The 497443-nt window shown below is 44.2% G+C and overlaps 1 protein-coding gene and 1 pseudogene across 1 annotated transcript; both read left to right on the top strand.

The window, feature by feature from the left end:
• Positions 1-11066: 11066 nt before the first annotated feature.
• Positions 11067-431419, top strand: LOC132805755 (sodium channel protein type 8 subunit alpha-like). Its single transcript, XM_060820986.1, has 27 exons — positions 11067-11396; positions 51356-51474; positions 64391-64480; positions 68677-68805; positions 79302-79393; positions 96997-97224; positions 105014-105077; positions 113087-113228; positions 119937-120143; positions 126107-126388; positions 134843-135053; positions 135096-135226; positions 149831-149963; positions 152833-153071; positions 156199-156372; positions 157967-158323; positions 159796-160266; positions 169718-169838; positions 173078-173232; positions 175538-175711; positions 182473-182595; positions 197346-197630; positions 199757-199810; positions 416573-416710; positions 418243-418347; positions 419001-419271; positions 430260-431419. The coding sequence occupies exons 1-27, from the start codon at positions 11121-11123 to the stop codon at positions 431417-431419; spliced, it is 5931 nt and encodes a 1976-aa protein (XP_060676969.1). The 5' UTR covers positions 11067-11120.
• On the top strand, positions 81475-81650 carry LOC132805869 (U2 spliceosomal RNA; annotated as a pseudogene).
• Positions 431420-497443: the final 66024 nt, after the last annotated feature.

Below are 497443 nucleotides of genomic sequence, written 5' to 3'. Positions count from 1 at the left end.
CCCATCCCCCATCCTCTCCCCTTACCAATCCCCATCCTCTCCCCTTCCCCATCCTCTCCCCTTCCCCATCTCCATCCTCTCCCCTTCCCCATCCCCACCCATTCCCCATCCCCTCATCTTCCAAATCCTCTCCCCTTCTCCATCCTTTCCCCTTCCCCATCCTCTCCCCTTCCCCATTCCCCATCCCCTCCCCTTCCCAATCCCCATCCTCTCCCCTTCCCCATTCCCCATCCCCTCCCCTTCCCAATCCCCATCCTCTCCCCTTCCCCATCCTCTCCCCTTCCCTATCCTCTCCCCTTCCCAATCCCCATTCTCTCCCCTTCCCAATCCCCATCCTCTCCCTTTTCCCCATCCCCATTCTCTCCCCTTTCCCATCCCCATCCCCTTCCCCATCCACATCCACTCCCCTTCCCCATTCCCATCCTCTCCCCTTCCCCATCTCCATTATACCCACTTCCGCATCCTCTCCCCTTCCCCATCCCCATCCTCTCCTCTTCCCAATCTCCATCCTCTCCTCTTCCCCATTCCCATCCTCTCCCCTTCCCCATCTCCATTCTACCCACTTCCCAATCTTCATCCTCACCTCTTCCCCATCCTCTCCCTTTCCCATTTCCCATCCTCTCCCCTTCCGAATCCCATCCTCTCCCCTTCCCAATGCCCATCCTCTTCCCTTCCCCATCCCCTCCCCTTCCAAATCCTCTCCCCTTCCCATCCTTTCCCCTTCCCCATCCTCTCCCCTTCCAGATCCCCATCCTCTCCCCTTCCCAATCCCCAGCCTTTCCCCTTCCCTATCCTCATTCTCTCCCCTTCCCAATCTCCATTCTCTCCCCTTCCCCATCCTCTCCCCTTCCCCATCCTTTCCCCTTCGCCATCCTTTCCCTTTCCCCATCCTCTCCCCCTCCCCTTCCCCATCCTCTCCCCTTCCCCATCCTCTCCCCTTCCCCTTTTCCATCCTCTCCCCTTCCACATCTCCATCCTCTCCCCTTCCCCATTCACTCCCCTTGCTCATCCCCATCCTCTCCCTTTCCCCATCCTCTCCTCCTCCCCTTCCCCATCCTCTCCCCTTCCACATCCTTTCCCCATCCCCATCCTTTCCCCTTCCCCATCCTCTCCCCTTCCCATTCCCCAGCCTCTCCCCTTCCCATTCCCCATTCTCTCCCCTTCCCCATCCTCATTCTCTCCCCTTCCCCATCCTCATTCTCTCCCCTTCCCCATCCCCATCCTCTCCCCTTCCCCATCCTCTCCCCTTCCCCTTCCCCTTCCCCATCCTCTCTCCTTTCCCATCCCATCCTCTCCCCTTCCCCATCCCCATCCTCTCCCCTTCCCCATCCCCAAACTCTCCCATCCCCATTTTCTCCACTTCCCCATCCCCCTCCTGTCCCGTTCCCATCCTCTCCCCTTCCGAATCCCATCCTCTCCCCTTCCCAATGCCCATCCTCTTCCCTTCCCCATCCCCTCCCCTTCCAAATCCTCTCCCCTTACCATCCTTTCCCCTTCCCCATCCTCTCCCCTTCCAGATCCCCATCCTCTCCCCTTCCCAATCCCCATCCACGCCCGTTCCCCATCCTCTCCCCTTCCCAATCCCCATCCTCTCCCCTTCCCAATCCCCATCCTCTCCCCTTCCCAATCCCCATCCTCTCCCCTTCCCAATCCCCATCCTCTCCCCTTCCCCATCCTCTCCCCTTCCCCATCCCCTTCCCAACCCCCTCCCCATTCTCTCCCCTTCCCCATCCCCATCCTCTGCCCTTCCCCATCTCCATCCTCTCCCCTTCTTAATAACCATCCTCTCCTGTTCCCATCCTCTCCCCTTCCCCATCCCCATCCTCTCCCCTTCCCCTTGCTCATCCCCATCCTCTCCCCTTCCCCATCCTCCCCCTTTCCCAATCTCCATCCTCTCCCTTTCCCCATCCTCTCCCCTTCCCCATCCCCAACCTCTCCCCATCCCCATTTTCTCTCCTTCCCTATCCCCCTCCTCTCCCGTTCCCCATCTTCTCCCAATCTCCCTCCCCTTCCCCATCTCCATCCTCTCCCCTTCCCATCCCCCTCCTCTCACCTTCCCTGTCTCCATTCTCTCCTCTTCCCCATCTCCATCCTCTCCCCATCTCCATCCTCTCCCCTTCCCCATCCTCTCCCCTTCCCCTTCCCCATCCTCTCTCCTATCGCATCCCATCCTCTCCCCTTCCCCATCTCCATACTCTCCCCTTCCCCATTCTCATCCTCTCCCCTTCCCCATCCTCTCCCCTTCCCCATCCCCATCCTCTCCCCATCGCCTTCCTCTCCCCATTCCCATCCTCTCCCCTTCCCCATCCTCTCCCCTTCCCCATTCCCATCCTCTCCCCTTCCCCATCCTCTCCCCTTCCCCTTCCCCTTCCCCATCCTCTCCCCTTCCCCTTCCCCATCCTCTCTCCTATCACATCACATCCTCTCTCCTTCCCCATTCCCATCCTCTCCCCTTCCCCATCCTCTCCCCTTCTCCTTCCCCATCCTCTCTCCTATCGCATCCCATCCTCTCCCCTTCCCCATCTCCATACTCTCCCCTTCCCCATTCCCATCCTCTCCCCTTCCCCATCCCCGTCCTCTCCCCATCGCCTTCCTCTCCCCATCGCCTTCCTCTCCCCATCCCCATCCTCTCCCCTGCCCCATTCTCTCCCCTGCCCCATCCTTATCCTCTCCCCTTCCCCACCCCCATCCTCTCCCCATCCCCATCTCCACCCTCCCTCCTTCCACATCCCCATCTACATCCTCTCCCCTTCCCCATTCTCATTCTCTCCCCTTCCCCATTCCCATCCTCTCCCCTTCCCCATTCTCATTCTCTCCCCTTCCCCATTCCCATCCTCTCCCCTTCCCCTTACCCATCCTCTCCCCTTCCCCATCCTCTCCCCTTCCCCTTCCCCTTCCCCATCCTCTCCCCTTCCCCTTCCCCATCCGCTCTCCTATCGCATCCCATCCTCTCCCCTTCCCCATTCTCATTCTCTCCCCTTCCCCATTCTCATTCTCTCCCCTTCCCCATTCCCATCCTCTCCCCTTCCCCATCCCCTTCCTCTCCCCATCGCCTTCCTCTCCCCATCCTTTCCCCTTCCCCATCCTCTCCCCTTCCCATTCCCCAGCCTCTCCCCTTCCCCATCCTTATCCTCTCCCCATCCCCATCCCCACCCTCTCCCCATCCCCATCCACATTCTCTCCCCTTCCCCATTCTCATTCTCTCCCCTTTCCCATCCCCATCCTCTACCTTTCCACATCCCCATTTACTCCCCATCCCCATCCTCTCCCCTTCCCCATCCCCATCCTCTCCGCTTCCACATCCCCAATCTCTCCCCTTCCCCATGCCATCCCCTCCCTTTCCCCATCCCCATCCTCTCCCTTTCCCCATCCCCATCCTCTCCCCTTCCGTATCTCCATCCTCTCCCCTTCCCATCCCTCTCCTCTCCCCTTTCCTATCTCCATTCTCTCCTCTTCCTCATCTCCATCCTCTCCCCATCTCCATCCTCTCCCCATCTCCATCCTCTCCCCATCTCCATCCTCTCCCCTTCCCCATCCTCTCTCCTATCGCATCCCATCCTCTCCCCTTCCCCTTCCCCATCCTCTCTCCTATCGCATCCCATCCTCTCCCCTTCCCCTTCCCCATCCTCTCTCCTATCGCATCCCATCCTCTCCCCTTCCCCATTCCCATCCTCTCCCCTTCCCCATCCCCTTCCTCTCCCCATCCCCTTCCTCTCCCCATCGCCTTCCTCTCCCCATCGCCTTCCTCTCCCCATCCCCATCCTCTCCCCATCCCCATCCTCTCCCCTGACCCATTCTCTCCCCTGCCCCATCCTTATCCTCTCCCCATCGCCATCCCCACCCTCTCCCCATCCCCATCCCCATCCCCATTCTCTCCCCTTTCCCATCCCCATCCTCTCCCCTTCCCCATTCTCATTCTCTCCGCTTCCCCATCCCCATCCTCTCCCCTTCCCCTTCCCCATCCCCTCCCCTTCCCCATTTCCATCCCCGTCCTCTCCCCTTCCCCTTCCCCATCCACTCCCCCTTCCCCATCCCCTCCACCTTCCCTATCTCCATCCCCATCCTCTTCCCCCTTCCCAATCCTCTCCCCTTTCCCATTCTCTCACCTTCCCCATTACCCCCCTTTCCCAATCTCATCCTCTCCCCTTCCCAATCCCCATCTTCTCCCCATCCCCATCCTCTCCCCTTCCCCCTCCTCTGCCCTTCCCCCTCCCCCTCCCTTTCCCCATCCCCAACCTCTCCCCATCCCCATTCCCGTCCTCTCCCCTTCCCCTTCCCCATCCCCTCCCCTTCCCCATCCCCTCCCCTTCCCCATCCCCTCCCCTTCCCCATCCCCTCCCCTTCCCCATCCCCTCCCCTTCCCCATCCCCTCCCCTTCCCCATCCCCTCCCCTTCCCCATTTCCATCCCCATCCCCTCCCCTTCCCCATTTCCATCCCCATCCTCTCTCCTTCCACATCCCCATCCCCTTCCCCTTCCCCATCCTCTCACCTTCCCCATTCTCATCCTCTCACCTTCCCCTTCCCCATCCTCTCACCTTCCCCATTCTCATCCTCTCACCTTCGCCTTTCACATCCTCTCCCCTTCCCCATCCCCATCCTCTCCCCTTCCCCATCCCCATCCTCTCCCCTTCCCCATCCCCATCCTCTCCCCTACCCCATCCCCATCCTCTCCCCTACCCCATCCCCATCCTCTCCCCTTACACATCCTGTCCCCTTCCCCATCCTCTCACCTTCCCCATTCTCATCCTCTCACCTTCGCCTTTCACATCCTCTCCCCTTCCCCTTCCCCATCCTCTCCCCCTTCCCCATCCCCTCTCCTTCCCCATTTCCATCCCCCTCCCCATCCCCATCCCCATCCCCATCCCCTTCCCCATCCCCTTCCCCATCCCCTTCCCCATCCCCTTCCCCATTCCCATCCCCATCCCCATCCCCATCCCCATCCCCATCCTCTACCCTTCCCCATTCTCATCCCCATCTCCATCCCCATCCCCATCCTCTCCCCTTACACATCCTCTCTCCTTCCCTTTCTCCCCCTCCCCTTCCCCATCCCCATCTCCATCCCCATCTACTACCCTTCCCCATTCTCATCCTCTCTCCTTCCCCATCCCCATCTTTCTTTAGATTAGATTACTTACAGTGTGGAAACAGGCCCTTCGGCCCAACAAGTCCACACCGACCCTCCGAAGCGCAACCCACCCATACCCCTACATTTACCCCTTACCTAACACTATGGGCAGTTTAGCTTAGCCAATTCACCTGACCCGCACATCTTTGGACAGTGGGAGGAAACCGGAGCACCCGGAGGAAACCCACGCAGACACGGGGAGAACATGTAAACCGGGTCTCTGGCGCTGTGAGGCAGCAGTGCTAACCACTGTGCCACCGTGCCGCCTGCTTCTCCCCTTCCCCTTCTTCCCCTCTCCCCTTCTTCCCCTCTCCCCTTCCCCTTCCTCATCCTCTCCCCTTCCCCATCCTCATCCTCTCACCTTCGCCTTACACATCCTCTCCCCTCCCCCATCCTCTCCCCATCCCCGTCCTCTCCCCTTCCCCATCTCCGTCCTCTCCCTTTCCCCATCCCCATCCTCTCCCCTTCCCCATCTCCATCCTCCATCCTTCTCACTCTCTCCTCCACTCTCCCTCTCACTCTTCTACCATACCCTCTTCATTCCCCTTCCGTATCTCTCCATAACCCCTCTCCCTCTTTCCTCTTCTCTCCTTCTCCTCCTAGCCCCTGTGTCTTTCCCTGTGTGTACCCAACTCTCCATCCCTTCTGTACCTCTCCCTCTCCCCCTCTTTCACACTCCCCCTTTCCCTTTCCCTTTCTTGCCCTCTCTCCCTCTCAATCCCCCCCCACTATCCCTATTACTCACCCCTACTTTCCCCCTCACTTTCCCCTGCTCTCCCACCTCTCCTTCCTCTCTATCTCCCCCAACTCACCCCCAACTCACCCCCCTCCCAACTCTCCCCATCCCTCCCCTTCCACTCTTTTCCCCCTCTTTCTCCCCGCAATTCTCTTTACCCCTTTCCCCTCTCTCTTTTGCACCTCCTCTATCTTCCTCTCTCCTCCTCTCCCCTTTTCCGCTCTTCCCTTCCTCCCCCTGCTATTCTAACTCCCCCTGCCCCTCTAACTCTCCCTTCTCCTCTTCCCACTCTCTTCTCTCTCTCTCTCCATATCTCTGTTGCTTGCAACCCCGCTCTGTGTCTCCCTCTTCTCTCTCATTCCTCCCTCCTCTTTATTCCTCCTCCCACTCTCTGTCCCTTGCCCCATGCACCCATCTCTCCCCAGTCACATTTCTGTCTCTATCTCCCCCCAAATCTCTCACCTCTACTCTCTGTCTCCATTCTCTCCCTCTACCCTCTTTCTCTCCCCTCCTCTCTCTCCCCCTGTAATTCTCTCTCTCTTCCTCCTCTCTTTTTTTTCTGTCTTCTCCGTCCCCTTTTCCTTCCCCCTCTCCCCCATTCCCTCCTCCTTCCTCCTATTCTCCTCCTCCCCCTTCATTCTCTCCTCCCCTTTATCCACTTCTCCCCTCTCCTTCCCCCTCCTTCCTTTCCCTTATCCTCCACTCCCTCCTCTCTCCCCATTGTTTTTCTCTGTCTACATATTTCTGTCCCCCTCTCATTCTCCCCCTCCCTTCCCCTCTCTCGTCCATCCCTCCCTCCTCCTCTCTCTCCCTGCCTCCTTTCCCCCTCCTTTTCCCTGCTCCCCTCTCTGCCTTGATCCCTCCCTCTCTCCTTTCCATCCCTCCTTCACCTCCCCTTCCCCCTCTCTTCCATTCTCCACTTCTCTGTCTCTGCTGTGTCTTTCCAACCTTTTTGTCTCTCTCTTCCTTTTTCCCTACCTTGTACTCTCTTTCCCTCCCCTCCTCTCTTTTCCCATCTCCCCTCTGTATCTTCTCTCTCCCCTACGCCCTGCTCCCACCCTCCTCTCTCTTCCACTCCTCCCTCTCTAGGTCTCTCTTCTCCTCATTTGTGTTTCTCTGTCTCCTCCCCTTCTCTCTGTCTGTCCCCCCTTCCCTCTCTCTGCCCCGATACCTTTCTCCTCCTCCCCCTTTCTCCTGCTCCTTCCTTACTTCTCTCTCCCCAACCCCCTTTATCTCACTCTTCCCCCCTCTGTCTGAATTATATAAGCAGACATTATTTGACAGAGGCGGGTCAGGTTGGGATTTTGTTAAGGATTGGCATGAAAAGTACTGGATGCCTGAATACTGCAGTGTCTCCTCTTCCTACCCACCCCCTCTCTTGAATCCAGTGAACCTAGCCCTATATATTTTAATATTAATTATTTACACCTATTGCATTCTCTGTACACAGCAGCGATTGATGTGTTCAGGGAAGCCTGTTCTGAGACCTCTTTGATGTGTTGGTGGGTGGAAATTGGGATTTGTAATAGGATCCGTAGGGATGAAGTGGTCATAGTGTTAGGTAGGTGTGTGGCAGAGGCCTGGATATGTGATGTGGCAAAGGGAGTTCCTGATTTATTTTTGAGGAGAGGGAAGAGAGGAATTCTTTTTCTGAATGAATGTGTTGCTAAGTTTAAGATGTTTTGGAATTGTAACTTTTTTTCTTGGTTGGGCAAAAAAGGCCCAGGAAAAATCATCTTGGGTCCATGCTGCAGATAACAAGCAAAATGTCATACAGTTTATTGCATCATTTGGTTTCCATTTATGACAAAAAAAATTAATGCTTTCAAGAATTGGTGATGAGTTATTGACTTTGGTGCATTTGTTGATGGTGCATCTTATGTTTTGGAAAAATATTCCTTGATAAAAGTCTTGCATTCGTGTCAAATTGTGGAAGACTTGAGCTATCCCATCTCCTCCACCTTTCTGAGGGTAATCGATGTGTCTGGCTTTTCCTCCCCCCTCCCCCTATTGTTCCTGGTTATTGTATATGCACATATTGCATTTATTTGCATGGTATTGCCCAATCTGTATGTGTCTCTCTTTCTCTGATACATACACATTAGCCCCTGAAGTCCTCTCTGAGCTTACAGACAGAGTTGCAGTGGTGAATTGACAGCACCAGCTGCTAGGTTTTGACCCCAATCTCATTTTTTCTTGACCCCCCCCTGCCCCCCGAAAAAATAGTCCAGCGACATTTCTAAGAACACTTCCATGCTTCCTGATCTGTCAGGCCCACGCCCATGCACCAGTCTCCGAAATACCAACCCCCACCCCGTCTTGTTCCAGTATACCTTTCGCGTGGGGCTGGGTGGCAGTGCCGTAAATGACACTCGACCCGCTGGTTGATAAGTGCTTGGCAGCTCAGGCAAATTGCAGGATTTTATTTCAAATGAGCCATTGGCCAAGAGGAGAGGGGGACTACACCGGGAAGCAATTAGGGACATCAAGATCGTGCTACCCCCACTTCCCCTGTCCACTTGCTACAGTGGGCTCTTTGCATGCTTTGACTTGGGTGTGGTTTTTGCACTGTATTTATTTTGTGCATCTCTTAGACCGATCTGCTTATATAAACAAGCCCACTGCAACCACATTTTGCCATTAAAATTCAACCTGCACAGCTAAAAAAAACATCAGATGTAGCACAGGGAGCGGCGTTGCTAGTTACAGCGAGAACCAGTGACGGTTGGTAATGAGGTGTACTGTAGCAAGCATTCTATGCTTATTTTGATTGAGAATGATTGTGTCCTCTTACCCTTGCAATTTCACATCAGTTCAATCAACATGGTTATATTTATGATACCTGGCATTGATTTATCAGTTCACCCCCTCTGTGTTTTTCTTAAATGTTAATATTTTATCATTTGAGCGATTAAAAACTGCATTTTAAATTTCAGCTTGCAGCCTCTATGCTGGACACGTGATTCCCATTCATTATTGATTGCCTTCCTGCTGATGTAGCTGAAATAGGCATTGGATAAAGAAATAACCTGGAATTGATGCTCCATTGATCTGCAAAGGATTTGCAAAGAAATGTCCAGTGTCTTAACATGAATTGAGACCAGAAAAAAAAACAAAATCCAGAAGGTAGGTTCAATGGTTAACAGCAATCAAAAAGCTCGCAACTGTGTTCTGGCTGCTTTGAGCCGACATGGCTCCTGTTCTTGGCACTGAGGCGAGCAAGCCGATTTGAAGGCAGGCAGGCTGTGTTATATTCTGGGGGAGCATGGAGACCAGGGCATTCGATGTGGACATGTGTGGTAATAATGATAAACCTAAGGCTTGTTTGTCTCATGTGAGTTTTTATTTGTAAAACTTGGTGTGCGTTAAGGTGCCATTTGTTCATTAAGTCTCTTCACTTCGTAATAGCTGAATTAGGATGGGTGAAAGTATAGTGGGTTTCAACTGTGTACTAGTTTTTTGAGTTAAGTGTTACTTACCTTGGCCTCGGGTCTAAGAAGGAATATGGATTTTACAAACATCAGTGCCAACTTTGACTTTCAGTTTCACGATAAGACAGGATGAAATCTTATCATATGTACCATAACTGTTTAATGAGTATGTCTTGTTGGTAAAATTACACATTGCGTCTTGTCTTAACATTATGAGGAGTCACATCGGCAAATAATGAAATCGACAAATGAGTTTTGAGTCACCATTGCAGGGTGATAGTTTGCTGAATTCAAGCTGATGATCCAGATCTAGATTGTGTTTTTCTCTTCAATATATCATGTCACAACTGAAACTGCAATAAAAATAGTGACTTGAGGAAGGGAAGTTAAATGTGGAAGAGGTCTGACATGCTCCAGCCTCTGATGAAAGATTTAGATTGATAATGTGTGTATATCCCAGTTTGAGCTGTCATTATGTAACATGGAATGCGACCATTACCTTGTACACTGCAGTAGTTGGAGAGTGTAGACATCATTGCAATAAGATCTTTGAACACTTAAAGTTTTACAATCGTTCACCTTTCTCAAAACAAGACCACCTCTATTCTGGCAATATGCTGTCCCTTGTGCATGCTCTCACTGAACTCGGCCCAGCCTGAAACAAACCCTTTGAGATCATGTAATCTCCTCAAAAGAGAACTTGCTCTTTTGAAGTGGGACGCTGAAATTTAAGTTGTGGCTGAATTTTGTTTGCAAATGAACTATGCTGAAAGATTATAATCTGAATATGTAACACTGCATTTGGAGAGGCAAAGATGAGTTAATCTGCAGATTTTTAGATGTCAAGGGTCCATGTTAATGCATTAACGTGGAAGCTCTTTGAATTTCGAGTTTCATGGCAACAATTGTAATTGGGACATTACTGGATTCCTGCATATCTTATCTTGCTTTCCCTGTGCCAGTGTGCATGTTTTGCCACATTATGCAATGATAAAGAAAAGTTATTGGTCAAATTTAAAATGCAGTGTTGAAAATTTTAACACTTTACCTTTTGCCCACATTTCAGTGCCAATGTATTTACAGTCTCAGAGTCATTGAGATGTTCAGCACGGAAACAGACCCTTCGGTCCAACCCGTCCATGCCGACCAGATATCCTAGCCTAATCTAGTCCCACCTGCCAGCACTTGGCCCATATCCCTCCAAACCCTTCCTATTCATATACCCATCCAAATGCCTCTTAAATATTGCAATTGTACCAGCCTCCACCACTTCCTCTGGCAGCTCATTCCATACACGTGCCACCCTCTGTGTGGAAAATGTTGCCCCTTAGGTCTCTTTTATATCTTTCCCCTCTCACCCTAAACCTATGCTCTTTAGTTCTGGACTTCCCCACCCCAGGGAAATGACTTTGTCTATTTACCCTATCCATGCCCCTCATGATTTTATAAACCTCTATAAGGTCACCCCTCAGCATCTGATGCTCCAGGGAAAATAGCCCCAGCCTATTCAGCCTCTCCCTATAGCTCAAATCCTCCAATCCTGGCAAATATCCTTATAAATCTTTTCTGAACCCTTTCAAGTTTCGCTACATCCTTCCTATAGCAGAGGCGTTGGGGCGTTTCTGAAAAACCGGGTCAGGTGTAATATAAACTTTTGTTCTCATTAGTTGAAGAAAGTATTTAATGGGTAGTCTCAGTGCTAAATATCAATTCTCTTTAATTGATGATCCGTAATTTTATTCTTAAAGTTTCTTTGATTTTTTTTTTAGACAGAGCTGTCCCATCCTGGAGGCTACATAATTGAAGACATTGTTGCAGGATGAAAAGATGGCAGCGCACATGCTTGCACCGCCAGGCCCTGATAGTTTCCGCCTTTTCACCCGTGAGTCTTTGGCTATCATTGAGCAGCGGATTGCTGAGGAGAAGAAAAAAAAGCCCCCCAAGCAAGACAGCAGCCACCGAGATGATGATGATCAAAATAAGCTTAAACCAAACAGCGACCTTGAAGCAGGCAGAAGTTTGCCATTTATCTATGGCGACCCCCCTCCTAAATGCATTGCTGAACCATTGGAGGACTTGGACCCTTTTTATATAAATCAGAAAGTGAGTGCCTTGGACAACAGTTAATAGCTCTTTTTGCAGGGGCAAAGCTGTAAGATCAGATTGAAGTACCAGAAGTGTGGTTGGAAGATTAGGTTTGATATTTCCCACTTGCAAAGGTTATCAGTCATGTGCCAATAATTGTCTGAGGGGAAATAGGTCACAAGTTATAAGTTTAAGTCGATATTTTGGTCTCATGTTTCTGGTACCTTGTAAAATTGGATCATACCTCCCTCGTGGCAATTTTACAGTCTCAACCTTGATCTGTAACTGACTTCCATTTGAAAGAGCTTTGTACATTGTCCCGAGTGCCTTGGCATAGCTGGCTTGCAACAGCCACAAACTTGCTTTGTTTTTTATTATCAATTGGGTAATGATTACAAAGTCACAATTTCCAAGTATATGCTTTTTTTCCTGGTTTTTAAAATGAGTGTTTATCTGAATTATACTGGCAGTCATGCAATGTTTTCAATATGGCTTGCACATATTAGGAAAGGGATAAGATGGATGATCATTGTAGAGTTTAGTGACTGAAATATGAATGAGACTTAAAAATTGAACCTACTATTATATCGATGCATGACATGTCAGCCATCGTTATACCAAGACAGAGATGCCTCAATCAAAACAGGGGGTTCTTGCTAAGTTGGATGCCAGGCTTTATCACAATTAAGTCATGTTTCACGATCCCATTTTTTTTTGTTTCATGTTTGCAGATAGTCGGAATAAAATATTTTGTTTTGAAACCATAGTTTACCCCAGCAATGATGATGGCCTCGAACATTCACTGCAAGATGAAAGTAAACAATTGGGATGCATTTTCTTTTTAAAAAACCCTAGTATAAGAATTGGACCTATGATGGACAAAACTGTAGCTTTTAATTATTTTGCTCATAAAAATATTTTTTTACAAATTCTACAACCCATTTTAAATTAGCCCATGACATTAGGTAGGAAATTTAAAATAGGCAACAATTATCGTTGCTTCACCAACCCTCCCTTCCTAAATCCAACTCTTCCATCCCAGCTTGGTGCCTTTAGAATGGCACATTCTCTGCTACTATGCAAAAAACCCCAACCATTTTTAACTTATTAGACAATCACAGTGTTTGTCCTATTAAGTTGAAAGGATTTGAAAATTATAGTTGACAGATTGCCAACTCTTACGAATTGTTTTCTTTTTCATATAATGTCAGTTCATCAGACCTTGCTGCCCAGGTAACCTTGTTTTCTGGTGATGTTTCCCTCCATAGAGTGCTATTACGTTGATTGGATAAAAACATGGCTTGATTTTTTTTTACAAATTAAAAGGGCATCAACTGAACACATTTGCTTTTTGACTTGAACCTTTTCCTGTCAGGATGTTCATGTGTTGTGCCAGTGGCTAGGACTTGAGATAAAACCAAGTGTGGGAACAGGACTGAAGATTTGAGATTTATTTGATATAAAATTGGAGCTAGGATTTCGTGAAAAAGTCTGTTCACTTTTACACTGTGGCATTGTAAGTGCAAGTAGAAAATGGGGATGCAAGGAATGGTATTAATACTGGGTAAGGAATATTTTCAATCTTGTTTTCAGTGGATTGAGTAGAGCAGGACCAACTCTCAGTTAGCAATCTTTATTTTCCACAAAGAATTATTTGAGGCATCAAGAGATTCTGCAGTTGTTTTATCATTGGACCTGGGTTCAAATCTACTCCAGGCTGATGGGGTGAAAGTCTCTGCTGGCTGTAAGAGTATGGATTAAAGTGAATTCAGACAGTCTCAACCCAGTTCTAAGTGAGCATGGGCCTGCAGCACAAATGGCTCCTGATTTGTCAATTTGTCAGCTTGGTTCCCAGTGACAACATGTTCTGAGTACGAGGCCAGGTTCATAAATTAACCGTAGTTGTGAGTAGCCCAAGATGGAGCTTGGAAGGAATGGAATGTTGTTTGCTGAGGTGCACCTGTATTTTCTGGATTTGTCATGCCTTATTTACCCAGTGGTAGGTATGCTAGTAACTTTTTGTTGGGGGGAGGGTTTATCATGCTGCAGCAAGTCAGGGCTCCCATATGACTCTAGTCATAAATCAGATAGCATCAAAAAATATACTTTATTAAGAACTGAACAATCTGTGTTTTCTTCCTTGCATCTGAAGTGACAGATCATCATTAATATCATAAAGAGATATATGTACACGAGCTAGTGCCATGCACCCTTTCTTGTTCTCATTTACCTGAAATATACTGAAGTCATTCAAGTGAAATTTCAAGTCGAATTCCACCTGTAGTTTTAAACTGAAGGTCCATACTAGTGGCATGAATTCTGCTCACAGTAGGGGAAGGTCCAATGTGTTTGGTGCTGCCAAGACTGAAAAGGGGTTATCATAAAGCAGTAAATGGTGCGTGGTGGTGGTAAACTTACTTATTGAGAGTTTGCAAATTTATAGAAAGAAAGGAAGACCAAGGGAACAAAGTCATTGCACAGATCGTGGGATCCAGATCCAGAGCTACAGCCACCATGAATATAGTTTTAATTTAAGCTTGCCCATGCTGCTGAACTTTAAATTTAGTGAGCCAGTACTAGAGCTCAGGAGACTTGCAATAGAGTTGAATTCCTTTTTCTTCTGCATGCTATGTTGGTAGAGATGAGACAAAAAAATAACTGTCACCATTGTCACCATCAGGAAATGCCCGGTTTCCTGATTTTCCCTCGAAATTCGTAAATTTCACAACACTTATAGAAGCATAGAAAATCAGAGCAGGAGTAGGCCATTCAGCCCTATGAGCCTGCTCCAATATGATCATGACTGATCACTCAACCCAGTACTACTTCCTCTTCATACCTTTCGATCCCTTTAGCCCTAGGAACTATAACTCCTTCTTGAAATCATATGTTTTGGCCTCTACTACTTCCAGTGGCAGAGAAGTCCACTGGCTTCCCACTCTCTGGGTGAAGACATTTCTCCTCATCTCAGTCCGAAACAGCCTACCACAGATCCTGAGACTGTACCCTCAGTAAGGTGAGATTGTAGCTGTGTGATATCTATCATGAAAGTATACAGTACTCTCTGAAATGAATTTATGCTTGGAATAGAATTGTTTTTTTTAAAATGAATGTCTCAATTCCGTTTTTAACTAAATATGGGCCCAAGGTGGAAGATTGCTAAGTTAGCTGTGATTTTTAAGTTTGGAAAATGTCACAAGTGTTGCAGCAGGAGATGCGGAAGTGCTTGGAGTTGAGAAGCAGTATTTTAATGGCATTAAAGGGTTTTGATCTATATTCTGTGATGAAGTACCTGAGCTGGGACAGATTCTGATGCTGAGCATTTGGAATGGATATGCATTCCATTTGCTCCATAAACATCCTTCACCTTGATGAGAACTGATTCTGTTTTTTCCCTGGACTGCCTTAAATCTGAAGCTTTGCAAGTTCTAACAATTATTGTGAGATGAAAGACGCACTTAGCTTGCATGTGTCTGCCAGAGGTCAGCAAGAGGCCTTAATAGATTGGAATAAACTTGTTAATTGAACTCAATAGAAATCTCTATATGATGGAAGGTTCACCATTTTCCTTATCGGTTAGCCATAAATACGCATTTTGTTGTGCCAGAGCAAAAAGTTAGATAGTTCATAGACCACGGATATATTTTTAAATAACAACTAGGTAAGTTTTCTATAGGTTTGCACATGGTCACGAGGCTTTGCATAGATTTTTGGTCTAAATTTAGTTGGCTTGGATTTCACCTACAATGTGGAAGTTATAGTCACAATTATAAGAACAGCAGTAAATAAATTATGGAGGCTTGAGACTTTATCAGAATGCAACACCAAAAATGGAGACTTATGTAGAATCGTTAACATAAGAAAATATCTCGAGGTATTTCTTGGGATGTTATAAAACAATAAAAGTGGGGAAGGGAAATGGAAGTCCACTTTTGAATACAGAAAAGTGATGGGAATGGTCAGCCTATTAGTGTCAAACCAAGTGACATGAAGGGCTATTAGGGCAGGTAACCAGAAGCTTGGTCAAAGAGGTTAGTTTTAAGGAGCGCATTAAAGGAGGTAGAGAGGAGGAGAGTTTTAGGCAGAGAATTCCAGAGTTTGGGGTTCAGCTAAAAGCATGACCACCAATGATTGAGCAAGTAAATTGCTAGATGCTCAAGAGGCCAGAATTTGAAGAGAGCAGGGATCGCATAAGGATGTGGTATTGGAAGTGAGGGAGAGTGTGTGTGTGTGTGTGTGTGTGTGTGTGTGTGTGTGTCTCTGAGTCATGCAACATTTTGTGTTTCAAATATAAAGTCAAAGTATCATTTTATAATGGCAGATTTCTGACGATGAAAGAAACCTGTTAGTGTATTCCTGCCAGGTCTGTATCCTGATCCCCCTTGCCACTTCTTGGCACTTCCTGTTTTCCTCTTGTGCGACCTAGACCTCATTTTCCCACTTTGGTTTGTTTGCTTGCTTAAGTTAACCAATCTGACTGTTGCTTCTACCCTCAAAGCAACCCATTTTATTTCGGAAGAAGGGTCACTAGACCTGAAACACTAACTTTCCTTTCTCTTCACAGCTGTTGCCTGACCTTCTGAGTTTCTCTAGCAATTTCTGTTGTTCCTTTTTTTTGTTCTAAGGATGCAGAATCTCTTTCTGAAGTTGTCACAGGTAGTGATTGTAATGAGGTCATCCAGGTGGACCTCATAGAATCAGAGTTCCCTGATTGGGGCTGTTAATCTGGCCCAATCAGGGAGCCCTGGCTGGCAGATATAAACAGGAGGGTCAGAGGTTCTGCTCACTCTGAGAGCTGGCTCTGAAGGAGCTGGATCAGTGTCAAGGACTCTCCATGTATAAATAGAAACATATTACAGAATCCCTACTGTGTGGAAGCAGACCATCCAGCCCATCAAGTCCACACTGACCCTCCAAATAGCATCCCACCCCCACCTAATCCTGTAGCCATGTATTTCCCATGGCTAATCCACCTGGCCTACACATTCATGGACACTATGAGCAATTTAGCATGGCCAATTCACCTGACCTGCACATCTTTGGACTGTGTGAGGAAACCGGAGCACCTGGAGGAAACCCACACAGACACAGGGAGAATGTGCAAACTCTACACAGACAGTTGCCCAACAGTTACCACTGAGCCACCATGCAGCCCCCGTCAAACCTTTGAAAGAAACTTGTATGTTTCAATGATATCACCTTGCATTCTTCCAATTAACAAAATGTATGAATTTAATGTGCTCAATCTTTCATCATAGCACTGACATTTGAGCTGAGGAATCAATGGGTAAATGTGAATACAGGTGCTAGTGTCTCCACAAACCTAATTAGGTCATTGCTGTGATAGACTGGTTACAAGTCTTGATATTATGTATGTGACTCACCCTGAATGCTATCCCAGATCATTTTAAATCCAAAATTATTCAGGAAGGAGGAGATGGTGACCAGCTTTTCCAGTTTGAATGAAACTTGCTCCTCATACCAGCCTGGACATCCTCGCCACGCTGACTGAGCTTGAGGAGCACCATTTGAGTGAAGGCAATTGTATAGCCTCACTCAGGACATATCCTGAATGCAGGGACTCGAGGCCAGCCCACAACAAAACCCCAAAACCAAACCAAGCCTCGGCCAAACGGTTAACATTTTCTCAAGGATCTGGGCCGGCAAACCATTGTGGTGCTTCCTGTATGGAGACTCGAGACAGCAAAAATGTCCCACTGGATCTAAATGAAATAAGAGAACTCAGAGGCCCGTATCCATTAGAATGCACACCTTGGAAAGCCCACCTACATCTGGTTTGGAGCGGTTAAATTTCTTGACAACATCAAAATCAGAACCAATCAAAATAAATGGCTGGTTAAATGGTCACCTGGTTCTAATGGAGGTTGACACCGGCACGGCTGTATCAGGGATCACAGAACCAGTCTTTAAGAAAATTCGCTCTGGACTCCAACCCTTAAGTTTGTGCAGGACCTCAAATAGGCTGAGAACCTATAACGGGGAACCCTTACTGATCTAGCGTACAACTTCAGTTCAGTCTCCGATGAGAAGCAGCTGGTTCAGTTCCCACTGATTATAGCTAAAATGCTCGGGCCCAAGATTGAGGTGAAATTAGTTGAGAAAGATTCACCTTGATTGGCTCCACATTTTTCAATTAGAAAATGGCTGCCTGAGTGAAGTCCTAATTGAATACCTGGATGTTTTTTCAGGAAGGTCTAGGGACTATTAAATGAGCCAAGGCCACCTTGCATGTTGACTAGGAGGCAATTCCATGATTCTGTAAGACCCACCCAGTGCCATTTGCCTTACGGGCAAAAGCAGAGGCAGAAATCAGGGAGGCTGGAAAGGGAAGGAATCATCAAACCAGTCCAGGTTGTGGAATGGGCAGCACCGGTCGGACTGATTGTGAAGCCTGAGAGGTCAGTTCCCCTTTGTGAGGATTTTATACAGATGGTAAACCATTTGTTTTCATAGTTAGATAAATACCCAATCCCTCATGTAGAGGATTTATACGCAAAGCTGGCAGGGTGACTGTCCTTTACAAAGCTGAACATGAGGCATGCCTACCTGCAATTGCAGTTAGATGAGGATTCCCAGAAGTATGCTACAATTAACACCCAGAAGGGGTTGTACCAATATGCGAGACTGCCATTTGCCTCATCAGCCTGTGCAATTTTTCAGTGGACGATGGAGAACATTTTACAAGGTCTACCCCAGGTTGCCATTTATCCAGATGATGTGCTAATAACAGAGAAGACCAATAAGGAGCACTTAGACAACTTGGACATAGTCTTTCGCTGTTTCTCCCAGGTGGGCATGCACCCTAGAAGAGAAAAATGTGTGTTCCAGGTACCCCAAATGAATTACTTGAGCTACAGAGTCAACAAGACTGGGGTTACACCTGTTGGAAGATAAAGTGAGGGTGATCAAAGGTGCCTTGGCTCCCACATCTGTACCAGAGCTTAGGTCTTTCTTTGGGCTGGTGAATTATTTCAGGAAACTCATACATAATCTGGCATCCACCTTGACACCCTTACACCTGCTATTGAAAAAGTGGTCAGCCTTGGAAATGGCTGTGTAGTCAAGCCAGGGAAGTGAAGAAACAGCTATCATCCTCTGAGGTGTTGATGCATTATGATCTCAAGCAACATCTGGCATTGACATGCGATGCCTCCCCATACAGCATTGAGGTAGTATTAACTCATACGTGGCCCAATGGAGAGGAACACCTGATAGTATATGCATCCTGGACTTTGGCTAATGCAGAGCGTTAATGCACCAGCTAGAGAAGAAAGGTTTTGGCAGTTCATATTTAGAGTCAGGAAGTTCCACCAATACCTTTATGGACATAAATTTATCGTAATAATGGACCATAAATGCCTACTGTTTCTACTTAAAGGAGACAAGGCAGTGCCAACAAAGACAAAAAATACCTCTAGCAGTTCCCGCCCCCCCGATTTGTGGGAATGGGCAGGTAAATCCTGGGCTCAGTTGCACATCAACTAAGCAGGTCCTTTCTCAGGCTCAATGTTCTCAGTCATTGTAGATGCCATTCAAAGTGGTTGGACATGCAAAAAGTTTATTCGGGGTGATGACGATAGAAATACTACGGGCATCTTTTGCAATGCACAGACTGCTGGAAGTGTTGGTCACAGTTAACAGGCCATCATTTACCAGCAGGGAATTTGAGTATATCCTAAAATCAAATGGTACTTTTCATATAAGGACAGCTCTATAACATTCATCATCCAATGGTCTGGCAGAAAGAGCACTCCAAACTTTAAAGGCAGGCTTAAAGAAACAGCCTACAACTTCACTAAGTACCAAACTGTCCCGGAGCCCCTCGTGCAACTACAAGGAGAGATCCAGCAGGATTGCTAATGGGGAGAAGACTCCGCACCAGGTTAAATCTGATCTTCTCAGACCTGGGAAGGGGGGTGAAACAGCATCAGGAACACCAATACCAGGCACAACATGTCACTAAATGAGAGAGACAGTTTACTTCAGGGAATGAAGTTTGGTGTAGGAACCACAAGAATGGCCCTGCATGGGTAAGACGCATGGTTAACAAGAGATCAGGTCTATTGATGTATAAAGTTTGGATAGGTGCGATGGTCTTGAACAAGCACATGGGCTATATGAAAGCTGCAAAAACACAAAAGGTGTGGAAGCAGAACACACCCAGTTCCTCAATATCCTTTCTGACTGTTCTGGACCCCATGGGTTCTCCCTCTCCATCACTGGGTACGAAAGGTGAGCTACTGTGCGTTCCATGCCACCTGTATCAGAGGCAGAGTTGGAGGAATCTCACCCGGTGCTGAAACACCCCATGAGGGGCTGCAAGAAAACAAGAACTGGCTGATATCCTCAGACTCTGAGTGGGAGGGTTGTAGTGATTGCAATGAGATCAGCCAGGTAGACTTCATAGAATCTGAGTTCCCTGATTGGGGCTGTTAACCTGGTCCAATCAGGGAGCCCTGGCTGACAGATATAAACAGGAGTGTCAGAGGTTCTGTTCAGTCTGAGAGCTGGCTGTGAGGGAGCTGGATCAGAGTCAAGGACTCTCCACGTATAAATGAAGGGGGACTTGGTGACGGTATGCTGGCCTCGGTGGCATTATTTCAACGTCGTTTGTTTGCTTGCCTTGTTGAAGCTGTTCATTTCCTTTGGAAGTGGCTTGTTCACTGTTTATCCTCTTGAGGCTAGCCATTTCTCTCCATGGCTGTTTCACTCCTTCCTGAGATGATCTATTTCCTTCTCTGAACTTGCCCTGGTTACAGCAGCTTTAAAGTTATTCAGTTTCTTCTCTGGATCCTCTTTTTAATCCAAGTTCTCTCTCTCTCTCTCCCCAGGTCACCAACAAAAATCATAGAAAAATTGACTTCCTTTGAACCAAAAGTAGTCATTCTATTAGTTCTTGGTAAAATTTCTGTCCTTAAATAAGATCTGTGTGGACGCAGTGCTTTTTTTTTGCATCTGCAGTCCTCACTATCTCCAAGTTGCTTTTGCATGAATCCATGACCATGGCATGTGTTGGTGTAGTAGTAATGTCACTGGGCCTGTAATACGCCTCAGGCTAATGTTCTGGAGATATAGGTTTGAATCCCATCTTAGCAGATGGTGGAATTTGAATTCAGTAAATGTAAAAGCTGGTCTAATGGTAACCATGTCGGTTGTTGTAAAAACCCATCTGGTTCACTGGTGCCCTTCAGGGAATGAAAGCTACTGTCCTTACCTGGTCTGGCCGACATGTCACTCCGTATCCATAGCGATGTGGTTGACTCTTAACTGCCCTCTGAGCAATTCAGGGTGGGCATTAAATGCTGGCCTAGCCAGTGATGCCCACATCCCATGAATGAATTAAAAACAAATCTATTTACACGAATGAGGAAATCCCTTGGATGGGCCAGCTCTGATTATGTAATTGTTACCAACAACGTCTTTAATGTAAAAGAACATTGGCGAAAGATATTACAAAAATATACAAAAATATAATGAGCATGTAAGAATCTCCATTCACTTGACAAAGCTGGTCTCACAATGGATGTCTAAGAGAATGTCTGGTTTTAATATGTTGCTCAAGTTGTGTTTGCAGGCTGTAATTTGAGAGCCCATTGTATTTAAGTACATCCATGTCCAGCATGAATTGTGACTTTCCTCTTCTCTAAATGATAAACAGTGCAGGCCCATACAACTGACCTAAAACGGCCTGGTCAAGCTCAATTGGCTCAGCTTGCGGATTGAATGTGGGATCTGGCTGGTCAGTGTTGTTTAACTGTTTGCTGCACACGCTCATGCCAGCTGAAGAGATGTACAGGGAATGCCATTAGTCTTGGTGCAGTCCAGAATGTAGTTTGGATGATTGTCATTGTCACGTGGAGGGGAAATTGGAAAGTACGCTTTTTGTTACAGAAAGCTAGTGGGAAACATTGGAATCAAATTGTCATAAAAACCACAAGTGCTGGAGGAACTCAGCAGGTTTGACAGCATCTGTGCAGAGAAAAACAGAGTTGACGTTTCAAGGCCAGGGCAACCCTTCTTCAGAACTTCTAAATTTGTCTTGTTTTCAAATGTCCATAATTTGAAGTTTTAAAATATGAACAATGGTTATATAAACCTTGATGTAGACGAGCGTAATCTCATTCAAAATGGTTACCTTTATTTTAACCTTCGGATTTAGAAAGACCAGTGGAAAACAGTTGGATAGTGAAATATATATAAAGGGAGGGCAAGTCCTGCAGTAATGTCATTGATGATTTATGAAGCCTTTTACATAGTCAGCTGTTTTGGATCGAGTGGTACAGGCTATCAGATTCTGAAAGTGCCCCAAGATACTAAGGTGCAGCCTGACTGTCCAAGTAGATGTTCTCTCAATGCTTTGACCAACATTCCTCCCTGAAACAATACCATCAAAAGCAAACAATAGTTTGTTTCATTGCTATTGGTGTGACCTTGCTGTGTGTGGAGCAGTTGCCAGGTGACTTGACAAAACGAGTGGCAGCACTTCAGAGAAGCTCATTCTGAAGTGCTTCTTGTGCACTATAACTTAGTTATGCCCGAAACATCGATTCCTCTGCTCCTTGGATGCTGCCTGACCTGCTGCACTTTTCCAGCAACACATTTTTCAGCACTATAACTGAAGGAAGATTTGTTATGGCCCCAAATAAATCCTAGTCCTTTACTAGCAAAAATGTGTTGCTGGTTAAAGCACAGCAGGTCAGGCAGCATCCAAGGAACAGGAAATTCGACGTTTCGGGCAAAAGTCCATCATCAGGAATGAGGAAAATGTGTCCAGCAGGCTAAGATAAAAGGTAGGGGGGAGGGACGATGGAGATGTGATAGGTGGAAGGAGGTCAAGATGAGGGTGATAGGCTGGAGTGGGGTGGGGGGGCGGAGAGGTCAGGAAGAAGATTTCAGGTTAGGAAGGCGGTGCTGAGTTAGAAGAAATCGACTGAGACAAGGTGGGGGGAGGGGAAATGAGGAAACTGGAGAAATCTGAGTTCATCCCTTGTGGGTGGAGGGTTCCCAGGTGGAAGATGAGGTGCTCTTCCTCCAACCGTCGTGTTGTTATGTTCTGGCAATGGAGGAGTCCAAGGACCTGCATGTCCTTGGTGGAGTGGGAGGGAGAGTTAAAGTGTTGAGCCACGGGGTGGTTGGGTTGGTTGGTTCGGGCATCCCAGAGGTGTTCCCTGAAGCGTTCCGCAAGTAGGCGGCCCGTCTCCCCAATATCGGTGGTCTCCTCTATATTGGGGAGACAGGCCGCCTACTTGCGGAACGCTTCAGGGAACACCTCTGGGACGCCCGAACCAACCAACATAAACCACCCCGTGGCTCAACACTTTAACTCTCCCTCCCACTCCACCAAGGACATGCAGGTCCTTGGACTCCTCCATTGCCAGAACATAACAACACGACAGTTGGAGGAAGAGCGTCTCATCTTCCGCCTGGGAACCCTCCAACCACAAGGGACGAACTCAGATTTCTCCAGTTTCCTCATTACCCCTCCCCCCACCTTGTCTCAGTCGATTTCTTCGAACTCAGCAACACCCTCCTAACCTGCAATTTTCTTCCTGACCTCTCCGCCCCCACCCCACTCCGGCCTATCACCCTCACCTTGACCTCCTTCCACCTATCTCATCTCCATCGCCCCTCCCCCAAGTCCCTCCTCCCTACCTTTTATCTTAGCCTGTTGGACACATTTTCCTCATTCCTGATGAAGGGCTTTTGCCCGAAACGTCGAATTTCCTGTTCCTTGGATGCTGCCTGACCTGCTGTGCTTTAACCAGCAACACATTTTCAGCTCTGATCTCCAGCATCTGCAGACCTCACTTTTTATTTTACTAGCAAACCCCTATTCAGCCTTGGTATTGAACGAAGAGAGATGCAGAAAAAATTGACTGGCAGGTTTGCTGGCAAAACAATATTTGCCATTTAGTCCTGCAGATTTAGTGTAATCGTTGACAGCCATCTTTGGGCAGGCAGTGTTCAGATTTAGCTCCAATAATATGGTCTTTTAATTTTGTTTCCTGAGGCCGCAACCTGTTTATTTAGTGCAACTTCATGTGGGAACTGTGAAATTGTTAGATCGAAGTATCATTTCAGTTTCTGTACATTTTGAGATCATCGAAGCTGACATAGGTCAGCTCTTTTTGACAATAATTTGAATGCATAGACATTCTTTTGTCAGTTAAGTACATCTGTTTGTTCTCATTAATGTTTTATTGCATTTGTGACTTATTTAATGAGATGATCTCAGAAAGTGAAATGACAAAAGGCATCTACGTTTATCTAATATTTTTAGAACCCTTTTTAGTATGTGTGGGATCAAATCTGGTCAGTACTTTCAGACAGAAAGTAATATTTTTAAAAAAATTATAAGAGGTTGAAGCCCAGAATGTATTAAAAAGTACCAAATTATTAATGACAACCTTGGACTCAAAATGGTTTTCAATTTTTTTTTGTTTTGCTTGCGCCAGGCTAATAATAATATTTTTGAACAATTGTTTTACTCCAATACTAATGGTGGATGAAAACACACAGGACCATCTGTGTAGTAAGCTGGAAGTTGTATCTGTGTACAAGGTACTCACTCCCAACATATCACCGGCCAGGCAGCTGATTCTGCAGACTGCCTTTCTGCCTGTCATTGTTTGAACTCAGCTTGATTTCTCTGCCTGCCCAGAATTGCCTTTCATTTATGATCTCTTTCCTTTAATTCTTTGTTTTCAATCTTATTGCTCTTCCTTCCACCTGTTCCCCTTTCTCTCATCCATCTTTCTTTTTTGCTATTGTCTTCCTTTCTTCCACTTCGTTTTTTTTTCTTGTGATTCCTTTCTGTGCCACACCCTCACTTGCAATGCTCCCAATGTCTATTGAGTGCCTATCAACCTCTTCTGTGTCTTCCCTTGCTACATGCTGTAACTTTCCCTGCTGTGACTTCTACTTCACAATACCCTTGCCTGTCCTCAATCTTTCTTTCTCTCTCTCTTTCTTCTCTTTTCTTCTCTTGTCTCTCTTCCCTTCTTTCTTCTCACTCTTGACAGGTTCAGACAGCATTACCATGGATTTACGAAGGGGAAGTTGTACTTGACAAATCTGCTGGAATTCTTTAAGGATGTAACTCATGGAGTTGATGAGGGGAGCCATTGGGTATAATTTACTTGGACTTTCAGAGGCTTTTGATAAGGTCCACCATAAGAGATTGGGGACAGTGTACTGACATAGGTAGAGAACTGGTTGGAAGATAGGAAACAGCGTCAGAATGAATGGGTCTTTTTCTGAGTGGCAGCCAGTTAGGGTCTCCAGCATTTATTTCAGATTTCCAGCATCCACAGCTTTTGCAAAACGTTTTCCTATACTGGTTGTCTCCTTGAGCAACTTAAAAGTGATCCTGCTGCCCTACTTTCCCTCCCAATTCCTATTTTGATCATCTGCTTTAAACAGTTGTTTATTTTTCCCTTAAAACATGCACCAATGAGTTGAAAGATGAACTGGGATGCCTGAATTGTAGAGAAGCAATGGAATGTTTCTTAAAAAGAAACAAAGGTGTGCAAAGTATTTTTTATTGAAAAAGAAAATTGCTTTATTAAGAACACAAGATTCTAGAATTTCTCAGCAGGAGTGAGGACATTGAAAGACAAAGGTAGACGAAAGAAAATTGGGATTCTGTTACAACCCTGCAGATTATGGGGTGAATTGATATTTAATTTGATGATTGGCAATATAGTGGAATGAAAGTGGATAGACTGTTTCCAGTGGTTGAGAGATACAGGATTAGAGACAAGATGAATTGAGCTTAAAAATGTTTACATAGGTGGTTGTGAGACTGTGAGACACTCTCTTGCTGAGATCAGAGATAAGGAGGAAGCTGTCAACACTCGAAACTAGTTTGAGGAGGTGGCTAGGTTAAGGTAATAAACAGTTTGGGAACATGCCACATTATAGGAACGATGTGAACACATTGGAGAGAGAGGGCAGGAGGGATTTACCAGAATGGTTCCAGGGATGAGAAACTTCAGTGAGGAGGAGAGATTGAAGACATTGGGACTGTTCTCCCTTGGAGGGAAGAAGGCTGAGAGGGAGATCTGAGAGAGGGTTCCAACGTCATGGGGGAGGGGGGCTGGACAGAGTAGATCAGGAGAAGCTGTTCCCACATGGAAAAGGAACAGGAACGAGAGGGACAGAGATTGAAAGGGATGTGCAAATGAAGCAAGGGTGAAGTGAGAAAATACTTTTTAACTCAGCAAATAGTTAGGGTCTGGAATGCACTTCCTGGAAATATGGTGGAGGCAAGTTCAATTGGAGGCATTCAAGGGGGCACTGGATGGTTATTTGGATAGAAATGGTGTGAAAAGCATGGGGAAAAGGCAGGAGATTGGCACTTGGAAATGACATTCACTTGAAGAGCTGGTGCAGGCATGATGGGCTGAATGGCCTCCTTCTGTACTAACAATTCTATGATGACAGGCAAGTATGATTAAAATTATCTGCTCAAAGTTTGTGAGAAGATTTGTAGCTCGGGTACTCGTTGTTGTGGTTGTGTTCGCCGAGCTGGGAATTTGTGTTGCAGACATTTCGTCCCCTGTCTAGGTGACATCCTCAGTGCTTGGGAGCCTCCTGTGAAGCGCTTCTGTGATCTTTCCTCCGGCATTTGTAGTGGTTTGAATCTGCCGCTTCCGGTTGTCAGTTCCAGCTGTCCGTTGCAGTGGTCGGTATATTGGGTCCAGGTCGATGTGCTTATTGATTGAATCTGTGGGTGAGTGTCATGCCTCTAGGAATTCCCTGGCTTATCTCTGTTTGGCTTGTCCTATAATAGTAGTGTTGTCCCAGTCAAACTCATGTTGCTTGTCAACACGGGACAACACTACTATCATAGGACAAGCCAAACAGGGAACAGCTAGGGAATTCCTAGAGGCATGGCACTCATCCACCGCTTCAATCAATAAGCACATTGACCTGGACCCAATATACCGACCACTGCAGCGGACAGCTGGAACTGACAACCGGAAGCGGCAGATGCTGGAGGAAAGATCACAGAAGTGCTTCACAGGAGGCTCTCAAGCACTGAGGATGTCACCTAGACAGGGGACGAAACGTCTGCAACACAAATTCCCAGCTCGGCGAACAGAACCACAACATTCTCTGCTCACCTGGAAAATAAAGGTTGTCACAGATTGGTTGAGCTTTTGGCTCGCAATGGTGTCATAACTTCTTTGTATTTCGTTGCAAAAATCTATAGCCCAAAATTGGTCATAATTGTCTTAAACAGACAATCTCATTCAGATGTCTCAAAGTGTTTGGCTTTGGAAATTGGGACACAGTGAACTAGTGGCTGGTTTTATGAGGTTAAACCTAATCACCTTGTTCACGATAAGGGAATTTAATTATCCCTTGGGAAGTGATTGTTGGTAAAGCCGAAGAGAAAAGTCATCTTTTCACCTATCTTCATGATTTGGAGATGCCGGTGTTGGACTGGGGTGGATGAAGTTAAAAATCACACAACACCAAGTTATAGTCCAACAGGTTTAATTGGGAGCACTAGCTTTCGAGGCTAGCTAGTGCTTCCAAATAGACCTGTTGGACTATAGCCTGGTGTTGTGTGACTTTTAACTTTATCTTCATGAACTAATGTTTGACTGAAAATGTTAATTGAAGAGAGGATGGCCTCAATTATTATATTGGCATGGAAATTAGAATTACTTTGATTTGCTGGTGACCTCTCATTTGTGGCACTCTCTCCCCTAGTGTAAGTTGAAAATGTAGTGCCATATCAAGGGAGTGCTGCACTGTTAGTGGTGCTGTTTTTCAGCTGAGATGCTATTCAGTTAGATGTAAATTATCGTGGACGGTATTCCTCCTTCAAACATCACCAACAGAAATTGATTATTTGGTCATTTATTCATTTGTTGTCAGCGGGAGCTTGATGTATGCAAATACATTGTCACACTTACCTGTGTAATGACATTTCAAAATCATTTCATTGGCCTAAAGGATCGAGGATGTCTTGAGAATGTAATAAGGCTATATCGAAATGCATGTTCTTGTTCTCTTCTTGTTGCACTGTCAAACTTGGCTGTAAAGTATCTGCAACAAGGGGAGAAAGATGGTTTATTGGCAATATCTCCTGATAGTGAGTTGGGCGAGATCTCTAAGAAGCAAGTGAGCAAAAAGAAATAGACTTCTGCAGCAGTGATGTTCATCTAGACGCAGCATCATTGCTAGAGTTTATTTGGACAAAGTTCTGTTGAGTGCAAAGAAGTCTGAGCTGACCCCAGTCCACACACTTTATGGTTTTAAAGGAAACAGGATGCGGGTGCAGGGCCCACTAATCCACACTCATGAGGCAATTCAGTCAATTTGGAGCAGATGTTCATTTTCACATGGATTCTACTATTAGCCACTGTCAGCCATTTTTTTTTCAAGTCTCTGGGAAACCAGGCGAGTAAAGAGAGGTGAGGAAAAGTAGATCTGTATGAAGGTAAGTGCCTTTGCAGCACTACTTATGGGCTGGCTCCTCTTCCCTCCTTTTGCTTCTTGCACCATTATCATCCCTCTTTGGGCCCACACCATCATTTATCTTGTCTTCAACCCTAGAACTTTGCTTTTATTCTGTTGCTGCACTTGCCCTGACTCTGCACTTGCTTAAAAACTGGTTTATCTCTGACTTTCTCCACTTTGGATGAAGGATTAGACTTGAAACATGTTTCCCTTTCTCGGCAAATGCTGCCTGGCCTGCTAAGCATGTCAGCATTTTCTGTTGGTTTTTAATACTTCTTGACTCCACATTCTAGTTCTCCTGCCCAGAGTGCCCCTCCCAGCCAACAGAACATAAATGTTTCAGAGAATACTTCTTAGCATTTAAGTCAACATGTTGAGTTTGAAAGGTTTGAAATTTTCCATTTGGGGGCAACCCAGTCTTTGGATTTCTGGTTTGACTCTGGTCTCTGAGATATGGTGAAACCAATGAACAATTGCACTAAGGGTACATTATAAATGCCCTGTTTTATTAAACCAAGTTCAATTGGATTCAACTTTCACATTTCTTAGTTGTACATTATGCATTTAAAAAGATACACAGTTTAACATCACAATTGTCCCCTACATCTATCAAACTAATGCAAAAAGCAAAAATTGTGCAAATGTTGGAAGTCAGAAATAAAAGCAAAATGCTGGAAATACTCAGCTGGCCAGGCAGCACCTATTCAAAGAAAGAAAGAGAGACAGAAAAACAGCTGCTAACATTTGTTTTCAGCATGCACAGAGGTGTGGCTGATGAGGATGGGAGGAAACAAAAAATGAAAGATGTTCAAAAGGTGGAAGAGATTAAACAGCGTGGATAAAGAGTGGAGCTGGAAAAAGCACAGGAACGCAAGCAGCATCAGAGGAGAAAAGGGGTCAATGTTGCAGGTTGGAACATCACCCCCCCCCCCTCTGATGCTGCCTGACCTGCTGTGCTTTTTCCAGCTCCACTCTTCATCCACGCTGACTCTTCCGCATCTGCAGTTCTCACTATCTCCAAGAGATTGATGGTGTGAGGCAAAATGAAGAAACTCAGCAGGTCTGGCAGCAGCTGTGGAGAGAAACAGTTCAAACCCAATATCACTCAGAATGATTGTAAATGATAAAGGAACAAGAAACAAAAAGAGATGAAAGGTTCTTGTGTGTGTACTCTCTGAACTTCAGAAGGATGAGAAGAGATTTAATTTAGATATAGAAGATTCTAAAGGGGATTGACAAAGTAGACGTAGAGAGGATGTTTCCTCATGTGGGGCAATCGAGAAGAAGGGGTCATCATGTTAGGATAAGGGGTCGCAGATTTAAAACAAAGATGAGGAAAAATGACTTCTCTCAATGAGTTGTGAATCTGTGAAATTCACTCCCATTATAGTGTGGTGGATACCAGACATTGAGTAAATTTAAGGAGGAGATTGACAGATTTTTAATTAGTAATGGGTTAAAAGAGAGTGGGCAGGAAAATGTAGTTGAGGCTGAGATGGGGTCGGCCCTGATTGTATTAAATGACAGAGCGTGCTAAAGTAGCTGAATGGCCTATTCCTGCTCCTAGTTCTTAGGTTCGATAGAATTAACAGAACTTGCTGTTCCTGTTTTTAAAAAAGAAAATGGGAATAGAGGTTATGATTTTAAATCTAGAAGGCTGTATAGTGTCTAGTTGAAAGATGAGATGTTGTCCCTCAGGTTTGTGTTGAGGCTGAGTGCAACAGTGCAGAGGCTGAGGGCAAAGAGGTCCCCGTGGGAAGAGGTGGAGAATTAATGATAGACAGTAGGATTCTCAGCATCAGGCTTGTGAACTTCATGGACATAATCGACAAAGCAGAGAAGATTGCATTGCCAACAGCAAGTGCAGATATGTTAAATTGAGACAAATATATCTAAATTGCTGGTTTATCTGAAAAAGGCATTGGCACCCTGGGAGAAAGAGTAGGTAGAGTGTGGTGCTGGGAAGGCTTCTGCCCTAAACATTGACTCTCCTGCTCCTCAGATGCTGACTGACCTGCTGTGCTTTATCCACTGCCACACTCTATCTTCTCTGGGTCTCCAGCATCTGCAGTCCTCACTATACCCTGGAAGAAAGAACTTAAAGCTAAAGGTGTTTCACCTGTTGTGCTTGCTTGGGAATATAATGTGGGAGCAGGGCTAGAGGGTTATTGAGGATCAGGAAGACAGCATGGTCTCCCGAGAGAGAGAGGCAGAAAGGGGAAGGGAAGATGTGTTTAGTGATGGAGTTCTGAAAAATGATGGAGGGTGATCTCTCAAATGTGGAGGTTTGGAGGGTGGAAAATGAGGACAAGGGGAAATCTTGTTGTGGCTCTATGGGAAGGGGAAGGGGGTTAGAGCAGGAACTTGTCAATTAGGATGAATTTGGGTTGAGGGCTCTGTCAAACATGGTGGAGGAGAATCCTCGGTTGTGCCAAATGCAGACATATTGGGAGAGCTATTATGAAAGGTGGCATCATTAGAACAGAGACTGTGCAGACAGAGAAACTAGGCTTTGCAGGAAGCACACTGGAAGAAGGTGTAGTCTTACTAACTGAGAGACAAAGATAAAAATCACACAACACCGGTTTATCGTCCAACAGGTTTATTTGGAAGCACTAGCTTTCGAGGTGCTGCCTCTTCATCAGCGTCTTGAAAGCAAGTTTTCCAAATAAACCTGTTGGACCATAATCTGGTGTTGTATGATTTTTAACTTTGTCCACCCCAGTCCAACACCGGCATCTCCAAATAATAACTGAGAGATGGTGGCCTTATAGTAAATATTGCTTGCCAGCCGATCTGCAGAACTGGAGGCAGAGAAGTTGAGAGAGAGGAGGAAGGATACAGGGGTGGACCATGTGAAAGTGAAAGAGGGATGGAAGTTTAAAGCAAAGTTCATAACATTTTCCATCTACGAGGGAGGGCCACTGAATAGGCTTGAAAGAAACCCTTTAGATGGGTTCCCATAGTGACAATAAGAAGTGGAAGGGACTGGACAAGGTGAGAAGAAAATATAGTCAAGAAAGGAAGAAATCCACTCAGTGGGACAGGAGCAGGTTGAAATAATGGATTGATCAGGGCTGTCCTGTTTGTGGATCTTGAGAAGAAGGTGGAAGTGGGATGTGTGAGGTTGTTGGACCATAAGGTGGGGATGGAAATGAGTTCAGTTGCATTCTGGTTTGATGTTCAGTAGAGGCATCATGGTCCAGGGGAAGGTGAGAGGGTGTGTCAGTTGGCATTCAATCACTGCAAGGTAGAGATTGATTTGCCAAATCACAACAGCGCTAACCTTGCCACATGATATGATGGTGATGTTTGGCTTCAACCCCTGAGAGAGCGGACTGCAGCAAGTTCGGGGGGTGGGGGGGTGTAGATTAATGTGAGTAGAGTAGAAACAGAAAGATGATCATTGTCTTGCTGGCAGTTCCTATGAATAGAGCTAGTCATAGAATCATATAGTACAGAAGAGGCCCTTCAGCCCATCAAGTCTATACCATCAAAAGTATACTCCCTACACTAGTCCCACTTTTCTGTACTAGGGCTACAGCCTTGAATGATATAACATTTAAAGTGCCTCATCCAAGTATTTTTCAAAGATTGTGAAGTTTCCTGCCTCAACTACCCTCTAGCACCGTGGGGAAAACGCTTTTCCTCAAAATCCCCTCTAAACCTCCTGTTTTTCACTTGAACTGATGTGCCCTTATTCTCTTATCTGTTGATTAAGGGGAACAGCTGCTTTCTATTGACATTGTGCATGCCCCTCATAATCTCATACACCTCAATCAGATCCCCCTTCGACCAATTTAGTGAGGGATGTAATGTGGGAGCAGGGCTAGAGGGTGATTGAGGATCTGGAGGAAAGAATGGTCTCTCTTGGGATGCAGAAAGGAGAAAGGAAGATGATGGAGTTCTGAAAAATATGGAGGCTGATGGAGATTTAAATGAGAATTCTAACTGTGTGGTTGGGGGTGATGTGGAGAAAAGGGGCTGTGAGAAACTCCTGACCAAAGAAAGTGGCTGTGGAGGCAAAGATGATAGAAGAGTGCAGTGTTGTGTCAAACTCCAAAACTATCGAGGTGGGGGTGGAAGGGTGCTGACAGTGAGTCATTGCTACAGAAGAGAGAAGCTGAGCATGCTAATGGTGACATGTTGGTATTAAGTATCGTTTAGCACCTGACTAATTACATTGAAGCCAATGTAGAATCATTGACTTCAAATCGTGCACTCCATACAGCAATGGCAGTTGCCAAAAGAAGGGAAGCAGAGAAAAAAAACAAAGGAACTTGACACCTCATGACTTGAGGATGTCTCAGAGCTCCACTCATTTCTCCTTCTTCTCTATGGACCTTTCAGTATTTCTCTAAGTGTTTAATGAATTCTTCTTTATGTGTTGCAATTGACTCTGTTTCTCAATAGCCACTTGTGGTAATTTATCCAGCATCTTTCTCACCCTTCACATGAAATAGTTCCTTTGGATCCTTCCCTCCCAGGCCTTGTGCTTCTCCAACTAACCTTAACTGGTCTACCCTTTGTCACCACTTTTTGTTACCACATTTCTTCTCCAAATGCAGCTGAAAATACTCCCTTTTTTTTTAAATCCAGTCCTCTGTTTTCTCCCTGGTGAAGTACTAATGATTTTCTGCAGCAATTTTCCCATATCCTTAGTATTATTTCTATAAAGGTATTTCCAAAACTGTATATAATACTGTGCCCTAACCAGTATCTTGAATAGATTACTTCCTTGGTTTTGTATTCCACATTCCTACTTATAAACTGGAATCCCATTGGTGTTTTTAACATTTTCCCTCCACCTACATTTCTGTTTTTGACAATCTGTATATCTCTCCTTACGACAAACCCTTCCCACAATTTCAATCTGTTTATACATGTGGTCTCTCCACTCGAATACCATTTACGTTTGCAAAAGATACTCCATTTATCTGGGCTGAATTACATTTGCTGCATTCTCTGCCCACTCATCTATAGCCTCCTTCAGAGTTTGAGATGCCTCTCAATTTACTGTTATTCCCTCATGCACATCTTCAAACCTTTTTTACATGTGAAAGACAGAAAAGGACACAACCATAAATCCTTGGGGCACATTGCTATTATCTAAGTCACCAACTAAGTAGCTGCTTCATACCTATGCAGTGCTGCCACCCATCTTTTATACAATGAGCCTTAACTGTTTTAAGGTCCACTTACATGAATATAGCCCCTCCATTAAATTGTATGACTAGTTATTGACACCTGGCAAAAGAACATGCTTGTGTGTTCCTGCTTATTTGCTCCAGTACTGAAAGTTCATGGGATGTGGGAGTCACAGGCTAGACCAGCATTTATTGCCAAGAAGACTGTTAAGAGTCAACCCCATTGCTGTGGGTCTGGAATTATATGTAGCCTAGATCAGGTGAGAGTGGCAGGTTTCCTCCTTTAAAAGATGTGAGTAAACCTGATGTGTTTTTACGACAATTGACAATGGTTACCATTGGGCATGCTTTTCATTTCAGATTTTTGATGAAGTTCAAATTTCACCATCTACCATGGTGGGATTTGAATCCATGTTCCTCAGTGCATTAGCCCGAGGTCCTGGATAACTGGTCCAGTGGCATCAATACTTCACTGAATCACAGAATTGTTACCACACAGAGGAGGCTGTCCTGCTTTGATTGTGCCTGCACCTGCACCCCACATCATTGGGGTGGGAAGTTAAAATGTTAAAAATTCCACATCTGAATCCAAACCACCTGGGAATCCGGTTTTAATGATGGTAGTGGCATCAGGAGTGGGCCACAAATCTGCTCTCTTGAGATGAGCTACCTGCCTCCATTTTAACAAGGTTTCAATTTTTTATTTGTTTCAACCTCTGAGGAAAGCTCAAGAGCTAAAAGGAGATGAGAAATGCTGAAAGCACAGGCAAGTACATTTCCAGCACTTCTTGTGGGCCAAGAGGAGCAGGAGTGTTTCCTAGGGCCAACAAGTTAACCAGTAAACCCTGGCTTGAGGCCTGCCTCTGTGCCTCAATGACAGCTGATGCCCTTAATTTTCAGCCTTTTAGCCTGAGCCTCTTTGTTCATTCTCTAGTGGGTGCGTTGCTGGCAATTGTCATCATTTCCCTGTGCCACTAACAACAATGGAGAGCTACCAGCCTCTGTGAGGGTTGGATTTTCACTCCAGGGCCCTTAATCCCAGGTAAGGCCTGATGGTGGCCACATAATGCAGTGGGGTCCTGCTAATTCTCTAATGGCAGACAAGATTCCGTGGTCTAGATTAAATTCTGCTCAGTGTCTTTGCCTCCCTCCACCAATTCTAAGGTGCCAGCACTGAGATATGCTGGGGAATATCAGCCAGCTTGACCATTATCCTCAAATTGGCAGAGGTAGCCATGAAGAAGAATTAATAGAGTGTGTTCGGAACAGTTCCCTAGAATGTTTTGTGGATCCAGAAAGGGATAAGGCAACTTTGGATTGATAATGTGTAACATGATAGGTCGAACAAGTGATTTCAGTGAAAAAGATCCCCTAGGAAAGTGTGACTGTAACATGGTAGAACGTAGCATTTAGTTTGAGAGTGAGAAGCTTTGCTAAACTTAAATAAGGGTAATTACAAAGGCATGAGCTTGTTGATGTAGATGGGATAAGAGGTTTAGCAGAAAAGACAGTTGAGGAACAATGGCAGACGTTTCAGAAATCAGTTCAAGTTTCACAGCTAAGACATTTCCCAGTGAGGAAGAAGGATTCTAGGACGGAGATAAGCCAATCATCACTCACCAGGGCTGTTAATAATTCTAATTGTAAGAAAAAAAAATGCAGTGTGGCAAAGATTAGTGCGAAGCCATAGATTGAGAAAGTTTTATAAACCAACAAAAGATGACCAAAACAAAAGGGTGAAAATAAATGTTGCGGCTAAACTAGCCAGAATTATAAAAAGAGATAGGAAGAGCTTCTTCATAATATATGGAAGAGTTACCATTGGCTCACTAGAGAATGAGGCTGGGGAAATAATAATGGGAATCATACAGTTAGGTAATAGGGAAAACAAATAGAATGTTAACCTTTATTTCAAAAGAAATGGAGTATAAAATAGGGAGATCTTGCTAAACTTATACAAGGCACTAGATGGACCATACCTGGAATACTGTGAACAGTTTTGGTATATTGTTATTTTCTTTTTTTAACCTATCTGTCTATCTATGTCTGTCTATCTGAGGAAAGGTAGACTGGTATTGGAGACAGTCTAGAAAAGGTTCATTCGGCTGATCCCGGGTATGGAGGAGAGATGGAGCAGATTGGGTCTGTACTCATTGGAATTTTGACGAATGGGAAGCAACCTGATTGGGACATGCAAAATTCTTAGGGGACTTATGCATAATGCAGAAAGGTTGTTTCCCCTTTTGGAAGAGTTGAGGATCAGAGGGCATAATCTCAGAGTAAGGGATCACTCGTTTCAGACAGAGATGAGGAGGAATTTATTTTCTCTGAGGGGAGTGAATTTATGACATTTGTTGAGGCTGCATCTATTAAATATATTCAAAGTCAAAATAGACAGATTTTTAATCAGTAAGGGAATCAAGGATTATAGGGAAAAGGCAGGAAAGTGGGGTTGGGGATTATCAGATCATCCATGATCTCATCAAATGAGTGAGCACACTTGATGGGCCGAACGGCCTGCTCTGCTCCAGTGCTGCTGTGCAATAAGGACAGTGACAATAGTATTCAATCCATGAATGATATCTCTTAATTTGATCATACATGAGTGAAAGTAGCAAAGGAGCATCTATAATGTCATACTCCGGCAAGATTCATGTCTTCAGACATTCGGGAGCTGAGACTTGTTGAGTTAGTCAGCTAGTAGACATGTAGATAAAAGCAAAATGCTGCTGATGTTGGAGATCTGACAGAAAAACAGTGCTGAAGGAATCAGCAGGTCAGGCAGCATCTCTGGAGAGAGAAACAGTTAATGTTTCAAGTCTGGTAAGATAGTGAACTGCGAAGAGGGTTACCTCAGATTACAACAGGATCTGGACCAGATGGGCCAATGGGCTGAGAAGTGGCAGATGGAGTTTAATTCAGATAATTGCTAGGTGCTGCATTTTGGTAAAGTAAATCTTAGCAGGATTTATACACTTAATGGTAAGGTCCTAGGGAGTGTTGCTGAACAAAGAGACCTTGGAGTGCAGGTTCATACCCCCCTGAAAGTGGAGTCGCGGGTAGATAGGTTAGTGAAGAAGGTGTTTGGTATGCTTTCCTTTATTGGTGAGAGTATTGAGTGCAGGAGTTGGGAGGTCATGTTGCAGCTGTACAGGACATTGGTCAGGTCACTGTTGGAATATTGCGTGCAATTCTGGTCTCCTTCCTATCGGAAAGATGTTGTGAAACTTGAAAGGGTTTAGAAAAGATTTACAAAGATGTTGCCAGGGTTGGAGAATCTGAGCTACAGGGAGAGGCTGAACAGGCTGGGGCTGTTTTCCCTGGAGTGTCAGAGACTGAGGGGTGACCTTATAGAGGTTTATAAAATTATGAGGGGCATGGATAGGGTAAATAGACAAAGTCTTTTCCCTGGGGTCAGGGAGTCCAGAACTAGAGGGCATATGTTTAGGGTGAGAGGGGAAAGATATAAAAGAGACCTGAGGGGCAACTTTTTCATGCAGAGGGTGGTACATGTATGGAATGAGCTGCCAGAGGATGTGGTGGAGGCTGGTACAATTGCAACATTTAAGAGGCATCTGGATGGGTATATGAATAGGAAGGGTTTGGAGGGATATGGGCCAGATGCTGGCAGGTGGGACTAGATTGGGTTGGGATATCTGGTCGGCATGGACGGGTTGGACCGAAGGGTCTGCTTCCATGCTGTACATCTCTATGACTCTATGATTCTATGAACTGTAGGAGGCTGGAGAATGATGTTTTTCTGTGTTGCTGACAAAAGGGAGGATGAGTGAATGAACGGATGGCAAGGGTGCTCAGAACAAAAGACAAAAGGAGTGTTACTGGTAGGAGAGAATCAGTATAAAAGTAGAAAAGGTGTTATTGGTATGCATTAATCGTAGAAAATAAGTCAGGTCTGCTGACAGCAAACCCATGTAAGCAAGGCTTTGCTGGTGGGCAAGGTGTTGTAAACAGTGTCCTCCATTTTGATTATGTTCTAAAGTTGTTGAACTCAGTGTCAAGTTCTGAGGGTTCCAAAGTGCCCAAGCGAGAAATGAGGTACAATTCCTTCAGCTTGTGTTGAGCTTTGCTGGAACACTGCAGCAGGGGTCGGATGGAAATGTTAATATTGGAGCAAAGTGGTTTATTGAAATGGCAATGGATATGCAGTGCTGCCAAATGACCTTCCATAAGTTTTGGGTGTAATCCTGTTCTATAAATAATTGATGCCTCTGCTTTTTTAATCCCCCTTCTCCCTTACTCCTTGGTCTAAGCACAATCAGCAATAGTTTTCATTTATGCAGTCACTTTGATTCCCTTACAGATTAAAAATCTGTCTATTTCAGCCTTAAATCTACTTAATGATCTAGCCTCAACAGGTCTCTGCAGTAAAGAATTCCACAGATTCACTCCCCTCTGAGAGAAGAAATTCCTCCTCATCCCTGTCTTAAAAGAGTGATCACTGAAGAGCATCTGAAATGATGCCCCTCAGGTCTTCGACTCTCCTACAAGGAGAAACAACCTGTCCAAATCTACCCTGTTGAGTCCCCCAAGAATCTTGTATGTTTCAATAAGGTTGTCGCTCATTCATCTAAACCCCAGTCTACTCAACCTCTTGTCATAAGAGAGTCCCTCCATATCTGGTATCAGCCAAGTGAACCTTCTCTGGACTGTCTCCAATGTTGATAAATCTTTCCTTAGATAAGGGGCCCAACACTGTTCAAAATACAAAGATTGACTGTCTGAGAATAGAGAGTTGCGCTATCCTGCTAATGCAATTTTTTTAAATTGCCCACTAGTTAAGCTGCCTTCAGTGGTAATGTTTGAATTTTTCCCTTCCTTGCAGAGAAATTACCTGACTTTTTAAAATTTATGGGATGCGGACATCACTGACTGGCCAGCATTTATTGACTGTCCCTAATTTCCCTTGAGAAGGTGGTGGTGAGCTGCCTTCTTGAGCTACTGCAGTCCAAATGAGGTTTGCAGTATTGCTGGAATCCAGAATTTTATCAATGTGTAACTCTGGGGCTCTTGTGGTGCAATGGTTGTGTCCCTACTTCTGAGTCAGGAGGCCCAGGTTCAAGTATGTTTTAATATCTCTGAACTGGGTGATTAGAAAATGTCTAACTCTGTTTAATACACTATGATCATGAATCATAGAATGTTAACATTACAGAAACAGCAAGCAGTTAGTGAGGCAAGGGCAGTCAGTTCTGCTATAACACAGTAGTTCCATACTCATGCTATCCTGTGTTGTAAGAAAATCATGTAGTAGCAGCACCATTTAAACTAATGGGGCCAGAAGCACGTTATAACCAATACACACTTTAAAAGTTTATGCTTTAGAAACAGTGTCCCCAATTTGTCAATCATGTTATAGCGAATTTGCATTAACGAAGCGCACGTTATAGCAGAACAATATGTAGTATGTTAGCTTTTGTTACAAAGGGTTTGGAACACTAGAATAAAGAAGTCTCACATTGCAACCAGATGAGGAAGGGTGAATCGAACCCTCTTTTCAACCCCCTACCAGTCAGTTGTACAATATCTTTTACTTATTTTTGAGTGTAGCTATTTATACATCAAGTAAAGATGTAGGTAACTCAATCAAAATCATAAGCCAATTATAAACTTTGTTTGAGTGAAAGAGAAATTTTATTTTATACTAACCCTGAGGAGAGGGAGGAAATGGTGCAAACACACAGTCAGACATGGATAAGATGTATAAAAGGGAGATGAAGGATTAAGCCAATGCAGTTTTAAGGTCCTTTGAGTTCTTGAGGTGTTAGATTTTAACCTGAGACCACTGTTATTTAATTGTTGACTCGTATCCTTAACAATGGTGAAGATTGTAGATATCTTGTAGCTAAGGACAGACAGAGGCTTCCAGTTCTTGCTTACAAATCTATTTTCCCTCTCTCTTCTGCTGGAGCTGCTTCAAATTTAGTTCAGTATGTAATCTTGAGTCTGGTTCCATTGTCTTTCAAAATTGGATAACTTGTCGGTGAGCTATTCATCTGCAAAGATGTGAAGTTATCATGTAAGTGTGAGTTAAAACAGAAGATGTAAATTTCTTGATGCTGATTCAGAACCTTGGTTTTGATATCTATAGATAAAATGTTAGCTTTACTATAGAAAGCTTCATTGATTATAGATGGGTCTCCTGGACTTGCCCCAGTCTGTAGTCAGGTGATTCTGAACAGTTGTTTCAGGTTAGTATTTGTCCTTTGTTTACAATCATTTTAGTCTGTGAAAGATCTCTGGTATAACAATCAGCTGATAGAAATTAACATTTGCGCATCCATATTTACCACTATTATACCATGTACCAGAATTAAACAGGGCATTTGTGAGGCCACATTTGAACCACTCTCTGTAGCTTTGCCCTTCTTTCCTAAGGAAGGATACAGTTGCCCTTGAAGGAGTGCAACATGGATTCAATAGACTGGCTCTTGGCATGAGGAATTGTCCTTTGTGGAGAGATTGAGTCAGTTATGCCAATATCCCCTGGAGTTTAGAAGAAGGGAGGTGAGCTCACTGAAACAAATAGAGCTGACTTTTCTTAACTCTGCATGTCCAGCCCAGGATAAAGTGACCTGGAACTTTTATTTCAGAGTGATGGACTTCCCTGGGAGTCAGGCCAGGGAACCCCAGACCAAGTGCGGATGGTGGGGAGGTCTGCTTCTTTTCACTAGCACAGTTAGAAATTAGAAAGAAAGTAATCAAATGAAAATCATACCTCCAGTCACCTTGCCCGTCTCATAAGAACCTGAGAATTAAGAACAGGAGTAGGCCGTTCAGCCTACTCTGCCATTTGATACAATCATGGCTAATCTCATCTCAGCTTCAACTCCATTTTCATGCTCGTTCTCCATAACTTTTCAACCCATTACTAATAAAAATCTGTCAATCTCCTCCTTAAATTTGCTCAGTGTCTTGGTATCCACCACACTCTAGTGGGAGTGAATTCCACAGATTCACAACTCATTGAGAGAAGTAATTTGTCCTCATCTCTGTTTAAAATCTCCCCCCTTTATTCTAAAACAATGACCTCACGTTCCAGATTCCCCCACATGAGGAAACATTTTTCTACATCTACTTTGTCAATCCCATTTTTGCATCTTATATACCTCAATTAGATCTCCTCTCATCCTTCTAAACTCTAGAGAATAGAGGTATAAGCTACTCAATCTCTCTTTATAAGGCAAACCAATCATCTCTGGAATTAATCTATTGAACCTTCTCTGAACTGCCCTAATACAATTATATCCCTTGTCAATTAAGCTCTCACTGCCTTGCCCCACTCCCTATGCCACTCCCACTTACCCAACTCTCATGGCACTTTGTAGTCCCCACATTGACTCATGCCAACCCATGCCTCTTACCTACCACCTTTTGACTTTGAACCTACCATGCTAATTCACTCAATATGTACTATGGGCAGATGTTAGGATTGAGCTGAGGTAGAATAATGTGTGTGTATTGCAGATTATTTGTTTTTTAGAAGTACTCTCATTTACAAAAGCAAACACTTCATCTAACTTCCTTCAACTATATAATCCCTTATAATGACAAATATGTCATTAAAGTGCACAACCCCTTCTAACAGCAATAGTTAGGATTCATTGTCCCATTCAAGGAAACACTCACCACTTGGAGCAGTCAATAAAAAATGTGAAAAGGCAGGCACCCTACTATGATAATGGAAGGTTATGGAATCATGTCATGTAGCACTAATTCAATAATGAAAGTCCTTAGGCTGATGTCAGCAGACAGAGTGAAATGGTAGACAGTGATTTTAAAAAAAAACTCCATTCAGTTCTTTCATAGATTTAAATGGCAGGAATTTTAAATGCTTTGACATTTTTGTTAGTTCCTCTTTATAGCCTCTCTCAACAGTTCTAAGTAGCATATGTACTTTTTACAATCATGCCAACTTTTAACAATCCCAAGGGCACCTTATCTCTCCAAATGGGGACATGACCTCTCTGAAAAATGACAGTGTTTCAGACACCCAGGTTCCCAAAACCATATGCATGGAAGCAACTACTTCAGGAAATGAGCGTTGCACAAATCCTGGCTTACCTCTTCTTTCTTACTCTTGCAAAAATGGGAGATGCTGAGATTAGAAGTGTGAATTTTGATTTTTGGCCATTTGCATTCTTTTCACACTTCGTGAAAATCCAGGCCATAAAATTCTTGAGGGTAAAATTCTTTTACCTGGCTTGAGAATCTGGAACATGGAGTCATAGTTGAAAACATGGGGTTGGCTGTTTAGGACTGAGACTAGGAAGTACTTCTTCACTCAAAGGGTTGTGAGTCTTTAGACTTTTCTACCCCGGACGCTCAGCCATTGCATATATTCAAGACTAAGGTTGATCAATTTTAATGGGTAGTAATGGATATGGGGAAAGGGTGGGTAGGAGGAGTTGAGGTACAAGACCAGAAATGACCTTGCCAAATAGAACAGAATTGAAAGGCCAAATTATCAACTCCTCCTATTGCTTACATTATGATTGTGTTGCATCAGTATACTACACTTCCAAGGTATTTGCCTTTTTCGATAAATATTGAAATAATGAGCAACAAGTGAGCAGTAGGTGCTGACTAATAATGTGTACATCAGCTTTAGATCTTGCTGTTCAAAGGCAGAATTGCACATCTTCCACTTGATGAATGATGTTCCCTTACTACTATAATAAATTGCGTGGATGCATTTTCCATCTCTCCCTATCATTAAATTGGAGAAGATTGCTCTCACCTCCATTACCTGCATAGTCAGATAATAAACCATCAACTAGAATCTCAGAATCATTACGGTACAGAAGGAAACCATTTGGCCCAAATATGTTTGTTTATTCTCAGGATACCATTGAGTACGACTATTTTTATAGTAGCACCATTCAAATATAACTCTGAAAAGAGCAGGTGTTACCTTAAAAGAATTCCTTAAAGGAATTGGTAGGCCTTAATATCCGGGCAGCATTCTCTTCCCATTCTCTGAGGGTTGACTAATTCACAAATGCTCTTTAGGACAATCTGCCATCCTTATCTAGACTAGCCTACTTGTGACTCCATGTCCATAGTAATGTGGTTGACTCTTAACAACCCTCTAAAATGGCCTCGTAAACTACTCATTTCAAGGATTGTTAGGAATGGGCACGAAGTGTTAATGCCCATACCCTAATCTTTCTACTGTTTGATTGGCAGTGTAGAATGGATTGTAATGTGTTCCTTGTGTAAGTGTTTGCCAAATAATACTGATGAGAAGCCACTTTTTGGGGGAAAATATGACATTTTGTGACACTCTGTCGCTGTTTATTTGATTTTCAACGTGAAAGAATGGTTGAATGTTGCTGTTGGTGGATTGTTCAAAGATGCTGTCATGCGAGGATGACACATTGGGCAGCTAGTAAGGTCTTGGAGTTGAGTTTCTCTTTAGATGAATGTGGCACTTGCTCTGGTGCAGTGCATGTGGAAGACTTTTTCATGATTTCCCTGGTGAGCAATATGGGGATGTAATGTTTTTGGTGGACAAGATGGTCTGTGGCATGAGTTTAGTGCACTGCTGACATCTCATGGCGCAGTGACCAATAGCAGCAATTTACTTGGCATATTGGAAAGCTAGTCACTTTAGAAACCGGGGGAAAGGGGAACATTTGTTTGTGTAATGGTGCTACATAGAGGTGAATAAGTTATTGGAGTGGATTCTGAGGGATAGGATCTACATGTATTTGGAAAAGCAAAGACTCATTAGGGACAACCAATGTGGCTTTGTGCGTGGGAAATCATGTTTCACTAATTTGAGTTTTTTGAAGAAGAAGATTGATGAAGGGAGAGTGTTTAGCAAGGCTCCCCATGATAGACTGGTTAGCAAGGTTCGATCACATGAAATGCAGGAAGATTTTTGTATCTTGAAATTGACTTGAAGGTAGGAGATAGAGGATGGTGGAAGGTTGCTTCTCAGACTGGAGGCCTGTGACCAGTGATGTGCCACAAGGATCAGTGCTGGGTCCACTGCTTTTTATCATTGATGGAAATGATTTGGATGTAAGTATAGGAGGAACGGTTAGTAGGTTTGCAGATGATACCAAAATTGGAGGTGTAGTGGACAGTGAAGAAGGTTATGTCAGAGTACAATGAGATCTTGATCGCATGGGCCTATTGGCTGAGGAGTGGAAGATTGAGTTTAATTTATATAAATGTGACATGTTGCATTTTGGAAAGGCAAATCCAGGCAGGGCTTATACATGTAATGGTCGAGTTCTTGGGAGTGTTGCCTCACAAACAGACCTTGAGTGCAGGTTCATAGTTCCTTGAAGACGGAGTCACAGGTAGACGGGATAACGAAGAAGGCATTGGTACACTTGCATTTATTGGTCAGTGCATTGAGTACAGGGGTTGAAATGTCATGTTGTGGCTTTACAGGACATTGGTTAGGCCACTGTTGGAATATTGTATTCAATTCTGGTCTGCTTGCTACAGGAAGGATATTGTTAAACTTAAAAGAGTACAAAAAGGATTTACAAGGATGTTGCTAGGGTTTGAGGGGAGTGCAAAACTAGAGGGCATAGGTTTAAGGTGAGAGGGGAAAAATTTAAAAGGGACCTAATGGGCAACTTTTTCACACAGAAGGTGCTGTGTGTATGGAACATGCTGCTAGAGGAAGTGCAATTACAACATATAAAAGGCATATGGATGGGTATCTGAATAGCAAGAGTTTGGAGGGATATGGGCCAATTACTGGCAAATGGGACTAGGTTAATTTGGGATATCTGTATGGCATGAACGAGTTGAACCAAAGGGTCTGTTTCTGTGCTGTACATCTCTATGACTGTATATAGACTCCATTGATTCCCTTGGAGAAATAGTGTCACAGGGTGTTACCTGCTTGTCCCATGTGGGTTTCTAACCATTTATTGCTATTTTTGTCTCTCATGTAACCTCTGCTCTGACCTACCATTGTCACCCCCCCACCTGCATCTACCTATCACCTTCCAAGCTACCTCCACCCAGCCCCACCTCCCCTCCTATTTATCTCTCAGCCCCCTTCCCCTTTAAAATGCAATATTTGTCTTTGAGTAAACTGTGAATTAATTGAGACTGAGTGGCATTGGGTTGGCGGGGGTGGGGGGGAGTGTGTATAACTATTAATAATATACAGGTATAAAACAAGATTCAAATTTGAAAACTACTAGGAAGCTTTGTAAAACCTCGCCCATATCCGATTGTATATTGGGTCTCAATTGCCTTTCACTCCTGGTCATGCCAACTGACATTGGCTTCCAATCTTCTAACACCTCAAATTTAAAATGTTGATTCTTATGTTTAAATCCCTTCCGTTTGCTGTATCATTGACAACTTTTCCTTTAGCTGCCTGGCCTCTTGCTCGACAATGTTGCTTGCCTTGAACCCTGTCTGTTAAACATCCTGTAATCACCTCCTTAAAGCTCATGACTTTGATCACATGTTTATTTGATCCTCCTAATGTCCTTGAAATCTATGCAATGGATTGAGAATTTTTTTCCTACGTTAAAAGATTAATAGTGAAATAAACTTCCTTTTTGGATTTACAAATATTAATTTGAGACTGAGATGAGGAGAAATTCCTTCTGTCAGAGGGCAGTGAGTCTTTGGAACTCCTTGTCACAGAGAGCTGTGGGGTCAGAGTCCTTGTGTGTACTTAAGGCTGGGATCAACAGATTCTTGATCAGTAGGGGAATCAAGGGTTGCAGGAAAAATGTAGGAAAGTGGATGAGAGAAATGTCAGATCAGCCATGACCCGTATTGAATGGTGGAGCAGGCTCAAAGAGCTGAATGCCTTACTCCTGTTCCTGTTTCTTATGGTCTTGTTATAAAGAGTAAACAGGTTTGTTGTCTCTCCTTGATAATAACCACATAGTTGCATTTTGTTTGCTTATGTGTGACAATGAATTCCAAGACTTTGCTGAACATGCAATTCCCATATTTGGATTATTGGATATCATGGTGGTGCTGTTATGTTCTCCAAATGTCACTTTTTCCAGTTTTGCGTCTTGGAAATTAAAAATATAAGAGGCCTTCTTTTCCTAGCATTGCATTTCTTTTCATGTTGGGTTTTGGGCTCAGGAAAGTAAGGCCTGTGCTTTGTTTCTCACCATTAGAAGGTAGAAGACTGCCCTCTGGGACCTAAACCCTGCCAATCCGTTAGGTTAAACTTCATTGCTGAGAATATAGCAATGCTTTCACAATGGCGAAATCTTATAGCAGACCAACACCTTTAATGCTAGCCATTCAATTATTGGATGTAAGACTTTTGGGTTTGAGAGCTACAGGTATCTAAAATTATTTGGAATTCATTTTAAGATTGCTAATTAAGAAGCAACAATTTCAATTTGGTGCATTAGGAAAAGCATATGACCTGTGACAGTGATGGGTATTTCACTGATACCAGGGGATGTGTGTGCTGATCTTAGTAGCTTATGAAGGCAGCATCCAGCTTTCCAGCTGAAGTGTTTGGGAATTCCTCACTCAGTCATCTTCCATCTTCCACTTGAAAAAAGCAGTTGCCTGATGAGGACTGTTTCTCCCACCCCCTCAACTGGCCATCTCCCAGTTTGAGGTCAGTTCAGTTTTAGTTTATTGTCATACTGAGGATTTGCTAGTCCTTAATAGACATTCATAGATTAAAGAGTACGCAAGGTGCCATCCACCAACATAGACACATGAACTAAGAGTTTCTGATGTTTCATAGAACGTAGAACATAGAACAATACAGCGCAGAACAGGCCCTTTGGCCCTCGGTGTTGCACCAACTTGTGAACTATTTCAGCTCGTCCCCCTACACTATCCCACAATCATCCATGTGCTGATCCAAAGATTGTTTAAATCTTTCCTGGGATTGTTTATATGTATTTCCAAGGAGAAGAAGAACATTGTTTCTCTGAGGTGCTGTTTTTCAATGCCTATTGATCCCTTTTCAATACTTCCATACTTAGCTAAAATATGCTATTTATGAAAGGAGATAATTGGGAAGGAACTGAAAAGTAGATGTCTTTCTTGCCAAGTTTTATTCTTTTGGGGAGAGGGGGGAAGTGGTATGATGATGTGATGTCATGGGCTTCTCTGTACTTGCAATACCTTGCTCTCTGGGCTGTTTATGTGTGAGTAAGGTACGCAAGATTTTTAAAATGTCCTCAAGTGGCACACACATTAACACATGCTCAGAACAAAGATCATTGAGTAGCTATTAGGATTAAGAATATTACCGATATTTTTGTTTTTTTTTTGCTTTCTTCCTCCCTGTCTTTGGGTAGATGTTGCTATTTGTAATGTTGGTAGTGTTGTGCCTAAGAGCAGATAATTCACTACAAGCCAAAAAATCCAACCTAAGACTGTAAGAGACCTCCTCTATTAAGTTGGTAGGATATCATTCAATCATGAGAAGATGCAGCCCTGTAACCTTCTCAGATCTGACTTGCACACTCTGTGATCGGTACTCTCACCAGATGCTTTGTGAATCTTGCCTTTTTTGCTGTTGTTCTAGAAAATGTAACACAGAAGGCTTGAGCTTTGATTCATTGGGCTAAATATAAATTTAGTTGAGTTCCACCATAATTGAACATCTAGGCTCGTCTGGTTGAATGAGCCCTACAGAGGGTACAGTTTATGTGTGATTTAGCAGTTTTTCTTGTGATTTAAGCAATATGAAGCAAAGTAGACATTTTAAGTAAAGAGAAATTAACCTTTTTTTTGTATTGAACAATGTCAATCATCTTCAAATCTTTGATCCTGAATAAGGTAGGTGAGGTTGAGAAAAGTCAATCTGACATTTCTGTAGCTCTGTAATATGATGGGATACAGGTGTTTCTGTCAGCCTCAAAGGAAAATGTAATAAACATATCTGATTCCAAAGTTCTCACTGTACAAGCTGAATCCGACATATTAAATGGTGAAATCACACTCATTAAATAAGTGAGAATGACCATTACTTCACGCATGATTCATTTTGTCTGTTTGCCAGCCTCTGTCACATTTTATCTCTCTCTCGTCACCTATATCAGAGGTGCAGTCATGTGCTGGGCACAGTCATAGGTGTTGCCAACCCACCAGTAGCTGGTATACGTTGCCAATGTTGAGAGATGGTAGGCGTTTTAGGTGGGCAAAGGGGATCATCACAGCCAAGCCAACATTCATGTACATGTACTTTTCCAGCTGCAATCAATGCTCAGCGTTCAGGGAGAGGATCGCTATCTAGTGGCGCTAAGGCTAGTTATTACAGTTCTCCTGCCAGAAACTAATTCAAGCAAGGCCAGGAAATCAAACCTGGAATCTTTTTGGTTTGTATGGCTCATGGTAACAATGAACAGTGTAATTACCAAGTGAATCATTGGGAGAAGGATTTAACAAATTCAAATCTAATCCTACCTTCCCAATTGAAAACACCGCACACTGACCTTTTTGCCTTTGCAGTCAGGTTAAAGTGACCTTGGAAAATATTAAGTCGCTCAGTTTGATTCATTTGGTAGCACTATACCTCTGACAGAAGGATTGTGGATTCAGGACCCTCTTCAGGCCTTGAGCACATAATCAAAGGTGAAATGTTGGTGCTGGGCTTTCAGACAAGCCAACTGTTGGAAGAAGTGCTGAACCATGATCCCACTTTGCCTGTGCTATAGGTGGCACCATTTGAAAACAGTGGGCAGTCTGTCAGTAAACATTCTCTGATGCTACCAAAAGCAAATTTATTGGTCGTTGTACTTTTAATGATATCGCTCTGCGCAAAATAGCTGCTGCATTCGCCTATATGACACGTTTCCAAGTTACTGAGATGCGATACAAATTTAAGTCATTTTCTTGCTCTGAAATTTGATATCTTTTGATGCTCTGCAATCATTGTATGTAAGGAATCCTGGCCAAAAGATTTTTCAAACTCCCCCCTTTTGGAAAATTTATTGCATTAAATACAAATTAAATTCTCTGATGCATTCATAGTGCGGCGCTATGTTGTGCATGTTCATGCAAAAGCCAACCTTGCCTTCTCCTTTCTGTCCCAAAAATCTGAGTTTATACTAATGCAGTAACATAAGTGAAACTTCATTTACAGCAATCTGTTTTTATTTGAAGAAGTCAACTTGAATGGTCTTTAAGGTAGCAATAAGGTTGTGGGAAGATAAAACAAAGGAGAAAACCGAGCCTGAATTTATTTGAAAAGTAGTTGTTCAGTTATATTTAGCTTGAGTTTTGAAAGGTTTTAAATAGTAGGAGGAAGCAAAGACTGGGGGCAGAGTGGAGTTCTACAATGTTGAGAGGCTGCTGAGGAATAAGTACAAGTAGAGCAGATCATTTGAATGTGGATTTAAGGAATGGGGATGACAGTGCAAGGTAGTGATGCATTTGTATTTCAGAAAATAGTTTTATAATCAGAATAGTGGCTTTTAGAGGGACATTATTAAAGAAATAAAAGGACGCTATATGAGAGAAAAGGACTGTCTATCAAGTAACACGCCTTTTCAATGTCAAAAGGATGTTGTTAATTTATGCTTTAAATACAGTATGGGGTACAGTTTCTAAAATTCAATCTTCCCTTTTCTCTAGCCTTTGTGGAGCTAACTGTCAGTCACCTGTGCTAACTCTTCAAGCAGTGTTGCTCCCCAGGGGTAACATTTTTATTATAGTAGCCAGTGTTTCAGACATTGCAAAGGGTAATTTGCCATGTTGTACATTGCTTATAATTGATCAGTAATATGTAAACGTTCAGCTTGACGCTCTCCTAATACTGTATGTGGAAATTGTTGATGCATTCAGACTGCTGTGCAAAATGGCTGCAAATGGCACTTGGGATTGATGTTTATAAAGCCAGTATATTTTTTTCCCTTCCCAACATATGGGATGTTGACCAATATCTAATGCAACCGCTACTCTGTCGGCACTTTGTATTTGTCACTGGCAGAATACTTCAACCATAAGCAATATGGTGCCACGTCAACACTAAAATGTTAGAAGGGCAGAGGGCTTTTGGCTTGAGATTAAGGTTAGCTTTATCACTAATGAAACTTCAGTGAAAACCTTCATAACTAGGGCACCAAGAGATTTGGTGTCTATATGTTTCTTTATGAGGTGCACCACTCACAAGTTGAACTATTTGGCTGAAAGTAAATGGGTGACATTCCTGTAATCATGTTAGAAATTATTCTTAATAGTAGCACACAGTTGATTGGTTAATGATGGTGATTGCAAGCAGTGTTGCTTTTTGAACTTTGTACTGTAGATTAGCCACCTTTTGCTCAATTTGAAGCTGGTGAGAGGTGACTTTTCTTTGTTTAAAATTAATGCGCATAAGTGAATCAGCTGTGATAGTATGCAAATGTGGAATGACCTGCTGCCTGTGCGCCAATGCAAAAATGAATCGCAATTGCATTTGTCGCCAATTTTCAGAGTGCGGCATTGGGAAACTGGCTTGGGACTGTTGAGTTTGATATTTCACAAAATTATTGAATGACTAGCTCCCCTTAAAAATGGGCTGTCTAGTTCAAAGCCTGACAAATGGTCATGCAGATGTACAGTGGTGGATTTCAAGGTAACCAAAGCAATGCATATAAAGACGTAAGTAATTATATTGAACCACTTCATTTGCCCATGGTATTATTTTGATGAAATACTGTACCAAATTGATAAAGGTTGCTGAAAAAGCTACATCACAATATAGCTTCAGTTTGAATAAATTCAAAATCTTTCTGCTGGCTTTTGTAAATAATTTTATGACTTTGGAATTATCCTTTATAACATAAAAATGTGCACAAGATAATGAGTTGTTTCAAATTGCAAACATTGATTGATTCAATCAGCTATATTTTTCAAATAGCCAGGAATTGATGGCTGCATGTTTTCAGTCATGTTAATGCTTGAGCATCTTACCACCCTTCTGATGGAATTAATTATTGAACCATGTTCTATGTGGTGGGAAACCCAATTTCTCCTAGGTGTATATCCACAGCATGAGAGCACCCATGATTTTGCTGTAATTGACACAATGCAGCTGCTGATGCTAGTTTGTCCTGTTCTGGGAAACTCCGATGCAAGCTGCTGCTGTAACGGGTACTTTTCTTGAGTTTTCTGCAAGATAACGATAGCATTGGTCTGTGTTTGGATGTGCATACCTACTCACTAAATGACTGATTCTGGCACTGAATGCCTCAATTGAGGTGTTCCATTCCCACCTCAAACATGATTTGCAGTGTTGAGCATAAAAGCATGAACGCTGCCACTCAAACAAAAATTGAAGTTTCTGTACCAAAAAAGCTGTGGGGCATTGCCTGTCACTTCCTAGTGGAAATTAGTCCTGCTAAATCCCATAAAGATCACTTGAAGTAAACTGAGACTAATTGGTCCCTGTTAATGTGGAAATGTTCATTTACGCCCTTGATAAGGTTTCACAAGAATGTAATTTACAAGAATTCAGCAGACCTTTATCAACCTTTGATATCACAGTTGTGTGTGAAGCCTTTACACAGGAGGTGCTCAACAATGGGAACAGATTGGCAGGGAGGATTGTTCAAGCTAAGATATCAGATTTGTTTTAATTTTGAAAAACTCACCTGAGATAATGTAATAGGGAGACATTAGGATTAGAATTCTGAAAGGATACTATCAAAAGGCAAGAATGATCTTTTGCATCCATAGCTATTTTCAAACTTCCATGGGTTACAATTCTGCTAATGTTACAGTTTTCATCTTTTGGATATTGTCTTGTAATCTTGCTTATACATAAAGTTGCTGACCATGAAACGTCTCACAGTTAAGATGATGATGATGAAATGAGCTTTAAATCTAAATTAAACATAGAGTTGCAGTATGAAAGGGGTTTTTTCCATTTGAATTGATTCTGTATGTCAAGGGCACCTGCACAACCTGTTTGCATTGCTGGCACTTCTGAATTGTTTGTGTCCCTCTGTTTGTACAATAAGTTCTTTACTTAGCATTTCAACAACGAGAGTCTGCAATTCACCTAACCTTTTCTCTGCATTGAACTAATGTCCATCTTTGTTCATGTCCAAGATCCCAGCTACTGTGCATTAAGCCTTGTGTATTTAGAAATAACTTGTTTCCGATTCTCATTGCAAGTTTGACATTGTCCCTTGTCATATTCAGCAAAATGCTTCCTACTTCTCTTTGAAAATGTTTGTTGATGCAGCGCGTTGGAATTATCACAGAACTAGTCATTAGAAATGTTTTCTTCAGCTTTCTGTAAGCTGTCCATTGAAGTAACGTTTACTGACTTATCTACTGCATGAAAATGTGTTGAACATTATATGTTTTCAATCTGTGTAACAATTTTTCCTCTTTTTCTCCTCACAGACCTTTATAGTACTAAACAGAGGAAAAGCTATCTTCCGATTTAGTGCCACACCTGCCATGTACATTTTAGGCCCTTTGAATCCACTGAGGAGATACGCTATTAAAATTTTGATACATTCATATCCTTTTTAGTGTATTATATGGTGCTTTTCTTTTATGTTAGTGGATGATACTCTGGCAGTCTTGAACATACAATGTTGTGCTTTCCATCATCATACCTTTATATCAGCAAATTAAATGCAAAGTGCATGCAATTTGTTGCCAAACCAAATTTGTGATAACTATGCAGTAAATATTGGTCCATCTAATCTATTCTATTCAAGTAAGGTGACTTGCAGAACCCAAGCCAGCCCCTGCCACCGCACCCCCACCCCTGCCCAACGTCTGCTCTGTAGTACAAATCAAACAATTTTCCACGACATAGTGCAACGATGTTTTAGCATGTAATGTGTTTTAGCAGTATCTGAAATATTACTACAGTGAGCAAGTTCAGCAAATCTAATTGTATCTCATGCAAGTTGACAGAAAGTAGAGAGAACTTCACCGGCACAGGAATTGATGGCTGCATGTTTTCAGTCATGTTAATGCTTGAGCATCTTACCACCCTTCAGATGGAATTAATTATTGAACCATGTTCTATGTGGTGGGAAACCCAATTTCTCCTAGGTGTATACCCACAGGTTTTATATTTCACGAGAGGTTGACATAGCTTGAGTGATTTAACTAAGAGTGGCCTATGAACAAGATCACTTGGTTTTTTGTCATGTATTCTTTTTATACTGCATGATCGAAGTTAAATTAATGGAGGTGAATGAAATATTTAATGGTGTGTGGTATTGCTTTATGGTTTAGATCCAGTGAAGCTCAGGGCAGAGTGAGAGCTAATCAGTGTGTCACATGGTTTGGATTTAGAATGGTTATAATTTGAACATTCTCTTGAAAACAAATACTTAGAAGAAAAACAGGTTCAGGAATTGAGACAGAGCATTGGAATATAGTTACTCTGGGCATTCTGTGAAGTGGTGTTGTAAATATATTCAAAGAGAGCTTTATGGCTCCCCATTATGGCACCTGCATTAAATATGAAATATGTTATGTATGATCCAAGGAGTAATGAACAATATTCTTAACATTTCTTCATAACATAGACAATGATGACTGTGCCCGTCTGGAATGCTGAAACATTCCCAGATCAAATACTGTAAGCAATTGTATGCAGTATCTTGCACATCTTCCTCATCTTTCTTTTTCATTCAAGCTTTCCATATTTTATTCCAGTTGTTACTCTTTGCTTTGCTCTTGTGCCTTCAAATTGAACTGTTCAAATATTTGAATATCCAACCAGGACCAAACCACCTCCAATATAAATATTCAAATGAGGCTCAGTTTGATACCAGGTTCTGCAGGCTCAAAATGCCTTGTGTGGACATCACTGCTCTACTCAATAAGTTCTGCAATGTGGCAATCCTAATCACTCTTTTCATCCCCTATTGAAACAAACTCAGTTCTGTTGGCTGTTTTGTAAAATGTTTCACTCTCCTGTCTATCACTTCATGACAAGTGCAGGGACAAAAACATTCCCTTTCAATTTGACAACAGCAGAGTGAGTGGGCAGGTGACATTGCAACTTGCTTATCACATGCTGTGCAGCACACCCACTTTCTTCAATTTAGGGACGGATGCACATATAAGCCTAATGTGTGATCAAATCGATTTTAAAAAAAACCCTGCCCTTCCAAAAGTAACAACTATGCCATAAGTTGGAGAGAAATCACATGGGGATATTTTGTTCAATCAGAGAAAGCTGAGGAGAGAGTTAATTGAGGTTTGGGTAGAGTGGAGAGGAACAACCCATTTTTCTAAGCAAAGAGGTCAATAATCAGAGGCAAAGATTTAAAGTAACTGGAGAAGGGGGAGTTGAGGTGAATTCTTTTCACCTGGACGGTGGTAGGGATCATTCACTGAAAGGGTGATAGAAGCAGGAACCCTCATTAAATTTAAAAAGTGTTGAGAGCATCTTCTGCATTCTCGTATAACAGTCGAAAAGTGTGGCGCTGGAAAAGCACAGCAGGTTAGGCAGCATTCGAAGAGCTGGAGAGTCGACATTTTGGGCATAAGCCCTTCCTCAGGAATGTGCCTGAAGCATTGACTCTCTTCTGCTTCTGGGATGCTGCCTGACCTGCTGCGCTTTTCCAGCGCCACACTTTTCAACTCTGACCTCCAGCATCTGCAGCCCTCACTTTCTCCCATTCTCATATCACATTTTGCTTAAAGTTAAGCTAATGGAGGAAGTACAGATGGTAACCTGTGCCCTTAAATGCAAATCCAAATGCATTTATTAGAAACAAAGATACCATTCTGTTACCAATAATAAACAGATGCAATCTATGTTCTTAGTTGGTGCCTAGCAGTTTTTCTTTTATTTGAATAGAACCATGTTGGTACAGAAATAAATGGTATTTTATGTTTGGAGAATGTAAAAATTAATGCATTATATTTTAATTTGCAAACATCAGTCAGCTAGATATCTTCAAACAAACCACATTGCACATGAGCTTTTTCACGAATCAGTCACATTAACAATAGTCTGAAAGTGGGACCCAACATTATGTATGCATTGCCGGAGTCAACTTTGAATTTCAGTAAACATGTAATGTATTCTCCACATGTTGGTAGTTAATACTATTTGCCAAAATGAATGGTATGTATTTGCGAAATATTTTCAGTTTTAACTTTTGATTTCCTGGAACTATTTTTCTGGCTAAAATTTGTTTTGAGGATGTTCAATATATAAACCTTCTAAATTAATAGGCTTTAAGACAATACAGGATCTAAAGGTGTTCACGCCATCTCGACAGTCTCAAGGTTTGGAATAAACCATGCATTTCTTTATCTTTCACATCAACGTTAATTGCAGCCTGTAACACAGTCTCTTCTTGAATTTGCCTTTACCGTCCCAGAAAGGCAGCAGAGAAAACTAGGATTTGATACTGCATCCAATTTTCCGACTCCACTGGCTTGTTAGATTTGTCCAATAGCTTGCTCTTTCCATTTGAAATGAGACAAGACCTGAGCCAAGACATAATTCTACTAATAGGAATCTTGATTCTGTGTTGGTACACTTTTTCAGCAATGGCTTTGTCTTACGCTTGCACAATTATAGGCTCTTTGACTTGAAAATGTTGCATTCTATTGTACATGATTCATGGTTGTTACATTCAGTGGGACAGGGCACGCACAGATACAGCTCACATTTGTCTTGATCTTGAGACTTGGACAGAATACAAATCCTTTGCCGTAGCAAGTATTCCGGCAATGAAGTAATCCATTCTTTGAACTCCTGGTGCTTGATGTATCTGAGTGACAGCCTTAATATTTGGGACCAGTGAGCTGTCTGTTACTTGATCCCCATCAAGACTGTGCAGGTATTAGTCAAATGGTTTTGTTCTTCTGTTATTCAGATAACACATTAATTTGTGTTTTCTGAGAGAGCAGTGGCAACTGTTTATCTTGAAATTTGGCAAGTAGTTGACTCATTTGACCACATAATTGTACAGACTAAGTTGGGCTCTTTTCCTAATTGGCCACTTTTTCAACTGTGTGTGGTAAAATAGATTGAACAACCTGCCGTGCTCACCATCCCCTGTGATAGGCTATGAAATTCTTTCTAATTGTCTTCAGCGTTAGTGGTACTGAGGTAAATAGATGATAATCAAAGTTAACTTTTCATTCTAACAGTAAGAGGACTGGGTTTCTGCACAAACCAATTGAGGCCAAGTCAATTGTTTACTGTCAAGAAGGTCATGGGATTGTATTTTTCACCCAGTGAGCTACACCAAGCTTTGCTCGACTGTTTCCCCAGTGTATGTTTTGTTTCTAAAGACCAGCCCAAGATCTAATATTCTTGTGTTCACTCACCTCAGCAAAAATGCAGATGTGAGCAAACGGGATGTTGAAAGAGAAGCAAATAAGGGGCATTTTACTGGTCTTTTTCCGGATAATCTGCTCACACTGCATATTTGAAATCAGGATGGATTGGAGCCACATCCATGCAGGAATGCTGCTGAATTTTCATCCTTTTAAATTAGTGGACTGAAATGAGGAGGGCCTCTTTGCACAGAAAGGTTCTGACCTGCCCCACTTTCTGATACTTGCATCCTGGTGATCCAGGAAAATCTCCTCTGTTTATTATTGGTCCTCTGAGCATTCCTGTTTCTCGAAGGACTTTGAGATAAAAAGGCCAGTTTAACCCTTCTAATCAGAGCATTCTTAGAGCACAGAAGTAGGCTATTGATCCTGTATTCTTGATGAAGAACTTTTGGCCGAAATTTTGATTCCCCTGCTCCTCGGATGCTGCCTGACCTGCTGTGCTTTTCCAGCACCACTCTAATCCAGACTGTTGATCCATTGGATCCATGCTGGCCTTCCTAAGTAGTGATTTACATGCTGACCCCTCTCTCCACATCCTTGCACATTCCACCTCCTCAATTATTTTTATTTGGATGTGCATGCCATCATTTAATGACAAACTTCAGTTGTACTGGCCAGTCAGACCTGAGCAGATGTGGTGAGTTGCATGTTGCAGCTGGTTCAAAAATACCACTTTAACAGTGAGGCAAGTGAAGAGGTTAGAAGGGCTTTGTGCTGAAGTGTAATGACAGTTTACTGTAAAGAAAGAGGGGCTGATAGTGGTTCTTTAGCAGAGGAAGTAAAGAACAATTATCCCCAAGTAGTAGCAAAGTCTGTTGCTTGGGCCTTGTGAAGGAATCGAATGGGAGTTGGCTTGAAGTCCCCAGCTATGTTTGTACTTGAGTGAGGCCACAGAGGCCTGCAGGGATCATCCTCCAAGAGGACTGTGACGCCTTCAACGTTTGTGTCAAGGGACCTTTGTGATTCCAACAGTGAATATCTCCAGAAAAGTTTTCTTTTCCCCATGTACTGCTTCGCATTCTGCACTCAGCTACCTAAACTTCTTCAAGATGCAACTGGTGAGTAATAGAAACACAAAATGTCCCAAAGACCAACTCTTCTAATCTGGAATTAACCATGATTCCTTCCGATTGTTTGTCCCACCTGCATTCAGTCCATTTGAAAAGTTCACTGAAGTTTCTAAAAGATGTGCTAAGATGCTTCAGAATTGCTTGTTTTATCTCCTTCTTTCTGCACAGTCACAATCACAAAACCACCACGTGCCTATCCCTCTTGCGTGCTTTCTGTGTTTTGTTTGGATTTTCCATGACCGCTCTACTTTCTTCTAAATTAAGTAAGGACTGATTTGTAAGGTATGTTGTAAAAGTGAAATCATTTAAAATTTTCACTGTCGCAGGATGTGTGCTTTAAATATGTTTTGCTTCCACTTGTGCATTGTAAACGTCTTTGTGTTACTCTTGCTGCATCCAACAGTTAAATCCTCCTTTGTTGAAAGAAATACCCCTGGTGAATGGCTACATGCCAATGAGTGAGCTGCAAAGGATGCAAGATTGCAACCAAACTTGAATGACTAGCCATGAAAGACCAACAAGTCCTTGATGTAGTTGCTATGGGCTATGTTTTCAGAGGTGACACCTATTGCACTTTGTGCAGACCTGTACCAAGGCACACTGGCATAATGCCAGCTTTGCTCACTGACCAAGTTGTGGTCATTTAAGTTCCAGAGTCAACTTGTTGTTTAACACTTTTCTTCAGGTGAATTGAGAATCTTGGCATACAGTAACTCGAGCAGCAATGCCAATCTGTGTAAAGATGCCCCTATTTGTTCGTATTGCTGGCTCAAATGATGTATCCACTGCAGATATCACATATGTTGCTATGTCTTTTGTAGCAAGTGCTGTGCTCCATGAGAATCCCTGGTCATTCCATTCTACCTAAACAACCTTTCATGTGCAATGAGGCAAGTGGCTCATGCGCATAAGGCTGGTGCCATCCCAATATCCCCTTTAAGTTGAGCCCTAGGAGACTTGTTTCCTCCTGAGTCGGGGTGGGGGGTGGGGAAGGGGAATTGCAGTACAACACATTGGATCTGTGCCCCATGCTAGATGACTTCTCATAGAAACATAGGAAATAGGAGCAGGAGTGGGCCATTTGGTCCTCGAACCTGCTGTATCATTAAATATGATCATGGCTGACATCAAACTCAGGAACCTGTTTCAGCTTTCTCCCTCATACCCTTTGATCCATTTAGCCCAAAGAACTATATCAAACTCCTTGAAAACATTCAATGTTCTGACTTCAGTCTCTTTCTGTGGCAGATAATTCTACAGGTTCCCCAGTCTCTGGGTGAAGACATTCCTCCTCATCTCAGTCCTAAATGGCCTACCCCATATCCTTAAACTGTGACCCCTGGTTCTGGACTCCCCAGTCATCGGGAACACCCTCCTGCATTGCTTCTGTCTAGTCCTGTTAGAATTTTATAGATTCCTATGAGGTCCCCCTTCATTCTTCTAAACTCCAGTGAAACTGAGCCTAATCGATCCAGTCTCTCTAAATCTGTCAGTCCTGCTATCCCAGGAATCAGTCTGGGAAACCTTTACTGCACTCCCTGCCAGAATATCTTTTCTCTCATAAAAAGACCAAAATTACATATAATATTTCAGGTGTAGTCTCACCAAAGCCCTGTACAATTCCAGCAAGGCTTTCCTACTCCTATACTCAAATCCTCTCACTATGAAGGCCAACGTACCATTTGCTTTCTTCACCGTCTGCTGTACCTGCAATGTTTACTTTCAGTGACTGGTGTATAAGGACACCTAGGTCTCATTGTACTTCCCCCCTTTCCTGATCTATCACCACTCAGATAATAATCTGCTTTCCTGTTTTGCTGTTCTCTCATTGACCATTATTGGTCACCCTTCCCCAGACTATGGTTTCTCATGGTTTTGATATCTGCCTCTCCCATAGTATGTACATATATTCTGGTACCCATCCAGAATGGGCTGGCCAAGGTGATTGGCAGGTACGTGGTGGAGCCAATTGTCAAGTAAATACCTTTGTTCTTTCAAGTGACTAAATGGTACCTGATGAATAGATGTGCACACCTATGCATTTATCTGCTACATTGTTATTATTCAAGTGCACAATCAAGATGCTTTGGTGTTTCAAGGAACATCCAGTTCAAGTAAAAAGCCATGGGCTTGATTTACCAGTCGGAGTTGGAAACCTGACCTCCAAATACTTCTTGGGTATCACACTGTACTGCAGCTGCGTGGCCCTTTTTAGAATACAGATGTCACATTTGAGTCAAATATGTGCTTTGGTGCCTTATTCATGGCTCTGAGTACCTAGGAGTTGGGAACTGCCTACACACATGGGTGACAATTGGCAGCCATGCCTTGCTGAAGAAAGCAGAGCAGCACTTAAGAGTGCCAGCAGCCTCCCTGGACACAGATGAAAAGTAAAGCACATGTTCAGGTGCAATGCCCACCAGCTCCTGACATGTTTTCAAAACAGTGTAGAAGCTTTAATTTCTGCCTGATTTGAAGTTGACATTTGTGCAGTATTGTTTGAGTTTGGTGATTTCCATTATGTAAATTCCCTTCTTATTCTCCTGTCCCATTAGCAAACTCCTCAAAGAGCTTAATGGGCTGTTAATTGACTGTAAATGGGTTTCCCATGTCCCACAACATTGAGAATTGCACTGCATTCTGGAAGCATTGGAATCCAGCGCCAGATTTTCCATTTGTGCCTGTACCCCTTCTCAACCCCTTTGGCAAATGGAAGTTCAGTCCCACAGAAATGATTGGGATTCATCAGTCATTATTTGTGGTCATGTCACTTTCAGTGGGCACATAATGTGTTCCAAATCTATAATGTGACACGAGTTCCTTAATAGCTTGGTCACCACCATTTGCTGTGATGTGCTAGTTTGGTATGTGCAGTATCCCTTAAATGTCCAAATTAAGGGGATAACACCTATCGAAGGCATCATTAATGTATGGGCAGGCATGGGATCTTTGCACGCACCTCCAAACTGCTAGCCCCATTTTAATTGATTAAAGAAAACTTTTGTTTGCAGATTTCCATCTTGTGGAGACAGAAGGAGCAAGAGTGCTCCTCCACCTCCACAAGAGTCTCGATGTCACTCGTCCCATTGCTCCCTCACAGACCTGAACAATTAAGGCACACAGTCCGACATTGAAGCCTTTATTTGTGGTCAAGAGCTTCTGGATGCACAAATAGCCCCAGCAGTGTGCTCCAAAGTTCAGGTCTAGTGCCCTCTGCATGTAATACCTTTATTAATATTTCTGTGATTGAATCCAATTTTTATCTATGTATCTTCTTTTTGTCCTGTCCATTTATGCTCCTATTATGCAATCATATTTGTTGCTCACATTTCGACTGACAAATCGCACGCAGCTTCCTTAATTGCTGCCTAATTCTGTGATTGGTGGAGGAAGCAGTGATCTTGCCTGATTAATTCCCATTTTTGCCTCTTGAGATTGTGCTTCCAGCTGAAACTGCTCTTCTTTAACTCTAACCTGTGGTGCAGTGGCAGTGTCCCTATCCCTGAACAAGAAGACCCAGGTTGAAGTCCTACCTGTTCCAGAGATGTGTCATTGGTTGATTAGAAAATAAGTTTAAAAGAAACTGTGTTCATGAGCCCATGTTAGGGCTCATTGCTAAGAGTTCAGTTGTTCAGTGCAGTGAGTGCACACTGCTCCATTGAAGTGCAAAACTATTTGTTAAGCAAACACAAGGTCCACAGGAGAAATGCAGCAGGTCAGGTAGCATCTGTGGAGAGAGAAACAGAATTAATGTTTTGAGTCCAGTCATTTTGCAGAAAAGTCATGACTCTCTTTCCCCACAGATACTGCTAGATCTGCTGAATTTCTCCAGCTTCTTTTTATTTCAGATTTCCAGCATCTACAGATTTTACCTTTATTGTTTGGTTGAGCACTTTGAAGAACATGGCATCCTTACACTTTTCAATATTTTGTATTGCCAAGAAAGTTACTGTCTTACAAATTCATCTTTGAATGTTGGATCTTTTGAGGTTTTGTTAGCATTTTGTCAATAACTGATGTTTTAAAACAAAATCCACTTTCCTTTCATTTTTACATGCATTGAACCCGAGTATCGTGGCTGCTCAATATGTTGAACTAATCTGGTCCAGCATAATGCCCAATTAGCAGCAGTTATCATGTTTGTTTGGTATAGAGCTATTTTTGCAACTGCTTTATTGAGCTGGCATTTTATTAATCCTCTCCACACTGCTCAGTAGTTGCAGTCTCCCAGTCTCCTATAATTTCTCTTCCAGTAGCCCTGATACTGCAGCATGCTTTTAACTGTTTGTCACAGATTGCACCATTATCTTCATAGCGGGACAATTGAGAACAGGGTGCCCCAGACCAAAGCTATTTGTCAATCTAGTCACCATGACCATTCTGCAAATTTGCGCAAACATCTCAGCCTGCTTTACCCATTTTGTTTTCACACCTATTTTATTTTATTCTGATGACTGAGCTGATTTTGCATCTTCAGTGCTGTGTGCTCAAAATGGTGAACAGAGGATCAACTGAGATAAGAGAAGGTTGGCTCAATCTGAGACATTGGATTATTGTCAGCTGCCACCGAGTCTTTCTCATTTTACTCATGATCTGGTATGCCTTCTGAGTTGGCACATGTCTCCCTGCCAGTTCGAGACAAAATGAATTCCTGTTTGCTGTTAGATTGTTGATACTGTATTTTACCGTATTGAGCAGCCTATCTAATAGCTAGCAAGGTTTCCCAACAGAGAGAGAGAAAGAGAACGTGCCGTAGTTACAAATACAGATCTCCTGAATGAGGCAATGTTGGAGCTGGAACTCACACAAACCGCCCTGAATTGAAGTAGGCAACTCAGACATACTAGAGCTCCCAAAATGTCTGGAGCAATTTCAGATCAACTTCTATATTCAATTGAATTCATGGCAGGTCAGTCTAAGGTCTGTGGCATGTTTCAAAACGGAATAGCAGGAATTTATAGATTTTGTTTCTGCAAAAATGCATGTTCAGATTGAAGGAGATGAACTCCATGCTCAATGCGATTCCAAGAGGCTGCAGCAGGAAAGGGGAACTGAGAGCAAAGCAATCAACCGAGTTGCGTGCAACCAACCTACTAAGCTAGCTCGCATCACGCCGCCAAGATAGCTCGCAAACCACTGCTTTCATCCAATCAGCCAAGCTCAGAATCCGCAGCTCACAACCAGTCAGCAAGTAAGCAAGCAAATGGATTACCTGCTGCTAGAGGACTAGCTATTGGCAGCCGCTTGAAGCTATTCCACTTCCAATAGCCATTAACAAAATGGAAGACTTGGGCACAGCAACAGAGAAGGGGCTAATTACTGTCATGCAAATAATGGAGTTACCTTTTACATTATCTCACAGATTGCATCGTACTCAGTTGTTACAAATGTATCTTGGAACACCGGCACTAGGTACTGGATGGATTTAATTATCTCGATGCTTCTAAAATAATCAAAATTAAATAGAAAAATATGGTTTCCGTTTCCAGTTTTGTGAACTGACAGCTGTGCTTCCTTCTATCACTGCAGCTGTGAGTTCTGTGTGCGACAACTCCGCATCGACAGAAAGACTGAGCACGTGCTACTGCCTGAAATGTTAGAAGCAAAAAGACAAGCCACAAATGCTGGAAATGCACATTGGGTCCATCGGCATCTGAAAGAAAGGTTAACCTTTTGGGTGTAACTCTTCGCCAGAGCAGGTTTTTTTTTGTTTAGTGAATTTTGCACACTTTAAAAGGTGTGGGAGTGATGTTGGGTGTGGGGAGGGTGGTTTTTGGGGAGCTGTTATTGCTGGCCAGTGGGACATTTTCTATTTTGGGAGCCTCATGTTAGTGTCAAGCTCTCCCTAGCCAGGTATAGTACAGGGACAACCTAAAGCCAAGCTTTCTATGCTCTGCTTCAGCAGCATATCTCAGCTCCGAATTCAGAAAAGCACCTCCGATTTGCAGTGGAGTGACATTTTCTACCTCTCGTTGCTAGCCATCAAGTCACCTCTTGGGTAAGACAGATGATTAATAGTGTTGTGCTGTGGACGTGCTCACACAAGGAACTAGACTGTGACTACCCAAACACATTTCAAAGTTTAGAGCAGAATTTAGGTTGAATCACTTGTTCTGAAGAACTGAATTGAATCCAAATCCCCATTGTAAGGAAACTGAGCATTTCTTCGAACATTTGCATCAAGACGTTGCTTATCATAGAATCACAACTGTCTGCAGCACAGAGAAAAGGCCCTGCAGCCCATCAAGCCTGTGCCAGTCAAAAACAAGCACGTGTAGCACAGCTCGTTGCAGAGTAAAGCTTATTCTACTCTGCACTGACAATATACGTCAGCTTCATGCTGAACCCCTGGTGAGCGCAAGGCGTGAGACATTTCCGTTGAATATGCCAAGCCATTCTTTCATGAGGCTGCCAGTTTAGTGCAGGATTAGGAACAATTTAACCCTTTCCACAAGACAGTGGCTGGAGTTGGTCCCAAACTCACTTCATGTAGGATCCTTGCAGCCAGCGACATGGGAGACTTTCACGTCATCATGATGGGTTTGGAGAAAGCATTTGCTTGCTTATGAGTGGTTAACCTACTAGTTTAGATTGTAGACTCTTGATACAAAACCATCTAGTGTATATATGCTGAGCAATGATCTGTATCTACATATCAACCACTGAAAGCTGGGGAACAGGAACTGAGGCAGTAATGGCGCTGATAAGACAAAATTATCATTTCGGATATAGCTGGACGTCTTGGTTTCAATAACACATGTAACTAAAGAGGTGACACAGTGTGGATTTGCACCTAGTGCTGATGAAGGGTTACATTAGATTGGATTTTCTTTTTCATTCAGAAGCTGATCGGCCTGCTATGAACTTCCAGCATTTTATGTTTTAATCTGTGCCTGGGTGTTCTTTTCATCATATGGTCAAACAGGCAGGAGTTGATTTGAATGGATAACAGGATTCGAGTTTCATAGAGAGCTATTATAAACCAGATAGTCACCTCTGTATTAGTCATCCGAATTCACATTCTTTGCCACTTGCAGTCCAGTCACATGTCCTGTTCTCTTCTATTAAGTTGCCATTATTCCTTTCACCAGCCCACACTGTTGCTGTGAAAGTTGTGATTACAGCACTCTGCTAACGATTGTCATTGCACTTTGCATTTTTATGTTGCCTCATCCATTTTGCAAAGTGATCTTCTTTGTTTCTGTCTGCTGTCCATTTCTAGCATGTCACACACATGGTGCATTCCTTGGGACTCACAGATAATGAAGGCAGAAATGGTGGGAGCAGTGGAGATCCTATAAGAAGGCTTGGAGGCCTTGAGTTTTCACCTGATGGCAAAAGGCAGGCTAGAGCAGTGTTTGAGATGGGGGTCAGGTTTTCATTCTGGCAAATCCTTTGCTATTGAAAGGTGGCCTAAATAATTCCCTCATATCATTGGTCTGTCCTTAAATGTATAGGTTTCGCTTTTTGGGTACCATTTTTGGAGTTTTTCAAATTGCTCACTTAGAAACAAAACTCTAGTCCAGAAATCAGCCAATTACCCCATTGAAGTCAACATCAAACAATAAACTCCATCTTCTTTGGCAGTAGCTATGAAGCCACAATAATGCAAGCTTATCCCAGTTTGGCCAACCCATCAATCGCATTGAGTCCCGCTGACCCGAAGCTGCAAGTATTTTTATTCTGCTCATTAAATTACCTGCAGGTGTCCCGACACTAAGGACATAAGTTAAAAATTCTAATTTTCAATTCAGTTTCTGACGAGGTAATCCCGGCCTTAATCAGAAATATCAGGGGTTGGCCTTCTGGGCATCTTAAAGGATCTCTGTTATGTAAGTGAAGGCTACATTTCATACCATCTAGGTGGCAGTGTGGAGAGTATTAAGTAGCCCTATTCACGGCAATACAGAACTTAGGTAGAAACTGGAGAAAGTATGATACCATGGAAATGAAAACTCAGTGTGTTATGAAAAAATATTGTGCTAAAAATTGTGAAGCACTAAGAATAATTATGATTTCCTTAACTCCAATCTACAGTGTTCAGCATGATTATTATGGCCACTATTTTGACCAACTGTGTATTCATGACTTTTAGTAAACCCCCAGACTGGTCTAAGCAGGTGGAGTAAGTATTTATTTTTTATTCCTCTTTAGAGTGTTTACTTTTGATTAATTTAACTTATCAAATGTGTTGTGCATGACCAGTATGTTGCCATTGTGTTGAGATGATCCCGGGGAAAGCGACGGAACCTTCCGGTTTATTCCATGGGTGAGGAAATGTTGAAAGAAACAAAATTTGGCTAAGTGTGAAGTAAGCTATGCCTCACTTGTGGAATAAAATGGACGCTCCACCACTTCTGCCTGGTGTTTCCAATTTATACGACAGATGTGAGAATAATATGCCCTTTTTTCAGAAAAAATGTTTCTAACGGAGCCAGTTAGAAATACAATGCCTCCGTTTAATCAATGCTACCTGTATCATGGCAAACTGGGCTCACCTTGTTCTGGACATGATTTCTCTCCATCTTGAAAGCCTGAAGTGGGGATTGAATCACTTCAAAATCAAATGCTGTTGCTTCCGTGACTGATTCAGAAAATGGGGGTGTATGGTGGACATCAGGCAGAAATGATCACAATTCTCATTGCCCCCAAACTGCTTTTGTCCCATCAGATTAATTCATGGATCCATTTAAGCAACAGATTGACTGCAAATTAAATTGTGCGGGAGGGACAAGTATTTTAACTGGCATATGATAAATACTGCATCACACTGGAGTTCAAGTGGCCTCTTGTTCACATTCCTTGTTGTAGAAAAATAATGCCTGCTTCCCTCAGTTTGAGTTCTGCAGTCTGATCATGTTGTTAACTACCATATACATATAGTTTCTACTTAACAGTGACCTGGCATGGAGAACCAATATGACTAACGTTTTACAAACCATTAAAAATACCTGGTAAAGAGTGAATTGAATAACTTAAAATAAGCCCTAAAATCCCATTCATCCTGAAAATGTGGACATTTGCTCTCATGTATTAGAGCAAATTATCACTTAGAATAGAATTCAAAGAACTAGACTGAAGCATGATTTATGAATTGGGCTTTCTATATTACTGTGTGTAACCACTTCTTGACAGTGACGTACTGGCAACATGGAGTTGCAGGACCTTGTGCAATGAAAAATTTCACAAATTAATTAGATAGAAATTTGAGATTTCTCAAGACCTGGACAGCTTTGTTGGCCATTATAGTAACAAGGGATTAATTTTTGAGGTGAAAATGTGCTGCTGGAAAAGCGCAGCAGGTCAGGCAGCATCCAAGGAACAGGAGATTCGACGTTTCGGGCATAAGCCCTCCTGAAGAAGGGCTTATGCCCGAAACGTCGAATCTCCTGTTCCATGGATGCTGCCTGACCTGCTGCGCTTTTCCAGCAACACATTTTCAGCTCTGATCTCCAGCATCTGCAGTCCTCACTTTCTCCTCATTAATTTTTGAGGGCATGGACTATTGATTTTGAGGGAACCATTCTCATAGACAACAAATGAAACACATTATCATTGTGTGACAAACCATGCTAATTCCCATGCTTCTTTTCCTCCTAATGCTCAAGTTATTTAAAACTCTTTGAGAAATATTTGGTATTTATCTTCAAAATACAGTGACCACTTCTCTGATGACTTGTTAGCAGAAAGTACCACCTGGTGTGAACTGAACCATGCAGATAAGTTCAGTATCAGATTAGAAAATAGGAGCAGGAGTAGGCCATTCAGCCCGTCGACACTCTTCTGCCATTCTATATGATAGCGGATCATCCAACTCAGCATCCTGTTCCCACTTTCTTCTCATATTTTTGATCCCTTTAGCTCTAAGAATGATATCTAACTCCTTGAAAACATTCAATATTTAGCTTCAACTGCTTTCTGTGACAGAGAATTCCACAGGCTCCCCATCTTTGGGTAAAGACATTTCCTTTCATCTCAGTCCTAAATGGCATACCCTGTATCCTTAGGATGTGATCCCTGGTTCTGGACTCCCCAGTCACTGGGAACATCATTCCTGCATTAGCCCTGTCTAATCCTGTTCGAATTTTACAGGTTCCTATGGAACCCCCCCTCATTCTTCTAAACTGCAGTGAATATAATCCTGATCGATCCAGTCTCCCTTCATACATCAGTCCTGCCATCCCAGGATTCAGTCTCGTAAATCTTCACTGCACTCCCTCCATCACCAGAGCATCCTTCCTCAAGTAAGGAGACCAAAACTGCACAAGATATTCCAGGTGTGGTCTCACCCTATATGGTTGAGGCAAGACATCCCTCCTCCTGTACTCGAATCCTCTCATTATGAAGGCCAACATACTATTTGCCTTCTTCATCGCCTGCTGCACCTTCATGCTTACTTTTAGTGCACCGCTCTTTCTCCCAATCAGATAATAATCTGCCTTTCAGTTTTTGCAAGCAAAATGGATACCTCACATTCATCGACATAATACTACATCTGGCATGCATTTGCCCACTTACTTACTTTGTTCCAATCACACTGAAGCATCTCTGTATCCTCCTTCATTCTCCCTCCCACACAGCTTTGTGTCATCTCCAAATCTGGAGATATTACATTTTGTTCCTATATCTAAATCATTAATGTAATTGTGAATAGCCGGGGTCCTAGCACTGATCCCTGCAGTATCCCGCTCATCACTGGCTGCCGCTCAAAAATGACCTGTTTGCTGTTAGTTGGGTCTCTGTCTGCTAACCAGTTCTCCATCCACTTCAGTACACCACCCCCAATTCCCTTGTGCTTTGAGTTTGTTTCTAATCTCTTACAGTGGAATTTATCGAATGCCTTCCAAAGTCCAAGTGCACCACATCCACTGACTCCCCCTTACCAACTCTACCAGTTATATTGTCAAAAAAATTCAAGCAACATGATTTCCCTTTTGTAAATTCATGCTGACTCTGTCTGTTTCTGTCACTGTTTTCCAGGTGCTCTGCTAATAAATCTCTTATGAAGAACTCTGTGGCATTTTCCCTTCCACCCTCAAGATCAATCCCTGCCTTGCACTGAGTTAGTTGAGCTTATCCAGAACGATAGGGCACAATGGATGCCTTGACTTGTTAGGGCTTAGAAGATTGGCCAATCTTCCGGTCCAGAACACTGTTTGGTGATCTCTGCTGAAATATTTGTGCCTTTGTATGAATATGGTCACTTGTAATGCCATCTTATGGAACAATAGTTTGAAGATGCATCTCATTGTGTTGTCCATGAAGGATAGCCATTTGCATTGGAGAGTGATAAGAAAATACCCAGAACTGGTGGAGAGCAAGTAGAGTCAAAAAGTATGATGCTGGATGAAGAGATTATGCTTGAAATGTCAACTCTCCTGCTCCTCAGATGCTGCCTGACCTGCTGTGCTTTTCCAGCACCACACATTTTGACTCTGATCTCCAGCATCTGCAGTCCTCACTTTCTCTTAGAGAGCAAGTAGAGAAGGATATCGAAATACTGTGTCGTAAACATTATAGGTTGCTGCAGTTCCTGCTAGAGCAGGATGGGGAGTGGTTACTGTCAGCAGAGATCAAGATGTCCATCAAGACTTTGACTTTGTTATAATTATCTATTCATTTGGAAATGGAATTAACTTTGACATTGTAGTCAGCAGACCTCTTCCTGCCCTTGGTCTGAGCTGTGGCTTCATTAAAATCTGCTGAAGGGCTCCAGATGTGAAGGACAGTGCCTTAGAAGATGCCCATTGCATATATTCATGCTTCATTTTATGTATTTTTCATTTTATTTTCAAATTGGTTTCAAAATATTTCTTTAATAGAACCCAATCTAAAATCTGATTGATTACTTTTGTTGATGATATTTTCAGTATTTCTGTTCGTAAAGAAATGTATATTATGAAAGGCCATGTGGTCAGCCTCAAAGCTTAAATAAAAATACACATTTGGCAAGCCAGGCAGTTAGCTATCTCTCTTCATGTAACTTATGCATTCTCCATGGCAATGTCTCTACCAATCAGACACCACTTGCCAAACAATCACACTCTTCTCTCCTTCAGTATCAATGTTGTTTTCCTTCTCCATTGGTATTTCTTGCAAATTGTCCTGATGAGTGCAAGAGTGCTTTAACAAAGCAAGTCTTTTTACAGCAATATTGAAAAACATTATTCATTAATTGTTCTTTTGCTTAAAAAGAAAAGTGCTATCCATTTTTCTTTTCAATTTGCTGATACTATCTGTAGCTGCTACCGCACTGGCCAGTCTGATCCATGCTTTCACCTCCCTTTGTAAATAAACATGGTTTTGTTTCTTCATTCACAGGTACACATTTACTGGCATTTATACATTTGAGTCTCTTGTAAAAATGATTGCAAGAGGATTCTGCATAGATAGCTTTACATTTCTACGTGATCCATGGAACTGGTTGGATTTCAGTGTAATAATGATGGCGTAAGTAATTTTTCATCTCTAGATTATACAATTTGTGATTCGGAGCATATTTATAATTTAATAACTATTACACATAACTAAAATTTGATGTTTGAACCTGCTGTCATTTTCATTTAACATTCAATGAAGATAATTTATTCAAATTTGTAATATATTGATTGTTTTCATAACATTACCAAACCTCCAACTGTTTAAGTCAATGTAAGTTGCAATGAAAAAATTTATTGTACCTCCAGTTTAAGGATTGCAGCTGATGATGAGTTGACCAATACAAAGTTTGCTGAAATAGCAGTTCCAATGCCTACAAGGTTTCAGAGCAGCCTTGTACTAGCATTGATGCTAGCTCTGTGTTATTTGAATCTAATTTTACCCAGCAGGATTTCTATTACATTGAATGGGACTTGGAAGCCTAGAGGAGGTCATGAAGATGTAAAGGTTACAATATTTAATACACATGATGAAAGATGTTTAGCAACCTGCAACGTGTGGTGATATTGAAATTAATACAGGTATTTGTCAATCCATGATCATTGTGATCTTGCAGATCTCAACAAGAAACATGTAATATTATTTATTGGTACTTATCTGTTGATGTTCTGGTTCCATTTTTGTTGCATTCATCTGGCTCATCAAATTGATGTGCCTGTATCACTGATTATTCAGATTGCTAAATACCTTTTTAAACAGAAAATGAATTGTTGACACGCCTTGTTCAAGCATCTGACATTGCATAGATAATTGTCTAAGCAGTGCTTAAGGGAAAAGAATGAACACAATTATTAACCCTTTGAGTGCTGATCTGGAATATTGCACCATGCAGCATCTTTAACATGTCCTTTCTCCACAAGGACACTGTCTCACAAAGAAAAGCTTGTTTAGAACATAGCCAGTATTTATCAGGGAGCAGGGAGCAGAATAATTGAGATTATAACATCGCATTTGAGGAAAATTCAAGTTGCTGCACCATCTTGCATTGCACAGGCTTTGCTTAGTTCAAGAACTATCCAGTTTCTGACTCCTGACTGATCTGTCAGCCTCTTGATAGCTGCTGTCAGAAAGGGCGCTGTGCTGACAAACAGACAAATGTGTCACTGGAGAATCTTATCAGTGTGTGTGAACCCACAGTTAGCATATCACCATCTGACAGATATAGCAACTTGCAAATGCAGATGAGGTGCAAAAGCAGCAGACTGAATGGAAAAAAGTTTGGCTGGATGTAGGTGGGTTGGTTTGATGTGTAAACATCAGCCCTGCTTTTGGGAGTCACTCAGTATTATTGGTCCAGAATATTTTGGAGCTTCTTTCAACTCGTTTCTGTGCTGAAAGAGAATATTAAAATAACATTGAAAAGGAACATATTCAACATAAAATGTGTCTTGATGTAGCATCTTACAGCAGACTGACATATTATGTGACAGCAGCAAATTAGGATGCAAGGAATAATTTGACATTGTAGCCCAGTTAATTGGTTAGGAGAGGTGGTTGGAGGACAGTTGAATGGAACAGGGCAGAACCAAGTTTTTTTTTCGGGAGCTTAGAGGGATACGTCTGCTCCAATTGGCCCACAAGGGGACCAAAAAATAAATATAGTCTGGCTCCTGATCACAACTGTGGAAGCTGTTGTATATGGAATATTACATTGGCTCTACCCACTCTACTGATATCACAATGTCTGTAGGTTGAGACAAGGAATTCTATTTCAGCTTTTGGGAGGAACAGATGTTCCTCCCTAGATTCCAGGTAATTATACCTGACAAAATGTTGTTGTACCTATTGCTATCCTGCATAACAAGATCCTCTCTTGTTATCTGAGAACTATGCCTCTTCTGTAGAGATTCTATGTTGTTGGATCCTCTACCACTAATGAGCTAGCTCAAGACAAAGCAAACAGAAAGGATTGCTGGCAGTGAATTACTTCAAAAACTTTTACCCAGAAGCACATTCTAATAGAGGTGGCAAATACTACATAGTGCATGAGTTGTCCTGTGGAAAAATACCACATCTGACCCCCAACATGATGCGAAGAAATTCTGAAAACCCAGAGAAAAGATTAAAAGTTGAAGCATGTGAAATTGTCACACTAAGAGCATTGCCACTCTAAGAGTCAGACAGCAACTAAAACACAGTTACCTGCATAGAAAGGCACTAACAACCAGGGAAACAACAAAAAAGCCAAAACCCCACTCGAAAGGCAAAATTCCATTCAGAAGTTGGTAAGAAGTGCCTGAGCAAGAGTGTAGACTAGAAAAAGGAAGGAAATCCAACCTCATTACAAAGTACAGAGGCCTTAGCAAAGGCTGCTCTGTAAGAAGCACGGAAGGCTCTAAGAGGTAAAGTTAGAGATCCTTAAGGGAAAAGGGAACAACTTTATGAAAAATGATGTACAGACTGGAAAGGGAAGGCAAAGGAACGTAAAAGAGAGTTCTCACCACTCGCACCAAGCAATGATGCCATTGCCATTAAGCTTCCTGAGGCACAGTTTCAAACCACAGTGAAAGGGCCAGAAACTAAATTTAGACCAGAGCTACAGTCAGGAAGACCTCAGAATTGATTTAAGCTGAAATCAAGCAAATTGAAAGAAATCTGGTGAAAGAATCTAGCAGAAGAAGAAAGTCAGGAAAAATTAAAGATTTAACATGACTGGGACTAAGCAACAATTAAGCCGTGATTTTGGCAAGAAGATTTCAAAAGGCTGCAGCTGGAGAACTTTATTAAAAAATTTGCATAGAAAAAGATGCTTGGATTTAAATTATGAACAGCAGGAACATATCAATTTTCCCCAGGGATGAAGTGGGACGTTTAGCTGCAGAATGCAGGAAAATCCTAGAAGAAATGGGTAGGCACCATTTTGATTGATAAAAAGATGGCAAAACTCAGTCAACACTGAAGATACAGTATCACCAATGAACAGATTTTAAAAAGCGTTAAAGCAAGTAAATTGTGACCAAACAACCAGTAATACAAGTTACAGCTTTATTAAAGAATTTAATATGGTATTACAGAAATACAGTGTTATAAAGACTGACAAATAAAGGAACTGTTGCAACATTTTTGTGGTATAGAGTCTAGCAAGCTCTACAGTTCAATTTAAAACAGCATTGATGAATACAAACTTAGAGAGAACAGCAGATTTCAAGCAATTGAAATTATATAGATTTAAAATGCTTTACAGCATTAAGGCTAATCAGCACATTGAGAAGAAATGGAACAATTATTGAATACTTTGGAGCAGATTCAAGGTCAGAGAAGGACCAAACCAAATATAAGATTGTACTTCATGGAGGTGACCATTCTTCATCATAGCATTGCCTCAAAATCAAACACTCCATGCAGAAGAAACACACAGCTGCAAAGTTGCAGGAAGGGAGGAGGATACACATGCAAAGACCTTTAATGTAATAAAACAATTGCTTGAAAAAATATACCTGAGGCATTTGTTGGGGAAATTGGTAATCTCAATGATCCAGGTTGCATAGAACTTGTTAATATCAATGGATATTCAATTCAATTTAAATTTAATTCCAGTCCCGAGGTCATTATCCTGTCAGAGCAGTTATCATGGCTAAAAAAGAAAAAGCATCAACCTACAGCAACTTGGTGTGCCGCAAGTTCAACTTCCTTAGCAGAGAAGAAATTTGATGAACTCCTGGAGAGGAGATGATCCAGAAACGAACTCTTGTTGACTAACTAGTCAAGCAGCAGCCAGTAGAAGATTTCTTTGGGCTTCCTCGACTCATGACAGCATCCAAAAAGTAGAGAGAATCTCTTGAGATTACTTACGACAGCATGGAAGAAATGTTTCAGATGGCTGAAAAGAAATGATGGCCAGCAAGCTAAGAGAGGAACAAATTTGACAAGAATTGAAGAGTGTTCAACACTCTCTGCTATCATGTGCCAGTGTTGTTTTGAAGGATGACCAGAAATCTGGCACGTTGGCTGAAAGCACATACTTTAAGCAGTGAGAGCATTTCAAGATTTTGGACAATCTATGAGTGTATGACATAGGACTTGCTAGCCTAGTTTCCCTTTCGGAGGGTGCATCAGAAATAATACACAAGGCATGTGGTGTTGGGGAGGGGTGGTGGGAGAACACTTGTGCATTGCCAAGTATGCAACCATTAAGTCGTGTGGTGGCCAGATATCTTAAAAGAGATTGAAGATCTTGTCTGTTGTTGTGCAATCTGCAATTATAAAAGATTGGTAGTCTGGAAGACACTCCCATCATCATCAAGGGCAGAGCAGAAGCAAACACTCAGCAAAACGTGCAAAGAAGCAAATACTGGCAATAAAAATGTGAAGCACCATCTGCTTGAGCCCATTCAGGAATTTTCACTGATCATCTTCAGAAACAGAACAGTCAATGCCAGTGACCAAGAAAGTGCTGGGTAAGCAGGAATCTTGCAGTAACATGACTGAGCATCTGAAAAGTTCTACTCTTGCCCCCCCCAACCCCAGCCCCTTGTCAAACAATCAGAATGGGCAACTGAAGCTCCCTCCCCCCCTCCGATCTACAAATTGAGGCAGATAGGCTGCAGCTTACCCCATTGAAATCAGACTGGCATCCACAGATTGAAGACACCAGTGAAGAAGAGGAAGCTGTCTCGTCTAAACATCCAGTATACTGCAAACAAAGACCTGGCCTCTTTCAATTGTTAAGTTTTTGCCTGGTCTCGAAATCCAGGATACTACAAAGATTAAAGTACTTGTTTCAATAGAGCAGCCAACTTCCATGACGGACATTCATGAGATTCAAGGAGCCCAAATGATGATACAGTGCAACTACATGAGTTAGCAGGGAAGAGTTCCTCTGTCAAGAGAATTCTGGAGATTGAGGATACGTCCTCCTGATAAGGTGATCAAAAATGGCATCTGTGGAGAACAATATCCTCCCAAGGGTATCAAAGAGATGAACGATCCACAGATCAGGACCGGGGTCAACAGTCATCAAGCAGCAGACTTACCATTCTCTCAAGGCTGAAGAGATGGCATTTGGACAAAAATGTGCAACATTCCGATCAAATGCATCTGTGAAGCCAGAGGCTTTTGGGGAAGATGAGGCAGTGGTAAATGCGGTGGAGTTGTATATATGATTAGTATTATGGGTTAACAATGAGGAACAACAGCTTGTGGAGAGATGTTGTATACAGGTAATAGTTCTGAGGGGTTAATGTTCATATATACTGGTTTCCCTCGTTCTACTGGTAATGCACACAGTCTGTGCATGGAGATGAAGTGTTCTACTTTAGCATTTGAAAAGATTGGATGTATTTGTACAGCTCCATGAGGTCCAAGTACTTATGTCTGAACAAATATAGTTGTACTTACTGCTATTATGCAATAAACCTCCTTGTTACCTAAGAAAATGCCTGTTCCGTAGATACTGCACGGTGATGTACCCTCCACTACTAATAACTAGATAGGCCCAAGACAAACAAGGATTAGGTCAATTAATTATTTCAAACAGCCATTGAATGGCTATCTGGGAAAACAGCACAGAAGCCATGAAGACTTCATTGTGAAAGCCTCAGCTTAAAATTGCAGACAGACTCTGGTGTAGCACTGATTCTACCCAGTTGCAAATCTATCACACCGTGATATTTGGTGGATTAGGAATGCTTGTTGAAACTTGGAAGATAGCATCTACAATACAACAAGCAGCAACTTTACTCCATTGGCTTTCCAATGACATGCTGCCACATTCCTGAGGAGTTGTCCACTGAGCAAATGAGGAATGAGTTAAAGATACCTTTGAAATGCTGTTTGACATAAGAATAAGGCAGTCATGTTTCCACAACTTCAACTTGTACACTGCCTGAGAATTTGGCCAAGATTAGGGTTCAAGAACTCCTGGATGCTCAGGAAATGTAGGTGTGTTGGCCTCAGACTGAGAGAAAAAAATGGCCAAGATAGAGCTACCTGGGGAGTGATCTCTGGTAGTGGTGTTGTTTTCCTATGAACAACAAAGACGAGGGGAAGCAAAGAACAAAAGACAAGCTAAAAAGACTGGGTAGTTCCAGAAAACTCAGACAATTCATCTTTGCTTTCACTATGGAAAGCTATGTTGGATTGCAATTGGACTCCACAGCCATGTTGGAACACAACAGATAACTCTACGCTCACAAGAAACAACAATCTTTGATAAGGAAGAGAAACAGATCCTGTGTAAGAATGCACTTGTGTTCTTATGAATGTTTTTATGATTTAATTGCAAGAATAGAGGAAATCTCTTCCTTTGTAATAGAAAGAGGTGGATATACATTTCTGTTCAGTTAATCATATGGGAATTTGGAGAATGAATTGTTGCTTGCAGTGACCATCCCAGACTAAATAGATGGGAGTGCTGCCCAAACAGCTGATTTGTAGCAGTAGCTTTCAAGAGACAGTATTATTTCTTGCAGGACATGATGAGCTACATCACAACTATTTTCTACACCCCACCTCTGAGACTAAGAGCAGGGCAAAGTGTGAAATAAGCTTGACTTGTGTTTCTTATTGACACCGGAAGAGGTGTTCTGTTGTAATGCACTGCAGAAATTCACCAAAGCTCCTCAGACAGCACCTCTCAAACCCACAACCACTTCTATCTAGATGGGCAAGGACAGCAGATACGTGAGAACACCACCATCTGCAAGTTCCCCTCCAAGCCACTCACTATCCTGACTTGGAAATATATCACCGTTCCTTCAGTGTCGCTGGGTTATAATTCTGGAATTCCCTCCCTGAGGGCGTTGTGGGTCTACCTAGAGCACATGGACTGCAGCGATTCAAGAAGGTAGGTCACCATTCCATTTTCAAGGGCAAATAGAGACAGGCAATTAATGCTGGCCCAGCCTGTGATGCTCATATCCCATGAGTGAAGAAAAAAAAGCTCAGTGAGTGAATTGCATTGTCACATGATTTGAATGATGAAATATGAGCTGCGATTTCTTAGGATTGCAAAAGGGAAACTGCTTAAATGAAAGGAGAGACAACATTGGCCTTTAAAATAATGAAACCCATTCAAAGTGTCTAATGAGCATTGAACCAGAGAGGAATAATGCTTTGGAGTCCTGAAGCCATGGGCATAAATTAAGGGTCAAGACAATAGTTGCATTTTCTTGCTCAGTGGCAGCAGTGGAATATACCTCCTTCATCGAGCTTGCTTGTATATGACAAACACTTTCACCGGCCTCTCCCACAACTGTGACATCTGGTGCAGTTTTGCCAGCATCCTGGTTGAGGGACCTGTATGAAAATGCTTTCTTGTTCTCAGCAGCTGCTGATCCAACTTGGGAATCAGAACCTTTGCTGTTCCAGATCGAGAGTCAGTGTAGCGGTAATGTGCGATCCGTTTGCTCAAGCTGCAACAGGAACAGCAGGTACAGAAAGTTGACAATCTTTTAGAACAATACAAAGTCTCAGTCTTTAATCCCGTTCAAAGAATTGAAGATTGATAACAATGTTTTGAAGCTGAGAGCCTTGACAGGAACTGCTTGATGTTGATTCAACACTTTTGGCCAAATAGTACATGAGGTTTGGCTGTAAAAAGAAAACATTTGCGAGCATCAACGAAGAATGTCAAGATATCGGAGTACTGTGTACTGTTTTGGTCACTTAAGGAAGGATGTAAATATATTTGAGGCTGTTTAGAGAAGGTTCATTCAATTAGTTCCAGAGATAAGGAGTTTGTCTTGCGAAGAGTGATTGAACAGTTTAGACCTATACGCACTAGAGTTTAGAAGGAAGAGAGGAAATCTAATGGAGGTATGTAAGATGTTAAAGGGGATTGACAAAGTCGATGTACAGAAGATGTTTCCTCATGTGGGGCAATATTGAACGAGAGGTAATAGTTTTTGAATAAAAGGTAGCAGATTTAAAACAGAGATGAGGAGAAATTACTTTTCTCAAAGGGTCTTGAATCTTTGGAATTCACTGCCCTAGAGTGTGGTGGATGCTGGGACAGGGAGGTAAATTTTAAGGAGGAGATAGACAGAGTTTTAATTAGTAATGGGTTAAAGAGTGATGACAAACAGGCAGGAAAGTGGAGTTGAGGCTGAGATGCGATCAGCCAAGATTGTATTAGGCTGAAGGGGCTGAATGGCCTCCTGCTTCTCCTACTTGGGTTTTTCTGTCAAAGGCATTGTCAAGAAGTTCTCCCTGGAACATCTCAATGATGAACAAAGAAATTATAATGTGTGGACAGGGATCCTTAATGATAGTAATTTTGCTAAATTGTTGAGGAAGCCCAGAACCGTCGAGATGTTGAATGATCATTCCAGAATCAAACGCTAACGTTTGAAGAAATAAAGGGTCAGTGTGACCTTTTATTGCTCAAGTTGCCATTTCTCATCAATGTTTGGGAGTTTCTTGAAGAGCTATAGAGTACTGTTCTCCCAATCTTGGTAAAGAATCTGACAACAGCAAAAAACTTTTCCCCATGATAATTTTGGCAACTGATTCTTGCAAGCAAAGCTTGCTTCCAGGCAGAAAGAGAACCACAATGTCATGCTTCCTTTAACATCGACAAAATAATGCATTTTTATTGATGTATCACTTTTCTGTAATGACTGCATTTTCAGTGATTGGCATAATTGCACAAACTTTGGAAAACTGTTATCCAGGGCAGATCCCAATAAAAATGTAACTTGCCTAAACTTGAGATGTAGCAATGCAGGAAGCTAAAACAGACTTGATTACTATGTGTGCAAGACCTGATTTAACTTGAAGGGAATAGGATATGACTGAGTTGAAATCTGGCTTGAATGTTGAAATCAAATGTTTGCTTTTAGGCCTTTGCTAGTTGACTCCTAAGTGCAAACAAATGTGACCAAGGTTAGAAACTGTCATCCTCTTAGCTGGACTTAAAGCAGTTAATCGATGTGGTATAGACAAGCAGGCTGATATTGAGTTTTTTGTATAGAACAGTTGTGTTTATAAAGACAGGCTGAATGAATTTACTGCACTTCTGTGAGGAACTACGATATGTAAATAAGGACAATGCGCTCAATTTCATATGCCTTATTGCGGGAAGCTTTAAATGTCAAATATAATAGGCATTTGATGGCTAAAGTGAAAGATTATTATAGCAATGGCTTGTGGAAGTTGATAATGGTTCCCAAGATAATTAGTAGTGGTTGCAGTGGCCACTGGAGTTTTCCAGGGGCTGATGTTGGAATCTGGGCTTTGGTTAATCTAATAAGTGAATTGTAAGCAGAACAAATGCGTTTGTGGATCAGACTAAAATGTGGGAAGGCAAAGTGCCCTGTGAGAGAGAGACATTTACAGTGATACTGAGGGTAGAAATAGATATCATCGAATACAGTGAAATTCACTGATAATTCCTCTTTGTGTTTAATAATAGTAAGTCTATTTCTGTAATGAGGAGAATACTATTAAAAATTAAAAATCAGAAGAAAGCAAGGCACATGATATTTGAAACAACCATTGACATCATTGTCATGTTGTGTGCCGGCAATTTGGACTGTCTGGATAAGTGCATAGCCACTGTGTAAGGCTTGAGACCACATTCAGTGTCTTGGTCTCTTTTACCGTATTGCCAGATATGATGTTCCTTTGCCTGCTATGTAAAGCATATGTCTGTTATTGCTGCAGGTAATTTCTTGCCTCGTGCAGACAAAAATACACATGAAAATTGAAAATGGTACAAAGATGGAGAACAAAGATGATACAAGGATTTACATTAAGTGTTCCTGAGCCTGGATTCATTCACAGTCTGAGGGAAAGAAGGAAGATATTAGTTAACTCCATAGAATCCTGGATACCAGTAATCTTTACCCAAGTTCAGACAAGTGTTTGAGCTGCGAAACTCAGAAACACCATTGATATGCTAACTTGAGAATTAAGAAAAGCAAGAAAATTACTGCTGCTATTTGGTCCAAAACATTAGTCATATGACAGACTGCAGAAATATTACTCAACAGGGATCTAGGAGTTCTGCTTAGTTGTGACACTCAAGGGCAAGCCTGAAGTCAGGATTCCCCTGCAGGGAAAGTAAAGGTTCCAAACTGTTTTCTTTGTGGAAAAAGGATTGAAATTCTCCTAAAATACATGACGGGATGAGAAAGCAGCTCACCTCCAAAGTGACTCAATTACAAGTTGTCATTTTTTAAAAAATAACTTATAAATAGGTCACCACTGGCCTGTGAACTCATGGAAACAATGAACAAAGCATGCACACAATGAAAGACGCAATTTTTAATTTTTGAAAAACTGGTTTGCTGAACATTGCTTTGGTGCAAAATGTAGCCATGGTCCTCAAAGGGTTAAAATATAACCATGAATAACTGTGATTTAATTCTGCAGGTATGTAACAGAATTTGTAAACCTAGGCAATGTTTCAGCTCTTCGCACTTTCAGAGTATTGAGAGCTTTGAAAACTATTTCTGTAATTCCAGGTAAGAAGTCTGTGATTGGTGTTAGGTGTTGAGTAGGCCCTGTGTACCTCTAGTTGTTTTGTGTCTTGTCATTGTGTTTGTGTGTGACCTCCCTCATTGCAGATATGTGACAGAGTTTGTGGACCTTGGCAATGTGTCAGCGTTGAGAACGTTCAGAGTTCTCCGAGCTTTGAAAACTATCTCAGTCATTCCAGGTGAGAGCCCATTTAAACACGAAGGCTGACTTTTCCCGTTTGCAGTGCAAAAGTCTTTCAGCATATTGATATTGCATGAGAAACTCATCAGCTCACTTGCTTTGAATTCAGTCAGTTGGGAGATATTGTTTGATTTCACTGGAGATATGCATGAATGGCTCATTAGAAAAGATCTGAGCTTTTCCCAAAAACAAAGGTGCTACATTTCACCCAATCACATTTCACTTAATCACATGAGGCTAAGATTGGGGGAAAAAACAACTAGGCCTCAAGCATCCTGATCACTATCCAATGGACCTGTACTGCATGGACAAGATTAGAATTTGGCTCCCTCCCTCTCTCCAACAACTTAGCTCCTTTTCATGCTGTGTGAGGTTTGCAGTATGGGTTTACATATGAAAATAAAGTCAGTTGGGCATTGGATACTTGGCACTCATGGAAAATGTGCCCAAGATTGATTCAGTGCCTTCAGGGAGAAAAGGGGAGGACATTAGAAAACAAAAACACAGCTGCTTGAAATAAAGATTCCCTGCCCTAAAGAACCAGCTATCTGAATGCAAGTGTATTCCCATTTCCTTTCTTTGTGTGTTTGCCTGGGTCATGGACTCTGGTGAAGGGCTTGACGGCTGACTATTGTGCCTCTCCCTGACAGCTACTTTCACTGGTGTGCTGGACCATCTGCTGAAAGTACGCTCGAAGGTAGAAACCTGCTGAGGCCGTTGTCATCTTTCAGCCCTCCTGTTTCTTCACCCAGTGCTGCACCTTTGAACAGAGGGAAGAAAATTGCAGGACAGTGAAATTGCACTGTCATTAAAGGATGGGATTCTAAGTCTCTAGCACAAATAATTTGAGCTTAGGAAACTATAATAATTATGTTGTTCCCCACTTTCCACATAAATTAAAATACCTGGCATCTGTACATGATCGGGGGTGGCACCTACACAGGTGATTTAAGAGTTGCAGTGCAATAAGCAGGCTTCTATCAGCACTGAAGATTGAAATGTTGCTGGTGAGGCCTAACCTTTCCTTGGAATTGTTCCACTGCACGTGCCCTCTTGACAGCTCCTTCTCACGTTAACCTGATGATCACTAACTGAAAGATTCCTGTATTGCCAATAATGATGGATTCCCAAATTATTCTTGAAAACGTTTGAACATGACACAGTCGGCTTTCATATTTCCTTACAAAACTACATTCACCTGCATATGGCAGGTAACGATTTACAATATTAATGCTTCTCTTTTTAAAAAATGGTAAGATAGCTTGAATTTACTTTGACGTTTGCCTGCATTTTTGATTATAATTCACCCAAAAAAGGTTTTGATGAGAATTAGTATTTCACACTTTCATGTAACTATATTATTGATTCAGCCTTGGCGTTTAAGAAATGTGCATGGGATGTTAATCTAACCTGCTTGTGTTGTTCCTTATAAATTTGTACTTTTGCACCCTTATTTCAAGGATTCTTTGCACTTTGATCAACTCTACTCTACCTCTGCCACACTTGGGTTATATCTTTCTGCAATTTGCCAAAGGGAATAACCTTACAGAAAGTTATCTCAATTTGATATTATTTTAACACTGTGCTTTTATGAAAGAAGTATTCTCCTATATCTTTTGATGGTTGCATTATTGACAAACCCTCTCTCAATCCTGGCTGTTAAGACTTTTGTGGAAGCAAAGTTTTTTTTAGAAACAAAAAATGGACAATTGAACCAGCAAACACAAACTCAATTCATGGAACTATGGTTGGAATTCTCTTCAGGAGATGGAGGGAGGCAGCAGGATGGGCACTTAGTGAAGTGGGTGGTGACCATCCCCAAGTAATGCCACCTTCCTATCTTCACGAGAATTAGGTTTTTGGGCAGGAATGCCAATGGCCAGCCTATTAAAGGCATTTAGTGCCTGATCAAGGGACTGCACGCCGGGGAGGGGAGTCCAGAGAGGATGGCTGAGAGCCACCCTCTGTACTGATTGTAACAAGGTCAGCCAGGTGCACAACATAGAATGAGTTCCCTGATTGGGGCTGTTAATATGGTCCAATCAGGGAGCCCTGGCTGACAGATATAAACAGGAGGGTATCGCTTCTCAGCCTTTTGGCTTGGAATATGTGTAGTTTCTGTTCTTATCAGTTTAATCGCTGATATTTCCCGAAGGTGGGAGTGTTTGTATTAAATGGATTTTTGGAGCAGGGAGATGGCTTAAGGGCTTGCTAAAAAAAAAATAAACAGGAGGGTCAGAGGTTCTGTTCACTCTGAGAGCTGGCTTTGAGCGGGTTGGATCAGCATCAAGGACTCTCCACGTGTCCGTGAAGATTGGCTCGGTGAGAGGATACCGGCCTCTATGGAGTTAATTCAGTGGTGGCAAGATTGGGATTAATTATGTAACTGCAAAAACGCCTACTGGCTGAAGCCCAACTTGACTTTATCATTGGAAAATATGGCAAGTGGAGCATATGAGTTGCAGGGTATTCCGACTGAGCTTGGGAAACACCATTTGAGTGAAGGCAATTGCAGAACCTTGCTCAGGACATTTCCTGAACAGAGGGACACTAAGTCAGCCCACAACAAAACCCCAAAACAAAACCAGGTCTCGGTCAAATGGTTAAAATGTTTTTCAGGATCCAGGCCAACAAACCATTGTATGCCAGTATGCGGACAAAAGAATCCCACGAGACCCAGATTGGGTAAGAGAACCCATAAGCCAGTATCCAGGAGAGTGCATACCCTGGAAAGTCCACCGCATCTGATTTGGAACAGTTAAGTTGCTGAGCAACATGCAAATTGGAATGAATGAAAATAAATGTAAAATGGTCATCATTTACCAGCAGGAAACCTGAGTATTTCCTAAAGTCAAATGGTATTCTTCATATGAAGACAGCTCCAAACCATCCATCATCCAATGGTCTGGCAGAAAGAGCAATCCAAACTTTGAAGGCAGGCTTAAAGAAACAGCCTACAACTTCACTCGATAATAAACTGACCTGTTTGATTATCAGAGCACCCCTCATGCATTGCCAGGGATAACTCCAGCAGATTTGCTAATGGGGAAAAGACTCCACACCAGGTTAAAATTGATCTTCCCAGATATGGGGTGGGGGTCCAGGATTGGGGGGAGGGAGGGGGCGAAGAGGTGTGAAAAGCATCAGGACTGGACACAAGACTCCGCTAACCGAGAGAGACAGTTTAGGGGACAAAGTTTGGTGTAGGAACCATGGGAATAGCCCTGCATGGGTAAGAGGCATGATCACCACAAGGTCAGGTCCAGTGACTTATAAAGTTTTGGTAAGTGCAACGGTCCAGAACAAGCAGGTGGACCATATGAGTGCTGTAAACCCGCAAACAGTATGAGAGCAAAACATGCCCGGCTCCTCGACAGCCTTTCTGACTGTTCCGGAACCCGTGGATTCTTACTCTTCCTCGGAATCTGAGATGGACACGGCGGATGTCACTGCCTCGACGCCTTTTCTGCTTGAAGAAGAGAATCCATTTCTTCTGGGATGCTTTGGATGCCAGAGGCAAGCTACTGTGCATTACACACCACCTGTACACGAGGCAGGGGTGGGGGAACCTAACCCGATACTAAAACGTAGCATCAGCACAGGAGCTTCTCTCTGTTCTCTGCAGTCAAAACCCACATTAAACCTGAAGAAAACCAGTTCATCTTTCCTTCAGCAATTATTGTAAGCTGTGACTCTTCCTTGATAAGTGAACTAGTGACCTGATATCTCTTGCAGACTAGTGGAAGGAGGAAGATGACTGAAAAGCAACATTTTGACCATAATTGTAAGAGTCATAATCTAAGCAACTCTTGATGGCGTTTGTGTTTCAATCTGCAGAGTGATTTTTTTTGTTTTATCTCTGACAAAATGATTTATGTAAAAACAACTGTGACGAAAGAGAGATTGTTTGTTTATAGATGGAGCTTCTGGAGAGGCCTACTCCTGGACAGCTCTGGAGGGAGTTAGTTTTTGTGTTTTATTCGGAGATTGAACGCTGAATGTTAGATTATTTGAGGAGGAGTAGTTTTTTTTGTTTAGCTGAGCATTTTATTTCCTTTTAACATTTATATGTTTACTTTTTTCTTTTCTTTTGAATGCTTAATATTAAATCTGTGGGTAAGGAAAGGTAGTTTACTTTTATATCTAAGGTGCTGTTGAGGTTTTTTTTAGGCTTAATGTCACAGAGAGTATTCAAGGGACACTGAGTGTAATGACTAGTAGATTTAGAGAAGTGATTACACAGCAGGGTCAGTCCGATCGATGATTGACTGTCAGGAAAGGGGAGAAGGTAGTTCAGAAGTCTCCTGCAGCTATTCCTCTCTCAAACAGATATTCCATTTTAGGTACTGTTGAAGGGATAGTCTCGCAGAGGAAAATAGAAGTGGTAGTAGGATCGTGGGCAAGTTGTTGTCCACATTGGTAGGAATGACATTGTTTGGGGAAGTGTTCAGGCTTTGCAGAGTGAATATAAGAGGTTTAGTAGAAGGTTAAAAAAAATCATCAAAAGTAATAATCTTTGGTTTACTTATGGTGCCAGTTAGATTTAAATTTAGATGTTATTGTCACATGTACTCAAGCTCAGAAGTACAGGAGTATAGTGAGAAGTACATAATATCACCGCACTGGGCGCCATCTTAGCTACCAAGTTGCAAGAAACTTTGGTACAAAGTAATAAGACAAACAGTTAAAAAGTTAAGCATTATTTCATAGAATGAGTAGAAAAGTAAAGAAATAAGGTAATAGTTAAGATTTAAGTCTTTCTTAATTTAAACTAGGAAAATAAAGAAATAAGTTAAAAGTTCAACAGTCTTTGATGATGGAAGCTCTGAGGGAAAGAACAAAAGGATGGGGAGATAAATCACTGGCTGAAGAGGTGGTGCAATTTGCAGAGATTCAATTCCTTAGGTCATTGAGATCTCTTCTGGAACACAAAAGATTTGTTCAAAAATGATGGGTTTCACCTGAATTGGAAAGGGACAAATATCCTAGTGAGGATGTTTGCTCGCTCTATTTTGGGAGCCTGTAACCTTTTTTGGGAGGGCTTCCTAAGTAACAGTGAAAATAGAAAGACAGATGAGGATGGTTCTGAATCAGAAAAAAACAAGTTAATTAAAAAAGACAGACAAGAGCAGGTCAGAGAATGAAGTAACTCTGAAGAATTAAACTGCATTTATTTCAGTGTAAGAGCTCTTACAGGTGAGGCTGCTGACCTCTGCATGGATGGGAACATGGGACTGGGATGTCATAGCTATTACAGAAATGTAGCTGAGGGAAGGACAGGACTGGCAACTCAATGTACTGGGTTTTAGATATTGTACGAAGGATAGAAAGAGAGGAGGGTAAGGAGTGTTTTTGATGAAGGAAAACATTACAACTGTAATAGAGAAGATATTTCTGAGGAATCATTTAGCAAAAATATATGAGTTGCAATTAGAAATAAGAAAGGGATGATCACCTTGATGGGATTGTACTATAGTACCCCTCCCCCAACAGTCGGAGGGAAATTGAGAAGCAAATATATAGCGAGATCTCAAATATATGTAAGAATAATAGGGTTGTAATAGAAGGGGATTTTAATTTTCCAAATATTGACTGGGACTGCCATAGTGTTAAAAGTTTGAATGGTGAAGAATTTGTTAAATATGTTCAAGAAAGTTTTCTTTATCAATATAAAAATGTTCCTATGAGAGAAGGAGCAAAATCTGACCTTCTCTTGGGGAAAAAAGGCAGGGCAAGTGACTGAAGTGTTTGTAGGGAAACACTTTGGGACTAGTGATCATAATTGTATTAGTTTTAAAGCAGTTTATGGCAAAGGATAGGCCTTGTATAAAAGTTAAAGTTCTTCATTGGAGTAAGACAAGTTTAAATAGTATGAGACAGGAACTTTCAAAAGTTGGTTGGAGTAGATTGTTCACAGGTAAAGAGGTGACTGACAAGTGGGAGGATTTCAAAAGTGAGATAACGTGAGTTCAGAGGCATTATGTTCCTGTTAGAGTGAAAGGTAAGGCTGGTAAGATCAGGGAAAAATGAATGAATAGAGATATTGAGGTTCTAGTCAAGAATAAAAATGAATCTTAAATTAGATGTAGACAACTTGGAACAAATAAATCTCTTAAAGACTGAAAGGGCATTCTTAAGAAGGTAATCAGAAGGGCAAAGAGGAGTTATGAGAGAGCCTTGACCCTTAAGGTTAAAGATAATTCAGAAGATTCTACGAATATATTAAGAGCAAGAGAGCAACTAGAGAGAGAGTAGGACCCCTTAAAGATTAATGAGGTCATCTTTATGATGAACCTCAGGAGTTGGGAGAGATAGCAAATGAATATTTTGTGTCATTTGTAACTGTTGAGAAAGAATTGGAGACTAGAGAACTTGGAAATAAATATTGCTGTTTTGAAAACAGTTGACATAACAGAAGAGGAAGTGCTGGAGGTCTTAGAAAACATAAAGGTAGATAAATCTCCACGACCTGATCAAGTGGTTTCCCAGGATGTTGAGGGAAATTAGGTGGGAAATTACCAGGCCCCTAGCAGAAATATTTGTATCATTTTTAAACATGGATGAAGCACTGGAGGATGAGAGTGTAGCTAATGTTGTGCCATTGTTTAAGAAAGGTTATAAGGAGAAGCCTGGAAACTAGAGGCCTGTGAGCGTCACATCGGTGGTGGGGAAGTTGTTAGAGTTGATTCTGAAAGAAAGGATTTACATTGAGAAAGGAGAGGCAAAGATTGATTAGGGATAGTCAGCATGGCTTTGTGTGAGGAAAATCATGTCTCACAAACTTGATTGAGTTTTTTAATGAAGTAACCAATAAGATTGATGAGGGCAAAGTGGTGGATATTGTTTACATGAATAACCTGAAATAAAGTGACAGCATGAAATACAATGAAGTCTTTTGAAGTTAAAACAAAGAACTTATAGAAAAGTCATAAGACCAGAAAGACATTCAACCAGAACAGGGGAAATGATCAAAAATGGTGGGAATATAATGCCAATAAAAAGTTGGGGTTGGGGATGTGTGAATGATCTGTTCCACCTTCAGGTTACTTTACTATCAATCTGATCGAGATATCTCATAAAGGTATAGTTGCTGCTAGTTACAGAGTGGACTTCCCTCCAACATAATTACACAATGTTCAGCATCATTCACGACTTCTCAAATATTCAGATATTGAAGCAGTCAACATGCAAATTCATCAAGACCTGGACAATATCCAGGCTTGGGAATGAAAAGTAGCAAGTAACACTCATCTCTCACAAATGTCAGGCAATGGCCATCATCAACTAAGAGAATATAACCATTGCTCCTTGATATTCACTGACGCCTTCACTGTCAACATCCTGGGGTTATCATTGATCAGAGGCTCAACAGGACTAGCCTTATAAATGCACTAGTTACAACAGCAGGTCACAGGCTAAGAATTCAGCAGTGGGTAACACCCTCCTAACTCCCCAAAGCCTGTCCACCAACAACAAGGCACATGTCAGGAGTCTGATGGAATACTCCACCCTTGCCTGGTTGGGTGCACCTCCAATATTATTTGACACCATCCAGGACAAAATAGCCACTTAATTGTCACCACATTCACAACCGTCAATATTTACTTCCTCCACCACTGACACTCAGTAGCAGCAGCAGTGTGTACTAGCTACAAGGTACACTACAGCAACACACCAAGGCTCCTTAGACTGCACCTTCCAAACCCATGGCCACTTCCATTTAGAAGGACAAGGGCAGCAGATATATGGGCACACCACCACCACCACCACCTGCAAATACCCTTCTAAGCCACTCACCATCCTGACTTGAATGTTGCTGGGTCCAAATCCTGGAATCCCTTCTTCATGACACTGTAGGGGCCCATAGACCTCTCAGAGTGCAGTACTTCAAGAAGGTGGCTCACCACCACTTTCTCAAGGAAAATTTGAGATGAGCAATAAATGCTGGCCTTTTCAGCTATGCTTTCATCCAAAAACAAATGTTTAAATGTGATTGATTTTAAAAAGAACCATCAATCATCATCATTGCCGCTGAAGATCGAAACAGGTAATGTTTACACACTTGTTAGTCTGTAAGCAATCTATCTCAAAATCTACTGAATGGATTTCAGTGAAATCTGGTGCACAAATTGGGTATGGGCCAAGGAAAAACAGATTTGTTCTTGATGAAAATGCAAATCCAAATCACGATCCTGATCCTGGAATTTTTTTTTAAAGGATCTGTTGACATTGGGCAAGAAGATGAATTGACTTTGTTTTTAGAATATTGTTGCAGTGGTGCAATTTGTCACAGTTGTCAAAACATGAGCAGAGGTTTCAGAGCAGGTTGTTGGATGCGGGTTAACTTGAAGCTTCTGCAGTGAGATTGAAGCTCTTACTGAAAGAAAATAGTTTCTCTGCTTTGATGTTATAAGGCATCAATCAGGTGTGTAAAAGTCTCACAGAAGAGCGGCATCGTTGTAATAATGTCAAGTTAATGTCACATGGTGTGGATTGATAACATAGTGTGGCAGAGGTATATGCTCCTCTGAGTACTCTCTCCATTTTATTTGTTTTTTTTTCCAAAAGCTTGTGTGATGATACACTTTTATAACTTGTACAAAGGAAGCTTTGAGGAACACCAGTAAGATAGGGAAAGCCGTGGTATGGAGTTTGAAGATTAGCGATGAGGCAGTAGTCACTTTTCAGCTGTAATGTCGTTTTGTTTCTATCCTGTTCAGAAATTTGCCTGATTCTGCCCGGCTGTGCTACCTCTAGTTTATCTGCCAAGTCAATCAATTGGGTTTTGAAAGTTCCCTTTCAAGTGTGCTAGGGACAAATCTAGCACCTGCAAGAAGTCCTCTGCAGTTTCCAGTGCCATGCCTTAAATGCAGTACAGAACCTGATGTTTACCTGTCTTACTTTCTAATACCACACCCAAATATTCATTGCCTCTGTTTCAAATCCATTCCTGGACAGACCTTCAAATTTTGTCACAACTCCTTGGAGTAGCATACTGGAAATCAAGCCCTGCTGTTGCTGGAGTCATTTTAAAAGTTAAAGATTTTAATATAAGTACATACAATCCTCCAAAACTAGAAAAGCAGGTCAGCATTCTTCACTATATCTGTTGAGTTGGTTGTCACTGATCAGAAGGTTTGCTTCTCAGTTTTCCTATTTTGAATGCTTCCATTGATTTGCAAGAGGTGCAGAGTGGCTGTTTCACTTATAAAAAGGTCTCTGATTTTCCATTAAAAGTCACAGTTTGCACTAACTGCTGAAGGAAAGATGAACTGGTTTTCTTCAAGCTTAAAGTGCAGAGAACAGAGAGACAGCTGCTGAGCTAGTGTCGAGATCAAATCGCTTGTCTGAATCTTGTTTCCAGTCCCAAATTGTTCATAAGGGGAGGCACTGGCTGACTGGTATTATTGTTTGACAGTTAATCCAGAGACCATGATCATGTTTTGGGGACCTAGGTTCAAATCCTGCCACGGTAGATGGTGGAATTTGAATTTAATTTTTAAACTTTGGAACTAAGAGTCTAATATTGATTGTCAGAAAAAACCTGTCTAGTTCACTGATGTACTTTATTGAAGGAAACTTCCTTATCTTGTCTGGCCTTCATGTGACTCCTGACCACACAGCAATGTGGTTGACTCTTAAACCGCCCTCTGAGTAATTATGGATGGGCAGAAAAGGCTGGCCTAGCCAGTGATGCCAACATCCCTTGAATGAATAACATTCTTTAAAATGACCTGAGAACCAATCACACGGTTGTTGGTGGGCTGGGCATGAGGGCTTTGTTATCGATAACTGGTCACTGCTCCATAGACCAATCAGCGTCTTGTTGCCAACCACAGTTGCATCTAACCTGGCCCCTCAGGTCCAGTTTTTCTGCAACCTAAACTATGTTCAAGCAGCTATTTAAATGATGCCTGCCATGTGTGTCAGGTTACTTCTTTTCAAAACACCAGCTTTAAAACAATTCCTTCTCATTTCAATCCACAATTTCAAAAAGTACAAAAATGAAAGACACCACCTTTACAAATGCAAGAGTTGTTAGAGGACCCTCCTCGATTGCAAGAGCAATGGTCAAGCCTTGGATGAGCTTAGTACAGATTTCAGTTATGAGAAACATCTTTGAGCCTGATCAGAAGTTAGCATAGTGAGATCACAAGTGTCAAAACTTCAGTGCCAGTTAGTAGCACTTCAGGCTTGGCAAGGGTTCTTGTGGCGCAGTGGTCTCCCTACCGCTGAGCCAAGTGACCTGTGTTCCAGTCCCACCTTTTGCAATAGTGTGTTGTAACATCTCTGAACAGACTGATTAGGAAAATAGTTAAAAACAAGGACTGCAGCTGCTGAAAACCAGAGTCAAGATTAGAGTAGTGCTGGAAAAGCACAGCAGGTCAGGCAGCATCTGAGGAGCAGCAAAATCAACGTTTTGGGCATATGCCCTTCATCAGGAAGAGCCAATGAATGTCCTTTGCCCGAAACGTTGACTCTCCTGCTCCTCGGATGCTGCCTGACCTGCTGTGCTTTTCCAGCGCCACACTTTTCGACTCGTAATCCAAAGCCCCAGGCTAAAGTGCTGGGGACGTGAATTCGAATCCTACCATGTCAAATTTGAATTGAATAACATTCTGGAATTTTAAACAAAGGGGGAGTTGAATGGCGCCCATTTAACCACTGTTGATTATCGTTTAAAACTCATCTTGTTAATCAACATCCTTTAGGGAAGGAAATCAGCCCACCTTACTCTTCTGGCCTACATGTGACTCCACGCCCACAGCAATGTGGTCTTAAGTGCCCTCTGGGCAATTAGGGATGGGCAACAAATGGTGCCCACATCCTATGTGCAATTTTTTAAATATATGCAGCCAGTTGAGATGGCTCTGTGGCATATGGCAAGGTAAATGCTGTTCAATAATAATGTATTCTTGATGTTATTTTAAAATATTGGGCAGAGGTTTGCTCAGGCTATCTGCAGAATGTAATTTGGGACCTTCTAGGTGTCTTTAACTTGTTTTCCACCCTCAAAGAGTAGCATCTCCAATGACAATTTACAAATTACCAAATCCAGATTTGCACTCTGACACGACTTCTTGATCTTTTGCCCGATCTAGACTCTAATATAAATTTGTCTGCAAATTGCAACCAGTATGTAAATTAAACGCAATGATTTAAAAAAGAACTTGGTTCAACATGAGGTGGTAGTTTTAAACCAGTGCTTGCATAGACTGATGCAAAGCAAATAAGCCAGATTGGAAGTGCTCACTGTAGAAGTGAATATCGTCAGAACTCTCCTCTCCAGTGTCCAACTGTTACATTTTGATGCTTTATCGAGTTATCCATAACAACAATGCACTGTTTGGTAAAATACAAACGATTTATGAGGCAGTTTTAAAGAGATTGTTTCTGGTGAAACCTCAAAGTATTAGGAGGTGCCCTGCTTGAGCCAACTTTGCACAATTTGTTAAAATATGAAGCATCACACTGTCAGTAAATTATGCCATTACTTTGCACTAGTGTAAGCCCAATACAACCTCACGCCACTGTAGGAGATGCAGAGGTTGGAGTGGTGGGGAAAATTCTACTGTTTGGAGCTAAGTTCCAGGAAGGTGGGAATTCTCCTCTTCCTACACATCTATCCCGATCCTAGTCCTGACCCTCATTCCTGAGTCAAGCCTCATTGCACTGATGTGACTGGCACCTGTCAGGATTCCCACCATCAGACTGGAGTTTACCAGAGTGAGCAATTGAACATGAGTGGTGTTGCACTGGGTGCAACAGTGTAACACCAGAAGAGACAGTGAGGAACCTTTTAAGGTGCAGTATTGTCCTCCAAAGAAGGGAGTCTCCCAATGTAGGCTTTGTCAAAGACAGGATGCCTGGAGTTAATAGTTCCTTCACAGCAATTCAGAAAAGACAATATAACTCCTGAGTTGGGTCTTCACCAGATTGTGGAGGTGAAACCCCTTGAAGATAGCAATCCTGTCTTGTTTAGATTTGACATGGAACATAAGTGGTTTGTCAAACCTGATTTGAAAAAAAAACATGCAGTAGGGACCTCTTCCCCTTGGGCACCTGATGAATTAATGGCTGGGAGCAGAGGTCTTCACTTGGTAAAAAGAAGACACACGCAGATTGTGCTTGTTGACATGAAGATTCAACAAAGAGCTGTGTGACAGTATTCAGGAGGGACTACTCTGTTCGAAGCTTTAACTCTTAAGTATCAAAGTCAGCTTATGGTGTAAGTGCAGTTTGTGCCCTACATCTTGGGCACAGATTGGTGTGAGCATCTGTTGCTGGTTCAATTGTTTCCATAGTAATGTAACATCAATGAGATGGTTAATTAAGATTAAATGAATAAGTAATGTCAGAATACTTCATTAGTACTTAGCACAAATTGGCAAATCAACCTCCCCAAACCAGATTGCAAAATAATGGCTCGTTCATAACTGCTTCAATTGTTTTAATTCTCAATTTCTCTCTTGAAGCTCAAGGGGCCAAAAGTTTCTACTTTCCTAGAGTGTTTTATGGTGTTTGCATCTCTTTAATTGCAACACGAGTGTTGTTTCATTTAACCTATCCAAATTTTAAATATACAGGAGGCTTTGTGGCAGAGGAAGATGGATGTTATGCTGCGCCACTGAACTGTTCCTTACAATTTGTTAACGTTTTGCTGTTGCTTCTGTTGCCAGTTCGCTAAGTTGTGATGGAGTTGATTGATATAAAGAAATGAAGTATTTTGAGAATTTCTGTTGAGTATTGTCAAATTCTCAAAGACATGCCTTCAGTTAGGTATAGGCCACACCCCCTCACCAAGAGAAGGCAATGGCTCAGTGCTGTTTTCACTAGACTATTAATCACTAGACACCCGGTAATGACCTGGGGACCCGGGTTTGACAGATGGTGGAATTTGAATTCAATTGAAAATCTGGAATTAAGAGTCTCATGATGACCTTGAAACCAGTACTGATTGTCATCTGATCGCTAATGTCTTTCAAAGGAGGAAATCTGATGTCATAGAGTCATACAGCATGGAAACAGACCCTTTGGTCCAACTCATCCATGCCAACCGAGTTTCCCAAACTAAACAAGGCCCATTTGACAGTATTTGGCCCATATTCTGCTAAACCTTTCCTATTCATGTACCTGTCAAAATTTCTTTTAAATGTTGTAACTGTACTTGCCTCTACCACTTCCTCTGGCAGTTTAATCCACATACGAACCAGCCACTGTGTAAAAAAAAGTTGCCCCTCAAGTTCCTTGTAAATCTTTCTCCTCTCATCTTAAATCTATGCCCTCTAGTTTTGAACTTCCCTACCCTGGGGAAAAGACCTTTGCTAGTCACCTTATCTATGCCCCTCATGATTTTATAAATCCCTATAAGGTCACACCTCAAACTTCTACGTTGCAATGAAAAGAAATCCCAGCCTATTCAGCCCTTCCTTATAACTCAAACCTTCCAGTCCTGGTATCATCCTTGTTAATTTTTTCTGCGCCCTCTCCAATTTAATAATGTCCTTCCTATAACAGGGTGACCAGAACTCCAAAAGTGCCTCACCAACATCCAATACAACTGCAACATGAAGTTTCAACTTCTACACTCAATGGTCTGAGCAATAAAAAAAATCAAGCATGCCAAATTGCCTTCTTTATCACCATGACTACCCGTGATGCAACTTTTCATGAACTATGTACCTGAAATCCTAGGTCTGTCTCTTTGACAGCACTTCCCAGGGCCCTACCATTAACTGTATAAGTTATTTGTCTTACCACAATGCAGTACTTTCCATTTATCAAAATTAAACTCCATTTGCAAGACCTCAGCCCATTGGCCCAATTGATCAAGATCCCTTTGTAATTGTAGATAACCTTCTTTACTGTCCATTATGCCACCAATTTTGGTGTCATTCACAAACTTACAAACCATGCCTCCTGTATTCTCACCCAAATTATATATATATATATATATATATATATATATATAAATGGCTAACAACAGTGGACACAACACCGGTTCCTGCTAAACACTGCTGGCCATTGGCTTCCAGTCTAAAACACAACTCTCCACCACCACCTTCTGTCTCCTGCCATGAAGCAAATTTTGTATTCAATTGGGAAGCTCTCCCTGAATCTCATGTGACCTAACTTTGCTAATTAGTCTACCATGTGGAACTTTGTCAAAGACTTTACTAAAGTCCATGTAAACAATGCCTACTGCTCTACCTTCATCAATCTTTTTGGTCATGACCTCAAAAAACTCAATCAAGTTGGTGAGACATCATTCCCCATGCACAAAATCATGTTGACTATCCCTATTCAATCCTTACCTTTCCAAATACATGTACATCCTGTCTTTCAGAATCCCCTCCAACAACTTACCCAACACTGATGCAGTTCTGTAGTTCCCAGGCTTCTCCTTGCAGCCTTCTTTAAATAAAGGCACAACATTAGCCACCTTTCAGTCCTCCAGCACCTTACCCGTGGCTGTAGATCATGCAAATATCTCTGCCAGAGGACCCACCATTTCTTCCCTTGCTTCCCACACTGTCCTGGGATGCACCTGATCAGATCCCAGAGATTTATCTGCCTTTATGTTTTTTAAGACCTCCTCTTCTGTGATGTGGACTGTTTTCAAGACATCAATATTTATTTCCCCGAGTTCCCTAGACTCCATGCCTTTCTCCCCAGTAAATACTCACACAAAACACTTGTTTAGTGTCTCTTCCTTCTCATGTGGTTCCATACATAGATGAATTTGTTGATCTTTCAGGGGCCCTATTCTCTCCCTAGTTGCTTTTTTGCTTTTAGTGTTCTTGTAGATTCTCTTTGGATTATCCTTAACCTTTCATATCCCCTTTTTGACCTTCTGATTTCCTTCTTAAGAATGTCCCTCCTCCCCTTATAAACTTCAAGAGCTTCACTTGATCCCAGAGTTGTCTGTATCTAACATATGCCTCCTCCTCATTCCTTTGAGCCTCAATATCTCTATTCATCCATTGTTCCCTACTCCCACCAGGTCTGACCTACACATGAGTCCAGACCAACAGCAATGCACCTGACTCTTAACTGCCCTCTGGACAGTTGGGGATGGGCAAGAAATTATGCCTATATCTTGTGAATGTTTTTTAAAAATGTGTAATTGGACCTGTTTAAAGTGACCTGGTCCTCCATTTGAGTGCAAAATCAATGATTGCTCTACAGATAATCTTCACTTAAAGTGATTGAGCTCTGCCTTTCTGTTCTTAGAATGGTAGTTATAAGTGTGAGTCTGCAAAAGTTGTGTACCCTTGTCCCAAATAAACCTCTCAACAATTCTAGTGGAGCTATCAAATCTGTTTACTTGGCCTGAGCTAACAAGCATTCTGACAGTATGAAATAACCAAGTATAATTTAATCTGATGCCTCCTAAACAGTGGAGATAAGTTCAGTCCTAGCAAAAACAGAGTCAATATGTCTTAGTGTTCATTGCTGTTATGCTTTCCATACTTATGTTTTGGGGACCTCTTATCGAATTTAGCTCATTCACCAGCAGGAGGCTCATACTGTAATTTGAACAAATAGTGCCACTGATGACATTAACAGGACTCTTAATGAGCGCTAGGCTTTAAGGCTGCTTTTTCTTTTAATACTCAGAATGGAATGGACTGAGCAGTTTCTACCATGGGAGATTGCCACTGAAGAGCATAAAGATGGAAGTAGTTGTAAAAGTCAAGGCAGGCATTAGCAGTGTCTGGTTAACTCATCCCAAAGTTATTGAGGCTTGTATCACACTCACGTTTGGCATTCTCTGGATTTAATGCATGCAGTTGAATGGAAATTTTAGAAAAATTACAAAACTATCAGCAATTCAAAATTAACTCAATAGGTCAGGCTTGTGAGATTCTGAGCTGTCTGAGTTTGAAGCAACTATCTGGTGACCATATTAATAGTCATGTAATAAATAAGGTTTTGTGGGTCAGTAAATAACTCCTCTAACCTTAACTCAGTTGTTAATTTCCGCTGCGTTATCTGATTTTAATTGGTATCAGTGCCCTTCAACTAAGGAAGAGAAAATGCACCATGCTGGGTTCTTACTGCCCAGTAGCTGCAAAGGGAAAATTGTCTGTGGGGTGCCATCAGGTGAGGATAGAACTCAACTTTTCAGCAGTGTGTCTGTGGTCCAAGGATCTGCTGCCACTCACTGACAAAGGCTTATATGAAGAATGGTTGCCTTGGTGAACTATTGGGGAACTGCCTTCATTACAGTGAAGGGACTTTTTGTTTTTGACTAGGAGGTAAAGTTCAGATTTTATGTTGTTACTCTGAGTGAATTTGGACCTGGGACAATAAGAAGAAAGCTTATAGGAATAATGACTGCAGAGGTATTGAGAAAGACAATAAAGATAAAAACTTTGCAATGGATAAAGAGGGTTTTGAGATGAGAGAGTGAGCACATATCAAACTGTTAGCAACTGGCTACTGAAATCACAAAGTCAATAGTAGGAAGGAAGGCTATGTGGCCTATCAGGTTAATGCTGGACTAGTGTGCCAGTACTGTAGTCAAAGTGATGATGACAAAAGCTCATGTTATGTTGCTCCAAGTATCTTGACCACATTGTGCTGGCACAACATAGATTCTGAAAGGTCAGTAAATAGTTGAATTACAAACCCTGCTCACCATTTAGTGAGAAACATGAAGCTCACTCAACAATGTGGGTAAATTAAAGTTAGCCTGAGATTGCATAATTAATCATTTCAGTTCAGTTTTGTATTTTGAATTATTGCATCAACTATCTTGAAAATGCATTAACCTTTGGAGCATTATTACTTATTAGAATTGTTCATTCGAGTTTTCAGTTATTTGGTGTAGCAAACAGGTACTTTGGGACAACTGAACTGTAGTATGGGAAGGGTATTGTAGCTGTACAATAGAAGATCGAAGTGGACACAGTAGAATTTATTCTGTGTATGATAATGGGTGAGTGCTACCTAATAAGATATGCAAGTTCACATTTTCTAGATTAATTTTTATTTTGTTTCTCAGTGAGAACTTTTAGTGCAGAGGAATGGAATGTGTTATTATTTCAGTTACCTTATTTTAGTATCAAGCATTTCAGGCCAAGTGTATCATGATTTGATATAAAACAAAACTGTTTATTCAACAGTCTACTTCACCCCACACTTTGAAACTAATACTCCACAAGTGTGGCATTTTACCCATGTCCCAACCAAACCATCCTATCTTTTCTTAGCAAATTACAGTGAAATTCAGGATAGACAGTATCCAAATCCACTGCTCGTAGGAGTGCCAGTCCCAAGCTTGCTTAAAGAATCAGTCATATGTGCCCTGCTGCTAGCTATTAATGATGCTGCAATTGTGTCTGATAAGTCAAAACTAAAAATAACCAGTTGCTAGTGACCGTTAAAAATTGTCTCCACCACAAGCTTTATCAACAGCCCTTTTAGTTTTGAGCTCAAGCATTGTTATTAAATCCATTGACATGGTTTGCATTCAACACTGCTTGCTTTCCTGCATGAACTTTTTCTGGAATGTGATTTCTGTTCTTTTTGTGAACATATGAGATGAGTGTTCACCCAGAGTATAGGTATAACAGTGTATGTTTATTTCTACAGGCCTGAAGACCATTGTGGGTGCTCTAATCCAGTCTGTGAAGAAGCTGTCTGATGTAATGATTTTGACTGTATTCTGCCTGAGTGTCTTTGCCCTTATTGGACTCCAGTTGTTTATGGGCAACTTGAGGCAGAAGTGTGTCATTTGGCCACCCAATCCAGCATATCTAAATGCCACAGATGAAAATGGAACAAGGATTTTTGACTTTAATGACTACATTATGAATGACAGTAAGCATTGAATAATCCATATTTCTGGGTTATGTGTCTTGCTTCTCCTGTTAGAAGGGAATTATTGGCAGTGTTTTGGCATGATCGGTTGGTATGTCAATGTGCAATACCTTTCATTGATTTGACCTTTGTGTCTTGATTTCTTCCATTGAGAATACTTGATATTATATGTCTGTGTATGCTACCTTTTAGAAACTGAGAAAGCCACTAGGCCCAACAAGACTGTCATAAGCTTCGCTTGCCCATCTTTTCACCAAATTCTTCGACCCTGGAAACAAATCTGAATGTCTTTTGAGTGTAATTGTTATTTTTGACCCTCTGCGAGGATGGCCCTTCTTGCTAGCTTAGTGTACGGCTCTTGCTGTTTCGCTTGGCAAACTTTGTCCAAATTTCCTCCGTCCTCACTTGTATCACCAGGTGCTTGATTCCTACACGACAGTGAACAATTTAGTTGGATAGATGTGTCAATAAGAATATATTAAAGTGTGTGTGTGAAATTCTTTTATCCGGTAAAAGCCACAAACATGGAGGACTTATCCAGATACGAGAGAGAGAGAACTAAGAATAAGTTGTTGACTTAGCAGGCAGGCAAGACACTTGTAACCATACCAAAGACTTTTGTCTTGAAATTAAAGAATCCTCTTATATAAGCAGCAAACCTATCATTTTTGGTTCTAAATGAGGTTTCAGAATATTCATTAGTGGTTTGTGAATAGTTTGGGAGGAGTTCAGGATGAGTTTACATTTCCCCGATGACCGGGGAGTCCAGAACCAGGGGTCACAGTCTAAGGATACATGGTAGACCATTCAGGACTGAGATAAAGAGAAATGTCTTCACCCAGAGAGTGGGGAGCCTGTGGAATTCTCTATGACAGGAAAGGGTAGAGGCCAAAACCTTGAATATTTTCAAGAAGGAGTTCAATATAGTACTTAGGGCTGAAGGGATCAAAGGGTATGGGGAGAAAGTGGGAACAGGGAATTGAGTTAGATGGTCAGTCAGGATCATATTGAACAGTGGAGCAGGCCTGAAGGGTCGATTGGTTGCCTCCTCCTCGTATTTTGTTATGTCCAGAATGTAGAAGCATGGCTAACCCCTGGTCTGCAGGCTTTGTGTAGCTGCAAAGCTCCTTGTGTCTGAAATGAGCCACTGACCATGGATCCAGGGTAAGCTAGTTGTCTCAAGGAATGAGACAGTTTTGTTAGGAACGTGGATTGCCTTGTGTGCCCTGATTTGATCTACATAATGACAATGCCTCAGTCCATTCATAATTGGAGCAATGAATGAAATAGTTTGATTTGTGCCATGATTTAATTTAACATCATCAATACTACATGAAGCATGGTTTTACATTTTCGCTATTGAGAGGAGCACATTTGCATGCTGGAAATAGGACAGAATGTGATCTGGCTAAGAAGAACCAACTGATGTTGAAAGTCCCCAGGGAGATACCACTTATGAATGAGAAACACAGGTGATATTGTACGTGAAAATAGGGAAATGGCAACCTTGCTAAGTTTATGACTTTGCATAAGGATTCTTAAGGGGCTTGACAGGGTAAATGCTGAGAAGATGTTTCCTCTCATGGGGAAGTTTAGGACCAGAGGACATAGCCTCAAAATAAAAGGGCACCAATTTAAGATTGAGATGAGGAGGAATTTCTTCTCTCAGAGGGTTCAGAGTCTTTGGAACTCCGTGCCACAGACAGTTGTAGTTCTGCTGGTGGGACAGAGTCCTTGTGAATAATAAAGGCTAAGATAGACTCTTGCTCAGTAGGGGAATTGAGGATTGTGGGGAAAGGGCAGAAAAATGGGCATGTCAGATCAGCCATGATCCTAGTGAATGTGGAGCAGGCTCGAGGGGCTGAACGGCCTACTCTTATTCCTATTCCTTATGGGATTTGCAGCAGAGGAAGAGGATTAAAATACCAGACATTACAGGAAAACGAAAAATAAATTGAAAGCAGGCACTTAATAGATTTAATATCAGTCAGCAAAATGGTAATAGCAAAAGTAATGACACCGAAGATTGGCAAATTTCCAGAATCTGATGGGTTTTGACCAAAGGTTAATAAAGCAAATAAGTAAGTAGTTGCCTTCGTCACAATCTTCCAAAAGACGCTTGATTGAGGAATTGTTCCTTGACATGGGAAATGATGATTGTTTCAGTAAGGGTAGGAAAGAGTACGCTGAAAGTTATAAGCCTACTAGTTTGATGTGTAGTATCTGGAAGGTACTAGAAACTGCAGTTTGAAATGGTGATTGTGTATTTGGCCAAATATTAACGGATGGGAGAAACCAATTGTTCATGGTGAATGTTTTGAGGAGGTTACAAATGTGATGGATTATCTATTCATATTACTTACATGAACGTTCAGAAAACTTCATACAAGGTTACACTCAAGACATTGTTTTTAAAGATCAATGTATATGGAATTGGAGGTAACCAATTGGCATCGGTTTGGAATTCATTTGGTGTTAGGAGACAGAAAGTAGAGATAATGGATACATGCTATCATTGCCAGCATGTGACCAGTGGTGTCCCTCAGGAAAATGTCCTTGGGCCTTAGGATTTTCTTTTGTTGTAGGCAATAACCATAAGCAACACTGTAGGTGTACCTGCACCAAATGGACTGCAGCGATTCAAGAAGTTGGCTCACTATTACCTTATCAAGGGCAATTAGGATGGGCAGTAAGTACCAGTCTTACCAGTTGCACTCAAATCTTTGAATGGATATTAAAAATAATGAAGAAATCGAGATCAAGTTTGCTGATAACATGGAATTTGGATGGTACAGAAGTAAACGGTGTAGTGAACACAGGAAGTTTCAGAAGGACATTGATAGATTGAGTGGTTGAAACTGTGGCAGATGACATTTGTGAGGACGTTTGCAGTCTGTACAGTCATATGTTCAAGTCTCATCAATTTCCCCATTACCACTCTGGATCTGAGGATGATCTAGCAGGTTTCTAGAACCTCTGTGGTCCATGTGCTGTACATAGATCCACAATGCCCTTAGGGAGGGAATTCCAGGAATTTGACCCAGCGATACTGAAGGAATGGCGATATATTTCCAAGTCAGGATGGTGAGTGGCTTGGAGGGAAACTTGCAGGTGACGGTGCTTCCATGCTTTTAAATGGTTCATAGAATTATAGCCTTTATCTTGGCCTTGACACACAAGGGGACAGAAGTTCTTCTACGGTTGTAAAGAGTTCTTGTTAGGTCCCATCTGGAGTACTTGTTCAGTTCTGTACCACACCGCAGGAAGAATATATTGGGTTTGAGAGGGGTGCAGCTAAGATACACAAGAATGACAGCTGGGACTGAAAAAGTATTTCTACATCCTCAGAAGGATACATCAGTCAGAAATTTACCCGTACCTCTACCAATGTCGTCTACTGCATCCGTTGCACCCGATATGGTCTCCTTTATATCAGGAAGACAAGACGCCTTCTTGCAGATCATTTCAGTGAACATCTCTGGGACACCCACACCCACCAACCCCACCGTCCCGTGGCTGAACACTTCAACTTGCCCTCCCACTTGGGCCAGCATTTATTGCCCCATCCCTAATTGCCCCTGATAAGGTGGTGCTGAGCTGCATTCTTGACCTGCTGGAGTTCATGTACTACAGGCAGACACATGATTCCACTCGGGAGGGAATTCCAGGATTTTGACTCAGTGACACTAAATGAAAGGTCATATATATCCAAGTAAGTGGCTTGGAGTGGAACTTGCAGGTGGTGGTGTTCCTATGTATCTGTTGCCCTTGTCTTTCTAGATGGAAGTAGTTGTGGGTTTGGCAGGTGCTGTCTCAGGTTCTTTGGTGAATGTCTGCAGAGCATCATATAGATGGTATACACTGCTGCTATTGAGCATCAGTGATGGAGGCAGTGAATGTATGTGGATGTGCTGCCAATCAAGTAAGTTGCTTTGAACTGGATGGTGTCAAGTGTCTTGAGAGTGTTGAGTGTTGTTGGAGCTGCCCCCATCCAGGCAAGTGGGGAGTATTCCACCACATTTCTGATTCCTGATGAAGGGCTTATGCCTGAACCATTGATTCTCCTGCTTCTCTGATGCCGCCTGACCTGCTGTGCTTTTCCAGCGCCACACTCTTGACAGTATTCCATCACACTCTCACTTGTGCATTGTAGATGATGAACAGACTTTGAGGAGTCAGGAGGTGAGTTACTCACCATAGGAGTCCGAGCGTCTGACTTGCTCTTGTATTTATATGGCTAGTCTAGGTCAGTTTCTGGTCAATGGTAGCCCTCAGGATGTTGATAAAGGAGGATTCAATGACGGTCATGCTATTGAATGTCAAGAAGCGATGGTTAAGTTCTCTCTTATTAGAGACAGTCATTGCCTGACATTCATATGTCACAAATGTCACGTGCCATCACGGCAATGAGTTGTCATCTTATACCCATGTAGTCCTTGTGATACAGTTATTCCTGAGACTGGCTTTTTAAAAAAAACTTCATTCCAGATTTAACTGAATCTAAATTCCATCAGCTGTCGTGGTGGGGTTTGAATCTGTGTCCCTACAGCATTAGCCTGGGCTTCAGAACCTATAGTTTAATGAAGTGGGTGATGGAATCCAATGGCAGGAAATGTAAGCGGTGTATTTTGAAGAAAGTGATGCCTTGGGAAAAACTGGGTGCTGTGGAAGACTGGAAAGATTTGGGGTTTCTAGTACACGAGACATTAAATGGTGAAGTCTCAGGTAGATGAGGTCATAAAAGAATAAATGGAATAAATGAAAACTGGAACTGGTCAAGCAACACAATTTGGAATAATGTTTGTCCAGAAGATAAATAACTCAGACATGGGTGGCATGGTGACTCAGTGGTTAGCACTGCTCTCTTACAGAGCAAGGGACCCAGGTTTGATTCCAGCCTTGGGTGACAGGCTGTGTGGAGTTTGCACATTCTCCCCGTGTCTGTGTGGATTTCCTCCAGGTGTTCTGGTTTCCTCACACAGTCCAAAGATGTGCAGGTCAGGTAAATTGACCAAGTTAAATTGCCTGGTAATATTCAGGGATGTGCAGGTTAGGTGGGTCAACTATGGTAAATGTGGGGTAATGGAGATGGGCTAGCCTGAGTGGGATGCTGTTTGGAGGGTTAGTGCAGGCTCAATGGGCTGAATGGCCTCTATCTGCACTGTTGCTATTCTGTAATTCCATGCAATTCTATATCTAAGTTACTAGTTTTTAGCTACAAGATTATTCATTGTGAATGAATTTAACATTGCTAAAAGGACAAAACAAATCGAAGCATTTTTTTCTTGTCCTCATCAAGATTGGAATGCAAGAAACCAAACTTAGAAAGGGAACACCAGTTTATGTGAGACAAGAACAGACCATGGTTGGTATGGCGATGCAGCCAGAACTGTTAACTGTCAATCCTTGCTGATTGAACGTGGACCAGGTGGGGCGCGTTTGGTTGGTTGGGCATTACTGGAGGAATTGACAGTCTCCATTTTTAAAAATATGGTACAGTGTATGGACAATTTCCTTTTGTCCTATGTGTGAATAAATGGCTTTATCAGCTTTAAAATAAAGAACACTATATAGATGTCAGTATTTGCACCGTGTAATTTATAGATATACACAATTTAGAAAAATTGGGTTTGGTCAACTTGAAGTCTAGCAGCTCTGGAGTCGACACCTCCCCTAAGAGAGAGTTTACAAATTGGGAGTGATCATTCCTCCTGCTCACGTATGCCTAACTGACTGGTTATAGAGGGGTGCTAGAAGCTTGTGACAGCGTTGCCCTCTTGCTTGACGGTGAATGTGTGGGTCACATATTGTTCTGTCAGGTAGAAGGTAATATTTTGAAAAAAGAAGGAATAGAGGGAAAAAGGAGATTGTCAACCATGTGCTTGTTTTCAGCAAGCTCTCAATTTGTATATTTTAAAAGTTAAAAATCCCACAACACCAGGTTATAGTCCAACAGGTTTAATTGGAAGCACACTAGCTTTCAGAGCGACGCTCCTTCATCAGGGTGGTTCCACAACGACCCGATAAAGGAGCGTTGCTCTGAAAGCTAGTGTGCTTCCAATTAAACCTGTTGGACTATAATCTGGTGTTGTGGGATTTTTAACTTTGTCCACCCCAGTCCAACACCGGCATCTCCAAATCAAGTATTTTAAAAGAAAGGCTGATTGAATATTCTTGTCCTAGGCAATTTGATATTATGACATTCTTGCAGTTTTAAACCATGTTTAGCCATTGGCACAGTTTGACTTTGTCCTGCAGCAGAATGTAATCTTCAAAACAAAGCAGCAACAGGTTGCAGGAAGTTCTAACAAAGCTCAGGACACTGATTTTAGCTTGAATTCTGTACAACAAGTACCTCTAAGCATTACACAGCAGTGCCCATTTCAGCTGGCAACAGATAAACAAGAGTGATCTGTAAAGGTCATCTTCCTTAAACATGGCCAGTAAGAATACATTGCTAACAGTGATCACTTGTGTAATTTTATATATTCTGAGCACACCTCAGATGTATGTGGAAAGCAGCCTACCTAAAATGCTTCTAACATACTGACACTCAGCAATTTCTGGATAGTTTTGTGCTACACATCTATCGAATGTCATCTGAATATGGAGAGAGAGAGAGAAATCACTATTTGATGAAAGACCTTTCAATATTTAATTGTTTTGCATTTAATTGTTGTGGCTGCCCCACTGTCAATTGTATATTAATCTCCCCATCTCCTCCACTTTGGTAAAAGATGTAGACAGAAACAACAAGATAAAAATCCCCAACTATACTTCAACATAGTACTGGAAACCATTTATGTCCTAATGGATAATACTGGACAGTATTAGCTCGAATTCAGTACCTTCAGCTGTGTGTTATACTGCTGGCACATTCAGAGTTATTTTAACCCACCCCCCACCCAAAAAATGTGTTGAGTCACCAGGAAGTTAAAATTTCAAACCCAAACCTGACCCACCTACTTCTCAGTTTTGACTGAGCTAGGCAGGTAACCACAGTCTGCTAGGAATTAGGCCCCTATTTCAATGAGGCTGTGTGTTAGATGTTAGCTTCATCTTTAATACTAGCCATTTGAATTGACTGGAACAGTGGATTCCCACAATGAGAAAAGGCCATGTGTCCCACGAAGTCAGTTAATTTGTTCCACAATTGTTTACCTTGTTATACATTCTACTCAACAAATCTGGTCTCGAGAGGAATGTCTTGCAAACCTTATCTCATCCTCTCCCACCTTCCAAAGTTACTCAAGACAACTCCATACAACCTACCCGGTTGTATGTCTTGCACTGGATATTCAAGACTGATTCCCCTCCTTCTCTGTGGCATATTTATGATCACTGGAAATGTATTCTGTACAAGATTCTGATACATTTCTCTGCACTCGTCTTTATAATCCTGCTGGTTATAAACATTTGCCAATCCCTATTGGACAAATCCATTTGCAATCTCAACCAGAACTGTTTTGGAGCAACAAGAGACCAACACTTCATGTGATAAAGGCATGCCAAATGGGATGGCTTAAAGAAGAGAGTGATTACCATACCAGCTTGAGGGGGCTAAAAAAGGCTGTGAAACAATGCAGCCGAACCTTGGAGCTGACGGTTCGTTTCTTTTTTGTGGAATGTCGCAAATTTTCTCACTGATAGCAACTGCGATTGTGGTATTAGGTAACATTTGTAATGTTTTTCAGAGCTTTAATTACACATTGTGTGGGGGAAAAGCAAAAGATTAATTATTGTAGTGAAGAAATGAACCTAATTAAAACATTATTCTGTTTCCTTGCAGCAAATTTCTACTGGGTGGCAGGAATGGGTGATCCATTGCTTTGTGGAAACAGCACAGATGCCGGGTAAGTTTTATCTTCTAATTGTTGAATCCCACCCTGTTTGTTAATTATGGTATTTGTTCAAAGTTTGCGCGAAGATTTGTAGCTCGGTATTTGTAAAAGATTCTTCCAATTGAATTTGTCTGTCTGATGTGGGACTTAGTCACAAAGACCAGAAGCTTCCACAATTGTCTGTGCTGATCTCAGTTGGGCAACTGTTGAGGATCTGCAATTGTTAAACTACAGAGAGAATAAATCAGCCAAGACCCCTTTCTCCATTTTTTACTCAGTGGTTTCCATTGCAGAGAATGCGGAACCCTGTTATCATGCTCTCCCAGTCACCTATTTAAAGATTAGCCTCTTGGATCAGGTAATGTTGATAGCTAACGTCTGTGATGCTGTGACTCCAGGCAGGGAGGAAAGGAAACAGTGTCAATGCAGTCCCAGCTGTCTAGAGGAAAGCCGAGCAGTGTGGAAAGAAGGTCAATGAACTTCCCCACTCGACCAGCACAACCAACTCCCGACAGGACAGAAAGGCTGAAGACGGGCAGTGGGCTGCCTGACATTCCGCTCCTTACCCTTTATGAGGAGAGGGTCCTGACTCTGACTGTCCCGAGTGGCTTACTGACCCTGTCCAAGCTCCTGGACTGGGTATGGAGGCTGGCCCTGAGTGAAGGCTATCTCCTTTGATGTGACTGTGGTTCGGAGGCAGCAGCAGCACAGTGAGCCTGGTATCTCTGACTGAGGGACAGGGCAGCAGCACAGTGAGCCTGGTATCTCTGACTGAGGGACAGGACAGCAGCACAGTGAGCCTGGTATCTCTGACTGAGGGACAGGGCAGCAGCACAGTGAGCCTGGTATCTCTGACTGAGGGACAAGGCAGCAGCACAGTGAGCCTGGTATCTCTGACTGAGGGACAGGGCAGCAGCACAGTGAGCCTGGTATCTCTGACTGAGGGACAGGACAGCAGCACAGTGAGCCTGGTATCTCTGACTGAGGGACAAGGCAGCAGCACAGTGAGGCTGGTATCACTGACTGAGGGACAGGACAGCAGCACAGTGAGCCTGGTATCACTGACTGAGGGACAGGGCAGCAGCACAGTGAGCCTGGTATCACTGACTGAGGGACAGGGCAGCAGCACAGTGAGCCTGGTATCTCTGACTGAGGGACAGGACAGCAGCACAGTGAGCCTGGTATCTCTTACTGAGGGACAGGACAGCAGCACAGTGAGCCTGGTATCTCTGACTGAGGGACAAGGCAGCAGCACAGTGAGCCTGGTATCTCTGACTGAGGGACAGGGCAGCAGCACAGTGAGCCTGGTATCTCTGACTGAGGGACATGGCAGCAGCACAGTGAGCCTGGTATCTCTGACTGAGGGACAGGGCAGCAGCACAGTGAGCCTGGTATCTCTGACTGAGGGACAAGGCAGCAGCACAGTGAGCCTGGTATCTCTGACTGAGGGACAGGACAGCAGCACAGTGAGCCTGGTATCTCCGACTGAGGGACAAGGCAGCAGCACAGTGAGGCTGGTATCTCTGACTGAGGGACAGGACAGCAGCACAGTGAGCCTGGTATCACTGACTGAGGGACAGGGCAGCAGCACAGTGAGCCTGGTATCTCTGAGGGACAGGACAGCAGCACAGTGTGCCTGGTATCTGTGACTGAGGGACAGGGCAGCAGCACAGTGAGCCTGGTATCTCTGACTGAGGGACAGGGCAGCAGCACAGTGAGCCTGGTATCTCTGAGGGACAGGACAGCAATACAGTGAGCCTGGTATCTCTGACTGAGGTGAAAATGTGTTGCTGGTTAAAGCACAGCAGGTTAGGCAGCATCCAAGGAACAGGAAATTCGACGTTTCGGGCCAGAGCCCTTCATCAGGAATGAGGAGAGGGTGCCAGGCAGGTTAAGATAAAAGGTAGGGAGGAGGGACTTGGGGGAGGGGCGATGGAGATGTGATAGGTGGAAGGAGGTCAAGGTGAGGGTGATTGGCCGGTGTGGGGTGGGGGCGGAGAGGTCAGGAAGAGGATTGCAGGTTAGGAGGGCGGTGCTGAGTTCAAGGGAATCGACTGAGACAAGGTGGGGGGAGGGGAAATGAGGAAACTGGAGAAATCCGAGTTCATCCCTTGTGGCTGGAGGGTTCCCAGGCGGAAGATGAGCCGCTCTTCCTCCAACCGTCGTGTTGTTATGGTCTGGCGATGGAGGAGTCCAAGGACCTGCATGTCTTCGGTGGAGTGGGAGGGAGAGTTAAAGTGTTGAGCCATGGGGTGGTTGGGTTGGTTGGTTCGGGCGTCCCAGAGGTGTTCCCTGAAGCGTTCTGCAAGCAAGTGGCCCGTCTCCCCAATATAGAGGAGGCCACATCGGGTGCAGCGGATGCAATAGATGATGTGCGTGGAGGTGCAGGTGAATTTGTGACGGATATGGAAGGATCCCTTGGGGCCTTGGAGAGAAGTAAGGGAGGACGTGTGGGCGCAAGTTTTGCATCTCCTGCGGTTGCAGGGCAAGGTGCCGGGAGTGGAGGTTGGGTTGGTGGGGGGTGTGGATTCCAACCAACAAAATTCGGAAACTACATTCCAACCAACAAAATTCGGAAACCTGCCTACGGAACCGACTGATCCCGCACGGACTCCGGACTACATTCCAAACAACAAAATTCGGAACAAGGATGCCTTCCTTGAAGAAGCTCTCTTCCTCCCTCTACAAGGATTTCAGTGAGTCCCTCTCTCACTGCACCCCCCAGGTCATCTCCTCTGCACAGAAGCTCTTCAGCCACGTTCTCAAACAGACTCGCTACCACAGCCACATCTTCTTCCTCAGTACCTGCCTACGGAACCGACTGATCCCGCACGGACTCCGGACTACATTCCAACCAACAAAATTCGGAACATCTGCAGACCTCACTTTTTACTCGATATCTCTGACTGAGGGACAGGACAGCAGCACAGTGAGCCTGGTGTCTCTGACTGAGGGACAAGGCAGCAGCACAGTGAGCCTGGTATCTCTGACTGAGGGACAGGACAGCAGCACAGTGAGCCTGGTATCTCTGACTGAGGGACAAGGCAGCAGCACAGTGAGCCTAGTGTCTCTGACTGAGGGACAGTACAGCAGCACAGTGAGCCTGGTATCTCTGACTGAGGGACAAGGCAGCAGCACAGTGAGCCTGGTATCTCTGACTGAGGGACAAGGCAGCAGCACAGTGAGCCTGGTATCTCTGACTGAGGGACAGGGCAGCAGCACAGTGAGCCTGGTATCTCTTACTGAGGGACAAGGCAGCAGCACAGTGAGCCTGGTATCACTGACTGAGGGACAGGGCAGCAGCACAGTGAGCCTGGTATCTCTGACTGAGGGACAAGGCAGCAGCACAGTGAGCCTGGTATCTCTGACTGAGGGACAGGGCAGCAGCACAGTGAGCCTGGTATCTCTGACTGAGAGACAAGGCAGCAGCACAGTGAGCCTGGTATCTCTGACTGAGTGACAGGACAGCAGCACAGTGAGCCTGGTATCTCTGACTGAGGGACAGGGCAGCAGCACAGTGAGCCTGGTATCTCTGACTGTGGGCAGGGCAGCACAGTGAGCCTGGTATCACTGACTGAGTGACAGGACAGCAGCACAGTGAGCCTGGTATCTCTGACTGAGGGACAGGGCAGCAGCACAGTGAGCCTGGTATCTCTGACTGAGTGACAGGACAGCAGCACAGTGAGCCTGGTATCTCTGACTGAGGGACAAGTCCTGGCAGGGATGTTGTGTTTCTCATGGTTGTCTCGGAGTGAGGAATCTCTGGGTGAGTTAGTGGACAGCCTGTCGATCCAGCCCGGTCCAGGCCATGAGCTGTGGGTCAGAGTACCTGAGCGCAGTGTTCTCATTGCAGCATTACAATGACAGTTCCCAGGCCATCCCGAGGGTGGCATTGAACGGCTGAAACGTCCTGTAAGTGAATCGAAGATGGCCCAGAAGAGCTCTTGGAGGCTGGCACATGTTGGATGTCGCTGTCTGTTGGCGTGAGGTGTGTGTGTGCATGAGTGTGCGTTCTCCATAATGCATGCCCTGAGATGTTGATGCCTCGTGTGTGACATGGAGACTGTTCAGAGTGGGCGGTGAGCTGAAGCCTCCAGGTGCTCCCTCTGGTTTCCTTGTTGTGTTTTCCCGATATCGAATTTGTTTGTTGTGTCGAGATTGGTCTCACTGGACGTGTCGCACAATTTTGCCACAATCTCACCCATAGCCCAATGTTGCTGTTCAGATTTTGCCCTTAGAGACTGTTGTGATCTGTTGTTACATTTTTGTGCTGATGTTGTTGCTCTGCATTTATTTCACTCAGCCCTCCTGAGCCTCTGTAATAGTGGCTGGGTATAGCACCCAATGTTGGGCTCCCTTAATAGCGTCACATGTCCTTTCACATGTACATGTTCTCATGCCTTCTATGCATTCTACTGGTAGACTTTGCTATTAGTGGGGGACTTCCAGGATTTTGACCCAGTGACGATGATATATTTCCAACTCAGGATGGTGAGTGGCTTGGAGAGGAATACGCAGGGGGTTGTGTTCCCAAGTACTTGCTGCCCTTGTCCTTCTTGGAAGAGGTCATGGGTCTGGCAGGTGCTGTCTGAGAAACCTTGATGAATTTCTGCAGTGCATCGTATCGGTCGTACACACTGCTACTACTGAGAGTTGGTGGGGGAGGGAATGGATGCTTGTGGATGTGATGGCAATGAAGTAGCTGCTTGTCCTGGATGGTGTTGAGCTTCTTGAGTGTTATTGGAGCTGCCCCCATCCAGGGGCAAGTGGGGAATATTCCATCACATTCCTCACTTGGGCCTAGTAGGTGGTGAATAGGCTATGGGGAGTCAGGAGGAGATGAGTTACAAGCCGCAGTATTTCTAGCCTCTGACCTACTCTTGTAGCCACTGTGTTTATATGGCTAGTCCAGTTGAGTTTCTGGTCAATAGTAACCCCTAGCATGTTGACAATGAGGGATTCATTGGTAATGCTGTTAAATGTCAGGGGGCAGTTGCTAAACTGTCTCTCTTACTGAAGTTGACTTTTGCCTGCAAAGTCTTAAGTGAATATTGTTTACATGTTATTCATGCATCTTACTGAACCAAGCCTTTCCCAACAATATAGTATAACAAGGGTTGGCAACTGGGCAACAAGGCTTCAGTTACTGACCTATATATGGCAAATTAATTCACTGATGAATTTTCCTTTACTCAGTACACTGACACTTGGAAGTGTGCTTTCACGCTAGTCTTATCTTGTGCTGTGATTTTGGCAGCCAGTAATTTTAAGGAAAGCTATTTCTGTATGAGGGTGTCAGATTGTGAAACATCCCACTTTTTTTTTTGCTCTGTCAAGAAATTTTCAAAAGGTCTTGCAGTATCTAAGACCATCTTATCCTTGCTGAATGCAGTCTACCTGCAGTGGTTTGAATGGCTTCTTTGGCATTCTTATTTTCATATCATTATTGTTACCCCTAAGAGCTTTGGTGACATTCAGATCCCAGGTGTGATTGTTTTACTGTTACTAGTGTGCCCAGGTTTAAATTGGCATTCAGTTCTCTGAATCAAGCCCATGACGTGTAGTCCCCAGGTTCTTTTGGTGCATGTGCCCAAGGTGCATTAACATGAGAAAATTCACAGTGACGGCATGCTGAATGACAACCTTGTTCCAATAGACTGCATTCATTGGATGGCAATGTTGCATTAAAGAGCAGCTTGAGTTCGCTTTTTAGACGTTGGGGAAAGAAACAGGTCTCCAGGGTCGCGATATCCAAAGCCATTCATGTAGATCCGTGATTATAAATATGTTTAGCATGCAGTCGAGGAATCGTCAACCATCTCTCAAGACCTTAGCCACTGTCTTCCACCTGCACCCACTGCAATCTTTCAGTCTCTGTATTCACTTCACTGGTTGTGAAAGGCTTTGAGAATGCAAGGAGCTCTTTTTTTTTAATGGCAGCCAACCTGTCAAGTTGCGCGTTCATCAGGAAATGTAGATGTATCCTGAAGATGTGTCAGAAATAAAGCCTTCGAAATGTCCTGCATTACCTGCTTACAGGGTGAGATTCTGTGAGGCATGTTGGGCAGTAACTGTGGTGGAACTGATGTATCTATTTTTCATCCAAACTGACTTTTCAAAGCAATACTGGTGGTATTCCCTATTTTACACTCGATAATTTCCTGTCTGAAATAGATGAAAAAAACAGACTAGTGGGAAGCAGCAAGAAATTCACAGCAAATGTTTTTACTATATAAAGTATTTGGGGGTGGTTTTACAGCAGGTTACATTGAAGATGGATAGTTCAGAATTTATTCAAGAACAAAAGTTGCTGATGGTTTGCGTTTGCACTGTTCAATTTTCTGGCAAACTTTCTGGTAACATAGAAGCAAGAACATGCTGCTGACCCTTTGCCCTTTTATTTATATTGCATTTTTATTCATTTCCTATATTTAGTTCTTCTAATTCACAATCTCACAAACAAAGGAGTGGTTAGTTTTCCCGCATCTAAAATGGCAGCCTGTAGTTTTTCACCAGGATGCATCAAGGAAGGCACAAGTCTCCCATCTGCCCTTTTTCTCACTCCTTCTGGAGAGACAGTACCCTCAACTGAACCTGGTCTCAGTTGAGAATTACCTTTGTCCCTCATGACAGATGAAAACCTCCCTTGTGCTTGTTGTTGGTTAACAAAGTCAATCCCCTTTTATAAAGGATGTGTTCACAATTTTGTTACACAAAAAAAGTCTTCATTGTTCAATTCATGCAATGGATCCCTATGGAAGGAGGAGTGAACCACTGAACAGGTTTCTCACTTGGTTTTGAACTTCTGTATCGATTCAGGTGCTTGATTTGACGACTGCATTGAACATAGAACATAGAACAGTACAGCTTAGGAATAGGCCCTTTGGCCCACAGTGGTGTGCCAAACATGACACCAAATTCAACTAATCCCTTCTACTATGGTCCATATCCCTCCAGTCCTTGCTTATTCATGTGCTTATCCAAAGGTCTTTTCAACACCCCTATTGTATCTGCCCCCATCACTAACCCTGGGAGTGCACTCCAGGCTCCTACCACTCTCTGTGTAAATAAGTTGTCCCTTATGTCTCCTTTGAATTTTCCCTATCTCACCTTAACTGCATGCCCTTAATATTAGATATTTCAACACTGAGAAAATACAATTCTGACCGTCAACCCTATCTATGCCTCTCATAATTTTACAGACTTCTATCAAGTTTCCCCTCAGCCTCCACCACTCAGGAGCAAGCAACCGTAGTTTGTCCAGCCTCTCCTTGTAGCTCATACCCTCTAATCCAGGCAGCACCTTGGTAAACCTTTTCTGCACACGCCTCCAGATCGTTTCTGTAATGTGGTGACCAGAATTGGACTCAATACTCTTCCATGCAGTCTAGCCAAAGTCTTATAAAGCTGCAACATGACAACCTGACTCTTGTACTCAATTCCTTGACAAATAAAGGTAAGCATGCCAGACGCCTTCTCTACCACCCTATCTACTTGTGTGGTCGCATTCAGGGAGCTATGGACTCGGATCCCAAAATCCCTCTCTACATCAACACTGATAAGTGTCCTGCCATTAACTGTATATTTTCCCTTCACATTTGATCTCCCAAAGTGCATAACCTCATACTTGCCTGGATTAAATTCCATCTGCCATTTCTCCGCAAATACTGTAACTGACCTTTATTCTGCTGTATGCTTTACAACCTTCTACACTTTCCACAACTCCCTTGATCTTTGTGTCATCTGCAATTGGCTGAGAAGCCAGAAAAAGTTACTTCCCCTCCCCTGCCCAACTTCAATGAAAAATGGTGTGCGATACAAGAAAGTACAAAGTGGTGAAACAAAATCCACCCCATGTTACCTGAAGTCAGAATCCCAACTGATATTCTGAAAAAATTGTAGTATAAGTGCTCACTTAGCAAAAATATATAAATAAAATGGTATGCAGGCAAAATGCAGACTTTCATAATGTGCCCTTGTGGAAACTAAATGCCATACATGACCTGTTACATTTCTTTCAGCCAATGTCCTGAAGGGTATTTGTGTATGAAGGCAGGAAGAAATCCTAACTATGGGTACACCAGTTTCGACACATTTGGTTGGGCTTTTCTAGCCTTGTTTCGACTCATGACGCAGGATTTCTGGGAAAATTTGTACCAGCTAGTAAGTGACAAAGCATTTTATCCTTGTGTGTTTGTATCTTATTTAATTTGCTCATTTTCATACACAATCGGTATACAAGCTTGTCGTATGAACAGTTGCAGTCACTGGCAATAGATTCTAACCCAGTTGATCAAACAATCTAAACCTTTTTCATAGAATCCTTCAGTGTCAAAAGAGGCCATTCAGACCATCAAGTCCACCCTGACCTTCCAAACAGCATCCCACCCGGACCCTCCCCTATCCCTGAAACCCCACATTTCCCATGGCAAATCCACCTAACCTACACATCCCTGGACACTATGGGCAATTAATCATGGCCAATCCACCTAACCTGCACATCTTTGGACTGTAGGAGGAAACCAGAGCACCAGGACATGGGAGAATGTGCAAACTCCACATAGACCGACAGTCACCTGAGGCTAGAATCATACCCGCGTCCCTGGCGCTGTGACGCAACAGTGCTAACCACTGAGCCACAATTTTGTGCGGGGAGTTTATTGACCGTGCCAGTCCAACAGTCACCCTTGTTCCTCCCTCCTTTATCAATAATTCCTAACTAACCTGTTCAGAGATTTTATTGTACATCTTTGTAGCAGTTGGGAGTTGAACCCAGGCTTCAGCCTCTTATCCTGAGACTGTGCCCCCCTCTCCATTGTGTTCCTGATTCCTCAGACAGGGGAAACAATCTCTCAGTATTGACTCTGTCAGGACCCTTTAGAATCATGTCTGTTTCAATAAGTTTCCCTCTCATTCTTCTAAACTCCAGAAGATATCACCCCGGTTTACTCAGCATTTCATCCCAGGGATCAGTCTCATGAACCTTCACTATACCACCTCCATTGCAAGTGCATCCTTTTTAAATACAGATGAAAATTGCTCACATTACTCCAAAGTGGTGTCATTATTATCCAGTTACCTTGCAATAAAGGCTGACATGCCATTTCATGTGGTTTCTGTAGTTGCTAAGTTCATTTTAAAAGCACACATTTGAGATGATGGTATATTTTATAAACCTTATAAACATGTGGGAAATTGTTTACTGCATCCAACAGCAATTTGAACTTTTACAGTATCTTTCATATAGAACACTGTCCAAAGCTCTTCATAAAGATATTGTCAAAAAGTAGAAGGAATGAGAATTTAGGAACAATGGTGGTCAGAGATTTCATTTTAAGGAGAATCACTTGAAAGGACTGGGGGGTGTTTGGTGATGGAAGAATTTAGGGGAGAAATTTCAAAAGCATAATGTCGAGGTAGCCAAAGGATGCATAGCAGTGTTAGACAGAAACAATAGGAAATCCTACAGAACTATTTTTTTAAAAATCCGGAAGAGCTTTCACCAGAGGTAAATATTCACAAGAAAATGACATCAAAGTACAATGATAGAATGAAGAGCAAAGAAGCAGATCTCTGGGTCCTGGTGGTTTTCAGGGGCCTTTTTTTCAAACTGTAGTATTCGCAAGATACTATCTACAATGTCCCAAATATCTTTGGAAACAGGAATTCTGCCAAAGGATTGGAAGGCAGCAGATGGTTCACTCCTGTTCAAAAGAGGTGAAAGGGTTCAAGCATGAGATTCACAGATAGTCTTGTCCCAATTGTGAATCAACGTTTAGATCCCCAATGAGGTATGGGGTAGACTTAATGAATCCAGGAAAATGCTGATGGAGGTGCGGGTGGGGGTTGTGGGGTGTGGGGGGTAGTGGTGGTGGTGTAGGTACAGGTTATGTTTGGCTAATTTTATTGTATGTTGGACAGGGCATTTGTTAAGTAAATGCAGTTGTTGTGTATATATTAAATTCCAGGAAATAATTGACCAAATGCCAAGGAAGACATTCAGTATAAAGATGAGGTGTATGATTATCAGGAGAAGATATAGCCTCATGCATAGAGTGATGTCTGGGGGTAGATAGCAGGGAGTACATTTTTTTTTCTAATTGGTAGAAAGATCTGAATTGGAATCTCTCATATCTTCTCATTAGGTATATGATTTAGACATAGCCAGGCAAAGAATTACAGCAAAATTTAAATTTTCAAATCAAGCCCCCACTCTTGACTTATTTTGAACCAGACAGGAGTGATTGTAACAAGGTCAGCCAGGCGGACCTCATAGAATCCGAGTTCCCTGATTGGAGCCGTTAACCTGATTTAATTAGGGAGTCCTGTCTGACAGATATAAACAGGTATGTCAGAGGTTCTGTTCACTCTGAGAGCTGCCTCTGAGGGAGCTGGATCAGAGTCAAGGACTCTCCACGTATAAATAAGGGGAGACGTAATGACAGGATACTGGCCTCTGTGGAGTTATTTCACACATTGTAGCCATTTAGAGTACAAGAGCAGGGAGGTGGTGTTGAACTTGTACAAGACCCTTGTTAGACCCTCAGCTGGAGGGTTATGTCCAGTTGTGGGCCCCACGCTATAGGAACGATGTGAACACATTGGAGAGAGAGAGGGCAGAAGGGATTTACCAGAATGGTTCCTGGGATGGGAAACTTCAGTGAGGAGGAGAGATTGAAGACATTGGGACTGTTCTCTCTGGAGGGAAGAAGGCTGAGAGGGAGATCTGAGAGAGGGTTCCAGCATCATGGGGGAGGGGGCTGGACAGAGTAGATCGGGACAAGCTTTTCCCACATGGAAAAGGGACAGGAATGAGGGGGACAGAGATTGAAAGGGATGAAGTGAGGGAGAGGTAAGGAAAGTCTTTCTCCCCCAGCGAGTAGTTAGGGTCTGGAATGTACTGCCTGGGAATGTGGGGGAGGCAGGTTCCATTGAGGTATTCAAGAGGGGCATTGGATGGTTATTTGGCTAAAAATGATTTGCAAGGGCACAGGGGAAAGGCGGGAGATTGGCACGAGGGAACGGTGCTCACTTGATGAGCTGGTGCAGCACAATGGGATAAATGGCGTCATTCTGCACTGTAATAATTCTGTGATCTAACTGACTCATTTAAATTGCCCCTCATGGAACTAATATCCTAACAAAAAGCCAAGACATTCAGGAGATTATACAGAAGGTAGAAAATTGAGAAGAAAGATGCTTTTTTCAGGGTTGGTTGGTGGAGGGAATAAATCTTGCATACTAACTTGATTTGCCCTTCTAAAATGCAACAGAATTGTTCATTTTTTGGCACTTAGCAGCTTATGAGTAACATTCATAGGCTAACTGTGTCTAAAATAGCAGTTCCGTTCCTGGCAGTTGTCCTGACTCCAATCTGCTCCTGCTGCACAATATCAACCTGCTGTTCCTCTCCTTACCTGGCTCAAGGCCAGCAGCAGAGTCTGTGTGCAAACAGACCTGGATAACTGGAAACAGTCATAAAAGAACTACAGAGAAGTGAAAACGCAGGAGAGACAGTTTCGAGATCCATTGGAGAAAATGGTGATTTAAACACAAGTAGCTGACACTGATTTACCCGCGATTTGCAAGATTCTATAACTGGACTATTCATTGGTCAGATTGCCCAACAATGGCATAGGACAACTGAAGGGCAATGTTAATTAAATAATCAGAGCAGAATCTTAAAGTGCAGGGAAATTAACTGTGTGTGCTTTGTGTGTAATGCGTGACAAATAGGTTTCCATATTGTAAGAACATAAGAAATAGGAGCAGGAGTAGACCTTTTGACCCCTCAAGCCTCTTATATTATAACGTATAGGAACAGAATTAGGCCTACCAAGTCTGTTTTGCCATTTAATCATGGCTGATTAGATTAGATTCCATTCGATTAGATTACTTACAGTGTGGAAACAGGCCCTTCGGCCCAACAAGTCCACACCAACCCGCCGAAGCGCAACCCACCCATACCCCTACATTTACCCCTTACTGAACACTACGAGCAATTTAGCGTGGCCAATTCACCTGACCCGCACATCTTTGGATTGTGGGAGGAAACCGGAGCACCCGGAGGAAACCCAAGGAGACACGGGGAGAACGTGCAAACTCCACACAGTCAGTCACCTGAGGCGGGAATTGAACCCGGATCTCTGGCGCTGTGGGGCAGCAGTGCTAACCACTGATATAATTGCTCTTATGCAATTCAGTGCAATTATGGATGATCTGATTGTAAACTTAACTCCACTATCCTGCCCTCCAGAATGATTGATTCCATTGTGAATCAAAAATCTGTCTATCTCCACCTTGATGTTTTGCGACATATGAAACATCTCACAGACAAGCTTTTCCCAAAATGGTTGAAGAAAAGGCTATTTAGCCCAAAGGGTCTGTTCGTATCCCATCTCGGGTAAATGTACCTTACCGCGGGTCTATTTAATTTTCAAAAGAAAAATTTCTGTTTACTATTTCCTGATTCCAAAGATATTTGAAAAAAACTGCTGGATATTCATCTAATAACACACTTCCACTATTCATAGTTGACACCCTTACACAGAATTCCAGTTGCATGGAGCATTTGAGAGCCTCGGTTTTTACATACCCCTTATAACCTCCAGTTCTATTGCCACCCAAATATCAGTCCCACCACTTCTCAGAGGAAGTGAGACCAGAAGACATAAGAACAGAGGTAGGCCATTCAGCCCATTGAGTCTGCTCTGCCATTCAATGAGATCGTGGCTGATCTGATAATCCTCAAAGCTGAAAATGTGTTGCTGGAAAAGCGCAGCAGGTCAGGCAGCATCCAAGGAGCAGGAGAATCGACGTTTCAGGCATGAGCCCTTCTTCAGGAATGAGGAAAGTGTCTTCCATCTGGGTTGTACGGTGTTGGAACTGGTCCTCCAGGGAGCAGATGCGGCGGAGACGAAGGAATTGGGAATATGGGATGGCGTTTTTACAGGGGGCAGGGTGGGAGGAGGTGTAGTCTAGGTAGCTGTGGGAGTCGGTCGGTTTATAGTAAATGTCCATGTTGATTCAGTCGCCCGAGATAGAAATGGAGAGGTCTAGGAAGGGGAGGGAGGAGTCTGAGACGGTCCAGGTAAATTTGAGGTCGGGGTGGAAGGTGTTGGTAAAGTGGATGAACTGTTCAACCTCCTCGTGGGAGCACGAGGCAGCGCCGATACAGTCATCGATGTAGTGGAGGAAAAGGTGGGGGGTGATGCCAGTGTAGCTGCAGAAGATGGACTGTTCCAGATATCCTACAAAGAGGCAGGAGTAGCTGGGGCCCATGCGGGTGCCCATGTCTACTCTGATCTCCAGCATCTGCAGTCCTCACTTTCTCCCTGATAATCCTCAACCCCACTTTCCTGCCTTTACTCCATAACTCTTGATTCCCTTCCTGATTAAAACTCTGTCTGTCTCAGCCTTGAATATACTGAATGACCCAGCATCTACAGCCTTCTGTGGTAAAGAATTTCACAGATTCACTCTCCTTTGCGAGAAGAAATTCATCTTCATTTCTGTCTTAAATGCAAAACTCCTTATTCTGAGATGTTGCCCTATGGTCCTAGACTCTCCCACTCTCCTGTTTCCCCGTTGCCAAGTCCTCTAAGAATCTTGTGTGTTTCAATAAGGTTGCCTCTCATTCTTCTAACCTCCAGTGAGTACAGGTCCAACCTACTCAACCTTTTCTCATAAGAGAGTCCCTCCATCCCCACCGTCAGCTGAGCAGATAAGGGGCCCAAAACTGTTCGCAATATTCTAGATATGTGTATAAATGCATGTCCCAATTTTAAAGAAGGATTAACCCAATTAATTTGAATAATTGAACACACATTTTAACTGAGGTGTAACAAAGTGTTCAAGAGATTGCTATATAGTTGGTGTCAGCAATATACTGTGTTATTAACTATGGAGTGTTGATAAACTTGCAAAACCACATCACGGGTTCACAGTCACAGGTGCTTGGCCTGTTGTTTCATGTGATGGGAACTCATTGCAAATCCGTCCACCTCCGATCTATTTACTCTCCAGCAACTGAAGTTTCAAAATTGCTTCTCTGGTTCCAACTTACCTGGGGACATGCTTTGTGCACTCATATTGTACCAATTTCAGAGCTCCGACTCAGCTGACATTGCAGTGCAGTACTGAGGGAGAGCAGACTTTGCTAAGGTGCTGCCCTTCAGATGAAATGCTAAGCCAAGGTCATGTCTGTTCACATGGGTATGAGGGATCCCTTGGCAATATTTGAAGAAAGTTTTCCCAGTATCTTAGCAAAGTTCTTTCCTCGACCAACACTGTCCAAATATTTGTAAGAACAGTAGCGACATTTGCCCATATGAATATCCACTGACTATGAAGAGCTTTGAACTGTTTTTGAGATATAGTAAGGTCTCTATAAAAATGCCACAAACAGTGAGAGATTTTATAACTGATATATGAGGTAGGAGAAGAGGAAGGCAGAGATTTGATAGACAATTACAAGGGGACTAGGCAGAGTAGATGGAGAGAAACCATTCCCATTGACTGAAGGGAAACCAGGAGACACCGATTTAAAATGATTGGCAAAAGAGGAGTTGCCAACATGGAGAAAAACCCATTCACTTGGGGAAATGGTTGGGATCTGGAATGCCCTGCCTGAGGGTGTGGTGGAAGCAGATTGGATCACTGCTGTCAAAAGAGAATTGGATAAACAGCTGAAAGGAATAGAATGTGGAATGTGGAAGCCTGAGCACAATGGAATGAGTGGCCAGCCTCATGTGATACAACCATCCCATGAATCTATAATAAGCTGATAGATGGGTGTCACTGTACCCATGTTTGATTATTGAAAGTGTGTTTGATAAAAATGAACTTAAAAACAAATTGTGTCTTTTGCAGACATTAAGAGCAGCGGGGAAGACGTACATGATCTTCTTTGTTCTTGTCATCTTCGTGGGTTCTTTTTACCTGGTCAACTTGATTCTGGCTGTGGTCGCCATGGCCTATGAGGAGCAGAACCAAGCTACCCTGGAGGAAGCTGAGCAGAAAGAGCAGGAGTTCAAACAGATGCTGGAACAGCTGAAGAAGCAGCAAGAGGATGCTCTGGTTTGCATTTTAAGTATTTTATATTGGGGTGGGACCATCTTGAGGTATTTGAGGTACTTTAAAATAAGAAATAATCATTCTGTTGGTATCCATAGCAACATTGTCAACATTGTTTTCCAATTAGATTCACAAGATCGCCTTAATCGCTGCCTTCTATTTCTCTACACAGGCACACACACACTCACTGTTCGTGAAGGCCTTGAGAGATTTCTTATCACTCATTTTTAGACAGGAGCCAGCATCTGCCATATTGTTTCAGTGGGACAACTCAATTGACAGTGAAGATTTTGTTTCATTCCAGTCAATTGAAAAAGACAAAAACATGGAGGGAAGGGGGATATATGTTGACTTTCAAAGCTTCTTTTTAAAAACTTGAGATGAATCGAAGACTTTGATATAAGACATTTGTTAAATCATAATTGACCTTCTGCTGCTATTTATTATCGAGGTTGAATTTCCCCTTGTCAGTAATGTTACTGAAGAACCTGGCTGCCCTTCTTGATTTTGCAACCCTGCACTCAATTTTCACAAAGGCCATAGATAGTCTGAATGGGAGAGCAAACCTCCAGAATTTGGCCTGCATTTTGGGTAGGTGTCAAGACAAATCGCACTGTTTTCTTTATGAAAAGAAGGTCAGGACTGGGGATGGGCTCTCCATGGCCATGCATGCAACCTGGAAAGCTCGTGTTCAGGTACAAAAGATTAAAAGGGCTTCTGTCTCATGTAGAGCAAGTGAGATGCTTCAGTAATACAAAGCTTCAGTCTTGTCCCATGTGGAGCACTGCACTCAGTTTTGGATATGTCGAATATGAATGGTGGAAATGCAGATTTAACAGCCTGACACCAAGGTTTAACAAATTAAGTTATAATAACAGGTTTGGTATGAGATTGAATGATGAAACGATAGGTAGATGGAATTGAAATTAGTCCAATGGGAATCAAGTATTTTTGGACAAACTGATCAGCATTGGGCTGGCATACTATGCATTAACAGCAAGAAAATAGGCAAAAAATCTCTTCAATGACCTGACTGTAGACCATCTGCTTTAAAACCCTAATTAGCATGCAGTTGGTTCTAACATTTCACATTCTAACATACTCTTCGTTTCCCTCTCATAACATTTGAAATTTCTAATTTGAAATTGTAAAATTAATGAGTCATTACATTCTTAAAAGGCACAAATAAGCTGTAACTAAGTTTAAGTAAACTTAAGCCTGGTTAAAGTTTTGTATGAACAGTTTAATCCAATTGTTTGACCCAATTTCTCCAAAACATTGCCAAACTATTTTGGAAATCAGTAGTTCAGGATGTTGGGTCACTGTATCATGAATCTGCAGGAGGAGGTTTGAGGGGACAAATGGCTATCTTCTGCTTCTATTTCCTCTGTTTCTATTTCCTATGATATTTTTTCTAGCCTATTAAATTCCTTGTATCAGTATTTAGTGCATCTTGCAATGACAATTGAGTTTCCAGGATCAAAGCTGTTAACTTCTGAGGACTTCAAGTCATTTTAATGTTTTTGTTCTTGGCTGAACCAATACAACTTGTTTATCAACTTCCCTCAAATTTTCAGTTCCCAATGTTTTGGCTACGTAGCTCTGTGTCTTGCTACATTAACTGTTTTTAAGGTTGGGTGAATGACCTTTGTTTTTTGAGCACTTGTGGATCACAATATTGTGAATTAGGGTTCATGACTATCTTCTGAATTCTATTAGTTTTAAGAGATGAAGTCAAACTTCTCCAAATGCTCTGGCTTCTAAAATAGTTCACTATTTTGTATCAATAGATGTAGATTGTTTTGAGTCCAGCAGAACATTTAATATATTAGTCCCTCAAGAAACAACCCATTTCAACATTCTCCACAACATAGAAAATATAAAAGCAAGTGGCTGCAGATGCTGAAAATACTCAGCAGCTTGAGTAGCATCTGTGGAGAGAAAAAGCAAGCGTTCAAATTTTCTGTCAGAAGCATCTGTACTGTCAGGAAAGGGTTGACATGAAAAATGAGTCAGTTTGGCAGAATATTACTTTGGCATCAATTAATGAAAGTTCTGTCCCAAAATTTGATCTTCTCTGAAGTGAATTCTAATCTCTTTAAAGCTTTAGGAATAATTCTGGGACACACAAACTGTAGTCATTATGAGCATTCTGTACAAGTCAAAGGATTAGGCGTCATTGTTCTTGAGTGGTAGTTGAACCATTGAAATCTTAGCCACATAAAAGGCCTTTATTTTTCTCTACTGACATTTTAATCTTGCCTCACAATCTATTTCATGGTCTTCCTTATTTTGATTGTGCATTAGTGAAATTAAGAATTGTATTAGATCCAAGGGAGGGCCATACGAATTGGCCATAAAAAGACCAGCAGGCCTGAGGATTGGGAGCAGTTTAGATTTCAGCAAAGGAGGACGAAGGGATTGATTAAGAAAGGGTAAATAGAGTATGATAGAAAGATTGTAGGGAACACACAAACTGATTGGAAAAGCTTCTATAGGTATGTGATGACAAACCGATTAGTGAAGGTGGCCATCCCTTGCCATCAGAAACAGGGGAAGTTATAATGGGGAACCAAGAGATGGCAGACCAATTAAATACATATTTTGGTTCTGCCTTCACAAAGGCGAACACAAATAACATGTCAGAAATGTTGGGGAACATCAAGGTCTAGTGACAGGGAGGAACTGAAGGAAATCAGTATTAGTAGAGAAATGGTGTTTGGGGAAATTGGGATGAAAGGCAGATAAATCCCCAGGGCCTGATAATAGACAGCCCAGAGTGCAATAGGAAGCTGCCCTAGAAATAGTGCAGGCATAGGTAGTCATCGTTCAGGATTCAGTAGACTCTGAACAGTTCCTATAGATTGGGTTAGATTAGATACCTTCCAATCATTAAAAAGAAGAGAGAGAAAAACTTGTAATAATAGACTGGTTAGCCTGAAATCGGTAATGGAGAAAACAGCAGCATCCTTGGTATAAAAGATTCAGTAGCAGAGTTCTTGGAAAACCATGGCTGGGTTGGACAGAATCAGCATGGAGTTACAAAAAGAAAATCAAGCAGTGCAGGCTCAAAGAGCCGAATGGCTTACTCCTGCTCTGATTTTTTGTGTTTCTGTGTCCTTTCGGGAAGAAGACTCCAGATCACCATGATGTCGTTAACTCTTAACTGCACTCTAGGCAATTACAGTTGGGCATCAAATGCTGGTCATTGAATACCAATATCAATGATTATAGTTGTAGGTGCATAGAGTGCATGCTGCCATGTTGTCTAGGTACCTTCTTCAGTTCACATCTATCCTTCCCAATTTATGGGGAAGTTCAACCAGCTCATTGCTGGAGAAAGTTTGCATTGAGCCTTCAAATTGATGTATAATGATTCCTTCCAATGGCACATGAGGAATTAGAGGGGTGATGAGGGAAAAGCCACAAACTTTTAAATACAATGAGATTTTGTCTTTAGATTCTTCATAAATGGATGAAGAATCAAAAATGGAGTTTCAGAACCTTTGAGCAGTTATATCTCGTAATGGATAAAAGCATAAAACTTTCTAAACTTCAAATGTCAAAAAATCATACATATGTTTCTTCTTTTGATACTTGTGATGATTCTTCCATAAGAAAAAAAACTACCAAAGAAGTGGTGTAAAAGAATAATTTTATTATAATATTTCTAAAAATATTTTGTTATAATATTTCACTATATTTCACAAAACTCTACTTTGAAATCTTGTCCTTTCAACATGTACATTTGTGAATTAACTGGAGCAACAGACTACTGTAAAATATTAGGGTCCAATATCTTAATCTATATCAAAGCTCCACATAAGTCCTTAATACTTTACTTTGACCCCTCGCTAAGAAACTTTCTGGGCTTTTATGTTAGATCTCAGAAGAAATACAGCAATGCATGATTTCGTTCATCAAACTATCTTCTATTTAAGTCATGTACTGTATTTAATTTACTGGCCCTCAATTAACTTAAGCTGAAGCTGTTGATAAATTGAATTAGTGCTTGCTAAATCATTAAAGCAAAAACCAAATTGCAAAGCTGTGCAGTCAATGCTCTTTACTGGCCGCCAGACCATACAAACCATCGTGAAGTTTCATCACAGAAAGAGACCGTTTTGCCAATTATCTCTGCTCTGGCAGAATAAACCGACTGTCTGTTCTAATCCCACAGACCAGCCTTTGGTCTGCAGTCCTGCAGGTTCCACTGCTTCAGGGGAAGATCCAAGTTCCTTTTCAATGGGTTGAGGGTTTGCACCTCAATCACTGAACCAGCCAGTGAATTCCAGGCAGTGAATTCCTCAGGTCCCCTCTAATCCTCTGACCAATCATCGTAAATTCTGCTACTTACTCATTGATCTCTCCAGTGAGGGAACACAGGTCTTCCTTGTCCACTCCAAGCCCTTCATTATTTTGTGCACCTCAATTAAGTCACCCCTTAGCCTACTCTGTTTTAAGGAAACCAACCCTAGCTTCTCCAGAAGTGAGTGACACTCCTGTTCTTATCTGTCAGCCTTGATTGGACTAACAGCCCCAATCAGGCAACTAATTTCCTGTGAGGTCCATCTGGTGACCTTATTCCAATCACTACAGAAGGTCAGGTCTTACTAACCTAATTGAATCTTTGGGCAAGTAACAAGGAGGATTGATGAGTGTACTGCAGTGGATGTTATCTACATGGATTTTCATAAGGCACATTAATGATAGGGTAAATATACAAGGTCTTTTCCCTGGGGTGGGGAAGTCCAAAACTAGAGGGGCATAGGTTTAAGGTGAGAGGGCAAAGACATAAAAGGGACCTAAGAGGCAACATTTTCACACAGAGGGTGGTGCGTGTATGGAATGAGCTGCCAGAGGAAGTGGTGGAGGCTGGTATAATTGCAACATTTAAAAGGCATCTGGATGGGTGTGTGAATAGGAAGGGTTTAGAGGGGTATGGGCCAAGTGCTGGCAAATGGGACTGGATTAATTTAGGATCTCTGGTCAGCACGAACGAGTTGGACCAAAGGGTCTGTTTGTAAAGCTCCTGACTCAATGACTCTATATCCCCCGATAATCTTTCATCCCCCTTGGTCATCAAGAATCTATCTCCCTCTGCCTTAAACACATTGAAACATTCTACATCCACTGCCTTTTGAGGGAGGGAATTCCATAGACTCTCAACCCTCAGAGAGAAAAAAATGTTTCCTCATCTCCAACTTAAATGGGCAACGACTTATTTTAAAACAATGACCCCAATTCTCCCACAAGAGAAAACATTGTTTCCACATCTACCCAGTAAAGTCCCCTCAGGATTTTATCTGTTTCAATTGTTACCTCTGAATCTTCTGAACTCCAGAGGATACAGGCCTAGCCTGTCCAGCCTTTCCTCGTAAGGCAATCCACTTATTCCAGGGATTAGTCTCGAAAACCTTCTCTGAACTGCTTCCAATGCATTAACATTCTTTTGTATGTATGTTGACCTGTACTATACACAGCACCACAGCTGTAGTCTCAGCAATGCCCTGGATAACGAAAGCATAACCTCCCTACTCTTACATTTGAACCATCCATTCCTCCATTTTTCATCTTGGATCAGCATTTGTGAGCTCAAGATCATTTTGTCCAATGAATCAGCTCTGTACAAAGATGCTCTGACTGCTCGAACCTGGATGTGGTCAGCCGAATGTATTGTAAAATATGATGCACGTTTCTTGTGAGCTAATGACACTTGTGGAATGCCATGTGGATTTGCAGGAATTTGAGCTCGACAGCAGATGCTAAAAATTCATTTATTTTCAAAAATGTTAGTTGTTGTCGACAAAATGGTTTCCAATCCTTACCCTGGCATTTGTCAACTTGCCATTTCACCCAAATCTTTTCAAGATCACTTGTATTCTTTTGCATTATCCAATCTAGGGAAATATTTCAATGAAGCTCCAATTGGATGTAACTCTGCGTTTATTTATCTGTGTGTTTAGCTGGCTGCTGCGACCGCCACCTCTGCGGGCACCGTTTCGGAAGATGCGCTTGACGAAGACGAGGAAGGAAGAATGTCACAAAGCTCATCAGAGTTGTCGAAACTCAGCTCGAAAAGTGCCAAGGAAAGAAGGAACAGGCGGAGGAAGCGAAAGCAGACAAGGGGACACTCCGAGGGGGAGGAGAAAGGCGACCATGAAAAGATTTTAAAGTCAGAATCTGACAATGGGATCAGTAAACGGGGCAGGCATTTAACACACGGAATGAAGTACCCCATGAACCAGGTACATGGTTTCTTGATTTGTTCTCGCCATTATGGTCTGTGATACAAATGGAGACAAAGGAGTCACAATTGACCAAGCAGCTTAGCTGACTGATGGCTATTCCATAGCGATAGATCATTAGGCATATATTGTTCAGTCTTCATAAAATTACTGCTACCAAAGCAAAGTTAAATCATATATGAATAATGAATTTAGCAGTGAGCTTGGTGAACTAATTATTGAAATACATTTTGCATCATCACCTCTGAGTGCAATCACAGCATTGCTCAGCAGCAGAGGTTTCTGCATGTTTAAGCTGCAGTGTACTACAGATTGCAGTGGTCATTGTACTTCAGAGATTCCCCAAACTCTATCTTAAAGCTTTTCTTTGCTTTGTCAGTTCAGATACATGTTGAGAATTTGGTGTGGGTAAGCTTTGACCAGCATTTCTCCCAATGTTGCTAGGCTCCAGGAGGAATGTAAATGTCCTGAGGTGAGGAGCCATAGATTCTTCCTGATGCAATGATACCAGGCTTTGACATAGTGTTCTGCTTGAGATTAGCGCCTTGCTTCATCAAGAATTGCAGACTTGAAATGGTATCCTGCCTGTTCTTGGTGCAGTGGGTTGGCAACCGAAGTTGCACTATTTTTGTTCTCCATTTTAACAAAAGGTAGTGACATAGAAAGTGTAAATAATGGAATTGCTGAAAGAAGGTATCAACAGAGGTTCCATCATGGATGTGAACCCTTGAGTCAAATTTAAGCTGGACTCTTCCCAGCTCTGCAAGTTGGCCAACGTGAGGAGCGTTTCCTGGTGTATACCCATCAGCCTACTTTGTTTGATTCGTCCACAGGATGGACAACACTGGCTGGGCCAGTATTTATTGTCCATCCCTAATTAACTTGAAGAAGGTGATCGTGTGCCTTTTGGAACACTGCAGTCCATGTGCTATAGATAGGCCTATAATATCCTTAGGGAGAGAATTCCAGGATTTTGACCTAGCGACACTGAAGGAATGGTGATATATTTCCAAGTCAGGATGGAGAGTGGCTGGGAGGGGAACTTGCAAGTGGTTGTGTTCTCAAGTATCTGCTGCCCTTGTCCTTCTAGATGGAAGTGGTCATGGGTTTGGAAGGTGCTGTCTGAGGACCTTTGATGAATTTCTGCAGGGCATCTTGGAGATAGTACACACTGTAGTGGTTCTGTTCGCCGAGCTGGAAGTTTTTGTTGCAAACGTTTCGTCCCCTGGCTAGGAGACATCATCAGTGCTCTGGAGCCTCCTGCAAAGCGCTTCTTTGATGTTTCTTCCGGTATTTATAGTGGTCTGTCCTTGCCGCTTCCGGGTGTCAGTTTCAGCTGTCCGCTGTAGTGATTGGTATATTGGGTCCAGGTCGATGTGTCTGTTGATGGAGTTTGTGGATGAATGCCATTCACAAACTCCATCAACAGACACATCGACCTGGACCCAATATACCAATCACTACAGCGGACAGCTGAAACTGACACCCGGAAGCGGCAAGGACAGACCACTATAAATGCCGGAAGAAACATCAAAGAAGTGCTTCGCAGGAGGCTCCACAGCACTGATGATGTCTCCTAGCCAGGGGACGAAACGTTTGCAACAAAAACTTCCAGCTCGGCGAACAGAACCACTACAACAAGCACCCGAGCTACAAATCTTCGCACAAACTTTGAATAGTACACACTGCTGCTACTGAGCATCGGTGGTAGAGGGAGTGGATGTTTGTGGATGTGGTGCCAATCTAGTGGGCTGCTTTGTCCTGGATGGTGTTGAGCTTCTTGTGTTGTTGGAGCTGCCCCCATCCAGGCAAGTGGGGAGCATTCCATCACACTCCTGACTTGTGCCTTAGAGATGGTGGAAAGGCTTTGGGAAGTCAGGAGGTGAGTTGTTCACTGCAGGATTTCTAGCCCCTGATCTGGTCTTGTAGCCACTGTGTTTATCACCTTCCTAACTTTTGTCTTTTACATGGTTAACAGGCTTTGGGGAGTCTCAGCCCACAGACCCAGCAACTCAGTCCTCAGGACTAGAGTTAGTATGCAGTCACACCCTCCGGGGAGCTGGAACCTGTGATATTATTGGAAGTCAATGCATTTCGAAGTAACTTATGTTACCTCCCCATTGGTCAGTGGAAGGTATCGCCTCATACGAGAGTCAAACTTCAACAAAGCAAAATACCAGACTTCAAGGGGCTGGTGTCAAAACACGTTAGTGCTCCAGTGCATTATTGTAGTGTGAGGGCTCTGTTTACTGTGACTTCCTAATCTCAACTGAACTGTTGCAGGAAGCTGAAGCTATGCCATTTTGCACAGTGACTCCTTCATCCATAACTGGAAACAACTGGTATTCACTGAAACTTGGGGACAGGCTGCATGTTCACCTCTATTAGGAAAATATTGCATTGTGTGGCACGACATCTCTGACTCTTGTTCCAGGACCTGAATCAAAATCAAAGGAAATTATTTTGCTGCTGTATGTTGTGTTTTATAAAATGCAAAGCTGTTTCAGGATTCTCACTGATTAAATTATAATGGGCAACCTTACCTTGAAATTAAGCAATCCAAATCATAAAGTACAGTTGATGGCCAATTGGTCCATTGAACTTGCGAGTATTATTAAAACAATGACTGAATGTTTGAAATCCAACTATTTTAAGAGGAGTTAATCTGTTTGTTTTAAGCATACTTGAAACAGTGGAGAAAGCAATTCCATGCAAATGCACAGCTTAATTTCAAGGTTTGTAAGCTATAGATAATTGCTTTGCTAAATGTTATTATCAGAAGCTTTTTTTAAATCTGTGAATAACACCGTCCTGAAATAATTCCGCAGAGGCCAGTATCCTGTCACCCTTTCTTTACATGTGGAGCTCTACATATGACACTGATCCAGCTCTCCGAGTGCACAGAACCTCGGACCCTCCTGTTTCTATCTGTCAGCCAGGGCTCTCTGATTGGACCAGATTAACAGCCCCAATCAGGGTATTCATAATCTATGAGGTCCACCTGGCTGACCTCATTGCAATCACTACATTCCTCCCCCTCTGAGTCCAAGGACATAGGCTGGTTCTTTTTCCTATAACCCCTCCTGTGGCTTTTTAGCAGCGGGTCAGGTTCCCCTGAATCTGCCTCTGATATGAGCAGTGTATAACACAAAGCAGCTCCTCTCTTGCACCCGGAGTGTCTCGGAAGAAATTAATTCTGTTCTTCAGGCAGCAAAGGCATCAAGGCAGTAACGTCCACCATGTCCATTTCAGATTCTGAGGTATCTTCAATGTTTGATGGAGAGGGAGAACCCATGGGTTCTCGAACAGTCAGAAAGCCCGTTGAGTAGCCGGGCCTGTTTTGCTCCTGCCCATTTTGCAAGTTTGCAGCTTTTATATGGCCCCCATTCTTGTTCAGGTCTATCGCACCTACCTGAACGTTATACATCACGAGAGCTGACCTCATATCACCCATGCCTCTTACCCATGCAGGGCCATTCCCACGGCTGCTGCACCAAACTTCATTCCATGAAGTAAACTGTCTCTCTCATTTCGCAGAATCTTGGGTCTGGCATCAGTGTTCTTCATGCCATTTCACCCTTCCCCCCCAGGTCCAGGAAGATCAGATTTAACCTGGTGCTGAGTCTTCTTCCCATTAGCAACTTTGCTGGAACTATCCCTGTACTTGCATGAGGGGTGATCCTACAATCAAGAGGAAACCAGGACAAGTTGGCATCAAGTGAAGCTGTAGGCTGTTTCTTTCAGCCTGCCTTCAAAGTTTGGACTGCTCTTTCTGTTAGACTATTGGATGATCGATGGTATGGAGCTGCCCTTTTATAATGAAGCTGAAAATGTGTTGCTGGTTAAAGCACAGCAGGTTAGGCAGCATCTCAGGAATAGGGAATTCGACGTTTCGAGCATAAGCCCTTCATCAGGAATGAGAGAGAGTAGCCAAGCAGGCTAAGATAAAAGGTAGGGAGGAGGGACTTGGGGGAGGGGACCCCTCCCCCAAGTCCCTCCTCCCTACCTTTTATCTTAGCCTGCTTGGCTACTCTCTCTCATTCCTGATGAAGGGCTTATGCTCGAAACGTCGAATTCCCTATTCCTGAGATGCTGCCTAACCTGCTGTGCTTTAACCAGTAACACATTTTCAGCTGTGATCTCCAGCATCTGCAGACCTCATTTTTTACTTTTATAATGAATACCATTTGACTTTAGGAAATACTCAAATTCCCTACTGGTAAACGGTGGCCCGTTATCTTCGATCGACAATTCCGGGAGTCCATGTTTTGCAAAAGTTGTATGCAGTTTTTCTATCATTGTCCCCTTGTTCGAAAAACCGCCCTTTGCATGTCCAGCCATTTTGAGTTGGCATCCATAATAATTAAGAGCATTGAGCCTGTGAAAGGACCCACGTAGTTGGTGTGTAACTGAGCCCAGAGTTTACCTGGCCATTCCCACAAATGTGGAGGAGCGGTTGGTGTAATTTTTGTCCTGATTGGCACTCTGGGCACTACCCGGCCAACGCAGTCTGCATCCAATCCTGGCCACCAGACAGAACTTCTCACCAACATGCTCATGTTGGATACCCCTGGATGACCTGGGGTGGAGTTCAGTCAGTGTCTGGCAGCGACCTTTGCTTGAGACAATCACTCTTGCTCCCCATAATAATATGCTGTCCTTTACTCTACCCTAACCCTAACCCTGGTCTGGTCTCTCTGGGTCCAGAAAGGTTTCACTTCTGGCTGTGATGGCCCTTTGGTTTCCCCCATCCCCACCAGCTGTTTCAGTTTTGCCAGGACTGGATCTTTATGCGTCCAAAGTCTGATATTGTCAGCTGTGACTGGAAGTGTGTCCAGAAAATTTAAAGCCATTACGGGCTCTTCCAGTGGTGGTAGCACCGGTGGTGTATCTGCCAGTGGGAGGCACCTCAGTGCATCTGCATTTGCTATTTGGCCTCCCGGACAGTGTTCCAACATGTAATTGTACGCATGGAGAACGAGAGCCCGCTGCTGAATTAAAGCTGAAGCTATGGGTGGCACTGCCTTGGTCCTCTTTACGTAGACCTAGCAGGGGTTTGTGGTCCGTTATAGTTACAGGTTTATGTCCGTAAAGGTATTGGAGGAACTTCCTGTCTCCAAATATGACCGCCAAACCTTCCTTCTCCGTCTGGGTGTATTTTACACTCTGCAAAAGCCAAAGTCCTGGATGCGTACGCTCTTGAGCGTTCCTCTCCATTGGGTCACCTCTGAGCTAATACTACCCTGATGCCGTGCAGGGAGACATCGCATGTCAACACCAGATCTCACTGAGGATCAAAGTGTGTCAACACCTTAGAGGATGATAGAGGTTTCTTCACTTCCCTGAAAATTATGGCATGGCCAATGGATCCTTTCCAAGGCTGACCCCTTTTTAAAAGTTGATGCAAAGGCGCCAGGATGGAGGCCAGGTTATGTTTGAATTTTTTGTAAAAATTCACCAGTCCAAGGAAAGTCCTAAGCTCCGGTCCCGATGTGGGAGCTGGGGCACATTTGACCACCCTCACTGTATCTTCCAATGGGTGTAACCCAGTCTTGTCGACTCTGTAGCCCAAGTAGACCACTTGAAGTGCTTGAACACACATTTTACCCTTCTTAGGTATATGCCCATCTGGGCAAAACGTCAAAGAGCTATGTCCAACTGCTCCTTGTTGGTCTTCCTTGTTATTAGCACATCATTTAGGTAAATGGTAACCTGGGGTAGATCTTGTAAAATGTTCTCCATTATCCGCTGCATAATGGCACATGCTGACGATACCCAAAAGGCAGTCTCATTTATTGGTACAAACCCTTTTGGGTGTTAATTGTAGCATACTTCTGGGAATCCTCATCTAACTGCAATTGCAAGTATGCATAGCTCATGTCCAGCCTCGTGAAAGACAATCCTCCTGCCATCTTTGCATATAAACCCTCTGTGTGAGGGATTGGGTATTTATCCAGGTGTGAAAAACGGTTTACTGTTTGTATAAAATCCTCACAAAGGGGAACTGACCTCTCAGGCTTCACAATCAGTCCGCCCGGTGATGCCCATTCCACAACCTGGACTGGTTTGATTAGATTCCCTACAGTGTGGAAACAGGCCCTGAAGCCCAACCCGTCCACACCGACCCTCTGAAGCGTAACCCATCCAGACCCATTTCCCTCTGACTAATGCACCTAACACTATGGGTAATTTAGCCTGGCCAATTCACCTGACCTGCATATCTTTGGATTGTGGGAGGAAACCCACATAGACATGGGGAGAATGTGCAAACTCCACACAGACAGTCGCCCGAGGCTGGAATCGAACCTGGGTCCCTGCTGCTGTGAGGCTGCAGTGCTAACCACAGAGCCACCGGGCCACCCTGCGGTTTGATGATTCCTTCCATTTCCAGCCTCCTGATTTCTGCCTCTACTTCTGCTCACAAGGCAAATGGCACTGGGTGGGTCTTACAGAATCATGGAACTGTGTCCTGGTCAACATGCAGGGTGGCCTTGGCTCATTTGCTAGTCCTGAGACTTTCCTGAAAGACCTTTGTGTATTCAATTCGGACTTCACTCAGGCAGCCATTTTCTAATCAAAAAATGTTGAGCTAATCAAGGTGAATCTTTCTCAACCAATTTCACCCCATGAAGCTTTGACCTGAACCTTTTACTACAATCAATGGTAACTGAACCAGCTGCTTCTCATAAGAGACTGGTTCTGATTTGGATCTTACTAGGCAATGTAACTATTCTGTATCAGATATAGGTGGATTTTCCTGGGTATGTACACTCCTGGATACTGGCTTATGGGTTCTCTTCCCCAATTTGGGTATGGTAGGTTTCTTTTGTCTGCATACTGGAAGCACTACAAGAGCTTGCTGCCCCAGATCCTGAAGAAAATGTTAACAGCTTGGCCGAGACTTGGCTTTGTTTTGGGGTTTTGTTGTGGGCTGGCCTAGGGTCCATCTGTTCAGAATATGTCTTGAGTGAGGTTCTGCATTTGCCTTCACTCAAGTGGTTTTCCCCAAATTCAGTCAGCCTGGCAAGGGTGTCTATTTCATCAGAATACCCTGCAGCTCATCTGCTTGACTTGCTGCATTTTCCAGTGATAAAGCCAGTTGTAGTGTCTGTTTGAAGTCCAGTTGGACTTCAGCTAGTAGGTGATTTTATATGGTTACATCATCAATCTCACATACCAAACAGTGTCTCAGCATCTCATTAAGGATTAAACTAACGTCACATGCCTCTGCCATTCGTCTTAACCTAGTCAAAAATCCTGATACGGATTCCCTTGTTTCTTGAATTGCTGAATAAAACAGATAGTATCTCAGAATTAGAGGAAGCTCAGGATTCCTAAAGGTTTTCGTATCTGGTGCCTCAGGAAACATTAGGTTCCTAATAACCCAAAAAATTGTGGATCCACAAACTGTCAGGAGAATTACTCATTGCTTTTCATCTGTCCCAATGTCATTTGAACGGAAAAACTAATGCATTCTTTCCACATACTGGACCCAGTCTTTGACAGCAGGATCAAATGAGTCAAGCTTCCTAAATAGTGGCCTGAGGCCAGAAATGCCTACCCCAACTCAAGGACGACTGTTACAAGCATATTTCTTCAGGAACATACTGCTCTTTTGCTGCGACTGAAATAACTCCACACAGGCCAGTATCCCAGCACCCTTTACTTACATGTGGAAAGCCCTTGACACTGATCCAGCTGAGAGTGAGCAGGATGTCTGACACTCCTATTTATATCTGTCAGCCAGGGCTCCCTGACTGGATCAGATTGACAGCCCGGATCAGGGAGCTCATATTCTGAGGGGTCCACCTGGCTGATCTCGTTACAGTGACTACACACACAAGTTGGGATCTTTGAACAACCTTCTATTAATTAGATTTTTCAAATGAAACATTTGCTGAGTGCTAATCCTGAGCTTCTTGATACTCTTCAATGAATATTGCCCTCAGAGCCATTAAAGGACGTCATCTGCCCACGACTGAACAAGTGACAGATCCATAAGCTACAAGAGCAGAAGTGGGCCATCCAACCCATTGAGTCAGCTCCACCATCCAATCTGATCATGGATGATCATCCAACTCAGTACCAGTTCCTACATTCTTCCCATGCATTTTGATCCTTTTATGCCGAAGAACTATATCTAACTCCTTCTTGAAAATTTTCAATATTTTGTCCTCAGCCGCTTTTTGTGACAGAGAATTCCACAGGCTCCCACACTCTGGGTGAAGACACTTCTCCTCATCTCAGTCCTAAATGGCCTACCCCATATCATTAGAGTGTGACCCCCTGGTTCTGGACTCCCCGGTCGTCGGGAACATCCTTCCTGTGTTTACCCTGTCTAGTCCTGATGGAATTCTTTAGGTTTCTATGAGATCTTAATAAGTGTGTCCAATATTTTTGAGTCAAATTTATTATTGTGCCAATATTAAAATGTGTATTTTTTTTTTGTTGCAGTCTCAGCTGAGCATCTTGGGGTCTCCGAACCTAACGCGGTTCGACAGCAAAAGCAGCATTTTCAGTATTAGAGATCGGAAAGAACCCGGTTCAGAAACAGAATTTGCTGATGATGAGCACAGCACGGTGGAAGAGACAGATGGCAACCGGAAGAATTCTTTGTTTGTTCCGAACAGGGAACCCAACAGGAGGAATAGCTACAGCGGCTACAGTCAACCCAGCAAGTCGTCAAAAATGTTTCCCGTCCTTCCAGTCAATGTGAAAAGGAACAGCACAGTGGACTGCAATGGTGTGGTCTCACTGATCGGTGGCCCTGGAGCTACCCTGTCTGGTGGACGCCTACTGCCTGAGGTGATAATAGATAAGGCAGCTACTGATGACAGTGTAAGGAAGTCAATAAGTAGATCAGTTTAGGCATGGCGGTCTAACCTCTCTGCATTTATGTATGCCGCCCTTCCCAACAGAAGATGCCACTTAGGAATGGAACTTGGTTTGTGCAATAGAACCTACGTGCACTTCTCCCAAGTCCAAATTGTTACCTATTAATAAGCGTGTTCAATTGGGAACCTGTTTCTAAAACAAAACCCCTTCTGAAAATGACTTAGGATGAATAATCTCTCGGCACCCGAACCCTTTTCCACCCAAAAGCAGTGCCTTCACTGATCTCTAATCCAATGCTTAATTTATATTTGTATACACTAACCCTCATGACAGGCCCATGAGAATTTAGAAATAACTTGGACTGTCTGTGTTGCCCAATTCTCCTCCTCTCTCCTTAATGGATTTTGTAGATTGTCTGAATGAGCAGTGGGCCGAGTTGTTTTTATGGTGAATCCTTTGGAGGAACACATTGGAAATGAGAGTGAAACAAAAGCCCAATTGTGTGTAATGAGATACAGATGACATCTTGACACATTAATGTGCTGTGCATTTGTTAAGGGATTCACCAAAGGAGAAATTTGATGGTTTTGTACTCCCAAAGAGCCATGCTCAAATGAAACCCAGTTAAGGAAATCAATGTGCCGTTGCTGTAGCCCTAACTCTGATTGTACTCCCACTGAGTGTGGCTCCCCACTCAGAATGCAAGATTGCTAAATATATTAATGTTGCACACTGCAATTTCACTCCAACTGTGATTAGTCATTGTGTCCCATTTCTTCTTGTGATAATCCAAGTCTTAAAACAACATATTCCAAAATACTTGGGTGGAAAAAGGACATCTGGTTGGATTTAATACTTATTACATTCTAAGGCATTTTCTGAGATCCTGCAACCAGCATTTAACTCCCCACTTCTCTGTCTCTTCCTAGTCCACCCCCCTCCCCTCCCATCCAGTAAGCACATGTACCTTCAGGTCTATATCTGTAGAACTAGCATGCCAACACAGCCGCATTGAAGCTTTATGTCTAACGCATGGAGCATGAAGAGTTGCTTGTACCCAGATAAAGCTTTGTGTTAATAGAAGGTCCTAAACAGACAGTATCCTTTTCATTTGTGCTGTTTAGGGACAGACCTGATTTGCTTCAAAATGCCAATTTTTAACATTGTGGTCTTTACTAATTCCATTGCATGTTTATGCCCCATTTACATTGGAGAGCTGTGGACAGGCAGTTGTTCTCAAATTGCATTTTTGTGCTTTTATATTTCTGGCCCAGACCTTGCTAAGTGTTGCAGGAGTGAGAAGTTGGGAATGGTGGATGGGCAGGGTTCTTCCTGACTGAGGCTGTGAAACTGTTAGCACTGATAGCAGCAATACTACAGCCCAGTCGAATTTTGTCATGAGATTTTTTGGGAGGTGCTATTGCCTACCATTTATGTCTTATTTATTTGACAGTACCTGTTTGCAAAAGCAGGGCTGTTCTATAAATGGAGTGCCATGTCAATTTTTAATTATGTTTTGCTAACAAATGATTATGCTAACACCGATCATTTAATCTGTCCCCACTTGTAAGATTGTTTCAAAATATGTTCCTTTTTGTCCATGGGATGTGGGTGTCACTGGCTGGGGCAGCATTTGTTGCCCATCCCTGATTGCCCAGAGGACATTTTAAGAGCCAACGACATTGCTGTGGGTCAGGAGCCACATGTAAATCAGACCAGGTAAGGATAGCACTTCCCTTCCCTGAAGGACATTAGTGAACCAGATGGGTTTTTACAAAAATTGGCAGCTTATACATGGTCACCATTTCAGATACTTGTTTTAAATTGAATTCAAATTTCATCACCTGCCGTAGAGGGATTTGAACCCATGTCCCCAGAACATTAGTTTGGAATTTCTGGGCTATTCATCTGCTGATATTACTGGCATAGCATCTCCCCAAGCAGCAGCCAACCTCTAACTTGGCCAATGTAACTGTTAACTTTGGACCTCTCTGAAATTCATCACATTCCATCAAATTGAATATGAGTGTTTTCTTTTTAAGGAGCATTGAGAAGCTGCTGCAGCAGTACATCTGTCAGAAAGTTGTTTGCTATCACGTGCATCTTTTACAAAAACAATTTGTTTTACAGAGTTATCTGCTTCAAAAGGGGGACACAACAGTTTGGGCATTGGGTGGAAGCTAGTGGATGAATTCTGGATTCCACTGTAACTCTGGCATTGCTTTTACGTTCTCCATCAATAAATGGGCCAAGGTTTGTCAAAATAATCTCCAATGAAGACATTTCCCACTAACATTCTTTTTATTTCTCTACACTTTTCTCATTTTTATATATTTTTGTTTGATCAGCAAACCCTGATGACATTGTTGATATGCTGTACAGTTCAGTCCAAAAACAGCAAAAATGTTTGCTGTTTGCGACAGGACAGAACTCATACAGGGAGGTCACCAAACCTAGTGTTTGAGCAGGAGATGAATTAACAGAATCATTGACCTGGACTTCTGGAGCAAATTGAGTGATTCATTCATAAAAGCATCTCTCTCTATTTCTCTCACATTTAGGCTCAGGCATTATTTTCAGACAACCATCCCTTAATAATGTCATCAGTGATCATAGTATAAACAGAAATATATTTTAACAAAAAAAAAGAGAACAAGGCAGAGAAAATGCAAAAGGGTGTGAAACATGGGAAAGTTTTGCCATGAAACAAGTAAATTCTATATTTTAGTAAGAAATGCAAAGAAGATTTAACTTTTGAACTGATTAAAATTATAAAGGATACTGTCTCTTTAATTATATCTAGCATAATGCATGAGCTTAAACTGTTTTGATGGATGTTGGTTTTTCACTATATGTGGACCAGATCACACTCAAACAAGGATTGTAAAGCCCCGTTACAAGAGGACTGTTATAGATAAGTCATTAGTTCATTTTGCTTTGAAGGCTCCATGCTGATTCCAAACAGCCTCGATTGATAGATTTGAGAGACTTTGAGGTTAGTGTTGTTGGATAGCAGTACAATGCTGAATACACTCATCTTAAACTCCGATCTCCCTTGGATGAGCAAAGATTTTAATTATCCATTTGAAATGCTTATGAGATAGGAATTTAATAAGAGCGTATTATCCATTTGTACTCTGAGCACAATTTCAAGACCAGAGCACAAAGACACCATGATTAATCATTGTGCAGTTTTGCTAAATTATTCTCTTTTGAATTCTAGTCAACTTGAAGTACATTTTTGTGCTCCAGGTTTTGGTCTTCAGAATGATGCAGGATCTTGGAGGTCCAAGTTACATTGCCAATTCTGTACATGGGATATTAAGCTTTGTGTGTACCCACTGGCACCCAAGTACTGGTTCCATTTTAGTGTAAACAGAAAAATCAAAATTCACAAGTTTAAATGAACAGAATCTGATTGACCATCTGGAACCTTTTCAAGCATTTGCCTTTGTGTGTACCAGTTGTAGTTTAATGCAGTCAAGGTGCAACTCTGAGACGTGTTCACCTTCCTCTTCAAGATGGTCTCATTTTCGATCACTTCCCCACTGAATTTAGAACAGTGTTTCAATTGTTGCAAAGCAGAAACTGATTCCCATTATCACAGAACATGTTGTGTCACATAATTGGACTGGAACCGGATGGAAAACCGCACCGGTGCTGGCGTAACTTAGTCCCAGAGACAGGAAATGCTTTTACATTTTATGCTTCTGCAGTTTGGTCACGGGAGACCAGAATCAGTGTGTCAGCTCCCCGTGTTTACATTTCTAAAGCCAACTCCCTTATCACTGAAACAACAAAAACATGGATCTGAGCTGAAAAAACATGACCTGCATTGAGTGATCTAAACTCAGGGAGCTGGTGCAAGGATGGTGCTCTCCAGTGGCTTGACATACAGATGCAGCACACGTAAAAATGCCTGCCGATCTGATTCCAACTATCATTTATGGCAAAAAAAAATCAAGGCTTGCTTTGTTGCCCAGATTACATCGTGTAGGTGAATCTTCTCCAGAACTGAATTAGCATTTTTCACCAAACTTGGCAAAATATAATTTAAGTAATCATAAAATATTCCTTCGGATACAGAGTTGAGCAATCAAATATCTTTTTGCATCTGAGACCTGGATTGGAATCCAGGAATAAGATCTGTCTCTTTTAGTTTCCCCTCCACCTTTCTTTCTCCCTCCTTTGTTCCCCTTCTCCTGCAGTCCATGTTTCCAGTAAGTGTAGGCAGTACACTTACTGTTCCTGTTGGGCACAAGTCTGCTGCCCCCAATTCTTGTTAAATTGACACGTTTACTCCAAAGCCACCTGATGGCTGAGATGGTGAATCATAACAAGACTTTAGTGTGGTCAGAGGGTGTTCTTCTGAGGTTGTGGGGGAACACATTGTTGGTGACAGCATAGTGGGAGCTTTACTTTCCATGTATCCTGGCTATTAGCTGACATGTGAGTGCTTGATACTGATACAGAGTACCCAAAGTGTTTCATTCTGCAAAATCTACATCACTCCACTTCAAATGGAGGCCAGGCCAGGAAATTCCTTGGAGCTGTCACAGCTCCGCCATGAGTGTGACAGAAGCCCCATTTACGCAGATAAACAGGATTTCTGACTCAACTTCAGGCAAAAGGATACTAGCTGAGTGGGAGCAGTTCCAAGGAATTCCCCGGCCAAAAAATCCTCCCTGCAACATATTCTTCGTGAATGATTGTTTTGGCAGAAATTCTACATAAAATTCAGTTCTTTTGAGGACGGATATGAGATGACAATTAAGCTGAAAATGATTTAGGTAACCAGGAGAGAAAGGGATATTTAGTTGAGAGATGAAGTATATCCCTGCCTGGTTTTGATTCCCACAAACATGGCCTAATTGATGCAAAGTTTTTTGCCAAGTTGCAAGTTACTGCTGTATGTCTGTCCCTTTATTATGCTCACTGCATTCTTCTAATCTCGCACTAATATAAACTATATATATATATATGCATATACATAATGTAATGAACATTTTTGGGTTTAACTTGTATCAGTGAAGGTATTTAGATATTTTTAATTAGAAAGGTAATCTAATTTATGGTATTTTGTAAGTCCTTCTTTGCATGAATCTGTTCTGTTGAATGCATAGTGTAAACTCTTGGCTGTCTCTGTTGTTTTTGAATCTCTCATTTCAATCATTTTCTCTCTTCTTTGCAGTCTCCTAATCCCAAAAATCATTTTCTCAGCTAGAAAAGAGGCCTGCCCCCACCCCTTACTGTTTACTAATCTCTGTCTAACAGCTTCTGAGAAGGCACATACCACAGCAATTTGGGGACTGTCTATCTGAGTTTCTCTTCCCCCACAGGGACCCCTTCTCATATACTTGACACACTTGGCTCACCCCAAGTTCAGGAATTCACTGTGGATGGAATGCCATGTAAGCACATCTTTGCATTCAATGGCACAGCACATTGGTATATCCCACAAAGCTCATCAAATATATCCATTTAATTTTGTATATCCCAAAAGCCCAGGTGAGAGGCATTGCCATTCCTCATGGAGTTTGGAGGGAAGGAGAATAAGCCAGCACCTTTTGATTCCCAATATTTCAGCTCGGTCCCCTAAATCAGAAAGTTGTTCAAACCCCACTCCAAAGACTAAAGGGTGCAATCCAGGCTAATGCATTAGTGCAACACCAAGGAAGTGTTACATTGTCAGAGATTTTGTCCTTTAGTTGAGACGTGATCTTGAAGCTCCATCCACCTGCTCAGGTAGATAAATCCCCCCGGAACAGTCTGAAGAAGATCAGGGAGTTGTTCCAGTGTCCTTGGGGCTACCTTTCCATCGACAAGTGTAACGAGAAACAGATTAATTGGTTACTCATCTCATTGCGATTTGTGGGATCTTTCTGCGTGCAAAATGGCTGTCACATTTGTCTGCATCACAGTCACTGCTCTTCAAAGGAATCGGTTGTATGTGAAATGCTATGAAATGCTTCTGACAAACTTGATATGCTACCAAACTGCATGCCTTCTTTATAATGGCTGATTCAAGCGATATAGATGGAAGCCTGGGTGTGAGCCCCGTAAATTGGGCTTACTGGGGTTTAAGGGTGGGAAAGTTAAATAATGGGAAAATGTACATATTATTTTAACAAAAGTGTTGTACAAATATACCTACTAGGAACAGAAGCATCATCTTCTATCTAAAACTGGAAGATCCAAGATCATAATCCTGCTCAGTACTAAGTATTTTAAACTGGGGCCTTTTTGCCTTATGAGTGAGGTAGAGGAAAGAAAATCTGCAAGGATTCCTGTTGTTAACTGCTATTCACTGGGTCCTGCTGCCAAATTTGTTGAATGGTTTTGGGCAAAGGTAAGATTAGTCCTGATGCTTCCCAAGGCATAATGACTCCTGGCAGTCCGGGGCTGAAAGGAACAAATGGGAATCACTCGAGGTCAGCCAGCGCCCACATGGCTGAAAGAACTGGGCAGGAACAAAGAAAATTGGGGAAAAACATAAAAGTGTCTCAGCTCTAACACAACTGTATTTCTTCATCTCCTCCACCTGCCATTTTGTGTTGACTTTTCAAAACACAAGTGCAAAAAAAACTGTGCTCAGTATATGACAGTGAATAATCATTGCACTGGTGTGAACGTTCAAAAAGGCTAAATTTGGGATGATGGAGATTTGTATGTTGGTGTTGCAACAAAAATGACTTTGTTTGGACACGAGTGTGATCTGAAACAGTTTGGCAGCTGCTCTGCCACACTGCATATTTCCTCTTATTTTCCAGTTAGAATGAGGTCTTTTAAAGTTTTGTGTGTATCCCACAATGAATGCTGATTTCCTTTACTGATACTTTTGACGAGTATCAGTAGATGCAGAGATTGTGGAACTGCACTGGGAAGACTGATCAGAGCCACAGTTTTCGCAGTGACTGAATAAGTTGAGCGATAACATGATTTTTCATCATTTTGAAATCACATTTTGCAATTATAGACCCATTTTTGTTTCAAGACTAAATCGGTAGCTTTAGTTTATAACTTTGATCTAAAATCTATTTTATGAATGGGGGAATGGCTTGTTAATTTACATGATCTTATTAATTTTAATATAATCCCCTTCCCTTCAAAGGCTTTTGCTTACATTTAGTTTCTTTCGTACTGAGGCACGTGGGAGAAGTGAAATACATGACTTGGCTGTCAATGTTCCATGTTAAGCTGGCTATACATTTTCTGTCACAATCAGAGCACCTACTGTGGTGTGTAAATAGCATCAATTGGTGTTGTCATATATATTAGTTTTGACATGATGTAGTTTATGAGAAGGAATTTGCCTTTTTGATGAAAACAACAGAACAGATGAACATTTCTGTTCTAAGTTCAGTTTTTTAAAATAATCCTGATTTTATGATGTAATTTATCCTCTGGAATACTAACTATGTCCTGTATTTGGGCGGAATTTTCCCTTCCGTTGAACAATGGTGAGAAAGGTGGGAAAATGCTATAAGAGAAAAAGGGAAACGTTCATCTGAAGCATCTTATGGCTCTTAGCTTGCACTCACTCACTTTGCCTCTACTTGGAAGCTGCCAGCCTCTATGAACTTCACATTGCGTTATTTGAGCACACTGACAAACTTAGAGGCTGCCAGTCTCTGCTTGGCTCACATTCCTTTCTTAGCACATGGTCTTCAGTGCTGTATTCCAGGCTTAGAACTCTGTGGCTTACATTACGTTTTAGTGCAGAGGGAGAAGTAAGCAGCTTATGATGGTGGAGGTCACTGAACAGTCAATGGATGAACATGTCACTGTATGGCACTGTACTACAGCAGTGTCAGACCTGCAGCTCACATGGCAAGCACAATGGGAGCAGTCATTACTTGGGTGAAGTGGGACTACCATCAGTCTGGGGGTACTCTACGGTCAGTCAGGTGCCCATCCAATTCCAATCTTAGGTGGCACTTTATCAAATGTCTTTCGGAAATTCATTTACACCTAATCAACCGCATTGCTCTCATCAACCTCATTTTAAAAATCTGCATCAGTCAGTCAAACACAATTTGCTGTTAACCTATCCATGCTGACTTTCCTTCATTCATTCTCATTTGCCCAAGTGACTGTTAATTTTGTCCTGATTTCTACAACTGACTGTTCTGTAATTGTTGGGTTTATCCTTCTACTCTTTTGGAACAAAAATAGTTTTGAACAACATTTGCCGTTCTCCAGTCCTCTGCTCTGGCGCCAGCTCTGTATCTGAGGGAGGATGGAAGATTATGGCCAGTGCTTACACTATTTCCAATCCCATTTCCCTCATTATCTTGGATATATTTTACCCAGCCCTGGTGGCTAAGCAACTTAGCAACCTATCTAATACCTCTTTATTAATTTTTAGCCCATCCCAGTGTCTCAATGGCCTCCTCTTTCCCCGTTTTGGCAGCATCTTCTTCCTTGTTATGGAGTTAAAGTACTCATTTGGTACCTCAGCCACACCCTCTGACTCTATGCTTACTTAAGCAAAAGTGAGGACTGCAGATGCTGGAGATTAGAGTCAAGAGTGTGGTGCTGGAAAAGCACAGCAGGCCAGGAAGCATCCGAGGAGCAGGAGAGTCAGGATTCATGCAGGGCCTTTGCCCCACACTCTCAACTCTATGCTTAATTAGCTTTGTTGCTCCTTAATGAACCTTGGTCCTCCTTTTACTACTTATATGTTTACAGAAAACTCTTAGATTCCCTTTTATGTGTACTGCCAACTTTTTCTCATACTCTTCTTTGCACCTCTGATTATTTTACTTTCCTTCTGGATGTTTTGTGTTCATTTCCATCATCATTCCTTCAGGAGAGGAAAGGTAGAAAACTCATTGAAGAGGGAAGAACAAAGTTGATTCCAGTCTTGGCCTTTAAAAGCATTTTATGGCAACAATGGCAATTAATGATACAACTTCATAAAGTATGTTGATTGCTAAGTGGGCATTTTGTCTCCCCCTCCTCACTCTGATTCCTTGAACTACAGACATGCAGGTTACATGGAGAAGAGACTAAAAATGGCACCTTTAACCATGTCCTCAAGCTATGAGCTGAATGGAAGTGGTCACAAAGTTCAGCCGTTTGTTATTTTAATCTGCACTCTTCTGCCTCTGGCCAGCATTTACTTGGCAAGGAAGCTATTATTGCTGGCCTGATCAGACCAAAATCACTGATCAGGTGCTGATTTTGTCATCAGATCCCAATGCACATGTTTAACGAGATGGTGAATTGCCTTCTGAATTACAGGCTTACAAACCAGAGGAGACAAGGAGTGGAACAAAACAGACAAATTTTCAGCAGGGGTCCTCAAACTGCTAATTTGCATACGTGACCTGTTAGCATCTATTTCAGACAGGTTTTCTCCTCATTCCTTTATTGCCTTATTCAAGGGATTTGAGCAGAGCTGCATTTTGGGGACTATTTCATCAAATTTCTATTATTTCCCAATGGGTCCCCTCCATTTTCACAGGTTAATGAAGGTAGCAGCCCAAAGCATGATTGAACTGTGATCTTGTCCATGTAGGCCGAACACCAGTTGTTACCATCAAGTGGATTTAGTTTCACATTTACAGCAGAATAATACATTGCCCATCATTTGGTTCTTGTCAAACATATCTGACTCAAGAGCCCTCGATATTAAAATATTGACTACAAATCCACAATAGGAGCAAGAATAGGTCATTCAGCCCTTTGAGCCTGCCCCACCATCCAGTCAAGTTGTGACTGCTCTTTTCCTCAATGCCACATTCCTGTACCATTTCATATCTTGTAATGTCCATTAGCCTCCCAAAACCTATCCATTTCTGTCATAAACTGACTCAGCAATTGAGCTTCTGCAATTGTTCAGGTCTTCAATTTTGTTGAAAATCCAAACCATAGAGTGAGTGTACCAAAGGTTCATCAGACTGATCCCAGAGATGGCATGATTGTTGTACGAGGAGAGATTGAAGAGACAAGATCTGTATCCTCTAGAGTTTAGAAGAATGAGTGGTGAGCTCATTGAAGCTTCCCAAATTCTGACAGTATAGATGTGGATAGGATTTTTCCCAAGTCTAGAACCAAAGGACACAGTCTGTGAATTAAGGGGCAGGCCATGTAGCACAGAATCACACAAATGTTGCAACGCGAGAGGAGACCATTTGGTCCATCGTGTAAGCCTGAGAGGAGACATTTCAGCCTTCACTTGTTACAGTGAGTCTTGGAATTCTCTACTCCAGAAGACTGTGGAAGTTCAGTCATTGAGTATATTCAAGACAAACATTGAGAGATTTCTCAAGGCAGTCATTAAGTGAGGTGGGGACAATGTGGATGGAAAAAATAGTGTTGAGGTTGTGGACCAGCCATGATCCAATTGAATGGCAGCGCAGGGTGGAGTGGCTGAGTGGCTCTTGTTTCCTGTGTTTCCATGGAATGAGAATGCAGCTTAAGGCCTGAAGTGATATGGTGTGAGGCCTGAGTGCTTTAATTGTAGGAATGTCTGAGGTGAAACTGATTTTTCACAATTTCCAATAAGGCAGGGAATAAATGAAATGCACAGGATGTCGGTCAGGTATCTATAATTAGGGACTAAATCAGTTAATTTGCGAGGATCTGAGTGAATTCCTTTTTGCTTTATGGAACTTGTTTTACAATAGCTGGCTCAGGCAAATATCAGGAATTGATAAGTAACACTCAGGAGGCCCAGATAATACATGGGTATCGTGGAAGTTGACAACTTTGACTCACAGGGGGCTATTACCATTGAACCAGAGGGTCGTTGTAGGCTGGAGGCCCAATAGATTGATGCTTCAGAGCAGTACTGAGGTGTACTGCTCTCTTCAAATACAATTCTCAAGTGGACATTAGAAAATTCTTTGCTTATAAAAACAAAGTACTGCAAATGTCAAAATCTGAAGTAAAGACACAGTGCTGAAGAGATTTAGCAGGTCCAGCAGAATCTGTACAGAGAGAAGCAGAGTTGATGTTTCGAGTCTGGTATGACTTTACCTCAGAACACATTTCCTGACACTGTTTACAAAAGGAGCAGATGATTTCGAATGTACTGGCTAGTATCTGTCCCGAAGTCTCAATGTTGTCTGCAGGACCCATCTGTGCATTAATTGATTCTGAAGTGCCTTGAGAAGTCTAATCATCATGAAATGCAGTTCTGAGAAAGCATCGTTGGACTCGAAATGTTAACTTCTCTCTTCACAGATGCTGCCAGACCTGCTGAGCTTCTCCAACACTTTCTGTTCTTGTTTAATGAGCTGCACTATGCTAGTTTGGTCTGTACTAACTCTTGAGAGTGCAGCAGCAGAATCTGAAATGGGACAATCCTTAATTCGGGCCAAAGTGCCGCAAAGCCACAACGTGGCTCCAACAAGGAGCAGGAAGGTGAGAACAGCAACTGTCTCTGAGACTGACTTAACTTTTACCCCGACTGAAGTTGGACATGAAAGGGTTGCAAAAATGACAGTGGGTGACGAGAAGTCTGCAGCCAGCTAAAGCTAAATGGAAGGAAGTGACATGGGCAGTGAGTGGCAACTCCCTCATCCTCAAGGCACCTACACTAGTCCGAAGCTCCATGACTGCACACAAGGCCAGCAAAGGTAAGCTGCCATTCGTCATCTTTACCTCTAAATGTTCAGTACAGATGTGAACTGTGCAGATGTGTTCACAATTATGCTGCTGCACTGGAGAATCTTGCAATGGGCACATGCCTTTGCGGGATCATCTTCAGTTTCAATATTCTATTAGGAAAGTCTTTGATAAGTTCTGGTAATTTTTAAACAAACAGCTCTCTATCCAAAAGTAATCAGGGTTCTGTTTGCATGCAGGAAAGCAAATTAGGCATAATTTGCAGGAAGACTCCATTGCATAAGGAAGAAGGCAAATCATTCATCCACTAATCAGTATGAAGAGGAGGCAGCCATTATACAGGGGTCCCACTCTTCTGAGGTGGGGATGTGCATCGTCAAGTGAAAAGTGCACCACAAGTACCATTGTGCATAGCCAGCACCACAAGTCGTTTTCCTGACTGTCTGTGCTTACAAGAAGACCCATGTATGAACAGACCAAGAAAAAAGCCAGCTTGTATGAAACACATAATATTTCCCCATTTACTTCCCTCCACAGAATTGGAAAACCCATTCAATAGCAACATCTTCAAAAGCTTGCCCAGCGGGAATTCACTCATGCCATCATGAACCACGGGTTTGAAGTCACCACCAGAAATGGTGTCACTTCAAGAGTTAATGGCATGAAGTGGAGACCAGAGAATTAATAGATACCAGGAGAGATTGATCTTGTGTAGTAGAATGAGTGGCATCCAGCCAATCCGCCATTATATGCTCTGGTCCATGTTAGTTCCAATGCGGAATATATTTCAAACAGACAGTATGATGCTATTAGTTTATCACTACTGCCCAAGATACACTCCTACCCAAGAGTGCTGCATAACATTCAAGGAAGACAGTGAAGAGGGTATTGGAAGTAGAGAGGATAGTCACAAGTGTTGGATGCAGAGATGCCAGGCTTCAGCTGAAGATCATTTGGCGCATTGCAATGTCGAAGTCTCTGAAACTGTTTGACAGAGAAATGGTGACAGTTGCCAAATCCCAGGTGCCCCTCTGCAACATCATCCAACAGAGACTCCTGACTCAACCTCTTGGGTGTTGATTGGACTGGGTGACTGAATGACGATGCACTCAGCTGCTGCGCTGCTTCCTACTCCAGCAAATAAATTATACAGAGGAGAATTTCAGTGGGAGAGACCTTTTTGCAGAAACTCACTCCTTTCTAGAGAAGGAAGAACCATTCACAAGGGAAACTTGGACATGAAGCAAAGAGTGATCAAAATAAAGAACAGAAATGTTTTGGCAAAAACCTAATCCAACCTCTGACTTAAATAATAATTCACCCTTAAGTTCTAAGAATCAGCCTTCCTTAGTTGCTGTTCTACACTATCCAGTTCCATCCTGTTTGAAATGGTTGTATTTTATAATAGTGCAAGTTAGACTGGTGGCTTAAGGAGGAGGTGATGGCTGAGTGATAATTTCACTGTGCAACTATCATCGATTATTTATAAAACCCATCAGGTTCACTGATGTCCTTTAGGGAAGGAAATCTGCTGTCCTTACCTGGTCTGGCCTACATGTGACTCCAGGCCTAGAAGGTTGACTTTTAAGCAGGCCAAGCAAGCCATTCAGTTCAAGGGCAATGTGGGATGGGCAATAAATGCCCACCCTGCCAGTGATGCCCATATCATATGAAAAAAACTGAATTTGAATGAAGCATTCACTCTATCCCCTCAGCTCCTGAAAACTGCACATGTAAAGTGGGTGAGATTGCAATAGAATAGACCCCCCACACACCCACTTTCCATGACTGGCTAAGTGATTGGAGAATGTACATTTAGGGCATATACCTGAAGTATTAATTTGCCCTTTCTCTGTTCAGATACTGATGTACATGCTATATGTTTCAAACATTTTCTGTTTCATGCTTTCAGTCAGCTAAAATGTCTTTTGTTTTCCATTTCCTCATCAATTCAAACAGTTGGGAAAAAAAAGGGAAACTAAATGATGCCACATAGCATTGCCCTTCTATGAAGGATCAAAGAGGATCATTTAAAATTTGTCTCCAAATGAAGAACTAAAATGTCAATATCTTGCCCTCATTCTTGAATACAACAGATTGCATTCATAGCGTTTTATTCATAAATTTGTTCTGTTATGGGTAGCAGTGACCAAGGACTGCTGAGTCATCTTACAACAATAGTGGACATCCTCTTAAGCCTCTGCAGTTCTTGAGTGAGTGCTGCCACCGTATTGTTTGATAGAGGACTTTCAGGATCTTCACCCAGATAATAAAGGAATAGCACTATACATCCATTTTACGATGGATGGTAACTTGGAGGTGCTCCAATGACATTGCCACCCTTGTTGTTTTCAGTGTTAAAACTTGCAGGGGAGGGGGCTGCAGCAGAAGTGAGCTTGGTAAATTGCTTGAGTGTATCCTGTACATCATATATAATCCATCTGTAATCCATTGGTGAAGGCCAGCAAGACTGTTGGGAAAATCAGTGTTCAAGGTTTTGAAGATGTGAGATTTGGGATTCAGGACTGTTTGGGGGGGAGGGAGATGAGAGTTTTAGGTATAGAGGGTTATACAATGAACTAACTGTGAAGTCACAATATTTTAACCTCACTAGTATGTTCAACACGGAAAAGATACTGATGGAATAACTGCACTTGCTGCATTTCTTCAAAATATACTTATTTTCCTTTACATTGTTCAGAGTTAGTATGTACTGGCTAAGTGTAAATCTCTCAATTATTTTGAACAGTGGTATTACATGTGACAAGTATAATGTATTGTACAGATTATTCAATTTGATTGTACAAAGAGGAAACTGGACATCAACTCGGTGAGACACTTAGCTAAGCTAGTTGCAGTGGAGGATTCTATCCTTGATGAGTGCCGATTGCTGTATTGAACTGACACTTGTATCCCCTCTCCCTTCCCCATTCCTTACCTGCTTATCTATGGATGAAGCATGCAAGCTGCACAATGCCATGTTTCTGAAGCGAATAGGAACTATATTAATTGAAATGTAACCATTTACAGCCTACCACTGAAATCGAGAGCAAGAAGAAACATTCGGGCTCCCTCCTGGTGTCAATGGACCAGTTAAATGCATCCTTCGGAAGGAAGGACAGAGCGAACAGTGTTTTAAGTGTTCTGACAAACACTCTGGAAGGTGCGTAGAATGTTATCCTTTTCAATTTCTAGATCGGTGACCTTCTGTTTCAAATGAGCTACTCCAAGTAATGTCCTTTGATTCCAACAATACTTAAAGCTTTAAATGAATTGGTTCTTTGATCTCCTTGAGTGTGGAGTGAGTACTGTACGGGGCCATACAGCATGCTGTGGAGGGACAAGCCTCCCTCTCTTGATTGCTGTCCAGGAAGATTTGCGATCAGATCTTTCTCAACACCCCCCAACAACCATTTCCCCTAAAACCATGAAAAATAAACTGATGTTAAACCGAACAAAATAAAAGAATGGTAGCATTCATTGGAATCCCTTCTTGGTGAAAGGTCTTTATTAGCTTTTGTACTATTTAAGGGGCAAAATCACTGGAAATCTATTCACTGCCGTCCTTTTGAATTCAGAGACCAAGTTGTACATGTGAGACATGTGGAAATTCAGCAGGACAGTCTGCTTAAGGCCCCTCACCATGGAATCCTCAAGCCTCCTGCGGTGAAATGGCAGAGCCCAATGGCACTGGTTCGCCACTGTCTTTGGAAGCTTCCTACAATGCTTTGAGGGTCAGAAGCCAGAAGTGGCTAAGGTCAGAAACAGGAGACACCCTAAACTAGGAATTGTGACCCAAGGAAGTTTGGAACCCAGTTCGTTTGTGATGAGCTTGGCAAGTCCATCACCATGTTGATGTCTTTGATTCAAGTTCCTGAAGAATAACTGCACACCATTCAGCACTGTTCTGTTTCATCAACATTGACTGCACATTCTGTCCGTTAAGAAACACTCTTCTAAATCTGATGGTGTGACCTGTGGGTATTGGGCAAATACAGTACGACCAAACTGCTCTGCATCAGCTAACACTGTACCTTATGTCTTTCTTATTGTTATGATTCTAGACTTTACAGAAATACCCATATCTCATGTGCGCCAGCCATGACTCAATTGATAGCATGTTCATCTCTCAAAGCTCTGGGTTCAAGTCCCACTCCAGGGTTTGAGTGTAAAATCCAGGCAGGTACTCACATGCAGTAGAAAGTGTGTTCCATCATCTTTGGGTGAGATGTTAAACTAAGGACCTGGCTACCCTCTCAGAGGTGTAAAGGTTGCCATGGCACTTTCCAGAGCAGAGCAGAGCAACTATCCCCAGTATCCCAGCCAAAACTTAATTCACAATTAACTTAAGCAAAAAAAAACCAAAATTATCTATTCTTTATTGTTGTTTGTGAACATTTACCATGTACACATTACAACACCGGCTACACTACAGTCATGCTTGATTGACAGTAAAGCACTTTGCGATGTCCAGTGGTTGTCAAGGGTGCTACTTAAGTACAAGTCTTTTCTTTGTGTTAATGTTATGCTTTACAGTGTCAAATTGAAGTTCACAGCAAGCTTGCAGTTCTCCCTCCATTGGCAATGCTTGTTCTTGTTCTGGCAGCTGGAGAGATGTACTTCCTTGTGGACTGAGAATTTAGCTGACATGTTCTGAAGACTGACCCCCAGCAGTATTGCAAACAGCAGTCACACGCCAATGTAAGGCTCTGAAATCAAGAGTTGAAAGGAAGCCTGAGACTTCATTTCTCTCTCTTGTCTAGTTTTGCTGAAGATGTGAATGGCGTTTAATAGAGAACAGTATTTGCTCCAGTATGTTTAGTGTTTCAGTCAAGAATGAATGACAATGCTGGAGTACAAGTTGTTAGTTTCTGAAATATTGTGCTCAGCAGAATAATCATTCAGGGTCATCATCACAATTTGATTCCCCATGTAACAGCGTGGTAACATAGTGTAACACTAGTGGTAACATAGTGTAACATAGTGCATAACACTATGTAACATAGTGGTAATATCACTGAATTAGTCATCCAGAAATCCAGGCTAATATTGCCATAAGTTGTTGTAAAATCCCACCTGGTTCACTTTTAGGGAAGGAAATCTGCCATCCTTACCTGGTCGGGCCTACATGTGACTCCAGACTCAGAGCAATGTGGTTGACTCTTAACTGCTCTGGAAATCTCTCAGGCTGTTCAATTCAAGGACAGTTAGGAATGGGCGATGAATGCTGTCCTTGCCAGCAACATCCACACCTGATGAAAGAATGATACAAAAAATTTCAGTCACTGTATCACCCAGTCTGTTCTCAAGATGTTTGTGTAGTGCACTGCCATATTGTCTCGGCCAGGCTCCTCACTCCCTGCTGAGTTTATTTGTCTGATCAGTGTAGAAGCTCTGGTGCGACAGTGACCTGCGGTTAAATAGTGGGACTGGAGTTTACCTGTGCTGAATGTTCTGGAAATCCTGCTGAAAATGAATGTGGATTGATGTCCAGAGCATTGAACCTACTAATAAGGCCCTCTGTGGTAGCTAAGTGAAGAGTTGCCACTTTGGGCAGGTATTTGTGCCTTTCAAACCAGCCCTCAGCAAAGGGTAAAATTGGACATGGCCACAAAGCATGTTGAATCACGTTGAATGCCTGTCCAACACTCTGCTGAGCATTCAGTTCCATTTTCTGCTGTAGAACCCAAGATTATGTGTGGTATAAGAGGCAAAAGAAAAGCACGCCCATTTGTTTTAAGCCCTTGCCCCGAGTCCAATTTCACCCCATCCCTTTGGAAGATCCTTTCAACACACTAATGGCAGGTGGTAAAAGCTGGAGAGATTCCTGGTCAGTCATGTGATGGGGAGAAAATGGAGTCCACAACTCCAGATGACAACATGCCGCTAAACATGCACATTGCCCGAGCAACTGTAACAGCCCCCACCTTCAGAACGGGATTGGGGGAATTCATGAAGCACTGAACTATGCTGCACACAACTTTAGCAGTTGTGGCTATCTTATCTCAAACTCTTTGACTTTGTAATTTCAGAGCTCGAAGAGTCTCAGAGGAAGTGTCCACCCTGCTGGTATAAATTTGCAAATATGTTTCTCATCTGGGAATGCTGTCCGCTGTGGTTGAAGTTGAAAGAGTACATGCATCTGTTTGTGTTTGATCCATTTGTGGACCTAGCCATCACCATTTGTATTGCACTCAATACCCTCTTCATGGCAATGGAGCACTACCCGATGACACCGTCCTTTGAAAATGTTTTGGCTGTGGGAAACTTGGTAAGGCACATGGTTTAATTTCTCTTTTCAAAGCAGCAGTGGAAAATGTAAAGACAGATTATTGAGCCCAGGCATCTGTTCTGGTGTTTATACCCCACAAAAACCTCCTTTCACCACTTTTGAACTTATCTTGAATCCTCTCAAGTGTAGTTACATTATTCACCTCACCTACTTCCCTGAAAGCCTGTTCCACACTCTGAGTAAAGCCATTTCTCCTGCATTCTTTCTTCACTTCTACCCCATTATGGGTCCCTCCTTCTGGAGTTGCCTGCACATGGAAACAGCCTTTACATCTTTCCTACATTGACTTGATAAAATGCCTACATAGTCCGAAAGATTTTGATCAGGTCGCTATTTCCTATTTCAGCCTGAGGCTCTCTGAATTTTTCTGGTAACTTTAACCATTGGTTGAGAGGAACTTCAGTTTCCCTGCAGAAACAGGCAAGCAGAAACAATCTTTGAATTCTCAGTGGTCTTAATCAGTGCTTGGCCCGCAGGCTTTGGCAAAATGTGTTCTCTCAACTTTTCCAATGAGTTTTAATTTGGGGTTAAAATAAAATATTGAGCTTCCCTTGTTTTGTCTCTAGCAATCGTTTCAGTCTCTGGACTGTATCTGTTCTTTCTGTCTCTTGCTCTTTTAGCTCTCTCTCTTGCCTCCTAGCCCTCTCGCTCGCTCGCTCGCTCTCTCTCTCTCTCTCTCTCTCTCTCTCCTGTAGCTATCTCTGTCTCCCTCCTCTAGCTGTCCCTCTGCTAGTGCTCACTCTGTCTCTTCCCCTTCCTCTCCTTGTCTCTTCTCTATCTTTTTTCTACTCTGTCTCTGTACTATACTCTTCTCAATCTCTCTCTCCTCTAACGCCCCCACCACCACCTCCCCCTCTGTCTCTCCTCAATCTTCCTCGCTATCTGTCTACCATCTCTCTCTCTCTTTCTCCACCACTTCTCTCTCTCTCTCTCCCTCCCCACTTTCTACCCTCCCCCATCACCTCCCCCTCTCTCTCTGTCTCAAACATCTCCTCCTCTCTCCTTACACAATGGCAGCTGTGAAATTTTAATTAAAGTAGTTGAAAGAAAGTCTTAATGATAGTGACCATGATAACTATCATTGATTGATGTAAAAGCCCATCTGGTTCACTAATGTCCTTTAGGGAGGAAAATCTGCCGTCCTTACCTGGTCTGGCCTACACGTGACTCCAGACCCACAGCAATGTAGTTCACCTTGTCCTTTTGAGATGGCCAAGCAAGTCACTCAGTTCAAGGGCAGTTAGGAATAGGGAACCAAAGATTTGGGACGGAAAGATGCAAATGCAGCCTGATTCCATCTCTATTTTGGGTCTTCAGTGAAGGATTGAAATGATTAAATCTGTATGCATTTCAGTGCCCATAATGTAGGACTATTGTATTGATTCATAACTTTAATTCAACATTTCCTTTCCTTTAATAACCAGGCAACCATTTCCCTGTTCCCTGACAATGAGGTTGTCTGTTTTTGTTACCACATATTTGTTATCTGTTTGCAGGTTTCAAGCATGGTTGCTTTACACTACAGAGGGATTTTTTGATGTTTGTCGCACTGTAGTTCAGTCTTTCGGCTGCAAGTGTGTTTCTTGTGGAAAAGAATGCCATCATTACTAAAATGCAGGGTTTTTTTTTGATGACAGCAAAATATTAGAGGAACTAGGTGTGACAATCAGGAAGTGGACACAAATGGGAAAAAAAATTGTTTGCAACTCCTGTTGTGATCAGGAGAGAAAGTCGCATAAGTGTGTGGATGTGTGACTAAATATTGAGGTTGACGGTAACACTGAAAAAAATTACCTTACACCTAAAAGGATTGGAGGGTTTTGTCACATGCAAAAGGCATCCTGCTTGGAGACAGCTGTATTTTTCCTGTTCTCCAGCCCTCCCATTGTTTGTCAATGGTGATTCATGCAGGGAAGTGTCATAAATACAATATGTTCTTATATAATGCTGGCACAACATGACTGTTTCTGGTGTTAGATACTGAGCCACGACAGAAATAGTGAGGTGCAGTTCCACAACCCACTCATTTAGCACAGGCACACACGCATTGATACTCAATTGGACATCTAGAGTAATGCATACTGTGTGTCTGTATTTGAGTTTGACAATTTTTGGTGTTTTAAGTTTATACTGTGACTTTGATATGTTTGGCTGTATGACTTCAGGTGAATCAAGGAAAGCAGACAGCTAACATATAAGTGCACTACTGAATTATTTTCAAGTACACATGCAACCAATCTACAGTTGGGAAATGAAAAGACGCTTAGACCATTCGATGTAAGAGCAGAAGTAGGCCATTCAGCCCATTGAGTCTGCTCCACCATTCGATGAGATCAAGGCTGTTCTGATCATCCTCAACTTCACTTTCCTGTCTTTTCTCCATATTTGATTCCCTTATTGATTAAAGCTTCATCTATCTCAGCCTTGAATTTACTTAATGACCCAGCCTTGACAGCCCTCTGTGGTAAAAAATTGCATAGATTCACCACCCTCAGAGAAAAACCTCCTCCTCATTTCTGTTTTAATTGTGCGACCCTTTATTCTGAGATTATACTCTCTGGTCCTAGACTCTCCCACAAGTAGAAACAACCTCTCCATATCTCCCCTGTCGCATCCCCTACGAATATTGTATGTTTCAATAAAGTAGCCTCCCATTCTTCTAAATTCCAATGAGTATGGGCCCAACCTACTCACCTACTTCGCATAAGACAGTCCCCTCCATACCTGGCATCGACCCTAACCTTAACCCTAAACTTGCAAGACCCTCCCTCACTGTGTTGAGGGCTCTGGACTGCGTCCAATGCTGCCAGTCCATCTTTCCTGAGCTAAAAGGACCCAAACTGTTCACAGTATTCCAGCTGTTGTCTGACTACTGCCTTGTCACATTTTAGCAAAACATCCCTACTTTTAAATTTTATTCCCTTTGAAATAAAGGCCAGCATTCCCTACTACCTACTGAACTTGGGTGCTAGTTTTTTGTGATTCATGGATGAGGACTCACAATCCCTCTGTTCTCCTTGAGGCTACCTGTAATTGTTGGCAATTGTTACGTGATTAAATCACTTGTGAATGATGAATAGAATTTTTGTTTTGCCTTCTCTCTCAGGTTTTCACTGCGATCTTTGCAGCGGAAATGTTTATGAAGCTCATAGCGATGGACCCTTACTACTATTTTCAGGAAGGGTGGAACATTTTTGATGGCTTTATCGTGTCCCTCAGTTTAATGGAGCTTGGTCTGGCAAATGTTGAAGGCCTGTCTGTGCTGAGGTCTTTCAGATTGGTAAATATCATGTTTTGTTTCATTCTGTTCCCAGTTGCTTGCAATCACCTTTGGGCTATGACACCTGAGAAAGTTTCAAGGTTCCCCCTCAGTATGTTGTGTCTTTTGACACCACTGTGTCAACCAAAAAGCTGCAACTGCAGTGGGCATGTGATAGGACTCATGGCAGCCCTGACTCTTTTTCAGCAAACAATGTCTGTCTGTTTAAATGGCAACCTGCAGAACACAGCTGACCAAGTCTATTTAAACAACACGTTGCAGCATACAGTCCCCACAGTCCATTTAAACAGAGTCCCAACCACAGCAAATGGCTACTCGTGACTGAAACTGTGGCAATGCCTCCCAGTTTAAAAAGAGGATGATTTCGCCAGTAGGCTTCATTAAACAAAGCATGGCTACATATTATAAATTTGTCATTTCTATTGCAAAATGTCATAATTGGGTGATAGTTACATGGACAGTCTATGTGTAAAATCAATCTAATGTAATCTTATATCAGAAGCATAAGCAACTAAAGTGGCTCACAACCAGAAAGAGGAATTTATCTCGTTTGCAATGTTTGCATATAAATTAACAGTGGCTACAAAAGCAACTCGCTGATAACTAAAAGCCCCTTGAAACATTCTGAAGGTATACAAATTTTATGATCCCAGCTGACGTTACTCCTGGACAATTCTGATCCCAGAATAAGATCTTGCTGAATAGATCATTATCTGTCTTTTTGTTAATTTAGCACGGCAGTCTTTCAGTGAAATATAAGCACACAAGGCTGCAGATTTGATTTAACAATAAAACAGAAATTTCTGACAAAATAAATAAAAGCAAAATTAAACAAACCAAACCATCTAAATATAATAGTTTGAAAGATTTAAAAGCACACAGCAAAACAAAATCCCATCTATTCCTAACACTATCACTTTACTTACTCAACAATCAGAGGAATTCCTTCCTTGTCAAATCTGTATGCTTGACTTAACTTCTTCTGAGTTCTGGTTCCATATGCTGTGAAAACTTTTCCTTCAATCCTCCCACAACTAATCTTAGACTTTCTCAGTCCTTGGATAATCTGCACAGTTCTAACCAAACATTTTGCGTTTGGAAGTTTCACCACCTACACACTTTCACGGAGTTAACTTTATTCCTTAACTTCTCGGAACAATCTGCTTTATGTAGAAGAGATTACACTTGTATCTGACTTCAGTCAGGCTTCCTTCAAACTGGCCAAAAGCTTTTGAAGAAGATTTTTAAAAAATCTGTTCACCTCAGATTCTGCTAAGCTACTAATTTAATGCTTTCTCTCTCTAATTGTACAACATAAACAAATGTCCATGAACACTCCAGGCGGCATGTTCTGTTTAAAATGATGTTTCCAGAAAGACTGTCCTAGTTAAGTTTAAACCCCTTCACAAATATAGACCAACAACTATATGCCACTAGTTTAAAATCCCAACTGTTTTTTAAAAAAAAGATGTTAAATCACTTACCCTTCATCACACAAAAGAGGGTGTGAATGCTTCTGATCTTGTGATCTCTGATGATTTGTGATTGAAATTACTGTCTGTTCAATTGATCAAACTTTCTTTTCATTTCATAGTTGAGAGTTTTCAAACTGGCAAAGTCCTGGCCAACGCTCAACATGTTGATAAAAATTATCGGCAACTCTGTTGGTGCCTTAGGAAACCTGACATTGGTGCTGGCGATCATTGTCTTCATCTTTGCTGTGGTGGGCATGCAGCTCTTTGGGAAAAGCTACAAGGACTGCGTCTGTAAGATCAATACCGATTGCATTCTGCCTCGTTGGCACATGAATGACTTCTTCCACTCTTTTCTGATTGTGTTCCGTGTGCTGTGTGGTGAATGGATTGAAACTATGTGGGACTGTATGGAAGTGGCAGGCCAGACCATGTGTCTCATTGTGTTCATGATGGTCATGGTCATTGGCAATCTTGTGGTAAGTAGTGAATTTTACCATGAATGCATGCCAAACACAAATAGTATTTGGTGTATTAGAACCATAAGAGTCATTTTATTCCAAGGAATTGCTTGCAAAAGCAGATTATGTGACCCTGTCACAAATACGCAGAACTGCATAAAGCAAATGTGGTATTTTAAAGCTGAGCTGGAAGAAAAAGCCTAGAATTGAAAATTAGATGTAATTTTTAGTAGGCAACTATAGAGAAAAGGTTTCATTTCTTGTGTCCAAATTTGTAGCACAGCCATCATTTATTGCATGTAATTCTTGCCTATGTAATTCTAATATGACAGTAAATGAGTTTAACAGAAGTATAAAATGTTTATTTTAAAGTAGTGTAAGCGCAAATTTCTAAGAGTGCATCAAGGTGTACAAATACATCCCAGAAGAAATGAATGTCTCAGGAGTTTGTCTTATTGCAAGGTACTGTGTTTTATTTTGACTGATTATGTGAAGGTCTAATTCTCGGACTGAAATTTCTGGCTCATTGACAGAGCTACCTTGCTTGGGCAATATTTGGCACTGCCCAAATGGGGAGTTCCTGGTGGCTGTAGGGGTTACTCTCCACATTGACAAGACTGGTATATGCCAGGATCATGTATCAGGAAATTGTGAACCCCAGATAGCAATTGGCAATCAAATTCACAGTGTCGGAACATTTCCAGTTCTGCATTCCCAGCGTGTGTTCAGATTAAAATCTAAACTGTCTTCAGCATTTATAGATGCTGAGAAACAAAAATATTACTTTGCTGGTCCTCAACATCATCAAGGCACCAGCTTGATTAACACCCTATTCAGCACCTTCGTCATTCATTCCCTCCTCAACCAATGCTCAGTAGCAGCAGTGTGTACTATCTACGAGAAATCCACCAAAGCTCCTCAGACAGCACCCTCCAAACCCATCACCACTTCCATCTAGAAGGACAAGGGCAGCAGTTACATGGGAACACCACCCCCTGCAATTTCCCCTCCGAGCCCCTCACCATCCTGACTTGGAAATATATCACTGTTCCTTCAGTGTCGCTGGATCAAAGTCCTGGAACTCCCTTCCTAAGGGCATTGTGGGTTTACCTACAGCACACAGGATGCAGCTGTTCAAGAAGGCAGCTCACCACCACATTCTCAAGGGGCAACTAGGGATGGACAATAAACCACACCCACATCCCATATACAAATATAAAAAAAAAGGTCTTGTGCCCTGAAATCAGAGCCTTTTAATATTTGTGTGGGACTTTTCCTTGAATACTACTTTAACAAATGTTTACTTTCAGTGGTTAAGTTCAAGACAGTTGTGTGTAATTTTAAACACTGTCTGAGAATACTTCAACAAAGATGTGTTTCAAAAGATTAGAATTTTTCCTAAACAAATGAGCAGAGCCCTATCACTTTGAAACACAGGAGAAGCTCTCCTTCTGCTGTCCTGTTTTATGTTCCCGTGTGTTTCACCATAGGTGCTGAACCTGTTCCTGGCCTTGTTGCTGAGCTCTTTCAGTGCTGATAACCTTGCAGCGACTGATGATGATGGTGAGATCAACAACCTTCAGTTGTCTGTGATTAGGATCAAGAAGGGAATTGCCTTCATGAAGGCCTATGGGCATGCGTTTGTTCAAAAACATTTTAAGAGCAAAGACGCAGATGAGGCCAAACCACTAGATGAGCTAATAGACAAAAAGGTGAACTACATTGGAAACCATACCGGTGCTGACATCAACCGAGAAATGGACTACCAAAAGAATGGCAATGGCACCACCAGTGGCATTGGGAGCAGTGTGGAAAAGTACATTATTGATGACGACCACAATTCCTTTATCCACAATCCTAACCTTACTGTCAGAGTTCCAATAGCAGTTGGGGAGTCAGACTTCGAAAACCTCAATACTGAAGACTTCAGCAGCGAATCTGAAGTTGGTGGGAGCAAAGAGGTAGGAAGGCATATTCTTGTTCTTGGCTGTGATCGTTGCTTTTTTTTTGTTGTCAAACCACCAGTCAACATTCAGTAATTCAGCTGAATATACTAGAGGCTGAACATCAGACTGAGAAAATGCTTTCAGGCTAACCAATCCATTCCCCATCCCAAGCACCTTCTGTTTGAAAGGCCTACATTGAACATTTACGCATTTGACAGGATAGTCCAAATTTTTTCTGTCTGATCTGTAGCCTAAGTTTTAACCATTAGAGACATGCCAATTTCACTGCTGAAGGAGCAGAGAAGTTAATTTCAGATGAATGCATTAAGAATCCTTTTATAACCTTTTTTAACATTTGGTTTTTGAAGGTTAAAGTTTTTATTTTCCCCCAATGACAATACTCCAAAACATTCAGGGAATGTTCACTGTTCAGACCAGTCAACTTGAGGAAGAATAAGATTCTAGCCCTGAAAAGATTCCAGAACTTAATAAGTAAGTGAGAAACTGTAATTTAGTTTCAGGATAACCACTAGTGGCACATTTTTAGTCAGTGCAGCAAAAGGCACATAAGGGCAGGACATGCCTGACTAGGGTCATGACATAGGGGAGAGAGAGAGAGAGTTGAGATTAGTTGAGCTGTTGCCTGCACCATGTCATGGAGAAGCATCTGGGCCTACTTGAGCTAGCCAGATGTGAGGAGATGTCCTCAGAAAGCATGTTTGGCTGAGAACCGAGACTAACATAAGCATGAGTTGAGCAAGGGCTCTGTTTTGACAATTGAAGTTGATCTTGACTTTGTTTAATTGACAATTCTATGAGGTTTTAAAACATTGTTCTTTCTGTGATCACTTTCGTCAATGTCTCATGTTTACTTGGACAAGGTCAAGGGATGCTAACTGTTTGAAACTGTGTTGATACTTGATGGTCTGTCTGATTGAAACTTTCATTGAATTGTAAAGAACAAAGGAACACTTACCATTGTTAATATTACCATTGCTCGTGCATCCTTAGTGCATCCTGAATAATTGAGCACAGAAAGGGACTAAGTTCTCATAGAGAGTATGGGGGATCATGAAGAGTGGCAGGAGATGGCATTGGGTTGACATGGGGGATGTGAGAGGCACGGGGAACGACTGAGGGGTGTGGGTAGAACTCTTTGAACTTACTTTTTAGAAGGTTGCATAAATCATAAATCCAGACTATGGTTCGTGACTTCTTTGAGCAGCCAGTGCCCACAAATTGTGGAGAAGCTGGGTGACTCCATGGAAATTGTGAGAGAGCTTGGGAGTTGCTAGGAGATGAAGAAGATGCCTACCTGTACAAAGGAGCCAGCCAGGTCAGCAGTGCAGGGACTATGTGCATCAGTTTAAAATGACTCTGCGATAAACCTGGCCATAGAGGCCAAAACAACATTTGACCCCATTGACTAAAATAACAAACCATGATGCAGCAGGCTGCCACTGGAGCTGACAACCACGAGGTCAGGATTGCCAGTTAAATTTTACAAGGAATAACACTTGAAGAAAAGATGAAAAGGAGGAGGATAGTAGCAACTGTTGTTAGAATATTGAATGGACTCACAAACTCTTAACATTCCCCTGTCCCTGTGTTTTTGTTTTTGCCGCTGTTTCCCTATTATTTACTGATCGATGCTACTTAACTCTGTGACCTGCCTGGATTGCTCACAAGACAAAGCTTTTCACTGTGTCTCGGTACACGTGACAATAAACTCAATTCAATAACTAGAAACAAATTAATACTATTAAGGAAGAAAACAGTTAAGTGGCTGAAACAGCATCCCTACTGGAGGGGGAATTAACTGTTTGAATGGTTTGCTCAGCATTTAGTAATCAAAGAGCCAGATTGCAGGGATTCAAAGTAATTGCTTGAGGAGAAAGAAATGGTGCAGATTTGATGGGTTGAACAGCCAGCTTCTGCCCTGTAATATTGCATCAGTTTGACTTTTTCTGAATGCAGGTTTAGGAGAAAGCGAGGACTGCAGGTGCTGGAGAGTCAGAGTTGATAAAGCATGGCACTGGAAAAGTAGAGCAGGTCAGGGCAGCATCCAAGGAGGAGAGAGCCAACGTTTCAGGCAGGACCTTTCTTCAGGACTGGGGAAGTGGAAGGGGGCTGAGAGATAAATGGGGGGACATGGCGCTAGAGGAAAGGGAGGTAGAATGGCAATAAATGGGCGAAGGTAGGAGGTGATTGCAATAGGTTGTTGGAAAGTATGAAGCGAATAGGTGGGAAGGAAGATGGACAGGTAGGTCATGGCAAGAGGGCGGTGCTGAGTCAGAGGGTTGGATCTGGAATGGGGTTGGAAGGAGGGGAGATTTGAAAAATGGTGAATTCAATATTCATGCCATTTGGATGTCAGCTTCTCATCTTTCCCTCGCCCCACACCCCCCCAACCAACCCCCACTTATCTGTCAGCCCCCTTCCCCGTCCCCAGTCCTGAAGAAGGGTCCTGCCCAAAACGTTGACTCTCTTGCTCCTCGGATGCTGCCTGACCTGCTGTGCTTTTCCAGCACCCCACTTTATCAACTCTCAATGCAGTTTTGCCCAGCTCTCAAGTGCCAGTTGGATTAACCATTAACGATCATGCTAGAATAAATTGCAATTGTCTGGTCTTTCCTATTAGTTTTGACTGAAACTAGGGTGTCAATTTTAACCCCATGCAGATTTAAAACAGACAGGAGCAGAGGCCAAATTTCAAGCCTGGGATGTTAAGCAGATGATGATCTGAACGGTGATAGATTGGGAAAGGGGAAGGTGCAATAAGACCTGGGTGTCCTTGCACACCAATCGCTGAAGTTAGACATTGCAGGTGCAGCAGGCGGCGAAGAAGGCAAGTAGTATGTTGGCCTTCATAGTGAGGAGCAGGAATGTCTTGCTGCTATTGTACAGGACTCTTGGTGAGACCACTCCTGGAGTACTGTGTGCAGTTTTGGTCTCCTTATCTGAGGAAGGATGTTCTGGTGATGGAGGGTTTATCAGACTGATTCCTGGGATGACATATGAAGAGAGACTGAAACAGTTAGGACTATTTTCACTAGAGTTGAGAAGAATGAGGGGGTGGATCTCATGGAAACCTATAAACTTCTAACAGGACTAGACAAGGTAAACATAGGAAGGACGTTCCTCATGACCATGGTGTCCAAAATCAGGGATTGCAATCTAAGGATATGGGGAAGGGCATTTAGGACTGAGATGAGGAGAAATTATTTCACCCAGAGAGTGATAAGCCTGTGAAATTCTCTGCCATAGAAAGCAGTTGAGGCCAAAATATTGGAAGTTTTCAGAGAAGGAGTTAGGTTGAGTTCAAAACAAGCACAGAGTACACTGTAGAAACTCAGCAGGACTGGCAGCATCTGTGGGGAGAGAAACAGTTAATGTTTCTAGTCCAGAATGCTTCTTCTTCAGAACTGAAAGAATGTAAGGATATGGGGAGAAGGTAGAAACAGGAACTGAATTGGACAATCAGCTATGTGCTTATTGAATGACAGAGCAAGCTGAAAGGGCTGAATAGCTTACTGCTCCTCATTGCTACATTTCTATGTTTAACTCCCTGGGGCTCATTTGATTGCTCGTTGCTCCAATTCCCGCTCCGAAATAGGCAGCATTAGGGTGCAGAGCTGAAAATGTGTTGCTGGAAAAGCGCAGCAGGTCAAGCAGCATCCAAGGAACAGGAAATTCGACGTTTCGGGCATAAGCCCTTCATCAGCTTTTCCAGCAACACATTTTCAGCTCTGATCTCCAGCATCTGCAGACTTCACTTTCTCCTCGAAGCATTAGGGTGCAGACTGGCTCAAAGGGTGGTGGGGCTCCTTTAACGCGAGGATGATGGCAAATATTTGGAGACCTGGTAGAAATTGGGGAGTCTGTAGTTGATGAGAGCAGCTCCTCCTGTGAGGCCTCACACTGCTTGTCCAGCTGACCCCCACACAGACACATTTGCCAAGTGCTTTGGAGACCTCTTCTGTCTCCAAAGCCAGCTACAGACTAGTTTTAAGGAGCAGCCTCATCTGATTACAAAATCCAAAATACTGTGAACAGGTAACTTGTGATGCTGTAGTAATGTCTCTACCTCTGGGCCAGGAGGCTTAGGTTCGAGTCCCAGCTGCTCCAGAGATGTATCACGGCATGTCCCAACAGGTTGATGAAATTGCTACCTGCTTGCCTTCACTACCTGCCTGGTCTCTGCCAGCTACCGTGGAGAGTGATTTTAATCCTGCATCTATGTCATGCTTAGAAATATCTTTGCTGGGAATTACAGGGAATTTAGAGCTGTAGCATCTGTTGGTGGCTTTCCACCAAGCGCTTTTGTTGTACCAAGTCTGGCAGAGGTTTCTTGTAAATGCTGTCTCTCTGCTAAGGTGAGAGGAGAAAGATTTAAGAAGGACCTGAGGGGCAACTTCTTCACACAGAGAGTGGTGTGTGTATGGAATGAGCTGCCAGAGAATACAGTTGAGGCCATACAATGCTTTAAAAAGCATTTGGATAGATACGTGAATGGGAAGAGTTTCGAGGGATATGGACCAAATGCAAACAATTGGAACTAGCTGAGGGGGCACCATGGTCAGTATGGGCCGAAGGGCCTGTTTCCATGCTGTTTTACTCTATGACTCTGTGACTCGAAGTGTTTGATAGCACAGTATTTAAAGAACCTCACATTCATATAGAATGAAAGCCTAATCAAAGTATCTAAAATTATTCAAAGTCTAGAGTGGACTAGAGGTCTTGTGGTGCAGTGCCTCTGAGCTAGAAGCTCTATGTTCCAGTCTCGGTAGATGGGCAGAAGGTGTGTTTGTAACATGATCAAACAGGTTTAGTATAAACCTATAAACCCTTCCAGCATATAGCAGTGGCATTGAGTAAAAATGGGAGAAATTCTTAGTTAGCCACATGACAGAGAGAAAACGTCAAAGCCTTACCATCCTTAGCTCCAGGTTACAACATGCAAGTGAAAATGGGGCAACTCTGATTCCTTGGAAGTGAGGAGGCAGTTAGTTAGACACCAGATTGGAGCCAGTAACATGAGATTTGATCCCCGTCCCAGCTGGGGTAGATTCAGGATCGGTCTCCTTGTGCTTTAGTGGTGGCTGCTGAGGTGCTGTGCCTTTGGACAGAGGACTGAACAAAAGAAGGTGAGGTGGCCAAGAAGCCCAATTCCCTTTCAATATGGGGTCCATAACCAGGGGCACAGATTTCAGGGAAGAGGTTTCAAGGGCAGAAAGACTTTGACCCAGAGGTAAATGGAAATTGAGAACATACTGCCTGAAGGGTTGATAGAGGCAGGGATCCTCATTAAAAAGGGCATGGAGCTGTACTTGAGATAGCATGGCCTACAGGGTTACAGACCCCAAGAGTGAAACATGGCATTAGGTTGAAAGGATCTTTGTCAACTTGGACAGACCTGGTGGTCCAAATCGGTATATTTCATAAAGTAAATTCAATGATATTAGATATGCTGCTGCTTTATCTTTGATCTTGAAATATTTGACAACACAGATGAGGTAGAGAATTTTTAAATCATTGGTGAATGTGAGGGACAGCAACAGTGGTCAATTGTGTTTCTTTTTTTTCTATGCAGTATCACCAGTATCACCAAAGGTTTTCAAAATGGGGAGCATCAGATCAGGCCCTTTCTTTGTCCTGTTCCTTTGACAAATGGTCTTGTTTTGCTTTGCTAAACATTTTGATGTAAAAAGCTAATTACCTTCCCAAACGTTTTTTCAGTTGGTTTATTTCCACAAGGGGTGTTAATACGCAATGGTTACTGGTTACTCTTCTGGGTAGCAACTTGAGTGGATGTTTGATACGGACTGTGGAAATAAAAGACAAAAATGGGTATTTGTGCGATTTTCCCAGGGTTTTGATTATCGTGAGTGAACAATCTAAGATTTCTGGTCAGAAGTATGAAAAACAGGAGTGGGAGTAGGCCATTCAGCCCTTCGAGCCTGCTTCACCATTCAATCAGATAATAGCTGACCATCTACTTCAGTACCCTGTTCTTGCTTTCTCCTCATATCCTTTGATCCCTTTAGCTTTCCGAACAATATCCAATTCTTTCTTGAAAACGTTTCAGAGACATTTTTCCATTTGTTGCTTACAAACCCTGTTGTGTTGCTTGATAGCTTAAATATTTGCCAAACATTTTCAAAGTCGTAGTCTCTGAAATTTTGATTTTTGTTATGCCACTCTGAAAGTCTTGTGATGAAAATGTTGGATAGTTTCAAGATCTTCAGAAACAGGAAGAATAAGTGGAAGACGATAAAGGCGGGCAAAGCCCCTTGGGGTCCAGTGTTCACAAGTGGCATCAGGGTGCCAGTTTGGTGCCCATTTGCATGCAGAAGAGGCATGATTTTGATGGTCTTTACCAATAGCCACCAATCACGCTGCCTTTCTCACCGCTAAAGCTGCTTCCCTCGGAAATTCTTAATTGTCTATGCTGGCTGCAAAGCATGCGGAAACGCATGTCCCCTTTCCCCAAATGCTGCATTATTCACTTAATTGCCCCGCCAAAACAAATTGAATCACCAATGCAGAGCAAGATTCACTTATATTACACTGAAATAGAAAAAGCTCAAACAGATTGAAGAGTGTGCATTGAGGAGCGGGATGGTTTAAGTTAAATAGGGGATAAAGTGAGAGAGACCCATTTCCCAGTCCAAAGTGTACTCCTGGTGCCACGAAGCAAAGCTTTGAACTGGTTGCTTCTCCCCTGTCAAGTCCTCTCAGAATCAAAAATGTTTCAATAAGGTCAACTTTCATACTTCTCAACTGCAATGAGTACACACCCAACCTACTCAACCTCTCCTCATAAGACAGTCCCTCCATACCCTTGAATATATTTAATGACCCAGCCTCAACAGCTCTCTGCTGTAAAGAATTCCACAGATTCACAGCCATCTGAGAGAAGAAATTCCTCCTCATCTTGCTTCAGTGTGCAACCCCTTATTCTGAGATGATGCTCTCTGGTCCTAGACTGTCCCACAAGGGGAAAACAACCTTTTAGCATCTACCCTGTCAAGTCCTCTAAGAATTTTATATATGTCAATAATGTTGCCTCTCATTCTTCTATATTCCAATTAGTCCAGAGACAATGTACTCATAAGACAGTCCCTCCATACCTGGAATCAGCCCAGTGAACTTTCTCTGGACTGCCTCCAATATCAGCATATCTTTCCTTCAATAAGGGCTCATAATTGTTCGGTTATGGTTTGACTGCTACCATGTATCATTTTAGCAAGATTTCCCTATTTTTATACCATCTGTTTATTGCCAAATGTTAGCCCCATTGCCCTCCTTCCAAAGATGCTCAAGGGCATCCAATTTTCCACCAGCTTCCCACTGTTTTCCAGCTGGATTTAAATGATGCCTGATGTTCAAATAGCCCAGGCTTTCTTTCATGAGCAGTAAGTCTGTTTTCAACTCACTCTGCTGCTCACCTGCCCAGAGTTAAGCCTTTATCTCTGTGTTGTCCATTAATGGAGTGGCATTTTTCTTTAAGACTTTTAACCCTTACAGTACTAAACCAGTACGTAGACTAAAAATATAATACCATAAATGAATTATTACAAGCTGTGTTACTTCAGACAAGAGAGTTGAGGTGGGAAGTATATCCTCAAAAATGTAACTGACAGTGGAATAAAATGACAACTTCTGTATACTGCATGTACTTCAGAATCCCCATCAATAATGATCATGCATTATTGTGATAACACTCTTTCATCAACCTCAATAGATGAAAATCTGAGCAAGATATCTTTAATGTCCCCTTCCTTTTCCATGTTTCCTTTAACATGCTATCAAGGGATTTGAAATTTCATGTCCAAACTTAGTAAAAAATGCATCATTGGCTAATCACCTTCCTTAAAGCTAGCAACAAAGTAAATTATGGGGATACAACAATGATGGGAAGGACAAGACCTTTATCTGTTCAGCTCCAAGGAATAGTTTGTCACAAAAGATTGACTTGCCATACCAATTGAAGCTGTATGGACTTCCAAAGTGCTTGAATGTGTTAATTATTCCTGTTTCACAGGAACAAAGTATATTGTTATGTCAAAGACAGTAATTCCACAGTGAAAGTACACTATGTATCCAGACACTTTGGTATATTTTGAACTTTGAGGCCTCAGCTTTCCAGCAGTTTGGCAATTATGCGCAAAGTTGGGATTGTCAGTGCAAAATATCTAAAGGACATTTGAGTGAAAATGAAAGGCTGGATAGACAGGGACTTGTTTCACTGGAACTTAGGAGGTTGAGAGGCAACCTGATAGAAATGTATAAAATAACAAGGGGTATGGATAGAGTTACTGTCTTTTCCCTGCAATGGGAGATTTCAAGAGCAGGGGACTCATTTTTAAGGTGAGAGGAGGAAGATTTTAAAAAGACATGAGGTGCAAATTTTTGACACAGAGTGGTTTGTGTATGGAAAGAACTTCCTGAGGAAGTGGTGACTGCAGATACAATTACACAGTTTAAAAGATATTTTGATAAGTACATGAACAGGAAAGATTTGGAGAGATATGGGCCAGGAGCAAGTAGGTGGGAGTAGTTTAGTTTGGGATTATGTTCGGCATGGATTAGTTGGACTGAAGGGTCTGTTTCTGTGCTATATGACTCTAGGACTCAGCTTATGACAACCAAAGGGATTGACTCTCCATCTTGACACCATCTTTTCCAGCATTTCCCTTTGATTTTCTGCAACATGGAATAACTGCTGTGTAAATTTAACCCCATGATCTGTAAGACATCCTTCTTTGTATATATTTTTGCCTCAAGCATCGCAACTTTAAATAAAAAGAAACAGCCGCTCTTTCTTTTATTTCCCAAGGCGATGCTTTGGTCTTCGAGTAAAAAATGAGGTCTGCAGATGCTGGAGATCACAGCTGCAAATGTGTTGCTGGTCAAAGCACAGCAGGTTAGGCAGCATCTCAGGAATAGAGAATTCGACGTTTCGAGCATAAGCCCTTCATCTGATGAAGGGCTTATGCTCGAAACGTCGAATTCTCTATTCCTGAGATGCTGCCTAACCTGCTGTGCTTTGACCAGCAACACATTTGCAGCTGCAGATGCTTTGGTCTTCAGCAATCAGAGACATTCCGCTTGCTTTAAAATGTATACAAAAGTTTGGCAGTTAACTGTCAGTCATCATTCGCTGGATCAGTCTTCATGGCAAAACCTTTACCAATTAACACTGACCTCATTTATAGTATAAAGGTTATGACCCCTTTAAATTAAAGCTCTTGTCAATTGTCTGGATGAGTGTATGTCTCAACAAAATATGTCTTTTTCCAGAAATATAAAAAAAAGTACTAAAAACTGATGGTCAGGACACGATAGCATTGTGTAACCTACTATAAATCTGTCTACTTTTGTTGTGGTGGCATCTGTTCCTTCAGCATTGCTTATGTTGTTATGGAGTTACCAATCATTCGCTTGTCTTATGAATTTGCAGAAACTGGATGATACCAGCTCGTCGGAAGGAAGCACAATAGATATAAAGCCAGAAGGAGAAGAGGGCCCACCAGTAGAGCAACCTGAAGAGTATTTAGACCCTGAAGCATGCTTCACTGATGGTAGGGCCTGACTAAATGACATTGTGAAATCACAGTTAGCATTGCAAAAAGATGAGTTGGGTTAGAATGACTTATACTGGGTGCAACACATGGACAACTGATGCATTCTTCATGCTTTTTTTCTACAATAGATAAGAACTTAAGAAGTCCAAGCAGGTTTGGGTCATTCAACCCCTTGATAATAATATCTGATTGTGACACACATTCCTGTCTGTCCCCCATAACTCTCATCTTCCTTGTCAATCCAGACTTTGTCTAAATTAGACTTGACTATATTTAATGAACCAGCCCCCAATGCTCACTGACCATAAGAACAATATGGAGGAGAAAGTGAGGTCTGCAGATACTGGAGATCTGAGCTGAAAATGTGTTGCTGGAAAAGCGCAGCAGGTTAGGCAGCATCCAAGGAGCAGGGGATTCGACGTTTCGGGCATAAGCCCTTCTTCAGGAATGAGGAGAGTGCGCCAAGCAGGCTAAGCAGGAGCGCCAAGCAGGAGAGGTCAGGAAGAAGATTGTAGGTTAGGAAGGCGGTCTAACTCAGCACCGCCCTCCTAACCTGCAATCTTCTTCCTGACCTCTCCGCCCCCACCCCACTCCGGCCTATCACCCTCACCTTGACCTCCTTCCACCTATCACATCTCCATCGCCCCTCCCCCAAGTCCCTCCTCCCTACCTTTTATCTTAGCCTGCTTGGCACACTCTCCTCATTCCTGAAGAAGGGCTTATGCCCGAAATGTCGAATCCCCTGCTCTTTGGATGCTACCTGACCTGCTGCGCTTTTCCAGCAACACATTTTCAGCATAAGAACAATATGACGACATTCCTGGGAGAAGAAATTCCCTCTTATTTCTGTCTTGAATAAGGTGCCCTTGGGTTCAGTCTTCACTGACCTGGAGGTGGTGAGAAGGGAAAATAATTGGATGAGTTGACCCTGGTGAGATACTCATCCCCTTCTCAGTGCATCTCTAATAAAGGGCTGGGCAAGTAGGGCATTGGATGACTTTCCTCGCCTGATGCCAATTAAGGGCTTTAAGCAGTCAATTATTAACTTCAACTCACCAAATCCCCAAAGGGCTTGTGTGGCACCTGGCCAAACTGGCCATAAACAGGTCCAGGGAGTGGGCCGTGGAGGGGGTTGATGGGGCCGATTGCCTGCCCCTCTTCCGCAGTTACGTTAGAGTCCGGGTGTCTCTGGAGAGGGAGCACGCGCTGTCCACCAACGCCCTTGAGATTTTCAGGGAGAGGTGGGCACCACAGGGGGTAGAGTGTATTATTTCCCCCTCCAACTCTATTTTGATTTAGTCCCTGCCCTCCCCTTCACTGTTTGATCACGCAGCACTGCCCTTCGATGTGAAGGGCACTGCTTGTCACTGGCCACTCGGGTGTTTCCTTTCTTCCTGGTGGTGGGAATTGAATAAAGATTTACACTCCTGTTGTTCTTCACTGTGTCCAACACCTACACACATATGACATGGGGGCTGGGGAAAATGTAAGCACTGCAGCAGTTAGGCGGGAGTGTGGGGGAAAGGTAAAAACAAGAAACAGGGGTGTCAGGGGTTCTGCTCACTCTGAGAGCTGCCTCTGAGGGAGCTGGATCAGTGTGAGTGAAGGACTCTGCTCTTTTTTTTACCCCTGTACTAAAGAGAAGAGGAGACTGATTAGATGCAAAAGAAAAGGGTTTGTGTGAATCATATCATGATGAAAACATGCCCAGTTCTAGATTCCCTGGCAAGAGGAAATGGTTCACCTTGCTAAAGTCAGAAGTCTCTTGGCCACAAATTCTGGAATGACCTGGGCCAGTAGTTGGCAAGTCTGGTTTATGAGGATAAAATCAAACTAATTTGTAAGGAAGTGTATGTTAAAAATAGCTCTGGCAATGCAATGCTTAATTACTGTTAAATATATAAGCAGGATAGATCCTTGCAGTATAACGTGCTGGTTGCACTCTATTTAAATTGTTTTGTGACCTTCTCTAAATTATAGGAGCAATATTATTTCTTGCACTTTGGTTCAGGAACAAAAAACTGTTCCCAGGTGTCAGGGATTTAATTATTTCAGGGACAAGTAATATATAGCAAGAGAAATGTTTGAGGTGATTGAGTAAATTTAGGGAACTTGAAGTGGAGTATTTGGACAGTGGAAGACGTAAGTTATAAGTTTTGAGGTTTAAAAAAAGGAAGCCCTTTTCTTATTGTCACAGAAAAGTTATTTGATTTCTGGGTCAGGAACAACTAAAAGCAAATAGAATGGTTTTGAGGGGAATAGAGAGGAGTTCTTGAAGTAACAAAACATTCAGGACCAGGTGAGGAGGTAGAATGGGGAGGTGTTGTGGTGCAGTCAGTAGCATCCCAGCCTCTGAGCCAGAAACTTCCGGTTCAAGTTACCATCCAGGACTTGATGGTCACGGGAGGTATATTCATTACAAGTTGATCATTAACCTACAAACTTTACCGATATTCCTGATGGCAGGTGGGAAGAGTGAGTGTGTCTCCTGGTTAGCCATCCTGCAGAAGGCAATGACAAACCACTGCAGTGTCTTGCTGAGCATTACCACAAACCAACATCAATACAGTGCAGGTTCAAAGTCAACAATGACCTGTTTTAGGCGGACGAGAGAGAGAGAGATAGATTGGCACCACATCTTAAAACACTCCCTCCACCACCGATGCTCAGTAGCAGTAGTCTTTACCATCTAAAAGGTGCACTGCAGAAATTCACCAAAGGTCCTTAGACAGCACGTTCCAAACCCATGACCACTTCCATCTAGAAGGACAAGGGTACCAGATACATGGGAACACCATCACCTGCAAGTTCCCCTCCAAGGAACTCACCATCCTGACTTGGAAATATATCACTGCTCCTTCAGTGTCGCTGGGTCAAAATCCTGCAACTCCCTCTCTAAGAGCATTGTGGGTCTATCTATAGCATGTAGACTGCAGCTCACCAGCACCTTCTCAAGTGACAACTAGGGACAGACAATAAATATGGGCCAGCCAGCAACACCCACATTGCATGAATGAATAAAAAAAATTAAAGTTAATCAGAAAGGGATGGTCTGGTTGGTCAAAATGTCCTTTCTCATTGTTGGATGAAATAATAATTGCTGAAAAGTGCAGATTCAGAAATTGCATTCTGTCTTTGAGTGAATTGGTCACCTTAGCTGAATATCATTGAGATAATGAACTGAGAAATTATCCCACTCCAATAGTCATTGAACCGTGTGTTTGCATTTTCCATAGGTTGTGTGCAACGCTTTAAATGTTGTCAAGTTAGTATTGAGGAAGGCTGGGGAAAACCATGGTGGACTTTGCGAAAGACCTGCTTCTTAATTGTGGAACATAACTGGTTTGAAACCTTCATTGTTTTCATGATTCTGCTCAGCAGTGGAGCTCTGGTAAGTCCTTTTAAAGTGAAGCAGCATTTGCCTCGGGCGTGACTGCACATTTATTGTCTTGTCAGTTAGCCAAATGAAAAGCAGAATTCTGAAGCTGAGTCTAATGCCCATTTTCTTTTGTTGTAGTTATACACTGCCTGCATTTTCAGGTTTTTTTAATCTTCCTTTCAGTGCAAACTCTTTCTGGGATTCAGGTCCCACAGGTGCTAGGCACTGTTCAATTCTCTAAATGGTCATTTAACATGAGTGCATGTGAACAGCCTGTGGCCTCCATTGCAACTGAGCCTTTTCTTGCGGTCTTGTCCAAATCCAAGATTTTCCAGCAGCCTCCCTTTCTATCTGACCCGATCAGAATAATCTTAGTGAGAGATACTGGCACACTGGTAACGGCACCAGGCTAGTAATCCAAAGCACTGGGGACATGGATTCAAATTTAATGAATAGATTTGGAATTGAAAGGTTGTCTCAGCAACAGTGACTATTGCTGTACGGGTATATCAGCTATTACCCTGTCTGAACTGCTGGTCATGATGAAGGTTGCTGCCACCATCCTGTTTGAGTGTAGAAAACGACAGGCCTGTTCGGTCTAGTGTGGGAGAGGAAAACCAGCTCCTCGTCCAACTAGAAGAGGCTCATGTAGTTCCCAAGGTGTAGTTTTTTGCATGTTGCGACATGTTACTGGCTACATTGATATTATAGACATTGTTACAGAGACTTTGAAGAGGACCCAGACTGATTCCTGGGGTGGCAGAACTGACGTATGGAGAGAGACTGAATTGGTTTAGGCCTATATTCACTGGAGTTTAGAAGAATTAGGGAGGGTCGCATAGAACCCTATAAAATTCCATCAGGACTAGACAGTGTGGATGCAGGAAGGATGTTCCCAATGACCGGGGAGTCCAGAACCAGGGGGTCACAGTCTAAGGATTGGGGTAGGCCATTTAAGATTGAGATGAGGAGAAATGTCTCCACCCAGAGTGTGGGAGCCTGTGGAATTCTCTGTCACAGGAAGCAGTTGAGGCCAAAACATTGAATGTTTTCAAGAAGGAGTTAGAGATAGTTCTTAGGTTTAAAGAGATTAAAAGGATGGAGGGAGAAAGCAGGAACAGGGGACTGAGTTGGATGACCAGCCAGGATCATATTGAATGGGGGAGCAGACTCAACAGGCCAAATGGCCTACTCCTGCTCCTATTTGCTATGTTTCTATGTTAGGTTTCACTCCTTTGTAGAGCCCAGAATGATCTGCCCATAAGTTCACAAGACATCATTATAGAAGTTGTTGCTTATGATGTTCCTCAGTATTATCTCTGTCAGACCCATATACAATAACCAGGGCAATATCTGGATGACTAATATCCTTTTGGGAAGGAAATGGCCATCTTGCCCAGTACGGTCTGGATGTGACTCCAGACCCAGAGCAATGTGGTTGACTTTGAACTACCTTCTTAAATCGCCTGGCATGACACTTGAGTTCAAGAGCAGCAAATAATGGCTTTGCCAGTGATGCTAATCTCCCATGAAAGAGAGAATTTTTTTTCTTCCTCATGTATTGATCTGTCTTCCCCTTAAGTACATCAACACCATTCCCCTCGATTACTCCATGTGGAGACAGGTTCTGCATCTTCTGGGGAAAGAGGTTTCTTCTGAATTCCCAATTGAATTTGTTAGTGACTATCTTCGCCTTAGGATCCCTAGTTCTGATCTTGCAGACAAATGGAAACTTTTCCATATCGAAGCTCTCCATAATCTTTAAGAACTTTAGTCGGTCAGTTTTAAGTTGTCTCTTTTCTGGAGAGAAGAGCCCCAGCCTATTCAGTCTTTCCTAATGGTTATTTATAGCCCCCGGCTCTGCTGTAAGTTGAGTGAATCCTTTAATTAATCAAGCCAAATTTGTAAAGATAAAAATTGTACCATTGCATGGCATGATGGTATTAGCTGCAACATAGGTATGACTATGGATTCTTTACTAAATAGGTTTCAGGTTTAATCGCCAGGCTGTGCGTCCAGTGTCTGAAGTTAGTTGAGGGCAATTTGTGAAAGTATTACAGCAGTCTCCCAGGACTGGGGAGAGGGGGTACCAGCTTGGGTGACTCCAGCGGATTGTCTAGCATGGGAAGAAGAACCTGGGGCAAACTAAAATAACATCACCACATACACACACAAGGCCAACAATCATGAAATAAGGAAACAGGCCAGCCGATGTCTGAGGAGCCAAGCCTTGGCTCAAGACAGTGCATTTTGAAGAGATGTTCTTTTGTTTCCAAGAACAATTGCTGTACAGTTTTAAAATGGTTATTCTTTTCAGGCTTTTGAAGATATTTACATTGAACAGCGGAAGACAATCCGGACTATCCTTGAGTATGCTGACAAGATCTTCACATATATCTTTATCCTTGAGATGTTGTTGAAGTGGACGGCCTATGGATTTCAAAAGTACTTCACGAATGCATGGTGTTGGCTGGACTTCCTCATTGTCGATGTACGTGTCCAACCTTTTTGTGTACTTTTTGTCACCTTTATGTGCTGGTGGGCATGCATGATATAGTTATGTTTAGTTATATTCTCATCTAGCAGTATAAATGTGTTTAATTCAACATACTATATTTAAGGTACAATGAACTGTTGTGCCAATCTTGTCAAGGTGTGTTATGAGCAAGGAAGTTTAGCCTCATAAATAAGTCTAAAATTGAACAGCAAATTATGTCAATGAGATACCTCCGTAATGGTTTTACTGGTGACTTCAGGGCTTAATCTGGTAAATAAATTGGTTTAAGAGATGGAGGGTTTTGGTCAATAGTTTAGTAGCGAATCTGAAGAAAACTTAAATCTTCATTCCATTCAGATTCCCTTCACCTAAGAAAACTTGAACCAGTCCCTTTTTTGGCAAATATATTGTTTGTTAATTTTAATTTCAGAGGTTAACAGGCAGTGTCAAATGATCTCTTAAAAGATAAAATTTGTACTAACAAAATCCCAGTGTATTTAAAAATGGAAATATTGATAGTGAATGTAAGATGTTGGAGATGCAGTGCTTTTATTTCTAATTCATTTTGCAGAAATTAGAGCCAGATATTGTCCTTTATTAATATCTGCATTGATTTGTAGCTCTTTTCCTGTATACAGAAAAATTGAGGCCCAGATTTTAAGAGTATCCTGTCCATTAGCCATCTTTCAATCATTTAAACCATTCAACTGTTAGCATATGGTAAAGCTCGTTTTGTGATGTTGTCGTCACTTGGAATTTTATGTTCTGCCACCAGAGATATACCTGTGATTTACTTTCATTGTTTGAAGCATTTGTCTGTGCAAATCTGTTGCCTGTGCTGGGTTGTTCTATTATAGCACTATTATGCAAACCTGTTCCAAAATAATTAAGTTGCCATTTCAAATTTGGGTGTTTTGTTGAATGAGGAAGGTGTTGACTTCAGGAAGTTATGTATGTGTAACAATGTTCTCCTGTGATTCAAATAGCAGTTTGACATATGCCAGGACAATATGGTCTCCTTAATGTTATACTGGGCATCCTCAATGCAGTGCTTCCTTTTAATCTGCCACAGGCTTTCCTTTATTAGCTGCTATATTGAAGTGTTGACTTTTTTTTGCTGTGGGATAATTGAAAAGTATATTTTTGTCATGCTACTACACTCAAGCTTCAAAGTTGCCAATGCTGTTGTAGTAATTTTCAGTATGTCCTTAGAAATGGGTGCCATACATTGCACTGTCAACTACAAGCCAAGCAAAATGCACAAGGCATGTCATATTTTTATTTTCTAATAACCTGTTCAGAACCATTATGACACACTTCCAGAGCAGATGGGACTTGAAGCCGGGACTCCTGGTTCAGCGGTAGGGGCACTACCACTGTGCCACAAGAACCCTCCACAGTACATGTTATTCTCTTATAGCATAGTTTGGGGTAGAAATTTGCAGGCAAAATAGATTATTAGTATTGAATTATCTGGCCATTCTATGCCATCCCAAATTAATTCCATTCATTTGAATCTATCAAGTCAGGTATTTCGTCCAGACAACACTCATGTTTAGTTGGCCATTGAGCCTCCTCTTCTGTGGCTAATCCTCTTTCTCAATGCCATGGGGGTGTCGAGTAGCTCAGTTGGTTGGATGGCTGGTTTGTGATGCAGAGTGACACCATCAGTATAGGTTCAATTCACACACTGGCTGAGATTCCACCTTCCCAACCTTGCCCCCTCACCTGAGGTGTCACCACCAGTCATCTCTCTAATAAGAGAATAGCCCTGTGGTCCTCTGGGACAACAATGACTTTACCTTATCTCAATGCCTGCTTTTTCCCCATACTCCTTCATGCCTTTAAAGCTAAAAATGTATCGATCTCTTTCTTGAATATGTTCAGTGACTTGGCATCCACAGCCTTCCATAGGGTGACCACCTTCTGAGTAAAGAATTCTTTTTTCATCTCAGTCCTAGATGGTCTACCCCATCCCGAGATTGTGACCCTTGGTTCTAGATTCTGTCACCAGGGGATATAAAATAATAAAGAATAAAATTGATAATAAATTAATAGTCCATTTGAAAGGAATAGTTTAATGCCCCCATTAAAATAGTGACTAAAGTAATGCACACAACATAATCCCTGGACGATGATGTTTAATTTCGTTAAAACATCATTGGGATAGAAAGTTGTCACCGACAGTGATGTAGAACAAGCAGTATTGAATCAGCTGCCTGATATTAACTCAATTGCAGCCAATGTGCCCAGATGAATTCCTACCCTAGAGTTTATCTCTGTAATGAGTCTAAAAATCCATGTCACTTTTAGCCAAAATTTTAATACACGTGTATTAAGAGGTTGGAAGTCTATTTTAGCAGATAGACCATAAGACCATCAGATATAGGAGCAGAATTAGGCTATTCAACCCATCAAGTCTGCTCTACCATTCATTCATGACTGATGTGTCTCTGAACCTTATTCTCCTGCCTCCTCCCCATAACCCTTAATCCCCTTACCAATCAAGAACCTATCTAGCTCTGTCTTAAATACACTCAATGACTTGACCTCCACAGCCCTCTGCGGCAAAGTGTTCCACAGATTCACCACCCTCTGGCTGAAGACATTCCTCCTCATCTCAGTTCTAAAGGGTTGTCCCTTCACTCTGAGGCTGTTCCTCATGTGATAAGCCCTTCATCACCAGGATCATTCTTGTGAACCTCCTTTGGACCCCTTCCAAGGCCTATGCATCCTTCCTTAGATTCGGGGCCCAAAACTGCTTACAATATTCCAAATGTGATCTTACTAGAGCCTAATACAGCCTCAGCAGTACAGCCTTGCTCTTGTATCCTAGCCCTCTTGAAATGAATGCTAACATTGCATTTGCCTTCTGAACTGCCAACTGAATGTGTATGTTAATCTTAAGAAAATCCTGAACTAGGACTCCAAGGTCGCTTTTGTGCTTCAGGTTTCTGAAGCCTTTCCCCATTTAGAAAATAGTCTATTCCTGTATCCTTCCTACCAAAGTGCAGAACCTGTCACTTTCCTACATTGTAATCCATCTGCCATTAGCAATAGTTAGTACATTCATCCATAATTTTTAGGAAAAGCATTTACTTTAGAGAAATAAAGGAACTTAGCAGGTTTATCAATGCATTACAAATGCCAGTAACAATTTGTATTCATTGAGCTCTTTTTAAAAATATATTTTTATTTAAAATAGATTTTTAAATTTTACAGCAAATACAAAATAATACAATGCAAAACACCAAAGAAAGAACACCAAAAAAATTTTAAAAACCCAAACCACCCTCATGTACAAATGTATAAATCTGTATATTAAAAAATGCATAATAAAAACCCAACTACTCAACTAAATAAATAATAACCAACAACAAACTAATAAATAATAATAATACAGCTCAGCCAGACAAAATACTAACTCTCAAATATCGAGAGCATTAATTTTTCATTGAGCCCTTTAATGTAATATAATTGCTCAAGGTGTTTCACCAAGAAATTTTGAAACAAAGTCCTATAGAACTTCAACCTGATGGAGAATAGCACATAGTGTACAAAATGATGAAATGTTGTACAATGCATATGTTATGGGAGATTAATATACACACTATCCTCATTCTAACATGAATGAATTTCAAAAGAGGCTGTCCCACTTGTTCACGAGAAGGAAGGAAAAGTTAGAAAATGTTTTGCAGCACATAGATGCTTTAAATGACTTCTTGAAGTTTAACTATTTATTGGTTTTCTTTACATTCATTCTTGGGATATAGATGTTGTTGGCTAATTTCCCTTGAGAAGATGGTGGTGAGCTGCCTCTTTGAACTGCTGCAGTCCATGTGCTGCAGTTAGACCCACAATGTCGTTAGGGAGGGAATTCAAGGAGTTTGACCCAGTGACATGAAGAAACAGCAATATATTTCCAAGTCAGGCTGGTCACTGGCTTGGAGGGGAACTTGCAGGTGATGGTGTTCTCATGCATCTGCTGTCTTATTGGTCATTCCTAGTTCATAAAGCACCAATTTTATTGTCAATTTTGCTTTTCCAAGAGACTGAACCACTGAATGTTATTCTTTGAAGAAAGTTTGCAATTTAATTCTTGCAGTCCCCTCTCCCTCATTTTGTTCAACATCATTAGTTTCTCTTCACTTGTGTAACCCCCTCACCCAAGTAGACTGTCCCAGGATCTGAGGTATCTTCATGTACACCACCAATGTCAAGCTAAACCCACTTGACAGATGTAGGTGCTGGAGTCTGTTTTCTTATGCTCAAGTAGCAGGGCTAAGACTGTCAAATGGAACATGGGCAGGAATGCAGAAGGAATTGCATTGTACAAGTCACCATTTATACCCACCATGTACCCCTTTGTTTCTGGAGAGAGTCAATATGTCATTGATAATCCAAACTCGAAACTTGAATTTCAGTCTGAATATGTGTGTGTCAGTTATTCTAAAGCAACAATATAAAACTTTACATAATGAAGGTTAATAATGACTTTGTTTTAGTCCAAAGATGCTTCCAATGATTGTTTTCAAACTTGTTAGTATAATATGAATGTGGAATAGTCTGATGGCATAATGATGGCAAATGATCTCTATTAGTATTTTGCCTGTGGATTTAAATTTCCATGTTGGTTGCATTGATTAGATAAACACATAATAATTAACATGTTACATACAGATCTCATTAACTTCCTTTTCAGAGTCTTGGACGATCAGCATCTTTACTTTTCCTTTTGGCTTCGGGTACAATAACCATTGTAAACAGGTGGACGTGAGCATGCTTAGTATTCCGTCTTGTCTGAAGGTGAACTAACAGAGTTGATAACCTGTAGATCAATTTATTGTCTCGTTCCTTTCCTTGTAGAATGGATTTCTCCCTCTTATTATGTTAAGAGTGAACACTGACAACATTGTAAACATGTCTTTAAATTTATAGCCTTTTGGAAGATTTTGAATTGTTTCAGTCTACTGTGTGTCTTCTGTAAAAGTTCGAAGAATGAATTGATTTTAAGATGTTTTCCATTTGTGCAGAACAATTCCTGTTCACCCCTCTGACTACTGAAGACAGATTTGGGTCTGCTATATTGCTTATGGTAGCTAACTTCCTCAGCATATTCCTGCTGTGATTTCTGGGGACAAGTGTAACATCCAGTACCAATTATCTCTGTTAAATTACTATTGTTTGTTTAGTGATTTATGTCAATTGTAAGCTCAGCTAAAATGCTGAGTCAGAAGTCATAATGGACAAACCAAACGTTTGTATTTGTTATTTAGTGGACGGCTGATCTCTATTATATTGTCTTCAGTGCTCAGAGTGTGTAAAAAGAAAGCAAGTTGAAATGCTGGCAAAATAGGTTTCGGCTCTTTCATTTGATTCCTTATGGCCAAATATCTTTTGAGTGCGAAAGACTACACTCACAATGATTACTAGAATAAATATTAGGTATTAAAAAGCACGGATCAGGGAGATGCTAGTACATTTATTCTACACGTGCATCAAACCCATGTCATATATAATCTCTGACCTTTCCATCATGGTGAAAGAGCTACATTACTATATCAGTGCAACATCGACCCAGTTGTAGATGCCATTAATTTAGTTATTCAAAATAAGATCCAATCTACACATCAATATCAAGCCATGCTGAATAGACATCCTTTAGAATTTAAATTTTAAGCCATTTGGAGATAGAGTGGGGAAGTCTGTCTTCCCTTGGAGGCACTAAGGAAAACAGATTTCACTTATTTGACATATTAATACTAATGTGTGTCAAACCTAGCCCCTTAGACTCTGTGAGTTCCTCCCCCACCGCCCCACATCTCTGCTGCCCTCAGCCTTGCAGCTGTGTAGTGCACCTATACAAACATTGAGTAGAGAACTGAACAAGATCATCTTCAGTGTCCAACTTTTAAAGTTCTCACTTTAGCAACGACTCAAGCGTTTGAGCATGTTTTGCTAGAAGGCAATATATTCTGCCTGGTACCGTTTTCAAATTGTTCCTTGCCCGTGAGTCTTTTCGAACCTGATTTAACAACCAGTAACATTTCAGAAACTTCCCGAAGAGACTGAGCTAGAGTGCAGCTTCCAATTGAAATTTCCTGGGAATCCCTCTTGGTTTTGTGCATTTGAATTTGAGGACAAAATGTTAAACTGAACGTGACTGGGCTTAACACATCACAGAATGTCAGTTTGACTATCATTAGGATCAGTTTGTTTGCAGATGGAACCTTGTGTCCCTCTGCCACCCACATCCTCCCCCACCCCCCTCCCCACCTCCGATCCCATGATCCCTTTCCAATGCAGTGCCTCTGTATATAAAGGATATATCAGAGGTTAGTTTGATATGCAGCACAGATTTACCTGTATTCTTTTTTGTAGGTACCTTTTATTTGTGTCGCTTAATTTTCTGGGCTTTTTCCCCCCTCACTTCGATCGGATCTTCACAAAGTAAAGGGCAAGGGTAAGGTTCTTATCGTCCATTGGGCGTTTTCCTCCAACAGGTCCCCTTTAGTTGTCTGTGTGTCTGTGACCCTTCTTTTCACTTTTCTTCCTTTTGTTCTGTCTTATGCCTCTTCTCAACTACGCATTTCCTTCTAGGTCACTAGGAATTACTTCAGGCAAGGGAAGTAGGGAGCTGGCCTCAGTTCATCGCATCGAGCTTGAGGCAATCTCACAATTAGTCCATTTTGTTTCATCAGCAATAGGGCCTTTGCTAACAGTATTGGGAACTTTGCTTTTCTGTTTCTGTATAGGTTTCCTTAGTCAGCCTCGTAGCTAATGCCCTGGGCTACTCCGAACTAGGTGCCATTAAGTCTCTTAGGACACTAAGAGCTTTGAGACCTCTAAGAGCCTTGTCACGATTTGAAGGGATGAGGGTAAGATGGAATAGCAGCTGACCTTCTGCATGCATATGAAAACAAGTTTAAGCATGCTAGAATTGATCAATAAACTCTGGGGAGGGGTAAATTAACCATGACACAGCTGCTGAACTTATCCCCTCTCCCTGTTATTCCCCCACCTGCACCCTCTCCTGAAAGGGAGATACATTAGGCTGCCTCATCACATTTAGACTGGCCCAAACTACATGCCATCGTAGAACATACATCAGCCGTTCTCATTTGGCCTGGCTTTCCTTTAGTGTTTAAAAGGGTTTTTCTGCTGTAACCTAAATGGAGAATCACCAGGTGCAAAGAAGTACACATGGAGCATATGCACAAATATGGATCAGGCCAATGTGAGTGATTGGAAATTAATCCACAAAGTGACAAACTTGATTAAATTCATTGATGGGAAACTGTGATCATTGTATCCAAATCTGAGGTGCAATCGACTGTTTTTGACGTCTGAATGTATGTGTGATCAGAACGGCATGTTTCTCAGCTTGTTAAACATATGCACAACCATGGTGTTCATCTTGTTGTACCTGGTTGTTCTCAATCCAGTCCACTGGAGACTGGTGGCCTTGTCTGACAGCTTTTCCTTCCACTCCCTCCCTTCTTTATACCATGCTCTATGGTACTCCTGTTGTGTCACTTTAAATGAATCTGAACACAATCAAGCATTGCACTGACTGAGTTTGATGCCATCATAACATTTGAAAGATTTGACATCAGATAATGTGGGATGAAACTCACTGCTGTTGATTGCATGGAATCCATATTGAGTAATCAACCAGACATTTTGAAGGTGCGTGTAAATTACAATGTACCAGTACCTTTATTTTGACTGAGCATGTACACAGCACAGGCCGTCCAATGCTAATTAAACAGACAACGTTTGGAGAAACAGCATTTTTTTTTCCCCAGCTTTGCATTCAATGGCTTGCAAGCATCCCTAGTTTGGATGTATAGTATGGTCAAAAGGGACTGTATGACCAATCAATCCAGTTTAAACCCCAAACCTAGGACAGGCAAAACTGCTGTGGAAGGTGACTTATAGAAGAGCAAAATGAAGGAATGTGTTCCAAAGATGTACTCGATCTCTAATCACCCCACACTCATAGACTAAGGTACAGATTGACAAACTCGTGATCCATCCCTGATTTTATGCTCTGTATGTCCACACATTTTAAACACACTTTTCTACTTGCCCTGTTTTTGAAAATTGCCTGCTGCAAAGCCAAGGTGAGTACACTGTAGAGAATAAAGGCTCGGCTTTCCCTCCCGAGATGACAATCAGTTGAGTGCTGAAGTAGGCTGCTTTGAAGGCCTGCCTCAGTTCCCTGGGAATCCCTTCCATTTCTTGTAAAAGATCATAACCCCTCCAGCTCCCATATCTCTAACCCTGTGTCCACTCCCTATGGCCTCTCTATACCAACACATGCCACCCACCCAGCGCCCACGGTGACAGAGCTCTGTAGCCAACTGGAGATGGGAAAAAACAAGTTTATAACAACTTATTGGATCTCTCACTCATGCATTCTTTAATGCAAAAATCGTCCATTTGTGAAAACCATTCAAAGGTTTTAATTCCCCTCATTGTCCAACCTATACTAAAAACCAAGTTCTATTTGGTAACCAGATAAAAAGCAGCCAATGCTTTAATAATCTCTTTAAACTGTCAATCAAAATGCAAACCCTGCTGTCCCAGTTGATAGAAATGTTCTTTTAATTTTTTCAAATTTAGCCAAGATTTCAGAATCATGTCAGCTATAGTAACAGCCCTTGGGAAATCTCAACCAACAACTCTATTGATACTGCAGGAACGACCGGTAATCGTTTTGTTTTTCTTTCTTGATTATTATCTGGGATGTGGGCATCACTGGAAGGGCTGGCTTTTGTTGCCAATTCTCAATGGCCCCTTTAACAGAATGACTTGCGAGAGTCATTTCAGAGAGCAGTTAAGAGTCAAATACATTGCTGTGGGTCTGGAGTCACGTATAGGCCAGACTGGGGAACATTGGCAGATTTCCTTTCATAAAGGGCATTAGTGAAGCAGACAATTACAACAACTCGCAACGGTTACATGGTCAACGCTGGGTTAGCTTTCAGCTCAGGATGTTATTGAATTTAAATGTCACCATCTGCCACTGCCTCCCCCTTGCTAATAGACCCCTGATTGCCTATCAATCAAAGCAGTCTCACAGAATTGTCACAATGCAGAAGGAGGCCATTCAGTCCATTGTGCTTGTACCTGTTCTATCCCCTAGTGCCAATCTCCTGCCTTTTCCCCATATCTCTGCACCCCATTTCTATCCAAATAATCAGTCCAGCAAAGGATTTCCTTTTAATGCTGACTGACAGATTCAGCCTTTCCTTTTCCTTAAAGTGCTGGGTTGGATAAGCGGTCAAATCGTGGCACTTAAACAGATCTCATCTGTCTTTCACGAGCGTCTATGTCTACACCATCTTGCACTCTCACACTGTGGGTTAAGGCTCTTGGAACAGTAGAAATGGGGTCTGATTGATTGAAGCACTGATTTCAAATGGCCCTGCTGTGTTTGGGTTTTCTGCCTATGTGATTCACACGAGTTTGCTGGGGTGAGGGCACCTCATTGGACAGGAGGATACCAAGTGAGAATCCCGCTGCCATCCTGCCTCTGCACCAATTAAATCCAAGGTGGGAAGGCTTGTGGATGGCCTTCCTCAATGCCAGTTGAGGCCCTTTACCCCAGCACTGCAGATATTGACCCAGCGTTGGCAATGGAGTTTGAAACATAGAAAAAGGAACAGGCGTAGGCCATTTGAACCTGTTACACCATTCAATATGATCCTAGCTGATTATCCAATTCAGTCTCCTGTTTCTGCTTTCTCCCCATACCCTTTAGCCCCAGGAAATATATTTAACTCCTTCTTGAAAACATTCAATGTTTTGGCCTCAGCCACTTTCTGTAGTCGTGAATTCCACAGGCTCCCCCCTCACTCTCTTGGTGAAGGCATTTCTTCTCAACTTGGTCATCTAACTCCTTCTTGAAAACTTGCTCTTCGGGAATTATAACGGACCTTGTCAGGGTGCCTGGAGGGCCTCTGCAGGGGTCGGAGATCAGGAAGGAGGCAAGTGGTCACGGGAATGGGCATTGAGAAGAGGTTTCCCACTGAGAGCCATCTCCTCTATCCTAGCTGCCAACGTAACACCTCACCTCAGGACCACTTCTCAGTGAAACAGCCTCTCCACTTTGAAAGACTGGCAAGCATCCTTCAAACGATCATCAGAATAATTCAATTAATGGGAGATGGTGATGGTAATGTCAATGGATTAGTAATCTAGAAGTCCAAAAATGCTCTGGGGATGTGGGTTCAAATTACAGCCACTGGTGGAATTTAAATTCAATGAATATATCTGGAATTTGAAAGCTAGTCTAACTGATGGTGATCATGAAATGATCATTGACTATGGTAGAAATCTATGGAGTTCACTAAAGTCCTTCAGGGAAGGAAATCTGTTGTTCTTACCTCGTTGGTCTACTGCAGGTAGATGGCATGATTTCACAGCTCCAACACTTCAAGACTGATGTCATAGAATCATAAGATCTCTACACTGCCAATAGTAGCCATTTGGCCCATCGAGTCTTCACTTAACCTCCAAAGAGCATCCCATCCAGACTCAGCCCCCTGCTCATCCCAGTAACCCCACACGTACCCAGCCTACATGTCCCTGGACACCATGAGCAATTTAGCATGGCCATTCCACCTAACCTGCACATCTTTGGTCTGTGGGCGGAAACCCACACAGACACCGGGAGAATGTGCAAACTCCACCCAGACAGTCACCCGAGGCTGAAATTCAACTCAAGTACCTGATGCTGTGAGGTAGCAGTGCTAATCACTGAATCACTGTGTCACCCCAATGTCAGGAAGTTCGTTGCATGAAAAGCAGTCACTCAAAGAACAAAGAAAATTTACAGCCCAGGAAAAGGCCCTTCAGCCCTGCAGTCCTGAGCTGATCCAAATCTACTGTCTAGATTAGAGTGGTGTTGGAAAAGCACAGTAGGTCAGGCATCACCCTCATGACCTGTCCTACTTGCCTATCTCCCTTCCCACCTATCCACTCCACCCTCCTCCCTGACCTATCACCTCCATCCCCACCCCCATTTACCTATTGTACTCTCTGCTGCTTTCTCCCCACCCTCCTCTCTGACCTATCACCTTCATCCCCACCCCCATTCACCCATTGTACTCTTTCCTACCTTCCCCCACCATCCTCTCTGACCTATCACCTCCATCCCCAACCCCATTCACCCATTGTACTCTTTGCTATCTTCCCCCACCCTCCTCTCTGACCTATCACCTCCATCCCCACCCCCATTCACCTATTGTACTCTCTGCTGCTTTCTCCCCAACCCCCTCTCATTTATCTCTCCACTGCAAGCACCCTGCCTCTATTCCTGATGAAGGGCTTTTGCCTGAAACGTCAATTTTCCTGCTCTTCGGATGCTGCCTGACCGGCTGTGCTTTTCCAGCACAACTCAAATCTAGACTCTGGTTTCCAGCATCTGCAGACCTTGTTTTTACCTGATCCAAATCTACTGTCTAAACCTATCGCCCAATTCCTAAGCATCTGTATCTCTCTATTCCCCACCTACTCTGTCCAGACTCACCTTAAATGAATCTACTGTGCCTGCCTCTACTACCTCTGTTGACAACACGTTCCAGGCACCTACCACCCTCTGTGTAAAGTACTTGCCGCATGTATCCCCCTTAAACTTTTCACCTCTCACCTTGAAAGCGTGGCCTCTCGTTATTGAATCCTTCACCCTCGGAAAATGCTTATCTCTATCTACCCTGTCTATATCCTTCATGATTTTGTAAACCTCAATCAGGTCCCCACTCAATCTCCTTTTTTCTAATGAAAATAAACCTAACCTACTCAACCTCTCTTCATAGCTAGCACCTTCCATCCCAGGCAACGTCCTCGTAAACCTTCTCTGTACCCTCTCCAAAGCATCCACATCCTTTTGGTAATGTGGCGAACAGAACTGTACACAGTATTCTAAATGTGGCCGAACTAACCAACTATTTTAACATGACCTGCCAGCTCTCATACTTAGTACCTTGTCCAATGAAGGCAAGCACACTGTATGCCTTCTTGACCACTCTATCCACCTTTGCAGCAACCTTCAGGGTACAATAGACCTGCACTCACAGATCTCTCTGTTCATCAACTTTTCCCAAGGCTCTTCCATTCACTGTATAATTCGCTCAAGAATTAGACTTCCCCAAATACATCACCTCACATTTACCTGGATTGAACTCCATCTGCCACTTCTCTGCCCAACTCTCCAGTCTATCTATATTCTCCTGTATTCTCTGACAGTCCCTTATGCTTTCTGCTACTCCACCAATCTTCGTGTCATCTGCAAACTTGCTGATCATACCTACAGTGCCCTCTTCCAGATCATTTATGTATATCACAAACAACAGTGGCCCCAGCACTGACCCCTGTGGGACACCACTGGTCACCTTACTCCATTTCAACTACCACTCTCTGTCTCCTGTTGCTCAACCAGTTCTTTATCCACCTAGCTAGAACACCCTGCACACCATGTGACTTCCCTTTCTTCATTAGTTTACCATGGGGAACCTTATCAAATGCCTTACTAAATCCATGTATGTGACATCACTCTTTGGAATAGCCTTTCAGGTGACATTTACTTCAGGCCCCAGTGCCATACAGATCAGCGCAGTCCAGATTTGATCCCTGATCTGGACTGCTACAAGCTGATTAAAGGCTGACTGTTGGTAGGGATTCTGTATTTGGCCTCAGTGCTCCTGAATTTGGGAGGTATGAATCATGAATTTTTAAAATTCATTCATGGGATGTGAGCACCACTGGTTTATTGCCCATCCCGAATCCTTGAAAAGATGTTGGGGAACTGCTTTCTAGGATTTGTTCGATTACCCACATTGTGGAAACAGGCCCTTCGGCCCAACCAGTCCACACCAACCCTCCAAAGAGTAACCCACCCGGACCCATTCCCCTCTGACTAATGCACCTAACACTATGAGCAATTTAGCATGGCCAATTCACCTGACCTGCACATCTTTGGACTGTGGGAGGAAACTGGAGCAAACCCACACAGACACGGGGAGAATGTGCGAACTCCACACGGACAGTCACCAGAGGCTGGAATCGAACCTGGGACCCTGGCACTGTGAGGCAGCAGTGCTAACCACTGAGCCACCACGATTGCTCGTGACCATTTGGTGTGGCTTTCCCCTCCAATGTTGGTAGGGAGAAAATTCCAGGATTCTGACCAGCGAACACTGAAGGAATAGTGATATATTTCCAAGTCAGGATAATGCTTGGCTTGGAGTGGTGTTCCATGTTTTGGAATACATGGGATAAGACAAGTATCTTGCTGCCCTTGTCTTTGTGGATGGAAGTGGTCGTGGGTTTGGAAGGTGCTGTCTGAGGACCTTTGGTGAATGTCTGCAGTGCATCTTGTAGATAGTACACACTGCTGCTACTGAGCATCGGTGGTGGGGGGAGGGGATATTTGTGGATGTGGTGTCAATGAAGCAGGCTCTTTGTCCTGAATGGTGTTGCGCTTCTTGAGTGTTGTTGGAGCTGCACTACAACAGTGTGTACCATCTATTAGGTAAGTGGGGAGTATTCCATCACACTCCTCATTTGTGCCTTGTAGGTAGTGGCCAGGCTGTGGGGAGTCAGGAGGAGAGTTACTTGTGAAACTGTTGTTGGATGGAGTTGAAGTATTTATGTGGGTGGTCTAGTAAGTTTCTGGCCACTGGTGATTCCCACTGTGTTGATGGTAGGGGATTTGATCATTGCAATATCATTGAATATCACATGGAGGCAGTGAGATGTTCATTGCTTGGCACCAGTGGGGTATGAATATTGGTTATCATAGATTAGCACAAGCCTGAATGATGCTCAAGTCTTGCTGTTTGTGGGTATGAATGGCTTCAGGATCTGAGGAGTTGTGAATGGTGCCAAACATTGTGCATTTCACTGAGATGTTGCCTGGGCCGGAACGTTTCAGCTCTGAAGTGAGCCTAGACAGGCTTGGGTTATTTTCTTCAAGCAGAGAAGGCTGATGGGGGGTATCTGACTGAGGTGTACAAAGCTCTGAGAGTGTAGAAAAGGTCAATCAGGAGAAGCTTTTCCCCTTAGAGAGGGGTCAGTAACTAGGATGCCCAGTTTAAAGGTAAGGAGCAAGAGGTTTAGAAGGGATTTAAGGAACATTTCTTTCATCCAGAACCCACTCCCTGAAAGGGTGGTGGAGACAGAAATCATCAAGGCATTTAAGAAGAATTTAAATGCACGCTTAAAACACCATAGCATAGAAGGCTCCAGGCCAAGTGCTGGGAAATGGGATTCGGTAGACAGGGCTTTCTGTCCATGCCGGACATCAACGGACTGAAGGACCTCTTCCTGAGCTGTCCAGACATTGACTCGATACCATTGCGCCAGTGCAGTACCCTGTAGAGGTAGAACTGTGTTCCTTCACAGTCTGTAACCCCATGGCCTGGCATATCCCCTACTCTACCATTGCCATCAAGTCAGGGGAACAACATTGGTTCAATGAAGAGTGTAGCACCAGGCAAAGTTTTAAATAAAAAGAGGTGCCAAATTGGTGAAGTGACAACATAGGGCGACATGAATGGTAAAAAGCAGAAGCTGTATGCTATGGGCACCTAAACCATCCCACAGTCAGTGAATCAGATCAAAGCTGTGCTGGGTCTGTCCTGCTGGTGATGTAGGACATGCGCAGGGAGGATGACACGCAATCTGCTCAGTTTTGATTCAGTAAGTGTGATTGTATTAGTCTGGAGGCCAGCTCTCCCAATGTTTTTGCACAAGTCCCTGTTTATTGTTGAGGAAGATTTTGCGGGGTTAACTGCACTGAGTGTGCTTTTGTTACATCTGAATCCATAACCTAGGCCAGTGCTGGTGGTCCGCGCATTGTGGTTTTGATGCAACTGAGTGACTTGTTAGGCCATTTCAGATGACATTTGAGACAGTAATAGCACATTTGAAGCACAGGTTATATTCTGGCCACTTTCCCCAATTTAGCTTGAAGAAAGTTAGAGTAGATGCTTTATTGAGACGCAAGATAATGGCACTGAGAACAAAGATTTGCAGAAACTAAACCTAATATGGACAATACATAAAGCCAAACTATTGAAAGAAATGAAGAACCAGAAAGCAGTTCAATATTTTGTCATGAAAATGGTGAAAATAATTCCAGATGTAAAGTCCAAACAACAATGAAAAGCTCCTCAACTGGACTTTAAATGCTACAATGCTACAAAAAGAATGTATGAGAAAGTGCAAGAGATGGAAAGACATATTTCTTGCATACGTGTTGAAAGCCCAGAAGTCAGAACAACGATGATCTCCAGCAGATGCAAGCTTATTATAGCTTTGTTGAAGATCGTATTTGAGTCATAGAGATGTACAGCAAGGAAACAGACCCTTTAGTCCAACACGTCATTGCCGACCAGATATCCTAAATTAATCGAGTCCCATTTGCCAACACTTGACCCATATCGCTCTAAACCCTTCCTATTCATATACCCATCCAGATGCCTTTTAAATGTTCTAATTGTGCCTGTCTCCCCCACATCCTCTGGCACCTCATTCCATACAGGCACCACCCTCTGTATGAAAAAGTTGCCTCTTAGCTCCCTTTTAAATCTTTTCCCTCTCACCCTAAACGTATGCCCTCTAGTTTTGGACTCCCCCACCCCAGGGAATAGATCTTGTCTGTTTACCCTATCCATGCCCCTCATGATTTGAAAAACCTCAAAAACATCACCCCTCAGTCTCTGATGCTCAAAGGTAAACAGCCCCAGCCTATTCAGCCTCTCTCTGTAGCTCAAACCCTCCAACCCTGGCAATACCATTGTAAATCATTTCTGAACCCTTTCTGGTTTCACAACATCCTTCCTATAGCAGGGAGACCAGAATTGCACACAGTACTCCAGAAGTGGCCTCATCAATATCCTGTACAGCCACAGCATGACCTCCCAACTCCTCTACTCAATACTCTAACCAATAAAGGCAACATACTAATTACCTTCTTCTCTATCTTGTCTACCTGCGACTCCACTTTCAAGGAGCTATGAACCTGCACTCCAAGGTCTCTTTGTTCAGCAGCACTCCCCAGGACCCTACCTTTAATCTTCTAAGTCCTGCCATGATTTGCCTTTTCAAAATGCAGTGCCTCACATTTATCTGAATTAAACTCCATTTGCCACTCCTCAGCCCATTAGCCCATCTGATCAAGGTCCCGTTGTTCTCTGAGGTAACCTTCTTTGCTGTCCACTACACCTCCAATTTTGGTGTCATTTGCAAACTTACTAACTCTACCTCCAATGTTCACATCCAAATCATTTACATAAATGCCAAAGAGCAGTGGTCCCAGCACCGATCCTTGGTCGGTGGTCACAGGCCTCCAGTCTGAAAAGCAACCTTCCGCCATCATCCTCTTGCCACTACAATGAAGAACTGGAACCGGCAACCGGAAGCAGCAGGAATGGAACCAAATAAATTCCAGAAGACGCAGTACAGTACACCGTACAGGAGGCTCCAAAGCACTCAAGATGGCACCCAGACAGGGGACGAAATGTCTGCAAATGAACTTCTCAGCTCAGTGAACATACCCACAACTACAACAACTGGCACATTAGCCAGTCTCCAGTCTTCCAGCACCTCACCTGTAACTATCGATGATACAAATATCTCAGCAAGGGGTCCAGCAATCATTTCCCTAGCTTCCCACAAAGTTCTAGGGTACGCCTGATCAGGTCCTGGGGATTTAGCCACCTTTATGCATTTTAAGACATCCAGCACCACCTCCTCTGAAATATGGACATTTTTTAAGATGTCACTGTTTATTTCCCCACATTGTATATCTTCCATATCCTTCTCCACGTAAACACTGATGCATAAAATTCATTGAGTATCTCCCTGGTGATAGTGAAAGCGAGTGAGAAAGTGTGCTTGTGTAGCCACTAAAGCCACTTAACCAAGCTTCTGTCAGTGGTGAAATCAACGAAAGTGAAGACATGCACAAGTTGGCACAATGAAGATTTTTGGGGGTTTTGGGGGCATATTGTGTTTGATGAATTGGACCTGCTACTATTTTCCCCACACCGTTTAAAAGCTGCAAATGATTGGATGTACCATTTGAAATCTAAGCAGCTCATGAGGAATTTCCACAAGACTCCATGAGGTTCTTGAAACTGAGAAAACACTGCTGGTGTACCAGTTGCAGTTTAGCCAATGATACAAACGGATGAGAAGCCAGGAGCTTATTATTGATACATTATGTCGAGCTTGTTGACAGCACTGGCTAGGAAGAGCTAGCAGAGCGGTGTCAATTGACAAACGTTCAGAAGCAAAGATTTGAAACCTGCAATATTAGAATAGAATATAAATTTATTTTCACCTGTGCATGAAAAATACAGGGAAAAAATGTATAACTTATCAACCCACCATGGCGCCCACATCATTGACATGTTACCAATGTAAATAAGGAAAGTGAATGCATCCAGAGCTCTTCACAGTTGGAGAAGTGAATTTAGATTAGATTACTTACATACGGCCCAACAAGTCCACACCGACCCGCCACCCACCCATACCCCTAACCTAACACTAGGGGCAATTTAGCATGGCTCATTCACCTGACCCACGCATCTTTGAACTGTGGGAGGAAACCCACACAGACACGGGGCAAACATGCAAACTCCACACCGTGAGTCACCTGAGGCAGGAATTGAACCCAGGTCTCTGGCGCTGTGAGGCAGCAGTGCTAACCACTGTGCCACCGTGCCGCCCAATATAATACAGCAAATTTACTAACCTTTGCTGAACAAGGACATTGAAAAAAAACATGATGTGCACCAATTGCTCAAAGACAAACAGCAAATACCGCAAAAGCCCTGGGAGAAATGACAGCTTTTGTTTTTGACTTGAAGGAAATGAACGATTTCATGTTCTGGCTATTATTCATATTCCTTCAGAATAAGACAGGTTTCAAAAAAAAAGATAATCAAGACGTTCCACTGAAGGTGAGAGCATATCCCAAATGAATTTCTGTCAAATAATGGTATCCTGCTCCCCCATTTGATTTGAGAAAATTGCAACAGTTTGCCATCACTCCACCAGCTCACAAACCAGACAGAAAGGTAGAGAGCATTCCAAATTGCAAAGGTTTAATCCAGCTCCTTACATCAATCCTCCTGGTAATACAATACAGCAAATGAAACACCAGACAGTTCATTTACTGGATGCTCTAGCCAGATCAAAGACTATTTGACCCTTTCCCTTGAAACTAACAGTAGTAAGTGATATAAAAAGCAAGCTATACTTCAGGAGCATGAAGCTCCAGCTCCACAGGAAAGGCACCGAAGACCTCACTGAGGATTGAGAAGGAGTCATCAGAGTTGTACCAAACAGTGGGAATCAGTTTAGCTCAGTTGGCTGGATTGTTGGTTTATAAAGCAGCGTAATGCCAACAGTGTGGGTTCAATTCCCATCACCAGTTTGAGGTTACCATGAAGGTCTCTCTTTCTCAACCTGTTCCCTTGCCTGACAGCTGGTGGCCCTCAGGTTAAGTCACCACCAATTGCTTCTCTCTAATGAGGGAGCAGCCCCTATGGTCTGGTCAGACTATGGCGCCACAACAAGAATCAGACAGTGGAGGAAGTGGATGGGGATGAGCTCAGATGGGAATGCAGTTAGACAGGTGTCAGGCCCAAGGATGGAGCAATCTTTAAGAGGAATCAAAGGGCCATTCTTTGTAGATCAACCAGACTACACACTCCGTAGCACAGATGGTGTGATCCAGGTAGTTCAGAGTTAATGACCCACAGCAACAGAAACGAAGACTGTGTCTGATCACAACAAAATGGTGAGCTCAAACATCGACTCATCTCCTGAGAGGAGAAGCTGCAATGAAACCTTGATGAAGAGGCACAGTAGAGTCTTGCAAAAATTCCAGTGATTTTATGGATGAGGGATTGGCTTTCAACTGGATGCATATTGTTGTATTGTTGTGCCACAGTCAAGTGCAGCACGTGCTCAAACTCTTCCCTCTGATCTGGGGTGTGGGAAGGGGTGCAGGATTTTTATGACTGGCAGCTGACCAGCCAATGCCACAGCCCCAAATTCCCTCTGCTCTGCATTTCCAAGTGTGCCTTCATTTTAAAGCAAAGATACCAAGATGTAGTTCTCTGTTGCAATTGCACTTGTCCTGAAACCACATTGAGTGCTTCATGAGGGGTGCATAGCCTCTCCGAGGTTTTTAATGGAGCTAGCACTGTTTCATACCTTTGTGCTGTTACTAGCTCAAGCTTCAGAGGTATTTAGCATTCAAAGAGGTATACCAGTTGCCATATCGCATTATGTCCATTTGAAACGTCAAATCTGAAATTGCAGAATGAGGTTCCTGTTTAAGTTTTCCTTTTGTATGATGTAGAAGAGGGTGGAGGTACTTTTGGAAGCCAGGGAGATGAATTATTAGTTGATGGTTTTGCCTTGTGTATGTGTATGTAAACTAATGTGCTTTGCCGATATAGGTAAAGGCATAACAACTACTCAGTTTTCCAATTCAGATCACCCTTTCTAAAAAAAAATCAATTATCTCCAGCTAGCCACAGGAAAATAGTTCATTTGGATATGTAAGTGTTAATAGGATCCAAGCTGGTTGGTGAGATAGAAACCACGACTCGTCGCCATTACTTTGTGGAGAGAGTTTATCGACTTGCTCAATCTTACAGCTCTCATCCAACAGCCTCAGTGTCCCAGTTGTTCCTTATTTATGTGTGGATATTTTCTAACCAACCTGTTCAGAGAGGTTATTGCACAGCTCTGAAGCAGGTGTGACTTGAATCCAGGCCTACTGGTTCAGATGTAGGGATACTACCACTGCACCACAAAAGGCTTTCTTATTTATAAGTGCTTAAAGACAATTCATACCAACCACCTTTTTCTGCTAACCTTAACAATTACATCAAGAAATCTCAACAGTGTGATTGGTTAGACATTGATACAGTATATCGATAACACTTTTCCAAATGCATCTGTAACAGAAGGGGAAGATTAGCTCTGGTCATTGTGTGTAGTGACACAGTAAAATGTTGTTTACAATTCCGTAACACGTCATGATCAAAGGTTTGTGGCCTGATTCTTAATGGAATCACTTCCCAAATGACGCAGCATACAAATTCTTTGGGGTACATTTATGAACAGCACTTCAGAATGTTTAATTCTGTGTTCAATAATTTGATCAATTCAGAAGGGAAGACAAAAGGGTTCTTTTGAGAAAACTATGACATCAACTCCATCAGTAAAATGCACTGATTACTTTCATTTTGGCTTATTGATGATCAGTCTCTCTCAATGCACATTATCTTTGTTTTGCATATCTGATGAAGTTCATTGGAGACGTTTTGAACTTCAGGTGGCATAGTAGGTTTGAGTACCGCTGTTGTGGATTTCCAAAATGGCAAGATTCAGGGTTAATTGTAAGTCTGCCCTCTTGGCCAGGCTGCTATGGCTGAATGCCAAGCCGAGGATGGGCATCTCTTTGCAGAGAAAGGAATGAAGAACATGGATCTAATCTTTTGACACTTGACTCAAGAGTAAGAGGCAAAAATGCCTGGTATAAGGTTGTCTGGTCAAGCTCTTAGCTCGAAGAAATCGATGGCACAGGAAAGTTAGGAAGATATTTTATAAATGAAATAAATGGTAAAATAATGAAAACCTTTATTGTATTGAATGTTGAGTTTTCTAAATATGAATTTTGAAAAATGGCACAGCATGGGGAAGGTCAACCTTGTGTTCATGCCTGTGATTTTGTTTTACATGTGTGTTCCCTGTCTTCCTGGAAAGTTGTCCAGTTAAAAGATCAGGCAGGTCTTGAGAAGGGACATGGGGAGGACAGGAGGCAGTCACCCCCAGAGCTGCCTGAGAGCACCTTCAAGTGGCCAGTAATGGTACAGCAATGGAATAGAGGCCTCTCAGCCAGAGTATGATGTGTAGTCCTGCAAAATCTAAGGGAGAGAAAACTGAGAAATTCAAACTATATGGCAGAAAAAATCTATCCAACAATCATTTGACTCTTTATCCTTAACAATCTACTAATATTCGCAGTCTAATAAAGGAGAAAGTATCTATTTATTCTTGGAATTTGTTTCAAAACTTGATTCCACTCCAAGCTGTGCTTTTGCCTACTATCTTGTGATATGCATTGCAAAGAGCTTGTAAAACCCCTTGTATATGCAGGAAATGGCATAAAGATGCTGTTCTGTAACTTGCATGCATGCCTCAAATCACCACTGCCTGCTTCCAAACAGCTTATAAGACTGCACGCTCAGCTGTTAACTTTCCCATTGGCCCCGCTTATTCACAAACAAAAGTTGGAAGGACAGGGTTTAAGCTGAGCAGCAGGAGGATGTGAGATAACTTGTTGAAGAAAATACTGTCACTTGTTTCAAAGATCAAAACAGCAGGATCAGAAATATCTGTATGGATTGCTGGATCAATCACTCAAGCAGTTTTATAATATTCATCAGTCAAAGCTCATAACCCTACAGTATAGTACTTGACTATGCAGTAAGGCGACAACAGCTTAAACCCTGACCTAAAATTCCTGGTGTATGGTCTCGAAGGCGTTTCTTGTCACACTGATCTTCTTTCTTTCTGCGTCCTGGTGCAGGTTGTCGTCAACGCTTTGGTGGGTGCCATTCCTTCCATTATGAATGTACTGCTGGTCTGTCTCATCTTCTGGCTCATTTTCAGCATAATGGGAGTGAACCTTTTTGCTGGAAAGTATTATTTTTGTTTTAATGAAACCTCCGAATATAGGTTTCTCCCCTCGGAAATAAACAACAAGACAGATTGTGAGGCCTTTATAAACCAGACCAGTGATGAAATTCGATGGAAGAATGTGAAGATTAACTTTGACAATGTCGGAGCAGGATATCTGGCTTTGCTGCAAGTGGTACGTTTCTTTCCTATTTTGGCACTGCTAATAGACCTTTGTGTATGTGTTGATGCCCAACACCAAATTACATTGATGTAGTGCCTTTAATATCCCATCAAGGTAAGGGAAGATAGCCCTGGGAATGGAATATTTTCCAACTCTGGCACCCAGGCAGTCCAGGTACACACATGTGCATGTATGTGTGCTTTTGTGCATCTGTACTTTTATTTTTATTTCCACTCTGACCTCTCATCTCAGACTCATGTGGATCTCGTTGCAAATTTGAGATGCACTGGCAATAATATTCCTTCTATAATCTGGGAATGGGATACATGGGCTGAATGGCCTGTTTCTGTGCCAAATGGTCCATGTGCCAATGCAACACCCTCCTACCTTTATTCATCGGAATTCTTTTCATGAAGAGCTTTCTGTTCCCTTCTCTCTCATCTGCTCGTCTGGCTTTCCCTTAGATGAATCTATCCTACTTCCCTGCAGCCATTCCGTATGGGAGGGTGTTCTACATCCTCACCACTCTCTGGGTGAAGACACTTCTTCTGAATTCCCTATGGGAATTTCTCAGTGACTGTCTTATATTAATGACCTCCAATTCTGCTGTTCCCCACAAAAACAGAAAATTAAATCAGGAGTAGGCCATTTGGCCCTTTGAGCCTTCTTGAAAACATTCAGTGGTTTGGTCTTAACCATTTTCTGTGATCGAAAATTCCACAGGCTTCTCTGGGTGAAGACATCTCTCCTCATCTCAGTCCGAAATGGCCTACCCTGTATCCTTAGACTGTGACCCCTGCTTCTGGACTCCCTGGTCATCGGGAACATCCATCCTGCACCTACTCTGTCTAGACCTGTTAGACTTTTATAGCTTTCTATGACATTCCCCCCCCCTCATTCTTTTAAACTCCAGTGAATATATTCCTCGCTGATTCAGTCCCTCTACATTAATCAGTCCTGCCATCCCAGGAATCAGTCTGGTAAACTGCACTCCCTCCATCACCAGAACATCCTTCCTCAGATAAGGAGACCCAAACTGCACACAATACTGCAGGGGTGGTCTCACCAAGGCCCTGCACAATAGCAGCAAGACCTTCCTGCTCCTATACTCAAATCCTCTCACAATGAAGGCCAACCTACCATTTGCTTTCTTCACTGCCTGCCGTACCTGCAATAATTACTTTCTGCATTTGGTGTCCAAGGACACCCAGGTCTCATTCCCCCTTTCCCAATCTATCACCATTCAGATAATGATATGCCTTCCTGTTTTTGCTCCCAAAGTCAGTTCCTTCGCATTTATCCATGTTATACTGCATCTGCCATGCATGTGCCCAGTCACTCACAGCTCACCCTCTCACCCAGCTTTGTGGAAGCACTCTCTCTGCATCCACTCAATCAAAAATCTTTCATCATTTTAAAGACCTCCTGTTAGATCAGCCCTCAGCTGCTTTTTTTATAAGAAAGGTGGCACCCAGCCTGGCAATCCTTTCCTGATAGGTGTACCCACACATTCCTGGGCTCACCCTTGTGAATCTGCAGGAGTTAGGGGACTGGAATGGAAATGGGGCAACATTGCTCAAGGTTTTATTAGGAGATTAAAGTGGATCGGGTGGTAACTCTGACTGACCAAATTGTCACGTGAATTATAGAAAGGGACAAGTGTTCTTTTCTTCAGCACATCTTGTGATAGTTTGAGAAATTGATACATTGAAGAGGGCAAATCCACCAATGTCACTCTCCCAGCAGAGAGGTCAAGCAAGGAAAAATGCACTTAAAACGTGGAAATGACACTTTGCAGTCTGAACTGGTTTTGTGTACTGAAAACGGAACTCCAGTTTGGACCACTATCAGTTCTTTCCGCATTTTGTGGGGTTTTTTTACCCTCTCCTTTCAGAATTGTTGCAGTGCTGTGACCTTCTCCTCCAAAACATGTTCACTCCATGCCACTGGAGTGCAGGACTGATGAATTTGATCTCTAATAACATTTCTTGAGTGAAATAAATAAGACTTCATTGAACATGTGGGAATACTTGGCATACCTTCCTGTCCTGTATTGGTGAAATGCTAAATTCTGGTCATAGTGCAAAAGAGTTGAATGCAGCCCATTATTCACTGGGTGTTCATTTGATCATTTTCAGGCTACTTTCAAAGGTTGGATGGAAATCATGTATGCAGCTGTTGATTCACGAAAGGTAAGTGCAACAAGATGGATGGTGTGTTTTCCATGATGTTGAGGCATCAGTGATATCCTAAGTGACTCAGTATAAGGCAAGCAGCAGCCTCTGTTCCAGAAATGTTGCATTGCCAAAAGGAAAATAGAGGTGAAACTTCTCAACATGGTTTGGGTAAAGTCACTTTGCCATACAAGGCAGAAGTGCCTAGGTTTGATGCCAGGTCTGTGCTGAGTTACCAAGGTGCCAGCCTGAGCACCATATTATGCCACCTGTGTGTTCTAGGCAAGAGGTACACGACAGCGGCTAGCATTTCTGCTCCTGCTCACTGTCAGGTCTCCTGCTGGAAAATGCACTTGGCTAGCCATGATGTGAAACCACAGTTGGCAGCCACCTCAAACCAGCTCGGTGGTCAGTTACACTGCTGGCCGTCCATGGAAGAGGTTGACTGCTCTTCACTTGCAAATCTGCCCAGCCAAAACATCAGCACCTACCGGGGTAGAAGCAAAAGGTGACAGTGCATTCTGTTTACATGATCAAAGCAATTCCTAATTTAAAAATCCAGGCATGACCAGAGATGTGTGCCTGGACCTTGCAGAAGTCCTGGCAGTGTAACCTCCCAATGGAATGACCTGGGAAGTTTGAACTTCTGGTGTTGCAATTTCCCTGTTCCTTGGAACTCTCTTAAAAAGTCTCTAAGTCCCGAGTTCAAGCGGAAAACCTGCAACAGTTCTGATGTACTTACCTAGATAGTGAGAGAGAAACCTTCACCTAAGTCCTGGGCAATGACACAACTGTCTCCTTCCCTCCCAAACCCACCAACCAAACATTCGCATTTCCCCCTCAATCCCTCCTGTCCTCCCTCCTCCTCCTTCCCTGCCCCCAGCCACACGACTACAACGCTAACTCCACTGGACTAGAAGACAACTCAAGAACCCCTCATGTCCTGATCCAACTACCTCAAAGCAACCTCACTCACCTCACCGCCCTATCTCTGTCCACACTACCCACCTGCCTATGACCCATCTTTCACCTTACTCTGTGGTGGGCTTGTACCTGGAATTATGGCCCCCAGCACGATGGTCCTACTTACTGAGAGTCACCAGCCTCTGATGTTGGGGATTCCGAAGTGCCCAGCGATTTGGAGGACCCAACAAATTTGTGGATGTCATCAGTTTTCAAATTCCTCCTTGACCGAACTCTGTATTCCCCTCCAGTCCCATGACTCTCTGAAATCTCTGCACACCTCTCATCCTAGACTCTGGAGCTTCCCTGGTTTGAATCTCTTCACAATTGGTGATCTTGCCTTCAACCAGCCAAGGCCCAGAGCTCTGGAACTCCTGCCCTAAACCACCCTCTCATACATTAAGGGGTTCATTTGAAACTATCACTGTGGGCAAGTTTTTAATCAATTGTCCTGCAATATTCTCATGCAGTTTGTGTCAGATGTTGCAACATAATACGCCATTGAAACTGCTTCCATGTTTTATTGCAATGAGGGCACCTGTGGAAGTTTTAGTTGTTGTTGTAGATACGTCGGATGACAGGGAGGTCTTTCTGAACCCTGCTCAAGAGTTTGATGCCCTGGACTCTCTCCGTCCTGCATCCCAGTCAGCTGTAGCAGGGTGATGGGGTCTCTAGATGAAAGCATAATTAAAAAATTGGGAATCTGTCCAAAGGCCAGGCTGGTTGGTTAGCAATATTGATAAAGTAGCCGTTGACAGGAGAGACTTCGGTAACAGTGCTCACAGACCGTGAAACCACAGTGGGGTGAGTAAAGCAGCAACTTGGGAAACAGCACTCTGACTGAGGTAGGCGACAAATGGTGTGCTAACAGTGAAAAGGTAAGCAGGGTGTGTAAAAGCAGACATTAGCAAAACATCGCCAAGGCAACATGGTTTTAACAGGAGACTTTAGTTCCTGCATTGACTGAGAGAGAAGCAGCTTCACTCAAGTTGTGATGAAGTGAATAGATTTGGAGCAGTTTTCCAGGACAATCCGAGCTGGAGCTGCAACAAAAAACAGGAATTGCTGGAGAAACTCAGCAGCATCTGTGTAGAGAGAAACAGAGTTGACATTTCGAGCCTGGTGTGACTCTACTTCAAATCAAATAACCATACGGGGAAAGGTGATATTTATTGTGATGACACGGGGGTGAGGGTGGGGGAGGGAGAGAGAAGAAAGAGTGAGCAGATAAATGAAGACAGAGTCCAGAGAGAGAGAGACCAAAAAGGATAGTAGACTACAGAAGAATAAAAGCTCGATGGGTGATGATGGGGACCATGAGTGGGTGAAAATGGGCTGGCTGTGCTGAAAGCAGTTGAGAGTCAGTAGCGCTGGAAACGCACAGCAGGGCTGGCAGCAGCCGAGGAGCTGATAAGCCCTTCATCAGGAATGCTAAAAGCAGCTCATGTGATGACAGGATCTGGATGTGGGGCTGGGGAAAAGACATGGAAGAAGATACTCAGGCTCTAAAATGCTTGAGCTCAATATTGAGATGGCTCAGGGTCCACAAGTGGAAAACGAGATGCTGTTCTTCCAGCCTGCGCTGAGCTGAATTGGAGTCCTGCAGTCGGCATGACATTGAAATGTTGTCATGGGAACAGGCTGGTATCTTGAAGTGACAGGCAACTGGAAGCTTAGGGTTATTTTTGTGGACAGAGCGTAGGTGTTCTGCGAACTGGTCACCCAGTCTAGGCTTCATTTCCCCAATATAGAGGACACCATGTTGTGAGCAGTGAATACAGCAGACTAGATTGTGGGAAGTGCAGGTAAAGTGCTGCTTCAGCTGGAAGGTATGTTTGGGCCCGTGGATATTGAGGAGGTCAACAGGCAGGTGTCACACCTTCTGCGATTGCGTGGGAAGGTGCCTTGGGGCTGTGGGGAGGTATTGGGAGTGGAGTGTGAATGATTAATTGCATGTCCGTTGTTGTTTGCATGCTTACTGACCTGGATAATCCATTACACATGCCATGACACAGGTGATTTAAGTGATGCTCACTGTGGTACCTGATTCCGAAAGGATCCTCTTTGGGGAGATACATGACCACCAATCCCACTTATGAGTACTAGTTTTGTGTACTTTCTAATAGTGAGTAGTGAAAGGTGACTGTATGAAGTGTTGGCTAATGAGGCTCATTCTTGAGGAACAAGAAAGGTTTATTACACACCAGGAAGACAGCAAATTATGTAGAGTATCTCCTAAGAGATTCCACCTGCCATGTTATGGTTACAGAGCTGGTGTGTTGTGGCTATAGATCTGGGGTGTTGTGGTTACAGAGAGGAATTGTTGTGGTTACACTGCTGGCGTGTTGTGTATATGAAGCTGGCATGTTGTGCTTACGGGATCAGCACTTTGTGGTTACACTGATGTGTTGTGGTTATGGAGCTGGCATGTTGTATTTACAGTGCCAGTGTATTGTGGTTATGGAGCCATCATGTTGTGGTTACAGAGCTGGTGTGCTGTGGTTATGAAACAGGCATATTGTGCTTACACTACTGATGTGTTTTGGTTATGGAGTTGGCACATTGTGCTTACAGTGGTGTGTTGTAATTATGGTGCTGTCATATTGTGAATATGAAGCTGGTGTGTTGTGGTTATGAAGCTGGCGAGTTGTGGATATGAAGCTGGCGTGTTGTGGATATGAAGCTGATGTGTTGTGGATATGAAGCTGGTGTGTTGTGGATATGAAGCTGGTGTGTTGTGGATATGAAGCTGGTGTGTTGTGGGTATGAAGCTGGTGTGTTGTGGATATGAAGCTGGCGAGTTGTGGATATGAAGCTGGCATGTTGTGGTTATAGAGCTAGTGTATTGTGGATATGAAGCTGGCGTGTTGTGGTTATGAAGCTGGCGTGTTGAGGATATGAAGCTGGCATGTTGAGGATATGAAGCTGGCGTGTTGTGGATATGAAGCTGATGTGTTGTGGATATGAAGCTGGTGTGTTGTGGATATGAAGCTGGTGTGTTGTGGGTATAAAGCTGGTATGTTGTGGATGTAGAGCTGGCGTGTTGTGGATATGAAGCTGGCATGTTGTGGTCATAGAGCTAGTGTATTGTGGATATGAAGCTGGCGTGTTGTGGATATGAAGCTGGTGTGTTGTGGATATGAAGCTGGTGTGTTGTGGATATGAAGCTGGTGTGTTGTGGTTATGAAGCTGGTGTGTTGAGGATATGAAGCTCGTGTGTTGAGGATATGAAGCTGTCGTGTTGTGGATATGAAGCTGATGTGTTGTGGATATCAAGCTGGTATGTTGTAGATATAAATCTGGTGTGTTGTGGTTATGAAGCTGGTGTGTTGTGGATATGAAGCTGATGTGTTGTGGATATGAAGCTGGTATGTTGTAGATATGAATCTGGTGTGTTGTGGTTATGAAGCTGGTGAGTTTTGGTTATGAAGCTGGTATGTTGTGGCTATGATGCTGGTGTGTTTTGGTTATGAAGCTGGTGTGTTGTGGTTATGAAGCTGACGTTTTGTGGATATGACGATGGTCTATTGTGGATATAGAGCTGGCGTGTTGTGGATATGAAGCTGACGTGTTGTGGATATGAAGCTGACGTGTTATGGATATGAAGCTGGCATGTTATGGATATGAAGCTGGCGTGTTGTGGATATGAAGCTGGCATGTTGTGGATATGAAGCTAGTGTGTTTTGGTTATGAAGCTGGTGTGTTGTGGTTATGAAGCTGACGTTTTGTGGATATGACGATGGTCTATTGTGGATATAGAGCTGGCGTGTTGTGGCTTTGAAGCTGGCGTGTTGTGGGTATGAAGCTGGTGTGTTGTGGATATGAAGCTGGTGTGTTGTGAATGTGAAGCTGGTGTGTTGGAGCTACGAAGCTCCTGTGTTGTGGATATCAAGCTGGCGTGTTGTGGATATGAAACTGGACAGTTCTGGTATGAAGCTGGCATGTTGTGGATATAGAGCTGGTGTGTTGTGGTTATGAAGCTGGTATGTAGTGAATATGAAGCTGGTGTGTTGTGGATATGAAGCTGGTATGTTGTGGGTATGAAGCTGGTATGTAGTGGATATGAAGCTGGTGTGTTGTGGATATGAAGCTGGTGTGTTGTGGATATGAAGCTGGTGTGTTGTGGGTATGAAGCTGGTGTGTTGTGACTATGAAGCTGGTGTGTTGTGGATATGAAGCTGGTGTGTTGTGGATATGAAGCTGGCGTGTTGTGGATATGAAGCTGGCATGTTGTGGATATGAAGCTAGTGTGTTTTGGTTATGAAACTGGTGTGTTTTGGATATGAAGCTAGTGTGTTATGGATCTGAAGCTCGTGTGTTCTGGATATGAAGCTGGCGTGTTGTGGATATGAATCGGGCGTGTTGTGGTTATGAAGCTGGTGTGTTGTGGTTATGAAGCTGGTGTGTTGTGGATATGAAGCTGGCGTGTTGTGGATATGAAGCTGGCGTGTTGTGGATATGAAGCTAGTGTGTTTTGGTTATGAAGCTGGTGTGTTGTAGTTATGAAGCTGACGTTTTGTGAATATGACGATGGTCGATTGTGGATATAGAGCTGGTGTGTTGTGGATTTGAAGCTAGCATGTTGTGGGTAAGAAGCTGGTGTGTTGTGGGTAAGAAGCTGGTGTGTTGTGGATATGAAGCTGGTGTGTTGTGAATATGAAGCTGGTGTGTTGGAGCTACGAAGCTCATGTGTTGTGGATATCAAGCTGGCGTGTTGTGGATATGAAGCTGGTGTGTTGTGGTTATGAAGCTGTTGTGTTGTGGATATGAAGCTGTTGTGTTGTGGATATGAAGCTGGTGTGTTGTGGATATGACGCTGGTGTGTTGTGGATATGACGCTGGTGTGTTGTGGATATGACGCTGGTGTGTTGTGGATGTGACGCTGGTGTGTTGTGGTTGTGAAGCTGGTGTGTTGTGCTTATAGAGCTGTTGTGTTGTGGATATGAAGCTGGTGTGTTGTGGATATGACGCTGGTGTGTTGTGGTTGTGAAGCTGGTGTGTTGTGGATATGACGCTGGTGTGTTGTGGATGTGACGCTGGTGTGTTGTGGTTGTGAAGCTGGCGTGTTGTGGTTATGAAGCTGGTGTGCTGTGGGTATGAAGCTGGTGTGTTGTGCTTATAGAGCTGGTGTGTTGTGGGTATGAAGCTGGTGTGTTGTGGTTATGAAGCTGGTGTGTTTTCGATATGAAGCTGGTGTGTTTTGGATATGAAACCAGTGTGTTGTGGATATGAAGCTGGCGTGTTGTGGATATGTTGCTGGTCTATTGTGGATATAGCGCTGGCGTGTTGTGGATATAAAGCTGATGTGTTATGGATATGAAGCTGGCGTGTTGTGGATATGAAGCTGGCGTGTTGTGGATATGAAGCTGGCATGTTGTTGATATGAAGCTAGTGTGTTTTGGTTATGAAGTTGGAGTGTTGTGGTTATGAAGCTGACGTTTTGTGGATATGACGATGGTCTATTGTGGATATAGCGCTGGCGTGTTGTGGGTTTGAAGCTGGCATGTTGTGGGTTTGAAGCTGGCATGTTGTGGGTATGAAGCTGGTGTGTTGTGGTTATGAAGCTGGTGTGTTTTCGATATGAAGCTGGTGTGTTTTTGATATGAAACCGGTGTGTTGTGGATATGAAGCTGGCGTGTTGTGGATATGAAGCTGGTCTGTTGTGGATATGAAGCTGGTCTGTTGTGGATATAGAGCTGCTGTGCTGTGGATATGAAGCTGGTGTGTTATGGATCTGAAGCTCGTGTGTTCTGGATATGAAACTGGTGTGTTGTGGATATGAAGCTGCCGTGTTGTGGATATGATGCTGGTATGTTGTAGATATGAATCTGGTGTGTTGTGGTTATGAATCTGGCGTGTTGTGGATATGAAGCTGGTGTGTTGTGGATATGAAGCTAGTGTGTTTTGCATATGAAGCTGGTGTGTTGTGGTTATGAAGCTGACGTTTTGTGGATATGACGATGGTCTATTGTGGATATAGAGCTGGTGTGTTGTGGTTATGAAGCTGGTGTGTTGTGGTTATGAAGCTGGTGTGTTGTGGGTATGAAGCTGGTGTGTTGTGGGTATGAAGCTGACGTTTTGTGGATATGACGATGGTCTATTGTGGATATAGAGCTGGTGTGTTGTGGTTATGAAGCTGGTGTGTTGTGGTTATGAAGCTGGTGTGTTGTGGGTATGAAGATGGTGTGTTGTGGATATGAAGCTGGTGTGTTGTGGATATGAAGCTGGTGTGTTGTAGATATGAAGCTGGTGTGTTGTTGTTGTGAAGCTGGAGTGTTGTGGATATGAAGCTGGCGTGTTGTGGATATGAAGCTGGTGTGTTGGGTTTTACAGCTGGTGTGTTGTGGATATGAAGCTGGTGTGTTGTGGATATGAAGCTGGCGTGTTGTGGATATGAAGCTGGTGTGTTGTGGATATCAAGCTGGTGTGTTGTGGTTTTGAAGCTGGTATGTTGTGGCTATGATGCTGGTGTGTTTTAGTTATGCAGCTGGCGTGTTGTGGATGAGACGCTGGTCTATTGGGGGTATAGAGCTGGCGTGTTGTGGATATGAAGCTGACGTGTTGTGGATATGAAGCTAGTGTGTTTTGGTTATGAAGCTGGCGTTTTGTGGATATGACGCTGGTCTATTGTGGATATAGAGCTGGCGTGTTGTGGGTATGGAGCTGGTGTGTTATGTTTATGAAGCTGGTGTGTTGTGGATATGAAGCTGGCGTGTTGTGGATATGAAGCTGGCGTGTTGGGTTATACAGCTGGTGTGTTGTGGATATGAAGCTGGTGTGTTGTGGTTATGAAGCTGACGTTTTGTGGATATGACGATGGTCTATTGTGGATATAGAGCTGGCGTGTTGTGGATTTGAAGCTGGTGTGTTGTTGTGAAGCTGGTGTGTTGTGGGTATGAAGCTGGTGTGTTGTGGGTATGAAGCTGACGTTTTGTGGATATGACGATGGTCTATTGTGGATATAGAGCTGGTGTGTTGTGGTTATGAAGCTGGTGTGTTGTGGTTATGAAGCTGGTGTGTTGTGGGTATGAAGATGGTGTGTTGTGGATATGAAGCTGGTGTGTTGTGGATATGAAGCTGGTGTGTTGTAGATATGAAGCTGGTGTGTTGTTGTTGTGAAGCTGGAGTGTTGTGGATATGAAGCTGGCGTGTTGTGGATATGAAGCTGAAGTGTTGTGGATATGAAGCTGGTGTGTTGGGTTTTACAGCTGGTGTGTTGTGGATATGAAGCTGGTGTGTTGTGGATATGAAGCTGGCGTGTTGTGGATATGAAGCTGAAGTGTTGTGGATATGAAGCTGGTGTGTTGTGGATATCAAGCTGGTGTGTTGTGGTTTTGAAGCTGGTATGTTGTGGCTATGATGCTGGTGTGTTTTAGTTATGCAGCTGGCGTGTTGTGGATGAGACGCTGGTCTATTGGGGGTATAGAGCTGGCGTGTTGTGGATATGAAGCTGACGTGTTGTGGATATGAAGCTAGTGTGTTTTGGTTTTGAAGCTGGCGTTTTGTGGATATGACGCTGGTCTATTGTGGATATAGAGCTGGCGTGTTGTGGGTATGGAGCTGGTGTGTTATGTTTATGAAGCTGGTGTGTTGTGGATATGAAGCTGGCGTGTTGTGGATATGAAGCTGGCGTGTTGGGTTATACAGCTGGTGTGTTGTGGATATGAAGCTGGTGTGTTGTGGTTATGAAAACTGGTGTGTTGTGGATATGAAGCTGGTGTTGTTTGGATATGAAGCTGGTGTGTTGTGGATATGAAGCTGGTGTGTTGTGGATATGACGCTGGTGTGTTGTAGTTGTGAAGCTGGTGTGTTGTGGTTATGAAGCTGGTGTGTTTTCGATATGAAGCTGGTGTGTTTTTATTATGAAGCTGGTGTGTTTTTATTATGAAGCTGGTGTGTTGTGGATATGAAGCTGGCGTGTTGTGGATATGTTGCTGGTCTGTTGTGGATATAGAGCTGGCATGTTGTGGATATGAAGCTGGCGTGTTGTGGATATGTTGCTGGTCTGTTGTGGATATAGAGCTGGCATGTTGTGGATATGAAGCTGGTGTGTTTTGGTTATGAAGCTGACGTTTTGTGGATATGACGATGGTCTATTGTGGATATAGCGCTGGCGTGTTGTGGGTTTGAAGCTGGCATGTTGTGGGTTTGAAGCTGGCATGTTGTGGGTATGAAGCTTGTGTGTTGTGGTTATGAAGCTGGTGTGTTTTCGATATGAAGCTGGTGTGTTTTTGATATGAAACCGGTGTGTTATGGATCTGAAGCTCGTGTGTTCTGGATATGAAACTGGTGTGTTGTGGATATGAAGCTGGCGTGTTGTGGATATGATGCTGGTATGTTGTAGATATGAATCTGGTGTGTTGTGGTTATGAATCTGGTGTGTTGTGGATATAGAGCTGGCGTGTTGTGGATTTGAAGCTGGTGTGTTGTTGTGAAGCTGGTGTGTTGTGGGTATGAAGCTGACGTTTTGTGGATATGACGATGGTCTATTGTGGATATAGAGCTGGCGTGTTGTGGGTATGGAGCTGGTGTGTTGTGGGTATGAAGATGGTGTGTTGTGGATATGAAGCTGGTGTGTTGTGGATATGAAGCTGATGTGTTGTAGATATGAAGCAGGTATGTTGTGGTTATGAAGCTGGTGTGTTGTGGATATGAAGCTAGTGTGTTGTGGATATGACGCTGGTGTGTTGTGGTTGTGAAGCTGGTGTGTTGTGATTGTGAAGCTGGTGTGTTGTGGGTATGAAGCTGGTGTGTTTTGGATATGAAGCTGGTGTGTTGTGGATATGAAGCTGGCGTGTTGTGGATATGATGCTGGTCTATTGTGGATGTAGAGCTGGCATGTTGTGGATATGAAGCTGACGTGTTGTAGATATGAAGCTAGTGTGTTTTGGTTATGAAGCTGGTGTGTTGTGGTTATGAAGCTGACGTTTTGTGGATATGACGATGGTCTATTGTGGATATAGCGCTCGCGTGTTGTGGGCTTGAAGCTGGCATGTGGGTATGAAGCTGGTGTGTTGTGGATATGATGCTGGTGTGTTGTGAATGTGAAGCTGGTGTGTTGTGGATATGACGCGGGGGTGTTGTGGATATGAAGCTGGTGTGTTGTGGATATGAAGCTGGCGTGTTGTGTTTATGAAACCGGTGTGTTGTGGATATGAAGCTGGCGTGTTGTGGATATGAAGCTGGCGTGTTGTGGATATGAAGCTGGTGTGTTGTGGATATGAAGCTGGTGTGTTGTGGATATGACGCGGGGGTGTTGTGGATATGAAGCTGGTGTGTTGTGGATATCAAGCTGGCGTGTTGTGGATATGAAGCTGGCGTGTTGTGTTTATGAAACCGGTGTGTTGTGGATATGAAGCTGGCGTGTTGTGGATATGAAGCTGGCGTGTTGTGTTTATGAAACCGGTGTGTTGTGGATATGAAGCTGGTGTGTTGTGGATATGAAACCGGTGTGTTGTGGTTATGAAGCTGGTGCTTTCTGGGTATGAAGCTGGTGTGTTGTGGTTGTGAAGCTGGTGTGTTTTGGTTATGAAGCTGGTATGTTGGGGCTATGAGGCTGGTCTATTGTGAATATAGAGCTGGCGTGTTGTGGATATGAAGCTGACGTGTTGTGGATATGAAGCTGGTGTGTTGAGGATATGAAGCTGGTGTGTTGAGGATATGAAGCTGTCGTGTTGTGGATATGATGCTGGTATGTTGTAGATATGAATCTGAGGTGTTGTGGTTATGAAGCTGGTGTGTTGTGGATATGAAGCTGGTATGTTGTAGTTATGAATCTGGTGTGTTGTGATTATGTAGCTGGTGTATTGTAGATATGAAGCTGATGTGTTGTGGATATGAAGCTGGTATGTTGTAGTTATGAATCTGGTGTGTTGTGATTATGTAGCTGGTGTGTTGTGGATATGAAGCTGGTGTGTTGTGGATATGATGCTGGTCTATTGTGGATATAGAGCAGGCATGTTGTGCATATGCAGCTGGTGTGTTGCGGATATGAAGCTGGTATGTTGTGGATATGAAGCTAGTGTGTTGGGAATATGAAGCTGGTGTGTTGTGGATATGAAGCTGGTGTGTTGTGGATATGAAGCTGGTGTGTTATGGTTATGAAGCTGGTGTGTTGTGGATATGAAGCTGGTGTGTTGTGGATATCAAGCTGGTGTGTTTTGGTTATGAAGCTGGTATGTTTTGGCTATGATGCTGGTGTGTTTTAGTTATGCAGCTGGCGTGTTGTGGATATGACGCTGGTCTATTGTGGATATAGAGCTGGCGTGTTGTGGATATGAAGCTGACGTGTTGTGGATATGAAGCTGACGTGTTATGCATATGAAGCTGGCGTGTTATGGATATGAAGCTGGCGTGTTGTGGATATGAAGCTGGCATGTTATAGATATGAAGCTAGTGTGTTTTGGTTATGAAGCTGGTGTGTTGTGGTTATGAAGCTGACGTTTTTTGGATATGACGATGGTCTATTGTGGATATAAAGCTAGTGTGTTGTGGATTTGAAGCTGGCGTGTTGTTGTGAAGCTGGTGTGTTGTGGATATGAAGCTGGTGTGTTGTGGATATGAAGCTGGTGTGTTGTGGATATGAAGCTGGTGTGTTGTGGACATGAAGCTGGTGTGTTGTGGACATGAAGCTTGTGTGTTGTGGATATGATGCTGGTGTATTTTCGATATGAAGCTGGTGTGATGTGGATATGAAACTGGTGTGTTGTGGATATGATGCTGGTTTCTTGTGGATATAGAGCAGGCATGTTGTGGATATGAAGCTGGTGTTGTTTGGATATGAAGCTGGTGTGTTGTGGATATGAAGCTGGTGTTGTTTGGATAGGAAGTTGGTGTGTTGTGGATATGAAGCTGGTGTGTTGTGGATATGAAGCTGGTGTGTTGTGGGTATGACGCTGGTGTGTTGTGGTTGTGAAGCTGGTGTGTTGTGGTTATGAAGCTGGTGTGTTTTCGATATGAAGCTGGTGTGTTTTTATTATGAAGCTGGTGTGTTGTGGATATGAAGCTGGCGTGTTGTGGATATGTTGCTGGTCTGTTGTGGATATAGAGCTGGCATGTTGTGGATATGAAGCTGGCGTGTTGTGGATATGTTGCTGGTCTGTTGTGGATATAGAGCTGGCATGTTGTGGATATGAAGCTGGTGTGTTGTGGATATGAAGCTGGTGTGTTTTGGTTATGAAGCTGACATTTTGTGGATATGACGATGGTCTATTGTGGATATAGCGCTGGCGTGTTGTGGGTTTGAAGCTGGCATGTTGTGGGTTTGAAGCTGGCATGTTGTGGATATGAAGCTGGCGTGTTGTGGATATGAAGCTGGTCTGTTGTGGATATGAAGCTGGTCTGTTGTGGATATAGAGCTGCTGTGCTGTGGATATGAAGCTAGTGTGTTATGGATCTGAAGCTCGTGTGTTCTGGATTTGAAACTGGTGTGTTGTGGATATGAAGCTGGCGTGTTGTGGATATGATGCTGGTATGTTGTAGATATGAATCTGGTGTGTTGTGGTTATGAATCTGGTGTGTTGTGGATATGAAGCTGGTGGTTTGTGGATATGAAGCTAGTGTGTTTTGCATATGAAGCTGGTGTGTTGTGGTTATGAAGCTGACGTTTTGTGGATATGACGATGGTCTATTGTGGATATAGAGCTGGCGTGTTGTGGATTTGAAGCTGGTGTGTTGTTGTGAAGCTGGTGTGTTGTGGGTATGAAGCTGGTGTGTTGTGGGTATGAAGCTGACGTTTTGTGGATATGACGATGGTCTATTGTGGATATAGAGCTGGTGTGTTGTGGTTATGAAGCTGGTGTGTTGTGGGTATGAAGATGGTGTGTTGTGGATATGAAGATGGTGTGTTGTGGATATGAAGCTGGTGTGTTGTAGATATGAAGCTGGTGTGTTGTTGTTGTGAAGCTGGAGTGTTGTGGGTATGAAGCTGGAGTGTTGTGGGTATGAAGCTGGTGTGTTGTGGGTATGAAGCTGGTGTGTTGTGGGTATGAAGCTGGTGTGTTGTGGATATGAAGCTGGTGTGTTGTGGGTATGAAGCTGGTGTGTTGTGGTTGTGAAGCTGGTGTGTTGGAGCTACGAAGCAGGTATGTTGTGGTTATGACGCTGGTGTGTTGTGGTTGTGAAGCTGGTGTGTTGTGGTTGTGAAGCTGGTGTGTTGTGGGTATGAAGCTGGTGTGTTTTCGATATGAAGCTGGTGTGTTTTGGATATGAAGCTGGTGTGTTGTGGATATGAAGCTGGCGTGTTGTGGATATGATGCTGGTCTATTGTGGATGTAGAGCTGGCATGTTGTGGATATGAAGCTGACGTGTTGTAGATATGAAGCTAGTGTGTTTTGGTTATGAAGCTGGTGTGTTGTGGTTATGAAGCTGACGTTTTGTGGATATGACGATGGTCTATTGTGGATATAGCGCTCGCGTGTTGTGGGCTTGAAGCTGGCATGTGGGTATGAAGCTGGTGTGTTGTGGATATGCTGCTGGTGTGTTGTGAATGTGAAGCTGGTGTGTTGTGGATATGACGCGGGGGTGTTGTGGATATGAAGCTGGTGTGTTGTGGATATCAAGCTGGCGTGTTGTGGATATGAAGCTGGCGTGTTGTGTTTATGAAACCGGTGTGTTGTGGATATGAAGCTGGCGTGTTGTGGATATGAAGCTGGTGTGTTGTGGATATGACGCGGGGGTGTTGTGGATATGAAGCTGGTGTGTTGTGGATATTAAGCTGGCGTGTTGTGGATATGAAGCTGGCGTGTTGTGTTTATGAAACCGGTGTGTTGTGGATATGAAGTTGGCGTGTTGTGGATATGAAGCTGGCGTGTTGTGTTTATGAAACCGGTGTGTTGTGGATATGAAGCTGGTGTGTTGTGGATATGAAACCGGTGTGTTGTGGTTATGAAGCTGGTGCTTTCTGGGTATGAAGCTGGTGTGTTTTGGTTATGAAGCTGGTATGTTGGGGCTATGAGGCTGGTCTATTGTGAATATAGAGCTGGCGTGTTGTGGATATGAAGCTGACGTGTTGTGGTTATGAAACCGGTGTGTTGTGGATATACAGCTGGCGTGTTGTGGATATGAAACTGGTCCATTCTGGTATGAAGCTTGTGTGTTGTGGATATCAAGCTGGCGTGTTGTGTTTATGAAACTGGTGTGTTATGGATATAGAGCTGGTGTGTTGTGGTTATGAAGCTGGTGTGTTGTGGTTATGAAGGTGGTGTGTTGTGGTTATGAAGGTGGTGTGTTGTGGTTATGACGCTGGTGTGTTGTGGTTGTGAAGCTGGTGTGTTGTGGTTGTGAAGCTGGTGTGTTGTGGTTGTGAAGCTGGTGTGTTGTGGTTATGAAGCTGGCGTGTTGTGGATATGAAGCTGGTGTGTTGTGGATATGAAGCTGGTGGGTTGTGGATATGACGCTGGTGTGTTGTGGTTGTGAAGCTGGTGTGTTGTGGTTATGTAGCTGGTGTGTTGTGGTTATGAAGCTGGCGTGTTGTGGATATGAAGCTGACGTGTTGTGAATATGAAGCTGGCATGTTGTGGATATGAAGCTAGTGTGTTTTGCATATGAAGCTGACGTTTTGTGGATATGACGTTGGTCTATTGTGGATATAGAGCTGGCGTGTTGTGGATATGAAGCTGGTGTGTTGTGGATATGAAGCTGGTGTGTTGTGGATATGAAGTTGGCATGTTGTGGATATGAAGCTGAAGTGTTGTGGATATGAAGCTGGCGTGTTGTGGATATGAAGCTGGCATGTTATAGATATGAAGCTAGTGTGTTTCGGTTATGAAGCTGGTGTGTTGTGGTTATGAAGCTGACGTTTTGTGGATATGACGATGGTCTATTGTGGATATAAAGCTAGTGTGTTGTGGATTTGAAGCTGGCGTGTTGTTGTGAAGCTGGTGTGTTGTGGATATGAAGCTGGTGTGTTGTGGATATGAAGCTGGTGTGTTGTGGACATGAAGCTGGTGTGTTGTGGACATGAAGCTTGTGTGTTGTGGATATGAAGCTGGTGTGTTGTGGTTATGAAGCTGGTGTTTGGATATGAAGCTGGTGTGTTGTGGATATGAAGCTGGTGTGTTGTGGTTGTGAAGCTGGTGTGTTGTTATGATGCTGGTGTATTTTCGATATGAAGCTGGTGTGATGTGGATATGAAACTGGTGTGTTGTGGATATGATGCTGGTTTCTTGTGGATATAGAGCAGGCATGTTGTGGATATGAAGCTGGTGTTGTTTGGATATGAAGCTGGTGTGTTGTGGATATGAAGCTGGTGTTGTTTGGATAGGAAGCTGGTGTGTTGTGGATATGAAGCTGGTGTGTTTTCGATATGAAGCTGGTGTGTTTTTATTATGAAGCTGGTGTGTTGTGGATATGAAGCTGGCGTGTTGTGGATATGTTGCTGGTCTGTTGTGGATATAGAGCTGGCATGTTGTGGATATGAAGCTGGTGTGTTGTGGATATGAAGCTGGTGTGTTGTGGATATGAAGCTGGTGTGTTGTGGGTATGAAACTGGTGTGTTGTGGGTATGAAACTGGTGTGTTGTGGGTATGAAACTGGTGTGTTGTGGATATGAAGCTGGTGTGTTTTCGATATGAAGCTGGTGTGTTTTTATTATGAAGCTGGTGTGTTGTGGATATGAAGCTGGCGTGTTGTGGATATGTTGCTGGTCTGTTGTGGATATAGAGCTGGCATGTTGTGGATATGAAGCTGGCGTGTTGTGGATATGTTGCTGGTCTGTTGTGGATATAGAGCTGGCATGTTGTGGATATGAAGCTGGTGTGTTGTGGATATGAAGCTGGTGTGTTTTGGTTATGAAGCTGACGTTTTGTGGATATGACGATGGTCTATTGTGGATATAGCGCTGGCGTGTTGTGGGTTTGAAGCTGGCATGTTGTGGGTTTGAAGCTGGCATGTTGTGGGTATGAAGCTTGTGTGTTGTGGTTATGAAGCTGGTGTGTTTTCGATATGAAGCTGGTGTGTTTTTGATATGAAACCGGTGTGTTGTGGATATGAAGCTGGCGTGTTGTGGATATGAAGCTGGTCTGTTGTGGATATGAAGCTGGTCTGTTGTGGATATAGAGCTGCTGTGCTGTGGATATGAAGCTAGTGTGTTATGGATCTGAAGCTCGTGTGTTCTGGATGTGAAACTGGTGTGTTGTGGATATGAAGCTGGCGTGTTGTGGATATGATGCTGGTATGTTGTAGATATGAATCTGGTGTGTTGTGGTTATGAATCTGGTGTGTTGTGGATATGAAGCTGGTGGTTTGTGGATATGAAGCTAGTGTGTTTTGCATATGAAGCTGGTGTGTTGTGGTTATGAAGCTGACGTTTTGTGGATATGACGATGGTCTATTGTGGATATAGAGCTGGTGTGTTGTGGTTATGAAGCTGGTGTGTTGTGGGTATGAAGATGGTGTGTTGTGGATATGAAGATGGTGTGTTGTGGATATGAAGCTGGTGTGTTGTAGATATGAAGCTGGTGTGTTGTAGATATGAAGCTGGTGTGTTGTTGTTGTGAAGCTGGAGTGTTGTGGGTATGAAGCTGGTGTGTTGTGGATATGAAGCTGGTGTGTTGTGGGTATGAAGCTGGTGTGTTGTGGATATGAAGCTGGTGTGTTGGAGCTACGAAGCAGGTATGTTGTGGTTATGAAGCTGGTGTGTTGTGGATATGAAGCTAGTGTGTTGTGGATATGACGCTGGTGTGTTGTGGTTGTGAAGCTGGTGTGTTGTGGTTGTGAAGCTGGTGTGTTGTGGGTATGAAGCTGGTGTGTTGTGGATATGACGCTGGTGTGTTGTGGTTGTGAAGCTGGTGTGTTGTGGTTGTGAAGCTGGTGTGTTGTGGGTATGAAGCTGGTGTGTTTTCGATATGAAGCTGGTGTGTTTTGGATATGAAGCTGGTGTGTTGTGGATATGAAGCTGGCGTGTTGTGGATATGATGCTGGTTTATTGTGGATGTAGAGCTGGCATGTTGTGGATATGAAGCTGACGTGTTGTAGATATGAAGCTAGTGTGTTTTGGTTATGAAGCTGGTGTGTTGTGGTTATGAAGCTGACGTTTTGTGGATATGACGATGGTCTATTGTGGATATAGCGCTCGCGTGTTGTGGGCTTGAAGCTGGCATGTGGGTATGAAGCTGGTGTGTTGTGGATATGATGCTGGTGTGTTGTGAATGTGAAGCTGGTGTGTTGTGGATATGAAGCTGGTGTGTTGTGGATATCAAGCTGGCGTGTTGTGGATATGAAGCTGGCGTGTTGTGTTTATGAAACCGGCGTGTTGTGGATATGAAGCTGGCGTGTTGTGGATATGAAGCTGGTGTGTTGTGGATATGAAGCTGGTGTGTTGTGGATATGACGCGGGGGTGTTGTGGATATGAAGCTGGTGTGTTGTGGATATCAAGCTGGCATGTTGTGGATATGAAGCTGGCGTGTTGTGTTTATGAAACCGGTGTGTTGTGGATATGAAGCTGGCGTGTTGTGGATATGAAGCTGGCATGTTGTGTTTATGAAGCTGGTGTGTTGTGGATATGAAGCTGGTGTGTTGTGGATATGAAACCGGTGTGTTGTGGTTATGAAGCTGGTGCTTTCTGGGTATGAAGCTGGTGTGTTGTGGTTGTGAAGCTGGTGTGTTTTGGTTATGAAGCTGGTATGTTGGGGCTATGAGGCTGGTCTATTGTGAATATAGAGCTGGCGTGTTGTGGATATGAAGCTGACGTGTTATGGATATGAAGCTGGTATGTTGTGGATATGAAGCTGGTGTGTTGTGGTTATGAAACCGGTGTGTTGTGGATATACAGCTGGCGTGTTGTGGATATGAAACTGGTCCATTCTGGTATGAAGCTTGTGTGTTGTGGATATCAAGCTGGCGTGTTGTGTTTATGAAACTGGTGTGTTATGGATATAGAGCTGGTGTGTTGTGGTTATGAAGCTGGTGTGTTGTGGTTATGAAGGTGGTGTGTTGTGGTTATGAAGGTGGTGTGTTGTGGTTATGACGCTGGTGTGTTGTGCTTGTGAAGCTGGTGTGTTGTGGTTGTGAAGCTGACGTTTTGTGGATATGACGTTGGTCTATTGTGGATATAGAGCTGGCGTGTTGTGGATATGAAGCTGGTGTGTTGTGGATATGAAGCTGGTGTGTTGTGGATATGAAGCTGGCATGTTGTGGATATGAAGCTGAAGTGTTGTGGATATGAAGCTGGCGTGTTGTGGATATGAAGCTGGTGTGTTGTGGATATGAAGCTGGTGTGTTGTGGATATCAAGCTGGTGTGTTGTGGATATCAAGCTGGTGTGTTGTGGTTATGAAGCTGGTATGTTGTGGCTATGATGCTGGTGTGTTTTAGTTATGCAGCTGGCGTGTTGTGGATGAGACGCTGGTCTATTGGGGGTATAGAGCTGGCGTGTTGTGGATATGAAGCTGACGTGTTGTGGATATGAAGCTAGTGTGTTTTGGTTATGAAGCTGGCGTTTTGTGGATATGACGCTGGTCTATTGTGGATATAGAGGTGGCGTGTTGTGGGTATGGAGCTGGTGTGTTATGTTTATGAAGCTGGTGTATTGTGGATATGAAGCTGGCGTGTTGTGGATATGAAGCTGGCGTGTTGGGTTATACAGCTGGTGTGTTGTGGATATGAAGCTGGTGTGTTGTGGATATGAAGCTGGTGTGTTGTGGTTATGAAAACTGGTGTGTTGTGGATATGAAGCTGGTGTTGTTTGGATATGAAGCTGGTGTGTTGTGGATATGAAGCTGGTGTTGTTTGGATATGAAGCTGGTGTGTTGTGGATATGAAGCTGGTGTGTTGTGGATATGACGCTGGTGTGTTGTAGTTGTGAAGCTGGTGTGTTGTGGTTATGAAGCTGGTGTGTTTTCGATATGAAGCTGGTGTGTTTTTATTATGAAGCTGGTGTGTTGTGGATATGAAGCTGGCGTGTTGTGGATATGTTGCTGGTCTGTTGTGGATATGTTGCTGGTCTGTTGTGGATATGGAGCTGGCATGTTGTGGATATGAAGCTGGTGTGTTGTGGATATGAAGCTGGTGTGTTGTGGGTATGAAACTGGTGTGTTGTGGATATGAAGCTGGTGTGTTTTCGATATGAAGCTGGTGTGTTTTGAATATGAAGCTGGCGTGTTGTGGATATGTTGCTGGTCTGTTGTGGATATAGAGCTGGCATGTTGTGGATATGAAGCTGGCGTGTTGTGGATATGTTGCTGGTCTGTTGTGGATATAGAGCTGGCATGTTGTGGATATGAAGCTGGCGTGTTGTGGATATGAAGCTGGTGTGTTTTGGTTATGAAGCTGGTGTTTGGATATGAAGCTGGTGTGTTGTGGTTATGAAGCTGGTCTGTTGTGGATATAGAACTGGTGTGTTTTGGGTATGAAGCTGGTGTGTTGTGGATATTAAGCTTGTGTGTTGTGGATATTAAGCTTGTGTGTTGTGGATATGAAGCTGGTGTGTTTTGGTTATGAAGCTGGTGCATTTTCAATATGAAGCTGGTGTGTTGTGGATATGATGCTGGTCTGTTGTGGATATAGAGCTGGTGTGTTGTGGATATGAAGCTGGCGTGTTGTGGATATGAAGCTGGCGTGTTGTGGATATCAAGCTAGTGTGTTGTGGTTATGAAGCTGGTATGTTGTGGATGTAGAGCTGACGTGTTGTGGATATGAAGCTGGCATGTTGTGGTTATAGAGCTAGTGCATTTTCAATATGAAGCTGGTGTGTTGTGGATATGATGCTGGTGTGTTGAGGATATGAAGCTGGTGTGTTGAGGATATGAAGCTGTCGTGTTGAGGATATGAAGCTGTCGTGTTGTGGATATGATGCTGGTATGTTGTAGATATGAATCTGAGGTGTTGTGGTTATGAAGCTGGTGTGTTGTGGATATGAAGCTGGTATGTTGTAGTTATGAATCTGGTGTGTTGTGATTATGTAGCTGGTGTATTGTAGATATGAAGCTGATGTGTTGTGGATATGAAGCTGGTATGTTGTAGTTATGAATCTGGTGTGTTGTGATTATGTAGCTGGTGTGTTGTGGATATGAAGCTGGTGTGTTGTGGATATGATGCTGGTCTATTGTGGATATAGAGCAGGCATGTTGTGCATATGCAGCTGGTGTGTTGCGGATATGAAGCTGGTGTGTTGTGGTTATGAAGCTGGTGTGTTGTGGATATGAAGCTGGTATGTTGTAGTTATGAATCTGGTGTGTTGTGATTATGTATCTGGTGTATTGTAGATATGAAGCTGATGTGTTGTGGATATGAAGCTGGTATGTTGTAGTTATGAATCTGGTGTGTTGTGATTATGTAGCTGGTGTGTTGTGGATATGAAGCTAGTGTGTTGGGAATATGAAGCTGGTGTGTTGTGGATATGAAGCTGGTGTGTTGTGGATATGAAGCTGGTGTGTTATGGTTATGAAGCTGGTGTGTTGTGGATATGAAGCTGGTGTGTTGTGGATATCAAGCTGGTGTGTTTTGGTTATGAAGCTGGTATGTTTTGGCTATGATGCTGGTGTGTTTTAGTTATGCAGCTGGCGTGTTGTGGATATGACGCTGGTCTATTGTGGATATAGAGCTGGCGTGTTGTGGATATGAAGCTGACGTGTTGTGGATATGAAGCTGACGTGTTATGCATATGAAGCTGGCGTGTTATGGATATGAAGCTGGCGTGTTGTGGATATGAAGCTGGCATGTTATAGATATGAAGCTAGTGTGTTTTGGTTATGAAGCTGGTGTGTTGTGGTTATGAAGCTGACGTTTTGTGGATATGACGATGGTCTATTGTGGATATAAAGCTAGTGTGTTGTGGATTTGAAGCTGGCGTGTTGTTGTGAAGCTGGTGTGTTGTGGATATGAAGCTGGTGTGTTGTGGATATGAAGCTGGTGTGTTGTGGATATGAAGCTGGTGTGTTGTGGGTATGAAGCTGGTGTGTTGTGGATATGAAGCTGGTGTGTTGTGGACATGAAGCTGGTGTGTTGTGGACATGAAGCTGGTGTGTTGTGGATATTAAGCTGGTGTGTTGTGGATATGAAGCTGGTGTGTTGTGGTTATGAAGCTGGTGTTTGGATATGAAGCTGGTGTGTTGTGGATATGAAGCTGGTGTGTTGTGGTTGTGAAGCTGGTGTGTTGTTATGAAGCTGGTGTATTTTCGATATGAAGCTGGTGTGATGTGGATATGAAACTGGTGTATTGTGGATATGATGCTGGTTTCTTGTGGATATAGAGCAGGCATGTTGTGGATATGAAGCTGGTGTGTTGCGGATATGCAGCTGGTATGTTGTGGATATGAAGCTAGTGTGTTGTGGATATGAAGCTGGTGTATTGTGGATATGTAGCTGGTGTGTTGTGGATATAGAGCTGGTGTGTTGTGGATATGAAGCTGGTGTGTTGTGGGTTTGAAGCTGGTGTGTTGTGGATATGAAGCTGATGTGTTGTGGATATGAAGCTGGTATGTTGTGGATATGAAGCTGGTCTATTGTGGATATAGAGCAGGCATGTTGTGGAAATGAAGCTGGTGTGTTGTGGATATGAAGCTGGTGTGTTGTGGATATGAAGCTGGTGTGTTGTGGATATGAAGCTGGTGTGTTGTGGATATAGAGCTGGTGTGTTGTGGATATGAAACTGGTGTGTTTTGGTTATGAAGCTGGCGTTTTGTGGATATGACGCTGGTCTATTGTGGATATAGAGCTGGCGTGTTGTGGGTATGGAGCTGGTGTGTTATGTTTATGAAGCTGGTGTGTTATGTTTATGAAGCTGGTGTGTTGTGGATATGAAGCTGGCGTGTTGTGGATATGAAGCTGGCGTGTTGGGTTATACAGCTGGTGTGTTGTGGATATGAAGCTGGTGTGTTGTGGTTATGAAAACTGGTGTGTTGTGGATAGGAAGCTGGTGTTGTTTGGATATGAAGCTGGTGTGTTGTGGATATGAAGCTGGTGTTGTTTGGATAGGAAGCTGGTGTGTTGTGGATATGAAGCTGGTGTGTTGTGGATATGACGCTGGTGTGTTGTGGTTGTGAAGCTGGTGTGTTGTGGATATGTTGCTGGTCTGTTGTGGAGAAAGAGCTGGCATGTTGTGGATATGAAGCTGGTATGTTGTGGATATGAAGCTGGTGTGTTGTGGTTATGAAGCTGGTGTGTTGTGGGTATGAAGCTGGCGTTTTGAGGATCTGACGCTGGTCTATTGTGGATATAGAGCTGGTGTGTTGTGAATTTGAAGCTGGTGTGTTGTGAAAATGAAGCTGGTGTGTTGGAGCTACAAAGCTTGTGTGTTGTGGATATCAAGCTGGCGTGTTGTGGATATGAAGCTGGCGTGTTGTGTTTATGAAACCGGTGTGTTGTGGATATGAAGCTGGCATGTTGTGGATATAGAGCTGGTGTGTTTTAGATTAGACTTACAGTGTGGAAACAGGCCCTTCGGCCCAACAAGTCCACACCGACCCGCCGAAGCGCAACCCACCCAAACCCCTACATTTACCCCTTACCTAACACTATGGGCAATTTAGCTTGGCCAATTCACCTGACCCACACATCTTTGGACTGTGGGAGGAAACCGGAGCACCCGGAGGAAACCCACGCAGACACGGGGAGAATGTGCAAACTCCACACAGTCAGTCGCCTGAGTCGGGAATTGAACCCGGGTCTACAGGCGCTGTGAGGCAGCAGTGCTAACCACTGTGCCTGTGTGTTGTGGATATCAAGCTGGCGTGTTGTGGATATGAAGCTGGCGTGTTGTGTTTATGAAACCGGTGTGTTGTGGATATGAAGCTAGCGTGTTGTGAATATGAAGCTGGTGTGTTGTGGCTATGAAGCTGGTGGGTTGTGGCTATGAAGCTGGTGTGTTGTGGTTATGAAGCTGGTGTGTTGTGGATATGAAGCTGATGTGTTGTCCTTATGAAGCTGGTGTGTTGTGGTTATGAAGCTGGCGTGTTGTGGATATGGAGCTGGTGTGTTGTGGATATGAAGCTGGTGTGTTTTCGTTATGAAGCTGGTATGTTGTGGCTATGATGCTGGTGTGTTTTGCATATGAAGCTGGTGTGTTGTGGATATGAAGCTGGCGTGTTGTGGATATGAAGCTAGTGTGTTGTGGCTATGAAGCTGGTGTGTTTTGCATATGAAGCTGACGTGTTGTGGATATGAAGCTGGCGTGTTGTGAATATGAAGCTGACGTGTTTTGGATATGAAACTGGCGTGTTGTGGATATGAAGCTGGCATGGTGTGGTTATGAAGCTCGTGTGTTTTGGTTATGAAGCTGGTATGTTGTGGCTATGATGCTGGTGTGTTTTAGTTATGCAGCTGGCGTGTTGTGGATATGACACTGGTCTATTGTGGATATAGGGCTGACGCGTTGTGGATATGAAGCTGGCGTGTTGTGGATATGAAGCTGGCATGTTGTGGTTATGAAACTGGCGTGTTGTGGATATGAAGCTGGTATGTTGTGGATATGAAGCTGGCGTGTTGTGGATGTGCATCTGGTGTGTTGTGGTTGTGAAGCTGGTCTGTTGTGGTTATGAAGCTGGTGTGTTTTGGATATGAAGCTGGTGTGTTTTGGATATGAAGCTGGTGTGTTGTGGATATGAAGCTGGCGTGTTGTGGATATGATGCTGGTCTATTGTGGATATAGAGCTGGCATGTTGTGGATATGAAGCTAGTGTGTTGCGGATATGAAGCTACCGTGTTGTGGATATGATGCTGCTGTATTGTGGATATAGAGCTGGTGTGTTGTGGATATGAAGCTGGTGTGTTGTGGATATGAAGCTGGTGTGTTGTGGCTATGAAGCTGGTGTGTTGTGGCTATGAAGCTGGTGTGTTGTGGATATGAAGCTGGTGTGTTGTGGCTATGAAGCTGGTGTGTTGAGGATATGAAGCTGCTGTGTTGTGGATATGAAGCTGGTGTATTGTAGATATGAAGCTGGCGTGTTGTAGATATGAAGCTGGTGTGTTGTGGTTATGAAGCTGGTGTGTTGAGGATATGAAGCTGGCGTGTTGTGGTTATGAAGCTGGTGTGTTGAGGATATGAAGCTGGCGTGCTGTGGGTATGAAGCTGGTGTGTTGAGGATATGAAGGTGGTGTGTTGTGGTTATGAAGCTGGTGTGTTGTGGGTATGAAGCTGGTGTGTTGTGCTTATAGAGCTGGTGTATTGTGGGTATGAAGCTGGTGTGTTGTGGATATGAAGCTGGTATGTTGTGGATATGAAGCTGGTGTGTTGTGGATGTGAAACTGGTCAGTGATGGATATGAAGCTGGTGTGTTGTGGTTATGAAGCTGGTGTGTTGTGCTTATAGAGCTGGTGTATTGTGGGTATGAAGCTGGTGTGTTGTGGGTATGAAGCTGGTGTGTTGTGGATATGAAGCTGGTGTGTTGTGGATGTGAAGCTGCTGTGTTGTGGATATGAAGCTGGCGTGTTGTAGATATGAAGCTGGCGTGTTGTAGATATGAAGCTGGTGTGTTGTGGTTATGAAGCTGGTGTGTTGAGGATATGAAGCTGGCGTGTTGTGGTTATGAAGCTGGTGTGTTGAGGATATGAAGGTGGTGTGTTGTGGATATGAAGCTGCTGTGTTGTGGATGTGAAGCTGCTGTGTTGTGGATATGAAGCTGGCGTGTTGTAGATATGAAGCTGGCGTGTTGTAGATATGAAGCTGGTGTGTTGTGGTTATGAAGCTGGTGTGTTGTGGTTATGAAGCTGGTGTGTTGTGCTTATAGAGCTGGTGTATTGTGGGTATGAAGCTGGTGTGTTGTGTATATGAAGCTGGTATGTTGTGGATATGAAGCTGGTGTGTTGTGGATGTGAAACTGGTCAGTGATGGATATGAAGCTGGTGTGTTGTGGCTATGAAGCTGGCATGTTGTGGCTATGAAGCTGGCATGTTGTGGATATGAAGCTAGTGTGTTTTGGTTATGAAGCTGGTGTGTTGTGGTTTTGAAGCTGGTCTGTTGTGGATATGAAGATGGTGTGTAGTGGATGTGAAGCTTGTGTGTTGTGGATGTGACGCTGTTGTGTTTTGGATATGAAGCTGGTGTGTTGTGGATATGAAGCTGGTGTGTTGTGGTTATGGAACTGGTCCGTTCTGGTATGAACTGGCATATTGTGGATATAGAGCTGGTGTGTTGTGGTTATGAAGCTGGTGTGTTGTGGATGTGAAGCTGGTGCTTTCTGGGTATGAAGCTGGCGTGTTGTGGATATGAAGCAGGGGTGTTGTGGATATGAAGCTGGGGTGTTGGGTTATACAGCTGGTGTGTTGTAGATATGAAGCTGGCGTGTTGTAGATATGAAGCTGGTGTGTTGTAGATATGAAGCTGGTGTGTTGCGGATATGAAGCTACCGTGTTGTGGATATGATGCTGCTGTATTGTGGATATAGAGCTGGTGTGTTGTGGATATGAAGCTGGTGTGTTGTGGATATGAAGCTGGTGTGTTGTGGATATGATGCTGCTGTATTGTGGATATAGAGCTGGTGTGTTGTGGATATGAAGCTGGTGTGTTGTGGATATGAAGCTGGTGTGTTGTGGCTATGAAGCTGGTGTGTTGTGGCTATGAAGCTGGTGTGTTGTGGCTATGAAGCTGGTGTGTTGTGGATATGAAGCTGCTATGTTGTGGTTATGAAGCTGGTGTGCTGTGGTTATGAAGCTGGTGTGTTGTGGTTATGAAGCTGGAGTGTTGGGAATATGAAACTGGTCGGTTGTGGATATAAAGCTGGTGTGTTGAGGATGTGAAGCTGCTGTGTTGTGGATATGAAGCTGGTGTATTGTGGATATGAAGCTAGTGTGTTTTGGATATGATGCTAGTGTGTTGTGAATATTAACCTGGTGTGTTGTGGATATGAAGCTGCTGTGTTGTGGATGTGGAGCTGCTGTGTTGTGGATATGAAGCTGGCGTGTTGTAGATAGTGAAGCTGGCGTGTTGTAGATATGAAGCTGGTGTATTGTGGGTATGAAGCTGGTGTGTTGTGCTTATAGAGCTGGTGTATTGTGGGTATGAAGCTGGTATGTTGTGGATATGAAGCTGGTGTGTTGTGGATATGAAGCTGGTGTGTTGTGGATATGAAGCTGGCGTGTTGTGGATATGAAGCTGGTGTGTTGTGGATATGAAGCTGCTGTGTTGTGGATGTGAAGCTAGTGTGTTGTGGATATGAAGCTGGCGTGTTGTGGATATGAAGCTGGTGTGTTGTGGATATGAAGCTGGTGTGTTGTAGATATGAAGCTGGTGTGTTGTGGTTATGAAGCTGGTGTGTTGTGGTTATGAAGCTGGTGTGTTGTGGATATGAAGCTGGTGTGTTGTGGATATGAAGCTGGTATGTTGTGGATATGAAGCTGGTATGTTGTGGATATGAAGCTGGTGTGTTGTGGTTATGAAGCTGGTGTGTTGTGCTTATAGAGCTGGTGTGTTGTGGGTATGAAGCTGGTGTGTTGTGGATATGAAGCTGGTGTGTTGTGGATGTGAAATTGGTCAGTGATGGATATGAAGCTGGTATGTTGTGGTTATGAAGCTGACGTTTTGTGGGTATGACGCTGGTCTATTGTGGATATAGAGTTGGCGTGTTGTGGGTAGGAAGCTTGTGTGTTGTTAATATGAAGCTGGTGTGTTGCGGATATGAAGCTGGCATGTTGTGGCTATGAAGCTGGCATGTTGTGGATATGAAGCTAGTGTGTTGTGGTTATGAAGCTGGCGTTTTGAGGATCTGACGCTGGTCAATTGTGGATATGAAGCTGGTGTGTTGTGAAAATGAAGCTGGTGTGTTTGAGCTACAAAGCTCGTGTGTTGTGGATTTCAAGCTGGCGTGTTGTGGATATGATGCTGGCGTGTTGTGGTTATGAAACCGGTGTGTTGTAGATATGAAGCTGGCGTGTTTTGGATATGGAACTGGTCCGTTCTGGTATGAACTGGCATATTGTGGATATAGAGCTGGTGTGTTGTGGTTATGAAGCTGGCGTGTTGTGGATATGAAGCTGGTGTGTTGGGTTATACAGCTGGTGTGTTGTGGATATGAAGCTGGTGTGTTGTGGTTGTGAAGCTGGTGTGTTGTGGATATGAAGCTGGTGTGTTGTGGATGTGAAGCTGGTATATTGTGGATATGAAGCTGGCGTGTTGTGGATGTGCATCTGGTGTGTTGTGGATATGACGCTGGTGTGTTTTGGATATGAAGCTGGTGTGTTGTGGATATGAAGCTGGTGTGTTGTGGATATGAAGCTGGTGTGTTGTGGATATGAAACTGGCGTGTTGTGGATATGAAGCTGGTGTGTTGTTGGTATGAAGCTGGAGTGTTGTGGATATGAAGCTGGTGTGTTGTTGGTATGAAGCTGGCGTGTTGTGGTTATGAAGCTGGCGTGTTGTGGTTATGAAGCTGGTGTGTTGTGGTTATGAAGCTGGTGTGTTGTGGGTATGAAGCTGGTGTGTTGTGGATATGAAGCTGGTGTGTTGTGGATATGAAACTGGTCAGTGATGGATATGAAGCTGGTGTGTTGTGGTTATGAAGCTGGTGTGTTGTGGATATGAAGCTGGTGTGTTGTTGGTATGAAGCTGGAGTGTTGTGGATATGAAGCTGGTGTGTTGTGGATATAAAGCTGGTGTGTTGTGGATATGAAGCTGGTGTGTTGTTGGTATGAAGCTGGTGTGTTGTGGATATGAAGCTGGTGTGTTGTGGATATGAAGCTAGTGTGTTGTGTTTATGAAACCGGTGTGTTGTGGATATGAAGCTGACGTGTTGTGGATATGAAACTGGTCCGTTCTGGTATGAAGCTGGCGTGTTGTGGATATGAAGCTAGTGTGTTGTGGCTATGAAGCTGGTGTGTTGTGGATATGAAGCTGGTGTGTTGTCCTTATGAAGCTGGTGTGTTGTGGTTATGGAGCTGGTGTGTTGGGTTTTACAGCTGGTGTGTTGTGGATATGAAGCTGGTGTGTTTTCGTTATGAAGCTGGTATGTTGTGGCTATGATGCTGGTGTGTTTTAGTTATGCAGCTGGCGTGTTGTGGATATGACGCTGGTCTATTGTGGATATAGGGCTGACGCGTTGTGGATTTGAAGCTGACGTGTTGTGGATATGAAGCTGGCATGTTGTGGATATGAAGATGGTGTGTTTTGGTTATGAAGCTGGTGTGATGTGGTTATGAAGCTGGCGTTTTGAGGATCTGAAGCTGGTCTATTGTGGATATAGAGCTGGCGTGTTGTGAATTTGAAGCTGGCGTGTTGTGGGTATGAAGCTGGTGTGTTGTGGTTATGAAGCTGGTGTGTTGTGGATATGAAGCTGGTGTGTTGTGGTTATGAAGCTGGTGTGTTTTCATTATGAAGCTGGTGTGTTGTGGATATGAGACTGGTCGGTTGTGGATATAAAGCTGGTGTGTTGTGATGAAGCTGGAGAGTTGTGGATATGAAGCTGGCGTGTGGTGGTTATGAAGCTGGTGTGTTGTGGATATGAAGCTGGTGTGTTGTGGTTATGAAGCTGGTGTGTTGTGGATATGAAGCTGGTGTGTTGTGATGAAGCTGGAGAGTTGTGGATATGAAGCTGGCGTGTTGTGGGTATGAAGCTGGTGTGTTGTGGATATGAAGCTGGTGTGTTGTGGATATGAAACTGGTCAGTGATGGATATGAAGCTGGTGTGTTGTGGTTATGAAGCTGGTGTGTTGTGGGTATGAAGCTGGTGTGTTGTGGTTATGAAGCTGGTGTGTTGTGGTTATGAAGCTTGTGTGTTGTTAATATGAAGCTGGTGTGTTGTGGATGTGAAGGTGGTGTGTTGTGGATATGAAGCTGGCGTGTTGTGGTTATGAAGCTGGCGTGTTGTGGATATGAAGCTGGCATGTTGTGGATATGAAGCTGGCGTGTTGTGGATATGAAGCTAGTGTGTTGTGGATATGAAGCTGGAGTGTTGTGGATATGAAGCTGGTGCGTTGTGGATATGAAGCTGGTGTGTTGTGGATGTGAAACTGGTCAGTGATGGATATGAAGCTGGTGTGTTGTGATGAAGCTGGAGAGTTGTGGATATGAAGCTGGCGTGTGGTGGTTATGAAGCTGGTGTGTTGTGGATATGAAGCTGGTGTGTTGTGGTTATGAAGCTGGTGTGTTGTGGGTATGAAGCTGGTGTGTTGTGGATATGAAGCTGGTGTGTTGTGGATGTGAAGGTGGTGTGTTGTGGATATGAAGCTGGCGTGTTGTAGATATGAAGCTGGCGTGTTGTGGTTATGAAGCTGGCGTGTTGTGGTTATGAAGCTGGTGTGTTGTGGTTATGAAGCTGGTGTGTTGTGGGTATGAAGCTGGTGTGTTGTGGATATGAAGCTGGTGTGTTGTGGATATGAAACTGGTCAGTGATGGATATGAAGCTGGTGTGTTGTGGTTATGAAGCTGGTGTGTTGTGGTTATGAAGCTGGTGTGTTGTGGGTATGAAGCTGGTGTGTTGTGGATATGAAGCTGGTGTGCTGTGGATATGAAACTGGTCAGTGATGGATATGAAGCTGGTGTGTTGTGGTTATGAAGCTGGTGTGTTGTGGGTATGAAGCTGGTGTGTTGTGGATATGAAGCTGGTGTGTTGTGGATGTGAAGGTGGTGTGTTGTGGTTATGAAGCTGGTGTGTTGTGGGTATGAAGCTGGTGTGCTGTGGGTATGAAGCTGGTGTGTTGTGGATGTGAAGCTGGTGTGTTGTGGATATGAAGCTGACGTGTTGTAGATATGAAGCTGGCGTGTTGTGGTTATGAAGCTGGCGTGTTGTGGTTATGAAGCTGGTGTGTTGTGGTTATGAAGCTGGTGTGTTGTGCTTATAGAGCTGGTGTGTTGTGGGTATGAAGCTGGTGTGTTGTGGATATGAAGCTGGTGTGTTGTGGATATGAAACTGGTCAGTGATGGATATGAAGCTGGTGTGTTGTGGTTATGAAGCTGGTGTGTTGTGGATATGAAGCTGGTGTGTTGTGGTTATGAAGCTGGTGTGTTGTGGTTATGAAGCTGGTGTGTTGTGGATATGAAGCTGGTGTGTTGTGGATGTGAAACTGGTCAGTGATGGATATGAAGCTGGTGTGTTGTGGTTATGAAGCTGGTGTGTTGTGGTTATGAAGCTTGTGTGTTGTTAATATGAAGCTGGTGTGTTGTGGATATGAAGCTGGCATGTTGTGGCTATGATGCTGGCATATTGTGGATAATAAGCTGGTGTGTTTTGGTTATGAAGCTGGTGTGTTGTGGTTATGAAGCTGGCGTTTTGAGGATCTGACGCTGGTCTATTGTGGATGTAGAGCTGGCGTGTTGTGAATTTGAAGCTGGCGTGTTGTGGATATGAAGCTGGTGTGTTGTGAAAATGAAGCTGATGTGTTGGAGCTACAAAGCTCGTGTGTTGTGGATATCAAGCTGGCGTGTTGTGGATATGAAGCTGGCGTGTTGTGGTTATGAAACCGGTGTGTTGTAGATATGAAGCTGGCGTGTTGTGGTTGTGAAGCTGGTGTGTTGTGGATATGAAGCTGGTGCTTTCTGGGTATGAAGCTGGCGTGTTGTGGATATGATGCTGGCGTGTTGTGGATATGAAGCTGGCGTGTTGTGGATATGAAGCAGGTGTGTTGTGGATATGAAGCTGGTGTGTTGTGGTTGTGAAGCTGGTGTGTTGTGGATATGAAGCTGGTGTATTGTGGATATGAAGCTGGTATGTTGTGGATATGAAGCTGGCGTGTTGTGGATGTGCATCTGGTGTGTTGTGGATATGACGCTGGTGTGTTGTGGTTGTGAAGCTGGTGTGTTGTGGTTATGAAGCTGGTGTGTTTTGGATATGAAGCTGGTGTGTTTTGGATATGAAGCTGGTGTGTTGTGGATATGAAGCTGGTGTGTTGTGGATATGAAGCTGGCGTGTAGTGGATATGATGCTGGTCTATTGTGGATATAGAGCTGGCGTGTTGTGTATATGAAGCTTCTGTGTTGTGGATATGAAGCTAGTGTGTTCGGATATGAAGCTACCGTGTTGTGGATATGACGCTGCTGTATTGTGGATATAGAGCTGGAGTGTTGCGGATATGAAGCAGGTGTGTTGTGGATATGAAGCTGGTGTGTTGTGGTTAGGAAGCTGGTGTGTTGTGGTTATCAAGCTGGTGTGTTGTGGTTATGAAGCTGGTGTGTTGTGGATATGAAGCTGGTGTGTTGTAGATAGGAAGCTGGTGTTTTGTGGATAGGAAGCTGGTGTGTTGTGGATATGAAGCTGGCGTGTTGTGGTTATGAAGCTGGCGTGTTGTGGTTATGAAGCTGCTATTTTGTGGTTATGAAGCTGGTGTGTTGTGGTTATGAAGCTGGCATGTTGTGGATATGACTTCGGTCTATTTTGGATGTAGAGCTGGCGTATCGTGTATATGAAGCTGGCGTGTTTTGGGTATGAAGCTGGTGTGTTGTGGATATAAAGCTGGCGTGTTGTGGTTATGAAGCTGGTGTGTTGTGGTTTTGAAGCTGGTCTGTTGCGGATATGAAGATGGGCGGTGTGTTGTGGATATGAAGATGGTCTGTTGTTGGTATGAAGCTGGTATGTTGTGGATATGAAGCTTGAGTGTTGTGGATATAGAGCTGGTGTGTTGTGTTTATGAAACCGGTGTATTGTGGACATGAAGCTGGTGTGTTGTGGACATGAAGCTGGTGTGTTGTGAATATGAAGCTGGTGTGTTTTGGATATGAAGCTGGCATGTTGTGGATATGAAGCTCGTGTGTTGTGGATATGCAGTTGGCGTGTTGTTGATGTGAAGCTGGCGTGTTGTGGTTATAGAGCTGAGCTGTTGTGGATATGAAGCTGGCGTGTTGTCGTTATAGAGCTGGTGGGTTGTGGATATGAAGCTGGTGAGTTGTGGATATGAAGCTGGCGTGTTGTCGTTATAGAGCTGGTGGGTTGTGGATATGAAGCTGGTGAGTTGTGGTTATGAAGCTGGTGTGTTGTGGTTATGAAGCTGGTGTGTTGTGGTTATGAAGCTGGTGTGTTGTGGATATGCAGCTTGTGTGTTGTAAATATGAAGCAGTTGTGTTGTAAATATGAAGCTGGTGTGTTGTGCTTAGAGAGCTGGTGTGTTGTGGGTATGAAGCTGGTGTGTTGTGGTTATCAAGCTGGTGTGTTATGGTTATGAAGCTGGCGTGTTGTGGATATGAAGCTGGTGTGTTGTGGTTATCAAGCTGGTGTGTTGTGGTTATGAAGCTGGTGTGTTGTGGATATGAAGCTGGTGTGTTGTGGACATGAAGCTGGTGTGTTGTGAATATGAAGCTGGTGTGTTTTGGACATGAAGCTGGCATGTTGTGGATATGAAGCTAGTGTGTTGTGGACATGGAGCTGGTGTGTTGTGGATATGAACCTGGTCTGTTGTTGTTATGAAGCTGGTGTGTTGTGGATATGAAGCTGGTGTGTTGTGGATATGAAGCTGACGTGTTGTGGATATGAAGCTCGTGTGTTGTGGATATGCAGTTGGCGTGTTGTTGATGTGAAGCTGGCGTGTTGTGGTTATAGAGCTGAGCTGTTGTGGATATGAAGCTGGCGAGTTGTGGATATGAAGCTGGCGTGTTGTCGTTATAGAGCTGGTGGGTTGTGGATATGAAGCTGGTGAGTTGTGGATATGAAGCTGGCGTGTTGTCGTTATAGAGCTGGTGGGTTGTGGATATGAAGCTGGTGGGTTGTGGATATGAAGCTGGTGAGTTGTGGATATGAAGCTGGCGTGTTGTCGTTATAGAGCTGGTGTGTTGTGGTTATCAAGCTGGTGTGTTGTGGTTATGAAGCTGGTGTGTTGTGGATATGAAGCTGGTGTGTTGTGGACATGAAGCTGGTGTGTTGTGAATATGAAGCTGGTGTGTTTTGGATATGAAGCTGGCATGTTGTGGATATGAAGCTAGTGTGTTGTGGACATGGAGCTGGTGTGTTGTGGATATGAACCTGGTCTGTTGTTGTTATGAAGCTGGTGTGTTGTGGATATGAAGCTGGTGTGTTGTGGATATGAAGCTGACGTGTTGTGGATATGAAGCTCGTGTGTTGTGGATATGCAGTTGGCGTGTTGTTGATGTGAAGCTGGCGTGTTGTGGTTATAGAGCTGAGCTGTTGTGGATATGAAGCTGGCGAGTTGTGGATATGAAGCTGGCGTGTTGTCGTTATAGAGCTGGTGGGTTGTGGATATGAAGCTGGTGAGTTGTGGTTATGAAGCTGGTGTGTTGTGGTTATGAAGCTGGTGTGTTGTGGTTATGAAGCTGACGTGTTGTGGATATGAAGCTCGTGTGTTGTGGATATGCAGTTGGCGTGTTGTTGATGTGAAGCTGGCGTGTTGTGGTTATAGAGCTGAGCTGTTGTGGATATGAAGCTGGCGAGTTGTGGATATGAAGCTGGCGTGTTGTCGTTATAGAGCTGGTGGGTTGTGGATATGAAGCTGGTGAGTTGTGGATATGAAGCTGGCGTGTTGTCGTTATAGAGCTGGTGGGTTGTGGATATGAAGCTGGAGGGTTGTGGATATGAAGCTGGTGAGTTGTGGATATGAAGCTGGCGTGTTGTCGTTATAGAGCTGGTGGGTTGTGGATATGAAGCTGGTGAGTTGTGGATATGAAGCTGGCGTGTTGTCGTTATAGAGCTGGTGGGTTGTGGATATGAAGCTGGTGAGTTGTGGATATGAAGCTGGAGTGTTGTGGATATGAAGCTGGTGGGTTGTGGATATGAAGCTGGTGAGTTGTGGTTATGAAGCTGGTGTGTTGTGGTTATGAAGCTGTTGTGTTGTGGATATGCAGCTTGTGTGTTGTAAATATGAAGCAGTTGTGTTGTAAATATGAAGCAGTTGTGTTGTGCTTAGAGAGCTGGTGTGTTGTGGGTATGAAGCTGGTGTGTTGTGGTTATGAAGTTGGTGTGTTGTGGTTATCAAGCTGGCGTGTTATGGTTATGAAGCTGGCGTGTTGTAGATATGAAGCTGGTGTGTTGTGGTTATGAAGTTGGTGTGTTGTGGTTATGAAGTTGGCGTGTTGTAGATATGAAGCTGGTGTGTTGTGGATATGAAACTGGTCGGTTGTGGATAAAAAGCAGGTGTGTTGAGGATATGAAGCTGGCGTGTTGTGGTGATGAAGCTGGTGTGTTATGGCTATGAAGCTGGCGTGTTGTGGTTAAGAAGCTGGTGTGTTGTGGTGATGAAGCTGGAATGTTGTGGATATGAAGTTGGTGCGTTGTGGATATGAAACTAGTCGGTTGTCGATATGAAGCTGGAGTGTTGTGGATATGAAGTTGGTGCGTTGTGGATATGAAACTAGTCGGTTGTCGATATGAAGCTGGTGTGTTGTGGATATGAAGCTGGCGTGTTGTGGTTATGAAGCTGGTGTGCTGTGGGTATGAAGGTGGTGTGTTGTGGATGTGAAGCTGGTGTGTTGTGGTTATGAAGCTGTTGTGTTGTGGATATGCAGCTTGTGTGTTGTAAATATGAAGCTGGTGTGTTGTAAATATGAAGCTGGTGTGTTGTGGATATGAAGCTGACGTGTTGTGGATATGAAGCTCGTGTGTTGTGGATATGCAGTTGGCGTGTTGTTGATGTGAAGCTGGCGTGTTGTGGTTATGAAGCTGGTGTGCTGTGGGTATGAAGGTGGTGTGTTATGGATGTGAAGCTGGTGTGTTGTGGATGTGGCGCTGGTGTGTTGTGGTGAGGAAGCTGGTGTGTTTTGGATATGAAGCTGGTGTGTTGTGGATATGAAGCTAGTGTGTTGTGGACATGAAGCTGGTGTGTTGTGGACATGAAGCTGGTGTGTTGTGGATATGAAGCTGGTGTGTTGTGGATATGAAGCTCGTGTGTTGTGGATATGCAGTTGGCGTGTTGTTGGTGTGAAGCTGGCGTGTTGTGGTTATAGAGCTGAGCTGTTGTGGATATGAAGCCGGCGAGTTGTGGATATGAAGCTGGCGTGTTGTCGTTATGAAGCTGGCGTGTTGTGGTTATGAAGCTGGTGTGTTGTGGATATGAAGCTGGTGTGTTGTGGATATGAAGCTGTTGTGTTGTGGATATGCAGCTTGTGTGTTGTAAATATGAAGCTGGTGTGTTGTGGATATGAAGCTGTTGTGTTGTGGATATGCAGCTTGTGTGTTGTAAATATGAAGCTGGTGTGTTGTAAATATGAAGCTGGTGTGTTGTGCTTAGAGAGCTGGTGTGTTGTGGGTATGAAGCTGGTGTGTTGTGGTTATGAAGTTGGTGTGTTGTGGTTATGAAGCTGGCGTGTTGTAGATATGAATCTGGCGTGTTGTAGATATGAATCTGGTGTGTTGTAGATATGAAACTGGTCGGTTGTGTATATAAAGCAGGTGTGTTGAGGATATGAAGCTGGCATGTTATGGTGATGAAGCTGGTGTGTTATGGCTATGAAGCTGGTGTGTTGTGGTTAAGAAGCTGGTGTGTTGTGGTGATGAAGCTGGAGAGTTGTAGATATGAAGCTGGTGTGCTGTGGGTATGAAGCTGGTGTGTTGTGGGTATGAAGCTGGCGTGTTGTAGATATGAAGCTGGTGTGTTGTGGTTATGAAGCTGGCGTGTTGTGGATATGAAGCTGGCGTGTTGTGGTTATGAAGCTGGTGTGCTGTGGGTATGAAGGTGGTGTGTTATGGGTATGAAGCTGGCGTGTCGTAGATATGAAGCTGGTGTGTTGTGGTTATGAAGCTGGTGTGTTGTGGTTATGAAGCTGGCGTGTTGTGGATATGAAGCTGGCGTGTTGTGGTTATGAAGCTGGTGTGTTGGGGATATGAAACTAGTCGGTTGTCGATATGAAGCTGGTGTGTTGTGGATATGAAGCTGGTGTGCTGTGGGTATGAAGGTGGTGTGTTTTGGATGTGAAGCTGGTGTGTTGTGGGTATGAAGCTGGCGTGTTGTAGATATGAAGCTGGCGTGTTGTGGTTATGAAGCTGGTGTGTTGTGGTTATGAAGCTGGCGTGTTGTTGATATGACTTTGGTCTATTTTGGATGTAGAGCTGGCGTATCGTGTATATGAAGCTGGCGTGTTTTGGGTATGAAACTGGTGTGTTGTGGATATGAAGCTGGTGTGTTGTCGTTTTGAAGTTGGTCTGTTGTGGATATGAAGATGGGGGGTGTGTTGTGGATATGAACCTGGTCTGTTGTTGTTATGAAGCTGGTGTGTTGTGGATATGAAACTGGTGTGTTGTGGATATGAAGCTGGTGTGTTGTGGATGTGACGCTGGTGTGTTGTGGATGTGACGCTGGTGTGTTATGGATGTGAAGCTGGTGTGTTGTGGATGTGAAGCTGTTGTGTTTTGGATATGAAGCTGGTATGTTGTGGATATGAAGCTTGTGTGTTATGGATGTGAAGCTGGTGTGTTATGGATATGAAGCTGGTGTGTTGTGGATATGAAGCTGGTGTGTTGTGGACATGAAGCTGGGGTGTTGTGGATATGAAGCTGGTGTGTTTCGGATATGAAGCTGGTGTGTTGTGGGTATGAAGCTGGTGTGTTGTGGGTATGAAGCTGGTGTGTTGTGGATATGAAGCTGGTGTGTTGTGGTTATGAAACTGGTCGGTTGTGGATATAAAGCTGGCGTGTTGTGGATATGAAGCTGGCATGTTGTGGTTATGAAGCTGGTGTGTTATGGCTATGAAGCTGGCGTGTTGTGGTTATGCAGCTGATGTGTTGTGGGTATGAAGCTGGTGTGCTGTGCGTATGAAGGTGGTGTGTTGTGGATGTGAAGCTGGCGTGTTGTAGATATGAAGCTGGTGTGTTGTGGTTATGAAGCTGGCGTGTTGTGGTTATGAAGCTGGTGTGTTGTGGATGTGAAGCTGGTGTGTTGTGGATATGAAGCTGGTGTGTTATGGATATGAAGCTGGTGTGTTTTGGATATGAAGCTGGTGTGTTGTGGACATGAAGCTAGTGTGTTGTGGATATTAAGCTGGCTTGTTGTGGATATGATGCTAGTGTGTTGTGAATGTGAAGCTGGTGTGTTGTGGATATGAAACTGGTATGTTGTGGATATGAAGCTGGTGTGTTGTGGATATCAAGCTGGTATGTTGTGGATATGAAGCTGGTGTGTTGTGGATACGCAGCTGACGTGTTGTTGATATGAAGCTGGTTTGTTGTGGGAATGACGCTGGTGTGTTATAGGTATGAAGCTGGTGTGCTGCGCTTATGAAGCTGGTATGTTGTGGATATGCAGGTGGCGTGTTGTGGATATGAAGCTGGCGAGTTGTGGATATGAAGCTGGCGTGTTGCCGTTATGGAGCTGGTGAGTTTTGGATATGAAGCTGGTGTGTTGTGGATATAAAGCTGGTGTGTTTTGGATATGAAGCTAGTGTGTTGTGAATATTAACCTGGTGTGTTGTGGATATGAAGCTGGCTTGTTGTGGATATGAAGCTAGTGTGTTGTGAATATTAACCTGGTGTGTTGTGGTTATGAAGCTGGTGTGTTGTGGATATGAAGCTGGTGTGTTGTGGATATAAAGCTGGTGTGTTGTGGATATGAAGCTGGTGTGTTGTGGATATGAAGCTGGCGTGTTGTGGTTATGAAGCTGGTGTGTTGTGGATTTAAAGCTAGTGTGTTGTGGATATGAAGCTGGTCTGTTGTTGGTATGAAGCTGGTGTGTTTTTGTTATGAAGCTGGTATGTTGTGGATATGACGCTGGTCTATTGTGGATATAGGGCTGACGCGTTGTGGATATGAAGCTGACGTGTTGTGGATAAGAAGCTGGCGTGTTGTGGATATGAAGCTGGAATGTTGTGGCTATGAAGCTGGCATGTTGTGGATATGAAGCTGGCGTGTTGTGGGTATGAAGCTGGCGTGTTGTGGATATGAAGCTGGCGTGTTGTGGTTATGAAGCTGGCGTGTTGTGGATATGAAGCTGGTGTGTTGTGGATATGAGACTGGTCGGTTGTGGATATTAAGCTGGTGTGTTGAGGATATGAATCTGGCGTGTTGTGGTTATGAAGCTGGCGTGTTATGGCTAAGAAGCTGGCGTGTTGTGGTTATGCAGCTGGTGTGTTGTGATGAAGCTGGAGAGTTGTGGATATGAAGCTGGCGTGTTGTGGTTATGAAGCTGGTGTGTTGTGGGTATGAAGCTAGTGTGTTTTGGTTATGAAGCTGGTGTGTTGTGGTTATGAAGCTGGCGTTTTGAGGATCTGACGCTGGTCTATTGTGGATATAGAGCTGGTGTGTTGTGAATTTGAAGCTGGTGTGTTGTGAAAATGAAGCTGGTGTGTTTTGGATATCAAGCTGATGTGTTGTGGATATGATGCTAGTGTGTTGTGGGTATGAAGATGGTGTGTTGTGGATATGAAGCTGGCATGTTGTGGTTATGAAGCTGGTGTGTTATGGCTATGAAGCTGGCGTGTTGTGGTTATGCAGCTGGTGTGTTGTGGATGTGAAGCTGGTGTGTTGTGGATATTAAGCTGGCTTGTTATGGATATGATGCTAGTGTGTTGTGAATATGAAGTTGGTGTGTTGTGGATATGAAGCTGACGTGTTGTGGATATTAAACTGGCTTGTTGTGGATATGATGCTAGTGTGTTGTGAATATGAAGCTGGTGTGTTGTGGATATGAAGCTGGTGTGTTGTGGATATGAAGCTTGTGTGTTGTGGATATGAAGCTGGTGTGTTGTGGATATGAAGCTGATGTGTTGTAGATATGACGCTGACGTGTTGTGGATTTGATGCAGGTTTGTTGTGGGAATGACGCTGGTGTGTTGTGGATATGAAGTTGGTGTGTTGTGGATATGAAGCTGGTATGTTGTGGATATGAAGCTGGTGTGTTGTGGATATGAAGCTGGTGTGTGGTGGATATGAAGCTGGTGTGTTGTGGATACGCAGCTGACATGTTGTGGATATGAAGCTGGTTTGTTGTGGAAATGACGCTGGTGTGTTATAGGTATGAAGCTGGTGTGCTGCGCTTATGAAGCTGGTATGTTGTGGGAATGAAGCTAGTGTGTTGTGGATATGCAGGTGGCGTGTTGTGGATATGAAGCTGGCGAGTTGTGGATATGAAGCTGGCGTGTTGCCGTTATAGAGCTGGTGGGTTTTGGATATGAAGCTGGTGCGTTGTGGATATCAAACTGGTGTGTTGTGGATATGAAGCTGCTGTGTTGTGGATATGAAGCTGGTGTGTTGTGGATATGAAGCTGGTGTGTTTTGGATATGAAGCTGGTGTGTTGTGGACATGAAGCTGACGTGTTGTGGATATGAAGCTAGTGTGTTGTGGATATGAAGCTGGTGTGTTGTGGATATGAACCTGGTCTGCTGTTGGTATGAAGCTGGTGTGTTGTGGATATGAAGCTGGTGTGTTTTGGATATGAAGCTGGTGTGTTGTGGATATGAAGCTGGTGTGTTGTGGATATGAAGCTGGTGTGTTGTGGATATGGAGCTGGTGTGTTGTGGATATGAAGCTGGTGTGTTGTGGATATGAAGCTGGCTTGTTGTGGATATGAAGCAAGTGTGTTGTGAATATTAACCTGGTGTGTTGTGGATATGGAGCTGGTGTGTTTTGGATATGAAGCTGATGTGTTGTGGATATGAAGCTGGTGTGTTGTGGATATGAAGCTGGTGTGTTGTGGATATGAAGCTGGTGTGTTGTGGATATTAAGCTGGCTTGTTGTGGATATGAAGCAAGTGTGTTGTGAATATTAACCTGGTGTGTTGTGGATATGGAGCTGGTGTGTTGTGGACATGAAGCTAGTGTGTTGTGGATATTAAGCTGGCTTGTTGTGGATATGAAGCTAGTGTGTTGTGAATATTAACCTGGTGTGTTGTGGATATGAAGCTGGTGTGTTGTGGATATGAAGCTGATGTGTTGTGGATATGACGCTGACGTGTTGTGGATTTGATGCAGGTTTGTTGTGGGAATGACGCTGGTGTGTTGTGGATATGAAGTTGGTGTGTTGTGGATATGAAGCTGGTATGTTGTGGATATGAAGCTGGTGTGTTGTGGATATGAAGCTGGTGTGTGGTGGATATGAAGCTGGTGTGTTGTGGATACGCAGCTGACATGTTGTGGATATGAAGCTGGTTTGTTGTGGAAATGACGCTGGTGTGTTATAGGTATGAAGCTGGTGTGCTGCGCTTATGAAGCTGGTATGTTGTGGGAATGAAGCTAGTGTGTTGTGGATATGCAGGTGGCGTGTTGTGGATATGAAGCTGGCGAGTTGTGGATATGAAGCTGGCGTGTTGCCGTTATAGAGCTGGTGGGTTTTGGATATGAAGCTGGTGCGTTGTGGATATCAAACTGGTGTGTTGTGGATATGAAGCTGCTGTGTTGTGGATATGAAGCTGGTGTGTTGTGGATATGAAGCTGGTGTGTTTTGGATATGAAGCTGGTGTGTTGTGGACATGAAGCTGACGTGTTGTGGATATGAAGCTAGTGTGTTGTGGATATGAAGCTGGTGTGTTGTGGATATGAACCTGGTCTGCTGTTGATATGAAGCTGGTGTGTTGTGGATATGAAGCTGGTGTGTTTTGGATATGAAGCTGGTGTGTTGTGGATATGAAGCTGGTGTGTTGTGGATATGAAGCTGGTGTGTTGTGGATATGGAGCTGGTGTGTTGTGGATATGAAGCTGGTGTGTTGTGGATATGAAGCTGGTGCGTTGTGGATATGAAGCTGGTATGTTGTGGATATGAAGCTGGTGTGTTGTGGATACGCAGCTGACGTGTTGTGGATATGAAGCTGGTTTGTTGTGGGATGACGCTGGTGTGTTATAGGTATGAAGCTGGTGTGCTGCGCTTATGAAGCTGCTATGTTGTGGATATGAAGCTGGTGTGTTGTGGATATGAAGCTGGTGTGTTGTGGATATGAAGCTGGTGTGTTGTGGATACGCAGCTGACGTGTTGTGGATACGCAGCTGACGTGTTGTGGATATGAAGCTGGTTTGTTGTGGGAATGACGCTGGTGTGTTATAGGAATGAAGCTGGTGTGCTGCGCTTATGAAGCTGGTGTGTTGTGGGAATGAAGCTGGTATGTTGTGGATATGAAGCTGGTGTGTTGTGGATATGAAGCTGGTGTGTTGTGGATATTAAGCTGGCTTGTTGTGGATATGAAGCTAGTGTGTTGTGAATATTAACCTGGTGTGTTGTGGTTATGAAGCTGGTGTGTTGTGGATATGAAGCTGGTGTGTTGTGGATATGAAGCTGGTGTGTTGTGGATATGAAGCTGGCGTGTTGTGGTTATGAAGCTAGTGTGTTGTGGATTTGAAGCTAGTGTGTTTTGGATATGAAGCTGGTCTGTTGTTGGTATGAAGCTGGTGTGTTTTGGATATGAAGCTGGTGTGTTTTCGATATGAAGCTGGTGTGTTTTCGTTATGAAGCTGGTGTGTTTTCGTTATGAAGCTGGTATGTTGTGGCTATGATGCTGGTGTGTTTTAGTTATGCAGCTGGCGTGTTGTGGATATGACGCTGGTCTATTGTGGATATAGGGCTGACGCGTTGTGGATATGAAGCTGACGTGTTGTGGATAAGAAGCTGGCGTGTTGTGGATATGAAGCTGGAATGTTGTGGCTATGAAGCTGGCATGTTGTGGATATGAAGCTAGTGTGTTTTGGTTATGAAGCTGGCGTGTTGTGGGTATGAAGCTGGCGTGTTGTGGATATGAAGCTGGCGTGTTGTGGTTATGAAGCTGGCGTGTTGTGGATATGAAGCTGGTGTGTTGTGGATATGAGACTGGTCGGTTGTGGATATAAAGCTGGTGTGTTGAGGATATGAATCTGGCGTGTTGTGGTTATGAAGCTGGCGTGTTTTGGCTAAGAAGCTGGCGTGTTGTGGTTATGCAGCTGGTGTGTTGTGATGAAGCTGGAGAGTTGTGGATATGAAGCTGGCGTGTTGTGGTTATGAAGCTGGTGTGTTGTGGGTATGAAGCTGGTGTGTTGTGGATATGAAGCTGGTATGTTGTGGACATGAAGCTGGTGTGTTGTGGGTGTGAAGCTGGCGTTTTGAGGATCTGACGCTGGTCGATTGTGGATATAGAGCTGGTGTGTTGTGAATTTGAAGCTGGTGTGTTGTGAAAATGAAGCTGGTGTGTTGGAGCTACAAAGCTTGTGTGTTGTGGATATCAAGCTGGCGTGTTGTGGATATGAAGCTGGCGTGTTGTGGTTATGAAATCGGTGTGTTGTAGATATGAAGCTGGCATGTTTTGGATATGGAACTGGTCCGTTCGGGTATGAACTGGCATATTGTGGATATAGAGCTGGTGTGTTGTGGTTATGAAGCTGGTGCTTTCTGGGTATGAAGCTGGCGTGTTGTGGATATGAAGCTGGCGTGTTGTGGGTATGAAGCTGGCGTGTTGTGGATATGAATCTGGTGTGTTGTGGATATGAAGCTGGTATGTTGTGGATATGAAGCTGGTGTGTTGTGGATATGACGCTGGTGTGTTGTGGTTGTGAATCTGGTGTGTTGTGGTTATGAAGCTGGTGTGTTTTCGATATGAAGCTGGTGTGTTTTCGATATGAAGCTGGTGTGTTGTGGATATAAAGCTTATGTGTTGTGGATATGAACCATGTCGGTTGTCGATATGATGCTAGTGTGTTGTGGGTATGAAGATGGTGTGTTGTGGATATGAAGCTGGTGTGTTGTGGATATAAAGCTGGTGTGTTGTGGATACGAAGCTGGCGTGTTGTGGTTATGCAGCTGGTGTGTTGTGGATATGAAGGTGGTGTGTTTTGGATGTGAAGCTGGTGTGTTGTGGTTATAAAGCTGATGTGTTTTGGATATGAAGCTGGTGTGTTGTGGATATGAAGCTGGTGTGTTGTGGATATTAAGCTGGCTTGTTGTGGATATGATGCTAGTGTGTTGTGAATATGAAGTTGGTGTGTTGTGGATATGAAGCTGACGTGTTGTGGATATTAAGCTGGCTTGTTGTGGATATGATGCTAGTGTGTTGTGAATATGAAGCTGGTGTGTTGTGGATATGAAGCTGGTGTGTTGTGGATATGAAGCTTGTGTGTTGTGGATATGAAGCTGGTGTGTTGTGGATATGAAGCTGATGTGTTGTAGATATGACGCTGACGTGTTGTGGATTTGATGCTGGTTTGTTGTGGGAATGGCGCTGGTGTGTTGTGGATATGAAGTTGGTGTGTTGTGGATATGAAGCTGGTATATTGTGGATATGAAGCTGGTGTGTTGTGGATATGAAGCTGGTATGTGGTGGATATGAAGCTGGTGTGTTGTGGATACGCAGCTGACATGTTGTGGATATGAAGCTGGTTTGTTGTGGGAATGACGCTGGTGTGTTATAGGTATGAAGCTGGTGTGCTGCGCTTATGAAGCTGGTATGTTGTGGGAATGAAGCTAGTGTGTTGTGGATATGAAGCTGGTCTGTTGTGGATATGCAGGTGGCGTGTTGTGGATATGAAGCTGGCGAGTTGTGGATATGAAGCTGGCGTGTTGCCGTTATAGAGCTGGTGGGTTGTGGATATGAAGCTGGTGAGTTGTGGTTATGAAGCTGGTGTGTTGTGGTTATGAAGCTGGTGTGTTGTGGTTATGAAGCTGGTGTGTTGTGAATATGAAGCTAGTGTGTTGTGAATATGAAGCTGGTGTGTTGTGGATATGAAGCTGGTGTGTTTTGGATATGAAGCTGGTGTGTTGTGGATATGAAGCTGGTGTGTTGTGGATATGAAGCTGGTGTGTTGTGGATATGAAGCTGGTGTGTTGTGGATATTAAGCTGGCTTGTTGTGGATATGAAGCTGGTGTGTTGTGAATATTAACCTGGTATGTTGTGGATATGGAGCTGGTGTGTTTTGGATATGAAGCTGGTGTGTTGTGGATATGAAGCTGGTGTGTTGTGGATATGAAGCTGGTGTGTTGTGGATATTAAGCTGGCTTGTTGTGGATATGAAGCAAGTGTGTTGTGAATATTAACCTGGTGTGTTGTGGATATGAAGCTGGTGTGTTGTGGATATGAAGCTGGTGTGTTGTGGATATGAAGCTGGTGTGTTGTGGATATGAAGCTGGTGTGTTTTGGATATGACGCTGACGTGTTGTGGATTTGAAGCTGGTTTGTTGTGGGAATGACGCTGGTGTGTTTTGGATATGAAGCTGGTGTGTTGTGGATATGAAGCTGGTGTTTTGTGGATATGAACCTGGTGTGTTGTTGGTATGAAGCTGGTGTGTTGTGGATATGAAGCTAGTGTGTTGTGGATATGAAGCTGGTGTGTTTTGGATATGAAGCGGGTGTGTTGTGGACATGAAGCTGACGTGTTGTGGATATGAAGCTAGTGTGTTGTGAATATGGAGCTGGTGTGTTGTGGATATGAACCTGGTCTGCTGTTGGTATGAAGCTGGTGTGTTGTGGATATGAAGCTGGTGTGTTGTGGATATTAAGCTGGCTTGTTGTGGATATGAAGCTAGTGTGTTGTGAATATTAACCTGGTGTGTTTTGGATATGAAGCTGGTGTGTTGTGGACATGAAGCTAGTGTGTTGTGGATATTAAGCTGGCTTGTTGTGGATATGAAGCTAGTGTGTTGTGAATATTAACCTGGTGTGTTGTGGATATGAAGCTGGTGTGTTGTGGATATGAAGCTGGTGTGTTGTGGATATTAAGCTGGCTTGTTGTGGATATGAAGCAAGTGTGTTGTGAATATTAACCTGGTGTGTTGTGGATATGAAGCTGGTGTGTTGTGGATATGAAGCTGGTGTGTTTTGGATATGAAGCGGGTGTGTTGTGGACATGAAGCTGACGTGTTGTGGATATGAAGCTAGTGTGGTGTGGATATGGCGCTGGTGTGTTGTGGATATGAACCTGGTCTGCTGTTGGTATGAAGCTGGTGTGTTGTGGATATGAAGCTGGTGTGTTGTGGATATGTAGCTGGTGTTTTGTGGATATGAACCTGGTGTGTTGTTGGTATGAAGCTGTTGTGTTGTGGATATGAAGCTAGTGTGTTGTGGATATGAAGCTGGTGTGTTTTGGATATGAAGCGGGTGTGTTGTGGATATGAAGCTGGTGTGTTGTGGGTATGAAGATGGTGTGTTGTGGATATGAAGCTGGTGTGTTGTGGATATGAAGCTGGTGTTTTGTGGATATGAACCTGGTGTGTTGTTGGTATGAAGCTGTTGTGTTGTGGATATGAAGCTAGTGTGTTGTGGATATGAAGCTGGTGTGTTTTGGATATGAAGCGGGTGTGTTGTGGACATGAAGCTGACGTGTTGTGGATATGAAGCTAGTGTGTTGTGAATATGGAGCTGGTGTGTTGTGGATATGAACCTGGTCTGCTGTTGGTATGAAGCTGGTGTGTTGTGGATATGAAGCTGGTGTGTTGTGGATATTAAGCTGGCTTGTTGTGGATATGAAGCTAGTGTGTTGTGAATATTAACCTGGTGTGTTTTGGATATGAAGCTGGTGTGTTGTGGACATGAAGCTAGTGTGTTGTGGATATTAAGCTGGCTTGTTTTGGATATGAAGCTAGTGTGTTGTGAATATTAACCTGGTGTGTTGTGGATATGAAGCTGGTGTGTTGTGGATATGAAGCTGATGTGTTGTGGATATGACGCTGACGTGTTGTGGATTTGATGCTGGTTTGTTGTGGGAATGACGCTGGTGTGTTGTGGATGTGAAGCTGGTGTGTTGTGGATATGCAGCTGACGTGTTGTGGATATGAAGCTGGTGAGTTGTGGTTATGAAGCTGGTGAGTTGTGGTTATGAAGCTGGTGTGTTGTGGATATGAAGCTGGCGAGTTGTGGATATGAAGCTGGCGTGTTGTCGTTATAGAGCTGGTGGGTTGTGGATATGAAGCTGGTGTGTTGTGGGTATGAAGGTGGTGTGTTGTGGATGTGAAGCTGGTGTGTTGTGGATATGAAGCTGGCGTGTTGTCGTTATAGAGCTGGTGGGTTGTGGATATGAAGCTGGTGTGTTGTGGGTATGAAGGTGGTGTGTTGTGGATGTGAAGCTGGTGTGTTGTGGGTATGAAGCTGGCGTGTTGTAGATATGAAGCTGGTGTGTTGTGGTTATGAAGTGGTGTGTTGTGGATATGAAGCTGGTGTGTTGTGGATATGAAGCTGGCGTGTTGTGGATATGAAGCTGGTGTGTTGTGGATATGAAGCTGGTGTGTTGTGGGTATGAAGCTGGCGTGTTGTAGATATGAAGCTGGTGTGTTGTGGTTATGAAGTGGTGTGTTGTGGTTATGAAGCTGGTGTGTTGTGGATATGAAGCTGGTGTGTTGTGGATATGAAGCTGGTGTGTTTTGGATATGAAGCTGGTGTGTTGTGGATCTGAAGCTGGTGTGTTTTGGATATGAAGCTGGTGTGTTGTGGATTTGAAGCTAGTGTGTTGTGGATATGAAGCTAGTGTGTTTTGGATATGAAGCTGGTGTGTTGTGGACCTGAAGCTGGTCTGTTGTTGGTATGAAGCTGGTGTGTTTTGGATATGAAGCTGGTGTGTTTTCGATATGAAGCTGGTGTGTTGTGGATATGAAGCTGGTGTGTTGTGGATGTGAAGCTGGTGTGTTGTCCTTATGAAGCTGGCGTGTTGTGGATATGGAGCTGGTGTGTTGGGTTTTACAGCTGGTGTGTTGTGGATATGAAGCTGGTGTGTTTTCGTTATGAAGCTGGTATGTTGTGGCTATGATGCTGGTGTGTTTTAGTTATGCAGCTGGCGTGTTGTGGATGAGACGCTGGTCTATTGGGGGTATAGAGCTGGCGTGTTGTGGATATGAAGCTGACGTGTTGTGGATATGAAGCTAGTGTGTTTTGGTTATGAAGCTGGCATTTTGTGGATATGACGCTGGTCTATTGTGGATATAGAGCTGGCGTGTTGTGGGTATGGAGCTGGTGTGTTATGTTTATGAAGCTGGTGTGTTGTGGATATGAAGCTGGCGTGTTGTGGATATGAAGCTGGCGTGTTGGGTTATACAGCTGGTGTGTTGTGGATATGAAGCTGGTGTGTTGTGGTTATGAAAACTGGTGTGTTGTGGATATGAAGCTGGTGTTGTTTGGATATGAAGCTGGTGTGTTGTGGATATGAAGCTGGTGTTGTTTGGATAGGAAGCTGGTGTGTTGTGGATATGAAGCTGGTGTGTTGTGGATATGACGCTGGTGTGTTGTAGTTGTGAAGCTGGTGTGTTGTGGTTATGAAGCTGGTGTGTTTTCGATATGAAGCTGGTGTGTTTTTATTATGAAGCTGGTGTGTTGTGGATATGAAGCTGGCGTGTTGTGGATATGTTGCTGGTCTGTTGTGGATATAGAGCTGGCATGTTGTGGATATGAAGCTGGTGTGTTGTGGATATGAAGCTGGTGTGTTGTGGATATGAAGCTGGTGTGTTGTGGGTATGAAACTGGTGTGTTGTGGATATGAAGCTGGTGTGTTTTCGATATGAAGCTGGTGTGTTTTTATTATGAAGCTGGTGTGTTGTGGATATGAAGCTGGCGTGTTGTGGATATGTTGCTGGTCTGTTGTGGATATAGGGCTGGCATGTTGTGGATATGAAGCTGGTGTGTTGTGGATATGAAGCTGGTGTGTTGTGGATATGAAGCTGGTGTGTTTTGGTTATGAAGCTGGTGGTTGGATATGAAGCTGGTGTGTTGTGGTTATGAAGCTGGTCTGTTGTGGATATAGAACTGGTGTGTTTTGGGTATGAAGCTGGTGTGTTGTGGATATTAAGCTTGTGTGTTGTGGTTATGAAGCTGGTGTGTTGTGGTTATGAAGCTGGTGTGTTGTGGTTATGAAGCTGGTGTGTTGTGGATATGAAGCTGGTCTGTTGTGGATATAGAGCTGGTGTGTTGTGGATATGAAGCTGGTGTGTTGTGGATTTGAAGTTGGCGAGTTGTGGATATGAAGCTGGTGTGTTGTGGTTATGAAGCTGGTGTGTTGTGGATATGAAGCTGGTGTGTTGTGGATACGCAGCTGACGTGTTGTGGATACGCAGCTGACGTGTTGTGGATATGAAGCTGGTTTGTTGTGGGAATGACGCTGGTGTGTTATAGGAATGAAGCTGGTGTGCTGCGCTTATGAAGCTGGTGTGTTGTGGGAATGAAGCTGGTATGTTGTGGATATGAAGCTGGTGTGTTGTGGATATGAAGCTGGTGTGTTGTGGATATGAAGCTGGTGTGTTGTGGATATTAAGCTGGCATGTTGTGGATATGAAGCTAGTGTGTTGTGAATATTAACCTGGTGTGTTGTGGTTATGAAGCTGGTGTGTTGTGGTTATGAAGCTGGTGTGTTGTGGATATGAAGCTGGTGTGTTGTGGATATGAAGCTGGTGTGTTGTGGATATGAAGCTGGCGTGTTGTGGTTATGAAGCTAGTGTGTTGTGGATTTGAAGCTAGTGTGTTTTGGATATGAAGCTGGTCTGTTGTTGGTATGAAGCTGGTGTGTTTTGGATATGAAGCTGGTGTGTTTTCGATATGAAGCTGGTGTGTTTTCGTTATGAAGCTGGTGTGTTTTCGTTATGAAGCTGGTATGTTGTGGCTATGATGCTGGTGTGTTTTAGTTATGCAGCTGGCGTGTTGTGGATATGACGCTGGTCTATTGTGGATATAGGGCTGACGCGTTGTGGATATGAAGCTGACGTGTTGTGGATAAGAAGCTGGCGTGTTGTGGATATGAAGCTGGAATGTTGTGGCTATGAAGCTGGCATGTTGTGGATATGAAGCTAGTGTGTTTTGGTTATGAAGCTGGCGTGTTGTGGGTATGAAGCTGGCGTGTTGTGGATATGAAGCTGGCGTGTTGTGGTTATGAAGCTGGCGTGTTGTGGATATGAAGCTGGTGTGTTGTGGATATGAGACTGGTCGGTTGTGGATATAAAGCTGGTGTGTTGAGGATATGAATCTGGCGTGTTGTGGTTATGAAGCTGGCGTGTTTTGGCTAAGAAGCTGGCGTGTTGTGGTTATGCAGCTGGTGTGTTGTGATGAAGCTGGAGAGTTGTGGATATGAAGCTGGCGTGTTGTGGTTATGAAGCTGGTGTGTTGTGGGTATGAAGCTGGTGTGTTGTGGATATGAAGCTGGTATGTTGTGGACATGAAGCTGGTGTGTTGTGGGTGTGAAGCTGGCGTTTTGAGGATCTGACGCTGGTCGATTGTGGATATAGAGCTGGTGTGTTGTGAATTTGAAGCTGGTGTGTTGTGAAAATGAAGCTGGTGTGTTGGAGCTACAAAGCTTGTGTGTTGTGGATATCAAGCTGGCGTGTTGTGGATATGAAGCTGGCGTGTTGTGGTTATGAAATCGGTGTGTTGTAGATATGAAGCTGGCGTGTTTTGGATATGGAACTGGTCCGTTCGGGTATGAACTGGCATATTGTGGATATAGAGCTGGTGTGTTGTGGTTATGAAGCTGGTGTGTTGTGGATATGAAGCTGGTGCTTTCTGGGTATGAAGCTGGCGTGTTGTGGATATGAAGCTGGCGTGTTGTGGGTATGAAGCTGGCGTGTTGTGGATATGAATCTGGTGTGTTGTGGTTGTGAAGCTAGTGTGTTGTGGATATGAAGCTGGTGTTTTGTGGATATGAACCTGGTGTGTTGTTGGTATGAAGCTGGCGTGTTGTGGGTATGAAGCTGGCGTGTTGTGGATATGAATCTGGTGTGTTGTGGTTGTGAAGCTAGTGTGTTGTGGATATGAAGCTGGTGTGTTGTGGATATGAAGCTGGTATGTTGTGGATATGAAGCTGGTGTGTTGTGGATATGACGCTGGTGTGTTGTGGTTGTGAATCTGGTGTGTTGTGGTTATGAAGCTGGTGTGTTTTCGATATGAAGCTGGTGTGTTTTCGATATGAAGCTGGTGTGTTGTGGATATAAAGCTTATGTGTTGTGGATATGAACCATGTCGGTTGTCGATATGATGCTAGTGTGTTGTGGGTATGAAGATGGTGTGTTGTGGATATGAAGCTGGTGTGTTGTGGATATAAAGCTGGTGTGTTGTGGATACGAAGCTGGCGTGTTGTGGTTATGCAGCTGGTGTGTTGTGGATATGAAGGTGGTGTGTTGTGGATGTGAAGCTGGTGTGTTGTGGTTATAAAGCTGATGTGTTTTGGATATGAAGCTGGTGTGTTGTGGATATGAAGCTGGTGTGTTGTGGATATTAAGCTGGCTTGTTGTGGATATGATGCTAGTGTGTTGTGAATATGAAGTTGGTGTGTTGTGGATATGAAGCTGACGTGTTGTGGATATTAAGCTGGCTTGTTGTGGATATGATGCTAGTGTGTTGTGAATATGAAGCTGGTGTGTTGTGGATATGAAGCTGGTGTGTTGTGGATATGAAGCTTGTGTGTTGTGGATATGAAGCTGGTGTGTTGTGGATATGAAGCTGATGTGTTGTAGATATGACGCTGACGTGTTGTGGATTTGATGCTGGTTTGTTGTGGGAATGGCGCTGGTGTGTTGTGGATATGAAGTTGGTGTGTTGTGGATATGAAGCTGGTATATTGTGGATATGAAGCTGGTGTGTTGTGGATATGAAGCTGGTATGTGGTGGATATGAAGCTGGTGTGTTGTGGATACGCAGCTGACATGTTGTGGATATGAAGCTGGTTTGTTGTGGGAATGACGCTGGTGTGTTATAGGTATGAAGCTGGTGTGCTGCGCTTATGAAGCTGGTATGTTGTGGGAATGAAGCTAGTGTGTTGTGGATATGAAGCTGGTCTGTTGTGGATATGCAGGTGGCGTGTTGTGGATATGAAGCTGGCGAGTTGTGGATATGAAGCTGGCGTGTTGCCGTTATAGAGCTGGTGGGTTGTGGATATGAAGCTGGTGAGTTGTGGTTATGAAGCTGGTGTGTTGTGGTTATGAAGCTGTTGTGTTGTGGATATGCAGCTGGTGTGTTGTGGTTATGAAGCTGTTGTGTTGTGGATATGCAGCTGGTGTGTTGTGGTTATGAAGCTGGTGTGTTGTGGTTATGAAGCTGGTGTGTTGTGAATATGAAGCTAGTGTGTTGTGAATATGAAGCTGGTGTGTTGTGGATATGAAGCTGGTGTGTTTTGGATATGAAGCTGGTGTGTTGTGGATATGAAGCTGGTGTGTTGTGGATATGAAGCTGGCTTGTTGTGGATATGAAGCAAGTGTGTTGTGAATATTAGCCTGGTGTGTTGTGGATATGAAGCTGGTGTGTTGTGGATATGAAGCTGGTGTGTTGTGGATATGAAGCTGGTGTGTTGTGGATATTAAGCTGGCTTGTTGTGGATATGAAGCTGGTGTGTTGTGAATATTAACCTGGTATGTTGTGGATATGGAGCTGGTGTGTTTTGGATATGAAGCTGGTGTGTTGTGGATATGAAGCTGGTGTGTTGTGGATATGAAGCTGGTGTGTTGTGGATATTAAGCTGGCTTGTTGTGGATATGAAGCAAGTGTGTTGTGAATATTAACCTGGTGTGTTGTGGATATGAAGCTGGTGTGTTGTGGATATGAAGCTGGTGTGTTGTGGATATGAAGCTGGTGTGTTTTGGATATGACGCTGACGTGTTGTGGATTTGAAGCTGGTTTGTTGTGGGAATGACGCTGGTGTGTTTTGGATATGAAGCTGGTGTGTTGTGGATATGAAGCTGGTGTTTTGTGGATATGAACCTGGTGTGTTGTTGGTATGAAGCTGGTGTGTTGTGGATATGAAGCTAGTGTGTTGTGGATATGAAGCTGGTGTGTTTTGGATATGAAGCGGGTGTGTTGTGGACATGAAGCTGACGTGTTGTGGATATGAAGCTAGTGTGTTGTGAATATGGAGCTGGTGTGTTGTGGATATGAACCTGGTCTGCTGTTGGTATGAAGCTGGTGTGTTGTGGATATGAAGCTGGTGTGTTGTGGATATTAAGCTGGCTTGTTGTGGATATGAAGCTAGTGTGTTGTGAATATTAACCTGGTGTGTTTTGGATATGAAGCTGGTGTGTTGTGGACATGAAGCTAGTGTGTTGTGGATATTAAGCTGGCTTGTTGTGGATATGAAGCTAGTGTGTTGTGAATATTAACCTGGTGTGTTGTGGATATGAAGCTGGTGTGTTGTGGATATGAAGCTGGTGTGTTGTGGATATTAAGCTGGCTTGTTGTGGATATGAAGCAAGTGTGTTGTGAATATTAACCTGGTGTGTTGTGGATATGAAGCTGGTGTGTTGTGGATATGAAGCTGGTGTGTTTTGGATATGAAGCGGGTGTGTTGTGGACATGAAGCTGACGTGTTGTGGATATGAAGCTAGTGTGGTGTGGATATGAAGCTAGTGTGGTGTGAATATGGCGCTGGTGTGTTGTGGATATGAACCTGGTCTGCTGTTGGTATGAAGCTGGTGTGTTGTGGATATGAAGCTGGTGTGTTGTGGATATGTAGCTGGTGTTTTGTGGATATGAACCTGGTGTGTTGTTGGTATGAAGCTGTTGTGTTGTGGATATGAAGCTAGTGTGTTGTGGATATGAAGCTGGTGTGTTTTGGATATGAAGCGGGTGTGTTGTGGACATGAAGCTGACGTGTTGTTGATATGAAGCTAGTGTGTTGTGAATATGGAGCTGGTGTGTTGTGGATATGAACCTGGTCTGCTGTTGGTATGAAGCTGGTGTGTTGTGGATATGAAGCTGGTGTGTTGTGGATATTAAGCTGGCTTGTTGTGGATATGAAGCTAGTGTGTTGTGAATATTAACCTGGTGTGTTTTGGATATGAAGCTGGTGTGTTGTGGACATGAAGCTAGTGTGTTGTGGATATTAAGCTGGCTTGTTGTGGATATGAAGCTAGTGTGTTGTGAATATTAACCTGGTGTGTTGTGGATATGAAGCTGGTGTGTTGTGGATATGAAGCTGATGTGTTGTGGATATGAAGCTGATGTGTTGTGGATATGACGCTGACGTGTTGTGGATTTGATGCTGGTTTGTTGTGGGAATGACGCTGGTGTGTTGTGGATGTGAAGCTGGTGTGTTGTGGATATGCAGCTGACGTGTTGTGGATATGAAGCTGGTGAGTTGTGGTTATGAAGCTGGTGAGTTGTGGTTATGAAGCTGGTGTGTTGTGGATATGAAGCTGGCGAGTTGTGGATATGAAGCTGGCGTGTTGTCGTTATAGAGCTGGTGGGTTGTGGATATGAAGCTGGTGTGTTGTGGGTATGAAGGTGGTGTGTTGTGGATGTGAAGCTGGTGTGTTGTGGATATGAAGCTGGCGTGTTGTCGTTATAGAGCTGGTGGGTTGTGGATATGAAGCTGGTGTGTTGTGGGTATGAAGATGGTGTGTTGTGGATATGAAGCTGGTGTGTTGTGGATATGTAGCTGGTGTTTTGTGGATATGAACCTGGTGTGTTGTTGGTATGAAGCTGTTGTGTTGTGGATATGAAGCTAGTGTGTTGTGGATATGAAGCTGGTGTGTTTTGGATATGAAGCGGGTGTGTTGTGGACATGAAGCTGACGTGTTGTGGATATGAAGCTAGTGTGTTGTGAATATGGAGCTGGTGTGTTGTGGATATGAACCTGGTCTGCTGTTGGTATGAAGCTGGTGTGTTGTGGATATGAAGCTGGTGTGTTGTGGATATGAAGCTGGCTTGTTGTGGATATGAAGCTAGTGTGTTGTGAATATTAACCTGGTGTGTTTTGGATATGAAGCTGGTGTGTTGTGGACATGAAGCTAGTGTGTTGTGGATATTAAGCTGGCTTGTTGTGGATATGAAGCTAGTGTGTTGTGAATATTAACCTGGTGTGTTGTGGATATGAAGCTGGTGTGTTGTGGATATGAAGCTGATGTGTTGTGGATATGACGCTGACGTGTTGTGGATTTGATGCTGGTTTGTTGTGGGAATGACGCTGGTGTGTTGTGGATGTGAAGCTGGTGTGTTGTGGATATGCAGCTGACGTGTTGTGGATATGAAGCTGGTGAGTTGTGGTTATGAAGCTGGTGAGTTGTGGTTATGAAGCTGGTGTGTTGTGGATATGAAGCTGGCGAGTTGTGGATATGAAGCTGGCGTGTTGTCGTTATAGAGCTGGTGGGTTGTGGATATGAAGCTGGTGTGTTGTGGGTATGAAGGTGGTGTGTTGTGGATGTGAAGCTGGTGTGTTGTGGATATGAAGCTGGCGTGTTGTCGTTATAGAGCTGGTGGGTTGTGGATATGAAGCTGGTGTGTTGTGGGTATGAAGGTGGTGTGTTGTGGATGTGAAGCTGGTGTGTTGTGGGTATGAAGCTGGCGTGTTGTAGATATGAAGCTGGTGTGTTGTGGTTATGAAGTGGTGTGTTGTGGATATGAAGCTGGCGTGTTGTGGATATGAAGCTGGTGTGTTGTGGATATGAAGCTGGTGTGTTGTGGGTATGAAGCTGGCGTGTTGTAGATATGAAGCTGGTGTGTTGTGGTTATGAAGTGGTGTGTTGTGGTTATGAAGCTGGTGTGTTGTGGATATGAAGCTGGTGTGTTGTGGATATGAAGCTGGTGTGTTTTGGATATGAAGCTGGTGTGTTGTGGATCTGAAGCTGGTGTGTTTTGGATATGAAGCTGGTGTGTTGTGGATTTGAAGCTAGTGTGTTGTGGATATGAAGCTAGTGTGTTTTGGATATGAAGCTGGTGTGTTGTGGACCTGAAGCTGGTCTGTTGTTGGTATGAAGCTGGTGTGTTTTGGATATGAAGCTGGTGTGTTTTCGATATGAAGCTGGTGTGTTGTCCTTATGAAGCTGGCGTGTTGTGGATATGGAGCTGGTGTGTTGGGTTTTACAGCTGGTGTGTTGTGGATATGAAGCTGGTGTGTTTTCGTTATGAAGCTGGTATGTTGTGGCTATGATGCTGGTGTGTTTTAGTTATGCAGCTGGCGTGTTGTGGATGAGACGCTGGTCTATTGGGGGTATAGAGCTGGCGTGTTGTGGATATGAAGCTGACGTGTTGTGGATATGAAGCTAGTGTGTTTTGGTTATGAAGCTGGCATTTTGTGGATATGACGCTGGTCTATTGTGGATATAGAGCTGGCGTGTTGTGGGTATGGAGCTGGTGTGTTATGTTTATGAAGCTGGTGTGTTGTGGATATGAAGCTGGCGTGTTGTGGATATGAAGCTGGCGTGTTGGGTTATACAGCTGGTGTGTTGTGGATATGAAGCTGGTGTGTTGTGGTTATGAAAACTGGTGTGTTGTGGATATGAAGCTGGTGTTGTTTGGATATGAAGCTGGTGTGTTGTGGATATGAAGCTGGTGTTGTTTGGATAGGAAGCTGGTGTGTTGTGGATATGAAGCTGGTGTGTTGTGGATATGACGCTGGTGTGTTGTAGTTGTGAAGCTGGTGTGTTGTGGTTATGAAGCTGGTGTGTTTTCGATATGAAGCTGGTGTGTTTTTATTATGAAGCTGGTGTGTTGTGGATATGTTGCTGGTCTGTTGTGGATATAGAGCTGGCATGTTGTGGATATGAAGCTGGTGTGTTGTGGATATGAAGCTGGTGTGTTGTGGATATGAAGCTGGTGTGTTGTGGGTATGAAACTGGTGTGTTGTGGATATGAAGCTGGTGTGTTTTCGATATGAAGCTGGTGTGTTTTTATTATGAAGCTGGTGTGTTGTGGATATGAAGCTGGCGTGTTGTGGATATGTTGCTGGTCTGTTGTGGATATAGAGCTGGCATGTTGTGGATATGAAGCTGGCGTGTTGTGGATATGTTGCTGGTCTGTTGTGGATATAGAGCTGGCATGTTGTGGATATGAAGCTGGTGTGTTGTGGATATGATGCTGGTGTGTTTTGGTTATGAAGCTGGTGGTTGGATATGAAGCTGGTGTGTTGTGGTTATGAAGCTGGTCTGTTGTGGATATAGAACTGGTGTGTTTTGGGTATGAAGCTGGTGTGTTGTGGATATTAAGCTTGTGTGTTGTGGTTATGAAGCTGGTGTGTTGTGGTTATGAAGCTGGTGTGTTGTGGTTATGAAGCTGGTGTGTTGTGGATATGAAGCTGGTCTGTTGTGGATATAGAGCTGGTGTGTTGTGGATATGAAGCTGGTGTGTTGTGGATTTGAAGTTGGCGAGTTGTGGATATGAAGCTGGTGTGTTGTGGTTATGAAGCTGGTGTGTTGTGGATATGAAGCTGGTGTGTTGTCCTTATGAAGCTGGTGTGTTGTGGTTATGAAGCTGGCGTGTTGTGGATATGGAGCTGGTGTGTTGTGGATATGAAGCTGGTGTGTTTTCGTTATGAAGCTGGTATGTTGTGGGTATGATGCTGGTGTGTTTTAGTTATGCAGCTGGCGTGTTGTGGATATGACGCTGGTCTATTGTGGATATAGGGCTGACGCGTTGTGGATATGAAGCTGACGTGTTGTGGATAAGAAGCTGGCGTGTTGTGGCTATGAAGCTGGCATGTTGTGGCTATGAAGCTGGCATGTTGTGGATATGAAGCTAGTGTGTTTTGGATATGATGCTAGTGTGTTGTGAATATTAACCTGGTGTGTTGTGGATATTAAGCTGTTGTGTTGTGGATATGAAGCTGACGTGTTGTGGATATGAAGCTGGTGTGTTGTGGATATAAAGCTGGTGTGTTGTGGATATGAAGCTGACGTGTTGTGGATATGTAGCTGGTATGTGGTGGATATGAAGCTGGTTTGTTGTGGGAATGACGCTGGTGTGTTATAGGTATGAAGCTGGTGTGCTGCGCTTATGAAGCTGGTATGTTGTGGGAATGAAGCTAGTGTGTTGTGGATATGAAGCTGGTCTGTTGTGGATATGCAGGTGGCGTGTTGTGGATATGAAGCTGGCGAGTTGTGGATATGAAGCTGGCGTGTTGCCGTTATAGAGCTGGTGGGTTGTGGATATGAAGCTGGTGAGTTGTGGTTATGAAGCTGGTGTGTTGTGGTTATGAAGCTGTTGTGTTGTGGATATGCAGCTGGTGTGTTGTGGTTATGAAGCTGTTGTGTTGTGGATATGCAGCTGGTGTGTTGTGGTTATGAAGCTGGTGTGTTGTGGTTATGAAGCTGGTGTGTTGTGAATATGAAGCTAGTGTGTTGTGAATATGAAGCTGGTGTGTTGTGGATATGAAGCTGGTGTGTTTTGGATATGAAGCTGGTGTGTTGTGGATATGAAGCTGGTGTGTTGTGGATATGAAGCTGGCTTGTTGTGGATATGAAGCAAGTGTGTTGTGAATATTAGCCTGGTGTGTTGTGGATATGAAGCTGGTGTGTTGTGGATATGAAGCTGGTGTGTTGTGGATATGAAGCTGGTGTGTTGTGGATATTAAGCTGGCTTGTTGTGGATATGAAGCTGGTGTGTTGTGAATATTAACCTGGTATGTTGTGGATATGGAGCTGGTGTGTTTTGGATATGAAGCTGGTGTGTTGTGGATATGAAGCTGGTGTGTTGTGGATATGAAGCTGGTGTGTTGTGGATATTAAGCTGGCTTGTTGTGGATATGAAGCAAGTGTGTTGTGAATATTAACCTGGTGTGTTGTGGATATGAAGCTGGTGTGTTGTGGATATGAAGCTGGTGTGTTGTGGATATGAAGCTGGTGTGTTTTGGATATGACGCTGACGTGTTGTGGATTTGAAGCTGGTTTGTTGTGGGAATGACGCTGGTGTGTTTTGGATATGAAGCTGGTGTGTTGTGGATATGAAGCTGGTGTTTTGTGGATATGAACCTGGTGTGTTGTTGGTATGAAGCTGGTGTGTTGTGGATATGAAGCTAGTGTGTTGTGGATATGAAGCTGGTGTGTTTTGGATATGAAGCGGGTGTGTTGTGGACATGAAGCTGACGTGTTGTGGATATGAAGCTAGTGTGTTGTGAATATGGAGCTGGTGTGTTGTGGATATGAACCTGGTCTGCTGTTGGTATGAAGCTGGTGTGTTGTGGATATGAAGCTGGTGTGTTGTGGATATTAAGCTGGCTTGTTGTGGATATGAAGCTAGTGTGTTGTGAATATTAACCTGGTGTGTTTTGGATATGAAGCTGGTGTGTTGTGGACATGAAGCTGGTGTGTTGTGGACATGAAGCTAGTGTGTTGTGGATATTAAGCTGGCTTGTTGTGGATATGAAGCTAGTGTGTTGTGAATATTAACCTGGTGTGTTGTGGATATGAAGCTGGTGTGTTGTGGATATGAAGCTGGTGTGTTGTGGATATTAAGCTGGCTTGTTGTGGATATGAAGCAAGTGTGTTGTGAATATTAACCTGGTGTGTTGTGGATATGAAGCTGGTGTGTTGTGGATATGAAGCTGGTGTGTTTTGGATATGAAGCGGGTGTGTTGTGGACATGAAGCTGACGTGTTGTGGATATGAAGCTAGTGTGGTGTGGATATGAAGCTAGTGTGGTGTGAATATGGCGCTGGTGTGTTGTGGATATGAACCTGGTCTGCTGTTGGTATGAAGCTGGTGTGTTGTGGATATGAAGCTGGTGTGTTGTGGATATGTAGCTGGTGTTTTGTGGATATGAACCTGGTGTGTTGTTGGTATGAAGCTGTTGTGTTGTGGATATGAAGCTAGTGTGTTGTGGATATGAAGCTGGTGTGTTTTGGATATGAAGCGGGTGTGTTGTGGACATGAAGCTGACGTGTTGTTGATATGAAGCTAGTGTGTTGTGAATATGGAGCTGGTGTGTTGTGGATATGAACCTGGTCTGCTGTTGGTATGAAGCTGGTGTGTTGTGGATATGAAGCTGGTGTGTTGTGGATATTAAGCTGGCTTGTTGTGGATATGAAGCTAGTGTGTTGTGAATATTAACCTGGTGTGTTTTGGATATGAAGCTGGTGTGTTGTGGACATGAAGCTAGTGTGTTGTGGATATTAAGCTGGCTTGTTGTGGATATGAAGCTAGTGTGTTGTGAATATTAACCTGGTGTGTTGTGGATATGAAGCTGGTGTGTTGTGGATATGAAGCTGATGTGTTGTGGATATGAAGCTGATGTGTTGTGGATATGACGCTGACGTGTTGTGGATTTGATGCTGGTTTGTTGTGGGAATGACGCTGGTGTGTTGTGGATGTGAAGCTGGTGTGTTGTGGATATGCAGCTGACGTGTTGTGGATATGAAGCTGGTGAGTTGTGGTTATGAAGCTGGTGAGTTGTGGTTATGAAGCTGGTGTGTTGTGGATATGAAGCTGGCGAGTTGTGGATATGAAGCTGGCGTGTTGTCGTTATAGAGCTGGTGGGTTGTGGATATGAAGCTGGTGTGTTGTGGGTATGAAGGTGGTGTGTTGTGGATGTGAAGCTGGTGTGTTGTGGATATGAAGCTGGCGTGTTGTCGTTATAGAGCTGGTGGGTTGTGGATATGAAGCTGGTGTGTTGTGGGTATGAAGATGGTGTGTTGTGGATATGAAGCTGGTGTGTTGTGGATATGTAGCTGGTGTTTTGTGGATATGAACCTGGTGTGTTGTTGGTATGAAGCTGTTGTGTTGTGGATATGAAGCTAGTGTGTTGTGGATATGAAGCTGGTGTGTTTTGGATATGAAGCGGGTGTGTTGTGGACATGAAGCTGACGTGTTGTGGATATGAAGCTAGTGTGTTGTGAATATGGAGCTGGTGTGTTGTGGATATGAACCTGGTCTGCTGTTGGTATGAAGCTGGTGTGTTGTGGATATGAAGCTGGTGTGTTGTGGATATTAAGCTGGCTTGTTGTGGATATGAAGCTAGTGTGTTGTGAATATTAACCTGGTGTGTTTTGGATATGAAGCTGGTGTGTTGTGGACATGAAGCTAGTGTGTTGTGGATATTAAGCTGGCTTGTTGTGGATATGAAGCTAGTGTGTTGTGAATATTAACCTGGTGTGTTGTGGATATGAAGCTGGTGTGTTGTGGATATGAAGCTGATGTGTTGTGGATATGACGCTGACGTGTTGTGGATTTGATGCTGGTTTGTTGTGGGAATGACGCTGGTGTGTTGTGGATGTGAAGCTGGTGTGTTGTGGATATGCAGCTGACGTGTTGTGGATATGAAGCTGGTGAGTTGTGGTTATGAAGCTGGTGAGTTGTGGTTATGAAGCTGGTGTGTTGTGGATATGAAGCTGGCGAGTTGTGGATATGAAGCTGGCGTGTTGTCGTTATAGAGCTGGTGGGTTGTGGATATGAAGCTGGTGTGTTGTGGGTATGAAGGTGGTGTGTTGTGGATGTGAAGCTGGTGTGTTGTGGATATGAAGCTGGCGTGTTGTCGTTATAGAGCTGGTGGGTTGTGGATATGAAGCTGGTGTGTTGTGGGTATGAAGGTGGTGTGTTGTGGATGTGAAGCTGGTGTGTTGTGGGTATGAAGCTGGCGTGTTGTAGATATGAAGCTGGTGTGTTGTGGTTATGAAGTGGTGTGTTGTGGATATGAAGCTGGCGTGTTGTGGATATGAAGCTGGTGTGTTGTGGATATGAAGCTGGTGTGTTGTGGGTATGAAGCTGGCGTGTTGTAGATATGAAGCTGGTGTGTTGTGGTTATGAAGTGGTGTGTTGTGGTTATGAAGCTGGTGTGTTGTGGATATGAAGCTGGTGTGTTGTGGATATGAAGCTGGTGTGTTTTGGATATGAAGCTGGTGTGTTGTGGATCTGAAGCTGGTGTGTTTTGGATATGAAGCTGGTGTGTTGTGGATTTGAAGCTAGTGTGTTGTGGATATGAAGCTAGTGTGTTTTGGATATGAAGCTGGTGTGTTGTGGACCTGAAGCTGGTCTGTTGTTGGTATGAAGCTGGTGTGTTTTGGATATGAAGCTGGTGTGTTTTCGATATGAAGCTGGTGTGTTGTCCTTATGAAGCTGGCGTGTTGTGGATATGGAGCTGGTGTGTTGGGTTTTACAGCTGGTGTGTTGTGGATATGAAGCTGGTGTGTTTTCGTTATGAAGCTGGTATGTTGTGGCTATGATGCTGGTGTGTTTTAGTTATGCAGCTGGCGTGTTGTGGATGAGACGCTGGTCTATTGGGGGTATAGAGCTGGCGTGTTGTGGATATGAAGCTGACGTGTTGTGGATATGAAGCTAGTGTGTTTTGGTTATGAAGCTGGCATTTTGTGGATATGACGCTGGTCTATTGTGGATATAGAGCTGGCGTGTTGTGGGTATGGAGCTGGTGTGTTATGTTTATGAAGCTGGTGTGTTGTGGATATGAAGCTGGCGTGTTGTGGATATGAAGCTGGCGTGTTGGGTTATACAGCTGGTGTGTTGTGGATATGAAGCTGGTGTGTTGTGGTTATGAAAACTGGTGTGTTGTGGATATGAAGCTGGTGTTGTTTGGATATGAAGCTGGTGTGTTGTGGATATGAAGCTGGTGTTGTTTGGATAGGAAGCTGGTGTGTTGTGGATATGAAGCTGGTGTGTTGTGGATATGACGCTGGTGTGTTGTAGTTGTGAAGCTGGTGTGTTGTGGTTATGAAGCTGGTGTGTTTTCGATATGAAGCTGGTGTGTTTTTATTATGAAGCTGGTGTGTTGTGGATATGTTGCTGGTCTGTTGTGGATATAGAGCTGGCATGTTGTGGATATGAAGCTGGTGTGTTGTGGATATGAAGCTGGTGTGTTGTGGATATGAAGCTGGTGTGTTGTGGGTATGAAACTGGTGTGTTGTGGATATGAAGCTGGTGTGTTTTCGATATGAAGCTGGTGTGTTTTTATTATGAAGCTGGTGTGTTGTGGATATGAAGCTGGCGTGTTGTGGATATGTTGCTGGTCTGTTGTGGATATAGAGCTGGCATGTTGTGGATATGAAGCTGGCGTGTTGTGGATATGTTGCTGGTCTGTTGTGGATATAGAGCTGGCATGTTGTGGATATGAAGCTGGTGTGTTGTGGATATGATGCTGGTGTGTTTTGGTTATGAAGCTGGTGGTTGGATATGAAGCTGGTGTGTTGTGGTTATGAAGCTGGTCTGTTGTGGATATAGAACTGGTGTGTTTTGGGTATGAAGCTGGTGTGTTGTGGATATTAAGCTTGTGTGTTGTGGTTATGAAGCTGGTGTGTTGTGGTTATGAAGCTGGTGTGTTGTGGTTATGAAGCTGGTGTGTTGTGGATATGAAGCTGGTCTGTTGTGGATATAGAGCTGGTGTGTTGTGGATATGAAGCTGGTGTGTTGTGGATTTGAAGTTGGCGAGTTGTGGATATGAAGCTGGTGTGTTGTGGTTATGAAGCTGGTGTGTTGTGGATATGAAGCTGGTGTGTTGTCCTTATGAAGCTGGTGTGTTGTGGTTATGAAGCTGGCGTGTTGTGGATATGGAGCTGGTGTGTTGTGGATATGAAGCTGGTGTGTTTTCGTTATGAAGCTGGTATGTTGTGGGTATGATGCTGGTGTGTTTTAGTTATGCAGCTGGCGTGTTGTGGATATGACGCTGGTCTATTGTGGATATAGGGCTGACGCGTTGTGGATATGAAGCTGACGTGTTGTGGATAAGAAGCTGGCGTGTTGTGGCTATGAAGCTGGCATGTTGTGGCTATGAAGCTGGCATGTTGTGGATATGAAGCTAGTGTGTTTTGGATATGATGCTAGTGTGTTGTGAATATTAACCTGGTGTGTTGTGGATATTAAGCTGTTGTGTTGTGGATATGAAGCTGACGTGTTGTGGATATGAAGCTGGTGTGTTGTGGATATAAAGCTGGTGTGTTGTGGATATGAAGCTGACGTGTTGTGGATATGTAGCTGGTGTGTTGTGGATATAAAGCTGGTGTGTTGAGGATATGAATCTGGCGTGTTGTGGTTATGAAGCTGGCGTGTTATGGCTAAGAAGCTGGCGTGTTGTGGTTATGCAGCTGGTGTGTGGTGATGAAGCTGGAGAGTTATGGATATGAAGCTGGCGTGTTGTGGTTATGAAGCTGGTGTGCTGTGGGTATGAAGCTGGTGTGTTGTGGATATGAAGCTGGTATGTTGTGGATGTGAAGCTGGTGTGTTGTGGATATGAAGCTGGTGTGTTGTGGTTATGAAGCTGGTGTGTTGTGATGAAGCTGGAGAGTTGTGGATATGAAGCTGGCGTGTTGTGGATATGAAGCTGGTGTGTTGGGTTATACAGCTGGTGTGTTGTGGTTGTGAAGCTGGTCTGTTGTGGATATGAACCTGGTGTGTTGGTATGAAGCTGGTGTGTTGTGGATATGAAGCTGGTGTGTTGTGAATATGAAGCTGGTGTGTTGTGGATATGAAGCTGGTGTGTTTTGGATATGAAGCTGGTGTGTTGTGGATATGAAGCTGGTGTGTTGTGGATATGAAGCTGGTGTGTTGTGGATTTGATGCTGGTTTGTTCTGGGAATGACGCTGGTGTGTTGTGGATGTGAAGCTGGTGTGTTGTGGAAATGCAGCTGACGTGTTGTGGATATGAAGCTGGTGAGTTGTGGTTATGAAGCTGGTGTGTTGTGGTTATGAAGCTGGTGAGTTGTGGTTATGAAGCTGGTGTGTTGTGGTTATGAAGCTGGTGTGTTGTGGATATGCAGCTGGTGTGTTATGGTTATGAAGTTGGTGTGTTGTGGATATGAAGCTGGTGTGTTGTGGATATGAAGCTGGTGTGTTGTAAATATGAAGCTGGTGTGTTTTGGATATGAAGCTGGTGTGTTGTGGACATGAAGCGAGTGTGTTGTGAATATGAAGCTGGTGTGTTGTGGATATGAAGCTGACGTGTTGTGGATATGAAGATGGTGTGTTGTGGATAGGAAGTTGATGTGTTGTGGATATGACGCTGACGTGTTGTGGATTTGAAGCTGGTTTGTTGTGGGATTGACGCTGGTGTGTTTTGGATATGAAGCTGGTGTGTTGTGGATATGAAGCTGGTGTGTTGTGAATATGAAGCTGGTGTGTTGTGGATATGAACCTGGTCTGCTGTTGGTATGAAGCTGGTGTGTTGTGGATATGAAGCTGGTGTGTTTTGGATATGAAGCTGGTGTGTTTTAGATATGAAGCTGGTGTGTTGTGGATATGAAGCAAGTGTGTTGTGGGTATGAAGCTGGTGTGTTGTGGATATGACGCTGACGTGTTGTGGATTTGATGCTGGTTTGTTGTGGGAATGACGCTGGTGTGTTGTGGATATGAAGCTGGTGTGTTGTGGGTATGAAGCTGGTGTGTTGTGGATATGACGCTGACGTGTTGTGGATTTGATGCTGGTTTGTTGTGGGAATGACGCTGGTGTGTTATAGGTATGAAGCTGGTGTGCTGCGCTTATGAAGCTGGTATGTTGTGGGAATGAAGCTGGTATGTTGTGGGAATGAAGCTGGTGTGTTGTGGATATGAAGCTGGTGTGTTGTGGATATGAAGCTGGTGTGTTGTGGATACGCAGCTGACGTGTTGTGGATATGAAGCTGGTTTGTTGTGGGAATGACGCTGGTGTGTTATAGGAATGAAGCTGGTGTGCTGCGCTTATGATGCTGGTGTGTTGTGGGAATGAAGCTGGTGTGTTGTGGATATGAAGCTGGTCTGTTGTGGATATACAGTTGGCGTGTTGTTGATGTGAAGCTGTCGTGTTGTGGTTATAGAGCTGAGCTGTTGTGGATATGAAGCTGGCGTGTTGTCGTTATAGAGCTGGTGGGTTGTGGATATGAAGCTGGTGTGTTGTGGGTATGAAGGTGGTGTGTTGTGGATGTGAAGCTCGTGTGTTGTGGATATGAAGCTGGCGTGTTGTCGTTATAGAGCTGGTGGGTTGTGGATATGAAGCTGGTGTGTTGTGGGTATGAAGGTGGTGTGTTGTGGATGTGAAGCTGGTGTGTTGTGGGTATGAAGCTGGCGTGTTGTAGATATGAAGCTGGTGTGTTGTGGTTATGAAGTGGTGTGTTGTGGATATGAAGCTGGTGTGTTGTGGATATGAAGCTGGCGTGTTGTGGATATGAAGCTGGCGTGTTGTGGATATGAAGCTGGTGTGTTGTGGGTATGAAGCTGGCGTGTTGTAGATATGAAGCTGGTGTGTTGTGGTTATGAAGTGGTGTGTTGTGGTTATGAAGCTGGTGTGTTGTGGATATGAAGCTGGTGTGTTGTGGATATGAAGCTGGTGTGTTTTGGATATGAAGCTGGTGTGTTGTGGATTTGAAGCTAGTGTGTTGTGGATATGAAGCTAGTGTGTTTTGGATATGAAGCTGGTGTGTTTTCGATATGAAGCTGGTGTGTTGTGGATATGAAGCTGGTGTGTTGTGGATGTGAAGCTGGTGTGTTGTCCTTATGAAGCTGGCGTGTTGTGGTTATGAAGCTGGTGTGTTGGGTTTTACAGCTGGTGTGTTGTGGATATGAGGCTGGTGTGTTGTGGTTGTGAAGCTGGTCTGTTGTGGATATGAACCTGGTGTGTTGGTATGAAGCTGGTGTGTTGTGGATATGAAGCTGGTATGTTGTGGCTATGATGCTGGTGTGTTTTAGTTATGCAGCTGGCGTGTTGTGGATATGACGCTGGTCTATTGTGGATATAGGGCTGACGCGTTGTGGATATGAAGCTGACGTGTTGTGGATAAGAAGCTGGCGTGTTGTGGCTATGAAGCTGGCATGTTGTGGCTATGAAGCTGGCATGTTGTGGATATGAAGCTAGTGTGTTTTGGATATGATGCTAGTGTGTTGTGAATATTAACCTGGTGTGTTGTGGATATTAAGCTGTTGTGTTGTGGATATGAAGCTGACGTGTTGTGGATATGAAGCTGGTGTGTTGTGGATATAAAGCTGGTGTGTTGAGGATATGAATCTGGCGTGTTGTGGTTATGAAGCTGGCGTGTTATGGCTAAGAAGCTGGCGTGTTGTGGTTATGCAGCTGGTGTGTGGTGATGAAGCTGGAGAGTTATGGATATGAAGCTGGCGTGTTGTGGTTATGAAGCTGGTGTGCTGTGGGTATGAAGCTGGTGTGTTGTGGATATGAAGCTGGTGTGTTGTGGATATGAAGCTGGTGTGTTGTGGATATGAAGCTGGTGTGTTTTGGATGTGAAACCGGTCAGTGATGGATATGAAGCTGGTGTGTTGTGGTTATGAAGCTGGTGTGTTGTGATGAAGCTGGAGAGTTGTGGATATGAAGCTGGCGTGTTGTGGATATGAAGCTGGTGTGTTGGGTTATACAGCTGGTGTGTTGTGGATATGAGGCTGGTGTGTTGTGGTTGTGAAGCTGGTCTGTTGTGGATATGAACCTGGTGTGTTGGTATGAAGCTGGTGTGTTGTGGATATGAAGCTGGTGTGTTGTGGTTGTGAAGCTGGTGTGTTTTCGATATGAAGCTGGTGTGTTTTGGATATGAAGCTGGTGTGTTGTGGTTGTGAAGCTGGTGTGTTGTGGATATGAAGCTGGTGTGTTGTGGATATGAAGCTGGTGTGTTGTGGATATGAAGCTGGTGTGTTTTCGTTATGAAGCTGGTGTGTTGTGGATATGAAGCTGGTGTGTTGTCCTTATGAAGCTGGTGTGTTGTGGATATGAAGCTGGCGTGTTGTGGATATGGAGCTGGTGTGTTGTGGATATGAAGCTGGTGTGTTTTCGTTATGAAGCTGGTATGTTGTGGGTATGATGCTGGTGTGTTTTAGTTATGCAGCTGGCGTGTTGTGGATATGACGCTGGTCTATTGTGGATATAGGGCTGACGCGTTGTGGATATGAAGCTGGTGTGTTGTGGATGTGAAACTGGTCAGTGATGGATATGAAGCTGGTGTGTTGTGATGAAGCTGGAGAGTTGTGGATATGAAGCTGGCGTGTTGTGGTTATGAAGCTGGCGTGTTGTGGTTATGAAGCTGGTGTGCTGTGGGTATGAAGCTGGTGTGTTGTGCTTATAGAGCTGGTGTGTTGTGGGTATGAAGCTGGTGTGTTGTGGATATGAAGCTGGTGTGTTGTGGATATGAATCTGGTGTGTTGTGGATATGAAGCTGGTGTGTTGTGGATACGCAGCTGACGTGTTGTGGATTTGAAGCTGGTTTGTTGTGGGAATGACGCTGGTGTGTTATAGGAATGAAGCTGGTGTGCTGCGCTTATGAAGCTGGTGTGTTGTGGGAATGAAGCTGGTATGTTGTGGATATGAAGCTGGTCTGTTGTGGATATACAGTTGGCGTGTTGTTGATGTGAAGCTGTCGTGTTGTGGTTATAGAGCTGAGCTGTTGTGGATATGAAGCTGGCGTGTTGTGGATATGACGCTGGTCTATTGTGGATATAGGGCTGACGCGTTGTGGATATGAAGCTGGTGTGTTGTGGATGTGAAACTGGTCAGTGATGGATATGAAGCTGGTGTGTTGTGATGAAGCTGGAGAGTTGTGGATATGAAGCTGGCGTGTTGTGGTTATGAAGCTGGCGTGTTGTGGTTATGAAGCTGGTGTGCTGTGGGTATGAAGCTGGTGTGTTGTGCTTATGAAGCTGGTGTGCTGTGGGTATGACGCTGGTGTGTTGTGGATATGAAGCTGGTGTGTTGTGGATATGAAGCTGGTGTGTTGTGGTTATGAAGCTGATGTGTTGTTATGAAGCTGACGTTTTGTGGATATGACGCTGGTCTATTGTGGATATAGAGCTGGCGTGTTGAGGGTATGAAGCTTGTGTGTTGTTGATATGAAGCTGGTGTGTTGTGGATATGAATCTGGCATGTTGTGGCTTTGATGCTGGCATGTTGTGGATATGAAGCTAGTGTGTTTTGGTTATGAAGCTGGTGTGTTGTGGGTATGATGCTGGTGTGTTTTAGTTATGCAGCTGGCGTGTTGTGGATATGACACTGGTCTATTGTGGATATAGGGCTGACGCGTTGTGGATATGAAGCTGGTGTGTTGTGGATGTGAAACTGGTCGGTGATGGATATGAAGCTGGTGTGTTGTGGTTATGAAGCTGGTGTGTTGTGATGAAGCTGGAGAGTTGTGGATATGAAGCTGGCGTGTTGTGGTTATGAAGCTGGTGTGCTGTGGGTATGAAGCTGGTGTGTTGTGCTTATAGAGCTGGTGTGTTGTGGGTATGAAGCTGGTGTGTTGTGGATATGAAGCTGGTGTGTTATGAAGCTGACGTTTTGTGGATATGACGCTGGTCTATTGTGGATATAGAGCTGGCGTGTTGAGGGTATGAAGCTTGTGTGTTGTTGATATGAAGCTGGTGTGTTGTGGATATGAAGCTGGCATGTTGTGGCTTTGATGCTGGCATGTTGTGGATATGAAGCTAGTGTGTTTTGGTTATGAAGCTGGTGTGTTGTGGATATGAAGCTGGCATGTTGTGGCTTTGATGCTGGTATGTTGTGGATATGAAGCTGGTGTGTTTTGGTTATGAAGCTGGTGTGTTGTGGTTATGAAGCTGGCGTTTTGAGGATCTGACGCTGGTCTATTGTGGATATAGAGCTGGCGTGTTGTGAATTTGAAGCTGGTGTGTTGTGAAAATGAAGCTGGTGTGTTGGAGCTACAAAGCTTGTGTGTTGTGGATATCAAGCTGGCGTGTTGTCGTTATAGAGCTGGTGGGTTGTGGATATGAAATCGGTGTGTTGTAGATATGAAGCTGGCGTGTTTTGGATATGGAACTGGTCCGTTCGGGTATGAACTGGCATATTGTAGATATAGAGCTGGTGTGTTGTGGTTATGAAGCTGGTGTGTTGAGGATATGAAGCTGGTGCTTTCTGGGTATGAAGCTGGCGTGTTGTGGTTATGAAACCGGTGTGTTGTAGATATGAAGCTGGCGTGTTTTGGATATGGAACTGGTCCGTTCTGGTATGGACTGGCATATTGTGGATATAGAGTTGGTGTGTTGTGGTTATGAAGCTGGTGTGTTGTGGATGTGAAGCTGGTGCTTTCTGGGTATGACGCTGGCGTGTTGTGGATATGAAGCTGGCGTGTTGTGGATATGGAGCTGGTGTGTTGGGTTTTACAGCTGGTGTGTTGTGGATATGAAGCTGGTGTGTTTTCGTTATGAAGCTGGTGTGTTGTGGATATGAAGCTGGTGTGTTGTCCTTATGAAGCTGGTGTGTTGTGGTTATGAAGCTGGCGTGTTGTGGATATGGAGCTGGTGTGTTGTGGATATGAAGCTGGTGTGTTTTCGTTATGAAGCTGGTATGTTGTGGGTATGATGCTGGTGTGTTTTAGTTATGCAGCTGGCGTGTTGTGGATATGACGCTGGTCTATTGTGGATATAGGGCTGACGCGTTGTGGATATGAAGCTGGTGTGTTGTGGATGTGAAACTGGTCAGTGATGGATATGAAGCTGGTGTGTTGTGATGAAGCTGGAGAGTTGTGGATATGAAGCTGGCGTGTTGTGGTTATGAAGCTGGTGTGCTGTGGGTATGAAGCTGGTGTGTTGTGCTTATAGAGCTGGTGTGTTGTGGGTATGAAGCTGGTGTGTTGTGGGTATGAAGCTGGTGTGTTGTGGATATGAAGCTGGTGTGTTGTGGATATGAAGCTGGTGTGTTGTGGATATGAAGCTGGTGTGTTTTCATTATGAAGCTGGTATGTTGTGGGTATGATGCTGGTGTGTTTTAGTTATGCAGCTGGCGTGTTGTGGATATGACGCTGGTCTATTGTGGATATAGGGCTGACGCGTTGTGGATATGAAGCTGGTGTGTTGTGGATGTGAAACTGGTCAGTGATGGATATGAAGCTGGTGTGTTGTGGTTATGAAGCTGGTGTGTTGTGATGAAGCTGGAGAGTTGTGGATATGAAGCTGGCGTGTTGTGGTTATGAAGCTGGCGTGTTGTGGTTATGAAGCTGGTGTGCTGTGGGTATGACGCTGGTGTGTTGTGCTTATAGAGCTGGTGTGTTGTGGGTATGAAGCTGGTGTGTTGTGGATATGAAGCTGGTGTGTTGTGGATATGAAGCTGGTGTGTTGTGGTTATGAAGCTGATGTGTTGTTATGAAGCTGACGTTTTGTGGATATGACGCTGGTCTATTGTGGATATAGAGCTGGTGTGTTGAGGGTATGAAGCTTGTGTGTTGTTGATATGAAGCTGGTGTGTTGTGGATATGAATCTGGCATGTTGTGGCTTTGATGCTGGCATGTTGTGGATATGAAGCTAGTGTGTTTTGGTTATGAAGCTGGTGTGTTGTGGGTATGATGCTGGTGTGTTTTAGTTATGCAGCTGGCGTGTTGTGGATATGACACTGGTCTATTGTGGATATAGGGCTGACGCGTTGTGGATATGAAGCTGGTGTGTTGTGGATGTGAAACTGGTCGGTGATGGATATGAAGCTGGTGTGTTGTGGTTATGAAGCTGGTGTGTTGTGATGAAGCTGGAGAGTTGTGGATATGAAGCTGGCGTGTTGTGGTTATGAAGCTGGTGTGCTGTGGGTATGAAGCTGGTGTGTTGTGCTTATAGAGCTGGTGTGTTGTGGGTATGAAGCTGGTGTGTTGTGGATATGAAGCTGGTGTGTTGTGGTTATGAAGCTGGTGTGTTATGAAGCTGACGTTTTGTGGATATGACGCTGGTCTATTGTGGATATAGAGCTGGCGTGTTGAGGGTATGAAGCTTGTGTGTTGTTGATATGAAGCTGGTGTGTTGTGGATATGAAGCTGGCATGTTGTGGCTTTGATGCTGGCATGTTGTGGATATGAAGCTAGTGTGTTTTGGTTATGAAGCTGGTGTGTTGTGGGTATGATGCTGGTGTGTTTTAGTTATGCAGCTGGCGTGTTGTGGATATGACACTGGTCTATTGTGGATATAGGGCTGACGCGTTGTGGATATGAAGCTGGTGTGTTGTGGATGTGAAACTGGTCGGTGATGGATATGAAGCTGGTGTGTTGTGGTTATGAAGCTGGTGTGTTGTGATGAAGCTGGAGAGTTGTGGATATGAAGCTGGCGTGTTGTGGTTATGAAGCTGGTGTGCTGTGGGTATGAAGCTGGTGTGTTGTGCTTATAGAGCTGGTGTGTTGTGGGTATGAAGCTGGTGTGTTGTGGATATGAAGCTGGTGTGTTGTGGTTATGAAGCTGGTGTGTTATGAAGCTGACGTTTTGTGGATATGACGCTGGTCTATTGTGGATATAGAGCTGGCGTGTTGAGGGTATGAAGCTTGTGTGTTGTTGATATGAAGCTGGTGTGTTGTGGATATGAAGCTGGCATGTTGTGGCTTTGATGCTGGCATGTTGTGGATATGAAGCTAGTGTGTTTTGGTTATGAAGCTGGTGTGTTGTGGATATGAAGCTGGCATGTTGTGGCTTTGATGCTGGTATGTTGTGGATATGAAGCTGGTGTGTTTTGGTTATGAAGCTGGTGTGTTGTGGTTATGAAGCTGGCGTTTTGAGGATCTGACGCTGGTCTATTGTGGATATAGAGCTGGCGTGTTGTGAATTTGAAGCTGGTGTGTTGTGAAAATGAAGCTGGTGTGTTGGAGCTACAAAGCTTGTGTGTTGTGGATATCAAGCTGGCGTGTTGTGGATATCAAGCTGGCGTGTTGTGGATATGAAATCGGTGTGTTGTAGATATGAAGCTGGCGTGTTTTGGATATGGAACTGGTCCGTTCGGGTATGAACTGGCATATTGTAGATATAGAGCTGGTGTGTTGTGGTTATGAAGCTGGTGTGTTGAGGATATGAAGCTGGTGCTTTCTGGGTATGAAGCTGGCGTGTTGTGGTTATGAAACCGGTGTGTTGTAGATATGAAGCTGGCGTGTTTTGGATATGGAACTGGTCCGTTCTGGTATGAACTGGCATATTGTGGATATAGAGCTGGTGTGTTGTGGTTATGAAGCTGGTGTGTTGTGGATGTGAAGCTGGTGCTTTCTGGGTATGACGCTGGCGTGTTGTGGATATGAAGCTGGTGTGTTGTGGATATGAAGCTGGCGTGTTGTGGATGTGCATCTGGTGTGTTGTGGATATGACGCTGGTGTGTTGTGGTTATGAAGCTGGTGTGTTGGGTTTTACAGCTGGTGTGTTGTGGATATGAAGCTGGTGTGTTTTCGTTATGAAGCTGGTATGTTGTGGCTATGATGCTGGTGTGTTTTAGTTATGCAGCTGGCGTGTTGTGGATCTGACGCTGGTCTATTGTGGATATAGGGCTGACGCGTTGTGGATATGAAGCTGACGTGTTGTGGATAAGAAGCTGGCGTGTTGTGGATATGAAGCTGGCATGTTGTGGCTATGAAGCTGGCATGTTGTGGATATGAAGCTAGTGTGTTTTGGTTATGAAGCTGGCGTGTTGGGGGTATGAAGCTGACGTGTTGTGGATATGAAGCTGGCGTGTTGTGGTTATGAAGCTGGCGTGTTGTGGTTATGAAGCTGGCGTGTTGTGGATATGAGACTGGTCGGTTGTGGATATGAAGCTGGTGTGTTGAGGATATGAGCTGGCGTGTTGTGGTTATGAAGCTGGAGTGTTATGGCTAAGAAGCTGGCGTGTTGTGGTTATGCAGCTGGTGTGTTGTGATGAAGCTGGAGAGTTGTGGATATGAAGCTGGCGTGTTGTGGTTATGAAGCTGGTGTGCTGTGGGTATGAAGCTGGTGTGTTGTGCTTATAGAGCTGGTGTGTTGTGGGTATGAAGCTGGTGTGTTGTGGATATGAAGCTGGTATGTTGTGGATATGAAGCTGGTGTGTTGTGGATGTGAAACTGTTCAGTGATGGATATGAAGCTGGTGTGTTGGGGTTATGAAGCTGGTGTGTTGTTATGAAGCTGACGTTTTGTGGATATGACGCTGGTCTATTGTGGATATAGAGCTGGCGTGTTGAGGGTATGAAGCTGGTGTGTTGTGGATATGAAGCTGGCATGTTGTGGCTATGATGCTGGCATGTTGTGGATATGAAGCTAGTGTGTTTTGGTTATGAAGCTGGTGTGTTGTGGTTATGAAGCTGGTGTTTTGAGGATATGACGCTGGTCTATTGTGGATATAGAGCTGGCATGTTGTGAATTTGAAGCTGGTGTGTTGTGAAAATGAAGCTGGTGTGTTGGAGCTACAAAGCTTGTGTGTTGTGGATATCAAGCTGGCGTGTTGTGGATATGAAGCTGGCGTGTTGTGGTTATGAAATCGGTGTGTTGTAGATATGAAGCTGGCGTGTTTTGGATATGGAACTGGTCCGTTCGGGTATGAACTGGCATATTGTGGATATAGAGCTGGTGTGTTGTGGTTATGAAGCTGGTGTGTTGTGGATATGAAGCTGGTGATTTCTGGGTATGAAGCTGGCGTGTTGTGGATATGAAGCTGGCGTGTTGTGGATATGAAGCTGGTATGTTGTGGATATGAAGCTGGTATGTTGTGGATATGAAGCTGGTGTGTTGTGGATATGACGCTGGTGTGTTGTGGTTGTGAATTTGGTGTGTTGTGGTTATGAAGCTGGTGTGTTTTCGATATGAAGCTGGTGTGTTTTGGATATGAAGCTGGTGTGTTGTGGATATGAAGCTGGCGTGTTGTGGATATGATGCTGGTCTATTGTGGATATAGAGCGGGCGTGTTGTGTATATGAAGCTTCTGTGTTGTGGATATGAAGCTAGTGTGTTCGGATATGAAGCTACCATGTTGTGGAGATGACGCTGCTGTATTGTGGATATAGAGCAGGAGTGTTGTGGATATGAAGCTGGTGTGTTGTGGATATGACGCTGGTGTGTTGTGGATATAGAGCTGGAGTGTTGTGGATATGAAGCTGGTGTGTTGTGGATATGAACCTGGTGTGTTGTGGATATGAACCTGGTGTGTTGTGGATATGAAGCTAGTGTGTTTTGGATATGAAGCTAGTGTGTTGTGGTTATGAAACTGGTCGGTTGTGGATATAAAGCTGGTGTGTTTTGGATATGAATCTGGTGTGTTGTGGACATGAAGCTGATGTGTTGTGGTTATGAAGATGGTGTGTTGTGGTTATGAAGATGGTGTGTTGTGGTAATGAAGCTGGTGTGTTGTGGATATGAAGCTGGTGTGTTGTGGATATGAAGCTGGTGTGTTGTGGTTTTGAAGCTGGTATGTTGTGGATATGAAGCTGGTGTGTTGTGGATATGAAGCTGGTGTGTTGTGGATATGAAGCTCGTGTGTTGTGGATATGAAGCTGGTGTGTTGTGGATATGAAGCTGGTGTGTTGTGGATATGACGCTGACGTGTTGTGGATTTGATGCTGGTTTGTTGTGGGAATGACGCTGGTGTGTTGTGGATATGAAGTTGGTGTGTTGTGGATATGAAGCTGGTGTGTTGTGGATATGACGCTGGTGTGTTGTGGTTGTGAATTTGGTGTGTTGTGGTTATGAAGCTGGTGTGTTTTCGATATGAAGCTGGTGTGTTTTGGATATGAAGCTGGTGTGTTGTGGATATGAAGCTGGCGTGTTGTGGATATGATGCTGGTCTATTGTGGATATAGAGCGGGCGTGTTGTGTATATGAAGCTTCTGTGTTGTGGATATGAAGCTAGTGTGTTCGGATATGAAGCTACCATGTTGTGGAGATGACGCTGCTGTATTGTGGATATAGAGCAGGAGTGTTGTGGATATGAAGCTGGTGTGTTGTGGATATGACGCTGGTGTGTTGTGGATATAGAGCTGGAGTGTTGTGGATATGAAGCTGGTGTGTTGTGGATATGAACCTGGTGTGTTGTGGATATGAAGCTAGTGTGTTTTGGATATGAAGCTGGTGTGTTGTGGTTATGAAACTGGTCGGTTGTGGATATAAAGCTGGTGTGTTTTGGATATGAATCTGGTGTGTTGTGGACATGAAGCTGATGTGTTGTGGTTATGAAGATGGTGTGTTGTGGTTATGAAGATGGTGTGTTGTGGTAATGAAGCTGGTGTGTTGTGGATATGAAGCTGGTGTGTTGTGGATATGAAGCTGGTGTGTTGTGGTTTTGAAGCTGGTATGTTGTGGATATGAAGCTGGTGTGTTGTGGATATGAAGCTGGTGTGTTGTGGATATGAAGCTCGTGTGTTGTGGATATGAAGCTGGTGTGTTGTGGATATGAAGCTGGTGTGTTGTGGATATGACGCTGACGTGTTGTGGAATTGATGCTGGTTTGTTGTGGGAATGACGCTGGTGTGTTGTGGATATGAAGTTGGTGTGTTGTGGATATGAAGTTGGTGTGTTGTGGATATGAAGCTGGTATGTTGTGGACATGAAGCTGGTGTGTTGTGAATTTGAAGCTGGTGTGTTGTGGATATGAAGCTGGTATGTTGTGGACATGAAGCTGGTGTGTTGTGAATTTGAAGCTGGTGTGTTGGAGCTACAAAGCTTGTGTGTTGTGGATATCAAGCTGGCGTGTTGTGGATATGACGCTGACGTGTTGTGGAATTGATGCTGGTTTGTTGTGGGAATGACGCTGGTGTGTTGTGGATATGAAGTTGGTGTGTTGTGGATATGAAGCTGGTGTGTTGTGAATTTGAAGCTGGTGTGTTGGAGCTACAAAGCTTGTGTGTTGTGGATATCAAGCTGGCGTGTTGTGGATATGAAGCTGGTGTGTTGTGGATATGACGCTGGTGTGTTGTGGTTGTGAATTTGGGGTGTTGTGGTTATGAAGCTGGTGTGTTTTCGATATGAAGCTGGTGTGTTTTGGATATGAAGCTGGTGTGTTGTGGATATGAAGCTGGCGTGTTGTGGATATGATGCTGGTCTATTGTGGATATAGAGCGGGCGTGTTGTGTATATGAAGCTTCTGTGTTGTGGATATGAAGCTAGTGTGTTCGGATATGAAGCTACCATGTTGTGGAGATGACGCTGCTGTATTGTGGATATAGAGCAGGAGTGTTGTGGATATGACGCTGGTGTGTTGTGGATATAGAGCTGGAGTGTTGTGGATATGAAGCTGGAGTGTTGTGGATATGAAGCTGGAGTGTTGTGGATATGAACCTGGTGTGTTTTGGATATGAGGCTGGTGTGTTTTGGATATGAGGCTGGTGTGTTGTGGATATGAAGCTGGTTTGTTGTGGGAATGACGCTGGTGTGTTGTGGATATGAAGCTGGTGTGTTGTGGTTATGAAACTGGTCGGTTGTGGATATAAAGCTGGCGTGTTGTGGTGATGAAGCTGGTGTGTTTTGGATATGAATCTGGTGTGTTGTGGACATGAAGCTCGTGTGTTGTGGATATTAAGCTGGCTTGTTGTGGATATGATGCTAGTGTGTTGTGAATATGAAGCTGGCGTGTTGAGGATATGAAGCTAGCGTGTTGTGAATATGAAGCTGGTGTGTTGTGGATATGAAGCTGACGTGTTGTGGATATTAAGCTGGCTTGTTGTGGATATGATGCTAGTGTGTTGTGAATATGAAGCTGGTGTGTTGTGGATATGAAGCTGGTGTGTTGTGGATATGAAGCTTGTGTGTTGTGGATATGAAGCTGGTGTGTTGTGGATATGACGGTGACGTGTTGTGGATATGACGGTGACGTGTTGTGGATTTGATGCTGGTTTGTTGTGGGAATGACGCTGGTGTGTTGTGGATATGAAGCTGGTGTGTTGTGGATATGAAGCTGGTGTGTTGTGGGTATGAAGCTGGTGTGTTGTGGATATGAAGCTGGTGTGTTGGAGCTACGAAGCAGGTATGTTGTGGTTATGAAGCTGGTGTGTTGTGGATATGAAGCTGGTGTGTTGTGGATATGAAGCTGGTATGTTGTGGATATGAAGCTGGTATGTTGTGGACATGAAGCTGGTGTGTTGTGAATTTGAAGCTGGTGTGTTGGAGCTACAAAGCTTGTGTGTTGTGGATATCAAGCTGGCGTGTTGTGGATATGAAGCTGGCGTGTTGTGGTTATGAAATCGGTGTGTTGTAGATATGAAGCTGGCGTGTTTTGGATATGGAACTGGTCCGTTCGGGTATGAACTGGCATATTGTGGATATAGAGCTGGTGTGTTGTGTTTATGAAGCTGGTGTGTTGTGGATATGAAGTTGGTGTGTTGTGGATATGAAGTTGGTGTGTTGTGGATATGAAGCTGGTATGTTGTGGACATGAAGCTGGTGTGTTGTGAATTTGAAGCTGGTGTGTTGGAGCTACAAAGCTTGTGTGTTGTGGATATCAAGCTGGCGTGTTTTGGATATGAGGCTGGTGTGTTGTGGATATGAAGCTGGTTTGTTGTGGGAATGACGCTGGTGTGTTGTGGATATGAAGCTGGCGTGTTGTGGATATGAAGCTGGCGTGTTGTGGTTATGAAATCGGTGTGTTGTAGATATGAAGCTGGCGTGTTTTGGATATGGAACTGGTCCGTTCGGGTATGAACTGGCATATTGTGGATATAGAGCTGGTGTGTTGTGTTTATGAAGCTGGTGTGTTGTGGATGTGAAGCTGGTGCTTTCTGGGTATGACGCTGGCGTGTTGTGGTTATGAAACCGGTGTGTTGTAGATATGAAGCTGGCGTGTTGTGGATATGGAACTGGTCCGTTCTGGTATGAACTGGCATATTGTGGATATAGAGCTGGTGTGTTGTGGTTATGAAGCCGGTGTGTTGTGGATGTGAAGCTGGTGCTTTCTGGGTATGACGCTGGCGTGTTGTGGATATGAAGCTGGCGTGTTGTGGATATGAAGCTGGTGTGTTGGGTTATGCAGCTGGTGTGTTGTGGATATGAAGCTGGTGTGTTGTGGTTGTGAAGCTGGTGTGTTGTGGATATGAAGCTGGTGTGTTGTGGATATGAAGCTGGTATGTTGTGGATATGAAGCTGGCGTGTTGTGGATGTGCATCTGGTGTGTTGTGGATATGACGCTGGTGTGTTGTGGTTGTGAAGCTGGTGTGTTTTCGATATGAAGCTGGTGTGTTTTGGATATGAAGCTGGTGTGTTGGGTTTTACAGCTGGTGTGTTGTGGATATGAAGCTGGTGTGTTTTCGTTATGAAGCTGGTATGTTGTGGCTATGATGCTGGTGTGTTTTAGTTATGCAGCTGGTGTGTTGTGGATATGGCACTGGTCTATTGTGGATATAGGGCTGACGTGTTGTGGATAAGAAGCTGGCGTGTTGTGGATATGAAGCTGGCATGTTGTGGCTATGAAGCTGGCATGTTGTGGATATGAAGCTAGTGTGTTTTGGTTATGAAGCTGGCGTGTTGTGGGTATGAAGCTGGCGTGTTGTGGATATGAAGCTGGCGTGTTGTGGTTATGAAGCTGGCGTGTTGTGGTTATGAAGCTGGTGTGTTGTGGATATGAAGCTGGTGTGTTGTGGATATGAGACTGGTCGGTTGTGGATATAAAGCTGGTGTGTTGAGGATATGAAGCTGGCGTGTTGTGGTTATGAAGCTGGCGTGTTGTGATGAAGCTGGAGAGTTGTGGATATGAAGCTGGCGTGTTGTGGTTATGAAGCTGGTGTGCTGTGGGTATGAAGCTGGTGTGTTGTGCTTATAGAGCTGGTGTGTTGTGGGTATGAAGCTGGTGTGTTGTGGATATTAGATTAGATTACTTACAGTGTGGAAACAGGCCCTTCGGCCCAACAAGTCCACACCGACCCACCGAAGCGTAACCCACCCATACCCCTACATTTACCCCTTACCTAACACTACGGGCAATTTAGCATGGCCAATTCACCTGACCCGCACATGTTTGGAGTGTGGGAGGAAACCGGAGCACCCGGAGGAAACCCACGCAGACACGGGGAGAACGTGCAAACTTTCAGGGCGGCACGGTGGCACAGTGGTTAGCACTGCTGCCTCACAGCACCAGGGACCTGGGTTCAATTCCCACCTCAGGCGACTGACTGTGTGGAGTTTGCACGTTCTCCCCGTGTCTGTGTGGGTTTCCTCCGGGTGCTCCGGTTTCCTCCCACAGTCCAAAGATGTGCGGGTCAGGTGAATTGGCCATGCTAAATTGCCCATAGTGTTAGGTAAGGGGTAAATGTAGGGGTATGGGTGGGTTGCGCTTCGGCGGGTCGGTGTGGACTTGTTGGGCCGAAGGGCCTGTTTCCACACTGTAAGTAATCTAAAAAATCCACACAGTCAGTCGCCTGAGTCGGGAATTGAACCCAGGTCTCTGGCGCTGTGAGGCAGCAGTGCTAACCACTGTGCCACCGTGCTGCCCAAAATATGAAGCTGGTATGTTGTGGATATGAAGCTGGTGTGTTGTGGATTTGAAACTGGTCAGTGATGGATATGAGGCTGGTGTGTTGTTATGAAGCTGACGTTTTGTGGATATGACGCTGGTCTATTGTGGATATAGAGCTGGCGTGTTGAGGGTATGAAGCTTGTGTGTTATTAATATGAAGCTGGTGTGTTGTGGATATGAAGCTGGCATGTTGTGGCTATGATGCTGGCGTGTTGTGGATATGAAGCTAGTGTGTTTTGGTTATGAAGCTGGTGTGTTGTGGTTATGAAGCTGGCGTTTTGAGGATCTGACGCTGGTCTATTGTGGATATAGAGCTGGCGTGTTGTGAATTTGAAGCTGGTGTGTTGTGAAAATGAAGCTGATGTGTTGGAGCTACAAAGCTTGTGTGTTGTGGATATCAAGCTGGCGTGTTGTGGATATGAAGCTGGCGTGTTGTGGTTATGAAATCGGTGTGTTGTAGATATGAAGCTGGCGTGTTTTGGATATGGAACTGGTCCGTTCGGGTATGAACTGGCATATTGTGGATATAGAGCTGGTGTGTTGTGGTTATGAAGCTGGTGTGTTGTGGATATGAAGCTGGTGCTTTCTGGGTATGAAGCTGGCGTGTTGTGGATATGAAGCTGGCGTGTTGTGGATATGAAGCTGGTGTGTTGTGGTTGTGAAGCTAGTGTGTTGTGGATATGAAGCTGGTATGTTGTGGATATGAAGCTGGTGTGTTGTGGATATGACGCTGGTGTGATGTGGTTGTGAATTTGGTGTGTTGTGGTTATGAAGCTGGTGTGTTTTGGATATGAAGCTGGTGTGTTGTGGATATGAAGCTGGCGTGTTGTGGATATGATGCTGGTCTATTGTGGATATAGAGCTGGCGTGTTGTGTATATGAAGCTTCTGTGTTGTGGATATGAAGCTAGTGTGTTCGGATATGAAGCTACCGTGTTGTGGATATGACGCCGCAGTATTGTGGATATAGAGCAGGAGTGTTGTGGATATGACGCTGGTGTGTTGTGGATATAGAGCTGGAGTGTTGTGGATATGAAGCTGGTGTGTTGTGGATATGAACCTGGTGTGTTTTTGAATATGAAGCTGGTGTGTTGTGGATATGAAGCTAGTGTGTTTTTGGATATGAAGCTGGTGTGTTGTGGATATCAACCTGGTGTGTTTTTGGATATGAAGCTGGTGTGTTGTGGATATGAAGCTGGTGTGTTGTGGATATGAAGCTAGTGTGTTTTGGATATGAGGCTGGTGTGTTGTGGACATGAAGCTGATGTGTTGTGGATATGACGCTGACGGGTTGTGGATATGAAGCTGGTTTGTTGTGGGAATGACGCTGGTGTGTTGTGGATATGGAGCTGGTATGTTGTGGATATGAAGCTGGCGTGTTGTGGATACGCAGCTGACGTGTTGTGGATATGAAGCTGGTTTGTTGTGGGAATGACGCTGGTGTGTTGTGGATATGAAGCTGGTGTGTTGTGGTTATGAAACTGGTCGGTTGTGGATATAAAGCTGGTGTGTTGTGGATATGAAACTTGTCGGTTATCGATATGAAGCTGGTATGTTGTGGGCATGAAGCTGGTGTGTTGTGGACATGAAGCTGATGTGTTGTGGTTTTGAAGATGGTGTGTTATGGCTATGAAGCTGGCATGTTGTGGTTATGCAGCTGGTGTGTTGTGGATATGAAGGTGGTGTGTTGTGGATGTGAAGCTGGCGTGTTGTGGATATGAAGCTGGTGTGTTTTGGATATGAAGCTGGTGTGTTGTGGATATGAAGCTGGTGTGTTGTGGATATGAAGCTGGTGTGTTGTGGTTATGAAGCTGGTGTGTTATGGCTATGAAGCTGGCGTGTTATGGTTATGCAGCTGGTGTGTTGTGGATATGAAACTTGTCGGTTGTCGATATGAAGCTGGTATGTTGTGGGCATGAAGCTGGTGTGTTGTGGATATGAAGCTGGTGTGTGGTGGACATGAAGCTGATGTGTTGTGGTTTTGAAGATGGTGTGTTATGGCTATGAAGCTGGCGTGTTGTGGTTATGCAGCTGGTGTGTTGTGGATATGAAGGTGGTGTGTTGTGGATGTGAAGCTGGCGTGTTGTGGATATGAAGCTGGTGTGTTTTGGATATGAAGCTGGTGTGTTGTGGATATGAAGCTGGTGTGTTGTGGATATGAAGCTGGTGTGTTGTGGATATTAAGCTGGCTTGTTGTGGATATGATGCTAGTGTGTTGTGAATATGAAGCTGGTGTGTTGTGGATATGAAGCTTGTGTGTTGTGGATATGAAGCTGGTGTGTTGTGGATATGAAGCTTGTGTGTTGTGGATATGAAGCTGGTGTGTTGTGGTTATGAAGATGGTGTGTTGTGGTTAGGAAGCTGATGTGTTGTGGTAATGAAGTTGGTGTGTTGTGGATATGAAGCTGGCATGTTGTGGTTATGAAGCTGGTGTGTTATGGCTATGAAGCTGGCGTGTTGTGGTTATGCAGCTGGTGTGTTGTGGATATGAAGGTGGTGTGTTGTGGATGTGAAGCTGGTGTGTTGTGGCTATGAAGCTGGCGTGTTGTGGATATGAAGCTGGTGTGTTTTGGACATGAAGTTAGTGTGTTGTGGATATTAAGCTGGCTTGTTGTGGATATGAAGCTGGTGTGTTGTGAATATGAAGCTGGTGTGTTGTGGATATGAAGCTTGTGTGTTGTGGATATGAAGCTGGTGTGTTGTGGATATGAAGCTTGTGTGTTGTGGATATGAAGCTGGTGTGTTGTGGATTTGATGCTGGTTTGTTGTGGGAATGACGCTGGTGTGTTGTGGATATGAAGTTGGTGTGTTGTGGATATGAAGCTGGTATGTTGTGGATATGAAGCTGGTGTGTTGTGGATATGAAGCTGGTATGTGGTGGATATGAAGCTGGTTTGTTGTGGGAATGACACTGGTGTGTTATAGGTATGAAGCTGGTGTGCTTCGCTTATGAAGCTGGTATGTTGTGGGAATGAAGCTAGTGTGTTGTGGATATGAAGCTGGTTTGTTGTGGATATGCAGGTGGCGTGTTGTGGATATAAAGCTGGCAAGTTGTGGATGTGAAGCTGGCGTGTTGCCGTTATAGAGCTGGTGGGTTTTGGATATGAAGCTGGTGCGTTGTGGATATGAAGCTGGTGCGTTGTGGATATGAAGCTGGTGCGTTGTGGATATGAAGCTGGTGTGTTGTGGATATGAAGCTGGTGTGTTGTGGACATGAAGCTGACGTGTTGTGGATATGAAGCTAGTGTGTTGTGGACATGAAGCTGACGTGTTGTGGATATGAACCTGGTCTGCTGTTGGTATGAAGCTGGTGTGTTGTGGATATGAAGCTGGTATGTTTTGGATATGAAGCTGGTGTGTTGTGGATATGAAGCTGGTGTGTTTTGGAAAAGAAGCTGGTGTGTTGTGGATATGAAGCTGGTGTGTTGTGGATATTAAGCTGGCTTGTTGTGGATATGAAGCTAGTGTGTTGTGAATATTAACCTGGTGTGTTGTGGATATGAAGCTGGTGTGTTGTGGATATGAAGCTGATGTGTTGTGGATATGACGCTGACGTGTTGTGGATTTGATGCTGGTTTGTTGTGGGAATGTCGCTGGTGTGTTGTGGATATGAAGCTGGTGTGTTGTGGATATGAAGCTGGTATGTTGTGGATATGAAGCTGGTGTGTTGTGGATACGCAGCTGACGTGTTGTGGATATGAAGCTGGTTTGTTGTGGGAATGACCCTGGTGTGTTATAAGAATGAAGCTGGTGTGCTGCGCTTATGAAGCTGGTGTGTTGTGGGAATGAAGCTGGTATGTTGTGGATATGAAGCTTGTGTGTTGTGGATATGAAGCTGGTATGTTGTGGATATGAAGCTGGTGTGTTGTGGATATGAAGCTGGTGTGTTGTGGGTATGAAGCTTGTGTGTTGTGGATATGAAGCTTGTGTGTTGTGGATATGAAGCTTGTGTGTTGTGGATATGAAGCTGGTGTGTTGTGGATATGAAGCTGGTGTGTTGTGGGTATGAAGCTTGTGTGTTGTGGATATGAAGCTTGTGTGTTGTGGATATGAAGCTGGTGTGTTGTGGGTATGAAGCTTGTGTGTTGTGGATATGAAGTTGGTGTGTTGTGGATATGAAGCTGGTATGTTGTGGATATGAAGTTGGTGTGTTGTGGATATGAAGCTGGTATGTGGTGGATATGAAGCTGGTGTGTTGTGGATACGCAGCTGACGTGTTGTGGATATGAAGCTGGTTTGTTGTGGGAATGACGCTGGTGTGTTATAGGTATGAAGCTGGTGTGCTTCGCTTATGAAGCTGGTATGTTGTGGGAATGAAGCTCGTGTGTTGTGGATATGAAGCTGGTCTGTTGTGGATATGCACGTGGCGTGTTGTGGATATAAAGCTGGCAAGTTGTGGATATGATGCTGGCGTGTTGCCGTTATAGAGCTGGTGGGTTTTGGATATGAAGCTGGTGCGTTGTGGATATGAAGCTGGTGTGTTGTGGACATGAAGCTGACGTGTTGTGGATATGAAGCTAGTGTGTTGTGGATATGAAGCTAGTGTGTTGTGAATATGAAGCTGTTGTGTTGTGGATATGAAGCTGTCTTGTTGTGGATATGAACCTGGTCTGCTGTTGGTATGAAGCTGGTGTGTTGTGGATATGAAGCTGGTGTGTTGTGGATATGAAGCTGGTGTGTTGTGGATATGAAGCTGTCTTGTTGTGGATATGAAGCTAGTGTGTTGTGAATATTAACCTGGTGTGTTGTGGATATGAAGCTGGTGTGTTGTGGATATGAAGCTGGTGTGTTTTGGAAAAGAAGCTGGTGTGTTGTGGATATGAAGCTGGTGTGTTGTGGATATGAAGCTGATGTGTTGTGGATATGACGCTGACGTGTTGTGGATTTGATGCTGGTTTGTTTTGGGAATGTCGCTGGTGTGTTGTGGATATGAAGCTGGTGTGTTGTGGATATGAAGCTGGTATGTTGTGGATATGAAGCTGGTGTGTTGTGGATACGCAGCTGACGTGTTGTGGATATGAAGCTGGTTTGTTGTGGGAATGACGCTGGTGTGTTATAGGTATGAAGCTGGTGTGTTGTGGGAATGAAGCTGGTTTATTGTGGGAATGTCGTTGGTGTGTTATAGGAATGAAGCTGGTGTGCTGCTTATGAAGCTGGTGTGTTGTGGGAATGAAGCTGGTGTGTTGTGGATATGAAGCTGGTCTGTTGTGGATATACAGTTGGCGTGTTGTTGATGTGAAGCTGTCGTGTTGTGGTTATACAGCTGAGCTGTTGTGGATATGAAGCTGGCGTGTTGTCGTTATAGAGCTGGTGGGTTGTGGATATGAAGCTGGTGAGTTGTGGTTATGAAGCTGGTGTGTTGTGGTTATGAAGCTGTTGTGTTGTGGATATGAAGCTGACGTGTTGTGGATATGAAGCTGGTGTGTTGTGGTTATGAAGCTGGTGTGTTGTGGATATGAAGCTGGTGTGTTGTGGATATGAAGCTGGTGTGTTGTGGATATGAACCTGGTGTGTTGGTATGAAGCTGGTGTGTTGTGGATATGAAGCTGGTGTGTTGTGGACATGAAGCGAGTGTGTTGTGGATATTAAGCTGGCTTGTTGTGGATATGAAGCTAGTGTGTTGTGAATATGACGCTGGTGTGTTGTGGATATGAAGCTGACGTGTTATGGATATGAAGCTGGTGTGTTGTGGATATGAAGTTGATGTGTTGTGGATATGAGGCTGACGTGTTGTGGATTTGAAGCTGGTTTGTTGTGGGAATGACGCTGGTGTGTTGTGGATATGAAGCTGGTGTGTTGTGGATATGAACCTGGTGTGTTGTTGGTATGAAGCTGGTGTGTTGTGGATATGAAGCTGATGTGTTGTGGATATGAAGCTAGTGTGTTGTGGATATGAAGCTGGTGTGTTGTGGATATGAAGCTGGTGTGTTGTGGACATGAAGCTGATGTGTTGTGGATATGACGCTGACGTGTTGTGGATATGAAGCTGGTTTGTTGTGGGAATGACGCTGGTGTGTTGTGGATATGAAGCTGGTATGTTGTGGATATGTAGCTGGTGTGTTGTGGATACGCAGCTGGTGTGTTGTGGATATGAAGCTGGCATGTTGTGGTTATGAAGCTGGTGTGTTATGGCTATGAAGCTGGTGTGTTGTGGTTATGCAGCTGGTGTGTTGTGGGTATGAAGCTGGTATGTTGTGGATATGAAGCTGATGTGTTGTGGATATGAAGCTGGTGTGTTGTGGATCTGAAGCTGGTGTGTTTTGGATATGAAGCTGGTGTGTTTTGGATATGAAGCTGGTGTGTTGTGGATATGAAGCTGGTGTGTTGTCCTTATGAAGCTGGCGTGTTGTGGATATGGAGCTGGTGTGTTGGGTTTTACAGCTGGTGTGTTGTGGATATGAAGCTGGTGTGTTTTCGTTATGAAGCTGGTATGTTGTGGATATGGAGCTGGTGTGTTTTCGTTATGAAGCTGGTATGTTGTGGCTATGATGCTGGTGTGTTTTAGTTATGCAGCTGGCGTGTTGTGGATATGACGCTGGTCTATTGTGGATATAGGGCTGACGCGTTGTGGATATGAAGCTGACGTGTTGTGGATAAGAAGCTGGCGTGTTGTGGATATGAAGCTGGCATGTTGTGGCTATGAAGCTGGCATGTTGTGGCTATGAAGCTAGTGTGTTTTGGTTATGAAGCTGGCGTGTTGTGGGTATGAAACTGGCGTGTTGTGGATATGAAGCTGGCGTGTTGTGGTTATGAAGCTGGTGTGTTGTGGATATGAAGCTGATGTGTTGTGGATATGAGACTGGTCGGTTGTGGATATAAAGCTGGTGTGTTGAGGATATGAAGCTGGCGTGTTATGGTTATGAAGCTGGCATGTTATGGCTAAGAAGCTGGCGTCTTGTGGTTATGCAGCTGGTGTGCCTTGGGTATGAAGCTGGTGTGTTGTGGATATGAAGCTATTGTGTTGTGGATCTGAAACTTGTCGGTTGTTGATATGAAGCTGGCGTGTTGAGGATATGAAGCTGGTGTGTTGTGGTTATGAAGCTGGTGTGTTGTGGGTATGAAGCTGGTGTGCTGTGGGTATGAAGGTGGCGTGTTGTGGATGTGAAGCTGGTGTGTTGTGGGTATGAACCTGGCGTGTTGTAGATATGAAGCTGGTGTGTTGTGGTTATGAAGCTGGTGTGTTGTGGTTATGAAGCTGGTGTGTTGTGGATATGAAGCTATTGTGTTGTGGATCTGAAACTTGTCGGTTGTTGATATGAAGCTGGCGTGTTGAGGATATGAAGCTGGTGTGTTGTGGTTATGAAGCTGGTGTGTTGTGGGTATGAAGCTGGTGTGCTGTGGGTATGAAGGTGGCGTGTTGTGGATGTGAAGCTGGTGTGTTGTGGGTATGAACCTGGCGTGTTGTGGATATGAAGCTGGTGTGTTGTGGTTATGAAGCTGGTGTGTTGTGGTTATGAAGCTGGTCTGCTGTTGGTATGAAGCTGGTGTGTTGTGGATATGAAGCTGGTGTGTTGTGGGTATGAAGCTGGTGTGTTGTGGATATGAAGCTGGTGTGTTGTGGGTATGAAGCTGGTGTGTTGTGGATCTGAAGCTGGTATGTTGTGGATATGGAGCTGCCGTGTTGTGGATATGGAGCTATTGTGTTGTGGAAATGAAGCTGGAATGCTGTTGATATGAATCTGGCGTGTTATCCTTATAGAGCTTGTGTGTTGTGGATAAGAAGCTGGCGTGTTGTGGATATGAAACTGGTCTGTTGTGGGTATGAAGCTGGTGTGTTGTGGTTATGAAGCTGGCGTGTTGTGGATATGAAGCAGGTATCTTGTCGATATGAAGCTGGTGTGTTATGGATATGAAGCAGGTGTGTTGCAGTTATGAAGCTGTTATGTTGTGGATATGAAGCTGGCGTGTTATGGATATGATGCTGGTGTGTTGTGGTTATGAAGCTTGTGTGTTTTGGATATGGAGCTGGCGTGTTGTGGTTATACTGCTTGGTTTTTTTTGGATATGGAGCTGCCGTGTTGTGGATATGAAGCTAGCATGTTGTGGATATGAACCTGGTGTGTTATGGATATGAAGCTGGTGTGTTGTGGATATAGAGCTGGTGTGTTGTGGTTATAAAGCTGGTGTGTTGTGGACATGATGCTGGCATTTTCTGGATATGAAGCTAGCGTGTTGTGGATATGAAACTGGTGTGTTCCAGTTATGAAGCGGTTGTGTTGTGGGTATGAAGCTGGCGTGTTGTGGATATCGAACTGGTCTGTTGTGGATATGAAGCTGGTGTGTTGTGGATATGAAGCTGTTGTGTGTGGATATGAAGCTGGTGTGTTGTGGATATAGAGCTGGTGTGTTGTGGTTATGAACCTGGTGTGTTTTGGATATGAAGCTGGTGTGTTGTGGATATAAATCTGGTGTGTTGTGGATATGAAGCTGGCATGTTCTGGATATGAAGCTAGCGTGTTGTGGATATGAAACTGGTGTGTTCCAGTTATGAAGCTGTTGTGTTGTGGGTATGAAGCTGGCATGTTGTGGATATCGAACTGGTCTGTTGTGGGTATGAAGCTGGTGTGTTGTGGATATGAAGCTGTTGTGTTGTGGTTATGAAGCTGGTGTGTTGTGGTTCTGAATCTGGTGTGTTGTGGATATGAAGCTGGCATGTTGTGGTTATCGAGCTAGTGTGTTGTAGTTCTGAAACTGGCGTGTTGTGGATATGAAGCTGGCATGTTGTGGTTTTAGAGCCAGTATGTTGTGGATATGGAGCTGCCGTGTTGTGGATATGGAGCTATTGTGTTGTGGATATGAAGCTGGAATGCTGTTGATATGAAGCTGGCGTGTTATCCTTTTAGAGCTTGTGTGTTGTGGATAAGAAGCTGGCGTGTTGTGGATTTGAAACTGGTCTGTTGTGGGTATGAAGCTGGTGTGTTGTGGTTATGAAGCTGGCGTGTTGTGGATATGAAGCAGGTGTCTTGTGGATATGAAGCTGTTGTCTTGTTGATATGAAGCTGGTGTGTTATGGATATGAAGCAGGTGTGTTGCAGTTATGAAGCTGTTATGTTGTGGATATGAAGCTGGCGTGTTGTGGATATGAAGCTGGCGTGTTATGGATATGATGCTGGTGTGTTGTGGTTATGAAGCTGGTGTGTTATGGATATGATGCTGGTGTGTTGTGGTTATGAAGCTGGTGTGTTTTGGAGATGGAGCTGCCGTGTTGTGGGAATGAACCTGGTGTGTTGTGGTTATGAAACTGGTGTGTTGTGAATATGAAGCTGGTGTGTTGTGGATATAGAGCTGGTGTGTTCCAGTTATGAAGCTGGTGTGTTGTGGATATAGAGCTGGTGTACTGCGGATATGAAGCTCGTGTGTTGTGAATATAGAGCTGGTGTGTTGTGGATATGAAGCTGGCGTGTTGTGGATATGAAGCTGGTGTGTTGTGGATATAGAGCTGGTGTGTTGTGGATATGAAGCTGGCGTGTTGTGGATATGAAGCTAGTGTGTTGTGGATATGAAGCTGGTGTGTTGTGGATATAGAGCTGGTGTATTGTGGATATGAAGCTGGTTTGTTGTGGATATGCAGCTGGTGTGTTCCAGTTATGAAGCTGTTGTGTTGTGGATATGAACCTGGTGTGTTTTGGATATGAAGCTAGCGTGTTGTGGATATGAAGCTGGTGTGTTCCAGTTATGAAGCTGGTGTGTTGTAGTTATGAAGCTGTTGTGTTGTGGATATAGAGCTGGTGTACTGCGGATATGAAGCTGGTGTGTTGTGGATATAGAGCTGGTGTGTTGTGGATATGAAGCTGGCGTGTTGTGGATATAGAGCTAATGTGTTGCGGATATGAAGCTGGTGTGTTGTGGATATAGAGCTGGTGTGTTGTGGATATGAAGCTGGTGTGTTGTGGATATAGAGCTGGTGTATTGTGGATATGAAGCTGGTGTGTTGTGGTTATGAAGCTGGCGTGTTGTGGGTATGAAGATGGTGTGTTGTCGATATGAAGATGGTGTGTTGTGGTTATGAAGATGGTGTGTTGTGGTTATGAAGCTGGCGTGTTGTGGTTATGAAGCTGGCGTGTTGTAGATATGAAGCTGGCGTGTTGTGGATGTGAAGCTGGTGTGTTGTGGATATGAATCTGGTGTGTTGTGATTATGAAGCTGGTATGTTGTGGATATGAAGCTGGTGTGTTGTGGATATGAAGCTGGTGTGTTGTGGATATGAAGCTGCTGTGTTGTGGATACGAAGCTGCCGTGTTGTGGATATGAAGCTGGGATGTTGTGGGTATGAAGCTGGTGTGTTGTGGATATGACGCTGGTCTTTTGTGGATATCGAGCTGGCGTGTTGTGGTTTTAGAGCCAGTGTGTTGTGAATATGAAGCTGGCGTGTTGTGGTTATGAAGCTGGCGTGTTGAGGATATGAAGCTGGTGTGTTTTGGATATGAAGCTGGCGTGTTGTGGATATGAAACTGGTCTGTTCTGGATATGAAGCTGTTGTGTGTGGATATGAAGCTGGCGTGTTGTGGATATGAAGCTGGCATGTTGTGGATACGAAGCTGGCGTGTTGTGGTTATACAGCTGGGGTTTTTTGGATATGGAGCTGCCATATTGTGGATGTGAAGCTGGCATGCTGTGGATATGAAGCTGGTGTGTTGTGGGTATGAAGCTGCCGTGTTGTGGATACGAAGCTGCCGTGTTGTGGATATGAAGCTGGGATGTTGTGGGTATGAAGCTGGTGTGTTGTGGATATGACGCTGGTCTTTTGTGGATATCGAGCTGGCGTGTTGTGGTTTTAGAGCCAGTGTGTTGTGAATATGAAGCTGGCGTGTTGTGGTTATGAAGCTGGCGTGTTGAGGATATGAAGCTGGTGTGTTGTGGGTATGAAGCTGGCGTGTTGTGGTCATGAAGTTGGCGTATTGTGGATATGAAACTGGTCTGTTGTGGGTATGAAGCTGGTGTGTTGTGGATATGAATCTGATGTGTTCTGGATATGAAGCTGGTATGTTGTGGATATGAAGCTGATGTGTTGTGGGGATGAAGCTGGTGTGTTGTGGATATGAAGCTGGCGTGTTATGGTTATAGAACTGGCGTGTTGTGGATATGAAACTGGTCTGTTGTGGGTATAAAGCTGGTGTGTTGTGGATATGGAGCTGGTGTGTTGTGGATAAGAAGCTGGAATGCTGTTCATATGAAGCTGGCGTGTTGTGCTTATAGAGCTGGTGTGTTGTGGATATGAAGTTGGCGTATTGTGGATATGAAGCTGGCGTGTTGTGGTTTTGAAGCTGGTGTGTTGTGGTTATGAAGCTGGTGTGTTGTAGTTATAAAGCCAGTGTGTTGTGGATATGAAGCTGGTCTGCTGTAGATATGGCGCTGACGTGTTGTGGATATGAAGCTGGCGTGTTGTGGTTGCACAGTTGGGTTTGTTTGGATATGGAGCTGCCATGTTGTGGATATGAGGCTGGCATGTTGTGGATATGAAGCTGGCGTGTTGTTGGTATGAAGCTGGCGTGTTGTGGTTATGAAGCTGGCGTGTTGTGGATATGAAGCTGGTGTATTTTGGATAGAAGGTGGTGTGTTGTAGTGATAGAGCTGGTGTGTTTCGGATATGAAGCTGGCGTGTTGTGGTTATACAGCTGGGATTATTTTTGGATATGGAGGTGCCGTATTGTGGATAGGAAGCTGGCATGTTGTGGATACGAAGCTGGCGTGTTGTGATTATGAAGCTGGTGTGTTGTGGGTATGAAGCTGGTGTGTTGTGGATACGAAGCTGGCGTGTTGTGGATATGACACTTGTCTTTTGTGGATATAGAGCTGGCGTGTTGTGGTTATAGAGCTAGTGTGTGGTGGATATGAAGCTGGCGTGTTGTGGTTATGAATCTGGCGTGTTGTGGATATGAAGCTGGCCTGTTGTGGTTATGAATCAGGTGTGTTGTGGTTATGAAACTGGTGTGAAGTGGATATGAATCTGGTGTGTTGTGGATATGAAGCTGGTGTGTTGTAGTTATAAAGCCAGTGTGTTGTGGATATGAAGCTGGTCTGCTGTAGATATGGCGCTGACGTGTTGTGGATATGAAGCTGGCGTGTTGTGGTTGCACAGTTGGGTTTGTTTGGATATGGAGCTGCCATGTTGTGGATATGAAGCTGGCATGTTGTGGATATGAAGCTGGCGTGTTGTTGGTATGAAGCTGGCGTGTTGTGGTTATGAAGCTGGCGTGTTGTGGATATGAAGCTGGTGTATTTTGGATAGAAGGTGGTGTGTTGTAGTGATAGAGCTGGTGTGTTTCGGATATGAAGCTGGCGTGTTGTGGTTATACAGCTGGGATTATTTTTGGATATGGAGGTGCCGTATTGTGGATAGGAAGCTGGCATGTTGTGGATACGAAGCTGGCGTGTTGTGATTATGAAGCTGGCGTGTTGTGATTATGAAGCTGGTGTGTTGTGGGTATGAAGCTGGTGTGTTGTGGATACGAAGCTGGCGTGTTGTGGATATGACACTTGTCTTTTGTGGATATAGAGCTGGCGTGTTGTGGTTATAGAGCTAGTGTGTGGTGGATATGAGGCTGGCGTGTTGTGGTTATGAATCTGGCGTGTTGTGGATATGAAGCTGGTGTGTTGTGGATATGAAGCTGGTGTGTTGTGGATATGAAGCTGGCATGTTGTGGATATGAAGCTAGTGTGTTGTGGATATGAAGCTGGCGTGTTGTGGATATGAAGCTAGTGTGTTGTGGATATGAAGCTGGCGTGTTGTGGGAATGAAACTCGTGTGTTGTGGTTATGAAGCTGGTGTGTATTGGATATGAATCTGGTGTGTTTTGGATATGAAGCTGGCGTGTTGTGGGTATGAAACTGGTCTGTTGTGGGTATGAAGCTGGTGTGTTGTGGATATGAATCTGATGTGTTCTGGATATGAAGCTGGTATGTTGTGGATATGGAGCTGGTGTGTTGTGGATATGAAGCTGGAATGCTGTTCATATGAAGCTGGCGTGTTGTGCTTATAGAGCTGGTGTGTTGTGGATGTGAAGCTGGCGTGTTGTGGTTATAGAACTGGCGTGTTGTGGATATGAAACTGGTCTGTTGTGGGTATGAAGCTGGTGTGTTGTGGATATGAATCTGATGTGTTCTGGATATGAAGCTGGTATGTTGTGGATATGGAGCTGGTGTGTTGTGGATATAGAGCTGGTGTGTTGTGGATATGAAGCTGGAATGCTGTTCATATGAAGCTGGCGTGTTGTGCTTATAGAGCTGGTGTGTTGTGGATATGAAGCTGGCGTGTTGTGGTTATAGAATTGGCGTGTTGTGGATATGAAACTGGTCTGTTGTGGGTATGAAGCTGGTGTGTTGTGGATATGAATCTGATGTGTTCTGGATATGAAGCTGGTATGTTGTGGATATGGAGCTGGTGTGTTGTGGATATGAAGCTGGTGTGTTGTGGATATGAAGCTGGTGTGTTGTGGGTATGAAGCTGGTGTGTTGTGGGGATGAAGCTGGTGTGTTGTGGGGATGAAGCTGGTGTGTTGTGGATATGAAGCTGGCGTGTTATGGTTATAGAACTGGCGTGTTGTGGATATGAAACTGGTCTGTTGTGGGTATAAAGCTGGTGTGTTGTGGATATGAATCTGATGTGTTCTGGATATGAAGCTGGTATGTTGTGGATATGGAGCTGGTGTGTTGTGGATATGGAGCTGGTGTGTTGTGGACATGAAGCTGGAATGCTGTTCATATGAAGCAGGCGTGTTGTGCTTATAGAGCTGGTGTGTTGTGGATATGAAGTTGGCGTATTGTGGATATGAAACTGGTCTGTTGTGGGCATGAAGCTGGTGTGTTGTGGATATGAAGCTGTTGTTTGTGGATATGGAGCTGGTGTGTTGTGGTTATGAAGCTGGTGTGTTGTGGTTATGAAGCTGGTGTGTTGTGGTTCTAGAACTGGTGTGTTGTGGATATGAAGCTGGCGTGTTGTAGATATGAAACAGGTCTGTTGTGGGTATGAAGCTGCTGTGTTGTGGATATGAAGCTGTTGTGTGTGGATATGGAGCTGGTGTGTTGTGGTTATGAAGCTGGTGTGTTGTAGTTACGAAGCTGGCGTGTTGTGGTTTTGTAGCTGGCGTGTGTGGTTTTGAAGCTGGTGTGTTGTGGTTATGAAGCTGGTGTGTTGTAGTTATGAAGCCAGTGTGTTGTGGATATGAATCTGATGTGTTCTGGATATGAAGCTGGCGTGTTGTGGATATGAAGCTGGCGTGTTGTGGTTACACAGTTGGGTTTGTTTGGATATGGAGCTGCCATGTTGTGGATATGAAGCTGGCATGTTGTGGATATGAAGCTGGCGTGTTGTGGGTTTGAAGCTGGTATGTTGTGGGTATGAAGCTGGTGTGTTGTGGATACGAAGCTGGTGTGTTGTGGTTACGAAGCTGGCGTGTTGTGGTTATGAAGCTGGTGTGTTGTAGTTATGAAGCCAGTGTGTTGTGAATATGAAGCTGGCGTGTTGTGGTTATGAATCTGGTGTTTTGTGGGTATGAAGCTGGTGTGTTGTGGATACGAAGCTGGCGTGTTGTGGATATGACACTTGTCTTTTGTGGATATAGAGCTGGCGTGTTGTGGTTATAGAGCTAGTGTGTTGTGGATATGAAGCTGGCGTGTTGTGGTTATGAATCTGGCGTGTTGTGGTTATGAAGCTGGTGTGTTGTGGATATGAAGCTAGTGTGTTGTGGATATGAAGCTGGCGTGTTGTGGATATGAAGCTAGTGTGTTGTGGATATGAAGCTGGCGTGTTGTGGGAATGAAACTGGTGTCTTGAGGTTATGAAACTGGTGTGTTGTGATGAAGCTGGTGTGTTTTGGTTATGAAATTCGTGTGTTGTGGTTATGAAGCTGGTGTGTATCGGATATGAATCTGGTGTGTTTTGGATATGAAGCTGGCGTGTTGTGGATATGAAACTGGTCTGTTCTGGATATGAAGCTGTTGTGTGTGGATATGAAGCTTGCGTGTTGTGGATATGAAGCTGGCATGTTGTGGATACGAAGCTGGCGTGTTGTGGTTATACAGCTGGGGTTTTTTTGGATATGGAGCTGCCATATTGTGGATGTGAAGCTGGCATGCTGTGGATATGAAGCTGGTGTGTTGTGGGTATGAAGCTGCTGTGTTGTGGATACGAAGCTGCCGTGTTGTGGATATGAAGCTGGGATGTTGTGGGTATGAAGCTGGTGTGTTGTGGATATGACGCTGGTCTTTTGTGGATATCGAGCTGGCGTGTTGTGGTTTTAGAGCCAGTGTGTTGTGAATATGAAGCTGGCGTGTTGTGGTTATGAAGCTGGCGTGTTGAGGATATGAAGCTGGTGTGTTGTGGGTATGAAGCTGGCGTGTTGTGGTCATGAAGTTGGCGTATTGTGGATATGAAACTGGTCTGTTGTGGGTATGAAGCTGGTGTGTTGTGGATATGAATCTGATGTGTTCTGGATATGAAGCTGGTATGTTGTGGATATGGAGCTGATGTGTTGTGGATATGGAGCTGGTGTGTTGTGGATATGAAGCTGGAATGCTGTTCATATGAAGCTGGCGTGTTGTGCTTATAGAGCTGGTGTGTTGTGGATATGAAGCTGGCGTGTTGTGGTTATAGAACTGGTGTGTTGTGGATATGAAACTGGTCTGTTGTGGGTATGAAGCTGGTGTGTTGTGGATATGAATCTGATGTGTTGTGGGGATGAAGCTGGTGTGTTGTGGATATGAAGCTGGCGTGTTGTGCTTATAGAGCTGGTGTGTTGTGGATATGAAGTTGGCGTATTGTGGATATGAAGCTGGCATGTTGTGGTTTTGAAGCTGGTGTGTTGTGGTTATGAAGCTGGTGTGTTGTTGTTATAAAGCCAGTGTGTTGTGGATATGAAGCTGGTCTGCTGTAGATATGGCGCTGACGTGTTGTGGATATGAAGCTGGCGTGTTGTGGTTGCACAGTTGGGTTTGTTTGGATATGGAGCTGCCATGTTGTGGATATGAGGCTGGCATGTTGTGGATATGAAGCTGGCGTGTTGTTGGTATGAAGCTGGCGTGTTGTGGTTATGAAGCTGGCGTGTTGTGGATATGAAGCTGGTGTATTTTGGATAGAAGGTGGTGTGTTGTAGTGATAGAGCTGGTGTGTTTCGGATATGAAGCTGGCGTGTTGTGGTTATACAGCTGGGATTATTTTTGGATATGGAGGTGCCGTATTGTGGATAGGAAGCTGGCATGTTGTGGATACGAAGCTGGCGTGTTGTGATTATGAAGCTGGTGTGTTGTGGGTATGAAGCTGGTGTGTTGTGGATACGAAGCTGGCGTGTTGTGGATATGACACTTGTCTTTTGTGGATATAGAGCTGGCGTGTTGTGGTTATAGAGCTAGTGTGTGGTGGATATGGAGCTGGTGTGTTGTGGTTATGAAGCTGGTGTGTTGTAGTTATGAAGCTGGTCTGCTGTGGATATGAAGCTGGTCTGCTGTGGATATGAAGCTGGCGTGTTGTGGATATGAAGCTGGCGTGTTGTGGTTACACAGTTGGGTTTGTTTGGATATGGAGCTGCCATGTTGTGGATATGAAGCTGGCATGTTGTGGATATGAAGCTGGCGTGTTGTGGGTTTGAAGCTGGTGTATTGTGGATATGAAGCTGGTGTGTTGTAGTTATGAAGCCAGTGTGTTGTGGATATGAAGCTGGTCTGCTGTGGATATAGCGCTGATGTGTTGTGGATATGAAGCTGGCCTGTTGTGGATAAGGAGCTGGCGTGTTGTTGGTATGAAGCTGGCGTGTTGTGGTTATGAAGCTGGCGTGTTGTGTATATGAAGCTGGTGTATTTTGGATAGAAGGTGGTGTGTTGTAGTGATAGAGCTGGTGTGTTTTGGATATGAAGCTGGCGTGTTGTGGTTATACAGCTGGGATTTTTTTTGGATATGGAGGTGCCGTATTGTGGATAGGAAGCTGGCATGTTGTGGATCCGAAGCTGGCGTGTTGTGGTTATAGAGCCAGTGTGTTGTGAATATGAAGCTGGTGTGTTGTGGGTATGAAGCTGGTGTGTTGTGGATACGAAGCTGGCGTGTTGTGGATATGACACTTGTCTTTTGTGGATATAGAGCTGGCGTGTTGTGGTTATAGAGCTAGTGTGTTGTGGATATGAAGCAGGGGTGTTGTGGTTATGAATCTGGCGTGTTGTGGATATGAAGCTGGCGTGTTGTGGATATGAAGCTGGCGTATTGTGGTTACACAGTTGGGTTTGTTTGGATATGGAGCTGCCATGTTGTGGATATGAAGCTGGCATGTTGTGGATATGAAGCTGGCGTGTTGTGGGTTTGAAGCTGGTATGTTGTGGATATGAAGCTGGCGTGTTGTGGATATGAAGCTGGTGTGTTGCAGTTATGACGCTGTCGTGTTGTGGATATGAAGCTGGCGTGTTGTGGTTATGAAGCTGGCCTGTTGTGGTTATGAAGCTGGTGTGTTGTGGTTATGAAACTGGTGTGAAGTGGATATGAATCTGGTGTGTTGTGGATATTAAGCTGGCTTGTTGTGGATATGAAGCTGGCGTGTTGTGGATATGAAGCTGGCATGTTGTGGATATGAAGCTGGCGTGTTGTGGATATGAAGCTAGTGTGTTGTGGATATGAAGCTGGTGTGTAGTGGATATGAATCTGGCATGTTGTGGATTTGAAGCTGGTGTGTTGTGGGTTTGAAGCTGGCGTGTTGTGGTTATAGAACTGGCGTGTATTGGATATGAAACTGGTCTGTTGTGGGTATGAAGCTGGTGTGTTGTGGATATGAAGCTGGAATGCTGTTGACATGAAGCTGGCGTGTTGTGCTTATAGAGCTGGTGTGTTGTGGATATGAAGCAGGGGTGTTGTGGTTATGAATCTGGCATGTTGTGGGAATGAAACTGGCGTGTTGTGGATATGAAGCTGGCGTGTTGTGGGAATGAAACTGGTGTGTTGTGGATATGAAGCTGGCGTGTTGTGGATATGAAGCTGGCATGTTGTGGATATGAAGCTGGCGTGTTGTGGAGCTGAAGCTGGTGTGTTGTGGATCTCGAGCTGGTGTGTTGTGGGTATGAAGCTGGCGTGTTGTGGGAATGAAACTGGTGTGTTGTGGTTATGAAGCTGGTGTGTTGTGGATATGAAGCTGATGTGTTGTGGGTATGAAGCTGGCGTGTTGTGGATATGACGCTGGTGTGTTGTGGGTATGAAGCTGGCGTGTTGTGGGTATGAAGCTGGTGTGTTGTGGATATGACGCTGGTGTGTTGTGGGTATGAAGCTGGCGTGTTGTGGATATGAAGCTGGCGTGTAGTGGATATGAAGCTGGCGTGTTGTGGTTCTGAAGCTGGAGTGTTGTGGATATGAATCTTGCGTGTTGTGGTTATGAAGCTGGCATGTTGCAGATATTAAGCTGGTGTATTGTGGATAGAAGCTGGTGTGTTGTAGTGATAGAGCTGGTGTGTTTTGGATATGAAGCAGGCGTGTAGTGGTTATACAGCTGGGTTTTTTTCCGATATGGAGCTGCCGTGTTGTGGATAAGAAGTTGGCATGTTTTGGATATGAAACTGGCGTGTTGTGGATATGAAGCTGGCGTGTTATGGATATGACAGTGGTCTTTTGTGGATATAGAGCTGGTGTGTTGTGGATATGATGCTGGCGTGTTGTGGTTATAGACCTAGTGTGTTGTGGATACGAAGCTGGCGTGTTGTGGATATGAAGCTGGCGTGTTGTTAGAATGAAACTGACGTGTTGTGGTTATGAAACTGGTGTGTTGTGGATATGAAACTGGCGTGTTGTGGATATGAAGCTGGCGTTTTGTTAGTATGAAACTGGTTTGTTATTGGTATGAAACTGTTGTATTGTTGTTACGAAGCCAGTGTGTTGTGGATGTGAAGCTGGTGTGTTGTGGATATGAAGCTGTTGTGTTGTGGATATGAAGCTGGTGTGTTGTGGATATGAAGCTGTTGTGTTGTGGGTATGAAGCTGGTGTGTTGTGGATATTAAGCTGGTGTGTTGTGGATATGGAGCTGGTGTGTTGTGGATACGATGCTGGCGTGTTGTGGTTATAGAGCTAGTTTGTTGTGGATATGAAGCTGGCGTGTTATGCATATGAAGCTGGCGTGTTGTGGGAATGAAACTGGTGTGTTCTGGATATGAGTCTGGTTTGTTGTGGATATGAAGCTGGCATGTTGTGGATATGAAGCTAGTGTGTTGGGGATATGAAACTGGCGTGTTGTGGATATGAAGCTGGCGTTTTGTTAGTATGAAACTGGTTTGTTATTGGTATGAAGCTGTTGTATTGTTGTTACGAAGCCAGTGTGTTGTGTATGTGAAGCTGGTGTGGTCTGGATATGAAGCTGGTGTGTTGTGGATATGAAGCTGGTATGTAGTGGATATGAAGCTGTTGTGTTGTGGGTATGAAGCTGGTATGTTGTGGATGTGAAGCTGGTGTGGTCTGGATATGAAGCTGTTGTGTTGTGGGTATGAAGCTGGTGTGTTGTGGATATTAAGCTGGTGTGTTGTTAATATGAAGCTGGTGTGTTGTGGATATTAAGCTGGTGTGTTGTGGATATGAAGCTGGTGTGTTGTGGATATGGAGCTGGTGTGTTGTGGATATGAAGCTGGTGTGTTGTGGATATGAAGCTGGTGTGTTGTGGGTATGAAGCTTGTGTGTTGTGGATATGAAGCTGGTGTGTTGTGGATGTGAAGCTGGTGTGTTGTGGATGTGAAGCTGGTGTGTTGTGGATATGAAGCTTGTGTGTTGTGGATATGAAGCTGGTGTGTTGTGGATATGAAGCTGGGATGGTGTAGTGATACAGCTGGTGTGTTGTGGATATGAAGCTGGCGTGTTGTTGTGATACAACTGGTTTTTTTGGATAGGGAGCTGATGTGTTGTGGATATGACGCTGGTCTTTTGTGGATGTAGAGCTGGCGTGTTGTGGATATGAAGCTGGCATGTTGTGGATATGAAGCTAGTGTGTTGTGGATATGAAGCTGGCGTGTTGTGGGAATGAAACTGGTGTCTTGTGGTTATGAAACTCGTGTGTTGTGGTTATGAAGCTGGTGTGTAGCGGATATGAATCTGGTGTATTTTGGATATGAAGCTGGCGTGTTGTCGATATGAAGCTGGTGTGTTGTGGTTATAGAGCTGGCGTGTTGTTGATATGAAGCTGGTGTGTTGTGGATATGCAGCTGGCGTGTTGTGAGTATGAAACTGGTTTGTTGTTGGTATGAAGCTGCTGTAATGTTGTTACGAAGCCAGTGTGTTGTGGATATGAAGCTGGTGTGTTGTAGATATGACGCTGGTGTGTTGTGGATATGAAGCTGTTGTGTTGTGGATGTGAAGCTGGTGTGTTGTGGATATTAAGCTGATGTGATGTGGATGTGAAGCTGGTGTGTTGTGGATATCGAGCTGGTGTGTTGTGGAAATGAAGCTGGTGTGTTGAGGATATGAAGCTGGTGTGTTGTGGATATGAAGCTGGCGTGTTGTGGATATGAAGCTGGTGTGTTGTGGTTATAGAGCTGGTGTGTTGAGGATATGAAGCTGGCGTGTTGTGGATATGAAGCTGGTGTGTTGTGGATATGAAGCTGGTGTGTTGTGGATATGGAGCTGGTGTGTTGTGGATATGGAGCTGGTGTGTTGTGGATATGAAGCTGGTATGTTGTGGAGATGAAGCTGGTGTGTTGTGGATATGAAGCTGGTGTGTTGTGGATGTGAAGCTGGTATGTTGCGGATATGACGCTGGTGTGTTGTGGTTATGAAGCTGGTGTGTTGTGGATATGACGCTGGTGTGTTGTGGATATGACGCTGGTGTGTTGTGGGTAGAATCTGGGGTGGTGTAGTGATACAGCTGGTGTGTTTTGGATATGAAGCTGGCGTGTTGTGGTGATACAACTGGGTTTTTATGGATCGGGAGCTGATGTGTTGCGGATATGAAGCTGGCGTGTTGTGGATAAGAAGTTGGCATGTTTTGGATATGAAACTGGCGTGTTGTGGATCTGAAGCTGGCGTGTTATGGATATGACAGTGGTCTTTTGAGGATATAGAGCTGGCGTGTTGTGGATATGATGCTGGCGTGTTGTGGTTATAGAGCTAGTGTGTTGTGGATATGAAGCTGGCGTGTTATGGATATGAAGCTGGCGTGTTGTGAGAATGAAACTGGTGTGTTCTGGATATGAATCTGGTTTGTTGTGGAGATGAAGCTGGCATGTTGTGGATATGAAGCTAGTGTGTTGGGGATATGAAACTGGCGTGTTGTGGATGTGAAGCTGGTGTGGTCTGGATGTGAGGCTGGTGTGTTGTGGATATGAAGCTGGTATGTAGTGGATATGAAGCTGTTGTGTTGTGGGTATGAAGCTGGTGTGTTGTGGATATGAAGCTGGTGTGCTATGGATATGAAGCTGGTGTGTTGTGGATATGAAGCTGGTGTGTTGTGGGTATGAAGCTGGTGTGTTGTGGGTATGAAGCTGGTGTGCTGTGGATATGAAGCTGGTGTGTTGTGGAATTGAAGCTGGTGTGTTGTGGATGTGAAGCTGGTATGTTGTGGATATGACGCTGGTCTTTTGTGGGTATGAAGCTGGTGTGTTGTGGATATGAAGCTGGGATGGTGTAGTGATACAGCTGGTGTGTTGTGGATATGAAGCTGGTGTGTTGTGATACAACTGGGTTTTTTTGGATAGGGAGCTGATGTGTTGTGGATATGAAGCTGGCGTGTTGTGGGTATGAAGCTGGTGTGCTGTGGATACAAAGCTGGCGTGTTGTGGATATGACGCTGGTCTTTTGTGGATATAGAGCTGGCGTGTTGTGGATATGAAGCTGGTGTGTTGTGGATATGAATCTGGTGTGTTGTGGATATGAAGCTGGCATGTTGTGGATATGAAGCTGGTGTGTTGTGGATATGAATCTGGTATGTTGTGGATATGAAGCTGGCGTGTTGTGGATATGAAGCTGGCATGTTGTGAATATGAAGCTGGCGTGTTGTTGATATGAAGCTGGCGTGTTGTTGATATGAAGCTGGTGTGTTGTGAGTATGAAACTGGTTTGTTGTTGGTATGAAGCTGCTGTAATGTTGTTACGAAGCCGGTGTGTTGTGGATGTGAAGCTGGCGTGTTGTGGGAATGAAACTGGTGTCTTGTGGTTATGAAACTGATGTGTTGTGATGATGAAGCTGGTGTGTTTTGGTTATGAAACTGGTGTGTAGCGGATATGAATCTGGTGTGTTTTGGATATGAAGCTGGTGTGTTGTGGATATGAAGCTGGCATGTTGTGAATATGAAGCTGGCGTGTTGTTGATATGAAGCTGGTGTGTTGTGGATATGCAGCTGGCGTGTTGTGAGTATGAAACTGGTTTGTTGTTGGTATGAAGCTGCTGTAATGTTGTTACGAAGCCGGTGTGTTGTGGATGTGAAGCTGGCGTGTTGTGGTTATGAAGCTGGTGTGTTGTGGATGTGAAGCTGGTGTGTTGTGGGTATGAAGCTGGTGTGTTGTGGATATGAAGCTGGTGTGTTGTGGTTATAGAGCTGGTGTGTTGTGGATATGGAGCTGGTGTGTTGTGGATATGAAGCTGGTGTGTTGTGGATGTGAAGCTTGTGTGTTGTGGATAAGAAGCTGGTGTGTTGTGGATATGAAGCTGGTGTGTTGTGGATATGAAGCTGGCGTGTTGTGGATATGAATCTGATGTGTTGTGGATATGAAGCTGGCGTGTTGTGGATATGAAGCTGGTGTGTTGTGGATATGAAGCTGTTGTGTGTGGATATGAAGCTGGCGTGTTGTGGATATGAAACGGGCGTGTTGTGGATATGAAGCTGGTATGTTGTCGATATGACACGGGTGTGTTGTGGAAATAGAGCTGGTGTGTTGTGGATATGAAGCTCTTGTGTTGTGGATATGAAGCTGGCGTGTTGTGGATATGAAGCGGGCGTGTTGTGGATATGAAGCTGGTATGTTGTCGATATGACACTGGTGTGTTGTGGATATGAAGCTGGTGTGTTGTGGTTAGGAAGCTGGTGTGGTCTGGATATGAAGCTGGCGTGTTTTGGATATGAAGCTGGTGTGTTGTGGATATGAAGCTGGTATGTTGCAGATATGACGCTGGTGTGTTGTGGTTATGAAGCTGGTGTGTTGTGGATATGACGCTGGCCTATTGTGGATATGACGCTGGTGTGTTGTGGGTATTAAGCTGGTGTGTTGTGGGTTGAATCTGGGGTGGTGTAGTGATACAGCTGGTGTGTTTTGGATATGAAGCTGGCGTGTTGTGGTGATACAACTGGGTTTTTATGGATCGGGAGCTGATGTGTTGCGGATATGAAGCTGGCGTGTTGTGGATAAGAAGTTGGCATGTTTTGGATATGAAACTGGCGTGTTGTGGATAAGAAGTTGGCATGTTTTGGATATGACAGTGGTCTTTTGAGGATATAGAGCGGGCGTGTTGTGGATATGATGCTGGCGTGTTGTGGTTATAGAGCTGGTTTGTTGTGGATATGAAGCTGGCATGTTGTGGATATGAAGCTAGTGTGTTGGGGATATGAAACTGGCGTGTTGTGGTTATGAAGCTGGCGTTTTGTTAGTATGAAACTGGTTTGTTATTGGTATGAAGCTGTTGTATTGTTGTTACGAAGCCAGTGTGTTGTGGATGTGAAGCTGGTGTGGTCTGGATGTGAAACTGGTGTGTTGTGGATATGAAGCTGGTATGTAGTGGATATGAAGCTGGTGTGTTGTGGATATGAAGCTGGTGTGTTGTGGATATGAAGCTGTTGTGTTGTGGGTATGAAGCTGTTGTGTGGTGGGTATGAAGCTGGTGTGTTGTGGATATTAAGCTGGTGTGTTGTGGATATGGAGCTGGTGTGTTGTGGATATGGAGCTGGTGTGTTGTGGATATTAAGCTGGTGTGTTGTGGATATGGAGCTGGTGTGTTGTGGATATGGAGCTGGTGTGTTGTGGATATTAAGCTGGTGTGTTGTGGATATGGAGCTGGTGTGTTGTGGATATGGAGCTGGTGTGTTGTGGATGTGAAGCTGGGATGGTGTAGTGATACAGCTGGTGTGTTGTGGATATGAAGCTGGCGTGTTGTGGTGATACGACTGGGTTTTTTGGATAGGGAGCTGATGTGTTGTGGATATGCAGCTGGCGTGTTGTGAGTATGAAACTGGTTTGTTGTTGGTATGAAGCTGCTGTAATGTTGTTGCGAAGCCGGTGTGTTGTGGATATAAAGCTGGCGTGTTGTGGTTGTAGAGCTGGTGTGATTTGGATCTGAAGCTGGTGTGTTGTGGATGTGAAGCTGGTGTGTTGTGGATATAGAGCTGGTGTGTTGTGGATATGAAGCTGGTGTGTTGTGGATATGAAGCTGGTGTGTTGTGGATATGAAGCTGGTGTGTTGTGGAGATGAAGCTGGTGTGTTGTGATTATGAAGCTGGTATGCTGTGGAAATGAAGCTGGTGTGTTGTGGATATGGAGCTGGTGTGTTGAGGATATGGAGCTGGTGTGTTGTGGATATGGAGCTGGTGTGTTGTGGATATGAAGCTGGTATGTTGTGGAAATGAAGCTGGTGTGTTGTGGATATGAAGCTGGTGTGTTGAGGATATGGAGCTGGTGTGTTGTGGATATGGAGCTGGTGTGTTGTGGATATGAAGCTGGTATGTTGTGGAAATGAAGCTGGTGTGTTGTGGATATGGAGCTGGTGTGTTGAGGATATGGAGCTGGTGTGTTGTGGATATGAAGCTGGTATGTTGTGGAGATGAAGCTGGTGTGTTGTGGATATGAAGCTGGCGTGTTGCGGATATGAAGCTGGCGTGTTGCGGATATGAAGCTGGCATGTTGTGGATATGACGCTGGTGTGTTGTGGTTATGAAGCTGTTGTGTTGTGGATATGACGCTGGCGTATTGTGGATATGACGCTGGTGTGTTGTGGGTATTAAGCTGGTGTGTTGTGGGTAGAATCTAGGGTGGTGTAGTGATACAGCTGGTGTGTTTTGGATATGAAGCTGGCGTGTTGTGGTGATACAACTGGGTTTTTATGGATCGGGAGCTGATGTGTTGCGGATATGAAGCTGGCGTGTTGTGGATAAGAAGTTGGCATGTTTTGGATATGAAACTGGCGTGTTGTGGATCTGAAGCTGGCGTGTTATGGATATGACAGTGGTCTTTTGAGGATATAGAGCTGGCGTGTTGTGGATATGATGCTGGCGTGTTGTGGTTATAGAGCTAGTTTGTTGTGGATATGAAGCTGGTGTGTTGTGGATATGAAGCTGGGGTGTTGTGGATATGAAGCTGGTGTGTTGTGGATATGAAGCTGGCGTGTTGTGGATATGAAGCTGGTGTGTTGTGGATATGACGCTGGTGTGTTGTGGATATGGAGCTGGTGTGTTGTGTATATGAAGCTGGTATGTTGTGGAGATGAAGCTGGTGTGTTGTGATTATGAAGCTGGTGTGTTGTGGTTATGAAGCTGGTGTGTTGTGGTTATGAAGCTGGTGTGTTGTGGATATGAAGCTGGCATGTTGTGGATGTGAAGCTGGCGTGTTGTGGGTTTGAAGCTGGTATGTTGTGGATATGAAGCTGGCGTGTTGTGGATATGAAGCTGGTGTGTTGCAGTTATGACGCTGTCGTGTTGTGGATATGAAGCTGGCGTGTTGTGGTTATGAAGCTGGCCTGTTGTGGTTATGAAGCTGGTGTGTTGTGGTTATGAAACTGGTGTGAAGTGGATATGAATCTGGTGTGTTGTGGATATTAAGCTGGCATGTTGTGGATATGAAGCTGGCGTGTTGTGGATATGAAGCTAGTGTGTTGTGGATATGAAGCTGGTGTGTAGTGGATATGAATCTGGCATGTTGTGGATTTGAAGCTGGTGTGTTGTGGGTTTGAAGCTGGTGTGTTGTGGTTATAGAACTGGCGTGTATTGGATATGAAACTGGTCTGTTGTGGGTATGAAGCTGGTGTGTTGTGGATATGAAGCTGGAATGCTGTTGACATGAAGCTGGCGTGTTGTGCTTATAGAGCTGGTGTGTTGTGGATATGAAGCAGGGGTGTTGTGGTTATGAATCTGGCATGTTGTGGGAATGAAACTGGCGTGTTGTGGATATGAAGCTGGCGTGTTGTGGGAATGAAACTGGTGTGTTGTGGATATGAAGCTGGCGTGTTGTGGATATGAAGCTGGCATGTTGTGGATATGAAGCTGGCGTGTTGTGGAGCTGAAGCTGGTGTGTTGTGGATCTCGAGCTGGTGTGTTGTGGGTATGAAGCTGGCGTGTTGTGGGAATGAAACTGGTGTGTTGTGGTTATGAAGCTGGTGTGTTGTGGATATGAAGCTGATGTGTTGTGGGTATGAAGCTGGCGTGTTGTGGATATGACGCTGGTGTGTTGTGGGTATGAAGCTGGCGTGTTGTGGGTATGAAGCTGGTGTGTTGTGGATATGACGCTGGTGTGTTGTGGGTATGAAGCTGGCGTGTTGTGGATATGAAGCTGGCGTGTAGTGGATATGAAGCTGGCGTGTTGTGGTTCTGAAGCTGGAGTGTTGTGGATATGAATCTTGCGTGTTGTGGTTATGAAGCTGGCATGTTGCAGATATTAAGCTGGTGTATTGTGGATAGAAGCTGGTGTGTTGTAGTGATAGAGCTGGTGTGTTTTGGATATGAAGCAGGCGTGTAGTGGTTATACAGCTGGGTTTTTTTCCGATATGGAGCTGCCGTGTTGTGGATAAGAAGTTGGCATGTTTTGGATATGAAACTGGCGTGTTGTGGATATGAAGCTGGCGTGTTATGGATATGACAGTGGTCTTTTGTGGATATAGAGCTGGTGTGTTGTGGATATGATGCTGGCGTGTTGTGGTTATAGACCTAGTGTGTTGTGGATACGAAGCTGGCGTGTTGTGGATATGAAGCTGGCGTGTTGTTAGAATGAAACTGACGTGTTGTGGTTATGAAACTGGTGTGTTGTGGATATGAAACTGGCGTGTTGTGGATATGAAGCTGGCGTTTTGTTAGTATGAAACTGGTTTGTTATTGGTATGAAACTGTTGTATTGTTGTTACGAAGCCAGTGTGTTGTGGATGTGAAGCTGGTGTGTTGTGGATATGAAGCTGTTGTGTTGTGGATATGAAGCTGGTGTGTTGTGGATATGAAGCTGTTGTGTTGTGGGTATGAAGCTGGTGTGTTGTGGATATTAAGCTGGTGTGTTGTGGATATGGAGCTGGTGTGTTGTGGATACGATGCTGGCGTGTTGTGGTTATAGAGCTAGTTTGTTGTGGATATGAAGCTGGCGTGTTATGCATATGAAGCTGGCGTGTTGTGGGAATGAAACTGGTGTGTTCTGGATATGAGTCTGGTTTGTTGTGGATATGAAGCTGGCATGTTGTGGATATGAAGCTAGTGTGTTGGGGATATGAAACTGGCGTGTTGTGGATATGAAGCTGGCGTTTTGTTAGTATGAAACTGGTTTGTTATTGGTATGAAGCTGTTGTATTGTTGTTACGAAGCCAGTGTGTTGTGTATGTGAAGCTGGTGTGGTCTGGATATGAAGCTGGTGTGTTGTGGATATGAAGCTGGTATGTAGTGGATATGAAGCTGTTGTGTTGTGGGTATGAAGCTGGTATGTTGTGGATGTGAAGCTGGTGTGGTCTGGATATGAAGCTGTTGTGTTGTGGGTATGAAGCTGGTGTGTTGTGGATATTAAGCTGGTGTGTTGTTAATATGAAGCTGGTGTGTTGTGGATATTAAGCTGGTGTGTTGTGGATATGAAGCTGGTGTGTTGTGGATATGGAGCTGGTGTGTTGTGGATATGAAGCTGGTGTGTTGTGGATATGAAGCTGGTGTGTTGTGGGTATGAAGCTTGTGTGTTGTGGATATGAAGCTGGTGTGTTGTGGATGTGAAGCTGGTGTGTTGTGGATGTGAAGCTGGTGTGTTGTGGATATGAAGCTTGTGTGTTGTGGATATGAAGCTGGTGTGTTGTGGATATGAAGCTGGGATGGTGTAGTGATACAGCTGGTGTGTTGTGGATATGAAGCTGGCGTGTTGTTGTGATACAACTGGGTTTTTTGGATAGGGAGCTGATGTGTTGTGGATATGACGCTGGTCTTTTGTGGATGTAGAGCTGGCGTGTTGTGGATATGAAGCTGGCATGTTGTGGATATGAAGCTAGTGTGTTGTGGATATGAAGCTGGCGTGTTGTGGGAATGAAACTGGTGTCTTGTGGTTATGAAACTCGTGTGTTGTGGTTATGAAGCTGGTGTGTAGCGGATATGAATCTGGTGTATTTTGGATATGAAGCTGGCGTGTTGTCGATATGAAGCTGGTGTGTTGTGGTTATAGAGCTGGCGTGTTGTTGATATGAAGCTGGTGTGTTGTGGATATGCAGCTGGCGTGTTGTGAGTATGAAACTGGTTTGTTGTTGGTATGAAGCTGCTGTAATGTTGTTACGAAGCCAGTGTGTTGTGGATATGAAGCTGGTGTGTTGTAGATATGACGCTGGTGTGTTGTGGATATGAAGCTGTTGTGTTGTGGATGTGAAGCTGGTGTGTTGTGGATATTAAGCTGATGTGATGTGGATGTGAAGCTGGTGTGTTGTGGATATCGAGCTGGTGTGTTGTGGAAATGAAGCTGGTGTGTTGAGGATATGAAGCTGGTGTGTTGTGGATATGAAGCTGGCGTGTTGTGGATATGAAGCTGGTGTGTTGTGGTTATAGAGCTGGTGTGTTGAGGATATGAAGCTGGCGTGTTGTGGATATGAAGCTGGTGTGTTGTGGATATGAAGCTGGTGTGTTGTGGATATGGAGCTGGTGTGTTGTGGATATGGAGCTGGTGTGTTGTGGATATGAAGCTGGTATGTTGTGGAGATGAAGCTGGTGTGTTGTGGATATGAAGCTGGTGTGTTGTGGATGTGAAGCTGGTATGTTGCGGATATGACGCTGGTGTGTTGTGGTTATGAAGCTGGTGTGTTGTGGATATGACGCTGGTGTGTTGTGGATATGACGCTGGTGTGTTGTGGGTAGAATCTGGGGTGGTGTAGTGATACAGCTGGTGTGTTTTGGATATGAAGCTGGCGTGTTGTGGTGATACAACTGGGTTTTTATGGATCGGGAGCTGATGTGTTGCGGATATGAAGCTGGCGTGTTGTGGATAAGAAGTTGGCATGTTTTGGATATGAAACTGGCGTGTTGTGGATCTGAAGCTGGCGTGTTATGGATATGACAGTGGTCTTTTGAGGATATAGAGCTGGCGTGTTGTGGATATGATGCTGGCGTGTTGTGGTTATAGAGCTAGTGTGTTGTGGATATGAAGCTGGCGTGTTATGGATATGAAGCTGGCGTGTTGTGAGAATGAAACTGGTGTGTTCTGGATATGAATCTGGTTTGTTGTGGAGATGAAGCTGGCATGTTGTGGATATGAAGCTAGTGTGTTGGGGATATGAAACTGGCGTGTTGTGGATGTGAAGCTGGTGTGGTCTGGATGTGAGGCTGGTGTGTTGTGGATATGAAGCTGGTATGTAGTGGATATGAAGCTGTTGTGTTGTGGGTATGAAGCTGGTGTGTTGTGGATATGAAGCTGGTGTGCTATGGATATGAAGCTGGTGTGTTGTGGATATGAAGCTGGTGTGTTGTGGGTATGAAGCTGGTGTGTTGTGGGTATGAAGCTGGTGTGCTGTGGATATGAAGCTGGTGTGTTGTGGAATTGAAGCTGGTGTGTTGTGGATGTGAAGCTGGTATGTTGTGGATATGACGCTGGGATGGTGTAGTGATACAGCTGGTGTGTTGTGGATATGAAGCTGGTGTGTTGTGATACAACTGGGTTTTTTTGGATAGGGAGCTGATGTGTTGTGGATATGAAGCTGGCGTGTTGTGGGTATGAAGCTGGTGTGCTGTGGATACAAAGCTGGCGTGTTGTGGATATGACGCTGGTCTTTTGTGGATATAGAGCTGGCGTGTTGTGGATATGAAGCTGGTGTGTTGTGGATATGAATCTGGTGTGTTGTGGATATGAAGCTGGCATGTTGTGGATATGAAGCTGGTGTGTTGTGGATATGAATCTGGTGTGTTGTGGATATGAAGCTGGCGTGTTGTGGATATGAAGCTGGCATGTTGTGAATATGAAGCTGGCGTGTTGTTGATATGAAGCTGGCGTGTTGTTGATATGAAGCTGGTGTGTTGTGAGTATGAAACTGGTTTGTTGTTGGTATGAAGCTGCTGTAATGTTGTTACGAAGCCGGTGTGTTGTGGATGTGAAGCTGGCGTGTTGTGGGAATGAAACTGGTGTCTTGTGGTTATGAAACTGATGTGTTGTGATGATGAAGCTGGTGTGTTTTGGTTATGAAACTGGTGTGTAGCGGATATGAATCTGGTGTGTTTTGGATATGAAGCTGGTGTGTTGTGGATATGAAGCTGGCATGTTGTGAATATGAAGCTGGCGTGTTGTTGATATGAAGCTGGTGTGTTGTGGATATGCAGCTGGCGTGTTGTGAGTATGAAACTGGTTTGTTGTTGGTATGAAGCTGCTGTAATGTTGTTACGAAGCCGGTGTGTTGTGGATGTGAAGCTGGCGTGTTGTGGTTATGAAGCTGGTGTGTTGTGGATGTGAAGCTGGTGTGTTGTGGGTATGAAGCTGGTGTGTTGTGGATATGAAGCTGGTGTGTTGTGGTTATAGAGCTGGTGTGTTGTGGATATGGAGCTGGTGTGTTGTGGATATGAAGCTGGTGTGTTGTGGATGTGAAGCTGGTGTGTTGTGGATAAGAAGCTGGTGTGTTGTGGATATGAAGCTGGTGTGTTGTGGATATGAAGCTGGTGTGTTGTGGTTATAGAGCTGGTGTGTTGTGGATATGGAGCTGGTGTGTTGTGGATATGAAGCTGGTATGCTGTGGAAATGAAGCTGGTGTGTTGTGGATATGGAGCTGGTGTGTTGAGGATATGGAGCTGGTGTGTTGTGGATATGAAGCTGGTATGTTGTGGAGATGAAGCTGGTGTGTTGTGGATATGAAGCTGGTGTGCTATGGATATGAAGCTGGTGTGTTGTGGATATGAAGCTGGTGTGTTGTGGGTATGAAGCTGGTGTGTTGTGGGTATGAAGCTGGTGTGCTGTGGATATGAAGCTGGTGTGTTGTGGAATTGAAGCTGGTGTGTTGTGGATGTGAAGCTGGTATGTTGTGGATATGACGCTGGGATGGTGTAGTGATACAGCTGGTGTGTTGTGGATATGAAGCTGGTGTGTTGTGATACAACTGGGTTTTTTTGGATAGGGAGCTGATGTGTTGTGGATATGAAGCTGGCGTGTTGTGGGTATGAAGCTGGTGTGCTGTGGATACAAAGCTGGCGTGTTGTGGATATGACGCTGGTCTTTTGTGGATATAGAGCTGGCGTGTTGTGGATATGAAGCTGGTGTGTTGTGGATATGAATCTGGTGTGTTGTGGATATGAAGCTGGCATGTTGTGGATATGAAGCTGGTGTGTTGTGGATATGAATCTGGTGTGTTGTGGATATGAAGCTGGCGTGTTGTGGATATGAAGCTGGCATGTTGTGAATATGAAGCTGGCGTGTTGTTGATATGAAGCTGGCGTGTTGTTGATATGAAGCTGGTGTGTTGTGAGTATGAAACTGGTTTGTTGTTGGTATGAAGCTGCTGTAATGTTGTTACGAAGCCGGTGTGTTGTGGATGTGAAGCTGGCGTGTTGTGGGAATGAAACTGGTGTCTTGTGGTTATGAAACTGATGTGTTGTGATGATGAAGCTGGTGTGTTTTGGTTATGAAACTGGTGTGTAGCGGATATGAATCTGGTGTGTTTTGGATATGAAGCTGGTGTGTTGTGGATATGAAGCTGGCATGTTGTGGATATGAAGCTGGCGTGTTGTGGATATGAAGCTGGTGTGTTGTGGATATGCAGCTGGCGTGTTGTGAGTATGAAACTGGTTTGTTGTTGGTATGAAGCTGCTGTAATGTTGTTACGAAGCCGGTGTGTTGTGGATGTGAAGCTGGCGTGTTGTGGTTATGAAGCTGGTGTGTTGTGGATGTGAAGCTGGTGTGTTGTGGGTATGAAGCTGGTGTGTTGTGGATATGAAGCTGGTGTGTTGTGGTTATAGAGCTGGTGTGTTGTGGATATGGAGCTGGTGTGTTGTGGATATGAAGCTGGTGTGTTGTGGATGTGAAGCTGGTGTGTTGTGGATAAGAAGCTGGTGTGTTGTGGATATGAAGCTGGTGTGTTGTGGATATGAAGCTGGTGTGTTGTGGTTATAGAGCTGGTGTGTTGTGGATATGGAGCTGGTGTGTTGTGGATATGAAGCTGGTATGCTGTGGAAATGAAGCTGGTGTGTTGTGGATATGGAGCTGGTGTGTTGAGGATATGGAGCTGGTGTGTTGTGGATATGAAGCTGTTATGTTGTGGAAATGAAGCTGGTGTGTTGTGGGTATGAAGCTGGTGTGCTGTGGATACAAAGCTGGCGTGTTGTGGATATGACGCTGGTCTTTTGTGGATATCGAGCTGGCATGTTGTGGTTTTGGAGCCAGTGTGTTGTGAATATGAAGCTGGCGTGTTGTGATTATGAAGCTGGCATGTTGAGGATATGAACCTGGTGTTGTGGATATGAAGTTGGTGTGTTGCAGTTATGATGCTGTCGTGTTGTGGATATGAAGCTGGTGTATTGTGGATATGAAGCTGGCGTGTTGTGGATATGAAGCTGGTGTGTTGTGGATATGAAGTGTTGTGTGTGGATATGAAGCTGGCGTGTTGTGGATATGAAGCGGGCGTGTTGTGGATATGAAGCTGGTATGTTGTGGATATGACACTGGTGTGTTGTGGATATAGAGCTGGTGTGTTGTGGATATGAAGCTCTTGTGTTGTGGATATGAAGCTGGCGTGTTGTGGATATGAAGCTGGCGTGTTGTGGATATGAAGCTGGTGTGTTGTGGATATGGAGCTGGTGTGCTGTGTATATGAAGCTGGTATGTTGTGGAGATGAAGCTGGTGTGTTGTGATTATGAAGCTGGTGTGTTGTGGTTAGGAAGCTGGTGTGGTCTGGATATGAAGCTGGCGTGTTGTGGATATGAATCTGATGTGTTGTGGATATGAAGCTGGCGTGTTGTGGATATGAAGCTGGTGTGTTGTGGATATGAAGCTGTTGTGTGTGGATATGAAGCTGGCGTGTTGTGGATATGAAACGGGCGTGTTGTGGATATGAAGCTGGTATGTTGTCGATATGACACGGGTGTGTTGTGGAAATAGAGCTGGTGTGTTGTGGATATGAAGCTCTTGTGTTGTGGATATGAAGCTGGCGTGTTGTGGATATGAAGCGGGCGTGTTGTGGATATGAAGCTGGTATGTTGTCGATATGACACTGGTGTGTTGTGGATATGAAGCTGGTGTGTTGTGGTTAGGAAGCTGGTGTGGTCTGGATATGAAGCTGGCGTGTTTTGGATATGAAGCTGGTGTGTTGTGGATATGAAGCTGGTATGTTGCAGATATGACGCTGGTGTGTTGTGGTTATGAAGCTGGTGTGTTGTGGATATGACGCTGGCCTATTGTGGATATGACGCTGGTGTGTTGTGGGTATTAAGCTGGTGTGTTGTGGGTTGAATCTGGGGTGGTGTAGTGATACAGCTGGTGTGTTTTGGATATGAAGCTGGCGTGTTGTGGTGATACAACTGGGTTTTTATGGATCGGGAGCTGATGTGTTGCGGATATGAAGCTGGCGTGTTGTGGATAAGAAGTTGGCATGTTTTGGATATGAAACTGGCGTGTTGTGGATAAGAAGTTGGCATGTTTTGGATATGACAGTGGTCTTTTGAGGATATAGAGCGGGCGTGTTGTGGATATGATGCTGGCGTGTTGTGGTTATAGAGCTGGTTTGTTGTGGATATGAAGCTGGCATGTTGTGGATATGAAGCTAGTGTGTTGGGGATATGAAACTGGCGTGTTGTGGATATGAAGCTGGCGTTTTGTTAGTATGAAACTGGTTTGTTATTGGTATGAAGCTGTTGTATTGTTGTTACGAAGCCAGTGTGTTGTGGATGTGAAGCTGGTGTGGTCTGGATGTGAAACTGGTGTGTTGTGGATATGAAGCTGGTATGTAGTGGATATGAAGCTGGTGTGTTGTGGATATGAAGCTGGTGTGTTGTGGATATGAAGCTGTTGTGTTGTGGGTATGAAGCTGTTGTGTGGTGGGTATGAAGCTGGTGTGTTGTGGATATTAAGCTGGTGTGTTGTGGATATGGAGCTGGTGTGTTGTGGATATTAAGCTGGTGTGTTGTGGATATGGAGCTGGTGTGTTGTGGATATGGAGCTGGTGTGTTGTGGATATTAAGCTGGTGTGTTGTGGATATGGAGCTGGTGTGTTGTGGATATGGAGCTGGTGTGTTGTGGATATTAAGCTGGTGTGTTGTGGATCTTAAGCTGGTGTGTTGTGGATATGGAGCTGGTGTGTTGTGGGTATGAAGCTAGTGTGTTGTGGATATGAAGCTGGTGTGTTGTGGATGTGAAGCTGGGATGGTGTAGTGATACAGCTGGTGTGTTGTGGATATGAAGCTGGCGTGTTGTGGTGATACGACTGGGTTTTTTGGATAGGGAGCTGATGTGTTGTGGATATGCAGCTGGCGTGTTGTGAGTATGAAACTGGTTTGTTGTTGGTATGAAGCTGCTGTAATGTTGTTGCGAAGCCGGTGTGTTGTGGATATAAAGCTGGCGTGTTGTGGTTGTAGAGCTGGTGTGATTTGGATCTGAAGCTGGTGTGTTGTGGATGTGAAGCTGGTGTGTTGTGGATATAGAGCTGGTGTGTTGTGGATATGAAGCTGGTGTGTTGTGGATATGAAGCTGGTGTGTTGTGGATATGAAGCTGGTGTGTTGTGGAGATGAAGCTGGTGTGTTGTGATTATGAAGCTGGTATGCTGTGGAAATGAAGCTGGTGTGTTGTGGATATGGAGCTGGTGTGTTGAGGATATGGAGCTGGTGTGTTGTGGATATGGAGCTGGTGTGTTGTGGATATGAAGCTGGTATGTTGTGGAAATGAAGCTGGTGTGTTGTGGATATGAAGCTGGTATGTTGTGGAGATGAAGCTGGTGTGTTGTGGATATGAAGCTGGCGTGTTGCGGATATGAAGCTGGCATGTTGTGGATATGACGCTGGTGTGTTGTGGTTATGAAGCTGGGGTGTTGTGGATATGACGCTGGCGTATTGTGGATATGACGCTGGTGTGTTGTGGGTATTAAGCTGGTGTGTTGTGGGTAGAATCTAGGGTGGTGTAGTGATTCAGCTGGTGTGTTTTGGATATGAAGCTGGCGTGTTGTGGTGATACAACTGGGTTTTTATGGATCGGGAGCTGATGTGTTGCTGATATGAAGCTGGCGTGTTGTGGATAAGAAGTTGGCATGTTTTGGATATGAAACTGGCGTGTTGTGGATCTGAAGCTGGCGTGTTATGGATATGACAGTGGTCTTTTGAGGATATAGAGCTGGCGTGTTGTGGATATGATGCTGGCGTGTTGTGGTTATAGAGCTAGTGTATTGTGGATATGAAGCTGGTGTGTTGTGGATATGAAGCTGGGGTGTTGTGGATATGAAGCTGGTGTGTTGTGGATATGAAGCTAGCGTGTTGTGGATATGAAGCTGGTGTGTTGTGGATATGACGCTGGTGTGTTGTGGATATGGAGCTGGTGTGTTGTGTATATGAAGCTGGTATGTTGTGGAGATGAAGCTGGTGTGTTGTGATTATGAAGCTGGTGTGTTGTGGTTATGAAGCTGGTGTGTTGTGGATATGAAGCTGGTATGTTGTGGAGATGAAGCTGGTGTGTTGTGGATATGAAGCTGGTGTGTTGTGGATATGAAGCTGGTGTGTTGTGGGTATGAAGCTGGTGTGTTGTGGTTATGAAGCTGGTGTGTTGTGGATGTGAAGCTGGTATGTTGCGGATATGACGCTGGTGTGTTGTGGTTATGAAGCTGGTGTGTTGTGGATATGACGCTGGTGTGTTGTGGGTATTAAGCTGGTGTGTTGTGGGTAGAATCTGGGGTGGTGTAGTGATACAGCTGGTGTGTTTTGGATATGAAGCTGGTGTGTTGTGGTCATACAACTGGGTTTTTATGGATCGGGAGCTGATGTGTTGCGGATATGAAGCTGGCGTGTTGTGGATAAGAAGTTGGCATGTTTTGGATATGAAACTGGCGTGTTGTGGATCTGAAGCTGGCGTGTTATGGGTATGACAGTGGTCTTTTGAGGATATAGAGCTGGCGTGTTGTGGATATGATGCTGGCGTGTTGTGGTTATAGAGCTAGTGTGTTGTGGATATGAAGCTGGCGTGTTATGGATATGAAGCTGGCGTGTTGTGGAATTGAAGCTGGTGTGTTGTGGATGTGAAGCTGGCGTGTTGTGGATATAAAGCTGGCGTGTTGTGGTTGTAGAGCTGGTGTGTTTTGGATATGCAGCTGGTGTGTTGTGGAAATGAAGCTGGTGTGTTGAGGGTATGGAGCTGGTGTGTTGTGGATATGAAGCTGGTGTGTTGTGGAAATGAAGCTGGTGTGTTGAGGATATGGAGCTGGTGTGTTGTGGATATGGAGCTGGTGTGTTGTGGATATGAAGCTGGTGTGTTGTGGATATGAAGCTGGTGTGTTGTGGATATGAAGCTGGTATGTTGTGGATATGAAGCTGGTATGTAGTGGATATGCAGCTGTTGTGTTGTGGGTATGAAGCTGGTGTGTTGTGGATATGAAGCTGGTGTGTTGTGGATATGAAGCTGGTGTGTTGTGGATATGAAGCTGGTGTGTTGTGGATATGAAGCTGGTGTGTTGTGGATATGAAGCTGGTATGTTGTGGATATGAAGCTGGTATGTAGTGGATATGCAGCTGTTGTGTTGTGGGTATGAAGCTGGTGTGTTGTGGATATGAAGCTGGTGTGCTGTGGATATGAAGCTGGTGTGTTGTGGATATGAAGCTGGTGTGTTGTGGGTATGAAGCTGGTGTGTTGTGGAATTGAAGCTGGTGTGTTGTGGATGTGAAGCTGGCGTGTTGTGGATATAAAGCTGGCGTGTTGTGGTTGTAGAGCTGGTGTGTTTTGGATATGCAGCTGGTGTGTTGTGGAAATGAAGCTGGTGTGTTGAGGGTATGGAGCTGGTGTGTTGTGGATATGAAGCTGGTGTGTTGTGGATATGAAGCTGGTGTGTTGTGGAAATGAAGCTGGTGTGTTGAGGATATGGAGCTGGTGTGTTGTGGATATGGAGCTGGTGTGTTGTGGATATTAAGCTGGTGTGTTGTGGATATGGAGCTGGTGTGTTGAGGATATGGAGCTGGTGTGTTGTGGATGTGAAGCTGGTGTGTTGTGGATGTGAAGCTGGTGTGTTGTGGATATGAAGCTGGTGTGTTGTGGGTATGAAGCTGGTGTGTTGTGGATGTGAAGCTGGTGTGGTGCGGATATGACGCTGGTGTGTTGCGGTTATGAAGCTGGTGTGTTGTGGATATGACGCTGGCGTGTTGTGGATATGACGCTTGTGTGTTGTGGGTATTAAGCTGGCGTGTTGTGGTGATACAACTGGGTCTTTTTGAATAGGGAGCTGATGTGTTGCGAATATGAAGCTGGTGTGTTGTGGGTATGAAGCTGGTGTGTTGTGGATGTGAAGCTGGTGTGGTGCGGATATGACGCTGGTGTGTTGTGGATGTGAAGCTGGTGTGTTGTGGATATGAAGCTGGTGTGTTGTGGGTATGAAGCTGGTGTGTTGTGGATGTGAAGCTGGCGTGTTGTGGGTATGAAGCTGGTGTGCTGTGGATACAAAGCTGGCGTGTTGTGGATATGACGCTGGTCTTTTGTGGATATCGAGCTGGCGTGTTGTGGTTTTAGAGCCAGTGTGTTGTGAATATGAAGCTGGCATGTTGAGGATATGAACCTGGTGTGTTGTGGATATGAAGTTGGTGTGTTGCAGTTATGATGCTGTCGTGTTGTGGATATGAAGCTGGCGTGTTGTGGATATGAAACTGGTCTGTTGTGGGTATGAAACTCGTGTGTTGTGGATATGAAGCTGTTGTGTGTGGATATGAAGCTGGCGTGTTGTGGCTATGAAGTTGGTGTGTTGTAGATATGAAGCTGGTGTGTTGTGGATATGAAGCTGGTGTGTTGTGGGTGTGAAGCTGGTGTGTTGTGGTTATAGAGCTGGTGTGTTGTGGATGTGAAGCTGGTGTGTTGTGGATATGAAGCTGGTGTGTTGTGGATATGAAGCTGGTTTGTTGAGGATATGGAGCTGGTGTGTTGTGGATATGGAGCTGGTGTGTTGTGGATATGAAGCTGGTGTGTTGTGGATATGGAGCTGGTGTGTTGTGGAAATGAAGCTGGTGTGTTGTGGATATGGAGCTGGTGTGTTGTGGATATGAAGCTGGTGTGTTGTGGATATGGAGCTGGTGTGTTGTGGATATGAAGCTGGTGTGTTGTGGAAATGAAGCTGGTGTGTTGAGGATATGGAGCTGGTGTGTTGTGGATATGGAGCTGGTGTGTTGTGGATATGAAGCTGGTGTGTTGTGGTTATGAAGCTGGTGTGTTGTGGGTATGAAGCTGGTGTGTTGTGGTTATGGAGCTGGTGTGTTGAGGATATGGAGCTGGTGTGTTGTGGATATGGAGCTGGTGTGTTGTGGATATGAAGCTGGTGTGTTGAGGATATGGAGCTGGTGTGTTGTGGATATGGAGCTGGTGTGTTGTGGATATGAAGCTGGTATGTTGTGGAAATGAAGCTGGTGTGTTGTGGATATGGAGCTGGTGTGTTGAGGATATGGAGCTGGTGTGTTGTGGATATGAAGCTGGTATGTTGTGGAGATGAAGCTGGTGTGTTGTGGATATGAAGCTGGCGTGTTGCGGATATGAAGCTGGCGTGTTGCGGATATGAAGCTGGCATGTTGTGGATATGACGCTGGTGTGTTGTGGTTATGAAGCTGTTGTGTTGTGGATATGACGCTGGCGTATTGTGGATATGACGCTGGTGTGTTGTGGGTATTAAGCTGGTGTGTTGTGGGTAGAATCTAGGGTGGTGTAGTGATACAGCTGGTGTGTTTTGGATATGAAGCTGGCGTGTTGTGGTGATACAACTGGGTTTTTATGGATCGGGAGCTGATGTGTTGCGGATATGAAGCTGGCGTGTTGTGGATAAGAAGTTGGCATGTTTTGGATATGAAACTGGCGTGTTGTGGATCTGAAGCTGGCGTGTTATGGATATGACAGTGGTCTTTTGAGGATATAGAGCTGGCGTGTTGTGGATATGATGCTGGCGTGTTGTGGTTATAGAGCTAGTTTGTTGTGGATATGAAGCTGGTGTGTTGTGGATATGAAGCTGGGGTGTTGTGGATATGAAGCTGGTGTGTTGTGGATATGAAGCTGGCGTGTTGTGGATATGAAGCTGGTGTGTTGTGGATATGACGCTGGTGTGTTGTGGATATGGAGCTGGTGTGTTGTGTATATGAAGCTGGTATGTTGTGGAGATGAAGCTGGTGTGTTGTGATTATGAAGCTGGTGTGTTGTGGTTATGAAGCTGGTGTGTTGTGGTTATGAAGCTGGTGTGTTGTGGATATGAAGCTGGTATGTTGTGGAGATGAAGCTGGTGTGTTGTGGATATGAAGCTGGTGTGTTGTGGGTATGAAGCTGGTGTGTTGTGGTTATGAAGCTGGTGTGTTGTGGATGTGAAGCTGGTATGTTGCGGATATGACGCTGGTGTGTTGCGGTTATGAAGCTGGTGTGTTGCGGATATGACGCTGGTGTGTTGTGGGTATTAAGCTGGTGTGTTGTGGGTAGAATCTGGGGTGGTGTAGTGATACAGCTGGTGTGTTTTGGATATGAAGCTGGCGTGTTGTGGTGATACAACTGGGTTTTTATGGATCGGGAGCTGATGTGTTGCGGATATGAAGCTGGCGTGTTGTGGATAAGAAGTTGGCATGTTTTGGATATGAAACTGGCGTGTTGTGGATCTGAAGCTGGCGTGTTATGGATATGACAGTGGTCTTTTGAGGATATAGAGCTGGCGTGTTGTGGATATGATGCTGGCGTGTTGTGGTTATATAGCTAGTGTATTGTGGATATGAAGCTGGCGTGTTATGGATATGAAGCTGGCGTGTTGTGAGAATGAAACTGGTGTGTTCTGGATATGAATCTGGTTTGTTGTGGAGATGAAGCTGGCATGTTGTGGATATGAAGCTAGTGTGTTGGGGATATGAAACTGGCGTGTTGTGGATATGAAGCTGGCGTTTTGTTAGTATGAAACTGGTTTGTTATTGGTATGAAGCTGTTGTATTGTTGTTACGAAGCCAGTGTGTTGTGGATGTGAAGCTGGTGTGGTCTGGATGTGAAGCTGGTGTGTTGTGGATATGAAGCTGGTGTGTTGTGAATATGAAGCTGGTATGTAGTGGATATGCAGCTGTTGTGTTGTGGATATGAAGCTGGTGTGCTGTGGATATGAAGCTGGTGTGTTGTGGATATGAAGTTGGTGTGTTGTGGGTATGAAGCTGGTGTGTTGTGGGTATGAAGCTGGTGTGTTGTGGAATTGAAGCTGGTGTGTTGTGGATGTGAAGCTGGCGTGTTGTGGATATAAAGCTGGCGTGTTGTGGTTATGAAGCTGGCGTGTTGTGGATATAAAGCTGGCGTGTTGTGGATATGAAGCTGGTGTGTTGTGGAAATGAAGCTGGTGTGTTGAGGATATGGAGCTGGTGTGTTGAGGATATGGAGCTGGTGTGTTGTGGATATGGAGCTGGTGTGTTGTGGATATGAAGCTGGTGTGTTGTGGATATGAAGCTGGTGTGTTGAGGATATGGAGCTGGTGTGTTGTGGATATGGAGCTGGTGTGTTGTGGATATGAAGCTGGTATGTTGTGGAAATGAAGCTGGTGTGTTGTGGATATGGAGCTGGTGTGTTGAGGATATGGAGCTGGTGTGTTGTGGATATGAAGCTGGTATGTTGTGGAGATGAAGCTGGTGTGTTGTGGATATGAAGCTGGCGTGTTGCGGATATGAAGCTGGCATGTTGTGGATATGACGCTGGTGTGTTGTGGTTATGAAGCTGTTGTGTTGTGGATATGACGCTGGCGTATTGTGGATATGACGCTGGTGTGTTGTGGGTATTAAGCTGGTGTGTTGTGGGTAGAATCTAGGGTGGTGTAGTGATACAGCTGGTGTGTTTTGGATATGAAGCTGGCGTGTTGTGGTGATACAACTGGGTTTTTATGGATCGGGAGCTGATGTGTTGCGGATATGAAGCTGGCGTGTTGTGGATAAGAAGTTGGCATGTTTTGGATATGAAACTGGCGTGTTGTGGATCTGAAGCTGGCGTGTTATGGATATGACAGTGGTCTTTTGAGGATATAGAGCTGGCGTGTTGTGGATATGATGCTGGCGTGTTGTGGTTATAGAGCTAGTTTGTTGTGGATATGAAGCTGGTGTGTTGTGGATATGAAGCTGGGGTGTTGTGGATATGAAGCTGGCGTGTTGTGGATATGAAGCTGGTGTGTTGTGGATATGACGCTGGTGTGTTGTGGATATGGAGCTGGTGTGTTGTGTATATGAAGCTGGTATGTTGTGGAGATGAAGCTGGTGTGTTGTGATTATGAAGCTGGTGTGTTGTGGTTATGAAGCTGGTGTGTTGTGGTTATGAAGCTGGTGTGTTGTGGATATGAAGCTGGTATGTTGTGGAGATGAAGCTGGTGTGTTGTGGATATGAAGCTGGTGTGTTGTGGGTATGAAGCTGGTGTGTTGTGGTTATGAAGCTGGTGTGTTGTGGATGTGAAGCTGGTATGTTGCGGATATGACGCTGGTGTGTTGTGGTTATGAAGCTGGTGTGTTGTGGATATGACGCTGGTGTGTTGTGGGTATTAAGCTGGTGTGTTGTGGGTAGAATCTGGGGTTGTGTAGTGATACAGCTGGTGTGTTTTGGATATGAAGCTGGCGTGTTGTGGTGATACAACTGGGTTTTTATGGATCGGGAGCTGATGTGTTGCGGATATGAAGCTGGCGTGTTGTGGATAAGAAGTTGGCATGTTTTGGATATGAAACTGGCGTGTTGTGGATCTGAAGCTGGCGTGTTATGGATATGACAGTGGTCTTTTGAGGATATAGAGCTGGCGTGTTGTGGATATGATGCTGGCGTGTTGTGGTTATATAGCTAGTGTATTGTGGATATGAAGCTGGCGTGTTATGGATATGAAGCTGGCGTGTTGTGAGAATGAAACTGGTGTGTTCTGGATATGAATCTGGTTTGTTGTGGAGATGAAGCTGGCATGTTGTGGATATGAAGCTAGTGTGTTGGGGATATGAAACTGGCGTGTTGTGGATATGAAGCTGGCGTTTTGTTAGTATGAAACTGGTTTGTTATTGGTATGAAGCTGTTGTATTGTTGTTACGAAGCCAGTGTGTTGTGGATGTGAAGCTGGTGTGGTCTGGATGTGAAGCTGGTGTGTTGTGGATATGAAGCTGGTGTGTTGTGGATATGAAGCTGGTATGTAGTGGATATGCAGCTGTTGTGTTGTGGATATGAAGCTGGTGTGCTGTGGATATGAAGCTGGTGTGTTGTGGATATGAAGTTGGTGTGTTGTGGGTATGAAGCTGGTGTGTTGTGGGTATGAAGCTGGTGTGTTGTGGAATTGAAGCTGGTGTGTTGTGGATGTGAAGCTGGCGTGTTGTGGATATAAAGCTGGCGTGTTGTGGTTGTAGAGCTGGTGTGTTTTGGATATGAAGCTGGTGTGTTGTGGAAATGAAGCTGGTGTGTTGAGGATATGGAGCTGGTGTGTTGAGGATATGGAGCTGGTGTGTTGTGGATATGGAGCTGGTGTGTTGTGGATATGAAGCTGGTGTGTTGTGGATATGGAGCTGGTGTGTTGAGGATATGGAGCTGGTGTGTTGTGGATATGGAGCTGGTGTGTTGTGGATCTGAAGCTGGTGTGTTGTGGAAATGAAGCTGGTGTGTTGAGGATATGAAGCTGGTATGTTGTGGAGATGAAGCTGGTGTGTTGTGGATATGAAGCAGGTGTGTTGCGGATATGAAGCTGGCATGTTGTGGATATGACGCTGGTGTATTGTGGTTATGAAGCTGGTGTGTTGTGGATATGATGCTAGCGTATTGTGGATATGACGCTGGTGTGTTGTGGGTATTAAGCTGGTGTGTTGTGGGTAGAATCTGGGGTGGTGTAGTGATACAGCTGGTGTGTTGCGGATATGAAGCTGGCGTGTTGTGGATAAGAAGTTGGCATGTTTTGGATATGAAACTGGCGTGTTGTGGATCTGAAGCTGGCGTGTTATGGATATGACAGTGGTCTTTTGAGGATATAGAGCTGGCGTGTTGTGGATATGATGCTGGCGTGTTGTGGTTATAGAGCTAGTGTGTTGTGGATATGAAGCTGGCGTGTTGTGGATATGAAGCTGGCGTGTTGTGGGAATGAAACCGGTGTGTTCTGGATATGAATCTGTTGTGGATATGAAACTGGCGTGTTGTGGATATGAAGCTGGCGTTTTGTTAGTATGAAACTGGTTTGTTATTGGTATGAAGCTGTTGTATTGTTGTTACGAAGCCAGTGTGTTGTGGATGTGAAGCTGGTGTGGTCTGGATATGAAGCTGGTGTGTTGTGGATATGAAGCTGGTGTGTTGTGGATATTAAGCTGGTGTGTTGTGGATATGAAGCTGGTGTGTTGTGGGTATGAAGCTGGTGTGTTGTGGTTACGAAGCTGGTGTGTTGTGGATATTAAGCTGGTGTGTTGTGGATATGGAGCTGGTGTGTTGAGGATATGGAGCTGGTGTGTTGTGGATATGGAGCTGGTGTGTTGTGGATATGAAGCTGGTGTGTTGTGGGTATGGAGCTGGCGTGTTGAGGATATGGAGCTGGTGTGTTGTGGATATGAAGCTGGCGTGTTGCGGATATGAAGCTGGCATGTTGTGGATATGACGCTGGTGTGTTGTGGTTATGAAGCTGGTGTGTTGTGGATATGACGCTGGCGTATTGTGGATATGACGCTGGTGTGTTGTGGGTATTAAGCTGGTGTGTTGTGGGTAGAATCTGGGGTGGTGTAGTGATACAGCTGGTGTGTTTTGGATATGAAGCTGGCGTGTTGTGGTGATACAACTGGGTTTTTATGGATCGGGAGCTGATGTGTTGCGGATATGAAGCTGGCGTGTTGTGGATAAGAAGTTGGCATGTTTTGGATATGAAACTGGCGTGTTGTGGATCTGAAGCTGGCGTGTTATGGATATGACAGTGGTCTTTTGAGGATATAGAGCTGGCGTGTTGTGGATATGATGCTGGCGTGTTGTGGTTATAGAGCTAGTGTATTGTGGATATGAAGCTGGTGTGTTGTGGATATGAAGCTGAGGTGTTGTGGATATGAAGCTGGTGTGTTGTGGATATGAAGCTGGCGTGTTGTGGATATGAAGCTGGTGTGTTGTGGATATGACGCTGGTGTGTTGTGGATATGGAGCTGGTGTGTTGTGTATATGAAGCTGGTATGTTGTGGAGATGAAGCTGGTGTGTTGTGATTATGAAGCTGGTGTGTTGTGGTTATGAAGCTGGTGTGTTGTGGTTATGAAGCTGGTGTGTTGTGGATATGAAGCTGGTATGTTGTGGAGATGAAGCTGGTGTGTTGTGGATATGAAGCTGGTGTGTTGTGGATATGAAGCTGGTGTGTTGTGGTTATGAAGCTGGTGTGTTGTGGTTATGAAGCTGGTGTGTTGTGGATGTGAAGCTGGTATGTTGCGGATATGACGCTGGTGTGTTGTGGTTATGAAGCTGGTGTGTTGTGGATATGACGCTGGTGTGTTGTGGGTATTAAGCTGGTGTGTTGTGGGTAGAATCTGGGGTGGTGTAGTGATACAGCTGGTGTGTTTTGGATATGAAGCTGGCGTGTTGTGATACAACTGGGTTTTTATGGATCGGGAGCTGATGTGTTGCGGATATGAAGCTGGCGTGTTGTGGATAAGAAGTTGGCATGTTTTGGATATGAAACTGGCGTGTTGTGGATCTGAAGCTGGCGTGTTATGGATATGACAGTGGTCTTTTGAGGATATAGAGCTGGCGTGTTGTGGATATGAAGCTGGCGTGTTGTGGTTATATAGCTAGTGTATTGTGGATATGAAGCTGGCGTGTTATGGATATGAAGCTGGCGTGTTGTGAGAATGAAACTGGTGTGTTCTGGATATGAATCTGGTTTGTTGTGGAGATGAAGCTGGCATGTTGTGGATATGAAGCTAGTGTGTTGGGGATATGAAACTGGCGTGTTGTGGATATGAAGCTGGCGTGTTGTGGTTATAGAGCTAGTGTGTTGTGGATATGAAGCTGGCGTGTTGTGGATATGAAGCTGGCGTGTTGTGGGAATGAAACCGGTGTCTTCTGGATATGAATCTGTTGTGGATATGAAGCTGGCATGTTGTGGATATGAAGCTAGTGTGTTGGGGATATGAAACTGGCGTGTTGTGGATATGAAGCTGGCGTTTTGTTAGTATGAAACTGGTTTGTTATTGGTATGAAGCTGTTGTATTGTTGTTACGAAGCCAGTGTGTTGTGGATGTGAAGCTGGTGTGGTCTGGATATGAAGCTGTTGTGTTGTGGATATGAAGCTGGTGTGTTGTGGATATTAAGCTGGTGTGTTGTGGATATGAAGCTGGTGTGTTGTGGATATTAAGCTGGTGTGTTGTGGATATGAAGCTGGTGTGTTGTGGGTATGAAGCTGGTGTGTTGTGGTTACGAAGCTGGTGTGTTGTGGATATTAAGCTGGTGTGTTGTGGATATGGAGCTGGTGTGTTGAGGATATGGAGCTGGTGTGTTGTGGATATGGAGCTGGTGTGTTGTGGATGTGAAGCTGGTGTGGTCTGGATGTGAAGCTGGTGTGTTGTGGATATGAAGCTGGTGTGTTGTGGATATGAAGCTGGTATGTAGTGGATATGCAGCTGTTGTGTTGTGGATATGAAGCTGGTGTGCTGTGGATATGAAGCTGGTGTGTTGTGGATATGAAGCTGGTGTGTTGTGGGTATGAAGCTGGTGTGTTGTGAGTATGAAGCTGGTGTGTTGTGGAATTGAAGCTGGTGTGTTGTGGATGTGAAGCTGGCGTGTTGTGGATATAAAGCTGGCGTGTTGTGGTTGTAGAGCTGGTGTGTTTTGGATATGAAGCTGGTGTGTTGTGGAAATGAAGCTGGTGTGTTGAGGATATGGAGCTGGTGTGTTGTGGATATGAAGCTGGTGTGTTGTGGAAATGAAGCTGGTGTGTTGAGGATATGGAGCTCGTGTGTTGTGGATATGGAGCTGGTGTGTTGTGGATATGAAGCTGGTATGCTGTGGAAATGAAGCTGGTGTGTTGTGGATATGGAGCTGGTGTGTTGAGGATATGGAGCTGGTGTGTTGTGGATATGGAGCTGGTGTGTTGTGGATCTGAAGCTGGTGTGTTGTGGATATGGAGCTGGTGTGTTGTGGATCTGAAGCTGGTGTGTTGTGGATATGAAGCTGGTGTGTTGTGGATATGAAGCTGGTGTGTTGTGGATATGAAGCTGGTGTGTTGTGGGTATGAAGCTGGTGTGTTGTGGTTACGAAGCTGGTGTGTTGTGGATATTAAGCTGGTGTGTTGTGGATATGGAGCTGGTGTGTTGAGGATATGGAGCTGGTGTGTTGTGGATATGGAGCTGGTGTGTTGTGGATGTGAAGCTGGTGTGGTCTGGATGTGAAGCTGGTGTGTTGTGGATATGAAGCTGGTATGTTGTGGATATGAAGCTGGTATGTAGTGGATATGCAGCTGTTGTGTTGTGGATATGAAGCTGGTGTGCTGTGGATATGAAGCTGGTGTGTTGTGGATATGAAGCTGGTGTGTTGTGGGTATGAAGCTGGTGTGTTGTGAGTATGAAGCTGGTGTGTTGTGGAATTGAAGCTGGTGTGTTGTGGATGTGAAGCTGGCGTGTTGTGGATATAAAGCTGGCGTGTTGTGGTTGTAGAGCTGGTGTGTTTTGGATATGAAGCTGGTGTGTTGTGGAAATGAAGCTGGTGTGTTGAGGATATGGAGCTGGTGTGTTGTGGATATGAAGCTGGTGTGTTGTGGAAATGAAGCTGGTGTGTTGAGGATATGGAGCTCGTGTGTTGTGGATATGGAGCTGGTGTGTTGTGGATATGAAGCTGGTATGCTGTGGAAATGAAGCTGGTGTGTTGTGGATATGGAGCTGGTGTGTTGAGGATATGGAGCTGGTGTGTTGTGGATATGGAGCTGGTGTGTTGTGGATCTGAAGCTGGTGTGTTGTGGATATGGAGCTGGTGTGTTGTGGATCTGAAGCTGGTGTGTTGTGGAAATGAAGCTGGCATGTGGATATGACGCTGGTGTGTTGTGGATCTGAAGCTGGTGTGTTGTGGAAATGAAGCTGGTGTGTTGTGGATATGAAGCTGGTGTGTTGCGGATATGAAGCTGGCATGTTGTGGATATGACGCTGGTGTGTTGTGGTTATGAAGCTGGTGTGTTGTGGATATGATGCTAGCGTATTGTGGATATGACGCTGGTGTGTTGTGGGTATTAAGCTGGTGTGTTGTGGGTAGAATCTGGGGTGGTGTAGTGATACAGCTGGTGTGTTGCGGATATGAAGCTGGCGTGTTGTGGATAAGAAGTTGGCATGTTTTGGATATGAAACTGGCGTGTTGTGGATCTGAAGCTGGCGTGTTATGGATATGACAGTGGTCTTTTGAGGATATAGAGCTGGCGTGTTGTGGATATGATGCTGGCGTGTTGTGGTTATAGAGCTAGTGTGTTGTGGATATGAAGCTGGCGTGTTGTGGATATGAAGCTGGCGTGTTGTGGGAATGAAACCGGTGTCTTCTGGATATGAATCTGTTGTGGATATGAAGCTGGCATGTTGTGGATATGAAGCTAGTGTGTTGGGGATATGAAACTGGCGTGTTGTGGATATGAAGCTGGCGTTTTGTTAGTATGAAACTGGTTTGTTATTGGTATGAAGCTGTTGTATTGTTGTTACGAAGCCAGTGTGTTGTGGATGTGAAGCTGGTGTGGTCTGGATATGAAGCTGTTGTGTTGTGGATATGAAGCTGGTGTGTTGTGGATATTAAGCTGGTGTGTTGTGGATATGAAGCTGGTGTGTTGTGGATATGAAGCTGGTGTGTTGTGGATATTAAGCTGGTGTGTTGTGGATATGAAGCTGGTGTGTTGTGGGTATGAAGCTGGTGTGTTGTGGTTACGAAGCTGGTGTGTTGTGGATATTAAGCTGGTGTGTTGTGGATATGGAGCTGGTGTGTTGAGGATATGGAGCTGGTGTGTTGTGGATATGGAGCTGGTGTGTTGTGGATATGAAGCTGGTGTGTTGTGGGTATGGAGCTGGTGTGTTGAGGATATGGAGCTGGTGTGTTGTGGATATGGAGCTGGTATGTTGTGGAAATGAAGCTGGTGTGTTGTGGATATGGAGCTGGTGTGTTGAGGATATGGAGCTGGTGTGTTGAGGATATGGAGCTGGTGTGTTGTGGATATGAAGCTGGTATGTTGTGGAGATGAAGCTGGTGTGTTGTGGATATGAAGCTGGTGTGTTGCGGATATGAAGCTGGCGTATTGTGGATATGACGCTGGTGTATTGTGGGTATTAAGCTGGTGTGTTGTGGGTAGAATCTAGGGTGGTGTAGTGATACAGCTGGTGTGTTTTGGATATGAAGCTGGCGTGTTGTGGTGATACAACTGGGTTTTTATGGATCGGGAGCTGATGTGTTGCGGATATGAAGCTGGCGTGTTGTGGATAAAAAGTTGGCATGTTTTGGATATGAAACTGGCGTGTTGTGGATCTGAAGCTGGCATGTTATGGATATGACAGTGGTCTTTTGAGGATATAGAGCTGGCGTGTTGTGGATATGATGCTGGCGTGTTGTGGTTAAAGAGCTAGTGTGTTGTGGATATGAAGCTGGCGTGTTGTGGATATGAAGCTGCCGTGTTGTGGATATGAAGCTGGCGTGTTGTGGGAATGAAACTGGTGTGTTCTGGATATGAATCTGTTGTTGTGGATATGAAGCTGGCATGTTGTGGATATGAAGCTAGTGTGTTGGGGATATGAAACTGGCGTGTTGTGGATATGAAGCTGGCGTTTTGTTCGTATGAAACTGGTTTGTTATTGGTATGAAACTGTTGTATTGTTGTTACGAAGCCAGTGTGTTGTGGATGTGAAGCTGGTGTGGTCTGGATATGAAGCTGGTGTGTTGTGGATATGAAGATGGTGTGTTGTGGTTTTGAAGCTGGTGTGTTGTGGTTATGAAGCTGGTGTGTTGTGGATATGAAGCTGGTGTGTTGTGGATGTGAAGCTGGTATGTTGTGGATATGACGCTGGTCTTTTGTGGGTATGAAGCTGGTGTGTTGTGAATATGAAGCTGGGATGGTGTAGTGATACAGCTGGTGTGTTGTGGATATGGTGCTGGTGTGTTGTGGATATGAAGCTGTTGTGTTGTGGGTATGAAGCTGGTGTGTTGTGGATATGAAGCTGGTGTGTTGTGGATATGGAGCTGGTGTGTTGAGGATATGGAGCTGGTGTGTTGTGGATATGAAGCTGGTATGTTGTGGAGATGAAGCTGGTGTGTTGCGGATATGAAGCTGGTGTGTTGCGGATATGAAGCTGGCGTATTGTGGATATGACGCTGGTGTGTTGTGGGTATTAAGCTGGTGTGTTGTGGGTAGAATCTAGGGTGGTGTAGTGATACAGCTGGTGTGTTTTGGATATGAAGCTGGCGTGTTGTGGTGATACAACTGGGTTTTTATGGATCGGGAGCTGATGTGTTGCGGATATGAAGCTGGCGTGTTGTGGATAAAAAGTTGGCATGTTTTGGATATGAAACTGGCGTGTTGTGGATCTGAAGCTGGCGTGTTATGGATATGACAGTGGTCTTTTGAGGATATAGAGCTGGCGTGTTGTGGATATGATGCTGGCGTGTTGTGGTTAAAGAGCTAGTGTGTTGTGGATATGAAGCTGGCGTGTTGTGGATATGAAGCTGCCGTGTTGTGGATATGAAGCTGGCGTGTTGTGGGAATGAAACTGGTGTGTTCTGGATATGAATCTGTTGTTGTGGATATGAAGCTGGCATGTTGTGGATATGAAGCTAGTGTGTTGGGGATATGAAACTGGCGTGTTGTGGATATGAAGCTGGCGTTTTGTTCGTATGAAACTGGTTTGTTATTGGTATGAAACTGTTGTATTGTTGTTACGAAGCCAGTGTGTTGTGGATGTGAAGCTGGTGTGGTCTGGATATGAAGCTGGTGTGTTGTGGATATGAAGCTGGTGTGTTGTGGATATGAAGCTGGTGTGTTGTGGATGTGAAGCTGGTATGTTGTGGATATGACGCTGGTCTTTTGTGTGTATGAAGCTGGTGTGTTGTGAATATGAAGCTGGGATGGTGTAGTGATACAGCTGGTGTGTTGTGGATATGAAACTGGCATGTTGTGGTGATACAACTGGGTTTTTTGGATAGGGAACTGATGTGTTGTGGATATGAAGCTGGCGTGTTGTGGGTATGAAGCTGGCATGTTGTGGATATGACGCTGGTCTTTTGTGGATATAGAGCTGGCGTGTTGTGGATATGAAGCTGGCGTGTTGTGGATACAACTGGGTTTTTATGGATAGGGAGCTGATGTGTTGCGGATATGAAGCTGGCGTGTTGTGGATATGAAGCTGGCGTGTTATGGATATGACAGTGGTCTTTTGAGGAGATAGAGCTGGCGTGTTGTGGATATGATGCTGGCGTGTTGTGGTTATAGAGCTAGTGTGTTGTGGATATGAAGCTGGCGTGTTATGCATATGAAGCTGGCGTGTTGTGGGAATGAAACTGGTGTGTTCTGGATATGAGTCTGGTTTGTTGTGGATATGAAGCTAGTGTGTTGGGGATATGAAACTGGCGTGTTGTGGATATGAAGCTGGCGTTTTGTTAGTAAGAAAATGGTTTGTTATTGGTATGAAGGTGTTGTATTGTTGTTACGAAGCCGGTGTGTTGTGGATGTGAAGCTGGTGTGGTCTGGATATGAAGCTGGTGTGTTGTGGATATGAAGCTGGCATGTCCTGGATATGAAGCTAGCGTGTTGTGGATTTGAAGCTGGTGTGTTGCAGTTATGAAGCTGTTGTGTTGTGGATATGAAGCTGGCGTGTTGTGGGTATGAAGCTGGTGTGCTGTGGATACAAAGCTGGCATGTTGTGGATATGACGCTGGTCTTTTGTGGATATAGAGCTGGCGTGTTGTGGATATGAAGCTGGTGTGTTGTGGTTATGAATCTGGTGTGTTGTGGATATGAAGCTGGCATGTTGTGGATATGAAGCTAGTGTGTTGTGGATATGAAGCTAGTGTGTTGTGGATATGAAGCTGGCGTGTTGTTGATATGAATCTGGTGTGTTTTCGATATGAAGCTGGCGTGTTGTGGATATGAAGCTGGCATGTTGTGAATATGAAGCTGGCGTGTTGTTGATATGAAGCTGGTGTGTTGTGGATATGAAGCTGGCGTGTTGTGAGTATGAAACTGGTTTGTTGTTGGTATGAAGCTGCTGTAATGTTGTTACGAAGCCAGTGTGTTGTGGATGTGAAGCTGGCGTGTTGTGGATATAAAGCTGGCGTGTTGTGGATATGAAGCTGGTGTGTTGTGGATATAGAGCTGGTGTGTTGTGGTTATAGAGCTGGTGTGTTGTGGATATGAAGCTGGTGTGTTGTGGATGTGAAGCTGGTGTGTTGTGGATGTGAAGCTGGTGTGTTGTGGTTATAGAGCTGGCGTGTTGTTGATATGAAGCTGTTGTGTGTGGATATGAAGCTGGCGTGTTGTGGATATGAAACTAGCCTGTTGTGGGTAAGAAGCTGGTTTGTTGTGGATATGAAGCTGGCGTGTTGTATTTCTAGAACTGGTGTGTTGTGGATATGAAGCTGGCATGTTGTGGATCTCGAGCTGGTGTGTTGAGGATATGAAGCTGGTGTGTTGTGGATATGGAGCTGGTGTGTTGTGGATATGAAGCTGGCATTGTGTGGATATGAAAGTGGTCTGTTGTGGGTATGCAGCTGGTGTGTTGTGGATATGAAGCTGGCGTCTTTTGGATATGAAGCTAGTGTGTTGTGGATATGCAGCTGGCATGTTGTGGATATGAAGCTGGCATGTGAATATGAAGCTGGCATTTTGTGGATATGAAACTGGCATGTTGTGAATATGAAGCTGGCGTTTTGTGGATATGAAGCTGGTGTGTTTTGGATATGAAGCTGGCATGTTGTGGATATGAAGCTGGCATGTTGTGGAGGTGAAGCTGGTGTGTTGTGGATATGACGCTGGTGTGTTGTGGATATGAAGCTAGTGTGTTGTGGATATGCAGCTGGCATGTTGCGGATATGAAGCTAGCGTGTTGTGGATATGAAGCTGGCGTGTTGTGGATATGAAGCTGGCGTGTTGTGGATATGTAGCTGGTGTGTTGTGGATATGAAGCTAGTGTGTTGTGGATATGAAGCTGGTGTGTTATGGATATGAATCTGGCGTATTGTGGATATGAAGCTAGTGTGTTGTGGATATAAAGCTGGCTTGTTGTGGATATGAAGCTGTTGTGTTTTGGATATAAAGCTAGCGTGTTGTGGATATGAAGCTAGTGTGTTGTGGATATGAAGCTGGTGTATTTTGGATAGAAGTTGGTGTGTTGTAGTGATAGAGCTGGTGTGTTTTGGATATGAAGCTGGCGTGTTGTGGTTATACAGCTGGGTTTTTTTTGGATATGGAGCTGCCGTATTGTGGATATGAAGCTGGCATGTTGTGGATACAAAGCTGGCGTGTTGTGGTTATGAAGCTGGCGTGTTGAGGATATGAAGCCGGCGTGCTGTGGATATGGAGCTGGTGTGTTGCAGTTATGAAGATGTTGTGTGGTGGATATGAAGCTGGTGTATTGTGGATATGAAACTGGTGTGTTGTGGATATAAAGCTGGTGTGTTGTGGATATGAAACTGGTGTGTTGTGGATAGGAAGCTGCTGTGTTGTGTATATTTGATCTGTTGTGTGTGGATATGAAGCTTGCGTCTTGTGGATATGAAGCTGTTGTGTGTGGATATGGAGCTGGTGTGTTGTGGTTATGAAGCGGGCGTGTTGTGGTTTTGAACCTGACATGTTGTGGTTTTGAAGCTGGCGTGTTATGGATATTACGCTGGTGTGTTGTGGATATGAAGCTGGCATGTTGTGGATACGAAGCTGGCGTGTTGTGGTTATGAAGCTGGCGTGTTGAGGATATGAAGCTGGCGTGCTGTGGATATGAAGCTGGTGTGTTGCAGTTATGAAGATGTTGTGTTGTGGATATAAAGCTGGTGTGTTGTGGATATGAAACTGGCGTGTTGTGGATAGGAAGCTGCTGTGTTGTGGATATGAATTGAGTGTGTTGTGGATATGAAGCTGGCATGTTGTGGTTATGAAGCTGTTGTGTGTGGATATGAAGATGGCATGTTGTGGATATGAAACTGGTCTGTTGTGGGTATGAAGCTGGCGTGTTGTGTATATTTGATCTGTTGTGTGTGGATATGAAGCTTGCGTGTTGTGGATATGAAGCTGTTGTGTGTGGATATTGAGCTGGTGTGTTGTGGTTTTGAAGCTGGCGTGTTGTGGTTATGAAGCTGGCGTGTTATGGATATTACGCTGGTGTGTTGTGGATATGAAGCTGGCATGTTGTGGATATGAAAGTGGTCTGTTGTGGGTATGCAGCTGGTGTGTTGTGGATATGAAGCTGTTGTGTGTGGATATGAAGCTGGCCTGTTGTGGGTAAGAAGCAGGGGTGTTGTGGGTATGAAGCTGGTGTGTTGTGGATATGAAGCTGGTGTGTTGTGGGTTTGAAGCTGATGTGTTGTTGATATGAAGCTGGTGTGTCGTGGATATGAAGCTAGTGTGTTGTGGATATGCAGCTGGCATGTTGTGGATATGAAGCTGGCATGTTGTGGATATGAAGCTGGCGTGTTGTGGATATGAAGCTGGCACGTTGTGGATATGAAGCTGGGGCGTGTTGTGGATATGAAGCTAGTGTGTTGTGGATATGAAGCTGGTGTGTTTTGGATATGAATCTGGAGTGTTGTGGATCTGAAGCTGTTGTGTTTTGGATATGAAGCTAGCGTGTTGTGGATATGAAGCTAGTGTGTTGTGGATATGAAGCTGGTGTGTTGTGGATATGAAGCTGTTGTGCTTTGGATATGAAGCTGGCGTGTTGTGGATATGAAGCTGGTGTGTTGTGGATATTAAGCTGGTGTGTTGTTAATATGAAGCTGGTGTGTTGTGGATATTAAGCTGGTGTGTTGTGGATATGAAGCTGGTGTGTTGTGTATATGGAGCTGGTGTGTTGTGGATATGGAGCTGGTGTGTTGTGGATATGAAGCTGGTGTGTTGTGGATATGAAGCTGGTGTGTTTTGGTTATGAAACTCGTGTGTTGTGGTTATGAAGCTGGTGTGTAGCGGATATGAATCTGGTGTGTTTTGGATATGAAGCTGGCATGTTGTGGATATGAAGCTGGCGTGTTGTGGATATGAAGCTGGCGTGTTGTGGATATGAAGCTGGCATTTTGTGGATAAGAAGCTGGCGTGTTGTGTATATTTGATCTGTTGTGTGTGGATATGAAGCTTGCGTGTTGTGGATATGAAGCTGTTGTGTGTGGATATGGAGCTGGTGTGTTGTGGTTATGAAGCGGGCGTGTTGTGGTTTTGAACCTGACACGTGGTTTTGAAGCTGGTGTGTTGTGGTTATGAAGCTGGCGTGTTATGGATATTACGCTGGTGTGTTGTGGATATGAAGCTGGCGTTTGTGGATATGAAAGTGGTCTGTTGTGGGTATGAAGCTGGTGTGTTGTGGATATGAAGCTGTTGTGTGTGGATATGAAGCTGGCGTGTTGTGGATATGAAACTGGCCTGTTGTGGGTAAGAAGCTGGGGTGTTGTGGGAATGAAGCTGGTGTGTTGTGGGTTTGAAGCTGGTGTGTTGTGGGTTTGAAGCTGGTGTGTTGTTGATATGAAGCTCTTGTGTTGTGGATATGGAGCTGGTGTGTTGTGGATATGGAGCTGGTGTGTTGTGGATATGAAGCTGGTGTGTTGTGGATATGAAGCTGGGGTGTTGTGGATATGAAGCTGGGGTGTTGTGGATATGAAGCTGGCGTGTTGTGGATATGAAGCTGGCGTGTTGTGGATATGAAGCTGGCGTGTTGTGGATATGGAGCTGGTGTGTTGTGGATATGACGCTGGTGTGTTGTGGATATGGAGCTGGTGTGTTGTGTATATGAAGCTGGCATGTTGTGAATATGAAGCTGGCGTGTTGTTGATATGAAGCTGGTGTGTTGTGGATATGCAGCTGGCGTGTTGTGCGTATGAAACTGGTTTGTTGTTGGTATGAAGCTGCTGTAATGTTGTTACGACGCCGGTGTGTTGTGGATGTGTAGCTGGCGTGTTGTGGATATGAAGCTGGTGTGTTGTGGATATAGAGCTGGTGTGTTGTGGATATGAAGCTGGTGTGTTGTGGTTATGAAGCTGGTGTGTTGTGGATATGAAGCTGTTGTGTTTTGGATGTGAAGCTGGTGTGTTGTGGATATGAAGCTGGTGTGTTGTGGTTATAGTGCTGGCGTGTTGTTGATATGAAGCTGGTGTGTTGTGGATATGAAGCTGGCGTGTTGTGAGTATGAAACTGGTTTGTTGTTGGTATGAAGCTGCTGTAATGTTGTTACGAAGCCAGTGTGTTGTGGATGTGAAGCTGGCGTGTTGTGGATATAAAGCTGGTGTGTTGTGGATATGAAGCTGGTGTGTTGTGGATGTGAAGCTGGTGTGTTGTGGATATGGAGCTGGTGTGTTGTGGATATGGAGCTGGTGTGTTGTGGATGTGAAGCTGGTGTGTTGTGGATATGAAGCTGGTGTGTTGTGGATGTGAAGCTGGTGTGTTGCGGATGTGAAGCTGGTGTGTTGCGGATATGACGCTGGTGTGTTGTGGTTATGAAGCTGGTGTGTTGTGGATATGACGCTGGCGTGTTGTAGATATGAAGCTGGTGTGTTGTGGGTAAGAAGCTGGGGTGTTGTGGGTCTGACGCTGGCGTGTTGTGGTGATAGAGCTGGTGTGTTGTGGATATGAAACTGGTCTGTTGTGGGTATGAAGCTGGCGTGTTGTGTATATTTGATCTGTTGTGTGTGGATATGAAGCTTGCGTGTTGTGGATATGAAGCTGTTGTGTGTGGATATGGAGCTGGTGTGTTGTGGTTATGAAGCGGGCGTGTTGTGGTTTTGAACCTGACATGTTGTGGTTTTGAAGCTGGCGTGTTGTGGTTATGAAGCTGGCGTGTTATGGATATTACGCTGGTGTGTTGTGGATATGAAGCTGGCATGTTGTGGATATGAAATTGGTCTGTTGTGGGTATGCAGCTGGTGTGTTGTGGATATGAAGCTGTTGTGTGTGGATATGAAGCTGGCGTGTTGTGGATATGAAACTAGCCTGTTGTGGGTAAGAAGCTGGTTTGTTGTGGATATGAAGCTGGCGTGTTGTATTTCTAGAACGGGTGTGTTGTGGATATGAAGCTGGCATGTTGTGGATCTCGAGCTGGTGTGTTGAGGATATGAAGCTGGTGTGTTGTGGATATGGAGCTGGTGTGTTGTGGATATGAAGCTGGCATTGTGTGGATATGAAAGTGGTCTGTTGTGGGTATGCAGCTGGTGTGTTGTGGATATGAAGCTGGCGTCTTGTGGATATGAAGCTAGTGTGTTGTGGATATGAAGCTGGCATGTTGTGAATATGAAGCTGGCATTTTGTGGATATGAAGCTGGCATGTTGTGAATATGAAGCTGGCGTTTTGTGGATATGAAGCTGGTGTGTTTTGGATATGAAGCTGGCATGTTGTGGATATGAAGCTGGCATGTTGTGGAGGTGAAGCTGGTGTGTTGTGGATATGACGCTGGTGTGTTGTGGATATGAAGCTAGTGTGTTGTGGATATGCAGCTGGCATGTTGTGGATATGAAGCTAGCGTGTTGTGGATATGAAGCTGGCGTGTTGTGGATATGAAGCTGGCGTGTTGTGGATATGTAGCTGGTGTGTTGTGGATATGAAGCTAGTGTGTTGTAGATATGAAGCTGGTGTATTTTGGATATGAAGCTAGTGTGTGTGGATATGAAGCTGGCTTGTTGTGGATATGAAGCTGTTGTGTTTTGGATATGAAGCTAGCATGTTGTGGATATGAAGCTAGTGTGTTGTGGATATGAAGCTGGTGTATTTTGGATAGAAGTTGGTGTGTTGTAGTGATAGAGCTGGTGTGTTTTGGATATGAAGCTGGCGTGTTGTGGTTATACAGCTGGGTTTTTTTTGGATATGGAGCTGCCGTATTGTGGATATGAAGCTGGCATGTTGTGGATACAAAGCTGGCGTGTTGTGGTTATGAAGCTGGCGTGTTGAGGATATGAAGCCGGCGTGCTGTGGATATGAAGCTGGTGTGTTGCAGTTATGAAGATGTTGTGTGGTGGATATGAAGCTGGTGTATTGTGGATATGAAACTGGCGTGTTGTGGATAGGAAGCTGCTGTGTTGTGGTTACGAAGCTGCTGTGTTGTGGTTATGAAGCTGTTGTGTGTGGATATGAAGATGGCATGTTGTGGATATGAAACTGGTCTGTTGTGGGTATGAAGCTGGCGTGTTGTGTATATTTGATCTGTTGTGTGCGGATATGAAGCTTGCGTGTTGTGGATATGAAGCTGTTGTGTGTGGATATGGAGCTGGTGTGTTGTGGTTATGAAGCGGGCGTGTTGTGGTTTTGAACCTGACATGTTGTGGTTTTGAAGCTGGCGTGTTAAGGGTATTAGGCTGGTGCGTTGTGGATATGAAGCTGGCATGTTGTGGATACGAAGCTGGCGTGTTGTGGTTATGAAGCTGGCGTGTTGAGGATATGAAGCTGGCGTGCTGTGGATATGAAGCTGGTGTGTTGCAGTTATGAAGATGTTGTGTGGTGGATATGAAGCTGGTGTATTGTGGATATGAAACTGGTCTGTTGTGAGTAAGAAGCAGGCATGTTGTGGATATAAAGCTGGTGTGTTGTGGATATGAAACTGGCGTGTTGTGGATAGGAAGCTGCTGTGTTGTGGATATGCAGCTAGTGTGTTGTGGATATGAAGCTGGCATGTTGTGGTTATGAAGCTGTTGTGTGTGGATATGAAGATGGCATGTTGTGGATATGAAACTGGTCTGTTGTGGGTATGAAGCTGGCGTGTTGTGTATATTTGATCTGTTGTGTGTGGATATGAAGCTTGCGTGTTGTGGATATGAAGCTGTTGTGTGTGGATATGGAGCTGGTGTGTTGTGGTTATGAAGCGGGCGTGTTGTGGTTTTGAACCTGACGTTGTGGTTTTGAAGCTGGCGTGTTGTGGTTATGAAGCTGGCGTGTTATGGATATGAAGCTGGCATGTTGTGAATATGAAGCTGGCGTTTTGTGGATATGAAGCTGGTGTGTTTTGGAGATGAAGCTGGTGTGTTTTGGAGATGAAGCTGGTGTGTTTTGGATATGAAGCTGGTGTGTCTTGGATATGAAGCTGGCATGTTGTGGATATGAAGCTGGCGTGTTGTGGATATGAAACTGGCATGTTGTGGTTATGAAGCTGGCATGTTGTGGATATGAAGCTGGGGCGTGTTGTGGATATGAAGCTAGTGTGTTGTGGATATGAAGCTGGTGTGTTGTGGATATGAAGCTGGCATGTTGTGGATATGAAGCTGGCGTGTTGTGGATATGAAGCTGGGGCGTGTTGTGGATATGAAGCTGGCATGTTGTGGATATGAAGCTGGCGTGTTGTGGATCTGAAGCTGTTGTGTTTTGGATATGAAGCTAGCGTGTTGTGGATATGAAGCTAGTGTGTTGTGGATATGAAGCTGGTGTGTTGTGGATATGAAGCTGTTGTGCTTTGGATATGAAGCTGGCGTTTTGTGGATATGAAGCAGGCATGTGGTGGATATGAAGCTGGCATGTTGTGGGAATGAAACTGGTGTCTTGTGGTTATGAAACTGGTGTGTTGTGATGATGAAGCTGGTGTGTTTTGGTTATGAAACTCGTGTGTTGTGGTTATGAAGCTGGTGTGTAGCGAATATGAATCTGGTGTGTTTTGGATATGAAGCTGGCATGTTGTGGATATGAAGCTGGCGTGTTGTGGATATGAAGCTGGCGTGTGGTGGATATGAAGCTAGTGTGTTGTGGATATGAAGCTGGTATGTTGTGGATATGAAGCTGGCATTTTGTGGATAAGAAGCTGGCGTGTTGTGTATATTTGATCTGTTGTGTGTGGATATGAAGCTTGCGTGTTGTGGATATGAAGCTGTTGTGTGTGGATATGGAGCTGGTGTGTTGTGGTTATGAAGCGGGCGTGTTGTGGTTTTGAACCTGACATGTGGTTTTGAAGCTGGTGTGTTGTGGTTATGAAGCTGGCGTGTTATGGATATTACGCTGGTGTGTTGTGGATATGAAGCTTGCGTGTTGTGGATATGAAGCTGTTGTGTGTGGATATGGAGCTGGTGTGTTGTGGTTATGAAGCGGGCGTGTTGTGGTTTTGAACCTGACATGTGGTTTTGAAGCTGGTGTGTTGTGGTTATGAAGCTGGCGTGTTATGGATATTACGCTGGTGTGTTGTGGATATGAAGCTGTTGTGTGTGGATATGAAGATGGCATGTTGTGAATATGAAACTGGTCTGTTGTGGGTAAGAAGCTGGGGTGTTGTGGGTCTGACGCTGGCGTGTTGTGGTGATAGAGCTGGTGTGTTGTGGATATGAAACTGGTCTGTTGTGGGTATGAAGCTGGCGTGTTGTGTATATTTGATCTGTTGTGTGTGGATATGAAGCTTGCGTGTTGTGGATATGAAGCTGTTGTGTGTGGATATGGAGCTGGTGTGTTGTGGTTATGAAGCGGGCGTGTTGTGGTTATGAAGCTGGCGTGTTATGGATATTACGCTGGTGTGTTGTGGATATGAAGCTGGCATGTTGTGGATATGAAAGTGGTCTGTTGTGGGTATGCAGCTGGTGTGTTGTGGATATGAAGCTGTTGTGTGTGGATATGAAGCTGGCGTGTTGTGGATATGAAACTGGCATGTTGTATTTCTAGAACTGGTGTGTTGTGGATATGAAGCTAGCATGTTGTGGATCTCGAGCTGGTGTGTTGTGGATATGAAGCTGGTGTGTTGTGGATATGAAGCTGGTGTGTAGCGGATATGAATCTGGTGTGTTTTGGATATGAAGCTGGCGTGTTGTGGATATGAAGCTGGCATGTTGTGGATATGAAGCTGGCGTGTTGTGGATATGAAGCTAGTGTGTTGTGGATATGAAGCTGGCATGTTGTGTATATTTGATCTGTTGTGTGTGGATATGAAGCTTGTGTGTTGTGGATATGAAGCTGTTGTGTGTGGATATGGAGCTGGTGTGTTGTGGTTATGAAGCGGGCGTGTTGTGGTTTTGAACCTGACATGTGGTTTTGAAGCTGGCATGTTGTGGTTATGAAGCTGGCGTGTTATGGATATTACGCTGGTGTGTTGTGGATATGAAGCTGGCATTGTGTGGATATGAAAGTGGTCTGTTGTGGGTATGCAGCTGGTGTGTTGTGGATATGAAGCTGGCGTGTTGTTGATATGAAGCTAGTGTGTTGTGGATATGCAGCTGGCATTTTGTGGATATGAAGCTGGCATGTTGTGAATATGAAGCTGGCGTTTTGTGGCTATGAAGCTGGTGTGTTTTGGATATGAAGCTGGCATGTTGTGGATATGAAGCTGGCATGTTGTGGAGGTGAAGCTGGTGTGTTGTGGATATGAAGCTAGTGTGTTGTGGATATGCAGCTGGCATGTTGTGGATATGAAGCTGGCGTGTTGTGGATATGAAGCTGGCGTGTTGTGGATATGTAGCTGGTGTGTTGTGGATATGAAGCTAGTGTGTTGTGGATATGCAGCTGGCATGTTGTGGATATGAAGCTGGCGTGTTGTGGATATGTAGCTGGTCTGTTGTGGATATGAAGCTAGTGTGTTGTGGATGTGAAGCTGGTGTGTTGTGGATATGAAGCTAGTGTGTTGTGGATATGAAGCTAGCGTGTTGTGGATATGAAGCTAGTGTGTTGTGGATATGAAGCTGGTGTATTTTGGATAGAAGTTGGTGTGTTGTAGTGATAGAGCTGGTGTGTTTTGGATATGAAGCTGGCGTGTTGTGGGTATGAAGCTGGCATGTTGTGGATACAAAGCTGGCGTGTTGTGGTTATGAAGCTGGCGTGTTGAGGATATGAAGCCTGCGTGCTGTGGATATGAAGCTGGTGTGTTGCAGTTATGAAGATGTTGTGTGGTGGATATGAAGCTGGTGTATTGTGGATATGAAACTGGTGTGTTGTGGATATAAAGCTGGTGTATTGTGGATATGAAACTGGCGTGTTGTGGATAGGAAGCTGCTGTGTTGTGGATATGAAGCTGGCATGTTGTAGATATGAAGCTGCTGTGTTGTGGTTATGAAGCTGCTGTGTTGTGGTTATGAAGCTGTTGTGTGTGGATATGAAGATGGCATGTTGTGGATATGAAACTGGTCTGTTGTGGGTATGAAGCTGGCGTGTTGTGTATATTTGATCTGTTGTGTGCGGATATGAAGCTTGCGTGTTGTGGATATGAAGCTGTTGTGTGTGGATATGGAGCTGGTGTGTTGTGGTTATGAAGCGGGCGTGTTGTGGTTTTGAACCTGACATGTTGTGGTTTTGAAGCTGGCGTGTTAAGGGTATTAGGCTGGTGCGTTGTGGATATGAAGCTGGCATGTTGTGGATACGAAGCTGGCGTGTTGTGGTTATGAAGCTGGCGTGTTGAGGATATGAAGCTGGCGTGCTGTGGATATGAAGCTGGTGTGTTGCAGTTATGAAGATGTTGTGTGGTGGATATGAAGCTGGTGTATTGTGGATATGAAACTGGTCTGTTGTGAGTAAGAAGCAGGCATGTTGTGGATATAAAGCTGGTGTGTTGTGGATATGAAACTGGCGTGTTGTGGATAGGAAGCTGCTGTGTTGTGGATATGCAGCTAGTGTGTTGTGGATATGAAGCTGGCATGTTGTGGTTATGAAGCTGTTGTGTGTGGATATGAAGATGGCATGTTGTGGATATGAAACTGGTCTGTTGTGGGTATGAAGCTGGCGTGTTGTGTATATTTGATCTGTTGTGTGTGGATATGAAGCTTGCGTGTTGTGGATATGAAGCTGTTGTGTGTGGATATGGAGCTGGTGTGTTGTGGTTATGAAGCGGGCGTGTTGTGGTTTTGAACCTGACGTTGTGGTTTTGAAGCTGGCGTGTTGTGGTTATGAAGCTGGCGTGTTATGGATATGAAGCTGGCATGTTGTGAATATGAAGCTGGCGTTTTGTGGATATGAAGCTGGTGTGTTTTGGAGATGAAGCTGGTGTGTTTTGGAGATGAAGCTGGTGTGTTTTGGATATGAAGCTGGTGTGTCTTGGATATGAAGCTGGCATGTTGTGGATATGAAACTGGCATGTTGTGGTTATGAAGCTGGCATGTTGTGGATATGAAGCTGGGGCGTGTTGTGGATATGAAGCTAGTGTGTTGTGGATATGAAGCTGGTGTGATTTGTATATGAAGCTGGCATGTTGTGGATATGAAGCTGGCGTGTTGTGGATATGAAGCTGGGGCGTGTTGTGGATATGAAGCTAGTGTGTTGTGGATATTAAGCTGGTGTGTTTTGGATATGAAGCTGGCATGTTGTGGATATGAAGCTGGCATGTTGTGGATCTGAAGCTGTTGTGTTTTGGATATGAAGCTAGCGTGTTGTGGATATGAAGCTGTTGTGTGTGGATATGGAGCTGGTGTGTTGTGGTTATGAAGCGGGCGTGTTGTGGTTATGAAGCTGGCGTGTTATGGATATGAAGCTGGCATGTTGTGAATATGAAGCTGGTGTGTTGTGGATATGAAGCTGGTGTGTTTTGGAGATGAAGCTGGTGTGTTTTGGATATGAAGCTGGTGTGTCTTGGATATGAAGCTGGCATGTTGTGGATATGAAGCTGGCGTGTTGTGGATATGAAACTGGCATGTTGTGGTTATGAAGCTGGCATGTTGTGGATATGAAGCTAGTGTGTTGTGGATATGAAGCTGGTGTGTTTTGTATATGAAGCTGGCATGTTGTGGATATGAAGCTGGCGTGTTGTGGATATGAAGCTGGGGCGTGTTGTGGATATGAAGCTGGCATGTTGTGGATATGAAGCTGGCGTGTTGTGGATCTGAAGCTGTTGTGTTTTGGATATGAAGCTAGCGTGTTGTGGATATGAAGCTAGTGTGTTGTGGATATGATGCTGGTGTGTTGTGGATATGAAGCTGTTGTGCTTTGGATATGAAGCTGGCATGTTGTGGATATGAAGCTGGCACGTTGTGAATATGAAGCTGGCGTTTTGTGGATATGAAGCAGGCATGTGGTGGATATGAAGCTGGCATGTTGTGGGAATGAAACTGGTGTCTTGTGGTTATGAAACTGGTGTGTTGTGATGATGAAGCTGGTGTGTTTTGGTTATGAAACTCGTGTGTTGTGGTTATGAAGCTGGTGTGTAGCGAATATGAATCTGGTGTGTTTTGGATATGAAGCTGGCATGTTGTGGATATGAAGCTGGCGTGTTGTGGATATGAAGCTGGCGTGTGGTGGATATGAAGCTAGTGTGTTGTGGATATGAAGCTGGCATGTTGTGGATATGAAGCTGGCATTTTGTGGATAAGAAGCTGGCGTGTTGTGTATATTTGATCTGTTGTGTGTGGATATGAAGCTTGCGTGTTGTGGATATGAAGCTGTTGTGTGTGGATATGGAGCTGGTGTGTTGTGGTTATGAAGCGGGCGTGTTGTGGTTTTGAACCTGACATGTGGTTTTGAAGCTGGTGTGTTGTGGTTATGAAGCTGGCGTGTTATGGATATTACGCTGGTGTGTTGTGGATATGAAGCTGGCGTTTGTGGATGTGAAAGTGGTCTGTTGTGGGTATGAAGCTGGTGTGTTGTGGATATGAAGCTGTTGTGTGTGGATATGAAGCTGGCGTGTTGTGGATATGAAGCTGGCATGTTGTGTTTCTAGAACTGGTGTGTTGTGGATAGGAATCTGCTGTGTTGTGGATATGAAGCTGGCATGTTGTAGATATGAAGCTGTTGTGTTGTGATTATGAAGCTGCTGTGTTGTGGTTATGAAGCTGCTGTGTTGTGGTTATGAAGCTGTTGTGTTGTGATTATGAAGCTGCTGTGTTGTGGTTATGAAGCTGTTGTGTGTGGATATGAAGATGGCATGTGGATATGAAACTGGTCTGTTGTGGGTAAGAAGCTGGGGTGTTGTGGGTCTGACGCTGGCGTGTTGTGGTGATAGAGCTGGTGTGTTGTGGATATGAAACTGGTCTGTTGTGGGTATGAAGCTGGCGTGTTGTGTATATTTGATCTGTTGTGTGTGGATATGAAGCTTGCGTGTTGTGGATATGAAGCTGTTATGTGTGGATATGGAGCTGGTGTGTTGTGGTTATGAAGCGGGCGTGTTGTGGTTTTGAACCTGACATGTGGTTTTGAAGCTGGCGTGTTGTGGTTATGAAGCTGGCGTGTTATGGATATGAAGCTGGCGTTTGTGGATATGAAAGTGGTCTGTTGTGGGTATGCAGCTGGTGTGTTGTGGATATGAAGCTGGCATGTTGTGGATATGAAGCTGGCATGTTGTGGATATGAAGCTGTTGTGTGTGGATATGAAGCTGGCGTGTTGTGGATATGAAACTGGCCTGTTGTGGGTAAGAAGCTGGTGTGTTGTGGATATGAAGCTGGCATTTTGTGGATAAGCTGGCATGTAGCGGATAGGAATCTGGTGTGTTGTGGATATGAAGCTGGTGTGTTGTGGATATGAAGCTGGTGTGTGTGGATATGAAGCTGGCGTGTTGTGGATATGAAACTGGCTTGTTGTGGGTAAGAAGCTGGGGTGTTGTGGGTATGAAGCTGGTGTGTTGTGGGTTTGAAGCTGGTGTGTTGTTGATATGAAGCTGGCATGTTGTGTTTCTAGAACTGGTGTGTTGTGGATAGGAAGCTGCTGTGTTGTAGATATGAAGCTGTTGTGTTGTGATTATGAAGCTGCTGTGTTGTGGTTATGAAGCTGTTGTGTGTGGATATGAAGATGGCATGTGGATATGAAACTGGTCTGTTGTGGGTAAGAAGCTGGGGTGTTGTGGGTCTGACGCTGGCGTGTTGTGGTGATAGAGCTGGTGTGTTGTGGATATGAAACTGGTCTGTTGTGGGTATGAAGCTGGTGTGTTGTGGAGATGAAGCTGGTGTGTTGTGGATATGAAGCTGGTGTGTTGTGGATATGAAGCTGTTGTGTGTGGATATGGAGCTGGTGTGTTGTGGTTATGAAGCGGGCGTGTTGTGGTTTTGAACCTGACATGTGGTTTTGAAGCTGGCGTGTTGTGGTTATGAAGCTGGCGTGTTATGGATGTGAAGCTGGCGTTTGTGGATATGAAAGTGGTCTGTTGTGGGTATGCAGCTGGTGTGTTGTGGATATGAAGCTGTTGTGTGTGGATATGAAGCTGGCGTGTTGTGGATATGAAACTGGCCTGTTGTGGGTAAGAAGCTGGTGTGTTGTGGATATGAAGCTGGCATTTTGTGGATATGAAGCTGGCATGTTGTGAATATGAAGCTGGCGTTTTGTGGATATGAAGCTGGTGTGTTTTGGATATGAAGCTGGCATGTTGTGGATATGAAGCTGGCATGTTGTGGATATGAAGCTGGTGTGTTGTGGATATGACGCTGGTGTGTTGTGGATATGAAGCTAGTGTGTTTTGGATATGAAGCTGGCATGTTGTGGATATGAAGCTGGCATGTTGTGGATATGAAGCTGTTGTGTGTGGATATGAAGCTGGCGTGTTGTGGATATGAAACTGGCCTGTTGTGGGTAAGAAGCTGGTGTGTTGTGGATATGAAGCTGGCATTTTGTGGATAAGCTGGCATGTAGCGGATAGGAATCTGGTGTGTTGTGGATATGAAGCTGGTGTGTTTTGGATATGAAGCTGGCGTGTTGTGGTTATACAGCTGGGTTTTTTTTGGATATGGAGCTGCCGTATTGTGGATATGAAGCTGGCATGTTGTGGATACAAAGCTGGCGTTTGTGGTTATGAAGCTGGCGTGTTGAGGATATGAAGCCGGCGTGCTGTGGATATGAAGCTGGTGTGTTGCAGTTATGAAGATGTTGTGTGGTGGATATGAAGCTGTTGTGTTGTGATTATGAAGCTGCTGTGTTGTGGTTATGAAGCTGTTGTGTGTGGATATGAAGATGGCATGTGGATATGAAACTGGTCTGTTGTGGGTAAGAAGCTGGGGTGTTGTGGGTCTGACGCTGGCGTGTTGTGGTGATAGAGCTGGTGTGTTGTGGATATGAAACTGGTCTGTTGTGGGTATGAAGCTGGCATGTTGTGTATATTTGATCTGTTGTGTGTGGATATGAAGCTTGCGTGTTGTGGATATGAAGCTGTTGTGTGTGGATATGGAGCTGGTGTGTTGTGGTTATGAAGCGGGCGTGTTGTGGTTTTGAACCTGACATGTGGTTTTGAAGCTGGCGTGTTGTGGTTATGAAGCTGGCGTGTTATGGATATGAAGCTGGCGTTTGTGGATATGAAAGTGGTCTGTTGTGGGTATGCAGCTGGTGTGTTGTGGATATGAAGGTGTTGTGTGTGGATATGAAGCTGGCGTGTTGTGGATATGAAACTGGCCTGTTGTGGGTAAGAAGCTGGTGTGTTGTGGATATGAAGCTGGCATTTTGTGGATTTGAAGCTGGCATGTTGTGAATATGAAGCTGGCGTTTTGTGGATATGAAGCTGGTGTGTTTTGGATATGAAGCTGGCATGTTGTGGATATGAAGCTGGCATGTTGTGGATATGAAGCTGGTGTGTTGTGGATATGACGCTGGTGTGTTGTGGATATGAAGCTAGTGTGTTTTGGATATGAAGCTGGCATGTTGTGGATATGAAGCTGGCATGTTGTGGATATGAAGCTGTTGTGTGTGGATATGAAGCTGGCGTGTTGTGGATATGAAACTGGCCTGTTGTGGGTAAGAAGCTGGTGTGTTGTGGATATGAAGCTGGCATTTTGTGGATAAGCTGGCATGTAGCGGATAGGAATCTGGTGTGTTGTGGATATGAAGCTGGTGTGTTTTGGATATGAAGCTGGCATGTTGTGGATATGAAGCTGGTGTGTTGTGGTTATGAAGCTGGTGTGTTTTGGTTACGAAACTCGTGTTTTGTGGTTATGATGCTGGTGTGTCGTGGATATGAAGCTGGCGTGTTGTCGATATGAACCTTGCATGTTGTGGATATGAAGCTGACATGTTGTAGATATGAAGCTAGTGTGTTGTGGATATGAAGCTGGTGTATTGTGGATATGAAGCTGTTGTGTTGTGAATATGAAGCTGGCGTGTTGTGGATATGAAGCTGGCGTGTTGTGGATATGTAGCTGGTGTGTTGTGCATATGAAGCTAGTGTGTTGTGGATATGAAGCTGGTGTGTTATGGATATGAATCTGGCGTATTGTGGATATGAAGCTAGTGTGTTGTGGATATGAAGCTGGCTTGTTGTGGATATGAAGCTGTTGTGTTTTGGATATGAAGCTCGCATGTTGTGGATATGAAGCTCGTGTGTTGTGGATATGAAGCTGGTGTATTTTGGATAGAAGTTGGTGTGTTGTAGTGATAGAGCTGGTGTGTTTTGGATATGAAGCTGGCGTGTTGTGGTTATACAGCTGGGTTTTTTTTGGATATGGAGCTGCCGTATTGTGGATATGAAGCTGGCATGTTGTGGATACAAAGCTGGCGTTTGTGGTTATGAAGCTGGCGTGTTGAGGATATGAAGCCGGCGTGCTGTGGATATGAAGCTGGTGTGTTGCAGTTATGAAGATGTTGTGTGGTGGATATGAAGCTGTTGTGTTGTGATTATGAAGCTGCTGTGTTGTGGTTATGAAGCTGTTGTGTGTGGATATGAAGATGGCATGTGGATATGAAACTGGTCTGTTGTGGGTAAGAAGCTGGGGTGTTGTGGGTCTGACGCTGGCGTGTTGTGGTGATAGAGCTGGTGTGTTGTGGATATGAAACTGGTCTGTTGTGGGTATGAAGCTGGCGTGTTGTGTATATTTGATCTGTTGTGTGTGGATATGAAGCTTGCGTGTTGTGGATATGAAGCTGTTGTGTGTGGATATGGAGCTGGTGTGTTGTGGTTATGAAGCGGGCGTGTTGTGGTTTTGAACCTGACGTTGTGGTTTTGAAGCTGGCGTGTTGTGGTTATGAAGCTGGCGTGTTATGGATATGAAGCTGGCATGTTGTGAATATGAAGCTGGTGTGTTGTGGATATGAAGCTGGTGTGTTTTGGAGATGAAGCTGGTGTGTTTTGGATATGAAGCTGGTGTGTCTTGGATATGAAGCTGGCATGTTGTGGATATGAAGCTGGCGTGTTGTGGATATGAAACTGGCATGTTGTGGATATGAAGCTGGCATGTTGTGGATATGAAGCTAGTGTGTTGTGGATATGAAGCTGGTGTGTTTTGTATATGAAGCTGGCATGTTGTGGATATGAAACTGGCGTGTTGTGGATATGAAGCTGGGGCGTGTTGTGGATATGAAGCTGGCATGTTGTGGATATGAAGCTGGCGTGTTGTGGATCTGAAGCTGTTGTGTTTTGGATATGAAGCTAGCGTGTTGTGGATATGAAGCTAGTGTGTTGTGGATATGATGCTGGTGTGTTGTGGATATGAAGCTGTTGTGCTTTGGATATGAAGCTGGCATGTTGTGGATATGAAGCTGGCACGTTGTGAATATGAAGCTGGCGTTTTGTGGATATGAAGCAGGCATGTGGTGGATATGAAGCTGGCATGTTGTGGGAATGAAACTGGTGTCTTGTGGTTATGAAACTGGTGTGTTGTGATGATGAAGCTGGTGTGTTTTGGTTATGAAACTCGTGTGTTGTGGTTATGAAGCTGGTGTGTAGCGAATATGAATCTGGTGTGTTTTGGATATGAAGCTGGCATGTTGTGGATATGAAGCTGGCATTTTGTGGATAAGAAGCTGGCGTGTTGTGATTATGAAGCTGCTGTGTTGTGGTTATGAAGCTGTTGTGTGTGGATATGAAGATGGCATGTGGATATGAAACTGGTCTGTTGTGGGTAAGAAGCTGGGGTGTTGTGGGTCTGACGCTGGCGTGTTGTGGTGATAGAGCTGGTGTGTTGTGGTTATGAAACTGGTCTGTTGTGGGTATGAAGCTGGCGTGTTGTGTATATTTGATCTGTTGTGTGTGGATATGAAGCTTGCGTCTTGTGGATATGAAGCTGGTGTGTTGTGGTTATGAAGCGGGCGTGTTGTGGTTTTGAACCTGACATGTGGTTTTGAAGCTGGTGTGTTGTGGTTATGAAGCTGGCGTGTTATGGATATTACGCTGGTGTGTTGTGGATATGAAGCTGGCGTTTGTGGATATGAAAGTGGTCTGTTGTGGGTATGAAGCTGGTGTGTTGTGGATATGAAGCTGTTGTGTGTGGATATGAAGCTGGCGTGTTGTGGATATGAAACTGGCTTGTTGTGGGTAAGAAGCTGGGGTGTTGTGGGTATGAAGCTGGTGTGTTGTGGGTTTGAAGCTGGTGTGTTGTTGATATGAAGCTGGCATGTTGTGTTTCTAGAACTGGTGTGTTGTGGATAGGAATCTGCTGTGTTGTGGATATGAAGCTGGCATGCTGTGGATATGAAGCTGTTGTGTTGTGATTATGAAGCTGCTGTGTTGTGGTTATGAAGCTGTTGTGTGTGGATATGAAGATGGCATGTGGATATGAAACTGGTCTGTTGTGGGTAAGAAGCTGGGGTGTTGTGGGTCTGACGCTGGCGTGTTGTGGTGATAGAGCTGGTGTGTTGTGGTTATGAAACTGGTCTGTTGTGGGTATGAAGCTGGCGTGTTGTGTATATTTGATCTGTTGTGTGTGGATATGAAGCTTGCGTCTTGTGGATATGAAGCTGTTGTGTGTGGATATGGAGCTGGTGTGTTGTGGTTATGAAGCGGGCGTGTTGTGGTTTTGAACCTGACATGTGGTTTTGAAGCTGGTGTGTTGTGGTTATGAAGCTGGTGTGTTATGGATATTACGCTGGTGTGTTGTGGATATGAAGCTGGCGTTTGTGGATATGAAAGTGGTCTGTTGTGGGTATGAAGCTGGTGTGTTGTGGATATGAAGCTGTTGTGTGTGGATATGAAGCTGGCGTGTTGTGGATATGAAACTGGCTTGTTGTGGGTAAGAAGCTGGGGTGTTGTGGGTATGAAGCTGGTGTGTTGTGGGTTTGAAGCTGGTGTGTTGTTGATATGAAGCTGGCATGTTGTGTTTCTAGAACTGGTGTGTTGTGGATAGGAATCTGCTGTGTTGTGGATATGAAGCTGGCATGCTGTGGATATGAAGCTGTTGTGTTGTGATTATGAAGCTGCTGTGTTGTGGTTATGAAGCTGTTGTGTGTGGATATGAAGATGGCATGTGGATATGAAACTGGTCTGTTGTGGGTATGAAGCTGGCGTGTTGTGTATATTTGATCTGTTGTGTGTGGATATGAAGCTTGCGTCTTGTGGATATGAAGCTGTTGTGTGTGGATATGGAGCTGGTGTGTTGTGGTTATGAAGCGGGCGTGTTGTGGTTTTGAACCTGACATGTGGTTTTGAAGCTGGCGTGTTGTGGTTATGAAGCTGGCGTGTTATGGATATGAAGCTGGCGTTTGTGGATATGAAAGTGGTCTGTTGTGGGTATGCAGCTGGTGTGTTGTGGATATGAAGCTGGCATGTTGTGGATATGAAGCTGGCATGTTGTGGATATGAAGCTGTTGTGTGTGGATATGAAGCTGGCGTGTTGTGGATATGAAACTGGCCTGTTGTGGGTAAGAAGCTGGTGTGTTGTGGATATGAAGCTGGCATTTTGTGGATAAGCTGGCATGTAGCGGATAGGAATCTGGTGTGTTGTGGATATGAAGCTGGTGTGTTGTGGATATGAAGCTGGTGTGTGTGGATATGAAGCTGGCGTGTTGTGGATATGAAACTGGCTTGTTGTGGGTAAGAAGCTGGGGTGTTGTGGGTATGAAGCTGGTGTGTTGTGGGTTTGAAGCTGGTGTGTTGTTGATATGAAGCTGGCATGTTGTGTTTCTAGAACTGGTGTGTTGTGGATAGGAAGCTGCTGTGTTGTAGATATGAAGCTGTTGTGTTGTGATTATGAAGCTGCTGTGTTGTGGTTATGAAGCTGTTGTGTGTGGATATGAAGATGGCATGTGGATATGAAACTGGTCTGTTGTGGGTAAGAAGCTGGGGTGTTGTGGGTCTGACGCTGGCGTGTTGTGGTGATAGAGCTGGTGTGTTGTGGATATGAAACTGGTCTGTTGTGGGTATGAAGCTGGTGTGTTGTGGAGATGAAGCTGGTGTGTTGTGGAGATGAAGCTGGTGTGTTGTGGAGATGAAGCTGGTGTGTTGTGGATATGAAGCTGGTGTGTTGTGGGTATGAAGCTGGTGTGTTGTGGTTATGAAGCTGTTGTGTGTGGATATGAAGATGGCATGTGGATATGAAACTGGTCTGTTGTGGGTAAGAAGCTGGGGTGTTGTGGGTCTGACGCTGGCGTGTTGTGGTGATAGAGCTGGTGTGTTGTGGATATGAAACTGGTCTGTTGTGGGTATGAAGCTGGCGTGTTGTGGGTCTGACGCTGGCGTGTTGTGGTGATAGAGCTGGTGTGTTGTGGATATGAAGCTGTTGTGTGTGGATATGAAGCTGGTGTGTTGCAGTTATGAAGATGTTGTGTGGTGGATATGAAGCTGTTGTGTTGTGATTATGAAGCTGCTGTGTTGTGGTTATGAAGCTGTTGTGTGTGGATATGAAGATGGTATGTGGATATGAAACTGGTCTGTTGTGGGTAAGAAGCTGGGGTGTTGTGGGTCTGACGCTGGCGTGTTGTGGTGATAGAGCTGGTGTGTTGTGGATATGAAGCTGGCGTGTTGTGTATATTTGATCTGTTGTGTGTGGATATGAAGCTTGCGTGTTGTGGATATGAAGCTGTTGTGTGTGGATATGGAGCTGGTGTGTTGTGGTTATGAAGCTGGCGTGTTATGGATATGAAGCTGGCGTTTGTGGATATGAAAGTGGTCTGTTGTGGGTATGCAGCTGGTGTGTTGTGGATATGAAGCTGTTGTGTGTGGATATGAAGCTGGCGTGTTGTGGATATGAAACTGGCCTGTTGTGGGTAAGAAACAGGGGTGTTGTGGATATGAAGCTGGTGTGTTGTGGATATGAAGCTGGTGTGTTGTGGGTTTGAAGCTGATGTGTTGTTGATATGAAGCTGGCATGTTGTGTTTCTAGAACTGGTGTGTTGTGGATATGAAGCTGGTGTGTTGTGGATATGAAGCTGGTGTGTTGTGGATATGAATCTGATGTGTTGTGGATATGAAGCTGGCGTGTTGCGGATATGAAGCTGGCATGTTGTGGATATGAAGCTGGCATTTGTGGGAATGAAGCTGGTGTCTTGTGTTTATGAAACTGGTGTGTTGTGATGATGAAGCTGGTGTGTTTTGGTTATGAAACTCGTGTGTTGTGGTTATGAAGCTGGTGTGTAGCGGATAGGAATCTGGTGTGTTTTGGATATGAAGCTGGCATGTTGTGGATATGAAGCTGGCATGTTGTGGATATTAAGCTGGCGTGTTGTGGATATGAAGCTGGTGTGTTGTGGATATGAAGCTAGTGTGTTGTGGATATGCAGCTGGCATGTTGTGGATATGAAGCTGGCATGTTGTGAATATGAAGCTGGCATTTTGTGGATATGAAGCTGGTGTGTTTTGGAGATGAAGCTGGTGTGTCTTGGATATGAAGCTGGCATGTTGTGGATATGAAGCTGGCGTGTTGTGGATATGAAGCTGGCATGTTGTGGATATGAAGCTGGGGCGTGTTGTGGATATGAAGCTAGTCTGTTTTGGATATGAAGCTGGTGTGTTTTGTATATGAAGCTGGCATGTTGTGGATATGAAGCTGGCGTGTTGTGGATATGAAGCTAGTGTGTTGTGGATATGAAGCTGGTGTGTTTTGGATATGAATCTGGAGTGTTGTGGATATGAAGCTGGCGTGTTGTGGATATGAAGCTGGTGTGTTGTGGATATGAAGCTAGCGTGTTGTGGATATGAAGCTAGCGTGTTGTGGATATGAAGCTAGTGTGTTGGGGATATGAAGCTGGCATGTTGTGGATATGAAGCTGTTGTGTGTGGATATGGAGCTGGTGTGTTGTGGTTATGAAGCGGGCGTGTTGTGGTTTTGAACCTGACATGTGGTTTTGAAGCTGGCGTTTTGTGGATATGAAGCTGGCATGTGGTGGATATGAAGCTGGCATGTTGTGGGAATGAAACTGGTGTCTTGTGGTTATGAAACTGGTGTGTTGTGATGATGAAGCTGGTGTGTTTTGGTTATGAAACTCGTGTGTTGTGGTTATGAAGCTGGTGTGTTGTGGATATGAAGCTGGCGTGTTGTGGATATGAAGCTGGCATTTTGTGGATAAGAAGCTGGCGTGTTGTGTATATTTGATCTGTTGTGTGTGGATATGAAGCTTGCGTGTTGTGGATATGAAGCTGTTGTGTGTGGATATGAAGCTGGCGTGTTGTGGATATGAAGCTGGCTTTTTGTGGATAAGAAGCTGGCGTGTGGTTTTGAAGCTGGTGTGTTGTGGTTATGAAGCTGGCGTGTTGTGGACATGAAGCTGGCATTTTGTGGATAAGAAGCTGGCGTGTTGTGTCTATTTGATCTGTTGTGTGTGGATATGAAGCTTGCGTGTTGTGGATATGAAGCTGTTGTGTGTGGATATGGAGCTGGTGTGTTGTGGTTATGAAGCGGGCGTGATGTGGTTTTGAACCTGACATGTGGTTTTGAAGCTGCTGTGTTGTTGATATGAAGCTGGCATGTTGTGTTTCTAGAACTGGTGTGTTGTGGCTAGGAAGCTGCTGTGTTGTGGATATGAAGCTGGCATGTTGTAGATATGAAGCTGGTGTGTTGTGGATATGAAGCTGTTGTGTGTGGATATGAAGATGGCATGTTGTGGATATGAAGCTGCTGTGTTGTGGTTATGAAGCTGTTGTGTGTGGATATGAAGATGGCATGTTGTGGATATGAAACTGGTCTGTTGTGGGTAAGAAGGTGGGGTGTTGTGGGTCTGACGCTAGCGTGTTGTGGTGATCGAGCTGGTGTGTTGTGGATATGAAACTGGTCTGTTGTGGGTATGAAGCTGGCGTGTTGTGTATATTTGATCTGTTGTGTGTGGATATGAAGCTTGCGTGTTGTGGATATGAAGCTGTTGTGTGTGGATATGGAGCTGGTGTGTTGTGGTTATGAAGCGGGCGTGTTGTGGTTTTGAACCTGACATGTTGTGGTTTTGAAGCTGGCGTGTTGTGGTTATGAAGCTGGCGTGTTATGGATATTACGCTGGTGTGTTGTGGATATGAAGCTGGCATGTTGTGGATATGAAAGTGGTCTGTTGTGGGTATGCAGCTGGTGTGTTGTGGATATGAAGCTGTTGTGTGTGGATATGAAGCTGGCGTGTTGTGGATATGAAACTAGCCTGTTGTGGGTAAGAAGCTGGTGTGTTGTGGATATGAAGCTGGCATGTTGTATTTCTTGAACTGGTGTGTTTTGGATATGAAGCTGGCATGTTGTGGATATGAAGCTGGCGTGTTGTGGATATGAAGCTGGTGTGTTGTGGATATGAAGCTAGTGTGTTGTGGATATGAAGCTGGCATGTTGTGGATATGAAGCTGGCGTGTTGTGAATATGAAGCTGGTGTGTTGTGGATATGAAGCTAGTGTGTTGTGGATATGAAGCTGGCATGTTGTGGATATGAAGCAGGCGTGTTGTGGATATGAAGCTGGCATGTTGTGGATATGAAGCTAGTGTGTTGTGGATATGAAGCTGGCGTGTTGTGGATATGAAGCTGGTGTGTTGTGGATATGAAGCTAGTGTGTTGTGGATATGAAGCTGGCATGTTGTGGATATGAAGCTGGCATGTTGTGAATATGAAGCTGGCGTTTTGTGGATATGAAGCTGGTGTGTTTTGGTTATGAAGCTGGCGTGTTGTGTATGTTTGATCTGTTGTGTGTGGATATGAAGCTTGCATGTTGTGGATATGAACTGTTGTGTGTGGATATGGAGCTGGTGTGTTGTGGTTATGAAGCGGGCATGTTGTGGTTTTGAACCTGACATGTGGTTTTGAAGCTGGCATGTTGTGGTTATGAAGCTGGCGTGTTATGGATATTACGCTGGTGTGTTGTGGATATGAAGCTGGCGTTTGTGGATATGAAAGTGGTCTGTTGTGGGTATGAAGCTGGTGTGTTGTGGATATGAAGCTGTTGTGTGTGGATATGAAGCTGGCGTGTTGTGGATATGAAACTGGCCTGTTGTGGGTAAGAAGCTGGGGTGTTGTGGGTACGAAGCTGGTGTGTTGTGGGTTTGAAGCTGGTGTGTTGTTGATATGAAGCTGGCATGTTGTGTTTCTAGAACTGGTGTGTTGTGGATAGGAAGCTGCTGTGTTGTGGATAGGCAGCTGGCATGTTGTAGATATGAAGCTGTTGTGTTGTGGTTATGAAGCTGCTGTGTTGTGGTTATGAAGCTGCTGTGTTGTGGTTATGAAGCTGTTGTGTTGTGGTTATGAAGCTGGTGTGTTGTGGTTATGAAGCTGTTGTGTGTGGATATGAAGATGGCATGTGGATATGAAACTGGTCTGTTGTGGGTAAGAAGCTGGGGTGTTGTGGGTCTGACGCTGGCGTGTTGTGGTGATAGAGCTGGTGTGTTGTGGATATGAAACTGGTCTGTTGTGGGTATGAAGCTGGCGTGTTGTGTATATTTGATCTGTTGTGTGTGGATATGGAGCTGGTGTGTTGTGGTTATGAAGCGGGCGTGTTGTGGTTTTGAACCTGACATGTTGTGGATATGAAGCTGGCATGTTGTGGATATGAAAGTGGTCTGTTGTGGGTATGCAGCTGGTGTGTTGTGGATATGAAGCTGTTGTGTGTGGATATGAAGCTGGCGTGTTGTGGATATGAAACTGGCCTGTTGTGGGTAAGAAGCTGGTGTGTTGTGGATATGAAGCTGGCATGTTGTGGATCTCGAGCTGGTGTGTTGTGGATATGAAGCTGGTGTGTTGTGGATATGAAGCTGGTGTGTAGCGGATATGAATCTGGTGTGTTTTGGATATGAAGCTGGCATGTTGTGGATATGAAGCTGGCGTGTTGTGGATATGAAGCTGGTGTGTTGTGGATATGAAGCTAGTATGTTGTGGATATGAAGCTGGCATGTTGTGGATATGAAGCTGGCGTTTTGTGGATATGAAGCTGGTGTGTTTTGGTTATGAAGCTGGCGTGTTGTGTATATTTGATCTGTTGTGTGTGGATATGAAGCTTGCGTGTTGTGGATATGGAGCTGGTGTGTTGTGGTTATGAAGCGGGCGTGTTGTGGTTTTGAACCTGACATGTGGTTTTGAAGCTGGCATGTTGTGGTTATGAAGCTGGCGTGTTATGGATATTACGCTGGTGTGTTGTGGATATGAAGCTGGCATGTTGTGGATATGAAAGTGGTCTGTTGTGGGTATGCAGCTGGTGTGTTGTGGATATGAAGCTGGCGTGTTGTTGATATGAAGCTAGTGTGTTGTGGATATGCAGCTGGCATTTTGTGGATATGAAGCTGGCATGTTGTGGATATGAAGCTGGCGTTTTGTGGATATGAAGCTGGTGTGTTTTGGAGATGAAGCTGGTGTGTTTTGGATATGAAGCTGGTGTGTCTTGGATATGAAGCTGGCATGTTGTAGATATGAAGCTGGCGTGTTGTGGTTATGAAGCTGGCATGTTGTGGTTATGAAGCTGGCATGTTGTGGATATGAAGCTGGCGTGTTGTGGATATGAAGCTGGGGCGTGTTGTGGATATGAAGCTAGTGTGTTGTGGATATGAAGCTGGTGTGTTTTGGATATGAAGCTGGCATGTTGTGGATATGAAGCTGGCGTGTTGTGGATCTGAAGCTGTTGTGTTTTGGATATGAAGCTAGCGTGTTGTGGATATGAAGCTGGCGTTTTGTGGATATGAAGCTTGTGTGTTGTGGATATGGAGCTGGTGTGTTGTGGTTATGAAGCGGGCGTGTTGTGGTTTTGAACCTGACATGGTTTTGAAGCTGGCATGTTGTGGTTATGAAGCTGGCGTGTTATGGATATTACGCTGGTGTGTTGTGGATATGAAGCTGGCGTGTTGTGAATATGAAGCTGGTGTGTTGTGGATATGAAGCTAGTGTGTTGTGGATATGAAGCTGGCATGTTGTGGATATGAAGCAGGCGTGTTGTGGATATGAAGCTGGCATGTTGTGGATATGAAGCTAGTGTGTTGTGGATATGAAGCTGGTATGTTGTGGATATGAAGCTGGTGTGTTGTGGATATGAAGCTAGTGTGTTGTGGATATGAAGCTGGCATGTTGTGGATATGAAGCTGGCATGTTGTGAATATGAAGCTGGCGTTTTGTGGATATGAAGCTGGTGTGTTTTGGTTATGAAGCTGGCGTGTTGTGTATGTTTGATCTATTGTGTGTGGATATGAAGCTTGCATGTTGTGGATATGAACTGTTGTGTGTGGATATGGAGCTGGTGTGTTGTGGTTATGAAGCGGGCATGTTGTGGTTTTGAACCTGACATGTGGTTTTGAAGCTGGCATGTTGTGGTTATGAAGCTGGCGTGTTATGGATATTACGCTGGTGTGTTGTGGATATGAAGCTGGTGTGTTTTGTATATGAAGCTGGCATGTTGTGGATATGAAGCTGGCGTGTTGTGGATATGAAGCTGGGGCGTGTTGTGGATATGAAGCTAGTGTGTTGTGGATATGAAGCTGGTGTGTTTTGGATATGAAGCTGGCATGTTGTGGATATGAAGCTGGCGTGTTGTGGATCTGAAGCTGTTGTGTTTTGGATATGAAGCTAGCGTGTTGTGGATATGAAGCTGGCGTTTTGTGGATATGAAGCTGGTGTGTTTTGGTTATGAAGCTGGCGTGTTGTGGTTTTGAACCTGACATGTGGTTTTGAAGCTGGCATGTTGTGGTTATGAAGCTGGCGTGTTATGGATATTACGCTGGTGTGTTGTGGATATGAAGCTGGCATGTTGTGGATATGAAGCTGGCGTGTTGTGAATATGAAGCTGGTGTGTTGTGGATATGAAGCTAGTGTGTTGTGGATATGAAGCTGGCATGTTGTGGATATGAAGCAGGCGTGTTGTGGATATGAAGCTGGCATGTTGTGGATATGAAGCTAGTGTGTTGTGGATATGAAGCTGGCATGTTGTGGATATGAAGCTGGTGTGTTGTGGATATGAAGCTAGTGTGTTGTGGATATGAAGCTGGCATGTTGTGGATATGAAGCTGGCATGTTGTGAATATGAAGCTGGCGTTTTGTGGATATGAAGCTGGTGTGTTTTGGTTATGAAGCTGGCGTGTTGTGTATGTTTGATCTGTTGTGTGTGGATATGAAGCTTGCATGTTGTGGATATGAACTGTTGTGTGTGGATATGGAGCTGGTGTGTTGTGGTTATGAAGCGGGCATGTTGTGGTTTTGAACCTGACATGTGGTTTTGAAGCTGGCATGTTGTGGTTATGAAGCTGGCGTGTTATGGATATTACGCTGGTGTGTTGTGGATATGAAGCTGGCGCTTGTGGATATGAAAGTGGTCTGTTGTGGGTATGCAGCTGGTGTGTTGTGGATATGAAGCAGGCGTGTTGTGGATATGAAGCTGGCATGTTGTGGATATGAAGCTAGTGTGTTGTGGATATGAAGCTGGTGTGTTGTGGATATGAAGCTGTTGTGTGTGGATATGAAGCTGGCGTGTTGTGGATATGAAACTGGCCTGTTGTGGGTAAGAAGCTGGGGTGTTGTGGGTACGAAGCTGGTGTGTTGTGGGTTTGAAGCTGGTGTGTTGTTGATATGAAGCTGGCATGTTGTGTTTCTAGAACTGGTGTGTTGTGGATAGGAAGCTGCTGTGTTGTGGTTATGAAGCTGTTGTGTTGTGGTTATGAAGCTGCTGTGTTGTGGTTATGAAGCTGTTGTGTGTGGATATGAAGATGGCATGTGGATATGAAACTGGTCTGTTGTGGGTAAGAAGCTGGGGTGTTGTGGGTCTGACGCTGGCGTGTTGTGGTGATAGAGCTGGGGTGTTGTGGATATGAAACTGGTCTGTTGTGGGTATGAAGCTGGCGTGTTGTGTATATTTGATCTGTTGTGTGTGGATATGGAGCTGGTGTGTTGTGGTTATGAAGCGGGCGTGTTGTGGTTTTGAACCTGACATGTTGTGGTTCTGAAGCTGGCGTGTTGTGGTTATGAAGCTAGTGTTTTGTGGATATTACGCTGGTGTGTTGCGGATATGAAGCTGGCATGTTGTGGATATGAAAGTGGTCTGTTGTGGGTATGCAGCTGGTGTGTTGTGGATATGAAGCTGTTGTGTGTGGATATGAAGCTGGTGTGTTGTGGATATGAAGCTGGCATGTTGTGGATCTCGAGCTGGTGTGTTGTGGATATGAAGCTGGTGTGTTGTGGATATGAAGCTGGTGTGTAGCGGATATGAATCTGGTGTGTTTTGGATATGAAGCTGGCATGTTGTGGATATGAAGCTGGCGTGTTGTGGATATGAAGCTGGTGTGTTGTGGATATGAAGCTAGTATGTTGTGGATATGAAGCTGGCATGTTGTGGATATGAAGCTGGCGTTTTGTGGATATGAAGCTGGTGTGTTTTGGTTATGAAGCTGGCGTGTTGTGTATATTTGATCTGTTGTGTGTGGATATGAAGCTTGCGTGTTGTGGATATGGAGCTGGTGTGTTGTGGTTATGAAGCGGGCGTGTTGTGGTTTTGAACCTGACATGTGGTTTTGAAGCTGGCATGTTGTGGTTATGAAGCTGGCGTGTTATGGATATTACGCTGGTGTGTTGTGGATATGAAGCTGGCATGTTGTGGATATGAAAGTGGTCTGTTGTGGGTATGCAGCTGGTGTGTTGTGGATATGAAGCTGGCGTGTTGTTGATATGAAGCTAGTGTGTTGTGGATATGCAGCTGGCATTTTGTGGATATGAAGCTGGCATGTTGTGAATATGAAGCTGGCGTTTTGTGGATATGAAGCTGGTGTGTTTTGGATATGAAGCTGGCATGTTGTGGATATGAAGCTGGCGTTTTGTGGATATGAAGCTGGTGTGTTTTGGTTATGAAGCTGGTGTGTTTTGGATATGAAGCTGGTGTGTCTTGGATATGAAGCTGGCATGTTGTGGATATGAAGCTGGCGTGTTGTGGATATGAAACTGGCATGTTGTGGTTATGAAGCTGGCATGTTGTGGATATGAAGCTGGGGCGTGTTGTGGATATGAAGCTAGAGTGTTGTGGATATGAAGCTGGTGTGTTTTGTATATGAAGCTGGCATGTTGTGGATATGAAGCTGGCGTGTTGTGGATATGAAGCTGGGGCGTGTTGTGGATATGAAGCTAGTGTGTTGTGGATATGAAGCTGGTGTGTTTTGGATATGAAGCTGGCATGTTGTGGATATGAAGCTGGCGTGTTGTGGATCTGAAGCTGTTGTGTTTTGGATATGAAGCTAGCGTGTTGTGGATATGAAGCTGGCGTTTTGTGGATATGAAGCTGGTGTGTTTTGGTTATGAAGCTGGCGTGTTGTGTATATTTGATCTGTTGTGTGTGGATATGAAGCTGGTGTGTTGTGGATATGGAGCTGGTGTGTTGTGGTTATGAAGCGGGCGTGTTGTGGTTTTGAACCTGACATGTGGTTTTGAAGCTGGCATGTTGTGGTTATGAAGCTGGCGTGTTATGGATATTACGCTGGTGTGTTGTGGATATGAAGCTGGCGTGTTGTGAATATGAAGCTGGTGTGTTGTGGATATGAAGCTAGTGTGTTGTGGATATGAAGCTGGCATATTGTGGATATGAAGCTGGCATGTTGTGGATATGAAAGTGGTCTGTTGTGGGTATGCAGCTGGTGTGTTGTGGATATGAAGCTGGCGTGTTGTTGATATGAAGCTAGTGTGTTGTGGATATGCAGCTGGCATTTTGTGGATATGAAGCTGGCATGTTGTGAATATGAAGCTGCCGTTTTGTGGATCTGAAGCTGGTGTGTTTTGGAGATGAAGCTGGTGTGTCTTGGATATGAAGCTGGCATGTTGTGGATATGAAGCTGGCATGTTGTGGATATGAAACTGGCATGTTGTGGTTATGAAGCTGGCATGTTGTGGATATGAAGCTGGGGCGTGTTGTGGATATGACGCTAGAGTGTTGTGGATATGAAGCTGGTGTGTTTTGTATATGAAGCTGGCATGTTGTGGATATGAAGCTGGCGTGTTGTGGATATGAAGCTGGGGCGTGTTGTGGATATGAAGCTAGTGTGTTGTGGATATGAAGCTGGCGTGTTTTGGATATGAAGCTGGCATGTTGTGGATATGAAGCTGGCGTGTTGTGGATCTGAAGCTGTTGTGTTTTGGATATGAAGCTAGCGTGTTGTGGATATGAAGCTGGTGTGTTGTGGATATGAAGCTGTTGTGCTTTGGATATGAAGCTGGCATGTTGTGGATATGAAAGTGGTCTGTTGTGGGTATGCAGCTGGTGTGTTGTGGATATGAAGCTGTTGTGTGTGGATATGAAGCTGGCGTGTTGTGGATATGAAACTAGCCTGTTGTGGGTAAGAAGCTGGTGTGTTGTGGATATGAAGCTGGCATGTTGTATTTCTAGAACTGGTGTGTTGTGGATATGAAGCTAGCATGTTGTGGACCTCGAGCTGGTGTGTTGTGGATATGAAGCTGGTGTGTTTTGGATATGAAGCTGGCGTGTTGTGGATATGAAGCTGGCATGTTGTGGATATGAAGCTGGCGTGTTGTGGATATGAAGCTAGTGTGTTGTGGATATGAAGCTGGCATGTTGTGGATATGAAGCTGGCATGTTGTGAATATGAAGCTGGCGTTTTGTGGATATGAAGCTGGTGTGTTTTGGTTATGAAGCTGGCGTGTTGTGTATATTTGATCTGTTGTGTGTGGATATGAAGCTTGTGTGTTGTGGATATGAAGCTGTTGTGTGTGGATATGGAGCTGGTGTGTTGTGGTTATGAAGCGGGCGTGTTGTGGTTTTGAACCTGACATGTGGTTTTGAAGCTGGCATGTTGTGGTTATGAAGCTGGCGTGTTATGGATATTACGCTGGTGTGTTGTGGATATGAAGCTGGCATTGTGTGGATATGAAAGTGGTCTGTTGTGGGTATGCAGCTGGTGTGTTGTGGATATGAAGCTGGCGTGTTGTTGATATGAAGCTAGTGTGTTGTGGATATGCAGCTGGCATTTTGTGGATATGAAGCTGGCATGTTGTGAATATGAAGCTGGCGTTTTGTGGCTATGAAGCTGGCGTGTTGTGGATATGACGCTGGTGTGTTGTGGATATGAAGCTAGTGTGTTGTGGATATGCAGCTGGCATGTTGTGGATATGAAGCTGGCGTGTTGTGGATATGAAGCTGGCGTGTTGTGGATATGAAGCTGGCGTGTTGTGGATATGTAGCTGGTGTGTTGTGGATATGCAGCTGGCATGTTGTGGATATGAAGCTGGCGTGTTGTGGATATGTAGCTGGTCTGATGTGGATATGAAGCTAGTGTGTTGTGGATGTGAAGCTGGTGTGTTGTGGATATGAAGCTAGTGTGTTGTGGATATGAAGCTAGCGTGTTGTGGATATGAAGCTAGTGTGTTGTGGATATGAAGCTGGTGTATTTTGGATAGAAGTTGGTGTGTTGTAGTGATAGAGCTGGTGTGTTTTGGATATGAAGCTGGCGTGTTGTGGGTATGAAGCTGGCATGTTGTGGATACAAAGCTGGCGTGTTGTGGTTATGAAGCTGGCGTGTTGCAGTTATGAAGATGTTGTGTGGTGGATATGAAGCTGGTGTATTGTGGATATGAAACTGGTGTGTTGTGGATATAAAGCTGGTGTATTGTGGATATGAAACTGGCGTGTTGTGGATAGGAAGCTGCTGTGTTGTGGATATGAAGCTGGCATGTTGTAGATATGAAGCTGCTGTGTTGTGGTTATGAAGCTGCTGTGTTGTGGTTATGAAGCTGTTGTGTGTGGATATGAAGATGGCATGTTGTGGATATGAAACTGGTCTGTTGTGGGTATGAAGCTGGCGTGTTGTGTATATTTGATCTGTTGTGTGCGGATATGAAGCTTGCGTGTTGTGGATATGAAGCTGTTGTGTGTGGATATGGAGCTGGTGTGTTGTGGTTATGAAGCGGGCGTGTTGTGGTTTTGAACCTGACATGTTGTGGTTTTGAAGCTGGCGTGTTAAGGGTATTAGGCTGGTGCGTTGTGGATATGAAGCTGGCATGTTGTGGATACGAAGCTGGCGTGTTGTGGTTATGAAGCTGGCGTGTTGAGGATATGAAGTTGGCGTGCTGTGGATATGAAGCTGGTGTGTTGCAGTTATGAAGATGTTGTGTGGTGGATATGAAGCTGGTGTATTGTGGATATGAAACTGGTCTGTTGTGAGTAAGAAGCAGGCATGTTGTGGATATAAAGCTGGTGTGTTGTGGATATGAAACTGGCGTGTTGTGGATAGGAAGCTGCTGTGTTGTGGATATGCAGCTAGTGTGTTGTGGATATGAAGCTGGCATGTTGTGGTTATGAAGCTGTTGTGTGTGGATATGAAGATGGCATGTTGTGGATATGAAACTGGTCTGTTGTGGGTATGAAGCTGGCGTGTTGTGTATATTTGATCTGTTGTGTGTGGATATGAAGCTTGCGTGTTGTGGATATGAAGCTGTTGTGTGTGGATATGGAGCTGGTGTGTTGTGGTTATGAAGCGGGCGTGTTGTGGTTTTGAACCTGACGTTGTGGTTTTGAAGCTGGCGTGTTGTGGTTATGAAGCTGGCGTGTTATGGATATGAAGCTGGCATGTTGTGAATATGAAGCTGGCGTTTTGTGGATATGAAGCTGGTGTGTTTTGGAGATGAAGCTGGTGTGTTTTGGAGATGAAGCTGGTGTGTTTTGGATATGAAGCTGGCATTTTGTGGATATGAAGCTGGCATGTTGTGAATATGAAGCTGGCGTTTTGTGGATATGAAGCTGGTGTGTTTTGGATATGAAGCTGGCATGTTGTGGATATGAAGCTGGTGTGTTGTGGACATGACGCTGGTGTGTTGTGGATATGAAGCTAGTGTGTTTTGGATATGAAGCTGGCATGTTGTGGATATGAAGCTGGCATGTTGTGGATATGAAGCTGTTGTGTGTGGATATGAAGCTGGCGTGTTGTGGATATGAAACTGGCCTGTTGTGGGTAAGAAGCTGGTGTGTTGTGGATATGAAGCTGGCATTTTGTGGATAAGCTGGCATGTAGCGGATAGGAATCTGGTGTGTTGTGGATATGAAGCTGGTGTGTTTTGGATATGAAGCTGTTGTGTGTGGATATGAAGCTGGCGTGTTGTGGATATGAAACTGGCTTGTTGTGGGTAAGAAGCTGGGGTGTTGTGGGTATGAAGCTGGTGTGTTGTGGGTTTGAAGCTGGTGTGTTGTTGATATGAAGCTGGCATGTTGTGTTTCTAGAACTGGTGTGTTGTGGATAGGAATCTGCTGTGTTGTGGATATGAAGCTGGCATGTTGTAGATATGAAGCTGTTGTGTTGTGATTATGAAGCTGCTGTGTTGTGGTTATGAAGCTGTTGTGTGTGGATATGAAGATGGCATGTGGATATGAAACTGGTCTGTTGTGGGTAAGAAGCTGGGGTGTTGTGGGTCTGACGCTGGCGTGTTGTGGTGATAGAGCTGGTGTGTTGTGGATATGAAACTGGTCTGTTGTGGGTATGAAGCTGGCATGTTGTGTATATTTGATCTGTTGTGTGTGGATATGAAGCTTGCGTGTTGTGGATATGAAGCTGTTGTGTGTGGATATGGAGCTGGTGTGTTGTGGTTATGAAGCGGGCGTGTTGTGGTTTTGAACCTGACATGTGGTTTTGAAGCTGGCGTGTTGTGGTTATGAAGCTGGCGTGTTATGGATATGAAGCTGGCGTTTGTGGATATGAAAGTGGTCTGTTGTGGGTATGCAGCTGGTGTGTTGTGGATATGAAGGTGTTGTGTGTGGATATGAAGCTGGCGTGTTGTGGATATGAAACTGGCCTGTTGTGGGTAAGAAGCTGGTGTGTTGTGGATATGAAGCTGGCATTTTGTGGATATGAAGCTGGCATGTTGTGAATATGAAGCTGGCGTTTTGTGGATATGAAGCTGGTGTGTTTTGGATATGAAGCTGGCATGTTGTGGATATGAAGCTGGCATGTTGTGGATATGAAGCTGGTGTGTTGTGGATATGACGCTGGTGTGTTGTGGATATGAAGCTAGTGTGTTTTGGATATGAAGCTGGCATGTTGTGGATATGAAGCTGGCATGTTGTGGATATGAAGCTGTTGTGTGTGGATATGAAGCTGGCGTGTTGTGGATATGAAACTGGCCTGTTGTGGGTAAGAAGCTGGTGTGTTGTGGATATGAAGCTGGCATTTTGTGGATAAGCTGGCATGTAGCGGATAGGAATCTGGTGTGTTGTGGATATGAAGCTGGTGTGTTTTGGATATGAAGCTGGCATGTTGTGGATATGAAGCTGGCATGTTGTGGATATGAAGCTGGTGTGTTGTGGATATGACGCTGGTGTGTTGTGGTTATGAAGCTGGTGTGTTTTGGTTACGAAACTCGTGTTTTGTGGTTATGATGCTGGTGTGTCGTGGATATGAAGCTGGCGTGTTGTCGATATGAACCTTGCATGTTGTGGATATGAAGCTGACATGTTGTAGATATGAAGCTAGTGTGTTGTGGATATGAAGCTGGTGTATTGTGGATATGAAGCTGTTGTGTTGTGAATATGAAGCTGGCGTGTTGTGGATATGAAGCTGGCGTGTTATGGATATGAATCTGGCGTATTGTGGATATGAAGCTAGTGTGTTGTGGATATGAAGCTGGCTTGTTGTGGATATGAAGCTGTTGTGTTTTGGATATGAAGCTCGCATGTTGTGGATATGAAGCTCGTGTGTTGCGGATATGAAGCTGGTGTATTTTGGATAGAAGTTGGTGTGTTGTAGTGATAGAGCTGGTGTGTTTTGGATATGAAGCTGGCGTGTTGTGGTTATACAGCTGGGTTTTTTTTGGATATGGAGCTGCCGTATTGTGGATATGAAGCTGGCATGTTGTGGATACAAAGCTGGCGTTTGTGGTTATGAAGCTGGCGTGTTGAGGATATGAAGCCGGCGTGCTGTGGATATGAAGCTGGTGTGTTGCAGTTATGAAGATGTTGTGTGGTGGATATGAAGCTGTTGTGTTGTGATTATGAAGCTGCTGTGTTGTGGTTATGAAGCTGTTGTGTGTGGATATGAAGATGGCATGTGGATATGAAACTGGTCTGTTGTGGGTAAGAAGCTGGGGTGTTGTGGGTCTGACGCTGGCGTGTTGTGGTGATAGAGCTGGTGTGTTGTGGATATGAAACTGGTCTGTTGTGGGTATGAAGCTGGCGTGTTGTGTATATTTGATCTGTTGTGTGTGGATATGAAGCTTGCGTGTTGTGGATATGAAGCTGTTGTGTGTGGATATGGAGCTGGTGTGTTGTGGTTATGAAGCGGGCGTGTTGTGGTTTTGAAGCTGGCGTGTTATGGATATGAAGCTGGCGTTTGTGGATATGAAAGTGGTCTGTTGTGGGTATGCAGCTGGTGTGTTGTGGATATGAAGCTGTTGTGTGTGGATATGAAGCTGGCGTGTTGTGGATATGAAACTGGCCTGTTGTGGGTAAGAAGCAGGGGTGTTGTGGGTATGAAGCTGGTGTGTTGTGGATATGAAGCTGGTGTGTTGTGGGTTTGAAGCTGATGTGTTGTTGATATGAAGCTGGCATGTTGTGTTTCTAGAACTGGTGTGTTGTGGATATGAAGCTGGTGTGTTGTGGATATGAAGCTGGTGTGTTGTGGATATGAATCTGATGTGTTGTGGATATGAAGCTGGCGTGTTGCGGATATGAAGCTGGCATGTTGTGGATATGAAGCTGGCATGTTGTGGATATGAAGCTGGCGTTTTGTGGATATGAAGCTGGTGTGTTGTGGATATGAAGCTGGCATTTGTGGGAATGAAACTGGTGTCTTGTGTTTATGAAACTGGTGTGTTGTGATGATGAAGCTGGTGTGTTTTGGTTATGAAACTCGTGTGTTGTGGTTATGAAGCTGGTGTGTAGCGGATAGGAATCTGGTGTGTTTTGGATATGAAGCTGGCATGTTGTGGATATGAAGCTGGCATGTTGTGGATATTAAGCTGGCGTGTTGTGGATATGAAGCTAGTGTGTTGTGGATATGCAGCTGGCATGTTGTGGATATGAAGCTGGCATGTTGTGAATATGAAGCTGGCGTTTTGTGGATATGAAGCTGGTGTGTTTTGGAGATGAAGCTGGTGTGTCTTGGATATGAAGCTGGCATGTTGTGGATATGAAGCTGGCGTGTTGTGGATATGAAGCTGGCATGTTGTGGATATGAAGCTGGGGCGTGTTGTGGATATGAAGCTGGTCTGTTTTGGATATGAAGCTGGTGTGTTTTGTATATGAAGCTGGCATGTTGTGGATTATGAAGCTGGCGTGTTGTGGATATGAAGCTGGTGTGTTGTGGATATGAAGCTAGTGTGTTGTGGATATGAAGCTGGCGTGTTGTGGATATGAAGCTGGCGTGTTGTGGATATGAAGCTGGCGTGTTGTGGATATGAAGCTAGCGTGTTGTGGATATGAAGCTAGCGTGTTGTGGATATGAAGCTAGTGTGTTGGGGATATGAAGCTGGCATGTTGTGGATATGAAGCTGTTGTGTGTGGATATGGAGCTGGTGTGTTGTGGTTATGAAGCGGGCGTGTTGTGGTTTTGAACCTGACATGTGGTTTTGAAGCTGGCGTTTTGTGGATATGAAGCTGGCATGTGGTGGATATGAAGCTGGCATGTTGTGGGAATGAAACTGGTGTCTTGTGGTTATGAAACTGGTGTGTTGCGATGATGAAGCTGGTGTGTTTTGGTTATGAAACTCGTGTGTTGTGGTTATGAAGCTGGTGTGTTGTGGATATGAAGCTGGCATTTTGTGGATAAGAAGCTGGCGTGTTGTGTATATTTGATCTGTTGTGTGTGGATATGAAGCTTGCGTGTTGTGGATATGAAGCTGTTGTGTGTGGATATGAAGCTGGCGTGTTGTGGATATGAAGCTGGCATTTTGTGGATAAGAAGCTGGCGTGTGGTTTTGAAGCTGGTGTGTTGTGGTTATGAAGCTGGCGTGTTGTGGACATGAAGCTGGCATTTTGTGGATAAGAAGCTGGCGTGTTGTGTATATTTGATCTGTTGTGTGTGGATATGAAGCTTGCGTGTTGTGGATATGAAGCTGTTGTGTGTGGATATGGAGCTGGTGTGTTGTGGTTATGAAGCGGGCGTGTTGTGGTTTTGAACCTGACATGTGGTTTTGAAGCTGGTGTGTTGTGGTTATGAAGCTGGCGTGTTATGGATATTACGCTGGTGTGTTGTGGATATGAAGCTGGCATGTTGTGGATATGAAAGTGGTCTGTTGTGGGTATGCAGCTGGTGTGTTGTGGATATGAAGCTGTTGTGTGTGGATATGAAGCTGGCGTGTTGTGGATATGAAACTAGCCTGTTGTGGGTAAGAAGCTGGTGTGTTGTGGATATGAAGCTGGCATGTTGTATTTCTTGAACTGGTGTGTTGTGGATATGAAGCTGGCATGTTGTGGATCTCGAGCTGGTGTGTTGTGGATATGAAGCTGATGTGTTGTGGATATGAAGCTGGTGTGTAGCGGATATGAATCTGGTGTGTTTTGGATATGAAGCTGGCATGTTGTGGATATGAAGCTGGCGTGTTGTGGATATGAAGCTAGTGTGTTGTGGATATGAAGCTGGCATGTTGTGGATATGAAGCTGGCATGTTGTGGATATGAAGCTAGTGTGTTGTGGATATGAAGCTGGCATGTTGTGGATATGAAGCTGGTGTGTTGTGGATATGAAGCTGGTGTGTTGTGGATATGAAGCTGGCATGTTGTGGATATGAAGCTGGCATGTTGTGAATATGAAGCTGGCGTTTTGTGGATATGAAGCTGGTGTGTTTTGGTTATGAAGCTGGCGTGTTGTGTATGTTTGATCTGTTGTGTGTGGATATGAAGCTTGCATGTTGTGGATATGAACTGTTGTGTGTGGATATGGAGCTGGTGTGTTGTGGTTATGAAGCGGGCATGTTGTGGTTTTGAACCTGACATGTGGTTTTGAAGCTGGCATGTTGTGGTTATGAAGCTGGCGTGTTATGGATATTACGCTGGTGTGTTGTGGATATGAAGCTGGCGTTTGTGGATATGAAAGTGGTCTGTTGTGGGTATGAAGCTGGTGTGTTGTGGATATGAAGCTGTTGTGTGTGGATATGAAGCTGGCGTGTTGTGGATATGAAACTGGCCTGTTTGGGTAAGAAGCTGGGGTGTTGTGGGTACGAAGCTGGTGTGTTGTGGGTTTGAAGCTGGTGTGTTGTTGATATGAAGCTGGCATGTTGTGTTTCTAGAACTGGTGTGTTGTGGATAGGAAGCTGCTGTGTTGTGGTTATGAAGCTGTTGTGTTGTGATTATGAAGCTGCTGTGTTGTGGTTATGAAGCTGTTGTGTGTGGATATGAAGATGGCATGTGGATATGAAACTGGTCTGTTGTGGGTAAGAAGCTGGGGTGTTGTGGGTCTGACGCTGGCGTGTTGTGGTGATAGAGCTGGTGTGTTGTGGATATGAAACTGGTCTGTTGTGGGTATGAAGCTGGCGTGTTGTGTATATTTGATCTGTTGTGTGTGGATATGAAGCTTGCGTGTTGTGGATATGAAGCTGTTGTGTGTGGATATGGAGCTGGTGTGTTGTGGTTATGAAGCGGGCGTGTTGTGGTTTTGAACCTGACATGTTGTGGTTTTGAAGCTGGCGTGTTGTGGTTATGAAGCTGGCGTGTTATGGATATTACGCTGGTGTGTTGTGGATATGAAGCTGGCATGTTGTGGATATGAAATTGGTCTGTTGTGGGTATGCAGCTGGTGTGTTGTGGATATGAAGCTGTTGTGTGTGGATATGAAGCTGGCGTGTTGTGGATATGAAACTAGCCTGTTGTGGGTAAGAAGCTGGTTTGTTGTGGATATGAAGCTGGCGTGTTGTATTTCTAGAACGGGTGTGTTGTGGATATGAAGCTGGCATGTTGTGGATCTCGAGCTGGTGTGTTGAGGATATGAAGCTGGTGTGTTGTGGATATGGAGCTGGTGTGTTGTGGATATGAAGCTGGCATTGTGTGGATATGAAAGTGGTCTGTTGTGGGTATGCAGCTGGTGTGTTGTGGATATGAAGCTGGCGTCTTGTGGATATGAAGCTAGTGTGTTGTGGATATGAAGCTGGCATGTTGTGAATATGAAGCTGGCATTTTGTGGATATGAAGCTGGCATGTTGTGAATATGAAGCTGGCGTTTTGTGGAGGTGAAGCTGGTGTGTTGTGGATATGACGCTGGTGTGTTGTGGATATGAAGCTAGTGTGTTGTGGATATGCAGCTGGCATGTTGTGGATATGAAGCTAGCGTGTTGTGGATATGAAGCTGGCGTGTTGTGGATATGAAGCTGGCGTGTTGTGGATATGTAGCTGGTGTGTTGTGGATATGAAGCTAGTGTGTTGTAGATATGAAGCTGGTGTGTTATGGATATGAATCTGGCGTATTGTGGATATGAAGCTAGTGTGTGTGGATATGAAGCTGGCTTGTTGTGGATATGAAGCTGTTGTGTTTTGGATATGAAGCTAGCATGTTGTGGATATGAAGCTAGTGTGTTGTGGATATGAAGCTGGTGTTTTTTGGATAGAAGTTGGTGTGTTGTAGTGATAGAGCTGGTGTGTTTTGGATATGAAGCTGGCGTGTTGTGGTTATACAGCTGGGTTTTTTTTGGATATGGAGCTGCCGTATTGTGGATATGAAGCTGGCATGTTGTGGATACAAAGCTGGCGTGTTGTGGTTATGAAGCTGGCGTGTTGAGGATATGAAGCTGGTGTGTTTTGGATATGAAGCTGGCATGTTGTGGATATGAAGCTGGCATGTTGTGGAGGTGAAGCTGGTGTGTTGTGGATATGACGCTGGTGTGTTGTGGATATGAAGCTAGTGTGTTGTGGATATGCAGCTGGCATGTTGTGGATATGAAGCTAGCGTGTTGTGGATATGAAGCTGGCGTGTTGTGGATATGAAGCTGGTGTGTTGCAGTTATGAAGATGTTGTGTGGTGGATATGAAGCTGGTGTATTGTGGATATGAAACTGGTGTGTTGTGGATATAAAGCTGGTGTGTTGTGGATATGAAACTGGCGTGTTGTGGATAGGAAGCTGCTGTGTTGCGGATATGAAGCTGGCATGTTGTGGATATGAAACTGGTCTGTTGTGGGTATGAAGCTGGCGTGTTGTGTATATTTGATCTGTTGTGTGTGGATATGAAGCTTGCGTGTTGTGGATATGAAGCTGTTGTGTGTGGATATGAAGCTGGCGTGTTGTGGATATGAAGCTGGCATTTTGTGGATAAGAAGCTGGCGTGTGGTTTTGAAGCTGGTGTGTTGTGGTTATGAAGCTGGCGTGTTGTGGACATGAAGCTGGCATTTTGTGGATAAGAAGCTGGCGTGTTGTGTATATTTGATCTGTTGTGTGTGGATATGAAGCTTGCGTGTTGTGGATATGAAGCTGTTGTGTGTGGATATGGAGCTGGTGTGTTGTGGTTATGAAGCGGGCGTGTTGTGGTTTTGAACCTGACATGTGGTTTTGAAGCTGGTGTGTTGTGGTTATGAAGCTGGCGTGTTATGGATATTACGCTGGTGTGTTGTGGATATGAAGCTGGCATGTTGTGGATATGAAAGTGGTCTGTTGTGGGTATGCAGCTGGTGTGTTGTGGATATGAAGCTGTTGTGTGTGGATATGAAGCTGGCGTGTTGTGGATATGAAACTAGCCTGTTGTGGGTAAGAAGCTGGTGTGTTGTGGATATGAAGCTGGCATGTTGTATTTCTTGAACTGGTGTGTTGTGGATATGAAGCTGGCATGTTGTGGATCTCGAGCTGGTGTGTTGTGGATATGAAGCTGGTGTGTTGTGGATATGAAGCTGGTGTGTAGCGGATATGAATCTGGTGTGTTTTGGATATGAAGCTGGCATGTTGTGGATATGAAGCTGGCGTGTTGTGGATATGAAGCTAGTGTGTTGTGGATATGAAGCTGGCATGTTGTGGATATGAAGCTGGCATGTTGTGGATATGAAGCTAGTGTGTTGTGGATATGAAGCTGGCATGTTGTGGATATGAAGCTGGTGTGTTGTGGATATGAAGCTAGTGTGTTGTGGATATGAAGCTGGCATGTTGTGGATATGAAGCTGGCATGTTGTGAATATGAAGCTGGCGTTTTGTGGATATGAAGCTGGTGTGTTTTGGTTATGAAGCTGGCGTGTTGTGTATGTTTGATCTGTTGTGTGTGGATATGAAGCTTGCATGTTGTGGATATGAACTGTTGTGTGTGGATATGGAGCTGGTGTGTTGTGGTTATGAAGCGGGCATGTTGTGGTTTTGAACCTGACATGTGGTTTTGAAGCTGGCATGTTGTGGTTATGAAGCTGGCGTGTTATGGATATTACGCTGGTGTGTTGTGGATATGAAGCTGGCGTTTGTGGATATGAAAGTGGTCTGTTGTGGGTATGAAGCTGGTGTGTTGTGGATATGAAGCTGTTGTGTGTGGATATGAAGCTGGCGTGTTGTGGATATGAAACTGGCCTGTTTGGGTAAGAAGCTGGGGTGTTGTGGGTACGAAGCTGGTGTGTTGTGGGTTTGAAGCTGGTGTGTTGTTGATATGAAGCTGGCATGTTGTGTTTCTAGAACTGGTGTGTTGTGGATAGGAAGCTGCTGTGTTGTGGTTATGAAGCTGTTGTGTTGTGATTATGAAGCTGCTGTGTTGTGGTTATGAAGCTGTTGTGTGTGGATATGAAGATGGCATGTGGATATGAAACTGGTCTGTTGTGGGTAAGAAGCTGGGGTGTTGTGGGTCTGACGCTGGCGTGTTGTGGTGATAGAGCTGGTGTGTTGTGGATATGAAGCTGGTCTGTTGTGGGTATGAAGCTGGCGTGTTGTGTATATTTGATCTGTTGTGTGTGGATATGAAGCTTGCGTGTTGTGGATATGAAGCTGGTGTGTGTGGATATGGAGCTGGTGTGTTGTGGTTATGAAGCGGGCGTGTTGTGGTTTTGAACCTGACATGTTGTGGTTTTGAAGCTGGCGTGTTGTGGTTATGAAGCTGGCGTGTTATGGATATTACGCTGGTGTGTTGTGGATATGAAGCTGGCATGTTGTGGATATGAAATTGGTCTGTTGTGGGTATGCAGCTGGTGTGTTGTGGATATGAAGCTGTTGTGTGTGGATATGAAGCTGGCGTGTTGTGGATATGAAACTAGCCTGTTGTGGGTAAGAAGCTGGTTTGTTGTGGATATGAAGCTGGCGTGTTGTATTTCTAGAACGGGTGTGTTGTGGATATGAAGCTGGCATGTTGTGGATCTCGAGCTGGTGTGTTGAGGATATGAAGCTGGTGTGTTGTGGATATGGAGCTGGTGTGTTGTGGATATGAAGCTGGCATTGTGTGGATATGAAAGTGGTCTGTTGTGGGTATGCAGCTGGTGTGTTGTGGATATGAAGCTGGCGTCTTGTGGATATGAAGCTAGTGTGTTGTGGATATGAAGCTGGCATGTTGTGAATATGAAGCTGGCATTTTGTGGATATGAAGCTGGCATGTTGTGAATATGAAGCTGGCGTTTTGTGGAGGTGAAGCTGGTGTGTTGTGGATATGACGCTGGTGTGTTGTGGATATGAAGCTAGTGTGTTGTGGATATGCAGCTGGCATGTTGTGGATATGAAGCTAGCGTGTTGTGGATATGAAGCTGGCGTGTTGTGGATATGAAGCTGGCGTGTTGTGGATATGTAGCTGGTGTGTTGTGGATATGAAGCTAGTGTGTTGTGGATATGAAGCTGGTGTGTTATGGATATGAATCTGGCGTATTGTGGATATGAAGCTAGTGTGTGTGGATATGAAGCTGGCTTGTTGTGGATATGAAGCTGTTGTGTTTTGGATATGAAGCTAGCATGTTGTGGATATGAAGCTAGTGTGTTGTGGATATGAAGCTGGTGTTTTTTGGATAGAAGTTGGTGTGTTGTAGTGATAGAGCTGGTGTGTTTTGGATATGAAGCTGGCGTGTTGTGGTTATACAGCTGGGTTTTTTTTGGATATGGAGCTGCCGTATTGTGGATATGAAGCTGGCATGTTGTGGATACAAAGCTGGCGTGTTGTGGTTATGAAGCTGGCGTGTTGAGGATATGAAGCTGGTGTGTTTTGGATATGAAGCTGGCATGTTGTGGATATGAAGCTGGCATGTTGTGGAGGTGAAGCTGGTGTGTTGTGGATATGACGCTGGTGTGTTGTGGATATGAAGCTAGTGTGTTGTGGATATGCAGCTGGCATGTTGTGGATATGAAGCTAGCGTGTTGTGGATATGAAGCTGGCGTGTTGTGGATATGAAGCTGGTGTGTTGCAGTTATGAAGATGTTGTGTGGTGGATATGAAGCTGGTGTATTGTGGATATGAAACTGGTGTGTTGTGGATATAAAGCTGGTGTGTTGTGGATATGAAACTGGCGTGTTGTGGATAGGAAGCTGCTGTGTTGCGGATATGAAGCTGGCATGTTGTGGATATGAAACTGGTCTGTTGTGGGTATGAAGCTGGCGTGTTGTGTATATTTGATCTGTTGTGTGTGGATATGAAGCTTGCGTGTTGTGGATATGAAGCTGTTGTGTGTGGATATGGAGCTGGTGTGTTGTGGTTATGAAGCGGGCGTGTTGTGGTTTTGAACCTGACATGTTGTGGTTTTGAAGCTGGCGTGTTATGGATATTACGCTGGTGTGTTGTGGATATGAAGCTGGCATGTTGTGGATATGAAGCTGGCGTGTTGTGGTTATGAAGCTGGCGTGTTGAGGATATGAAGCTGGCGTGCTGTGGATATGAAGCTGGTGTGTTGCAGTTATGAAGATGTTGTGTTGTGGATATGAAACTGGTCTGTTGTGGGTAAGAAGCAGGCATGTTGTGGATATAAAGCTGGTGTGTTGTGGATATGAAACTGGCGTGTTGTGGATAGGAAGCTGCTGTGTTGTAGATATGAAGCTAGTGTGTTGTGGATATGAAGCTGGCATGTTGTGGTTATGAAGCTGTTGTGTGTGGATATGAAGATGGCATGTTGTGGATATGAAACTGGTCTGTTGTGGGTATGAAGCTGGCGTGTTGTGTATATTTGATCTGTTGTGTGTGGATATGAAGCTTGCGTGTTGTGGATATGAAGCTGTTGTGTGTGGATATGGAGCTGGTGTGTTGTGGTTATGAAGCGGGCGTGTTATGGATATTACGCTGGTGTGTTGTGGATATGAAGCTGGCATGTTGTGGATATGAAAGTGGTCTGTTGTGGGTATGCAGCTGGTGTGTTGTGGATATGAAGCTGTTGTGTGTGGATATGAAGCTGGCGTGTTGTGGATATGAAACTGGCCTGTTGTGGGTAAGAAGCAGGGGTGTTGTGGGTATGAAGCTGGTGTGTTGTGGGTTTGAAGCTGATGTGTTGTTGATATGAAGCTGGCATGTTGTGTTTCTAGAACTGGTGTGTTGTGGATATGAAGCTGGTGTGTTGTGGATATGAATCTGATGTGTTGTGGATATGAAGCTGGCGTGTTGCGGATATGAAGCTGGCATGTTGTGGATATGAAGCTAGCGTGTTGTGGTTATGAAGCTGGTGTGTTGTGGATATGAAGCTGGTGTGTTGTGGATATGAATCTGATGTGTTGTGGATATGAAGCTGGCGTGTTGCGGATATGAAGCTGGCATGTTGTGGATATGAAGCCAGCGTGTTGTGGTTATGAAGCCAGTGTGTTGTGGATGTGAAGCTGGTGTGTTGTGGATATAAAGCTGTTGTGTTGTGGATATGAAGCTGGTGTGTTGTGGATATGAAGCTGGCATGTTGTGGGAATGAAACTGGTGTCTTGTGTTTATGAAACTGGTGTGTTGTGATGAAGCTGGTGTGTTTTGGTTATGAAACTCGTGTGTTGTGGTTATGAAGCTGGTGTGTTGTGGGTATGAAGCTGTTGTGCTGTGGATACAAAGCTGGCGTGTTGTGGATATGACGCTGGTCTTTTGTGGATACAGAGCTGGCGTGTTGTGGATATGAAGCTGGTGTGTTGTGGATATGAATCTGGTGTGTTGTGGATATGAAGCTGCTGTGTTGTGGGAATGAAACTGGTGTCTTGTGGTTATGAAACTGGTGTGTTGTGATGATGAAGCTGGTGTGTTTTGGTTATGAAACTCGTGTGTTGTGGTTATGAAGCTGGTGTGTAGCGAATATGAATCTGGTGTGTTTTGGATATGAAGCTGGCATGTTGTGGATATGAAGCTGGCGTGTTGTGGATATGAAGCTGGCGTGTGGTGGATATGAAGCTAGTGTGTTGTGGATATGAAGCTGGTATGTTGTGGATATGAAGCTGGTGTGTAGCGGATATGAATCTGGTGTGTTTTGGATATGAAGCTGGCATGTTGTGGATATGAAGCTGGCGTGTTGTGGATATGAAGCTGGCATTTTGTGGATAAGAAGCTGGCGTGTTGTGTATATTTGATCTGTTGTGTGTGGATATGAAGCTTGCGTGTTGTGGATATGAAGCTGTTGTGTGTGGATATGGAGCTGGTGTGTTGTGGTTATGAAGTGGGCGTGTTGTGGTTTTGAACTTGACATGTGGTTTTGAAGCTGGTGTGTTGTGGTTATGAAGCTGGCGTGTTATGGATATTACGCTGGTGTGTTGTGGATATGAAGCTGGCGTTTGTGGATATGAAAGTGGTCTGTTGTGGGTATGAAGCTGGTGTGTTGTGGATATGAAGCTGTTGTGTGTGGATATGAAGCTGGCGTGTTGTGGATATGAAACTGGCCTGTTGTGGGTATGAAGCTGGGGTGTTGTGGATAGGAAGCTGCTGTGTTGTGGATATGAAGCTGGCATGTTGTAGATATGAAGCTGGTGTGTTGTGGATATGAAGCTGTTGTGTGTGGATATGAAGATGGCATGTTGTGGATATGAAGCTGCTGTGTTGTGGTTATGAAGCTGTTGTGTGTGGATATGAAGATGGCATGTTGTGAATATGAAACTGGTCTGTTGTGGGTAAGAAGCTGGGGTGTTGTGGGTCTGACGCTGGCGTGTTGTGGTGATAGAGCTGGTGTGTTGTGGATATGAAACTGGTCTGTTGTGGGTATGAAGCTGGCGTGTTGTGTATATTTGATCTGTTGTGTGTGGATATGAAGCTTGCGTGTTGTGGATATGAAGCTGTTGTGTGTGGATATGGAGCTGGTGTGTTGTGGTTATGAAGCGGGCGTGTTGTGGTTTTGAACTTGACATGTGGTTTTGAAGCTGGTGTGTTGTGGTTATGAAGCTGGCGTGTTATGGATATTACGCTGGTGTGTTGTGGATATGAAGCTGGCGTTTGTGGATATGAAAGTGGTCTGTTGTGGGTATGAAGCTGTTGTGTGTGGATATGAAGCTGGCGTGTTGTGGATATGAAACTGGCCTGTTGTGGGTATGAAGCTGGGGTGTTGTGGATAGGAAGCTGCTGTGTTGTGGATATGAAGCTGGCATGTTGTAGATATGAAGCTGGTGTGTTGTGGATATGAAGCTGTTGTGTGTGGATATGAAGATGGCATGTTGTGGATATGAAACTGGCCTGTTGTGGGTAAGAAGCTGGTGTGTTGTGGATATGAAGCTGGCATGTTGTGGATCTCGAGCTGGTGTGTTGTGGATATGAAGCTGGTGTGTTGTGGATATGAAGCTGGTGTGTAGCGGATATGAATCTGGTGTGTTTTGGATATGAAGCTGGCATGTTGTGGATATGAAGCTGGCGTGTTGTGGATATGAAGCTGGTGTGTTGTGGATATGAAGCTAGTATGTTGTGGATATGAAGCTGGCATGTTGTGGATATGAAGCTGGCGTTTTGTGGATATGAAGCTGGTGTGTTTTGGTTATGAAGCTGGCGTGTTGTGTATATTTGATCTGTTGTGTGTGGATATGAAGCTTGCGTGTTGTGGATATGGAGCTGGTGTGTTGTGGTTATGAAGCGGGCGTGTTGTGGTTTTGAACCTGACATGTGGTTTTGAAGCTGGCATGTTGTGGTTATGAAGCTGGCGTGTTATGGATATTACGCTGGTGTGTTGTGGATATGAAGCTGGCATGTTGTGGATATGAAAGTGGTCTGTTGTGGGTATGCAGCTGGTGTGTTGTGGATATGAAGCTGGCGTGTTGTTGATATGAAGCTAGTGTGTTGTGGATATGCAGCTGGCATTTTGTGGATATGAAGCTGGCATGTTGTGAATATGAAGCTGGCGTTTTGTGGATATGAAGCTGGTGTGTTTTGGATATGAAGCTGGCGTTTTGTGGATATGAAGCTGGTGTGTTTTGGAGATGAAGCTGGTGTGTTTTGGATATGAAGCTGGTGTGTCTTGGATATGAAGCTGGCATGTTGTGGATATGAAGCTGGCGTGTTGTGGATATGAAACTGGCATGTTGTGGTTATGAAGCTGGCATGTTGTGGATATGAAGCTGGGGCGTGTTGTGGATATGAAGCTAGAGTGTTGTGGATATGAAGCTGGTGTGTTTTGTATATGAAGCTGGCATGTTGTGGATATGAAGCTGGCGTGTTGTGGATATGAAGCTGGGGCGTGTTGTGGACATGAAGCTAGTGTGTTGTGGATATGAAGCTGGTGTGTTTTGGATATGAAGCTGGCATGTTGTGGATATGAAGCTGGCGTGTTGTGGATCTGAAGCTGTTGTGTTTTGGATATGAAGCTGGCGTTTTGTGGATATGAAGCTGGTGTGTTTTGGTTATGAAGCTGGTGTGTTGTGGATATGAAGCTGTTGTGCTTTGGATATGAAGCTGGCATGTTGTGGATATGAAGCTGGCACGTTGTGAATATGAAGCTGGCGTTTTGTGGATATGAAGCAGGCATGTGGTGGATATGAAGCTGGCATGTTGTGGGAATGAAACTGGTGTCTTGTGGTTATGAAACTGGTGTGTTGTGATGATGAAGCTGGTGTGTTTTGGTTATGAAACTCGTGTGTTGTGGTTATGAAGCTGGTGTGTAGCGAATATGAATCTGGTGTGTTTTGGATATGAAGCTGGCATGTTGTGGATATGAAGCTGGCGTGTTGTGGATATGAAGCTGGCGTGTGGTGGATATGAAGCTAGTGTGTTGTGGATATGAAGCTGGCATGTTGTGGATATGAAGCTGGCATTTTGTGGATAAGAAGCTGGCGTGTTGTGTATATTTGATCTGTTGTGTGTGGATATGAAGCTTGCGTGTTGTGGATATGAAGCTGTTGTGTGTGGATATGGAGCTGGTGTGTTGTGGTTATGAAGCGGGCGTGTTGTGGTTTTGAACCTGACATGTGGTTTTGAAGCTGGTGTGTTGTGGTTATGAAGCTGGCGTGTTATGGATATTACGCTGGTGTGTTGTGGATATGAAGCTGGCGTTTGTGGATATGAAAGTGGTCTGTTGTGGGTATGAAGCTGGTGTGTTGTGGATATGAAGCTGTTGTGTGTGGATATGAAGCTGGCGTGTTGTGGATATGAAACTGGCTTGTTATGGGTAAGAAGCTGGGGTGTTGTGGGTATGAAGCTGGTGTGTTGTGGGTTTGAAGCTGGTGTGTTGTTGATATGAAGCTGGCATGTTGTGTTTCTAGAACTGGTGTGTTGTGGATAGGAATCTGCTGTGTTGTGGATATGAAGCTGGCATGTTGTAGATATGAAGCTGTTGTGTTGTGATTATGAAGCTGCTGTGTTGTGGTTATGAAGCTGTTGTGTGTGGATATGAAGATGGCATGTGGATATGAAACTGGTCTGTTGTGGGTAAGAAGCTGGGGTGTTGTGGGTCTGACGCTGGCGTGTTGTGGTGATAGAGCTGGTGTGTTGTGGATATGAAACTGGTCTGTTGTGGGTATGAAGCTGGCGTGTTGTGTATATTTGATCTGTTGTGTGTGGATATGAAGCTTGCGTGTTGTGGATATGAAGCTGTTGTGTGTGGATATGGAGCTGGTGTGTTGTGGTTATGAAGCGGGCGTGTTGTGGTTTTGAACCTGACATGTTGTGGTTTTGAAGCTGGCGTGTTGTGGTTATGAAGCTAGTGTTTTGTGGATATTACGCTGGTGTGTTGTGGATATGAAGCTGGCATGTTGTGGATATGAAAGTGGTCTGTTGTGGGTATGCAGCTGGTGTGTTGTGGATATGAAGCTGTTGTGTGTGGATATGAAGCTGGCGTGTTGTGGATATGAAACTGGCCTGTTGTGGGTAAGAAGCTGGTGTGTTGTGGATATGAAGCTGGCATGTTGTGGATCTCGAGCTGGTGTGTTGTGGATATGAAGCTGGTGTGTTGTGGATATGAAGCTGGTGTGTAGCGGATATGAATCTGGTGTGTTTTGGATATGAAGCTGGCATGTTGTGGATATGAAGCTGGCGTGTTGTGGATATGAAGCTGGTGTGTTGTGGATATGAAGCTAGTATGTTGTGGATATGAAGCTGGCATGTTGTGGATATGAAGCTGGCGTTTTGTGGATATGAAGCTGGTGTGTTGTGGTTATGAAGCTGGCGTGTTGTGTATATTTGATCTGTTGTGTGTGGATATGAAGCTTGCGTGTTGTGGATATGGAGCTGGTGTGTTGTGGTTATGAAGCGGGCGTGTTGTGGTTTTGAACCTGACATGTGGTTTTGAAGCTGGCATGTTGTGGTTATGAAGCTGGCGTGTTATGGATATTACGCTGGTGTGTTGTGGATATGAAGCTGGCATGTTGTGGATATGAAAGTGGTCTGTTGTGGGTATGCAGCTGGTGTGTTGTGGATATGAAGCTGGCGTGTTGTTGATATGAAGCTAGTGTGTTGTGGATATGCAGCTGGCATTTTGTGGATATGAAGCTGGCATGTTGTGAATATGAAGCTGGCGTTTTGTGGATATGAAGCTGGTGTGTTTTGGATATGAAGCTGGCATGTTGTGGATATGAAGCTGGCGTTTTGTGGATATGAAGCTGGTGTGTTTTGGAGATGAAGCTGGTGTGTTTTGGATATGAAGCTGGTGTGTTGTGGATATGAAGCTAGTATGTTGTGGATATGAAGCTGGCATGTTGTGGATATGAAGCTGGCGTTTTGTGGATATGAAGCTGGTGTGTTTTGGTTATGAAGCTGGCGTGTTGTGTATATTTGATCTGTTGTGTGTGGATATGAAGCTTGCGTGTTGTGGATATGGAGCTGGTGTGTTGTGGTTATGAAGCGGGCGTGTTGTGGTTTTGAACCTGACATGTGGTTTTGAAGCTGGCATGTTGTGGTTATGAAGCTGGCGTGTTATGGATATTACGCTGGTGTGTTGTGGATATGAAGCTGGCATGTTGTGGATATGAAAGTGGTCTGTTGTGGGTATGCAGCTGGTGTGTTGTGGATATGAAGCTGGCGTGTTGTTGATATGAAGCTAGTGTGTTGTGGATATGCAGCTGGCATTTTGTGGATATGAAGCTGGCATGTTGTGAATATGAAGCTGGCGTTTTGTGGATATGAAGCTGGTGTGTTTTGGATATGAAGCTGGCATGTTGTGGATATGAAGCTGGCGTTTTGTGGATATGAAGCTGGTGTGTTTTGGAGATGAAGCTGGTGTGTTTTGGATATGAAGCTGGTGTGTCTTGGATATGAAGCTGGCATGTTGTGGATATGAAGCTGGCGTGTTGTGGATATGAAACTGGCATGTTGTGGTTATGAAGCTGGCATGTTGTGGATATGAAGCTGGGGCGTGTTGTGGATATGAAGCTAGAGTGTTGTGGATATGAAGCTGGTGTGTTTTGTATATGAAGCTGGCATGTTGTGGATATGAAGCTGGCGTGTTGTGGATATGAAGCTGGGGCGTGTTGTGGACATGAAGCTAGTGTGTTGTGGATATGAAGCTGGTGTGTTTTGGATATGAAGCTGGCATGTTGTGGATCTGAAGCTGTTGTGTTTTGGTTATGAAGCTGGTGTGTTGTGGATATGAAGCTGTTGTGTTGTGGATATGAAGCTGGCGTGTTGCGGATATGAAGCTGGCATGTTGTGGATATGAAGCTGGCATGTTGTGGATATGAAGCTGGCGTTTTGTGGATATGAAGCTGGTGTGTTGTGGATATGAAGCTGGCATTTGTGGGAATGAAACTGGTGTCTTGTGTTTATGAAACTGGTGTGTTGTGATGATGAAGCTGGTGTGTTTTGGTTATGAAACTCGTGTGTTGTGGTTATGAAGCTGGTGTGTAGCGGATAGGAATCTGGTGTGTTTTGGATATGAAGCTGGCATGTTGTGGATATGAAGCTGGCATGTTGTGGATATTAAGCTGGCGTGTTGTGGATATGAAGCTGGTGTGTTGTGGATATGAAGCTAGTGTGTTGTGGATATGCAGCTGGCATGTTGTGGATATGAAGCTGGCATGTTGTGAATATGAAGCTGGCGTTTTGTGGATATGAAGCTGGTGTGTTTTGGAGATGAAGCTGGTGTGTCTTGGATATGAAGCTGGCATGTTGTGGATATGAAGCTGGCGTGTTGTGGATATGAAGCTGGCATGTTGTGGATATGAAGCTGGGGCGTGTTGTGGATATGAAGCTGGTCTGTTTTGGATATGAAGCTGGTGTGTTTTGTATATGAAGCTGGCATGTTGTGGATTATGAAGCTGGCGTGTTGTGGATATGAAGCTGGTGTGTTGTGGATATGAAGCTAGTGTGTTGTGGATATGAAGCTGGCGTGTTGTGGATATGAAGCTGGCGTGTTGTGGATATGAAGCTGGCGTGTTGTGGATATGAAGCTAGCGTGTTGTGGATATGAAGCTAGTGTGTTGGGGATATGAAGCTGGCATGTTGTGGATATGAAGCTGTTGTGTGTGGATATGGAGCTGGTGTGTTGTGGTTATGAAGCGGGCGTGTTGTGGTTTTGAACCTGACATGTGGTTTTGAAGCTGGCGTTTTGTGGATATGAAGCTGGCATGTGGTGGATATGAAGCTGGCATGTTGTGGGAATGAAACTGGTGTCTTGTGGTTATGAAACTGGTGTGTTGCGATGATGAAGCTGGTGTGTTTTGGTTATGAAACTCGTGTGTTGTGGTTATGAAGCTGGTGTGTTGTGGATATGAAGCTGGCATTTTGTGGATATGAAGCTGTTGTGTGTGGATATGGAGCTGGTGTGTTGTGGTTATGAAGCGGGCGTGTTGTGGTTTTGAACCTGACATGTGGTTTTGAAGCTGGCGTTTTGTGGATATGAAGCTGGCATGTGGTGGATATGAAGCTGGCATGTTGTGGGAATGAAACTGGTGTCTTGTGGTTATGAAACTGGTGTGTTGCGATGATGAAGCTGGTGTGTTTTGGTTATGAAACTCGTGTGTTGTGGTTATGAAGCTGGTGTGTTGTGGATATGAAGCTGGCATTTTGTGGATAAGAAGCTGGCGTGTTGTGTATATTTGATCTGTTGTGTGTGGATATGAAGCTTGCGTGTTGTGGATATGAAGCTGTTGTGTGTGGATATGAAGCTGGCGTGTTGTGGATATGAAGCTGGCATTTTGTGGATAAGAAGCTGGCGTGTGGTTTTGAAGCTGGTGTGTTGTGGTTATGAAGCTGGCGTGTTGTGGACATGAAGCTGGCATTTTGTGGATAAGAAGCTGGCGTGTTGTGTATATTTGATCTGTTGTGTGTGGATATGAAGCTTGCGTGTTGTGGATATGAAGCTGTTGTGTGTGGATATGGAGCTGGTGTGTTGTGGTTATGAAGCGGGCGTGTTGTGGTTTTGAACCTGACATGTGGTTTTGAAGCTGGTGTGTTGTGGTTATGAAGCTGGCGTGTTATGGATATTACGCTGGTGTGTTGTGGATATGAAAGTGGTCTGTTGTGGGTATGCAGCTGGTGTGTTGTGGATATGAAGCTGTTGTGTGTGGATATGAAGCTGGCGTGTTGTGGATATGAAACTAGCCTGTTGTGGGTAAGAAGCTGGTGTGTTGTGGATATGAAGCTGGCATGTTGTATTTCTTGAACTGGTGTGTTGTGGATATGAAGCTGGCATGTTGTGGATCTCGAGCTGGTGTGTTGTGGATATGAAGCTGATGTGTTGTGGATATGAAGCTGGTGTGTAGCGGATATGAATCTGGTGTGTTTTGGATATGAAGCTGGCATGTTGTGGATATGAAGCTGGCGTGTTGTGGATATGAAGCTAGTGTGTTGTGGATATGAAGCTGGCATGTTGTGGATATGAAGCTGGCATGTTGTGGATATGAAGCTGGCATGTTGTGGATATGAAGCTAGTGTGTTGTGGATATGAAGCTGGCATGTTGTGGATATGAAGCTGGTGTGTTGTGGATATGAAGCTGGCATGTTGTGAATATGAAGCTGGCGTTTTGTGGATATGAAGCTGGTGTGTTTTGGTTATGAAGCTGGCGTGTTGTGTATGTTTGATCTGTTGTGTGTGGATATGAAGCTTGCATGTTGTGGATATGAACTGTTGTGTGTGGATATGGAGCTGGTGTGTTGTGGTTATGAAGCGGGCATGTTGTGGTTTTGAACCTGACATGTGGTTTTGAAGCTGGCATGTTGTGGTTATGAAGCTGGCGTGTTATGGATATTACGCTGGTGTGTTGTGGATATGAAGCTGGCGTTTGTGGATATGAAAGTGGTCTGTTGTGGGTATGAAGCTGGTGTGTTGTGGATATGAAGCTGTTGTGTGTGGATATGAAGCTGGCGTGTTGTGGATATGAAACTGGCCTGTTTGGGTAAGAAGCTGGGGTGTTGTGGGTACGAAGCTGGTGTGTTGTGGGTTTGAAGCTGGTGTGTTGTTGATATGAAGCTGGCATGTTGTGTTTCTAGAACTGGTGTGTTGTGGATAGGAAGCTGCTGTGTTGTGGTTATGAAGCTGTTGTGTTGTGATTATGAAGCTGCTGTGTTGTGGTTATGAAGCTGTTGTGTGTGGATATGAAGATGGCATGTGGATATGAAACTGGTCTGTTGTGGGTAAGAAGCTGGGGTGTTGTGGGTCTGACGCTGGCGTGTTGTGGTGATAGAGCTGGTGTGTTGTGGATATGAAACTGGTCTGTTGTGGGTATGAAGCTGGCGTGTTGTGTATATTTGATCTGTTGTGTGTGGATATGAAGCTTGCGTGTTGTGGATATGAAGCTGTTGTGTGTGGATATGGAGCTGGTGTGTTGTGGTTATGAAGCGGGCGTGTTGTGGTTTTGAACCTGACATGTTGTGGTTTTGAAGCTGGCGTGTTGTGGTTATGAAGCTGGCGTGTTATGGATATTACGCTGGTGTGTTGTGGATATGAAGCTGGCATGTTGTGGATATGAAATTGGTCTGTTGTGGGTATGCAGCTGGTGTGTTGTGGATATGAAGCTGTTGTGTGTGGATATGAAGCTGGCGTGTTGTGGATATGAAACTAGCCTGTTGTGGGTAAGAAGCTGGTTTGTTGTGGATATGAAGCTGGCGTGTTGTATTTCTAGAACGGGTGTGTTGTGGATATGAAGCTGGCATGTTGTGGATCTCGAGCTGGTGTGTTGAGGATATGAAGCTGGTGTGTTGTGGATATGGAGCTGGTGTGTTGTGGATATGAAGCTGGCATTGTGTGGATATGAAAGTGGTCTGTTGTGGGTATGCAGCTGGTGTGTTGTGGATATGAAGCTGGCGTCTTGTGGATATGAAGCTAGTGTGTTGTGGATATGAAGCTGGCATGTTGTGAATATGAAGCTGGCATTTTGTGGATATGAAGCTGGCATGTTGTGAATATGAAGCTGGCGTTTTGTGGATATGAAGCTGGTGTGTTTTGGATATGAAGCTGGCATGTTGTGGATATGAAGCTGGCATGTTGTGGAGGTGAAGCTGGTGTGTTGTGGATATGACGCTGGTGTGTTGTGGATATGAAGCTAGTGTGTTGTGGATATGCAGCTGGCATGTTGTGGATATGAAGCTAGCGTGTTGTGGATATGAAGCTGGCGTGTTGTGGATATGAAGCTGGCGTGTTGTGGATATGTAGCTGGTGTGTTGTGGATATGAAGCTAGTGTGTGTGGATATGAAGCTGGCTTGTTGTGGATATGAAGCTGTTGTGTTTTGGATATGAAGCTAGCATGTTGTGGATATGAAGCTAGTGTGTTGTGGATATGAAGCTGGTGTTTTTTGGATAGAAGTTGGTGTGTTGTAGTGATAGAGCTGGTGTGTTTTGGATATGAAGCTGGCGTGTTGTGGTTATACAGCTGGGTTTTTTTTGGATATGGAGCTGCCGTATTGTGGATATGAAGCTGGCATGTTGTGGATACAAAGCTGGCGTGTTGTGGTTATGAAGCTGGCGTGTTGAGGATATGAAGCTGGTGTGTTTTGGATATGAAGCTGGCATGTTGTGGATATGAAGCTAGCGTGTTGTGGATATGAAGCTGGCGTGTTGTGGATATGAAGCTGGTGTGTTGCAGTTATGAAGCTGGCGTGTTGAGGATATGAAGCTGGTGTGTTTTGGATATGAAGCTGGCGTGTTGAGGATATGAAGCTGGTGTGTTTTGGATATGAAGCTGGCATGTTGTGGATATGAAGCTAGCGTGTTGTGGATATGAAGCTGGCGTGTTGTGGATATGAAGCTGGTGTGTTGCAGTTATGAAGATGTTGTGTGGTGGATATGAAGCTGGTGTATTGTGGATATGAAACTGGTGTGTTGTGGATATAAAGCTGGTGTGTTGTGGATATGAAACTGGCGTGTTGTGGATAGGAAGCTGCTGTGTTGCGGATATGAAGCTGGCATGTTGTGGATATGAAACTGGTCTGTTGTGGTTATGAAGCTGGCGTGTTGTGTATATTTGATCTGTTGTGTGTGGATATGAAGCTTGCGTGTTGTGGATATGAAGCTGTTGTGTGTGGATATGGAGCTGGTGTGTTGTGGTTATGAAGCGGGCGTGTTGTGGTTTTGAACCTGACATGTTGTGGTTTTGAAGCTGGCGTGTTATGGATATTACGCTGGTGTGTTGTGGATATGAAGCTGGCATGTTGTGGATATGAAGCTGGCGTGTTGTGGTTATGAAGCTGGCGTGTTGAGGATATGAAGCTGGCGTGCTGTGGATATGAAGCTGGTGTGTTGCAGTTATGAAGATGTTGTGTTGTGGATATGAAACTGGTCTGTTGTGGGTAAGAAGCAGGCATGTTGTGGATATAAAGCTGGTGTGTTGTGGATATGAAACTGGCATGTTGTGGTTATGAAGCTGTTGTGTGTGGATATGAAGATGGCATGTTGTGGATATGAAACTGGTCTGTTGTGGGTATGAAGCTGGCGTGTTGTGTATATTTGATCTGTTGTGTGTGGATATGAAGCTTGCGTGTTGTGGATATGAAGCTGTTGTGTGTGGATATGGAGCTGGTGTGTTGTGGTTATGAAGCGGGCGTGTTGTGGTTTTGAACCTGACGTTGTGGTTTTGAAGCTGGCATGTTGTGGTTATGAAGCTGGCGTGTTATGGATATTACGCTGGTGTGTTGTGGATATGAAGCTGGCATGTTGTGGATATGAAAGTGGTCTGTTGTGGGTATGCAGCTGGTGTGTTGTGGATATGAAGCTGTTGTGTGTGGATATGAAGCTGGCGTGTTGTGGATATGAAACTGGCCTGTTGTGGGTAAGAAGCAGGGGTGTTGTGGGTATGAAGCTGGTGTGTTGTGGGTTTGAAGCTGATGTGTTGTTGATATGAAGCTGGCATGTTGTGTTTCTAGAACTGGTGTGTTGTGGATATGAAGCTGGTGTGTTGTGGATATGAATCTGATGTGTTGTGGATATGAAGCTGGCGTGTTGCGGATATGAAGCTGGCATGTTGTGGATATGAAGCTAGCGTGTTGTGGTTATGAAGCTGGTGTGTTGTGGATATGAAGCTGGTGTGTTGTGGATATGAATCTGATGTGTTGTGGATATGAAGCTGGCGTGTTGCGGATATGAAGCTGGCATGTTGTGGATATGAAGCCAGCGTGTTGTGGTTATGAAGCCAGTGTGTTGTGGATGTGAAGCTGGTGTGTTGTGGATATAAAGCTGTTGTGTTGTGGATATGAAGCTGGTGTGTTGTGGATATGAAGCTGGCATGTTGTGGGAATGAAACTGGTGTCTTGTGTTTATGAAACTGGTGTGTTGTGATGAAGCTGGTGTGTTTTGGTTATGAAACTCGTGTGTTGTGGTTATGAAGCTGGTGTGTTGTGGGTATGAAGCTGTTGTGCTGTGGATACAAAGCTGGCGTGTTGTGGATATGACGCTGGTCTTTTGTGGATACAGAGCTGGCGTGTTGTGGATATGAAGCTGGTGTGTTGTGGATATGAATCTGGTGTGTTGTGGATATGAAGCTGCTGTGTTGTGGGAATGAAACTGGTGTCTTGTGGTTATGAAACTGGTGTGTTGTGATGATGAAGCTGGTGTGTTTTGGTTATGAAACTCGTGTGTTGTGGTTATGAAGCTGGTGTGTAGCGAATATGAATCTGGTGTGTTTTGGATATGAAGCTGGCATGTTGTGGATATGAAGCTGGCGTGTTGTGGATATGAAGCTGGCGTGTGGTGGATATGAAGCTAGTGTGTTGTGGATATGAAGCTGGTATGTTGTGGATATGAAGCTGGTGTGTAGCGGATATGAATCTGGTGTGTTTTGGATATGAAGCTGGCATGTTGTGGATATGAAGCTGGCGTGTTGTGGATATGAAGCTGGCATTTTGTGGATAAGAAGCTGGCGTGTTGTGTATATTTGATCTGTTGTGTGTGGATATGAAGCTTCCGTGTTGTGGATATGAAGCTGTTGTGTGTGGATATGGAGCTGGTGTGTTGTGGTTATGAAGTGGGCGTGTTGTGGTTTTGAACTTGACATGTGGTTTTGAAGCTGGTGTGTTGTGGTTATGAAGCTGGCGTTTGTGGATATGAAAGTGGTCTGTTGTGGGTATGAAGCTGGTGTGTTGTGGATATGAAGCTGTTGTGTGTGGATATGAAGCTGGCGTGTTGTGGATATGAAACTGGCCTGTTGTGGGTATGAAGCTGGGGTGTTGTGGGTATGAAGCTGGTGTGTTGTGGGTTTGAAGCTGGTGTGTTGTGGGTTTGAAGCTGGTGTGTTGTTGATATGAAGCTGGCATGTTGTGTTTCTAGAACTGGTGTGTTGTGGATAGGAAGCTGCTGTGTTGTGGATATGAAGCTGGCATGTTGTAGATATGAAGCTGGTGTGTTGTGGATATGAAGCTGTTGTGTGTGGATATGAAGATGGCATGTTGTGGATATGAAGCTGCTGTGTTGTGGTTATGAAGCTGTTGTGTGTGGATATGAAGATGGCATGTTGTGAATATGAAACTGGTCTGTTGTGGGTAAGAAGCTGGGGTGTTGTGGGTCTGACGCTGGCGTGTTGTGGTGATAGAGCTGGTGTGTTGTGGATATGAAACTGGTCTGTTGTGGGTATGAAGCTGGCGTGTTGTGTATATTTGATCTGTTGTGTGTGGATATGAAGCTTGCGTGTTGTGGATATGAAGCTGTTGTGTGTGGATATGGAGCTGGTGTGTTGTGGTTATGAAGCGGGCGTGTTGTGGTTTTGAACCTGACATGTTGTGGTTTTGAAGCTGGCGTGTTGTGGTTATGAAGCTAGTGTTTTGTGGATATTACGCTGGTGTGTTGTGGATATGAAGCTGGCATGTTGTGGATATGAAAGTGGTCTGTTGTGGGTATGCAGCTGGTGTGTTGTGGATATGAAGCTGTTGTGTGTGGATATGAAGCTGGCGTGTTGTGGATATGAAACTGGCTTGTTGTGGGTAAGAAGCTGGGGTGTTGTGGGTATGATGCTGGTGTGTTGTGGGTTTGAAGCTGGTGTGTTGTTGATATGAAGCTGGCATGTTGTGTTTCTAGAACTGGTGTGTTGTGGATAGGAATCTGCTGTGTTGTGGATATGAAGCTGGCATGTTGTAGATATGAAGCTGTTGTGTTGTGATTATGAAGCTGCTGTGTTGTGGTTATGAAGCTGTTGTGTGTGGATATGAAGATGGCATGTGGATATGAAACTGGTCTGTTGTGGGTAAGAAGCTGGGGTGTTGTGGGTCTGACGCTGGCGTGTTGTGGTGATAGAGCTGGTGTGTTGTGGATATGAAACTGGTCTGTTGTGGGTATGAAGCTGGCGTGTTGTGTATATTTGATCTGTTGTGTGTGGATATGAAGCTTGCGTGTTGTGGATATGAAGCTGTTGTGTGTGGATATGGAGCTGGTGTGTTGTGGTTATGAAGCGGGCGTGTTGTGGTTTTGAACCTGACATGTTGTGGTTTTGAAGCTGGCGTGTTGTGGTTATGAAGCTAGTGTTTTGTGGATATTACGCTGGTGTGTTGTGGATATGAAGCTGGCATGTTGTGGATATGAAAGTGGTCTGTTGTGGGTATGCAGCTGGTGTGTTGTGGATATGAAGCTGTTGTGTGTGGATATGAAGCTGGCGTGTTGTGGATATGAAACTGGCCTGTTGTGGGTAAGAAGCTGGTGTGTTGTGGATATGAAGCTGGCATGTTGTGGATCTCGAGCTGGTGTGTTGTGGATATGAAGCTGGTGTGTTGTGGATATGAAGCTGGTGTGTAGCGGATATGAATCTGGTGTGTTTTGGATATGAAGCTGGCATGTTGTGGATATGAAGCTGGCGTGTTGTGGATATGAAGCTGGTGTGTTGTGGATATGAAGCTAGTATGTTGTGGATATGAAGCTGGCATGTTGTGGATATGAAGCTGGCGTTTTGTGGATATGAAGCTGGTGTGTTTTGGTTATGAAGCTGGCGTGTTGTGTATATTTGATCTGTTGTGTGTGGATATGAAGCTTGCGTGTTGTGGATATGGAGCTGGTGTGTTGTGGTTATGAAGCGGGCGTGTTGTGGTTTTGAACCTGACATGTGGTTTTGAAGCTGGCATGTTGTGGTTATGAAGCTGGCGTGTTATGGATATTACGCTGGTGTGTTGTGGATATGAAGCTGGCGTGTTGTTGATATGAAGCTAGTGTGTTGTGGATATGCAGCTGGCATTTTGTGGATATGAAGCTGGCATGTTGTGAATATGAAGCTGGCGTTTTGTGGATATGAAGCTGGTGTGTTTTGGATATGAAGCTGGCATGTTGTGGATATGAAGCTGGCGTTTTGTGGATATGAAGCTGGTGTGTTTTGGAGATGAAGCTGGTGTGTTTTGGATATGAAGCTGGTGTGTCTTGGATATGAAGCTGGCATGTTGTGGATATGAAGCTGGCGTGTTGTGGATATGAAACTGGCATGTTGTGGTTATGAAGCTGGCATGTTGTGGATATGAAGCTGGGGCGTGTTGTGGATATGAAGCTAGAGTGTTGTGGATATGAAGCTGGTGTGTTTTGTATATGAAGCTGGCATGTTGTGGATATGAAGCTGGCGTGTTGTGGATATGAAGCTGGGGCGTGTTGTGGACATGAAGCTAGTGTGTTGTGGATATGAAGCTGGTGTGTTTTGGATATGAAGCTGGCATGTTGTGGATATGAAGCTGGCGTGTTGTGGATCTGAAGCTGTTGTGTTTTGGATATGAAGCTGGCGTTTTGTGGATATGAAGCTGGTGTGTTTTGGTTATGAAGCTGGTGTGTTGTGGATATGAAGCTGTTGTGCTTTGGATATGAAGCTGGCATGTTGTGGATATGAAGCTGGCACGTTGTGAATATGAAGCTGGCGTTTTGTGGATATGAAGCAGGCATGTGGTGGATATGAAGCTGGCATGTTGTGGGAATGAAACTGGTGTCTTGTGGTTATGAAACTGGTGTGTTGTGATGATGAAGCTGGTGTGTTTTGGTTATGAAACTCGTGTGTTGTGGTTATGAAGCTGGTGTGTAGCGAATATGAATCTGGTGTGTTTTGGATATGAAGCTGGCATGTTGTGGATATGAAGCTGGCGTGTTGTGGATATGAAGCTGGCGTGTGGTGGATATGAAGCTGGTGTGTTGTGGATATGAAGCTGGCATGTTGTGGATATGAAGCTGGCATTTTGTGGATAAGAAGCTGGCGTGTTGTGTATATTTGATCTGTTGTGTGTGGATATGAAGCTTGCGTGTTGTGGATATGAAGCTGTTGTGTGTGGATATGAAGCTGGTGTGTTGTGGTTATGAAGCGGGCGTGTTGTGGTTTTGAACCTGACATGTGGTTTTGAAGCTGGTGTGTTGTGGTTATGAAGCTGGCGTGTTATGGATATTACGCTGGTGTGTTGTGGATATGAAGCTGGCGTTTGTGGATATGAAAGTGGTCTGTTGTGGGTATGAAGCTGGTGTGTTGTGGATATGAAGCTGTTGTGTGTGGATATGAAGCTGGCGTGTTGTGGATATGAAACTGGCTTGTTGTGGGTAAGAAGCTGGGGTGTTGTGGGTATGAAGCTGGTGTGTTGTGGGTTTGAAGCTGGTGTGTTGTTGATATGAAGCTGGCATGTTGTGTTTCTAGAACTGGTGTGTTGTGGATAGGAATCTGCTGTGTTGTGGATATGAAGCTGGCATGTTGTAGATATGAAGCTGTTGTGTTGTGATTATGAAGCTGCTGTGTTGTGGTTATGAAGCTGTTGTGTGTGGATATGAAGATGGCATGTGGATATGAAACTGGTCTGTTGTGGGTAAGAAGCTGGGGTGTTGTGGGTCTGACGCTGGCGTGTTGTGGTGATAGAGCTGGTGTGTTGTGGATATGAAACTGGTCTGTTGTGGGTATGAAGCTGGCGTGTTGTGTATATTTGATCTGTTGTGTGTGGATATGAAGCTTGCGTGTTGTGGATATGAAGCTGTTGTGTGTGGATATGGAGCTGGTGTGTTGTGGTTATGAAGCGGGCGTGTTGTGGTTTTGAACCTGACATGTTGTGGTTTTGAAGCTGGCGTGTTGTGGTTATGAAGCTAGTGTTTTGTGGATATTACGCTGGTGTGTTGTGGATATGAAGCTGGCATGTTGTGGATATGAAACTGGCCTGTTGTGGGTAAGAAGCTGGTGTGTTGTGGATATGAAGCTGGCATGTTGTGGATATGAGCTGGTGTGTTGTGGATATGAAGCTGGTGTGTTGTGGATATGAAGCTGGTGTGTAGCGGATATGAAGCTGGTGTGTTTTGGATATGAAGCTGGCATGTTGTGGATATGAAGCTGGCGTGTTGTGGATATGAAGCTGGTGTGTTGTGGATATGAAGCTAGTGTGTTGTGGATATGAAGCTGGCATGTTGTGGATATGAAGCTGGCGTTTTGTGGATATGAAGCTGGTGTGTTTTGGTTATGAAGCTGGCGTGTTGTGTATATTTGATCTGTTGTGTGTGGATATGAAGCTTGCGTGTTGTGGATATGGAGCTGGTGTGTTGTGGTTATGAAGCGGGCGTGTTGTGGTTTTGAACCTGACATGTGGTTTTGAAGCTGGCATGTTGTGGTTATGAAGCTGGCGTGTTATGGATATTACGCTGGTGTGTTGTGGCTATGAAGCTGGCATGTTGTGGATATGAAAGTGGTCTGTTGTGGGTATGCAGCTGGTGTGTTGTGGATATGAAGCTGGCGTGTTGTTGATATGAAGCTAGTGTGTTGTGGATATGCAGCTGGCATTTTGTGGATATGAAGCTGGCATGTTGTGAATATGAAGCTGGCGTTTTGTGGATATGAAGCTGGTGTGTTTTGGATATGAAGCTGGCATGTTGTGGATATGAAGCTGGCGTTTTGTGGATATGAAGCTGGTGTGTTTTGGAGATGAAGCTGGTGTGTTTTGGATATGAAGCTGGTGTGTCTTGGATATGAAGCTGGCATGTTGTGGATATGAAGCTGGCGTGTTGTGGATATGAAACTGGCATGTTGTGGTTATGAAGCTGGCATGTTGTGGATATGAAGCTGGGGCGTGTTGTGGATATGAAGCTAGAGTGTTGTGGATATGAAGCTGGTGTGTTTTGTATATGAAGCTGGCATGTTGTGGATATGAAGCTGGCGTGTTGTGGATATGAAGCTGGGGCGTGTTGTGGACATGAAGCTAGTGTGTTGTGGATATGAAGCTGGTGTGTTTTGGATATGAAGCTGGCATGTTGTGGATATGAAGCTGGCGTGTTGTGGATCTGAAGCTGTTGTGTTTTGGATATGAAGCTGGCGTTTTGTGGATATGAAGCTGGTGTGTTTTGGTTATGAAGCTGGTGTGTTGTGGATATGAAGCTGTTGTGCTTTGGATATGAAGCTGGCATGTTGTGGATATGAAGCTGGCACGTTGTGAATATGAAGCTGGCGTTTTGTGGATATGAAGCAGGCATGTGGTGGATATGAAGCTGGCATGTTGTGGGAATGAAACTGGTGTCTTGTGGTTATGAAACTGGTGTGTTGTGATGATGAAGCTGGTGTGTTTTGGTTATGAAACTCGTGTGTTGTGGTTATGAAGCTGGTGTGTAGCGAATATGAATCTGGTGTGTTTTGGATATGAAGCTGGCATGTTGTGGATATGAAGCTGGCGTGTTGTGGATATGAAGCTGGCGTGTGGTGGATATGAAGCTAGTGTGTTGTGGATATGAAGCTGGCATGTTGTGGATATGAAGCTGGCATTTTGTGGATAAGAAGCTGGCGTGTTGTGTATATTTGATCTGTTGTGTGTGGATATGAAGCTTGCGTGTTGTGGATATGAAGCTGTTGTGTGTGGATATGGAGCTGGTGTGTTGTGGTTATGAAGCGGGCGTGTTGTGGTTTTGAACCTGACATGTGGTTTTGAAGCTGGTGTGTTGTGGTTATGAAGCTGGCGTGTTATGGATATTACGCTGGTGTGTTGTGGATATGAAGCTGGCGTTTGTGGATATGAAAGTGGTCTGTTGTGGGTATGAAGCTGGTGTGTTGTGGATATGAAGCTGTTGTGTGTGGATATGAAGCTGGCGTGTTGTGGATATGAAACTGGCTTGTTGTGGGTAAGAAGCTGGGGTGTTGTGGGTATGAAGCTGGTGTGTTGTGGGTTTGAAGCTGGTGTGTTGTTGATATGAAGCTGGCATGTTGTGTTTCTAGAACTGGTGTGTTGTGGATAGGAATCTGCTGTGTTGTGGATATGAAGCTGGCATGTTGTAGATATGAAGCTGTTGTGTTGTGATTATGAAGCTGCTGTGTTGTGGTTATGAAGCTGTTGTGTGTGGATATGAAGATGGCATGTGGATATGAAACTGGTCTGTTGTGGGTAAGAAGCTGGGGTGTTGTGGGTCTGACGCTGGCGTGTTGTGGTGATAGAGCTGGTGTGTTGTGGATATGAAACTGGTCTGTTGTGGGTATGAAGCTGGCGTGTTGTGTATATTTGATCTGTTGTGTGTGGATATGAAGCTTGCGTGTTGTGGATATGAAGCTGTTGTGTGTGGATATGGAGCTGGTGTGTTGTGGTTATGAAGCGGGCGTGTTGTGGTTTTGAACCTGACATGTGGTTTTGAAGCTGGCGTGTTGTGGTTATGAAGCTGGCGTGTTATGGATATGAAGCTGGCGTTTGTGGATATGAAAGTGGTCTGTTGTGGGTATGCAGCTGGTGTGTTGTGGATATGAAGCTGTTGTGTGTGGATATGAAGCTGGCGTGTTGTGGATATGAAACTGGCCTGTTGTGGGTAAGAAGCTGGTGTGTTGTGGATATGAAGCTGGCATTTTGTGGATATGAAGCTGGCATGTTGTGAATATGAAGCTGGCGTTTTGTGGATATGAAGCTGGTGTGTTGTGGATATGAAGCTGGCATTTTGTGGATAAGCTGGCATGTAGCGGATAGGAATCTGGTGTGTTGTGGATATGAAGCTGGTGTGTTTTGGATATGAAGCTGTTGTGTGTGGATATGAAGCTGGCGTGTTGTGGATATGAAACTGGCTTGTTGTGGGTAAGAAGCTGGTGTGTTGTGGGTATGAAGCTGGTGTGTTGAGGGTTTGAAGCTGGTGTGTTGTTGATATGAAGCTGGCATGTTGTGTTTCTAGAACTGGTGTGTTGTAGATATGAAGCTGTTGTGTTGTGGATATGAAGCTGCTGTGTTGTGGTTATGAAGCTGTTGTGTTGTGATTATGAAGCTGCTGTGTTGTGGTTATGAAGCTGTTGTGTGTGGATATGAAGATGGCATGTGGATATGAAACTGGTCTGTTGTGGGTAAGAAGCTGGGGTGTTGTGGGTCTGACGCTGGCGTGTTGTGGTGATAGAGCTGGTGTGTTGTGGATATGAAACTGGTCTGTTGTGGGTATGAAGCTGGCATGTTGTGTATATTTGATCTGTTGTGTGTGGATATGAAGCTTGCGTGTTGTGGATATGAAGCTGTTGTGTGTGGATATGGAGCTGGTGTGTTGTGGTTATGAAGCGGGCGTGTTGTGGTTTTGAACCTGACATGTGGTTTTGAAGCTGGCGTGTTGTGGTTATGAAGCTGGCGTGTTATGGATATGAAGCTGGCGTTTATGGATATGAAAGTGGTCTGTTGTGGGTATGCAGCTGGTGTGTTGTGGATATGAAGCTGTTGTGTGTGGATATGAAGCTGGCGTGTTGTGGATATGAAACTGGCCTGTTGTGGGTAAGAAGCTGGTGTGTTGTGGATATGAAGCTGGCATTTTGTGGATATGAAGCTGGCATGTTGTGAATATGAAGCTGGCGTTTTGTGGATATGAAGCTGGTGTGTTTTGGATATGAAGCTGGCATGTTGTGGATATGAAGCTGGCATGTTGTGGATATGAAGCTGGTGTGTTGTGGATATGACGCTGGTGTGTTGTGGATATGAAGCTAGTGTGTTTTGGATATGAAGCTGGCATGTTGTGGATATGAAGCTGGCATGTTGTGGATATGAAGCTGTTGTGTTGTGGATATGACGCTGGCGTGTTGTGGATATGAAACTGGCCTGTTGTGGGTAAGAAGCTGGTGTGTTGTGGATATGAAGCTGGCATTTTGTGGATAAGCTGGCATGTAGCGGATAGGAATCTGGTGTGTTGTGGATATGAAGCTGGTGTGTTTTGGATATGAAGCTGTTGTGTGTGGATATGAAGCTGGCGTGTTGTGGATATGAAACTGGCTTGTTGTGGGTAAGAAGCTGGTGTGTTGTGGGTATGAAGCTGGTGTGTTGAGGGTTTGAAGCTGGTGTGTTGTTGATATGAAGCTGGCATGTTGTGTTTCTAGAACTGGTGTGTTGTAGATATGAAGCTGTTGTGTTGTGGATATGAAGCTGCTGTGTTGTGGTTATGAAGCTGCTGTGTTGTGGTTATGAAGCTGTTGTGTGTGGATATGAAGATGGCATGTGGATATGAAACTGGTCTGTTGTGGGTAAGAAGCTGGGGTGTTGTGGGTCTGACGCTGGTGTGTTGTGGATAAGCTGGCATGTAGCGGATAGGAATCTGGTGTGTTGTGGATATGAAGCTGGTGTGTTTTGGATATGAAGCTGGCATGTTGTGGATATGAAGCTGGCATGTTGTGGATATGAAGCTGGTGTGTTGTGGATATGACGCTGGTGTGTTGTGGTTATGAAGCTGGTGTGTCGTGGATATGAAGCTGGCGTGTTGTCGATATGAACCTTGCATGTTGTGGATATGAAGCTGACATGTTGTAGATATGAAGCTAGTGTGTTGTGGATATGAAGCTGGTGTGTTGTGGATATGAAGCTGGTGTGTTGTGAATATGAAGCTGGCGTGTTGTGAATATGAAGCTGGCGTGTTGTGGATATGTAGCTGGTGTGTTGTGCATATGAAGCTAGTGTGTTGTGGATATGAAGCTGGTGTGTTATGGATATGAATCTGGCGTATTGTGGATATGAAGCTAGTGTGTTGTGGATATGAAGCTGGCTTGTTGTGGATATGAAGCTGTTGTGTTTTGGATATGAAGCTCGCATCTTGTGGATATGAAGCTCGTGTGTTGTGGATATGAAGCTGGTGTATTTTGGATAGAAGTTGGTGTGTTGTAGTAATAGAGCTGGTGTGTTTTGGATATGAAGCTGGCGTGTTGTGGTTATACAGCTGGGTTTTTTTTGGATATGGAGCTGCCGTATTGTGGATATGAAGCTGGCATGTTGTGGATACAAAGCTGGCGTGTTGTGGTTATGAAGCTGGCGTGTTGAGGATATGAAGCCGGCGTGCTGTGGATATGAAGCTGGTGTGTTGCAGTTATGAAGATGTTGTGTGGTGGATATGAAGCTGGTGTATTGTGGATATGAAACTGGTGTGTTGTGGATATAAAGCTGGTGTGTTGTGGATATGAAACTGGCGTGTTGTGGATAGGAAGCTGCTGTGTTGTGGATATGAAGCTGGCATGTTGTAGATATGAAACTGGTTTGTTGTGGGTATGAAGCTGGCGTGTTGTGTATATTTGATCTGTTGTGTGTGGATATGAAGCTTGCGTATTGTGGATATGAAGCTGTTGTGTGTGGATATGGAGCTGGTGTGTTGTGGTTATGAAGCGGGCGTGTTGTGGTTTTGAACCTGACATGTTGTGGATTTGAAGCTGGCGTGTTATGGATATTACGCTGGTGTGTTGTGGTTATGAAGCTGGCGTGTTGAGGATATGAAGCTGGCGTGCTGTGGATATGAAGCTGGTGTGTTGCAGTTATGAAGATGTTGTGTGGTGGATCTGAAGCTGGTGTATTGTGGATATGAAACTGGTCTGTTGTGGTTAAGAAGCAGGCATGTTGTGGATATAAAGCTGGTGTGTTGTGGATATGAAACTGGCGTGTTGTGGATAGGAAGCTGGTGTGTTGTGGATATGAAGCTGGCATGTTCTAGATATGAAGCTGCTGTGTTGTGGTTATGAAGCTGTTGTGTGTGGATATGAAGATGGCATGTTGTGGATATGAAACTGGTCTGTTGTGGGTATGAAGCTGGCGTGTTGTGTATATTTGATCTGTTGTGTGTGGATATGAAGCTTGCGGCTTGTGGATATGAAGCTGTTGTGTGTGGATATGGAGCTGGTGTGTTGTGGTTATGAAGCGGGCGTGTTGTGGATACGAAGCTGGCATGTTGTGGATATGAAAGTGGTCTGTTGTGGGTATGCAGCTGGTGTGTTGTGGATATGAAGCTGTTGTGTGTGGATATGAAGCTGGCGTGTTGTGGATATGAAACTGGCCTGTTGTGGGTAAGAAGCAGGGGTGTTGTGGGTATGAAGCTGGTGTGTTGTGGATATGAAGCTGGTGTGTTGTGGGTTTGAAGCTGATGTGTTGTTGATATGAAGCTGGCATGTTGTGTTTCTAGAACTGGTATGTTGTGGATATGAAGCTGGTGTGTTGTGGATATGAAGCTGGTGTGTTGTGGATATGAATCTGATGTGTTGTGGATATGAAGCTGGCGTGTTGCGGATATGAAGCTGGCATGTTGTGGATATGAAGCTGGCATGTTGTGGATATGAAGCTAGCGTGTTGTGGTTATGAAGCTAGTGTGTTGTGGATATGAAGCTGGTGTGTTGTGGATATGAATCTGGTGTGTTGTGGATATGAAGCTGGCATGTTGTGGATATGAAGCTGGCATGTTGTGAATATGAAGCTGGCGTTTTGTGGATATGAAGCTGGTGTGTTGTGGATATGAAGCTGGCATTTGTGGGAATGAAACTGGTGTCTTGTGGTTATGAAACTCGTGTGTTGTGGTTATGAAGCTGGTGTGTTGTGGGTATGAAGCTGGTGTGCTGTGGATACAAAGCTGGCGTGTTGTGGATATGACGCTGGTCGTTTGTGGATGCAGACCTGGCGTGTTGTGGATATGAAACTGGTGTGTTGTGGATATGAAGCTGGTGTGTTGTGGATATGAAGCTAGTGTGTTCTGGATATGAAGCTGGTGTGTTATGGATATGAATCTGGCATGTTGTGGATATGAAGCTGGCATGTTGTGGATATGAAGCTGGTGTGTTGTGGATATTAAGCTGGCTTGTTGTGGATATGAAGCTAGTGTGTTGTGAATATTAACCTGGTGTGTTGTGGTTATGAAGCTGGTGTGTTGTGGTTATGAAGCTGGTGTGTTGTGGATATGAAGCTGGTGTGTTGCGGATATGAAGCTGGCATGTTGTGGATATGAAGCTGGCACGTTGTGAATATGAAGCTGGCGTTTTGTGGATATGAAGCAGGCATGTGGTGGGAATGAAACTGGTGTCTTGTGGTTATGAAACTGGTGTGTTGTGATGATGAAGCTGGTGTGTTTTGGTTATGAAACTCGTGTGTTGTGGTTATGAAGCTGGTGTGTAGCGGATAGGAATCTGGTGTGTTTTGGATATGAAGCTGGCATGTTGTGGATATGAAGCTGGCATGTTGTGGATATTAAGCTGGCGTGTTGTGGATATGATGCTGGTGTGTTGTGGATATGAAGCTAGTGTGTTGTGGATATGCAGCTGGCATGTTGTGGATATGAAACTGGCATGTTGTGAATATGAAGCTGGCGTTTTGTGGATATGAAGCTGGTGTGTTTTGGAGATGAAACTGGTGTGTTTTGGATATGAAACTGGTGTGTCTTGGATATGAAGCTGGCATGTTGTGGATATGAAGCTGGCGTGTTGTGGATATGAAGCTAGCGTGTTGTGGATATGAAGCTGGCATGTTGTGGATATGAAGCTGGGGCGTGTTGTGGATATGAAGCTAGTGTGTTGTGGATATGAAGCTGGTGTGTTTTGGATATGAAGCTGGCATGTTGTGGATATGAAGCTGGCGTGTTGTGGATATGAAGCTGGTGTGTTGTGGATATGAAGCTAGTGTGTTGTGGATATGAAGCTGGTGTGTTTTGGATATGAATCTGGAGTGTTTTGGATCTGAAGCTGTTGTGTTTTGGATATGAAGCTAGCGTGTTGTGGATATGAAGCTAGTGTGTTGTGGATATGAAGCTGGTGTGCTTTGGATATGAAGCTGGCGTTTTGTGGATATGAAGCTGGCATGTGGTGGATATGAAGCTGGCATGTTGTGGGAATGAAACTGGTGTCTTGTGGTTATGAAACTGGTGTGTTGCGATGATGAAGCTGGTGTGTTTTGGTTATGAAACTCGTGTGTTGTGGTTATGAAGCTGGTGTGTAGCGGATATGAATCTGGTGTGTTTTGGATCTGAAGCTGGCATGTTGTGGATATGAAGCTAGCATGTTGTGGATATGAAGCTGGCGTGTTGTGGATATGAAGCTGGCGTGTTGTGGGTATGAAGCTAGTGTGTTGTGGATATGAAGCTGGCATGTTGTGGATATGAAGCTGGCATTTTGTGGATAAGAAGCTCGCGTGTTGTGTATATTTGATCTGTTGTGTGTGGATATGAAGCTTGCGTGTTGTGGATATGAAGCTGTTGTGTGTGGATATGGAGCTGGTGTGTTGTGGTTATGAAGCGGGCGTGTTGTGGTTTTGAACCTGACATGTTGTGGTTTTGAAGCTGGCGTGTTGTGGTTATGAAGCTGGCGTGTTATGGATATTACGCTGGTGTGTTGTGGATATGAAGCTGGCATGTTGTGGATATGAAAGTGGTCTGTTGTGGGTATGCAGCTGGTGTGTTGTGGATATGAAGCTGATGTGTTGTGGATATGAAGCTGGTGTGTAGCGGATATGAATCTGGTGTGTTTTGGATATGAAGCTGGCATGTTGTGGATATGAAGCTGGCGTGTTGTGGATATGAAGCTGGTGTGTTGTGGATATGAAGCTGGCGTGTTGTGGATATGAAGCTGGCATGTTGTGAATATGAAGCTGGCGTTTTGTGGATATGAAGCTGGTGTGTTTTGGTTATGGAGCTGGCGTGTTGTGTATGTTTGATCTGTTGTGTGTGGATATGAAGCTTGCGTGTTGTGGATATGGAGCTGGTGTGTTGTGGTTATGAAACGGGCATGTTGTGGTTTTGAACCTGACATGTGGTTTTGAAGCTGGCGTATTGTGGTTATGAAGCTGGCGTGTTATGGATATTCCGCTGGTGTGTTGTGGATATGAAGCTGGCATGTTGTGGGTATGAAAGTGGTCTGTTGTGGGTATGCAGCTGGTGTGTTGTGGATATGAAGCTCGCGTGTTGTTGATATGAAGCTGGTGTGTTGTGGATATGCAGCTGGCATGTTGTGGATATGAAGCTGGCATGTTGTGAATATGAAGCTGGCATTTTGTGGATATGAAGCTGGCATGTTGTGAATATGAAGCTGGCGTTTTGTGGATATGAAGCTGGCGTGTTTTGGATATGAAGCTGGCATGTTGTGGATATGAAGCTGGCGTGTTGTGGATATGACGCTGGTGTGTTGTGGATATGAAGCTAGTGTGTTGTGGATATGAAGCTGGTGTGTTTTGGATATGAAGCTGGCATGTTGTGGATATGAAGCTGGCGTGTTGTGGATATGAAGCTGGCGTGTTGTGGATATGAAGCTGGCGTGTTGTGGATATGAAGCTGTTGTGTGTGGATATGAAGCTAGTGTGTTGTGGAAATGAAGCTGGTGTGTTATGGATATGAATCTGGCGTATTGTGGATATGAAGCTAGTGTGTTGTGGATACGAAGCTGGCTTGTTGTGGATATGAAGCTGTTGTGTTTTGGATATGAAGCTAGCGTGTTGTGGATATGAAGCTAGTGTGTTGTGGATATGAAGCTGGTGCGTTGTGGATATGAAGCTGTTGTGTTTTGGATATGAAGCTGGCATGTTGTGGATATGAAGCTGGCATGTTATGAATATGAAGCTGGCGTGTTGTGGATATGAAGCTGGTGTGTTGTGGATATGAAGCTGGCATGTTGTGTATATTTGATCTGTTGTGTGTGGATATGAAGCTTGCGTGTTGTGGATATGAAGCTGTTGTGTGTGGATATGGAGCTGGTGTGTTGTGGTTATGAAGCGGGCGTGTTTTGGTTTTGAACCTGACATGTGGTTTTGAAGCTGGCGTGTTGTGGTTATGAAGCTGGCGTGTTGTGGATATGAAAGTGGTCTGTTGTGGGTATGCAGCTGGTGTGTTGTGGATATGAAGCTGTTGTGTGTGGATATGAAGCTGGCGTGTTGTGGATATGAAACTGGCCTGTTGTGGGTAAGAAGCTGGTATGTTGTGGTTATGAAGCTGGGGTGTTGTGGGTATGAAGCTGGTGTGTTGTGGATATGAAGCTGGTGTGTTGTGGATTTGAAGCTGATGTGTTGTTGATATGAAGCTGGCATGTTGTGTTTCTGGAACTGGTGTGTTGTGGATATGAAGCTGGTGTGTTGTGGATCTCAAGCTGGTGTGTTGTTGATTTCGAGCTGGTGTGTTCTGTATATGAACCTCTTGTGTTGTGGATATGAAGATGGTGTGTTGTGGATATGAAGCTGACGTGTTGTGGATATGAAGCTGACGTGTTGTGGGAATGAAACTGGTGTGTTGTGGTTATGAAGCTGGTGTGTTTTGGTTACGAAACTCGTGTTTTGTGGTTATGATGCTGGTGTGTCGTGGATATAAATCTGATGTGTTGTGGATATGAAGCTGGCGTGTTGTGGATATGAACCTTGCATGTTGTGGATATGAAGCTGGCATGTTGTGGATATGAAGCTAGCGTGTTGTGGATATGAAGCTGGCATGTTGTGGATATGAAGCTGGCATGTTGTGGATATGAAGCTGGCATGTTGTGAATATGAAGCTGGCGTGTTGTGGATATTACGCTGGTGTGTTGTGGATATGAAGCTGGCGTTTGTGGATATGAAAGTTGTCTGTTGTGGGTATGAAGCTGGTGTGTTGTGGATATGAAGCTGGCGTGTTGTCGATACGAACCTTGCATGTTGTCGATACGAACCTTGCATGTTGTGGATATGAAGCTGGCATGTTGTGGATATGAAGCTAGCGTGTTGTGGATATGAAGCTAGTGTGTTGTGGATACGAAGCTGGCATGTTGTGGATATGAAGCTGGCATGTTGTGAATATGAAGCTGGCGTGTTGTGGATATGAAGCTGGCATGTTGTAGATATGAAAGTGGTCTGTTGTGGGTATGCAGCTGGTGTGTTGTGGATATGAAGCTGTTGTGTGTGGATATGAAGCTGGCGTGTTGTGGATATGAAACTAGCCTGTTGTGGGTAAGAAGCTGGTGTGTTGTGGATATGAAGCTGGCATGTTGTATTTCTAGAACTGGTGTGTTGTGGATCTGAAGCTGGCATGTTGTGGATCTCGAGCTGGTGTGTTGTGGATATGAAGCTGTTGTGTGTGGATATGGAGCTGGTGTGTTGTGGTTATGAAGCGGGCGTGTTGTGGTTTTGAACCTGACATGTTGTGGTTTTGAAGCTGGCGTGTTGTGGTTATGAAGCTGGCGTGTTATGGATATTACGCTGGTGTGTTGTGGATATGAAGCTGGCATGTTGTGGATATGAAAGTGGTCTGTTGTGGGTATGCAGCTGGTGTGTTGTGGATATGAAGCTGGCGTGTTGTGGATATGAAGCTGGCATGTTGTGAATATGAAGCTGGCGTTTTGTGGATATGAAGCTGGTGTGTTGTGGATATGAAGCTGGTATGTTGTGGGTATGCAGCTGGTGTGTTGTGGATATGAAGCTGATGTGTTGTGGATATGAAGCTGGTGTGTAGCGGATATGAATCTGGTGTGTTTTGGATATGAAGCTGGCATGTTGTGGATATGAAGCTGGCGTGTTGTGGATATGAAGCTGGTGTGTTGTGGATATGAAGCTGGCGTGTTGTGGATATGAAGCTGGCATGTTGTGAATATGAAGCTGGCGTTTTGTGGATATGAAGCTGGTGTGTTTTGGTTATGGAGCTGGCGTGTTGTGTATGTTTGATCTGTTGTGTGTGGATATGAAGCTTGCGTGTTGTGGATATGAAGCTGTTGTGTGTGGATATGGAGCTGGTGTGTTGTGGTTATGAAACGGGCATGTTGTGGTTTTGAACCTGACATGTGGTTTTGAAGCTGGCGTGTTGTGGTTATGAAGCTGGCGTGTTATGGATATTCCGCTGGTGTGTTGTGGATATGAAGCTGGCATGTTGTGGGTATGCAGCTGGTGTGTTGTGGATATGAAGCTCGCGTGTTGTTGATATGAAGCTGGTGTGTTGTGGATATGCAGCTGGCATGTTGTGGATATGAAGCTGGCATGTTGTGAATATGAAGCTGGCATTTTGTGGATATGAAGCTGGCGTGTTTTGGATATGAAGCTGGCATGTTGTGGATATGAAGCTGGCGTGTTGTGGATATGACGCTGGTGTGTTGTGGATATGAAGCTAGTGTGTTGTGGATATGAAGCTAGTGTGTTGTGGATATGAAGCTGGCGTGTTTTGGATATGAAGCTGGCATGTTGTGGATATGAAGCTGGCGTGTTGTGGATATGAAGCTGGCGTGTTGTGGATATGAAGCTGTTGTGTGTGGATATGAAGCTAGTGTGTTGTGGAAATGAAGCTGGTGTGTTATGGATATGAATCTGGCGTATTGTGGATATGAAGCTAGTGTGTTGTGGATACGAAGCTGGCTTGTTGTGGATATGAAGCTGTTGTGTTTTGGATATGAAGCTAGCGTGTTGTGGATATGAATCTGGCATGTTGTGGATATGAAAGTGGTCTGTTGTGGGTATGCAGCTGGTGTGTTGTGGATATGAAGCTGTTGTGTGTGGATATGAAGCTGGCGTGTTGTGGATATGAAACTGGCCTGTTGTGGGTAAGAAGCTGGTATGTTGTGGTTATGAAGCTGGGGTGTTGTGGGTATGAAGCTGGTGTGTTGTGGATATGAAGCTGGTGTGTTGTGGATTTGAAGCTGATGTGTTGTTGATATGAAGCTGGCATGTTGTGTTTCTGGAACTGGTGTGTTGTGGATATGAAGCTGGTATGTAGTGGATATGAAGCTGGTGTGTTGTGGATATGCAGCTGGTGAGTTGTGGATATGAAGCTGGTATGTAGTGGATATGAAGCTGGTGTGTTTTGGGTATGAAGCTGGTATGTTGTGGATATGAAGCTGCTGTGTTGTGGATATGAAGCTGGTATGTAGTGGATATGAAGCTGGTGTGTTGTGGATATGAAGCTGGTGTGTTGTGGGTATGAAGCTGGTATGTAGTGGATATGAAGCTGGTGTGTTTTGGGTATGAAGCTGGTATGTTGTGGATATGAAGCTGCTGTGTTGTGGATATGAAGCTGGTATGTAGTGGATATGAAGCTGGTGTGTTGTGGATATGAAGCTGGTGTGTTGTGGGTATGAAGCTGGTATGTAGTGGATATGAAGCTGCTGTGTTGTGGATATGACGCTGGTATGTAGTGGATATGAAGTTGGTGTGTTGTGGATATGAAGCTGGAGTGTTGTGGATATGAAGCTGGTATGTAGTGGATATGAAGCTGGTGTGTTGTGGATATGAAGCTGGTTTGTAGTGGATATGAAGCTGGTATGTAGTGGATATGAAGCTGCTGTGTTGTGGATATGAAGCTGGTATGTTGTGGGTATGAAGCTGGTGTGTTGTGGATATGAAGCTGGTATGTAGTGGATATGAAGCTGGTATGTTGTGGATATGCAGCTGGTATGTTGTGGATATGCAACTGGTGTGTTGTGGATATAAAGCTGGTATGTAGTGGATATGAAGCTGGTATGTAGTGGATAGGAAGCTGGTGTGTTGTGGGTATGAAGCTGGTGTGTTGTGGGTATGTAGCTGGTGTGTTGAGGATAAGAAGCTGGTGTGTTGTGGATATGAAGCTGGTGTGTTGTGGATATGAAGCTGGTGTGTTGTGGGTATGAAGCTGGTATGTACTGGATATGAAGCTGGTGTGTTTTGGATATGAAGCTGGCGTGTTGTGGATATGAAGCTGGTATGTTGTGGATATGAAGCTGGTAGGTAGTGGATATGAAGCTGGTGTGTTGTGGATATGAAGCTGGTATGTTGTGGTATGAAGCTGGTGTGTTGTGGATATGAAGCTGGTGTGTTGTGGATATGAAGCTGGTGTGTTGTGGATATGAAGCTGGTGTGTTGTGGGTATGAAGCTGGTATGTAGTGGATATGAAGCTGGTGTGTTGTGGATATGAAGCTGGTGTGTTGTGGATATGAAGCTGGTGTGTTGTGGATATGAAGCTGGTATGTAGTGGATATGAAGCTGCTGTGTTGTGGATATGAAGCTGGTATGTAGTGGATATGAAGCTGCTGTGTTGTGGATATGAAGCTGGTATGTAGTGGATATGAAGCTGGTGTGTTGTGGGTATGAAGCTGGTATGTAGTGGATATGAAGCTGCTGTGTTGTGGATATGAAGCTGGTATGTAGTGGATATGAAGCTGCTGTGTTGTGGATATGAAGCTGGTATGTAGTGGATATGAAGCTGGTATGTTGTGGATATGAAGCTGCTGTGTTGTGGATATGAAGCTGGTATGTAGTGGATATGAAGCTGGTATGTTGTGGATATGAAGCTGCTGTGTTGTGGATATGAAGCTGGTATGTAGTGGATATGAAGCTGGTGTGTTGTGGGTATGAAGCTGGTATGTAGTGGATATGAAGCTGCTGTGTTGTGGATATGAAGCTGGTATGTAGTGGATATGAAGCTGCTGTGTTGTGGATATGAAGCTGGTGTGTTGTGGAATTGAAGCTGGTGTGTTGTGGATATGAAGCTGGTATGTAGTGGATATGAAGCTGGTGTGTTGTGGGTATGAAGCTGGTATGTAGTGGATATGAAGCTGCTGTGTTGTGGATATGAAGCTGGTATGTAGTGGATATGAAGCAGCTGTGTTGTGGATATGAAGCTGGTATGTAGTGGATATGAAGCTGGTGTGTTGTGGATATGAAGCTGGTGTGTTGTGGTTATGAAGCTGGTGTGTTGTGGATATGCAGCTGGTGTGTTGTGGATATGAAGCTGGTGTGTTGTGGATATGAAGCTGGTGTGTTGTGGGTAAGAAGCTGGTATGTTGTGGTTATGAAGCTGGTATGTAGTGGATATGAAGCTGGTGTGTTGTGGATATGCAGCTGGTGTGTTGTGGATATGAAGCTGGTATGTTGTGGGTATGAAGCTGGTATGTAGTGCATATGAAGCTGCTGTGTTGTGGGTATGAAGCTTGTATGTAGTGGATATGAAGCTGGTGTGTTGTGGGTATGCAGCTGGTATGTTGTGGATATGCAACTGGTGTGTTGTGGATATGAAGCTGGTATGTAGTGGATATGAAGTTGGTGTGTTCTGGATATGAATCTGGTGTGTTGTGGATATGAAGCTGGTATGTAGTGGATATGAAGCTGGTATGTAGTGGATATGAAGCTGCTGTGTTGTGGATATGAAGCTGGTATGTTGTGGGTATGAAGCTGGTGTGTTGTGGACATGAAGCTGGTATGTAGTGGATATGAAGCTGGTATGTTGTGGATATGCAGCTGGTATGTTGTGGATATGAAGCTGGTATGTTGTGGATATGAAGCTGGTATGTAGTGGATATGAAGCTGCTGTGTTGTGGATATGAAGCTGGTATGTAGTGGATATGAAGCTGGTGTGTTGTGGATATGAAGCTGGTGTGTTGTGGGTATGAAGCTGGTATGTTGTGGGTATGAAGCTGGTGTGTTGTGGATATGAAGCTGGCGAGTTGTGGTTATGAAGCTGATATGTAGTGGATATGAAGCTGCTGTGTTTAAACTAACTCCGCGGGGGCATGGGAACCAGGACTGTAGCTTTAGGGTACAGGACCTTGAGTGTTGGGAGGTTAGGAATAATGCAGCGATCTCTAAGGAGGGTGCCTGTAACCAGAAAGGAGGATTGAAGTGTGTATACTTCAATGCCAGAAGTATAAGGAATAAGGTAGGTGAACTTGCAGCGTGGGTTGGTACCTGGGACTTCGATGTTGTGGCCATTACAGAGACATAGGTAGAACAGGGACAAGAATGGCTGTTGCACGTTCCAGGGTTCAAATGTTTTAGTAGGATCAGACATGGGGGTAAAAAAGGGGGAGGCGTGGCATTACTTGTCAAAGACAGTATCACAGCAGTGGAATGGACGATGGAAGAGGACTTGCCATCTGAGGTAGTTTGGGCTGAGGTTAGAAATAGGAAAGGTGAGGTCACCCTGTTAGGTGTTTTCTACAGGCCTCCTAATAGTCCTAGAGAAGTAGAGGATAATATTGCGAGGATGATTCAGGAAAAGAGTGAAGGTAGCAGGGTGGTTGTTATGGGGGACTTTAACTTCCCAGATATTGACTGGGAGAGCTATAGCTCGAGTTCATTAGATGGGTCGGTGTTTGTACAATGTGTGCAGGAGGGTTTCCTGACACAATATGTCGACAGGCCAACAAGAGGGGAGGCTATATTGGATTTGGTTCTAGGTAATGAACCAGGCCAGGTGTTAGACTTGGAGGTAGGTGAGCACTTCGGGGACAGTGACCACAACTCGGTGACTTTTACTTTAGTGATGGAGAGGGATAATCGTGCGCCGCAGGGCAAGAGCTATAGCTGGGGGCAGGGAAATTATGATGCAGTGAGGCATGACTTAGGTTGTGTGGATTGGAAAAACAGGCTTCAAGAGAAGAACACTAATGAGATGTGGGGATTGTTCAAGGAGCAGCTACTGCGTGTCCTCGATAGGTATGTACCAGTCAGGCATGGTGTAAAGGGCCTTGTGAGGCAGACGTGGTTTAGTAAGGAATTGGAGTCCCTTGTGAAAGGGAAGAAGGCGGCATATGTAAAGATGAGGCGTGAAGGTTCAGTAGGGGCGATTGAGAGTTATAAGGTAGCCAGGAAGGAGCTAAAGAGGGAGCTAAGAAAAGCGAGAAGGGGACATGAAAAGTCTTTAGCTGGTAGGATTAGGGAAAACCCAAAGGCTTTCTATAGGTATGTCAAGAATAAAAGGATGACTAGGGTAGGTATCGGTCCAGTCAAGGATAGTAGTGGGAAGTTGTGTGTGGAGGCGGAGGAGATTGGAGAGACATTAAATCAGTACTTTTCATCAGTATTCACTCAGGAACAGGACACTGTTGCTGATGTGAATATGGAATCACAAATAATTAGAATGGATGCCCTGGAAATATGCAGGGAAGAGGTTTTGGGAATATTGGAAAGGATGAATATAGATAAGTCTCCTGGGCCTGATGGCATTTACCCCAGGATCCTATGGGAAGCTAGGGAGGAGATAGCAGAGCCATTGGCCTGGATTTTTATGTCGTCATTGTCAACGGGAATAGTACCAGAGGACTGGAGGATAGCGAATGTGGTCCCATTGTTCAAGAAAGGGAGTAGGGATAGCCCTAGTAACTATAGGCCAGTGAGTCTGACTTCAGTGGTGGGCAAAGTCTTAGAGAGAATGGTAAGGGATAAGATTTATGAACATCTGGGTAGGAATAACGTGATCAGGGATAGCCAGCATGGTTTTGTGAAGGGCAGGTCGTGCCTCACAAACCTTATTGAGTTCTTTGAGAAGGTGACTAAGGAAGTGGATGAGGGTAAAGCAGTAGATGTTGTGTATATGGATTTTAGTAAGGCGTTCGATAAGGTTCCCCATGGTAGGCTAATGCTAAAATTTCGGAGGTATGGCATTGAGGATACATTAGAGGTTTGGATTAGGAATTGGCTGGCTGGAAGGAGACAGAGGGTAGTAGTTGATGGATTATGTTCATCTTGGAGCGCAGTTACTAGCGGTGTACCACAAGGATCTGTTTTGGGACCATTGCTTTTTGTTATCTTTATAAATGATCTAGAGGAAGGACTTGAAAGCTGGGTAAGCAAGTTTGCGGATGACACGAAAGTCGGTGGAGTTGTGGATAGTGAGGAAGGAAGTGGTAGGTTACAGCGGGATATAGATAAGTTGCAGAGCTGGGCGGAAATGTGGCAAATGGAATTCAATGTAGCTAAGTGCGAAGTCGTTCACTTTGGTAGGAATAACAAGATGATGGATTACTGGGCTAATGGTAGGCTACTTGGTAGTGTGGATGAGCAGAGGGATCTTGGTGTCTATGTACACAGATCTCTGAAAGTTGCCACCCAGGTAAATAGTGCTGTGAGGAAGGCATATGGTGTACTGGGCTTTATTGGCAGAGGAATTGAGTTCCGGAGTCCTGAGGTCATGTTGCAGTTGTATAAGACTCTGGTGAGGCCTCATCTGGAGTATTGTGTGCAGTTTTGGTCGCCATACTATAGGAAGGATGTGGAAGCTTTAGAACGAGTGCAGAGGAGGTTTACCAGGATGTTGCCTGGAATGGTAGGAAAATCTTATGAGGAAAGGCTGAGGCACTTGGGGCTGTTCTCATTGGAGAAGAGAAGGTTTAGGGGAGATCTGATAGAAGTGTATAAGATGATTAGGGGTTTAGATAGGGTAGATACTAAGCACCTTTTACCGCTAATGGAGTCAGGTGTTACTAGGGGACATAGCTTTAAATTAAGGGGTGGTAGGTATAGGACAGATGTTAGGGGTAGATTCTTCACACAGCGGGTTGTGAGTTCATGGAATGCCCTGCCCGTATCAGTGGTGAACTCTCCTTCTTTATGTTCATTTAAGCGGGCATTGGATAGGCATTTGGAAGTTATTGGGCTAGTATAGGTTAGGTAGGACTCGGTCGGCGCAACATCGAGGGCCGAAGGGCCTGTACTGCGCTGTATCCTTCTATGGATATGAAGCTGGTATGTTGTGGATATGAAGCTGGTGTGTTGTGGATATGAAGCTGGTGTGTTGTGGGTATGAAGCTGGTGTGTTGTGGGTATGAAGCTGGCGTGTTGTGGATATGAAGCTGCTGTGTTGTGGGTATGAAGCTGGTGTGTTGTGGTTATGAAGCTGGTATGTAGTGGATATGAAGTTGGTGTGTTGTGGGTATGAAGCTGGTGTGTTGTGGATATGCAGCTGGTGTGTTGTGGATATGAAGCTGGTGTGTTGTGGATATGAAGCTGGTGTGTTGTGGGTAAGAAGCTGGTATGTTGTGGTTATGAAGCTGGTATGTAGTGGATATGAAGCTGGTGTGTTGTGGATATGCAGCTGGTATGTTGTGGATATGAAGCTGGTATGTTGTGGGTATGAAGCTGGTATGTAGTGGATATGAAGCTGCTGTGTTGTGGGTATGAAGCTTGTATGTAGTGGATATGAAGCTGCTGTGTTGTGGGTATGAAGCTGGTGTGTTGTGGATATGCAGCTGGTGTGTTGTGGATATGAAGCTGGTGTGTTGTGGATATGAAGCTGGTGTGTTGTGGGTTTGAAGTTTGCATATTGTGGATGCCAGCAGTGGAGCAGCAGCAGGGAGCGGCGGGAGCTGGGCGGAAGTTCAGGTGGAGCACAAAGCCGGTCGGGAAGGTAAGTGATTGCTATTAGAGTGGGTGTGTTCTAAACCCCAGGTCCTACAAAGTAGGGTCTCCCTCCCTCCCTCCTCCTCTAACCTAAATTAAGTGTCCACAGGCTTGCTACAGAACGAGGGTCTAAGGAAGTTTTTAATCGAAGAGTGAGGCTTCAGCTCGGGAGTCTTTGAAAAGGAGGTTGAGTGTAGTGATGACGCCACAGTTGAAGAGGGTGAAGACATGGCTGCCCAGCTGGTTCAGTGTGCTACGTGCTTGATGTGGGAGGTCAACGACTCTCGTGTGTCTGGCTCGTATATGTGTGGAAAGTGTGTGTACATTCAGCTATTGACCGAGCATATTGCAGCGCTGATGAAAGAACACGAGGACGTTATGCTCATCCGAGAGAACGAGATCTTTCTGAACACAACCGTCAGCGAGGTTATTACACCGACCATGGCAGAAGAGAGCGGACGATGAGGAAGGCAGAGAGGAAACAGGTGCTAGAGACACCGAGAGAAGTACCTGTCAGGAACAAGTTGAAGTTTTTGGAAACAGTAGAGACTGATGACACTGCCAGTGCACAAGGCAGCCAGGTCTGTCAATCAATCGTTGGCGCAGAGGCAGAGTGGAAGAGTCAGACATCGCGCAGAGCCGTGGTAATCGGGGACTCCATCGTGAGAGGAAGTGACCGGGGTTTTTGTGGCAGCAGACGGGATTTAAGGATGGTGTGTTGCCTTCCTGGTGCCAGGGTGAAAGACATCACAGACAGAGTGCGGGAAATCCTCAAGGATGAGGGTGAAGAGCCAGAGTTGGTGGTACATGTTGGCACAAATGATGTCGGGAAGAAGAGGAGGAACATACTACAGCGGGACGTCGGAGAGCTAGGAAGAAGGCTGAAAAGCAGGACGTCCAAGGTGGTTATCTCCGGTTTGATTCCAGTTCCTCGGGCTGGTGTGGCCAGAAACAGGGAGATAATGGACTTGAACGTGCGGCTGGGGAACTGGTGCAGGAAGCAAGGATTCAGGTTCTTGGATCACTGGAGTATATTTTGTGGTAAGCATAAATTCTACAAGAGAGACGGTTTGCACCTTAATAGGTTAGGGACCAGCATTCTGGCAGGCAGGTTTTCTACTGCAACACTGCTACAGTTAAACTAAGTAGCGGGGGGAGGGGACAAACTGAATGTTTAAGAAGGAAATTGAAGGGAAAGTCAGAACAAGAGAAGTCAAGAAAGACAACTGTATCAATGAGGCAGAAAACTCAGAAAGGGATCATGCTGTAAGGTTGAGTGAAATAGGAGTTGATGGGAAGGGTGAGAGCAGTAACAAATTAAAACTACTATACATGAATGCACGAAGCATTACAAATAAGATGGATGAGCTTGAGGCTCTTTTGGAAACTGGCAGATACGATATTGTGGGGATAACTGAGACGTGGCTTCAAGTGGACAGGGCCTGGGAAATGAATATTCAAGGCCATACGTGCTATCGTAAGGACAGACTGACGGGCAGAGGGGGTGGGGTGGCCATGTTGGTAAGGGATGATATTCAGTCCCTTGCGCGGGGGGACCTGGAATCGGGGGATGTCGAGTCAGTGTGGATAGAGCTGTGAAATACTAAGGGTAAAAAGACCCTCTTGGGAGTCATCTACAGGCCTCCATACAGTAGTCTGGATGTCGGATGTAAGATGAATCAGGAGCTGAAATTGGCCTGTCGCAAAGATGTTACTACAGTTGTTATGGGGGATTTTAACATGCAGGTAGACTGGGAGAATCAGGATGGTATTGGACCTCAAGAAAGAGACTTTGTGGAGTGCCCCTGAGATGGATTCTTAGAGCAGCTGGTGCTGGAGCCTACCAGGGAGAAGGCAATTCTGGATCTGGTATTGTGCAACGAACCAGAATTGGTCAGAGACCTCGAAGTGAAGGAGCCATTGGGAAGTAGTGACTATAATACAATAAGCTTCAATCTGCAATTTGAGAGGGAGAGGGTACAGTCGGAAGTGACAATATTTCTGTTGAATAAAGGGAACTATGGAGCTATGAGGGAGGAGCTGGCCAAAGTTCAATGGTGCAATACCTTAGCAGGGATGACCGTGGAGGAACAATGGCGGATATTTCTGAGTATAATGCAGAAGTTGCAGGATCAGTTCATTCCTAAAAGGAAGAAAGATCCCAGGAGGAGGCAGGGGCGGCCGTGGCTGACGAGGGAAGTTAAGAAACATATAAAGTTAAAAGAGAAAAAGTATAACATAGCAAAGATAAGTGGGAAAACGGAGGACTGGGAAGCTTTTAAAGAACAACAGAGGATTACTAAGAAGGAAATACGCAGAGAAAAAATGAGGTACGAAGGTAAACTGGCCAAAACTATAAAGGAGGATAGTAAAAGCTTTTTTAAGTATGTGAAAGGCAAAAAAGTGGTTAGGACAAAAATTGGGCCCTTAAAGACAGAAACGGGGGAATATATTACAGAGAACAAAGAAATGGCAGAAGAGTTGAATTGGTACTTCAGATCTGTGTTCACTGGGGAAGACACAAGCAACCTCCCGGAGGTAACAGTGGCTGACCGACGTGAACTGAAGGGAATTTATATTTGCCAGGAATTGGTGTTGGAGAGACTGTTAGGTCTGAAGGCTGATAAGTCCCCGGGGCCTGATGGTCTACATCCCAGGGTACTGAAGGAGGTGGCTCGGGAAATCGTGGATGCATTGGTGATTATTTTCCAGAGTTCGATAGATTCAGGATCAGTTTCTGCGGATTGGAGGGTGGCTAATGTTGTACCACTTTTTAAGAAAGGAGGGAGAGAGAAAGCAGGAAATTATAGACCAGTTAGTCTGACCTCAGTGGTGGGAAAGATGCTGGAGTCTATTATAAAGGATGAAATTACGGCACATCTGGATAGTAGTAACAGGATAGGTCAGAGTCAGCATGGATTTATGAAGGGGAAATCATGCTTGACTAATCTTCTTGATTTTTTAAGGATGTAACTCTGAAGATGGACGAAGGAGATCCAGTAGATGTAGTGTACCTGGACTTTCAGAAAGCTTTTGATAAAGTCCCACATAGGAGGTTAGTGAGCAAAATTAGGGTGCATGGTATTGGGGGCAAAGTACTAGATTGGATTGAAAATTGGTTGGCTGATAGGAAACAAAGGGTAGTGATAAACGGCTCCATTTCGGAATGGCAGGCAGTGACCAGTAGGGTACCGCAGGGATCCGTGCTGGGACCGCAGCTTTTTACAATATATGTTAATGATATAGAAGATGGTATCAGCAATAACATTAGCAAATTTGCTGATGATTCAAAGCTGGGTGGCAGGGTGAAATGTGATGAGGATGTTAGGAGTATGTTCTGGATATGAAGCTGGTGTGTTGTGGTTATGAAGCTGGTGTGTTGTGGTTGTGAAGCTGGTGTGTTGGGGATATGAAGCTGGTGTGTTGGGGATATGAAGCTGGTGTGTTGTGGTTATGAAGCTGGTGTGTTGTGGTTGTGAAGCTGGTGTGTTGTGGTTATGATGCTGGTGTGTTGTGGGTATGAAGCTGGTGTGTTGTGGGTATGAAGCTGGTGTGTTGTGGATATGAAGATGGTGTGTTGTGGATGTGAAGCTGGTGTGTTGTGGATGTAACGCTGGTGTGTTGGGGATATGAAGCTGGTGTGTTGTGGATGTAACGCTGGTGTGTTGGGGATATGGAGCTGGTGTGTTGTGGATGTAACGCTGGTGTGTTGGGGATATGAAGCTGGTGTGTTGTGGTTATGAAGCTGGTGTGTTGTGGATATGGAGCTGGTGTGTTGTGGGTATGAAGCTGGTATGTTGTGGATATGGAGCTGGTGTGTTGTGGGTATGAAGCTGGCGTGTTGTGGCTATGGGGATGCCATGTCGTGGTTGCACAGGCATGCCCTAATGTTGGTGTCTTCCACCTTGCCAGTGATTTTTGATGTGATTATGAATCTGGTAAGGAATCCCGCGTACCCTCTGATGACAACAGTTTGTATTCATAAAAGGTTTTTGTCTTGTTCTGAAACTGAAACAGTATTCATGCTTTGAAAATGCAGTGAGCAGTGAAACCGTAACAAAGCAATGTAATCTGTCTGAAATATTTGATGCTGAATGGAAATTGGCCATGCCCTTGTTTGATTCATTTCCAGGCCGTGATTGCACCCGGTTTTGCTTCAGTAATCTTTGTGATTGCATCTTTGCTAATTTGACCTGTTGAGACCAAAGATGCTTATCTCATGACACTTGTTAACTTCCTGGTAATGTATTTTTTTCAAGGGAATGCTGCGTGGGTTGATGTGCCTGCCAGAATTCACTCCTTTTCATTTCCTTTGATTGCAGATAAATGTCACTGCATGTTAATATTCATGGTTTCACTTCGATCTGTGGATTTCTTCAGGTCTGACATCTTGTGGGTATCCTTCCAAGTCTGGCAACTTCGTAACATCACCCTCAGGCTCTTTAGGCTTACCACTCCTGGAGCTCGCAGCATCCTTTCTACCCTGACAACCTCTTCCCCAGCTCCCAGCAACGATGTTTGGTCCACTGTCCTTCAACTTTGAAATTGCTCTTTATACATCTCTATTCTGCTGACAGGAAATGGTTAGCCTGTTATGCAATTAGGTGCTGGACAGCAATACTGCCCACACCCCCAGGCGCATTTCTCAAAATGAGGGATCTTGGTGCTGGATAATGGGAAAGCTGTTGGTGTCAGGTGGGAGCTTGCCTTCTATCCTCTGGGATCCAGAGGTCGCAGTCTTTCGGATCTCTGCATTTTCAGTAACCTGTCCCCCAGAGCGGTGACACGTAACTATGTGACTCATTCTGCACCCTGCATTCTCCCTCCATTCTTTGAATCACCCAAAGGCAGAAATATCGCAGAAGTGGATTTCGAGCCTGTAATTAACTCCGAGCTTACCCACAATGTTAACTTATTTATAGCCCTGCACAATTCTGTACAGTGCATGACAAGCTGCCAACTCTAATATGCAGGGGGTGAAATTCAACGGTATGGTCAAGATGAGTGTGTAGTATAATGTTACTGCACTCATAATCCAGCATAATCTCTGGAATTGAAAACTCATCTCAATAACGCTGAGCATGAAACTACGATTGATTGTCATAAAAATCCATCTGGTTTGTCATTCTTGATTTTAACCAGCTCGCTACGGATGGCAGATTTAGGGAAGGATATTTGTGAAACAGATGGATTTTTAAAACAATTTGGCACTTTTGTAATCCTTATTAGTGATGGGGGTTGTTGCGTATCTCTGTGAGACAAAAGTATATACATAAATGAGCTCTGTTATCCTCAATTTATTAATTAATGGAAATTTCCTTGATTGATCTGCTGGGATTTTGATCTCATGTTCCCATTAACCTGAGTTACTAGTCCTGTGGCATTTCCACAACACCACCATCTTGCCTGAGTCCACTATGCTACTCACTCCCAACTGGGCAATGGCTTCACTTAAACTAAGCAGCCAAGTTGCAGCCATTGGCTGGATATGTCAGTGTTGGTCAAACATTGGAGCCTGGGAAATTCTGGCTGACCCTACAATAGCTTCTCAGCATGCTGCTGTTAGTGTGGTGCCAAGGGAGGAATCAGAATAGAGGGTGGAACCAGTAACAACATGCATGCTCCATTTGGCTCCACCACTTGTTTTAAAAAGGTTGTTCAAGTGCAATCCCTTTACAAACCTCTGGTTAGCCTACTTAGGCATGCTAGGTGTAAGCTCCATCAATGTTAACTGGTGTCCTACAACCTACATTAAGACTTTTTTGCTAGCCCTTAACCCCTGTTTCAAGGGAGCCCCCTGCAGCCTCAGATAGCCCTTGATTCCAATATGCCAATAGGCAGACTTTCAAGAAAGTTTAGGAAAGGGATATCATGACTTGAAACCAGTTCCTCCCCAGAATGGAGGATGAGTATCTTCTCACAACTATCTCCCTTTTGCTCTCTCTGCATTGATAACTCTTCTGCTTCTCTGAAGCTATCAGTTTTGAAGTGAATTGTGCATGGACTGAAATTATTCAGACCTCAGAGACGTCTCTTCAATTAGCAGAGTAAACTGGTCCGGAGAGTATAGAGTGTTTACAGAAAGCCAGATAGGCTGGTGTCTCTCGGCAATAGTATGGCATTTAAACACAGGATTAAATGGATTGAGTAAATTATGATTGTGTATGAGGGGAGTTCTTTAACCTAAATGTTAACTGTGAAAAGCCAATCTCACCCCATCACAACCTCTTTGCCCCTTCTGACTTGCCACATCACCCAAATTGTTGAAGCACCTCCATAAAGTTTGAAAGGTTCAGATTGTTTCTTCCAAATCGCAAGCTGATAAGCTGTTATTATTTGTATTCGGCTGTAGAATATTAATGTTGAATGATTATCATTCTAGGCTGAAGAACAACCATTTTATGAGGACAACATCTACATGTACATCTATTTTGTAATCTTCATCATCTTTGGATCTTTCTTCACATTGAACCTTTTCATTGGTGTCATCATCGATAACTTCAATCAGCAAAAGAAAAAGATAAGTTTACTTCTCTTTGTCTGGGGAAAAGGAAATGTTCTGACAATGGTTTCTCACTATCCTTGTTGACAGACGTTTTGAGACTGGTCAACCCTTTGGATTTAATCATCAAAATTTAATACTATTTTTGAAATGAAGAGAGAAGACAAATCAGTTAGTTACATAATTTGTTCAATATTTTCAGAACTTTTCCTAAATATGATATGATTAGAATGTTCTAGAAACATCAGCATGAGACAGATTTTACTTTTTCATTCTCTGCTATCACCAAATTAATTCCCCATTCCTCTTCAGGTTTTGACTTCCAGTTGGGTTTAGCTCCATCTCTGCACTCTCTCCAAAAGTGGGTCTTATTTATGTCTGAGTTCTTCCTGTGAGGTTGGACCACAAGAAACATCACAACTGAGTGCGATCCGACATTCTCAATTAACATCTAAACATGCTGCCAGTGACTGCTACACCATCCCTAAATGAAACTGTTAATGGACCCCATGTAGTTGAAGAGGAGGGGGCCAGATCTCATAGAGTCTCACAACCCAGAGTGAGGCCCTTCGGCCCATCACGTTAATATTATTAATCAAGCACCAATCTATTCTAATTTTGTTTCCTGAGACTTGGCGCAAATCCTTGTGTGCTGTAGTGTTTCAAGTACTAATCTAAATACATTTTAAATGTTGTGGTGGTTCTGGTGTCTACCACCTTATTATGCAGTGAGTTCCAGATACTCATCATCCTCTGAGTGAAAATATTTCTCCTTAAGTCCCCTCTAAACCCCCTACTCCTTTCCTTAAATCCGTATCCCTGGTACTGTCCCTTCTACTAAGGAGAATAGGTTCTTCCTATTGACTCTATATGTAGCCCCCACAATTTTGTAGACCTCAATCAGGTTGCCCCTTGGCCTTCTCTGTTCCAAGGCAACAACCTCATAGGAACTCCAGAGATCAACTGCGTGCGAATGGAGAGAGAAGCCAGTGGTTCACGTAAGGCAAGGTGAAGAACCACAAAGCTGAACAGGAGGAAGGTAGTCAGAAAGTGTAAGTGGACTGTGTCTAAAGCTGTAGAAAGTGATGAGGAAGGATAATACATCATGGTCATCATCACAGACTGTGGTGTTTTGCTGCCTATGTTATGGCAGGGATGGAATCCTGATTGGAGAGATTCAAATTGGAGCAGGAAAGATGGGCATGGATTAGAGATGGCAATACATGAAAGGATTTTAGCGAGGTGAAGGTTACTTTGCTGAGGCAGTTGTTAATAAGAGCAGTTTTCAAAGGGAAGAAGATTGTACCTGGGAAGACAGAACTGCTTATCATGTCAGCTACGCTTGGTCAGGAAAGGAATCAAGGTTGTGTCAATGGTCTAAATGGTCTGGTACCATTTCAAATTGAAGCTCTCAAAGGAACTTGTAATTGTTTGTGTGATGCAGCTCAGTGAAAAGTCATCAACTTAATGAAGGGAGAGAAGAAAACAAATGAACATACACACAGAGAATATCCTAAGGTTGTAACCAGTTTTTTTTCTGTTCTCTTTACTTTGGAGGTCAGGATATCTTTATGACTGAAGAACAAAAGAAATATTATAATGCAATGAAGAAGCTGGGATCCAAAAAGCCTCAGAAGCCCATTCCACGACCATTGGTAAGCAATGCACAAGAACTAAAAGCGCTGGGACAACAGACAAAAGAAAACACACAGGATCTTTTGTTCTTAGCTCATTTAGAAATTGCCAAGCTGCTTCCATAACAGTGAGTAATGCAAGCCTGGCCTCTGGCTATGCCACAGCTATGTTTGCCAGCCAATGTTGTGAAAATTCCAGATGAAATGTCTATAAACTTAATTGTGATAAGTGTGTGTAAATGTAGCAATGAAATGCTCTCTGGTTCTTTGAATAAGTAAAAAGAAAGTAGTCTTTCAGTTGTATTTCCAATATTTATCCAAGATGGCTCAGTCACTGCCTCTTCATCTCACAACAAGGTGTCTCTGTACAGACAGTACTGCAATTGTTTAGCCTGTACACGAGATGGCACTGTTTTAGGAGTCGAGATCTAAATTCACTCCAACAAATCCACTTTGTTTCAAAGTTGATGGAGTGCATTCTATTCTGAGGTGTATGGAATCCCATCTTTTTCTCTATATCCACCTCCTAGGAGTGTTAGTTCCGAAGGTGTGAAACCGATTTTCATATTCCCAAGAAATCAAAAGATGTGTCTCTTGGGTGGCAGAGTGTGCTTCAAACACATGGGATGCAGTAACTCTTTGTGCCAGACACTATTGTTTTCTTTTCATTACAGAATGCAATCCAAGGTGGAGTCTATGACTTTGTCACTCAGCAGGTCTTTGACATCACCATCATGATTCTCATCTGCCTCAACATGGTCACAATGATGGTGGAAACAGACGATCAGAGCAAAGAGAGTGAAAACATTTTGTACTGGATCAACTTTATCTTCATAATTTTCTTCACAAGCGAATGCCTGCTCAAACTCTTTGCACTGAGGCATTATTATTTCACAATTGGGTGGAATATATTTGACTTTGTGGTTGTGATCCTTTCCATTGTTGGTGAGTAATAATGTTCAAAGAAATTTCCTAAGTCGCACTTTGAAAGTCACTGAGAGCTAACAAGGAGGTGCAGCAAGCATTTGAGAAGGCAAGTGGCATGTTGATCTTTATCACAAGAGGATTTGAGTGCAGGAGTAAAGATGTCTAGGCTCAATTATGGAGAACCTGGGGGAGACTGCACTTGGAGTGGTGTGTGCAGTTTTGGTCTCCTTACCCAACGAAAGATATACTTGCCACAGAGAGAGCGTAATGCAAGTTCATCAGATTGATCCCTAGGATGACAGGATTGTCCTATAAGGAGAGAATAAGGAGATAGAGCCAGAAGAATAAAAGGTAATCTCCATAAAACTTTGAGAATTCTTAACAGACTCGCCAGGGTAGATGCAGAAAGGAGATTTCCCCCTGGTTGTGGGATTCCAGAGCCAGTTGGCACAGTTTCCGAATAAGAGAGAGGCCATTTAGTCTGAAATGAGAAGGAATTTCTTCACTCAGAGTCGAGGCAGGGGGAGGTGGATGATTCTGTTCCCCAGAGGACTGTGGAGGCTCTCTCATTGAGTATATTCAAGATAAAGAGCAGTAATTTCTAGAGATGGAAGATATCAAAGGGGATGAGTGTAGGGCAGGAAAGTGGAGTTGAGGTGGATGGTCAGCCACGAGCTAGTAGAATGTTGAAACACACTCAATGGGCCAAATGTTCGACTCCTGCTCCTATTGGATTTGTTGTTGGTCTGTTCACCGAGCTGTTTTCAGTTGATGCCAGTTCCAATTTTCTTTACATTAAAAACATTAGACTGCTAGGGAACCTTGACAGCACACAAACCGACAGCTCCACTCAGACAGCAGCTCACTAGAATAAAGGACCCAATCCCCACTGTGTGCAGGACAAATGGAATTTACAAAATCTCATGCAGCAACTGCACTAAGCACTATGTAAGATGAACAGGCAGACAGCTTGCGACCCACATCCATGAACACCAACTAGCAACTCAGTGACACAACCAACTCTCCTGAGTATCCATACAGATGGACAACAAGAACCATGAGTTTGACTGGGACAACACAATGATACTAGGACAGGCCAAACAAAGAACAGCAAGGGAATTCCTGGAAGCAGGGTACTCATCCTTGGACTCCATCAACAAACACATTGACCTGGACCCAATATACAAACTGCTGCAATGGAAAACCAGAAACAGCTCAAACAGACCCACAAATTCAAAGTGGAACAGGACAGCAGCACTTCACAGGAAGCAACACAGCACTCATGATGTCACATGGAAAGGGGATGAAACATCAGCCAACAAGCTTACCAGCTCGGCTAACAGACCAACAACGATTCCAGCCAACTCCCAAGTGACAGATCTTCATGAACACTTTAAACGTTTATTTCCTGTGTTTGACCAACAGTGTATACTGTAACATTGGATAGTGTAAAGGCTAAAGCACTTAGGTCAATGTGCAATATAGTATAATAGAATGCCAAGAAAGTACAGGGCTCTGCACTCCTAATCAACAGAACCTGGTCAAACACAACATGGCTCTGTGGTGGGCATTTACAGTGTTCTTTCATTCAATCTCCAAGTTTGAATCCAGACCAGGTAAATCAATGAAAGCCTCTGATTCGAATTGTGTTTCATTAACTGTGATAATCCAACATGATAATTGGCACTGTTTTATAGAGGCCATTAGGCCAGCTCATGGGATGGGGAGCAGCAATCCAATACAGTTCTTATTTGAGGATGGGGGCTAAGATGTAAGGTCAGGCCATTGTAGAGGGAGTGTTATGCTGAACAAGACCCATGGGTTATGTTATAAACGAGTGCTCAACTCTGATATTGAGAGTCAAAAGCATTTAAGGTTCTTGTATATTGTATCAAGACTTTAATGAGCTCAAAAATCAAATCGTGGCATAAATAAACTTTTTAAAGGAGTCTAGTGGCAATTTATACTTAACCCATCCATCAGGGAATGAACAGGACAGATGTAAGGTGATATTGGGCTGGGAGTAAAGCTGATATTCCATGCAATCCCATGGGATTATCTTTTGGCAAGTTAGGTTACAGTCACCATTGTTTAAAACCCATCTCCTGTTGTGCCTAAGCTAACAATTGTATTTTCCAGTCGAGCTGTCTGTGGTACAAGAGTTCTCACTGAAATGTGAAACGGAAGAAACAATGTGTAGAACACAGTATTGGTGCTAAATGACGTTTCTCAAGCAGTCCAAGAAGTTGGACACCAACCCAGAAGCACTGTAATCTGTTGCTGACGTAGAGATGTTTTAAAATTACTGCAGTCTTGATTCTTCCATTTTACTTCCCCAAATGAAACTTCAACAGCATTGGGGGTTCAATATGGTGAAAGGGATGGGTCTAGGTTTAGCTGCCACTCTTACTCTTCATCTTTAATCACCAATAAATATGAGTGAAGAAGTTTGGCATCCTACTCTTTGCCGCCCACGTAACCATCCACCACAATTTGCTTCCCTCCAGTCCTGACAGAAACAGAAAGTGAGGTGAACTGGGTTATAGCGCCACATGTTGTGGTACCTTGCCCATGTAGCTATCTTTAAGCATGAAGTCTTAACAGTGAGTGTTGGCAGATTGAATTGTGGGTGAATAGAGAATGAGCTAGGTATGAGAGGTGTCAACAAAGGCAAAGCTAAGCTCCTCTTCACTGGAGATCCATGTGGTACATTTTCCATTTGAGTCATTGGATAACAATCAGGAACTTCAAATTTACTTTTACCTCAACTGAGGATTAAGATCACAATATAAGTCCATGCGACATAGGAGCCGAAATTAGGCCATTCAGCCCATCGGGTCTGCTCTGCCATTCAATCATAGCTGATTTCTCAACCCCATTCTCCCGCTTTCTCCCCATAACCCTTCATAATCAAGAACCTATCTATCTCCATCTTAAATATCCTCAATGATTTGGCCTCCAGAGCTTTCTGTGGTAATGAATTCCATCAATTCCCCACTCTGGCTGAAGAGGTTTCTCCTTATCTCCATTCTAAAAGGTCTTCCCTTTACTCTAAGGCTAACCTCTCCTACCAATGGAAACATAATCCCAACATCCACTCTGTCCAGGCTATGCAGTATGCTGTAAGTTTCTATCAGATCCCCCCACCTCCGCCCCATCCTTCTAAACTCCATTGAGGATAGACCAAGATTCTCCAAACGTTCCTCATATGTTAATCCTTTCATTCCTGGGACCATTCTCGTGAACCTCCTCTGGACACGCTCCAGGGCCTGTACATCCTTCCTGAGATATGGGGCCCAAAACTGTGCACAATACTCCAAATGTGGTCTGTCCAGAGCCTTATCGAGCCTCAGAAGTACACCCCTGCTTTTATATTCAAGTCCTCTCAAAATAAATGCCATCATTGCATTTGCCTTCCTAACTACTGACTCAATCTTCAAATTTACTGTGAGAGAATCCTGGACTAGAACTCCCAAGTCACTTCAGATTTCTGAATTCTCTCCCCATTTGGAAAATAGTCCATGCCTCTCCTCTTCCTACCAAGGTGCATGACCTCACTTTCCCATGTTGTACTCCATCTGCCACTACTTTGCCCACTCTCCTAACCCGTCCAAATCCTTCTGCAGCCTCCCCGCCACCTCAATGCTACCTGACCTTCTACCTATCTTTGTACCATTTGCAAACTTAGCCAGAATGCCCTCAGTTCCTTCATCTCGATCGTTAATATATAAAGTGAAAAGTTGTGGTCCCAACACTCAGCCTTGTGGAGCTGCCATCCTGAGAAGGACCCTTTTATCCCCACTCTCTACTTTCTGCCAACAGCCAAGCTTCTGTCTGTGCAAGCACCTTATCTCTGACACCAAGGGCCCTTATCTTACTCAGTAGCCTCCTGTGTGGCACTTTACCAAAGGCCTTCTTGAAATCCAGGTAGATAACACCCATTGGTTCTCTTTGGTCTAGCCTGTTTGTCACTTCCTCAAAGAATTCTAACAGACTTGTCAGGCATGACCTCCCTTTGATGAAACCAGGCTGACTTTGCCCTGTTTTACCATACACTTCCAAGCATTCAGAAATCTCATCCTTCACAATGCATTCCAAAACCTTACCCATAACTGAGGTTAGGCTAATCGGCCTGTAATTTTCCAAGAGTATCATGTTAGTGATTTTCCAGTCCTCTGGGACCCTATCTGACTTGAGTGATTCCTGAAGTATCACTACTAATGCCTCCACTCTCTCTTCAGATATCTCCTTTAGAACTCTGGGGTGTAGTCCATCTGGTCCAAGTGATTTATCCACTTTCAGGCCATTCAGTTTTTTGAGCACCTTCTCTTTGGTGATGGCCACCATAGTCAGCTCTGTTCCCTGACTCTCTTGAATGTTTGGAATATTACTCATGTCTTCCACCATGAAGACTGACATGAAGTAATTATCCAGTTCTTCAGCCATTTCCTTGTTCCCCATTACTATCTGTCCAGCATCATTTTCCAGTGGCCCTTTGGCCACTTTTGCCTCTCTTTTGCCCTTTATATATCCAAAGAAACTCTTACAGTCTTCCTTTATATTACTGGCTCGCTTATCCTCATATATAATCTTCTCCCTCCTTATTTTGTTTTGTTGCCCTCTGTTGGTCTTTGTAAGCTTCCCAATCCTCTAGTTTCCCACTGTTCTTCCCCACATTATATGCTTTCTCTTTTGCTTTTATGCTTCCCCTGACTTCCCTAGTCAGCCATGGTTGCCTCCCTCTCCCTGTACCATGCTTCGTTTTTCTCGGGATGAATCTCTGTGTCTCCTGAATTACTCCCAGAAACTCCAGCCATTGCTGTTCCACTGTCTTCCCTGCTGGGCTCTCCTCCCAATCAATTCTACCCAGCCCCTCCCTCTTGCCTCTGTAGTTGCCTTTATTCAGCTATAATCCGGTTACCTCTGATTCTATCTTCTCCCTCTCAAATTGCAGAGTAAATTCAATCATATTATGATTACTGCCTCCTAAGGGTTCCTTCACTTTAAGCTCCCTTATCAAGTCTGCCTCATTGCACAACACTAAATCCAGTGTTGCCTGTTCCCTAGTGGGCTCCACCACAAGCTGCTCCAAAAAGCCATCTCACAGACATTCCGCAGATTCCTTTTCTTATAAACCACTACCAACCTGATTTTCCCAGTCCACCTGCATATTGAAACCCCCCCAAGATCGCTGTAACATTGCCTTTCTTACACACCCTGTTCTATCACCGGGTGTATCTTGTTCCCCAGCTCCTGCCTACTTTTGGAGGCCTGGACATAATTCCAACTATGGCTTTTTCACCTTTGCGGTTCCTCAATTCTACCCACACAGACTCTACACCATCTGACCCTGCTTCATTTCTTCCTTTTGATTTAATTTCATTTCTTACGAAGAAAGGCAACCCCATCCCCTCTGCCCACCTGCCTCTTGTTTCGAGAGGATGTATATCTCTGCACATTCAGCTCCCAGTCCTGATCCCTTTGAAGCCACGTGATGCCCACCACATCATACCTGCTCATTTCAAGCTGCGCCGCAAACTCATTTACTTTATTCCTTATACTGCCTGCATTCAGATATAACCCCTTCAGTCCTGTATCAACCGTCCCTCTTCTCATTGTCATTTGTTTGTCCGGTGTGCTTGAAGTTTGATTACTAACCCTTTCCATACACTTTGTCCTAACCTCTCCTGAGTTCTCCTTCCCTGTCATTTCTTTCATATTGTTCCACAGAGTTGAATCCACCCTTACATATGATTTGTTTCCCACTGGGGGAGGTTTTACCCTTCCTTCTGCCCCCCCAACCCCCCACTTTCAAGTTTAAAGTTGTGTTGACCAGCCTAATTACCCTTTTCACTAGAACATATCAGTCAGTGCAGACCAAAAACTTGGGATCCATTCTAATCTGTGTCTCTCATCAAGGATTGTCACTAATCAAATAAAAATTGTGAGTATGATCAGACCTTTCGAGTTTATGTTCCAGGATATAACCCATTCCAAACCATTGTGATCCGGGAAAATTACACAGATGCATTTCAGCATTTAGAGTCCAGAGCATTCGGTCCAACGAGTCCACGCTAAACTAGTCCAAACTTAACTTAGTCCAACTTGCCTGTGATTGGCCCATATTCCCTCCAAACCTTTCCTATTTATGTACTCATCTTTTAAATGTTGTAACTGTACACATCCACCACTTCCTCTGGCAGTTTATTCCACATGTAAACCACTCTCTGTGTAAAAAAGTTGCCCCTCTTGTCCTTTTTAAATCTTTCTCCTCTCACCTTAAAAATATGCTCCCTACTCTTCAACTTCCCACGCTAGGAAAAAGACCCTTAACTATTCACCTTATCTATGCCCCTCATGATTTTATAAACCCCTATAAGGTCACCCCTCAATCTCCTACACTCCAGTGAAAAATATTCCAGCCTACCTTTATAATTCAAACTCTCTGTACCCTACAACATTCTGGTAAATCTTTTCTGAACCCACTCCAGGTTAATAATATCTTTCCTATAACAGGGTGACTAGAACTGGACACAGTATTCCTGAAGAGGCCTCACCAATGTCCTGTACAACCTCAACATGACTCATCAACTCCGATACTCAAAGGTCTGAGCAGTGAAGGCAAGCGTGCTAAATGCCTTCTGAACTACCCTACCTATATATGGCACAAATTTCAAAGAATTATGTATCTGAAACCCCAGGTCTCTCTGTTCTACACCTCTATCTAAGGCCCCATCATTAATTATATAAGTCCTGTCCTTGTTTACCAAAGTACAATCCCTCACGTTTATCCAAATTAAACACCATTTTCCACTCCTCAGCCATTGACTCAATTGATCAAGATTTCTTTGTAATCTTAGGTAACCTTCTTCACTGTCCACTATACCCTATACTCCCAATTTTGCTGCCATCTGCAAACTTACTAACCATGCCTCTTCTATTCTCATCTAAATCATTTATACAAGTGACAAGCAAAAGTGGACCCAGCCCTGATCACAGGCCTCCAGCCTGAAAGACAACCCTCCACCCCCACCCTCGGTCTCCTACTGTTAAGCTAATTCTATATCCAGTTGGCAAGCTCTCCCTGAATCCATGTAATCTAATTTTATTAATTAGTCTACCATGCAGAACCTTGTCAAAGGCTTTACCAAAGTTCACGTAAACGACGTCTACCACTCCGCCCTCTTCAAGCTTTTTTGTTACGTCCTCAACAAACTCAATCAAGTTTGCGTGACATAATGTCCCTCATAGAAAGCTATGTTGACTATCCCTAATCAACCCTTGCCTCTCCAAATGCATATAAATCCTATCTTTCAGAATCACCTCCAACAGCTTGCCCACCACCGATGTCAGACTCTCAGGTCTATAGTTCCCAGGCTTCTCCTTCCAGCCTTACCTAAATAAAGTCACATTAGCCACCCTCCAGTCCTCCAGCACCTCACCCATGGTTATAGATGATACAAATACCTCTGCTAGCTGCCCCGCAATTTCTTCCCTAATTTACCACAACTACATGGGATACACTTGATTAGGCCCTGGAGGTTTATGTTTTCTAAGATGTCCAGTGTTTCTTCTTTTGTAATGTGAACAGTTTTCAAAGCATCAATATTTATTTCCCTGAATTCTCTAGCCTCCATTTCTTTCTCCACAGTAAAAACTAGTGCAAAATATTCATTTAGTATCTCTCCCATCTTCTGAAGTTCAACACATAGACATCTCTTGGAGGTAGGTTTGCTCGCTGAGTTGAAAGGTTCATTTCCAGACGTTTCATTACCTTACTAGGTAACATCTTCAGTGGACCTCACGCGAAGCAATGTTGAAAATTCCTGCTTTCTATGTATATGTTTGTTGATCATTAAGGGGCCATATTCTCTCCCTGGTTGCACTTTTGCTTTTAATGTACTTGTAGAATCTCTTTGGATTATCCTTAACATTACCTGCCAAGGCTATTTCATATCCCCTTCTTGCCCTGCTGATTTCCTCCTTAAGAATGCCCCTACACCCCTTATACTCTTCAAGAGATTCATTTGATCCCAGTTGACTACATCTAACATAGGAGGCTTTCTTATTCTTAACCAGAGCCTCGATATCTCTATTCATTCATTGTTCCCTGATCTTACCAGCATTACCTTTCATTCTAACTGGAATATAATGCCTCTGAATTCTTGTTATCTCACTTTTGGAAGCCTCCCACTCCCTTTACCTGTGAACAGTCTACTCCAATCAACTTTGAAAGCTCCTGTCTCAAACCATTCAAATTTACCTTACTCCAATGAGGAATTTTAACTTTTATACAAGGCCCATCCTTTCCATAACTTTTAAAACTAATAGAATTATGGTCACAAGTCCCAAAGTGTTCCCCTGCAAACTCCTCAGTCACTTGCCCTGCCATATTTCCCAACAGAAGGTCAGGTTTTGCTCTTTCTCTGGTAAGTAAATTTACATATGGATAGAGAAAGTTTTCTTGAACACATTTAACAAATTCCTCACCATCCAACCCCTTAACATTTTGGCAGGTGCACTCAATGTTTAAAAAATTAAAATCCCCTACTATTACAACCCTATTATTCTTACATATATTTGAGATCTCTCTACATATTTGCTCCTCAATTTCCCCCTGACTGTTGTGGGGGGTGGGGGTGGGGGGTGTGGGGGGAGCGGGGTGAGGGGGTTGCAAATAGTACAATCTCACCACCCCCTTCTTATTTCTGAGTTACGCCCATATCGCTTCACTGGACGGACCCTCAGAAATATCCTAAGTACTGCAGTAGTGTTTTCCTAAATCAAAAGCACCACTCCTCCTCTGTCGGCTCTCTTTCTATCCTTCCCATAGCACCTAAAAGCTGAAATATTGCGCTGTCAGTCCTGTCCTTCCCCCAGCCAAGTTTCTGTAATAGCTGTGATATCCCAGCCCCATGTTCCCATCCATGCCCTTTGCTCATTAGCCTGACCTGTAAGGCCCTTTACATTGAAATAAATGCTGTTTAATTCTTCAGACTTACCCTGTTCTCTGACTTGCTCCTGTCTGTCTTTTGAAATGAATCTGTTGTTTTTTTTTGATCTAGAACCATCCTCCTCTTTTTTCCTACTTTCAGTACTACTTAGAAAACCACACCCCCCCAAAAACACTCAGAGGCTCCTGAAATAGAATTAGCAAATCTCCCCACCAGGATATTGGTTCCTTTCCAGTTCAGGTGAAACCTATCCCTTTTGAACAGGTCTTTCCTGCCCCAGAAGAGATTCCAGTGATCCAAAAATCTGAAGCCTTGCACATTGCACCATCTCTGGAGCCATTAATTTATTTGCCCTATCTTTCTATTCCTACTCTCATTAGAACGTGTAACAGAGTATAGACAACTGAAAAGTTAGGAAGAGAAGAATCTAGCCAAAGATTTTACGTTTTTCTCAAGCATCAGGTTACATACAAAAGAAAATCGGAGTACGAAGAGCACATGCAATCTGCAAGTGCTCCACGTTTCCATGCAAGAATGTCCTCAGCACCAAATAGGTGCTGCTTTGGGCAAGTCATAGAGATGTACAGCACGGAAACAGACCCTTCGGTCCAACCCATCCATGCCGACCAGATATCCCAACCCAATCTAGTCCCACCTGCCAGCACCTGGCCCATATCCCTCCAAACCCTTCCTATTCATACACCCATCCAAATGCCTCTTAAATGTTGCAATTGTACCAGCCTCCACCACTTCCTCTGGCAGCTCATTCCATACACGTACCACCCTCTGTGTGAAAAGGTTGCCCCTTAGGTCTCTTTTATATCTTTCCCCTCTCACCCTAAACCTATGCCCTCTAGTTCCGGACTCCCCGACCCCAGGGAAATGACTTTGCCTATTTATCCTATCCATGCCCCTCATAATTTTGTAAACCTCTATAAGGTCACCCCTCAGCCTCCGACGCTCCAGGAAAAACAGCCCCAGCCTGTTCAGCCTCTCCCTATAGCTCAGATCCTCCAATCCTGGCAACATCCTTGTAAATCTTTTCTGAACACTTTCAAGTTTCACAACATCTTTCCGATAGGAAGGAGACCAGAATTGCACGCAATATTCCAACAGTGGCCTAACCAATGTCCTGTACAGCCGCAACATGACCTCCCAACTCCTATACTCAATACTCTGACCAATAAAGGAAACCATACCAAATGCCTTCTTCACTATCCTATCTACCTGCAACTCCACTTTCAAGGAGCTATGAACCTGCATTCCAAGGTCCCTTTGTTCAGCAACACTCCCTAGGACCTTAGCATTAAGTGTATAAGCCCTGCTAAGGTTTGCTTTCCCAAAATGCAGCACCTCACATTTATATGAATTAAACTCCATCTGCCACTTCTCAGCCCATTGGCCCATCTGGTCCAGATCCTGTTGTAATCTGAGGTAACCCTCTTCGCTGTCCACTACACCTCCAATTTTGGTGTCATCTGCAAACTTACTAACTGTACCTCTTATGCTCACATCCAAATCATTTATGTAAATGACAACAAGTAGAGGACCCAGCACCGATCCTTGTGGCACTCCACTGGTCACAGGCCTTCAGTCTGAAAAACAGGCCTCCACCACCACCCTCTGTCTTCTCCCTTTGAGCCAGTTCTGTATCCAAATGGCTAGTTCTCCCTGTATTTCGTGAGATCTAACCTTGCTAACCAGTCTCCCATGGGGAACCTTGTCGAACGCCTTACTGAAGTCCATATAGATCACATCTACTGCTCTGCTCTCATCAATCTTTGTTACTTCTTCAAACATTAGAACATGTTTGACTGCGTGTTAATCACCAACAGTTGTGCAATACTCCCTGTGTCAAGGACACTTCAAAACTGGTAGGTCTTTTGAAGTTTACAGTCATATATGTGATATGACATATTGTTTTTGCAAGATACTTCTGCATAGTTTAACCTTCTCGTTTTCTTTGACAATTACAGTTCCACGATTCATCTATGGCAGATGAATTGTTTTACAGCAAAAACATTAACAATGAACTATCTTCTGTTTCCCTAGGAATGTTCCTGGCTGATATCATTGAGAAATACTTTGTGTCACCGACCCTTTTCAGAGTAATTCGATTGGCCCGAATTGGCCGTATCTTGCGTCTGATCAAAGGAGCCAAAGGAATCCGAACGCTATTGTTTGCCTTAATGATGTCTTTGCCTGCCTTGTTCAACATCGGGCTGCTTTTGTTCCTGGTCATGTTCATCTTTTCCATATTTGGGATGTCTAATTTTGCATATGTCAAGAAAGATGGCGGTATCGACGATATGTTTAACTTTGAAACATTTGGTAACAGCATGATCTGCTTGTTCCAGGTCACTACATCTGCAGGCTGGGATGGTTTGCTCCTGCCAATCTTAAACAGACCACCAGATTGTGACCTCGAAAAGGAGAACCCAGGCACTGCTGTTAAAGGAGACTGCGGCAATCCCAGTGTGGGAATATTTTTCTTTGTCAGTTACATCATCATATCATTTTTGATTGTAGTCAACATGTACATTGCCATTATTCTGGAGAATTTCAGCGTGGCGACCGAGGAGAGCGCAGAACCACTGAGTGAGGATGACTTTGAGACGTTCTACGAGATCTGGGAGAAGTTTGACCCTGACGCCACGCAGTTCATTGAGTATAACAAGTTGTCTGACTTTGCTGATACCTTGGAAGCTCCTCTTCGAGTTCCTAAACCCAATCACATTGAACTCATCGCCATGGACCTGCCCATGGTGAGCGGCGATAGGATTCACTGCTTGGATATCTTGTTTGCGTTCACCAAGCGTGTGCTTGGGGAGGGCGGTGAAATGGACGTCCTCCGGCAGCAGATGGAGGAGCGATTTGTGGCGTCCAACCCCTCCAAGGTGTCCTACGAGCCAATCACGACCACTCTTCGGCGCAAGCACGAGGAGGTTTGTGCCATCATTATTCAGCAAGCGTATAGGGCACACTTGGCACGGCGAAAAATCACCATCAAAGGAAGAGTTCCCTGTACTAAGTCGGGAGGGCATGCGAATGAGAATGGCAACACCAATCAAGAGAAAAAGGAAGGCTCCCCCTCCACTGCGTCGCTGCCTTCGTACGACAGTGTAACTAAGCCTGAGAAACAAGAGAAGGATCGAAAAGGCAGTGATAAAGGCAGAAACAACCAAAAAGACATCAGGGAATCTAAGTTGTGAAAACAAATTCCATTTGCAAGCAAATGTTGTTTACAGACTTAAAAAAGTATATAGATATATATATATATATAAATAAATATATATATCATTGCAGAACAGTGACACAATTTCTAGAACAAAAAGAACTCTCATCTAGAGATCTATACCAAACATAATCTGCTTACAATATAATGTTGTTGCCTAGACGGCAGTGACCTTCCCCTGTCATGACACTAGGACCCTGTACAGCAAAGGGGATTCAATAGACTCCAACAGGTGGTTACTGCATCTACAGTACTTTAGCAGCCACTGAGACAAAGGACAAACAAAATGGCTGCTAGGATCAGTACATTGCCACGGGGGTCAGACAGACAGATTTTATTTTCTCATTTTATTTCACTCTTTCAGACAAAAAAAAACAAGGTTTGTTTGACCATGCAAAATTATGGTTGCCTCCTTCCATTATCTGTTCAGCAATTGTAACATGTAGCCCATGTCATTTTTAGTCACAGTTCCTTTCTTATATCCTGCATATTTTTCTACATGGGCTTCATGTTGTTTGGGGATAAAGGGAGGTAAGTGGGGTGGGGTGGGGGGGAGGTTTCGGACTGAGGGGGACTTGCTCAGGCCGATTCCAAAAAAAAATGTGCTTGTTCAATGCATAGAAATGATTTGCATGATAGCATGCTGTGATCAGAAATCATGCATGTAGAGTCATAGACCACAGACACAAGTACTTTGTCCACCCAGTGGCTTCGTCTGATGGCTGAGGCGATTCACTGTAAAACATACACTATATTGGGGGACAGCCTAATATCATGCCCTTCACAAGTAGTTACAAACTCTTTAATGAATCATTCATTCAACCTCAATAGAAGTAAAACAAAAGGGGGTTGTGTGTATGTTTAATAGCTAATGTTCTGAACATACAGCCATTGTTGCACATAAATTGCTGCTCTGTATCCTCTTTAAAGGGGAAAATTAAAATACAAGAATGGCTTGTTGTATTTAAATTTCAATGTAAACCAAAACTAGGGCTTTAAAGATCGTTCATTTGTATCTTGCAGTATTGATTAATCACCTTCACATTGCAGAGTAGACATTTTATACAGAGGTAAGGAATGCTGTGTACATGGCAATTTATCTCTGTGGTGCAATTTTTGGGTACTGGATAATAGGGTATATGCAGCACCAAGATGTGTATTAATCAGAGTTGATACTGTTTTTGAATTTCTAATATCCTTTCAAAAAAAAAGAAAATGAACATTTACACCTTCATCAGTGATGGTTTGCAGATGGCACTTTGATGCATGTTTTCTTGCTTCTGTAGTCACATATAATGTTTTTCTCTAATACTCACATTTGTTTAAAAAAAAATGAATTAAAAAAAGAAAGAAATCTAAATAGCACGACAGGCCACCGTGCTGAGTGCAAGTGGTAGACCGTGCAGCTTCATTTCATTTCATTTCTTGTCATCTGCTGACAGATGACAACCAAGTGAGGAGTCATGTTTTTTTCCCCTCGTTAACCTCCCCAATTAGAATATGATGTATAAAAAAAAGTCATACATATATGTACAGGCTATATTGTAAGCAGCACAAACGAATGCTGAAAGGTGTGGTTGGAATTTTTAAGAGAATATTATAAATATTGTAATATATCATTTTATTTTATCAGCATGCATTTTTTGTAAATACAACAAAAAAAAATTACAAAATTAAACCGAATGGCTTCAGGCTGATGCCATTGTCACAATTGTTATTTTGAATCCATGGATACTTTTTCATTTGTTAACATCCCGATTCTAGAAGCAGAATGGCAAATTGTAAAGATGATAAATTTGAAAAAAAAACCCACTGTTCTCTGGTTCTCTGTGCAATAAACCCATTTAAGACCAAATCTGTTCAGAATTAGATTTTTCGCGCTAATTTGCAGAGATCCAAAAACTGGCAAACAAAAGAGTAGGCGGCAAAAAGAAAATAGTGCAATTAGAAAGCAGCAGCATATTGTGGATGCATTTTGTTCTCATTTTTGTTTTGCAGCAAAATCCTTGATGTTGTCCAGCGTCAATTCCAGGGCTCATAGGCTCACAGTAATTGCCTGTCCTTACCAAACTCTGCTTTGAATGGAATGAATAGAATGGGGTCATAAGAGCAAAGAACCAAGCCACATCCTGGTTTTCATTTTCTGCTACACAGATGTGAACTGTAATTTTAAAATCTTAGTAGTAAACTTGACTAGTAATGTGTTAGTGAACTGCATGGTGGATGATGCTATTACCCAAACAATGATGGTTAAAGCTACATTATTAATACAAGTCTAAAGAATAAATATTACACTTTTTACTCTACCAGGTTGAGGCTGTCTTGGTGTGGATTTTTGTGTTTAGTTCTTTTTCTCAGGGGTCTCGTTTCAAGGGGGGTACTGTCTTCAGCGAAGCGTGCATTTCCCTCGGCGCAAACCCCTCCAATCCCAAAGAAAAGCAAAATCACACGGTGAAAATAGGAGCTGTTCATCGCAAAGCTGGTGCAGTGCTCTTGTGCCTGTTAACCCTGCTCCCCTTCCTGCAATGAAGACAGTGCCCCTTCACACCTCCAAAGCCCATGCTGCATCACTGGTTACCATTCTGCATCTAGGTTTGCTCTGCCTCTTTCAAAACATCAGTCGACTGAAGTGTATTATTTCACAGATCTCCAAAAGACACTGTAACTTTAAGACAGCTAGATGATATGACTTGTGATGATGTAGTATAAAAGGTCTCCATCTCATTCTTAGTTAAACAAGCAGCAGTCAATTATGCATATAATGTAACAGTAACATGAGTAGAGTTATAGAAATGTACAGCATGGAAACAGACCCTTCGGTCCGACCCGTCCATGCCGACCAGATATCCCAACCCAATCTAGCCCCACAAGAACGGAACCTAGACTACATACAAGTCTGAGATATCACATCAGTGCACATAGCATTGTTGATAAACTTCAAGATGTGCCTCAAGATGAACCAGTCTTTGCGGTGTATATTACATGCAAAGGAAAGCACTCAGCCCATATCTTTCTACCAGTGCTGTTTTACTCGAAGTAAACCACATCAGACTGCTACTATTACCTTGTCTGTTTCAGAGGCAGAAGTATACAAAATGTGCCACTACAAAATTGACATGATCTAAAGTGAAGAAAACAAAGTACGTATTATATTGGTCCCATCTTCGCAAATAATTTCTGTTAAACTCATATGAGGAATTCTGTCACAAAAGTATTGCTAAAACAAACTCTCTTTAATGCCACCTAAAAACCAAAAGAATTCTGGATGTTCTAAGTCAAAAACAGAAATTGTTGGAAAAGTTCAGGTCTGACAGCATCGGTGAAGAGAAATCAGAGTGAATGTTTGGGGTCCGATGACCTTCTGAGGAAGGGTCACTGGACCCGAAACGTTAACTCTGATTTCTCTCCACAGATGCTGCCAGACCTGCTGAGCTTTTCCAGCAATTTCTGTTTTTGTCTCTTTAATGCCACAGTGGGTTAATGTAACTGCTGTGACTGGATTTAGGTTTGATCTAGATCAATGAAACGAAGGTCACCTCTGCTGGTTAGAAGTGTCCTGTGTGAAATGGGTTTGGGAAGTTGTCACCTATTGATTCAATCACACAAGCATGGCATCAACGGCCAACTAGGGCGATCATGGGTTTCTAAGTGGAAGCAAATCTCAGGTGTAATGGGAGGTGCTTTGGAGCTAAGGATGGGGCCTTTATATTGGCAGAAGAGAGGGAACTTTGCTATGCATTTTGCTGTGATTATTGGCAGCTTTAATCAACCAATCTAGACATGTTATGACACCTTTGGGACAGGTGGGGACTCCAATCCAGGCTTCCTGGCTCCAAGACTATGCGAGAACTTAACATTAAAATGCTTGATGCTGACACTAAATGACCAAACTCACTTCCACTGCTCACAACTGGCTGTTTACCCACTCCCATTAAAGGGTGAGTTGTGCCAAGCTTCACGCTTCAACTTTGGGAGATAGTGGGAACTGCAGATGCTGGAGGATCAGAGAGGATAAAGAGTGGAGCTGAAAAAAAGCACCGCAGGTCAAGCAGCCTCAGAGGAGACGGGGAGTCCCGCTGTAAAATGCTGGAAAGGATTCCAAGTCAAGAATGGAAAAGAAAATAAAAGCAAAAGAAAATGAACAAAAATGTGACTCTGCAACTCAGTTCCAGCAGGAAGCTGGTGTGGTTTATGGGATGGGGCTTGGCCTGCAGCTTAGCACAGTCAGCAGAACTCCCAACTTCACATGAGAGATTGCAGAGTCACCCCCTAATGGCACTAATGAACTTGAATTGATCCATTTTATTTCACACATTCGGCTCTGCATCATGGCAACATTGGTATAAAATAGTTAAGCTGAACTTGAGGTTCAGTTGATCAGGCTGATGCCTGTTGAGTCAAAAGGTTATGGTGCCTTGTTCCAAGACCTGTACTTGGTACTGAGGCTGTCAGTCCATCATAGAAGGTATGCCGTGTAATCAGAGGTGCTAACTATTGCTGGTGGTGTAAAGGACCTTCTGCTTTTTTAGCTGGAGTGAATTACCCCACGCCAATATTTGAAGAGGAGGAGGGAGTTTCTCCCTCCACCTCCCAGAGTGCCAATCAACAGTCCGACCTCAAATCAGACTAAGAAAGGCAATTGGTGTGACACTGCTTGTGAGGTCTTGTTGTGCGCAAAATGGCTGGTATGTGTTTGTGCATAGCAACGAGCACTGCAATTCAAAGTGACCCGTTGCACACCAGTGTTGAGGTGCAAGCAGGCGCTATAAAATGCAAGCTTCCCTTTGTCCCTTCGCTCCATCCCTTCCAGAGTGATGTTCCGAAACTCGGTCCGTTTCTCTCGTTCTGTGTATGAGATGGGTTCCCAAAGTTGCCTCTGCTTGTTCGCATGGTTGAGGAGAATGTTAAAGATCCCTGTGGTACTATTTGCAAAAAAGCAAATAATTCGCCTTCAAGTGCCTTTCTTCAATCAGTCCCTTAACACCAAAAGCAGATTAGCTAGCTAAGTTATCGAGAGCAGTGGGATCCTACTGTGCTCAAAATGCAGCATTAGGTTCCAAGTAATTCATTGCTTCTGAAGCACTTTAAGAGATTTCCAAGAGGTTAAGAAGGTGCAATATTCATGCATTTTTTTCTTCCTATCCCAAAATGTATACTTCATGTGACACTGCATTTCCTACCATTTCTGAAGCCTGATCAGAATCCACACTTGTGAGGCAACCAGTCAGCAGTTTAGATTGATGTTTTGAGGATGATTTGCCCAAGGAGGAACCTTAGCAGTGTGCCCCATTTTGTTTTTGAAGCATGTTTTTGTGATACTTGGCAATGCCCTCTGGCCATGAGGCAAATCCCACTCCAGGTTTCAGGCCAGCCCTCCCAGTGGAGTACTGAGAGAACACACTGTCTCACAATCCTACCTCTCAGAAGAGGCGGTGAGCCTGGCTGTCTCTTTCGATCACCTGGGTTTGTCATTGCGTTGCGATTTGTGGAATCTTGCTGTGCGCAAAGTGGTGGCTGCACCTGCCCGCAAAACAGCTGAACTGGTTTTTGAGCCATCTGGGAATTGTTACAGGCGCACTTAAATTCCCTCTGTTCTGTAACGTTGCAAATCCTTTGACGTGTAAGATGACTGATTGGTATCATCGCATGCAATTCTTAAAGGGATTTGCTGATGCTAAGTTTTCATGCCCTGACGATAAATTTAATGATTAGGTTAGCTGATCAATTATAGTGCAAGTCTACGCGTCATAACCTATCAGTGAATGTTGGGTTTGAATTACAATTTACTCTGTTATGTCTCCACTTTTGCTTTTAATTTTTGTTTCTCTTTAATTACTCTGTCTTAAAATTTCCCCTATATTAGTGAAAACACTGTCTTCAATGGCTCTGCATCATACAGACTGAGTAGGGTGTCTGGGTTTCATCAGCCTGTGCACAATCTCAGCTGGCCATTCACAGTGGCACCAACATTGGCTTCAGTACACGTAGGAAAGGGAGAGGAATGACCGCTCTGGTTCCAGCTGCTGGTTATTATCTGATAACTCCTTCCACTCTGTAGAAACCGAGTGACACCGAGGTAGAGGTTGCTTATGGTGATGCTGCTGCAGTCAAATAGCCCGGTAGTACTCATTTGTAGAACAATTAGCCAATATAATTTAAACCTTTGGTAGAGCCAGAGATGGGAAAATGGAGTTTCTTCTGTTCTATCGGCTTTCTTCTCTGAGTTATCGCTCGAGCCATCTTGGGATTGGACTGATCACATTGATGCTCAACAGGTACGTCAGCGATTTTTCAGGACCATTTGCTCCGTCTAAGTTTTTGGAGGTGGCATTTCCTCTGGTAGTTGGTTTTTGCCTATCTCCCAAATCTAGGAAGCAATATGAATCACAATTGCATGAAACATAAAATAATTTAATGGAACAACTGGAGAGGAACAAAGTTTGTATGTGCCTTGCTCAAGAGAGCACAACACTTGGACAATGTTGCAAAAAAATGGTACTCTCCTTGTGTCAACACCCTGATGTCATAGCAAAGAAACAAAACTGGTATTGAGCAAATGAACTATTCCCCCTCAGTGATGCTCAGCACCACTGGCTGTAAATCTATGTGGGGCAGGAAAAAGTAATACTACAAATGTATCATTTTCCTCATTTTATTAAAAAAACAAGTCAATATTTTCCTCTCTGACAGCCATATGGCATCTGGCCAGGACAAATCCGTGTAAGGTCAGAGGTGTTTTGAAACAAGCTAATTTGGGGGGAGGGTGGGAGAAGAGGTTTAGTAGATTTTTTTTTACAAAGCTTTACAGTTTCTGAATCTGAATCCAGTCCAGCCAGCGAGCTGAAAGTCTCACCCCTGATATTTCTAAGACTCTGAAGAGAAATACATTTCCACAAAGCGAGGTTTTCAGAATAGTTTACCAGCTCGCACCATTTGTGGAGAAACTGAAGGAGCTTGGGATAGCAACCTCCTAAATCTGGGGCAATGCAGCAGACAGAATGGAGTTAATCTTGACTTTGCATGATAATGTGTAACATGATGGATGGTAAGGTCAACAGCTCTCAAGTGGAAATAAAACGGTGCGCCAAAGAGATGTACAGAAGGACGCTTGTTTTACAAAAGTCTCAATATCTCGTTAGTTGAGGTCATCTCCCAGGTGTTCAAAGTGACAGAGCGTGGAAATGGCAGTGCATACTCTTGCTATTTGCAAAATGTCTGCTTGCAGCAGTCTAAGAGGGTCCTTGCATTTAGTGGTACATCAAACACAGTAAGGTGCAGGGTGAATGCAAGTCTTTCTGAGTTAGTTATGTTCAGTCTCCTTCAATCAACAAAAAAAAGATTGGTATTCACCACGTTGCTTAGGTATGAGGAGTGATGCCCAAGGTAAATGGGCATCCTTTGATGAAAGCCTACGTCCTCTCTGGTTTTTGTTGGCCACCAACATAGAGGTGAACTTGATGACTACATTCCCCTGTGCTATTGATATTGATAAACTGTTAGTAACTTTCAAGATTATGGGAATGGAGAGGATTAAGTCTGTAATGGGTAGCAAATGGTGGTTCAGAACTAAATTTGACCAAATAGACAAAACTATTTTCTCCATTTATAAGCTGGAGAAAAATCCCTTCTAGAGTGACAGGAAAATCTTTCCTCATTGTATGCCACATTCTGTGCATGACAGAATGATACCTTCTGTGGGATATAGGTATAGTAGTGTTACTACTGCAATCAGAATTACTCATGCAAGGTAAATGAACTCACACCAGTGTATAATTGTTTCACCCAAGAGCTGAGTCAACAAGAATGGAAACTATGTGAAGGAAATATATAATTGTTTTTGTATTAGCTAACATGTACATACAAGAATGAAACGTGCCTGCAAACAATGGTAGATATTACAGACAAATAGATGAGGTACTGTGAGGGTGTAGGCTAAGCCAGATATGCCTGTACTAACTGTAGTTATAAGCATCTGTTTCCCATTTCTGCAAAAACAAAAAACAAACCCCAATTAAAAGGTCATAAGGTTCAATATGGTTGAGGAACGGGAGGAAATGTCACGGGGGGGGTCGGAAATAGATGACAGAATGAAGGAGGATATACCTAACAATGGACCACAGCAGGATGTGGTGAAATGGCCAAGTAAAACTTGTACTTTGTTATGCACAAGGCCAGATAAGGCAAGAGATAAACCATAGTAATGGGCACCGGGTTGGGAGGAGTGAATCCTATATAAGATATGTACTTGATAACCTCTGGATGTCTATTTTAGGCACCACGCTTGCAAGCGTATAATAAACACACTGATTGCTTCAGATCTTGTCTCGGACTGAAATTATTGAAGTGAGTGACTTCGTTTCGCACACTTCTAATTCAAGGGGATTCAGTGAGATGCCCAGAGAATGAGATCGGACATGCGCTTCTGGGAATCAGTGGAGAGAGATAATTTTGATAGTCTGATGAAGCATTTTTTTTTCTGTGGAGATGGGATCTTGTATTCTCCTAGAAACCTGTTCATTGTTGCATTACATTAATCCAAGGGAAAGGGATAGGAATTAGACCCTTTTGGGAGGAAGTATGGGCTATAGTGATCTCGAGTAGTTAGGAAATTGGAGAAAGAATCAGGTTCTGAAGTTGCACAATTTAGCTGCAACTCAGAAATCATGGCCACGTCTCTTCCAATACTCTTGAGAGGGTGAGGTTGAAAAGATCTGTCAAAGACAAGCTAAGACATTTTCTCCAATTGCTTACTTGTTTTCAGATGTGCTAAATGTATAGTAAAGCAGGCTTTTTTCCGCTGTCTGATGACTGGCATTTGAGAGTCAAAAGGAAAAGAAGGGACCCCTTGAAGAACTTATGAGAGTTTGTTTCACTCTGTCTCTCCCTTCATCTCTGTGCCTCTTGCTCTTTCAATTTCTTTGCGCTGTCTCTCCCTCTGTCTCTCTCCCTGCATGTGTGCTTCTCCCTCTGCCTATGTGTGCCTATCTCTGTCTCTCTCCCTCTGTTTATCTGCCTGCATTGCTCTCTGTCCCCTTCTCTCTGTCTCATTCTCTGGAAATCTCTCCTTGTGTGTATCTTTTTTCCTGCATGCATCTGTCTCCTTCTGTATTACTCCTCCTTATGCCTGTGTTTCTCTCTTTCTCTGGGTTTCTCCGTCTCTCTCTCTCTCTCTCTCTCTCTCTCCCCCCCCCCACCCCACCCCCTCCCTTTGAACAAATATATGTACCTATATCTGAACCTGAGATGCTTTCAAAGACCAAGAAAAACAACTCTCCACATTTTCCACCCACTTGGTCTGTGTGAATCTTTCAGAAGTGTAAGGTCAGTGCCATAGTATTGCTAGTTACTTTTAGGAAAGAAAATCTTAATAACTCATGTTAAACCAACAAGCCTTGCATTTATTTCAATGTCTGTCTCCACTAGGATCCAATCAAGGTTATACTTGGTTTGGCGACTCCGGTGGACAAGTTGCCCAGCTAGTGGTTGCACTGAAGAGATAATCCAGATATGGTTACTCCCAAAAAGGCCTGACTTCCTCCTCCTCCATTTACTCAAGAATTTGGAATAGTTGCACCCAAAGCTGTGAGTGGTTATGTCTATATCATGTTCAAGTCTCTGCGAATTATACTTAGCGTTTGCCAGCATGGACCAGGTTGGGAAGAGCCAATAACAAAGAAGGGCTTCTCACTGACAAAGCTCAAGGTTCAAGGGTCAAGTTGAAAGGGCCACACAGAACTGAAATAACTCCACAGAGGCCGTTATCCTGTCACCCTTTCTTTACATGTGGAGAGTCCTTGACACTGATCCAACTCCCTCAGAGTGAACAGCACCTCTGACCCTCCTGCTTGCTTATTTTTTCCCCGTCTGTTTATTTTTTTCTTCTTCTAACTCAAAAACAAACAATCAAAATAAAAGGAAACCAGAAATCAAAAATGTCTCTCACTCAAAGAACTCTGTTGTTCTTCTTCTTAATACACTGGCTGTGGGCCAGCTAGCTCACAGTCAGTCCCCTCCTTTGACACAAAAAGGAGAGTCCTTCACACACTGATCCAGCTCCCTCAGAGGCAGCTCTCAAAGTGATCAGAACCTCTGACCCTCCTGTTTATTTTTTCCTCCCTCCTGTTTATACCTGTCAGCCAGGGCTCCCTGACTGGTGCTGTAAATCTGGTCCAATCAAGGCTGACCTCATTGCAATCACTACATTCCTCCCCCTCTGAGTCCAAGGACATAGGCTGGTTCTTTTTCCTATAACCCCTCCTGTGGCTTTTTAGCAGCGGGTCAGGTTCCCCTGAATCTGCCTCTGATATGAGCAGTGTATAACACAAAGCAGCTCCTCCCTTGCACCCGGAGTGTCTCGGAAGAAATTAATTCTGCTCTTCAGGCAGCAAAGGCATCAAGGCAGTAACGTCCACCATGTCCATTTCAGATTCTGAGGTATCTTCAATGTTTGATGGAGAGGGAGAACCCATGGGTTCTCGAACAGTCAGAAAGCCCGTTGAGTAGCCGGGCCTGTTTTGCTCCTGCCCATTTTGCAAGTTTGCAGCTTTTATATGGCCCCCATTCTTGTTCAGGTCTATCGCACCTACCTGAACGTTATACATCACGAGAGCTGACCTCATATCACCCATGCCTCTTACCCATGCAGGGCCATTCCCACGGCTGCTGCACCAAACTTCATTCCATGAAGTAAACTGTCTCTCTCATTTCGCAGAATCTTGGGTCTGGCATCAGTGTTCTTCATGCCATTTCACCCTTCCCCCCCAGGTCCAGGAAGATCAGATTTAACCTGGTGTGGAGTGTTTTCCCCATTAGTAATTCTGCTGGAGCTATCACTGTAGGGATATGGGGGTTGGTCTGATAATCAAATAGGAACTGCAACAGTTTGGTACCTAATGTAGCTGTAGGCTGTTTCTTCAAGCCTGCCTTCAAAGTTTGGAGTGCTCTTTCTGCCAGCCCATTGAATGATGGATGGTATGGAGCTGTCCGAATATTGCAAATGCCATTCAACTGTACAAAATACTCAAATTCCCTGCTGGGAAATGATAGCCTGTTTTCTGTGACCAACACTTCCGGGAGTTTTTCTATCGTCCCCATGTTGACAAATGAACCGTATGCATGTCCAGCCCTTTTGAGTGGGCATGCACAGTGACTGAGAGCATTGAGCCCATGGAAGGACCTGCATAATCGGCATGTAACCAAGTCCAGGGTTTTCCCGGCCATTCCCACAGATGTTTGGGAGCTGCTGGAAGTAGTTTCTGTCCTTGATGGCACTCTGGGCACTGCCCCACCAATGCAGCTATGTCTGCATCCAATCCTGGCCACCAGACGTAATTTCATGCCAACATGCTCATGTTGGATACCCCTGGATGACCTGGGGTGGAGTTCAGTCAGTGTCTGGCAGCGACCTTTGCTCAGGACAATCACTCTTGCTCCCCATAATAATATGCTGTCCTTTACTCTACCCTAACCCTAACCCTAACCCTAACCCTGGTCTGGTCTCTCTGGGTCCAGAAAGGTTTCACTTCTGGCTGTGATGGCCCTTTGGTTTCCCCCATCCCCACCAGCTGTTTCAGTTTTGCCAGGACTGGATCTTTATGCGCCCAAAGTCTGATATTGTCAGCTGTGACTGGAAGTGTGTCCAGAAAATTTAAAGCCATTACGGGCTCTTCCAGTGGTGGTAGCACCGGTGGTGTATCTGCCAGTGGGAGGCACCTCAGTGCATCTGCATTTGCTACTTGGCCTCCCGGACAGTGTTCCAACATGTAATTGTACGCATGGAGAACGAGAGCCCACTGCTGAATTAAAGCTGAAGCTATGGGTGGCACTGCCTTGGTCCTCTTTACGTAGACCTAGCAGGGGTTTGTGGTCCGTTATAGTTACAGGTTTATGTCCGTAAAGGTATTGGAGGAATTTCCTGTCTCCAAATATGACCGCCAAACCTTCCTTCTCCGTCTGGGTGTATTTTACACTCTGCAAAAGCCAAAGTCCTGGATGCATACGCTCTTGAGCGTTCCTCTCCATTGGGTCACCTCTGAGCTAATACTACCCTGATGCCGTGCAGGGAGACATCGCATGTCAACACCAGATCTCACTGAGGATCAAAGTGTGTCAACACCTTAGAGGATGATAGAGGTTTCTTCACTTCCCTGAAAATTATGGCATGGCCAATGGATCCTTTCCAAGGCTGACCCCTTTTTAAAAGTTAGAGGATGGATGGAGGCCAGGTTATGTATGAACTTTCTGTAAAACTTCACCAGTCCAAGGAAAATCTTAAGTTCTGGTACAGATGTAAGAGCCAGGGCACCTTTGACCATCCTCATTTTATCTTCCAATGGGTGTAACCCAGTCTTATCGATTCTGTAGCACAAGTAGGTCACTTGGGGTGCCTGGAACACACATTTTTCCCTTCTCAGGTGAACCTCTGCCTGGGAGAATCTAAGGACAATGGCCAGGTTCTCTAAGTGTTCCTTATTGCTCTTCCCTGTTATTCCAGGTGTTCGAGATGAATGGCAACTTGGGGTAGACCTTGTTAAATGTTCTCCATCGTCCACTAAAAAAAACTGCGCAGGCTGACGATACCCAAATGGCAGTCTCCTTTATTGGTACAAACCCTTATGGGTATTAATTGTAGCATACTTCTGGGAATCCTCATCTAACTGCAATTGAAAGTATGCATAGCTCATGTCCAGCCTCGTGAAGGACAATCCTCCTGCCATCTTTGCATATAAACCCTCTGTGTGAGGGATTGGGTATTTATCCAGGTGTGAAAAACGGTTTACTGTTTGTATAAAATCCTCACAAAGGGGACCTGACCTCTCGGGCTTCACAATCAGTCCGCCCGGTGCTGCCCATTCCACAACCTGGACTGGTTTGATTAGATCCCCTACAGTGTGGAAACAGGCCCTTCGGCCCAACCAGTCCACTCCGACCCTCTGAAGCGTAACCCACCCAGACCCATTTCCCTCTGACTAATGCACCTAACACGATGGGCAATTTAGCATGGCCAATTCACCTAACCTGCATATCTTTGGATTGTGGAAGGAAACCCACGTAGACATGGGGAGAATGTGCAAACTCCACACAGTCGCCCGAGGCTGGAATCGAACCTGGGACCCTGGTGCGGTGAGGCTGCAGTGCTAACCACTGAGCCACCGTGCCACCCTGCGGTTTGATGATTCCTTCCATTTCCAGCCTCCTGATTCCTGCCTCTACTTTTGCTCACAAGGCAAATGGCACTGGGTGGGTCTTACAGAATCATGGAACTGTGTCCTGGTCAACATGCAAGGTGGCCTTGGCTCCTTTAACAATCCCTAGATCTTCCTGAAAATCTTCCAGGTATTTAATTAGGACCTCACTCAGGCAGCCATTTTCTAATTGAAAAATGTGGAGCCAATCAAGGTGAATCTTTCTCAACCAATTTCGCCCCAATAGGCTTGGGCCTGAGCCTTCTCAGAAGGGACCAGAACTCAAGTTGTACCCTTAATCTGTAAAGGTTCCCTGGTATGGTTTCTCAGCCTGGCCGAGGGCATGTGCAAACTTAAGGGTTGGAGTCCAGAGCGAATTTTCTTAAAGACTGGTTCTGTGATCACTGATACAGCCGGGCCGGTGTCAACCTCCATTAGAACCAGGTGACCATTTAACCAGCCATTTATTTTGATTGGTTCTGATTTGGATGTTGCTAAGCAATCTAACTGTTCCATACCAGAGGTAGGTGGGCTTTCCAGGGTATGCACACTCCTGGTTACCGGCCTCTGAGTTCTCTTACTCCATTTTTAAGTCTAGTGGGACTGATTTTCTGTTTCGAGTCCGCATACCGGCAGCAACCACAATGGCTTACCGGCCCGGATCCTGAAGAAAATGTTAACCGTTTGGCCGAGGCTTGGTTTGGTTTTGGGGTTTTGCTGTGGGCTGGCCTCGAGTCCCTGCATTCAGGATATATCCTGAGTGAGGCTATACAATTGTCTTCACTCAAGTGATGTTCTCCAAATTCAGTCGGCCTGATGAGGATGCCCACTTCCATTGGAATACCCTGGAACTTGGCGCATTTTCCAGTGGCATAGCAGGCCTGCCTGAAGTGCAGCTAGGCCTCAGTTAGTAGGTGCTTTTGCATGGTTACATCATTAATTCTCTGAGGTTTGCGTCACATTCCAATAGAGTTGTTAAGAAGGCATTTATCATGCTTGCCTTCATTGCTCAGACCCAATCAGAGAACTCATATTCTCTAAGGTCCATCTGGCTGACCTCATTACAATCACGACAGGAACAGTCCCAAGTATTCTTCTACTCCAGAATCTGTTCAATTTATTATTTCTTTGGCTGCTGCATCATTTAATTTGGAAGTATTTTTTGTTCTCTTTGACATATTGTGCCTTAGCAGATGTGTAGTTAGACATATAACTTTCCAATGTTGACCTTATCACATACAGAGCTGAAAATGTGTTGCTGGAAAAGCGCAGCAGGTCAGGCAGCATCCAAGGAGCAGGAGAATCGACGTTTCGGGCATAAGCCCTTATTCTCCTGTTCCTTGGATGCTGCCTGACCTGCTGCGCTTTTCCAGCAACACATTTTCAGCTCTGATCTCCAGCATCTGCAGACCTCACCTTCTCCTTATCACATGCAGCAATAGTTTCCATTCAGCAGTATACCTGAGATGCTGGACTTGAATATTTTTGAAACAAAGAAAATGGGAACAGGAGTAGACCATTTGGCCCTTCAAGACTGCACTGTCATACAATGCAAAATGGCGGAACATCCAACTCAGTCCCCTGTTCCTGCTTTCTCCCCACATCCTTTGATCCCTTTAGCTCTAAGAACTACATTTAACTCCTTCCTGAAAACATTCAATGCTTTGGCCTCAACCGCTGTCCGCAGGCTCCCCATTCTCTGGGTGAAGGAATTTCTCCTGATCTCACTTATCCAGTTAGATGTATTTTGTTTAGGAGTCTAAGGAAAGCCAGTCATTTAAAGATAGGGATTATGCATAACAGTTTTCAAGCCATCAGAGAATTGTGGTGAAGAAATGGGGAAGTGAAAAGGAATTGGAGTAATGTAGTAAAACAGAGGCAAGAATGTTGAGGAGAACAAGGAGTTTAGAGTGACAGTTCTAGGCACAGGTTTTGATGGAAATGAAATAGGGCCCTTTTGATAATGGGCAGCCAATCTACTATGCCAGTTTTGCATCCAGTGATGAGTTGGTAATCTAACTGAATACATGAGTGCCAACGATCTGGCTGGAACCGAAAGAATGGCAGAGGTTTCAGGTGATCAATTCATGTGGGCCACAGACGATCAGGGAAAGTCAAGCAAGGTGGCACGATCTGAGTGACAATGTTGCAAGAACTTGCATGGTTAATAATATTGCAAGAGTGAATGACTATAGTGTTATGAAGATATGGGTGTATCTTTAAGAGAGTTAAAAGCAGCAGAACTACTGTTCTCAATAAGGCAACAATGGGTCAAACAACTCAAGTAGTTTGTTGCCTGGAGACAAAAACAAATTTGAATTTGGCCAATCAGTTTAAATTATACCCCTACAAAAATGTCAATTTCCAATCCAGTTTGAATTCAGTATATTGACAATCTTAAAAGCCAATGACACAATCCGATGCTCTGGGGTGTCAGAACAGGGGAAAATTGAACAGTTGAGAGGAGACCTGGCAAGCCTAACATGTACCAGACTGCTTGAAAAAAATCTCTCTTAAAGGTACCTTTTCGATTAGTAACCTATGATGCAGAAATTCCTAACAAGGAGAAAAGAAGACACAGGAAGATCCAAAGATAGGAACCTACAGCTGCCTGGTTTTGAGATAAGAAGTGTTATTTTGTAAATCTTAATTGGGAGTTTTATCGGGCTAGTATTATAGAAGGAAAGGTAAAAGATAGGTTAGAGAAAGAAATTGTAAATAGTTGTTAGTTAATTACTCTCTGTTATACTTTAAGAAATAAAGTTGTTAATTTTTACTTTACATAGTTCTTGGCCTCTCAAATGTTTACAGATTACTGCACGGGATAAATCATTTCTGTGCTGCTGGATTAAATTAAGCAGGAGGGTTTATCCCTGTGTCGTAACAATATGCAACCCCACATTACTTTCTTATGCCCAAGTGGAGGTTATGGTGACAGAATCTGAGGTGATCCATGTTTGGTCCAAGGCTCCCCCTTCAGGGAAAATTCACCTCGAGGTATTCTTAATCAACCTGTTCAGATGTGGTAGTGTGCACCTCTGGAGCAGGTGGACTTGAGCACAATACTGCCACTGCACCACGAGAGTCCTTGCCTCTTCGCCTAGTGGTAACACACAGGCAATCAAGAGAGAATCTACAGCTTGGGTGGTAAGTGCAGGAACCCTTAAGCCAATTCAGAAGTATTGAAGTGAGCGTTTGAAACATCACAGCATACAAGGCGATAGGCCAAGTGCTGAGAAATGGGGTGAGAGTAGACAGGCGCTTGATGACTGATACCTACACAATCAGTCAAAGGACCTCATGCTGTGCTGTAAAATCCCTCTCTGTCCCCAAGAAAGTGCTGGGACATGGATTAGTGTCATAAAAGATTCATTCAGTGCTGGAAAGGTATAACATGGTTACAAAAGTTACACCCTCATTTAAAAGGAGGAAGTAATTCTGACCCAGATAACCTCAGATACAATAAGACATTTTTAGTCAGCTTTTTGTGACACACATACAACATAGAACATTCCAGCACAGTGCAGGTCCTTCGGCCCTCGATGTTACGCCGAACTGTGGAACCAATCTGAAGCCCATCTAATCTACACTATTCTATTCTCATCCATATGTTTACCCAATGACCATTTAAATGCCCTTAAAGTTGGCGAGTCTACTACTGTTGCAGGCAGGGCATTCCATGCCCCTACTACTCTCTGAGTAAAGAAACTATCTCTGACATCTGTCCTGTATTTATCACCCCACAATTTAAAGCTATGTCCCCTCATGCTAGCCATCACCATCCAAGGAAAAAGGCTCTCACTGTCCAACCTAACCCTTTGATTATCTTATATGTTTCAATAAAGTCAGCTCTCAACCTTCTTCTCTCGAACGAAAACAGCTCAAGTCCCTCAGACTTTCCTCATAAGACCTTCCCTCCATACCAGGCACCATCCTAGTAAATCTCCTCTTAACCCTTTCCAAAGCTTTCACATCCTTCCTATAATGCGCTGATCAGAACTGTACGCAATACTCCTGATGTGGCCACACCAGGGTTTTGTACAGCTGCAGCATGATCTCATGGTTCCAAATCTCAATCCCTCTCCTAATTAAAGCTAACACACCGTATGCCTTCTTAACAACCCTATCAACATGGGTGGCAACTTTCAAGGATCTATGTACCTAGACATCGAGATCTCTCTGTTCATCTACACTACCAAGAATCTTACCATTAGCCCAGTACTCTACATTCCTGTTACTCCTTCCAAAGTGAATCACCTCACACTTTTCTGCATTAACTTCCATTTGCCATCTCTCAGCCCAGCTCTGCAGCTTATCTATGTCTCTCTGTAACCTACAACATTCTTCACCACTATCCACAATGCTACCAACTTTAGTGCCATCTGCAAATTTACTAATCCATCCTTCTACACCCTCATCCAGGTCATTTATATAAATGATAAACAACAGTGGACTCAAAACAGATCCTTGCGGTACCCCACTAGTAACTGATCTCCAGGATGAACATTTCCCATCAACCACCACTCTCAATCTTCTTTCAGCCAGCCAATTTCTGATCCAAACCACTAAATCATCCTCAATCGCATGACTCCATATTTTGTGCAATAGCCTACCATAGGAAACCTTATTAAACACTTTACTGAAATCCATACACACCACATCAACCACTTTACCCTCATCCACCTGTTTGGTCACCTTCTCAAAGAACTCAACAAGGTTTGTGAGGCACGACCTACCCTTCACAAAATCATGTTGCCTACCCTAATCAACTTATTCCTCTCAAGTTGATTATAAATCCTATCTCTTATAACCTTTTCCAGCACTACCCACAACCAAAGTAAGGCTAACTGGTCTATAATCACCAGGGTTGTCTCTCCTCCCCTTCTTGAACAAGGGAACGACATTTGCTATCTTCCCGAACATCTGGAGCAGGTGGGACTTGAACCTGAACCTTATAGCCAAGAAGTAGAGACACTGCCACTGCACCTCAGGATCCTGAATGCTGGGTGAATAATAAAAGCTGTCTTAAAGAGATTGTAAGAAGACTTTGTCAGCAGCATCTCAATAAGCAAAAGTGGCAGGCATCTGAAACAGGGGATGTCTGACTTGACAAATCTCCTTTCAGAGAAAGTGAGGACTGCAGATGCTGGAGATCAGAGTCAAAAAGTGTGGTGTTTGAAAAGTACAGCCAGTCAGGCAGCATCTGAAGAGCAGGAGAGTCAACGTTTCAGGCATAAGGTCTTCATCCATGCTGTACATCTCTATGACTCTATGACTCTAAGAGCTTATGCCCGAAACGTCGACTCTCCTGCTCCTCAGCTGCTACCTGACATGCTGTGCTTTTCCAGCACCACACTTTTTGACTCTGATCTCCTTTAAGGCCCTCTCAAGCAATTGCAAACCCATTGAAAGGCCACAAAATAAGCTTTATTTGGATCCCCAGATAGCCTTTCCACAACGACATACATGAAAAATTGCGAATTAAAGTGGATTGCATTTTATCCCAGTTAAACAATCTGTTAGCTCCTCTAATCTCATTGTAAACCGGAATTAGAATATTACCTTTATATCTTAGATGAAAAGTGAATGTTAAAATATAATTGGTATGTTCCAAATTTAAATTGGATAACTAACCAATATGTCTTCATCTATTATTTCAACTAGAATTGGTTTGAAGAAGGAATGTTTCCTGTGATATTTAAAATGAAGTTTATGGTGCCTGATGATACAGACCTACTTATTCTGTTTGATATGTTGTAGAATTGGGTAAAAAATTGAATAAATCAAAAATGAAGATCACAGAGAGATCTCAATACAGCTGCAGTGTCAGATACAGCCAGGTGGGGAGCTAGTGAGCCAAGAACAGTGAGAATGGGTGCTTTGTTTCCTTGGAGTTTCTCTTTTTTAGATTCCCTACAGTGTGGAAACAGGCCCTTCGGCCCAACAAGTCCACACCGACCCTCTGAAGAGTAACCCACCCAGACCCATTTCCCTCTGACCATTGCACCTAACACTATGGGCAATTTAGCATGGCCAATCCACCTGACCTGCACATCTTTGGACTGTGGGAGGAAACCGGAGCACCTGGAGGAAACCCACACAGACACGGGGAGAACGTGCTGTCTCTCTAATTGGCCTCTTGTGGCATAGTGGTAGTGGCTTTACCTTTGAGTGTTGGGTTTAAATCTGACCTGCCCCTGCGCTCTGCCAAGCTGTTTGATTTGGATATTTAAATGAATGCCTAGCAATAGTAAGTGGAGTCAATGTAAAGGGTACAGTTAATGATCCCTGGGGAAGGATTTACCTTATGCAAGAAATAGGGTATTAAACTTAACACTGGCAGCTTTCTTTTTCATTCTAAGATGGAACATGGACATCACTAGAAAGGCCAGTTGCCTGTCCCTTGAACTGAGTAACTTGCTGGGCCACTTCAGAGTCAACCACATTACTGTGGGTCTGGAGTCACATGTAGCTCAGACTGGGTAAGGACAGAGGTTTCCCTCCCTGAAGGGCATTAGGGAACCAGGTGGGTTTTCTTTTTGAATAACTGATCATGTTTGCCACAATCACCACTGCTGAGAAACTAGCTTTCGATTCCATTTTTGTTACAAATTGAAATTAAACTTCGCCAGCTGGTGAAGGTGATATTTCAAGTTGTGCCCCTATAGCACTAGCTTGGTCTCTGGATTAGTGGTCCAGTGACATTACCACTGTCCCCCACCTTCACCCTAAACACCAAGCATTGCAAAAGGAATAGCAACATGGACAATGAAAGAAATCGGAGTGCCACTGAGGGACTTGGAGTAGACATACGGATGATATCAGTAAATCTTATATCAACAAGCGGCTGAGGAATGTGTAAAAGCAGATAGTTTACTGGGGTACCTAGTCAAAACATCATATCAAAACGTACAGCAATGATGCAAGGGTTTATGACAAACTAGTCAGAGAACACATCCTTCTGAAATAGAAACAAAGACAAGAATAGGAGCAGATATAAAACCCCAGCCTGGTACCCAATGTCCAGGGACCAGGGAAATGGTCTGTCAATGGTCAGTTAAAAGGTCTGAAATCTGGACAGCATTTAATCTATTATCACACAAAGGAAATCCAGCATGTCACCTTTAAGACCAGTGAAGCTAATGAACGAGGCATAACTGTTAACTAGTGACAAGTAAATTTCAAGTATGTTTAAAAATTGTCTTTACTTTGACTGATTAATGTTGGTAATGATCTACCAGGTAAGCTAAAAAAAAAGAGATTGGCAGATGTAGGTTGAGCTGGGTAGAGAGATCAGTTTGATGACCCACGAAAGCCTTTCCTATCCCTTTTCCTTCCTAATGTTTTTGTGGATCTTGATAAGCTGGTCTGTCCCCAGTGTGACCATTTGGATTAATTCACCCTTATAGTGCGCCTAAGCCATGACCTTACCAGAATGTATCAGATTTAATGTAACTTTGCCTCAGCAGTGACACATCATAGCTGTGCTCCAGACCTGAGACAGTCTGGAACAGTGCGGAAGCTCGGCTGCCATTGATTATTTATCCCTCGTCCAAGTTTCGCCATGCTGTATGGCTTGTGGATGGAGAATGAACGACATGTCCTTGGGAACGTGTGATTTGTGTCACAAGAGTTCATGTCGTTGCTAATCAAAGCCAGATCCCTTTCCATCTGCATTTGACTTACTTGAGCTAGCTGCCAGTCCCCACTACTCAGTATGTATGGGATTCAGAGTAAACGGGGTGCGTTAGGTTTGGTTGATTCAGGAAAAGAAAGGCCTCACAGTTCTATTTCTTTTTCTCCTTACCTTGCTCTGTCTTTGTAGGGCATTTCAGTCAGAAACCATGTTTGAATGAAGGTTTTTTTGCAACATTTCTGCTGCTTTGATTCAACGCCTCCATATTTCACAAGTTTCAATCATTCCTGCAGTAGATGCTCAAAGATTTGGAAGCAGCTGGACTGTCCACTGATGGATTCTGGAGCTCCCATCATAGAGCTACATCTTATCTTTGGTCTTCCTATCTTAAAGTCTTGGCGAAATGTCTTTGGATTGTGAGGGATGGGAACATGAAAGAAGCATTTGCAGGTGAGCAAATGGTATCCTTTAAAATTCAAACCCTGCAGATGCTGGGAATCTGAACTAAAAATAGAAAATGCTGGAGAAACTCAGCAGGTCTGGCGGCATCTGTGGGGACGGAAACAGAATTAATGTTTTGAGAACAGATCGGAAGAACATTCAGAATGTCCTGAAGATGACTCCTATCAGACTTTGAAACGCTAACACTGCTTTCTCTCCACAGGTGCTGCCAGACCTGATGAGTTTCTCCAGCATTTTTCTGTTTTTATGAATGATATCCTTTGTTTGAATTCCATCTTTCCTCTTTCATTAATTTATAATTCTTTGTTCTTATTTCTTCTTTAAAATCCCTAGTAGAAGAAGCCAAAATGAAACAAGGGAAGTCTTTCTCTCACAGAAACTTGGAGCACGAGTAGGCCATTCAGCCCTTTGAGTCTGCTGTACCATTCAAGAGGACCATGACTGATCCTGTATCTCAACACCATGTTCTCACTTTCTCCCCATACTCCTTGATGTCTTTAAAAATCTAAAAATGTATCTACCTCTTTCTTGAATATATTCAGTGACTTGGCCTCCACAGCCTTTTGTGTTAGAGAATTTCACATGGTGTGAACCCTCTGAGTGACTAAATGTTTCCTCACCTCCATCCTAAAGGGCTATACCGTTTCCTGACACTATGACCCTGGTTCTAGACTCCCTAAGGAGGAGAAACACCCTCGCTCCATCTGGTCTTTCCAGACTCTGTTAGAATTTTACACATTTCAATCAGAGCCCCTCTCATCCTTCTAAACTCGAGTGAATATAGGCCCAGTCGAACCAATCTCTCCTGATATGACTTTCCTGCCATCCCCAGTACCAGCCTAGTGACTTTCCACTGCATTCCCTTTATGGCAAGGATATCCTTTCGTAGGTAGGGAGCCCCAAACTAATGACCCGTGTGTAGTCTCACTAAGACCCTGCATAACTGCAGTAAGACATCCTTACGTCTGAACTCAAATCCTCTTGCAATGAAGGCCAACATATCATTTACCTTCCTAATTGACTTGATGGATGTGCCTGTCTATTTTAATTGTCTGCTGCACAAGGATACCCAGATCTCTCTGTATGTCCACACTTCCCAGTAGATCACCATTTAAATAGTACTATGGCTTTCTGTTTTTCACATTAACGTGTATAACTTCCCATCTCACCATGTTGTGTTATATCTGCCATGTGTTTGCCCCATCACTCAACTTGTCTAAGTCACCTTGACGCCTCCTTGCCTCCTCTTCATAACTCACAATCCCATTAAGATCTATAATGCGCTGCCTGAGAGTGTGGTTGAGGAAGGCTCAATTGAAGGAGTCAAAAAGGATTTGGCAGTTATTTAAAAAGGAGCAATGTGCAGGGTCACAGGAGAATGACACTAGGTGAGGTACTTGTCTAGAGACTAGCACAAGCACAATGGGCTGAGTGACCGTCCTTTACAATGTAACCATTCTGAAATTCTTTTTCCTTCAAAGGGCAGTTCTTATCAGCTTGGCATTGCAGGTAATGTGAAAGGTCATTGTTTCTGGGACTTGCTCCCTATGTGCAAAAGGCAAAAACTACCACAAACAAATTCTGGCTTCGTTGAGAAGCTTGGTTCAAATGGGCACCACATGCAACCGTGTTGTGAAGAATTCTTCATCTTGTTGATTCCAATCTGGGTCGATTTGTCTTTCAGGCAGCCATACTTTTTTCTGAGACACCCTAAGCTTTTTCTTCATTGCTGAGAAAAGCAGCATGTTGCGAAAGCATCTTCCCTTGCCTCTGTCAGGACTAATGCAAGAATGCCAATTTTCAAACACTGTTTATACCACACCAAAAAAAGTGTTGATTAGTTAACAAATCAACTCTGATTGGCTGAGATGTTGCCATGGAGAAAGCAATGGGGAAATAATAGGCTGTCCAAGCTCCCGGGTGATTGGAAGATGGTGCAAGGCTTGAACATATCCCTTTTGTTTGCAGAAAATGGTATGAATGTGTGTCCGTTCTAGCAAGCATAAATGAGCCACATTATCACCCTAACTGATTGATAGTGCAGCTGTTAATACACTCAGGATTATTCACCAAGTATTGTCCAATCATACAAATACATTTCGTTGTAAACATTTTGTCTCTGATTTTGCAAGCGACAGTTGGTTGAGAGGAAGATGGGAAACCTCAACAGTGCATCTCTGTGTTGAGCAGCATTCACATTTTATTTTACCATATTCCTTGCATCATCTTTTCATTCCATTTCAATCTGCTCGCTCATCTGTTTTAACTTCCTTCTTTCTCTCTCCTGTTCCTCCAGTCGTCATGGTTTGGTGTTCATGTAGCTTCTAATATATCATCTTTTACACAATTAAGGACAGGAGCTCAATATTTATTAAATATTTATCAAATATTCTATTTAACTTCATCCACTGTTGGAATATTGCGTGCAGTTCTGGTCTCCTTCCTATTGGAAAGATGTTGTGAAACTTGATAGGGTTGAGAAATGATTTACAAGGAAGTTGCCAGGGTTGGAGGATTTGAGCTATAGGGAGAGGCTGAACAGGCTGGGGCTGTTTTCCCTGGAGTGTCAGAGGCTGAGGGGTGGCATTATAGAGGTTTGTTGTTGTGGTTGTGTTCGCCGAGCTGGAAGTTTTTGCTGCAAACGTTTCGTTCCCTGGCTAGGGAACATCATCAGTGCTGTTGGAGCCTCGTGTGAAGCGCTGCTTTGATGTTTCTTCCGGTATTTAGGTTTATAAAATCTTCCGGTATAGAGGTTTATAAAATCATGAGAGGCATGGATAAGGTAAATAGACAAGGTCTTTTCCCTGGGGGTGTGGGAGTCCAGAACTAGAGGGCATAGGTTTAGGGTGAGAGGGGAAAGATATAAAAGAGACCTAAGGGGCAACCTTTTCACATAGAGGATGGTACATGTATGGAATGAGCTGTCAGAGGAAGTGGTAGAGGCTGGTACAATTGCAACATTTAAGAGGCATCTAGATGGGTATATGAATAGGAAGGGTTTGGAGGGATATGGGCCGGGTGCTGGCAGGTGGGACTAGATTGGGTTGGGATATCTGGTCGGCATGGACGGGTTGGACCGAAGGGTCTGTTTCCATGCTGTACATCTCTATGACTCTATGACTACAACAGTTGAAACTGCATTCCTGTCCATTAATGGAAGCAGTTTCAAACAGTGCAGTTTCTGTCCAGAACTGTGGAGAAAATCTTCAAATCTGCTTGGATTGTAAAGAAACACATTTACTGATTGGAATGAGTGGAACGTGGTTGGCCAGGAGGATCCTGTTGAGTATGAGTTCCCTGACTGGGGCTGTTAACCTGGGGCCAGTCAGGTAGTCCTGGTTGACAGATATGAACAGGTGTGCACACCTGCACACACACACAACATGGGTGCTGAGGAAAAAATAAGCACTACCGCAGTTGGGCGGTACTGTGGGGGTAAAAAGAAAGAAAAGAAAAAAGAAAAAAAAGAAATAAAAAGAAAAAAAAATAAACAGGAGTGAACACTACTGCAGTTAGGCGGTAGTGTGGGGGTAAAATAAATAGAAAAGAGAAAATATATGTAAACATGAGTATGAGAGAATCTCCTCACTTGAGGGACTGCCTCTGAGCTGGCTGGTCAGAGTCCATGTAGTGTGCACGTGTAAATAAAGGATGAGGTGGTGACGGGATACTGGTCTCCTGTGCTGTTCTTTCAGTGGCAGTGGGAGAAACTAGTACAGTCCCGAAGAAAATTCACTCGCAACAGTCGTTAATCTGAAGTGAGACGTGGTGCTGGCGTGCAATGCCTCCCTGTTTGGTATCAGGGTCGGCTTGGCTCACTGGTGACCCAACGGAGAGGAACGCCCAATAGGAAGGCTTCCCGGTTTTTGGCTAATGCTGAATGCCAGTACACCCAGATAGAGAAGACCAGTTTGGCGGTCATCTTTGATGTGAGTTCCACCAATACGTTTACGAGCGTAAATTTGTAATAGTAACAGACCGCACACCCCTGCTGGGCATACTCAGACAGACAAGGCAGTGCCACCCATAGTTTCTGTTCAAATTCAGCAGTGGGTCCTTATTCTCAGTGAGTACAAGTCGGAATACTGTCATGTGGCAGACGCAAATGCTTTGAGCAGCCTCCCACTGGCAGATACACCACCGGTGGTGCTGCCCTGGAAGAGTCCATTCTGGTTTTAAACTTTCTGGACACTCTTTCTGGTCACCACTGACTGGACACAAAAGGATCCAGTCCTGGCAGAACTGAAACAGCTGGTGGTAATGGAGGGAACAAAAGGGCCATCACGACAGGAGTTGATCCCGTGAGACCAGATCACCATCGAGGGTGGCATTTTATTATGGGGAGCAAGTGAGATTGTCCCAAGTAAAGGTCACCTGCATCAGGATCATCCAGGGGTTCCCAAAATGAAGATGTTGGCAAGGAGCTATGTCTGGGCACCAGGATTGGATATCAACATAGCTGTGGGCGGCACGGTGGCACAGTGGTTAGCACTGCTGCCTCACAGCGCCTGAGACCCGGGTTCAATTCCCGACTCAGGCGACTGACTGTGTGGAGTTTGTACGTTCTCCCCGTGTCTGTGTGGGTTTCCTCCGGATGCTCCGGTTTCCTCCCACAGTCCAAAGATGTGCGGGTCAGGTGAATTGGCCATGCTAAATTGCCTGTAGTGTTAGGTAAGGGGTGAATGTAGGAGTATGGGTGGGTTGCGCTTTGGCGGGTCGGTGTGGACTTGTTGGGCCAAAGGGCCTGTTTCCACACTGTAAGTAATCTAATCTACATTGGTGAGGCAGTGCCCAGAGTGCCAACAAGAACAAAAATTGCTACCAGCAGCTCCCCCACATTGGTGGGAATGGCCGGGTAAACCCTGGACTCGGTTACACATTGACTATGCAGGTCCTTTCACGGGCTCAATGTTCCTGGTCATTTTTGGACTCTCATTCAAAGTGGTTGGGTGTGCATCGAGTGCATTTGGCAAACTCAGTGATGACAATGGAGAAGCTGTGAGCACCCTTCCCAATACATGGACTCCCAGAAGCACTGGTCACAGACAACGGGAAATCATTTCCCAGAAGGGGATTTGAGTATTTCCTAAAGTCAAATGGCATTTAGCACATAAGGACAGCTCCATACTATCCATTGTCCAATGGTCTGGTGGGAAGAGCAGCCCGAACATTGAAGACAGGCTTAAAGAGGCAGCCACCAAACTGTCCCAGTTCCTGTTTGATTATAGGATCACCCTCACACAATACCAGGGATGGCTCCAGCAGAGTTGCTGTGGGGAGAAGGCTCTATGCCAGATTAAACCTGATATTCCCAAACCTGAGAGGGGAAGGTGAAACGGCAGCAAGAACTCCAATGCTGGCCACATGCCTCCTCTAAGCGAGAGAGACGATTTAATTCAGGAGTGAGGTTTGGTGCCAGAACCATGGAAATGGCTCTGTATGGGTCTGAAGTGAGGTTGACATAGGTTCGGGTCCTGTCTCTTACAAAGTTCAGGTAGGTGAGCTGGTTGTTGTGGTTCTGCTCGCCGAGCTGGAAGTTTTTGCTGCAAACGTTTCGTTCCCTGGCTAGGGAACATCATCAGTGCTGTTGGAGCCTCGTGTGAAGCGCTGCTTTGATGTTTCTTCCGGTATTTATATTGGTTTGTTCTTGCCGCTTCCGGGTGTCAGTTTCAGCTGTAGTGGTTTGTATATGGGGTCCAGGTCTATGTGTCTGTTGATGGAGTTTGTGGATGAATGCCATGCTTCTAGGAATTCTCTGGCTGTTCTCTGTCTGGCTTGTCCTATGATAGTGGTGTTTTCCCAGTCAAATTCATGTTGCTGGTTGTCTGAGTGTATGGCTACTAGAGATAGCTGGTCGTGTCGTTTTGTGGCTAGCTGATGTTCATGGATGCGGATTGTTAGCTGTCTTCCTGTTTGTCCTATATAGTGTTTGGTGCAGTCCTTGCATGGTATTTTGTAAACTACGTTAGTTTGGCTCATGCTGGGTATTGGGTCCTTTTGTTCTAGTGAGTTGTTGTCTGAGCGTGGATGTTGGCTTGTGTGCTGTTATGAGTCCTAAGGGTCGCAGTAGTCTGGCTGTCAGTTCTGAGACGCTCCTGACGTATGGTAGAGTGGCTAGTCCTTTTGGTTGTGGCATGTCCTCGTTCCTCGGTCTATCTCTTAGGCATCTGGTGATAAAGTTGCGTGGGTATCCGTTTTTGGCGAATACCTTGTATAGATGTTCCTCTTCCTCTTTTCGCAGTTCTGGTGTACTGCAGTGTGTTGTGGCCCTTTTGAATAGTGTCCTGATGCAGCTTCGTTTGTGTGTGTTGGGGTGGTTACTTTCATAGTTTAAGACTTGGTCTGTGTGTGTTGGTTTCCTGTGTACCCTTGTGGTGAATTCTCCGTTGGGTGTTCTCTGTACTAACACGTCTCGGAATGGGAGTTGGCTATCCTTTTAGGTGAGCTGGCCCTAAACAAACATGTGCATCACCCGAAAGCTGTTACCTTGTAAATGGAGCAGGGGCAAAACACACTTGCCCCCTCCAAACAGCCAGAGGCCTGTCGGAAACTGTAGGTTCTCTCTAGTGTCGAGAAGACCTCAGAGTCTGGGATGGTTGTAGCCTCGATACCGCTACCACTGGAAGAAGAGGAGGAAATTCTCCCGAGACATTCTGGATGCAAGAGACAGGTTACTGTCTGGTACACACCAGAGTCAGAGTCAGAGGAACCAGACTTGGCAGGAAACGTTACAGGAGGAAGATCAGGCCGACATCCCCAGACTTAGGAGGGGAGGGATGTAGCGATTGGAAACAGATTGGCCAGGTAGATCTCATCAAGCGTGAGATCCCTGATTGGGGTTGTTAACCTTGGTCAATCAGTGAGCCCTGGCTGACAGATATAACCAGGGCCCCAGCTATTGCCTGTCTCTTTGTTGGCTACGTAGAACAGTCCATCTTCCATAATTACACCGGCACCACTCCCCACCTCTTCCTCCGTTACATTGATGACTGCATTAGCGCCACCTCGTGCTCCCGCCAGGAGGTTGAGCAATTCATCAACTTCACCAACACATTCCACCCTGACCTTAAATTTACCTGGACCATCTCTGACACCTCCCTCCCCTTCCTGGACCTCTCCATCTCCATTAATGATGACCAACTTGACACTGACATTTTTTACAAATCCACCGACTCCCACAGCTACCTGGATTACACCTCTTCCCACTCTACCTCTTGCAAAAATGCCATCCCGTATTCCCAATTCCTCCACCTCCGCCGTATCTGCTCCCAGGAGGACCAGTTCCACCACAGAACACACCAGATGGCCTCCTTCTTTAGAGACTGCAATTTCCCTTCCCACGTGGTTAAAGATGCCCTCCAACACATCTCGTCCACATCCCGCACCTCCGCCCTCAGACCCCACCCCTCCAACCGTAACAAGGACAGAACGCCCCTGGTCCTCACCTTCCATCCTACCAACCTTCGCATACACCAAATCATCCGCCAACATTTCCACCACCTCCAAAAAGATCCCACCACCAGGGATATATTTCCCTCCCCACCCCTTTCTACCTTTCGCAAAGACCGTTCCCTCCGTGACTACCTGGTCAGGTCCACTCCCCCCTAGAACCCACCCTCCCATCCTGGCACCTTCCCCTGCCACCGCAGGAACTGTAAAACCTGCGCCCACACCTCCTCCCTCACCTCTATCCAAGGCCCTAAAGGAGCCTTCCACAACCATCAAAGTTTTACCTGCACATATCATTTATTGTACCCGTTGCTCCCGATACAGTCTCCTCTACATTGGGGAGACTAGGCGCCTCCTAGCAGAGCGCTTTAGGGAACATCTCCGGGACACACGCACCAATCAACCACACCGCCCCGTGGCCCAACATTTCAACTCCCCCTCCCACTCTGCTGAGGACATGGAGGTCCTGGGCCTCCTTCACCGCTGCTCCCTCACCACCAGATACCTGGAGGAAGAACGCCTCATCTTCCGCCTCGGAACACTTCAATCCCAGAGCATCAATGTGGACTTCAACAGCTTCCTCATTTCCCCTTCCCCCACCTCATCCTAGTTCCTAACTTCCAGCTCAGCACTGTCCCCATGACTTGTCCGGACTTGTCCTACCTGCCTATCTCCTTTTCCACCTATCCACTCCACCCTCTCCTCCCTGACCTATCACCTTCATCCCCTCCCCCACTCACCTATTGTACTCTATGCTATTTTCTCCCCTCCCCCACCCCCCTCTCGCTTATCTCTCCACACTTCAGGCTCACTGCCTTTATTCCTGATGAAGGGCTTTTGCCCGAAATGTCGATTTCGCTGCTCGTTGGATGCTGCCTGAACTGCTGTGCTCTTCCAGCACCACTGATCCAGAATCTGGTTTCCAGCATCTGCAGTCGTTGTTTTTACCTCCTCAGTTTAGGGGACTGACTCTGTGCTGCAGCCAGTGTGTTCCTGCTGCTGCTGGTTCCTGCTGGCTTTTGGAGGAAACCTGATTCCTGAACTGCCTGAACCATATAGCCAGCTTGCTAACTGGTATTCCTTTTTATTGAGGACTGACTTTTAAACTGACTGATTTAAGCAGTCAATGTGTTACAGGTGTAACTCGGTTCTCATTCGGGAACTGTTGTTTCACTGGCTGGTTACAGCCTGTGTGTTACTCTTTTCTCCTTTATTTTGAGAAAAGGACTATACTGATTTTGTGGCAGGGCTTAGCCCTTGCACTGTTTTTTTTTTAAAATGTGTTTTCATTTTTTTGGTGCTTGGACTGAGCCCTTGTGAGAAAATACATCTTTCCAGATGAGCTGTTCCTGTGGGTAGGCCTGGCCCTTGTCAGTGGACTGGGCCTCTGTAAAGATTGAACACGTGTGTGTGCGCGCACGCGCTGGGAGGTGAGCATGCGTCCTGGAGTGTGGGACTGGACTCTGCCTTCGGGAGTGGACCAAATCCCTGAGAGTTAACTGCACCTTTACAATGTACTGTGTACCTGTGAGTTGACCTGGTTCTCTGTGGATAGACCAGGCCTCTATGGAGACTGAACACCTGTGTGTGTGCTGTGGGGTGTGTATTTGCTGCCTTCAGGAGTGGACTCTGTCTTTGGTTGTGGACTCTATCTCTAACAATGCATTCTGTATACTGGAGTGGACTCTGTTCCTGGGAATGGACTCTGCATTCTGAAAAGAACTGTTTATGGTAATGGACTCTGTGTACCAGAAAGGACTCTGTTTGTTGGTAATTGACTCTGTCTTGTTGCTTGTTGGGACTATCACCTGCACTGTCTTGTGTGTCCCTGGGTCTGGCAGGCCTTACTGTGAGCTGAGAGGATCATAGGTCATCCTGAAAGCTGTCACCCCGAGAGCCAGAGGGTGGGGAGGGTGTGCTGTGAACCTGAAAGTGGGTAGGCTGTTCTGAGTGCTGTCATCCCGGGAAGGGGTAATCCTAATGGGCTGTCTTAGAGCTGGCCAGGAAGTGTGTCGGAGTGGCTGAGAGTCAGAAGCTGCGCAGGGACAGGCCAAGATCCAGAAAGCTTGTGGGCTGCCCTGTGTGCCGCCATCCCAGGGAAGGGAATGGGCTGTGCTATGTTATGGACTAGGCCAGACAACTCCAAACATTCTTAAGCAGACAGCCCAGACCATAACTTTGCAATTTGTTTTGGTAAGTATATATTGAAAATTACCCGGAGTAAACTAGCTAGGTTGACTACCAGGTTTAAAACAGACAAAACGTTTATTCACAAAATTACACAAAGAAACACAAAGAACAGAGTAAAGAACCTCAGTCTATCCAAACTAGACTTCGGTATGCTATTCCAAATATACACAACAGTCCCAATAAGCAAACCCCCTTTAAAATACAGTACAAAAAAGGGTCAAGTGCTTACAAGTTGAAGTTAGAAGGGCAGCAGAGAGAGTTTCCACACAGCTCACTGTTAAACTCCCAACCAGTCCTGGACTGAACTGCTCAGCGAGAGAGCTGACCACTCCCCTTTCTTTATACAGGTCACTTCTAAAATGTGACCGCTTTGGCCTGAAATCTCATCTGTTTACGTAGAAACAAAAAGGCCTCACAAAATCCTTTTCATCTCTGTACCAAACCAGTCTGATCAGAGCCAGTTTATCACCCCTCTAAAAAAAATCAATAACAGAGTATCCTTGAGCCAAGGATCAGCTATTTTTTAAAAAAAGGACTAGCTTTGTGACACCCAGAGGTGGCCGCAAGGTGTGTCAGGGCAGTCCACAGGCTGGATGGCGCATCGGGGTGGGTGAGAGCTCAATGGTATGTAGGGGCAGACTGAGAGCCAGAAGGTGGGTAGGCTGTACTGACCACTGTCACCCTGGGCAGGTACCGGGGCGGGCTGTCCTAGAGGTGGTTGGAAGGTGCTGAGGGTAGTTAGTGAAGCCGGAAGGTGGGTAGGCTGTACTGACCACTGTCACCCTGGGCAGGTACCGGGGCGGGCTGTCCTAGAGGGTGTCGGAAGGTGCTGAGGGTGGTTAGTGAAGCCGGAAGGTGGGTAGGCTGTACTGACCACTGTCACCCCGGGCGGGTACCGGGGCGGGCTGTCCTAGAGGGTGTCGGAAGGTGCTGAGGGTGGTTAGTGAAGCTGGAAGGTGGGTAGGCTGTACTGACTGCTGTCACCCCGGGCGGGTACCGGGGCGGGCTGTCCTAGAGGTGGGTGGAAAGTGCGAAGGGTGATTAGTGAAGCCGGAAGGTGGGTAGGCCGTCCTGATCACTGTCATTCTGGGGCAGCTGGGGAAGTAGGACGGGCTGTCGTAGAGGTGGCTGGAAGGTGTGTCAGGGTGGACCGAGAGCTGGAAGGGGCGTAGGGGTGGGCTGCCTTAGAGTGGCCAGAAGATGGGAGGGATGGGGCTTGCTGAGTTGCTGGGGTTGGGGGGTCTGTATTCGCTGCACTGTTTTTATCTAATTGGACTGCCTTATATGTATTTGTTACTGTTACTCTAGTGATGCCCGAAAGTGGGGTATTGAGGTTTGTCCTCATTTCCCTGAAAACTGGTTGAACAGTAGGGTTTGGGGCCTGGCTTTGCAGTTCCTCTCCCTTGTAAAATTGCTGTTTCTTGTATATGGCTGTTCATGCTAATTGTTTGTAAACTGTATTGTTTACTAAAATTTAAAAAAAGAAAAAATTAACTAGGAGATTTAGAATCTCTTCAGTTCAGCGGACTGACTCTGAGCTGGCTGGCCACAGCGAGTTGACTCTGCACGAATGAATAAAGGGGGACTTGGTGGCAGGATATCATTTCACTGATTTCTCCCCACTCCTTGTTCAATTCCCGCCTCAGGCGACTGACTGTGTGGAGTTTGCACGTTCTCCCCGTGTCTGCGTGGGTTTCCTCCGGGTGTTCCGGTTTCCTCCCACAGTCCAAAGATGTGCAGGTCAGGTGAATTGGCCATGCTAAATTGCCCGTAGTGTTAGGTAAGGGGTAAATGTAGGGGTATGGGTGGGTTGCGCTTCGGCGGGTCGGTGTGGACTTGTTGGGCCGAAGGGTCTGTTTCCACACTGTAAGTAATCTAATCAAAAAAAAACTCACGCAAGCATGCACACACACAGACACACACGTAAGTTGCAGAGTGGGAGGACAAATGAAACAATATTTTGTTAGAGTCCAATAAGAGTTAAAGGTACATAGGTAAGGGGCATGCAGATTAATAACATGAAGGGTTTTTGGGCTGAACTCAATAGTCCCTCTGGATTCGGCATTGAGATGATTCAAGTGTGTGAAGAGATGTTTCATCTGTTCTTGTTGGGCAGAGATCCTGTTCCCTCATCATCCCTTGTATTTCTGTCTTGTGTTGTGGAAAAAGGACAGTTTCTCAAACACAAAAGAGAGCTAGCTGCCTTGTCACATGATCCACTCTTTCCAAAAGACCAGTGATCCCAATATGGCGATGGCAAGTGAATTCCACTGGCACCATTCCCCAGCTTTTCCTCTGCTACATCGATGACTATTCCAGTGCCACCTTGTGTCCCCACGAGGAGGTTGAACAGTTCATCAACTTCATGAACACCTTCCAGCCTGACCTCACATTCAGGATCATCTCGGACACCTCCCTCCCCTTCCTGGACCTCTCCATGTCCATCTCCAGCGACTGGCTCAACACAGACATCTACTTCAAACCCATCAACTCCCACAGCTACCTGGACTACATCTCCTCCCACCCTGGCCCCACTGGAAAAACATTATCCCTCACTCCCACTTCCTCCGCCAGGAGGAGCAATTCCACTCCAGAACATCCCAGATGGCCTTCTATTTCAAGGACCCCAATTTCTCCTCCCACATGGACAACAATGCCCTCCAGAACATCTCCTCTACTTCCCACACCTCCGCCCTTGAACCCCATCCCTCCAACCACAACTCCCCTGCTCCTCACCTTCCACCCCATTAATCTCCAGCCACAGCGCATCATCCTCCACATTTCTCCCATCTATAATCAAACCCCCACCACCAGAGATATATTTTCCTCCCCACCCCAATCAGCATTCTGCAGAGACCATTCCCTCCATGACTCCCTTGTTAGGTCCACACTCCCCCCACCAACCCACCCTCCATTCCCAGCACCTTACCTTGCCACTGCAAGAGGTGTAAAACCTGTGCCTACACCTCCCCCCTCACCTCCATCCAAGGCCCCAAAGGATCCTTCCACATCCGGCAGAGATTTTCCTGCACACCCAAACACCTTACCTACTGTATCCATTGCTCTCGATGTGGTCTCCTCTATATTGGGGAGACAGGACGCCAACTCGCAGAGCATTTCAGGGAACATCTCCAGGACACACGCACCAAACAACCCCACCGCCCTGTGGCCAACCACTTCAACTCCCCCTCCCACTCCGCCAAGGACATGCAAGTCCTGGGCCTCCTCCACCGCTAAATCCAAGCCACCTGACGCCTGGAGGAAGAATGCCTCATCTTTCACCCTGGGACCCTCCAACCACACGGCATCAATGTCGATTTCACCAGTTTCCTTACTTCCCACCTTATCCCATATCCAAACTTCTAGGCCAGAACCACCTTCTTGAACTGTCCTTCCTGCCAATCTTCCTTCCCACCTATCCGCTCCACCCTCCTCTCCGACCTATCACCATCACCCCCCCCCCACCTGCATCTGCCTATAACCTTCCTAAATACCTTCCCCCCCCAGCCCCACCCCCAGACTCCAATTTATCTCTCAAACCCCTTCTTCCCCCCCCCCCCCCTCCCCCCCCCACCGACACATATTCCTGATGAAGGGCTTATGCTTGAAATGTCAACTCTCGTGCTTCTCGGATGTTGCCTGACCTGCTGTGCTTTTCCAGCGCCACACTTTTCGACTCTGATTTCCCCAGCATCAACAGTCCTCACTTTCTCCAAGTGGATTCTGGGAATTCCATTGTAAATCAGTTGGATTATAACTGGATGAATTCTTTTCTCAACCAGAGTTCATTGCCTGAGATGATTACATTTAATGCTTAGCTCTCACCCAAGTGTTGTCCATGGGTCAGGAGATGTAGTTCATTCATTTTCCTGACAGGAAATTATCTTTAATGGCAGGTTGACTCCATTTTAATGACTTTGGAATTTGTGATGTATGTTCATACAAATATTCAGCCATCTCAGTAATTGCTGTTTCAGTCTCTTAAAGCTCCATTAGTGGTTGTCAGGCAGTAAGTACGTGGTCATTTTTTGATATAAAGCATGGTTTTAAGAAAATACTCTTCGTTAGGGGTCAAAACAACGTAAGCTATTATGAGGACAAGGGGAATCACATTCATTGAGGAGCTAAATTATATCTGGTTAATGTTTTACAGATGTCAATAAATCCCAATATTGGTGGGGCCTAATAATTACTACTTCAGATATAACAATATGTTACTGATGCAGATGGTTTCGGAATAGAGTCCTAGAATTGTCAGTTACAGATGTTGCAAACTTTGTTTTTCATCAGTTTGTGATGATGCTCGTTGTCCAGACGACTCATTGGGGGTGAAATTGGGTCATGGTAGCAGTGCAGAAAGGGCTGATAGCCAATCAGGAAATGGCCATTGAAGTCACACAGATAAAATATTTATCAAATCCCTACAGTATGGAAGCAGGCTGTTCAGCCCATCAGATCCACACCAACCCCCTGAAGAGTATCCCACCCCATCCCTACCTTTCCCATGGCTAATCCACCAAGCCTGCACATCCCTGAACACAATGGGCAACTGAGCATGGCCAGTCCACCTGACCTGCACATCTTTGGACTGTGTGATGAAACCGGAACACTCAGAGGAAACCCACACAGACACGGGGAAAATGTGCAAACTCCACACACACAGTCACCCGAGGGTGTAATTGAACCCAGGTCAATTGCTAACCACTGAGCCACCCTAAAATTTAGCTTGACATTCTACTAGCACATGTGGAACCCATGCAGCTTATGAATGGATCTTAATCCAGCACTTTAGACCATTCGGTCACGTAACATGTTTGATTCACCTTTTGCTGCTAAGCTGGATGACTAGGACAACTAGGGAGTATGGGTGTTATAATTGCGTTGAACATGGGAGGATTAGTCCCAGCTCCCACCCCTGTTTGCTTTCAAGGATCTGAAATGGGGGTGCTGGGAGTTGGTATTTATTTGGCAAGGAGACTGAGGGGCCATGGCTAGGTGGGGACGGAGGCCATTAAGTTGGCATTGAGAGTATGAGGAGACAGGAGGGGTTGGGGGAGGACCTAACTGTTTCTCAAACAACTGGGAATCAAGGTGGAGCTTTCGGGAGCCCCGGTGGCTAGCTGCACTGAGTTCCTGGGATCACCAACTCTGACTGCTTCCAATATTGAAACAACCCCCTGAGTGAAGTTGCATGAAGTTTTCTAACCCATGTTACCCTTGCTAATACAAATCCAGTCCTTGAAAGCTATTCAATCGCATCCCTGCACTTCTGCCATCTTCCTCTACTCCTTAGAAATGTCTCTTGTTTCTCCTGAGCACTCTGTCCTTCGTTCATTTAAAATCAAAACTCACTGCATCGTTTGGTATATACAGTAGCAGGATGTTTTGCGGAACTGTAAATGTCGCATTCATTTCGTCTCCCTGTCTGTCCTTCCTCCTGTAGTGTGCAGACCTTTAAGAAGAAGTTTTCCAATTCTTGGCTCCCAGTGCTGTGCCTTGCCCACGAAGGGCCTGAGCATCGCGTGTGGGAAATGCCCACTTCCTTGATAGATGCTTGCATTGGCACAGTTCAGTGTCATGCCAAAATCATTGCTTCTTCGGAACCCAAACTTGACATCAAGTAACCAATGATCTTCATTCATTTATTCTTTTTCTCCCATTCTTTATGACTTTCACGGTACCCCATGCTATAATTCTGGTCCTTTACCTCCAGTTTTCAGTTGAAATCCGCATCCTTATTTTCTTGTATCAAAATGGCGCTTTTAATTTGTGGGCTCATGCAAGAATACAAAGCAGGTGGACATAATTAGAAAAAGGAGCAAAAGTGGCCATTCAGCCCACTGAATCTGCTGTGCCATTCAAAGAGATCGTGGTTTATCTGATAATCCTCAATTTGACTCTCCTGCCTTTTCCCCCATTACCCTTGGTTCCCTTCCTGATTAAAAATGTCTACCTAAGCCTTGAATATACTTAACAGCCCTCTGCGGTGAAGAATTCCACAGATTCACTATCCTCTGAGAGAAGACATTCCTCACCTTTGCCATTAAATGTTTATTCTGAGAAGATGGTCCCAGACTCCTCCACAAGGGAAAACAACCTCTCCACATCGCCTCTGTCAAGTGCCTAAAGAATCTTAACAGAAATTGCTGGAGAAAATCAGCATACCTGGCATCATTTGTGGAGGGAAAGCAGAGTTACTCTTCTGAAGGGTCACTAGACCCAAAACGTGGACTCTGTCTCTCTTTCTGTCAGACCTGCTGGGTTTCTCCAGTAATCTCTGTTTTTGTTTCAGAACTTCTGCATCTGCCGTTTTTTTGTTTTATACTCCTTAGAATATTGTAGGTTTCAATGAGGTCACCTCTCATTCTCCTCGACTCCAATGAGTACAGGCCCAACCTACTCAACCTCTCCTCATAAGACAGTCCCTCTGTACCTGGGATCAGTTGAGTGAACCTTTTCTAGACCGTCTCCAATATCAGTCTATCTTTCCTTAGATAAGGGGTCCAGAACTGTTCACAGTATTCCAGCTGTGATCTGACTAATGTCTTAGCAAAATATCTCAACCTTTACTCCATTCCTTTGAAATAAAAACCAACATTCCATTTACCTTCCCTATTACCCACTGAACTTGGATGCCAGCTTTTTGTGATTCATGGACGAGGATTCTCAAATCCCCTGTTTTGTAGCTTTCTACAGTCTTTCTCCATTTTTAATAATATTCAGCTCCTCTATTCCTGACAAAGAGCGTAAGCTCATATTTTGTTATATTCCATCTGCAACCAAGGAGGTCATGCTAAACATTTGTAAACCGCTGCTTAGGCCCCAGTTGTAGAGGTCTGTCCTATATGGGCACTAGGCTGTAGGACATAAGCAAGGCCTAGGCAGGGTGTAAGGAGATTTAGTAGGATGGAATCCAGGCTGTGGAGAGACTGGAGAATCTCGAATCGTCGGCCTGGGGCTTCTTGAGGGGTTATGCACCAGTAAATAAGGAGAAACTGTTTCCAGTGGCAGAAGGGTTGGTAACCAGAGTGGGGCACAGCTTCTTTTTGATTTTTTTTATTCATTCATGGAATGCAGGTGTTGCTGGCTGGGCCCTGTTGCTCTGGAGAAGAAGGTGGTGCTGAGCTGCCTTCTTGAATCGCTGCAGTCCACCTTGACCAGATCTTGTTGCATTTGAACATGGACTGCTTCAGTATCTGAGGAGTTGTGAATGGTGCTGAACATTGTGCAATCATCAGCGAACATCCCCACTTCTGACCTTATGATGCAGGGAAGGTCATTGATGAAGCGGCTGAAGATGGTTGGGCCTAGGACACTACCATGAGGAACTCCTTAGGTGACCAATCTCCAACAACTACGACTGTCTTCCTATGTGTCAGATATGACTCCAACCACTGCAGAGTTTGCCCCACATATAGGAGAAAGTGAGGTCTGCAGAAGCTGGAGATCAGAGCTGAAAATGTGTTGCTGGAAAAGCGCAGCAGGTCAGGCAGCATCCAAGGAACAGGAGAAGGGCTCATTCTTGAAGAAGGGCTTATGCCCGAAACGTCGAATCTCCTGTTCCTTGGATGCTGCCTGACCTGCTGCGCTTTTCCAGCAACACATTTTAAGCTTGCCCCACATATACCCACTAATGCCAGTTTTGCTCAGGCTCCTTGATGCCACACTCGGTTGAATGCAGCCTTGATGTTAAGGGCCGTCCCTCTCCCCTCCCCTCTGGAATTCAGCTCTTTTGTCCATGTTTGAACCAAGGCTGTAATGAGGTCAGGAGCTGAGTGACCCCGGTGCAACCCAAACTGGGTGTCACTGAGCAGGTTATTGCTGAGCAGGTGCTGCTTGATAGCACAGTGGGTGGCACCTTCCATCACTTTACTGATGATCGAGAGGAGACTGATGTGGTGGTAATTGATCAGGTTGGGTTTGTCCTGCTGTTTGTGTACAGGACATACCTGGGCAATTTCCCCCATTGTCGGTTGGATGTCAGTGTTGTAACTGTATTGGACCAGCTTGGCTAGGGGAGCAGCAAGGTGGGGAGCACAAGCCTTCAGTACACCTGCTGGAATGTGGTCAGGGCCCTTAGCCTTTGCAGTATCCAGTGTCTCCAACTGTTTCTTGGTGTCATGTGGAGGGAATCGGATTGGCTGATTTTGGAGGCCATTGGAGGAGGCCTACATAAGGTAGGAGAATCAGCAACAAAGACAAGGAGTTGCTTTATGCAACTGGTTTCTGGTTTTCCGATATTCAACTGACTTTGGAAGCGTTTAATTCCAGGGTACACCGTGAGAATACAAAACAGGCAGACATAAGTGTGAACAGGTATTGGATGCAAATCCCATTGTAACATTCAAAAGGGAACCATTTGCTAGGTTATAGGGAGAGGCCAAGGGAGTGGCGCTGCCTGAGTTGCTCAGAGGATGGCAGGCAGAGTTACTCCCTCCTGCAGTGTAGCACTCCATGATTCTAAATCGAATAAATGGTGATTTTCAGATTTGAATGGTGCACATCAACTGACAGCTTGTGATACATTTTGAAGCCCTTTATTTGGATTAAGGCCTTACTATTGTATTCATTATCTTTGATAACACACTCCTCATACTGCCTCCTCAAAGTGAAAGTATTTTAGCAACAAACCAGGAACAGCCTGTACAATCAGCACCACTCTCATTATGCTGCTCATGTACTATTTGTTTTTTGGACATCTTTGCATCATACAGTTGCTAAAAATAAGCTGCCATGGCAACAGGACACAACACAGTGAGACAGCAGAAATTCTTCTCATATTAGTCCATATTGATTGAGATAGAGGATGGATTATACAGGCAGGAGATCTACTTAAGATACAACATTTACCTCATTGTCAGTCATTTTCTTGTGGTCTTTGCTTTACAAGCTTCTGATCCTGTGCTTTAATTCCATCACCTCATTGCTATTTTTGTTGCTTTGTGAACTGTTGCGTCTCTTCAGTGTTTCACTGACCAATCCTGCATCGGAGTCAAAGATACACTTTCCCAAAATATAGCAGTTTATCTTTGTCACCTTGAGGGCTGCATTGTTCAAATTTGCTGCTTCAGATCTTAAACTGAAGTGTGTGTGTTTGTGTCTGTACCTCTCAGTGAGCTGTGTGTGTGTGTCTGACTCTGTGTGTCTGTGTCTGTGTCTCTCTGCGTGTGTTTGTGTGTGTGATGTGTCTGTGTGTGTGTTGTGTGTGTGATGTGTCTGTGTGTGTGTCTGTGTCTCTGTGTGTGTGTTATGTGTCTGTGTGGGTGTGTATGTGTGTGTTGTGTGTGTGTCTGTGTTTGTGTGTGTGATGTGTGTGTGTGTTGTGTGTGTGTCTGTGTCTCTGTGTGTGTGTTGTGTGTCTGTGTGGGTGCGTCTGTGTGTGTGTTTGTGTGGGTGTGTATGTTTGTCTCTGTGTGTGTTTGTGTGTGTGTGTGTGTGTGTGTGTGTGTGTGCAGCACCCTGATGTGTGAAACATGATTTCTCAAGTAACATTGTGAAAGAAAGACTTGTACATGTCTAGTGCTTTTTCTAACCATACGATTTCTTAAAGCACTTTATAGCTGATGCAATACTGTCAAAGTCAAGTCATTGTAATGCAGGAAATGTGGCAGCCAATTTTGTACACGACGTGCTCCCACAAACTGCGATTATTTTCTTTCTTCCTTCATGAGATGTGGGCATCACTGGCAAGGCCCAGTATTTATTGTTCACCCCGAATTGCCCATGAACTGAAGGACTTACTAAGCCATTTCAGAGGCCAGTTAAGAGTCATTGCTGTCAGGGCCAGTATTTATTGTTTATGTCTGATTGCCCTCAAACTGAGAGCAGTTAACAGTCAGCCACATCGCTGTGAGCCAAACCAGGGAAGGGTGGCAGGTTTTGCTCCCTGAAGGGGAATGAATGAACCAGATAGGTTTTTCAGATTTTTATTGAATTTGTTTCATTGAATTTGTTTTATTGAATTAGTATGTGGCTCGGTGTTGATCACTATGCAAAATGCCTTTTGGGATACGTTAGTATGTTAAGGGCGTTATATAAATGTTAGTTGTTGTTGGTTTAGACATTTTGGAGTTGAAATAACAGGGCTGATTAAACATATCAGCACCAGATTAATGCAATCAGGTTTCTTTCTTAAAGCTGACAGTTAACTTTCATTGGAAGACGCAGTGAAAAATATTTGGTTTTATGTTTAATTAGTTCATGCCTCACTTAGGGACACAGGTCCTGAAGGCAACTGCTGAAAGTCTTTTGGACAGAAGAATGGGAGAACAGATTTTCACTTAAATCAAGCAGAGTGGGAGCAAATCCTTCCTCAAATGGGCTGCACATTTGGAAGGTCAATTAACACTGTTTTTTTACCAAAACCTGATCTTACTTCCTGGTATTGAAATTGATTTGAAACCTTTTCGCATTCTGACATCGTTGGTCAAGAGATTTGGTCAGGCAGGGGATTTTTTTTTGAGCGCTTCAGTAGTCTCCCAGCATCCCAGTGCGGTGGGTGGGATGCAGGCGCATATTTTGTTGTTGCACTGCTATTGGCTGCCTGAGAGACGGTGCCCTCAACGTTAACCCATGCTGTGAAAGAGAGCTGGAGGCTCTGCGAGAGAAATGACTTTCCCAGCATGCCTTGTGGGCCAGAGGGTCTCCTGAGTGAGGTGTTTCTTCACCTCTGCATTCACACCCAGCCTATGTCTTACTCATAACTGCTGTGGGGCCTTTTCATGTTCTATAAAATATCGAATGCTCTGTTGGGAATTGACAGAAATGAGTCTCTTGTGCCCTCTGGCATTGGCTAAACATGAAGTAGCCAACCACATGAGCTACAAAAACCATTTGTTTCCGACACAGTGCTTCAACAATCCTTCTTCCCAAAAACAATCCCACAATGGGACTGGCTGCCAGAACAGTGAAGCGAGGGAACGGCGATATATTTCCAAGTCAGGATGGTGAGTGGCTCGGAGGTTGTGGGTTTGGAAGGTGCTGTCAAAGATCTTTAGTGGATTTCTGCATTGCATCTTCTAGATAGTACACACTGCTGCTACTGTGAGGGAAATGAATGTTGAAGGTGTTGGACATGGTAACAATGAAGCAAGCAGCTTTGTCCTGGATGGGGTTGAGCTTCTTGAGTGTTGTCGGAGCTGCCCCCATCCAGGCAAGTGGGGAGTATACCTTCACACTCCTGACTTGGGCCTTGTAGATGGTGGACAGGCTTTAGGGAGTCAGGAGGGGAGTTACTTGCTGCAGTATTCCTGGCCTCTGATCTGCTTTTGTCGCCACTGTATTTATATGGCTGGTCCAATTCAGTTTCCAGTCAAAGACAAATTGCAGAAATCAGAAACAAACAGAGAATGCTGGAGAGACTCAATAGGTCTGGCAGCTTTTATAGAGAGAGGAACAAATTCAATGTTCCGAGTCTGGTACGACTCTTCTTCCGAAACATTAACACTGTGTTTCTTTCTGCGCAGCAGCTGCCAGACCTGCTGAGTTTCTCCAGCATTCTGTGCATTTGTTTCAGTGTCTGGCCAGCTTCCTAGCTGCACCCTGGGTGTCCTGTCACTGCAGCCATCATGACGGCAGCTCAAAGCCTCTCCAGGGGTGATTAGGGACAGGCAATAAATGCTGGCTTGTCCAGGTGATGCCCATACCCCATGAAAGAATTTTTGAAGACACACAGTTGCTAATAGAATGCAGTGACAAGAGGCAAATCAATGGCAGCAAGGAGAGACTAAGAAAGCAACAGCAGCACGCAGCAATTTCTCTGGGGAGAAAGTTCTCTGCGATACATCATCACAGTTGCTGCAATTGCAAGTCTGAAGCTTGTGCCCAAAATCAATATCATAAAGCAAAAAGCCTCCTGTGATTCTCTCTTTTTTTATAAAGAAAATCACAGACACCATCTCTCAGCTCTCACAAGGAATGTACCTACTGCACTTCGTGGTTCTGACTGAGCCGATGGAGCTGGGAGTGTTGGTTCAGAATCATTTGGAGGAAACACTGCAGTGCAGATATATACTGATGCAGAGGCAGTGGCTGACTCAGCACAATAGGGCAGGAGTATCCATTCAAAGCCACGTTCTCTGCTTTCTTATGTTTATTTATGTTTTTTGCTGCGAGTTGGGAAGGGGGAGCATTAGGGAAGAAATGCAGTATGGAAAAAGGATAGGGAAATAAATGGAATTTTTTTAAAAGCACTGGTGAAAAATTAAGGATGAAGTGGACGTAACTGTGATGCAGAAAGCTTATTCAGCTCACTGCACAAGGAAAGCAATCAGTCATCAAAGCGGGTCAAAACTCAATATAAGGCTGAGCAGCCGACAATTAAGTCAGCAGCCTGGGCGACAGCGATGAATCAGACATATGGGAGAAGTCAAGCTCTGCGTTGCAAACTCGAGTGCCATGTCTGTTAAGGAGGAGAGGCACTTAGTCACAAAAGACAAGAGCTCAGGTGACTCCAGTGCAGAGATGATGTCAACACCGAGGCCCAACCCAGCGAGGAATGCTTAGGCACTCTGCGATGTTTGGGACAATCGTACATTATCCTCCTGCTTCATGCTGGGGCACTGCTCCTCTACAATATAGCCTGCTCCTCCCTCCTCAGTCCTGACTCACTGCATCTCCTCCTCAGGCTGATACAGTGCTGCAGTGCCATCTTTTACGTGAGGTGGAAAGACCATCAGACGTCAGAACAGAAGAAGGCCATTCAGCCCATCAAACCTGCACCACCCTTCAATGAGATTGTGGCTGATCTGATGATCCCCAACCCCAATTTCCTGCTTTTCCCCCATAACCCCTGATTCCCTCATTGATTAAAAATCTATCTCAGCCTTGAATGTACTTAATGAGCCAGCCTTGACAGCCCTCTGTGGTAAACGATTCCACAGATTCACTCCCCTCTGAGAGAAGAAAGGTGCTATATAAATGCAGTTTGATTGGATTGTATTTTGATTTCCTAGCTGGGCTCAATCCTAAACGTGTTTCACAATGGATGCCATTTTTTTGCCAGGCTAGGATCAGTGAGACTGGTTTTACCAGCTTATTTACCCATCAAATACATCTTTACTATACTTTGCACATCTTAAAATGTATTTAATATCCCATTATTAGATTATAACAGAGAATATTCACTGTCCAATTAGTTTTCCTCTTCCTGTTCATGATGAAAGCCATTTACCTCAATGATTTGGATGAGAATATAGGAAGCATGGTTAGTAACTTTGCAGACAACACCAAAATTGATGGCACAGCAGACAGTGACAAAGGTTTCCTGAGATTACAAAGGCACCTTGATCAAATGGGTCAAAGGGCTGAGAAATGGCAGATGGAGTTCAGTCTGGATAAATGTGAGGTATTGCATTATGGTGCAACAAACAAGGGTAGGGCTTATACAGTTAATGGTAGGGCCTTGGGTAGTGTTGTGGAACAGAGGGACCGTGGGGTTCCGGTACCTAATTCTTTGAAATTTGCCTCACATATTGACAGGGTAGTAAAGAAGGCGTTTATAAAGAAGCCTGCCTTCATTGCTGAGTATAGGAGGTGGGACGTCATGTTGGGGTTGTACAGGATGTTGGTGAGGTCTCTTCTGAATACTGTGTCCAGTTCTGGTCGCCCTGTTATAGGAAGGATATTATTCAGCTGGAGTGGATTCAGAATAGATTTACCAGGATGTTGCCGGGTATGGAAGGTTTGAGTTAGAAAGAAAGGCTGGATAGGCTGGAACTTCTTTCACTGGAGCGTAGGAGGTTGAGAGGTGACCTTTTAAAGGTTTATAAAATTAAAGTCTGGTTGAAGATTTGTAGCTCGGGTGTCCATTGTTGTGGTTCTGTTTGCCGAGCTGGAAGGTTTTGCTGCAAACGTTTCGTTCCCTGGCTAGGGAACATCATCAGTGCTATTGGAGCCTCCTGTGAAGCGCTGCTTTGATGTTTCTTCCGGTATTTATAGTGGTTTGTTCTTGCCGCTTCCGGGTGTCAGTTTGCTCAGACAGAGAACAGCCAGGGAATTCCTAGAGGCATGGCATTCATCCACAAACTCCATTAACAGACACATGGACCTGGACCCCATATACAAACCATTACAGCTGAAACTGACACCCGGAAGCGGCAAGAACGTCCATCAACAGACACATCGACCTGGACCCCACATACAAACCACTACAGCTGAAACTGACACCCGGAAGCGGCAAGAACAAACCAATATAAATACCGGAAGAAACATCAAAGCAGCGCTTCACAGGAGGCTCCAATAGCACTGATGATGTTCCCTAGCCAGGGAACGAAACGTTTGCAGCAAAAACTTCCAGCTCGGTGAGCAGAACCACAACAGGTTTATAAAATCATGAGGGCTATAGATAGAGTTAATGGCAGGTGTCTTTTCCCTCGGATGGGGGAATTTCAAGACTGGGGGCACATTTTTAAGGTGAGAGGAGAGAGATTTAAAAAAAGACATGGGGGCTAAATTTTTTTAAACAGAGGGTGGTTCACGTGTGGAATGAACCTCCTGAGGAAGTTGTGGATGTGTGGGCAATTGCAACGTTTAAAAGGTATTTGGATAAGTTCATGAGTAAGAAAGGTTTGGAGGGACATGGGCCAGGAGTAGGCAGGTGGGAATAGTTTAGTTTGGGATTATGGACTGGTTGGACCGAAGGGTCTGTTTCCATGCTGTATGACTCTATGACTAGGGCATTACAGTTGATCGCTGGGTTTTGCAAGATGCCCTTCAGAGTGAGCTGAAAATGTGTTGCTGGTTAAAGCACAGCAGGTTAGATAACATCCAAGGAACAGGAAATTCGACGTTTTGGGCTAGAGCCCTTGTTCAGAGTGAACAAGGATGTAGTAGTGATAGAGTGATGGTGGTGCTATGGTAACGTCACTGGGTTAGTAATCCAGAGAGCTGGCCCAATGCTGTAGGGCTGTGGGTTCAAATCTCACAGCTGCAGTTGGTGGAATTCAAATCCAATCTATAAATCTGGAACATAAAACCAGTCTCAGCATTCGTTGCAAACAACCCCATCTTGTTCACCAATGTCCTTTACAGAAGGAAATCTTCTGGCCACCACATGACTCCAGACCCACAGCAAAGTGATGTACTCTGAACTGCCCTCTGGGAAATAAACACTGCCCACATCCTGTAAATTAATGATGTGAGTGACTCTTACATGCCATGCATTTGAGGGGCAATCAGAGATGGGCAGTGGACACTAGCACTGTCCTCACGAAAACAAAAAGAGATGTTATATTGCCTACTGCTCAAGTTTTAGGTGAATATAATTCCCAAACGGATATTGAAACAAAAATGTGCTAGATGTGGAATCAGGTGCAATGTGACATTGTCAGAATAATAAGTACGTTCAGCAGATTGACAAAATTGTGCTCCCTGAGGGAGTTCAGTGCTGAAAGGGTCAGCTCAGAGGTTAGGCTGTGAACCGCGATGGTAATTCTCCTTCCTGTCGGCTGTAGTTTTCTGCTGAGCCCAGAGAGTGCTAAGTTTTCCTGCTGCAGTGTGTTACCGTGGTGCGCACGGCAATCTGGGAAGGTCTGGAATCACTGGTACTCGGCTTTCGCCTCTCAGAACCAGGCCTGAGCATCTTCCTCCGTGTGATACCAAGAAAAACAGTTGGACGGGGCATTCTGAGGAAGATGCAACATTAAAATCGGTCAGACAGCGCACAGGCTTTAATGGCGATATCAGGCCTGTTATTGCAAACTGCTTCGAGAGAAAAAGCATCCAACAGCATGAGTACACAACCAAGTTAAATGTCTCATTTGTCATAAGACTACAAAAGAATTAGGAGCAGGAGGGTATCATTCAGCCCCTCAAGCTTGCCCTGTTATTCAATAAGGCCATGGCCAATCCAGCCCAGGCCTCATATGCTCTATTGCGCAGCTGCCCACAGCCATCAAATCTTCAATATTTCAAAAGTTTATCTATCTCCTTTAAATACTTTGTGGTCAAGCCTCTACGACTGCCTGTATTCCAGAGATTCACACCCTTCAGAAGAAATTCCTTTGCATCTCAGTTCTAAATAGTGCCCCTTTATTCTATCACTATGTCTTTTAGTTCATGGTTCCCTAACATCATCTCAACATTTCCCCCTGTAAAGCCCCCTCAGACTCTTGTTGGTTTCAATAAAATCATCCTCATTCTTCTAACTCTAAGAAATACAGCCCTCACCTGTTTTGCTATTCTCGATAAGTCAGCCCCTTCATCCCAGGAATCAGCCAAGTGAACCTCTACTGAACTGCCTTCAATGCTGATAGATCCTTTCTTAAATATGAGGGCCACAACTGTGCCCACTACTCCAGGTGCAACTATACAGTTGGAACAAAACTTGCCTATTTTTAAATTCCGGCACTCAAGCCAAAATTCCATGTGCCTTCTTAATTACTTGCTGCACCAACATGCTAATGTTTTGTGTTTTATGCACGAGAACACCCACATCCCTCTGCGTTGCATTCTTTCACAGCTTCTCTCAGCTTAAAGAATAGTCTGTCTTTTGATTCTTCCTACCAAAGTGTATGATCTCACACATTTCCCAACATTAAGCTCTGTCTGCCAAGTTTATCCCCCCTCACTCAACCTATCTGTACCCCCTTGCAGATTCCTTATGTCCTCATCACAACATTCCCTCCCACCTATTTTTGTACAATCAACAAACGCAGTACACTGTGCACCTTCCTCCAGGTCACTAATGTAGATAGTAAATAAATTGAGGCTCAAGGACTGATCCTTACGGCACTCCACTAGTTACTTATTTCCTGACTGAAAAAGACCCATGAATGCCGATTCTCTGTCTCCTGTGTGTGAACCAATCCTCAATCCGTGTTAACAGTACTATGGGCTCCTACCTTTCTTTTTATTAATTTGTAGGACGTGGGTGTCACTGGCTGGACTCAGCCTTTATTGCTCGTCCCTAGTTGCCCCTTGAGCAGTTGGGGGTGAGCTGCCATCTTGAACTGCTGCAGTCCAATGTGCTGTGGGTTGACCCACAATGCCCTTAGGGAGGGAATTCCAGGATTTTGACCCAACGACACTGAAGGAATGGCGATATATTTCCAAGTCAGGATGGTGAGTGGCTTGGAGGGGAACTTGCAGGGGGTGGTGTTCCCTTGTATTTGCTGCTCTTATCCTTTTAGATGGAAGTGGTTGTGGGTTTGGAAGGTGCTGTCTGAGGACCTTTGGTGAATCTCTGCAGTGCGTCTTGTAGATAGTACACACTGCTGCTACTGAGCGTCGGTGGGGGAAGGAGTGGGTGTTTGTGGATGTGGTGTCAGTCAAGTGTGTTGCTTTGTCTGAGATGGGATCAAGCTTCTTGAGTGTTATTGAAGCGATACCCTTCCAGGCAAGTGTGGAGTATTCCATCATACTCCTAACTTGTGTCTTGTAGGCAGGCCTTGGGGAGTCAGGAGGGGAGTTACTCACCGCAGTATTCCTAGCCTCTGACCTGCTCTTGTAGCCACTGTGTAGTGTGGTGAGTCCAGTTGAGTTTCCTTACAATATTGATAGTGGAAGATTCACTGATAGTGACACCATTAAATGACATGGGACGGTAGTTAAATTGTCTCTTATTGGAGATTGCCTGGCATCTGTGTGGCACAAATGTCACTTGCCACTTATCAGCCCAAGTCTGGATATTGTCCAGGTCTTGTTGCATTTGAACATGGACTGCTTCAGTATCTGAGGAATCACGAATGGTGCTGAACATTGTATAATAATCAGTAAAAATCCCGATTTCTGACCTTATGATGGAGGTAGGGTCATTGATGAAGCAGCTGTAGATGGTTGGGCCTGGGTCACTACCCTGAGGAACTCCTGCAGAGATGTCCTGGAGCTGAGATGACTGACCTCCAACAACCACAACATCTTCCTATGTGCAAGGTGTGACTCCAGCCAGCGGAGAGTTTGTTCCCTAATACCCATTGATTCCAGTTTTGTCAGGGGCTCACCCTCGATCAAATGCGGCCTTGATGGCAAGACTTATCTTGTGCAATAACCTTTTATAAGACATCTTACAGAATGCCTTCTGGAAATCCAAATACAATACATCTACCAGTTCCCCTTTGTCAACTCTGCTCATTCCATCTTCAAACAAACTCACAAAATTGTCAAACATGATTCCTCTTTCACAAAACCGTGTTGATTGATTGTGTGAAACCTTTCCAAATGTACTGCTTTTTCTTCATTGATAATAGACTCTAACATTTTCCCAATGACATATGTGAAGCTAATTAGCCTATAGTTTCCTACATTCTATCTGCCTCTCTTCTTGAAGAGACAGATCACATTAGCAGGTTTCCAATCTCAGAATCCAATGTCTTCCGCACTATTCCGATCGATGCCTCCCCTATCTCTTCAAAATGGAATCTATAGGTACAGGTGTGTGTAGGTACTGGCAGGAGGGTACAGAGCTTCTTTTGAGTGACCTGACTAACCTGGCATCCCTCTTACATTCTCCACTTCTTTGGATGAGGCAAACAGAGGCATTTCCATTGGGGAAAATCTGATGGTGCTGGGGGCAGGAGAATTGCAAGTCCCAGGAAGGGATACAAAGAAAGGCTAACGAATAGTTTAAGTACACTCACCTTTTGTACCTCTGTATTCTTTCCAAGTTTCTAGGATACCTATTGCTGCTCTTGGATGATATTATGGACGAGGCCAGAACCACCCCCCCCCCCAACAAAACATTTCAAGAAAGTAGCCCAGACCCTAACTTTGCTTTAAAGTTGTTCTCAGTAGATGTAATGTGGATTTTCCTGGATGGGTGTTTTAAACAAAACAACATAATTTATTTACCAGATTGCAGAATGAAACACAAACAAACAAAAGAGAGCACAATACAGAATAACCTAACCTATCCGAATGCCCAACAGATGATCCCAACTTAATGATGCTGTTCCAAATACTTACAGCAATCCCTGTAAACACCCCTTGGCACAAAAGGTAAAATCAAATCCAGGATCTCACAGGAGAGGGGTCAGAGAGAGCTCAGAGAGAGGACCAGCATGGACCACCTACTTTGGGTCCAGCAGTTTTTTTAAAACTGCCAGACTGCTTTCAGTGAATAGCCAGACCAAACCAGACCAGAGCAAAGCTAAGCTGGGAGAAATGGCCACTCCCCTTCCATTGTCCAGGCGTATTTTTTAAAACTTGAAAGCCTTCCTACCGAGGCAGTATCTGTTAGCTATAATCAAAATGGCCCTGAAACCCTTCAATTCCTGACTTTTCAGAACCTGTGTTTTTACATCCTACTGAAAAAAAAGGAGCAGCATCATCATTCCTCCCCCCTTTTAAAAAAATCACCCTCATTATCCAAAGCTCGCTTCATTTTAAAACCCCTTCATTTTAAACTGCTGGTACCCTATAACACACACAAACATACATTACATGCATCACTACATTCTGCTTCAGTCTGTTTCACTCCTGCCACTGAATGCCTCTGTTTCTCATCCAAGTCTCGACAGTGTGTCAACAATCACGTTTTCTTATCCTGCCACATGCACAATTCTCAAATTGAATCTAACCAGTCTGGCATTTTGTCCTTAAATTTCTCCACAAGCTTCAGTGGGTTATGTTCAGTGTATGTGATTGTCTCAAATCCATTACTGGTAACATAAACATCAAAATGTTGTAACGCCAACACCAAGCTCAAAGTCTCCTTTTCAACTGTCGAATATTTCTGCTGTTGAATGTTCAATTTCCTGGAGAAATATCGGATCGGTCTTTCTATCTTCTCATCATCTTGCTGTTAGAGCACAGCACCAACACCCACATCACTCACATCGATAGCCACCTTGAATGGCTTTGGGTAATTAGGTGTGGCTAATACTGGGGCAGTGGTTAACACAGCTTTCAGGCTGTCAAATACATTCTGATAGTCTGCTGTCCACTGAAACCTCTCGCCTTTCTTTAGCAATTCAGTGAGTGGAGCAGCCACACTGCTAAATTTTGGTACAAATGTTCGATAAAATCCATTCAATCCCAGGAACTGTAGTACTGCTCTTTTTATCAATGGTATGCAAAACTCCCCATTTACCTTTGGTTTTGCATCCCGTGGGGCCATTTGTCCAGGTCCAATAGCACGGCCCAGGAGGTGACTTGGGATTTGGTAAATACACTTTTAACCAGGTTTGCCACCAGGCCTGCCTTCCGCAGTTGATCAAACAAGTCCAACAAATGTTGGAAATGTTCCTTCCATGAGTGACTAAAAATCACCAGGTTGTCAATATAGACAACACAGTTGGGTAACCGGCAATGACCTCATTGGTTAGTCTCTCAAATGTGGCTGGCACATTTTTCATACCAAATGGCATGACCTTGAACTGACATAGTCCATTCAGCATTAGGAAAGCCAAAATTGTCTTCGCTCTTTTTGACGAAGGTACTTGGTCATAGTCATAGTGATGTACAACAGGAAAACAGACCCTTGGGTTCATCTTGTCCATGCCAACCAGGTGTCCCAACACAATCTAGTCCCGCCTGCCAGCACTTGGCCTATATCCCTCCAAACCATTCCTATTTATATTCCCATCCAGATGCATTTTAAATGTTGCAATTGTACCAGCCTCCACCACTTCCTCTGGCAGCTCATTCCATACACATACCACTCTCTGCGTGAAAAAGTTGCCCCTTAGGTTTCTTTTATATCTTTCCCCTCGCACCCTAAACCTATGCCCTCTAGTTCTGGATTCCCCGACCCCAGGGAAAAGACTTTGTCTGTTTATCCTATCCATGCCCCACGTGATTTTATAAACCTCAGTCAGGTCACCCCTCAGCCTCCGACACTCCAGGGAAAACAGCCCAGCCTGTTCAGCCTCTCCCTGTAGCTCAAATCCTCCAACCCTGGCAACATCCTTGTGAATCTTTTCTGAGCCCTTTGAAGTTTCACAACATCTTTCCGATAGGAAGGAGACCAGAATTGCATTCAATATTCCAACAGTTTCCTAACCAATGTCCTGTACAGCTGCAACATGACCTCCCTACTCAATACTCTGATCAATAAAGGAAAGTAAACCAAATGCCTTCTTCACTATCCTACCTATTTGCAACTCTATTTTCAAGGAGCTATGAACCTGCACTTCAAGGTCTCTTTGTTCAGCAACACTCCCTTGGACCTTACCATTAAGTGTGTAAGTCCTGCTAAGATTTGCTTTCCCAAAATGCAGCACCTCGCATTTATCTAAATTAAACTCCATCTGCCACTTCTCAGCCCACTGGCCTATCTGATCAAGATCCCGTTGTACTCGGAGGTAACCTTCTTCACTGTCCATTACACCTCCAATTTTGCCAGTAGCCTCTGAGCAAGTCCAACTTAGAAATATAAGTTGCTTGTCCCACTTTCTCAACCCAGTCTTCTAAACATGGAATCAGATATGCACCAGTCTTTGTAACTGCATTGACTTTGCGATAGTCCACACATAACCATTGGGTACCATCTGGCTTTGGCACCATTACTATGGAAGTGCTCCAGTCTCTGTAACTTGCTTCGATTATGTCGTCTTGGAGCATGTGTTCAATCCCCTTCTGAACCTTTGCTAACTTTAGACGGTTATACCTTTAAAGATATTGCTTAATTGGAACAGCATCTCCCATATCTGCCTCATGTATAATTAGGTGAGCACTTCCCAGCTTATTTCCACTTATCTCCCTTTGTGATAGTAATAACTCTTTCAGGTCATTTTGGTTTTCCTGTGGAAGGTAACTCAATAATTTATCCCAATTTTTAACAATTTCCTCATTGTCCAATTTGATTTGAGGAATGTCCAATTCAGAATCCTCTGAACTTGGCTCTGCCTTCTCCTCTTGCTTTCCTTCCCAATCAGAATACCTTTTGAGGACATTCACATGACACACTCTGTGAGATTTCTTTGTCTGGAAACCTTATTAAATAGTTCACATTACTCAATTTCCTTTCGACTTGATAAGGTCCACTAAACCTTGCTTTTAAAGCCTCACCTGTTACTGGAAGTAACACCGATACCTTATCCCCGCGAGCAAAGTTGCGAGTTTTTGATTTTTTGTCTGCTTCCTGTATGCTGTTATACTTTTAAATGCTGTCCAGCCAACTCCCTCACTCTATTTAATCGTTCCCAAAAATTTGGCACAGTCCAAATCTATGGATTCTGAATTCTGACTGACCAATTCCTCCTTAATCAATTTTAGTGGTTCTCTCACTTCATGCCCAAAGACTAATTCAAATGGATTAAATTTGGTCAATTAATTTGGTGCATCTCTGATCACAAAAAAGTACAAATGGAATTTCCTTATTCCAATGATTTGGACAGTTTTGACTATTAACCCTCAACATGATGCCACCTTTCTTGCGCTCCCTGCGACTGGATGATATCTGGTAGATTTGAATTGTGTGCAGTCCAGGCCAGAAAAAATGTTTTGTATTTTAGCTTTCTCACTGCTAAATGCCCCCTAGTGGTAGCTCATGTGCTACCCGCAACACCTCCTTTCTATACCCCACTGGCAATACGACTCAATAAGCTTCTGCTCATTTCTCATCTGCCTGGATATGTGATGGTCTCCATCTCTTCTTAATACATCACTTTTTAAGATAATAACATTCCGGGATACATTTGGGTTCCTTTTCTGTGTATGCCTTTTGATACGTTTGCTCTATATTTTCATCTTTCTGCTGTAACTCAGTTAATTTATCTGAACTAAAGATGTCTGCTTTGTCACCCATCTGCTCCTGGCTTGTCTCCACCAGCTGATCAAACAGGGTCTCTGCTAATTCCACTAAACTTTCTTATCTGTGCTCTTTGATCTCGCTACTTTGAACTGGTGGCTTTGTAACCTCACCACCACACAGTCAGGAAAAATCCCAGGATGTGTGTCCTGCAATAGTTCAGTTGCCAGAGTTTGCTTTGCAACCACAGTAGGCAGCTCTCCTACCTGGGAACCAGCTGTATCAATAGCAAGGACAAATTGTATTCCTGGAGCTGAGAGTTTGTCCAGTACTCCTACCATGACTTCCTCACTCTTCACTGGACACTCTAAACTCACTCTACAAAGCTGAGCGCTTCTTGTCTCACCGTGAATTCCAGTTACTGGCACCTTTTCTGGCAATAGTCCTTCAGAGGTACATATCTCCTCATCTTTCAGTGTCACATATTGAGAGGATCCTGTGTCTCTTAATATTGTAACCTCTTTACCAGCTGCTCCTGGCCTATGCGAGTAAACTTTACCTTCACAAGTATTTGGTTTAAGAAGATCTGGCACTTCCTCCTCAACCAGCCTCCGACCAGCTTGTACATTCTGGTGCAGATTTCTAGCCTCCACTGTGCTTTCTGTTACCACTCCAACAGCGTTACTGGCTTATCCTGTTTTCCTACATCTGACTTCCCAGTGTTTTTCCGAACCCACCAACACTGTGATTTCATGGGGCCTACTTCATTGCTGTGAAAACACCGAAGCTTTTTAACTTCTGTTTCCCCTTCTAAGGTTTCCTTTTTACCCTGTGGTCAGTTATCCTTATGATCTTCACCAAGATCTACCTTTCCCTTTCCATGTGAGGATTTCCCTTTTCCCCAATTTCTATTGGGGATTGAAATTGACTTTGGAAGCCAAACTTTGATTTATGAACCAACTCATAACCATCAGCCACGTCAGCTGCTAACTTTGCTGTTTTAACTCTCTGCTCTTCCACGAGTTCTCACACTGTCAGAAAGTGAGCTTTTGAACTTCTGTCTAAGGGCCAATATCTAAAGCTTATACTTCCTCTCTTTCTTCTTTTCCTTTCTCTCCTTCTCTCTCTCTCTCTCTTTCTCTTTTTTCTTTTTGTTCTGCTAAAGCAATTCATTCTTTTTCTCTCTCCTCTGCTTTTAATCATAATTCCTTGTCTTTTGCCTCTAACTCAAGCTGCATCATTTTCAATTGCATTTTAGCCATCTCTAAAGATTCTGATGGTATTTCCAGGAGGTTTAAATGCTGAGCTCCTGCTGTAATTATCTCTCCTTTCCTCACGGAAGGAGGCAGCGCCAACTCCATCATGTCTGCTAAATTCCAACAGTTTGGCCTTAATTACCTTTTTGTGAAACCCCCAAAATCTTCCAGCCCCAGAAAACTCTTGATGACTGAAACAGCCATTGCTGTCCCAAGCACTGTTTAAACCAACTGCATTCAACACCCAGCACAAAAGCCACTAACATCTGCCACTTGGTGCCTTCCAGTCCAACGACCCTAATCCCAATTTGGAACTACAGAACAAATCCCACAAAAAAAAACCCTAATCTGTTATGGACCAGGCCAGGCCCCCTCAAAACATTTCAAGAAAGTAGCCCAGACCCTAACTTTGCTTGTTGTTTTAAGCAGGAGGGCTTCAGTTGGTCAAATGTATTTTTAAACAAAACAGATTTTTTTAACCAGATTACCAAATGAAACACAAACAAAAGAGAACAGAAGACTGAATAACTTAACCTATCCGAAAACCCAACCAATCATCCCAACTTCGTGATGCTGTTCCAAATTCCTGCAGCAATCCCCATAAACACCCCTTGGCATAAAAGGTAAAGTCAAACCCAGGGTCTTACAGGAGAGAGGTCAGAGAGAGAGGACCACCATGCACCTGCTTCTTCAGGTCCAGCAGCTTTTTAAAACTGCCAGACTTCTTTCAGTGAATAGCCAAACCAAACCAGAGAAAAGCTGAGCTGGGAGAACTGGCCACTCCCCTTTCATTCTACAGGTACTTTTTCTTTTAACTTGAAAGCCTTCTGTCTGAGGTCATTTCTGTTCGCGATAATCAAATTGGCCCTGAAACTCTTCAACTTCAATGTTTCGGAAGTTGTGTTTTTACAACCTCTCAGAAAAAAAAGCCAAGGACAACATAGTCTTGTTAAAGGAGCAGCATCATCACAGTGGGCTCTCTTATATGTGATGCCTCGATCACATTTCAGAAGTGCAGGAAATGGCAGTAGGGACTGGCACTATTAGGGTGAAGCAGCCACTTGTGTGAGGTGGGCACTTTATCTGCTGCTGGTCCTGCCCACTGGTGGATAGGTCAGGGCACAAACCAGTAGGATCTGAATCCATATCTTTAAAGTGTAAATGGTGTTTCCATTCATTTGTGTACATCCCAAGTTGCTGGTATGAACAAATCCACATTTTAAATTTTTAAAAAATGCAGTTTTGTTGAAAAAGACTCAAAGCTTTCAACTTGCACTAATCCGGGAAGATGCTGGAATACAGGACTTTGACATTATGTCACTCATTTCTTAGCAATACTGAAGCACTGTACTTTTTTAGTGATTATAAACAAGATGAGGAAGATTCTGGAATAAAATGAAGATGCTGCCAGACCTGCTAAGTTTCTCCAGCAGTTTCTGTTTTTGTTTGTTTGAGGAAGAATCTGACATCTCCAAACTGACTGTGGCTCTGCACGTTTCCCTCCAATGTGATCAAACAGCATTGAAGGCACTTGATAATCGACATCATAGACTACTAAAGGTGTGGTCCTCAAAGTAGCAGATGCACTATTGGTCATCTGTCAAGATTCTACAGACTCTGAAACAGTTTCTGTGGATTGGAGAGTCGTTAATGTAACCCCACTGTTTAAAAAAGAAGGTCAAGAGAAAACCAGGAATTATAGACCAGTTAGCTTGACATTGTTAGTGGGAATATTGCTGGAATCCATTATAATAACCGATCACTTGGAAGATGGTGAGAGGATTGGACTGAATCAGAACGGATTTACAAAGGGGAAGTTGTGTTTGACAGATTGACTGGAATTCTTTGAGGATGTAACTAGTAGAGTAGATAAGGGCAAGCAAGTGGATGTGGTTTACTTGGATTTTCAGAAGGCTTTCGATAAGGTTCCATTTAAGCGATTAGTGCGTAAAATTAGAGTGCATGAGATTGGGGGTAGTGTGCTGACATGAATAGAGAACTGGTTGGCAGTCAGGAGACAAGAACAGGAATAACCACAGCAGGAGTGACAGACAATGACTAATGGGCTACTGCAGAGATCAATGCTTGGGCCCCAGCTCTTCACAATATATATTAGTGATTTAGATGAGGAAAGCAAATGTAATTTCTTCAAGTTTGCAGGCAGCAAAAAGCTGGGTGGGAGGGTGAACTGTGCGGAGGGTGCAGAGATGCTTCAGTGTGACTTGGACAGGTCGAGTGAGTGGGCACCTGCATGGCAGATGCAGTATAACGTGGATAAATGTGAAGATACCCACTTTGGGAGCAAAAAACAGGAAGGCAGCTTATTCTCTGAACGGCGATAGCTTGGGAAAGGGGAGGTGCAATAAGACCTGGGTGTCCTTGAACACCAAATGCAGAAAGTAGGCATTGCAGATACGGCAGGCAGTGAAAAAGGTAAATGGTGCAATGGCCTTCACAGTGAGAGGATTTGAGTCCAGGAGCAGGGATGTCTTGCTGCTATTGGACAGGGTTTTGGAGAGACCACACCTGAAGTATTGTGTGCAGTTTTCATTCCTTACCTGAGGAATGATGTTCTGGCATGGGAGGGCAGCGAAGGGTTTACCAGACTGATTCCTGGATTGGCAGGACTGATATCTGAAGAGAGACGGGATCGGTTAGGACAAGATTCACTGGAGTTTGGAAAAATGATGGGGGTGCGGAATCTCATAGAAACCTGTAAAATTCGAACAGGACTAGAGAGGGTAAACACAGGAATGATATTCCTGATAACTGGGGAATCCAGAACCAGGGGGTGGGTCACAGTCTAAGGATACCGGGTAGGCCATTTAGGACTGAGATGGAGAGAAATGTCTTCACCCAGAGAGTGGGGAGCCTGTGGAACTCTCTGTCACAGAAAGCAGTTCAGGCCAACACATTATGGGTGGCACGGTGGTTCAGTGGTTAGCACTGCTGCCTCACAGCACCAGGGACCCAGATTCGATTCCAGCCTCAGGCAACTGTCTGTTTGGAGATTGTACATTCTCCCCATGTCTGCGTGGGTTTCCTCTGGGTACTCCAGTTTCCTCCCACACTCCAAAGTTGTGCAGGTTAGAGTGAATTAGCCATGCTAAATTGTGTCTTGGATGTGTAGGTTAGGTGCATTAGTCAGGGGTAGGGGAATGGGTCTGGGTGGGTTACTCTTCAGAGGGTCGGTGTGGACTTGTTGGGCCAAATGGCCTGTTTCCACACTGTAGGGATTCTGTGATTGAAGACTGTCAAGAGAGATGGCAATACAATACTAGTGGCTGAAAGGATCTGCGAAGGAAGTGGGAACAGGAGATGGGTTGGATGATCAGTCATGATCATATTGAATAACAGAGCAGACTCAAAAGGCCTACTCCTGCTTCCATGTTTCCATGTCTGTGTCTGTAGCGATGAGCGATGGCTTGGAGGAGCCTTTTGTACAGATGGTGCCTGTATTACAACTAACCTCGCCTTTACTGGCTGTGTAGTCACCATTTTGAGTGATCCCACTTTGGATAGAGAGAGGAAACTTCGATTCTCTGAATCTGCACTGTACATTGTTCGATTTGGATTGGCCACAGGATTGGTGCCATAGGAAATGGAAGCTGTGACTCATTCTGGTCAAGTCTTAAGGGCAAAAGCATGAGAATTGGATTCCAGTGGCTAATGCCAAAAGCCACTAAACATTGGAACAGGCCAAATATTTTCTGCACGTTTGTAATTTCTGTGATTGTAGCGTGCGTTCAACTATCATTATATGGGTAAATACGCCATCAAAAGGAGCCAACAAGATACAACATAACAATTATGTTGTCTTTTTCAAAATCTGCCACAAACATATTTGTACAGGTGATATTTCTCTACTGGTGAAGGAGAAAACTGTCAACATTTTGAAGGTGAGCTTGGTTTTGTGCCATGCAGATGTTGACTGTGATCTCCTGGTTACTGTGAGGGAGTGATTTTTATCAGAGCCATTCTCCTCCTGCCCAGGACACTTAGGAAACCGTTTGTTTTCATTAAATAAAAAGATGTCCTTCACTCACTTGTTTGGAAGCATGGTCAAATGAAGTTTTTTTTTAATTTGTGAAATTATTATTTTGGATCCAGATGCTGAAATATACTCTGTTGCAAGTTCCCCTCCAAGCCACTCCCCATCCTGACTGAGAAAGACACTGTTCCTTCAGTGTCAGAGGGTCAAAATGCTGGAATTCCCTCCCTCAGGGCATTGTGGGTCTACCTACAGCACATGGACTGCAGCGGTTCAAGAAGGCAGCTCGCCCCCACCTTCTCAAGGGGGGCAACTAGGGACGAGCAGTAAATACTGGTTTTAGTCAATGGATGAATAAAGCAAAACTATACCATTACTCTTGCAAAATAGTCCTCGCTAATCTTTATAGAGTTCAAATCAACCGGCTTTTTGTGTCTGTTATCAATCCAATCCAGTTTCCAATTCAGGTTTTGATAGCTATGTGTTCCTGAAAGTGCTTGCTTAGGAAAGGAAATAACTTGCATTTATATAGCACCTTGGACATCCTGAGGATTTGCCAAAGTGCTTTCCAGCAAATGTAGCCACCACTGTAATGGAGCCAGTGCTGATTTCTGGACTGGAAACTTCCACACAGCAGCAGAGGGAGAATGACTGGGTCATCTAGGTGATGTTGAGGGATAAATATTGACTGGGACACCAGGGAGAATGCTCCTATTCTTCTGGGAGTCTTGGTCAAAAAGGAAAAATTGATTTTCAAGCATCTCTGAGAACCCCTTGATGTCTTGTGCAGTGTTAATCCCTGATGATGGCACAGGACATTTATGTAGCAGTAGGTGGTGGGCACTGCAGATGCTGGAGATTAGAGTCAAGATTAGGGTGGTGCTGGAAAAGCACAGCAGGTTAGGCAGCATCCGAGGAGCAGGAAAATCAACGTTTCAGGCCTAAGCCCTTCATCAGGAATGTAGCAGTAGTCAGCACATTTCAAAAGTAAACTTCTGTACAAAGGATTCCATCTTGTGATCCCAAATGTGAAGGGTTGGTGGGAGCAGATTTGATGGGAACTTTGACAAGCGAATTCAATAAATACTGAAAGGGCAAACTCATACAGAATCTGGAGGGGGAAGAACAAACTAGATCACTCTTTCAAAGCCTCAACGTGAGCAGAATGGGTCAAGTAGCCTCCTGAAAGTCATGCTGCGATACACTTCTGAAGGGGGTGGGACTTAAACCCAGGATTCCTGGCCCAGAGGTCCCACTGGGCCACAACCACCCTCATGCACGCTGTCAGATTCTGAGAAAAAGAATCATCCCCCCCAAAAAAACGGCAAATGTTTCAAAATCTGCGGTGACAGTGTTTGTAATAGAAGCAAAATCTAGCTCATCAGGATCTGTAACCCCAACAAATATTTGTTAGCAGCGTTGTCATAGCAACAAAAAAAAAGCATGCTCCTTAGCTGGGCCTTAATTGTGTCGGCCATTTTTCCCACCTGTTCCCCTCAATGAATCATTCAATATTCTTGCAACTCATCACTTTTTTTTGTAAACGTTGCAAAATGCCAACTGCAGGGCATGTGGCAAATTTGGCCTCGTTCCAAATGCTGAATCAGTTGCACAGGAATGATCAAGTTATTTTCTAGAGCACCCAATTAATCTCTCCTCATGACCATCGTTTACCCGTCCCTGGGGCCATTGTAGCCTGGGATTTCAAGCAACCTCCGTACAATTGAGGTCAGCAGCAGTCAGGGGGGAGCCTCCAAGGCAAAGATTGTGGTTGGAGATTATCAGTCATCTCAATTATAGGAAATTACTACAGGGGTCCTCACAGAAGTAAAGCGGGCCCAATAATTTTCCACTGCTTCATCAATGATCTCCCTCAACTTGGCCACCCTCATCCACAACACTCAAGATGCTTGACACCATCTCAGACAAAGCTGCCCGCTTGATTGGCACCACTTTAACATTCATTTGTCTCAGGCTCCACACCACCGCACAGTAGCAGCAGCGTGTACTATCTACAAGATGTACTGCAGCGACTCAGCAAGACTCCATTGACAGCATCATTCAAACCTCGAGCACCCAAGAGGAAAGGGCAGCAGATACTTGGGAACACCACCCCCTGCCAGTTCCCCTCCAAGCCACTCACCATCCTGACTTGGAAATACACCACCGTTCCCTCAGTGTCACTGGGTTACAGTCCTGGAATTCCCTCCCTAAGGGCATTGTGGGTCTACCTGCAGCACACAGGCTGCAGCGGTTCAAGATGGCAGCTCACCCCCACCTTCTCAAGGGGCAACTAGGGATACGTATTAAGTACCTTTCCAGGGATGCCAACATTGCTCTCTATGGCTTTATATCCTTTTTTGTAATGTGCTGTCTGGTGATCATTCTAGTGAATAATGAAGTTGGTCAAGTAAAGATTGCTGGATACTGTGGGTTAAACTCTCAGTGGCTCTGACCGTGATCATGTTCAAATATTTAATGCATATGTCTGAAATTGCAGTGTCCACTCTTTTGAGCAGAGTTCACTCGCAATGTAAGTAGTTCAACAACACAGCAAAAACAGCAGTGAGGAGAAGGGTTGATAAATATATTCAGCTATTCATATGTTAGTGTCCCAAGGCATTGATTCAGGACTGCAGGCAAGCCATTTACTGAATGTTCAGTCCAATGAAGCAGTGAGGTGAAGAGTCAGTATGCTCCAAACTAGGTTCGGCTGAGGATGGAAAAACCATGCAGGAAAAGCACGCAGGTTTGCTGAAGCGTTAGTTAGCACACACCTGGATAATCTGAGAAACGTGCATCAGCAAAGGAAGGTGTTGGAGAAGCTGATAGTTTTGAAAGTGTTAATGTTGAACTATCTTGCACTCCACCCAATGTGATAATGTCGCACACTCTTTGGGTGGAGATGGGAGTTTTGTACTTGTCTTCATAGGGAGCATATCTATACTGTTCTGCTTCTAAAGTTTCTTTGTAAAAATTCTTCTTCAGCAATGTAAACTACCACCATACAATAGACTATCTTGTTAATAAGACAAGTGCCTCCTCTGTTCAGACTCCCCAGCGATCTGTCCTTTACCACTGATCATTAGACAGGTCCTAAAGGGAGTATAGACAAAGAAGGATTAGTGGCAGCTGTGGTACCCTGTGCCACATACTGGCAGAGGTGGCAGATGCCACGAAATGGCAGCATTCAAAACCCAGCAACTAGGAAGCAGGCACCAGCATGTCTTCCATGTTGATTAATTCACAATGTGCCGTGCAGTACTGGTTACTTTTCCTTTCCATAGACCAGCGCCTGCCTGGTGGGAGCTGCCTGTTGAATTACGTGCCTTAATCTTTCTGCATGTAATACCAGCTGCTTTAATTACAGCGGGAGCATGGGTTCCCTTCAATGGCAGTGGGCCCTATTGGGGCTCATTCGACCCAACTATCTTCTGTGGTTATGTCCATGCATGGCTATCCTTGAAGAGGAGGCACATGGTATCGGCTGGCACACTTTTGTGACCAATGGGGGTCACAGTAGCTGGAGTGCATCGTTATCCCCATTCATGTCATTTTAATTTACATTCCCAAAGTTTCTTTTGGAATTCTGATTTGATTTGCAGCAGCCTTTTAAGATGTTGTCTTGTTTTCCTTTTTTTTTATTTGATCTAATTTGGGTTTTCCCCCATAGGAGCACCCCCATTGGCACTGCACTTGCATGAGAATGGGGCTCAAACATTGGCTCAAGTGATCAAAGTTTCCGCTGGAAGGAACTTTCTGAACGTCAGTCTCTGACCATTTCTGAGTCAGAAAGCACCCTCTCTGAGACCGAGGCAGTGGCATCCCTGCACCCATTTGGCATTGCCAGCTGCCACACTGGTCCACTGCCATGGGTTGTTCTGTGGGGTGTTTCATCGGGGTGGGGAAGGCATGGTAGCTACCCAACCACAGCTGAAACTGTGTCGCTGGAAAAGCGCAGCAGGTCAGGCAGCATCCAAGGAGCAGGAGAGTCGACGTTTCGGGCATAAGCCCTTCTTCAGGAATGAGGAAAGTGTGTCCAGCAGGCTAAGATAAAAGGTAGGGAGGAGGGACTTGGGGGAGGAGCGATGGAGATGTGATAGGTGGAAGGTGAGGGTGATAGGCCGGAGTGGGATGGGGGCAGAGAGGTCAGGAAGAAGATTGCAGGTTAGGAAGGCGGTGCTGAGTTTGTGGGATTTGACTGAGACAAAGTGGGGGGAGGGGAAATGAGGAAACTGGAGAAGTCTGAGTTCATCCCTTGTGGTTGGAGGGTTCCCAGGCGGAAGGTGAGGCGCTCTTCCTCCAACCGGCCTGTTGTTATGGTCTGGCGATGGAGGAGTCCAAGGACCCGCATGTCCTTGGTAGAGTGGGAGGGGGAGTTAAAGTGTTGAGCCACAGGGTGGTTGGGTTGGTTGGTCAGGCGGAAGATGAGGCGCTCTTCCTCCAACCGTCGTGTTGTTATGGTCTGTCGAATCCCCCCACCTTGTCTCAGTCGAACTCAGCTACCCAACTAGCTACCCAACCACCAGACAAGTGGGCCAATTATCTGTTAAATTGCAGAAGTGGCACTAGGAATAGTGGATGCATTGGTGATCACCCTTCAAAATTCTTTAAACTCTGGAACAGTTCCTATAGATTGGAGGGTAGCTAATGTAACCCCTCTACTTAAAAAGGAGGGAAAGAGAAAACAGGGAATTATAGACAAATGAGTTTGACATCGATTTGCGGGAAGATCCTACAGTCCATTATCAAGGATTCTAATGGCAGACTACTTAGAAAACAGTGGCTGAATCCGACACAGTTATCATGGATTAACAATGGTTTGACCAATCTCCCAGAATTCTTCAAGGATGTAATGAGTAGAGTTGATCAGAGGGAATCAGAGGATGTGGTTTACTTGAACTTTCAAAAGGCTTTCAACAAAGTCCCACATAAGAGATTAACGTGCAAAATTAAAGCATATAGGATTCAGGATAGTGTACTGAGATGGAGAGAGAATTGGTTAGCAGATGGAAACAAAGAGTCAGAATAACTGGATCTTTTTCCGAATGGCAGGAGTGACTGCTGGGGTACCACAGGGATTGGGACAAAGACCCGAGCTATTCACAATATATTTTAATGATTTAGATGAGCGAATTAAATGTAATATCTCAATGGTTGCAAATAACATGAAGCTGAGGGGGAGGGTGAGCTGTGTGGAGGATGCAGATAGACTTCAGTGTGATTTGGACAAGTTGAGTGAGTAGGCAAGTGTATGGCAGGTGCAGTGGAATGTGGATAAATGTGAGGTTGTCCACTTTGGTTACAAACTCAGAAGATAGATTTAATTTGAATAGCTGTTGTTATGGACCAAGCCAAACCCTCAAGGAGATAGCCTCGACTCTAACGTTTTCTCATTTTAAAGGTAAGCATCAGGTGTTGAGTTCTGGATACAATTCGATTGGTTAAACTATCAAGCTTGAAGCAAAACACACTTTATTCAGACATTATGGTTAAAATACAGACAAAATAAGAATAAAAGAAATGAATTGGCTTTGCTGTAACTCTATCAAAATGCTTAACAAAATAATAAACTACTTATTAACTGTTCCAATAGAGTAACATCCTATAAAAACACCCTATGCAAAGATAAATTCAGTAAAACAGATTGTCTCACATGCAACTCTAGCAGCAGGAACCCCTGCTTTTAGAGAGAGGAATGATAGCTTCCACATCCAGCTTCAAGACCCCAGTAACATCTGAAAGTGAAACTGAAACCCTGGCTCTCCAGGGGCTTGGCCCCACCCATTCAGGCTGCTTCTATTGTTCCAGTTTTTAGAAAAAGCCCAAGGTGTCACAAGCTGTTTACTGGTTGGATTTGAGCAGACTGCCTGGTGCCTCTATTTCAACCTTTCTTCAGAACAAAAAAAGGGTAAAGTACATCTCTTATCGCCAGAGTATTATCATACTGTAAATTGTGCCAACACCTTGAAAATCCTTTAGCAGGCATCTCCAGCTGAAGGTACCTCCAGTTTGCCTCTCCCAGATGTCAGCCAGTCTTCTGGTGTAGATTGTCTGGTGATAGGAGACAGCAGTCTGCTGGTAATAAAACATAGAACATTCCAAGCAGTACAGGCCCTTCGACCCTCGATGTTGTCCTGACCTGTGGAACCAATCTGAAGCCCATCTAACCAACACTATTTTATTCTAATCCTTATGCCTATCCAATGACCATTTAAATGCCCTTAAAGTTGGCGAGTCTACTACTGTTGCAGGCAGAGCATTCCATGCCCATTCCATTCCTCTGAGTGAGGGAACTACCTCTGACATCTGTCCCATATCTGTCACCCCTCGTCCCCTCGTCCCCTTGTGCTAGCCATCACCATCCAAGGAAAAAGGCTCTCCCTGTCCACCCTATCTAACCCTCTGATTATCTTATATGTCTCTATTAAGTCACCTCTCAACCTTCTTCTCTCTAACGAAAACAGCCGCAAATCCTTCAGCCTTTCCTCATAAGACCTTCCCTCCATTCCAGGCAACATCTTAGTAAATATCCTCTTAACCCTTTCAAAAGCTTTCACATCCTTCCTATAATGCGGAGACCAGAACTGTACACAATATTCTAAGTGCTGCCGCTCCAGAGTTTTGTACAGCTGCAGCATAATCTTGTGGCTCCAAAACTCAATTCCTCTACCAATAAAAGCTAACACACTGTATGCCTTCTTAATAACCCTATCAACCTGGGTGGCAACTTTCAGGGAGCTATGTACCTGGACACCGAGATCTCTCTGTTCATCTACACTACCAAGAATTTTACCATTAGCCCAGTACTCTGCATTCTTGTTACTCCTTCCAAAGTGAATCACCTCACACTTTTCCACATTAAACACCAGTTGCCACCTCTCAGCCCAGCTCTGTAGCTTATCTATGTCCCTCTGTAACCAGCAACATCCTTCAGCACTATCCACAACTCCGCCAACCTTAGTGTCATCCGCAAATTTACTACACCCTCATCTAGGTCATTTATAAAAATGACAAACAGCAGTGGCCCCAAAACATATCTTTGCGGTACACAACTAGTAACTGAACTCCAGGATGAACATTTCCCATCAATCACTACCCTCTGTCTTCTTTCAGCTCATCAATTTCTGATCCAAACCACTAAATCACCCTCAATGCCATGCCTCCATATTCTGTTCAATAGCCTACCATAGGGAACCTTATCAA

Source organism: Hemiscyllium ocellatum, chromosome X (assembly GCF_020745735.1).
Source record: "Hemiscyllium ocellatum isolate sHemOce1 chromosome X, sHemOce1.pat.X.cur, whole genome shotgun sequence".
In the NCBI taxonomy this organism is placed as follows: domain Eukaryota; kingdom Metazoa; phylum Chordata; class Chondrichthyes; order Orectolobiformes; family Hemiscylliidae; genus Hemiscyllium; species Hemiscyllium ocellatum.
Note: the sequence above shows the minus strand (reverse complement) of the source record. Positions and strands in the feature narration are given on the sequence as shown.

What these genes read in the sequence shown, in the direction of transcription:
- LOC132805755 (XM_060820986.1), top strand. Translation starts at nt 11,121, where the DNA reads ATGGCAGCGCACATGCTTGCACCGCCAGGCCCTGATAGTTTCCGCCTT. An exon ending in ATTAAAATTTTGATACATTC is followed by an intron (nt 51,475 to 64,390) that starts ATATCCTTTTTA and finishes ACTCCAATCTAC; the next exon opens with AGTGTTCAGCATGATTATTA. An exon ending in TGGTCATTGGCAATCTTGTG is followed by an intron (nt 158,324 to 159,795) that starts GTAAGTAGTGAA and finishes GTTTCACCATAG; the next exon opens with GTGCTGAACCTGTTCCTGGC.